General features: G+C 42.0%; 5 protein-coding genes and 3 long non-coding RNA genes across 26 annotated transcripts; 4 read left to right on the plus strand and 4 right to left on the minus strand.

Annotated features, from left to right (window-relative positions):
• Positions 1-477: 477 nt before the first annotated feature.
• On the minus strand, positions 478-111,767 carry LOC120371610 (collagen alpha-3(IV) chain-like). Of its 2 annotated transcripts, XM_039487519.1 has the most exons (52): positions 111,636-111,767; positions 87,107-87,163; positions 81,432-81,521; positions 76,618-76,662; positions 76,112-76,156; positions 75,820-75,882; positions 74,402-74,455; positions 73,502-73,528; positions 71,711-71,788; positions 69,043-69,105; positions 68,144-68,179; positions 67,984-68,025; positions 62,963-63,040; positions 61,471-61,533; positions 61,187-61,243; positions 59,141-59,185; positions 58,313-58,366; positions 58,012-58,053; positions 56,493-56,580; positions 55,328-55,363; positions 50,759-50,923; positions 49,419-49,511; positions 48,149-48,244; positions 44,699-44,769; positions 40,746-40,934; positions 39,210-39,378; positions 38,233-38,325; positions 36,916-37,020; positions 35,026-35,123; positions 33,130-33,271; positions 32,866-32,979; positions 30,635-30,802; positions 29,312-29,401; positions 27,521-27,655; positions 26,628-26,726; positions 24,898-24,987; positions 22,047-22,186; positions 21,032-21,158; positions 20,667-20,747; positions 19,634-19,732; positions 18,554-18,604; positions 17,324-17,509; positions 16,557-16,687; positions 15,023-15,095; positions 14,070-14,141; positions 13,843-13,962; positions 11,357-11,455; positions 10,094-10,306; positions 9,297-9,474; positions 4,709-4,823; positions 3,011-3,183; positions 478-1,672 (listed from the first exon to the last, which is right to left on the minus strand). In XM_039487519.1, exons 1-52 carry the CDS (start codon positions 111,717-111,719, stop codon positions 1,582-1,584), a joined length of 5,013 nt encoding a protein of 1,670 aa, XP_039343453.1. In that variant the 5' UTR covers positions 111,720-111,767; the 3' UTR covers positions 478-1,581. The 2 variants fall into 2 exon arrangements, with proteins under 2 accessions (XP_039343453.1, XP_039343454.1); XM_039487520.1 differs by lacking the exon at positions 76,112-76,156.
• Positions 111,768-111,968: 201 nt separating this feature from the next.
• LOC120372074 (collagen alpha-4(IV) chain-like) lies at positions 111,969-171,229 on the plus strand. Its single transcript, XM_039488790.1, has 11 exons — positions 111,969-112,077; positions 113,415-113,454; positions 126,987-127,064; positions 156,891-157,025; positions 158,571-158,615; positions 160,729-160,845; positions 164,884-164,952; positions 167,975-168,010; positions 170,316-170,378; positions 170,926-170,961; positions 171,146-171,229. The coding sequence occupies exons 1-11, from the start codon at positions 112,040-112,042 to the stop codon at positions 171,227-171,229; spliced, it is 741 nt and encodes a 246-aa protein (XP_039344724.1). The 5' UTR covers positions 111,969-112,039.
• Positions 171,151-244,100, plus strand: COL4A4 (collagen type IV alpha 4 chain). 4 transcript variants are annotated; one of them, XM_039487521.1, is made up of 37 exons: positions 171,151-171,187; positions 171,681-171,761; positions 172,628-172,681; positions 174,040-174,099; positions 174,771-174,815; positions 175,678-175,731; positions 177,515-177,584; positions 179,533-179,637; positions 180,663-180,827; positions 182,227-182,319; positions 182,730-182,893; positions 188,151-188,223; positions 191,806-191,912; positions 194,345-194,528; positions 196,873-196,941; positions 198,399-198,506; positions 199,143-199,361; positions 200,498-200,650; positions 202,247-202,417; positions 203,985-204,128; positions 204,867-204,974; positions 205,318-205,499; positions 206,903-206,966; positions 215,094-215,168; positions 215,782-215,889; positions 216,251-216,358; positions 221,567-221,638; positions 222,397-222,525; positions 223,024-223,131; positions 225,068-225,223; positions 227,823-227,921; positions 229,704-229,712; positions 230,990-231,124; positions 234,133-234,249; positions 240,056-240,244; positions 242,206-242,492; positions 243,818-244,100. In XM_039487521.1, exons 3-37 carry the CDS (start codon positions 172,640-172,642, stop codon positions 244,079-244,081), a joined length of 4,236 nt encoding a protein of 1,411 aa, XP_039343455.1. In that variant the 5' UTR covers positions 171,151-171,187; positions 171,681-171,761; positions 172,628-172,639; the 3' UTR covers positions 244,082-244,100. The 4 variants fall into 4 exon arrangements, with proteins under 4 accessions (XP_039343455.1, XP_039343456.1, XP_039343457.1 ...); XM_039487522.1 differs by having other exon boundaries at positions 216,251-216,295; XM_039487523.1 differs by lacking the exon at positions 242,206-242,492 and having other exon boundaries at positions 243,818-243,921.
• Positions 198,440-219,620, minus strand: LOC120371613. Its single transcript, XR_005584490.1, has 5 exons — positions 219,490-219,620; positions 218,360-218,406; positions 217,587-217,702; positions 199,099-199,313; positions 198,440-198,799 (listed from the first exon to the last, which is right to left on the minus strand). It is a non-coding gene; the product is annotated as an uncharacterized LOC120371613 (long non-coding RNA).
• Positions 244,101-257,711: 13,611 nt separating the features above from the next.
• On the minus strand, positions 257,712-351,774 carry RHBDD1 (rhomboid domain containing 1). Of its 7 annotated transcripts, none has more exons than XM_039489697.1 (8): positions 351,644-351,774; positions 338,219-338,287; positions 335,404-335,922; positions 334,334-334,466; positions 319,683-319,771; positions 317,922-317,972; positions 308,385-308,504; positions 257,712-257,883 (listed from the first exon to the last, which is right to left on the minus strand). In XM_039489697.1, the coding sequence occupies exons 3-8, from the start codon at positions 335,834-335,836 to the stop codon at positions 257,765-257,767; spliced, it is 945 nt and encodes a 314-aa protein (XP_039345631.1). In that variant the 5' UTR covers positions 335,837-335,922; positions 338,219-338,287; positions 351,644-351,774; the 3' UTR covers positions 257,712-257,764. The 7 variants fall into 7 exon arrangements, with proteins under 7 accessions (XP_039345631.1, XP_039345636.1, XP_039345633.1 ...); XM_039489702.1 differs by lacking the exon at positions 338,219-338,287 and having other exon boundaries at positions 335,404-335,454; positions 335,548-335,922; positions 351,644-351,751; XM_039489699.1 differs by lacking the exon at positions 351,644-351,774 and adding an exon at positions 339,371-339,482.
• Positions 351,775-394,767: 42,993 nt separating this feature from the next.
• IRS1 (insulin receptor substrate 1) lies at positions 394,768-479,623 on the plus strand. 8 transcript variants are annotated; one of them, XR_005584814.1, is made up of 4 exons: positions 394,894-399,565; positions 406,062-406,117; positions 461,793-461,917; positions 478,593-479,623. XR_005584814.1 is itself a non-coding variant. In XM_039489181.1 (2 exons), the coding sequence occupies exon 1, from the start codon at positions 395,968-395,970 to the stop codon at positions 399,538-399,540; it is 3,573 nt and encodes a 1,190-aa protein (XP_039345115.1). In that variant the 5' UTR covers positions 394,894-395,967; the 3' UTR covers positions 399,541-399,565; positions 478,593-479,623. The 8 variants fall into 8 exon arrangements, 1 of the variants encoding a protein (XP_039345115.1); XR_005584813.1 differs by lacking the exon at positions 406,062-406,117 and adding an exon at positions 413,880-413,977; XR_005584815.1 differs by lacking the exon at positions 406,062-406,117 and having other exon boundaries at positions 478,593-478,895; positions 479,363-479,623.
• Positions 475,025-487,250, minus strand: LOC120372251. The gene is made up of 4 exons (XR_005584819.1): positions 487,200-487,250; positions 486,845-486,994; positions 479,394-479,553; positions 475,025-475,133 (listed from the first exon to the last, which is right to left on the minus strand). It is a non-coding gene; the product is annotated as an uncharacterized LOC120372251 (long non-coding RNA).
• A 1,719-nt stretch (positions 487,251-488,969) lies between these two features.
• On the plus strand, positions 488,970-546,249 carry LOC120372348. Of its 2 annotated transcripts, XR_005584911.1 has the most exons (5): positions 488,970-489,288; positions 505,994-506,141; positions 514,272-514,411; positions 517,964-518,164; positions 546,049-546,249. It is a non-coding gene; the product is annotated as an uncharacterized LOC120372348 (long non-coding RNA). The 2 variants fall into 2 exon arrangements; XR_005584912.1 differs by lacking the exon at positions 517,964-518,164.
• Positions 546,250-553,357: the final 7,108 nt, after the last annotated feature.

The raw sequence follows: 553,357 nt of genomic DNA on the forward strand, positions 1-553,357 counted from the left end.
CATGCTCTAACTGCTAGACTACATTCGCGATCTCTTACTGCTGAGTTTAAAACTTTGTAATAAGCCAGGTAATATACATGTTACACTGTATATCATACCCTACACTGTGCATCTCCAGTGGACTTAACTCTGATGGACTTAAGGTCTGGATTTTACGATTATGCTCTCAGAGAGGGACTCAGAAACTGATATATTGCCTTCATGTGCACCTGGTGATGCTGAGTTTATCCTCACCCTAATAGTGAATAGTTTTCAAAAGAAATGGTGGGTATTTTCCTGTATTTACAGCAGAATTTAGGACTCAGAGAAAAAAAACCATGACATGTGATTGTCACATTTGAAGACATAAGCAGATTTGAAGGAAAGACTTTTACACCTCACAATGCCCTCTTATCAGCAGCATTTGTCTGCTGAGAGTATTTTATAAAAAGTGTAATATTTTGAATTGTGTTTTGCAAACAGAGATACTGTAATCTATTTAAGGAAACAAAAATCTTTAATATTCATTCAATCAATGTAAATGCTGTGTTTAAATTAGCTTAAATCCGATGACCCTGGCATGTTACATACGGGGAAAACTGTTTCTAGTTATATTAACAGAGAAAATTCAAGTATTAAAACAAACATACTGGAAATATTTTAACAAATAAATATAAAATATTTTACTTGCAAAAAATAGACCTCAATGAGGAATCTTTTTTACTTCAACTGACTTAAATCCAGACCCTTCAGCTGACTTCTAGACCCTACATTTAAAATGATGCATTTATTAAACTTGTCAAATTAATTATGCTTTATCTATAAAATTTAATAACTGAACTGGAATTCTGATAGTTGTGTGCAAGTATTAAAAGTTATTAACTTTTTAAATGTCAACATTACAATTTTAAATAGTGCTGCATGTGCAATATCATAAATACCAAAATATTCAGAGCTACAGTTTATATAAATTAAATGACTAAATAAAAGTGCTTATCAAGTACTTAAATCCATTTGCAGTTTAATTCACTGGTGTAAATTAGTGCTCAGCTAATACCATTTGAATATCACTCATAACAAATGTTTTATTTTAAGATACTTTCACCTGACTAGATGGAATAGGTTTTATTTCTGCAGATGTTCATGACAAATATTTAATGTTTCAAATACTTTATAAAAGGTGTAGATATTATGTTTTTTTTGCAGTGCATTTTTAAAAATAGACTTATAACTGAAGATTTGCGTTCACTCTGGAATGCCATGGAAGCTCTTAAGTCACGGACTTAACTCTACAGTCCACCTAAATCCCAGGTGCTTTTTTACTCACCCAGAGAAGTTGGTTCAGTAAAAGATATTACATCATCATCCACCTTGCCTCACAATTCAGAAGATGAAGATCTGTAGTACTGCCATTACAACAGCCTTCTCCAAAAAAGTGCTTTGCAATTTGTTTAGAAAAAAGAAAATCAAAATGCTGCACTATCTCACCATAGTGCTGCACTAGCATTTTAGAGCTCATTGTCCAGAAACAGTTTGGCTTTAATAAATGCACATTCTGGAGTTAGGCTATTCTTTGAAATAAAAGCAAAGTTTGATGCTCTGTCAAGAATTTCTGTCTCTCTTCATGCAGACCTGACAGCGGCTGATGATGTTTTCCAATTCCCCTGCTTTTAAAATCTGTGGTAAAGGCTTCCTAAAAGAAAGAGAATAACACATTTACTTTTCTTTTTAAAATAGGAGTGAGGTGGTGGGAGTTTTCTATATTTGCACTCTTGTCTCTGTCCCCACCACCCCAGCTCTCACATAGCTCTTAGCCAGCCTCACCAGAGCATGTGTCACAAGGGCTCCCTACACTAAGCACTGATTTTGAGCCAGAGTAAGTGAGGTAAAGTACCACAATCCCATAATTGTTACCTAGACTGTTAGGGTCTAATCCAAATACCAGGTCTTTATATTGGGTTTTGGATCAAGGCTTTAGATTCTCCTATTTTAAAAATCTGTTCTCATCTCCTTAAGCAAGAGGTGAAAGGTGATGTCAATGTAACCCACACACCTCCTGGGTGTAGGGTTCTGTCCCATCTAGTGGCACTGAGACCACTTAAAGAGAGATATAAAATGAGTCTGCTCTACAACCTTAGCTAATAGCCAGTTGGCTTTTAGCTCATGTGGTAGAGACTCATGCACTAAGCTCCAGAAGTCCAAGATTTGATCCCAACCGACGACGACCGGGGTCTGTTGGCGTTACATCGACATTGCAACTGACAAGACTGGGGTATGATCATTAGCTGCCTTGAAGAACAAAATGTGTGTTAGTATACAGTAAGCATATGGATATGTACAGCAACACACAATGCATGTGCCTAGGGTTGCCTCTGAATATGTACAAAATGACCACAAGGCATAAAGTATACACCAAGAAAAGATGGAGGGATTATAAAGGACACATTATTGAAACATCAGTGCTGTTTTTGGTTGCAGGAAGAAATATAAAAAGCTTTCTGGGATATATGAACTTGGAAAATACTTTTCCCCATATCAAAATTTAGCACAAAGGGACCAAATTCTGCACTAATGTACACCTTGGAAATCCCACTGAAATTGCTGGGATTGTATAGGGTGGAAATCAGTATAGAATCGGGATCGAGATGTTCCAGTGCACTTTGGCTTACTTGCCGCTCTCTAGAAAATTCACCATTGACATAAGCAAGGGAAACTGCTGAAGATAATGGAATTTGCACCTGCTTATATTAGTGGTGAATATTTCCCTGTGCATTTAAAAGACTTGTTTTGAGAAGGCTGAGATTTAAAGAAATAAAGGCTTTGATCCTCTGTTAGGCCCCTTTGTGCTGTTCCAACACTGCAAAATGACCCTACAGCCAACTTAGCCACCCTTGCAAGGATGATTTGCAGGATGTTAAGTTAGCTGTACACTATCTGAATGGCTCCTAAGCTACCTCTGGACTGCAGCAATGGTGGCTCGTGTAGATGAAGGCAATGGGTCATAGCTGCATCACTGGGAAAGCAAGCTTACCTGAACATTCTTCTTGGATCTAGTGAAGCCAGCCAGAAGCTGTAGGAATTTGTGTAGTAGTTGCATGTCCCTCTACCATGACATTCTATGAATGGAATGGCACGGAATTCTTCCAAGCAGGATCCAGGTGATGCCAATGCTTGGCCAGAGGCTTCTGAACCGGCACTTGTGTACTGTAACCACAAAACTATCTTTAATGAACATCTGCTAAACACCTTTTACTGAACAGAATACAAGAAATATCTTTCTAAAAAGCACTGTGTGCAGTGCCATTCTAGCAAAGTACCATTGTGCAGCCGAGCTAAAACAACAATCAGCACAGATTAATTTTACTGAGTGATGGATTATAATATTTTGGGCTGGTATTATTTTGACATTATGATAATTTACTATCTTGTAATGAAGTCCAGTACAGAAGCTTTAGGACAATTCAAAGGACTTTGTGGTATTAAGACAGAAATTCCCTGGAAGAGGTCTGGCACCTGCTTAGTTAAGAACCATAGTAACCTGATTTCAAATGAGCCATTTCTCCAATTTTAATCTGTGCATCGTTTTCCCTTGCACAGATTGCTTCTCTCTTCATAGAAAGCGGAGAAGGAACTTTTCTTATCTGCAGTGGGAAACGTGCTGGTAGAAATGCCCATAAAATGACCCTTTACAGTAGAACACTTTGGATGGATAGTTGATAAAAATCTGCATGTTTAAAATCAGCACATGGTAGTAACCGCACCCTAGAAACAAGCTTTCTTTTCTTTCTTCTCGAAGCAGCTTTACATTACTTAGGGACAAATCCTGGGAAGACAGCAAACCCCACTCTCCATGTAAATGGGTGTTGCTCCATGTGAAAAGGTTATGGGGCAGGAGGATGGAATTTTTAGTCTCGGTCAGTCATCCACAGCTGCTAATGTAGGGTATAAGGATTTGGAGGAGCAGCAAAGGTTGTATTATAATCCCCCCACCCTCCAATATGGACACACACCTACCCCCTTACCCATCCCTCTCCATGCTAAGTCAGAGGATCTGCTCCAAATTTCATAAATGGGATATGCTCTCCCCCTTGACGGGGTCTATGCTGCTGCTGTCCTGCTCTGCAATCAGCACACAATTTTTAACCAGATTATGGATTTTCAGTGGAGTTTGGCCCTTACGTTTGATTTACATTAACACTGCCTGGTATTGTTAAGTCTATAACTCTAGTTTCTAAAATGGTGTTGAATATGTTTTGCCTCGGCTACACTTGCTCTGCATCTGTGTTCAGGAGCAGTTCAGCTGCACCATCGATGACACCTGCTTTCATCGTAGTCTAGACAAGTTGTGAAAAAACACAGTTCATTTATTTTTCATCTGTCCACACTCCACAGTAACCAGAATCCCAAAGTTCTCCTTCCCCTTTTCTTCTAGAGGTTGGCACCTATTGCTGAGATAGATCTGAGACCCTTCCTGTAGCTGGTTGTTCTGGAGCTTCTGCCATTAGCATGAAAGTCAAAACGATTAATAAAAGTCTTGCCTGTTTTTGAAGGGAAAAAAAAACGAACATTATGGCGTTCTTAAAACAAAACAAAAACACCCATGGGCAAATGCCAGCAATACTGAGGGGACAGAAATAGGGAGAGTTCTTTTCAGGTAGAAGAATGCCTTAGCTTTCCAAGCTGCATTAGCAGCACCCAGTGAGTATTTTTTGTCTATTTTCCCCCTTACCATAACAAAGGAAAAACCCTTCCAGAGAGATATCCAGCCTTGAGGACATGAAGGAACTGCAGTTGTTTGGCTGTGAACTGCTATTACCACTGCTGGTCCTTCACAAACAATACATCTGTAATACGAAACACATAAATATTGGGTGAATTATTCCAGACATTTATATACAATTCCCATCCCATTACAGGCACTGCTCTGAATTTTGGAATTTGCACTCATAACATTGCCTCCATGGACACAGCTAAACTGGTAACCAGCTGTCAGGTACTAGACTATGCAAAATACATGACTTTACAATTTCCATCCACTGCAAGGAATTGGTGAGGCAAGGAGATTAGCCCTAGAACACTTTGATCATCCTAATGCTGCCATTACTGAAATGAAAGGTTAAAACTTGCTTGCTTTAGATCAGAGGTCTCAAACTCAAATGACCACGAGGGCCACATGAGGACTAGTACATTGGCCCAAGGGCCACATTACTGACTCCTCTCCCCTGCTGCCCTCGGCCCCGCCCCCACTCCACCCCTTCCATGAGGCCCTGGCTCTTCCCACCCCTTCCCTGCCCCCATTCCAACCCCTTCCCCGAAATCTCCACCCCAACTACACCCCCTTCCTGGCCCCAAGGGATGCAGGAGGGGTGTGGGGTGTGGCAGGGGCTCAGGGCAGGGAGTTGGGGCGTGGGGTGCAGGAGGGATGAGGGGTGCGGCAGGGGGTCAGGGTGCAGGAGGGGTGCAGCAGGGGGCTTAGGGCAGGCATGGGGTGCAGGAGGGGTGAGGGGTGTGGCAGGGGTCAGGGCAGGGGATCAGGGTGCGGCAGGGGGGTCAAGGCCGGGGTTTGGGGTGTGGGGTGCAGGAGGGGTGAGGGGTGCAGCAGGGGGTTCAGAACAGGGGGGTGGGTGCAGGGTGCGGAAGGCAGCTCAGGGAAGGGGGTTGGGGTGCAGGAGGGGTGCAGCAGGGGGCTCAGGGTAGTGGGTTGGGGTGCAGGAGGTGCAGGGTGCAGCAGGGGGTTCAGGACAGGGGGTTGGGTGCAGGGTGCGGAAGGCAGCTCAGGGAAGGGGGTTGGGGTGCAGGAGGGGTGCAGCAGGGGGCTCAGGGCAGTGGGTTGGGGTGCAGGAGAGGTGCAGGGTGCAGCAGGGGGTTCAGGACAGGGGGTTGGGTGCAGGGTGCGGAAGGCAGCTCAGGGAAGGGGTTGGAGTGCAGGAGGGGTGCAGCAGGGGCTCAGGGTAGTGGGTTGGGGTGCAGGAGAGGTGCAGGGTGCAGCAGGGGTTCAGGACAGGGGTTGGGTGCTGGGTGCGGAAGGCAGCTCAGGGAAGGGGGTTGGAGTGCAGGAGGGGTGCAGCAGGGGGCTCAGGGTAGTGGGTTGGGGTGCAGGAGAGGTGCAGGGTGCAGCAGGGGGTTCAGGACAGGGGGTTGGGTGCAGGGTGCGGAAGGCAGCTCAGAGAAGGGGGTTGGAGTGCAGGAGGGATGCGGGGTGCAGCAGGGGGCCGAGGGAAGAGGGTCAGGGTGCAGGGTACGGCAGGGGTGCAGCAGGGGGCTCAGGGCAGTGGGTTGGGGTGCAAGAGGGGTGTGGCAGGGGGTCGGGGTGCAGGGTGCGGCAAGGGGCTCAGGGCAGGGGGTTCGACTACAGGAGGGGCTCAGGGGGTGGGCTCTGGCCTGGTACGCACCGGGGGCAGGGCAGGCTCCCTGCCTGCCTGCCCTGCCCCCACGCCGCTCCGCTCCGGGAAGTGGCTGGAATGTGGGGGATCAAGGGCACAGGGGCGTGTGTTGCTGTTGCTTCAGGCACCGCTCCCAGCATCTCCCATTGGCCGGGAACTGGGAACCGTGGCCAATGGGAGCTGCTGGGGGCGGTGCCTGAAGCAACATCAACACGCACCCCTGCACCTCTTTTCCCCCAAGTTGTTTCCGCTTCTCGGAGCAGCGCGTGGGCAGGCCAGGGAGCCTGCCCTGCCCCCGGTGCACGCCGGGCCAGAGCCACTCTAGGTAAATCCTGGAGGGGGGGGGGGGCCGCGAGGACCTCGCAGGCTGCAGAAAATAACCTCGCGGGGCACATGCGGCCCGCAGGCCGCGTGTTTGAGACCCCTGCTTTAGATGCTCACTGCTTGTGGTGTTATATATTTTTACCCTGGAATACTCGGCAACTTTATTTGCCATGATTAGAAAAATCTGTTTCATCCACTAAAGAAGGAATATAGACCAAATCTTGGGGTGTGACTGAACTGCATGGAGTGCCTGCAAAGGGGGGGTGCGTGTGTGCAAAGCTGATTTAAAGCTTGCTTTTACACCCTCTGGTCTTACTGATGCTCTGTGCAGTGCTGCTGATGTTTTAAAGTTGCCTGAGGGCTTCTCTAACTTCAGTTAGGTTGAAAAATGCCATATGGGACCAAAAATGCAGCTGAGGACTGACACAGTACAGGAGCACCACAGCCATGCCCCATTTCTTCCAGCCACATTCTCTTTTATCTGAAACTCGGATTTTCTGTTACTCTGACAGAAAGGATAGAGATCTGCTGTCAGCTTTACATCTCTCAAGAATCATCTGTGCCTACAATAGTGTGATTCTCCCTGGTCCAGTGAAGATGGCTTTAGGGGCAGATTACATGGGTGGTATGGTACCAAGTGGCTGTGGAGAATCTGGCCTTGCAGGTGCGGGAGGTCCCCAAACACTATGGTGACAGAGTCTTGAAGATGGGTCTGTAAACAGGATAACGGATGTCAAATGAGACCCTACACTGCATAACTGCCTTGGGACATTGTGCACAAGAGTTCTCAGCCTTAGGGCTTGTCTATACTACCCGCCGGATCAGCGGGCAGTGATCAATTCAGCAGGGGGCACGATAAATTGACTGCTGAGCACTCTTCTGTCGACTCCGGTACTCCACCAGAACGAGGCGCGCAAGCGGAGTTGATGGCAGAGCGTCAGCTGTTGACTACTGCAGTGAAGACACCATGGTAAGTAGATCTAAGTATGTCAACTCCAGCTATGCTATTCACATAGCTGAAGTTGTGTATCTTACATCGATCCTACACAGTAGTGTAGACAAGCCCTCAGTCTGTAATTTTCCTGCACCAATCACAGTAAACTATGGTTTATTCCAGTATATGTTCATTAAAGTAAATTCAGCTGTAAGAAGACGACACATTCCTAATGTTGAAATGAAGTGTTTCCTTTCAGCCTGTCCAAATATAAGAGCTTGTCTACACTGCCGTGTGGGGTCGATCTAAGATACGCAACTTCAGCTCTGTGTCTTCACTGCAATAAGTCAACAGCTGACACTCTGCCGCTGACTCCGCTTGCATTCCTCGTTCCGGTGGAGTACCGGAGTCGATAGAAGAGCGCTCAGCAGTCGATTTATCGCGTCTATACTAGATGTGATAAATTGACCCCCCCCGCAGGATCGATCACTGGGGGGGTCAATTTACCTTTACCCACAATGGGTTGTCTTAACTGGAATAAGAAAGACAACCCATAATGATCAGCTGCTCCATGTGTAGGTGTAGTAGGGCCTACTACACCTACACATGGAGCAGCTGATCATTATGTAACTATTGCTACTTCATATCATCAGGGTGAGTGAGACCTTGGGTTGTCTTTCTTATTCCAGTTATGCAAATTAAACACACCCTAGCTTTAACTAGGATACCTGAATGTTTAAATGAACATTTCCAGTGTTGTTGTAGCCATGTTTGTCCCAGGCTATTAGAGAGACAAGGTGGGTGATGTAATATCTTGTATTGGACCAACTTCTGTTGGTGTAAGAGACAAGCTTTCGAGCTACATAGAGGTCTTCTTCAGGTCAGGGAAAGGTACTCAGGGATGTCAGAGCTAAATACAAGATTGTCTAGCGTAATTAGTTAACACATATTCTAACGGATCATTTAAGTTGAAGTGGCCCATTAACACCCCTGCAGTCATAGGATGGTAATAGGGGGTAAGTGAGTTACAGATTGTTGTGATAAGCCATGGTTCATTACAATCTGTTGGAAGCTAAACCATCTGTTTCACCTTGTATTTAGCTGTGACATCCTGAGTACCTTTCCCAGACCTGAAGAAGAGTTTTGTGTAGTTCGAAAGCTTGTCTCTCTCACCAACAGCAGTTGGCACAATAAAAGATATTACCCCACCCATCTTATCTCTTTAAATGAATGTCTCAGTTTTGGTTTCAGGGTCTTCTTGATATTTGCTCATTTAGGTTAGTTCTAAATTATTCACCATTTTGGACTTTGGTACCACATATCAAATACATATTCAAACATGATCAAATATCCAGGTGGCTGAATTCAGAGATTGTATTGGCTAAGACAGGCAGGCTGATCGAAAAAAAACAAGATAATATTACAGAACTGTGAATGGAGGATGGATTTCAGTAAGATCAGTTTGAAATATTTCTACTAGAGCCTTGCAAATTCTTCTGTTCACAGAGAGATATTGTTATTGCAAGTCTAGTTAATTTGTTAGCTACTGGCATAGTATTTTTTAATATTTTTGCACTTTGAAAGTTTAACTCATCTGTACATGGCATTTTGCTGTTCAAAATAAATGAAGTTATCTGTGTAGGTTGGAAGAGGGGCTGAAGTTATTAAACTCATACCTGCTAATATAGGGCTGTAAGGCTCTGCCAGAGATTGGTGCCATGTCTTCTGGCATTGGTGCTGCAGTTGACAGCCAGTATGAATAGTCATTGCGAGAAGCAAAACTGCAAACGTCATTGGTGTTACAGAATAAAAATGGCATGGTGGTAAATCGCTGCAGGCAGCTACCAACTGTCCCTGAAAGAAATAGGATGGCAGCCTTGTGAAAGCCATGAGAGATATTTAGCATAACAAATGGAACAGCCACATGATAAGATCCAATCTACAGCACTAAGAATAAATACAGATAGAGCATGTAAACAAAAGAAGCCACTTCTCTGTACAGTAGTACCATAAGTAAGGGACTCTGATGATTAAATTAAATACAAAGAGGCTACGTTAAAATAGCCTGGGGGCTAAGAACAAAATCTGTTGAAAGCAAGGAAATATTTCTTTTGATTAATTCTGCAATAATATCCTTCACCTAGTCCCTGATACTGAATGGCCAAGGGGAGCAAAGGAGATGGGGATGCTGGGAAGGAACTGTCTCCCTGAGCCAGGATTCCTTCCTGGGTCTCTCGTGAGGTGGTAGAGCTACTTACTTCCCCTTTTATGGGACTGGTTACATGAGCACTATCTAGCCCTTAGTGTATAGTGGAGATTAGTATCTCTGACTGATATTTTCATTTCAGGTAAATGATGAGATATTTACTGCACATTTGCCTTTCTCATCACTAGTTTAGGCTTACTGCCCTATTCAGTAAGGTGGCTATGGGTTTTACAGATAATGGTTTTAAAATTCTTTCTAAGAGGATACCAAGGTCTTGGCCATGTGCTTGCTCATTTCCTTGTACAAAGAGAAGAGAATAACCACTGTAGATCTGAGCTGTCCCAGATGGGCATGAAGGAATCTTTGTTGACTGGCTGTGCCGGGTAAAGATGAAGCCTCTCCTTGTTGGACCAGGTATGGAAATACCCGGAGAACCAGGTGAGCCCCGTACTCCTGGAAAGCCAATAAGCCCAGGAGGTCCTGTAAAAAACACCAAAACATACATATTTTTATACTATTACTCTTTAAACAGTATGTCTCTGATTGGTTTCTGAAGTGACTGAACCCATCCGGAAACAAAATTTTCAATAGTTCAACAACTTAAATATTGTTATTATCTGCCTTCCAGTAGTGTCTAGAGTCCCCAACAGACAAACAACCCTGCCCCAAAGAGCTTGCACTCTAAAGAGACAAGACAGACAAAAGCTGGGAAGACAAAGAGACTTGAAATGACCTGTGGAAGGTAACACAGCAGGAGAGTCAGGAATAGAAACTGGAACTCCTCACTCCCACGTGAATGTCTGATCCCCTGGAATACACTGTCTCTCCTGCATCAAGCTATCATCCCACATATATCTACATGTATCTTTCTACAAAAACTCTATTTTTAAATTCTCATCTAACTTGAGAAATTTGATAATTTAATGTACATTATACAAACAGATATTGTATAAAACCGATACATGTTTTAAATCCTGTTGACCATAAAAGGTACGTAAATAGCTTTTGTGTGGAACAAATAAAACAATATTAATTATAAAATACAAAGCAATTTGATTCTATACAGCATTCTTCCCAAATGCACAGTGCTAAAAAACATGGTTTCCTTTGCAGGAGAGTGGTAAATGTAAAAACATTTTATGGTGAATGACTTAAAACAAGCAGTTCCTATTTGTTGTTCTATAATTGACTGTTTATATAAGAAGTAAGGAGCCTTGGTGCTTGGTGATGGACATGGACTTCTAAATAAATAAACAAACATGGTCAATCACAGAGGGAGGGAGAAGTTAAGCAGCATAACCAAGGGAGAAAAGGTATGTTTTCAAATGAGATCCGAAAAGAGATGATTTTAGTGGAACTACTCGTGTTTAAAGTTAAGCATGTGCATAAGTGCTTTGCTGAATCTAGGCCTAAGTGAGGCTGTCATAAGGTAATTTGTATCTGAATGGAAGGATCCCCAGAAACTGGAGTCCAACTTATCTGCAGCTTCAGTATGATGGGACACAAAGAGCTATGTCTCCTTCACTGTACCTCTTTGTCCTTGAAATCCTTTGTCTCCTTTTGGACCAACTGGTCCAAGTATGCCTGGATTTCCACAATGGCCTGGTAGGCCTTTTACACCTTGAGGTCCTGTGTTGTATACACAAGAATATATATATGTTAACATAACAGTAATTATTCTACATATACACAATTACCAATTACAAAAAAGAAACAAAACAAAAACAATCAGCCAGACAAACAACACCTGAGTGCAGCTTCATAATAGCAGATACTGTGGCATAATTTTCTATAGAATCAAATGCTTTAAAGTCAGAATTCTATAATATTTCTGTCACCAGATTTTGCATCAAATAAATTAGGAAGATGATATAAAAATAGTAGCTATATGTAGAAAGTTTTAATTTTCACAATAGATTGTTACAAAACTAACAATAATATTAACACAGTCAGGCCTTGATTTACATGGGTTTTTTGAATGGTTTCAGTTATGCACGGTAAATTAATTGTGGCCCTTTATTTTTGTACATTGTATGGATTCTCTTTTACATGGTGTGGCGTGGTAACCAAGATGCGCAGATCAGTGGCATAGCCAGGATGGGACACTTGGGTGGGCCCTGACTTTGGGTGGGTGGGAAATGACGGGGGTAGGAGAGGGGAGGCAGGCTGCCTCCCCTAACCCCCTGAAGCCATCCTTGTGGAGGGTGATGGACACTCTGGCCAGGCCCCCCCGGTGCCCCAGGTGCACACCGGGGGGGGGGGCGGGGTGGGAGTGGGGCTGGCGCCCCACTCTACCCACCTAGCATTCCAGCTGGGGAGCAGGCAAGCCCCTGCACCCTGAACCCGCTCTCCGGCTGGAGGGCTGGGCAGGCAGAATGGGGCAAGCACCAGGCCAGTGGAGTGGGGCAAGCCCCCGCACCCTGACCCTGCTCCCTGGATGCACCACTGGGGTGTGGGGGCCCCTGAGCAGAGTGTCCATTGACCCCCACAAGGTCGGCTGAGGGGGTGAGGGGCGGAGGCCCCGATCCTTCCTGCCTTCCATCCCTGCCCCCATCAATGCCCACCCACCTGAAGTCGGGGCCCACCCAAGTGTCCTGTCCTGGCTATGCCACTGCTTCACACTCCCCAGCCTCCCCAGACACCCCAGGTGAACCGTTGGCATTCTGACTTAAACAGCATCATCATTATCATATCAAGTTCATCCTCAACATCAGTAAAGGTTAGTAGCAAGTTTAAATTTCATTAAATTTTTTAAATAAAACCGTATTGGATAAATTAGGGAGGTCATCTTGCGAACCTGGAACCTAACCTCTTATTTCCCATAGACCCCTGGTATCTTTTTAAGCAATTTCTATTTGCACAATGTTTTTTCAAGATCGTAACCATAGTGTAAATCGAGGCCCAACTATATACCTTTTGCAGCATTTGTTGTTTTATTGAAATTTTCAAAAGCACAATAGTAATCCAAAACAGTATGAGTTGCTGCTCTTAGATGCATAAATAATTTAGATTCCAATATAAGATAAATTTTCTTGTAAGAGACAAAAATGTTCCTTTATTCTATGCCTTTTGTTAACCCTCAGGGAACCGGCTAAGTCTTGGGAAGCTTACACCTTAAGGACTGGCCAGATTTCAGAGGAACACCATAGCATGAAACAGAAATTGATTTTGGTTGCTAAGAGGTGCTGGTTCAGGATTTTCAGTAGTTCTAACTGGCCTTATGTGCTTCTGCTAGGAATACCCACTTCTCTGGCATGCCTGATCTGCTCCACTTCCCTGCTGGCTGGTCTCATCCCCTCCTTTAGTCTGAGAGATGTCTCAGAGGCAAGATCAGCTAAGCTAAAATGGAAAGAAATCAAAAGGCTCTCCACTCAGTGGGAGGAGGGTCTCCTTTGGAACTTTCTGACTGAGATGGTAAGAATCAGAGGTACATTGTCGGGAGAGTGAAAACAAAAAAGAGAACAGGAGTAGAGAGGAAGTGGGATGGTGGCTGAGTTTACCTGACTCCTGTCTTTCATTTAAGAACCTTTGGGATGAGAATACTCATCCTGATAGGGGTCAGGATTCTTCAAAAAGCAATTTCTGAGATGACGTGAAGTAGACAAAAACCCAAAACAAATGCCCCCCACATGACAATCATAAACAAAAATGCTGTGAGGTCAACCCCTGAAAGAGATACACATTTCGTTATGTATTATAACAGGTATTTTTTTTGTCAAGATGAATCACCTTTTACAACTATAACTGTTATGAATCTGCTCAAAAGGAAATTGTGAACAGCATGACAAAAATGTTTGTGAATTGTTTTTTGCACAGGTCTATGTTAAGGGAACTGCTCACCAACACAGTGAACTAGGGGTAAAATTATGAACAGGAGGCTGTCAATATAACACTAAAAACAATAAAAAAGGAAAGCGATATTAAGAGAGATAAATGTGTCTATGCAGAAATTCAGGGTGCCAGCCAATCATGAACAAGTCTCATCAAGTAGCCTAGGCAAATGGTAAAACATATACCATGTAATCCTGGTGGCCCTTGAGGTCCTGGATCTCCTGGTAGTCCTGGGCTTCCAGGTGATCCAGCAGGTCCTTGGTTTCCTGGGATATATGTTGCTTTACTAGGTGCTCCAGGCTGACCTAAGAGTGGAAATACAACAAAGAGCTGGATGCTTTATATTAACACCCCACCCCCCCAAAACAAAGTTTTGGGGCACTAGAATGAGAAGGACTGCAATAATGGTTACCAGGGGGGCCCTTTGGTCCGATAGGTCCAGCTGCACCCATTGGTCCAGGGGGTCCTCGATTACCCTTTTCTCCTAAAAAGGAAGGTTAGATGCATGCATGATTGTAGAAGCCAAAAGAACTGCCGGTGGTTTCAGAGATTCGTTTCAGAATCCTCCAGGTACAAGATCTCACAGAGTCTTAACAAAAAGCTACAGTGACTATTTACTTGGTAAAAATGGCACTGTAGGGTTCCATGATTACTGATGCTCAATTATTTACATATAAAATATAGTCAATTTACAATAATACAGATATTTAATTTTTAACAGCTGCCAAATACGGGATGGAATCCTGGTCATCTGCCCAGGGCTGTGTTGGCAATAAAATGCATGATCCAGTATTAAAATAGCATGCAGAAGCCCAACCAGGTGCTATGCAAACATAGAAGACAGTCCCTGACCCAAAGAACTGGGGTTGTGGCAAACTAAAAATGTATCCTCATCGCAACCCCCATAACATTTTTATGTAAAAATCAATCAGCTATGTGTGGAATGTATCCCAAAGAATCATTTGGCAAACCTTTCCCCAAATTCTTACGGTGTTCTTGTGCATAGTGATGGATCCTGGTGGATAGGAATAGGGTAAAATTGGCTGTGCTGACTAGAAACCATGGCTGAAAGGTCTCGTAAACCATAGGAGTCACCCTGTTTTGTATTGTGAGTTTATTGATTGAAAAGTTGCATGGAGGGAAGGCAGATGCTTTTTATTGAGTTGATGTCAGTTTGGGCTAAACCAGAATCTCTGCAATAAAACAACCCAGAGAGGATTAGTTGTGAGCAAACCTGGTCTTCTGGTGAACTTTCCACCCCTGACCCTTCTACAGCCATGTTTTACTAAGAAGGTTCCATGTCTCCAGTTATACAACTGGTATTGTGCTGTCCACAAAAAGTCTGTTTAATAAATAGGTGAATACCTGTTACACCTGGAAGTCCTGGAAAGCCAGGTTCACCTCTAGGGCCTACATTGCCTGGGGTGCCTTCAACTCCCTGCAAGTCAGACAAGAATGAAGAAAAATCATAGCAGTATTCAGACACTGCAAGATATGCTGTCTGGGTTTTTACTTAGAATTTGATATGTTACTGACTATGCTATTTTTCAGGCAAACAGAATGACACAAAACATGTTCAATAATTTATACAACTCAACTAAAAATTGAGAGAGAATGTCCAAAGGGGAAATATCTGAGCTACTGCAAAATGTGCCTACAAACATACTATAATCAGACAACATCTGACCGTACGTGTTTGCAAGCACACTAAAAATATTCTGCCCACTGTTAAGAAGTAAACAAGTGAACAGAATTTCGTCCACCAAGAGCTACACTCAGGAATGATAAAACAGCAAAAGCAAGGAAACTACTATAAATTCATGGTGATGTGTTCTATGCTGTCAAGGCTGATTCCCCACTCTGGCACTTCAAGTACAGAAGGTGGGGGCCTGCAAGGATTCTAACTATTAATACTGGCCACTCCAGGCTTGTATTAAACTTCCAAGGTTACAGCTTCTCTCTGACCTTGTATGGGTGGATGCTGCCACCACCTAAATGCAAAAAACAAACAAACAAAAAAAAAACCCCTTTGAACACAGGAAGGCACACTTAGGAATTCCTCCCTGTGGGGTACCCTTAAAGCCTTTTCACCCCTCATCTGGGGAAGAGTTGAGAAAGAAAACAAAGCAAATCACCTGTTGCCGCCAGCTAATTAAACAACATACGCACAAACCTCTTAGGACACAAAAAACCCAATCCTGTTCTTAAAAAAAGGTAAATTTTATTAAAAACAAAAAGAAAATACATCTGGAACTTATGCTATTGCTAGATTTAAAAAGAGGAAATACAATAATTAAGCATCAAGAATGGTTTTCTTGTGGTGCAGCTTAAAGGTTACAAGCAAAACAAAAGCATTTGGGGATTAGCACAGAGGAGTACATAAGCCTTACAGAAATAAAAGAGATAAACCAAATTGCGTCTCCCTAGACATTTCCTGATCTACTTACATATCTGGGGTTTCAAATGAATAGTTTCTAGGTATGATTTTTCATACCTGGCACAAGCTTCTTACAGCATTGCTGCTCTGTGTCTCCTCTCCAAGAGGACAACAGACAGACAGACAAAGGGAAAGTTTTTTTCCCCCCCAAGTTTAAAAAATTCTAGCCCTCCCATTGGCTCTTTTGGTCAGGTGCCCACTCCCTTCCTTTTACCTATGAGCTTTTTTAACCCTTTACAGGTGAAGCAAGTAGAGAACAGCTAACTGGCTGGCTGTGTGTCCATAAAAGGAAGCTACCCCCTCATCCCTTCATTTATCACAGATGCCCTCTGAAGCTTATGCACAAGTACTTCACCTTAATTTCTTTCTTACATCACAAGTTTTTTTGCCTGGGTGTAATTTTCACCAAAACTGTGAAATTAAAAAGTGAGTGAGAAAGGAGGAGTATTCATTTTCACTTACTGTTAAACCTTGAGGACCAATATTGCCTACCAATCCTGGTGGTCCTGGTATGCCATCTATACCTCTAACACCTTTGTTTCCTTTTATGCTGTACGCAGGGGTTCCAGAAGATCCTGGACTACCAGGAATACCTACATTAAAAAAATGCTAAATCAGTAAAGGCAACCAGTAGGCATATTTCATGGCAGCATTATTTACAGCACAGCTCTGCCATGAAAATTGACTCTGCAGAAGTAGCATCATGGGGCTTCATGTTCATTGTCCCTCGATGATTCCAGAGCAAGAAGCATAAACGTGTATTTTTTCCAACAGCCATCCCTGCACATACAACCTGAACTCTGGGTTGAGAGCTGGGTTATTTCCATCCTGCACCCAGCACCAGTTACCAAATTAGGCTATAAGTGACACCAGTGCTATCTCCTTGCCTTTAAGTAGGCTCTCGGTAATACCTGTGCAAACCCACTGGCCCAGGCCTGATGCAGGATCCAAGGGGAAATGGGTTTATGTAGGGGTCAGGGGAGGTATTGGGATTTTAGCAAAGATGTGGTTCATGGATTGAGATCCATTATGTTATTTTGATTTTATGTTTCACTTTGTAGACATACGTCGGGTTTTGCAGTGGGAAAGATACACTAACTGATAAAGCAATTATCTGTTTAATCATAAAGTGCATAAGCCCCTGTCACCGGTGAGTCTAGATTTGCCAAACCATCTCCACTAGATACTAAAACTTCTTTTTGCATCAATAAGAAATAAGAGCAACACACCCTGTCTTCCATCCACTCCGGGAAGACCTTTATTTCCTTTCTGGCCGGGAATCATTATGCCTGGTGCACCTGGGAATCCTGGCTTTCCATTCAATCCAGGAGGTCCAATTGGTCCTGGATCCCCCATTAGACCTTTAATACCTTCTGGTCCTGGACAACCAGGAATCCCCACGTCACCTTTGATTCCTGTGAAACATAAAAAGTTGCATAATAAGTTCTGAGATAATTTTCAGGAGGGCAGCCATTACTTTCAGAATCCCGACAACCAAGAATGCACACATTTATTATATGGTGAAAATGGGACTGTTGTCAGAGTAGGTGCCAAGTGCCCGTTTGTTACACGAGACATCTTGTTGTTGTAAGGCAATGTAGCTCAGGGCAGGCAGCACTCACTGTGGGATGGGTAACATGCTGCTGTTCCTCTGAGACTGCACTGGAGAGCTTGGCTGTGCAAAGGAGTTATCTTGACAAAGGAGTGGAAAGATTTGAGGAAGAAAGAACAGCATGGGATTCTTGGTTGCCATGATAAAAAAATGCTATAGTTTTGCAGATGGAACTGGCAAATCCTTTTAAACCAAGCCACAGCTAAAAATATCAGGATCCAGAACTGACTTATTTTGTTCATAGTGCTGTTCTTGAACTCCTTATTTTACAAGTGAAGGGAAATCTTTTCATTACTGAGGGATGTTATTGGATCCCTCCCAGTATTAGAAAAACAATGCAAAACACAGAGATTGGGAGCTGCTGTTGTCACGCTCAGGAAATCATTTCCCCCTCTTGCAACTCCAGCCATGTAGGTACAAGAAGTGAGAGCTGAAAAAAAGTGAAAGGGAATTTACATGAAAAGAAATGGATGTGGCTTTCTTTTATCCTGGCAGACAATGGTTAGTGCACAGTAGCAACAGCTACCTGTGTTAGAACATATCCTGACAATCAAACTGTAATAAAAAACAAACTAGACTCCTGTGCTTGACTACATCTTTATAAAAGCAGAAAATATGTCCTTGATTTCTCTGTATTATATAGACTAAACTGTACAAGTAAGACATCTCGAAACCTAACAAATACGGCCAGATCACTGGTTTTAACTACAGCCTCACTCTCCCTCTTTTTAAAGAGCCTAAGTGACAATTTAAGCATCCAAGTGCAGAATTTGGCTTAAAAAAGGAGCAAAAAAATCCCCAAACCTGTTTAAAAACCAAACTCATGGTATCTGAAAAGAAAACTCACCTTTAGGACCAGAAATACCTTGCAGGCCTTTAATCTGCCACCCTGGTGCACCTGCAAAATAACATTTCATGTGCGACTCAACAGCCCCTAAGCACTGGTGGAAGATACATGTTTATATTCGTCTAACATTCCATACATTTGTTCAATATATACTGGATCAAACAACAAATTTTAATTATCTGAAAAATCTTTATTAGTTTGGATTTGTGTTATGCTGCTACTCGGAAATACGAATGAAGTACCATCTTTTTTTATCTGGGAGGCACATTTTACAGTCATATTTAAGGCTTATTTTACCAGTGCTAAAGCCTATTTTCACACACACGCACATGCACACACTGAAGAAAAAGAAAAAGCCAGGAAAAACACTGAATTTGTTTTAAATCAGCAACTAAGAAAAATGAGAAGAAACTTAAGTATGTGAAAAGTGAAAATAATATGACAGTCATTATTAAGAACTCGATATGAAGAAAAAATACTGAATATCTGTTTTTATACTAACACACAAAAAAGAAACTTGAGGCTAAAAATGTTAAAACACTTTTCTTCTGTAAATGAGGATGAACTGTAACTTTCTTTGGCTGCTGGGGAAAAAGAGGAAGAGCATCTAACTGAAGTATTTGAGAGCTGAAGGGCTGGATCCTGCAAAGATGTAGGCAGGTGAGTAATTTTATTCACACGAGTAAACCCAAGATTGGCTGCTAAGTTCTTATTCTATCTAGAAGTTGAGGCTGTTGCTTCATCATAAAGGTGTAAAATCTCAAACTCTTAGAGCATTTTTTAGGTCACCTAAGACGTTAGCAGCAATACTCTTACCTTTGTAGAAGCAGACATTAAAATGGACTATGTAATGATCATGATAAACCAGAAATGTCATTCAGGAGTCATGTGTATATACTGTATTTTGATGTCCTATGCAAAATCCATATAGAAAGTTTGTGAAGTGTGAAAGAAACCTTTTAGTTACCAACATAATTTTTGTACTTCAGGGATTCCTCTTTTAGCCCACAGGAGTGACAAGAATTGTGAACAGGAAAGGAAATGAGTTTAAAATAACATGAAAATATTATACTGCAGTACCTCGTTCTCCCTTTTCTCCTGGGAAGCCAGGAATACCATCCCGTCCTTGATTCCCCCTTTCCCCAACAGCTCCGTTGGCTCCAGGGGCTCCTATTGCACCTGAGAATTATAAACTGTCATTTTCATTTTTACTTATCTGTTTGAAATGCAAAATGACAAGGAAATGATGTTGTGGTGCATTAAAAAAACCCTCACAACTGTACTAATGTATAAATGGTGGTAAAGTGCAGCATCCTGCTCCCATGGAACTCACTGGCAAAACTCCCATGGACTTCAATGGATTCAGGATTAGACCCACATTATGCTTACAGGCTACTTTCTTCTGTCTTTCAGAGAAATTGTAGGACCCAGTCCATCAATGGGATCACAATAATGGGACCCCATCTGGGCCACAGGGTCTCAATGCCTAGATCATATGGCGGGTTTGAGGCTTACTGAGTGAGAATGAGAGTCTGACCTCTCTTATACTAGTATAAATCTAAAGTAATTTAATGGAAGTCAACAGCACTACTCCAGATTTACCTTGGTGTAAATGAGACTGGAATCTGGCCATGACAATACTCAATACTAATTTTGTTGATAATGGCTATGTATCAGTGTTCTGATCTTGATTACTCTAGCAATGGACTGTCATGCTCTGTCTTTTTCGCTCTCTTCTCTGATAGCCAGAAGTAGAAAAGAAGCTAAGTCTTTGTTTTTTCATCCACTGTGGATATCTCAATGATCTTTCATAAGGCAGAGCAAGCCTTTCTCACCACTTGTGAGGCTGTTACAACTCCCTGCTATCTTTAGTGTCCTGATTTTTAAAAAATCCTTTCTCTGGGTTTAAAACTGTACTAAAACTTTATAACTGTACCTATAGCTTTATGATGGAAATGTTAAAGAACCTTAGAACTCAATTTCAAAAATAGATAAAGTAATTTGCAAAAAACTCAGAAGAAACTGAAAATCTCAACTATCTCATGCCAACAGAGGACACAAACAAGAATGCAGAGAGCTGGGAAAGAAATGAGAGAGAGGATAAAAATCCAACCTGGAGGGCCTTCAGTGCCTCTCGGTCCTGCCACCCCCTTGCAGCCTTTAGCGCCAGTATCTCCAGCACATTTAGATGGCCCTGTAAATGGGGGGAGAGTTTGGGAGAAAAAGAAGAAAAAGCTGCATCACCCTGAATTCAAGTCAATACTGGATCCAGAGTTAATGGTTTTCTAGATCTACTGTTATTTTACTTTAACCAGATTCTCAGCTGATGTAAACTAGTACGGCTCCCTTAATTTCAGTGGTCCTTTGCCAACTCCCATCAGCTGAGGAACTGACCTAGTTATTTCTGTTGGAGGATTTGGAGATTCCCTTTTGCTAAAAACATGTAAAATCTCACCATTTTCCAAAACCAAAACTCACCTGGAGCGCCTGGTTTTCCACAATCCCCCCTGTTTCCAGCTAGTCCAGGTTCTCCTACAAGTCCTGGCTGACCTGGTGATCCTCTTTCCCCTTTTCTTCCCATTTCTCCTGGGGGACCTGGATCACCCTAAGAAGCAGCAGCCAAATACATTTTGGATAAGCGTTTCATTAAGTTAAAATGCATATTGAATTAGTAGCATTTAAAAAAATCACATATATTAAAGCTGATGTGAATATAATCATGGCTATTTGAGATGATCTGCTGACAGAAAATAATATAAAAGTAGGCATATGAAATGTTGCTCCTAAAATTTTATAATGAACCACTGATGGTTTCAAAGAGAGATCTTAGTTTCTAAAACACATGTTCAATGTATTTTAAATATCTCACAAAGCAGTTCCTTGAACCTCTGGCCTCTATTTTCCCCCCCACTCAGTATCACCAGCAGCACACACACTTTATCTGCATTTACACTAGTTGGTTTAACAGCTCCTGAATATAAAATGGTCACCCTCTGGGGGGCTGGGAATTAATTTCTCCATAATATATAGTTGTACACAAATGTCCAGATGAGTTTTTTTTTTTTTAAATTCCCACCTTCATCTGAATTATCTGGTTCAGGCCACTGTCAAAAACTGATAGCACAACTTTAAAACTGTTATTTTCTTTACATGTGAAAAATTGTTTTTTTTCTGTACCAGTTCTTATTCTCGAAAGGACCAGTCTTCATAAATAAAAATATGAAAATTATTCCAAAAGGTTCCATCTTTACAAATATGAAACTCCTGGATCCAGGGGAAAAAACCCAACTCATTGATTTCTCCTAAAATGTTGACAGAATAGGATTTCAATATTTCTCATCAACAGGAGATTATCTCCCTACAGCACTGAATGGCTTGGTTTGCTCCATAATAATTTTCTGCCCTTACTTATACTTCAGATTATTTCATCCGCATTCAAAGGTGCTGCCTATTGTGTCATTACCATAGCTTATCCGTTGTCTTCTTGCTGTACCTTTGGTCCTGGTTTTCCTGGAGGCCCAGATGCTGAACTAGCTGGTTCTCCTTTATCACCTGGAAAACCAAGAAGGCCTGGAGGGCCTTGTGCACCAGATGGTCCTGGTAAACCTTGAGATCCTCTCTCCCCTTTAGAACCTGGAGTGATGCAAATATAGGTATCACTCTCAAAAGCATCACCCTTACATATCATATTAGATACTTTCTATGCTTTATGGCCTATTTTTTTGGTTACCAACCCTTCATTAAAGAAAAACAAATAATTGACAGTACACTTTATTTTCTTACATACATATTAAAAGAAATGGTTGCAATTAAAAGTAGTAAGGGAAAACAGCAGAGTTGAGATAGTATAGGTTATGAGTTACAGAAGGTACATTGCATTTATTAGCTGCTATCACAAGCAATCTTAACGAGTTCTGTCTTTGTTTAACTTCAGCAAATCAAGACATTTTCCTAATACTTTAATAATAGAAGTTTGGGGGAAATATCCCTGAAATAACTCTTGGATCAATTTTCGAGCATCAGACCTGAAGTCTTTGGGATAATCCTAGAAGAGTTTTCCTCTATCATCGCATTCCTCCAGCATTTTCCTGTTAATTTTTTGTCAATCGTGTTTTGCAAGATTGGTGTGATGCCCTATATTTTTTTAATGGCTTTGAATTCTGTGGGTGCTGTTTTGTGTCCGCTATTAATTGGAGTTGCAGAAATTATAGCAGTTAGGTACAACATTAATATACAAGTAAAATCAGATAGTCACACTGCTAAATTGTATCATTTATACCTCCAGTTAATTGCAGGCACACCATTTGAGGCTAAAATGAGGTCTGCTTAAAAAATAGTGCATAGAGTAATAAATTTAGCCCAAAGTGTAAAACAAAATTTCTTTTGTAATCTTATATAAATTGGTATAATATCACATATTGTGTCAGTTGACAAAAATACATAGCAATATGAAGAGACCATAAGGCATAAGGACAAGAACAATTAAATTTGAGCTTTCAGCTTCACCTTTTGGAATACAGTAACTCCTCACTTAAAGTTATCCTGGTTAACGTTTTTCATTGTTACGTTGCTGATCAGTGAACATGCTAGTTTAAAGTTGTGGAATGTTCCCTTATAACATCGTTTGGCAGCCGCCTGCTTTGTCCACTGCTTGCAGAAAGAACAGCCCGTCAGAGCTAGCTGGTACGGGCTTGGAACCAGGGTGAACCAGCAGCCCCCCAGCAGCTCCCCACTCCCCTAAATTCCCTGTGCGGCAGCCACACAGCAGGCGATCAATTGCCAGGCAGTTCAGCTGTCCCTCCCCCCACTGCCTATGCAGCTCCTGCCCTCTGCCTTGGAACTGCTCCTGGGAGCCTCCTGCTTGCTGTGCGGGGAGATGGGGGGGGGTTTAAGAGGCGTGCTAATGTCAGTGTGTCCCCCTCCCTCCGCTCCTGCCCCCTGTTCCTTTACCCCATCTCCACAGTGGGTGGAGGGACACAACAGGGCTCAGGACGTAGGGAGCTTGCTGGCAGCAGCTGCTGTCTCAACTTGCTGATCTACTAAAAAGGCAAAGTACTTACAGTGGGGTCAGCGTACTTAAAGGGGCAATGCTCATCTCACACACATGGTGTGTTTCTCTGTCTCTCTCTATCATGTTGTCTCCCCTCCCTCCATTCGTGCTGCCTTGTAGAGTGTGAGGCTGCATTAACAACAAAGTGTTAACCCTTGATGGCTCAGCCGAATGCTAGTTCATCATTTAGTAAGGCATTCCCTGGGAAATATCCTACCCTCTTCCACCCTCTGACTTCACCATCTCAACCAAGAACCTAACCCCCCATTTACATTAATTCTTATGGGGAAATTGGATTAGCTTAACATCATTTCGCTTAAAGTAGCATTTTCAGGAACGTAACTACAAAGTTAAGCAAGGAGTTACTGTATCTTGATTTCTGAGAGCTTATTTCTCAACTTGATCATTGCATTTTGCATGAAATTAATTGTAAATTATGTATATTATTTGTGTGTGTGTGTGAGAGTGTGCGTGTGTGTGTATGGCTCCCAACACCCTCGTGGGATCTTGAGCATGAGTTCTTTAGCCAGCCTCTTCCTCTTCCACAGCAGCCCAAATACCACCACTCTGCAGCAAAATCTGAGCTGTTCCTCATCAGTGCTCACAGTGGATTCTCAAGCTTCTCTCCCTCACTTTATAGGTCTCTAAACACACTTGAGGGAATCATTTCTGCTTTCACTCCAAGCAGGAGTTCCCTCAGAGAGACCCATGAACACATGGCTGGCATGTGACTATATGTCAAGATAAAACTACCAGTATTACTGCTACATATCAGCCCAATTCTAACTGCATTCTCCAGAAACACTGTGTCTCGGCACATCTTTCATAACTGATGAAAATAGTAAATGAAAGCACAGGAAGAAATTTGCAAAGTAACATTATTTAGCTGGATTTGAGTCTTGTTTTCAAGTTGATCAATCTCACTTTAATACGTTGACATGTTATTCCAAAATACTAACAACATCTTCAAGCCCCATAAGAAAGTTAACCACAGATGCATAAGAGCAAGTTTTAGTTACTGATTTAGTTAAAACAGCTAAGTTAAGTTAAATTTACTGAATAGTATTTTATTACAAGATTTGCATGCTGAGTACATATGTAGAACTAAATTTAGTATAATCATGTTCCATATATACAGATATAGGGCTCAATCCTTGCTGATTCAAATAGTCCCAATAAGGTCAATAGGTACTTCAGGGGGTAAAGATTACTTGTCTGAGTAGGTACTGCAGGATTGTGCCCACAGTAAGTGTACAACTATTTCTATGTGTAACAAGATTTTATAAAGTATCACCTGGCACTCCCATATCACCTCTGTCTCCTGGAGGTCCTGGTAATCCTTGTCTTCCAGGAATTCCTTGCAGACCTACAAATCCTTTGGGACCTGTCAGATGACAAAGTATCAACATTGTCTCAACATGTGTGCCTCAGATTTAGGCTACCTGGTACATTTATCATGAGCACAAAGTATCCATTCCCATGCTCATTGCCATGGCATCTCAGAAGTGTATAAATCAATTAATAGTCTAAACATAATTTCTTCCTCTGCCCAGCACTTGTATAGATTTTTCATTACTAGTACTATTTTTGGAAAGCCATGACAAAGAGATGGATCTTGTATTTCAACCTGGAGACTGGCAGGTTAGCAATCGTTCTTAGTTCCTGTGGATGGCAGTTCCATAGCTGTGATATCCCAAGTCTAGTCCATCAGGGACTTCAGAGATAAAGATCAAGATTTTGTTTTCGCTTTGGATTTTTCTTCCCTTGTAGGTCCGAGACTGGTGACCTTCTGGCACATTCTCTATCCACCAAATGCTTTGCAATAAGATTAGAGAGGATTTGAGAGTTTTTTGTGTGGTTTGTGGAGTTTCTGCATGACCTTATCTTGTGTCAGTGTGGATACATTTTAGTTTGGTGACTTTTTAATTTAATATAGTTTAGAATTGCCACCCATATGCCTAATGTCTCTGATAGACACAATGCATACTTTGGCTGGTTCTGCTGCATATAGAGACAGGTGAGGTTTGGTTCTGCTCTACATGAGACATTAAAAAGAGGGACAGAGCTGGAGCACCAGCATTCTTTCTTGCTAGTTACTGCTTTTTCCTATTACTAGTACTGGCCTCTTCCTGTTGCCTACTTGGTCTATCAATAATGATATCTAACATGGACTATTTCTCACCTGGTGTGGGCTATTTTTGTGAGCACAAGTCCAGATATATTTTTACTTATTTAATTATTATGTGATTTCTCAAAAGAAATGATCTCAAAGACACAGTTAAAAAGAACACATGGTGATGCAGCATACGGCATCAAACTTTTATCCACATGAACCTAAGAAGACTGCGCCACTCATAAGTAGCACAGCCACAACAGAGTTGTTAACTATGTCATCTCAATCCAGGCTCAATAAACTCTTTTCAATACACCATCCCTCAACATCATGTATTGGGAGAGAAGAATTGTAATTAAAATAAGAAACTTCTAAAGTATCTAAAATAGCTTTTCTATCAATCTTAATGCCACAATACTTTAGAAGTTTCTTACAATTGCTTCATACCACTGGGAAAACAGTGGATTCCAAACATCTCTCCAAAAGTACAGAGCACCCATTTCTAGCTCTGCTGGCTCATGAGGTATTTGGATCTTAGACTTGTCATTGGTTCAGGACTTAATATTGCTTGTCCTGCATATCAAACCCATGTACTCTGTTGGAATTCCACATCTGGGAAGAAAGAAGGGAACATTGGGGGTGGGGGGGGCCAGATTTTTTTTTAAAATTAGCAGCTTTTTGAAGCTGCTCATGATTTTGGAATGCTTGAAATAATCACAGCAGAGGTAGATTAACAGAGTTCAAGTGAAGTAATCAAAGTTTTAAGGTTATAATAAGATAAAATAAAATTATTAATAATATGGTTTTGCACTCTTCTTTGTGCTTACCACCATCTCTACAGTCTATGTAGTACTGTAAACATGCAGCTATAGAAATTTAAGCTTTTAGTTTTCATAGCAGATGCTGTATACCTGGCAGACCTGATACTCCTGATGTCCCATCAAGCCCTGCTGATCCTTGTATACCTTTATCTCCTCTTTCTCCTTTCAGACCTATTCTTCCTGGAAATCCTATAGCAGCAATTGTATGGAATAAAATTAAAAAAACAGTATCTCATAATATCATTAAATCATCTCTTAAAAGCAGAAGAAAAGGAAAAATGGATCCTGAAGTGATTAATTTGGAGTTATCCTCTTACAAGCAAACTCATTACAAAATACAAGGGCCCTCTGTTAAAGTTTCCAGTATTTCTCATATGGAATTAAAAAAGAGAGTATCTGAACATCTATAACACCACAAGCCTGATTGTAAAGGTTAAGTGTATGCAGCTTGTGTGCAGATATGTGCATGGCGCTTAGCAAATAACAGCGTACCTCTGCAAATCAGGTATTTGCGAGCACATTCCATCTGTTGCTCCCAAATACCCAATGGGTGGGCACACATAAGTCTTTGCGTGCATGCGTTATTAAATGTTTGCAAATGCATGCATACCAAAAGCACATGACTAAACTTCATACACTACTGACATGACAGCATAGCACACCTGATATGACATCACACTGATATTACTTTTTAGGAATATGGATTGTTATAAGTAATTTAAAAGAGAAAATAGGTGGGGAAGCCAAAGTTCAAGGGCTTCAGCCTCAGGCAGGGGGCTGTAACCTGAACCCCACATCTAGGGCTGAAGCCCTCTGGCTCCAACTTTGGCCCTGGGCGGTGGGGCTTGGGCTTTGGCCCTGGGCCCCAGCAAATCTATGTCAGTCCTGGCAACCCACAAGCTGTGGGTCACCAGGCTGTTTGAATTGTAATTTGGATGATCTGTCTCTAATTGTTTTCAAATTAAATAGAAAAAGAGATGTACCTTTTGATCCTGGTTCTCCTTTATCCCCAGGATTCCCTGTGGTCTCTGATGGTCCAGGAAATCCTTTATCACCTGGTTCACCCTTTGCCCCTAAAAACCCTTTTCTTCCCTTCAGTCCTGGAAGGCCAGGAGAACCTGCAAAGCAATATAATGAAATATGTGGAGGAAACCTGACTAGCAGATAGTAAATGGAAAAGGAACAAAAATATACTACTGTTTTCAAGAATGATTTTATGTGACTATGCTAAAGAGGTGGAAGAACCAGCTTCTTAAAAGCAGCAGTCTTCAACAAGACTTTTTTTCACCCTCAGCTGAGAAGACAATGGCAACTTGGTTTCTTCCATTCCCATTATTACAAGGAAATAGCAGGATGCCGGAGGCCTGATCATTCCGTCAGCTGCACATGTGAAATTCCCATTGGTTTTAATTGGAGTTGCCTGTGCACAAGTGCTTGGCTAACCAAATGATGTTATTTAGATCATTATTTACAGGGCCAGCTCCAGGGGTTTTGCCGCCCCAAACAGCCACAAAAAAAAAAAAAAAAAAAAAGAGCCGCGATCACGATCTGCGGCAATTCAGTGGGAGGTCCTTCGCTCCGAGCGGGCGTGAGGGACCCTCCACCGAATTGCCGCCGAATACCTGAAAGTGCCGCCCCGCTTCGGAGTTGCCGCCCCAAGCACCTGCTTGATAAGCGGCCCTGATTATTTAACCAAAGAATGGATTCACGGTGAATTGTTTAATGAGATTGCTGAGGTGAAATTAGCATGCCCACATCAGAAATAATTCACAAATTGTGTAAATTAAAACTCTCATATGAAGAGAGATTGAAAAGATTGGAATTGTTTCTTTTAGGAAGGAGATGAATAAAAGGGACTTGATAACAGTATTTTAAAAAGTTGATGGTCTAGAGAAGGTAGGTGAGGAACTTCTGTTCTCCTCATCTCATAACACAAAACAAGAGGACATTCAATGAAATTCAAAGGTTTCAAATTCAAAACTGATAAAAGGAAATACTTTTTCACCCAATTTATAAGTGGACTGTGGAACTTATTAAGGCCAAGAATTTAGCAAGATTCAAAGACTGGACATTTATCTACATAAGAAGGCATAGGTGGGTGCTCCAATGAAAGGTGGAGCACCCACAAAAAAAATATTAGTGGGTGCTAAGCACCCACTGGCAGCCAGCTCTTCCCCCTCGAGTACCTTCCACCCACCGGCACCCTGCCAATCAACTCCTCCCCCTCCACCCCAGCTGTTCTGTGGCATACAGGAGGAGCTGGGACAGGGCACCCTTGGGGGAGGGGGTGGAACTGGGTGGGAAGAGGTGAGGTGGGGGGTTTCGGGGAAGGGGTGGAGTGTGGGCAGAGCCTGGGGCAGAGTCGGGGCAGGAAGAGGTAGGGGTGAGGGTTTGGGGGAAGGAATGGAATGGGGGTGGGGACTGGGGCAGAGTGGGGGTTGAGCACCCCGGCACAAAGAGGAAGCCGGCGCCTGTGTAACAAGAATATTCAGAGTTATAATAGTTAACGCTAAGAAAAACCATTCTGGAAGGGATAAAAATATCACGTTTCAAGTTTTAATTAATCTCTATCAGGGATAAGGATTAGACCTTCCTCGGGGGCAGATTATACCACATTTGCCTACTCTGGGGTTTCTTGCATCTTCTTCTGAAACATATGATTCAAGCTAATGTGGGTGACAAGATCCTGGATTAAACAGACCACACATCTGATCTACTACGGCAATTCCTATGTTCTTAAATAATTAGATACGGTAAATATTATAGCAACTCACCTCTGTTTCCTGGAATGCCTGGGTGTCCAAAGACACCAGGAGGTCCAGGAATTCCTAAATTGCCCATTATACCTCGTTCTCCTCTTTGGCCTGGGGAAACGGAGAAATATAAAGCATGTTTCTGAAGTGTTTGATTAGTAAAGTGTTCCCAGAACATTAGCTTTGAAAAATAAATGTTTGTAAATATGTATGTATGTTTGTGGCTAATTACTTGTAGAGATATGTGGTATGTAAATGCCTAACTATGTAATCACTTTCTCTTTTATTTTTAATTATTTTCTCATTTACTTAGCATTCTTTAGGGACCAGTCTCGCAACCCTAAGTAATGTGAGTAGTCCGTACATGTATAATATCCCCAAATGTTACTCATGTGAGTAAGGATTGCAGCATCTGACCCAAGGCTTTTAACAGACTATATTTAATGAGATTATCTGCAGACACACTGTATTTCTATAATTAATTTTATGGGTTGTATTTTACAAAAGAGATGCATAATCTATTGGGCATTGAAAAATGAAGTATTTAGTCTGGCTGTAAATAAGAAGCAGTGCACACTTGATTTCTTCCTTTCTCCTCACAAATCTTAAAATCATTAAGAACATATTCCTTAACAACCATGGGGATGCCCATTCCAAGAAACAGGGGAAGCTCTGGTTAACCCTTGGAGGGAGACAGATTCTAATCTCAGTTATGTCTTTATAAATCCATGCGTCAGATTCAGTATTTGAACACACTAAAGTAAACAGATGAATAATGGATTTCCTTTCACTGTACTGAAATTAAGATAAAATAAGGAAGATGGCATTTACAGGAGTAAGGTTTATAAGGCAAAGAGGGCCTCTACCACAGCAGAAGTCAGAAGGAAGGACATATACTAGGTGAAAAGCTAAACAGATAGGGAGAATTTCTGTAAAATGGAAACTGTTTCTTGTACAGGGGGATGGGCCAGCAGAAAGTTAGGCTTGGCAGCATCAATATTTCAATAATCAGCAGCATACTGAATTTACAGACTGCACGGGAAGTTTTGGATTACTTCCTGGGAAGATGGAGGAACATAGTGAACAGGAGGATCCTGGAACATCCTCTTGGCCAAGAAGCACTGTATTGGAGCCTCCAGACATTTTGTACTAAGGACTGCTGATCAGTCTGGGCAGAACACACTCATTTGTTTTCTGTATAAATCACACCACCATCCAGAAGCATAGCTGTGAGAGTAGCTCTGTCTGTACTAGGAGGAACCATTCTTCTGTTTCTATGTGAAAGAAAATGATAGCCAAGTTATAACAAAGGGTGGTATAAACATGTATCTGGAAAATCCTTACCTGGTGCACCTGGTATTCCTGGTCTGCCAGGCTGACCCTTGAGACCAGGTGATCCTGTGTCTCCTGGGCAACCTGGCAATCCAGGCAGCCCAAATTGTCCAGGGAATCCTGGGACACCCAAGCCTGGAATACTGGGGTCTCCTTTTGATCCTAATTCACCTCTTTCTCCTAAGAAAACAAATACATGGAATACAGTAAATACCACACCAGACTGGGTCCTGTAGTCATGCCTGTGAAACTCGGCTAGCAGGGCGGTTGGCGGAGAGGTGCAGCTGGCGCAGAGGCATGGCAAGTGGCCAGCAGAGAAGCTGGTGGAGAGGGCCAGAGCAGAGCCCTGCAGAGGCATGGCAATCGTCTGTTGGGTCAACTTACTTGGGGGTGGGTCTTTTGTTCATGGTTTGTGTTTATGAACCCTAGTTGTGGTGTTTTCCCAAATTAATGCTGAGTTAATTCCCTCCTTTTATTACAAGTTTTTGCAACATTCAGACTCTGTGCTTGTGAGAGGGGAAGTATTGCCTCTTAGAGGCACCCAAGGGGTGGTGTGTAATTGTCCCAGGTCACTGGCTGGGGGCTCGAGCCGGTTTTGTGTTGTATTGTTGAAAAGGAACCGCTAGATACTGAACCTGGTCCTTGTTGCTGCTGTTTTAAATCGGACTGTTAAATAATAGTAGAATAACAAGTTAAATTTATTATAAATATTTGTGGATGTTTTTCTACATTTTCAAATATATTGATTTCAATTACAACACAGAATATAAAGTGTAGAATGCTCACTTTATATTATTTTTTATTACAAATATTTGCACTGTAAAAAAGATAAACAAAAGAAATATTATTTTTCAATTCACCTCACAGAAGTACTGTAGTACAATATCTTTATCGTGGAAGTGCAACTCACAAATGTAGATTTTTTTTCCACATAACTGCACTCAAAAACAAAATAATGTAAAACTTTACAGCCTACAAGTCCACTCAGTCCTACTTCTTGTTCAACTAATCAATAAGACAAACAAGTTTGTTAACATTTACAGGAGATAATGCTATTCACTTTTAATTTACAATGTCACCGGGAAGTGAGAAGAGGTATTTGCATGGCACTGTTGTAACTGGCACTGCAAGATATTTGCATGCCAGATATGCTAAACATTCATATGCCCCTTCATGCTTCAACTTGTAAATTTTTTACAGTGCAAATATTTATAATAAAAAATAATAATAAATTGAGTTCTGTACTTTGTATTCTGTGTTGTAATTAAAATCAATATATTTGAAAATGTTGGAAAACATCAAAAATATATAATTTAAATTGGTATTCTCTTATTGTTTAATAGTGGGATTAAAACTGATTAATCTGAACTATTTTTTAAAATCTCACAATTACTTGGGAATATTTTTTAAAATTGTTAGACAGCCCTAAAAAGTTATATATTAAAAATCTTTTGAGGTCACCTTTAAAAGGTACAGAAGAGGAGGACACATCTGCATGGATACTTTGCCACACTGTCTCCTTTAGGAAGGGAGGTATTCTGCAACAAATGTAGCTAGGAGCCACAGGTGACAAACCCAAGGATTTGGTTTCCCCCTAACGGGACCCTTCTTCTCTGCCACTTCTGTGCCCCAACTCCCACTCTGGACAATGATATTGCCTCATTTTATTTCTAGGGTCAGCTATCCACAAACCTTTCTCCATGGCACAGAGAAGTATGGAAAGGGATTTGGCCAGCAGCAGCAAATTCTATTGCTTAAAGCATTGTAATTCCCAATTAACTTCAATAAGAACATGTTTGTACAGGCTCTGTGACTCCTCACTCCCTTCTGCCATACAAAGTTGAGCTCCATCACATGTGCTGGGGAGGGGGACCATGTGACATTCCTTTCCCCTCTGCATGACACCCCCTCTGATCTGCTATATAATCTGAGCCAGTCTGCTCCTCTCTGTGTTGTGTAAGCAGCAGGGAGCATATGGCCCTATGTCACTAATATGTTAGGACCCAGCAGTGAAATGTGTGATCCCTGGCCTACGTGAAGTCCAATCAGACTCCATGCTGTTGTTAAGGTCTGCCTATGGAGATCATATTGCAGAATTGCGGTATTTTCTGCATAGTATTATATCAAATATCCATAAGACCTTTTCACCATCATTTAGGCAACTGTAGGGTAAAAATAAAACCAAAACCCACCCAGTCAACTATATATCAGGCAGATCTGGCAGGTATTCTGTGTATTCCTACCTTGTTGGCCTGTTAATCCACATGCACCTGGGAGACCTGGTGGACCAATAAGACAATCACCAAGCTTCCCTGGAAGTCCCTTTTCTCCGGGAGCTCCGGGACAGCCAGGTTCTCCTAAGAGAGAGAAAACATTAAATTAATTATTACTTGAATTTTTGTAGGTGGACAATAAACTTGTCCTTTCCCCCCTTTTCTTAGAGCCTCGCTTAACAAAATGGGTGTAAAGTAAAGAGTTCCTTGGCTATTTTTTGTTAATGACAATACCTCTTGGCCCATCAGAACCGTTATGTCCTGGGAATCCTGGTAGACCTGGAAATCCTCTGTCACCTTTTACCCCTGGAAAGCCGCCTTCTCCTGGGGAACCTAAGCCACCCTGTTGGCCAGGAATAATTAATCCAGGGTCTCCCTGAAACAGAGGAAAAACATAAATGCAGAATGTATATAACATTTTGTAAATCTGAAAATATGACTCTCTCTGTCCTGTCAATAGTTCATGTTTTCTGTCAAATTATTATCTCCACTCCCAGGGGATCTTTCACATTTATGTCAAAGCACTGAAAATACATTTCTCTCCTCCCCACCAAATACCCCTTTACACCTCTTGCTCTTGTTTTAGTATTATTCTTCTACATGAACAGGGCTTCCCCACACAGCTGGAAGAATCATTGTTGAACAATAGAAGGTAGTCCCGTCCCTGCTCTCTGCCTCTGCAGCTCTCAGATATCCTGCTGCACCTGTACTTTGGACAACTCAAGTATCTGTCAGCTGCTTGAAATCCATTCAAGTTCTACACTTAACTTCACATTATCCAGCATTCATACTTTAGGCGAAATATATAATTTAAATAGGCCAGCAAATCAAGCACTCTGATTTAGTATTAGCCCTGCCACTAACAGAGAATGAGAACAAGGTTCAGTACATGGGTCAGCACCATGGGTCCCGTGGATTCGGCGGCGGTTCTGCGGGTGATCTGCCAGTCTCGTGCCTTCGTCGTACTCACTGCTGAATTGCCGCCGAAACCGCGGGACAGCGGACCTCCAGCAGAAATGCTGCTGAAGGCTGCCTGATTGCCACCCTCACAGCAACTGGCAGCCTGCCCCACGCGGCTTGCCGCCCCAGGCACGCACTTGCTGCGCTGGTGTCTGGAGCCGCCCCTCATCAGCACTCAGATACCATGCCTCAGAAATAGCCTCACCTAACATATGTCAGGGTGTTTTCTTCAAAAGGAAAATTCTATGAAAGAAAAATTCCTGACAGGAAAGTCTGACCTGCTCTTTTTGACAAGCTGACTGAACTGCTTTGGACTGGCTTTCAAATAAGCAGGTAAATTCAACCATATTATTATTATTATTATTACCACCACCACAGAGCCTACAAGCCCTAGTCATAGTCCAGGACCCCACTGTGCCAGACGCTGTACAAACACAAAAGAAAAGGGCAGTCCCTGCCCCAGAGAGCTAAATCACATCCAGAGGAACTTATTTTATATGCAATTACTGATTGTGTATTTAGACCACAAAGGCCTTTCCGAAGGCTGCCATAAACCGAAGTAAGCCCTATATTACTGTGGCAGGTGGAATCTTGCTGACTAGTTCCATACCTGGACATTTTATGGCTGTGTGTGTTACCTTTTTAATCTTTTACATTCACTTTAGGTGACTTTAAGCAACCAAACAAATAATCAGAGTAGACAGCAAAATAGGAACAAGCAGAAAAGACAGAATGCCATTCTGATGCTAAGAAATGTGTTTTATTTTATTAAAAACAAAACCACTTTTGGGGCTTGATGACACAGCAAACAACAAAGCCCTAACCTCACAAATGGCATTAGTAGCTGAGCTCTCATTTATCCGCATTTTTTATTACACCTGTGGCCTCTGACCTTGTTTTTTTTTTTAAGGTCCTGATTCAGGAGAGCACTTAAGCATATGAGTGACATTAAGCATGTGCTTAAGTCCCATTTACTTGAGTGGGATGTAAGCATGTGTTTAATTGCTGTTCCCGAACAGTGATGCTTCAGGAATTGCGGCCTTGTAGATAGTTTTCACAATTAGAAACCAAATCCTGTGCTCCTTAGACCTCTCATTTTCTTAATTTGTTTGGAAACATGGTTGCTGACAAGCAGCCCTGATTAAGCTTGGGTTGTGTTTCTGATCAAACCTTTTCTCCTGGGTATCCAGGCTGTCCAGGCGAGCCTGGTTCTCCTGCCTTTCCTGGCAAACCTGGTGATCCTTTAGACCCTTGAAGACCTTTATCCCCTGCAAAGCAAACCAAATGGCAGATGAAAACACCCTGCTTATCCATCTATTTTGCTGAATAAGCACCCAGAGATTTTTACTTTCTTGTTCGTGAGGCTCTGACTTTTGTAACTACTAGCGTAAGTTATGTGAATTGCTGGCAGCATTCTGACCCCCGAGTTGAATTAGCACCCACTATAACCTGTTCAACCTTGGTATTCATTCAAACATTGATTGTCGCGCTGCCTAGTTTTAGGGCTCATTTAATTAGCTTTCTTTTAGTTGCCTTTACAAGTTGATTTGATGCTAGGTAGAAAAGAACTTGAGTTATTTTGCCCAATTTCCGTTTGCACTCATCTAATTTTAAATGGGGCATTTCTATGGTCAATTTCTTGGTCATTCACTACAGAAAGTGCACACTTATGATTTCAGTATCAATGCTCTGAATGGGTTTTCTTTAACTATGAGGGGGGAACACAAAGGGCCAAGGGCATCTAATATTTCTGGAATGGTATCTGGAGACATTTTAGAAGTGGGGCTTACATTTGCATGAAGAAGGACTAAATTCATGGTAATCAAAACACCTTCTATTCCCTTTACCAAGAGAGCAGGTATGGCATGAACACAACTATATACCTTATAACTAAAGTACTGGTACTTACAAAGGCCCTATCACTGTAATATGTAAGTACCTCAGTGATACAATAGTATTAGCCATCATAGAATCAGAAATTAGGGTTGGAAGAGACCTCATAAGGTCATCTAGTCCAATCCCCTGCTCAAAGCAGGACCAACACCAACTAAATCATCCCAGCCAGGGCTTTGTCAAGGCAGGCCTTAAAAACCTCTAAGGATGGAGATTCCACCACCTCCCTAGGTAATCCATTCCAGTGCTTCACCACCCTCCTAGTGAAATAGTGTTTCCTGATATCCAACCTAGACCTCCCCCACTGCAACTTGAAACCATTGCTTCTTGTTCTGTCGTTTACCACCCCTGAGAGCAGTGTAGCTCCATCCTCTTTGGAACCACCCTTCAGGTAGTTGAAGGCTGCTATCAAATCCCCCCTCAGTCTTCTCTTCTGCAGACTAAACAAGCCCAGTTCCCTCAGCCTCTCCTCGTAAGTCATATGCCCCTGCCTCCTAATCATTTTTGTTGCCCTCCGCTGGACTCTCTCCAATTTGCCACATCCCTTCGGTAGTGTGGGGACCAAAACTGGATGCAATACTCCAGATATGGCCTCACCAGTGCCGAATAGAGGGGAATAATCACTTTCCTCGATCTGCTGGCAATGCTCCTACTAATACAGCCTAATATGCCATTGGCCTTCTTGGCAACAAGGGCACACTGCTGACTCCTATCCAGCTTCTCGTCCACTGTAATCCCCAGGTCCTTTTCTGCAGAGTATCTAAGCGCTGCACAGAGAAATTAGATCAGTGTGGCAAGTGTTTTAGTCTCCCTCTCCTTATAGGAAGTTTTATATTATATGTTTGGTGTGTCTCTAGATGCATTTTCAAGATGTTACAGTAAAGCAAATTGTCCAGCTAAATCCTTGTGCACATCTTTCCAAACATACTTCATTTTTCAAGTTCTGATGCCTGACTTTTGGAAAATAGATAAAAATATTATTTTATATTTGCAATTTACATGCTTTAATGTAGACAACCATATGAGTACTGTAATACAGACCTTTTCAAGAGTTATTTGCCTGAACTGTGTATGGGTTAAAATAGTTTTTTTGTCAGTCTCTCAAATGATTTTATTCTCCAAAACAACTAAAAAAGAATTATAAAAAATCGTAAAGGAGCATTCTACCTTTTGGACCAGAATCTCCAGGAAATCCAGTCCCTGAAAATCCTGGAGCACCATCAGACCCAGGTAATCCTAAATCACCACGTTGTCCTCTAGATCCAACATTACCTTCCAGAAGAAAACAAAAACTCTCAGATATTTTGCCATAGTTCTGCATTTACCAATTTGGTGTTTGCCACCTTAACATACCCCATAATAATGTCATAGACTATTGGTTTATTAGAACTCAGACACCATTTCTACTCCTCACTCTAACACTTTCTTCTAAGTGAGTTTTTTCCAGATAAAATGCTAAATGTCAATCATAGGGGCATGAGTCTGCAAGTCAGGCATATGCAATGCCTTCTGTATGTGCACAGGTCAGGGATGTATCTGTGTAGCTATGAGCATATATAAATCTTCGACTTGCATGTTCTTACTGACCACATATGAACATGCATTTTGTGTGTGTGTGTGTGTGTGTGTGTGTGTGTGTGTGTGTGTGTGTGTGGGCGGGAGATGAGAGAGGCAGGCAGCATAGCTCTATGTCAGCTGAGGATTCCCGGATACTGTTTAGGGGCTGCTTTAACGTCCCTTTGTACCATGGGAGCAATGCAAAGGGGCTTTAAGATGGACAAGAATCTGGACCCACAGTCTTTGAAATCATTTTGTGTAACCTATAAAGCATAACATCTTATAAAAAAGTAACAGTGGACCAAAAACCCAACAATATAGAACTATGTTACATAACAAACACTTAAAACAAAAAGAAGCTAGAAGCTTTGTTACAAATCTGTTCTTTCCAGCAATCTCAGAAACAGTGGGTGAGGTTCTGTGCTATGCTTCTTTACGGTGTAGCACAGGACTCCCAGTCAAGGGCATGGGGGCAGGGGGAAAGGGGGATGGCCAAAAGTGGCTCAATTACTGCCTTCAATTACTGCCTTCTCTGGGGGCTGGAGCAGCCTCAGTGTAATTCAGACAGTGTTGGGAACAAATCTAAATTATAGCAGTCTCCCCAGGCTGCCTTATGAATGGCAACACTGCCCAGACTCTCCACAGCACTAAGTCTTCCAGACACCTCCCAGAATAATGTTCTTGACCCCACCTACGCCCCCTACACCAGGGCTTGCAAGGGGATCCTCGGAAGGCAATCTTATGGCTGTCTCTACAGTGCCAGTGCTGAGGGAATTCACTCAGCTGGACCCAGAACTTTTAGGGTACCTGTACACTCCTTTGGCCCTTTTACCTAGCATAAAGAAGCCAGACTGGGGGTTAGAATTTCATGCAGAATCTCTCTGATGTGCTTAGTTTTATTGCATTTAACCTAGAAGATGCTCTCACCCATTGCTCCTGGGGGTCCTGGTAAACCCTCTGGCCCCCGAGGTCCTGGTGGTCCAGGTATTGGATTTACTGCACTAGGTTCTCCTTTTGGACCTTCAGAAAGTATATATAACAAAAGGTTAAGGAGGTTTGTGGAGATATAGCGTGTGCTCTTGTGCTTTTTAAAACAATATTCATGGAAAATTCTGTTCAGTTAAAAAAAATACTGTGTTGTACAGTTTCTAAAGCTTAGAAGCTCCAACAAGCCCATAGAAATGGGCTACATAACAATTAAAGAGATAGCATTTTACTGCCACCAAAAAATCCCCTAGACACTTCTTCAAATATTAGAAAGTATGGAATTGTGCACTAGGGGGACACAGCAAAAGAAGCACGCAAGCAATAGGACAGCTTACAGATACTTAATCCTCAGATCTATTCCAAAAAGATCTAACTGTCTCTCCGGCTGCACTGATTCTGAAACCTCCAGGAATAATTCCCAGGTTTGTCTTGGAGATTTCAAGCCAATGAATAAGAGTTATCACCAGCATGGATGTTGAAGTCCACCAGGACAATAAACTTTAAAAAAGCCAACACAAGACCAAAAGAGACTCATTTAGACCGGGTACGACTCATGATGTGCTAGTCTGTTCATTACAAGGATTCCCAAATGTATCTTATCCCCAGGATCAACAACCAAATTGATACTATCAAATAATTTCATTTCTGGGAGGGGAAACCTATGCCTGATAGAGTCAAAGTGTCTTCTGGACATCAACTAGCACTGATGACTATTAAACCTTTTTACTGCTAGGGTCCTGGGAGTTTAGTGTCTATTAACTTATCTCAGAAACTTTGACTATCTTTCTATTGTAAACTACTTTGCATCCTTCCAAATCACATCACTTGCAACCATACAGGTCAGTTCATCAGTGTGTTTAAATGAAAGTCAAACACTTTAAAAAGCGAAGCTAGTGATAAGATATTAAGTTACAAACCAATTGCTCCAGGCAATCCAGGCAATCCAGATATTCCCTTAGCACCTTTGGGACCTGTCATTCCTTGTGGTCCATATCCTGGTGGTCCAGTGAGCCCCATTTCTCCAGGAAGACCTGGGTTACCAGGCAATCCTGATAACCCTCTGTCCCCTTTCGAACCATCCAGTCCCTATTAATAATTAGACACATTTGCATAATGTGCATTGCTTATTTTTCCCTGTTAGGTCCAGCAGCAACAAATTTTGATACATTGGACTGATTATGATCTCACACTATTTAATGAAAGAGTAACTCCATCATCTTAGGCAAAGTACTCTTGACTTACATAGCGTGAGACACAACATTGTCTGTTTATTGTATCCTTATTTAATCCTGTGCCTTTGTGAGATCCTAAAAGAAAACGCAGTAGTACTGTAAGAATACAGGAGGTATTTGCCCATTCTGGGATACTGCCTTCTGATCCTCCCAGGGAACCTACTTCTTCCAATCCAAATTCTTAGAGACATTCCAGCAGCAAAAATTAATGAATAGGACCTTTCATGCTCCAATTTATGTATATGTAACAGAGACCATAAAAATGATTTGATCAATGCTTTGATTTGACTAAATTTGCCCATGTATAATGGAAGCTGCCCACACAATTCCATGCAAATTGCAAATGAGTAAGTGTAATCAAAGCTTTACCACTTTGCCACCATTTTAAGCCACACAGAAAACGCTAAACAAACATTATATAAAACATTAGACAAAAATAAAAATTTCTGTCCTATGGGAAATTCTGGTATTTTAATATTTTTGTCCAAATTGGGATGAAAAGTTGAAATAGCAACATTTTTTGCAGAACAAAAAGTGCTGAAAAAGTTTGCTTCTCCTACCCTTGTAGCTACAGAGCAATCAGCGTCAATGCCTGGATATCTTTTGTAATGTATACATTTTAAGACCAGAGGGGACTGTTTGATTATCTCATCTAAACTCCTGCAAAACACACGCCATAGAATATTACCCAGTAACTCCTGCATCAAGACTATATCCTGTGGTTGGGTTAGAGCAGGGGTTCTCAACCTTTTTCTTTCTGAGGCCCACCCAACATGCTATAAAATCTCCATGGCCTATCTGGGCCACAATAACTGGTTTTCTGCATATAAAAGCCAGGGCTGGCATTGGGGGATAGTAAGAAGGGCAATTGCCAGGGGGCCCTGCAAAGCTACACTGCTCAGGCTTTGGCTTCAGCCCTGGGTAGTGGGGCTCAGGGCCCCACGCATCAGCCCCATGTGGTGGGACTTCGGCTTTCTGCCTTGGGCCCAAGTGAGTCTAATGCTGGCCCTGCTTGGCAGACCCCCTGAAACCTGCTCGCTGCCCCCTAGGGGGCCCTGGACCCCTTGTTGAGAACCACTGGGTTAGAGCATGTTTAAGTTTACTTAGCTATCTTTACAGATGTTACAGTGTTTTAATTCTAATGAATAGGGCTGTGAAATGTATAATTATTTACTTAGCTTTCTATTAATTCTAAAATAATTGAAAATAATGTATACCAACCCGTTCGCCTTTAGAACCTTTTGAGCCTTTTGAACCATGTTTTTTGTGCAATCCATCTGAACCTTTCCGCCCTGGATTTCCTCTGATCCCTGGATCTCCTCTGTTTCCTTTTTGCCCTTCTGGATACACATATCCTGGTTCACCATTTGGCCCTTTCAGTCCTTGATCTCCTGGAAAACCTGGAAGTCCCTAGGACACAGCAGTTAAGAATTTCCATGTTAGATTTATGTCAAGTAGTTTTTTTATATCAACACTAAATGACAAAGTTTCTTTCTTTCTTAGGCAATTCTTTAGAGGGTCCCAGGATTTTAATTGAATTTTGTCTTCACTAATTTCACTAGTCAAATAAGAATTATTATTTTCATTTGCTTGTTGTCCCTGAGGCTGATAATTTAAGTTAGGGGGTCATATCCTTGGCCCTGCTCCTTCCCCTTTGCACTGCTTTGGTGGTGGAAAGAGATCACAGAAAGACGGCTTAAACTACTAAGGGTATGTCTACACTACCCACTGGATCGGCGGGCAGCTATTGATCCAGCGGAGGTCGATTTATCGCGTCTAGACCCCCAATCCCTCTCTCATCGACTCCTGTACTCCAGCGCTGCGAGAGGCGCAGGCAGAGTCGACGGGGGAGTGGCAGCAGTTGATTCACCGCGGAGAAGACACCACAGTAAGTCGATCTAAGTACGTCGACTTCAGCTACGATATTCACATAACTGAAGTTGCTTAACTTAGATCGATTCCCCCCCGCCCGGGTAGACCAGGGCTAAGATGGGAATTTCCTGTTGCATGCTAATGCTGACACAGATGGCTCTATGTCACCCACTATGGGTCCCCCAATGTAGGGGACATTTGGGGACTGGAGCACACTGTACTCTGGTGATCCTGGGCTGGTGAACTGATGATTGGGACAGAGACAAAGCAATTTGGGACAGAGACAGTGGTGAGCTGCAGCCGGTTCGCACCGGTTCACGAGAACCGGTTGTTAAATTTAGAAGCCCGTTTAGAACCGGTTGTTCCTGGAGGGACAACTAGTTCCAAAAGGGCTTTTAAATTTAACAAAAGTTCTAGCAGCTCCCTGCCTTTCCCCCGGCCCCAGCTCACCTCACTCCGCCTCTGCCTCCTCTTCTGAAGCTCCTCCGGCTTCTCCTCCCCCTTCCCAGCTTCCCGCGAATCAACTGTTCGCGTGGGAAGCCTGGGAGGACTGAGAAGAAAGCAGAGGCTTCCTGCAGGTGAGCTTGAGCTGGGGCCGGGGCTGGGGGCGCCAGCGGGAGGAGGACTTCAGGCGCCGCGCCGCCCAGTGAGGTCGCGGCCGGACCTTGGGGCGGGGCAGTGCGGCTCTGCCCCTCGGGTCCAGCTGTGACCTCGCCGGGCAGCGCGGCATGGCTCCTGCCTGGCCCCCGGGTCCGGCACCCGACCTCGGCCGGGCGGCGCGGCTCCTGCCCGGCCCCCGGGTCCGGCCCCCGACCTCGGCCGGGCGGTGCGGCTCCTGCCCGGCCCCTGACCTCGGCCGGTGGCTCCGGTCCCAGCCCCAGCCCAGCTGGGCCCCCACCTCCAGGCAGCACGGTAAGGGAGCAGGGAGGGTGTGTTGGATAGAGGGCAGGGGAGTTGTGGGGGTGGATTAGTGTCGGGGCAGTCAGAGGGCAGGGAACAGGGGGATTGAACGGGGGCAAGGGTCCCGGGGGGGCAGTCAGAAAGGAGCAGGGGTTGGATGGGGCAGTGGGGGGCAGTTAGGGGTAGGGATTCCAGGGACAGTCAGGGGACAGAGAGAAGGGGTGGTTGGATGGGGTGTAGGGGTCCCGGGGTGCCATCAGGAATGAGAGAAGGGGTTGGATGGGGTGGCAAGGGGCAGACAGGGGACAGGGAAGGGGGGTGGATAGGGCATGGGTCCCGGGGGGGGCTGTCAAGGAACATGAGGGGGGTTGGATGGAGCAGGAGTCCCCGGGGGGGGCATGACCCCCTCATGGGGTGAGGAGGAGGGAACCGGTTGTCAGTATTTTGGCAGCTCATCACTGGACAGAGATGATCAATTTGTTCTGTGTTATACTTAGGGCCCTACCAAATTCATGGTCCATTTTGGTCGATTTCATGGTAATAGGATTTTAAAAATCGTCAGTTTCATGATTTCAGCAATTTAAATCTGAAATTTCATGGTGTTGTAATTGTTGGGGTCCTGACCCAAAACGGAGTTGTGGGGGGGGGTTTGGAAGGTTATTGTAAGGGGGTGGTGATACTGTTACCCTTACTTCTATGCTGCCTTCAGAGCTTGGCAGCTGGAAAGCGGTGGCTGCTGTTTGGGAGCCCAGCTATGAAGACAGAGTTGCTGCCAGCAGCAGCACAGAAGTAAGGATGGCATGGTATGGTATTGCCAGTCTTACTTCTGTACTGCTGCAGGCGGGGTGCTGCCTTCAGAGCTGGGTGCACGGCCAACAGCTGCTGCTCTCAGCCACCCAGCTCTGAAGGCAGCACAGAAGTAAGCATGGCAATACCCTTACCCCACTAAAATAACCTTGTGACCCCCTGCAACTCCCTTTTGGGTCAGGGCCCCCAATTTGAGAAATGGTGGTCTCCCCTGTGAAATCTGTATGATATAGGGTAAAAGTACACAAAAGACCAGATGTCATCGGAGGAGACCAGATTTCATGGTCTGTGACACATTTTTCATGGCTGTGAATTTGGTAGGGCCCTAGTTATACTGAGTCCAGCAAAGGGAGTCCTGGTCTATGACTGGGGCTCCTGGGCACTACTGTAATATGTATAATAATAAAATATTAATAATTAGTTAATAGGGAGCCACTATTGCTGGTGCAAGTTGAAGCAGACACAAGAGAGATCCCTTGAAGATGCTTTGAAGGAATCTTTGTCTCTTGCCCCAGCCAATGGAACTAGGGTTTTACACCCTCTGAAAGGGCAACATAAAGTTAGCTTCTCCCACACTTCCTGGGGCTTGAGGAGCCACTGTGCCTGCTTGAGGGAACAAAGCATCCCAGAATTCCTAAGAATCAGAGCTGCCCTTAGCATTTTGGGGTGAGCCAGTCAAACATTTCCAGTGCTTTGTAGGGGAAATGGAACCCCATGGCTTGCACTGGGGTCTAGGGATAATCACCAGCATTAAGAACAGGTTTATAAAGGACAATTATCTGAATAAGTTTGAGGTTTGGAGTGCATGTAGTGAATTTTAACATACACACAACACTTTAAACACATTAACTAATTAGTCTCCACAACCACCTTTGACTGTGAGATAGGTATCATTGTCATTACCATCTTTATTTTATAGCTGAGGACACTAAGATAGAGAGATTTGACCAAGATGATAGAGGAAGTCAGGATCAAGCCTAAATTTGAACACAGGAGGCTCTTGCTCTTAGTTCCCTTTAAAATTCAATAGGTCATGCTGCCTCTGACATTACCTAGATAAGTCATTATAGCCTCTGGTAATGGGTTTCAGGAGATGGCCTATAGGTGGTCATCTGGGAGAGGACCATATAACAGACATAGTACCATGAGTGACAATGGGCAGCACTACCCCTATAAACATGCACTGATCTGGAGAACTTGTAAAAATCAAAGGACCAGTGAGCATGTATTTCCTGAAGCTCAATGGCCAGCCTAGGCATTGTAGTACTCATGGTGATGTGTATTTCCTTGTGATAATCAGGAAAAATGTATGTTACACTTTTCACCCTACTGGTTGGTTTACACTGGTTCATATTTTTGAGGATATCTTTACAAGGAAAAAAGCTAAAGCACATTTTTTCCACACCCTTCCCCATTTTTTAATTAAAACTGAAATTAGTCCTAATTCTAGATTCTGAAAGTACCACCTTCCTGGAACCATGAAGCTAAAATAGTAACAGTATATCCTGCATATGGCAATACAGCTAGACACCACGATTCTCAGCCCACAAAAATTCAATATTGCAACTGAAAGATCCATTTAACTTAAATCTTACTTGAGGACCTGAAGGCCCTTGTGCCCCTGGAGAACCTCGAGATCCTTTGGGACCACTTATTCCTTGTCTACCTGTGACAGGTGAAAGATTAAAGGAATGAAAAACTGATTTGACAGACTCTGGTACTAACATACAATACAGAGAGTTGCTGCCTTTCGGATACAACACACATCAACAAACTGCCTTGGAAGGCACGTTGGTAAATTGCTGGCTGGTGGGTGTATAAAGAAATCCCTCCGGTATACTTGTTGTTTTGGAATTTCTGCCTCCCCATTATTGATTTCCTAGAAAAATTACAGTACAGGCTCCCTACTAAAGGTTTCCTAGGTAAATGTTTTCCCTGCCAGAAAAACATTTTCATGTATTGACAACTTCCCTGAGTTTCTCACTCCCTAATACTGAATTAACTCCATATACTTCCCCAGTGTTCTCAAGGAACTGAACTCCTTCAAGATGCAATACTCTTCCTCCTGGGGTAGTTTCCTTCTAATCGTTCCACTGGAGAAATTGTGTGCGTGACGGTGGTGGGCAGGGAGTTCACCCTCTGTGAGATTAAAAGGACTGAAGTTTGCCCCCCTAAATCAGCAGCTTTATTCTAAGACCGAAAGGCTCCATATTCAGCTCCAATCTGTAGCACATTCATAGGATCTAAAGCCAGAAGGAACCACTGTGATCATCTAGTCTGACCTCCTGTATAGTACAGGCCACAAAACTTCCCCAAATTAATTCCCAGAGCAGGTCTCTTAGAAAAACATCCAATCTTGATTTTAAAATTGTCAGCCATAGAGAATCCAGCATGACCCTTGGTACATTTATTTACAGCTGCCTTAAATTTACCTTTAAATAAGGTTTGTTTTTTAACCAGCAGAGCCTTCTTCCTCAATTGTGGCTTTTTGGGCATCTAGTAAAGCGGGGCAGGCAAACTTTTTGGCTCTAGGGCCACATCGGGTACAGAAATTGTATGGTGGGCCAGGTAGGGAAGGCTGGGGGAGGTTATGCCTCCCCAAACAGTGAGGCGTGGCCTGGCCCCCGCCCCCTATCCAGCCCCTGGAACTCCCACCCCCATCCAACCCCACCCCTGACTGCCCCCCGGGACTCCCAAATCCTATCGAAACATCCCATCTCTCTGCCCCGACCATCTCCTCGGGACGCCCGTCCCCTATCCAATCCTCCCTGCTCCCCACCCTCTGACCACCCTGCTCCCCCCCCTCTGACCACCCCCAGGACCCCCACCTCTATCCAATCTCCCCTTCTCCCCACCTCTTGACAGGCCCCCTGGGGCCTCCCCACTCCCTATCCAATCCTCCCTGGTCTCCCCACCCCATGTTACCTGTGGGGTGAGGGAAAGGGCAGCTCCGTCCTTTCCTTGTGCATTTCCCCTGCTCATTTGGCTGCTCTCCTTGGCAGTCAGGCAGGGCTTGCTCCCTGTCTGGGCTTGGCTGCTGGGGACAGGGGCCAAGATTGTTGGGGGTAGAGGGGGGCTATGGCTTGCTCTGCCCCTGTCCCCAGCAGCAGGGCTCAGGCCCCTTAACTTCCCTGCTGCAACCCGCTCTCCTCCCCACCCCCACCCCCCGGAACTCTCCCCGCTCTCCACTCCCTGAAGCACCAGGTCTGGTGGCGCTATAGCTGTGCCACCTGCCCAGAGCTGAAGCCACGCTGCCCAGGCACTGGGGGAACTGTGACTGCAAGGGAGGCAGCGGAGCAGAAGGGGAGAAGCCAGGGGCTAGCCTCCACCCTGCTCACTGTGCCGCCAGGGAGTTGGGCTGGCTCTTTACAAGCCCATCCTGACACCACTCCCTGGCAGGAGCTCAGGTCCCATTTTTTTTTTTAAAACAGGGGAGCCAAGAAATCTGCGGAAGGTATGATTTCAACACAGATTTCCCCCAGGAGTAATACATAAGCTACCATTAACTTTTAGTTGTGTGATCAGTTCCACTTTATCTATTAAGACAAGGTCTAATAAAGAATTCCCCCTGGGGGGAGGGATAGCTCAGTGGTTTGAGCATTGGCCTGCTAAACCTAGGGTTATGAGTTCAATCCTTGAGGAGGCCACTTAGGGATCTGGGGCAAAAATTGGTCCTGCTAGTGAAGGCAGAGGGCTGGACTCAATGACCTTTCAAGCTCCCTTCCAGTTCTAGGAGATTGGTCTATCTATCTCCAATTATTAAAAAAAATGTGTTGACTACAACACTTTATTAGGAAATTGTCATCCATAATGTTTAGAAATTCAAAGGATATTTTAGTACTAGCAGCATAAGACCGCCAGCATATGTCACTTAAATGGAAGTCCCCCATGATCACACAGTTTTCCCCCATAAACATTATAGATGGGTGTGTAAGGAGGCAGTCATCTCGTTCCCTCGTGTGATTTGTTGGTCTGTAGCAGACACCAATAACCCATCTTGTGCTTTATCTCTTAGGATACTGGTTCTAACCCGGGGGCCGGGGGGGAGTTGCAAGCAGGTTTCAGATGGTCCAAGCAGGGCCAGCGTTAGACTCGCTGGGGCCAGGGCAGAAAGTCAAAGCACCACTGCAAGGGGCTGAAGCCTATGGCCCTGAGCCCTGCCATCTGGGGCTGAAGCCAAAGCCTGAGCAACGTAGCTCTGTGGAGGCCTCTGTGGCATGGGGCCCTATCCCCTAACACTGGCCCTGGCTTTTATATGCAGAAAACCAGTTGTTGTGACACAGATGGGCCATGGAGTTTTTAAAGCGGGGGGGTGGTAGGCTCAGAAAGAAAAAGGTTGAGAACCCCTGTGTTAGGCCATTGATCTATAAGCATGAAAAGTTCATTTTCTTCTGTGTTAACAGTGACTTAGAAACAGGTAATGACAGAGTGCCACTCCCTCTCCCCTTTTCCCCACACAATCCTTCCTAAATAGGTTATAACCATTGATGTGGGAATCATCCCACCAGGTTTCAGTGATACCACCTAAATTAAATTTATGCTCATAAATGAACAATTCCAATTTCTCTTGTTTGTTACCAGGCTCCTAGCATTAGTGTACAGTATAGGCAATTGAAGAAGTCTTGTTTTCATGTTCTCTGGTTTCTTGATTTTGTTGTCAACATCTCAGTTTTGTGCCGAGTGCTCATATCCTTCCTCTTTTTTTACCTTCTCCTTTTGCTCTCAGTGTAACCCCTCCTGACTACCTTAGCCAACCTGTCCCCAAGGAGATAGCCTCCATCTCCATAGGAGGGGAACCAATCTAAAAACGGTACAGCCTGCTCTTCCCATAGAAAGTGGACCAGTGGCCACAAAATCAAAGCCCTCCATCCTGGATATACAGTCCCTGGCCCCAAACCTCCAGTGCCAGGCAGTTTTGAGTATTGATTAAAAGAAGCATCTCATTGTAACTGAGTAAATGCTGTTGGATTTGTGCAGCTAAAGATGGTACATGAAGAAACATTGGCATTTCCCAATAACAATTTAGTAAAGCCAAGATATTTTACCAGTAACTCCTTCTTGACCATCTTGCCCAGGAGCACCAGGAAGTCCAGGTCCTCCTGGTATATAACTGCATTGATTACAAGGACTTGCTTCTTCACCTGGAACAAAATTATACCTTCATTAACTGTTATAGTGGCAAATTACTTCCGTGTTCAATGAATAGCTTGCATCAGGCCCGCTCAACTACCTAACATATATCCTGGGTTAAAGAGGTGTGAAAACACTGGGAATACAGCTTCATTTTAATCATCAATAATCAAGGATTTACAGATCCTTTTAAATACAGTCTGGTTTATCTCTTGGCACCAGAGACTACAGCACTATCAATTAAAAGACAAGATCACCCAGTTTCAATAGCCTGGTTTTTTGTTCACTATTTAGTATTCTGCTTAGAAACACACTGTCATTATAAACAATAAGCCAAATCCTATAAAGCAGGAGGAAAGCATGCCCAGGCCTTTAACTCCTATGCATGGTGGTTCCACAATAGGCTGGCTGACCCTAGAAGTTGTCATCATGAGCATGTTGGAAAATACAGAGCTGCAGTAGTCCCTGTGGTGCAATCTGCAGGGGGACACAGAGTGGCCCAGGCATGGGGACCTCACTTCCAGCCTCCTCTCTCACATGGCAGGAAGAGGTGAGGATTGTGGGAGTGTGAGACTCTCCCTTCCCCAGACTGTCCTGAGAGGAATTGCCCTTTGTCTCACTGGAGCAGTTATCTGGCTCTAGTATCTTGGCAGAGCAAGGGGGAACTTGGCCCTCTTGCTGTTTCCACAAAAGAAGACACGGAAAAGTCCTGCTAACACAAATTAATTCATTAATTAATTTCTAATTGGTAATTCCCAAGGAGTAGCCAGAATCAGCATAATAATTTTTAACCCCTCTACAGATCTCATTTTTAGCTGAAAATAAATGATCAGTTCATGTCAATCACAACACAGCCCAATCCTGATCTCACATGTGTGGGTGTATTGTAGAAACCCTGCTGCACTCAGTGGAGTTACACTCACATGAAAATGAGGTACAGCAGAATCGGATCCGATTATTTAGTCTGACAAACAGTAGAATGATCACATTCAGTTCTGTACTGAATCTTGACTGAATCTGACTTTTCAGCTCAGTTGTTTTCTGTAAATTACAGCAGCTTTCTTAAACATGGAACAGTTTGTTGTTCGATAGAAAGGTTAAATGAAATTTCTGCATCTCGTTGCTCCATCTGAATCAATAATAAATTAATTCTAGGAACATATTTTCACACACACAATTGCTGACCTTTCACTCCACTATCTCCTGGAGGTCCTGGAGGTCCCACACATCCGGGGTTTCCTGGAACTCCTGGTGGGTGCGTTTCAAACGTTACTTTACCTGATGATAGGATGAGTATGACAACATTAATTTAGCAGACTGTTCAAAGAGTTTTAGTTTTTGCAAAGAGAAAGAACGATAGACCCCACCATGATGAGTTGTAGAGGATATTCAGGCTCAAAGGAAGAACAATCATATGCTTTATACATCTGAAATCTTGGAGAAAGAACGACAAGCCCTTGCACATGGAAGTACAAGAGGAAAAATCTGGTAAAGCAGTAGAAAAATCTCATTTGGTCTGGTGGATATGTTTGTGCTAATGGGGTGACCACCTTTAAAGAACACAGTTCTGTGACTCCAGACAAAGATTTTGTACTTTTATTTTGAATGAGAAGTAAATAAATTAAAGCTCCAGGTATGAAAGGGGAAACTTTGAATCCCAAATTTATGTTGCTCATGTCTCTTCATCAGCGCTGCTTTCGGCATTCTCAGCTACCTCAAAACAGAAAAGCCTTTAGAAATAGCACAATGTATTACCACCAGTAACACTTGGGCTAAAACCAATTGCAAAGCCCTACTGTTTATAATACAAAGTAGGCTTTATTTGGCTTTACCATGAATTGCTACTTTGAATAAAAATTGGTTCTGTTGCACACCCATTTGAATCCCACTGAGTTTGCATCTTCCTCAAATTTTATAACCTGCACTTAGCTGATCACCCCATTTCTCACTTACCAGCATTGCAAGGGGCATATTCTCACACAGAATTACTGCCTCAAAGCCCACTGTAGTCAGTAAGAGCTTTGCCATTGATTTCAATGGGGTTTGAATTGGGCCCTGTTGAATTTACTGTTCCAGATTTACAGAAATTTTGGAAATGTTAACCACATAAATAGGCTTTCCTTTAACATCGCCAGAGTGTCCTTCATGACTAATCTTTCTTACTCACTGTGCAGCAGATGCGTCACTCTTGTACAGAAAGTCCAACTCCTCTGTAATGCTGGAAAGTCCTTACATTTTTCATACAGAATCTCAGAATGATGGAACCCAGCACCTTGTTACACGCACTGTTTCTGTTAATAATGTACGCAATGTTTGCTCTTTGGAAATCCCATTCAGCCAGACTATTCAGAGTATTCTCAAGAAGTCACTTCTCATGAAGTGTTAAGACACTGGCCCAGCTTTCTGATCTCAGTGATACCAGCCAATTCCACAGATATTGAAATTACTCTGGATTTCTGCCCGCGTAATTGAGACCATACTGTGGCCCGTTATATATACACAGTCACATAAGATCTATGCTGTACCTGGCTGTCCTGGAGGACCTGGTGATCCTACAGAGCCAGGTCTGCCTGGAAACCCATGAAGTCCTGGAGACCCCACAGTATTCATGCCAGGCTGTCCTCTCTCTCCCTTAATTCCTTTCAGTCCTGGATATCCTTGTGGGCCATTTACGCCAGGTCTCGATACACCTAACAAAAGATAAAGCTGTTATTTAATTTCAAGGATCCTAGATGACCTTAAGAGTTTTTTAAAAGTGTGTTCTGTAACACGGGAAGGTGGACCACGTTAGAACTTTTGTTTCTATCATTCAAATGTGTGTTGAGTTTTGGCCATTTAGGGTATATGTACACTGCTGACTTTACATGTATCCAGGAGCGAGGATATGCCCTCCCCTCCCCACCCCACCTTGTCCACACTCAAAACACCTGAAACCTGCATCTCAGGATGGGTAGATTCTGAGCTAGTTATCTTGTCTGAAGGTGTGGGTTTGTGTTCGGGTCAGCTGTAACCACCCAACTTTGCCGGTTGATGTGGCGAAGGCGTGGTAACTAGGTCTCAAATCTCACTAGTTCTCCACTCCCATGCCCACAATTCCCTGTACCCATATCTTTCTAGGACACTAGAATTTTAATAAATATCTGGCAGGAGTACAGCTGGCAGCACAGTTTTACCTGGTGCAGCAAGGACAGCCCCATAAACACTCATGTTTCTAGAAGGCTGGTGAAGTATGGCATCGACCATTCTGCTGCTCAGTGCCGAAAAAGAATGAAGCACTTAAAACAGCAGTACAGGAAGGTCTGAGACTTGAACAAGCGTAAAAAATTTACAAATATTTACTATATTATCAATCAAAGGGAAAAAATGAGAAATTTTGTAATTTCTTTATTACACTTCAGGCAAGTCACAAGCAAAATCCAAACAATCCTCAATGACCATAACTGTCCCCAGCACCAACTCCACCCCATATTACAAAAACATTTCAGGAAATCTGTTTAGAGGGGTTCAGTAGTGGGTGAATTGGGGCAAGCACTTACATGGTTACAAACTGAACAATCATGCAATTATTTCAACTGTCCCCATCCCAAACGGTAAACACATTCCAGGAAAACTGTTAAAATGGATTACATACCAGCATGAACTGTGACAAGCACAAACAGTGACAATCCCAGCAAGTGCAAATCAGATCAAACTGAAATAATAAAAAGCCACTTGTGGCCAATACCAATTTTGGCATGTACCTTCATTTAAGGTTAAATCAGATTTACGAAAGGCTATCAAAGTGCTCCCTAGTAGCAGCACAAGTCAGACATCATCCTCTTTCTCCCAGCACTGCCAGAATCTATCAACTCTTATTTTCCTTGCCAGTCTGGACCCAGCACCACTCTGGAGCTGGTTGCCTGCACTGGGCTTGCATTACAATCAATGTCCTGAGCCTACTCCAGATGGAAATACTTGCCTTTTGCCTCACCCATATTGTGCAGTGTGCAGCAGGCCACGATTATATAAATGGCATTGAGCACACTGGCATCCAGACGTGTTGGAAGGCTGTGCCATCTAGCCTTGAGTCTACCAATGGCACATTCCACTACCATCCTGCAGCTACTGAGCTCAAAATTGAATTCTCTTTTCCCAGAGCCCTGACATCAGTATACAGTTTCATGAGTAAGGCTACCTTTTAATCACAAAGTATTTAATCATGGGTATTTTTAGTAAAAGTCATGGAGAGGTCACGAGCAATAAACAAAAATTCACAGCCTGTGACCTATTCATGACTTTTACTAAAAATACCCATGACTAAATCTTAGGGGCTCTGGGGGGCTCTGAGGTGCTGCTGCTGCTCTGGCGGGCTCCAGGGTGCTGCTGTTGCTGCTGGGGGAGGGGGGCTGCTCGGGGTCCTGTGGCTGCTCTGTGGGATGGCCCAGGGCCATGCCTGGGACCACTGCTGCTTCGGCAGCCCCCGGGGCCAGCTGCCTGGGACTGCCTGAGCAGCGGCCCAAGCAGCTGGCCCTGGGGCTGCCCCAGCTGCTCAGGCAGCCCTGGGATCAGCCGCACTGCCACTCCAGAAGTCACGTAGGTCCCGGAAATTCACGGAATCTGCGACTTCTGTGACCTCCATGACAGCCTTATTCATGAGCCGTGGCAGGAGTGGGTATGTGGAGTTCCCCATAATAACTATTGGCACAGATACACCTTTCATAACAATATTGTTTGTTGGGAATAAAGTATCTGCTTCCCCCTTCAAGTACTAGTCAAATATCCTCAGCCCCCTAGCATCGTGAACCTTTGTGGTTCACATAATCACTAGCCCCCTTTGTCGGGCAAACTATGGGCATCTGAGTGCCACTGATGGACCTAGTGGAATTTGGGTGCCCCAGCGTAGTTTCAGTCCCCCATCCTCTGAAAGCCAGCTATTATTTCAGGAACATTTCTTATGTCCACCACCAGTGAGTAAACCACACCATTAATTGCTTCACAAACCTCCATTCTCACAACCCCAACAGATGACTTGCCAACACCAAGGCAGTTTGCTATGTACCTCTAGTTGTCCGTACCACTAAGCTGGGGTTCTCAAACTTCATTGCATCGCGGCCCCCTTCTGACAATAAAAATTACTACATAACCCCAGGAGGGGGAACTGAAGCCTGAGCCTGCCCAAGCCCCAACACCGTGTGTGTGGGACAAACGCCAAAGCCCAAACCCCACTGCTCAGAGCGGGGGGCCAAAGCAGAAGCCCAAGGGCTTAAGCCCCAGGCAGGTGATCTGTAACCTGAGCCCCCAACCCAGGACTTTTTGGCCCCAGGTGGTGGGGCTCGGGCTTCGGGCCCAGGCCCCAGCAAGTCTAATGCCAGTCCTGGTGACCCAATTAAAATGGGGTCGCGACCCACTTTGGGATCCCGATCCATAGTTTGAGAACCACCGCGCTAAAACTTTCCTCATCAAGTGGTCAGGCACTGGAGGATTGGTTCTAGTTCCTCACATGGCCCCATGAAGGTCTGTTTCCTCATTCAGAAGTTCTGGAGCCACTTCTGGTTTCCCCAAGTCTGCAAGATGATGTGATCATGCCACACTGTGCTACTTCTCCTGCACCAGAAGCGTTGGTAAACCAAAGGGATTTCATGTCAATAGCAGCATTGTTCATGTCTTTTCCAGTCTGCCATGAATTAATTGCTCTCATCTCCCAAGTCCTGCTGTTTTTGACATCTCAGAAAATTCTCCTGAAATGCAATCCAGCATGTCGCTGAGCACCTATTCCACTGTATAAACGTTTCACCCACAGAAGGAGCAGGAGCAGTCCTCCAATGGATCCATGACTTTGACCAGACAGAAGTGAGAGGTGACATGACCTGGAAGTGCCACTGGTAAATGTAAGAAGGCAGGGAAAAACGTCTTCTGCACAGGGGTTTAGGAAGGAAAGGAACATGGTACCAAGAACACACCACAGATCAGTTCCTGGAGTGGCTCCATTTGATGCAAAGAATACTGGAATACGACCCCTGAAATGGTAGCACTAAACTTGGGTACCTAGAGCAGCAGTGTGGATGTGGTTTTCTACGTGTGACCAGCACAACAAAGGTGCACTCTCAGGGTGGATTTGCCTGGATTGCACCTGCGTGCACATGATCTAGTACAATAACTCCCCACTTAAAGTCATCCCAGTTAACGTTGCTTCGTTGTTATGTTGCTGATCAATTAGAGAACATGCTCATTTAAAGTTGCGCAGTGCTTCCTTATAATGTTGTTTGTCAGCTGCTTGCTTTGTCCACTGCTTGCAGAAAGAGTACCCTATTGCAGCTAGCTGGTGGGGGCTTGGAACCAGGGCTGACCAGCAGCTCCCCTATCAGCTCCCTGCTCCCCTAAGTTCCCTGTGCTGCAGCCGCTCAGCAGGCTATCAATTGCTAGCAGTGCAGTTGTCCCTCCCCGCACTGCCATGTGCTGCTCCTGCCCTCTGCCTTGGAGCTGCTCCCGGGAGCTTCCTGCTTGCTGTGCATGGCGGGGGGCTAATGTCAGTGGGTCCCCCTCCCCTCTGCTCCTGCCCCTCACTTACCCCATCTCCATAGAGCACTGGGGGACACAACAGAGCTCAGGACGGAGGGAGCTTACTGGCAGCAGCTGCTGTCTCAATTTGCTGATCTACTTAAAAAGGCAATGTACTTAGAGTGGGGTCAGCATACTTAAAGGGGAAATGCGCATCTCTCTCTCTCACACAGGGTGTGTGTCTCTGTCTGACATCCTGTCTCCCCTCCCTCCATTTGTGCTACCTTGTAGAGTGTGAGGCTACATTAACAACAACGTGTTAACTCTTGAGGGCTCAGTCAAATGCTAGTTCATCATTTAGCAGTAGGACATTCCCTGGGAAATATCCCACCCTCTTCCACCCTCTGACTTCACCAACTCAACCAACCTTCACAATCATCTTTGCGAGGAGTTACTATACTCAGGTATGCACATCAGTGTAGACATACCCCTAGAGACGTCCATTTTCAAACATGAGAAATGATCACTGCCTTCATAATACTAAGTAAGTAATACTGAGTAAGCAAAATGAATACTGCATTAGGCTTTTTAGTGTGCTGTAGGTTCATGACACATACCTGGTCTTCCTGTCACACCTAGGGGACCTCTTGGCCCTGCAAAAGCAATATATTAAAAATCTGAATTAAACCACTGTATATATTGGATTTTCACTATTCAAATACCTGCGCTGGTGTTTTTAACTACATGCCGGATTGTATAATAAGGCTGAACAGCAATTTTGACTTAAAAACCAAAATGTTACACATATTTGAACTTTGAGTTTTAATCTGATTTTGCCTAATAGGGATTTGTCACTTATCCAGTCCTGCAATTGTTACACAAAGAACTGCCACTGACATCCAATGAGAGCTTTATGTGCACAACAGTTGTGGGATCAGACCATTACAATAGGCTGAGTGTTGAGCACCCCCGCAAGGTATTGGGTGCCTTCAATTCCCACTGGCTTCCGTAACATGAGTAATTATATACAGGTGAGTAGCCCCCATTGAACTCTATGAGACCACTTGTGTATATAAAGGTTTACAGGATTGGGGCTCTAAAGAATAAAGTCAGGGTTGGTGAGGATGGATACGAGGCAAACAAATTGCATCTACCATGTCAAAGTTTAACACACAAACCCTTCACTACACTGTGATGTGTCCTGAATGACAAACTGATCAGGGTTTGGTTTTGATTTTTGGCAGTATGTTTTCATTTTATAGCATTACCAAATTAAAAAAACCAAACAGTTAAAACCCATGTTGATGCCTTTATCATTTCCGAATGGCATGCATTGAAATCAGGATGAAAGGGGAAAAATTAGTGTGAAATAAATGCCTTTTCCTAGGGACTGATTATGGCCTTCATCTTTCAATTCCTTGCCTGGTGTGTGGCAAAGATGTGTTGATGTTGATGATGATGTGGTCCAGTGAGAGTGTGAGCAGGGGCACACAAGTAAGGGTGAAAAGAACAGAAGTAAGTGTCAGGGTCCTTGTGTCCCTTCTCCCATAGTCTGAATATGGCCTTCGTGGTGATGCTCAGAATACAAGTCAGGCACTTAGCTATGAGCCTCTTCGGTCTCACTTCTACTTGATGGCAGTAATTTGATGGCTGCATAGTGGCACTCTCATGAGTGCAGGCTCAGGTTCCATGTGCAGCTCTTCCTCCCTGCGCTGTGCATGATCAGGCCCTTGGCATAGATTTCTTTTTCTGTTATGTTTATAGTTTTCAGAGCACTCTCACCAGGTATGCCAGGTTGACCTTTCAGTCCTGGGGGTCCTGGATATCCTTCATCTCCTTTTTCACCAGCCACCTCATCATAATACTTTGTCTTAAAAGAGACAGCAAGAGAGAGAGAGAGAGAGAGAGAGAGAGAGAGAGAGAGAGAATAGTAACAATGAAGAGAAAGGCAGTCTTCCATAACGGGTGCTTGACGTGAGTAATTTGCTTTTAGATACACCTGATTTCTTCCATTAACTCTCAAACCCCAGGTCGTGTAGGCCGAGGGAGGTTCCTGTATGTCAGGATCCTTCAGTTTACTTGCAAGACACGGTCTGGAGAGGCTGCATGACGCTAAACAGCAGCTAAACCAATACTGATTACTCCTAGACTGGCTGTTCTGTTGGGAGAAATATTGGGACCTAGCCCATTCTTTTGACCTTATGACATCACGAGACCTTGTATTTGCTCATTGCTAATTCCAGAATAATTGTTCACAAGCCACCGTATTTGAAGTTAAGATCTATATTATGTGTAATGATCTATGGCCACATACATGCAGACAGTCCTGGGACTTTCAGCACTACTTGCACTGAAGAAGAAATTTCTCACCTGTGAGTATAGTCACTAGGGCAAGCTGCAAGGTGGAGACATTCACAAACATTAAGCCAGTGTATTATATGTTCATAAAGGATGGATGTTCCCATAAAATAATATTACAGTGCTACCAAGTTTGCATGAAACATGTGCATGAGCAAAAGTGGAACTTAGAGAGAACAATAAGTTATTGCTCCTTTGTGGATTATTTTCCAGGTGAATAAACCAAGTTGACCATCAGCCACCTTTCAAACCATTGTATGTATTTCATTCGACAGTGGCCAGATAATAGTGATCACCATTGCCTAACCACATGCAGTATAGTGTGGCATATATAAATCAAACAACATAACATGAATGTTAGCCCTGAAATTAAAGAAATGTCAAAGACTGAGCCTGAAGCTCACAAATAGTTTTCATTTACTAATTTATTTATTTTGTACAAAGCTCTTGCTAAGCCAGATGCTACAAACAGGTTAGTGTTTTAAAAAAGGACTGCGTGTAAGCAACTGGGGTCAAAGGTTGCCCTCAGACATGTACATGGGCTTCAAGGAAAGTCTGAAACCGCATGCATGCATCAATGAGATGATTTTGCTTCTAGTTTACAAAGTCTTTTGGTATTTAAAAACTAGAAGCAATTGTTCTAGACATGATTATGGTTTCACTTCGGAAATTTAACTATTGTGAACTTTCATGACTGTTTCATGACAATTAACTCTCCAGTTGAATTGAATGAGGTGGGTGCTTCTTAGGGCCCATTCTTGCAATGAGCTCTGCACATGGAGGGAGAGCCCCACTGACTCCATATTTTGACACAGCAGTACTTTAGCCATGGCACCATGGGGATTTCACTATGGCAGCCTTCAGTCAAAATGGCATTACTTTTATGTGAATATTTAAAAAAAAATGACATTACCAGGTTAATCTAAACACAATTTGCACTTACGGGACCAGGAAATCCTAGTGGGCCAATGTCTCCTTTCCTCCCCTGCATGAGAAAACAGAAATGGGCCATCAGTTAGATACATTAAAAACAACATACTCAGAAGCCTTCACAGACTATGTTAATCAGACAGATCTCTTAGATGAACTTCATATTAAGTAGAGCTGAGTGGATTGCTGTTTATGGTGTTTATTAAATGATTTCACTTATGAGGAACACTGTATGTCTAGTGATATATGAGCCAAAATCCAACAAACAAACAAGAAAACCCAACCCCAAAATAACAAGGATATTATGTAATTACCTTAGTGCCTGCTATTCCAGGTGATCCTGGGTAGCCGCGTTCACCCTTCTCTCCCTGTAGATGAGAACACAGAATTATTATTAGGGGTTAGTCTTCTACCTGTTTCATACATAAAATCAACATTAAAATCTTAGATCATTCCTACTGATGGAAAAAAGAGTGAGAGTGTCTCAGGGGAAGGAAATCCCTGTGAGAATTCTTGTACGGAGATCTCCCCACAGCATCCTATTGAGGGTGGGGTTTACATGCCTATAAGCCCAACCTTCAAATCTGGCAGATCAAGTGACATCTTCAGGAGGACAAGTACATGTGCATGGAGGCCCTCTATCCCATACTGGCTATAGCCACCTCAGAGCCTCCCCTAAGTGAACTGTAGCCCATTTGAAGCTTTGCTATTTGGACATCTCTGATTGCAGTTGCCCCCACAACTCCCAAAAGTTTTGAAGCAGAAAAAATAATGCATTATCAGCTGTATTTTCTTTTCTGACTCATTTTAACAGAGCTGGATGGGGGACAATGTGAATCTCCCCAGCCCAGCCACTCCTCCCTAGAGACTTCCCAGGTCTGTGAAGGGTCTGGGGGGGAAAGAAGGCTACAGAGGCAGCCAGTCCCCTTGTCTGCATGGAAGACTGCATGCAAAGCATCCCCTCTGTGCTTGGATTTCTGGCCCAAAGCTTGGTGTATAGGAATACAGTTTCAAAATGTATTCAGATGTACATTTCAAGTGCAAATCGAAGTAGAGAAGAGCTGTAACACAGAGATGCAGTTCTGTCACACTTACACAGCTCTTATTAATATAATAGAACAATTAAAAGGTGTCTTCATTACCAGAAAGCCATGTGGACCGGGGGTACCATCTTTTCCAGGTTTACCCTACCAAAAAAACAAACAAACCCCACATGCACAATCACAAAAAGGTAACGAGTGATGCGCCATTCTGGAGAACAAATGGCTAAATTCTGCACTCATGTCTGTGCTTTCTACCCTTACAGCTCTAGGACAGAGATTTAAGTTATTTTAAAATGTACATTATTGTTGCTAATCACTTATTGCTCTGCCAATGTACACAGAGCTTTACAAAACACAGAGCAAGACATTCCTCTGACTAAAGAGCTAATAGCTCTACAAAGCGGTGGTAAATGCAGCCTCTTTCACCAGCAGAGTCCCACTGACCTGCAGGATGCTCTTTGAAGTGAGGCAAACAAAAGACAAGGCAGTAAACAAGATAACAGCTCTGATAAAGGAGACAGCTCAGGAAATAAGGTAGAAAAGACTCGTGCAGAAAATGGGTTTAAGGAATGATTTGAAAAGGAGAAAACCGAGAGCAGCCATTTGGTGAAAAAGAATTGGGAGACTGTTCTGAACGTAGCGCAAGCAGGAAATAAAGTGTAAAAGTAAGAGTGGAAGAAGACGACGACTAAATTCTTTGGGGCAGATACTGTAATTTTTTGTGTCCATGTACAGAGTTTGGCACAACAAAGCCCTGGCTTGGTTGGTCTCTAGTTTCTACTGCAGTATAAATATCAAAAATATTAACAATAATTAAAAAGAGAGGCCTAGGAAGGAGAGTGTGTGTGCAGAAGGACAATAGGAGGAATCAGGAAGGCAATGAGATGAAGGCAAATGAGAGATTATTTAGCACTTTGAAGGTGAGCATGAGGAACTCAAATTTGATGCAAGAAAGACGGGAGTCAATGAAAAAATACGAGGTGGGTGGAAAGTGAGTCAGCCAGAGCAGTAGGGGAAGAAGTTCAGTTTAGCAGCAGCTTTTGGATATACTGAAGAGGGGAAAAGATTACATGGCAAAAGATGGCCAAGGCATGAGCACTTGCACTAGAGAGAAGAGGGGAATACTGAAAGAATGACACGACTTAACAAGAGATAGTTCAAGCCTCACTGTGTTGGCCAAGAGGGTGGCCTTCACAAATGCACTTGAGAAGAAGCAGTGGAGGCTGAGGAGGAATCATGAGAAGCTCTGCCATGTTGGGCAACATAAATATTTACTATTTTGCACTAAAGTCAAACAGAAAAGAGATTTTTCATAATTTACCTTTTTATAAAAATAGCCCAGTCTTGCAGTTGTTACTCGTATGAATAAAACTATTGTAGCCTTTGATGTGAGGAAGGGCTGCTGGATCACACCATAAGTAAGTGGTACAAAATTAGCAGGCTCAAAGGCTGAAACTGATTCTTTGAATACATTTCCTGTTTCTTTCCAAATCTATATGCTTCCTACAAAGATTATAAAAACTAGCATTCACACCTGTCTATTAAACTCTTTTCAAAATGTGCAGAGATAAAATTAACCTCTTATACCTTCATTGCTATCAGTCTTATTATTTATATGCAATATTTCAAACACTGGAATCAGTCCTTTGAAACTATGAAATACCGATATGGTAAGAAAAGTAGCTAAAGATGGCTCCTTGCTCCACAGACCTGTTGGAGTGGAGTGTATTCAGACTCATGTCTTCTGCCTTAATTGACAAAAATAGGTCTACTTAAAATATCTTTACTCCTGCTAGCACTGCACAGTCATTGCATCTATTGGAGAGTGAGCAGGATTCCTTTCTGGCTCATGCATCATAACAGAACTGTTGACCAAGTTCCAATCAGAGAACCTTTGCCCTATGATATGCAGAAGTGCACCCTCAACTGAGTTTTAAGTACAGCTCAGAAAGCATGTGCCAGAAAGAACACTCACTTGACTTTCAGATTCCAGGTTGAGTTCACTGGACAAAAATCTCTTTTCATCTATAAGCCTAGTAAATTTGCTCTGGAAGTCATTGAAAGACAAAGCTGGAACTCCACAATAACTCAGAAATGTTTTCAGAGAAGAATGGCACTTTAAAAGATTTAATTTTTCACACGTACCTGCAGGCCAGGCTCTCCTGGGTCACCTTTTTCACTTTGAAAATCTCCAGGAAAACCCTGTAACAAATCCACACATTTTCAGATTCACATTTTTGCATCTTAATCCATTTTGTATTATTTTATTACCTTGTACAATAAAGTCTGATTACAGCCACTGTTAATAGATCTTAAATTGATGTCTAGACAAGTAGTATAAATATGGACTCCAAATAGCAACGTTTTCCGTGTGACTATGATGCTGTATAAAGGTCCTGGATTTTGAGAGATTTACTTTGATCACTTACCAATGACCCAACTGGTCCTGGGAGACCCCTTGATCCTCTCTCTCCTTTATCTCCTTTCAAGCCCTGTCACAACAAAATAAAATATTTATTTAGTCTTTCAGATTTTTCAGTGCCTCCAAAAAAACCCCAAAACCTCTAGGTGTTTTATACATAGGGAAACCCAAATTACAAACAAGTTTTAATAATTAAGTAAATTAAAATCTTCATCTGGGTAAGGCAGAGATAATGTTAGTAGCTTGATTAAGCAGGTAGAAAAGTTGGCAATTTTTTATCACTATCCGTGACTGAGGTGATTTGCCATTTGCAAATCAAGGGACCAATCATTTTCTCAGATGTTTGCCTCTTGGACTGAAATTTTCCAGGTTTGTTCTTAACCTGAGTAAAACATTTTTGAAAAGTTTGAACAAAAACAGTTTAATCATTTTCAAGTGAAAAAGGGGGAAAATATACTTTTACCCGTATAAAAATATTTTTGTGAGCCTTTTTCGAACAGCTCTAGTGACTCAGGCACCTAGATACCTTTGAAGATCTGAGCCTAACTCCCATTGATTTCAATGGAATATCAGTGCCTAAATAAATACCTTGGAGGATCTGGGCCTCAGAGATTTGGGATAAAAACTTGAAATTTGTCAGGGACATGGGCTATATGTCAACACAGCCTTTTGCAGTCTACTGAAAATCCATTTGGTTTGGCCAAGTTGAAAGCGTTCTACTTTGCACATACCCACTGGTTTTTGTTTCCACAACAGGTTTTTTTACAAATGATCACCAACATCCCACTGGCACTCTGCACATGTGCATATTGGTATCATTGCCTCATCTATGACAGCTGTATGGACATATAATAAGAGCTTGCTATCTAAATAGAGAAGACAAAGGGTGGGAGAAATAAATTATTATTATCCCCATTTTCCAGATATGGAAATGAGGCATTAAAGGACAGATTTTCAAAACTATTTAGGCACCTAGTGGGATTTTCAAAAGTGCCTAAGCAAGTTAGGCATCTAACTCTGAACTGAGTTCAAGTGACTTGCCCAAGGTCACGCAGGAAGTCTGTGGCAAAACTGGGAACTGAACTTAAATCTCCTGAGTCCCAGACCAGTGACTCAGTCACAGACTGTCCTTTCAATTGCCAAGACAGTCTCATTCAATGCACAACCTCTCAATGTTCTATTGGTTTGGCACGTGTGTGCCAGAAAGTTGAGTGGAATTTCATTTTTAATGTGTGGGGGTGCGTGGAATATAAGGATGTGGATGGAATGAGGCCATACGTCTAAGCTGCCTTGCATCATTCTATGTGACATATGAAGGTGTGCTTAGGAGGGGGCTGGGCTCTTAAGGAGAAAATAGAACAAACATAAAATATCAAAAGCATAAATACTGAGAAACTTCTGTCTTGTGAGCCAGAGCAAAGCAACTGTACATATGACCCGCAGCAAATGTGGCCCAAGGTAAAACACACAAGTTAGTTTATAAATGATTATTTTACTACCTTCATATTATCTGGTCCGCTTAATGTCACAATAACTGTTCCTGGAAGCCCAGGGGGTCCTGTTGATCCAGGTTCACCCTGAAAATAAAAAGAAAGATGATTCGAATAAAGTTAATACTCTGCATTCAAAATCCCTGAAATCTGATTTCCAAATTAAATCAATTTGCATGATAATGGTTATTTATTCACCCACCCCTCCACTTAAAAAGGCACACAAAAAGTATATGACTTTGAATGCTATTTCTATCTTTTCTACATGCAGAAGAATAGTGATGTGTATGCTTATTTACATTACAGTGCCTAGAAATAGCTCACAGATATAACTGTTGTTTTCAATGCAGTTTCTACAAAACCGAAATAGCATCATTTTCTCCCTAATCGTTTTTTAAAGAATCTCTCCTCATAGCAGTTGGAGTTCTTCTCCCACTCTGACGAAGTTAACCTGTCAGTAAAGTACATAGTCCCTTTGCTAAATTCTTTTCAAGATTGCAGCCTAATACAATACAGATAGATGCTTGTAATAGATTGCTGCCTGACACAATCGGCTTTCACGTTTGACCTAAAATGTTGGAATTTTAGTGCACTCTTTCACTGAGGGCTGCTGAGAAGAGAAAAAAATCCTAAAAACCGTCAACAGTCATTTTAAACAGCCATTCACATGTTATTTTGCATATGTTATCAGTAACAATTTACAACAAATATAGTAATGTCTTCTGTGAGGCTAGCTAGCTAGAATTTGGAAGAGTCGAGGTCACCTGAGGTCATCAGTTCAATTTATAGGAATTTAGCCAAGACAATTTCAATAAATATGTTTACCAGCTAGGTGATTACATAAAAACGGCTACTCACCTTCTCGTAACTGTTGTTCTTTGAGATGTGTTGTTCATGTCCATTCCAACCAGGTGTGTGTATGCCAGCCGGAAGATTTTTCCCTTAGCTGCGTCCATATGGTCAGCCTGGGCCAATATAGTGCCCCGTCGACCCCCCACCCCCTCAGTTCCTTCTTGCCAGCTACTCCGACAGAGGTGTAGGAGGGTGGGTATTGGAATGGACATGAACAACACATCTCGAAGAACAACAGTTACGAGAAGGTGAGTAACCATTTTTTCTTCTTTGAGTGCTTGTTCATGTCCATTCCAACCAGGTGACTCGCAAGCCAAAGTTCTGGAGGTAGGGTCGGAGTCATCCACTGACTGGAGCATGGCTCGTCCAAAGGCTGCATCATCTCTGGCCTGCTTTGTGATTGCATAGTGCGTTGTAAATGCATGTATCGAGGACCACGTCGCTGCTCTGCAGATCTTCTGGGTGGGGACCTGCACCAGGAATGCAGCTGAGGAGGCCTGAGCCCTGGTGGAGTGAGCGGTGATTGGCAGAGCTGGCACCTTCGCTAGGCCGTAACACTCCCGAAAACAAGGTGTGATCCACCACGAGATGCACTGGGATGAGACGGGGGGGGGGCCTTCATCCTGTCTGCCACCGCTATGAATAACTAGATGGACTTTTGGAACGGCTTAGTTCTCTCTGTATAGAAGGACAGTGCTCTGCTGATATCCAATGAGTGAAGCCTTCGCTCCCTGTCGCAGGAACGTGGCTTAGGATAAAAACACTAGGAGGAAGATGTCCTGGTTCATGTGAAAGTGGGAGACAACTTTAGAGAGAAATGCCGGGTGTGGTCGGAGCTGAACCTTGTCCTTATGAAATACTGTGTAAGGGGGCTCAGATGTAAGTGCCCTGAGCTCTGACACTCTCCTAGCTGAGGTTATTGCCACCAGGAATGTTAGCCTGGAAGAGAGATAAAGGAGGGACCATGTCACCATTGGCTCAAATGGGGGGCCCGTAAGTCTGGCGAGGAGCAGGTTAAGGTCCCAGGTTGGGACAGGCTGATGATTTTGCAGGTAGAGCCTGTTGAGGCCTTTGAGGAAACGGGTAACAATAGGGTTCACGAAGACCGAGAAACTGTCTGCGCCCGGCTGGAAGGCGGAGATAGTGGCCAAGTGGACCCTTATTGATGACAAGGACAGAGCCTGTTTAAGATGGAGGATGTAGTCTAGTATGAAAGGGACCGGGGCAAACATTGGTGACCGATGGTGCTGCTCCGACCAGAGAGGGAACCTCTTCCACTTGGCAAGGTACGTTTTGCCCTTGTAGAGAGCTTCCTACTGCCAAGGAGAACTTGTTTGACTTGATCAGAATTGGACAGTTCCATGACATTTAGCCATGGAGCATCCAAGCTGTGAGGTGGAGTGACTCTAGGTTTGGGTGACGGAGGCGGCCGTAATCCTGCATGATCAGGTTCGGGATCAACGGTAAGGTGACCGGGGTTGCCACAGACATTTCCAGGAGCGATGTGAACCAGTGCTGGCATGGCCATGCCGGAGCTATCAATAGACCCAGTCCCTGTCCCTGTGGGCCTTGAGGACCAGCTTGTGGACCAGCGGTATTGGTGGGAACACGTAGAGCAGACGGTTTCCCCACGGAAGAAGGAAGGCATCCGTGATGGAACCCAGACTGTGATTCATGAAGGAGCGAAACAGTTCACACTTCCTGTTACTGTGTGTGGCAAACAGGTCTATCTGGGGAAAGCCCGAGAGATGGAAAATTGAGCTCACTACATCCAACTGGAGGGACCACTTGTGGCCGTAAAAAGTTCAGCTGAGGCTGTCTGCCAGCTTGTTCTACATCCTGGGAAGGTATGAAGCCTGCAGGTGTATTGAGCGCTCTACAGAGAAGTACCAGAGGACTTCCCGGCACAGGGGAGAGGAGCGTGAACCTCCATTTGTGGATATAAAACATTGCCGTGGTGTTGTCCATGAGGATTGATACCCATCTGCTTGATATATGGGTTCTGAAAACCTGGCACACCAGACACACCGCTCTCAGCTCTCTGATGTTGATATGCTGAGCGAGGTCTGCCTAAGACCACAGGCCCTGAATTCTGAGGTCTCCCAAATGTGCTCCCCTGCCCAGATCCGAGGCATCTGCCACTAATGAGAGGGATGGCTAGGAGCTGGCAAAAGGTACTCCCACACAAACCACCTGTGGGTCGAGCCACCACAGGAAGGAGTCTAGTACAGGGCGGGGCAGGGTTACAATGCCGTCCAGAGCGTCCCAGGCCAGTCGATAAACCAACGCCAGCCATGACCAAAGTGGGTGAAGTCCGAGTCTGGCATGCTGTACTATGTAGGCACACACAGCCATGTGCCCCAGCAGTTTCAAGCAGTTCCTTGCTGTAGTCGTAGGGAACCGTCTGAGGCCCCGTATGATGTCCCCTATGGACTGAAATCTAGTTTCCGGGAGGTACGCCCTGGCTTGGGTCGAGTCCAGCACTGCGCCTGTAAACTCCATCCTTTGCACCGGGGACAGAGTGGATTTGGCCTCGTTGAGAAGGAGACCTAGTTCGAGGAAGGTCCTTCTTATGAAGCCAACCTGCTCCTCCACTTGGGATCTGGAATGGCCTTTGATCAGCCAGTCGTCAAGGTAAGGGAAAACCTGAATCTGGTGCTTGCTCAGGAACGCCACAATGACTGCCATGCATTTGGTGAAAATGTGAGGTGCTGCTGGAGAACCCGATCATCCTCCAGAGCTGGGGCCACTGACGCCCCCGTGACTGCTTCATCTGGTGAGGATGACGAGGAGAGAACTGGCAGCAGACCTTGCTCACTGCCTTCAGTGCTCTTTGGGTCTCTCAGCACGCAGTGTTTGATGGGATGTGGCAGGGCCATTGGAGGTGGGAGCCTTGGTGCTGCGGTTGGTGTGGGAGCCACTAGATCCGGCGGTGCCGACCTTGTTGACACCAGTGGAGTTGGAGCTGAAGCCGTCGTCGGTGCCATTGAAGGAAGGGTTGGTGCCGGAGCTGCTTGTAACAGCAGGATAGGCACTTTGGTCAGCGGTGCCACTGTAGGCGGTGCCGGCATTGCTGGTAGTGGAAAAAAAGACGCCAAAAACACCGATGCCGACCAGGACCTTAGGCCTGACCCTGGCTCTTGTGGTATGCCCAGGGTGTCCAAAAGGACCATTGGGATGATGGCTGCCACTGCTGTGGCCATGGTGTGCCAAAGCACTTGCCACAAGAGCGAACGATGTTCCAGCTAGCCGTCACCAGCGGTAAGAAGGAACTGAGGGGATGGGGAGTCGGCAGGGCACTATATTGGGCGCCATGAAGGCGCGACTCCAGGGGGCACCCAAGCCGACCCTACGGACGCTGCTAAGGGAAAAATCTTCCGGCTGGCGTGCACACAGCATGCACACTCCTAATTGGAATGGACATGAACAAGCACTCAAAGAATTAACATTAATTCCAGTGTACCCAACTCCTGTAATCAGATCTGCACACAGATATAATATTGCATTCATGAGGTCTCCAATGACTAAACTGGGACTCTGCACGGATGAATAGATCCACTTGCCTGGATCCAATTGCAAGATTGGGGTCTACGAGACAATATATTTGCTTATGGTCAATTGTAATTTGCATTGAGACACACTTGATCATGGGGTGATATAACAGTGAAAGTGACAAAACATCCTATTTTTATGGTATAACATTGGAGGTTTTCTTGGAAGATATTCTTGGAGTTTCAGATAGCATCATGAAGATGAACACTTAAAAAGGCGGGATCAGAGCATCTAAGAGTGAAGTCTATAGCAGCTATTATTAGTTTATTTATTATTCAACTCCTTGGCTAGCAGAGGAACAGGATTTCCAAACACTATATGCTAATGTAATGTAAACCACATTTCTGCTTTCTATTAGTAAATACTGATGGCTGCCTCCAAGAAGTTAAGCTTCCTCTTAAACTGTTAGCCTGCTTCTATCTTTCACTGTTATGTGAAGACAGTTTGTCCTTTGATGTCACCTTGTCCCCTACTCTAGTGAAAGTAATCTGCAAAGATTCTCCATTAATATATGTAGCACAAATTATTTTTGCTTCACAGTACTTCCTCTTCAAAAGATTTCACCATAGTAAGAAGAAATCTGAAGCAAAAAACTTTCTAATGTTATAATTATATTACATAGTTACCTGTATTCCTTTGGTTCCTATGATCTTAATCCCCATGACACCCTACAAAAGAGTTTTTAAAACATTACTTTTTTCTTGTTTTAAAAAGCACCCACAAATAATGAATGAAAAAATGTTACATGAGTTTTAAGAGTTAATTTTATAGCAAATCTCAAGCTACCTTACGTCCTGGAAGTCCCATTCTCCCTGAAACACCCTAGAGAAAACAAAATTAAATGAAAAGGAAAAAACAGCACAGTAAAATAGTAGAATTCTCAGTCCTGATATAGAGCCTTATTCAAAGCCCACTGAAGTCAATGGGAGTATTTCCGTTGACTTCAATGGGTTTTGGATCAAGCTTCTAGTGCCAAATTTTCAGCCAGGTCTTGCCATGGTTTATTTTTTGTGCCTGCAATTCATTGTGGATACAAATGTCTGTAGTATGTCTAAACACCTGATTTGCAAGTGCAAACACTATGGCCTGGTCCACACTAAAAAGGGGGTTCGAATTAGGGTATGCAAATTCAGCTACGGGAATAGCGTAGCTGAATTCGAAGTACCCTAATTCGAACTAATCACCTGTCCAGACGCGGCGAGGTCGAACTCCGCGGCTCCCCCGTCGACTCCACCACCGCCATTTGCAGTGATGGAGTACCGGAGTCGACTGCGGCGCTTCCGGAGTTCGAACTATCGCGTCTAGATCAGACGCGATAGTTCGAACTCCGTGAAGTCGAACTCACCGCGTCGACCCGCGCGGTGAGTATGGACCTGCCCTATGTGTAGAACTAGAATTTAATGCAAATTAAAAAAATATATGTGCAATTATTTGAAGATGCAAAATTATGCCCACACAGATTTAAGCTACTCTTGAAAATCTATACTTTAATTAGCAAACATAAAAATATAATAAAAACAAATCTGTCAGACACATGAATTTACAGATTTTATAAACTTATGGAATTTTCAAACTATCTATAGGAGTCAGTGGCCCATATTCTTGGGAGATGGGTGCCTAACTCCCTTAGGCTCCTTGGAAACTCCCAGCCTTCAATCATAAAAATATACTGATTTTATACTCACTGAAGATCCCGGAGGGCCTTGTGGTCCAACTAGCCCTTGGACTCCTCGAGGACCTGGTTCACCCTTTATATTAAACAAGAAGTGAGAATAAATTTCCTGATGGTAAGAAAATGCAAGAATATAAATGATCCACTATGCATGGAAATATCTGGGCACGAGAGGGTGAGTTACAGACATAGAAGTAATGTTATCTCTGAATTTCCTTCTTTTCATGTCTCAGTGCAGTGTTATTTAATCCAGGCTTTTGATTTTAATGGCTTTATATTAACGATAAAAATCATCTTTTAAGTATAGGTTTTTATAACTATGGAACCAAAAACGCTCAATGGAAAAATTACAGTTTTTCCATAGAAATCATTACTGCTATTTCACAAATATTACTTGTTCAAATTTGCGATAAGTTGGGCAGGTCCACTTATGAACAAAAGAATTGCCATCCTGGACCAGACTAGTAGTCTTCCTAATAATCCTGAATCCTGTCTGTGAACACAGCCATATCCACAGGAAGGTGCCATAAATCCTTGAGGGTATGTCTACGCTGCAATGTCAGCCCAGAGCTAGTAGAACTTGAGTTAGCAGATCTCAGGTTTGTTAGCCTAGGGCTTGAACATCTACATTCATTCCCAGGCTAGGAATTGTTGGACTCTGGGACCCAACCTGGGGCTCCAGGATTTGCACAGCATTATGTGGGCCTTAGTCCAACCACCATTATTACAGACTTCCTAGTGTCCCTCTCAATATGTAGCCACTCTAGCCCTTTGCTAGCAGTATGAGAAAAATCTGACCGTCTACCAAACTTGACTGTCCAGACCACAAAGAAAGTCGGCCCATGGGATTGTGGGATACTTTTGGTGGACTCCCAGAACATGAGTCCAGTGGGACTGCATCTACACTGCAAAGCAATAGGGTTTGAACCCTGGCTCCTGGCTTGACTGAGGCTCATACTCTTCACCCCTGGAGGTCTTGGTACCCTGGGTCCGTGACCTAGGTTAGTGCAATTTGTACGTAGAGGGAAGAGAGAACAGGCTTTAGCCTGAGATTGAACCCTGAGTTTACCCTGCAGTTTAGACATATCCTCTGTGGACACTTATGGAACAACCACTCAGATGGAACATTTCTTCCTAACTCCATCAGTTACTGGTTGGCTTGTGCCTTGTAACATGAGGCTATACACCTTTGTATACCATTACCATATTCTCTCTATTTATTCTTCTCTCTAAACAGTCAGGATCTTTTCAGTCTCTCTTCATATGGAAATTTCTCTAAGCATTTTTGTTGCCCATCTCTCTATTTCTAATATATCCCTTCTGAGATTGGGTGACCAGAGCTAAATAAAGTAATCCAGGTTAGAGCATATCTTTGAATCACAGAAAGGCTTGATAATATTTTCAAATCCATTATTTAAGTACCATAACATTTTGTTTGCTTCTTGACCTCCACTGCAGACTGAATAAAGGTCTTTATCAAGCTGTCCACAATGTTGTCCAGATGTTTTCCCCCAGTGGTTATTTAATTTAGAAACCATCAATGTATATCAGTAGATCAAATTATTCCATCCAAAGTGCATTCATCAACAATGAATTTTAGTTATTATAATGCTGCCTATTCAAGAACCTTTATTAGATAATTTGGAAGTACCCCACACTCTTCTCCAGCTTCAATTACCCTAATTCAGAGGTTTTCAAAACTGTGGTCCGCAGACCACCAGCAGTTTGCAAGCTCCATTCAGATGGTCTGCAGATAGTTCCCTCTAAGGTGTGTGCCTGGGTGGCCACACACAAGAGAATGAAGGGCCACCCACCTAATTAGTGGAGCTGCACAGGTGTGGCTCTACTAATTAGGTGCCTGGACCCTGGAGAAGACTCACATGTAAGGTGAGGTGGTGGCCTTGAGGGGAATAGGTGGTGGGTGGGAGGGGTCAGTGGGGTGAGAAGAGGGGGTGGGGAAATTTGGAACGTGCAGGGCTGCAGCGGCCAGAGAAACAGGCGATTTTCCCCAGCTCCCAGGCTGCGGCTGCCAGGGAGAGACAGCCCTCCTTCCCAGTCTCAGCTCTGTGGCTGCTGTGCAAGGGGAGAGACCCCCCGTCTCCTTCCCAGCCCAGCTTGGTTGCTGCCATGGTGGGGGAGAGAGGGCACATCCATTGCATTAGAAAGGTACAACTACTGATATTAATATGAGTTGTGCGCTTTTATTTATAGAACAAAAAAAGTTAATTATTAAGTTTTTTTTATATAGTGCTTTTATCCAAAGCGCTTTACAATAGTTAGCAAATGGTACAAACAACATTTGGAAAGATCATTGAGTGGTCCACCGAGACCCTCAGCAATTTTCAAGTGGTCCGCAAAAAAAAAAAAAAGTTTGAGAACCGCTGCCCTAATTAATGCTGTCTCATCTGCAAATAGTGCCACCTCACTGTTGACCCCCTGTCCCCTATACTTAACAAATATAGTAAACACCACCAGTCCTAGTAAGCAAAACTAACCCCTACGGGCTTGGGGAAATTTGAATTTTGAAAGGGATAAAAGGAATAACTTTATATCTCTCACCTTTATAATATAAACCCAATATCACATTGAGAACTGATTTAAGTTATTTTCTGATTTAAGAACAATAATACATTACTTTTTAAAAAATATATACATAGCACAGTGTACATTCTTTTAATTACCTGGCGTCCAGATATTCCTGGTAATCCAGGGTCACCTCTTCCATCATATCCTGGGTCATATCCACTTGCAGGGCACCCCTTGACAATAAGTAATTTAAAAAGCCTCATCAACTGTTATATTATGAAACTCGTTTGTATAACTCGAGGCAATAAAGCTCACAATAAGATATACAGTAGAGAAATCCAACAACAGAAATCTCCTAATGCTGGCTATTGTCTATTATGGACAATTCTACCAAAAAATAATTATTCAATACATACTACACGATATGTACATATGATCTGTACTTCTTGGTCCTTATGAACCTCCTTCTTTTTAGACCTACACATACTTCCTTCACACACATACCTGGTTTTATCTAACATTTTCTTTTAATGATATGTTTATTGGATTCTATTACAAGAGTTCTACTATTGGCATTTTGCATAATCTCCAACAGAATACAGAGAGCCTCTTTCTGACCTGATCTGAGTTACACCTGACTTCACTAGAGTTACTGTGGACTTACACTGGGGTAACTAAGATCAGAATCTGGCCCAAAAGGAATTGCATCATGTAACTGATGGTGTCAAGTTCTCTACATAAGAACAGTTTCTAGAGTAAAACATTCAAGCGGGGGCCAAAATCTCTTGTTTTATTTCTTTATATCACTTACATCAAAGTCATTTTTGCTTTACTGTTTATTTATTTGTGTCTTTGTTCCCACCAGGGTAAGAGTGCTGCTAACAGGATGAAAGCAATTCAGACCACATTATCATGGTCATCTCCAGAGCCTTTGTACAACACTGCTGCATTTTAAAAAAAACTGAGAACTTCTTAAAGAAAAAAGTCTGATTCACTGCTGTGTTACTCTGATTTTCATCTGGTGCAATTGCAACGAAATCAGAGTTACACTGATGTGAAATGAGTATAATGTAGTGAAGAATCAGACCCAAAATATTCAGATTCATGTTGTGTTCAACCGCTTCACTAGTGTACATGAAAGGTGGAGGGCTCAAGGAGCTCCCTTTGATAATCTGTGCAGCAGTCAGGTATATTTGCCTGAACTCCGTGGAGTGTGCAGATTGCTATCTCCAAGTAAGTGGGACTAAAAGCCACCTTCAAGGAGGTGCAGCAGTAAAAAAAGTCACGGCCTTGGTCCCTGTGCGCAGAAGAGAGTACTGCATTTTCATAAAGCCATGTAGCAGTATGGGCATTCTGCAGGCTACGTGCTTGGGCATTCTGGGAAGAATTCTGCCTCAAGGAAGATTTCTTCCTGTAGCAACCCCTGGGGTGGGCAACACACAGCTGTGTTTAAATGAAACAGAGCCCATATTAACTAGACTCAGCACTTGACTTTTCACAGTAACTCATCTTCATGCCTCATTTCTTCCTGCCCCTGTGGTTAGAATGATCTTCCTCTTCAAACACACTCTTCTGAAGCTTTCCAAAAATGACCTTCCTGATCATTTCTGAACTCCTTTGATCTGAACTCTTATCCAGTGTCTGCATGGCACTTATAAGCTCTTTGGGAGAGGGACCTGGTCCTTGGTGTGTTTGTAAAGAATACTCTTATAACACTCAGTAATAGTAATAACAGAAAATAAGAAATATTGAATTGTAACCAAGGATAAATGTGGCAATCATATACTAGGTTCTGGTGTTAGCTGCATTGCTCTTCTTCTGAGGAAATAAACTCTCTAGCTTCGGTGGATGAAGATAGCTATTATAGATCTTTTACCAACAGCTGTACAAATTCAAAGTTTTGCTCTTCAATGAATATTCAATACAACATACTGTGAATAACTTACCTTATCTCCTTTGAGGCCATCAATACCCTGGGGAGAGTAAAAATAATAAAATACCATATTGTTAAAAAAGGCTACTGGTAACACAGGTGATAAGGGTAGTCAAGATGTTTAGTAGAGGCAAACTTAAGAAAATGACTTATTTTCATGAATGCATGGGTGAGTAACCTTGGCTGGTTCTGATGCACAAGGATGAATTTCATGCCTTGTGCACCAGACTTCAATCTCAGAAGAATGGACTACCTGTTGGAAAGTGGCCCAGCCTACCAGCTGGGATTTCAAAATTATTGTAAATTTGATTTGTGCATCCTGACTCTTTTTGGGGTGTAGGAGGACTTTTTAAAATAGAAAAAAATATATATCTTTAGAGGGATTTTGTGCCAACGACAGTGCTCCATTTTTATTCCTTGTTTATAGTTTACCTTTGATATAATTTCTGTAGAGCAAACCAAGCTCTAGTGGTTAAAGCAAGAATCCTGGGTTCTGCTTCTGTCATTGACTTACCTTAGGTAAGTCACTTGGGTGTACACTTTTAAAGAGTATTTTCTAATGTTGGGTGCCTTCTGTTTTTGGATGCCCAGCTTGAGACACACAGGGCCTGATATGTAGAAAGTACTGAACATCCACAACTTCAACCAAAGCCAGCAAGAACTGCAGGTGTCCATCACCTGTGAAGCTCAGAGCCAATGTGTTTCCAATTGGGCCCCCAAAATCAGGTCACTTTGGAAAATGTTCTCTTAAGCTTTTCACTGTTTTCCAGCCAGTGGGGATACTAATATTATCCCATGTCACAGGTGTATTGTGGGGCTTAATTAATTAATATATTAACAACCGTTTCAAGCTTTAAAGAATTAAGGGCTTTATATGGTAGAAATGCACATTATGATTAATGTTACCACTTACTGGTTTGCCTGGAACACCTCCTGGGCCTGGAGGCCCTGGAAATCCTTGTTCACCCTGACAGTAACAAACATTGTACCTGTTACAAAAGCCACTGATGCATTTTCTTTATTTATCCATGATTAACTAGTCCTTTCCTGTGCTCCTAGAGTATTACAGAATATTCAGTTTCCTTTACTGTAAGCATAGATGCAATTTGACTGTTATATTTGGGTGGGCAAAGTGAGCCCAGGCACACGTGCATACGGAAGGCACTCCCCTGGGTTCACTGGCTGTCTCCCCCCACCTACAGTGGTACCTAGGCTGCCAGTGCTGGGGGGTGGGGTGGGGGGTCGGCATAAAGGGGAAGCCCCAGCTGCTGCTGGTGGCCATCCGGCACTGGCTGCTGCAGCGATGTCGCTGCTCTGGTGCTGCTGCGATTGCCTCCCTGCTGGGGCTGGGGCTGCTGCTGCCCAGGGGACGCCACATGCCGGGGCCCAGGGGACGCCACATGCCGGGGCCCAGGGGACGCCACATGCCGGGGCCCTGCTTCCTCCTGCTCATTCCCATATCCCCTTCTCTTCTCCATCCCCTCCTCCTTCCTCTTCCCTTCTCATCCCCTGCTTCATTCCATCCCCCTTTCCCACTGCCTCTTCTCCTCACACACACACACACACCCTACCCCTGTGGGCACTCATGGTTGCAGAGGAAACAGGTAGGCACTAGGACCCAGGAGGCAGTGCCCACCTGCTGATGGAGGGCTGGGAGTACAGGGGAAAAGTGCTGGTGGGGTGGGGGTGGGGGGCAGAAGGGGAAGTGCAGCATGGGAATGACAAATTCACCTTCTCCCCCTACCCCAGGCCGATTAACGCAAGCCCTGCAGGGTAACTCAATGCTCGCAGAAATGGGGGGAGGGGAGCGACGCATGACCCCCCTCCATACCTCCCCTCTATTTGGGGGGGGCAATGCCCCCCGGCACCACCCAAACGCCTATGACTGTAAGACTAGATGAAAGCCATTTTGGGGTCAAATAAAATAAAGTAATTAACTACAGACTAACTTTTCCTCAGGCTGCATCAGGACTCATACCCATACCAAGAATAGAGGCTCAAAGCACAACACAGAACATAGAATTTCAAACTGCTGAGTGAAATTGCTTATGATTATTCCACTTCCCATTATCCTGCATCTTCAGGGTAGGTAAAACAATATAGAAGACAAAGAAAAGATTGCCACACGAGTACTTGCAATACTTTTGCTTTCCGTGCTATTCTTGTGAACATAATTTCTCTCCGATCAATCAGTGAAGTTGAAAGCTGCAACAAAAGAACTCTGCCGTGCATTTGAGAAAATGTTTGAGACTACTTTTGGGCAGTATCCACTGATTTTTAAGCTTAGCTCTTGGCAATCCTCATTGTCATCACATTCTACTTGATCCCTACCTTTGGGCCATTGCATCCTGGAATTCCTGGACCTCCAGGAGGACCAATGTTTCCTGGTTCACCCTAAACAAGTTCAAAATTGACACAGTTTTGTTATTGAACATTTATATTTTCCTGTTACTACACTGAAATAGTTTACGTGGATACAGTATGGTGAATAAGAATTGCTGATACCAAGATTGTTACCTCTAGGTTAATTGATAGAGACAATGCTGATACGGACACTGGGTTGGGGAATACTGAGATGCTGTATAAGTAGAGGACTTGGTTTATCTAGTTTTATTTTACTTACTGGAAGACCTGGGAGACCTGAAAAACCAGGTAATCCTAGCATTCCCTAATGATACAAAAAGAAACAGAGAAAGAATAATACAAATTAATAGAGTAAAAAAATTTATTGCATGCATTTTTCCTATCGGGGATTTTCATTTGACTACTACACTTTACCTAACTAACTATTCCACGGGCACACTTCATATGACTGCAAACTGTTACATGGAGATTAACAGATTTTAAGGCCAGAAGAGACTATTATGATCTAGTCTGATTCCTACATAAAACAGGCCAATACTTCATAAACATATGCATGAAATCTCATATATGCAGCACAGCAAATTGAAAAACAGCAGCTACCGTTCTAAAAAAGGAAAAAATGGGAGTTCAGTGCCACATCTTTCAAAAATATAGCAACACGATATGGTGTTTTTATTTGATTTTATAGAAAAGGCAGTTATTAAATCACTTTAATAGTAAACAGGATACATAATACATTAAAAGTTTGCTTAAATATATATTTACCCTTTCACCTTTGGGTCCAACTAAACCTATCCGCCCTGGAAAACCCTAAACACCAAACAGAAAAAAAAGCACGTATTAAATCTTTGTGCAATCTTTATAATGCCAAGATCAGAACATACAACTCATTTATTTTGTTTATTTATATTGTTCACATCTGTGCATTACAGATGAACAAAAATTCACAACAGTCGGCACAAACCCCAGCCTCTACCATTCCCTCTAATTATTCAAAAGGTATTTATCCCATTACAGGCACAAAAAAAACCCAACAAAAACCAACAGTGCTATTCAGGGAGGTGGTCACTGACAGAGTTAAGTCTCAAGTCATTTAGGATTTTATAGACAATAACCAGCACCTTCCATTGCACCCAAAAAGGAACCGAAAGACTGCAGAGGCTAGAATACTGGAGTATGTGTGTTTATACATTACTTTGAGGCCTTAAAGTATAAGTAAACAGAATGCATTAGAACAGTCCACCCAAGGGATAGCAAAGGAATGCATAACAGCAGAGAGGTCCATGTTGGATAGGACCATCCTTATTCACAAACATTCCTACTGAAGTTAATATTTGTACTTTTGAGTCACTTTCCCTTTGATAAAAGTATATTGGTTCCACTTAACATTTTTTTAACCAGTTGAACAAAATACCTTTGCAACATTCTTGTAAACACAGCATGGATTTATACCAAATATTGAAACAGTATCCAAACAAAATTACAAGCAGGATTTATTTACACACAAAGTAATTTGTTGTTTGAGGAGGTGATTTCCTGATAACAGAACTCTTTGTCTGAGACAAATTTGAATAAAATGAATTTGTAATAAACTAATTAAATATTGCAAATGTTTCTTTCTACTCTTCCAGGACACAGTGCAAATCCCTATGCAGCTTGACAGTTCCTATGATCAATGAGAAGAGATCATTGCAGAGGCTTCCTTCTTCTCCTTTTCCCCCTTTTCTTTTGTTTTATTATTTGTCGCAGCACGAATTTGGTTTTATCCATTTCTAATGATGATAGACATAGTTCTTGGATAGAAAATTGTTAAGAGATCACTCCACATCACAATCTGTGGCTCAATGTTATTGTGTTTGTCCTTTATGGATAGTCTTTACAAACACACTGCTCTATTGCGTTGAAAATAAAATTAAAATATTACATATAAAAACATTCTGGTTAAATGACAGGCTGCAATAATGCCAACTGTAAATAGAGAGGGCGAAATTTAGATGTGATATTAGATGCAATAAATGCTATTGTGGTATTCGGGGAATGTGTCCATACAACTTATGAATTCTGGTTAATATTGTGAAGTTGTTGTTATGAACATTATTGTACCATGGAATGAATGCCTCATTGCCTATGTGTATCCACCATGGGCTGACAATGTATGTAGCAAATACATACCAAACTAAGCACAATGGAGAGTACTTAACTTTAATGACTGCACTGTGACCTATATACCACCTCCTCCAGCTTGTCTGTTTCAGGTATTGGTGGTGGGACATATAGAGACTCACAGGGCCACAAAAGAAGCTTTGAGCAGGAGGAAGGAAGGAGATGGACCAGCCAAGGTCAGGGAAGCCTAGCTGGGGAGAGAAGGCTCCATGTTTTAGAACACAAGCCATGCACTGCAGCAGAAAGATCCTGGATGCCCCAGATCACTGTGACCAGAGCCCAAAGAATGTGCTGGAGTGGTGAGGAAACTGAAGCAGGGAAACTCATGTAGGGTTTATTGTTTTGGTATAGACCTGTGTATTTCTCATGCAGTTAAGTGCAATGGTATTAGAATCCTGTGCAAAGCTTGTGTGCACTGTACGTGTAACACCTACCATGTATCCCTTGAAGTGGTAAACTGTGGGTTCAGAACTCCACAGGGCTGAATCTCTGGGAAAGGGCATGTTTAAACGACAAGGGAGTCTGAGCAGGCTTAGCAGTGGGCTATGTGGTTGCATCTCTCAGGATGGGGTGCTCGACAAAGGATCTGTACCCCAAGAGTGTGTCCAGAGGCTTCAAGACCGGAACAGTATATGGGTTCTGTTCAGAATCTGGAAGCTTAAACACACACAGGATCTTGTGGCTGTATCCCTCTCCGCAGTCTGGTGAGTGTCCAGCAGCGCGAGCTTGACTGGACCTGTGACAGCCATCCTGCTGTTGTAAACTCCCTTACACTCAGGACTTCTTTATATCTCTTTAAACCTCTTAATGTTGTGTAAGTTGAACTTACACAATGAGGATCTGGAAGAAGGTATAAGTCCCAGCAGGAGATGATCTACTTCAACAGAGACATTATGGCACATTCCTGTTAGTTGTTTTGCTACATCCCTCTCTGCTAGCCTCTTGGCATGAACGTTACTTATGGTAGTTACACTGAAGGAGCCTGATCAATAAAATAAACAAATAAATAATCAATCCCCTCATAGAAAATTTTGACCAAAAAATACCCTTTGATTGATATTTTCCACAGATAGTTGAGTTTACTGCCAAGAACTCAAAACCCAAAAGTTTTCAGCAGAAAGCTACAGATTCTATAGAAAGCAGTCACTTCTTGCAAAAAAAATTGTTCAGTATAGAAAATCCAATTTTATGTCAAAAAACAGCTTTGATGGAAAATTTCAGCCGAGCCGTATCCCTCTATTACACCCAGGATATGTCTACACTGAAAACAAACAAACAAAACCCTGCAGCAGCAAGTCTCAAAATCTGGGTCAACTGACTTGGGGTCTCGGGCCTTGCACATGGGTCTACAAATAGCAGTATAGGTGTTCCCACTTGGACTGGAGTCCAGGCTCTGAGACCCTCCCCTATTGCAGGGTTTCAGAGCCTGGGCTCCAGTGTGAGTGGGAACATCTACACTGCTATCTTTAGACCCACAAGTGAATCCCATGAGTTGACTGGGCTCAGAGACTTGCTGCTGCAGGTTTTTTTTTTTTGCAATGTAGACGTACCTTCAGTATGCGAAATTCAGAGGTGATGTATGCAGTGGGGACATGTAAATGATATGGTGGTGCAGTCAGCGGGTGAGAGTCAAAGGGATTGTCTATACTTAAAATGCTGCAGCTGAGTCACAGGTGCCAGCTTCCTCCAGGCCTCGAGGGTGCTCAACCCCACTGCTCCTCCCCAGGCCCCGCCCCAACCCCCCACACTGCCCAGTCTCTTCCCGTTCCCACTCCACCCCCACTTCTTCCCGCCCAGTTCCAACCCCTCCCCCAAGCATGTTGCAGAGGGGTGGTCACCCTACTACGGCCTCAGCAAGGGTTAAAAGCCAGCCCTTGGAGAGGGCTGGGGCTGAGAGCCAACCAGAAAAGGCTGAGAGGCAGCCAATCAGGGCCAGGCTGGGCCCTATAAAAGGGCTGTATGGCCAGAAGGTAAAGACTCTCTCTCCCTCTCAGTCTGGAGGGTGAAGGGCCTAGCTGCCTGGGAGCAGGCTACTGGACAGAGCAGTGCTGGGGAAAGGCAAGAGGAGGTGGGGAGCTCCAGCCTGGCAAATCTGCAGGCCTTGTTAAAGGCCAAAGCAAATACTGGGATTGCAGAGGTGCAGCCCGAGGTTAGGCAGAGGCTGCTGGTCCAACCCCCCTTGCCAATAACGAGAGGCCATTACACTGCAGTCTGCCCCAGTGAACAGGAGCTAGATGATAACTGACAGTAGCCACTGAGGCGAGGTGGGCTTAAAGGGTTCCCCTGGGAGGGGAGACCCAGAGTGTGGGCAGGGCAGAACCCCGAGATAAAGGGTCCGGGAGGGACATAGGGCCTACGGCAAGTGAGACACCGTCCAGAAGCAGGCGCTCTGTAAGCTGGAGAGCTAATTCCCGAGATGACCAGTAGGAGGTGCCACATCGATGAGTCTCGACCTCGCTACACATGCCCTGTCACTGCTCCTCCCTCTCCAGCCCCCCCTGCACACCACAGAACCGCTGATTGTGGCGGTCAGGAGGAGCTGGGAAGGGGGGGAAGCTGGAGCACCCACGGAGTAGGCGCCTATGAGCTGAGCTGCGGTAGAACTTCAGTGTAGACCCTACTAATGCTGATGAGAGGTTCTCCCATCAGAGTAGGTAATCCACCTTCCCGAGAGGTGGTAACTAAGTTGATGGAAGAATTCTTCCATTGACCTAGTGCTGTCTACATGGGGACTTAGGCTGGCTTAACTACATCGCGTGGCATGTGGATTTTTCATACCTCGGAGCAATGTAGCTGGGCCGATCTAATTTTTGAGTGTAGACCAGCCCCAAATGAGGCTAAGTAAATAAGTCTATGAAACAATTATCAGAGGGATAGCTGTGTTAGTCTGTATCCACAAAAACAACTAGGAGTCTGGTGGCACCTTAAAGACTAAGGCTATGGCTACACTTGCACTTCAAAGCGCTGCCGCGGCAGCGCTTTGAAGCGCTAAGTGTAGTCAAAGCGCCAGCGCTGGGAGAGAGCTCTCCCAGCGCTGTCCGTAGTCCACCTCCCTGTGGGGAATAACGTACAGTGCTGGGAGCCACACTCCCAGCGCTGGGGCTTTGACCACACTGGCGCTTTGCAGCGCCGCAATTTGCAGCACTGGAGAGGGTGTGTTTTCACACCCTGCTGCAGCGCTGCAAATTTGCAAGTGTAGCCATGGCCTAAGTGCTTGGCTACACTTGCAGATGTAGAGCGCTGGGGGCTGAACCAGCAGAATGTTATTCTTGAGCTCTCATCAATTACTTTCAGTAATTAGCCAAGCAGCAACTCTGTAGATCCTGACTAAGTACATTTTACAACATCTTTGAGCAAAATTGTAATGAGCAAAATGTGTATGAAACCACATACACACACGCAGGTCAGCAACCTACCGTGGGTCCTTGTGGCCCTGGAGGTCCCTCAGGGCCACAGAAACCTGTCTGGCCAGGTACACCTTGAGCACCAGGAAATCCTTTTTCACCCTGCAAAAAGCATAACAAACAAGCCCTTAGAACCATCCCTGTGTTTTCCTTCTGATCAGTTATTTCAGAGATACTAATTATTTGGGGCATCACTTAGCTTTTATTTGCCCATCTCTGTGCAAGATTATGATTTACCCTTGCTCACACTGAATAGTTCCTCATCCCACGAGTAGTCCCACTGAAGTCAATGGGACTACAAGAGATATTTAATGCGAGTATGGGTATCAGAATCTGCACCTCTGTGTTTAATCTTATTGTAAAACACATAGATTAGCTGGCGGAAGATGTGGTCTTAACAATGCAGCTGACACACATTTCTTGCAAACAACTCCATAATTTGCTTAGCCTCCACCAGCCCTAGAATTCTGATCCTACTGAAAAACTCCAAAGTCCCAGCTGGCAGATCTGATAGCTGCTGCTGTGTAATTGGGCCGGCAAACCATCCACTCCACTCCATCTCCATATGCGAACCATGTAAAGAAACAAAGTGATAGTGAAATATAATGTAGCTGTTTAGGTACAGTAAAATAGCGGTTTGCTTTAAAAAGCGATGTTTTTATTGTTCCAAGTCACATAGATTAAGCTACACAGCCAGTTTAAATGCAAATTTTGACTGAAAACTTTCAGATTAGCCTAAGGCCAAGTTCAGACTACTAACCCATGACCAGGAAACACAGGAGGATAAAACCACATGAGCAAAACATTTCTTTGTTGAATATGCTGGGGTTGTGAGGTGGACCATAAAGAAAGCCACTGGCTGAACACAGCACTCCAAGGAGCACCAGTACTATTCCAGCAGTTTAGAGCCTTTAGGCTTGTTCTACACCAGCTTGAGAGGTGACCATTTCCACCCACTTTTAGGCCCCTTTACTCTGCCAGAGCAGCATTACACGGCCTCAGGGCAATGGAGAACTAAGCCACGTAGTATAAAACTATTTGACACTGTCATCTATAGATAACACAGGCCATTCACGGTCATACAACACAAGACGACTGCTAGACCATAGGTTAAAGAAAGTCAAAGAAACTTAGACATGCATGTAAAAATACTCCCAGTCAGTTCCTTTTCAATACCACTTTACATGAGTGCAGGTTGTTTGCAGTGGCTGATATTTTCAGAACAAGATACGGAGCTAAAAGTAGTTAAGTGATTTTTTTAAAGGGGGCTTGGAGGATTATTTTGGCTGGGTAAAGCTATTTAATACATTCTTGATCTGAAACATTTGGTCTCTTTGGATATGTTTACATAGCGACTGGCAGCGAGTCTCAGAGCCCAGCCCGACAGACTCATGCTCATGGGGCTAATGCTACAGCACTGGAAGTAGCTGTGTAGACATTGTGGCTCGGGCTGGAGCTTGGGCTTTGAAGCCTAGGGAGAGGGGTGGGCTTCAGAGCCCAAGCTCCAACCTGAGCAGCAACATCTACACAGCTATTTTTAGTGTGGTAGCACAAGGCTTGTGAGTCCAAGTCTGTTGCCCCAGGCTCGGAGGCTCATAGGATGGGCTGTGTAGACGTACCTATGGCCCGAGTTTAGGAAAACACCCTATTCATAACAGCACTTCAGCACAGGCTTAACTTCAAACAGATGGGAACTCAATGGGACTTAAGCACATACTTAAGTGCTGTTTTGAATAGGGATGGAATTAACATATGCTTATATGCCTTCCTGATTCAGTGCCTATGTGAATAACAAGGTAGCCTAGCATGACATTTTGCCCTCCAAACACACACAGAGTCTCAGAAAAATTTCCAGACATGCCAATCTTTCTTGGCACTGTTAGTGGAAGGAATTCTTATACTAAAAGTATCAATGTACATAAAAATGTTTGCTGAGGCCACAGGACCATCTAGCCCAGTATCCTATCTTTCGACAGTGGCCAATGCCAGGTGCCCCAGAGGGAATGAACAGAACAGGTAATCATCAAGTGATTTACCACATTTCAAGGAAGGCTGAAGAGATATAATAATGCAATACCAAGATCTGCCACTGGATGGGGTACAATACTAACTCATAGGGAGAAATTTAAGGACTTGATCTTTCTTCATTTAAGCTTGAATATCTTGCCACAGAAGCAAGTTATAGGAGTGATCCCCTCTATTGTGTCAGGGACCCACAGCTGAATCCAGACACAGCTTACTGCCCTCTGCTGATTCACTTAATGAACCTGCCCCTCTGACTGGCTGAAGGCTCCCACAGACACATTCTTAAACACTGAAGCAGGGTTGGGACTCTAGCTACTCAGTAGTGTTCCATGCCTGCATCTGTGCTGCCTGCCTATGGTGACTCTATTTCCCAAAGTGAAAATGGGACAACAGGCGGGGCTGGCCCAATCCCCCTACTCAGGTCTGTAAAGTTATTCATGCTCTGAAATGTTTGCCAGGCTTGGGCCTATCTATGTCATTTCAATATGCCAATCACCAAAGTGCGTAGAAGTACTGAACTCTACCCAGGATTTGCTTACAACGCTGCACTCATTTGTGATTAGGTTAGGCTAGTCTGAGTCTTTTCTCGAGCCACAGTCTCCTAAGCACAGCCATAATGGTACATTGATCATTGGTCATTGCCAGATGCTTCAGAGGGAAAGAACAGAACAGGGCAATTGAGTGATCTATCCTGTCATCCAGTCCCAGCTTCCAGCACTCAAAGATTTAAGGACATCCAGAGCATGGGACTGCATCCCTGACCATCCTGGCTAATAGCTATTGATAAACCTAACCTCCATGAACTTATTTAATTCTTTTTTGAACCCAGTTATACTTTTGACCTTCACAACATCCCCTGGAAACAAATTCCACAAGTTGATTGTGCATTGTGTGAAGAGATACTTTGTTTGTTTTAAACCTATTGCCTGTTAATTTCAGTGGTGACCTCTGTATCTCGTGTTATGTGAAGGGATAAATAATTGTTCCTTTTCTCCACACCATTCATGATTTTATAGACCTCTATCTTATCCTCCCTTAGTCATCTCTTTTCTAAGATGAACCATCCCAGTCTTTTTAATCTCTCCTTATATAGAAACTGTTCTATACTCCTGTTCATTTTTGTTGCTCTTCTCTGTAGCTTTTCTAGTTGTAATATATCTTTTTTGACCATAATGTCCTTTGGCAACCAGAACTGCGCACAGTATTCCAGGTGTGGGAGTACCATGGATTTATATAGTGGCCATTATGATATTTTCTGTCTTATTATCTATCCATTTCCTAATGGTTCCTAACATTGTCATTTTTTGACTGTGGTGGTACACTGAGCTGAGGTTTTCAGGGAACTACCACAATAACTCCCAGATCTCTCTTTTGAGTGGCAACAGCTAATTTAGACCCCATCATTTTGTATGTATAGTTAGGATTATGTTTTCCAATGTGCATTACTTTGCATTTATCAACATTGAATTTCATTGGCCATTTTGTTATCCAGTCACCAAGTTTTGTGAGATTGCTTTGTAAACCTTTTTCAGTCAGCTTTGGACATAAGTATCTTGAGTAATTTTGTATCACTTACTGTACAAACTTCACCACCTCACTGCTTACCCCTTTTTCTATCACTGGTACAGCAGTTCCCAGTACAGATCCTTGGGGGAATCTTTCTCCACTCTCTACTGTGAAACCTGACCATTTATTCCTACCCTTTCCCCCTCTATCTTTTAACCAGTTATGGATCTGTAAGACCTTCCCTCCTATTCCATGACTGCCTACTTCACTTAGGAAGTGGGACTAAGTATACATTCTGACAGTCCAAGTACACCATATCCACATATTAGCTGACCCCTTCAAAGAATTCTAATAGATTGGAGAGACACGATTTCCCTTTGCAAAAGCCACGTTCACTCTTCCCCAACATACCATGTTCATCTGATAATTCTATCTTGGTCGCGTGGTCGGTAGTACATTCCTACTGCTATACACTTAGTACTCTAGCATGGAATCTATGACTTTTCTAGTAAATAAACTCTTTGTTTATTTTTTATCAAAAGTAGGTCTCTGTTGTGCAAACTGTGAGGAGTTAAACTCCAGTGTATGTTGTAAGGCCCATCTTTCTTCCTTGGGCTGCAGGGAGTTGGACAAGCTGGGGAGTGGAGACAGGGGGGCTCTGGAGGTGATTTTGTTGGTATGTGATCTGATTTGCACCCCACACCAGCCCTGAGAGGATTAATGAGGGTCTGAGACACAAATTAAAATACCTGGCATCACCCCTGAGAGGGAGGGCCAGGGTTAAATAAGAGTAAAGCCCAGCGAGGGAAGAGCTGCAACAGTACTACAAAGCCAGGAGGCTGAAAGCAGAAGGGGGAATTGTAGGAGAGGGAAGCTGCCGTCACTTCCTGGAATAAGGGAGGTTGTCAGAGAGGAGAAGGAAGTCCAGGGAGAGAGTAAGTCCGGTGATCCTGCCCTGGAGTAAGGAGTCTAGCAAGAAGCTAGGAGAGGGTAAGTAGCCACAGGGAGTAGAGCAGACTCCATGGTAAACCCATAAACAGTCAAGGGACGAGAGAGGGGCTGGGTAAGAAGGAGCTCAGGGAAACAGCAATAGGGATGGGGCATCTGAGGTCACGCAGGCGGGGATGGGGTCACGCAGGCAGAGGTAGGCTCATGCCTTTCCCAGAACTGCTGAAAAATCCAGTATTCCAGGAATACACAAGTAGCCACCTTGGTGTAGCTTGAAAGCTCATGCCTTCCACCAATAGAAGTTGGTCCAATAAAAGATATCACCTCACCCACCTCGTTTCTCTGATATTGTGATAATCAGGGTCCAGACTGCCCAAGGGGAGAAGAGGGGGTCTGAACTCCAAAGAGTAAACAATGGAATCAACTGGTTTGTACACACTGTTATTGTGTCTAGATGTGTCAAGTAAGGCCTTTCATGAAAGCTGGTAATGTTCTGAACTTGATGGCCATTAAGAGATATGTATTCAGGTTATGGTTATGAACATATGCATATATATAGCGGGGGGGTGTAGAACATTGTAATTGTAACTAGGATGCAACTGCAGCATTGCCTCATGGAAGTGTGGGGAAGCTATCAGGGAGGGAGGCCACCCAGGCTAGTTGTTTACATGAAACGAACTCTAAGCACCTACCATTGTACAACCTACACTGCCACTTACAGCGCTGAAACTTTCTTCGCTCGGAGGTGTGAAACCCTCTCCTCCCCCGAGCGATGCAAGTTTCAGCGCTGTAAAGTGGCAGTGTAGACAGCACACCAGCACTGGCTGGTAGCTACTCCCCTCGTGGAGGTGGTTTTATTACAGCCCTGAGAGAGCTCTCTCCCAGCATTGGAGCTGCGACTACACAGCCACGGTAAAGCTCCCCTGCAGCAGCGCTTTAACATCGGCTGTGTAGACATTTCCATTTAGTTAGGGTCAGTTTTTAAAACTTTTACATTCTTCCTAGTTAAACAGAGTGTACAGAGTTATTCTGAGAGGTGAATGTGAGGTAGTGAATCCACCTGAGGGTTGTCTTTACCAGAAATATCTGTTTATACTACCACCCAGTAAATTCATTCTGTCTATCATTTATGTATTATTAATTTGCACCAATGATTTATCCTGGGGCGGGGGGGAGGTAGGAACAGGGTAACATATTTAGTCTCTTACCTTATTACCTTTCATTCCATCACAGTAGCAGTGGCTTTTACCTTTGCAGACACAACTCTGAAAAGAAAAGATAGGAACTTTACAATAAAGGGAATTAATTATTTCAATGTGCTGTCCAGTGAAGGACAATTGCCTTGAAAATATTAGATCTATGAGGTATTTAAATGAAGTAAAACAATTTCTAGGTAATATATCAATAGCTATACATTGCACTATGTACAACAGTCATCCATAGCACTTGACCATTAGCTAGTTACTTCTCACAACAGATCCATGAGGCAGGTAAAGGATGCTATCCCTATTTTTATAGTTGGGAAAATTGGGGCTAAGAGCACATCACTTTCCCATGGCACAAAGGCAGTAAGTATCAGGGCTGGGACTGAAATTCAAGAGTTTCTGTCTCACAGGCATGGGCTGTCACCATTCCTGGTAGATCCTTTAGAAACTGAACATAGAACCAGAGCACAAGCACCGACATTCCAAAGTGCTGGGGGTGCTCGACACCTGGCTCTGTCCCAGGCCCTGCCCCCACTTCACCCCTCCCTCAAGGCCCCACCCCACCTCTTCCCGCCCTTGCTGCACCCCTGCCCCGCCTCTTCCTGTCCCCACCCTGCCTCTTCCCACCCAGTTCGGGTCCCTTCCCCAGAGTGTGCTGTGTCCTCGCTCCTCCCCCTTCCCCCAGCCTTCTGCACGCCACAAAACAGCTGTTTGCAGCCGGTGGGAGGTTCAGGGAGGGAGGAGGAGGCATTGATCTGCGGGGCCTGCCGGCGGGCAGGAGGCACTGGAGGGTGGGGGAGAACCGATAGGGGGGCTGCCAGTGGGTGCTCAGCATCCACCATTTTTCCCTGTGGTGCTCCAGCCCCGGGGCACCCACAGAGTCGGTGCCTATGAACCAGAGAAAGAGTAAGCCCGAGTCTACACTACAGAGTTGCATCAACATAAGGCAGCTTACACTGACCTAACTCTGTAAGCATCTGCACTACAATGGAGCTCCCACCAATGCAACTTGCACACTACACCGACTTGACTTCACCTCCACAAGAGGCATAGCTCTTAAGTCAACGTAATTAGGTTGATGCAGTGTCAGTGTAGAGATTGAGTTGCATACATTGATTGCTGCAGCTTTTCAGAAGCCATCCCACAATGCCCCACTCTGGCAGTTAAATCGGTTCAAGCGCTCCTGGTGAGGACACACACTGCTGGAACAAGGAGCGTAGTGTGGACATGCAAAACCATTTTAATTATCATGGTGGCTGTACATCTACGTAACTTAGGTTGACTTAATTTTGTAATGTAGACTTGCCCTGAGAGTGAGTGAGAGAGTGTGTGATTGGGGAAGATGGAATATGGTTCTAGGTTACAATGGTATTTTTTTCCCCTTTTGGCTCAATCTAGTTACAAATACTTTTTTCTGACTTCCTCATGTTGCACCTACTTACCCCCAGACCTCTGTACATCATAATAACTAAGGGCCTGATCAGTAAGTGCTGAAGCCAATTGAAAGATTTTCACTGACTTCAATGAGTGTTGAATCAGATCCAAAGTGCCCAATCACGTCTGTTGGAGAGATGGACATTGTCCAATACCGATATAATGAATACACAGTATACATTCTGCTGCTTATAAAACACACAAAAAATACACCTATAATTTCAGCCTTTGGTCTTCTTTAATCAACTAGGCTCTAAATACAGTACACTCTACAAAAAATAGTTTTCAACCATGAATTACGGCTAGAAATTAAAACCAAAATTTATTTTTTTTTAAAAAGGACTGTGCTTCAAACTGGCCTAGAATAACTTGAAAACTTTAAATTCTTGTTGAGATTAGCAGGTGTGTAATAATTTATGATTGCAATCCATGGAAGCACATTTAGTCTTGGTTACAGATTGCTATGTCTGTTCATTTTAAACTCAGTTTTATAGCTATTTTTAAGCTATACAAAATTGTTTTTCTAATAGAAATCACTGTGAAGATCATCTCACTTTTGACAGACAAAATAAACAATATCTGCTAGATAACTGCAACAGTAGATTTTTATATAAGTATAATCAAAAGCAAAGGGAAGACAAGCTTAATTTTTTTGTCTTATAAATTTGTACTTGGACAGCAAGTATTTGGAAAGCTATAGAGTTATTATTATGAGATAGTTACAGTGGAGCAAAAGAGAACAAACAGAGAAGCAACATATCAGAACATTTTAATGGAGAGCTTTACACTGGAGACAGGGGGTGTCATAAACATACAGCTACGGGTAGCATAAAATCCCTCCTTTACCTGTAAAAGGTTCAGAAGCTCAAATAACCTGGCTGGCACCTAACCAAAAGGACCAATGAGGGGAGAAGATACTTTCAAATCTGTGGGAGAAGGTTTTTGTTTTGTCTCTCTTTGTGTTGTTCTCTCTGGGTCAGTGAGGAATCAGGGCAGGGAAAATACATCTCCCAAAGCAATATCTAAACTAAGCATCTAAGATTACAAATTGTAAGTAACAGAAAAAAAATGCATTAGATTATCTTTTGTTGTAGCTTGTAAATGTTCCCTATGCTAAGAGGGAGGTTTATTCCTGTTTTTTGTAACTTTAAAGTTTTGCCTAAAGGAGAATCCTCTGTGTTATAAATCTTATTACCCTGTAAAATTACCTTCCATCCTGATTTTACAGAGATGCTTCTTTTACTTTTTTCTTTATAATAAAGTTCTGCTTTTAAGAACCTGATTGGTTTTTAGTGTCCTAGGGCTGGTCTGTGCCCACTTTGTTAACCTATTTGGTTGGTATATTATTCTCAATACTCCCCACAAAAGGGGGTGAAGGGGTTGGGGAGGGGGTTTGGGGGGGAACAAGAACTCCAAGTGGTTCTTTTCCTTAAATCTTTGTCTAACTCACTTGGTGGTGGCAGCAGTACTCATCCAAGGACAAGGAAGGATTTGTGCCTTGGGGAAGTTTTAAACTAAGCTGGTAAAAATAAGCTTAGGGGGTCTTTCATGCAGGTCTCCACATCTGTACCCCAGAGTTCAGAGTGGGGAGCGAACCCTAACGGGGTAATTAATATTAGCAAGCATGGCATTCCAATATCATGATGATGAGTGCAAGCTGGTTAAACAGATGCCTTTATTCTCCATTTGACAGTTGATCTCTCTTCCTAGAACTTTTTATTTTCTTTTTCAATTATGTTTAAATTCTATCCACTCAGATTTTTTTATAATTTATACCGCCTAGAATTTTAGTCAATTGGGATTCATGAATTTGAGAATATCCAGGTCTAAGATTTCCACTCATGATATTAGAACTGTTCCTGAAGTCCATACCACCTCAACTAACTTTAGACTACAAAAAGTGTTTCTCATACTGCACTTCAGTCATGTTCCAAACTGGCATTACATTAAAATTACTACAGTCGGGCCTTGATTTACATAGTGGTTATGTTCTTGAAGAAACACTGTGCAAATAGAAATTGCATAAAAAGATACAAAGAGTCTATGGGAAATAAGGGTTTAGGTTCCAGGCTCACAAGATGACTTTTCTTAGAAAAATTTAATGAAATTTAAACTTGCTACTGACCTTCCCTGATGCTGAGGATGAATTTGACAGGATAATAATGCTGATGTTGTTGAAGTCAGAACTTTGAGGGTTCATCCGGGGTGTCTGGGGAGGCCAGGGAGTGTGGTGCAGTGGCATAAACAAGATGGGACACTTGGATGGGCCCCCACTTCAGGTGGGTGGGCAGTGGTGGGGGAGGTGAGGCAGGAGGGATTTGTACCGCCTCCCCTCACCCTCTCCAGCTGGCCATGTGGGAGGCGATGGACACTCTGGCCAGGGCTCCCCCTGGGCCCCAGGTGCGCACCCAGGGAGCGGGGTCAGGGCACGGGGGCTTGCCTGCTCCCCGGCTGGAATGCCAGGTGGGTAGGGCAGGATACGCCCCCAATCCCATCCCAGGCAGGAGCGCCAGGTGGAGCAGGGTAAGCCCCCATGCCCCAGCCCCATTCCCCATTTGGAATGTTGGGCAGGCAGAGTGGGGCAAGCCCTCGACCCCGCTGCCCAGCTGGAGCATGGGGTGAGCAGGCCGAGCAGGGCAAGCACTAGGGCTGGAGCAAAGCTGGGGCTGGATGGGCCTGGATGCTAAGGGCCAGTCTCACCCGTGGCTATGGAGTGGAGTTGGTGGCAGAAGACGTATAAAAAAAAACCAACTGGTGATGGTCAATTGGCGTTCTTCTGCATGTCTTTGTAAATTTCCCTGTAAGGAGTCAACATACCCTCAAGCTCTCTTGAATTTCAAGCTACGTTCCATGAATGGATCCTCAGCACAAAAAAGGTCTCAGAGTTCCTTGGCCAGTTGAAAAGCCTTAGCCAGACTCTCCATTGTCAGCTACAGCTTTGGTGCCACATCCTCACTGTCCTTATCACTGGTGCTTGACTAAATCAGCTCCTCCAGCTCTTCCTCATTGAGCTCGGTAGTGTGGGACTCCAGTAGCTCCTTTATCTCCATTGTCTGGAGATTGTCAAATCCCTGCCCTCCCACACGACAACCCAGCTCTGTAAATTTCTTCCACCTCACATCACATTTCGGGGAAGCCACGAAAATCATTCACTGTCTTTCGCCACAAGTTTTTCCAACTATTTTTCTACTGAAGAACAGCTAGCCAAAACTTAAAAGATAATAAAATGTTTAAGTACATCAGAAGCAGGAACCCTGCTAAACAACCAGTGGGGCCCCTGGATGATCGAGATACAAAAGGAGCACTTAAAGATGATAAAGTCATTGTGGAGAAAGTAAATGAATTCTTTGCTTCAGTCTTCAAGGCTGAGGATGTCAGGGAGATTCCCAAACCTGAGCTGGCTTTTGTAGGTGACAAATCTGAGGAATTGTTACAGATTAAGGTGTCACTAGAGGAGGTTTTGGAATTAATTGATAAACTTAACAGTAATAAGTCACCGGAACCAGGTGGCATTCACCCAAGAGTTCTGAAAGAACTCAAATGTGAAATTGCGAAACTATTAACTATGGTTTGTAACCTGTCTTTTAAATTGGCTTCTGTACTCAATGACTGGAAGATAGCTAATGTAACGCCAATATTTAAAAAGGGCTCTAGAGGTGTGTAGTGAGTTGGTGTGGCTCCCCTCCTGCCCAGCAGAGGGAGCCACCTTGCAGACTCCCAAGTGGGCGGAGCCACCACCACCTGTCCCCGCCCCCCGGAAGTCAAGGGGTGGGACAGGAAGTAGAAAAGCCGGCTGCCAGAGCTCAGTCAGAGCCCAGCCGCCGCCAGGAGCAGATGTGCCGGCGAGAGCTCCTGACTGGGAACCTTCCAGGACCCGAGGCAGCTGTCCTGATTGGCCAGAGCTTCCCCGCGCCCACTACGATGAGGAGCCACCGGAGCTTCCCCGTGACCGGTACTGGGAGCAGCCGCTGGAAATCTCCCGCACCCACTATGAAGAGGAACCGCCGGAGCTTCCCCGCCCCTGCTGTTACCCGGAGGAGCCGCCTGAGCACGCCTGGCCAGACTTCCCCGAGGAGCTGCCAGACCTGCCACCAAGCCCTGGTCCCGAGGAGCCTATGCTGATTGACTGGCCTGGAGCTGGTGCCCCGGATGAGGTAAGCCCTGAGGGGGAAAATGGAAGTAGCCCGGGGGTAGCCGACCCCTGTCAGGCTACAGACGCAGAGGTCCCGATGTCAGTGTGTTGCGGTCAGGACCCCACTGACCATCAGCGGTGACAGCCACTGCTAGGGCCCCGGGCTGGGACACAGTGGAGTGGGTGGGCCTGTGTCCCCCCTGCCACCCCACTCACGGGTGGCAGTTTTCCCCCCTCGCTCAGCCCCTGCTCCAAAGGGCCTGAGCCTTCTGTACTGTTTGCTGCTCAGCCCCCTGCAAGAAAGGGCCTGAGCTTCCTGACTGTTTGTTTGCTGCTCAGCCCCCTGCAACAAAGGGCCTGAGCTCCTTATACTGTTTGCTGCTCAGCCCTGCACCAGAGGGCCTGAGCTCATTGTACTGTTTGCTGCTCAGCCCTGTACCAAAGGGCCTGAGTTCTGTGTACTGTATTGCTGCTCAGCCCTGCACCAGAGGGTCTGAGCTTCCTAACACTGTTGACTATTGTTCAGCCGGTTCCACAGAAGACATGGAGTGAGTCGGTGTGGCTCCCCTCCTGCCCTCAGGAGGGTCGAGCCCCGGCGCGATCGATTACAAGGTGATCCCGGCAATTACAGACCAGTAAGTCTAACGTCAGTACCGGGCAAATTAGTTGAAACAATCGTAAAGAATAAAATTGTCAGACACCTAGAAGAACATAAACTGTTCGGCAAAAGTCAACATGATTTCTGTAAAGGGAAATCATGTCTTACTAATCTATTAGAGTTCTCTGAAGGGGTCAACAAACATGTGGACAAGGGGGATCCAGTGGACGTAGTGTACTTAGATTTCCAGACAGCCTTGACAAGGTCCCTCACCGAAGGCTCTTACGTAAATTAAGTTATCATGGGATAAGAGGGAAGATCCTTTCATGGATTGAGAACTGGTTAAAAGACAGGGAACAAAGGGTAGGAATTAATGGTAAATTTTCAGAATGGAGAGGCGTAACTAGTGGTGTTCCCCAAGGTTAGTCCTAGGACCAATCCTATTCAACTTATTCATAAATGATCTGGAGAAAGAGGTAAAAGAGAGGTGGCAAAGTTTGCAGATGATACTAAACTGCTCAAGATAGTTAAGACCAAAGCAGACTGTGACGAGCTTCAAAAAGATCTCACAAAACTAAGCGATTGGGCAACAAAATGGCAAATGAAATGTAATGTGGATAAATGTAAAGTAATGCACATTGGGAAAAAATAACCTCAACTATTCATACAATATGATGGGGGCTAATTTAGCTACAACTAATCAGGAAAAAGATCTTGGAGTCACCGTGGATAGTTCTCTGAAGACGTCCACACAGTGTGCAGCGGCGGTCAAAAAAGCAAACAGGATGTTAGGAATCATTAAAAAGGGGATAGAGAATAAGATGGAGAATATCTTATTGCCCTTATATAAATCTGTGGTACACCCACATCTTGAATACTGTGCACAGATGTGGTCTCCTCATCTCAAAAAAGATATACTGGCATTAGAAAAGGTTCAGAGAAGGGCAACTAAAGTGATTAGGGGTTTGGAACGGGTCCCATATGAGGAGAGATTAAAGAGGCTAGGACTTTTCAGCTTGGAAAAGAGGAGACTAAGGGGGGGGGAATATGATAGAGGTATATAAAATCATGTGTGATGTGGAGAAAGTGAATAAGGAAAAGTTCTTTACTTGTTCCCATAATAGAAAAACTGAGCCACCAAATGAAATTAATTGGCAGCAGGTTAAAACAAATAAATGGAAGTTCTTCTTCACACAGCGCACAGTCAACCTGTGGAGCTCCTTGCCTGAGAAGGTTGTGAAGGCTAGCACTATAACAGGGTTTAAAAGATAACTGGATAAATTCATGGAGGTTAAGTCCATAAATGGCTATTAGCCAGGATGGGTAAGGAATGGTGTCCGTAGCCTCTGTTTGTCAAAGGGTGGAGATGGACGGCAGGAGAGAGATCACTTGATCACCTGTTAGGTTCACTCCCTCTGGGGAACCTGGCATTGGTCACTGTTGGTAGACAGGATACTGGGCTTGATGGACCTTTGGTCTGACCCAGAATGGCCGTTCTTATATTCTTAACATGCATTGATTGATGAAGGCTTTATTTCATCCAGAGACTCTTATATTTTTAACACACTCTGCTATAGTGTAATCCTTCCAGCACTGTGTCACTGTTAAGCTTGGATCACTGTCCATAGTGTCTAGGATGTGGTGAAAGGTGTGGCGAGAGTAATAAACTTTAAAAGTTGCGATGATACCTTGGTTAAGGAGCTGGAGGAGTGATGTGGTGTCTGGAGGCAGAAAATCCACCTCCAATTTGGGCTGCACAGCCTGAAGGCTTGCAGCGTGGCCTGGAGAATTATCAAGGATCCGTAGGACCTTAAATGCCAGGTTCTTTGATGCCAGGTTGTGTTCTATTTCATGCACAAAACAATTATGAAAGTTAGTCCATAAAAAGCACTGAAGTGACCCACACATGCCGATTAAACCTCCAAAACACTGGTAGCTGATATTTATCTTTGGCCTTGAGCGCACGGGAGTTTGGGGCTCGATAAAGGAACATTGGCTTTACCATAAAATCCTCCATTGCATTTCCACACATGAGAAGGGTAAGTCGGTCTTTCGCAGCCTTGTAACCTGGAGCAGATTTCTCATCTTTTGAAATAAAAGGTTCTCTTTGGCATCTGTTTCCAAAATAAGCCAGTTTCATCTGCGTTAGGTTACAAGCCAGGGCAAGTTATTTTTCTCCTCAATGAGTTCGGCCAGCTCAGATGGAAACCTTGCTGTTGCTTCATGTTCTGCAGATGCACTTTCACTGACCAATTTAACATTATGCAGCCCATACCTCCTTTTGAACTTCTCAAACCATCTCTTGCTGGCTATAAAAGTATATTCCTTGCTACACTGCTCTCCTCCAAAGTTGACACAGCATCCTGTTTTAAGTGATCATACAATTTCTTTGCTTTTTATCTAATCACTGGCCCATCCAATGGAACTCTTTTCTGTGTTTGGTCCCCAAACCACATGTTCATTGCTTTCTCCATCTTATGTATGGTAATATCACAGGTATAGAATGACATTTTAGCAGCTTTAGGTGCATTTGCAGCAACACTTGCTCTAATTTTTGCCTCATTTCTCTTCACTATACGCACAGTCGACTCATTAACGCCATAAGCCCTAACTACAGATGATGAACCTTCACCCTTAGCGAGCTTATCCAACATTTCCATTTCTGTACTAAAGTCAACCCTTTTTTCTGCTTCTTCACATGTGACGTATCACTTTTTGAGCCACTTTCTCTCAATTTCCTCTTTGAGCTTATGGTAAACACTTATTAAGGGTGATAAATAGCAGGTAAAGGCAAATGGACAACGAGATGTTTACAAGACAATATCCGATCACAAAAGCAGCGTGGTGGAGGGGGGTGGGGGGTGGGAAGCACCCAGCTGATTCTAGACACATCTGCTCATCTTGGCGACCACACTGCACCATGTAAAAGTGAATCCATACCATGTACAAAAAGAAAGGGTCACAATTAATTGACCGTGCATAACTGAAACCATGCAAAAAAGTACCATGTAAATAGAGGCCCGACTGTAATCAAAATTCAGTGCAGAACTCTGAATAAGAGCACAAACTGACACTTTATAGCACATTCTGAACTGACACAGGGGCCACAATGCAGGCTATTAAGAGTGCTGTGACAAAAGTTTGCAAATAAGGAACATTTGGAGCATGAGTTGGATTTTTCATTTTATACCGTTTGGGTGGCTTTAATATTTTCCTTTTATCAAAATGTTCAGCCTGCAGCTAACTAATATATGTCAAATTCTGATGTCAAGAATAGAACGTCATGTTGGTGGTAACGTCAAATTAGGAAAGTCTAATAATAAATCACATGTATTGTACAGGCTTACAAAGTACATAAGGTGTGATCCTGACTGCCATTCAATGCCTGTAATTCCTACTGAAGCCAATGGAACTGGAGGGTGCTCAGCACCTAGTAGGACCAACCTTTAAGGTACCTTGGTGAAGCTAGGAGGATACACTGTATATTTATAAGATAACTGCACATTTGGAACGTAGATGTATTCCCAGCATAGTTCTCTCTCTAATTCACACACAGAGATAACAGAAACTACAGATTGTTATGTCAAAACTCACAGAATCATAAAATGTAGGGCTGGATGGGACCTGAAGAGGTCATCTAGTCCACTGCCCTTTGCCAGACCAAGCATACCTACACCATCCTTGACAGGTGTTTGTACTACCTGTTCTCAAAAACCTTCAATGAGGGGGATTCCACAACCTCCCTTGGTAACCTATTCCAGTACTTAACTAACCTGATCATTAGAAAGTTTTTTCTAATTCTAACCTAAATTTCCCTTGTTGCAAATTAAGCTGATTACTTCTTATTCTACCTTCAGTGGATATGGAGAACAACAGATCATCATCTTCTTTGTAGCCCTTAACATATCTGAGGACTTTTCAGGTCCTCCCCCTTTGTCTTCTTTTTTCAAGACTAAACATGCCCAGTTTTTTTTTCCACCTTTCATCACAGGGCAGGTTTTCTCAATATTTTATCATTTTTGTTGCTCTCCTCCAAATTATCTCCAGTTTGTCCACATCTTTCTTAAAGTGTGGTGCCCACAACTGGACACAATAGTCCAGCTGAGGCCTCACCAATGCTGAGTAGAGTGAAACATTTACTTCCCATGTCTTTATTATACTACTCCTGTTGATATACCCCAGAATGACATTAGCCTTATATATTTTTACCTGTACTGCAGTAAGGAAAACAAAATAATCTATTATATATAATATACATACTACTAACATTATACACTTCATATAATACAACTATAGGGTTGAACTGCATTTATCATGTTCCTTTGACCACTTCACTACTTACCCTTATTTATCCACTAAAAGCTTTTAGTGCATTGTTTCTTTTATTCTACTCTTTGAGAAAGATATTTTTAGTGTATCCTTTATTTGTAATTTAAAAAAAAATGCTATGTACCTTTCATTATGGCAGATGTTGTGGATCGGTTTTTCAGAGACAATAAAAGGAGAGACAATGTCACACAGAATTTGTTTCCAAACTGTGCAAAACTCAAAGTGAAGCAAGTATTTTTTCTTAAGAGATGCAGGCATTTAAGACTTAGTAATATAAAATTTCCATCTGGATTTTGAAAAGAGAATTAGGCTATGTCCACACTACACAGTTTTGTCGATGAAAGTCAGCTTTTGTTGAAAAAACAGCGGCGGTATACACATTGCATTTAACTCTCTTGCTACGCTGACATAATAAAGTCACCTGGATGAGAAGCAAAGAGCATTTGCGACAAAGTCAGAGTGACATAGTGTCAGTGTAGACAGTGCGTTGCTTATGTCACCTCCAGGAGGTGTCCCACAATGCTCTGGTCACCAGTTTGAACTTCACTGCCCTGAAGCCAGGTACACAGGCATGCACCCCTCCCCCCTTAAAGGCTGGGAATTTTTGAAATTTCTCTTCCTCTTCACTAAGCATGGACAGCTCACATTGCATCTTCCCAGCTGACCCTGCCAGGTCCCCACAGGAAATACACTCCCGCCTGGAGTACACCAGAGTTGTTGGATCTTCTGGGTCTGTGGGGAGAGGACACTGTGCAGTCACAGCTCCTCTCCAGCTGTGAGAACTTTGATACCTACCTTCAGTCCAAAGGCAGGAAATTTTGTGAGAGTAGCTAATTTCATGAGATTATCATGAGACTGGCCAAGCACCGGGCTGCCCAAGAGACAGTCCTGGCAGCTCTAAATTGTCCCCTTCTGAACAATCACACTCTGAAATAAAGACATGCATATTAAGTGACTCTGATGAATGCTTGAGAAATGGTTGGGAAGGGATTTTCTGACAGTCTCTGGTTTTGTCACAGAAATAGTGAGTACTGGAATAAGCTAACTGATTATTTAGAAAAAGTATGATATTTTAAAATTGCCACATGGATGCTTGCTGATCCTACACACAGTCAGTTACTGAAGACTTAACACAACTTTTTAGAAGGTGATTATTTTTATGTTTGGTGCAAAGTGACTTTTGTAAAGAAATCTGCAAAGTAATTTGACATCAATGATGAATGACTGGTACAGAAATATGGCAGAAGTTTTTGCAGATGAGTAGTTAGGATCAGATTTACACACTTTTTTACTGATGTCAAATCAATGAGTATACTAAAAGCTGTTTAATATCAGATGCTCAGTAAATACCTTTAGGAGTGTACTTTTCATTTTCTAAAGTAAAATTCACTATGTGGCAACAATCTTGCAATCCTCTGGCCAACTGTCTTTATTTTAACTATTAACTATTGACTATAGACTATATTAACTTAACTATAGAGTCTCTAAAATGAAATAAAATAGAAGGCAACAAAATCTTCAGCAGATTCCTATCTCATACATAAATATTGTAAAAAGAGGCAAGTTATGGCCTACAATGAGTATGTAAAAACTCAACAACGAACTTGGTCTCAATCCTGCAATGTATGGTATGTGAGGGAATTGCTGCTTCTGCATGCTACATGCTGCAGGATCAGGGCCTTTGTCTTGTAAAACTATTGTAAATAATAACTTCACAGTACATCACTTTCATTAAATGTCTTTTCACAACATTTCATACATACCTGCTCCAATCTACATCTGGAATTAATTTTTAAAAATACCCTTTAAGTAGGTGCCATTCAAGCCCATCTCTTTTGGTAAACATGATGAGGGTATTTCTTCACTGCAGTATTAACCCGACTTATCGACACTCGAGTTAGCCTAACTCAAGTGAGAGTGGCCACACTGCAAAATAACACTCGCTGCTGTATCCATGCTGTGTTCACTCAGGTGAGGAGGTAAGACTTTTGGGGGCATATCCCAGGCTTCTTTACATTGTAGTAAACTCTAGAAATTCTTTCCCAGTGAATTGTAGGAGAACTTGTCTCATTTCTGCACACACAGGGGGAAGTGTGGGAAGGGACCTGGATGGCTAGCAGCACTTGCCTGGAGCTAGCCTTTATATTGTAAGCTCTTAGGGGCAGAGACTGTCTATTGCTCTGTTCGTACAGTGCCTAACACTACAGGGCCCAACTCTTCTCCCCATGCACTTCAGTAACAAACTTGATTAATAATAATAATAACAGGCTGAGTTACTACAGAGTGGTTGTGTTAGCAGCAGACAAGCTCTGCTAACTCTAGCCTTTACCCCCACTAGGCCAGCCCACTTGAGATACAAGCTCTACCATATTCAAGAGTGTTAGTGTGTGGACAAGACATGAATTTGAGGCAAAACTCAAGTTATAACTCAGGTGTTAACCTTGCAGTGAAGAAAAGTCCTTAGGGTCTGATTAACCACTACATTACTTCAGCTTTAAGCCAGTGCAATACACGGATACCACCTAGACCCACAAACCATTAATAATCGCTTGTGGAAGCCTGAATATTTTAGTGAAAATGATAAATAATCCTTTCTTAGCCCTGCATGGTAAGTACATTAGAGATCCTTTGTACTAAACTAGGACTTGGGGAAACCATGAAAAAGCAATTAAGTAATCTGCCTGCTGCTCAAGGAGTCAGCATCAGGATTAGTACAGAGTTCCCACGCTGGTTCTCACACCACTAGTCTAGACCACACTTCTTTGCAGAGAGCAGTAGAACTGTGACTGTCAAAACAGAAATAGAAACCCTGACTTTTTATTACCATCACTAAATCTTCTCTCAAAGGATAAAACAACTTCCAGTGTAATCAATGCCAGTTAACATACCCTGACTCGGGTGGGGGACAAGCAGACAAAATAGTGATCTATTATGGTTATTTTTTTCTCCCAACACTTTGATGATTAGGTATTTTCAATGTTCATACCATTACCATAGCCCCACATTCTTGGATCTTGTGACTATCTAAATGGATAGATTTGGGCTTATTTGACATTATTTATTAATTTGATGTTTTCATGAACTCTGTGGTTTGTGTTCCACTGTACTGACTGAAATTTCAAAAAAAAAAATGAATGAACTATAAACACCTGAAACTCTATAGCAATACAAAATTGCATTTGCATAAGATTTTTCAGTACTATCTCCATAGCCCATGCAATTTTTATAGCATTGATCCTGGAATATAGAGGTTATAAGTATAATTATTTTTCCTATATATTGTATAATTATTGCTTTAACAAATCTAGGTCATGAGAATTAATGAAGTTTAGTCATCAGCTAACCATATGGAATAAAGTGGTGGAAATGTCTAAACCTTAGTCTTAGGGATGCTACGTATAAACTGAAAAGCATTTGTTTATCATGTATGCAGATTTTGTTACATTTTTCTGATAATCTTCTTACCGCAAATAAAATGTCGTATGATCACATATCAGGTTTCATTGGTGTATGTATTAATACCATAGCAAATATGTGTTTGTTATACATTACCATAGCAAAAATACATTTAAATTATTTTAATTGCTAGGTATATCTAATTTCTCTCTTTATAACCCCACTCCATCTTCCCAGTCATTAATATTTGTGCATTATGGTGACACTTATTACATAAGATGACACTAGAGGAAATAGGAACTGCAAGTTGTGTTGGTCTACCACTAGAAACACTGTCTGCCTCAAACATATGGTGTTTAAATCTATTTCTCTCTCTCTAATGAAATCCAAGGTCAATTCCCAAGGTGAAATCATATTTGATGGGGGTCCTCCTGGTGATATCCTTTTATACAGGTATTTATATATACACAGGTTCTGAGTCTGCTCTAACTTAAACTGGGTTTATACCTGTGCAATTCCATTACTACTGATGTACACCAGTATGGGAACAGAATCAGGCTCAGGATGTTTAATTGTGTGGTTGGAGAACACCCAACACCTATCTCTTTCTCTCAAATTTTGCCTGGAGTTCATGTGTGCGTGCAGTGGAGTCAGAATGATCCTTCTTCCCAATGACACAATCCTCATAAGGACATGACAGAATTGCCATTGCTGTACTTGGAGGACATCAGGGACCGTTCCCCCAAATGGCCACAGAAGAAGCAAGCCCATGGCTCTATACACCCAGTTCTTCTCTGTGAACCAGCCCATGGAGCTGGCTGTCTGGCCTAGAGGTACTGAGCTACACCACAGACACAGATGTAGCAGCAAGGCAATTCACAGCACACTATACACCTGCTAGGCTTGGTGTCCAGCTCTGGCATGGGTGTCAGTTAGCCCTGATAAAAATGATTAACATAGTTTGCATGTCTTCAGTCTCAGAGATGCAAAGAGAACATTTCCCTAGGTTCTACAGCGCCTACCTTGAACCCTCCTGTATAACATAATATGAAATGAGCATGGTATTAGACCATGTTATTGTAAATTAAATTTAGATAGTAATCATACATCTACTCCACTTAGCCCAAGAACAAGAAGATCATGTTCTCTTAATCTTTGCTTGAATAACATGTACTCCTTCAGAAAGTTGAGTTTGCCAAGTACATTAATTGAAGACATAATCCCATTTAATGAACATTATGTACACCAAAGTTTACACTATCTTGATTTAAAAAGCAGAATCCCATTCTGGAATTTCCTAAACATGTTTTACATATTATGATGCATGCCTGGAACCAAACATCTAAGAGGCACAAAATTAAGCTAACTGCAGTATATAAAAATACTCAGAAAATATAATTGTCTCTGTTGTGCTACTTTATTGCTAAAATCTAATACTTCTCATCTTTTAGTGGTTTTCCTACTTCAATTTCCATTCATCCTAATTTATCATAAAATTAAATGGTAGTTACTGATCCTTTAAGGTTTAGGAGTGAAACCATCCTCATCCAGTACTACCACAGCAGGTTTCCTAGATTAATAATGTGGCAATAGGGGGAGCAATCATAGAGCGGGAGGGAGGGTTTGGGTAAAGCAGTCTGGGAACTTCTAAAGAAACAGATGGTGCGGACTGATCTCAGGACCCCAGGCTGGAGTTCCATAAGTAATAAGCTAGAACAGGGGTCGGCAACCTTTCAGAAGTGGTGTGCCGAGTCTTCATTTATTCACTCTAATTTAAGGTTTTGCGTGCCAGTAATACATTTTAACGTTTTTAGGTCTCTTTCTAATAAGTCTATAATATATAACTAAACTATTGTTGTATGTAAAGTAAATAAGGTTTTTAAAATGTTTAAGAAGCTTCATTTAAAATTAAATTAAAATGCAGAGCCCCCCGGACCGGTGGCCAGGACCCAGGCAGTGTGAGTGCCACTGAAAATCAGCTAGCGTGCCACCTTCGGCACCTGTGCCATAGGTTGCCTACCCCTGGGCTAGAACCTCCTGCTCCACCCTATGGTAAGGGCTCAAGTGGGCAATTTTGAGGGGTTACAGCCAGCCTCTTTTTCAGAATCAGAAGAGCAAAGCACCGGACATTAAGGGGTCTTTATAAATAGCAGCCTTCCAGAAGAAGGAAGCAGGTTGGGGTTATGGGTCTCTCCAACAGGCAATTGTGTATTTTATTCTATTGTGTATTCTTTGCAAAGACTTTCAGGCAGATCCCTCTGACAATGGTCTCTGTTATAGTTTTATTATTGGGGGGGGGAAATGAACTGAAGCCCAGAGCGGGAGGAATTTTGTTACAAATCCCAGAGATGTGCTTTTTATTTTCATGCCAAGCCTGACACAGGCAGTAACAAATCAAAAGGAGACAATGTGTGAAGTTAAGTGTAATATACATATTTCAGTTTCTATTCTCCTTAATAAAGTCCATAACAGATTTCCTGGTAGTACTGGAAGTTCACATATTACAGATTCTACTCATGCCCACCCTCCTGCATTTAATATGATAGGAATTTTATAATTTTTTTTTTAAATCAAGGCAAGAGAGAATGGGCAGATAGTCCTGGAGTTTTACTAGTGGTGCTACTGATAATGCACCCTGCAGTAGTGCCTAGGGGTGCCAGTTACGGACCAAGGATTGTGTTAGGAGCTGCACAAACATATAACAAAGACAGACCTCGGCCCGAGGAACTTACAATCTAAGTAGGTGTGCCGCTTCTCACTCATGTCTATTACAGAAACAGGAGGTGAATTCATGCATCTGTTGATGACGCTGTCAGAATGGCTTAAGTGTTTGTTGGGCAAAAGTTTCTTATTTAAACTCACTGCAGAGCTTTTCTGGTGAGAGTGAGCCTGCTTGTCAGAGAGTGAATGGGCACTGCTGTAAAAATCACACTTTTATTCTTCTCTCACACTAGTTTTCCTGTTTGATAGTCTTATTCTGCCGTTCTTGCTCAGACAGTCCCTATGGGGGTCAATCATAGAACTGCCTGAGCAGGAACAGTGTAATCAAGAACATTTAACTTCCCCTTCTTCCACCAAAACATCTGCACAGATAGAGGGGTGGGTGGCATGGAGGGTACTTGGCCCAGATACAGATTTATAGCCCCATCTTGACCAGTTTATGATTAATTTGAGGATAATTTACCTAAAATCCTAGAATTTATCAAGGAGTGTATGGGAATAGGGTGGTTTAAATAGTTTGTGAGCAATATATTGGTGCTCACTATCCTAGATTGTAGAAGCTGGTTTAAAACCAGTCTGAACAGCAGTATAGCTAGGCCTTGCATGTCTGCCTATATTTAGCAAACACTGTTTTTTGGGGGACCTGACTGTGCTCATGTGGTTTCTTCATATTGTTTTTGTTGCATAAAGAGCAAAAGGTACAACAGGCACTTATTACCTTTCAACAAACAAAATAATACTGATATTGTTCTTTGTATGTGCAAGATAAACGGGCAAGATTCTTATACCTGTACTCATAGCAATTAGCATCTTACTCCAGGTAGGTCAAGGTACTATTCAGTATAATTAAGGGTATCAGAATCTGGCCCAAAGTGTTTAAATTGTCAGGCTGGCAGAGTTTCCAAAGGCTGTTCAGTAGCCATGTATCCCCGGGAGTTCCTTCTCCAAGGCTTTTGTCCTTGAAATCATTCAAAGCAGAAAGTCCCATTAGGCTAAATAAATGTAGCCTTCAATAAGAACTATGTTGGAAAGTGTTCAAATAAATCCTCCTTCCTGGATTAGCCAAAACAGTCTCAGAGAATTTGGTCTTGTGGAGAAACTTTGAAGAGGTTTTGATTAGTTTGTTCTGCTGCCAACCTTTGTGCCGCTTCACCGCCTCACTCCTTTCCTAACAGGGAGTCATTTTAATAGAGCAACCTAATAACCAGGAACTATATTATCCAACTGGTGAGATGCAAAATTTTACTAACAAGTACCATGCATAACATCACCTCAAACACTGTGCTCGTATATGGCATCCCCTTACTCCCCCCATCCATTGTCTGGTGGTTGCAGGGGGTATTAATTTATATTGTAGGTCTCCTGGTTCAAGGACCTATCTTTTTGCATGTTTATACAATTCCTACCATGCTTTTGGACACTATATAAATAACATTATTTTAAAAATCAGTTCCTAAAGGCCACACATAAGGAAAAAAAGAGGCTATGCAATAGCATGCCATACCACTCAACAGCCAAAAACCTTCCCTTCCACAAAACATAACTGGTGGAAATGCAATGTAGGAAAAAGGAAGTCAGGGAACGACCACTATATGTAGCATGATCCCCCTGCAATGTGACGCAAGTTCTGACATAATGATAAACTGTGATAGAAACTGACTATAACAATATTAGCTTTCTCAGAACAAGCCCACAATACACACCTTGATTTCTGTTATTACCAATAGTTCTGGAAGCGTCAAAGATGTGCAAGCTACTTTTTTTTTTAAATGGCCACTAATATTGGGTGAGTCTCAAGTTGGGCTCCCAAAATTAGAGACAACTTTTACAAATTTTTGCCACAGATCAGTTGATTTTGTGGCAATCTGTTTGGCATGCAGATATTAGGGAATGATATAATGCAACCTACTGCTCCAAATTCCAGTAGATTTTGTTATGTCAGCTCTCTCTATGTTGTTCTGTGTAAAAGTGGAGCACACATGGCCACAGTTGGTAAATTTTCATTTGAACAGAGGGAAAGAAAGGCAAATAAGTTAGGAAGTTAGCCTCTCTGTGTCAGTTTTGACAGAAGTTTCCCTACCCCATCACAGAATTGGTAGGTAAAAAAAGAGAAACAAACTACAAATATAAAGCTGAAAAAATACAAAAACATAATATAAATGATCAGGCAAAATGGAATCCTTTCAGTGTATTTAAGAACTGTTGTGGTTTTAAACAGTTAAGAAGAAAACCAACAGCCATTGAGTTTTGCACCTGATTTCTGGAATCATGTAATCTATGCCAACATACTGAGTTTATTATTATTACTTTGTTAAATGAGGATGGTAGAGTGAAAAGGTGCCAGTAAAACAGATAACCAGATATTCTGTAGTACTTGCATTCAACAGCAGAGTATTGTGTGTCAAAGCCATGTTATGATAAGGCATCCTTAGGTCTGTAGTTCTTCCACAATAAAATCTGAGTATGTTTGTGACTATCTAAGCTGCAAAGCAGTGGAGAATATGACCAAATTTTTGCTCCGCAAGTGTAATAATTTTAATGATCTTTAATAAGATATAACTTGGATTATAGTTTTGTTTTAACATATACCTTGTGTATTTGTAAGAACAAGACTATATATCAAGAGCTGACAATTCATGTTATGAATAGTATCATGGCACAGTAATTCATTCGAGTGTCTTATTGCAATTATAAAATGCATCACGGACAGGATTTTTAAATTATATCCCTGTTAATATAATCGGTTCTGAGCAGGGAATTACCGTAGTTGTAGTGATGTAACAGTTCTGAATTCCAGATTTCCTGGCAGAATACTTAATTTCTCTTGGCCAAGAGACAATTATAAGTCAGATGTCAGCTGGTGTAAATCGACATAACTCCGCCATTTCAATACGCTGACTTCAGTGTAATCATTGATTTACACCACATGCTGATCTGGGCCAATAAGAGTAATTTCACACTCCAGTACTCAACATCCTACACAAGGATGTAATCAGCATTTGCTACACTTAGCACTATACCTGGTACTTTTTATGTGGTTTGCGGTGGACTGGTGACAGCTAATTATAGAGATAATCAAGACCAGTGCAAGCCAGCCCCTGGAAGACAACCACATTTAGAGGCTGATCCTGCATATCATAAATAGGTAACATTCCTGCTTACATCAGGAATGAATTATATAAGAATTAACCAACCCAACAGCACACTTAACCAGGAGTGTATTATTATAGATTGGTTGGTTAACTGTGCTATACATTTTCAAATGTACAGCCTCAATGTCAAACGAGGCAACTATGCAAACCAGAGTAGATAATTCACAGTACCTGAGTGTTCCCAAAAGCATGCCTAAGGGCAAGTGTTATAACTCTGACAACACTTTGCCCCTCCTACATCTTGGCTCATTGTCAAAGCATATCATTCTGCATGACATTTCTAGCAGACATTGGTATAGGTATGCTTATGGACCAATTACAACATAATTGTGTTAATTTTTTTCTTCTGATATAACTTTCCTGTTTCATATTTTGAGACATTTTATACTATCAACTTTATTTCCAAAAAAGACAGGTCATCAAAAAGAATCATAGAAATGTAGGACTGAAAGGGACCTCGAGAGGTCATCTAGTCTAGTCTGTTCCACTCATGGCAAGACTAAGTATTATCTAGAAGACCATCCATGACAGGTGTTTGTCCAGCCTGCTCTTAAAGATCTCCAATGATGGAGATTCCATAAGAAGATCTCAAACATTTGTTTTTCAATGCTGATGTAGTAAAAACTGAACTAAAAGGGAAATATAAGCCTACTACACTAATTTAGCTCAGTTACAGAACATACACATAACTGGCCAGGAACATGATGCTAAAAAGACCTGTTCTAAGCTGACCCTAGGGCTGTAAACGAAAGAACTAGAGCCAGTATTAATTTCAATGGGCTTCTTGTGCAGGATCAAAGTGGAAATAAATTTAGTTGTTTTTAATTATTTTTAATTAAAAATTAAAGCTTCAACAGCAGTCTTTTAGAAGATTCACACGCTCTCCCCCTTTCTTTTAAACAGAGATTTTTCTGAGCTAGAAGAACTGGACTCTAATAACATTGAGTATTTGTTGACAAAACTTTTGTTGGCATCTGCCATGAATGGATTAATTTTGTATTTATTTTATATTATGTTATGAATACACAGTGTGAAGTGTTACTGGTTTGTCTTTAGCAACTGGATCAGCTAACATGTCTTAAGCAGGCTAGTCACAGTCTGAATGGAAAGCATGACAGTTAGTCCCTGGTCACCCCTTTTCTCCAGGGAGAAGATATTTGCATCAGCCCTTCACCTGGTGCGTATTACCTTCCCATCTGCATCTGCTCTGCAAGCACATTAGGGGGCTGAGTAAAGTTTCTACTCACTGCACACCTTTCCCAGCCTATCTGCACAGGGAGGAGAGAAGGCTGTTATCCTCCCACACAGTAACCCACAATGTAGCTAGCACACACATGGAACTAGGGGGTGATTTTACTTTTCTTATGCAAGCGTGTAAGGCATCTATGAAGTTGTAGGCATCTATCATGGAAATGTGTGCAAAGTAACCTACTCATACTTTGCTTAGTCCCTGCCCCAAGGAACTTACAGCCTATCTTTTTTGTTCTATGTTGCACATTGCCTAGCTCTATGGGGCTTTGGTCCATAACAGGATCTCCTATGTACTATTGCAAATACAAATACTACATTTTAGTTAGTTAGTTTACGTACTATCGTCATTTTGATATAGCAAAATCATGAGTTGCTTAGATTCTTGTGCAATTTTAGAGTGCATATTAACTGTGAAACAATTAAGAGGCAAGTGAACTAATAATTACTTTAAGTACAGGACTCACAGTACTATAAACAAGCCTTCTAACTTCCGAGTATTATCTGAGCAGATAAAGTACCATCATTCTGAATGTTTCTGGAAGTAGAGATTTCACAAGTGAATTAATAGGGAAACTTGGTTATCTATGCCAGCCAAACTTAATCTTAAGCAACAGGAGCTTCAGTTTCCACTTGCAGAGAAGAATAGATTCTTTAAAAAAGATTTTCTACACAAACTGACCTCTGAAGGACAAATGCACTGAATTAATGAGATTTCATTTCACAGTATAAAATATGCTTAAGGCAATAATTTGATATAAAAGAAAACTGTACATAAACTGAATGTACAGATTGCTACTCATATCTGACTTTGGTGTATCATATGACGCTGGTCTGATCTGCTACTATTTCACTCAGTAATGAGAGCAAAATTTGACCCTCAAATCCCTTCAACTCAATGGAAAAAAACTACACACATTTTGGTTACAGTAAGACACGAAGAATGAAACATAGTGGACCCATATAATTTTGCAGCCTACTTACAGATGTTAGGTACATAAACACTCTGGAAAAATCCCACTAGATGCCTATCTGTATCTGTAGGGCCGTAAATATCTCGCACTTATATGCCACAATGATGAATATAGTACAAGAGCCTAGAAAGACAAATTAAGTTTTCTGAAAATTGATTTATATATCTGCAGATAACACTATTGTATTAACTACTTAAAAAAATAACAGATCTGGCATTTACTTCTAGAACTATTTGATAAAGTATGGAAGTAGATTAATAGGGCATAAGTGTGCCATTTATTCAAAACATTCAAAAAATGAAAAAAGTGTGTCTTTTCAATGAACCTGTCCTATAACATCTGCTTCTCTTTGTTAATGCCTTTCAAACCCTTCACCAGGTCTGCCATCAAGTATACCTTCTACAATTCAAGTTGCCAAATTGCATCTTATATATTACTTTATACCATGTTTTCTCTCTCCTACAAATCCAGCTGTTTTATTCTTAAGGACTTTATAATTGATTATTATATTCTCCACAGGAGTTCGTCACTCAGTACTCCCAGATTCTAAAGCTTTCCATCTTAGGGTTTTATCCTGCCACTCATTACCATAATATCAGAGCATCTTCCATGTAAAATTGGTAGCTATAGTGAAATCTGTAATGGACTTCACAACTATAAAGCATTACTACTTCTCCATTGAAGTACTAAAAGATAATTGTGACTATTTTTAAAAGGGAAAATAAATTGATTATTACAATGCAAGAAATTTAATATGGAAAGTCAACAGAAATTGCTAATTTCATCAGTTTACAATTTGACATACAGCAGAAATGTTGCTGGCAAGCCACACCTAGGGTTATACAGTAGCATCCACCCACAAAGTAGTTACCTCCTGCTCCACTGTCAGAACAAATGCATTTGCAGTGATTAATGGCCAGCCAGAGAGGACTGGAAATCCCTCTAGTCAGCTTACTCTCAAGGGAAAGTTGTGTACTAAATTGCAGAATAGGGTAATGCAGATGGTACCAGGGTTAAAATATGAATCAAATAGGCACACTGTATATTAAAAAAAGTTCAAACTGAGGTTGATGTAGATGGTAAATGGTTCTTCCTCTGTGTGTGTGTGTGTGTGTGTGTGTATGCACATATGCACACATGTGCATGTAGACAGATATATAGCTACGAATATACCACAAAAGGAAGAATTACTATTATTAACTAAATAGTCCTGTACCGCAACCAGATTGATGCTGCCCAGGTAAAACTCCACACTGGAAACAGAATTAAGGCTCTTATCTTGGTCTTTCTGGTGAAGAAAGTTGATTACTCAAATACTGCAGAAATAACAACACTGAGTTTCTCAACAGGTACAAATTGCATTATTTGTGAAACCTGGGGAAATGAGTGGATTATTAATGCAATCAAATTTGTTCTGGGTCTCATTTTTTATTTTTAATATTTCATATTATGTATCTGAAATAGCCTGAAATAAAATACTGACATTTAGGTGCTTAGACAACAGGCTGTTTTACATATTACAAGTTTTATCCCATGGCTGTCCTTGTGCGTTTTATGTAACAATGTTTCACGTGTGTGTGAACTATAAGTGTTATGAAGCAATATGTTATTTTAATAAAATGCCAATTCTGAACTGTAAAACCATTGTATTTGACAAACAGAACATTTTGTTTTAATAATTAGGTTAGATCCTGCATTCCTCACCCACCATAAATCAAGGTGGCCTTCAGTGACATGTTTAATTCTGATACATACACACCCCCAAAATAAAAAGTCCTGCTGGATTTCTTCTGTTTTCTCCGCATAAGGCCACGATTCAGGAAAGCGTCTCTATCCAGGAAGGGCATTTAAGCACGTTTAAAGCAAAGCATGTGCTGAAGTGGCTTTACAGAATGAAGCTCTAAATTACAAATTAATTACCTCCTCTATATTGGTTACTTCCCTTAAGCAAAAGCTCCAGGTTGCTGCCACTGAAGTTAGCGCTTCCACTGCCGTCAGTGGCAAAGGTACCCAGGCCAACACCAATTCCTTGCCACTGCATATACCAGTAACTTTGCCTATGACAAAAATGTCGGGTTTTTGCAAGAAAGAAGTTGAAAGGCCAGGGCTTAAAGCGGCGGGGTCGGATCGCAAAGGCTCGCAGACCGGACCAAAACAATATCCAGCGGGGCTGCTGAGTGGCGCACTTGCAACACGGTTTTAACCAAGTTTCTGACCCTAGATTCAGACAGCGGCTGTCAGACAGCCGCCTCCCCCCGTCACTTTTTTTCAGATCGCTCTGAGCGCTGCTTCAGCACAAGCAGCTACAACCAAGGGCCGGCTGCTTTTTCGCTTGCAAAAAATAAGCCACAGCGAAATTACCGGCACCTTCTCTGCCACTTCTGGCCCTCCGCACCCCCATCATTGCAACACGTGCACAGCCGGGGCCAGCCACTGACTGGGGTGGGGGGGGTGAAATATCGCCCCCTGGCACCACCTCCAGCCCGCACACAGCAGGTCACAGCCCAGCGGCAGGGACAGGTTCCCCCCCGCGCCCCCCGACCCTCACCTTGGCGGCGGCGAAGCCGTCGGGCCGGCGCAGGCTGCCGAGCAGGGCGAAGAGCAGCAGCCGCAGGCAGCCCCGGCGGGTCATTTCAGCACCAGCGCGCCCGGCCAGGCCGCCCCGCGTCCAGCAGCGGCCGCTCCGGGGCTGGGGTCTCTCGGGGCAGCCGGGGCGGGGCCGGCGAGCCCCCCTGGGCGAAAGGGGCGGTGGCTGGCCGGGCCGGGCCGGGCGGGGAGCCAGCCAGGGGTTGGGCGCCCTCCCGGCGCCGGGGGCAGACGAGCCAAGCGAAGGGGCGGGGGCACAGGCTAGCGGGTATCTCTGGCGCCTTTCCCGCAGCAGCGACTCTGCCTCCGCCTGGAGTCCCTCCGCAGCAGCCCTGCCAGCGGGCCCGGGAGAGCCGCCCCCGCGCCATGCCCAGCGCAGGGCTTCGTCTAAACGCTCCTACCTGGTGGGTACCGTAGCACACAGGGCGTGGCGCCGCTGCTGGGGGTTCGCTGGGACCCAGCCCCGAGTGTCTTCTCATCAGCCTCAGTGCGCCTTGCTGCGTGCTAAACGGCACAGTGTGTGAGGGGACAGCAGGGTGGGAGGTAATAGCTTGTATGGACCAGCTTCTGGTGCCCCACGGAGATCGCTCCTTCAGGCTGAGGACCAATAGCAGCATTTGGGAACATTAATGGTCATGCTTTGATTTGAGTGATAAGGAAGAGCTGAATGCCAATAGTTTAGCCAGTGGTCACCACTGTGGTTTAATTACCTGATAACTTCACGTTGCTTAACCATTTACTTGTTTCTAATGCAGCCAATGGCAGTATAGCTTGTCTTTTCCTGTGCTCACTATTCCTTTAATTCTTTCCACAAACTTTCTGGTTATATACACAATCTGCGTAGTACTCGTGCGTAGCTACTCCCAAGCATAAAGGCTTGAAGGATCAGGTTCATATTGTGTATTGTAGCTGTTGGTCAAGAACTTTTCCCTCCAATTTTACTTAACTTTTGATTTGTGCATGACCAAGTCATTAAGGGCTGGGCTGTAACTTTATAATTCAGCTCCAGCAAGGCCCAGCATGTAGCTGTGCTGCCTCAGGAGTAGGGCAGGAACCAGATTGTTAGTGCGTGCCAATCTGGCCCCTGCTGCTTTCTTGTTCTGGGGAAACTAAATTGCTCTAGTATCAGAGGGGTAGCTGTGTTAGTCTGGATCTGTAAAAGCAGCAAAGAATCCTGTGGCACCTTATAGACTAACAGATGTTTTGGAGCATGAGCTTTCACCCACGAAAGCTCATGCTCCAAAAGGTCTGTTAGTCTATAAGGTGCCACAGGATTCTTTGCTGCTTTTAAATTGCTCTAGGTGTCTTGATGGTGCAGTATCGCACTGCACAGGGGCCATTGTGCTAGATGGTGCATTGTGGGGGCAGATGCAAGGCTCTCCCTATTCCCCCCTCTTCTTGCTCACCTGAGCATGATGGGGAGTAGCAGTGGGGGTGATGGCAGCTGCTCTTCTCACATTCTAACTTTGGAGATTTGGGGGAGGGGGGATTGCATTGAACTCCTTACCTGCCCCCTGTAGCCAGGTAGCCAGGTTCACTGCTGAGCCTAAACTGATGAAATTACACAGTACATTGGCAATTACCTGATGGCATGTAACCCATTAGATATATTCCTTTTCAGTTGATAGTCATTTCAAACCTATCTGAATATTTAAACCTTTACCACTTTTTAGAGTTTGTGTTTTGTAGTGGGTTTGGCACTGACAGTTTTAAATTAATGTAGCCCTTTTCTTTCTACCAGGTGGCTAGTGACAGTTTTTTCAGTGCAACAAATTTATGGGGTAAGTGATTTGGATGCTAATTTTAGACAATCAGTCAATGCTGCACACTTCAACCAGGTGGCATTCCCTACCAAGATGAATATAGCTGTTTAGTAGTACAGAGCTGTCTCTCTCCCCACATCCAAGCTGTGGCCAAATCCTATTACTTGTCCCTCCACATTATTTCTAAACTCCTCTCTTTCCTTTCAGGCCTGTGGCCAAGTTGCTTGTCTATACCCTAACTATAGTAATCTTCTGCTGTCCAGTCTCATTACCACTGACCTTGGTGCCCCACCCCTGCCACATCCATCCAAACCCTGCTACCCAAATCACCCTTCTTACCTTTTGCTTCAAGTATGTCACCTGCCTTTTCTAACCACGTCAGCGGTCCCCAATCTTCCCTCTAATTTTTCCCATGCATGTGCAGAATTAATTTTGTTATGTGCACCGATATGGAGGTGATGTGTGATGCAATGAGGGGTTTGGAGTGTGGGAGAGGGCTCAGAGCAGGGGGTTGGAGCACGTGGGGGAGGAGGAGGCTCTGACTGGGGTGCAGGGTGTGGGAGAGGGCTGGGGCAGAGGTATGGTGGGGTGAGGGCTCCAGATGGGGGTGTAGGCTCTGGGCTGGGGCCAGGGATGAGGGGTTTGGGGTGAAGGCTGCCCCAGGGCTGCAGCAGGGAGAGAGGACTCCCCCCAGCCCTCTCTCACCACAGCAGCTCCGGAGCTGGGGGAGAGCGCGTCTCCCCTGCCGCCACAGCTCCAGAGCTGGGGCCAAGGGGAGGTGTGATGCCCTTGATAAGCTGCTTACGTTTGGAATGCACTTGATAGGCTGCTTACCTTTGGAATGCCCTTTCCTTTGGAATGCCCATCTGAATTTGTTTGCCAACCCATGTACTTTACCTCATTTGAATACCAACTAAAAACTCACTTTTGCCATGAAGCCATGAAACGGGGAAGATATGTAACCCCTCCAAAAAAAGAGCAAGACCCAAACTATCAAGGCATATATATGCCTTACTGAGTAATCATGGGACGACCCTGCTACTCCAGTCCTTCCTTTCACTTTTCATTTCCTGTCCTATTAAATATAGACGGTATGGGTAACCCACTACAGCACAGTATCTACCTTTTTCCCTTTCTAGAGGCTGGTTCACATAAGTTAAAAGCTTATTACTTCTACTTGCTAGAAGAATATTCCTTTAGCTCAAGTGATAGCTCAGGCTTTTAGTGCTGAAAGACTTGGCATCAGACCCTGTCGAGAACCAAATGTGGGGTTATTAAATATGCTTCCTGGGGAAGGGAACATGTCCACTATATTTTGAAGCGATTGGTACATTTTTGGGTACTAAAAATAAAAAAAATTATTTAAGGAAACAGTTTTTAATCTTTTTATCCCAAAGACAATAATATTTTGATAGAATCCTTATTTAGAGCAAATTTGAGAAGAGCTTACAAAAATATTTTATTGTAATTTGGTCTAGATACTGAAAGCCAGAGAAAATTGAAGGAATTAACATGGTAGTTAGCAGAATGAATTCAAAATTGCCAAACCACAGTTAGTCATTACCATTAAGATATCAATATTAACAATTTGAGATACTACATTAGGATTTTTTATGAAATAGGAAATAAAGAAACACTTAAGGCTACAAAGTGAAGCACTCAAAAGTTTGTAAATATTAGAATTAAGATAGGCTTTGCAAACTTAATTCTGCCCCACATGCTTTATAATGTAGTCATACATTATCTCATACTTTTTTCCCTCACAGCATTCCTCCCTTGTGGAGTTAGAATCATAGAATATTAGGGTTGGAAGAGACCTCAGGAGGTCATCTAGTCCAATCCCCTGCTCAAAGCAGGACCAATACCAATTAAATCATCCCAGCCAAGGCTTTGTCTCTTCAGGCCTTAAAAACCTGTAAGGATGGAGTTTCCACCACGTCCCTAGGTAACCCATTCCAGTGCTTTACTACCCTCCTAGTGAAATAGTGTTTCCTAATATCCAATCTAGACCTCCCCCACTGCAACGTGAGAACATTGCTTCTTGTTCTGTCACCTGCCACCACTGAGAATAGCCTAGCTCCATCCTCTTTGGAACCCCCCTTCAGGTAGTTGAAGGCTGCTATCAAATCCCCCCTCACTCTTCTTTTCTGTAGACTAAATAACCCCAGTTCCCTGAGCCTCTCCTTTTAAGTCATGTGCCCCAGCCCCCAAATCATTTTTGTTGCCGTCCGCTGGACTCTCTCCAATTTGTTCATATCCCATCTGTAGTTGGGGCACCAAACTGGATGCAGTACTACTCCAGGTTTGGCCCCACCAGTGTCGAATAGAGGGGAATAATCACTTCCCTTGATCTGCTGGCAATGCTCCTGCTAATACAGCCCAATATGCCGTTGGCCTTCTTGGCAATGAGGGCACACTGCTGACTCATATCCAGCTTCTTGTCCACTGTAATCCCCAGGTCCTTTTCTGCAGAACTGCTGCTTAGCCAGTCGGTCCCCAGCCTGTAGTGGTGCATGGGATTCTTTCTTCCTAAGTGCAGGACTCTGCACTTGTCCTTGTTGAACCTCATCAAATTTCTTTTGGCCCAATCCTCCAATTTGTCTAGGTCACTCTGGACCCTGTCCCTACCCTCCAGTGTATCTACCTCTCCCCCAGCTTAGTGTCATCTGCAAGCTTGCTGAGGGTGCAATTAATCCCATCATCCAGATCATTAATGAAGATGTTGAACAAAACTGGCCCCAGGACCAACCCCGGGGCACTGCGCTTGATACCGGCTGCCAACTAGACATTGAGTTATTGATGACTACCCATTGAGCCTGACAGTCTAGCCGGTTTTTTAGCCACCTTATAGTCTATTCATCCAATCCATACTTCTTTAACTTGCTGTAAAGAATACTCTTGGAGATCATATCAAAAGCTTTGCTAAAGTCAAGCTATGTCATGTCCCCTGCTTTCCCCATACCCACCGAGCTAGTTATCTCAGCATAGAAGGCAATCATGTTGGTCAGGCATGACCTGTCCTTGGTGAATCCATGTTGACTGTTCCTGATCACCTCCCTCTCCTCCAAGTGCTTTAAAATGGATTCCTCGAGGACCTACTCCATGATTTTGCCAGGGACTGAAGTGAGGCTGACCGGTCTGTAGTTCCCCAGTTTCTCTTTCTTCCCTTTTTGAATATGGGAACTAATTTTCCTTTTTCCAATTGTCCAGGACCTTCCTCGATCACCACAAATTTTCAAAGATAACTGCCAATGGCTCTGCAATCGCCTCAGCCAACTCCCTCAGCACCGTTGGATGCATTAGATCTGGACCCATGGACTTGTGCACGTCCAGCTTTTCTAAATAGTACTTAATGTGTTCTTTCAATACTGAGGGCTGCTCACCTCCTCCCCATACTGTGTTGCCCAGTACTGGGAGTTGACTTTGTCTGGGAAGACCGAGGCAAAGAAAGCATTGAGTACTTCAGTTTTTTCCACATCATCTGATACTATGTTGCCTCCCTCATTCAGTAAGGGTCCCACATTTTCCCAGACCACCTTCTTGTTGCTAACATACATGTAGAAACTCTTCTTGTTACCCTTCTTATCCCTTGCGAGCTGCAACTCCAGTTGTGCTTTGGCTTTCCTGATTAACCCCTGCATGCTCTAACAATGTTTTTATACTCCTGCCTAGTCATCTGTCCAAATTTCTACTTCTTGTAAGCTTCCTTTTTGAGTTTAAGCTCACCGAAGATTTCACTGTTAAGCCAAGCTGGTGCCTGCCATATTTGCTATTCTTTCTGCACATCAGGATGGTTTGTTCCTGCGCCTTCAGTAAGGCTTCTTTAAGTTCACAGTACATACCTTGCTCAGTGAATGAGACAGCAGTTCAATATTTCTTTTTAGCTTCATCCTCCAGTATATGCCTTCATTCATTATTTAGGCTGCAGTTCAGCAAGGTGTTGAAGCAGGTGTCTAACTTCAAGTGTACAAATAGTCCCATTGAAGTCACTGGAACTAATCATGTGCTTAAAGTTAGGTATATACTTCAGGTACCTTGCAGAATTGGGGCCTTACTGCACATCATCCAAACCCCTCTGAGTAAGAATTTGTTAATTTATTCTTTACTATGGCTCTCTTCTTTGTACACTGAGTTCCTCAAATATTATTAAATTTTCATAATTCCTCTGAGAGGTAGGAAAGTATTATTATTATTCCCATTTGTTATCCCCATTTTACAGATAGGCAACTGAGCCACAAAGATTAAGGCCCAACTTTGCAAAAGAGGACACTAATTTTGGGTGCCCAACTCAAAACATTTAAGGTCTGATCTTTTCTCCCCAGAGGTGCTGAGCAGCCACACTTCCCATTTAGTTCAGTTGGATGTGAGTGCTCACACTGGGTATCCAGAAAATGAGAAACACCTAATTAGTGGCTACTTCCAAAATATTTACCCTACATTACATTGAAAGTATGTAGAGAGCCAGGGATGCAACCTAGTTCTCACAAGTCCCCGTAAAACATCATTTCTCTTCCAGCATCCCCTACCACATAGCGGGATGGATAGCTCAGTGGTTTGAGCATTGGCCTGCTAAACTCAGGGTTGAGTTCAATCCTTGAGGGGACCATTTATGGATCTGGGGCAAAAATCTGTCTGGGGATGGGTCCTGCTTTGAACAGAGGGTTGGACTAGATAACCTCCTGAGGTTCCTTCCAACCCTGATATTCTAGGATACTCATTGATTTCAACAATGGGACTAAGTATAGAGTAAAGTACTTCTCAGCTGGGGTTAAGGTGGCAGAATCTAATCCTAGGTTACTAAATCTGCTGCTCCAGGTCTCCAAAGGAATCAAAAATAACTGCAAAGATGTCACAATTTTCTGATATATATAAAATATTAGTAAGAAAGAAAATTTTAATAGTTTAAGTTGTTTAAATAAAGGAAATTTGCAGATACTTATGATAGAGGTAACATTGAAAATAGGTATCTTGTATAAAAAAAGGGCACCTGAGAGATGTCTGTAACTATTGGTGTAGTGCACTCTCAACGTTCTAAGAGTCTGGTCACTACAGAAGGCAGCTGTCATTTTCTGAGGGCAGAAGTTGATACAAAATGTTATAGAGAAGACACATACTGTTCTGTCACAGAGGCTTTACTTTTGTTCTTCTATGTTTGTTATAAACTATGTATGTTTTAAAATTTAAACATAATGAAAGGATTTGGTTGTTCTTTGACTTTGGAAAAATGTAACAATTAGAAAAGTGGTTCCCAAACTTGTTCCGCTGCTTGTGTGAGGAAAGCCCCTGGTGGGCCAGGCTCCATTGGCCTGGAGCAGCGAACCGCGGCCACTGGGAGCTGCAATTGGCCCAGCCTGCGGACGCAGCAGGTAAACAAACCGGCCCGACCCGCCAGGGGCTTTTATTTAATGAAGACAAGGGTTGTCAAGGTTCCTCCCCCACTCTGAACTTTAGGGTACAGATGTGGGGACCTGCATGGACACTTCTAAGCTTAATTACTAGCTTAGATCTGGTAACACTGCCACCATCCAGAAATTTCAGTGTCTGGATCACTTTCTGTCCCCCCAAAACCTTCCTCTCTCTGGGCAGCCTTGAGAGGCTTTTTCACCAAGTTCCTGGTGAACACTGATCCAACCCCATGGATCTTAACACAAGGAGAATTTAACCATCCCCCCTCCCTTCCCCCACCAATTCCTGGTGAGTCCAGATCCAATCCCCTTGGATCTTAATACAAGGAAAACATCAATCAGGTTCTTAAAAAGAAAGCTTTTAATTAAAGAAAAAGAAAGGTAAAAATTATCTCTGTAAAATCAGGATGGAAAATACTTTACAGGGTAATCAGATTCATGTAGCCCAGAGGAACCCCCTCTAGCCTTAGGTTCAAAGTTACAGCAAACAGAGGTAAAATCCTCTCAGCAAAAAGGAACATTTACAAGTTGAGAAAACAAAAATAAGATTAACACACCTTGCCTGGCTATTACTTACAAGTTTGAAACATGAGAGACTGATTCAGAAAGATTTTGAGAGCCTGGATTGATGTCATGTCCCTCTTAGTCCCAAGAGCAAACAACCCCCAAACAAAGAGCACAAACAAAAGACTTCCCTCCACCAAGATTTGAAAGTATCTTGTCCCCTTATTGGTCCTCTGGTCAGGTGTCAGCCAGGTTTACTGAGCTTCTTAACCCTTTACAGGTAAGAGACATTAACCCTTAACTATCTGTTTATGACAAGGGTGTTACAAACTACAGATGAAAGCGCCTCTCTCGGTCCTTGACTTTTCTGCCCAGAAAGTAGCAAGGTCTGAGCCTGTCTTGGTGAACATGTACTTGAGCATGTGTAGAATGGAAGAGATAAAGCTGGATCATCTGAGTTCTAGCTGTTCGATGCGGGCCTCTCAATTGTATCAATATGGTGATTAAGTTAAACACTGAGCTTTCAGTAAAGCATTTACAACACAAAATATCCTCATCACACCCAAGAATCTGGCCAAGTAATTATCTGTATTAGAATACTAAATCTCATGCAGTGAAGTTTGAATAAATAGGAACTTTAACTTTAGCTATATGGTACTCATGATCTAACAGCTGCTAGTCACTAAGGTTTCAAAGTAAAGACTGATTGTCTCCTTTAGAAAGGATGTCCCTAAAAATAGGGAAATGCTGGAACGTTGAAAATCTGGTTAATTTGAATAGAAGAAGGTGCAATGAGTGCCACTATAGAAGTACATATTTATGTAAGTTTTATCATTTTATATGCACAGATTGGCCATCTGCACTTAATATTCAGATGTACAAAAGCTTATTTGTGTGCATAAATCTATTTAGGATTTTTGCCGGTACAGGGAATGTTTTCATTAGTTTTGCGGGTGCAACCGTTGTCTGTCCTTGAAAGGTTAATTTTCATACATTCCACAATTCTGTCTATACATCTTTGTTTAAAGTTAAAAAGAACGGGACCAAATAGTCTTTATTCACAAAGGCTATTTCATATGAAAACCATAATCATTTATGACACTGTTAAGGTAAATGTCTCCCAACATCCATCCAGTAAATTAATCAGGTGACACTTTGCACAGTGGCTTACCAATATGGAAGAGAGAGACCATAAAATTCAGAGCCATTGGCATAATTGTTGTACCACACCTGGTTTGCTGTCATGACCATGACAACAACTGAAAAGGTGGGGTAAATCTGAAGTATTAAGATACTATTTTTATCTCATGAGAAAATGACCACAAAATAGGACACTAAATCTCTGTGAAGTTAATAAATTAGTGTTAGAGAAGCAATGTTAAGACAGTTTTACTATGAGGCAGATTATGCTAATTTCTAATAAGTAGTGTTGTTGATTAATTGCAGTTAACTCATGCAATTAACTCAAATTAATTGCAATTTAAAAAAATTGCGATTAATCGCAGTTTTAATTGCGCTGTTAAACAATAGAATACCAATTGAAATTTATTAAATATTTTTGGATGTTCTTCTACATTTTCATATATTGATTTCAATTACACAGTATACAAAGTAGACAGTGCTCATTTATTTTTTTATTACAAATATTTGCATTGTAAAAATGGCAGACAAGAAATAGTATTTTTCAATTCACTTCATACATGTATTGTAGTGCAATCTCTTTATGGTGAACTTACAAATGTAGATTTTGTGTTACATAACTTCACTCAAAAACAAAACAGTGTAAAACTTCAGAGCCTACAAGTTCACTCAGTCCTACTTCTTGTTCAGCCAATCATTAAGAAAAACAAGTTTGTTTACATTTGCAGAAGATAATGCTGCCTGCCTCTTATTTACATCACCTGAAAATGAGAACAGAGTTCGCATAGCACTTTTTTAGCTGGCATTGCAAGTTATTTATGTGTCAGACATGCTAAACATTTATATGCCCCTTCGTACTTCAGCCAGCATTCCAGAGGACATGCTTCCATGCTGATGACGCTCATTAAAAATAATGCATTAATTACATTTGTGGCTGAACTCCTTGGAGAATACTGTATCTCCTGTTCTGTTTTACCTGCATTCTGCCATATATTTCATGTTATAGCAGTCTCAGCTGATGACCCAGCACATGTTGTTCATTTTAAGAATACTTTCACTGTAGATTTGACAAAACGCAAAGAAGGTACCAATGTGAGATTTCTAAAGATGGCTACATCACTCGACCCAAGGTTTAAGAATCTGAAGTGCCTTCCAAAAACAAACAAATAAATACATAAATCGGTGAGGAACAAGGTGTGGAACATGCTTTCAGAAGTCTTAAAACAGCAACACTCTGATGCAGAAACTACAGAACTGAAACACCAAAAAAGAAAATCAAACTTCTGCTGATGGCATCTGACTCAGATGATGAAAATGAACATGCGTCAGTCCGCACTGCTTTGGATGGTTATCAAGCAGAACCTGTTATCAGCATGAACACGTCCTCTGGAATGGTGGCTGAAGCATGAAGGGATATATGAATAGTTAGTGTATCTGGCACATAAATATCTTGTGATGCCTCTACAACAGTGCCATGCAAACGCCAGTTCTCATTTTCAGGTGATATTGTAAACAAGAAGTGGGCAGCATTATCTCCTGCAAATGCGAACAAACTTGTTTGTCCGAGAGACTGGCTGAACAAGAATTAGGACTGAGTGGACTCTTAGGCTCTGAAGTTTTATATTGTTTTGTTTTTGAGTGCAGTTATGTAACAAAAAAAATTTACATTTAGTTTAAGTTGCACTTTCACCATAAAGAGATTGTATTACAGTACTTGTATGAAGTGAATTGAAAAACACTTTTTTATACAGTGCAAATATTTGTAATAAAAAATACAAAGTGAGCACTGCATAGTTTGTATTCTGTGTTGTAACTGAAATAAATATATTTGAAAATTTAGGAAGTATTCAAAACTATTTAAATAAATGGTATTCTACTATTCTTTAACAGCCCTACTAATAAGGTTTATAAAACAGCTATTCTGTTAATCTATGTGGTGACTGCAGACATATTAGCATCTTTGGTACGAGCTTAAATGCTGAACTAGTTATTTAAATAAATACTTTTCCTAGTATGATAAAGAAATGTTAGTGGAAGCTTGCAGTCCTTTGACATTCCAGAAGAGTCAAGCTTTAATAACAAGGAAAGGGACTAATGTGGAACAGATATGTATTCTCATGGGAAATTTAGTACATGATAGAGAAGAAGTCTGTTGGTAATTCCTTCTTGTTCTGAAGTTCAGTATCACCAGACATTTTGAAAATATTTGAGATAAAACAAACTGACTCCTCCTCCTCATCTAAAGTTTGATTAATTTTCTCCTTGAAAAAATGAAATATGAGCCCTATTGTTGTCTCTCTCTTACTGAAACCAATGGCAAAACTTACACTGATTTCTATGGAATCAGGATCAGGCACTGAATCAGTGTATTTCATGCTGTCATTTTTTGAATTCATTTATCTAAATTATAGTTTATCAGCCTTTTTAATATTAGGCCTATTTTTTCAAGGCCACCTATGTCATTTGGACACTCATTTCTAATTACTTAAATTAGTGGAAACTAGGTGTTCAAATTACCTAAAAGCAACAAAGAATGTGGTGGCTTATAGATAGAATGTTCGTTCTGCAGCATGAGCATGAAATTGTTCAGATCAGAGAAAGTCAGTGAATAGGGGAAGAAGTGGGTAAAGACCTAACAGAGCACGCTCATGCTGCAGAACGTCTGTTAGTCTATAAGGTGCCACAGGATTCTTTGTTGCTTTTACAGATCCAGACTAACACGGCTACCCCTCTGATACAAATTACCTAAGCAGCTTTGCAAATTTTATTCTTAATCTGCATCTTATATAGGCATAGTCAGTCGTTGACTTAATACTGCTCATTTGCTGGCAGTGTTGTCACAAAATTAAATACTGTAAAAATTACCATTATGGGACACAAACTAAAAAGAATGTTTGTTCTACTTATTACATTGTAAATCAATTGAATGTATGTGTCCTGATATATTAGGCTATTAAACATACACTTCTACCCCGATATAACGCAGTCCTCGAGAGACAAGAAATCTCTCCGCGTTATAAGTGAGACTGCATTATATCAAACTTGCTTTGGCCCCCCCGTTCCTTGTTCCCTGACCGGGCACCCCCTCTAAAGACCCCTGTCCCTAATCACCCGCTCTGGTCCCTGTCACCTGACCTCTCCGACCCCTCTTCACACCCCCTACCCCTTGACAGGCACTCACTGGCAGCGGCAGGAAGTGGAGCAACATGGCCCCAGCCTGCTCCACTCCGCCACCTCCCAGCCACGGAGCTCCGCTTCCCGCCGCCAGTGAGTGTGGGGAGGTTGGGGAAAGGATGCCCTCCGCACTCACCGGCAGCAGGAAATGGAGTGACACGTCCCCAGCCTGCTCTGCTTTCCTTGCCCCGGCCCCAGCCATGTCGCTGGGTGGGAGGAGAGGGTTTGGGAAAGGTCCCACACTCACCTGCGGCGGGAAGCGGAGCGCCGCGGCTGGGAGCTGGCAGAGTGAAGCGGGCTAGAGCTGGGCTGCTCTGCTTCTGCCATTACCGGAGAGTGCGGGGGGCGGGGGAGGGGCGGAAGGGAAGATCCCTTCCCCCAAGCCCCCTCCCCTGAGCTACACGGCTGGGGCCGGGGCAAGGGAAGCGGAACGGGCTGCTCCCAGCCCCCAGCTAATCCCCCAGGCCACTCTGGGACCCCCAAAAGTGCCCCCCAAGCTCCTGCCTCCCAGGCCCTGGGGGGGGGAGAGCCCCTGACTGCCCCCCCGAGACCCTCTGCCCCTTATCCAACCCCTCGGTCTTGGGCCTGGCCCAGCCCGGCACCCTTAACACACTGCTCAGAGCAGCATGTCAGAGCTTTACCGCGTTGTATGCGAACCCATCATATTGGGTTGCATTATATCAGGGTAGAGGTGTATTTGTTTTCAACATTACATCAGCGTCATGGAAAGTCTTTCACCTCCTTGTTACTAACAATATAATTTTATTTATATTTGTATTATATTATTATATTTATTAGAAAGGAAAGAGCTCCATTATGTCAGTCTGTCCCCAATTCTATGTAATGCAGTATTGCTTTGTGCAGACACTTAAAAAGTGCTTAAGGCCCAGATCCTCAAAGGTATTGGTGCTTAATTCCTACTGTGGAGTGACTTGCCTAAATACCTTTCTAGATCTCAGCCTAAGTTTTAATTTTGACTGGCCTAGGCCTAAACACTTACTGTAGCAAAATTTTTCCTGACATTTAGCATAGGTTTTGTATTCCTTAATTACATCCAATAATACCTAGTTAATAATCACCTGATACTGCTTGTCACAGGGTCACTCATCACACTGGTGCCTCATGCTGGGCCTTTCAGGAATTAGCTCAGTCCCAGCGGGTGCGCCCTCGGGTGATGGTGGCTTTCCTGTCCTCACCTGCAGACTTGTTACAGCTCCTTCTGGGCATCTGCTTCATGGCACAGTCCTCTGACTGTGTCACCATCTGGTTCCCCCCCTTCTGGGGGACTCCTCCAATAAGAGTCCAGCCACTCCTTGCAGCGGCTTGGCAGGCTTGGCTGGGCGGGGGCACCCACTACTCTGGGCCCCAGTCCAGGGACCCTGCGAACAGCAGCTTCCTGATGCCTCTTCCTTCCAGCTCACTGTCTTTATTCCCTGGGCCACTTCCCCACAGCCTCAGTTCCTTCTGCTCCTGCCTCTGGCTCCAACTCCTTTTGCCCTCTTCGCAGGGCCTTGAACCTGTAAGTCCTGGTGTAACACCGACAGACCCAGGTTGTCAGCAGGTGGGATCCAACCGGGGACCTCTGGAGCTTAGTGCATGAGCCTCTATTGCATGAGCTAAAAGCCAACTGGCTGGCTGTTTGCTAAGGCTGTAGAGCAGACTCATTTTATCCTCTCTCTCTAAGTGGTCTCGGTGCCACTAAATGCGACAGAACATCACAGCCACAAGGTGTGTGGGTTACATACTTCCCCTAGCTGAGGAAGCATGTCCTGAGCTTCAGAGACTTCCCAGTTGAAATCCTGGACGAGCCCCCACTTGTAAAACCGACAGGCCCTGGTCGGCGGTGTCTGGGATCGAATCTGGGATCTCTGGAGCTTAGTGCACAGCTGCATTGCCCTCAAAACAGTCTGGAGAATTAATTGAGGTTCTGAGTCCCCTTTGCTCTGGAGAGGAAATCCTTCACCCCTTTTTCTGGAGTGGCTTTATTTCCCCCTTATGTGCAGCCAACCAACTACTCTGACCAGTGAATAGTGGGGCGGAGCCAGGACTTCTACCACCCCTCTCCACCACTTCCTGGCCACCTGCTTAACAGGGGAGTATCAGGCAAGTAGGTTCTGCTTTCTCACCTGTGGCTGGAGTCACAGGCAGAGCAGGGTCGAGCAGGAGAGAAAAGGGCCTTATTTTTCCACACTTCCCTGCGTAACTGAGAAAGGGTTGTGACAACAGAGGTCTCCAGAGGCTCATTTTAATAATTCCGCATTTTCAACTATACTATAAAATGCACCTTCAGGCAGACACCAAGCCTGGCAAATTTCAGCCTCATAGGTGAATGTTGTAAACATTTCAGAGAAGCAGGTCTTACAGAAACCTTTACTTGCACTAACCATGTTAGGGAATAGTAATCTGTTGTACAGTACAGAAGCTGTACTGAACGGCTCACTCTAGCTAGTCTCCTATCTAATGATGGGAAAGGCTTGCTTTGAAATTTGGTAAGCTATAGCATTTTAGAGATTATTTTTATTTGAATTACTGTAGTGCCTAGAGGCTTTGATTGAGAACACGGCCCCCTTTCCCTTGGCACTGTATAAACTCCTAGTAAGAGATGGACCCTGACCCAAAAAGCTGACAGTTTACATAAAAAAAATGGAGAAAATGAGAGGGGAAACAGAGGCACAAAAAGTGAAGTTACTTGCTGGAGGTCACATAGGAAGTCAGTGACGGAGCTGGGATTAGAATCCAGGGCTCTTGATTTCCAGTACAATGCCCTATACACCAGGCCATGCTGCTTCTCCTATTTCTATTCTGCTATGAAAACATTTATCTTTTCCTGTTCTTGGTTGTGATAGGTCCCAGGTATAACACTGCAGTATCTGAGGTAGTGGTGGTCTTCCCCAAGATCAAAATATTGTTTCTTTAATATGTCATTTTATACCACATTCTCAAGATTGCTTCTAAACCTTGTTTTTGTGCATTGGGAAATCACTGTTGACATAACATCAGCGTAGCTGAATTGTGTCTATAGAGGTTGGGTAGCAAAATCCACTAGTAAGACATTTGGACCAATGAGAGTGCTCCATTTTTTCTCTGTTATTTAAGAATTAATGACAGCTTTTTTTGAAAAAAATGTTTGTATAGAATCCAAGAATCTTCATTAAATTATTAGCATTGGTTCATGTAATTAAATAATAGTTTCTTCTTTATATTATGGTTTACATCTCTACTTCCATGAAGTCTGGAGCTGTTCATTGATGTTGTTTCATTAAAATGTGTTATATTGGATAACAAGTATACTGTATATAAATAAACTAATAACCTCTTAATTTTTAGGGCAGATATTCATATATTGGTCCATGTGGAGGACAAGACTGTTCGGTTTGCCAGTGCTTTCCTGAAAAGGGATCAAGAGTAAGTGATTTAATATAACAATAATTGTTATTGCAAAATATTACTCATTTTGTGTACATCTCTCATTTAAAATCATTAGGGCTGTTGAGCATTGGGACCTCAAAAAAGCAACGTGGCAAGATAGGAAACAGATCTAAATCTGCCTATTGGTGTGAAGTACAAGCACTTGCAATATCAAAGACCATAGGTCTGCCCAAAAACCTAGGCAGATTAGCACGCAGAGAAGGTAGGGTCGTAATAACATAACTTTCATTTTAAAGCGATTAGGGACTTTTCAGGATGAGCAGGACAATTAGAAAAACGTCATTTTAAGGGATCTTCAGTTTGGAATCTGTCCACCTTCTCAGATGTCCTCTGAATGGCCAGTCAAAGGAGACTGTCTTTGCCATTTTATAATTTTATTTTTGCAGAAACTTAGGTTCTTTTTTATCTTCATGTTGATCTGAAATTTGTTTTGCTTCTCCTAATCTTTTATTGCCTTTTCATGATTTTCAGAGCACTAGATAAGTGTCCTAGGTATAAGAAAATTTGAGCTATTTCATTGTATTGGGATTAAAATGTGAAATTCAGCAGGTGTGGTTTTTTAGCTAATATTGGTTAGGACTAGTAATTTAAGTATCTCCTTAGACATAGATGTTACATAGTACTCACTAGGTATGAATATTGAAATGCTACCAGCTTTTGGCAGTTTATACAAGTTGCCATTTGTTTATAAGTATGTGGGCCTGCTGTTACTGGTTTATAAATTTGATAAAGACAAGGTAGGTGAGGTCAGTTTTTTAATTGGATGAACTTCTGTTGGTGGAAGGTATACTTCCCCGTATACTTCATAGAAATATTGTTATAATATGATTATAGCATATCTAAAATATATTTTATGCAAGATGGGTCTTGTGCGGTATCATTGGAAAGGTTATGGTTTATTGAATATTATCCTATTTGTACGCATGTATCATTTTTGTATCTAAAGTTAGGAATATTGATTATACATCTGTACTACAAAAGTGTTTGCATCTGGGAAACACCCACCACACAAAATACAATCAGTCTGGCTGGTTAGCTGGGGAGAAGTCACTGAACCACTAGGGAGGACAATAGGTCTTTGAAGATGCTAATGTCACACCTTCCTGAAAAGTTTCCTGGGGTGCTCCAAACAGCCTTTGCCGCATATCTGCTTTGACACTGCAGGATCATGTGATCATGTCACCTGGTACTGGACTCCGTGATAGAATACCAGTATTTTTCCACTTGGGGAAGGGGGGAACCACACTGGAAAACAAAGGATTCCCACCATATGTAAATCCTATTTAAGACAGGGGGTGAGATGATCGGGGTTCATTCTTCACTGAATCTCTGCCCAGGATGACTGCTGGAAACATCTAAGAAACAAAAACAAGGTTGGGGGATGGTGAAGGACTGAGCCCAGGCTGGAAAAAGTGTCTGGCCTGTGAAAGAAATACCTAGAGTTTTAAGCTGCAAGCAAGAGCAGCCTGTCTTCAAGAACCACAGCAATCTGCTACAAACACTTAGGATGAGAAATGACTACTTGTAGCCAGTTTCTTTAGTGTATTAAGCTTATTTTGCGTGTTTGTTTTATTTGCTCAGTAATCTGCTTTGATCTGTTTGCTATCCCTTATAATTACTTAAAATATATCTTTTGTAGTCAATATATTTGTTTTTGTTTTCTCTAAAACCAGTTTGTGGAATTCATAACTGGTGGGGGGTGGGAAAGCTGTGCATATCTTCCTCCACATTGATGGAGGGGGCGAATTTCATGAGCTTACGCTGTGGAGGTAAGTGCCATGATTGGTGGGTTTCTTGTAAACAGCTGTCTGCATTGTTCAAGATAATTGTGGTGTCTAGGAAGTTGATGCTGGTGTGGGAGTTTAATGGATGGGTGGTGGTGGTTGAAGTTGTGGTGGAAATCTGTGAGGGAGTTTAGGTTGCCTGTCCAGAGGATGAAAATTTCATCAATGTAGCTCAGGTATATTATTGATTGATGGTGCATTTTCCCAAAAATTCTTCCTTGAGGTGGCTATGAAAAGGATGGCATAGTGGGGCACCATCCTAGTACTCCTGGCTGTTCCCATGGTTTGGACAAAGGGTTTATTGTTGAATGTGAGGTTGTTGTGGATGAGAATAAAATGGATGAGTTTGGCAATGTAAAACATAAGTTAGGAGTGTGATTGAGTTAGGCAATTCAGAGAGTAATGTAGGACTATTGATTTGGGATTGGATACACATACTGTTGCGCAATACAGTATACGTAATATGCTTGAGTGTAACTGTAGCTATATGCTTTACTTCTATCACAAGTCAATTGTGGCAGAGCTCCGACCTTGTCCCCATGGGTCCCACGCTTCTAAGTGGCATATGCTAGCCTCAGTGGCTTACTGCGACCCTCCACATATCCCTTCTCTCTCTAGGGCCAGGGTTACAGTCTACTGAGCCCTTTTCATCATAAGTCAGCAAGGAGGTTGGTGAGAGAACTCCCACAGTCTCTGTTGTCCCTGGGGGCTTGTTTCAGAACAGTTTAGCCCCCTGTCCTGACAGGAGCCTGACTTCCCCTCCTAGAAGGTGTTCCTCTAGTGGTGGGTTGGGGGGAACCCAGGCCCACCCTCTGCTCTGGGTTCCAGCCCAGGGACCCTAATGGTAGCAGCTGTTGGTAGCCAACCTTTCACTGCCAGAGTTGCTACATTTCCCTGGGCCACTTCCCCACAGCTCTCCTGCTTCACTCTTCTTCACTCTTATCTTAAGGTTCCCTTACCAATGACTTGAGGGTGTCTTCAAAAACCATCCCTTCAGCTGCACTTCCTCTCCTCTGGCTCCCCGGCTTTTCTCTGCCTGACTGGAGTGAGCCCTTTTATAGTATCAGAGGGGCCTTAATTAGAGTCAGGTGGTCACATTAGCTTAATGGCCTCACCTGACTCTTTGCCGGTTAATTGGAGTCAGGTGTTCTCATTAGCCTGGAGCAGCCCCTGCTCTGGTCAGTCAGGGAACAGAAAACTGTTAATCCAGTGGCCAGTATATCTGCCTTCTGCTACACCCAACTGTCCTGGGTCTATCACACAATATTATATGCAAATTGTGTAATTTAAGCCAGCACACGCACTGAAAGATGCAAACTGTACTAGGAAATGCCAGGAGGAATCCCAGCTAGAATCTCAGAGAACGCATGCTACAGCACTAACATTACTATCCTTTCAGCTCTTGCTCCTTTCTGCTCCCAGCAAGCTCTGCTAGCCAGTGTGGAAGGGGTTCAGCCATGGCCCTGCCCTTTCCCTGTGTCTCTCTATGCCCTTAAGGGCTCAGACCAACTTCCATTAAAAGAAGGACTCTCACTCCCTGCTCCCTCATACACCAGCATAAGGACAGGTACAGTTGAACTCTAGGGACCATTTGAGGATCCCGCTCCATATTTTGAATTTTATGGAGTAAGTATTTAAATACTTATGAGAAAAAAATAAAACCACAACTGACATGAACGACCAGCCTTGCAGGCAACCTCAGCAGTGTGACTAAGGATTGAATGAGCATGGAGTCTGAACTCTTCCCCTCTGACTCATACAGATAGTCCCCAGGATTAAGGCTCATTCACAGGATGATGCAAGGAAACATTCACTGCCACTTTCCACACTTGTACTTATTCAGAAGACTTCAGCCTCCTGAGTTGTCAATCCCAGATCTTTCCATATTTTTTAAAACAAAATATAACATTTACTTATTAAAGCAAATTTTAATCCATTTCTGTTTCTTTCCCAGAAAGGTTTTACCTCATTCTCTTCTAACATCTAAAACAGTCAGGTCGAGACATTTCTAAACTGGAAAGGAAATAAAACATTGCAAACGAGCTCTAATTAATATAAGAAAACAACATAAGAAGAGCTACCACTGTAATGACTAAATAATTATTTATTCAAAAGTTACTGGAAGGGCACATCCTCCTTTTCACTATAAATATTATGCAATAGTGGATTAAAACTACATTGTTCCCAAGTCCACCAGAGCAGTCACCGTGCATGCTAGTCACACCAGCTGGGTCAGTCCCATTGCTCCAAGCTATTGCCTGTCCTTTTTTTAGGTTCATGTTGCAAATTAAGGCAGACACCAGAGAATCAGAATGCACCTTCTTGGGCGCTGTACTGATAGCAGTGAGCTTACACTGATGCTCTGACCCTGGATTCTACCCTGATCCATTCTAGACTGTGTCTGTACTATTGTCCTCTGTGCTATAGGATTTTCATAATATGGGAGCTAAGATATTTCATACTTCAGTAATAGTATGATAACTTTGAGTTACCCCAGGAGATCTATTTATGGGGATTAACAGCATCCACAGTATCTCTTAGTGTTACTGAGTATCATGGTTTGGATAAAATAAAGACTGATTTGAAACGTGCTTTAAAAACCAAACTTTGTCAAAATACTGTGGGAGAAGATTCTTGGACTGTGTCTGCTAGAAGCTAGAAGTTGTACTAATTCTCTCTCAAGAACCTGTCCAAAGTTTTTGTCCATACCAAACCTCTGAACCTTTTAGGGGTATACTCATCACTAGTACCAAGGTTTCTAGATATTCAGTGATGTTGCTGTCACTATGTTCCATATTGAATATACTGTAAACAATAGACATTTTAAAAAGAAAATTGAATACAATTAAGCAGCTGTAAATCTGTGAGAATTGCATTGTGTGATGTAACAACTTTGAAATCTATATACTACTTGAAGGATTCCCTCAAATGTAATAAACTTATATTTCATATAGCTATTACCATTAACCTTTATGCAGGCAGCAAAAGCATCCACTTTATGGACGATAGCTACAGTAAACATCAGTTGAGACAGACAATGTATTGGAAGAATGAGATCCTGATACATGTACATATTTTCTGAAATAACATATTGCATAGATTTATATTGTGCGGAATCATTTTCAAATCTTCCCCTCTCCCCAACGTACAGTCCTGCTTATTTTGGGAGGTATGTCACTGCATACAGTAAACCAACAAACCTTTATGTTTTTCTCTTTAAACTTTGGCACACTGACTGTGTTTGGTGCCTGTTTGGATTTTGTGAAGGCTGCTGATTATAAAGTAACAAAAACATGTATCTTATTTCTGAAGTTTGCTCTCCAGAAGCCAAAACATCAAATTTTATTTACATTTCACTCTGAATTTGCTGGAGATACCGTCTGTTATTCTTTCTCAGTCCTTCTACTGGGATGCAAAAACAAGAGATGAACATTGAAATCCCATAGTGTGGTACAGTAGGTAACCCTCTCCAAAACTAACCAAAATGTACATTCCAGAAGTAAACATCTTATCAAATATGTCTATTTATTCCAGTTTAGTTAGGGGCAACACAGTAGAGCTCAATTGTTTATCACAGATTTTTCCATCTTCAGTATCGCACCTCAGACAGACTGTCTGGTAAAGACAAAGATATTTTTCAGTTTCAGAGTCCCAAGTTAACCAGTATTAAATATATCAGCTTTTCACAGGAGCTTAGATTTCACTCAGCCCACAAAGACACCAGGCTTTTTTCAATCTCTGTTTTGCTCTAACACCCATTGTATATATTGACAAAACAGTGGGTCAAACTCACCACTGATGTAAGCAAGCATAACTCCGTTTTAGCCAATAAAGTTGTACCTATTTACACTAATGATGAATTTGGATTGGTGCCTTTACACTGAGATACGCTGCTATAGAGAGAGAGAGAGAGAGAGTCTAAAACTAAAAAATGAGTTTTGGGTTAGTTTATATTTTCTAAAACTAAACTGAACCAAAACTAAGATTTAGGGGGTACCAAATTGAACCACCAACTTCAGACTGTTATAATTAACCCTACTTTACTAACAGGAAAAATAGTTCTTTGACCCAGCTAAATGAAATGGTAAATAATGCATTCAAGTGCTGAAGGTGGGTCCTTGGCCTGAATTGGCTTATGCAATATAGACCTACTGACAATGCCCATTTGGATGTTTTGTTTTTGTTTTGTTTTTTTGTAATCTATGGAGGTGATATAACCGATCCCAAGTAAGGTTCCAGTTTCAAAGTAGAATTTCAAAGGATTCACTACACTTTTCAGTTCACTTGGTATGCAGATCTCAGTACTCATTCTATATCCCTAAGTAAGGGATCTGTCCTGAAAGAAGGCAAAAAATAGGAATCACGTCTTTACTTTGGAGGAAATTATTGTCTGGTTATTTACTAAAACATTTCCAGGCTTCACTTTGACCCCTTTGTCTTGGCATGACCTTCTTCTGGTTATTACAGTATATGTTGAAATATTTAATGATTTCTGTTTGATAGTCTGGTTACAATTCTGTACTTCATTGTTTTCTAATACCTTCCGAGTGGCTACCTATTGCTATAAAAAGAAGGTACAATACTTAAGGTTTCATACCTTATCTTTGGTAAAACGTACGGGAGAACAGATGGCCTAGAAAATTCTGTATCATTCATTTTACGTAGAGTCCTTTTAAATTCTCAACTTGAGGAGAGGGAATTCGGGGACTGCAGAGACTGCAGGTGCTGCAGCCTCTAAAGCTTGTGGATCCCAGGATTGATATTGGCCTCTCTCTAGTACCAGTTGCACTCCTCCAAGGCTATATGAATTCCTTATGATTTGTGCTGCCATGGGCTTACACCTTCATGACCCCACCAGATTTGCTCATCTCACTGCATAGCATGCCATGGAGTTAATGTGGTCCCCCTACCCAAGACATCCTGTTTCCCAGAGCCCCAGTTCCATCTGTTTTCAAATGCCGGTTGGGGCTCAGAACTCTGGGTGGAAAGCAATAGCCTAGTTGCTGATGTTTGTTTACAAATCATGAATAGGCTTGAATTTAGAGAGACAAATGATCAAAGTTCATGTGTGAGATAAAGGCTGTGTTTATTTGACTTGTTCTCCATTAAACAGCATGGTATAGTTTGCAAGAAAACAGGTTTTTCATGGAAAGCAATCAGTAAAATGTGTTGTATTTTAGCCTGTTTTCATTAAGTAGTTAGTTTGTAAACCAGTACAGTCTGAAGCAAACTTTAAAATTTAACTGTAGAATTAGGAAGGGTAGAGTTTAGAGAATATCAAGAAATGATTTTCCTGTGTTAGTTACTGAGTTTCTGGTTGACTAGTCTGAAAAACACAAGTGATTGATCCAAAGTCCATTGAAATCCATGGAAAGATTTTCACTGACTTCAGAAGTGTTTTGGATGAGGCCCATATATAGTAAAAGGTTATTGTAGTTACATGGATTTTGTCACAGAGCTTTAGCAGGCTTTTGGGGTTCAGCTAAGGATTCAAGGACTGATTGTCTTTAACCGGACTTTCAAGACATCTCTAGATGATTAGCGCCTAGTGAAAAGTCTGGCCTGGTCCTTGATTCTTGCAGAATCAGTTTTTAAACACAGGGTATCTGTGGGTAAACTTCTCTGATGATCTATTTTTTCTTTGTGCTCTGCACAGTTAGGGCTGTTTGTCGTGTGGTAAGAACACACATGGCTTTTTACATCTCATGCTCCACAAGTAAGACAACCCTGTACTTGATTAGTTAATGTTATGTGCATTCAGTAATGTATTTTAGGTTATAGGTTACATTGATTTGATTAACTAGTGGTTAAGCTTGTTAGTTGGTGCCACTGATCTATCACAGTGGTTTTCAATCTTTTTTTATTTGCAGACCCCTAAAAAATTTCAAAGGTGCAGACCCTTTGGAAATCTTAGACATAGTTTTCAGACCCCAGGTTGAAAGCCACTGTTCTCTGTAATGACAACCTTTTGTGGACATTTTAGACATAGTCCGCAGACCCCCAGGGGTCTGCAGACTGCAAGTTGAAAACCACTGATCGATCATAAAAAGGTGCATTGGGGTGAAAACATACTTTCTGAAAGTGCACTATTAGTGATATACTTTCTTGAATGCATAGGAATGATTTTTTGCAGAAAAGATGTTACTTCTGTCATTGTGGTGACTTTGAGTCCAAACCCATCATTGCTTTATACTTGTCCTTGGGCCAAACAATGTTTAAGTGTTAGCTGTACATCTAAATGAGTCTGAACAGTTATCACATGATTAATCAAATCTAGTACGTGAGGACAGGTGTTTCTAGCTGAATGTAGTATGCTCAGACTGCTGTCATTCCTGAGTTAGTGCATTTTGTTAAAGGGATTTTCCATGTGTAATCCAATTCTTAGCTTGAATAACTGTCAACAAAAATAGCTGCTATTTTCATTTAAGGGAGTTTTTTATGGCTATTTAAAATAAGGCACAGTAAAGGAAATATATAACAGCACTGGTGGCATTATAAACTTCAGAATGTAGCCTGTTTTAGACTTTCTTCAGTAAACTCTCACTATAATGCATTTTGCTAATTAGATGACGAGACAGTAGAGCATTTTTGACATATACTCAGTACAGGGCTGTTGCACTTTTATTAGAAAACTGCTTCTATTAAAAGCAGCAAAGAGTCCTATGGCACCTTATAGACTAACCGACGTATTAGAGCATGTGCTTTCGTGGGTGAATACCCACTTCGTTGGATGCATGTGACATGCTCATGCTCCAATACGTCAGTTAGTCTATAAGGTGTCACAGGACTATTTGCTGCTTTTACAGATCCAGACTAACACGGCTACCCCTCTGATACTACGCATCTAATGACTGTGATGCAAATAAACACAGGAAAAGAAAGGTCACTAGTACAAGTAAATAAGCAGCTAAGCAGCACATTGCACATTACAGGGATGGAATGTATACTGCACTCACTTGTATAGTACAAGTAAAGAAAAGTTTGTGAATTATATATATGTAATGGTCCTTTTAGTGATGCTATGCAATAACCATACAATCATGATTGATATATATTAGGGCTGCAGTCAGGAGTCTAATTTTAGATTAGATTAAAATGTTTTTTAAATCCAGTTCCAGATTAGATTAAATTGACTTTTAGATACACATTTCTCTTTTATTGTCACCACAGGGCAAAGTTAAGGTTGTTTGGATGTCTCTTAACTGCATTTTCATACCTCAGCATGTTCAGATTTATTTTAAGGTAACCTTACCTGAATTTCATAGGTTTGCAGTGTTTATTTTGGGGATGATTACCGTAGTCCATAGCCTTTATTCCAAATTACTGATACTTACCCTCATCCTGAACTCCATCTTATTGTAGCTTTTGTCTAAAATAAATAAAATTGCTTTTCCAAATTTAAGAACATATAGTCACACACTGCCAGTTTAAGCAAGGGAAGATCCTAAGTATGAACACAATTCAGTTGCACACACATGGCCATTTGTACATGCAAATACTTGATTTCCATGTGCACATCAGGTATTTGCATGCAAAAATTAGGCAGTGCAATTGTATATGTTTCATTATGCATGCATTCGGGTCAATCCTGCAAATGCTTATGTGAGTAATTTTAATTGGATCACTAGTCCCTTTGTCAATGGGAATACTCACACAAGTGGAGTTACTTACATAGGTGTTTGCTGGACCACACCCTAAATTTGAAAATCTTGCTGGTTTTTTTTTCATGGTGACATTATTCTGCAGACACCAAGTGAGGGGCACTTTTATAAACTGAAAAATAAAGTCAGTAATTAAATACAATAATTAAATTTAAACATGCTAAAGCGGGAAATGGTGCCTGTAACATGATGAGTAGAATGGGAGAAGGAGGGTCAGGTCTCAGGAGGGACCTATGCTGAAGAAGGACCAGGGCCAGAGTAGACAGACCAAAAGTGCAGAGCCCCAGCAGGGCCTCCTAGCATATTTAATAAAGTTTTGTCTCCTATCATTCTGCCTGCCTGCTGCATCATTTGTTGCTAATTAAACAGTCACCTTTATAATTAGTTTCCTACTTTGGGACTAGCTTGTGCAACCCTTAATCATGTGGGTATGCACTTATTCACATGAGTAGGCGCTCTGAAGTCAATGGCCCTGACTATGCAAAGATTTTTGCATGTGATTAACATTATGCACATGACACTATTTGTGTTAAGTAAGTGCTGCATAACCTCAAGGGTTCTGCAGTCTAGCCTTAGGTTTTAATTGGTAAAATAACCTCTAAGCTATTTTTCGTGTTTTTTTTCCTCTCACTAAAAAGAATGTAAACTATTTTGAATTTTCAACTTCTCTGTTGGAGAATGTCTCCAAGTATTTTGTTGAGAAGTTGTCTAATTCAGTAGGCATGTATTAAATAGGAGTACATTTTCTGAATTGAAAATTTTAATTGGGAGGAAAATTTGGACTGAAATGCTTTGGAAATTAGATTTTTAAATAGATAAAATGAATCAGTCTGAAAATGGGGCATAGTTTGCATAAAATAAACTAAAAACTTTACACCAAAACCCAGAAGCCCTATTTATAAAGAAACATTTTAGAAAATGTGCCAAACTTTCAGTCTTTGACAAGTGACTTTCAGCTTCAATTTTCACACCCACACCCCTTACACCATTTTGGTGTAATCCAAATTGCGGGAGCTATCAACAAGTCGCTTTTGTTTTCCACTCCCAATACCTTCTTCCAGTGGGTTCAGAGGGAAGCTATAGATGACCTTACACTTGGGAAGTCTGTTTGTTTGCTAGGGTAAGCAAAACTACTTGGTTCAGGCTGGCATTCCAGGAACAGGCATGGCCAGATGCAGCTCTTCATGCTAACTCTCTGCTGCACAGCATCTCTTGCCCTGTCAACACAAGTGAAAAATCTTCAGCTACTCTTGCTTTTTTCCCTCCCTCAAGCAGGTGTGTGGAAACACCGGACATCACCCCTATTGCCATTGTGGAGGAACAGCAGGCATTTTCCATAATGCCCAAGTGATTCACTGTTTATTACTTACATTCAACATCCAAAGAGGAAAGAATGGGAAATTATCAGTTTATGAGTCCTGATGGAATCCATATAGAAAACCAGAACTTGCCAAGCTATCCACCAAGAAGTCAGAGAACATCCTATGCAGGTCCATTGAGCTGCCTCCAGGGCTCTATTATTCCTGTTTATTGCTGGAAGGAATCTGCGGGAGGGATCACATTAGCATAAACTATTCCTAATTACAACAAGGTCATGAAGTCGCTGGCTAGATCAGATTCACACCCACCATCAGGGAACAACAGCTAGAGCTAAATTCTGTCTTAATCTATAGCCTCTTTGCACTATCCTAAAATTGCATTAAATAAGTAGCTAGGGATCCTTGTAGCATGGAGGAATTGAGCCAAACCCTCCCCGACACAATGGGAGGGAAGGGTGTGGGCAGAACACACTGCATTCCAGTGATGCCCTGTGGTGTGGCAGTCTAGATATTAAAAACAAACTATTAATGGTATCCAGTTATTTAAAAAATTAAAGCATTTGTCACATCCCTAGTAGGGATTCCCTTTTTGTGATCAATAGGGAAGCATGGAAGTTTAACACAGAGAGCTAAATTCTGCTCTCAGATACACATGTGGCTCCTATTTGAGTTCAGTGGAATCTGTGCACATACAGCTAAGGATCAGACTTGATCCCAAATGTACACTTCAAACAAAGGCATTTTCTGTTAATGTGTCATGCAAGGGGAATGTTTCATAGTACTTTTAAGTAGAATTGGCTCAACACGCTTAATCCATGCAGATAATCCTTTTCTCCAGTTCTACTGCTTGAAGAGACTGCTGCCTCCATATCCTTTTCTGATGCCCAGTTTGCTTGTGTGTGTGCTGGAACTAAGGAGAGCATCCCACCTTTCACAGGTCAAGTTGGGAATGAGGAAAAGCAACATACTAAAAGCTGTTTGACTTTGCTGAGTCTTGAAGTGAAATCCTCTAAATAAACAAAATAAGGGTGTAGAAAAAGATTCCTGCACATCAGTTTCACCCCAAGCAGGGGCGGCTCCAGGCACCAGCACGCCAAGCGCGTGCTTGGGGTGGCAAGCCACGGGGGGGCGCTCTGCCGGTCGCCGCGAGGGCAGCAGGCAGGTTGCCTTCAGCAGCATGCCTGCAGAGGGTCTGCTGGTCCCGCGGCTTCGGCGGACCTCCCGCAGGCGTGCCGCCGAATTCGCTGGACCGGGGACCTCCCGCAGGCAAGCCGCCGAAGGCAGCCTGCCTGCTGTGCTTGGGGCGGCAAAATACCTAGAGCCACCCCTGACCCCAAGTACTTTGTGAGGTGGGAGAGCTCTTAGGCGGTAGAATAATTCAGCAAGAAATCAAACACAGAGATAACATCAGCAAGGTCTTTCTCTAACGTAGCTCTGTTTATAACAAGAAATAAAAATATATTAACTTAAGCAGATACGGAAACAAAGAAATCCCCGCTTTGAAGCTTAAGCCAGACCTGTGACTTTGGATGCTTAATGTGAACTTCCCAGTGATATTCGCTTGCCTCTCCCAACCAGCCAATTTACAGTCTTGAAAGGGGTGGGGAGCAGCAAACATAATTATAAAGGAGTAAAATTGTGTCTATGCCAGGTGTTAAGAGGGGGTTCAAATTATGTTAGCTACCATGATTTTTTAAATACCTTTTCTGGTCATCTAGACAGGCTAAGGTGTTTGTTGTGAGAGAAGAGATCTTGGGTCAAATTCAGACGTAATGTATAACAAGGAGCTTGACCCCTTTTTGCTAACTTTTTGCTAACTTGTCTAAATGCAAACTTGCACTAGTTTAGTTAACTTTGTTTAGTTAAATCAGTACAAATCCCTGTGTGGACACTGTTATTTCAGTTTAGTGTGTAAATTGATCCCTAATCGATTTAAGCCACACCAGAATAAGTGTGTCCACTGCTTTTTGTACCAGTTTAATTAAATTGGTATAACATCACAGCTTGAGATAAACCAGAGCAATTCTGTATATAGACATGCTGTAAGACGCCCTTACTCTGTCTGAGGGAGTCCAAAGGCATGGCTACACTTGCGAGTTAGAGCACATGGGGCTGCTTTAATGCGCTCTAACTCACAATGTGTCTACACTGGCAAGGCACATAGAGCGCTCTGACTCAGCAGTTGGAGCGCTCCTGGTAATCCACCTCCGCGAGAGGCACAATGCTTGGTGCGCCCTGGCTGGAGCACCGCAGCACCAGTGTGGATGCCCTGGTCTGTTAATGTGCTCTGATCAGCCTCCAGAAGTGTCCCACAATGCCTGTTCTAGCCACGCTGGTCATCTCTTTGAACTCTACTACCCTGCCCTCAGGTGACCAACCATCAGACCTGCCATTTAAATTCTCTGGGAATTTTGAAAAACTCCTTCCTGTTCGCTCAGCCAGGCGTGGAGTGCTCTCAGTGAATTTTTCACTCCACGCACCAGGCGAGCCCCAGTATGGAGCAATGGTGAGGTGCTGGACCTCAGTGTTTGGAGGGAGGAAGCTGTCCAGTCCCAGCTGTGCTCCAGCCGTAGGAATTACGATACCTTCGGGCAGATATCAAGGGACATGATGGTAAGAGGCCATGATGACCAGGATACACTGCAGTGCAGAGTTAAAGTGCAGGAGCTGCGGAATGCCTACCACAAAGCCCGTGAGGCAAACCACTGCTCCGGTGCTGCCCCCGTGACCTGCCATTTCTACAAAAAGCTGGATGCAATACTGGTTGGCGACCACAGCACCATTCCGAGGATCACCATGGACACTTCAGAGCCCAGTTCACCAAGGCAGGAGGAGCAGGAGGAAAGTGGGAGCAAGGGTGCTGAGGAGGAGGAAGACCCCGGCATCCCTAGATGCATGCAGCCAGGAGCTGTTCTGAAGCCAGGAGGAAGGTAGTCAGTCTCAGTGGCCGGTGCTTGGGGAAGGACAAACACCAGAGTACGTGCCCGGTAAGCGGCTTTTATTTTGGAAAGGAAGTTATTCGGTGCAGGCTCTTCAGGCAAGGAGGGTTAGGGCTGCATGCATGCCTAGATGCGGAATAGGGTGTTGATGTGCTCTCTCACATCGCGGTAATTGGCCTCAGTGATCTCTTTAAAGGTCTCATCCAGAATCATAGAATCTCAGGGTTGGAAGGGACCTCAGGAGGTCATCTAGTCCAACCCCCTACTCAAAGCAGGATCAAACCCAACTAAATCATCCCAGCCAGGGCTTTGTCAAGCCTGACCTTAAAAACCTCTAAGGAAGGCGATTCCACCACCTCCCTAGGTAACCCATTCCAGTGCTTCACCACCCTACTAGTGAAAAAGTTTTTCCTAATGTCCAACCTAAACCTCCCCCTCTGCAACTTGAGACCATTACTCCTTGTTCTGTCATCTTCTACCACTGAGAACAGTCTAGATCCATCCTCTTTGGAACCCCCTTTCAGGTAGTTGAAAGCAGCTATCAAATCCCCCCTCATTCTTCTCTTCTGCAGACTAAACAATCCCAGTTCCCTCAGCCTCTCCTCATAAGTCATGTGCTCCAGCCCCCTAGTCATTTTTGTTGCCCTCCGCTGGACTCTCTCCAATTTATCCACATCCTTCTTGTAGTGTGGGGCCCAAAACTGGACACAGTACTCCAAATGAGGCCTCACCAGTGCTGAATAGAGGGGAATGATCACATCCCTCGATCTGCTGGAAATGCCCCTACTTATACAACCCAAAATGCCATTAGCCTTCTTGGCAACAAGGGCACACTGTTGACTCATATTCAGCTTTTCATCCACCGTAACCCCTAGGTCCATTTCTGCAGAACTGCTGCCGAGCCATTCGGTCCCTAGTCTATAGCAGTGCATGGGATTCTTCCGTCCTAAATGCAGGACTCTGCACTTGTCCTTGTTGAACCTCATCATATTTCTTTTGGCCCAATCCTCTAATTTGTCTAGGTCCCTCTGTATCCTATCCCTACCCTCCAGCGTATCAACCACTCCTCCCAGTTTAGTGTCATCTGCAAACTTGCTAAGGGTGCAGTCCACACCATCCTCCAGATCGTTAATGAAGTTATTGAATAAAACTGGCCCCAGCACCGACCCTTGGGGCACTCCACTTGATACCGGCTGCCAACTAGACATGGAACCATTGATCACTACCCGTTGAGCCCGACCATCTAGCCAGTTTTCTATCCACCTTACCGTCCATTCATCCAGCCCAGACTTCTTTAACTTGCTGGCAAGAATACGGTGGGAAGTGTTTCTTTGCCTGACCAGGGACTTGAACCCTGGACCCTCAGATTAAAAGTCTGATTCTCTACCAACTGAGCTAGCCAGAAGCTGTGCACTACACTTGTGCAGGTGCCTTGGGAGCACTACTGTACTCCTTGTCCCAGTCAGGCTAACATGTCCACACCGCTGTGCTGTAAGGGGCGGGGGGGACCATTGCTACACACAGGCAAGCTGCATATGGGCTAGGGCGGAAGCTGAATTGCAGTAGAGGACCTTCCCTTGCTTCCCAGGTCACCCTCAGCAGCGAGATATCTTCCGGGATGAACTCCTGTGGAAAATGTGGGGACAGTGTTCAGTATAGGGGCTCCCTGCAGCTCTTGGCTCTCCCCAAGGCACAGAACCCCAGAGGACAGTACGACAGTGAAACAATCAGTTGCCCTTGACCCTGTGCTTACTCACCATTTTGGAGGTCCTGTGAGTTATGTGCGCTCTCTTTGGGACAGGAAAATTCTGCTATTGTGTAGACTGTGCTTGTCTTTAAGTATGGGCAAATCATTGCTCTGTCTGGTGTGAACAATGCTGCCTCTGTTAAGTGTTGCATTTTGTCTTTACAGATGCAACCTTGAGATCTCAGCCGTCCGTGTTATCACCGGCCGAAAAACTCCAAAGAATTAGGAAAAGGTCATGTTAGCAAGGAAGACATGCTGCATGAAGTAATGCACCAGTCCCTTAACGAGAATCTAAAAGTGCAGGAGTGGAGGGAGAGTGAAGGAAGGTTCTGCCAGCAGAATGAGAAGTGCTGGTACCAAAGCATGGAGATCGGCTGATAAGCATCATGGAGCGCCAAGTGGACTCGATCCAGGCGCTTATAGCCATGTAGGCGGAGCACTACTGCACCCGCCCCCTGCAGCCCTTGTCCCAAAACTCTTTCCCTTGTCCCCCTGTCACCTCCAACCCACTTTCCCCAACAGCTGGGTTCTTATTGCCACCAGCTGCCTCCAACACCTGTAGCTTCACCTCCCAGCACAGCAAACTACGACCCTTAGTCACTGCATTCAACCCCTATCACCATGCATGTTAGCCATCCTGAAGTGCAGCACTCATTGCACAGCACTCCAGACAGGAAGGCTGAGTATGAGAACAGGGCATACACAAATCTGTGATTGAACCGTTCCTCACCCCATCTTCTTGCCCTTTCTGTTTCCCAAGCAGTTGTGTTTCTTTTCAATAAATGAATTTTCTTCTAAATAAATGGCTTTTTTGGCTTTGAAAACATTCTTTATTATTGCATTAAATAAAAGATACCTTAGCCCAGGAAAGCAACAGGCACTGCAAGTCAGTGTAGCAAGTACAGATTCCTACTAACATTGGAACCACTGCACTTCACTCCTGTGCAGGGCACCAAACATTACTGGTGGCTTTCAGCCTCAAATTGCTCCCTCAAGGCATCCCTAGTCCTTGCAACCCCGCACTGGGCCCCTCTAATAGCCCTGCTCTCTGCCTGTTCAAATTCAGCCTCCAGGTGTTGAACCTCCGAATTCCATGCCTGAGTGAATCTTTCATCCTTCCCTTCACAAATTTTATGGAGGGTACAGCACGTGGATATAGCCGCAGGGATGTTGTCATCAGCGAGGTCCAGCTTCCCATACAGAGAACGCCAGCAGCCCTTTAAACGGCCAAAAGCACACTCCACAGTCATTCTGCACCGGCTCAGCCTGTTGTTGAACCGCTCCTTGCTGCTGTCAAGGCTCCCTGTGTAGGGTTTCATGAGCCACAGCATTAAAGGTTAAGCGGGGTCTCCAAGGATCACAATGGGCATTTCGACTTCCCCTAAGGTGATCTTCTGGCCTGGGAAAAAAGCCCCTGCTTGCAGCTTCCTGAACAGGCCAGTGTTCTGAAAGATGCATACGTCATGCACCTTTCCGGGGCAGCTTGCGTTAATATCAATGAAACACGGTGATCCACAAGCACCTGGAGAACCATAGAGAAATACCCCTTCCAATTAATGTACTTGGAGGCTAGGTGGGCTGGTGCCAGAATTGGAATATGCGTCCCATCTGTTGCCCCTCCGCTGTTAGGGAAACCCATTTGTGCAAAGCCAGCCACAAAGTCATGCGTGTTACCCAGAGTCACAGTTCTTCTGAGCAGGATGCAATTAATGGCCCTGCAAACTTGCATCAACACAATTCCAACGGTCAACTTTCCCACTCCAAACTGGTTTAGCAACCGATCGGTAGCTGTCTGGAGTTGCCAGCTTCCAGATTGCAATAGCCATCTGCTTCTCCACTGGCAGGGCAGCTCTCAATCTCATGTCCTTGCTCTGAAGGGTGGGGGCGACCTCATCACACAATCCTATGAAAGTGGCTTTTCTCATCCGAAAGTTCTGCAGCCACTGCTCGTCATCCCAGACTTGCATGATGATGTGATCCCACCATTCAGTGCTTGTTTCCCAAGCCCAAAAGCGGTGTTCCACGGTGCTGAACATGTCAGTGAATGCCACAAGCAATCTCGTGTCATATGCGTTATGTTAGTGGATATCATTGTCGGACTCCTTACTGACAGTTTGTAGTTTAAGGAGTAACTCGACTGCCAAACATGACATGCTGTTGAGACTCATCAGCATATTCCTCAGCACTTCGGGAGCCATTCCCGCAGAACGAAAGGGAGACAGAACACGCAGTACAAAAAACGTTGAAAGATGGTGCCAAATGTGGACAGAAGCACAGGGATTGCTGGGATGCAAAGCAATGCATCACAGGGTGTTGGGACAGGACCCAGAATGCCCCACACCTCCTGCCCCATTTCCCACAAGCCACAGAATGGGAAGAGGTGCGCTGTGGGATAGTTGACCATAATGCACTGCTCCCAGTGCTGCTGCAAGTGCTTCAAATGTGGCCACGCCAGTGCGCTTGCAGCTGACACTGTGGACACACTGCAACGCTTTCCTGCTGCGCTCTCCGAGGGCTGGTTTAACTCACAGCGCTGTACATCTGCAAATGTAGCCATGCCCTAAGGGCTGGTTTGTGTACTCAATTCCTCAGGCATCAGAGTGTTTACATTAGCAGCACTTCCATCGCCAATGAGAGCAGCGCACTAAGGCAGCTATCCCACAGTGCAGCTCTCTCCATTTTGACAATAGGTCTTGTGGGAAGAGGGTGGGGTGAACGCATGGCATTCTGGGTCCCCTGCTCAGTGCCCCATGATGCATTGCTTCATGTCCCAGCAGCCTCATTACTTCATTGCTTCTTTCGTGGCATTTTTTAACACCCCTTGCTGTCTGGCTGCTTTCCCTGCCACATCTACAAGCAGGAATGGATTCTGCTCTGCTGTCCACTACTCTGATAGCTGTCACTTGCACATCGTGCGTGGCAGTGCAGCTGTTCTTAAACTTCCAAAGAGAACTGCAGTCAGGGATGCCTGATGAGCTGCCTGAAATGGAAATAAGTAACATTCGATTGCTTTTGGCAGTAGCTGAGGAGCTGAGCACTGCGTTTTTGGGCTAGGGAAACTCGCTCAGAGTGGTGGGATCGTATCATTATGCATGTCTGGGTTGATGACCTGTAGCTTCAAAACTTTTGGCTGCAGAAAGCCACCTTCATGGAACTGGGTGGCTTTCCCCAGACCTGTGTTGCAAGGACACCAGACTGAGAGCTGCACTCACTGTAGAGAAGTGTGTGGCAATCGCATTGTGGAAGTTGGCGACTACAGACAGCTACTGGTCAGTTGCAAACCAGTTTGGAGTGGGGAGATTGACCGTTGGTGCCATGGTAATTCAAGTGTGCAAGACCATTAATCGCATTCTACTGCGCAAGACTGTGACTCTTGGTAATGTGCGTGACATTTTGGATGGCTTTGCAGAAATGGGCTTCCCTAACTGTGGTGGGGCGATAGATGGAACGCACATCCCTACTGTTGCCCCGGCCCACCTTGGCACCGAGTACATAAATTGTATGTTGAATGTGCGTGTGGCCATTTGAAAACACGCTGGAGATGTTTGTACGGTAGACTGGAAATGAGTGAGGAAAATATTCCCATGGTTATTGTGGCGTGCTGTACTTGACATAACATTTGTGAGGGGAAGGGCGAAAGGTTTATTCATACATGGAGCGTGGAGGCCGAACGCCTGGCTGCTGAGTTTCAGCAGCCAGATACCAGGGCTATTAGAGGGGCACAACATGTGGCAGTTAGGATCCAAGATGTTTTGAGGGAAAAGTTTGAAAATCAAAATCATTAAACTTTGCTGCTGTGTTTGGGAAAGGAAGTGTTAACAGCATGTGCTGTGCTACATGGCGGTTCTGTGTGTAATTTCAGTGAAGATGAAGTGCTAGTTAACTTGTAGCTGTGATGACATGTAAAGAAATGTGAACACACAAATGAAGCTTGTTTCTTTTTGAAAAAATGTGTGCTTTTTATTTTAAAAAAAGAGAAAACACCATATGCACATATATCCATCCTCAGTGATGGTGGTGAACAGGGTGGGGGAGCCGTATACCTCACAGCTGTGTATAACTCCAGCTGTTGTTTGACAAGCTGTCTGGGGGTGTGGATTGTTGAGGAATGGAAAAATTTGCAGCGAGCCTATAAGAATGTGCAGTGGGAGTTTGGGGAGTGCATGGGAAAGAATTCTGCACTTGCTGCAATGGGGGTCGGGCACGAATCAGGTCACTTGGCAGTGTAATGAGAGAATGCAACATATCTGTCTGATGCTCCAGAACGCTGATTAGCCTCTCCATGGCTTCCCTATGAAATGCATTATTCTCTTTTTGGTCTCGGTTCTCTCCCTCTTTCCACTTTGTCATGGTTTCTCTCCATGAATTTTTATCATGTGTCTCCGCTTCAGAGTGCAGAATCACCTCACGAAACATGTCTGCCTTAGTGCATCTTGGCCACTTTTGTGTCGCAGACGGTCTGCTACAGTGAGGGGTGGGTCTTTCACAGTCATTTCTGGGGAGACAGAAGCAACACATTGCTGTGAAACATACATACAGGAATCACTATGTACATTGCAATACACCACTGGTAAGAAATCACTGTCTTGGTGACAAAAATCAAGCACCCATGGTGCACAAGAACCCAGCAATGGTGAGGGAATGCAGGGTTAGAGGGTTTATTGCATACACCCATTCTGAAAAGGGCTAGCATGAAGGGAGGGCATCCAGCACACAAACACAGCCACCTTAGTACTTTTCTGTGCCCCCAATACCTGCTTTATGCATTGTCAGAGCAAAGCAACTTACCAGAGCTCTGCTCTCTTGTCTCTGCCTCAGCAGACAGTGGCTGCTCACACTGGCTAGACACCTCCAGAGCGGAGAAGGGGTCCTGAGTGCACGCAGCAATGGGCTCCACAGCTTCCTCAGCCGCCTCCTCTTCATCTATGACCTCCTCCTCCTGGCTAGGCCCACTTTCCACTGCCTCCAGATATGCAGAAGTATCCACTGGCCACTTTGCAATGGAGGTGGGGGTCACTATTTAGGCTTGCATCCAACTCGCTGTAAAAACAGCAGCTTTGGGGTGCAGCACCAGACCAACAGTTTGCCTCCCTCACCTTGTGGTATGCGTTCCTCAGCTCGTTCACCTTCGCTGTGCCCTGCAGTGTGTCCCTGTTATGCCCCTTCTCCTGCAAGCTGCGTGCAAGCTGCTCGTAGGTATTGACATTCCAACGTCTGGAACACAGCTGGCACTGCACAGCCTTCTCTCCCCAAACAGTGATCAGGTCCAGTAGCTCGGCATAGCTCCAAGCGGGGGATGGTTTGCGACATGGAGCAGCCATAGTCACCTGGCCAGGTGAGCACTCACAACAGGAAAGGGAGTTTCAAACTTCCCGGGATATACATGGGGAGGAGCGAATGTCCATTTACCTGGGGTTACAGCAGCGGAGGTGCTGGCCAGAGTGGTCACTTTTGGCACTGTGAGTATCCTCCGGAGGCCCAAAGGTGTTTACACAGGAAGAACGTTTCTTCACTTTCACATCACCGCAAAAAGAACAGCGGTAAGAGCTGTATGCCTCTTGTAAAGGTGGTTTTCTTTTTGCAGTGAAACTTCTGAGTTTCACCGCAAAGAGTCATTATCAAGTGTAGACGCTCCCACAGTTTTTGTGCAAAAAAGGGACATTTTGCACTTTAAATGGCAAGTGTAGACATGCCCTAAGGTGATGCAATTGACATGGTGAGAGACTGGAACAAAGCTACATTAAAGTAGAGTGGGGACTACTCTAAATGTACACACTCTTCTGGCTCTTCAGCATAATTACACCAACTCAGTTCCTATATCTCTTCTCTACTGTCCCTCTTTTCTGCCCCACACTCCCCCCAGCAGTGGTCTGGCACACTTCCACATACCTGAGGTGTGCCATCTCTTGTTTTCCAGGGAAGAGGAAGTTCTTTAATATCCTGCAACACGTGTACTCATGTTAGTGGTTAGTGGAGCTCTTCTTGCTATTAATACAATGTTTAAATTGTTAAAGAAGAACTCAGAAAGAGAATACATGCATGCCTGATACTGAAAGATATAAGTACATGGGTAATGCAGAATACTGAAGCAATTAAGCTAGTTTATCTATGCAAACATGCTAATAACCTTGGCAGTATTGTGTAGGTCAGCAAGACCTGGCTGATGAGAGATGTATGCACAGCTATGAAAATGTTTCAAGACAGTTTTAACTTATGCTCCAATTTGTTCAGTTTCAAAACATTTTGAGGAAGATCACTAATTCTTGCCAACCTCACACAGGTCAAGGTTCTGTTCTGAGACTTCTATAGACCTTTTACTGTTTCCAGCCTTTCCATTCTACAGCCTCCTTAATAATCCTCTGATTCTTGACTGGGTCCCAGCATGCCATGAGCCCCTTCCTCTAATTCTTCATCACCACCACATGACTTTCTCTTCCACTGATTTCCCCCTGCTGACTCCAGACATGCTCTTGCAATGCTTTGTAATCAGATTGGCCTCAATGATTTACAAGAATCCCAGGTACTGTGCCAGAATTTAAGTGGTTACAGCATTTTCAGTTAACAGTAAATAATTAAAAACTTGTCCTGCCCTGACCCCAGAGTTGGGTGCCATTCACTTCTTTTGGTGTCGATTCTGGAGTTAAGTAGATTTAAAAAGCAAGCATCCATTCATGATCTGACCTGATCGGCTTCTGTTAAGAGATCATGTCAAATGCCTAGTTTAAGATGATAGCAAGTAAAACTCAACCTGTCTGATGTTCATTCTTTTTCTTTTGCAGTTGAAACAAATGACCTGTTTCAGATGAGTAAAATTGGTGCCTTTAAAAAAATATTTTAATACTTTATGGGAGAGAGCCCCACAGAATAGAAATTGCTAATTCAGAAATGTGAGGGGATGGGTGGCATATTGTGCCATGTGACGTGAAAGGCATACTACACAGGCTTTTGTAGCTGTTCTACCCTAACTAGGTTCTGTTATGCCATGCCACTGGATAGACAGCACAGCAAAGCTAGAAAGTCATCTGAACTTGGTAGAATCTAATTTTGTAATTTGAAATGACTCCATTCTGTTGAACCTGTTCTCTCTTCCAGATCTATTAGACCCATTATATAAAAAAGGTATAGCTTGTTGTAAATAAAGCTGGCTGAGTAGGATCCACCAGATACAAAATTTGGTGAATTTTGGCTCTTTCTGGGTATTGTTACGCATTCACAATGCATTCCCATTGTTTGCGTGACCCATTCCTGTGTATTTGGTATTCAAAAATACTGGACAAATATTACAAGTGAACAAAGGGCAGTCTATGTGAAGTATTTGAAATCTGCATTTGAAGTTTCAAACTGGACACCCAAGAAACTAGTAAGCTGAACTCACATTTGATAACAAATACATGTATTCTGCTCACTCATCAAAGCCAGTTTTGAAGGTCCACAAATTCACAGATACAAGAGTTTAAATAGAACTGAATCTATATCCTACTATTTGTAAATCACTTTTCCCAGTATTAACAGCTGTAGTAATAATAATAGTTTTTAATATTGAAAACTCCTGAGATCACCAGTTACACATTGTGCTTCACGTAAGTTATCTGAGAACAGCACTATGGATACAGTTGTAAAATTTCACCTTGAGGGCTAAATCCTAGGAAGAACACAAAGCCTAAATAACTGGGCAGCATACTGGGGAGGCAAGGTTGAGGGTGATGGAATCTGCCTAGCAGCAGACAGCAAAGTAACTGAACAGCTCCAGGGCTGTTATCGCAGTCCCAGAGCTTCAGTCACCCTCATATGCTCTCAATGGAACAAAAGTCAGTGGATCCACATAGGTGTAGATCATTTAGCCCCATGTTCACCTCACTACCTGCCTCCCCATAGAACCAAATCCGGGGTGTACCAGGGAACTGGAACCCACCTCAGAATACACTTCAGTAGCATGCAGGGTGTATGCACGGCATCCCAGTATCCCTAGTGCCACCCTGTACAAAGAATGGCACTTCTCCCACAGAGTGTTATCTAATGCAAGCCTAATACCCCTTATTTTTGCACAGAACAGATCCTGCTTATTTTCTAATCAAATTTGAATCAAGCAATACAATTTTAGTTGCATGCCAGACTAATAGTTCTGCAAAGAAATATGGCAAGAGGAAACGTACATTTTTAACCAAATAATGACCCTCAGAAAAACCCTTTAAGGCATTAGTCCCAGTGTTGATTAAAATATCCTAAGCAGGACAGGCAAAATACCTGTTTCATTAGAACATTAACCACATGACAAAACAAAGTAGTCAATGGCTGCTATCCCAAGTATTTGGCGCTATATATTCAAATGCAAGTGTCCTTTTACAGCTACAGAAAGCCCATAGCAAGTTCTGTCATCTGTTGCAGAAAGAAATGTTTTCTCTCCTGGGATTTCAAAAAAGAGGAGGAATAAATGCATTTAGTTATATTTGTGTACAAATTAAATAAAAAGGGAAAAGAATCTGCAATTTAACTTGTTGATTTAACTTGCCCCTCCTGCAGATTTTCCCAGCGGCCAGGTCCAGGTGGAGGGTTTTTGCCTGGGGTTCCTCTTACATGTCATCAAGTCATTCTGTCAGGAGGATGGGTTCTCCTCTACTGAACAAATGGGGGCTGGTTTTGCCACAAATTCAAAGGTCTCTCAAGGGCCACATGGATTTGAATAACTGCACTGCTCAGGTCATCCTTCAGCCATACCCTGGCTCAGTTGGTTCTGCTGTACTTATAAGATTCATTTTGCACCCACGCTAAGTGCCTGATCCTGCACCATTGAAGTCAATGGGAGCAGGGCTTACTCATAGCTTTTTTTTTTTTTTTTAAAGACCAGAAAGGACCATTATGATCATCTAGTCTGACCTGCATGACAGCAGGCCATGGAAAGTCCTGCACTGAGCTTAGTAAATTGTGGTAAATTATATTGTTGCTACCTACGTTTCTTCTGCTATCTCAGTTAAACGTGATACTTTACTTCTTGCCCTAAGCTGTTGTGCACAGTTGCTATGCAATGTTGGAGAGCTGCTGAGTACCACGAGTGGGGGGCTGCATTTCAGAAGTGGTCGAAGTGATCTCTATCTCATATCCTTTCCCCAGCTCACAAAGGTGTGCTGTGGTTTAATTAATAAATGTCGAGATCCTCATATCAAAGTCAGTAACAAAATGCAAAATAATTACTGTTTTATTTGTGGACTCATATGCAAATATCCTACATCATCTCTAAAAGATGAGGAGGCTTAAACCATGGTCCTCTTAATTTAAGAAAAAATAAAGGAACAAATATAAAGAAAAGGGGCCTCATCACCCCAAACCCCTAATTGTAATTCAAGGAAAAGATTGTGTTCATACAGAATCAGTTCAAGTTAAAAAGTCTAAACTGGGTAAAATTTACCTCTCTTCTGTCACTTATAGAAATAATTTTACTACTGAAGCCAACAAATATCTGTCTACATCCCTTGTTGACATTTTGCGCTCTTCCAACCATTGAAATGAAGTGAATGTACTGGCTGTTGTTCCTGTGACTGGAGATTGCATTCCAGAATTCTTTGCTGCCCTCAAGTGGTCAGCTGTGAGCCGTACGCTTTCCCTTAGGAGATTGGGCTCAATTCTGCCCTTGGATTATGTTAGATACAGTAGTAGATAGGCTAAGTCAGAAAAGAAAAAAAAACAATCTTCAAAAGGAGGAGACTATGTTTCAGAGAAAAACAAATATAATAAAATAGTGACAGTGAAAAAGGTACACAGTAGGAAGTGTAGGAATGGAGGGGGTGTGTGAAGAAAAAAGAAAAACCTACCTATTACAAATTTAATAGAAAGCTTGCTGTATTCAATCTTTTGAATATAACATGAGTTAAAGTTCATTAGGCTACTTGGAGAAAAAAACCCCAAACCCTGAAAAATGTTGCTAACCTTTGGCTAGGGAAGGGAATAGACACCATCTTTGAGCCTTTCCCCTTTTGGAATATATATATTACCTACAATATATATACAGGTGATCTATGTAGTATTGCTAGGCATAGATATTAGTTACAGAGTTGTTTACAAAGAAGTTACCTAATAACCATCATATTAATTTTACAGAAATTTAGCAATTGTTGAATGCTACATTTAACTCTGGGAGAAAATTATGGAAGATATATAAGCTAGAAAAACTGATAGAAGTGCAAATATCACTTGAAAGAAAGAACACTCCCAATTCAGTCTGACTTTCACAGTCTCTTTGATTGTGCTAAAATCATGAGTCTCTGATTATGCTTCTGAGAGACTAAAATGTGGCACTCATTGGGTTCTAAAGCTTACAAAAGGTAGAATGTGCACTGGCATAGCCAGCAAAAGTTGTAATTGATACTAGGCATCTTACAGTAGGTATTGGAGACCCGATGAAGGTTCCAGCGAGAAACAGTTATTATCTCGAGGAACGTATTTTTCCTGGAAATTAAACTCTATTTTCACAGAGAACTAAGCACAGGGCAAGATTGTACATTTTACTGCAAGCTGTCTTTGAATTATGAGTAGGCCAAAAAGTTTAAAATAACTGTAACAAATAAAAAATCAAGTAATTTTTCAAAGTCCAGCAAACTAGTACAGCTTCTCTGATTTACTGTCAGCTCTCCTGACCCTGGCTAAGCATCAGATCTTTCAGAAAAAGAGAACAGTAAGAAGGGAGTAAAAAGCAGGGTGGATAAAAATCAATTATTTAATTAAGAAAAACTGGATTTTTTTTAATTTAAATCAAATTTTTTTGATAAAATGCTTCTTGAGGAAATAAACTATCTAAAGATAGTTTTAATTAAGATACATTATAGCTCAAATATATCTCATCATGGAATAAGGATTATAAATTGTAATTCTATAGTATGAGACAATATATTCATGTAATGTTTAAGAAAAGTTTTGTAAATCATAGAAAATATAATCATAGAAACGTAGGGCTGGAAGGAACCTCAAGAGGTTATCTAGCCCAGCCCTCTGTGAAGAGGCAGGGCCAAGTAAACCCCTAGACCATCAGTGACAGGTGTCTAAGCTGTTCTTAAAAACCTCCAATAACAGGAATTCCATAACCTCCCTTGGTAAGTTATTAGAGTCCATAACTGTGCTTACAGTTAGAAAACTTCTCATAATATTTAACTTAAAATCTCTTTACCTTCAGTGGACACGGAGAAGAATTGTTCACAATCTTATTTACAACATCCCGTAACATATTTGAGGACAATTATCCAATCAACTCTCAGTCTTCTTTTCTCAAGACTAAACACACCCAGTTTTTTAATCTTTCCTCTGAGCTCAGGTTTTCTTTTGTCAATTTTGGGTGCTCTCCTTTGGACTCTCAGATTTGTCCATCTTTTTCCTAAAGTGGAGTGCCTGGAACTGGACACAGTACTCCAGCCTTTTTTGCAACTGCAGCACATTGTTGACTATATTCAATCCCAGATCCTTTTCAGCAGTACTACCACTTAGCCAGTTATTCCCCATTTTGTAGTTGTGCATTCAATTTTTCATTCCTCAGTGAAGTATTTTGCACATACCTTTACTGAATTTCATCTTGTTGGTTTCAGACCAATTCTTCCAATTTGTCAAGGTCATTTGAATTCTATTCCTGTCCTCCTAAGTTCAAGCAACCCCACCCCATTTGTCCTTATCTGCAAATTTTATAAGCACACTCTCTTCTCCATCATCCAAGTAACTAATGACAGACCCAAGACAGACCACTGACGGATCCCACTACATACGTTCTCCCAGCCTGACAGAAAGTTGTTTCAACCAGTTTTTCACCCACTTTATAGTAATTTCATCCAAACTACACTTTCCTACTTGGCTTATGAGACTGTCACATGGAACTGTATCAAAAGACTTACTTAAACAAAAACAAAAATCACATCTACAGCTTCCCCCTATCCACTAGGCCAGTAACCCTATCAAAGAAGGAAATTAAGTTGGTTTGGCATGATTTGTTCTCGACTAACTCATGCCAGCTATTACTTATAACTTTATTATCCTCTAGGTGCTTAATAATTGGAATAAATTATCTTTCCAGCTATTGAAGTTTGGATGACTGGTCTATAATTCCCTGGGTCTTCTTTGTCCCGTCCCCCTCCTCCCACACACATCACACTTTTTTTATTTGTTTTGTTTGTTTTTAATTCTATAAAGACAGGTACTATGTTAGCCCTATTCCAGTCCTCTGGGATCTCACCTGTCCTCCATGAATTCTCAAAGATAATCACTATGGGGTCCACAATTGCTTCAGCTAGTTCCTTAAGTATGCTAGGATCAGAGGGGTAGCCGTGTTAGTCTGGATCTGTAAAAGCAGCAAAGAGTCCTGTGGCACCTTATAGACTAACAGACGTTTTGGAGCATGAGCTTTCGTGGGTGAATACCCACTTCGTCGGATGCATGTAGTGGAAATTTCCAGGGGCAGGTAACCTGGAAATTTCCACTACATGCATCCGACGAAGTGGGTATTCACCCACGAAAGCTCATGCTCCAAAACGTCTGTTAGTCTATAAGGTGCCACAGGACTCTTTGCTGCAAGTACTCTAGGGTGAATTTCAGTAGGCGCTGCCAACTTGAATACATCCAATTTATCTAAATATTCTTTAGCATGTCCTTTCCCTATTTTGACTTGTGTTCCTTCTCTCTTGATGTTCATGTTTATAAATGAGTTCCAATAGTTCATGGATTAGGGACCCAATTTTATGGAGTTCCAGGGGCTTCTGTATAGATTATTTAGGTTAATCTTTCTATCTACCCAATGGGACTCAGTGCTCAGTCTAGAAGATACCATCAGAGATGCTTACTTTTGCAGTTCTCAAACTGTGGATTTGTGTCTCCAGAAATAACATGCTTGTTAACAGCAAAAATGTTTTAAAATAAATATATAGAGGTGAGAAATAACAGACCTCAACACTATTGTCCCTCTGCACATTTGTGTACACAGAGTCAATCCCTTACCTCTCTCTAAAAGTGCAAAGTTTCAAAAAATTCAATGAATAGAAGATTGTTGGGGGCAGAATAGATCTGGACAAGGAGAAGTCTGGAGATAAATGTGAGAAGGGTGGGACAGGCAGTAGAAACAAAAGTGAAACTGTTTGAGCAGCATATTCCAGAAGTCTTGAGGTTTTTCTGAGTGTAGCCTTCATTGATTTGAGATCTACCATACCATTCTCTCACTAGAAGGGAAAACCTATAATGACAGCAGGCAGTAAAAGAGATCCAGTTTGAGAATAAGAACCATTCAAGAAATATATGTTTGCTGCTGATGTTTTAAAGAAAGTCACACAAGTGAACTGGTGGAAGTCACGTAAGCACTTGAATTCAGAGACTGTTGTAGTGATAATCTCACTTTTAACAGAAGTAGCTGCTTCTGGCAGTGTGAAAAGAGTATTTTCTTCCTTTGGACTAATTCATTCCAAATTGAGAAATTGTTTGGGACCGGAAAAAGCAGGAAAGCTTGTTTTTCTTTTCCAGATTATGAACAAACAGGAAAATGAAGGGAAAGATGACTGAATTAGCTGCAGAAGCCAATATTTTAAGTTTGTCATGTTGACCTGGCTGACATTGTCAATTTAATTTTTTTTTTAATAATGCCACAGGACTCTTTGTCACTTTTTATAGATCCAGACTAACACGGCTACCCCTCTGATACTTAAGTTAAAGAGTGACTGTCAGCTGGACAATCACTTTTTCCTCTAATGATGTTGTATTTGCCAGTAACACCTAGAATGATTATGGGGGAAAGAACTTAGTGAGCAAACCAGTTCCTAATATTTTTCAGTTTGTTTATTTTGTGCACATAGCAGCACTTTGTGTATTGCCATTTTACTGATTCGCCAAATAGGTAGTTTCTCCCTCACTGAAACATCAACAGGTAAGATGAACAGATATACTTTTTTTTAAAGGTACTTAAAAAAAAATTCCAACCATTCTAATGAAATGGTACTCAGTTGGAACCTAGATTTTTTTTTTAATTAGTCATTATAAAATGATTCAGATTGACAGGTAAATTTTCAGAAGTGGACAAATGATGTAGGAGCTTAAATCCTATAGGACTTTAGCACCTTTTACATTTTATTCAAATCAGAAACATGCCCAAAGTGTAGTATTCGACTGCAATATCAATAGAGAGTAACCACAACAACATAAAAGTAAAGTCACTCCCAAAATATTTTTCAAAGCGACTATCTGAAATATTGGTAATTATATTACTAAACATACAATTTATAAATATTTCAAACTTTGTTTTACTCACAGTGTTCTCCACACCATCAGCAGCAGCCAGAGGGAGATTAAGTATATTTGTTTACTGAACTACCTCTGAATTATTTCTTCTGTTTCTTTCAGGGTCAGCCTGGTCACCTAGGGGCTCAAGGTCCAATTGGATCTTTGGGATGTACAGGGCCAGATGGTTTGCAAGGAGAAAAAGGACAGAGAGGTGAGAATGGGCTGCCTGGGCCCGCTGGAGAAAAGGGTGATAAGGTAGGAAATAGCATGGGAAGGTCTTTTTTAGTATATAAAATATAACGGTGAATATTGCAAAATGAAACAAATCAAGAACAATAAAAGCCTTTACTGAATGTTAAAATTACATCGGCATCTCCTGTTCTTACTCATGCAAAACTTCCACTGAAATCAGTTATAGAGCTGCTTGAGAAAGAACTGCAGAATTTGGCCCCACATTATTAAATCGAAGTTGGCAGTAAAAAAGTTAAAATTCAGGGGTCTAAATGTCCATTTGATATGTTCCACCTCACTCACATTAGCATCAAGAAGGTTACATGCACATATGTGGGGGAAGAATAGAACTTTAAAATAATACTGTACAGTAGGCATAACTTTGCCACCTTTGGCTATTTATTGCATTTTCATAATAGGCTACCCAGACAAAGCTTTAAAACTCTGTGGGAATTTGTTATATAAAATACAGCAGCTAATTTACTTAAAGATGTACCAATGAGAACACAGATACACAGAGACATTCACATACAGAACCATTTATGGAATCATAAATGGTGCCTTTTATTATAATTAATTATATATATATTATAAGTCAGCCCACAGTTCTACAATCCTTCAACCTTTACCCTGGCTTTCACTGGTCTAATTCCATTGACACCAGTGTCAGTGAGATCAGAATTTAGCTTCTCATGTACAACTCCGCTGAAATATAGAGCTTGATCCTCCTCTGGAGTCAATAGAAATTGTGCCATTGATATAAGTGGGAGCAGAAGCCAGCTTGTAATATGGCACATACTATTATTTTACACATTATGGCTAAATTCATCTTTTGAGTATTCCCTTGTGTTTTAATGGATGAAATTGGCCCTAAGAATTTAATATTGTCCCCCACCAGTATCATTTGTGGCATTCATAGCTATCATTGATAGTTGTTCAAGATACACTAGGTGGATAACCTCAGGCGGAGTCTGTCCACTTTATATCAGAGATGCTAGGTGGGTGAGGTATATCTTTTATTGGACCAATTTCTGTCGGTGAGAGAGACAAGTTTTCAAGCTACACAGAGCTCTTTTTTAGGTCTGGGAAAGGTAGTCAGAGAGTGTGACAGCTAAATACAAGGTGTTTTACCATAACTGGCCACTTGACCTTGAATGGTCTCTTACAGTATGTGTTAACTATTTATGCTAAACAATCTGTTCCACCTTGCATTTAGCTGTGACATTCTGACTATCTTTCCCAGACCTGAAGAAGAGCTCTGTGTAGCTCAAAAGCTTGTCTCTCTCACCAGCAAAAGTTGGTCGAATAAAAGATATTACCTCACCCATCTTGTTTCTCTAATATCCTGGGATCAACACAGCTACAACAACACTGCAAACATCTTATATAACCATTTATCCTGCAGTGAGTGAGTGTTAAATTCATGATTCAAATGCGACTTTATTTCCTGATAGTTTTTTACCTAATTTTACAGTACCACATCCTCATGTTGTCTTCAGTTTTTAAGTGTTCTCAAAGAACAAAATTGTAAAAGTGATTTTTTAATTATTATTACTATTATTTTTTTAGGGCCCAACAGGAGTCCCAGGATTTCCTGGTTTAGATGGTGTGCCTGTAAGTACACTGCCAATATTGTGTTATAAAGATTACAATTCGTCTGAACCCATAGGGAACTATTTTAACAGATTATCTTAATAATCAGATATGGTTAGTTTTATACCCTTCATTACTGTATCACCTGGAGAGCTGCATATTTTGTACATGTGTGAAAAACAAAGTAAACCATTATTATATTTAGTATTGATAATACTTCACACTTAACATGTTTTCCAAAAGACAGTACAAACCAACTAATTAAATCTATTAACACCCCTTTGAGGTAAGTAAATATTATTATTCCCATTTTACAGAGCGGGGACTGGAGATAGAGAGGTTATCTGAGACTTGCACAAATCCATGCAGCACGGAAATGCCAATGCCAGGATTAAAAACTAGTAGTCTCTAGCTCCAGGCTCTAAAGTAGACCACACGGCTTCTGAATACATTCTTAAAATAGCAAAAAGGATCCCAAGTAGTAGTTCTTTTTCTGTTGAAACACTTTGAGCACCGTCCAGCAGTCCTTACTCAAATAAAAACCCCATTGAAACCAGCAAGAGATTCCTGAATAGGAACTATAGATCTGGACACCTCAGTATTAAGGTAGATGGATATACAGCTTTGTGTACAAGCTGTCATAGATTATCAGGGTTGGAAGGAACCTCAGGAGATCATCTAGTCCAACCCCCTGCTCAAAGCAGGACCAATCCCCAGGCAGATTTTTACCCCAGTTCCCCAAATGGCCCCCTCAAGGATTGAACTCACATTTTAGCAGGCCAATGTTCAAACCACTGAGCTATCCCTCTCCCCCTCATCTATAAATGGAAATGAGTAGGGTGAAAGGATAGGATGCTCTATTAAATCCAATATTTTGAAAATTATTTTCTATTAGAGTTAAATCCTGGGAGGCCCTTTATAACTACACAGGGATCAACCAAAGTGGAAATAGTGCACTTTGGATGTGCACGTAGGCCAGGAAGCAGAGATCCTGTGGAGGGGATCTCTGATCCATTTGTGCTCTGTGTTTGCTCTCCATATCCGTCCATGTAGTTGGGATTCTTGCTAGAGGAGCTGTAAAATACATGGCTCTCATAAAACCAAAATCTAGCATAGAGAAGACAACAGGGTTGTGTCTGCTAGAGTTGTCTGGAAAATAGAAATCCCTTTTCATGAAAAATTGCATGTTTGGTAAAAAAATTATCCTGAATCAGGATGAAAAGTCAAGGATGCAAAATTTTTCACAGGAAGGGATTTTTAAAAAAGTATTGTTTCAGAAGCACTGAAATGGGATTTTTTTGATTTGCCAGCTTGCTGCTTGGAAGGTTCTTCTGCCAGAAAACAATCTTCCAGGTTGGCAGCTGAGGAGTAGTCATTTCAGTTTTCGCAATGGAAAACCTAACTTTTTTTTTGGTAAAACTGAAATTTTCAATTTTGCTCAAAAGGCATTTTCAGTAGGAAAATTATTCTGATGGAAAATTCCCAACCAGCCCCACTGTCCGGTACTCTTCCCATCCTATATAATAGTGAATGGTCAGTGCATGGGGGCGTTGAAAATCAGTTCCTCCATCCCAGAAATTTGTGTGTGCATTTTCCTGAGCTCACAGTATGTTTGACTCAAGTTGTGCCTTATTTACTTGAATTGCATCCTAGCAGTAAGAAAGGGCCTAGTAGTTTGGGATGACCTTAGTGTATGTCATTCACAAGGAATAAAACCTTTCCATGTTTCCCCAAATGTGATAGCTCTTTATTGCTTCCAGAAGGAATTTACTCTCAAAGAGCTTAATTTTGCTTCCATTGAAGAAAAACTTTTCGTATTGATTCTAATGAGAGCAGCATCCAGCCTAATTCTCTGTGTCACCCGGAAGAGCTACTGTGCGTTAAAGAAGGGAATGTAAGAGCTATCAGACCAAACACTCTAGTTTCAGATTACAGCCCCGTTGAGCCTATTGCTAGGTGTAAGGAAAATTCTCATAGATTTCAATGGGAGGCTTTTCCAGTGTAAGGAGTATAGAAGTGAGACCTATGTGGGTGATCCTCTGTCCCAGTTCTGGGTTACCAGTGTCACTGCTGTGTTTAGACAAAACCTGAACCTAACATGCCACATCTTTACATGTAATTAAACCCTCACTAGGGATATCCTGGAATTGAAGGGTCCAGGGGCAAACCTGGCTTGGATGGCTGCAATGGTTCAAGAGGAGATCCCGGATTTCCAGGAGAGAGAGGGTGTATTGGACCAAGAGGCTCATTTGTAAGTTATGAACTTTATTATAATACATTTAAACTTTCTCTCCAGGTTAACACCTTTTAAAATTAAAGGGGCATTAGACTATGGCACTAGGCTTATGGCTCTGGCTACCTGAGCTCATGTCCTGACTCAAGCTGCTTCTACACTGCACCTTTTTTGAGCTGCTGACTGGGCTTCTCACTCCTGTTAGCTTCAGTGAAGTGGAGGGTGCTCAGAACCTTGCAGGATCCGATGTTAGGTCAAAGATGAAATTAAGTTTGCTAACCCTTAAACTGAAGTTCTGCAATACTTGATCACACAAGAACTCCTTCAAGCTCAGGGAACACAGCTGTGTCTGGTCTGGCCTTTATGCAGGGAAAGTTCCCTATGCTACATACCACTGGTGTTATAGTATAGAGAGCTGTGTAGGAAACATACTTGCATATATTCCCACACCTTTCAGGCGTGCCTTTACTCTACTTGCCTAAGCTATGCCTCACCGGCTACACTACTGTTTACATGCTAGAGGGACTGTATGGGTATGTACTCCATATGCAGTTGAAAGAAGCATGCTGTGTAGACACACCTTGAGACACACACAAGCACCTTGTGCTCCCATGTAATAGCCAGCCACAGTCTGGCCCCGAAGTACATTTTATAAGACTGAAATATTTAAAATTACCTCTAAGATTATTAGCTTTTCCCTCTGAAAACAGAAAGTGTGTCTGAATTAAAATTGGTCCAATATTTTAATACTGGCTAAAGGAGATTAAAAACTCAGAACCAGATCCTCAGTTGGTGGAAACTGGTATAGCTCCAGTGACTGCAATGGAACTATGCTGATTTACGCCAGCCAAGAATCTGACCCACAGTCTTTGACCTTTTGCAAAAACACGGAATGGCTACCAGGTCATTAGGTTAAGTGCTGCTCTAAATTTTCTAAACTGAACAATAAACAGTTCTGGATGTTATGCTAAAGTCTAACACGTTTAACTGAAGGTACTTGGTTGATCACCATGTGTAAGCATTATACTACTTGAAAGACATTAGAGGTCACCGTGTTTGCTGTATTTGAGCCTTAGTTTAATAGAAAGATCATCTGAGGGAAGACGCAATGAATTGATTAATCTGTGCCAAAATTAGTACTGTGCTGTTAGCACCATTTCTGAATGTTACCCTATGGCCTTATTGTTATTTATTGTTTGTAATCCAGGAATGCTCCATGACATGGCTAGTACTGCTCACACTAATAGCCTGAGGCCCTGACTCAGCAAGTTACTAATACACATGCCTAACTTTAAGCACATGAGCAGTCCTATTGAAGCCAGTGAAACTATTCAGATGCTTAAAGTTAGGCATGTACTTAAGTTCCTTGCTGAATCCAGGCCTAAGAAAACAAGCAATATACAAGCAAAGGGTAAAGCAGAGGGATAAAACATGATCCAAATACGATAATTAACCCTCCCAACATTTCTGGTGGCGCAGTTTTAATAGGCTGCAACATGCCACCAGCACACAATTTGATAAAAATCTAACCCACTACACCTTTCGGAACAATAGAATAACTTCTGTCCAACATGGTAACGGTATCTGCTAGGAAATCTCTGACTGTACTATGTCTTATGGACTAGACTGTCACCTACAAGAAGTAGAGGGATGAGATAAAAGAAAAAGTGAGACATGGAACAAAATTATAGCCTGAATCCGGCTGGTTCAAGGAAATCTGAGCCTTTGCAGACCTATCACTCCCAGCATATAAAAGAACATAAAACAACAGACACACAGCCTTGGATCTGAACTAAAATACCAACACCAATAAATTGGGCTTTCTAGGAAAACATGACAAAGTCAGAGCAAATATCTTAATTATCTATTTGAGTATAATAATGCCACATTAAACTCTGTATATAGACTGACTCCAATTTACTAACTGATTTATTGCATCAAATACCCACTTGATTACCTACTACCAGTATCTCAATGGACTGTTAATTTCCCTGTTACTTCCTGTTTATATCATTTTCCTGTATAATTTCATATATAAACTAAATACATGTTAATTTCACTTATCTTAAATATATGCCTATTACTGTCCCTTTAAATCACAAATAAATGGTTGGAAAAATTAAAGGAAGGGTTGACAATATAAAATCTTAGCTTAAGAAGCTGAAAAGGTGACAAGATTCGTTTAATAAAAATATTTTGTTGTACAAAGAAATCAAACTTGCAATTTGTTTAGAGACATAAGTGTAAATAAGGCAGAGGTACATATAGCTTTCAGTGTGACAGTTCCAGAAAGGCCTCTGTTTAACAGGTCCATTCTGCTATAGCAGCATTTTTCAGTGTTCAGGTTGCTACCCAGTACTGGGTCGCGGCATGTAAGGCACTGGGTCACTCTGGTCAGCACCATCGACTGGGAGTTAAAAGTCCTGCCGATGGTGCTGCCCAGCTAAGGCAGGCTAGTGCCTAGCTGTTCTGACACCGCGCTGCATCCTGGAAACGGCCAGCAGCAGGTCTGGCTTCTAGGCAGGGGAGCCACAGGGCTCCGCACGCTGCCCTCGCCGCAAGCACCGCCCGGTCAATGGGAACTGGGGGGCGGTGCCTGCGGGCAAGAGCCACGCGGAGCTGCTTGCGCCCCTCTGCCTAGGAGCCAGACCTGCTACGGCTGCTTCAGGTGCGCAGCACAGTCCGCGGTGCCAGGACAGGCGGGAACCCTGCCTCTGCGCCGCTGACCGGGAGCCGCTGGAGGTAAGTCCGTGCCCCAACCCCAAACCCCGATCCCCTGCCCCAGCCCTGAGCCCCACCCAAACCCAGAACCCCTCCTGCACCCCAAACCCCTCCTCCCCAGCCCAGAGCCTGCACCCCCAGCCCAGAGCCCTGACTTCCTCCCATACCCCGATCCCCTGCCCCAGCCCTGAGCCCCACCCAACCCCCGAACCCCTCCTGCACCCCAAACCCTTCAGCCCCAGCCCTGCCCCAGAGCCAGCACCCCCAGCCCTGAGCCCCTCCTGCACCCCAATCCTCGCCCCAGTCCAGAGACCACGCCCTGCACCCCTCATTCCTAGCCCAACCCCGCAGCCCTCACCCCTGCACGCGAACCCTCTGCCCCAGCTCTGAGCCCACCCCAAACCCCTCATCCCCAGCTCCATTGTGGGTCGTGGACATCAACAGTTTTCTTCAACTGGGTCCCCAGAAAAAAACTTTGAAAACCACTGTGCTATAGCTACCTCCAGCTGTATGCAGCTGCTGCTCTTCACTTTATTATTGCATTCCTGTGATAATTACTTTCCTATTCATTTCTGACCTCAAGCTTTAGAATGTCAGTGTACGACTGGGCTGACACTGTGATTCATTGAGTACAGATTCTGGATATTTATGTTCTATGGAAGATGATATCCTGGTTCTATTGAAGTCCAGCCCTGGGGCATCCACGGAAAAAAAATAGTGGGTGATTTTGCTAACTTTCATCGACAGCAGTAGGGCCAGGATTTCACCAAGCGTGATTTTGGTTTATTGTGAGGAGTAAGTGTTAAGGGATAAGTGTTCTGATATATCCATTCCTTCTGAGTACATCATGCTCTTCATAGTTAATTAAGCACAGACATTGTTTTGCAGGAGCAATGAAATCTGTTCCTGCTGAAGCAGATTAAGATTTTGTGGGTACCAAGACAAGCAAAGTTATGTGTGGACTCTACAGCAAGTCCCATGGACATCACATTAGACATCACATTTATTTTTGGTATAAAGTGTATGTACTAATGATTGAAGAATTTAGTTTCTTTAGATACAGCAATCGGTAGCTCCAGATTTCCTACTTTAAACAGGATACCACTGGCTTCTTATAAATCCTGGTATGAACTTCTAGGAAAGGTAAAGAACTTGCATGCCAGTAGCCACTGCATCCACTGAAATTAAATATGGCTGGGAGTTATAGAGAGTATTAATGCCATCAAAACTGAGAAGTTATCACTGAAACTGTACAGTAGCTTAGAGTATCAGAGGACAGATCATAATGTTATTACAGAACATAATCTGATTTTTAATTACTGACTGATTTTTCAGGGTGTTCTTGGGCAAAAAGGAGAAAAAGGAAACTCTGCATATATTTCAGATTTCATTAGAGGTGCTCCAGTAAGTATATTATTGTGGAAATAATCATAAAACGTAGGAAGACATGTATAGCAAATGTGAGTATTCTAATAACTCCAAATTGTTTAATAAAAGCTAATTTATCTCTTTTAAAAACAGAAATTAAATGCAAATATGTTAACTGCAGTAGACAGATTGAGATATTAATTGTCCTAAAGTCAGGAAATTCCCACAACAGCTATAAATTGCTCCCCAACTCTCTATGGACATATAGACAGGCATTAAAATTAACATTGTAGACAGTAATGGAAAATTCTACAGATGTACAAAAGAAGCTGAATTAGGGCTGCTGCGGGAATCAGAACTTCAAATTGCCATGGACATTTATGGAAGTATAATCTCAGGCTTGTATGTACACAGGGCCAAATCCTGACCTAGAGCCAAACACTTGTTGTATTTTGGGGCTGATGGGTAACACAGTTGGCACAGTGAGTTGACATAACACATGGATGAAAGCTTTGTAGCTGATTCTCTCAGTAAGATGCCTTTGTGCTCCCTAATTGCTTCCAGTTACTGCTTGCTGCTGATTGCAGGTTTGGTTTCGTATGCATCTGCTTCCTGCACACCACATCCATATTATTGTTTCTAACAGTGCCTACAATGTACTAGGTGCTTTTCAAACATAAAAGAAGGCATGGACTCTGCCCCAAAAGAGGTTATACTCTGGCTCTGATCTTGCAAACACTTATGCACAAATTAACTTTACCCACCTTTGCAGCACTGGGATCTAAAAGATAGAGCAGAGAGAGAGAGAAGAGAGAGAGAGAGATGGAGGTTCAGGGAAGGGGAAACAGCAAACTAGTAGGATGCTGATAAACAAAGCAATAAGGTACTGGGGTTGGCCGCATCATGATAATGCAAAATTTTAACGATGCTTTAAAAGAAAAAACAAACTTATGAGCATATCTTTAACTGGTGTAAATAATATAGTTCCACTGACGTCAGTGGAGCTATGCTGATTTATACCAGTTGAAGTTCTAGACCTTTATATCTCAAGAGATATAAACTAATCCTTCACTGCCCTACAACCATGACAAAACTCCCTTTGAATTCAGTCGAGCAGAGCTGACACATAGTGAGTGCTCTGCCATGGTAGTCATGCACATCTCTTGGTGGACTCACTCCTTTGTACTCTGGACGGATGCTTGAAGATAGGAAGAACGTTTCCTTCTCTCTTCCATTCTCTCATACAGTGGTACACCAGAATGCAGGCTGTGGCTCATTATCTTTTGCATTTACTCTTCAGTTCATCTGGAATTAGATTAATAGTAAAAACTTTACTTAACCCTATGTTTAAATGTAGGGGGTTTTGCTAACTTGAATACAGTACAGTGAAACGGTTGAGCGAAGAGCTGGAGCTGTCACCCTTTATCAATAATTCATTTTTCATACATGCAGTTTGGGAGTATTTTTATGATTTAAAGTAAAATCAAATCAACAAAAGTATAATCAAATACATGACTTCAACTGCTCTCCTATGAACTGTTCCTTGTTTTAGAAACCCATAGGTGCATCTGTATATGAAGTCAGTTATTGTTTCTCTGTATTTTCTTCATTATTGGACATTTTTGTGTTTTCATAAAGGCTTTCTCCCTTAATGTTCCCTCTTTCCTTTTGGTTGACCCAGTAATCCTGTACTAATGACAGTAGTCTGTTGCCCTGGAAATCATTGTGTTGTCACTACTTCATCATTGTGTCTTAACTGTGAGATCAAAAAGAAAATTTGGGCTTGAGGAAGCCAGTTTTCCTTTAAAATACTAAAAGCTTTAGTATGTAGATAACATAAAATTTCTTAGAAAAATTCTCTAGAAAATATTTAAATGTATGTTAATAGTTAAATTATATATTTAAATGTTGCGATATCAAGTTCCTTAAACCCAAAGCTTGATGTCATTTAAATTATTATTTCTTTGTGATGAAAAATCACGTGTTGGCTCACAATTCTGTGATAAAGTGAAAGTGTGATCCTTTACAGTAACTCCAATAACGTTGTAGTTATTGTTCCTGAAAAATGCAACTTTAAGCAAAACAATGTTAAGCGAATCCAATTTCCCCATAAGAATTAATGTAAATGGGGGGGATTAGGTTCCAGGGAAATTTTTTTAACTAGACAAAAGACTGTTATACCAGACAAAAGACTATACTATTACACACAGTATAAGTTTTAAACAAACAATTTAATACTGGTACACAGCGATGATGATTGTGAAGCTTGGTGGAGTCAGAGTGTGGGCTATTTCCCAGGGAATGCCTTACTGCTAAATGATGAACTAGCAGTTGGCTGAGCCCTTAAGGGTTAACTCATTGTTGTTAATGTAGCCTCATACTCTACAAGGCAGCACGAATGGAGGGAGGGGAGACAGCATGGCAGACAGAGACACACACCTTGTGTGTGTGAGAGAGATGTGCATTGTTCCTTTAAGTACACTGATCCCACTCTAAGTACATTGCCTTTTTAAGTTAATCTGCATGCTGAGATGGCAGCTGCTGCCAAGAAGCTCCCTCCGTCCTTAGCCCTGTTGTGTGTCCCCTCTGCTCTGTGGAAGATGGGGCAAGCGGGGGGCAGGAGCTGGGAGGAGGGGGACACCCTGACATTAGCCCCCCTCATTTCCTCCCCCTCCGCACAGCAAGCAGGAGTCTCTGGGAGCAGCTCCAAGGCAGAGGGCTGGAGCAGCACATGGCAGTGGGGGGAGGGACAGCTGAACTGCCGGCAATTGGTAGCCTGCTGGGCCGCTGCTGCACAGGGAAGTTGGGGGAATGGGGAGTTAATGGGAGGCTGCCGGTCCATCCTGGTTCCAAGCCCCCACCAGCTAGCTCCAACGGGCTGCTCTTTCTGCAAGCAGTGGACAAACCAGGCGGCTGCCAGACAACGTTATAAGGGAGCATTGGCAACTTTAAATGAGCATGTTCTCTAATTGATCAGCAACGTAACAATGAAAGAACGTTAATCGGGACAATTTTAAGTGAGGAGTTATTGTATTTAGCAAAATACTTGTCATTCCAGGGAGCAAGAGGTGAACCAGGCCTCCCTGGCAGACCTGTAAGTATCTTCCTGCAGCTCGTGTATACGCTTGTTTGTTTTGAACAACATACTGTAGCATGAGTACATTACTTCCATGTATTAAGAGTGAGTAATCCTTACATATGAATGGTCTAATTGAAAATGTAATAGCGAATGATAGTAGGAGAGAGAACAGATCAACGGCTTTTAGCCTGACTTGCCTTCATTATTACCACCCACACATGAGAGATTAAAGATAGTGTAGGAAAAGCAGAAGATGATAGAGTGTATCATGAGTGAGGCTCAAGCTGATGTGATTGGAGGTGCTAGGCTGCTTCACTTTTGGAGCACACTATACTAGGTGAAAGAGCACAAAAGTCACAAGAATAGCTGAGCAGGCCAACACAGCCAGGTCATGTTCACCAACACCAGCTGTGAGGAACAGATGCAGAGATTGCCCATGCTTCCCACATTGCAAGTGGTCTTGGTCCAGTGGATCTGCAGGGTACTGACCAACTGATGCCCTGTCACATTCACGAGCCGCAGGAAATCTCTGTGTCAAGTAAGCACTGGATGGCAGAGCCTCACTGTGTGGGGCTGCTGGGTCTTCCCAGAGTGTGCCGAGCATCCTGGAATTTGGCCATAAAAATAAAATCCCAAATGAAATATTTTCTGTTTTTTTGTTAAGCAGTCATCTTCCCTATCGCTCAGGGAGCCTCTTTTTTAATATCCCAAAGGCTATAGCATTTCCAGTGCTTTGGTAACCTGAGCTTAATTCTTTTCGATGTGCTATTATTTATATACATGACTAGTATGTACTAGAGCAGGGCCGGGCAAACTTTTGGCCTGAGGACTGCATCAGGTTTTGTAAATTGTATGGAGGGCCAGTTAGGGAAGGGGGTCATGGCCCGGCCCCCACTTCCTATCTGCCCTCCCCCCGGGACTCCTGCCCCATCCAACCCACTCTATTCCCTGTCCCCTGACATCCCCTGGAACCCCTGCCCCTGACTGCCCCCTGCCACCCTTTCCAACCCCCCCTCCTTCCTGACTGTCTCCCTGGGACCCCTGCCCCCATTCAACCCCATTTCTCCCCCCGACCACCCCACGCCTATCCACACCCCCATCCGCTGACACCACCCCAAACTCCCCTGCCTCCGTACTGCACAGCCTAGAGCACTGGTGGCTGGCGGCGCTACAGCCACGCCACCTGGCTGGAGCCGGGCCACGCCACCGCCGCCACCACACAGCTCAGAGCACCAGGTCAAGTCGGGCTCTGCAGCTGCACTGCCCCAGGCGTTCACAGACCGGGCGTTCACAGACCGGGGTGGGGCCAGACCATTGCACCAGCGGCAGGGCGAGCTGAGGCTGTGGGGGAGGAGGAACAGTGGGGGAGGGGCTGGGGGGGGCTAGCCTCCTGAGCCAGGAGCTCGGGGGCCAGGCAGGACAGTCCCCCGGGCCAGATGTGGCTGTAGTTGCCCACCCCTGTTGTAGAGAGACTAGCGTGTACTGGATGAGGTAATAACTTTTATTGAACCAACTTCTGTTGGTGAAAGAGACAAGCTTTCGAGCTACACAAGGTCTTCTTCAGGTCTGGGAAAGGTAGTCAGAGTGTCACAGCTAAATACAAGGTGGAACAGATTGTTTAGCATAAATAGTGAACACATTTTGTAAGAGATCATTAAACATGAAGTGGTCCGTTAATACCTCTGCACATATAGTCGCCAACTTCATGGGTGCTCCAGAGCTGGAGCACGCAGGGAAAAAAATTGGTGGGTGCTGAGCACCCACCGGCAGCTCCCCGAGGCCCCGCCCTGCCCCCCTGCTCCAGCTCGCCTCTGCCTCCTCTGCAAGCACGCCACCATGTCCTGCTTCTCCTGCCTCCCAGCCCTTGCACCGCGACACAGCTGATTCATGGGGCCGGGAGGGAGGGGGGAGGAGGGGAAACACCACGCGCTGGGGGAAGAGGTGGGGCTGGAGTGGGGATTTGGGGAAGGGATCCAATAGGGGCAGGGAGGGGACGGAGTTAGGGCAGGGACTTTGGGAATGGGGTTGGAATGGGGGCAGGGATGGGGTGGAGTCGGGGGGTCTGGGCACCCACTGGCACCGGAGAAGGTTGGCGCCGCTGCCTCTGCAGTTATTTGACAAAAAAGGGGGGTTAGTGGGATATAGATTGTTGTAATAAGCCATCAATCCACTGTCTTTGTTAAGGCCATTTTTTTTACTGTCTAGCAAAGTTATGAAGGCATTTAGGAGCTTAATGAGAATTTGGAGCAAGTCTGTGTGACAAAGAAATTAAGATGCTAGTGTTTTCACAAACAAATACATCTTTTGTCCTCTTTTTCAGGGACCTAGAGGAGCTAGGGGGCCAGTGGGCCCACACGGATTGCCAGGCCAACCAGGCTTGCAGGTAAGACTGGCACTGTTCTATAATACTGCGTTTTGAGATCATATATAAATGCTTGTCCACTCATCTAAAAAGTTCAGCCCCAGTGTAAATTCAAGCCTAGACATTTGCTATAAGGCAGTTAATTAAAGGGCCCGATTCTGCCTGGCACTTACACAGGTTTGCAGTGGGAGAATGAGAGTACAAGAACCCTTCCACATGCTTGTGCACACACATGTAAGGTCCAGGCAGAATTCCAATGGGCACAGAGAAGTGCTGGTAATGCTCTCTCCCGACTCCTTCCCTGCAACCAAAGCCCTGAAGGAGGCAGGGAAGATATGGAGCCAGAGCTCCACACCGTTAAGGGTGGACAAGTGGAGCAAGGCATGGGTTGTGCAATCCCAAAGGGAGATGCGGCGCTAGGCACACAGCCTGTGCACCTCAGGTGAGCTCTGGGAGAAATTTTTGCCTTCGGGTACTCCCTCTAAAGAGTGGCAGCTCTGGATCATTCTCAGTGAAAAGCTTTGCTTTCAAGTCAGAATATTAAGTTGTTTGACTCTCTTTTTTAAAGGGAGCTACAGGCCTTCCTGGTTTGCAAGGTGAACAGGTGAGTGTCTGCTTTCCATGGGGTGTGTACAGTTTCAGTGAAATATATATTTATGCTGATATTTAAAGTGTTCTTTGACTATTTCTGTTAGCAAAGTTTCAAAAACTTTAATTGTTAAATTATTTTGCAAGGATTTTTGTGATTATTTTTACTCACCAACACTAGTTTTAATTTTTTTCTTTAGGGAAATCCAGGTATTGGAGTGGATGGACAAAAGGGGGAGCCGGTAAGCAAACAATTAAAGGTATTAAAGGTGGCCTGGATGTAGAATTAAATATATATATTGCTTAGGAAAATACATAGTCCATATAGTTTTATTTAGCATACAGTTTCTTTGGTTAGTTACAGATGTCCATATAGTTTTACTTATGAGACAGTCCCTCGAGCCCTGCCCTGATCCTGCACAGAGATCCGTGTAGGCAGACTGAGATCTGCTTGAAGTCCTACTGACTTCATTGGCGCTCGAAGTACCAGGGTATAGTATGGTATCGTATATACTCTTGTAATGGATATAGGGAGCATTACCTTCTTTTGATTGAAAGAGTCCTGGATGGTTGACAGGCCTCTGCAGAGCTCTTTGTACCCACAGATCAGCAGAAGCTGTTCAATAAGAGTAGAGATATTAGTGTTGTAAGTAGGAGATTTAAATGTTTTGGAGCCTTGCAGAGCCAGTGTGTTGAACCAGATGTCCATTTCTACTGCTTCTCTGGCTTTTACAGGGTGATGTTGGACCTCCTGGATCTCCAGGACAGCCATTGTTGGTTTGGCCACCCGGTTCTTTCCTGGTTAAAGGAGAAAAGGTTTGCAAATTAAAGTCTATTTTTAAACATTACTGTACTCAGTTTACTGGAAGTGCTATCCCAGGATGCATTTTTGCACAGAGTTTATAGTAAGGACATTTATTTTATTGAGTAATGTACCGCCATTATCAACAGAAATGCTGTTATCCAGTATTGTACTGGCAGACAGAGGCCAGGCCAGCCTCATGTTAGTGCTGCAGCCCACCTATTCTGTCCATGAGGTGCCTCTGTGCCATAGCAGGAGGGTAAAAGGAAATACCATTCCCCTTTGTCCTTTCTTCCCACTCTGCAAATATTATATACAAATGAAAAGATATTTTTTTGCTAATGGCCAGCTCAGAAAAGACAAAGTGGGTGAGGTAATATTTTTTTATTGGACCAACTTCTGTTGGGGAGAGAGACAAGCTTTCAAGCCACACACAGCTCTTCTTCAGGTCTGGGAAAGGAACTCCTAGTCTCAGAGCAAAGTGCAGGTGGAAGAGATTGTTTAGCATAATTAGTTAGCACGTATTGCAAGGGACCAATCAAGTCTGCAGCACATTTTGTAAGAGACCATTAACACATATTGTAAGGGTCCATTCCAGGTCTGCAGACTCAATCTTGGAAATGAGAGTCAAGCTGGGATCTTTCCTGCTGTGAATCACCCACAGTAATTTTGTCCTCAGTTACAACTGTACAACTCTGACTCAGGGCAAAAATTTGCTTTGTAATGTCAATCTTTTTTGACTCTACACACGCACAGGTTACAGTCTGAACGAGGTGCCATATTTACAGACACTTTTCAGAGCAGAACAAAACTTCAGAGTTATATAAGACAAATATATTCTGCATGCTAAAATGAAAACATTCTACATATTTATATTTAGGGTGTAAAAGGAATGCCTGGGTTAGTAGGACCCAAAGGATCACATGGGCCCAAAGTAAGTAACATATTTTGTTATGCATTGTTCCATTTCCTTCTAGCAATAAAGATATTTAAGTACTGCAATAGGTTACCAAGGGAGGTTGCAGAATCCCCATCGTCAGAGGTTTTAAAGAACAGATTAGACAGGGATGGTCTAGGTTTACTTAGACCTGCCTCAGGGTAGGGGGATGGACTAAATGACCTCTGAAGGTCTCTTTCAGCCCTAAATTTCTATGTTTTGATCATTCTCTGATTTCCTAAATGATGCTGGCAGTTTCCTTTTGTGTTACTAAAAACACCTTTTCAGTGAGTGAATGTCTTAGGAAATAACATAGCATTATACTGTGGAATTTAATCATCACGGAAACCAATGTGAAAGCATAAATGTTGCAAAATCTTCTGGAAAAATCTGTCCACCAACAATCTCTTTTACAGCTGACTATCAAATGTTGCCTTACACAGGCATATCAGTCTTTTTTCAATTAGAAGGTAGGGAAGCAGAAAGGACAGTAAACTCCAGGTTCATCCCTTGCAGATGGAGTGGGATTTTAGAGGTGTGATGTGCATAGGAAAGGAAGCCGCCCAACTCCACAGGTCCTGAGTATTCTCAGGAAAGCTTACTGCAAAGTTGCTAGTCCCCCCTCCCCCAGCGTAGTTCCTTTAGCATTTGTTCTGCCCCAGGAAGAGTTCCATGCTGCTGTGCAGTACCAGTCAGAGAGCAGACTCTACAGCATTAACATGTATTTCTGAAGGGAAATCCATAGGGCCTCATGGAAACAGAGACAATTCTTAGGGCCAAGATCATTTTTGGAGGAAGGAAAGGAAGAGTTAATATCTGCTGCTAAGTAAATTATGATCCAGAGTATTAATTTCTGTACTTTGAGTCCAGGCAGCACCTTTTCTTTTAGCCATTTCCTGCCACATAGAAATGCAAGTCAGTGGAACGACTCCGTGTGGGTTTGGCAGGCAAAACCGGGGCTTCGGGGTATGGAGTAAGAACTGCATTTTCTCTTTATGTATTTTTAAAAACTTGTTTCTGTGTGTTGTCCCTCCTTGCAAATAATTTTATAAATAAATCTTGTTCCTGCTTATTTATAACCAATAAATGCGCTGGCGCCTTAAAATCCCAAAGGTTATTCTTAGCTTGGAGTACAGCAGGTGTATCTACTCCTGGGTAACTAAAGCCAGTGGACACTAGGGTGGATGGAATGTGAAGTCAGTCTAAGATATCTGGCCCTAACCAGGGGCTGTAAATGAAGTCCATAACACTGATAATTGTATTTTTACTTTTTCTGCCCATGCACATATTGCAAATTCTCTAGAACTGTCATCTCTGGGTAATCTGTTTAAACAGAGTGTTTTGAATGATAATAGGGTGCACCTGGAAATGGAGAGAAGGGTGAAAAAGGTATTCCTGGAGTCCCTGGAATGCAGGTTAGGAAACTTCAGAATAAACCATTTCAAGTACTTATCATAATTAGTTTATAAAATACTAGGTAGTTAGATTAAATATATTAAGATAATTCAAAACAGAATTTTAAGATGCTTTAAATTAACTTTCATTGCTTTGTACATGGAGTACTTTGATTCCTAAAACAAGGTATTCATGTGTTCCAGACTCAAACGTAACTCCAAATAGATTTTAATGCCCTTGCAAAGACAAAACATTTGGAATCTGATCTTGTAAATATTTACTACTGGACAAAGTGGGCTGCTCTGGGCAGCCTTGACAAATTCAATGGGACTGTGTCAGAGTAGTAAGCACGTCCCCAGAAGTGTTTTCAGGACTGTACCCTTAATATATATAGTATTTCTCACATCAGACTTTTCCAAGGTTCTTCATGATACAGTATAGTAGAAACTAGAATTGGGCCCAATCTAATTTGGCTTTGATCCATTGTTCAAGGTCATATCCATCTTAAAAAAAATGTTTGAAAAGGTGTTGCAGAAACTAGATATTGGGGAACATTATAGCGAATAAATAGTTCTTTCACACAAACTTGTGCAAGAAAACATTTATATTAAATAATTTGGAAATAGTTATAAGCAATAATGTAAGACTGGCTTCTGTTGTTTTGGTTTTCATTCTACTTGCTTTTAATTAGGGTAGCCCTGGTTCTTGTGGAACTCTCGGTTTTCCAGGAGTAAAGGTAAGGCAGTATAAAAATACAATGACACAGGCACGGCACTTCATGCATGTTGCCATTCACTTTTAGGTACATTTTTCTTTTTACATTATATGGTCTTCTGGTTGATGAGAGAGCAGTTTTCCAATATAGTCTCCTGTAAATCTGAGTTCTGAATCTGTGCACCACACCAGATTTAAAACAGAGTGCACACAGCTATATTTGCCTAAATCTTTCTCCTTTTCCTGCCTGTATGCTCCAAATCTAGTTAAGGCCACAGTTACACTAGTCATGAATTGTAACTACTGTGCAAATTACTCACTTCTGAATTGCATATCCAAGTATCTGTTTTGCCTGTATTACTTTCCAATATACATGGCTAATGAATTAAACCCACTATCTACCCAGAGAGTCATTGTAGTGTATCAGGTAGGTATATTAATAGACCTCAACAAGAAAGGGGGCACTGTGGCTTCAGATGAAGCTGAAGTGAGGCTGCTTCCCACTTACTTGTTCTTGTTAAGGGTGGGGTCATTCAGCAACCAATCAGCCAGTCCCAGCTGGATTAGGCAATAGTAGTCTACTCATGGCAAGGACGTGCACTGTTGACGAGCTTGTGCTCTTGTCCTGCCACCAGGGGTCCCCAGGCACTGTCCAAATAACTGGGTAACAGTTAAAAGATCTTTTCTTGTAACATAAAAGATCCCTTAAAAATGTATCATCTACAAAATCAAAACCTGTACAGTGCTGTGAAACAATGTATAATTATTAACAGATGCCAGTATTGTGTGGTATAAACATTAACTAATTTCTAATGCACATTTAACTATATGACATGCAGTCCTATCAAATTAATACACAGAGACATTTCTGTCATTGGTTCCAGGGGGAAAGTGGAGTTCCTGGTGTTCCTGGTCATGCTGGTTATTCAGGTATAAAGGTAAAAGTGCAGAAGCCCTTTATGTTTTGGTTAGCTAAGATCATTATCCGGTGTACTAGCTTGTCAAGCCACAGCCCTCTCCTCATTCAAATTACTCTAAAACTCACTTCTTCCATGAGGTCTACAACAAATGAGGCAGCAATAAGCATTAACAAACAAACAACTTCTGATTGAATCATCATGGTGTACACATATCTAACCTAAGTAATTTAATATCAGTATTATTATTTATTTGTATTATTGTAGCACCTAGGAGCCCCAGTCATGGACCAGGACTCCATTGCACTAGACACATTACGAACAGAGAACAAAAAGTTAGTCCATGCTGCATACACTTTGGAGTCTAAGTAACTACGTGATCTTGTTGCTGTAATCCTCACTCTTCCTCTCCCCATCCATTCTGTCATTTTAAAATTAGCTGGTAAGAGTATCAGGGCTGGGGCCACGTCTTTCTATGTGTACTGTAGAGCTCTAGCTACTATGGGGCACTGTACAAATACTACATAATAACAAATATTCACCGTCAGCAAATAAACCTTAAGTATATGTTAGCAGATCTTAAAATATTTTGCAAGTTTGAAAGCAGAGAAATAAACCTATTTGTTTTGTTTTTCTTTTTTTGCATGATGAAAACCTTTTTGCTTTATTATCAAAGAAGACAAACTTAGGTTGCTATTTAAAATAGCTAGAAAGGCCACAATTATAGTATTACAGCCAATAAAATAAGTTGAATGGAAAAAGTTCCTGCAGCTGTTGAAAAGGGGAGCAGTCAACAATAGCTCCCACACTGTCAGAGGCTCAGATACTACAGAGATGGCAGCAGGATAAAAACTTATGAAAATGGGCATCCAGTTTTATAGTCTCAGTTCTCCAAGTCTCAGTGCTAAAGAGGCCCGGAGTCCCATGCATGCTACCTCACCAGGCAATTCCCAGATTTCACAGAAAGAAATTGTACATTCTTAGGCACCCAATTCCTGTTTGCCACAGAGAGCTAGGTTGATGCCTAATCTACAAGAAAGAGGAAGTTGCAAAATTCCTCCATCACCACTTCATTGATTTAATCTGTCATATCAAAGGGTCCTTTAACATCTGAAATTCACTTCTTCCCAATTCAAAGAAGATAATAGTACAAGCTAATTTAGAAATTCTCAAATCAGGCCCTGAAAAGATTTTCATTACAATTATGCGTATTGTATTTATATGTTTCTCTGAAGCAGTTGGCTAAACTATCAGTAAGAACTTTGGGTATCTCTTAACATGTCATTGTCTGTCAATCTATGGAAGATCTCTTTCCATTTTAGTGCTTACCTATCATTATGAAAAACCATTTCCCAATTTTTGTATAAAATTGTAAATCAAATCACTACATTTTAATGGCTAAATCAAAATAATTTTAATTAACTATATTTATAATAAGCCTTGTGCTATTGAATTTCCTGTAATTGACTCAATATCACTTGTGTTTAACACAATATACTAATGTAACCAGATATAACAGCCAGAGCTCTGAAAATTCAATCAGATAAGCACATTTGAGCAGTCTATCCCAGTTAGCCACTGATTTCTTCAAAGATATTGAGTAGTTTTTATAGTATTGTATTAAAAAAAAGAAAAAATAAATGTAAAAATGTTATGGTTTCAGATGCAAGCACTCAAAAATTAAGACATGCCAGAATTAAGGTTGCCATGCCCCCTTGTGTGTATGCCTTATGATACCATCTTTAATTACATGGTGGCACACTGCACACTACTATCTATCAATAAACTTAATGAATTCTTACAGGGGGATCGTGGAGAACGAGGGCAACCAGGCCTGCCTGGAGTTTTTGGAACACCACCTGTTGCTATGAAAGGTTTCACTTGGTTTTAACTACTCTTTATATTATATAATGCATGCAGGGCCCTGTGCTCTGAGGTGCTGAGAGCAATTGATGGGAGCATACTAAGCATCTCAGAACACTGGATCTCTGCTGGTCACATTCTGTCATTGCCTGCATCTTGTTGATGTCAGTGGAATTGGATAGGATGTATGAGAACAGGATTTGGCCCAAAGCATGTACTTCAGATAAATACATGTTAGCAAGACCTCAGCGCGCATACAAACACACCCACATCTGTCAGTTTATTCCTGATTCTTAGATCTAAGAATATTTAAAAAATAGCTGGGAAGAGGAGGGCCATTCTGGGGACTGGCATGCAGAGGAGCAGAGCACACCTCCGATGGCATTTCAGAATTCTTATATACCGAATTGCCACAACGTGGATTCTTGGCTTCAACTGAAGTCTGGGGTTGCACACCTTTGTTGATAATCCTGTCCCCAATGAAGTTGATAATAAAACTCCCATTGACTTTGATAGGGCCTGAATTTCACCCCTAGGTTCCACCAGTTTTAAAAGTTATATCAGATTAATATAAACTCCAAAATGTATATATTATATTTCAATGTGGCTTTATGTGCTGTCGACCTAGTAACAGAATAATATGCTTAATACAGTATTATCATTAGCTGTTAAAAGGATCTCGTATTTGCAACATTATTGCGATAAAAACTTACAGACCTGCTGCAGCGAGTCTCCGAGCCTGGGTCTGCAGACTTGGGCTCCCAGGGCTCCCATTACAGCGCTGACAAGAGCAGTGTAGCCGTTCTCCACTTAGGCTCGAGTCTGGACTCTGAAGCCTGGGTAGAGGGACTGGATTTCAGAGCCCAAGCTCCAGCTGGAACAGGAATGTCTACACTGCTATTTTTCATGCTGTAGTGAGACTGAGTCTGTATATCTGGGCTCTGAGATTTACTGCCACGGTCGTTGTTGTATGTGTTTTTTTTTGTAGTGTAGACAAACCCAGATATACAGTGGGACAGATTCTTCTCCCGTTGATTTATTAGCATCCCCACTCAGGCCCCAATTCAACAGAACATCTCTATTCTGCAAGAGCCTGATCCAAAGACAGTTGAAGTAAATAGGTATCTTTCTGTTGATTTCAATGGTCTTTGAGATCAAGCCATAGAGTACATAACCATGTGCTTAAATGGGATTTAAGGTTAAGTATGCGCTTAATTGCTTTGCTGAAGTGGGGCCTGAGTGAGGTTGTTCAGATGTTAACCGAGAGCAGAATTTATACCAATGTTTTGCTATTCCAGCTTAACTCCATTTTCTTCAACTGTGTATGATCAAATATAAATGTTCTTTTATTGATATATAGCTACAATAATAAATAATACTTCTGTTCATGGGCAGCGCGGCGCATAGGCTGGGGAAGGCTGTGCCGACCCAAACAACCCGATGTGGCCCTGCCCACGCTCCTCCCCAAAGCCCTGCTTGTCCTTCCCCATTGTCCCCAGCCCAGGCAGGCTGCTCTTCTTCAGGGAAGCAGCGTGCTGGGGCTGGGGCTAGCGCGGCTGGAACTTGGGACGGCTGGGGCCATGACTACATATGATAAGAAAGCCATTTTCTAAATGAAAGTGAATTCTGAATATAATCCTAGGTGAATGCTTCAAGAAGAGCAGTATTTTTAAACAGAATCATGGGCGGTGGAACAAGATCTAATAGACAAATGGTGAATGGCACAAGATTTAAAATGATGTATGTAATAAAAGGGAAGAGCTCCAGTGAGAAAAGCAACTAAATTCCCCTCCTTTATAATTAAATTATTTCACATTGAAACCAATGTAATAAAGAAAAGGTGATGTATTTTAATTATGAATGGTTCCCAAGTCATAATTTCAACTGCATTTTAAACCGGGACTAAAAGCTGTCTATTGCACAAGGTTTTAAACTGACATTTCCTGTAATCCCATATAGGTCCTCGAGGGGATCCTGGATCACCAGGTCCTTCTGGAGAGGAGGGGTTGATTGGACTAACTGGTCCTCCAGGCCCATCAGGAAGACCTGGTGAAGATGGAGCAAGTAAGAGATCATAGACTTATAAACATAAACTGTGAGCACTATATACTGTCCTTGATCCACCTGCCAACAGAAACTAAGCACAGACCCAGGGAAGTCTTGTGTTATTTTAAGCTTTGCAACATTCAATGTGGGGAGGCCGTGTGAAACAGGGAAGGTGATAAGTGAAAAAGGATTACCTGGCAGTGGGGGATTAGCTGGATCCTGTAACTGTTCATTTCAGACTTTCTAATGTTGGAGTGTTTTAAAAGGTGAAGATGACTTTTTGTAAAGAAAGGGTAACACTGGTTTTTATATCAGCAGAACTTCACTGAAGCACACTTTCAACTTTAACTTCTTTTTAATTTTTGTTGTTATTGCTCACCTGTGCGTGGCCCATACATACACACACTCTCTTATATAAAATGGATAGGACTTATATTAACCTCTGTCAGAAAAGACCTTAATGAAGAGGAGAGGGTAGCAGGACTAATGTGTTCCTCCTCTCCCCAGGAGCCTGTAACAACGCTTTAGAGCCAACATCACATGGTTAGGTCTCTGGCTTTGCAGTGGAGTAGCATGTCCAGGTGGGGGAAAACATGGCATTCACTTTACAGGGCATCCTCTCCATTGGAACTAGTGAAAATATAACCTTCTAAACCACTGGTAGTTAACTCTGCTCCTTGCTGTCCCTTCACGTGAGGGTGGCTAGCACATGGTAGCAAGAGCAGCAGAGAAGGCACTGGAAGAGGGGAAACAGTTTCTCCACAAGGCTGGAGCTTCCTTTCCCCATGGATCCTGAGGAACCAAAGGATTTGAAGGCTATGCCCCTGCCTCCTCAGTAGCCTCAGAAACCCATTTCCCCAGAGGGAAATATGAGTTACAAATTCCACAAGATAAACTTCAGAGACCTTGGCTTTTCTAGCCTCCCACACCCCCCATGGAGGCTTTTCATAGGAGGATTCTGTATGGCCCATAATTTCTTCTTCATATCTCTTAAATATTCATAATTGCTCTGTATAATTTATACTTACCTATTTTCCCGATAGGCGTCCCTGGTCTGCCAGGAGCATGTGGGGAACAAGGTCCTAAAGGTTTTCAAGGGGACCCTGGTCACCCTGGAACAGCTGACTCAACTCCAGGAAGACCAGGGTCTCCAGGAGCACCGGGATTACCAGGAGCACCAGGAAGACAGGGTTTGCCTGGACCACCTGGTAAGAGAAACAGTATAAGTGTCTTGTATGAGGAACATTATAAATAATTAGTAGATTTATGGAGTCAGTGAGAACATGCTAATAGAAATGGTATTTTCTTGTAGGCCTGCTCTATGGTGTTGCATCTGGTATACAGTAAATACAATACTTTATTTCTGTTACTCTCTTTAGAATATTGTTGATTCTGTTTGAGAGGATAGGGTCCCATTCTGTGTGTGTGTGTGTGTGTGTGTGTGTGTGTGTGTGTGTGTGTGTGTGTGTGTGTGTGTGTGTGTGTAGGTCTTTCCCACTCAATTGGATTAATTAATTTTACAGTTAGGACTCCAACTGTTATCATTCTTATGTGAGATGCAGGGAAAATGTTTTTTACTATTAATTTTTTCATAGGAATCATTAGAATAGAACCAATTTCTCTCATGTCTTTATATATTAAACTAAATCTAAATGTTCATCAGTAATTGTTGAGGTGTCAAGGTTTAGAAAAAAGCCAGTGTAGTCATTGTAAATAGCTGATGGCCTAGTGCTGATGGCTGTGCTGGATGATAGAGAACAGTAGAATTGTGGGAAGATTCCAGTGGAGAAAGGACAGTTGTAGGTATCCTCGCTTTTTAAAAAAATATGCTGTGCCTGATTTTCTATTGTCGTGCACCTTGTGCAGCCGTTATAGCAATGCAAAGAGGGTGTAAAAAGCCACTATGTCTGAACTGTGACATTTTGCAGTGGTGCAAAATGACCACACGAGGTACATGGCAATAGTGAATAGACACATACTTTGTGTCCATTAATCATTTGAAAAGTATTTTTTCTTAAGGCCAGATCCTCAGCTGAAAACCTGGCTCTAATATTTTAATAGTTATTAAAATGCATTATGTAGTACATTAATTATTTGTAGGTTAAGTGTTCGAGTTTAACTTCTTTTTTCTTTAGTGGAGGTACTCCTGATTAAAACCAATATAATTGTGATTAGATTCAGGACCTTACTCTCAAGTTAAGCTTTAACTAACAACCACATCAATTAAAATGCATGGAATGTATGTGTCTAAATTGCCTAGATTGCTTTGAAAATCTCAAGCTAAATCTAGAAGTCATGACCAAAACGGGAAAATGCCCCAAATCAATATCCATTAAAAGAGATATGAACCCCAATATTCTAATACAGAAAAAAGCAGTATCGGAGAGTAGAAGTGGGCAGGAGCATTGCCTATAATCTTATTTTGATCTCGTCCATCCTCTAGTATTACTCCAAGAACAATGCCATACGCAGTGGCTTGTAAGCCATTTCGTAACATCCCTAGCTATTTATTGAGGATCCCAATGAATGAGAGGGTGGAAGGGAGAGAATATGTCACCTAAGCTGTAAAAATATTCAGTCCAAATAAGTGCCCATTTTCTTCTTAAGGTATAGTTTGTCATGGCAGAGGACTTCATGGACAGCAAGGAATAAAAGGCCAAATGGGACCCCTGGGAAGAAGAGGTGAAAAAGGAGAAAAAGGCAAGTTTGCATCAATAGCCGATTTTAATGCAGAGGACATCTTAGCTGAGCTCCATCCTTTTGTTTCACCATTAAAGACCAGGACTTGCAAGCAGAAGTCGAGGTCAGCTCCCTAAATGGAGGGCTTGGAGGATCAGGCCAAGTCATGAAAACACAGTCCAGATTTTCAGCCAGCTTAATGCCATTGAAGTCAGTGGAATTACTTCAGTAGAGAATTTGTTCCAGAATGTGTAAAGATTCCACATCTAGTATAGGGAATCACATGACTTTTGTTTCCTGGGGCTGTGGTGGAATATAACAGGCCTTTACCCACTTACTTCCCACCTGCGTACAGAAAAAAGAATGAATGATATTTCTGTTTATCTTGTATATCACAACCAGTTCGAAGTTGTTTTCCTATTTTTGTGTAGGGAATCAAGGCCACTGTTCATGTGACCTTGGTCCTGCTGGCCCACCTGGTAGACGAGGGCCACCTGGTCATCAAGGAAGGCAAGGACAGATGGGACTTCCTGGAAGCGATGGAGAAAAGGGTGATCCAGGTTTCTCTGGCACAATAGGACCAACAGGACTCCCAGTGAGTAATTCTTACAAGTTTCAATTAAAAATAAAGTCAACAAAAATTCACTTCTCTAGGAAGGGAAGTGTCCTTTTGGAGGAGGAAGGGGCAGAAGACACTTGGTGCTTGTACTCTTGTATTGCATGCAAGAGTACCATTCCATTGGGCACCATACTCTCTGAGTTTTTTCAGCATTACGACTAAGGCTCTTTGAAGGCTACATTTTCGCTCTTATTTGCTGCAAAGGCAGTCCCCATTGTAGGTGTGGGTTTTTAAATTTTTTTATTTCTCAGTTTCCTTTGGGGAGCTGATATTTTTTTGTTGGTCTGTAAAGAAATCCTCTCCTGTGGAAGGCTGGGCTAAAAGAGAAAATGTGGGTTTTATATTAATTGATCGGGAAGGTTTTGGATGGGTTATTTTTGTTTTATTTGAGTTGCCTTACTCTCTCTTCTGCTTCTGGTTTAGAGAAACCACCATTTTTCTTGGAAATATTTTAGACATACACTATTTGCCATTAAAGATTGTTGGGCTTTACTTAGTTAAATGATGGGGAAAGACTCCCTACAAAATGTTTAAAAGGCAAGAAATATCAAATGGGAGTCACATGATGTCAGCAGAGGAAAAAGCAAACTTAAATCTACACACAGCCACAGATTTTTTATAGTTATATTCAAGATCATCAGTCAAAAATAATTTTTAAAAAACCTCCCAAAAACTCCCTGTACATGACACATACTTTTAATACAAACTAATGCTTTCCTTAATAAAACATAGCAAGAATTTATTTTTGGAACTCACTATTACTGTTGATTAGTAGCTAGAACTATCATGAAGTTGGTAATTTTTACTCTGATTTCATTGTCATTTCAAAGTATTCCATTAATTTTTTTCTAAAAAAATATTTGAGGTGCTTAATGCAGCATTCACTGAACTCATTTGTTTAATGAGCCAAACTGAATTTAATATAGAACCTAATGTTCCCTACAGACACCATAATATAAAATGGTATCCAAGCAAGCCAATAGTATCCATATGCAAAACTGAAAATGACTAGATCCAACAAATTAAAGTATTTTCACTTTCCTACGTGGCATCACTGCTATATAACAATTTCACCTAAAGAAAATAAGTCTTACAAAATAGATGAATGAGTTAATGGTAATAAAAGATTTCTGTACTAGAATCATTTGATATCTGCACACAGCAGTTTATATTTTCTAGTATAGCTTTGTTCTAATATTATCAAATCTGGAATGTAATTTAGCATAAACCACTTTTTATAAAGAAAATAGCAAGGTGAGTTAATTCATCATTACAAAACACCTCAAATGTGTGTGTCCACCTCTATCTTATTTGTGAGCTTTTTCATTGGGAATGGCTGCCAGCAGGACTAACAAATGAAAGGAAATCCCAGCTGAAGACCTAGATATTCAGTGGGTTGATTTATATGAGGACATTTGTTACCTAATCCACAGTATATCTATTAACTCTAGACAGAGACTTATTTTCTTTACTGTGCTTCAGGGAGTGTAATTTACACCCCACAGCTAGCCACAGTGCAAAAGCAGACTTAACCTAACTGCCTTCTGTGTATCTTTCAAGAAAATGATCTATTACACATTCTGATTTTTGTCCCACTGTAGACAAGTTTTGGTCCAACATGTGGACACTGTATCCAAGAGAGTATATATTGAAGTGCTGCCAGATCTGAATTTCTGTATTTTGTTATGTGATACAGTTACCATGAATAAGTATAAACAAAAAAATATGTATGTGTGTGTGGTCTTACTGTGGCTGACTCATCATAACATATATCACTTTGCTGTACATATTTGGATATCATAAAACAGTAGAGAAATGACTTAAGGGGTTTCCAAAATATTATTTCTCAGGCTATATCTATACTACCATCTATGTTGGCAAAACTTATGTAGCACAGGGGGATGAATACTCCACCCCTTTGAGTGACATAAGTTACACCAACGTAAGCATTAGTGTGCGCAGTGCTGTCGGCGGGAGAGCTTCTCCCACCGACATAGCTTATGCCACTCACAGGGATGGATTTTTTATGCCGACAGGAGAGCTGTCTCACGTTGGCATAGAGTGTCTTAGCCATATGGCCTGCAGAGGCGCTGCTGCAGCACTGTACATGTAGACAGGGCCTCAGAAAACATCACTGTGATTCAGATGTGGAATTTAAAGAAATGGCTGCAGAACTCAGTGTTGTCAACTCCCTCAGTTTTATTACTGGCCTCACACAGGGGCACCAGCTTTGTATAATTTTTGGTGGTGCCCAGAACAGGTCTAAGTCCCGCCCCCCAACATCTGCCTTGTAAGCCGATATATATATTTTTTAAATAATGTAAAAATGTGAGGGCTCTGGGATGGGGCTAGTGATGAGGGGTTTGGGAGGGGCTCAGGCAGAGGGTTGGGGTGCAGGGGTGCAGGCTCTAGGATGGGGCCAGGGATGAGGAGTTCACGATGCAGGAGAGGGCTCAGGGCTGGGGCAGAGGGTTAGGGTGCAGGGGGATGAGGGGTGTGGGAGGGGCTCAGTGCTAGGGCAGAGGGTTGAAGTGTGGGAGGGTGAGGGCTCTGGCTGGGGATGAGGGTTTTGGGGTGTGGGAGGGGCTCAGGGCTGGGGCAGAAGGTTGAGGTGCAGGGGGTGAGGGCTCTGGCTGGGGGTGAGGGTTCTGGGGTGGGGTGAGGCTGAGGCTGAGGAGTTTGGGGTGCAGGCAGGCTGCCCTGGGGCTGGGGCCAGAGAGGATGACTCCCCCCAGCCCTCTGCCCCCCTGGAAGCAGCGAGCTCTGGGGGAGAGGCCCCCCTCTCTCCCCCGGCAGCACACTCACCTCGCACCACTGTCACTGCATGTGCTCCTAGGGCTCTTCTCAGGTCCAGAAAGCCCCTTCGCCTACCCTCTGGTGGGTGCCGGGGGGAGGGCTGCCATCACATGTGCACCTCCTCCCCTGCTGCTGCCCCTCACTGTAGCCTCACTAGGGGTGGGGGATTGGGCTGCCCCTTGCCAAGTGTGGGGCAGGAGTGGCGACTGTGGGCGGAGTGAGGGGCCTTGTGTTAGTAGAGGCTCATGCCAGAAAAGGGAAAGGTCCGAGGCAGAAGGGCAGGGGCAGCCTGCCCTGGCACTAGTGGATAGGGGGCACTAGGACCCTGTAGCGGCCACCAGTAGAGCAAAGGCAGCACTGAGCTGCAGGGTAGAGGCAGGGACACTCTGGGGCACAGGGGAGGAGCGTGGATGCAGCAAGTGGAGGCCGTGGGACACTTGTTTGAGGTGCGTGGGGGCAGCAGGCAGGGCCTGGGGAGAGACCCAGCCCAAACATTGGTGAAGCCAGGCCCCCAGGCCCTGTATTGCTGTAGCCTGGACACCATGGGCCCATATAACTCGCTGCCCTTGGTCTCACAATATTTATTTTTCCCCCTTCAAATCCCAGCTACTGGAGTCAACTGATGATGCAAGAATTGTCTTTCTTTTTTTAAAAAAAGTACATTTTTAGCCTTTATTAAGGTTGCAAAGAAAACTTTTGAAGCCATGACCTGAGTGTTCCTCAAAGCTCAGAATCAGGAAGGCAAAGAAACACACCCATAAATTTATTATTTTTAAAAACCTCATCATGTTTAAGCCAATCTGATGATTTTTTAATGTTTTGGGTTGGCAATATGAGCAATAGCTCATCTGCATTTATCGACTATCTGAGGAACTGTAGGTATGCACATTTGAGAAATGTGCACCAAAGAGACATTTCAATATAATCATAGATTTCTTTTAGGACAAAATGTAATTTTTTCTTTAATGATTTTTATTTGAAATAACTTTTTGCTCTCAAATTTAAGCCAATTATAAAAACAAATAAATAAGGTCAAAATCCAAACAAAATATTTCAAAATTATCAAAACAAAATGTTTCAATTAACCCCAATTGACAATTTGTTTTCGGATTATTGGCTTGTGAAAATGTAAGTTTTCAACTTTTTTTTTCCAATTTGGGATGGGAACATTTTTTTGAATTCTCAGAATTTTTCCCAGCATGGGACCATCATTTCCTACCCTGTTCCAGAAAATACTTTGTTTCCTCTAATCCATTTCATAGAATCTCAGGGTTGGAAGGGACCTCAGGAGGTCATCTAGTCCAACCCCCTGCTCAAAGCAGGACCAAACCCAACTAAATCATCCCAGCCAGGGCTTTGTCAAGCCTGACCTTAAAAACCTCTAAGGAAGGAGATTCCACCACCTCCCTAGGTAACCCATTCCAGTTCTTCACCACCCTACTAGTGAAAAAGTTTTTCCTAATATCCAGCCTAAACCTCCCCCTCTGCAACTTGAGACCATTACTCCTTGTTCTGTCATCTTCTACCACTGAGAACAGTCTAGATCCATCCTCTTTGGAACCCCCTTTCAGGTAGTTGAAAGCAGCTATCAAATCCCCCCTCATTCTTCTCTTCTGCAGACTAAACAATCCCAGTTCCCTCAGCCTCTCCTCATAAGTCATGTGCTCCAGCCCCCTAATCATTTTTGTTGCCCTCCGCTGGACTCTCTCCAATATATCCACATCCTTCTTGTAGTGTGGGGCCCAAAACTGGACACAGTACTCCAAATGAGGCCTCACCAGTGCTGAGTAGAGGGGAATGATCACATCCCTTGATCTGCTGGAAATGCCCCTACTTATACAACTTATTTCACTTATTGAAGTCTTTCATTTTACTTGTAACAAAGTAATAATTCAGCAGATACAAAATTTTCAGACAAATGAGATTTTAACTTAACTGTATCCGTTCAAACGCTGGTCACGACAAAGCAAATCAACTTCAGCTGGCACAAAATATTTTATTTACCCACCCATGTGCTCTCACATAGCATGGGCCTGATCCAACAGCCATTGAAATCCTGTTAGCATCAGTGGGTGCTGGGCCAGGTGCTATAACGGGAACAGCATCTGAACACTACAGCTTGCTTTAGTCTTAAGACTCTTAAATTTACATGCCCTGGTTGAATAAAGACCAGGGGCCCGATTCCTTGCTCCATTACTATTATTTTACATAGTTGTATCTCCCTGGACATCAGTGGAGTTATTAAAAATGATACAAAAACAATGAACCTCCTCCTTTAAGGGGATCCCATGAGTTACAGTGTTTTTTTCCCCTCAGTGTGTTGCTTTGATTGCTGTATATTTGGAAAAATTATAGAACACCAGAGATATGCTATTTATTGTGATTCATTGCTTGAGCTTAAATGGTTAAAAATTCATATGTTTTTTTAAATCATAAGGGCAAACCTGGTTCTTCTGGAATAACTGGTGAAAAAGGAGAAAAGGGTGACCTGGCCAGAGTGAAAATCAAAGGTAAACCTGTATTTATTATCATCCATTGTATTTCATGTACTGCATGCAGGATAATAACAGGAGAGGACTCCATGCCTGTAAAACTGCACAAACTCTTTATTAAAGCAGCCCACAGGTGCTAGAACTGAAGCCAAGTTCACACAGTTTGATTTCCTGGTGCCTCCTCCAAAATCTTTCCTCCTGCAACCTGTACTCCTCCCTCCAAATTCTATGCAGATATCATAATAGCTTGCCATTGCTGCTACCAAGTAACTATTAATATGTCACATGAACATTATTATTCAGGCACTTACAGAGACGTACACAGTTAGGACTGAGCAAAAATGGGAAATGACTGCCTAGGAAGGAGTACTGTGGAAAGGGATCTGGGGGTCATAGTGGACCTGTAATGGGGGGTGACTCACCACCACGGCGTCTCCTGCTGGCTGTCCTGGGAATTAGCTTGGGGTTTGCCAGTACACCCTTCTCAGATGGTGTGTCACCTGTTGTCTCATCTGTCTCCACCTCCAGGACCCTCATCACTCCCCGGACCGCGTCATCCTCTTCTGGACACAGCCCTCCAGCTGTGCCCCACACGCTTCTTTTCCCCCTTCTGGGGGACCGACAGTCCATAGTCCAACCACTTGCCTCAGTGGCAAACTGCAGTCCCGATTCTAGCTGCTCGTCTCAGTGGCAAACTGCAGTCCATTCACCGGTCACTTGCCTCAGTAGCAAGTGTGGGGTGGGGTGGGGGGGAAGGGAGAAACCCAGGCCCACCCACTACTCCCAGTCCCAACCCAGGGACCCTATAGCCGGCAGATTCGTACTGCCCCTCCTCCAACTCTGCCATCTCCTTCCCTGGGCCACTTCCTCACAGCCCCAGAGGAGCCCACAACCTCCTCTGCCCTCTGGCAGCCATCAGCCTGGAGTTTTCTCATATGCTGCTGACCCTGCCCAGCACTGCTCTGTCCATGGTGCACCAGCCCTCTAAGCAGCTAGTCCTCCTCCCTCAATCTCCAGGGAGTGACTGCCTCAGCCACCCCATCACAGGACCACAAGCTAAATATGAGTCAACAGTGTAACACTTTTGCAAAAAAAGCAAACATAATTCTGGGATGTATTAGCAGGAGTGTTGTAAGCAAGACATGAGAAGTAATTCTTCCACTCTACTCCATGCTGATTAGGCCTCAACTGGAGTATTGTGTCCAATTCTGGGCACCACATTTCAGGAAAGATGTGGACAAATTGGAGAAAGTCCAGAGAAGAGCAACAAAAATTATTAGAGGTCTAGAAAACATGACCTATGAGGGAAGATTGAAAAAATCTGTCAGGGTGGTTAAACACTGGAATAAATTGCCTAGGGAGGTTGTGGAATCTCCATGATTGCAGATTTTTAAGAGCAGGTTAGACAAACACCTGTCAGGGATGGTCTAGATAATACTTAGTTCTGCCATGAGTGCAGGGGACTGAACTAAATGACCTCTCGAGGTCCCTTCGAGTTCTATGATTCTATGAAAATGCAGTTACTGTGTGCATATAATTTCATTGGATTTAAATTGTTTCCTGAAATTCCCTAAGCCTGCCTGTCACTGCCACCACTCCCTAAACTAAGCACACTTCCTCACAGAGAAATTCAACATCTCCATGGCCTTTGGAAACCATCCTTCTATTTGTCAGAGTTACACTTAATCACTCAGGGATCAAAACCAATAGGTGATCAATCACACAACTTGAATTCTGAAAAAAATGTTGAATGAATTATTCTATGAATAAGAAATATAATGAATAAAGAATTCGTCACAAATAATTCATTATCTGTTTGCACATGTGTATGTGCTGCAAGGTGTTTGTGTGCTCTCACACACGTGCACAGACACTGAAGCAGCACAAATTATTCCTGGTTTATTTGCCATAGATTTCCTGAGACGGTGTGAATCCTTTGGAGTTAATATTTTTGCAAAGTTTAATTTTTGCAAATAGTGTATTTTCATAAATGTTCAGGGAAAAATATAAAACTCTTGCAATTAAATTACTCCACATTATTTACCATGCTCCAGCATAACACCATGAGTGAAATCCTGGCTCCACTGAAGTGGATAGCAAACTTCCCACTTAATACAATATGGAGAGAGAGATAGACCCACCTCCCATATGTCCTTCTGACATCCATATGATAAACTGCAAAGCCATGTGACAATTACATTTAGTTGTTTCATCTGCATTCTGCCCATAAATGCATCTCCCCAAAGATATATCAACTATGCTAACATCCTAAATCTTTGAGCAGTTATGTCAATCACTTAAAACAAAACAACAACAAAAACATTTCTGCCTTGTGTCCAAATATCCTCAAAACTACATTGCTTGGAGGTGCAGTTTACACCCCTGCATTACTGTGTGGTTTAAGGTTCAATATCTTGTAATTATGCATAACTAAAAACATTAATCTTACCTCATTGGAAAAGGGAGATTCCCAAATTGCTTCTAGCTCTTGCAATGTACTGCAATATCTGATTTTAAAGATGTGACATTTTTATGTACATAAAAGTTATTTTAGATCATTTATAGAGGCTTCATTAGTTTTAATTTGTCTCTTCTTCTGACCATCATACAGATAGATTATGCTAAATAATAGATCTGTCTTTAAAGGTAGAAGAGTGGAAGTCACAGTTCCAATAATGAAAAAAAATTCTCTAAAGCATTTGGAAACCGAACATATGCACAAACAGGACACATGGTGGTGTGATGTAGTATATTGGTTTTACTGACACTCATTTGGGTTGCATAATGTGGCCACTCCAAACTCACGGTAATTACGATCATGTAATCTAACCTCTTGCATATCACAGGCTAAAGGACTTCACCCAGTAATCTCTGCATCAAGCCAGTAACTTCTGTTTTAATTAGGATGTACCTTTGAGAAAGAGATCCAGTCTTGAATTAAAGACTTCAACCCACCACAATCCTAGATAAATTGTTCCAAATTAGGAGAGATTAACAAATTGCAGGGGGACAGGGATAACTCAGTGGTTTGAGCACTGGCCTGCTAAACCCAGAGTTGTGAGTTCAATCCTTGAGGGGGCCACTTAGGAATCTGGGGTAAAATTAGTATTTGGTCCTGCTAGTGAAGGCACAGGGCTGGACTTGATAGGTAATAATTGGAGATATACCAATCTCCTAGAACTGGAAGGGACCTTGAAAGGTCATCAAGTCCAGCCCCCTGCCTTCACTAGCAGGACCAATTTTTTTTTTGCCCAGATCCCCCCTCCCTCAAGGTTTGACTCACAACACTTGGTTTTAGGCCAATGCTCAAAAACCTGAGCTTCTCCCTGTCCCCCCCCATTGTTAACTCTCTTCTTTGGAAGACTCTTTCAAGGTCCCTTCCAGTGCTATGAGATAGGTATATCTCCATATATAACAGAGGAAGAAACTTAAATCTTTCATTAAAGAAATCCAACTTTATGAGCTAAAGAAAATTTTTGTAGAACCTCAGACATTTTGTCCAAATATCAATAATGATTACCTATCATTCAGATGAGCAGAAAGAAATAGACAAACAGCTGCTATATATATTACTCTAAGCTTCTTTTTAATTGTTTTAAGGAATAAAAGGAAAAAGAGGCCCTCTGGGGGCTCCAGGGCTTCCAGGCCAAAAAGGTACTGCTGGCAGAGATGGAGATCCAGGATTGCCTGGAGAGAGAGGAATTCAAGTATGTTTAACTTTGTTAGAAGCTGTTTCATTCTTTGTTTTGAATTAATTTCTCATTTTACTAAAAAATCAGTAAATTTCCAAATTATTTACAGATTAAACTGTTTTCTATTTTCCTAGTAACCTGTAGCTAACTGCTGACAAATGAAAAAATCGAACTTCCTTATACAGACACTGCTCTTTATTTTAGGGATCTTAGGTGTATTTTCTGAATATACTGTATCTGCATGATGAGATTGTGAATACACAAACGCTACTCTGATCCCATTGCCTTCAATCTCTCTCCATTAACTTCCTCCTTCATGCCCTAAAATTTGGCCCCATCCACTCCACTCCAATGAGTTCCTCTGGGTAAAATCCCAAGATTCCCTTCTCCACTGTTCTCTTCCTCTCTGTGGTCTTTGACTGGTGAAATCTTTGCTGTGAAAATCACCTACCTCATTCTGCTCTGATTGCTTTCAGGCCTTCATGAAATCATTCCACTCACTCCCTTTTCAAGTCAAATTCAAGGCTTGACAATGTAACATCTCCTTAGCTCTTTGCTTTGGTCTCCTTTTTGGTCACAGTCATCTCCTGTGATTTCTTTGCTCTACCCATCTACTCATCTAGATCTCCCCTTTGTCCTTATCCTACACACATCTATGCACCTTTCACATTCTGTGTATGGAACTCCCTTCCTGATCTCAGCTGCTAGTCCACCTCCCTCTCATTCTTTAAGTATCTTCATCAGGGTGCTTTATAAAGGATAGCCCCATATACAATACAAATAGTTATCAACCCAGTTCCATGCACTAGCCTCTTAGTAATGTAATACCATGGATATCACAATCAAGCAACTTCTCCTGACATTTACTGCTTGTGGACTTGGCATAAAACAGTTCATATTACAGTATGTGATTCACAGACTTCTATAAAGTAAAACAAATATCTCAAAATGATTGTTATTTTAAAAATCTTTATTTGCAGCCTTCCACCCTGTTTGCCACTTCTGTTTTACTCTTGTACATCTTGGTGTTCAGCACACACACAAACTCATTTTCGACTAAAGCCCAGCTTAACCTTCCAATCCTGCAGGAATGTGTGGTGCTGATACATTCTAGTTTGTAGCCATTCTCCACTCTTAATTTTATTTTAATTTGCTTAAGTGGCAGAGAAGCCTGAGGCATTCAGATCATGGGTTTCCTTTCATATCCACCTTCAAGGTAAAAAGGGCCAGGCAAGGAGGCCAGAGAATTAGGTTAGCTAAGGCCATTATTTCATTAGCCAAGCAGTAAACTGGTGTCAGAGAAGAACAGAGTTCTCACTCTCAGGTTGGGTGCAGCAAGTCAGATACTTTATTATCTCTAGCAATTGTGTGGAGGAAGAGAGCTAAACAGGTCTCTCACTAGGTAAACAATTACAGCAAGCATTTATACCTTTTGTTACATACAGTAATGAGCAACAGCTGCATTTGTTTATACATAGGTCATCCTGATATCTTATTTTTCTCACCTCTATTTAGACTATAGTCTGCATTCCATACTTATCTAACACAAGGTCTCAATAACTTCTCACACAGTTCTTTCCCACTCGCCTCACACAATCCTCGCTTCTACAAATCTCACGTTATTAGGGTTACAGCTAGCCTGACTCTTGCTCACATAAGGAGATTGTGTGGATTTGAAATCCCCTTCAAATCCCTGTCAGTTCTTTTTCTACTTCCACACTGGTGTACAGTCCGTTGAGCCATGGAGGCATAGCTTCCATGTGTATCTATCTACCAGATATTCCTATTAAGACAACCTTGTTCAGAGCACAGACTTTAAGGGTTTTCCTTTAAGTTGTACATCAGGTGTACAGAAATATTTAGCTTTGATCAGGACTTCAGTTTCAAAATGTTTATCAACGACTTGATTGTAAATGATCTTAGACCAGATTCCACTCTCAGTTACTCCTCGTCAACTCCACTGACTGCATTGTAACTAAAAGTGAAACTCACTTCTTGGTGAATGGCTTGCTCAAGGTTTTCCAAGCCATTAACTATCTCCAATACTCATGCATGCGTTGAGCCAAGCAGTCCTGTGGTCTGTCCCAAGGAGGATTCTAGCCCCTACAGCTACCCTCACCTAATTCCCTGCACAAAGCCCATTCACTCAGGCTTTGTGCAGTGAGTGGGGAGGGCAAAGGAGGGATTGGATCTTACCCAGAGAAGAAATTGGTTCTGTATTTCAGGGCCAACTACATGTAGAGTACTGTAAAGTTACTGAGCCTATATTGCAGTTTGTAAGCCTACCACAAGATTAATTAAAAAAAAAATCACCATGTATCATCCATTTAGTCATTTTGTTGTGTAACCAAAGATTTTTCAAATATTGCTCTAATAGTGGAGTTAATGAAAGAAAGCAAATGGGCTAGTCTTACGGAGCTTATATATATTCTTTTTTTTTTAAATAGGGTGATGGTGGATCAGCACTGCCAGGTGATAAAGGATTTCTTGGGGCACCAGGACTTCCTGGTTCAAGAGGGCCTATAGGACCATCAGGTTTGGGATTTCCTGGCCCACCAGGAATCGGGGGTCATCCTGGAGACCCAGGAAGTACTGGTATAAGTGGGCCACCTGGTCAAATGGGTCAAAAAGGTAAGTTTGAATCTTAACATTAAAAACTCTCTCACTGAGTATGTGCTTGGTAGGATTCAAGTAATCTGCATTTCAACTGGGATATCTGCATTCAGGAGCAGACAGAGGTGAGGCAAAAGAAACGTGAAATATCTGTGAATGTTGATTCACTGAGACCCTGAACCTATACACCCATACACCTCTACCCCGATATAAGGCTGTCCTCGGGAGCCAAAAAATCTTACTGTGTTATAGGTGAAAATGCGTTATATCGAACTTGCTTTGATCCGCTGGAGTGCGCAGCCCTGCCCCCCCCACCCCCCGGAGCAGTGCTTTACCATGGTATATCCAAATTCGTATTATATCGGGTCACGTTATATCGGGGTAGAGGTGTCCTTGTGTGATGCTGGTGGGACTACTCTCTGGAGCAGGGAGTATTAATCTGAATAAAGATGTGCAGGGCTGGATGAAGGAACAGGGAAAAATGACTCAGTATTTACACAATATAAAGCCATTGCTGATTCACAAAGTAGTGTTAGAATAACTTATGGGAAGATGTCAAACAGACAGACAGAGAAGGTGGAATAACATATGAAAAAGAAATAATAGATCAAAGTAGTAAAACTGAGATTAGTAAACACGTTGTAAATATGATTTCCATATGCCAAATTTTAAGTATATACAGTACAATATTTAATATAAAACTGCAGTTCAAGTTAGCTACGTGATTCCAAAATTTCTAACTTCTATATTCTCAATTCTTTTGCTTTCAGTATATTCCTGTTAATTTTGTGAATAAATCTTATTTATTAATACAAATTGCTATGTGGAAAGCTAATTCTATCTAAAAATTACTTGGTTAAATCTGGTTAATTTTTTTCTCAAATCTAATAAATCCAAATACACCTCTACCCTGATATAACGCGACCTGAAATAACATGAATTTGGATATAACGCAGTAAAGCAGCGCTCCGGGGTGGCGGGGCTGCGCATTCCAGCGGATCAAAGCAAGTTCGATATAACGCGGTTTCACCTATAACGCAGTAAGATTTTTTGGCTCCCGAGGACAATGTTATATCGGGGTAGAGGTGTATAAATGTTTACTTCCTTAACTGATAGGGATCCTCATTTGAATAAAGTTAGAAAGATTTGGTCTTTATCTATATTTTATAATTCCAGTTAATGTAGACTTTTTTAAAAAAGCAAGTATGTATTTAAATGTTAATACTGAAGTCGTTACACTCTCCTGCACTTTATGGTAGACAAACTATGGTTGAATTTCAGGTTTCCATCTTGCAGATTCCTTCCCTTATGAACCTTTGCATTCTCCCCTGATCTTCCCGAACTTCCTTCTCTGTTACTTCTAAAGATCACTTACCTTGTCCAAGAGACCTTGACTTTCAATTAAACACCTTTATTGTTTTATCAAACATCTTGTGTATGACAAACTTTTTCCATGTTTGATTTACACAAGCACCAAACCATGGTGAATTTTCCAGTTCTTTAATTTTCTTGGGGCCCTCTTTCCAAATACCGTAGCTCAATGATACATAAATTCTATTTTGAACAAGCAACAGCTATCACACTCACCCCCGTTTGCAATAACAACCCAGACAGGGTGAAGGCTATTAATGAAGTGCCCTTTTTGGTTCTATACTGCATGCTCTGCTATCACACTGAATTGTTTCTCTGCAGAATGTAAAGATATTGTAGCAGCTAAAGGAAAAATTTAATTAATTTTTAAACGATCACTGCTACCTCTATGTTGCTGACACTATTGGTTTACTTGTCTGATATGCATGGGGTCAAAACTTGTTCTGGGAATTCAAAACTAATCTTAACCTGAACATCTCAGGTAGCAGATCAGTGGAGCCTGTCATTTCAGTGTTAAGGCAGCTTTAACCAAGAACAAAATGCTTTGATGCAATATAGCATTTAGTGGATATTGTGGAATTGCCTTAATTGTAGGCAAAGCAGAAATTTACATACTTGAGATTAGAATGTCATCTTCAAAGTCTCTGCACCTCGTCTCAGAGAATATTTTAAAGACAATATTTTTATTGCCAACACCACAGAAAATAAAAATATATTATTTAATCTCTGCAGAATATATTCCCCATACCAACAGTTGATCAAGTTACTAATATAACCTTATACCAAATGTATAACAAGAACATTACAATTAAAATACCCCTAAGGTTAAAGAATATGGAAATAACTATTTGCATAAATATTCTATAATCCTTATAGTTTGTACATTTCGTTAATGACAATATTGACATGTTTGCAAACTTTACAGTAGATATTCAAACTTGGTTTATTTGCGTACAATTCTTGCATAATGTTTTTTTTCCTCTTGTTTCAGGTGACATCCACTGTTATGTTCCACCATATCCTGGAAGTCCAGGCCCTCCAGGTTTTCAAGGGGCTCAAGGTCTGTTTATTCAGATGGGGAAATGGGGGTGTTCTGATATTTAAAGAATTTATCAGTGTTTAAATGATGGTGAGTTGCTACTGAAAACTAGCCAACTAGGAAACCGTAAACCACATGGTGAATGCTCTAGTTCAGGGGTTCTCAAACTGTGGGTCAGGCTTCGGTCCCCCCTCCTGGAGTGATGTATTAATTTTTACTGTTAAAAAGGGGCTGCAATGCAATGAAGTTTGTGAACCTCTGCTCTAGTTATTGAAGCGGAACACAAAAGGTCTCAAAATGGAAGATTGTAAATAGACAGGAATAGACTGTAAACTAATTATAACCACAAATAATTAAGGACTAGGCTATGGCCCAGCTTGTGTGGCCCCAAAGAGCATGAGTGGGTGGAAGCTCCCCCCTTGCAATGGCTACCAGGGTCACGAGTGGCCACATGAGGAGATCAGCATATGTGGAGTTGCTACAGCCACAAATTTAATTAATGCATTATTTTTTTTAACAAGTGTCATCAGCATGGAAGCATGTTCTCTGGAATGGTGGCCAAAGCATGAAGGGGCATACAAATGTTTATCATATCTGGCATGTAAATACCTTGCAATGCTGGCTACAAAAGTGCCATGCGAATGCCTGTTCTCACTTTCAGGTGACATTGTAAATAAGAAGCGGGCAGCATATCTCCCATAAATGTAAACAAACTTGTTTGTCTTAGTGATTGGCTGAACAAGAAGTAGGACTAAGTGGACTTGTCAGCTCTAAGGTTTTTACATTGTTTTGTTTTTGAGTGTAGTTATGTAACAAAAAAATTCTACATTTATAAGTTGCACTTTCATGATAAAGAGATTGTATGTACTATAGTACTTGAATGAGGTGAACTGAAAAATATTTCTTTTATCATTTTTACAGTGCAAATATTTGTAATAAAAATAATAATATAAAAGTGAACACTGTACACTTTGTATTCTGTGTTGTAATAGAAATCAATATGCTTGAAAAAGTAGAAAACATAAAAAAAATTAATAAATTTCAATTGGTATTCTGTTGTTTAACAGTGTGATTAAAACTGTCCTTAATCGCGATTAATTTTTTTAATCACGTGAGTTAACTGTGGTTCATCAACACCCCTAATTTATTCTGCTGAAGTTGTTTTACTATCAGAGGGGCCCAGGTTAACCTCATTCTGGAGATTTACAGACTAGTGCACAGCCCTTGGGTCTAAGCTGTCAGCTGTCAGTCAGACCTTCCTGTGCCAAGTTGGGTGGCCCTTCCCACAATGTTCAGAAAGATATGAAAGCACTCGATCTTCAAAGAAGATCAAAAGAACAGCTTGCTTATAAATTCTACACAATGCAGCATACAGTGAAGATGCACCACTATTTACTTACCTCTCCTTTTAGTTCGCAGAGAGGTTTGATAGGTTATAAGCAGATCCTGTAAAATCTGTATTCTTTCTGTGTTCTTAGGACCAAAGGGATTAAGAGGACCCCCTGGTCCTCCTGGGCCAAATGGCTTTGATGGGCAAAAGGGCCAACGAGGCAAACCAGGGACATCAGGAGATATAGGGCCAGACGGTAAGTGAGAGAGAGACAGTATTTTTTTATCCCTGAAACATGGAGCTGCACAGACTGTTAATACAAGTGCATGTATACTTACACAGGATAGGGTGAGCTGCCTTGCTAGTTTTAACCATCTCAGCCTCTTTCCCCTGAAATGCAGGATGTGTGTCTAAAGTTCAGTTGTATGGTTGTTCAGGTTGGGATGGAAGTTATATCTCCAGTTAGGCTGATGTATAGATGAATCCCTTCCAGTATGCTCTGTTACTACCACAATAGAAGGTGCTGCTGAGACTTGATCAATTCAGAACCTATAGCAGGAGCATGATTGTTATATGTAAACCTTGCAGGCACATGGAGAATATATTTACTTACCAAAGGGATTGGAATAAACAAGGATAGGGAATACACAAAACAAATATATGCTGCCCAAAACATGTAGGTATCACCCCCCCAAGCATATCAATTCCACAATGGCTCATTGGTTTCTTATGCAATATCATTATCCAATGAGAAACCTGAAGTATGCAAATGTTATTTTGCATATAAATTGAATATATTTTCATTCTATTACATTTGCATTACAGTAGCCCACACTTTTAAAACATACCATCTGAATGGTTGTCTATGTTGTGTGATTTTTAAATTCAATAGGCTTTCGAGGCAATGCTGGTGATCCAGGTGATGAAGGTGAAAGGGGTTCTTCTCCTGACGGTGCCCCAGGTTTTCCTGGCACTCCTGGACTTGCAGGCCAGAAAGGTGTTCCAGGTGATAACAGTTATGGTCTTCCAGGAATTCCAGGCCACAGAGGATTGCCAGGATTATCTGGCTCACAAGGAATACGAGGTGAATTAGGTGCTCCTGGACTACAAGGTATGAGTCATATTTCTTCTGCATTTAAAGCATAAAGACAGATCTGCTGATCTCTCTCTTATGTGGCTTCACTGTGACTGATGTGAAGTTATTCCTGATTTTTACAACAGTGTAAATGAGATCAGAATTAGGTCCCTATATTCATGCTTTCACACAATAATATTTTAATCTGCTGTCCAGGACACATGCACTCATACAGCCGAAAAAGAAACAGGGCTCATTTGATAGAACAGTGAATAGTCAACTAAGCAACTCAGCCACCTGTGTTTATAAACATTAGAAATATGGTGAGACCTTTACACAGCCCTTGAAAGTTATGGGCATTTAGAAAGTAGCAGGTACGTAATGCAGACAAGAAGATATCATTACTTACCTGCAATAATTCTTCTTTGAAGTAATCATGATACACAATGTCCTCTATTTGATCTCTCATTGCCTATGTGAGAGAGCTGCCAGGTATTTTGCTCATGGTAGACATGCACAAGCCTCTTCTCAAACACGTTCAAAATGCAGGTACCTTAGCCCTCTTTGAACTCTCCAAGTTGGCTAAAAATCTGTCTGCATCCATTGATCAGTATCTACTGATGCTAACTGGATTTTTCCCTAGAGGAACTGACTGGACAAGTCTAATGGGATTTACACTCAAGGATTAGTCAGGCACTGGAGAGATCTACAGGGTTGGAAGCAGGAAGAAGCCTTCCCCAATGCCATGGCATGGCAGTGGAGCTTCCTATTATTATTTGTATCACAGTAGTACCTAAAGGCCCCAGCTGAGATTAGGGCCTGTTGTGCCAGGCACTGTATGTACACATAGGAAAAGCCAGTCACTTCGCCAGTCCACACTGCAGGGCCATGTAGGTGAGCCTGCCCTGGTTTTGCTGCCAGAAGGCCCTCATTACCCACAGAGGCAAGAGTCAGTATTTGCCCCAGAAAGCAGGACGCAGCAGTTCTCAATAACAGCCAACTCCAAAGTGCAGGAAAGTATCAAACATTTTTGAAAACCTACAGAATAGAACTATCCACGCGGGTGGGTAAAATACAACAATAATTGAATAAGTTGCTCTGAACTCTACGGGGAGGTTGCTGGGGGAGTGGATGGGAAGTTTTTTGTCAGGAGAAATATTGCATCTTTTTAGGACAGTCTGGCAGACCAGGATTTCCAGGTCCTAAAGGTCTGAGAGGCAGAAAAGGTGAAATAGGCGCTCCAGGCTCACCCGGCCAGCCATGTGATAAAGGCTTGCAAGGGCCACCAGGACAGCCAGGAGTTCTTGGACACCGAGGCCCTCCAGGTAAACTGTGCTCATAACATTACATCCCAGCTCTGAACTTTGAGCGTCTTTTTTGGGTGAATATCTACAAACTCAGTAATCCCCCAGTCCATATATTCTCTGTTCCATTGATTTTCTCTCTGCAGATAATCACTTTGAGCCTCCCCTTATTCTCAGAGAATGCCAATAGCAAAGTTCCCATTGATTTCAGTGGTACCAGAGCAAAAACCTTTGTGAAGCTGTCATTTTGATTTAAGAAAAACATCAGCTAAGAATGACGGAATTATGTCTAGTGAAAATTATTCACTATCTTAAGGTGTAGGAAACTGAAAGTGTCTCCCCTTCCTCTGAGCGACTTCTCCCCCAAAACTAGCTCATTTCTACAGTGATGTCCTCCTGCTGTCTCTTTGGGCGTCACATGAGGAGGTGCAAATAAAATAACCATGGCTGTCCATCTTATATTGAGGAGCAATTCATGTGCCACCATGTTAAAATTAACTACTGGAAACCTTCTAGTTTGGGAGGTTTGTCATGATATTTTTTAAAAAAAAATAAACCCAACCTCTAAACTCTGGGACTCTCACAGCCACCCTTCTCTCATTGTGCTCCCATTTGATACCCCTCACTACACTTCAATCACATTTTTAACTATTGTGTGTCATTTTACCCATATTTGGGAATCAGACTAATGGTCCCCTTGATAGTGGAAGACAAAAAGTTATAGAGTTCAGAAAGAGAGAGGATCATGAATTCTGTGTCTTCCATACAGTTACACAATTGCTTTCTGTTAATGCAAGACATAGGGAGTTTGGGATTCATGATGTAGTTGGTCTGAGCAGAGCTCTTGAGGTTTTCACTTGTACTTTTATCTGACCATTGTGCTACATTTAATTCTCTCCTGCATACTGACCACCTGGCTGACATGTCAGAGGCAGTCCAATGAAGATCTTTCGGCCCACTGGTGCTTGGTGCAGTGTGTTCTGTACCTTCCCTTTACTCAGCATGATCTCATCCCAGCCTGGTCAGTGGAGTGAAAAGCTCCCAAACCTGCCTCCGATAGTATAATACATTGCTAACTGGCCTCGTAAATACGCATACATTGTGGTTTAATACTATGGAAGAGTTAAGTATTTCCTATTTTGTAATCTTCAGTATCTTAAAAGTATGCTGTTTATTTAGCATGTAGTTACAGCCCAGGCTTAGGTAAAAGTGTCACTGAGTGAGACTGATGGAAAAATTGCTGGTGATACTGTTTTTCTGTGGAAAATTGGATTTTCAACTGAATTACATTTTTCAGTAATTTGTAGGAATTTTTTTTAGAAATTTTTTTTATTAAAAATACCAACACTCGAAAAATCTAAATATTTCATCTGAAAACCAAAATATTGTGGCCAGGAATTCCCGTGATGTACCATCTCCCCACTGCCAGGAGGCACTGTGGCAATATTTACAAATCAAAATATTTCAGTTTTCAGCCAGTGTTTTCAGTATTCAAGTTTCCACCAAAAATCAATAATGTTGTATAAGATCCCTGCCCCCATCCTTCTTATGACTATCTGTATTGCTGAATCTTCTTTTGTGCTTCTGGTTATAAAGTGAGTAAAATTGTTTTCTCAGGCTTACCAGGTTTTAAAGGCCAGAAAGGAGACATGGGCCCACCAGGGCCAGCTGGAATGAAAGGCCTACCAGGAACTCCTGGTGTCCCAGGGTCCCCCGGTCCTCCAGGCCCTCGAGGATATCCCGGGCTTCCTGGGAACGATGGATTACCTGGCGTCCCGGGCCAACGAGGTATATGAAGCCTAATGTATCTATCACCCTGTTACATGTAATTCTTTTAAAGAGATGCTCCTTCTCAAGTGATGTCAGTGAGGCCTGGTCTACACTAAAAAGAGGGTTCGAATTAGGGTACGCAAATTCAGCTACGTGAATAGCGTAGCTGAATTCGAAGTACCCTAGTTCGAACTACTCACCCGTCCAGACGCGGCGGGGTCAAACTCCGCGGCTCCCCCGTCGACTCCGCCACCACCGTTTGCCGTGGTGGAGTACCGGAGTCGACCGCAGCGCTTCCGGAGTTCGAACTATCGCGTCTAGATCAGACGCGATAGTTCGAACTCCGAGAAGTCGAACTCACCGCGTCGACCCAGCTAGTAAGTGTAAACCTACCCTGAGAGTACTTTGCACTGTTCACACCCTTCCAGCCTCTACTACATGGATCTGTGAAAAACAATGAGAATATCACCCTTTCTTATGTCTCTTGGAGCAAAAGTCAAGCAAGTGTAAAGAGTTTGCAGCTTGCAGGGTGCACCAAAGATTCTTTGCTTTTGGTTGTTTTATGAAAGCTACAGGCAAATTTCTATGGACTATTTCATTCTTCCTGTCCGCAACTGGTCATTATTGTGTCCTGGTTTCAGTGCAATACTGTATGAGAGCATACTTGTGTGTGCCTAAGAAGTATGAGGTCATGTGAGTGGGGAAACAGCTTCCCCCAGCTGGGAATCCTCTCTAATGCTACCAGCATTTGGGGAATTGTTTAGTAAAACCTTAGCAACAGTTTAGATTTGAAAGTAAGAAACATTTACTGAGGCACTAATGAAGTGCTTTAAAAATGCATAAATACTGAACTACTTTCCTCAGACTTAAAAAGAAATAACCATTTGGCTTGAACCTAAGCATGAAATAAGTGTTTAATCCCCAAAGGAGGAGAATTTTCCAGAAAGTTATGAGAGAATGAAAATATGGGAGGTTAATTATCTATGGGCTGGCTGCTCCACTCCGTTAGGCCACTTTATACCCCATAATGTCACAAAGTGGCTTTAAAATGTCTGGAGAGGAGGACTCTGCCAGAGGAAATCAGGCAGAGACAGCCACACGCCTCGTGCTGGAGGAAAAAGAGAGAGGGAGTATAGCCAGGAGTCCCAGAGGAGGAGCAAGGGCAGGCGGAGCCCCAGTATGCTTGATCTTCCACTGACGTAAAGTCTGAGTGGCAGTTAGAGCAGCGGAAGGCTAACACTTTTGCCAGGGCTGGGTGGGAGAGTATCAAGGAGCCTCAATTGGCTCCCTTCCATTACACCCGAGTACAATTCCATGTGTAACCTTTTGTAGCTCAGATACCAGTGATGAGCATCAGCTAAGTACCTACATAGTGAATGTCTGCTACTGCGTGTTCTATTGTTACCCAGCTTTACCTTAGTATTACCCAAATACATCTGCTGTTGATTCTCATATATTACTAACTTTCCAAAACTCTCTCTAAACTGTCTCCCTTTTGCTTTGCAAGCTTTCTAATAACACTCTTTCTAACAGCACCACAGTAGGCTGTTAGATAAGCACATCAGTATCTTAACATTATTACCAGGTAGCAAAGGCATCCAAGGCATCCAAGGTTTCCCAGGAATCCCAGGAAAAGAAGGACGGACAGGAATCCCGGGTGGAAATGGTGAACAAGGAGAAATGGGTTCAAGGGGGCCTCCTGGAGAATGTGGGGATGGAGGGCGAAAAGGTATGGAGAATCCATATGACCTCTGCCTTTCAACTGGCTTTTTTCATTTTTGTTAATAAAATTGTTTTAATTTCCTGTTTGTTATAAAAGGCCTTTAATCAATTCACTGCCAGTTTCCAATGGGATCAGTGGAGGTAAATCAGGTGTACATGCAAGCAGAATCAGATGGTCTGTTTAATGAGTCTGCTTTTTCATGCACCTCTTTTTATGTGCCCTTTACACACACTGCTGCATCTGGTGCAGCTCTCTCTCAACAGGGGTGATAAGCAATTGTATGTCATCACCAACAGATTTGAAGCAGGGCATTCTTTAAGGTTCTGTCATGTTTTTGTCATTGTTCAATGTAAATATGAAGGTTATTGGCAATATCATGTCCCAGCATTAAAACAAGGAATAAAGATCAACCTGCTAAATACATAGTCAGTGAGAATCAAAAGATCTGCACAATGGCAAGTCCAGTAGCCCCCCAGGCAAACTACACCACCCACACCAGAAGCAATTCCCAACTCACACAAAGAAAAGAGGTTTACAGATTAATATAAAGAGGGGAAAGACAAAATAACTTCAGTGATAAACTTGTTGAAAGAAATGGGACTTCCATTATGTTCTAAAGAGAAGAGAAAAAGGCACTCTGGTAAGACTTTGGGAGAGAATTCAAGCACTTAAATGTATTTTTAATGAAATTTTACGATACAATGTGGTCAGCTTGTATTATATTCACTGTGTTCTTCTTCAAAGGTGAAAGAGGTGCTCAGGGAGACAGTGGCTTCATTACCTTATGGCTGGAAAAAGGACAAAAGGGAGAACAAGGGCTCCCTGGTGAGGTTGGGTTTCCAGGGGAAACAGGTGAGCTCATGAGAGAGAGAGAGTGTGTGTGTATGTGTGTACATCCACCTTGCCTGATTTTTAAAAAACGTCTACAATTTTTTTGTCACGGTGCCACAATTAATATTAGTTTCAAAATTTCAGGCATAACTGTGAACACAAATAGTAGCATTTGAATATCCCACTACCCCATTATGAGGACATGTCCTTTAGTTAGTTGTATACATTCTACAGTTTATGTCTACAATTTATTGTGTACTTCATGAATTGTGAGCGCACAAGTGTACCCACAAAAATGTACTAAAATGCATCATCAAGGGCCAGGATAAATTTACAATAATCTTTTGTTGTGGAATAATTTCAGGTGAAAAAGGTAGTCCTGGAATCAGAGGGATCTCAGGATTTCCAGGCAAAGATGGACTCCCGGGAACTCAGAAGGGTGAACCTGGTGATAGTGGACAGATTGGGTTTCCAGGGCTGCCAGGCTCCCCAGGATCGGCGGGTTTAGGAGGAATTAGTGGTTTTCAAGGGCAACCAGGTGACCAGGTAAGCTAAGAGCAATAGTGCAAGATCATGGATACATAGTACTGAACTGCATTTTTATACTTCTTGAGAGCTCAGAATCCAAGAAACTGATTGTGGTACACAAGCCATACGAGCATGCTTATAGAGCTCATACGCCAGGTCACACCTAAACCTCTGATTGGCAGAAGCTGGGACTGGATGACATGAGATGGATCCCTCAATAAATTGCCCATTTCCTCTGAAGTATCTGGGACTGGCCAGTATAGGAAGATAGGATACTGAGCTAGACGGACCATTGGTGTGACCCAATATGGCTGTTCTTATGATCTTATTCAGAAGACAGCACTGGCCTAGCATGTAAGGTCGACAAATGTGAAATTTGTTTGTTGCTTTTATTTTCACTTATTTTATACTGGGGCTGGATGTCACCTCCATAGTGCATAGAGTTGTTTGGTTCCACTCTCTGTAGTTCGGAACCGTCATCAGATTTCACTGACTAACAAGAAAGGTGCATGAGCAGTCTGTCCTCCGATATTATTCCCAAGGATACATGGGTGGAGTCACCTACTCTACCCGTAATGAGATAGCAACTGAATGAGGCTGAAGCTTACAGAGCCACTTCCAAGAGCATCCTGCTTTTGCACAACAGGGAGCAGCCTACTTGTTTGCATGCATAGTCCAGGAGCATCCCTTGGTCTTTGCCACCCACAGAGGCAGCTTACAGTGAACAGAAAATACTATCTCCAAAGGAAAAATGTACAAATATGCATGATATAGATGAAATTAGAGGCAAATTCTTCACTATCTTGCAGCCCATGCAATGAGTCAATGGGATTGCACAAATGTAAATCTGGGTTGGATTTAAGCTGTTATATTTACATATCCTTTGTTTTCAGTGTTGGGTCTGTGTTTTACCAAATTATTTCTGAGGGACAGTGTAAGCTTTGTATTGCTGACTACAACTCCTTGTTTACGATGAAAAATTAGATTATCTTTTTTTTTTAATATTAGAGGGTCAGCATTAATTTCTTGGGGTCAGCAAAAGAGGAAATAATGTGTTTTTTATTTATTTGTGTTGTGTAATATACATTACTGAAGTACCATTTTTGAATTAAACTACAGTTGCATTAATTGGATCACCTAGAGGGAATTTAAAATATTTGAACCAAATTCTAGCCTTAGTGATAGATACACAGATCTAACTCAAGACAATTGGTGTTTCCTGCATATATCAAAGGTCAGCATTTAGCCATTATTTGACACAGATTAGTGGATTACTCCACAGAAAATCATACAGTGAAGACACAATAATATTGACATTTAGCATCAGTCTGTTCATCAGTGCAACCAAGTCATATGGTCAGATTGTGCCTGTTATGTATATTATATTTTAAACACAGCGTGTTTTTTTAATAATGTATCAGGGTGAGCGAGGTTTACCGGGAATTCCTGGATGTCCAGGACATGATGGTACAAAAGGACTTAAAGGTAATGAGCTGAAACATACAAGCTATATGAAATAAACACTATTTTGTTAGGTTGCTGTATACTTTGATACATTCATTGCATCCTCTAGGACAGTGTTTCCCAAACTTGGGATGCCGCTTGTGTAGGGAAAGCCCCTGGCGGGCCAGGCCGGTTTGTTTACCACTGGGAGGGCCGAGGGATGTACGGCATCTGGAGCAGCAAACCGCGGCCAGTGGGAGCCGCGACTGGCTGAACCTGCAGACGTGGCAGGTAAACAAACCGGCCCGGCCCGCCAGGGGCTTTCCCTACACAAGTGGCATCCCAAGTTTGGGAAACAATGCTCTAGGAGAAAGAGACAGAGATAATTCACACATGAAAATCGTTAGACACAAGACTGTTTTATGTCTAAATAAAAAGTTTTCATTTAACTATAGTAGGACATTTGGTGATTTATCACTTGAAAAAAAGGCTCTCAGTGACTTTGAAGATGGCTGTGTCTTAGTTAAATTTCACAAGATCACAGCTTCATCCCAAAAATGAGTAAAACACCAATATATCTATAAAATACCATGGGATCAAATGACAGGACACAATGGTTATCTAGATGGCTTTTGTGATTAAACTTGTATTAGTTTTCAGCTACAGTATGTGCGTGACCTAAGGAGAAAAGGGAACATCACCCATGAGTGGAAGAGAAGACAGAAGGAGAAAAAGTACTTGCATGAAAAGATAAACATGAAACTATTTTGTAGACAACTAAGGGTAACATTTTCAAAGGTGGCCTCTAGATGTGTGCCTTGTTTTGGCAAAGTATTGCCAACTCACAGTTTTATTGCAAGTCTCACAGCAACAGCATGGGTTGTTTTTTTTTAAAAGGGTCTCATTATATTTGGATTTCTGCCTCCAAACTCATGCAGTTTATCTTGAAGGGGACCCAGGGAAATGTGGCATGACAGAGTGGGAGAATGTGATGGGGAGTAGAATTAGGAGAAAGGGAGGGAAATATGGATGTGATAAATTTAAAGAATAGGTGGGGACAGTAGACTGCGGGGGAACACTGAGAGGAGAATTAGAATGGGGACAGCTGCCTATCTAGAGAGGAGAAGAAGAGAGAGAATGGCAGCTCTCCACACCCATGGGGATAGACGAGGATGATCAGTAAACAAGGCAGCCTGATTTTTGCATGTGTATTTCTGGCTGAATTTTGAACATGAGATGATCTCACACCAGTTGAGATGGGGGATTCCCTAAAAAAGGTGACATCATCATAAAATAGCCAAAAAAACCCACCATTTATAATTATTTTTAAATCTCATGCTTTTGGGTCATCTGTCTTACGATTTTTTAACGTTTAGGACATCTGTAAATCTGATTTGTGTGCACAAGTTTGGTAGATAGTTTACATACACACACAACCTTTGACACCAACAAGTTTTCATATGCAAATTTTCACCTAGTCCGAGGATCAGCTAAGACCACATTGAAAATTTGACCTTGAATATTAAAGGCAGTTTATGAAGAGCAAGAAGTACCACCTGAATTGTTCTGTTGTTTCAAGCTTCCGTAGAATATGATTTTCTTCTTAAAACTTAAACTTAAAACTTAAATCTTTTCCATGACTCTAGCAATTCAGCATCTTCCTAGCCAGGGAATGTATTTTCACAAAAAATAAAAAAGAATGTATGAACAAATATTTGAGATAAAGAGAAATCCTTTATCAGAAATGGGCTAAAAGGGGTTAAAACACATGTAACTGATTTTTTTTTTAAAAGAAGTTGGCTGAAGTGGCAATCAAGGCATTAAACAGGATCTGCTCTGGTCAGGGAAGATTGCTGTGACATAGAATCACTGATAACACTTGAATTCAAGAGTCTTCCCTATGTGTTTCACAACAGTCTTAGGGTATGTCTACACTACCAGAGTAGTTCGATTTAACTTAACTCGAATTTGTGGAATCGACCTTACAAAGTCGAACGTGTGTATCCACACTAAGGACAGTAATTCGACTTTGTGAGTCCACACTAACGGGGCAAGCGTCGACATTGGAAGCGGTGCACTGTGGGCAACTATCCCACAGTTCCCGCAGTCCTCGCTGCCCATTGGAATTCTGGGGCGAGCCTCCAATGCCTGCTGGGGGGAAAAATGTGTCGAGGGTGGTTTTGGGTAACTGTCATCATTCAACCATCACTCCCGCCCTCTCTCCCTGAAAGCGCCGGCGGGAAATCTGTTCGCGCACTTTTCTGGTCAGTGACAGCACGAACGCCACAGCACTGCGAGCATGGAGCCCACTGCGATCATCGCTGCACTTATGGCCGTTGGCAACTCCTCGCACCTTATCGTCCACCTCTTCCACAGTCAGATGCTGAGAAATCGGGCGAGGAGGCTCCGGCAGCGCGGTGAGGACATGAAGTGTGAGAGTGGCACAGACCTCTCACAAAGCACGGGACCCCGCACCGTGGACATCATGGTGGCAATGGGTCATGTTCATGCTATGGGACGGCGATTCTGGGCCCAGGAAACAAGCACGGACTGGTGGGACCGCATAGTGCTGCAGGTCTGGGATGAATCACAGTGGCTGCGAAACTTTCACATGCGTAAGGGCACTTTCCTTGAACTCTGTGAGTTGCTGTCCCCTGCCCTGAAGCGCAAGGACACCCGGATGCGAGCAGCCCTGACTGTGCAGAAGCGAGTGGCCATAGCCCTCTGGAAACTTGCAACGCCAGACAGCTACCGGTCAGTAGCGAACCACTTTGGCGTGGGCAAATCTACTGTGGGGGTTGCTGTGATGCAAGTAGCCCACGCAATCGTTGAGCTACTGCTCTCAAAGGTAGTGACCCTGGGAAACGTCCAGGTCGTCATAGATGGCTTCGCTGCGATGGGATTCCCAAACTGCGGTGGGGCTATAGATGGAACTCACATCCCTATCCTGGGACCGGACCACCAGGCCAGCCAGTATATTAATAGAAAGGGCTACTTTTCAATGGTGCTGCAAGCACTGGTGGACCATAGGGGACGCTTTACCAACATCAACGTTGGGTGGCCAGGCAAGGTTCATGACGCGCGTGTGTTCAGGAACTCTGGTCTGTTTAGACGCCTGCAGGAAGGTAGTTTCTTCCCGGACCACAAAATAACTGTTGGGGATGTGCAGATGCCTATAGTATCAGAGGGGTAGCCGTGTTAGTCTGGTTCTGTAGAAGCAGCAAAGAATCCTGTGGCACCGTATAGACTGACAGATGTTTTTTGGCATGAGCTTTCGTGTGTGAATACCCCTTTCTTTCATGCAAGCAGCAGCAGCAAAGCAGTGGCAAGGCAAGCAAGCAGTGGTATTCACCCACGAAAGCTCATGCTGCAAAACATCTGTTAGTCTATAAGGTGCCACAGGATTCTTTGCTGCTTCTACAGATGCCTATAGTGATCCTCGGCGACCCAGCCTACCCGCTAATGCCCTGGCTCATGAAGCCCTATACAGGCGCCCTGGACAGTGACAAGGAACTCTTCAACTACTGGCTGAGCAAGTGCAGAATGGTGGTGGTGTGTGCTTTAGGGCGTCTCAAGGGGAGATGGAGGAGCTTACTCGGATCTCAGCGAAACCAATATTCCCATTGTTATTGCAGCTTGCTGTGTGCTCCACAATCTCTGTGGAGCAAGGGGGAGACCTTTATGGCGGGATGGGAGGTTGAGGCAAATTGCCTGGCTGCTGATTACGCTCAGCCAGACAGCCGTGCGATTAGAAGAGCCCAACGGGAAGCGCTGTGCATCCGGGAGGCTTTGAAAGCTAGGTTCCTCAGCGAGCAGCGTGACCTGTGACTGTTCTGTTTCTTTACAGAGAAGCTGAACCTGCCCCTGTTTCTTTACCCAGTTACTGTTGACTATCCTCTGCAGTTACATACCCCGTTCACCCCGTTTCCTCCCTTCCAACACACGTTTAAAAATAAAATACATGGAACATTGTTAATTAACAACGTTTTCTCTATTAATGACTTCGCGTTAAAGGGTTGAAACTGGGACGCAGACTGTGCTGGGTAGGGTGTGTAGTGATGTAAAGACCGCTTCTAAACTCGAGGAATGACAGGCTCCTGCTCCTAGAACAGTCTGCAGTGCCGGACTGGTTGTTTCAACGGAGCCTGCCATCCCTTCTTTTCGGGACTCTGTGTGCGGGGGCTATGTGACCTTGTGGCGGGGGAGGATAGTTACAGATTCCCCTGCTGCGTGGCTCTGTGGTCCAGGACAAGGACCGCTGCATAAGATCTGTAACCGCCCTCCCCCGCCACAAAGTCACGTACCCCCCACCCACACAGAACATGAAAACCACCTCCCAGACCGACCAGGGTGCCTACTGACTGCACTGTGTGTGTGACCTGCTGCTGATCCTGCCCCCATGTCTGTACCCTGGTAAAGGTGACTGTCCTATGCAATTACCAACCCCCTTCCCCCCCCTTCAAACACAGTCTTCTGTACAAGAACATGACGGAAACAGTAATTAACAGCAAAGTATTTTTAATAATAAACTAGACAGTTAGGGGATGAAACTGGGATTGGGGCTTGGATGAGTCAGGAAGGGAAGGACTTCTCAAAATTTAGGGAATGAGAGCTTTTGGGTAATTGAGCACTCTGCAGGGGGCTCTGTCCTCCTGCCTGCGGTCCTGCAGAACATCCACAAGGCGCCGGAGCGTGTCCGTTTGCTCCCTCATTAGTCCAAGCAGCGTTTGAGTTGCCTGCTGGTCTTCCTGCCGCCACCTGTCCTCCCGTTCGCTGTGTGAGCGCTGGTACTGAGAGAGGTTCTCCCTCCACTGGCTCTGCTGGGCCGCCTCGGCTCGGGAGCAGCCCATAAGTTCAGCGAACATCTCGTCCCGTGTCCTTTTCTTTCGCCGCCTAATCTGTGCCCGCCTCTGTGAGGGGGATGCTGGGGCAGGTCGGGAGACAGTCGCAGCTGTGTGATGGGAAAAAGGGAGTGAATTCCTTACAAAGATACATTTTTGCGAACAATGAACATAGTCTAGTCTGTCTCTGTGAACAAGACCATGCACAGCACCTATCTCATGCGCACTCAGGAAAAGTTCGGATTTTCGGCCTTCGCATTCATTGCCTGGGGTCTTGCAGTGGAGATCAGACAAGCGGGGCAGGACAGCAGAATCCGTGGAGCAGGCAGGCATGGTAAGCCATAGACTTTTGGCTGCATAAAACTTAATGTATAGCAGTGCCCTCCTGCTGCAGGCAATCCGGAAAGCATGAACTCTGCACCTGTTCCACCCCCTCGCGGCTGTCCCCGGGAAAGATCCCTGTATGCTGCCCCTCTGCAGCCTCCACCACGTGGCTGTAAACCGACGCTTATTGTTATGCAAAGGAAGAGTGAAGCATTCCCAATACTAACATTACCCTAATTACCCTAATTCAATGCAGGAGTCGCCGAGCGAGATCACCCTGAGGAGGATCACTGAAAGAGATAGAGCACGCATGCTGCGTGAAAGCCAGCACAAACCAGGGGCCTATGCTGCCATGCTCGTGGAGGCAATGCTCCCAGAGTACCTGATGATAGCCTGGCGCAGAAAAGTGTCCTACCATGGAGCACCCGATAAGGCAGCTCTCCCCAGGAACCTCATGTGTAGGCTTTTCGATTACCTCCAGGAGAGCTTCGTGGAGATCTCCCAAGAGGATTTCTGTTCTATCCCCATATATATTGACCTTCTTTTCACATAGTTCAGATTCCTGTTCCATTAAAAATAAATGTTTACATGTTTAAAGCACTTACCGACTGATCCTTCCCCTGATTCAGGGTCCGGGTTAACGGCCGGGGAGGGTTGGTAGGGGATCTCCGTGAGGGTGATGAAGAGATCCTGGCTGTCAGGGAAATCAGCGTTGTAAGCGCTGTCGACTGCCTCGTCCTCATCTCCTTCCTCATCTTCCCCGTCCGCGAACATCGCCGAGGAACCGGCCGTCGACACTATCCCATCGTCAGAGTCCACGCACACTGGTGGGGCAGTGGTGGCAGACCCACCGAGAATGGCATGCAGTGCCTCGTAGAAGCGGCATGTCTGGGGCTGGGATCCGGAGCGTCCGTTTGCCGCTTTGATTTTTTGGTAGCCTTGTCTCAGGTCCTTGATTTTCACGCGGCACTGCGTTGTATCCCGGCTGTATCCTCTGTCTGCCATGGCTTTGGAGACCTTCTCGTAGGTCTTTGCATTCCGTTTTTTGGAGCGCAGCTCTGAAAGCACAGACTCATCGCCCCACACAGCGATCAGATCCAAGACTTCCCGGTCAGTCCATGCTGGGGCCCTCTTTCTATTCTGAGATTGCATGGACTCCTCTGCTGGAGAGCTCTGCATCGCTGCCAGTACTGCTGAGCTCGCCCCGATGTCCAAACAGGAAATGAGATTCAAACTGGCCAGACAGGAAAAGGAATTCAAATTTTCCCGGGGCTTTTCCTGTGTGGCTGGTCAGAGCATCCGAGCTCGGACTGCTGTCCAGAGCGTCAACGGAGTGGTGCACTGTGGGATAGCTCCCGGAGCTATTAGCGTTGAATTCCATCCACACCTAGCCTAATTCGACATGGCCATGTCGAATTTAGCGCTACTCCCCTCGTCGGGGAGGAGTACAGAAATCGAACTAAAGAGACCTCTATGTCGAACTAAATAGCTTCGTTGTGTGGACGGGTGCAGGGTTAATTCGAATTAACGCTGATAAATTCGACAAACTCCTAGTGTAGACCAGGCCTCAGACAGAGAAGCTAGAAGCCAGCAGGAGTGAGTGAGAGGTGTTAGACTCTTTCTGTTGTTGCTATTCCTCAAACTCCTCCCACATCAAATTCATGGTTCCACAGCCCTTTCACCCCAGAATATTATGCAGGTGTCTGTTATAAAGGGAGGAATTGAAGTAGAGCGGAGAAGGCCAGGCACAGCATCTGTGTTGGCTCAGAAACCCAAAAATTGTTCTTAGGGAGCCTTTTCTGAGTAAACAGACTGAAACTGTGCTGATTTTCCTTGCTTTTTCAAAGTTATTTCTGTAGGAACTGTCTGTACTTTATTATAATACTTGGTATTTATGTAGCACTTTTCAAATCTGGGGCAATTAATGAGATCTTTACTGAGTTTTTACTCAGGCAAATTCCCATGGATTTTAATGGGAATCATACTGAATGTCAACTGAGTTGATACCTCCAGATGTGGCTTTTGAGCAGACAGTCTGAGAATTAAATGTATTAGGGAAATGGGGATATAGTATCTCCACCTATCTAGACTTTTACACTGCACCTGTCACAAGCTATAGAATGCCATAATATTCAGTAGCTAATGAAACTTGCCCCTCAAAAACTGTCCTTAAATATTCAAGGCCATCATTATCTAATTAACTAGATATAGACAAGGATATTGTACTCATGCTGTGTCTGCGTCCATTCTCATTTCTCTCCTAAAGCAGAAATGAACCACTTCTACAGTCCAAAGCTTCCTGATTTTCAGGAAGTCATTTCAGTGTTTCTCATCTATGTATTTTTCTGTTAATTCCGTTATAATTTGCTAAATGTTTTATGATACACTTCTTACCTTAGTCCACAGCTTTAAGACATTTGTGTGCATCTTGCTTTACTAGAGATTTCACAAATAAATCACTTATGAAGGCTAAAACAAGCTTACAAAAGCAAGTGAAAGATTAAGTCTTCAGTAGACTCTCAGTTATGATGATGATGGGGGCTATACAGAATACCCAGACTCCTGAAGTTTCCAAAAGGTTGATTGATACAGTTGTTATTAGAATGCTGTTGGCATACTTAACAGTCTGTTACTGTGCATGTACAGGACCTGGCACAATGGGGCCCATTCCCAATTAGTGCTTAAGTGATACTGCAGTATCAAAAATACATCTATATTGTCCATATTTAACATAAAAACTTAGCACAGTCACTTGCAAAGAAGCTTTCCCTTAATCCCACATTCTATTTCCTAGTATAAATTTATCAAGGACAATCCTCTAGTTTTTTGTGTTCTTTTGGTCCAATGTAATAAAATAATAGAATTTTTTTTTTAATTGAGAATTGTTTTTGTAATTTTAGCTATTAATATTTGTACGTTACTTCAAAATTATTTATCTTTGGTTTTGTAGATGAAACAGACACTGATGTCTAACTAAAGTGATTTGTATTTTTAACTTGAATAGGTAACAGAGGTGACTCAGGCAGTCAACATGGTCCGCCTGGTCAAAGAGGGCCTCCAGGAGATCGTGGATCACCAGGTACATTTAGGTTATTAAGAAAAAAATTAGTGCTTAAATACATCTGAAATTTGCTATAGGATTTTTTCATGTTTTGCTGTTTTCAGTATTTGCAGCTTAATACTAATGACTAACGTACAACGATGGCTTTTGGGCCTTTGGAAGCCCAGGACCAAAAAGGCCGCACAATTTATAATATAGTCCACAAATGAACACAGGTGTTAGGGTCTGCTGCTGTCCAGATACATCACTGATGAGCACACTGCTAGCCACCAGAAAGTTCTGTCTCTTGCTGTCTCTGGGAACAGACCCTCCTTCAGCCACATTGAAGAGGAAGGAAAAAAGGAAAATCTGTCAACTTCTTCCCAATGACATTGAGAGTAAAAGATCAGTAATTCCATGGCCTATCGCTAATTTAAATAAATTCACAGTCCATACATCAGAGAGACCAGAGAAAAACAGCATAATTAACACATCTGTGTGTCTGAAATGCTGAACTATTTGTGTAAAGCTCGGCCTTTATTCAGGAGTATGACATTAGGGAGCATACTGAGCTTTGCATTTTTTAAACATACCACAGTGTGAGGCATGGATGCCTTTAAACCTGAAACTGTTATATTTATCTTTCTTTAAGGACCCTGTGGATTCCCAGGAGAGCAGGGTTTACCCGGTTTCCAAGGGGAACCTGGAAGACAAGGACCCAAGGGGATGCCTGGATCCCCAGGAGCAAAAGGCTTTCCAGGTAATGTCAAATTGAGAAAAAAAAAAGGAAATAGATGAGAATTACTTCAAAATGGCCAAAAGGTAGGCAGTCTGCAGTGCAATTCAAAACCATGCAGCTGATGAAGCTGGCAACAGAGAGTAGGTTGGTATCAAAGGCAGCATGAAGGCTTGTATCAGAAACTATTGGAGCAAAGTAGCAGAGATTCTTCCAAGAGCGGCCGTAAAGGAGCTTCAAGGAAAGCTGACAATGCTTTTGGATAGAATTTTTGGCCCCAGATGTCTGTCAGTAACCATTGTGTACTGAATAGTATGGGAGAAATAACAGCTAAGGGGGCAGAAGTTAAAAGGTTTGCATATTAAAAATATTTTCCACCTTCCAGGTGCCATATGTGATTCGGGATTGCCAGGAGTTCCAGGTGAACAAGGTAATACCGGGCCTTTAGGAGCTGCAGGGTTGCCAGGATTACCTGGTCCCCCAGGCAGGAAAGGTAAGTGCTATAAACAGTGCAGCGTTAGTCACACATTACAGTTCAAGTAATGGTGTCAGAAATTACTGGGAATTTTGTGCAATAACAAATGTAACTGAAAATAGAGAGAATTTTAAAAAGTGCTTAGCATTGGCCTAAGTCTGCTCCCATTGAAATCAATAGTAAAACTCCCCTTTGACTTCAGTAGTTAGGCACGTTTGAAAATCCCACCCTTAAAGCACAAATGTTGGCCAAAGAAATCAGGCTACAATCTAAAGTAAATAAGGAGGCAGAGACATAAACCTTAAATTCTGGTTCAACTGGTGTAACTGAGGGCAGAGTTTGACACAAGAACAGTAAAATTCTCTGAAGATAGATATTTCACTAACGCTTCAGTTACACTGTAATTTATTTTCTGGCCATGTAGTGCCACTGTTACTCTGCATACAGCAAACATGAATACGAATAGCAGAGCACACTGTAGTGGAATACTGAATTAATACTTTTTAATACTGAAAAAGGGTGGCCAATTCAAATATAGGAAATCTCATATGATTGGTGCATTTTATCAAAATGTGATAACAAAATAAGTACTGTTTGCAAGACAGCTGATCTATTGGCAGATTACATTTAGAAATACTTCCAATCAATGATAAATCACATCTTTCATGGCAATCACTGTGTTTAGATTGAAAAAACTGTGCATCTAAAAACCTCTTCCCCTTTAATGGATACAATATAAATGTTATGTATTGTAGCTAATTAAAATTTAGCATATATTATATCAACATTATACTGAGATAAATTATATAATCAGAAATGAAGCTAGCTTGTTTATTTTTACTGGGTGGTCATAATCTGCTTCCTAAACTGCTCCTGAGGTACCACATGCTGCCCCAGACTTGGGGCTCAAGTCAAAGCCACCCTTGAGTCCGTAATAAATTTTCCCAAAAGGGAACAATCAATTTTTGTAAAGAAAACATTCAGTTTTTCAGTTTCAGTCTACGGCAAACCTGGACAGTTCAAAACTGAAAACCAAGGTTTACATGGAAGCTTTTTCTGATTATCTGTGGGAAGGTAGGGGGTGCTGATATAATACAATAACAAATTCCTTGTTGCTGTATAATCTGTAGGAAAACAGTTTATTGTGTTGCACACAACAGTATACCTATTAGCTACAGCACTGGGAGTCATGCTGCAATGACAAGGATTTCCAAATTGCCCTCCATTTGAAAAGGTATTTACACACCTGATGGTGAAAACTTGTTAGTTGCAGAAGTGTCCTGTTCTTCTTTAGGAGCAGGCATTTTATTAGTTTTATGAAGCTAACTTCACTCATTCATTTTATGGAAATCATTTTAGGCCCTACAAAGGAAACACAAGAGATCAACAGATGCATAGGGACTGAAAAATAGGTAGCTCAGATAAAAATGGAAATTCAGTAGGGATCAAGCCACCCAATAAAGATTAGCTCCAGTGTGGATTAATTCTACCAATATGTTTGAAAAGAAGGATTATAAATTTTAAAACATATCCAATTACAAGGATTTAATGGAATTGGTATGACAGTGTACTATGGCTCTTAAATAATATTAATAGTTCCATTTTTAATAATGAAGAAGCATTTGTGATTGTCATTAGAAATGAAATGGTTAACCAGTTGTTCATTATTAAGGACTGAGCCTTGTTAGCCTAATTGCTTTTCATTTACATTAAAGATCTCATGCATGACCAATTTTCAGATTTAGGGATTGAAGTTACAGGCATTCATCAAAACAAAACAACAACAACAATTGCTTTATTACAGAGAGACAGTCTCACTAATTAAGGGCCCAATCCTGCAGTCTGCACTCATGAGTAGTCTTTATTCAAGCAAATAGTCCCATTAATTTCAGAAGGATTGTGTGAGTAAAGATTGCAGGATGGGGCCCTAAAATTTAGGAATCATGGTTCATATATAGGTCAGCCAATTCAGCTGTAGCTGGAAATATGAGACTGTAACAGTCCAAAATGTAGACCTACCAGTGTTAATGTTATAATGAAGTGTTGACAAATGTGTTAGAAATTTCCTGGAAAACAAAGTAAACCAATATCAATAATGACTGAAAAAACAAAGCATCAAAAATGTTTTAAACAAAATGGGTTTCCAAAAATTGTTAGCGTTTGTGATCATTTAGGTAAATTCTCAGCATTGGCAAATAACTCGTACATAAGCCTTTCACAAGGAACTCCCTTGAAGTATAGATGAGGCCATAGTAAACAGGATTGGAAAGGTGAACAAGTGTCATGAAAAGTTACTGTACAGTAATGAATTAAGGGAAGAAAGAATATTACAGGTGGGGCTGGCACCACCATGTAGTATTGACGTTTCTGACATTTCCAATTATAAGACCATGTTTTAATTTGCTTATAACTTTACCAAACTTTAACTGTTTCAGCTGAAATTTTCCATGCCAGCTGTCTGCCTCAGGTTGGACAGTTCTGAAAAGTTTAAACCAAGATTGTTCAGCCTTTTGAGGACAAGGTGTGAAAAGATACATTATGCCCATGTTAAATTCTGACAACCTTTACTTTGAAATTTCTTAGAGCCCCCATGGTTTGGAGCAGGGACTTGAAATTCAGCAGGGGCAAGGCCTTTGTGTCAGGGATATGCCTTTGTCCCCATGAAAATCTGTCCAAATTTGGCCAAGTTATAAACCTTTGAGAAATCAGTTTGTGTATGCTCACTAGAGACTTACATTTTAGCAGCTAAATTCCCCAAAGATTCTATCCAAAACGGGAATGCTCCTGCCTGGAGATGAACGCTTTTCCTTCAGTTGTAGCTCTTGGCTGGGCAAAGAGACTGGGACAAGAAGACCTACGCAGAGAAAATTGTGACTGTCTAGGGGAGAAGAATGGGATTGTGAGGAGAAGCCGGGGTAGGGAAAAGACTCAGAGAATGGCAGGTTGGAGGGGATGGGGCAGAAGGGAGTCATGCTTATGGGTGGAAGAGGGTGTGTCCACTAGCACCCACTCCCCTTCAGAGCATAGAATGGCATTAAAGATTCCTGAATCTCAATAATTCCTCTGCTGTCAGTCAATATCTGTGAAACCCACTTAGAAAGTGTCCCTTCTCTCTCCAGTGTTGGTGCATATGTAGGATAACAACCTACTGTCAGTTACTCCATTAGCTCCAGTGGTTAGACATCAGTGCAGTGGATCTAAAGCTTTTGATGAGACATGTTGGTTCCAATATGATGCCACACGATAGAATTTCTGGGGGTTTTTGAGTTTCCTTTTTTAAAAACCTAGGAAATTACATACCAAACAAACATCCAGTATGTTAAAAAGAACATTATTAAGGTTGCGAAGTCAAGCACTCAAATTTTACAGGACACTAAACATACTACCATTCTACTAGAAAAGACTCCTAAAGCAAAACTGTTTGACTCCATATAACTTTGGGAGGGGAGGAGTAGGCTATCACTATGACTGAAGCATACTTCAGAAATTATAATGCTTTTTTCATAGCAAGCTCTGTACCCCACAGTTAGTGAGCATGAACTTCTACCCCATCTTAAAATGAAGTACTTTCCCTTGCAGATATTTATTGTTTGAAATTTAGACAGTAAGGCACAATCAAGAAAGTTCTTAATTTCAGCTATGCTAAAACAAAACCTAAAGGTTATATTAAAGCCAGCTAAGTAATTAGCTTGTGTTACTACGAAAGTTATATGCCATTTGATTCAGCAAGCTGCTTTGCTAAACAAAAATTTAGACATAAATGCCAAGAAGGTGTGATTTGTAGTTAATTTAAATGATTGTAATTTCTATCCTGAAATGATGAGTTTTGTCGATAAGTTTTAAAATCTATAAATAAAACTTCAACAAAAATTATTTTACCCTCCAATAAAAGGGGAAAGAAATTAGAGTATTTCTACTCTGAAGAGAGACTGTACAAATGGCATCATAGCGTTATCTCTTTGTTGTGTTTCAATTATCTTCTTATCAAATGTCCTCAGTTTACAAATAAAAGATGTTCTTTCTACCTGCCTATCCTGAAACTCAGCCTGATCTTTCCACCTAGTGCATCACCACCAGGAACAATGAGTCTGCATACTAATTTAAGTCCTCAATTACACATGTTCAACCCCATTGTCTTTAAAGGATTTGCAAAGGGGCGGCTTGTAATGTTACTAATTTGTAATGTTACTAATTTGTTACCAATAAGGGTGTTAGTAAGATTTGAATTTATTCAGTAATTAAAGAGACCTCAGGATAAATCAGCTGGATTTGAGTTATTAAGATAATTAGACAGAACATAACAGAAAGAGATGTACATCACTACAATCTGTGAGAACCTCTTTCCTGCATTTGTAGACAAGACAGTTAGCTTGTACTATTTGTCCGGTCTGAAGTTAGCTTACAGCATGGTACTATTATAGTAGAGGGGCCTATAGTTTCATTTTCACTTATTTCCTGTTTTTCACAGACATATATTACTTTTACAGTATATTAACATCTGTTGTTTATCTCTGTAAATCCTCCTAAGCTAAGTGGCTCTTACAGTAATTAATACATCTAAAATAATATTTATTGTTTAACAATTCTTGCAAAGATTGTCAAATCTTTTAGTGGTAATTCTTAGGCAAGCTATTTTTCCCTTCTTAATAAGACTCCCACAACACTTTGAGAATTTAACTCATAAATAAGCGATAGGCCTTACAAAAGTCTGGCCCATAGGTCAAGAGTAAATAATCCTGCACAAAATAGGACAGAATCCACAGCTCATTCTGTTTTAGCTGTGTTGGTTCTCCAGGGTTAACAGGAATAAAAAGCAGTAAAATCTCATTTTTATCAAGTTGGTAGATGATGGTTATCAATGCACATGGAGCAGATCCAATGCATAAAGAAGTGCCATAGTTCTAGTCACTTTTCAAAGTAAAATCACACTAAAGATTAAAGGTAAATGTTCTGATTGCTAATATATGAAAGGAAATTACCTCTGCTGCTTTCATATTTCCTTCACTATCCAGCAATCTAGAAATGATGCTCCTTCTTCAAAACAGGCTTCAACTGTTAATGATGTAGTTCATTCTTCAGTTGTCAAAACACTTCCAGCAAACACTGTACTGAACCAGAAATGTATTGTCAAGTTTTATATATTTACTTTTGTTAAATGAACATTACTTTTGTTAAATGTCAAGTTTTTTGGGTCATGCTTCTAATAATGTTTACAATACTTGTAAGGTTTATCAGGGTTGCCTGGATTAGATGGCTTGAATGGACTGGAAGGTCAAAAGGGCTCACCAGGAGTTCCAGGTAAAGAATGAAAATGTACAGAATTTCTTTTAAATGAAAATGAATATGAAATGATCCATGATATTTTGATATTTATCCCGTCATTAAGGATCAGACTAAACTTTAAAACAGTGCCGATAGTTAATGGTTTAGAGAGAGACACCAGCAATCATTTGTGGGGAAAGACTTAAAATCCTCCATCGTCTAATAGTCTTGCTGGAATCCTTTGAGAATATTTTTACAATGAAAATGTTCAGTGCAGATGATTCAAAGTGAAGCCAAGTCTCAAACTTTTATATGTACAAGATAAACAATAGCAAATAGATTAAAAGGAGACTCATGGGGGAAAATCTTGGCCCCAGTGAAGTCAGTGGGAGTTTTGCCACTGACTTCAGTGGAGCCAGGATTTCACCCATGGTGATCTATTTGAAGCTTTCAAAACACCCTACTGACCATTGTTAAAATCAGTGCTAAGTGCCAGTCTAAAAGATAAGATATAAAATGAAAATTAAGAAATCGAAAGCAAAAAAAATAAAACTAAGAATTTCAAATTAAGGACAAAGACTATGCCTTGAATCAAGGAGCTTAATACCTTCGAAAGGATGAATGAGGGCCAGATTCAACAAAACTCCACCCAGCTTACATATGATAACCAGACAACTAGAGATAGACTAATCTCACAAAAAGAACATCATCATCTGCAGCTGGTATTTCTATTCTGTACATCTGTATTTGCATTCACTGTAGACTTCATGCACTGTAATTGTTTTCCTCCGGAGGTCAAAGTGAAATAGGGCCTCCAGGATACACAGGAGCACCTGGACCAAAAGGAGACAAGGGTGAACCTGGACACCCAGGAGTTTCTCTTCCAGGACCTCCTGGAGACATGGGTTTGCCAGGACACCCAGGTAAGAAACATTTTCTCCGCAACAGTGAACTGCAAAGCTGAAATGAAAACTGAACTAGTTCCCTGCCACTTGGTTAGCAGGCCCATGGAGCACATACATCTGGGATCTCTTCTTTAAGAAAAGTATTTTTCTCATCCAAGATGTATGCTAGCATTTCCTGACTTGCTACAGATATCCCAGAATGCATCATTCTGCTACATCACTAAAACCATGGGTTGCATGAGACTTGTGGAATCAGTCATGTCAAGGAATGATACATTCTGTGACCTCTTTAGCGCCAGTGGATATTATGGAAAGGAATTAGAATTTTTTTTTTAAATAATTATATTTTGTGTGCTAAATGCCTCCCACAGTCTATTTAGCAGGGAAATGCAGAACACAACTGCATGTTCTGCATGACCTTGCACCTCAACTCCCTTAAATTAATATTTTATTTCTGTTAACCAAAGTGTAAAATACTGAAAACTCAAACTTTTAGCATATGATCTGCTCCCTCAGGTAGAACAGGAGATCCCGGGCCTGCAGGACCTGTGGGAAGATCTCCTGAAACTGCAGCTTCTGGTCCTCCAGGTGGTCAGGGGCTACCTGGCTCAGATGGCATCAGAGGTACAAGAAAATCAAACATGATCAATTAACCAAAACAGTAAAAACTGTGTTCTAATCTCATATATATGCATGTGACATGGGAAAAGGCAAAGAGGGTAATAAATATGGCTGTTCCATGAATACATGAAGGGAGGCTCAGTGCAGCACAGTGGATAGTGACTTAGGAGATCTGCACTCTAGTCCCATTTCTGGCCTGCTGGGTGATCTTGGGCAAGTTATGCCACCCCCAGTGCCTCAGCTTCCTATCTGTAAAATGGGTATAACAATACGTATCTCCTTTGTAAAGTGCTTTTCATCCATAGATCTCAAAGCACTTTACAGAGGAGATAAATATTATGATCCCCATTTTACTAGAGATAGATATTATCATGATGATTATGTAGTAAGGTGTATAAAGATTTTATCAGGATGCATTATGTAGGCTTCCATACAAGTTCCAATTAAACCTTTAAACCACACCATCATGTACTCTGTATAGGCCACATATATTACAGGGAACAAAAACAATTTTGCAAGTATATTAGAGTGTGTTTAAAATTTTATTGGGACTATTTTGGTATTCCCCAACAGATACATGTAAACACATTCACTGTGAATGCAACTCTAGAGGGCTAAAAGACGGTGTTATAAAAAGACCTCTAAAATATCCTAAAACAGCTTTTCCATTAATAAGTGTCATGATTTTGAGGTCCAGCATCTCAGACTCATCCAGGGTCAGAAACAAGAGTTGCATTTTCTGTTGGAAAATTGGGAATCTTCCCCCCGTTTTAATGCTCCTCTTTCTAGCTCTGTAGGATCGCACGATATCACACCTTAAAACTGTTACTGGTCTAGGACTGACTACCTCCTGTCCTTTGGTAGGTGTAATTTTGGGAGGTGCTACCCCTGTGATAAAATTGAAGACCATGTGATAAACTGGAACCATTGTGTACTTCTATCCAATTGCACTCCTTCTGCTTATGAATCTCTGCCGGGATTACTTCTAACCTTGTACAGCTCTGAGCACTTCTGACAGTAGACACTTTTTAAAGCATGGGTCCATCTTTCCTCCTAATGGTGGAATTTTCCCATTAAAACGACACCAGCAGGAGGTGAAGGATGGGCAATATTTGGTTTGGGGCAATTTTCCTATGAGTTTTAAGTTCCAGTATCTTACAACCCAGCCAAGCTAGAAAGACGAACTTTTCATCCTTGCAAAAAGGTTAATTCACTGCTCTCCAATAGGCTGCAGAGCACTTGCTTGTAGTCCTGGAAGGTCCTGTGATATTAGGCCTTAAAATGATGACACTCATGTATAGAAAAGCCATTTACAAAAAGAACAGAGCTAAAATAGCTTTTCTGTCCCTAGAAGTGGGGAGAAAGAGGGAAGAGAAGAGGGAAGTGGGAGCTGCATATTTATGCATATAACCTCTGTAGATGAGGGCTGTTTTCAGGCAAAGCTTAGACCGTAGTCAGTTCAAGAACCAGTTCAAGTGAAGTCAGCAGAGTTTGTACATTCCACAAGCCCAGTTACGTTGGTTGAAGGAATTAAACACCTTAGTCATAGTAGCTCTGGATTTTTCCTATATGTATTGAAAAAACAAGGACATTGAAATACAAAGTCCCCACTGCAATGAAGCTGCATCACCAGACAGCTGGGAGTTGAGGAGGGGAGGGCAGCCAGCAGCACAAAGCCAACATGGACAGGTGTGGTCCCAATGCAGATAGCACTCACCTGGCCTCTTACTGATTGTGGAGGATCCCAGTGGTTTGGGGGGGTCTATCCCATGGAGACTTCCTCCCCTGTATTATCTTGAAGTAGGACTTAGGACAATATTTTCTAACACATCTTGGTCACTTAGGATCCTACTTCCCATTGAAATTCGGTGGAACTTAAGCACCTCTGAAAAGATTACCCTTTGTGAGTGCATTATTAATATCCATTGTTTTGTTTTAGGCCTGCCTGGCAATCCTGGCCCTCCTGGAAAGTCTATCTTTGTGAAAGGTGATCCAGGGGAATTTGGTGTTCCAGGTGCACCCGGTATTCCTGGCCAGCCAGGGCAGCAAGGAGCCAAAGGCTTTCCAGGAAATCGAGGAAGAGGAGGCCTGAAAGGTATGATTTCAAGTTTTGTTTGAGTGAATACCTGCCTTCAGGCAGATTCTTCTGAGTATCTACATTATGGTAACTTCCCATTTTTGAGAAATTACCTACTCAGTCTTCACATTTTTAAACAGTAAGAATTGTGGGCCAGATCATACACCATAGACCCATGTGCTCTTGGGGATCTGCTTCCAGCCAGGTGAAAGGGGAGGGTCAGGCTCCTCTGGCCACTGTCCTGTTGTGGATCTCCACATGGGGACAGGTGCTGGGGCAGGAACAGGAGGATCTGGGAAGGAGCCAAGTGGACACACACTGTTTGTTCCCCAACAAACTGTGGGGATTCCACTGGAAAGCTAATTAAATCTGATTGATTGATGTTTCCTGTGGGACCCTCCCACCCCCACTCCTCTAAAGGAGGTTTTGGGGTCTTCCACAGGTGGGGCAAACCCCGGCAGTTGACTCCAGTACACTGGTGGGCAACCTGCGGCCCGTCAGGGTAATCTGATTGCGGGCTGCAAAACACTTTGCGACGTTGACCATTCTCGGCCAATGGGAGCTGTGGGAGTGGCGGGCCTCAAGGACATGCTGCCCACCACTTCCCGCAGCTCCCATTGACCGGGAACGGTGAACTGCAGCCATTGGGAGCTGCGGCAGCCCGCGCCTGCAGATGGGCAACGTCGGCAAAATGTCTCGCGGCCCGCAATCAGATTACCCTGATGGGCTGCATGCATCCCGTGCGCTGCAGGCTGCCCACCACTGCTCCAGTAGAATCATAGTGCCAGGGAGCTCTAAAAGCTGCAGGGTGCCATGGAACCAATGCAGAAGCACATTGTGACATTGCACTGTATATGATTTTATGAAAATATGCTAATGAGTTTGATCATAATGTAACTGGAATATGCTTCATGCAAAAGGTCTCTTGTAAAGTATCATTACAAAGCTTATAATCTACTGAGTGTGATCATCCTATTTGTATAAATGTACCACTCTTGTATCTGAAACTAGAAATATGAAATATAACTCTGAGGGCCTATTGTAATTATGCAAAGTGTGGGCCATTAATGGTGGTTTGGAATCTTGATGACTCCCATTAACCAGGACAATTGACTGCAGATGGGTGTGTTTTACCTGTAAGTCTTCCTGTATACCTGTGTGCTGGCAAGTGGGTAATGAAGTCTTGCAGTGACATGTGATCATGTCACCTGAACTGGAATCCATCTTTAATCTGCTGCTTTTCCATTGAGAAGGAGGGGGTGGGAACCCAGAGAGGGACAAAGCATTCACACCTTATGCAAAAGATATATAAATGGGTGGAACAGAACGAAGTGGAGCAGCCATCATGAGGAATCCCTTGACTACCACCTGAGGTGGAACCAGGGCTGTACCAGGGGAAAGGACTGTGCCTAGACTAGGAAGGTGTCCAGTCTGTGAAAGAAACTTATTGAAACATTTCTGAGGGTGAGATTTTACCTGTACTCAGTTGTATTACTGTATTAGACTTAGATTTGCATGTTTTATTTTATTTTACTTGGTAATTCACTTTGTTCTGTCTGTCACTACTTGTAACCACTTAAATCCTACTTTCTGTATTTAATACAATCCCTTTTTACTTATTAATTAACCCAGAGTATGTATTAATACCTGGGAGGGGGGCGAACAGTTGTGCATATCTATTAGTGTTATAGAGGGCGAACAATTTATGAGTAAAATGGATTTATTTGGGGTTTGGACCGCATTGGGAGTTGGATATCTGAGTGTTAAAGAGAGGAACACTTCTGTAAGTTGCTTTCAGTTAAGCCTACAGCTGTTAGGGGATATGGTTCAGACCCTGGGTCTGGGTTTGCAGCAGGCTAGGGGGTCTGGCTCAAACCAGGCAGGGCACTGAAGTCCTAAGCTGCCAGGGCAGGAAAGCAGCACTGCTCCAGTAGAATCATAGTGCCAGGGAGCTGTAAAAGCTGCAGGTTGCCATGGAACCAATGCAAAGGCACATATCTTCACTCTGGAAGCCTCTGTGCCTCCAAGCAGGTTCATGAGTATTGGGGTATGTCTACACTACTCACCGGATCAGCGGGTAGTGATCGATCTATTGGGGATCGATTTATCGCGTCTAATGTAGACGTGATAAAATCAATCCCTGATTGCTCTGTCATCGACTCCAGAACTCCACCGCGCACGAGAGGTGGAAGCAGAGTCGACGGGGGAGCGGCAGCGGTCGACTCGCCGCCGTCCTCACAGCCAGGTAAATCGACCTAAGATACACGGACTTCAGCTACGCTATTCACGTAACTGAAGTTGCGTATCTTAGGTCAACTCTCCCCCAGTGTAGACCAAGCCTTGCTGGGCTTGCTGCTTCTATTGGACAGGAGCAGTGCATAGAGCCAGCTCTCCCCATGCAGGAGTCATCACAAGAAACTCCATGAGGGGTTTTCCTGTGGGAGAGCAAAATCTGGCCCCCAGCTATTTTGCACAGAACAGTAACTAGTCAGGAACCTGATGCCTGACCTCACTGCTGTTGTGTTCTGTGCTTTCAGCATCACAGGGGGTCACCAGATTTAACTGCTCAGTGCAAGTACCAGTGACAAAAACTCACCTCTCACTTTTTTTTTTTTAGGTCCGATAGGAAACGCTGGCCCCCAGGGTCCCCCTGGCCCTTTTGGGCCATCTGGGGATCGAGGTTTTCAAGGACAACCTGGCCCTCGAGGTCCCGAAGGTACTTTTGAACAACACATGGTTCTTTGCCATGCAGCAGTGTGTGTGCCAGCCACTCAGCCTTGATAAGCTTTGATCTTAATAGCTGTACAGAATACTTTTATATAGTGTTCACTTGCATGAAAAGAGTTTATAGCAACCTGACAAAATCCTAGCTGTGCACTCACTTGGGATGAGGAAATATCATTGAGTAAGTTAGATATAATTCTTTTATTATTATTTATTATTATTATTGTAATCAGTCTTCATTGATGAAGTATGTGCCTGGTCTGGTAAATTTTCCTGAGTTGTGCAAGGCTGATTTAAAATGGTAGTTGTAGCCTTCAGTTACAGAGAACATTTTTGAATCACTGAAACAATTTAATAAATGATCATTTTCTTCTGATACTTGCAATAGTTTGCAAGACTAGAGAGCATGAGCATGTCAGGCGAGGGTTCTTGCAAAGATGTACCATATGTGAACAGATGCTATTTGCTGTAAAAGAGGCAAAGTTCATACTGCATATTTCATCACCCACTTTTCCTTTCCTATATTATCCTTCTCAAGTAACATTCATTAAGCACAATATCTTAATATCCAGAATACTACATACCACAGTATCAAGAATGCCAGTACACAGTAAGAAGTCTTACCTTTGCCTGTTGCATCAAAATAAGAAGCTCTGGGGAGAATTAATATATTCTAAAATCGATACGGGAGTTTCTCAAGATTAGAAAATGTAATATATATTTTATTTACCAATTAAAAAATTCTTAGCGATAAAGAACAGATGTTTTATAATTATGCAAATCTGAAAAGTAGTTTAGAATATAGTCATTTCATCTAATCATATGTGATGCTTTCTTTGCTGAGTGCCGTACCCAAATCCTTAGGTCCTTACTTAGTTTTTAACTCAGCTGTTATTTCATACCCCAAGTAAGAGTTTGATTCAATACAGACTAAGTGTATAGTAAAAGCTGAGACCCAGATCACCTTCTATTACAGGAGGCGGCCAGAAGGGCAGGAGAAAACAGATTCCAATTTACAGAATTCCCTGCAAATCATTCATTGTTTAGGTTTATGAAGAGGGGATGAACTGATACAGGGGATCTGTGAGAGAGGGCAGCCTGAGGCCAGCTCTTGCCTATGTTACACCAACCCTGCCCTTCTGGCTTTTCGGTAACAGCTGTGGGGAGCCACAAGGAACTATTTTATTTCCCTGATATAGCTGCATGGAACGCAGAGGTCAGTCCACCAAAGAAGGGCCCTGGAGGCATGTTCTGTCCCTGCTCCTACTTCAATCATATATGCAGCACCTTTTTGTACAAAACCACAATGGAGGGGCATCTCTGGGGTATGTAAATACATGACAGAGGTGGTATCTCTGCTTACATATAGTCATGGGGAATTCCTCACATAGAAAGGCCTCTCCCTATGTGATTCCCAGTGAAAGGACTTAGCCCTGAGCAAGGACCTTGGGATTTGGCACTGTGTGAACTGGTAATCTAGAAGAGTTTGCACATCACACAAAGCACCTCACCATTCAACAATACCATGTATTACAAAATCACATTGATTTTGGATTCCTTTTTGTTCTTGTGAAAACTGTTTGCAGGCAGCATTCTAAGACATGTACTTTATATTTTGCCATTATTATTTATATCAGCATGAATAATGTCAGGTTCATACAAACTATTTCAGTTCTCGTTCCATCCCTTGTTCTCATTTACATGCCTGAAACTTGTTTCAATCCTGCCTGGCAATGGCTGGCATGGTCTGCTTTCCGTTTGATGAATCCTTCAGGTTGCAGAGGTAAGCTGGAGAATGCCTTATTAACCAAATATTTGTTCTGCATGTCTGGGTTTCTTTCTGTACATTCCACACTCCCTGGATAGTAGTGCCATAGCTGGCAGCTAAGAATGACAGATATCATTATAACAGGCTGATTATAATCGATTTTAACATAGCTGGGTTGTGTTTACAGGCAGAGTAATCTTGTACTATGCCGAGGAGCCCCACAATAAAGTGTCAAATATGTGTACATAGAATTCTGTATGCAAGTATATAAAATACACGTTTTCTCTTAAGTGATCTGTCTCATCTATTGTATTTCATTTTATCTGCTGTCACAGCAGGCTCTTTCTAAATGAAGCCAACTAGCCAAGACCCCAATCCTGCTATCACACATTGACCCCCCCGACTTTGAACTAATCCAATAAGTCTTCTAGACCAGTGTTTCCCAAACTTGAGACGCCACTTGTGTAGGGAAAGCCCTTGGTGGGCCGGGCCGGTTTGTTTACCTGCCCCATCCACAGGTCTGGCCGATCGCTGCTCCCACTGGCCACGGTTCACTGCTCCAGATCAATGGGAGCTGCTGGAAGCGGCAGCCAGTACATCCCTCGGCCCGTGCCGCTTCCAGCAGCTCCCATTGGCCTGGAGCAGCAAACTGTGGCCACTGGGAGCCGCAATTGGCTGGATCTGTGGACGGGGCAGGTAAAGAAACTGGTCCGGCCCGCCAAGGGCTTTCCCTACACAAGCGGCGTCCCAAGTTTGGGAAACACTGTTCTAGAAAATGTACTTATTACAGAATGCAAATGGTGAACAATACTAAGCAACAAACAATACATAAACTGTAGCCATTCGCTCGTGGCTTTCATTTAAAGTGAGTGAGTAATGTGGGATAGAACCCCTACTCTCTTACGCCCAGGCTGTATGTGGAGACATTCTCAGCTGCCTTCAGAGCATAGACAAGGCAGTATATACTTTAACATGTGCTCAATGGAGTTAAAGCCTATGTTCCACCCAGGCTTCAACTCAGCCAGTTTAGCACACATGAAGGGCGGTGGTCCCTTGTCTACACTAGATTTTTAAAATGTATTAGCTAGCACATGCTAACAATACACCTTTAAATCCTAGGCTAGACACAGTCTGAAAGGAGAGTTAACCCCTATGTATCTCTTGGATTAAAGGTTTGGGAACCCAGCCCCAGAAATGCAGTATAATATCAAAAGCAATTAAAAGGGGAATGTTTATCTCCCAGAGATTTTTGTTCCAATTTGTGTTATTTTAATTTTATTGCATAATTCCAGGTGACCCTGGTGAACCAGGAGAAACAGAACACTCCCCATGTCCCAAGACACCGGGTCCTCGTGGAGTAATAGGACAAAGAGGAGCTGAAGGGTCTATAGGATTTCCAGGCCCAATAGGTTACCCTGGACCCCCAGGTAAGGCCTGTGATTTAAACACTTGGTAATTTAAGACAAACAGAATATTTAAGGCTTTCAGAAGTGTATTCTCTGCTCTCTTCATGCAAAGCTGTGTGGAGTGTACAGGGGTAGGAAGAGGAGGAAGGAGTGTTTAATATTTTGCCCAAAATGTTTTAGGCATTTTTCTCCTCTTATTTCTTGTATATGGCACAATGGCTAGGCTCATCAATAAGACAGTGAGAGATTTATTTGGAATTTTAACATATAAATGTCATTCTTGGTCAGTAAAATGAAAGCAAAAAAAATCCCTACAGTATTAGGTTTTATGACTTATTGAAATTCAGAATTACTATAAAATCTCATTTCACAACATAGCCCCGGTCATGCTGAAGAGTGCCTTCTTATGCTGCAAGTAGATTCACTGTAAGCAACCTGTGAAAGGGCGGCAGAATGGAGTCCGTAACAAATAACAAACATCTGTGTGATAAGCTTTTTGTGGTTTTGGAGGTTTGGAAACAAGACTGGGAGAGAGAAAATTGGGTAAGAAACATGAAAGCTTCGTTGATCTTAGAACATCCTACATTGGGGCACTATCCAATACTGTGTATACCCCTGAAACTCCTTCCCATTTGGTGCCAGCAATGATGATAATGCTGAGCTAACTCATAAGAGTATGCGTCTCAGAGTAGAGAATTTAGTTACTGGGCTCAATCTTGTGCATGCTCCCTCTCTATCTCTAAATTGAGGAATCAGACTTTACAACCTCCTTCCGCTATTCAGATCTTGCATTAAAAAAAATAAAGCAGCACACCACACCACACCAGTGGCTTCCGGAAACATATTGTTTAATACTGAGATACTTCATGCAGATAGGCATGCAGAGTGACTGAGACATTTGGCTGCTGAAGTGCATTGTACTGTTTTAATCCAGAATCAGGAGTACAGGGCATCATGCAATGGGGATGACAACCTGATCAATAGTGTTCCTCCTTTTTACAAACTAAAACAAAACTAACAATTTATAAAATTTATAAAATGCTACCCAAGTTACTGGGCTAGGGAAAAATTTATTTGGAAAAATTAAATTTAACAATAATTATTAGCAGGCTAATGCTACTAAAAGGCCTGAAAGGACCCTAAAATGAGTTGGATGCATACTACAGTGTTTTGTGTCTCCTGGAACTTGGCAATGTAGTTACAATAGAAGAAAAATAGCCAGAGAAAGGATTTAAAGGGGAGCATGCAAGAAGAGGCTGACATTCAGTGATTTTTTCTGGTAGATAAAAGATTATGCGGTAAAACAGCTGGTGATGATTCCAGCTGACAACTTGATAGAAATGTGGAGGCTGTGTCTTAATTAGCTCTAGATAATGGGATACAACCAACACTCTTAGGCAGTTATCACCTAGGGAATTCATGTTTTTCATCGTGGTATTTACTGGATATCTTCATATCTTCAGAGGAAGATGCTCAGGTTGATCTTTGATCTAATGTAATTGAGTAAAAGACTCAACTAAGAGGCATCTTTGGGATCAGGGCACAGTGTTTTCATTATATAAATCTTTAAACAGTTTCTGTATAACCAGGTGTTACAGTGATATATACTCATGCTGGTGTGTTAGGAGAAAATTTAATGATGCTTTTGCTTTTACTAACACAACAGGAAACAATCTTATCCCTGCTGGGAAAGTTATGCAGGCAGATAAGAGAACTAGAAATTTTACTGAGAGATCATATTTATTACAAAAACTTTCCAGTACATGAACTTTGGCAAACAATTAGGCAACAGAAATTGAAAAGCTGTTAAATTATGTTGTGACTGTTTTAGATTCTCTCACACATAACAACAAGTAAAAGGTGGGGAACTTTTAAAGTTTGTCTCACAGTATTAAAAAATTATTTTCCAAAGGGTAAACATCTAATGCAAGCATGCAAAGAATTAAGCATACAAATCTCACTAATGAGAATCGACCCTATCTCTAAGGAAACATGTTCCTCTTGAAATTCTCTCTCTCTCTCTGAAAGGAGCTGCCAAACACCACAACATCTGACACGTGGAACTGTATCAAACTCAGAAAATCATCTGCTTAAAAATATCTAGTAAACATATCCAACACTGTCTGCTGCCTTTGCAATCAAATATCAAGCACTCATTGGCACCATCTACTAATCAACAGTGCATTCACATTAATATGGCATTTGTTGCACATCTGAGAAAGAGGTGATGCATTCTTTGAGGGATATCACAGGCTTATGGTGCCTTCTTCCTTCTCAACTGAACAAACAAACAAGCCCAATTCAGCAAAGCCCATCTCTATTTAGCAAAGCATTGAAGCACATGCTTACCTTCAGCTTGACCTAAAGAGACTCCAGTACATGCTTAAATGCTTTGCTGAATGGGGGCCTGAAAGACCAAGACCTGTTGTGAAACTAGTGATATAAGAACTAAAGATACTTTTCATAAAAGTTGTACCACCTACCTGATTGTACCTAGCACAATCTGCCACCCAGTTATGGAGAAGGGTGCAAAATCTAAAAGCAGCTTCAGGTCAGGAAAGCAGTGAGCTTGTTCTGAGGGACTGTTCAAATAATTAGTCAAGTGGAAATAGACATTTTGGTACAGGCTTCCCCTGGTTTCAGTTTTTATTACAGAATTTTTTGCAGAGCTCTGCAGGATTGTAAACTTTGAGATCCAGAGGCAGACACATTCTGGAATAGGGACATGAACTCCAATTGGTAATAGCGATATCACACCACTGTATCTAACCCTGCAGTCACAGGGAAAGAGCACAACTCTTACACTCCCCCGATCCCCCCCAGTACCAAGTTCTGTAATACTTATGTACTCTGTAGGTGTCATTTTTGAGTATTTTAAGAATATTTGGGGCAGGACTAGATACAGCATTGTAAAGCAGGCCCCTGTGCACAGTACTATTAAATGACTCCTTGTACACTACGTGTTTGGCCTGTATTTACCTTTATATGCAGCCATATGAAGATAAAATGCATCCTTCATTTTTGTCTAGGAAGTAAAGGTGAAGAAGGGTTGTTTGGCTTGCCAGGTCAAGATGGCTCACCTGGTCCACCAGGACCCTCAGGTGACCAAGGTGTCATAGGAGAACGAGGATACACTGGTCCAGAAGGTAAGAATGATCACTTTCTGCTGCAAACATTTGTCAAGTTGACACAGATGACAGGCAGACTAATACAAAATATAGCTCCAATCAGGAAAGCATCTGAGCATGCAGTTCAATTAGAGCTGTCAAGCGATTAAAAAGATTAATCACCATTAATCACACTGTTAAACAATAATGGAATACCATTTACTTAAATATTTTTGGATTTTTCTATATTTTCAAGCATATTGATTTCTATTACAACTCAGAATACAAAGTGTACAGTGCTCACTTTATATTTATTTTTGATTACAAGTAATTGCACTGTAACAAAAAACAAAAGAAATAGTATTTTTCAATTCACCTAATACAAGTACTGTTGTGCAATCTCTTTATCATGAAAGTTGAACTTACAAATGTAGAATTAGGTACAAAAAAACCTGCATTCAAAAATAAAACAATGTACAATTTTAGAGCCAGCAAGTCCACTCAGTCCTACTTCTTGTTCAGCCAATCGCTCAGACAAACAAGTTTGTTTACATTTGCAGGAGATAATGATGCCCACTTCTTGTTTACAATGTCACCTGAATGTGAGAACAGGCATTTTTATGGCACTGTTGTAGCTGGCATCGCAAGATACTTACATGCCAGATGCGCTAAAGATTCATATGTCCCTTCATGCTTCAACCACCGTTCCAAGGAACATGCATCCATGCTGATGACGGGTTCTGCTCAATAATAATCCAAAGCAGTGCAGACCGACGCATGTTCATTTTCATTATCTGCGTCAGATGCCACCAGCAGAAGGTTGATTATCTTTTTTAGTGGTTCGGGTTCTGTAGTTTCTGCATCGGATCGTTGCTCCTTTAAGACTCCTAAAAGCATGCTCCGCACCTCGTCCCTCGGGTGCTTTTCGTCGACACTACGAAATTAGGTCAATTTAATAGAAGTCAATTTTTTAGAAATCGATTTGATACAGTTGATTGTGTGCCCCCCCCACTAAGTGCATTAAGTTGGCAGAGTGCATCCACAGTACCGAGGCTAGCGTCGACTTTTGGAGCGTTGCACTGTTGTAGCTATCCCACAGTTCCCGCAGTCTCTGCTGCCCTTTGGAATTCTGGGTTGAGCTCCCAATGCCCGATGGGGCAAAAACATCATCGCGGGTGGTTCTGGGTACATGTCGTCAAGCCCCCCTCTTTCCGTCCCTCCCTCCCTCCATGAAAGCAATGGCAAAAAACTGTTTCTTGCCTTTTTTCCTGGGTTACCCGTGCAGACGACATACCACAGCAAGCATGGAGCCCGCTCAGCTCACTGTTACCGTACGTCTCCTGGGTGCTGCTGGCAGACACGGTACTACATTGCTACACAGCAGCAGCTCCTTGCCTTTGCAAGTTAGCAAAGACAGTTAGCAGCCATATTGCACCATCTGCTGCTGTCTCCTGGTTGCTCCTGGCCGACCTCGGTGAGGTCAGTCGGGAGCGCCTGGACATAAATGGGAGTGACTCCAGGTCATTCTCTTCTTTAAGTTTCGTCTAATGGAGATTCAGTCCTGCCTGGAATATCATGCAGGCTGGAGGCTTTTGCTTCAGGCTGCTCTCCCAGCCAGCAGCACCACGCGGTTGCACCTACCTCAGCCTACCCCTTGCTCCCATGGTTCATGAAGCCTGGACAGTAGTAAGGAACAGTTCAACTATAGGCTGAGCAAGTGCAGAATGGTGGTAGAATGTGCTTTTGGATGTTTAAAAGCTCGCTGGTGCAGTTTACTGACTCGGTTAGACCTCAGCGAAACCAATATTCCCATTGTTATTACTGCTTGCTGTGTGCTCCACAATATCTGTGACAGTAAGGGGGAAATGTTTATGGCGGGGTGGGAGGTTGAGGCAAATTGCCTGGCCACTGATTACGCGCAGCCAGACATGAGGGCGGTTAGAAAAGCACAGCAGGGCACACTGTGCATCAGAAAAGCTTTGAAAACCAGTTTCATGACTGGCCAGGCTACGCTGTGAAAGTTCTGTTTGTTTGTCCTTGATGAAAACCCGCCCTCTTGGTTCAGTCTACTTCCCTGTAAGCCAACAGCCCTCCCCTACTCCCTTTGATCACCGCTTGCAGAGGCAATAAAGTCATTGTTGTTTCAAATTCATGCATTCTTTATTAATTCATCTCACAAATGGGGGGATAACTGCAAAGGTAGCCCGGGAGGGGTGGGGGAGGAAGGAGGAGGGAAGTACAAGGCCACACTGCACTTCAAAACGTATTTACTGAATGCCAGCTTTCTGTTGCTTGGGCAATCCTCTGGGGTGGAGTGGTTGGGTGCCCGGAGGCCCCCCCACCACGTTCTTGGGCGTCTGGGTGAGGAGGCTGTGGAACGTGGGGAAGAGGGCGGTTGGTTACACAGGGGCTGCAGTGGCGGTCTGTGCCCCTGCTGCCTTTCGTGCACCTCAACCATACGCCGGAGCATATCAGTTTGATCTTCCAGTAGCCTAAGCATTGCTTCCTGCCTCCTCTCATCACGCTGATGCCACCTATCATCTTGATCCCGCCACCTCTCCTCTTGCTCCCGCCACCTGTCCTCTCACGCGTCCTTCCTGTCCTCGCGTTCATTTTGTGCTTTCCTGCACCCTGACATTGTCTGCCTCCATGCATTCTGCTGGGCTCTTTCAGTGAGGGAGGACTGCGTGAGCTCAGAGAACATTTCATCGCGAGTGCAATTTTTTCGCCTTCTAATCTTCGCTAGCCTGTGGAACAGAGATGATATGAGGAGCGTTGAAACATTTGCAGCTGCGGGAGGAAAAAAAAGGGAGAGTAGTCTTTAAAAAGACACGTTTTAGAGAACAATGGGTAGACTCTTTCACAGTGAACCAAGCTGTTAACATTACATAGCATGTGTGCTTTCTTTACAAGGTCGCATTTTGCCTCTTATATTGAGGGCCTGCCGGTTTGGTGTGAGAGATCACACACACAGTACCGGCGGGCAACAGAATTCGGCTTGCAGGCAGCCATGGTAAGCCACAGTCTTTTAGCTTCTTTAACCTTCATAACATGTGGGAATGGTTTCAAACAGCAGCGCCCTCATTTCACATACCAAGCACCCATTGGGTTGGCCATTTAAAAGGAGGGGCTGCGGTTTTCGGGTTAACGTGCAGCACAAACCCAACTAACCCCCCCCCACACACACACACACCCCCAATTCTCTGGGATGATCGCTTCACCCCTCCCCGCACCGCATGGCTAACAGGCTTTGGGAGTACATCCAGGAAAGCTTCATTGAGATGTCCCTGGAGGATTTCCGTTGCATCCCCAGACACTTTAACAGACTTTTCCAGTAGCTGTACTGGCTGCAAAAGCATCCCAAGTCTTCAGGGCAAATTAATCATTAAAAACGCTTGCTTTTAAACATGTATTGTATTTACAAAGATACACTCACCAGAGGTCCCTTCTCTGACTTCTATGTCTGGGAGCCCTCCTTCGGTGGGTTGGGAGGGTACTAGATCCAGGGTGATAAACAGTTCCTGGCTGTCGGGGAAAACAGTTTCTCCACTTGCTTGCTATGCGCTATCTTTAACGTCCTCCTCCTCCTCCTCCTCATCTTCCTCGTCCCCAAAATCCGCATCTCTGTTACTTGAGAATCCATTGATGGAATCCACGCACAGGGCTGGGGTAGTTGTATGGGCACCCCATAGAATGCCATGCAGCTCATCATAGAAGCGGCATGTCTGGGGCTCTGACCCAGAGCGGCCGTTTGCCTCTCTGGTTCTTTGGTAGGCTTGCGTGAGCTCCTTAAGTTTCATGCGGCACTGCTGTGGGTCCCTGTTATATAGCCTCTGTCCTTCATGCCCTTGGAGACTTTTTCAAATGTTTTGGCAATTTGTCTTTTGGAATGGAGTTCTGATAGAACGGATTCCTCTCCCCATACAGCGATCAGATCCAGTTCCTCCCGTTCGGTCCATGCTGGAGCTCTTTTGCGATTCTGGGACTACATTGTCACATGTGCTGATGAGATCTGCACGGTCACCTCTGAGCTTGCCACGCTGGCCAAACAGGAAATGAAATTCAAAAGCTTGCGGGGCTTTTCCTGTCTACCTGGCCAGTGCATCTGAGTTGAGAGTGCTGTCCAGAGCGGTTACAATGGAGCACTCTGGGATAGCTCCCGGAGGCCAATACCGTCAAATTGTGTCCACACTACCCCAAATTCGACCCAGCAAGGTCAATTTCAGCGCTAATCCCCTCGTCGGGGAGGAGTACAGAAATCAATTTTAAGAGCCCTTTAAGTCGACAAAAATGGCTTCATCGTGTGGACGGGTGCAGGGTTAAATCGATCTAATGCTGCTAAATTTGACCTAAACTCGTATTGTAGACCAGGGCTCAGATTTTGGAAGGCACTTCAGATTCTTAAACCTTGGGTTGACTGTTGTAGCTATCTTTAGAAATCTCACATTGGTACCTTCTTTACATTTTGTGAAATCTGCAGTAAAAGTGTTCTTAAAATGAACAACGTGTGCTGGGTCATCATCAGAGACCGCTATAACATGAAATATATGGCAAAAAGTGGGTAAAACAGAGCAGGGGACATACAATTCTTCCACAAGGAGTTCAGTCACAAATTTAATTAACACATTTTTTTAACAAGCGTAATCAGCATGGCAGCATGTCCTCTAGAATGGTGGCTGAAGCATGAAGGGGCATACAAATGTTTAGCATATCTGGCATGTAAATATCTTGCAATGCCAGGTAAAAAAGTGCCATGCAAATGCCTGTTCTCACTTTCTGGTCACATTGTAAATAAGAAGAGGGCAGCATTATCTCCTGTAAATGTAAACAAACTTCTTTGTCTTAGCAATTGGCTGAACAAGAAGTAGGACTGAGCAGACTTGTAGACTCTAAAGTTTTACATTGTTTTGTTTTTGAGTGCAGTTATGTAACAGAAAAAAAATCTACATTTATAAGATTTCACTACTTGTATGAGGTGAATTAAAAAATACTATTTCTTTTGTTTATCATTTTTACAGTGCAAATATTTGTAATATAAAATAATATACACTTTGATTTCAATTACAACACAGAATAAAATATATATGAGAATGTAGAAAAACATCCAAAATATTGAATACATTTCAGTTACTATGCTATTGTTTAGCAGTGTGATTAAAACTGTGATTAATCACCATTAATTTTTTTGAGTTAATCACATGAGTTAACTGCAATTAATCGACAACCCTAAATTAAATCCATTACAGTAACCCTGTGTTAAAGTCCCATTAACTTTAAAGATAAGCATGTGCTTAATAGGGGTGCTCAGGGCTTTCCTGAGTTGGGGCCTAAATGGTAACTTTCTGCAGATAATTAAAACTACATCTCAGATATGACTTCTGTTAACAAACTGGTCTTACTGATACCTGTTGTTGGTCACAAACATTATGCCTTTTCATACCTGTTCAAATCCAGCCCAGACCAGAAAGTCCTCATAGTGATCAGCATCTATGTGAAATTACTAACTGGCCTCAGTCCATTTCTTAGTGGACATGTATCCATGCTGAAAAAATCAGAGGCACAATTGGCACTGCTGATAGTCTCACAGCTCAAAGGATTCAGTGGGCACGTGAGGGAACTACGCTCCAAATCGGGATTGAGATGCAATATCAGGATAGCATGAACCACCTTGTGCTTGTACTGCCCTTGACAATCCCTGGATAAGAACAGTACTTCAGTGTGAATTGCATTCAATCTGGAACCTTTGAGCATTAAAATTCATTCTGAAAAACGAAAGTGACACCTGTCTTGGCTGAAATATTTAAATGTTCAAGCAATCATCTTTGTTTTACCTCTTCTCCCTAAGGTCCACCTGGCCAAGCTGGGATCCCAGGACCACCAGCCCCTGAAACTAGAGCTGCTAGTGGGTTCCTCCTCATTCTTCATAGTCAGTCAGATAAAGAACCGTTTTGTCCTGAGGGAATGCCAAGATTGTGGATAGGCTATAGTCTGCTGTATCTGGAAGGACAGGAGAAAGCTCATAATCAAGATCTTGGTAAGTACTGCAGTAAATGATGGACATTCTTTATTCATTATATCTCATCCAAAATGTTCTTGCCAGATATGTACTGCTCATATACAACAAATGATGAGTGTATTGCAGCATATTGTATGAAGCTTTATTATGCAATAGTTGATATAGGAAGTGAGTGTATGATACTCAAAATACTGATCTTAATGTCTGGGTGTTTCTTATACTATTGGACTGTTTCTTAAACCACTATAGAAAATGTTGCTATAATAGCATCCTGTTACTTGATAAATTACATGGTATAATAGAGATTAAAGTGACTTTTCCAAAACAACCCAGCATCATAAATCCCAGGTATGTCAGAGTGGCTATTCTTCTGAGCACCTGATGGAGCCAAAATTCTCCTGCTAGCTCTGAAAAGGCTCTTTTGTGTGCCTTGGCTCACTTATACTGACATTTCAAACATTGTTGACTAAAGATAGGCACCAAATAACTGCCTATATATTTAGAAGTTCTGAGCATCTGCAGCTATTGAGGACAATTCCTGGGCTCATCAACTTATGTATTATGTAAGAGGCAGAGGAGTCGTCTTTTTTCTTTTATGGAGAAAAGGCTAGAGGTTTAAAAAACTTTGCATGCAAAGGTGTTTTTAAGCAATGACTTTTGTTTAACAGCCAAGATTGGCCTCTTCTTGTTTTACATTTTTTTGGTTTTAAATAGTTTCATTTTTACACAAGGTAACAGAAAGATCTACAAAACAGTCCTAAAAATCCTTAAAAGTCAACTAATATAATATCTCAGTACCTTTTATTCATAACCACTACTCCCTACCTCTGACCTTCTTCTTTTCAGGTCTTTTCTTTATTTATGCCCCCATAATGCAATAGGATCTGCTAGCCCAGACCTTTATACCCACCTGCATTAGCAGAGGCTATTGCAGGATCAGGGCATAAAGAGTGCTGTTTGAGGCGGTGATCATGCCTTTTGTTTGTCCATGAAGCACATAGCACACTTTGGGATGTTATAAAATAATAATCAGCTTATTGTGTACAGGATTCACCTTTAGGATATGTACCTGTTGTCATTTTTACAATTCTTCTTTATATAATAGACCATTATAGGTACAACACTTTTGGGATCCAGTCTTGGCAGGAGAACCCACGCCAAGTGCTGAGTACTTTTTAATTCCCACTGAAGTCTGCTTGATGGTCATGCTCAGAATGTTGCAGGACTGGGCCCTTTCAGATGGTCTGAGCCCTCTACTACAATTATAAATCCTTGTGAAATCTTTGCTGGGAGGCAGTAAACTTGTTATTGAGGTTTTATCTTATTGAGTCAGTAGCAATGGCCTATCGGACTTGACAAAATTAACTGATCCCAAGTTGTCATTTACGTTTCCATTGCTGATAATGAGTTGTGTATGAATAGCCAGTCTCCCTCCTAACTCTCCTCCTCTTGCCTAATTTTTTTTAGGATGTTACAGTCCAAAGTATTTGTTTTCACAGTTGCTTTCCATGATGCCAAATTGCATCATGTTTAATTGACTCTCCACTAAATGTATTGGTAGGAGCAAGCTGATTTGCAAGAAGAAACTTATTTGCATAACCACTCTGCTGAACACGCTGAACACCAATTTAGGAGACTAGCTGATAATTCGGTGAAGATTTCTGACATTTTAAAGTTAGCCAGGCTTGCAATAAAGTAAGCTAGAATATTTTCAAACTGTCTAGAAACAAACTTTATATTATGACAGTGACTTTAGCACAGAGGTTGGTCATGAGGGTGGAATTTACAGTGCTATTCATTGAAAAAAAAATAGGGAAAATTTGCAAAGCATTGCAGGATTCATTGCCTGTGGGAGACTTGTAGGGTCCAACAGCCTTATATTCACTTTTCCTGATGTTTCTACTTCTTTGAAATGGATGGTCCATTTGTGGGGTGACTACGTACAGGTGCTGGATTTTCAGGATATGTAATTGTTTTAGGTCTGGCTGGATCCTGTCTTCCTGTATTCAACACCATGCCATTTGTCTACTGCAACATCAACCAAGTTTGTTACTATGCCAGTCGAAATGATAAGTCCTACTGGCTGTCAGCTGCTGCTCCTTTACCAATGATGCCGCTCTCTGAAGATGAAATACAACCCTACATTAGCAGATGTGCTGTATGTGAGGCCTCAGGCCAAGCTGTTGCAGTTCATAGCCAAGATCAGTCCATTCCCCCATGCCCATTGAACTGGAGAAGTCTTTGGATAGGCTATTCTTTTTTAATGGTGAGACAAACTACTTGGTTATATTCAAGTTTCTATTTTAAAACTTTACTGTGCTTTTCCTTAGCGATCATCAAGATTGGGAATGATAGCCTCTGGATTACATCGCTTATATTATATTCACACACAACTTTAATAATAGAGCTGGCTGAAAAATAGCCATAAAAATCTTAATTATGATTTCAGTATTGTCCTGTGAGAAATGGAAGCATCACCTGTTTGCACTTAACTTCCATTTTTCACTTCGGACCCTCATTGTTTGGAAGGAAAAGCAGTGGGAAACAGTTGAAAAACATCTGTAAAAGTTACAGATTTGTAATATTTGTATTATAGCTGTAATCATTGTGGTTCTGGAAACAGTAATGTTTTGCTGACTTCATTATTTACGCAAAATCATAAATGGGCATAGCACTGTACAGACAATGAGAAACAATGGACCTGCTGCTTCTTTCAGTTACAGGAATATAAAAGCTGGATAATATCACTTACTTCATTGGAATTACTCTATTTTACACTGGAGCATAACAGAGCATTATATGTCCCAGGCCCAGAGTGTCAATCATCATTAGGACAATTTCCCCCCTTTCTCTTGATAGCCTTTGGACACTTCATAGAATCATAGAACTGGAAGGGACCTCAAGAGGTCATCTAGTCCAGTCCCCTGCACTCATGGCCAGACTCAGTATTATCTAGACCATTCGTGACAGGTGTTTGTCTAACCTGCTCTTAAAAATCTCCCTAGTCAATTTATTCCAGTGCTTAACCACCCTGGCAGTTAGGCTCCCCAGGTTTTTGACACCTTGGGAACTGAGCAGTTTTGAACCATGAGGGCAAGGAGGCAGGGTTTGGACCAGTGGAATCTTTTCTACAGTGTAGCTCCGCTTGTGCTATAGTTAGGGGAAACACCCATAAGGAATTACTGTTCCAAGAAAACCTGGGGTAGACAAGACTTGGGCTTTTAAAATCATGGCATTTAACTCTGCTTTGAGCAAGTTTAGATAATACTACTGTTAAAAAATCCCAAGCCCATCTAAACTACAGCTTCCCCCAAGTATGACATGTACCTGGTGCTGACCTGCAAGGGTGGTCTGGACTTTTGAGATAAGCCAGTCCCAGAATGACTAGATCTGATTCTTCCTGCCATGAAAGGAAGTTTATTGAACGTGAGTTCTCCAAATATTATGCCTCTGCTGATTTCACGCATCTGGGAGCATTTGCCTTGGTGCAAAAAGTCCCAGAACCAAATAAAAGCAATAGCCAAGACTGTTTGCACATCTCTTTCCTGTTTTTCACATGCAATAATTTAATTCTTTCATTATTTTTTCCAGCACACTGGATCTGGAGATCAGGGAGGTGGACAGTCCCTTATGTCACCTGGAAGTTGCCTTGAAGACTTTAGATCAGCACCATTCATTGAATGCCAGGGTCAGCGGGGAACATGCCAATTTTTTGCTAATGAATATAGCTTCTGGTTAACAATCGTCCGGCCAGAATTGCAGTTTGTGTCTGCTCCTCTGTCAGAAACTCTTAAAGAAGGGCAGGAACAGCGCAAAAAAATCAGCAGATGTCAGGTGTGCATGAAGCATGGCTAAAAGAGGAAACAAATCTGAGGAGTTACGCTGAGGGACTTGCCGGGGGAAGAAGCAAATTGTGCTAAAGATTTAAATGGTGCTTATGGTCCAATTTCAATTGAAGTGTGCACAGCTCTGTTCCATCTGTTTAAAAGTTTGCTGCCTGTATAGTACTGAAAGATAAAAATGGTATATACACACACACAAGCATATGAATAGTGAAACCTAGTATAAGTGACCAGCCAAAGGACCAGCAAAATTAAGTTCTATTACATTGTGTTCACCAGCCTAGTATACAGGTGACAAGTACAGTTTGGTCTTACACTGAAGTATAATCACGTTGATCTGGAAACCTTAGGAAACTTTAAAATGAGTGCTCACGATAGCAGATTTCCCGTTGATGCTATGTGCATCTCTCTACAAGATGTATAAACGTAGTTGTGTCCACACAATTACTTACATATTTGGTTGAATTTACACTCATACATTCTTAAATTGTGGGAGGAGAATGGGATTTGGTTGCAAACTTCTGCCAGCACATAGTAAAACAAACAAGAGATCAATGACAATTACCGTATACTAGTTACAGAACTAACGCAGATTGCAAAATTAATTTGCTAATGAAATTTCATAAGCAATGAAAAGCAAAAACTTGTCAAAATATGCTAATGGTTGATTGTTATGCAAGAAAATAAACAAACCAGATAATGAAGGAGTAAAATGCTGTTTATATTTTCTTTGCAATTAGTTTCTCAGCACATTTAAATGAAAATGTAAAGCTGTAATCCATATAGCTGAAGACAACAGTTGTCAATTCTAATTAAAAAGAAAAGTGAAACCTCCACCACAGGGGCCTGTAGTAAGAGAGCTCTAAAGACGACTTTATATTATTGAAAATGATTTAAAAGATGGCAAACTAAAACACTAGCCACATTTTTTGCCAGTTGAAAACCCACAAGTCTTTTACCTGGCTGTAAAAGAATGGAAATGTCCATTATAGTAAATGCCTGTTTGAATAGCACTGAAACTACTGAAAAACTTGTTCACAACAGAGGGGAAATTCATTCCGGCGGAAAGAGCCCACAAAGGTTCTATACTAGAGCTGGTTTTGTCAGAATTTGCCAAAATGGAAAAATTTCTTGGAGGCTATTTGAGATCGACAGTGTTCCAACAGAACCCTGCCTGCCAAGGAAGCTTGCCTAGTTTCCTGCCAACTTGTCCATCTGGTTCTTTGACAACTCGCGCTACCAGGGTTTGTGGCCCCAAGGTAAAATGTCAAGAGATTTGCACTGGAGCCAGGCCATTTCTTTTCATGGAGAATTTTGAAATGTTGGGTGATCCTTTTTAACTGGAATGAAACCAAATGTCAAAATATCAAATCCTCTGTGAAACAGAACTACCTTTCTCTGCCCAGTTGTACTCAATACACCACTTAAATGAGGTAAGAATCTACTTCTGTGGTAAAGTTCAGAGCACTGAGAAACAGACTTTGATTCAGAGGGTTTTCAAACAGACTAATTACAGAGACATATCCCTTTAAAGCCAATAGCAGTGTAACCAACCACCCTGGGAGTTGAGCTCATGGCCTCTAAATTAGGTCCCAAAAGGAAGGGCAAAGTACTGGCTCAATCTCAGTCAAAGGAAAATAAAACAGTCAAGAGCAGTTCCTTTTGGCCCCAGAAAGCAATTGCAGGGCAACTTCTGTCTGCCTCATCCAACTGCATACCCCTTCAGCCAAACTGAAACCTGTACTGCGTTTGGTTACCATGTCTGGGGGTCACCTTATCTCTCCTCTTTTCCAGACAGGATCTGGGTGAGGAGTTTCCTGGGTTATGAAGAGAACTGCTTCTCTTCCTCCCCCACCCCACCCCCTACACTTCTGGGAGCATTTGCTCCCCTTTTATGACTTTATCTGCTTTGCAGGCACAGCTATCAATTCCTCCTCCCAACGGTCGAACAATCCACAGCTGACCCCTCCTTTTTTCCAGATCTGGCATCTCAGGCCATTCTTGAGAGATAGTTTCCACCATTTTGCCCAGTGAAGGACTTTAACTCCATCCTACCTTACACAGACACAGATCACAAATGCCCAGTCCCAGGCAGTTTGAGTGAGTAACGGTTGAGAGCTTCATGCTGCAAGGTGCTGAGCATGTCAGGGTCCTCAGGATTTGGTCCATGATGAAGACACACAGAGGGGGAGACCAGACCATTAACACATATCGCTTAAACAGTGCAGAGCACATCCTATATGTGAAAAAAAGATCATGGGTGTGATTTTCAAAAGCAATTTAAGAAGTTAATTGTCAACTTCCAATCATCTTCCATGGGAATTGCTCACCTAATTCCCTTAGGTATTTTGGAAAATCCCACCCCATGTTCTTGCAAATAATGACACTTTCCCTTATGTGCATAACACCTCTGTCATGCACCGGTTGTCCTGTCATATGCTTAGATTGTAAACTCTTTGACACAGCGTATGTACTTTTGGCTATGTGTATTGTCCATTGTGCCTAGAACAATAACACCGGGGCCTCTAGGTGCTAACTACGATAAAAACACATACGTAAATAATGAAATGAGCCAAATTATTAGATTATTTTTACAGTTCCATTAACCTTGGTGAGATGGATGAATTAGAGAGAGGATTAGGATTAGTTTTAGGATTATTCTGTGCATTGGTTAAATTTAAGTAACTATTTTTGCTATGAAAGTCAACAAAAAGAAAAAAAAACTGAAAACTTTCTGAAAATCTCAAAGCTGATCGGCCTTGATACTGAAAATGCCTAGAACTCACTCTGTCCTTGAAAGATGGGATTTTGTTTCTTTGTGTGTATCTGAGTTGACAAATCTTAGATCTAAATGTAATGATTATTTGGATACAATGATCAAAACAGGAGTTGCCCAGCTCTGCCTTATAACTGGATCCCACTGCTGTGTCTACAATTTCAAAAACTAGTCAAAAACAGCATCAGTGGAGTACAGTCATTCATACCACCCAGGAATCTTGCCAACTAATTACACTAACCAGAGAAAACTCTACTTCTACATTTCAAATAGCTGTTCTAGCACTTTCTTGCTCAGCTCTCAAATTAATAGCCTTTATAAGCCTTCCACTTTTCTAGCAACTTTGTATGGAGCCTCAAAAGCTAATTAGAGGTCTAGGTTGCAATGCGTTGTTCTTTGAAGCAGAAGAAAAACAGTAAAACAAAATATGAGCTAATTTATCACTTTGGTTTGAGTATCCTAAATAAATAGGATTGCGCGAGTATAGCTAAGAACAGAAATTAGCCCAATACCGCTAAAAATACCACGATGGAAACTGCACATTCTTAGCCACAACATAATGCTTTATATTCCCCAAAGGAAAAAAGTTCTGCACTTCAACAAAGTTTTAACTAAATCTCCCTTCATGTTTCTTCACGTAGACACCCTGAACATTCATTTCATTCCAGCAACAGTAAAATGGGAACTCAAACCCTAGGAACTGAGAGTTAGGATTTTCTAAGTATCAGGGGGTAGCCATGTTCAGGGCTGGCTTTAGGCCGATTCACCCGATTCTCCAACGCCTTAGGCGCCTTATTAATTTTTTTTTTACTCACCCAGCAGCTCCAGGGTCTTTGGCGGCATTTCGGTGGCAGGGGGTCCACTCTGGGGGGTCTTCGGTGGCATTTCAGAGGCAGGGGGTCCGCTCCGGGGGTCTTCGGTGGCATTTCAGCGGCAGGGGGTGCGCGCCAGGGTCTTCGGCAGCATTTCAGCGGCAGGGGGTTCACTCCGGGGGTCTTCGGAGGCATTTCGGCGGCGGGGGGGGGGGGTCCTTCGGTGCCGCGGAAGACCTGGAGCGGACCCCCTGCTGCCCAAGTGCCACCGAAGCCCCGGACTGCCGCCACGTATTTGAATCAGGCCCCGCGGTTAATAAAGCTAGCCCTGGCCATGTTAGTCTGTATCCACAAAAACAACAAATCCGGTGGCACCTTAAAGACTAACAGATTTATTTGGACATAAGATTTCATGGGTAAAAAAACCTCACTTCTCCATGCATCTGAAGAAGTGAGTTTTTTTTACCCACGAAAGCGTATGCCCAAATAAATCTGTTAGTCTTTAAGGTGCCACTGGACTCCTTGTTGTTTTTGAGGATTTTCTAACTAATTGCTAATGAAAGAAAACTGTATTAAGATCTTGACTTTCCAGTTTAAGACAGCAGACCAAGGAACAACTGTTCTGTATGCTTATCAGCAATTTCAACAGTCTTTAGAATATTTTTCCATATGTAGTGTATACCAGAAGTTCACATCCTGTGGGTCAGAAATAGAACAGATGGAAACCTCCTAGTACCCCAACAAAAAGATTGGGATAGCTTCTACTGATATGGCTCTCTGAGCAGTGCTTTGGGATTTTGGATAAATTATTTACTGAATTTACATAGTTTGTGGGGATTATTAAAACAAAGTTACATTACTATGCAATGGATCCTGTGGGGGATTTTGTCTTTTAGATGTTGCTTGGAACTGAGGAAATCTACATCACAATGTTTACTCTGAGACAGTCACTACTGTAACACATCAGGACTCCTGCACATGGAATTTACTGAGCTAAATCCCAAAGCGGCTTCCATGGAATTTCTTCCATTTATATAAATGTTATTTCACTGTTTACATCAGCACTGAATTTGGCTCCTTAAGAGCAGCATGATCCATGTGTTAGCTGGAACAGAAAAAAATACATGGGCATCTTCAGGCATACATTCAACAGAGAACTCTTTGCTTAAATGTTATTTGACACATTTGAGCTCATTCAGAAATTAGCAAAAAATCTGAGATACTCAAATTCCATCCTCAGTAACATTATGTAAATTTGAGATCTTTGTCTTGTCCATAGAGAAATGGATGGTACACTCATCCAGATACTATATGTGTGGCCAGATTTTCCAAACTGTTTAACACACTGCAATCCAGGAACTGTTGAGTACTGTGCACTTGTGAAATCAGCACCTGTAGTGCTTTCACTTGTGCAGATACAATATGGACATTAACTTTCATTTTATAAGCAATCCAAGTTAGTATAAAAGTTACGATTGTACATTTGAAATATTTTATTTAACAGACCCTGAGTAATATTAAGGCCAGAAAGTGAAATGGACAACTCTATTTTCTTTGTCAATGCTGAGTCAGTAATAAAGATCCTGTCAATTAAATTTAGTTACCATTTCTGTTGATGATGCAGAAGCCAAAATAGAATCCATCTCACTAAAGAGACCAAAGTACTCCACTCATGAAGGAATAATTAGTTGCACGCAGACAAATTGGGAAATTACTGCCTAGGAAGAAGTACTGCGGAAAGGGATCTGGGGGTCATAGTGGATCATAAGCTAAATAAGAGTCAACAGGGTAACACTATTGCGAAAAAAGCAAACATGATTCTGGGCTGTATTACCAGGAGTGTTGTAAGCAAGACACAAGAAGGAATTCTGCTCTACTCCCATGCTAATTAGGACTCAACTGGAGTATTGCATCCAGTTCTGGTCACCACATTTCAGGAAAAAAGTGGATAAATTGGAGAAAATCCAGAGAAGAGCAACAAAACCGATGAAAGGTCTAGAAAACATGACCGATGAGGGAATATTGAAAAAACTGGGTTTGTTTAGTCTGGAAAAGAGAAGACTGAGGGGGACAAGATAACAGTTTTCAAGTACATAAAAGGTTGTTACAAGGAGGAGGGAGAAAAATTGTTCTCTTTAACCTCTGAGGATAAGACAAAAAGCAATGGGCTTAAATAGCAGCAAAGGCAATTTAGGTTAGACATTAGGAAAAACTTCTGAACTGTCAGGGTGGTTAAGCACAGGAATAAATCGTCTAGGGAGGTTGTAGAATCTCTGTCATTGGAGATTTTTAAGAGTAGGTTAGACAAACACCTGTCAGAGATGGTTTAGATCAGTAATTCTCAAACTGGGGGTCGGGACCTGAAAATAGGTCGCAACCCCATTTTAATGGGGTCACCAGGGCTGGCGTTTAGACTTCCTGGGGACCGGGCTCAAAGTCTGAGCCCCGCTGTCCGGGGCCAAAGCTGAAGCCCAAGCTCTTCTTTGAGGTCCCTTCCAGTCCTACAATTCTATAAAAAGGTGGAAAAACTTTTTTTAAAAAATGGAAGCTCCAGAAAATTCTACAAAAGGAAACAAACTCCATAAGAAGCTATAAACAAAACACTAACCACTAGGAAGAAGTAAGTAATCCAGACTGCTACCCACTCCAGGCCAAGGGCGGTTGAGAAGGAACTGAGTACGCTTCGCCCGTGCAATGCTAGATAGCCTCGAGGCACAGCAAGAGGGAGGGAGAGCGCATGTGCGGACAGAATGGACACAGTTACCTAAAATCTCCAATTAGAGGCGCATGGGTGCAGACACCCTGTGATAAATGAAGGGGTGGGGGGTAGCTTCCTTTTATGGACACCCAGCCAGCCAGTTAGCTATAAAATCCCTCTTGGTAGCTGTTCTCTACTTGCTTTACCTTGTGGAAGTGGAGAAAGGGAATTTGAACATAGAGATCTCAGTCTCTAGGAATGGAGCAAGAGTCAGGCTAACAAAGTCAGGCTGACACTGACTCTAGTAATGCGAGACTTGAAGGCCTAGGCAAGTAGAAAGTAGAAAGACTGTAAGAGATACTGTTTTGACCTGGTGTTAGATAAGAATGGAATGTAGACTGTGGCAGAAATTAATGAGAAAAGTGAGATATCAGGAAGAAAAATATATAACAAAATGCAGCTGTTGCTCATTATTGTATTTAATGAAAGGTATAAAAGTTTGCCTAATTGTTTATCTACCAGAGACCTGTCCATGTGCACTCTCCCATGCATGTTGCAATTGCTCAAAAATAAAGCTGCCTCTGGCTTGTTGCTCCAAACTCAGCATGAGGACTCCTTTTTCTCCCACAACCTGTAAAGGGTTAAAAAAGCACATAGGTAAAAGAAAGGGAGTGGGCACCTGACCAAAAGAGCCAATGGAAGAGCTAGAACTTTTTAAAATTGGGAAAAAACTTTCCCTTTGTCTGTCTGTTGTTGTTCTCCGGAGCTGAACTCTGATGTAGGAAGCTTTAAGCCGGGTACGAAAAACCATCAGATTATACCTAGAGATTGCTTATCTGAAACCCCAGATATGTAAGTAAGTCAGGGAAGGTCCAGGAAGACGCGATTAGAGTTATTTCTTATTGGCTTGTGGACTCTTCTGTGCTAACCCCAGGTGCTTTTGTTTTTCTTGTAATTTTAAGCTGAACCTCAAGATATCTTGATGCTTAATTTTTGTAATTGTTTTCTTTTAATCTAGCAAAAAGCCTAAATTCCAAATGTATTTTCTTTCTTTTTGTTTTTAATAAAGTTTACCTTTTTTAAGAACCGGATTGGATTTTTGTGTCCCTACAAGGTTTGTGCATATGTTGTTTAATTAGCTGGTGGCAACAGCTGATTTCCTGTTTTTCTTTCTCAGCTCTTCCCCAGACGGGTATGTGTGAAAGGGCTTGAGGGTACCACACAGGAAGGAATTCCCAAGTGCACCTTTCTGGGTTCTCAAAAGGGTATTTTTTGCATGTGGGTGATGGCAGCATCTACCCATCCAAGGTCAGAGAGAAGCTGAAACCTTGGGAGTTTAATACAAGCCTGGAGTGGCCAGTATTAATTTTTAGAATCCTTGCGGGCCCCCACCTTCTGCACTTGAAGTGCCAGGTTGGGGAATCAGCCTTGACACACCCCTAGAGTGGAACACCCACAGGGACACTACTCAAAGAACTCTCACATCTGTACTAACTATCAAAGTATTGTAGCTATGTTGGTCCCAGGATATTACAGAGACAAGGTGTGTGAGGTAACATCTTTTATTGGACCAAATTAAGAGTTAGGAGACCTGGTTTTTACTTCCAGATGTTCCATTAAAACTTATTTGTACTCTTAGGCACCTTATTGAGGTGGTCTGATCAAAAGCCCATTGAAATCAATTGAAAGACTCCCATGGACCTCAATGGACTTTGGCTCAAGCTCTGATATGATGGCAGCATGATCAATCAACAAGAATATGCTGACTTTTAAGATATTAAATTTGTTTTCTATAGAGTCCAAGCTTTTCCTGTGCACGTGAGCCTGACATACTTAAAATGAGTTAACTTGTGTGGCAAGTGGGCTTTCTCCAATTTACCCAGCTCCTGACAAAATACAATTCAATTATAGTAATTATTACAAGATTTACACACACAAAAGTTTCTACAAAGACATTCTTATAATTGTTGCATGTTATTTTCAAGCTAAAGTAGTCACTGTACATTTAAAACACTCTAGAAGACCATGACCAGCAGTCAGATGAAAAACTACAAATTAAATATTTGTTTTTATACCAAATAAAAAGGAGAATGTTTAAACCAATAAGGGTGAATATGTCAGTGCAGCCGTAAGGCAACAGTTACTCATGCATTGACAATTTATTCTGGTTTTATAAGCCAATTTACTCCACTGTCATGATAAATGAATTGTTACCATAGCAACTTCCACAGTAGATACTTAGATAGTATTTCAGTGACAATCCACCTTCTTAAATGCACAACATTATTTCATGGCACTCTGAAAATGGTGTTTTACAAAGAAAATAATGTGGTGTTCCAAGGGGAACAGTTTTTTCCATTTATAATATGCCAATTTCTCCTTAAAATGAATAGTATCCCCTTCTATATGCTCACAAATTACCACAATTTTTTAAAATAAAAGTTTGTAATTTGTATGAACCTGTTTTTTTTATTTTTTTTAAACTCAAGTGTTTTTTGTCCATGCTTTTTGTCTGACAGTACATACACAGAAGAGGCATCATTTGGAACTGTGCATGTCAAATCATGATGATTTTTCCCCATTTTAGATTAAACTGAATTTTGTTTTTACTGCAGGTGTCTGTGTAACCCACACACATAACATTTGGAATGACATGAAAAGGGAAGGCATCAGCATCGTGAGAGTTGTGAGCAGCAGAAGCACAGCGAAGTCCATCATTGCATCTGCTGAAAACTCAACCGGCTGTATTTAAGGCCTCATCCAAAGCCCATTGACTTCAGTTTGCTTTGACAATTACTGCAAGAGTTCTGGACACTACTAGTCTATTATGCCACCCTGTGCGTGCATGACAAGTCGCTGAACACAATTAGCAGCATGTAACACCACCACAAAAACATTCTATCCAGCAGCTCTAGATTTCCATCGGAACATGCAGAGCTCCAGAATTAGTATGTGTTAACCAGCTGCCTATTTCAGGGCAGTTCAGACACAGCTTTTTCATGTGCCAGACACCAGTATTTATCAATCCTGGAGTAAGACATGCTTAAATAAAGATCAGCCTCCATGAGGAGGGCCCTCAAATGGATGTCTCACTTTTTCTGAGTTCTGAGACGGAAGTTCTTACAGATGCGACACTTGGGGCGCCAAAAAACATAGAGCCGCCACTGTGCGGATGTGTGTAAGTGCTTGAGACTAAGTAAAGTTTAGCTTTAAGTGAAAGCACTCTTGTATTGTCCTGTTTGTGCCAGCAATCTATCGGTCGGACGGCTGTGTCTCCTCTGATTTATTTCCTGACATCACCTCGCACAGACGAAAAGTTACCAAGAGCTTTGGGTTGAAAGAACCCCGGGTAACAGCCACCACCCACATACAAAACCCCTTGGAACCCAAGAAGGTGCACTTCGTAATTCCTTTCTGAGGGGTACCCTCAAGCCCCTTCACTGCCCCCCTCTGGGGAAGAGCTGAGAAAGGAAAACAAAGAAATCAGCTGTTGCCACCAGCTAACTAAAAACATGTGCACAAACCTTTTAAGACACAAAAGTCCAAATCCTGTTCTTAAAAAAGGTAAATTTTATTAAAAAACAAAAAGAAAGAAAATACATTTGAAAACTCAGGCTATTGCTACATTTTTAAAAGCAATTCCAAAAATTAAGCACCCAAAATAGTTTTCGGGGGGTTCAGCTTAAAGGTTACAAGCAACAAAACCATCTGGGGTTAACACAGAGGAATCCACAAGCCATATGAAATAAACAAAATAAACCTAATCGCATCTTCCTACACATTTTCTGATCTATTTACATATCTGGGTTCTATATCATCAATTCTAGGTATAATTCTGATGATTTTTATACCTGGCCTTCAGCTTCTCACAGCATAACTGCTGCCCTTTTCCCCTCTTCCCTGGAGTCCCACAACATACAGACAAAAGGAAGTTTTTTCCCCAATTTTAACAAGTTCTAGCTTTCCCATTGGCTCTTTTGGTCAGGTGCCCACTCACTTCCCTTTACCTATGCATGCAGTCAGACTTTTTAACCCTTTACAGGTAAAGCAAGTAGAGAACAGCTACCAAGAGGGATTCTATAGCTAACTGGCTGGGTGTCCACAAAAGGGAGCTCCCCCCGCCCACCATTTATCACAGCATGTTTTTGCAGAAATTGCTGAATTTCAAATTCTTACTACCTTGCCTAGGTATTGAAGATCCAAGGTAGCCTTAAATATTCAATCCATGACATCACATCTGCAATCAGGGCTCTCCAAGCTAAATGGATTTATTTTTAAAAGAAGAGTTTATGTTCCATTTTGGGAAAGTGCAGGGTAAAATCATAAGACAGAAACAGCATTTCTTTACTTATTTAATCAGTGAACTGTATCAGAAATTACTATTCATGACAGTGTAAGGACTGGATCCAGCTCCCATTGCAATCAGCGGCAAACTTCCATTGATTTCAGTGGGAGCAGATACAGGTCATAATGCAGGCAATTTGTTTAATCTACATTACCTTATAATGATCTTTGACTGAATGTACAAATACGGTATCTTCTGTTCTGATCTTTTATTAGATATTACGATTAAAATGGAGAAGAAATTGACAGGCTGAAATGTAAAAAGTATTTATTTCAATATTGTAATAAGAAAATGTGAAGAAGCTATATATTTAACAATCCGTAGTTATTGCTGACAATGTTATTATCCATGCATATTTCATGACAGTGGTGCTTATTAAGGCAGTAAAAAGAAAGACAATAAAAGGACCCAGTTCATGAGATTTCTGTGATCACATGGAATTTTGTTTTAAGGGAGCACAGGACACCTCTAGCACTAAGTTGCCTTATGCTGAGATTTCTAAACCAACATTACAAGAGTAAATAAATGCCATAAAATGTGATTTTCTTTTGCTTTGTTTAAATACTTTTAATTGTACTAAAAATGCCACAAGACTCATTCTTTTACCATATATTCCCTGGCTATATCAGTCTGACTGCTTTAAATAACTGAAATTATGGAGCCTCTTGAACATGACCAACTACATTGGAAACTAAACACCACAGCAATGAGATCCGGTTTGGAGGGGACAATGCTATGGCGAAAGATAAAAAATATGCACAATCACAAATATTCAAATGTATAATTTTGCTTTGTTACATTTGTCAGTGAAGAAGGCCGGAAATTATTAGAAAAATCAACCTATTTAAATATACATGAATATTGGCCATTCTAGTTTGTGGCTAGTATGTATAATGTATACAAAGCACAGATAGCTAACAAGAAAAAGTCTTTATACTGACTGTGCAATCCTGAAGGTGATCAAGAAAATGGGCATTTACAATACAAATTTTCTGGTATTGAGGGTCCTCCAGAAAGCATTGTGAATAATGGGTATGAACAGTATCTGCAAGTAAGATTTTCAGCTCTGCACTTGAAAAGCCAAACGTTTGGCATGCCCATTTCATGCTTCTCCATGGCATGAAATGGACAAGAAGGGAAAGAGACAAGCAGATGATAGGAAGCAGCCTGTGCAAATAAAAGACCTTGTCCATTGATGAAAACATATGTATTTACTGTGCATCCAGTAACTTAACTTTCAGCTATTTTATTATTAAAATACATACAGGTCAAAACTCCCTGGAGAGGTAGAGGTTTCAAGATTTCATAAAGCCCAGATCACTGATCCTGATAGGTCCCTGAAAATAATGTATACAAGGACTTTTCAACCCAACACTAACCCAAATCAATGCTCAAGAGATGCTACACACCATAGGATGGCAATGAATTGTGTTTCATATGGTAACACCTGTTGAAGACTGAAAAGAACAAAACAGAAGAGGTTTGCCTGTTTGGGTATTTCACTGCTCAAACTTTTTGTTTTTAAAATACAGTTTTTCTCAATGTCAACAGACAAAAAATGAACACAGCTGTTTTTATTAATATTAGCATATCAGCTAGTGTGTGTGAACAATGACATATTTCTTTGTTTTTCTACTTGCAAACTTAACTGAAAGACAGCTCTCTATAGTACACAGCAAAGATCAAGTTATGAATGACCTGGCACAGGTGTGCTAGTGTAGGAACAGAGCATGCTGAAACTTTTATCCTAAGTAGGCCCCAGGTAGGACAGCCATTATATGATTAGCTGTGCTGAGGAGCAGGAGGGGCACCTAATATTGCCAGCAGGCTTCAGTAGTCCCATAGGCTGCAGGTCTCAGCGGGTGATGGTGCTCTTGTGACCCACTGCTCTAGAACAATTCTGGCTACTTCTTTTTCAAGATGCATCACGTCCTGCTCCCATGTGCTCTCCACAATTCCAACGAGGCAGAATGCCTCCAGCCCAATATTTAGGCAGTATACTTCTTCCTTCTCCCTAACACAGCTCACTTTCTTATGAGCTATAACCAAGCTCCAAATGAGCCAGTGTAGTCCATCAAGAGAGACAGTCTGATTTTTAAAGTTGTATGAAAAAAGATTTGCATGATGGAGTTCCTGTAGTCTATTGAATACAAAGTATTCTTTAAAAGGGAAATAGGTAAGTCTACAACACACAGTAACTTCTTGGATTCCAACTTACATCTCTTGCCTTGAAAATGTTTCAGTTTTGTTTGGTTAAACAATCTCCCTCCTCCCCCAGAAACAATATATATATGAAAGTACAATAACCCCACAAAAGGAAGAACTTTCAGAGTTAAGGCTGCAATATTAGGATGACCATATTGGTCACAGGCTGGGAGTCTCAAGATAGTGTGAAATGTTACAAATTAATTTTACTGTATACACATCCTGGGCAGAATGGGATGATTTGAGACAGGAGTGACCAAATCCTGCAACTTTAAAGGCTGGGCTGGCAATATATGTACCTAATTTACATATATGATCAGTCACTGTGATGTTTTAAAATTACCATTTTACTCACCAATCCAAAAAGATTACTTGTCACAGGAAAGAGAAGAATTTTGCAAGGATGATTTATACAGTTTTAAAATCAAGGACACTCGCTAACATAGTATCTGTATTTTCCCTTTTCCCCCTTGATAGGTGAAGAGAAATTGTTGATTGAGCTCATCAACAAACAAAAAGCCAAGGCATTCACAAAGCCTTGGTAGAGAAATGTCAGAAGTGAGTTGCGGCCTGTTACGATCATTAGTCCACAAGTTTTCTTTCATATTTTAAGTACAGCGAAATGGAGGGCAGCCATAGACCAAATTCTGACTCTTGGACCCACCCTGAGGCACTTATATTAAGCCTAGATTTTCAGCCTTATCTTGCAAAATCCTTGGCATGTTTTGCTGCTGTTAAGTTATGTAGCCAGTTGTAAATAGTTCTGAACCAAAGTAGAAACTGTATAAATCAACAGATCTGCAAACATTTTGGCAACTCTGAAGAGCACTTTACATATTTTCATTATTCCCTTGGCAATTTCACCATCTGTCAAATCTGTTAAGTCTTTGTCTTCTCACTTCCTCTTCTGATAGCTGTTCAGGTGGAAACCAAAACCCATAGGGTCGCCTCTCATTGCTATGACTTCCTGCACTAAAACCTGTAAGACAAAATGAAAAGCAAATGTAAACCATTTTTATCCTCTGCTGAGTGCAGAACCATACATATCCTATGATTTAAACAGTGATAAAACTGTGCAGTGTAGTAAGGTTGTGAGCATTGTATACTTTTTTTGTTTATTATTATTACAAAACCATATTAAAATAATGTTATTGGTTTTGATATATAACAAGGTTGGTTTTAATACAGGCAATCAAATAACTTACAACATGTGGCTGAAATAATTTTACGTAACTCATTTTCTGATTAACACCTTGACCAGTAAAGGATAGAATCTGAATCATAAATTGCAGTGGAAAAAATAACTGTCATAGAAAAAAAGAAAATATGTAGAACAAAAATAACCAAACAAGAGCAGCAGTTTTCATAACTGAGACCATACTGTAATGAACTAACTACTGAGTGTGCAGTACTGCCCTCTACTGGACTGAATCAGTTTTGCTCAATTGAGTTACATGGGACCTTATCCGTGTTAACACTATCCATTATGATTACACTCAGATTACCATCGTAACAGAAGATCTTTAATCTTGGAATAATTTACCATGGAAATATCTTTGAGGGATTTCTGTACAGTTTTCGTTCAATTGCTGTACATGAGAAATTTTTGGTTCAGCAATAAGGAATCTCTTAAATCAGTGCTTAGCTAGCAAATTAGTTGGTCTCCTTGGTCTTGGCATTTCTGTATTACTTGATTTCTTAATTGTCTGTACAAATACATTTTAACAAACATGAAATAATTATTGGTCCTTTATGTAACTAAGTAAACTTCCAAAATTTACACTGACAAAGCAGATGAAAAAAAAATTCTGCTAGTTTAAGAGCAATCCCACTACATTAATGTTCATTAAAAATGTATACTTTTAATACAGCAATTACTCTTTAAAAAGCCCAGGACTTCACATTTTTCAGCATCCTTGTTTTATACAGTAACATCTAGACTTTTAAACTATTTTCAAGTCCTCAACAGTTCCTTTTGGCAAAGCAAGCTTTTTAAGCTTTCAACTGGTACTACAGTCCAAGATGTGGTGACCCATACCAGATGCACATGTAACTCCATCTTTAGTTGGCAGCAAGCAGATTCAGAAATAAACTACACGTGGCAGTTCAGCTATAGAGAAGCACAGTGAGTAAATTAATCTGAGCAGAAATAGTACACACAAAGACAGAACAGGCTATAGGTGGTTCTCTCTCCTGGCACTGTTAGAAAGAAAGAAAGAACCTCTCCCCTCACCACCAACTAAAAAATTCACAGAATTCACATTCCAAGTCACATAATAAGTAAAGCAAGAAAAGATATAAAGGCTTTGCCTAAGTATGACATCAACTGCCTATATTCTAAGGGTCCTTGGGGGGAAAATGGAGAGATTGGCTTTGAATCTAGCTACATACATTATTAAGGATAAAAAAGTTAGTTCTAAAGATTAAGGAATAGTTGAGTCAGACTACATATATATTTATAATGTTAGTATTTATTAACTTTTCATCTCAGGATCATGTTTTAATAGTAATAGTGAAAATGAAAAACCAAAAACAAGTTGTGTACTATACATATAGTGGAGCTCATTTTCAGATGTGGGGGTGCTTAGCAACCTTAAATACCAGAGGCCAGTTTGTATAGTACACGATGGCCTATTTACACTGCAGTGAGTAAGGGAGACCTAGTTATTGACCTCTGACTCAGTTATGTTCTAATTTATAATATAGACAGGACCTTAATAATGGACAAGTTTACAATTCTATGCAAAGGCTGGAAGATGCAGAAGGATTTTTTTTTGTCCTTGCAAATAGCTCAAACTCTTAGGAAATGCTGCCAAGCCTAACTAGCTGCTCAGGCACCAGTGGTTAGCTATAATAACATGGGATATTCACAAAAAAACAGAAATAGTTGAAGAATGTTTTAATTCACATTAAAATGCAGCAACTCAATATAATGTGCATTGTAACACTTTAACCTCAACATGCCCTTGCACCACATTACTTCTTCAGATTCAGAAACACAATCAGTATTTTCAGATAGAGGCAAAATTCAGTCATATTTAAGAAACAACAAACACCAACACTGCAACTTGTCAATTACTCTTCACCGCACCCATAAGCACACCCACCATTTCAGAACAACATGCCACTCTAATTAAGAGCTAACTAAGTGCTCCTGTATGTGATGGAATATTGCCATCTCCTTTTTAAATACTTTCCTTTAGAAACAAAGCATTCTTCCTGCTAATGTGAAAAAGCCACCGTCACTCCCCAAAGGCCACGGAATAGTTCATAACTCGTACCTCCCCACATCCTTCTGTCAAAAGGAGACTGATTGAGAGAAGTTAAGACTGATGACAACATAGCGGTTGTGATGTTATGACCTAAACCATTTCCATTCTGGATCTGGCCTAACTCCTTCCACCACATGACCCAAAAGAGAAGGCCCACCTTAATTAGGTGACCAATAGGTGTCGGTGCATGGCCAGGAACCCTAAAGCATGGGTGCAGTAATCCTGTAAACACACACAAGTAGAAACAGCCATGTGCAGACATTAGAGAAAAATAATCATTCACTTCAGGAGGCTGAACATTTTGTGAGTATGAACCTTTGATTTCAGGCAGCTAAAAAGCATTACAGATCATTGAATTGAAAGCAGACCACTGACTGGCATACTAAGGGGATGTTTATGCATTATACAAACTGGCTATGGTTCATTTGAAAAGAAAGAAAACAATTGTCCCAGATGCAGATGCACAATGGCAGTCAGGTTTCTTATACATGCACTGAGCAAGGAAGCTCAATGATGGTTGTAAATACATCTTAAAGGCCTAAATATGCCCGTGCAAAGGGGTTGAAAGAAAAGACCTAGGGTGTGATCCCTAAAGCTTTTAAATCAATATTCCTTAATGAAAGTGTGTCTCAAGAGATGGACAGACTGCGGTAAAGAATTCTTTAAAAAAAAAAGTGTAAAACTCGTTAAAATAGCATCAAGTTCATTACTTTGTCACTAATAATGATGTCAAGACCACCATGATGGCAAAGTTTATCAGATTTTGAAACTGAAGCTGTGAGCACCTTAGATTTTTCTCAGCTGAATGGATGGGAAGGTATGATGAAAGTGAGCAGTGGGGGCTTTTCGGAGAATTGTTTGGTTTTACATACTGGTACAATTTGTATGGATTTTTAATTAATATATTGTTCAGATGTCCAGACTTTTGATGGGTGTAAATACATTTAATATATCAAAAATAGTCAAAGCATGAATAAAATATTAAAACCACTGCAAGTAGAGTCAATGTAATAAAGGCCTGACTGCAAATAACTCTTCATGGGCACACCACAAGGCCACACAGAGACCTACTGAAATCACTGGAGCTTTGCATGTGAGCAGGGGTCCAACCACACAGGTAACTGCACAACTGGGACTTAAATCGTATGGCAGCTTTAACTAACATTATGACATACTTTTCTAGATTATTGCTACTTTCTGAAGAAAAAAAAAGTTTTTCATTTCCCTTCTTATGTATTACAGTAAAATGGTTAACTAAAAATCAGGGTCTTCCAGAATCCTGTTTATAGACTGCCCATGTCCAGTTTCAGTATCTGGAAGATAAGACAACTACATCAGAGTTAAACAAAAACTGGGCACAATACTCACAACCCCTTGAAGTCCAGCCCCTACACCATCACCAAAACAAAAAAGAGCTGGTGAAAAAAGTAGATACAATTGCTCAATTATATATTGACCCAAAATGAAAGGCCTTCAGCCTTGAAGACAGCTTCGGAGACATCCTCCAGGAAAATGTCCTCACTGAGAGAATTCCATAGATGAATTCCCAGAAACATGAATGCCCTACTCCTGGTCTTATTCAGATAAGAGATAGAGAGCTGAAATGTCCTTGTACACACTGGAGCAGAGGTGGTTGCTCATGTACCTTCTATTAAGGGTTTTATACGTTATTAGAGTATGGCTGGATACTGATTGCTCAAAGCCACATTTTGATTAGCTAATTGGGCCTTTTTGATGAGGTCATAGTCATGCAACAACTCCTTTGCCCTGGTCTACACTACAAACGAATGTCAATATAACTATGTCATTCAGGAGTGTGGAAAATGGATACACCTGAGTGATATAGTTATACCGACCTAAGCCCCAGTGAAGACAGCGCTATGTCAGTGGCAGGGCATCTCCTGTCAACATAGCTCCCGCCTCTCTGGGAGATGGAGTACCTGCGCCGACAGGAGAAGGTAGTGTCTTCACTAAAATTTCATTTTCAAAAGTGATTTGGACACTTAGAAGCTTAAATCTCAGATTGTCAATGGAATTTGGACTCAAGTCTCTAAATCCCTTCTGAAAAATGATATTTAGACTCCTTAATCAGCTAGGTGTTGCAACACTGAGCATAGCAATGCCTAAATACCTTTAGAAATGCCGTAGCCACTTAATCCTTGCCTAAAACTAGAGAATTTTACAAGAAAAAAATTCCATCAGTACTACCAGTGTTTCAACCGAACCTGTACAAATAAGAGCCCAATGGATAGATAAAGCTGTGGCAGCTTTTGGCATTTTTATCACCATGTTACATAAACCTGCTTTTCAGCCATTAGCTACCTCTCCTTCAGTCCAGCTACTGTAATGAAGCACACAATTCTGAATCTACTATTTTTTAATAGAAATGATCATGTAACATATGTGTTGAGGACACTGCAGGTACACTCCATGCAATGACTACTGGGCATGTCAGACATCAAAAAGTGGTTAATTAACATACATGAAGACAATCTTCAGATGTTTTATGTTACAAAATCATTTTCTAAATACAAAATAATTACTATTATCCAGGATAATATTTAGAGAAGGAATCATTGGCATGGCAGCATAAAAGGAGTTTTGAAGAAGGCATGTTAAAAAACCTTGATGGCTGAACTTGGATGAAATTTTTATTAACAAAAGATAATGCTGTTATTCAAAGTTACTTAAATCAGAGAATAAGATATGCAGAAAACTAAAATTTTATGCAGAAATATAATTTGTTGGTACTAACGGAAGTTGTTAAAACAAAACAAAAAAAATAGAAACATAAAACCTCAGGAGGTTACCAGCTTATTTCATTTTAACAATAATAAATTCAATCTGACCTAAACAGATTATTCCACCCAAGTTCTGAGTTTGGAAGCAAGTTACAGGCATTTTAAACACAGTCATTGTATGATGTGATCACCTAAACTCAATAAGACAGACAAAAATACATAGCCTGGATATAAAAGAAATCAAGTATTCAACCACCAGTGATGGTTAACTCCCTGTGCTGAAAACATGAAGCCCAATATTGATTTCTATAATGCCTAAGAGGGTAAAAGCTGTTATTTTATATTCAACTCCAATTACCTTAGTTACTCTTGAGAATTAAAAAAACAACAACTGAAAATGTATTAAAAAGACTTGTACTCAATCCACTACGTCCAAGGTGTTAGAGCCAGATCCTCAGCTTCCACAATTCCAAATGACGTCAGTGTGATTGCTCATGCTTATCCCCGCTATAGATTAGGCTCTTAAACTGACATTCTTAAGCACTATATAATGGAGTATTTTATCTTAACAATCATGGCACAAGACACACTAACATTCTAAGCACCTGTTTCTTCCAAAAAAGGAATAAGCTTCCTGCTGTATTCTTACACTAGAGGCATAAAAGGAAACAGATCATTTGGGATATTCCACTACAGCAATACATGCAAAGAATTAACAATTGTTACCAACCCACAAAAATAATTTTGCTTTCTAGTTACAGGGTTTTCTTCTTTGTAATTCATGTAGAAAGGTTTTTTTGCTTTTCTATCTGACACTGTTATCTGTTCTCATTTCCATTTTGGGCATTGTAGGACTTGATATTGCCCAAAACTGCATCAGAGCAGTCTATGATACCAGAATGAACACTCATACATATATATTTGATAGATTATATATGAATGAAATGTATCTCAAATATTAATGCAGAAGGCACAATTGAACACTTATGAAGCACTCGGGGTTCAGTAATGGAAAGCCCTTCAACCAAACTGTAGTGTTTGAAACAGATCATTTAAAGTTAAAGGAAGATTTCATAGTTCGGTATTATCATTTTCCTACACAGCCCAGTTACTATCAATTAAGGAATAGATATCTCTTCATTGTTTACTTTCTATCTGCCGTCAAATCACTATTACCTTGTTAACAAAGGACGAGTAAATGAGAAACCTGGACAACAGAAGCCCTATGCATTTTATATATTAAATATACTTTCATTATTCTATTATTATATATAGCTTTCCAATTTGTTAAAAAAAAATATATGCACCTAAGTCACCACGGCAACATAAAGTTTGAAGGTATTAAAAATTCTGCTGTCTTCATCTGATAGGGAGTATAAACACTAAGAACTAAAGGCAGCCCTTACCACAGGAGCTAACTGTAGACATCTAAAACAACTAGCAGGAGCTTCTACTGTAAGCTTCTAAAACCAGAAATCTGGCTCACAATAGTTCAGGGCCGCCCAGAGGAGGGTGGGCAAGTGGGGAAATTTGTCCCAGGCCCCGGGCTCCGCAGGGGCCCCCCACGAGAACGGCCAAGGCTCCCTCCCTGGCCCCAGCCGGACCCGACCCCGCCTCCGCCCCTCTCCCGGAGCCTCAGCACATCCAGGAGCTTCCCTGGACAGCGCTGCAGCGTGGCTCCGGCGGGGCCCCTGAGCTCCGCCCCGCTCAGAGCCGTGTGGTAAGGGGGTGGGGCTGCGAGCTCCAGCGGGGCCTGAGCTCCCTCCACTCAGCCTGGAGCTCGCAGCCCCGCCCCCTTACTATGCGGCTCTGAGCGGGCCCCGCCGGAGCCACGCTGCCGAGCAAAGCTCCTGGATGTGCTGAGGCTCCGGGTGAGGGGCGGAGGCGGGGTCGTATCCGGCTGGGGTTGGCTAAGGGGAAGGAAGTCCCAGGGGCAGTCAGGGCACAGGGAGGGGGCAGAGGTGAGGGGGGTGGTCAGGGAATCAGGGGGTTGGATCGTGCGCATTCCAGGGGTCTGTTAGGACTCAGCGAGGGGTAGATAGGGGACAGGGAGCAGGCGTGGGGTCCTGGGGTGGTGGCTGGGGGTGGGGTCTCTGGGGGACGGTGAGGGGACAAGGAGCAGGATGGGTCGGGGATTCTGAGGGGGGAAGGGCAATTGGGGGGCAGAAAGTGGGTGGGGGTCAGATGCGGCTAGGGCCAGGCTGTTGGGGAGGCACAGCCTTCTCCACCCTAAAGCTCATTCAGCAGTTTGAGGCTTGCAGAAGAGCCAAGCTGTTAGCTTTTCCATTAGGGCTACAATCCCTTTCACTTCTCAAATGCCAAATTATAGTCTATATTTAATTTCAGTGCCATAGGGAGATTCATGTCAGGGGAGGGTAGCTTCATTTAAAATTAGCCACTGGGGGAGGGTCACATGAGAAGAGCAATATCCTTCCCAACCGTACCAAGGGAGACCCCCCCTCCCCTGCATTCCCTGAGGCTTCAAAGGGGTTAATTCAGTGGTTCTCAAACTTTTATACTGGTGACCCCTTTCACATAGCAAACCTCTGAGTGGAACCCCCCCTTATATATATAAAAAAGTGTTTTTAATTTATAACACTATTATAAGTGCTGGAGGCAAAACGGGGTTTGAAGTGAAGGCTGACAGCTTGCTACCCCCAGTAATAACCTTGTGACCCCCGAAAGGTCCTGACCCCCAGTTTGAGATCCCCTGGGTTAATTTAATTTTAGCCCCCTGTGTCCATTCACATGCATGTGCTATTTTGAGCATTTCAGTTTGGGATGTGCAAGTGGGACAATTTGCGCCGGGCCCCACAGGGGTCACCATGAGAATATAGTATTGTATAGTATTGCCATTTTTTTTTTATGGAAGGGGCCCCTGAAATTGCTTTGCCCCAGGCCCCCTGAATCCTCTGGGCGGCCCTGCAATAGTTACACTGGTCCAACCACAATGTCTAGCTCCAGAAATGCCTTGTTCATGAACATCAAATTCTAGTCACAGTGATAACTACAAAAGAACTGCTATTACTGGGCCAAGAACAGTTTGACCTGTCTAGCCTCATCTTTTGCAAAGAGTTCCACAATGTCAAACTGCATTTTGGAGGATCTATCAGAAAACAGTTAATCATGCTGTGATGCAAAACCTAAAAGCTAATAAAAACTATACAGTGTCTTTCAAGCACATTGAATTTCCCTTGACAATGCTGATTACCTTTACTGAAAAGTTGGCTTCCTGGAGAGCTATGAAGCTCCATTCTGGACTTTGTAGTAGATAATATCACTGCGACCCCATGCAATATCACTGATCTCATTAGGATTGCATGGGCTATATATAAGGTAGCAGTCGGCCCACTGTCTCCAAACCAGTACACCAGTCTACATCTGGACTATTATAATTTTGGGAAGAACACTTTTCATTGTATGTGTGATATTCCATAAGCAAATAAGTGGGGTGTCTAGAAAACAAGATTTGGGATCTTTCCATCACCTCTAAGAGTTGAATGGATGACTGCTGAAGTAAACAAAGTGCTGATGCTCTTAGATTTGAAATATTAACTCAATGGCATACTTCATATTTATCCAGGAGATGGCACCAGAGTCACATAGTCAAAACATTCAAGGAAACTAGGACAAACCCTAGACAACAAAGCATTCCGCATAGTAAGCAGAATTAGGGTTATTTTGAAACAGATGGGCTCTACAGAAGCTGCTGCACTGAATATTATAGAGTTGTTTATTGTCTGGCTGGTTTGAAACCCAGGGATTATTCACAAGCATCTAGCAGTTTCTGTGTCACATCAGGTTTCGTGTGAAGCAGTGTAAAGTTAAAGCCCATTGCAATACATTACACACACACACACACACACACACACACACACACACACAAATCCAGTCCTGCATTCAATTGTGCCCTGTACTTTGTAACCCAATGTTTGTTCTGGAAAGATCAGCATCATAACCAATATTCTAACTCTAATGCAGAGCAGTGAGCTAACAGACCCAATCTGCTGGACTACATTTAGGAGGCCTGTTTTGTTTTGTATTTTTAAATCCTTGTATTCAGTGAAAAATGTATATACCTCCAACATTTTTTCCAGTTTAACAAAATATATCCTGAGCATAAAATGCTGTCCTTGGAACACTTGTGCAGGAGCGAAGATTTTATAAGAACATCATGTTGCAAAGGACTTATTAAAGCCGGAAGCCACTTAACATCCATCTATTGCAGGTGGGTATAGGCAACAAGGAGCCATTCTTCTAAAAATCTTGAACCTGTACATCACTGCTGAATATTACAAGCATGAACACAGTAACAAGGCTCAGAGTAACAGAGTATCATCTGCAAATAATACATTTGAAAAAAATCTAAAGAAACAGACTTAATAAACTATATCCAGAGTACTTGGTAAATGCTTTCATAGGGTTCTAGTAGTGACATCCTCTAAGTCGCCGGAGGGAGATCTGAGTCACCAAAGTTAATGTATTTTTGTGGGAAAGCAGATTGCACGAGGGGGAGGTGGATTCATTATTTAACACAATGGATGATTCTAAATAACTAAGTGCCTCGGTGTCTGGCTCCTAGTCTATCTTCTTCTTGTATTCACTTCATAACTTTTCACCAGTGTCTTTTTTCACTCACTTGTATTTTACATTGCTGTCCCTCAAATGGCACAACTAAACAGTTTTAAAAATAAAGCTCATAGTAGGGAAAGGAGAAACTGAGGCAGGAAGCAACTTCAAAAATTAACTGCGCCAACAACAGCAATTTTATATTTCATTAAGGTATTTTGGTGGGAAAGGAAAACATCCAAACAGGGAGACAGAAGAGCTGATTCTAGGAAGAATCCTGAGAAGAATATTTCCTGTTGAGAAGCCTGGGTAAAATCCCAACCCTACTGAAGTCAATCAGGATTTCACCATGTGTCTTAGCTAAAGAACTTTTGCCATGAATTCTGGAGAGCAAGGACAGCCTACAGAAAGTCCTAGCTTAAGATGTGGTGTAGCAATGAGTGACAGGAAGACAACAGCATGTCCAAGAAAGCCCTGGCATATTGCTGAAAAAGGCATTTGGGTTGTGCTTGAAGAGCTTTGAGTTTTAGGAGTTCCTCTTTTCCTGCTGTTTAATTCCTTGCCTGAAGTCCTAATTCAATATTTGTGGCATAACAACTATTTCCAGCTACCATTTTTGGCGTCTCAACCAGGATCATGACATTTCAGTTCATTGTTGTGGAATGTGCATAGGGTGACCAGATCACAACACTAAAATATCGGGACACACTGGGGTGCCATCAGCCCTGCCCACAGTCCATCCCCCGCTCCTCACAAGTCCTTCCCTCTCTCTGCTCAGGCCCCCCTCGCACCCTTCCTCATCCCCTGGCCCCCTGCTGGCTTGCTGCATCCCTCGTCAGTCCCCCGCTCGCCTCCTCACCCCGCCCGCCGCTCGCTCGCCTCTTCACTCTCCCTGCCCGCCACTCACCCCTACGGTGCCGACTTCCCCTCTGCCGGGTGGGTGCTTGCCCACTCCCCGCCTATTCCCACCCAAGCATCCGCCCTTGCTCCGCCCCCATTCCACCCTCTTCCCGCAAGTCCCTGCCCCTGCCTTGCCCCTTCTCCACCTCCTCCCCTGAGCGTGCCACATCCCCTCCTGGAAAGCGCTAAGTGCTGCCAAACAGCTGGTAGGCGGTGGGAAGTGCTGGGAGGAGCAGGGACACGGCATGGTGGGGGGGAGGAGGCGGTGAGCTTGGCTGCAACCCTGGAGCACCCACAGAGTTGGCGTTTCCCTCCCGCTCGCTTCCTTACCTGAATATCAGGACAAATAGCATCCCGATCAAACATTGATCGGGACATGGGACAAAGGGTTAAATATTGGGACCGTCCCAATTTTATCGGGACATCTGGTCACCCTAAATGTGCATGACATAAGGAACATAGGGTTATGATATGACTGTAAGCAAGGAATAGGCAGCAGGAGCAGGCAAACCGGTAAGAGACAAATATCCTGTTTTCATACAAATATCCTTAACAAGACAAGAAACCCAAAGAAAATGACCTATAAGCAGAATGCTTTCTTAAAGAGAATGTTTTCCCACTAGTGCCAAACAGATTTTAATGCTGTATAAAATATCTTTTAAAAAATTTTATTTGTTATGGAAACAGCACAGCATATTTTACAATCCAAACAAATTTAACATCCAAACCATCATAAAGGGAAGATTTATAAAACTGTAGGAATGAAACACAATAACTGTACACAAATCTAATTAAGAGATTTGCTTAAAAGTGCCTAGTGTTAGCCTATTTTTGCTCCCATTCAAGTAAACAGAAGTTTTAATGCATTTGGAAATACCTCCCTAGGTTTCCAGTGTGAAACTTCAACTGTTAAGCAGCTCAAGGTTCCTTATGGTGGTTTTATAAAAGTTCAAGGAGTTTGTAAAAATTCTTGAAATAGATGTTCCAGTTTATTTACCAGTTTGACTAAGCAACAACAGTTTGAGAAATATTTGATGTACTATCATCAAAACTTTAAACTCATGCTTGGCTTTCATTTACCTCACATGACATAGACCGTATTTCTTCCATAGCAACTGTGGCAGAGCTCTGACCTTGCTCCCGTGGGTCCTGCGCTTCTAGGCGGTTTATGCTAGCCTCAGTGGCTCACTGTGACCCTCCACGTAGCCCTTCTCTCTCTAGGGCCAGGGTTACAGTCTACTGAGCCCTTTTCATCATAGGCCTGCAAGGAGGTTGGTGAGAGAACTTCCACAGTCTCCTGTCCTGACAGGGACCTGACTTCCCTTCCAGGAGATGTTCCTGTAGTGGTGGGTTGGGGGGAACCCGGGCCCGCCCTCTACTCCGGGTTCCAGCCCAGGGACCCTAATGGTAGCAGTTGTTAGCAGCCAACCTTTCACTGCCAGAGTTGCTACATTTCCCTGGGCCACTTCCCCACAGCTCTCCTGCTTCTCCCTTCTTCACCCTTACCTTAGGGCTCCCTTAACGATGAGGGTGTCTTCAGTAATCAGCCCTTCAGCCGCACTTCCTCTCCTCTGGCTCCCTGACTCCCCTGCCAGACTGGAGTGAGCCCTTTTTATAGTATCAGCAGGGCCTTAATTAGAGTGAGGTGGTCACATTAACTGAATGGCCTCCCCTGACTCTTTACAGGTTAATTAGAGTCAGGTGTTCTCATTAGCCTGGAGCAGCCCCTGCTCTGGTCAGTCAGGGAACAGAAAACTGTTAATCCAGTGGCCAGTATATCTGCCTTCTGCTATACCGAACTGGCCTGGGTCTATCACACAACATACAGTAGTTTGGTCTGCTAATTATGCTGTAATGTCAGGGCATTATTTCACGTGTTTCAAAGTTCATAAATCGCTCCTGGGCATGGTACAGATTATACAAAATGCATTACACAGCAGTCTCTGTAGCATATACTTGGTTTGGCTTGCTTTTCCAACATAAAATGCCAATATTTAAGTAGTTTTAGTATAACCACCATAAGGGATTCTCTCAGATTATAAACATCTGAAAACATAACTTCTTCGTGAAAATCTATCCATTTCTAGCACACAAAGTATGAAAAGGAAAGTTGAAAACAAAGCATACAAATTAAGGGCCAGATTTCCAGCCCCTTCCTGCCATTCAGGCATTGCGGAGAAGTCATGAGGCCAGCTTAACTGGGTACCTGAGGATTCCTCCAGTGTGGTGAGAATGCCCAGGGGACATAGAATGCCCAGGCTGCTCTAATTGCACTGGGAGCCAAATGGCCAAAGAATTGGAAAGTCACAAAGGTAGCATAAAACTATCTTTTTTCTTCCCACCTCCACCCCTGTGTTGTGTACCGCTGAGTCATACCAAATAGTCTGGCCATTATCATTTAAAATCATATTGCCTTGCCTAGATGATGTTGCTTCTACCTAGCTCACAGAGTATCACTTTCAGCAATCTATGTTGTCATTTCAAACATTCTACATGAAACCTGTGCAATTCCAAAGTGTGAAAGAGCTTTGTCATGCTGCTGCACATTTGAATACATCCAAACGCTCACAAATTCTTTTTCCTGACAACGTCTATAGACATACTCTAAAGATTGGAAGATGATAGAGGCTGATGCAAAGGAGAAAAGAAAATCCAGCTAGATAGTGGACCATACTTTGGAATGGCTGACAGCTGGCAACTGAAGTTGGCAGGAAATTAATAATAGCCTAAGGAAGTAGGCTGAAAAAGCAACATGCAATGAGTTCAGATACAGCTAGATTCTTATAAGGAGAGCAAGTGAGAAATACTCAACAAAGTACACATTTAAAAAGAATATGAGTGACAGATAAAAATCAGGAACATGGAAAACATTTTCCTTGAAAGTAGAAAGCAAGTATCTTAATAATTATTAGTTTGTGGATGGGGTGCATGGGGATGAATATTTCCCCCCTGCAATCCCTCACAAATTAGGATTTTGCCAGCAGCTAGGCTTCTGGAGTTTTACTTACATAAAAATAAAGAAGACAGCTTATCCATAATGTTATTTGAGAATTCTGGTAGTGGGGATCCCTGTTCTTGCAATGTTTGTGCCCTTAAAGATGCTAGGTCAAAACCCAGGAGAAACCACATCCCTGTGATATCTCAATCTAAATGTGTACCAATTGGTATTGTCTCTTCTGGAAAAAGATCTATGCAGGGTTTTTACCACATCTGGAAAATTGTGTTAACTAGGCATGTTGATTAATCACAGTTAACTCACACGATTAACTCAAAAAAATTTATTGTGATTTAAAATATTAATCGTGATTAATCACAATGTTAAATAATAGAATACCAACTGAAATTTATTAAATATTTTGGATGTTTTTCTACATTTTCAAATATACTGATTTCTATTACAATGCAGAATACAAAGTATACAGTGCTTTATATTACTGTTATTACAAATATTTGCACTATAAAAATGATAAAAGAATACAAAGTATTCTTTATTCGTGAAAATACAACTTACAAACGTTGATTTTTTTTGTTACATAACTGCACTCCAAAACAAAACAATGTAAAACTTTAGAGCCTACAAAAGTCCACTCAGACCTACTTCTTGTTCAGCCAATCTCTAAGACAAACAAGTTTGTTTAAATTTACGGGAAATACTGTTGCCTGCTTCTTATTTATGTCACCTGAACATGAGAACAGGTGTTTGCATGGGAGTTTTGTAGCCGGCGTTACAAGGTATTTACGTGCCAGATATGCTAAACATTGTATGCCCCTTCATGCTTCAGCCACCATTCCAGAGGACATGCTTCGATGCTGATGATGCTCGTTAAACATAATGCATTAATTAAATTTGTGACTGAACTCCTTGGGGGATAATTGTATGTCTCCTGTTCTGCTTTACCCGCATTCTGACATATATTTCATGTTATAGCTGTCTTGGATGCTGACCCAAGCACATGTTCATTTTAAGAAGACTTTCATTGCAGATTTGATGCAAAGAAGGTACCAATGTGAGATTTCTAAAAATAGCTACAGCACTCGACCCAAGGTTTAAGAATCTGAAGTGCCACCCAAAATCTGAGAGGGATGAGGTGTGGTGAATGCTTTCAGAAATTTTAAAAGAGCAACACTCCAATGAAGAAACTACAGAACCCGAACCACCAAAAAAGAAAATCAACCTTCTGCTGGTGGCATCTGACTCAGGTGATAAAAATGAACATGCATCAGTCCACTCTGCTTTGGATCATTATCAAGCAGAACCCATCATCAGCATGGACGCATGTCCTCTGGAGTGGTGATTGAAGCATGAAGGGGCATACAATGTTTGCCTTGCAACGCCGGCTACAACAGCACCATGTGAACACCTGTTCTCACTTTCAGGTGACATTGTAAATAAGAAGCAGGCAGCAGTATCTCCCGTAAATGTTAGCAAACTTGTTTGTCTTAGTGATTAGCTGAACAAGAAGTAGGACTGAGTGCACTTGTAGGCTCTAAAGTTTTACAATGTTTTGTTTTGTTTTGGAGTGCAGTTTTTTTTTGTACATAATTCCACATTTGTAAGTTCAACTTTCATGATAAAGAGATTACACTACAGTACTTGTATGAGGTGAATTGAAAAATACTATTTATTTTGTTTTTATAGTGCAATATTTGTAATAAAAAATAAAGTGAGCACTGTGCACTGTGTTGTAATTGAAATCAATATATTTGAAAATGTAGAAAACATCCAAAAATATCTAAATGAATGGTATTCTATTATTAACAGTGCAATTAATCACACGATTAATTTTTTTAATTGCTTGACAGCCCTACCGTTAACTGGAGAGTAAACTAAAGACCATTTGTGCTATTCATGGCCTGTAGCTCAAGCAAGCCACCAGATGATTGTCTTTCCCCAATACATGTAGAGCTGTAAGTGTAAGCTGTGCAGCCACCAGCTGAACATATCATTGCACAGAAAAATGGTCCAAGTATCTCTCTCAGAGCTGACATAATACCTTGTAGCAATATAGTCAAGATCTATAATAATCTGCTATTTATCCAGTCAGTAAGCTATGAGTGAAAGCTTCATCACTGTTAGTAACAGTACATTTATGTCAAGTTGGGGTCTTCAGACTTCCATAGACCCTACACTGTAACTCATTTAAATAAGCCCTCCATCTAAGACAAAATGCATCCACATCAATTACAGATGCAGGAAGAGGCGGTGGTGTCTCTATGAAGACTGGGGGAATTAACCAACATAACTTGGAATTTAAGACACACTCAAGGTTCGGATAGCAGGGACTGAATATTGTTCTGTTAATTTGACATGGCAATAGCAATAGTAGAGCTCTGGAGACAAGGAATCTAGAACACCCTTAGAAATGTAAATATCTGAGTTAATGTGAAAGTAGACTTTTCTGGACAAGAGAATAGTTTCTGGAGGAGGACTGAATTCCTTGAGGGGAAAGAGTCCTAGCTATATGTATGTAAAATCCTAGTGGAGACAAGGCATGGTAGGTTTTTGTGTCAATGTAGCTGGTCAAAGTAAACCCTAGGTTGGAGTTATAAGGTTTACCTCGTCTAGTTACACTGAGGATGCAGTGTCATGAATGTCTTGTCTCCATTACAGTTTTATATAGAAATAGCTATCTCAATGTAAAAATCACGTTCCCCCCCCCCCCCAGTGAAGACACAGTCTAGATAAAAGACAGGATGTGAGAGGCAGAACACACATCCAAATGGGGAGGGGAAGAGTTGAAGGATGAGGTAACAAAATGTACAGAATTTAACAGAAACAGAACAGAAACCCTTCTCTCAATACAACTGAAGGCTTCTATTACTTCCAGTTTGATAGAGGGGACTAGTTTTTTATGTATGTTCCCATAAGAGGAATCTCTGAGAAGGGATATTGAAGGGTTTTGGGAGGCACTATAGGAATGTAATTGAACAGAATAGGTTCTCACCATCTTATGACCCACCAATCTGAGGAAATAAATGAAATATGGTTCCCAAAAGAGCAGTAAGAGGTAGAGATCTGCCAGAAAAATTGGTAGAAGGCTCTCATGCAGCCTGTCAAACATGCTGCCTTGCAGTGGATGTTGTCATTGGGCCAGAAGGTGCAGAGGAGGTTGCCTAATATAGCTGTCTTCCCCTGCATCTGCCAAAATACACAGAACTAGCAGCAGAACTTTGGTATGAAGTCCAAACCAGCGTAGCCAGCTTCCAACACCAAAAAAGCATAACACACACTTCAGAAAAGGCTAGGGTTATAGACAACATTATTTTCTGAATTCTCTCAACAAGATTTAGGAATTCCATGCAACATTTAGAGAAAAAAATAATTTAAAGAAATATCTGATTTAAACTAGTTCATAGATCATGGAAGCAGAGAAAATGCAACATACCTTTGTAAACCGGTATTTTACTAAGGAGTTATGCAGCAGAAATTATGCAGAACATAATTATGATGAACAATCTCCTATATATAGTAGATTAGATTCAAAGCTCCTTCCATCACAATCAACAGGTATCCTCATGATTGCTACAAATCTGGAAAGTATTTATTTTTATGGCCTACCAGTACATATAATTGCCAAGACAACTGATACTGTATCTTCCACAATTTGTTCAATCACCCGTGTGCTTTGTATTTAGTTACGGGGAACTTCCATTTAATGAGCACAAAACAAATACATTTTTCTTAGAAAAATTGTGAACTATTGTCATTGTTGTAGAATTACAGTTTTCCAAGATTAAAATATATTTTGTTTTATGATAAATGCTGATGAAGAAGGCTTTAACTTGTTTTGCAGAATAAACAATTTTAGAATGCTGTTTCTGTGTTTGTAATTGAATTCTAGTTTTCATTCAGATGCAGCTTGACACCTACTACAGTTACAAAATCAATCATCTAGTAAATAAGAAATGCACCATTAACCATTTTAACATTAAAAAACCTGTAAACATTAAAAATCTGAATAAATTTATGTTAAGCTAGATAGTTGCTTAAATAAATGTGTATAGATATAAACATTCCTTGTTATCAAAAGGTACCAAATTCTGCCAACCCATTAGAATTAACCTGTCTTTAGGAACGATAACTAAAAAGGACAAAAGTAAAACAAGATTAAAGTTCTTCACGTTACTGTCTTGGCCAAGTCAAGAAACTGAGGTTACTCACCTTATAGTAACTGGAGTTCTTTGAGACGTGTAGTTCCTATGAGTATTCACTGTGGGTGCACATATGTTCCATGCACCTGAGATGGAAAGGTTTTTCAGTAGCAGTGTCTGTTGTCCACACCCATGCCCTACGCCTCCTCATGCTCTGAACCGAGAGCACAAGGGGTATTGCAGGCTGACCGCCTCTCCAGTTTCTACTCTTCTGTGAATCAAGTGAGGATATGAGCAGAGGAGAAGGAGGGCAGGTCGTGGAATACCCATAGAGACCACACATCTTGAAGAACTCCAGCTACTATACAATTAGTAACTCCATTTCTTCTTACGGTATGTCTACACTGCAATGTAAGCCCTTGCTTGAACCTGGGCTCAAGGCAACCCCGCTTGCGACTACACTGCAATTGTGTTAACCCAGGGCTCGGATTCAGGTCCCAGGACCCTGCAGGACTGGAGGGTCTGAGCTCAAGTCAAGCCGGGACCTAGGGTTGCAGTGTAGATGCAACCCTGCTTGATTCAGGTCCTGGGAATCATCTGGAAGTATCCCACAATTCCATGGAACAACTTCCTTAGTTCTCTCTATCTGAACAATCGGTAATCCACTCTCTTGAAAATGGAAGCCACACCCGCTTTGCAAACAGCAGCAGCTCAGATTAGCATTAACCCATTCTGTTCAAATCACCCATCTGCAAGTGCACTATCAGTGAGCCTTCCAGGGTTTGCAATGGATGCTCGAAAAGGTTGACGTGTAGTTTGGATCCCTCCAGGAGCCCTGCGCTATCTGGTCAGCCAAGTGAGTTCTCAAGCCCAATAGGGAAACATTCATAATGCGAGTCTTTACGTGGTGGGTTTATGATGGCGTGGGAATGAAGGGAACCCTTACTTAGACAGTCTTTTTGATTTGCCACCAGATGAGGGACATGAAGATGTGCAGAGGAAGCAAAACACATTTGTCCAGGATGTCGGCTTGCAGGGTAGACCCTCTGCAACTGTGCCTGTAGGTATGGGTGATGGAGCCTCACGAAAGGTGTCACATAGGGGTAGGTGGCCATATGGCCTAAAGGAACCAGACCAGACTGCACTGTCCTCTGGGTTGCAATTGAGCAATGAGGTGTCTCTGTGTGAGGAAGTTGTCTAGCAGTAAGCATACTTTGGGCAAAACTGAGTTTAGGTTTGCTTTTATAAACTGTATAATTGGGGATGGGGGAGGGTTAAAGCAGACTTTTCTAGATTTATCTGAATTCCAAAAGAGTGAAAGAGGTCATGTATAGAGAGGACCACCGTTTGAACCTTCTGATATGATTGTCCCCTGAGCAGTTACTGAGCTAAGGAAATACCAGGTTGCCTCAGTGATGCAGACATGTCACTACCACAGAAAGCATCTTTGTGAAAACTCAGTGCCATCAAGAGGCCAATGATGAGAATTCTGTATTGAAAATGCTCTTGGGCCACCTTAAAGACCAGGAATCTCCTGCGTGCTGGATGGATGTCTATGAAAGTAGGCATCCCTCAAAGTGAAGGCCACAAGCCTGTCACCTTTGTTTAGGGAGAGGATCATTGAGGCCAAGGTGGTCATCCAGAATCTTGAATGATGTATGTAGATGTTCAGCTATGTGAGGTCCAGGCTGGGTCTCCAACCTCCCCTCCTGCCCCCACTGCCCTTCTTTTTGGAAACAAGGAAATATCATGACTAAAAACCCCTGTCCGTGTTAAGGAGGCACCGGGTCTATTAGCCCTAGCTCATTTAGGGATTCTCTAGCTGATCTCTACCTCCTGTATGAGAGGGGTTCCTGAAGAGGGATGAGGAGAGGGATTTTGGAGAAGGAGTAGAAAAGGAATTCTATTGTATAGCCAGTCAAGATGATGCCTAGGGCTCATTTGTCCACAGTGATAGGCCACCACAATGGGAGGAAACAGGCCAGGCACCACCATAGGGGGTGGGGGGGGGTAACTGGTGGAGCAGAGACTTGTGGATGGCTCTTGAGTGGTCCATCAGAAGGCCCTGGCAGGAGGCTCAGATTGAAGAAGGGATGGTGGCAATACATTGTGCCTGCTGTATTGTACCCTCTGGTTCTTCATAGGGGGTTCACAGGCTCTTTGATGATAGATGGGCTGAGGTGGCTAGGAGGAGGCGGCTTTCCATATTTCCTCCAGCATGTTGGGGTATATGCCCCAAGGAGCAGAGAGCTATGCAAGAATCCTTAAGGGAGTAGAGTGACTCATCTGTTTCCTTACCGAACACATTGTTACCCTCAAAGAGAAGATTTTCTACTGTTGTTTGGACTTCCTTGGCAAACAGAGTCAGCTAATGGGAATTTCAGGAGTAGCTGCAGACTCTGTGCTTGCAGGTTGCAGGACGTGGTAAGTAGTGCATTTGGTCCATTTGTGGGTTGACTGACTGACTGTTTATTCTCTATGCATGTGCTGCACAGCTGGGTTGTGGGCCGCTGAGTAACCAGGGTGCCTATGTAATGCTGCAAGGCTCTAGCCCTTGGCACTTTTTTCAACTACCTGTTTGAAGTCTCTGAGTGGTTAATCGCTCTCTGGTGGTGAGGGACTAAGCTAAGCAGGGAAGACTTGGTACAAAAAGTCACTTGCTCAGAGAACTCAAGAGCTGCAGAGGCAACTAACTGAGGTGTTTCAGAGGGAACATGAGAGGCTCTCTTTCCAGGCTCAGCACTACCTATGATATCAAGATGGCCAGCGATGAAACAGTGGTGGTGACGTACAACAGATGTGCCATGTCCTCTTTCCTGCCTGAAGACAGACAGGATTTCAAGAACATGTAGTGCAAGTTCATGGTTGTACTGCAGTAAAACATTCTTGAATTGAAGGGGCTAATAGAGATGCTATTGAGAAGCTGAGGAGTACATAGACAGCCCTATTTGGGAAACACCAGTACCTCAGGTTCAAGGAAGAATGGAGTTGGACACCAAGCCATAGAAGAAAGAGGAAGTAAGAGAGGAGGCCTGGCAGTTCATAACGATGAGAGACAGGAGATCATGGCAGCATTCTGTGTGGTTGGAGACAGATAAGAATGAGCAGGATGTGGGAACCAGAGAGAAGAGGACCAGGAGGAATTCCACACTGCTACTAGATACCAGGTTGTCAATGTGGAAACTTTGGAAAATACCACAAGATCCAGCAGATCCAAGGGAACTGAGAGATGTATAGGGCATCTATATGGATCACAGCTCAACCCAACCTGTAAGAAAGTTAACCAAGCTTGCCCACAAAGAATTCTCTAACCATCCAAGAAGACAGATGATACTTGCTGGAGATTCAGTACTCAGGAGAATTGAAAGAACATTCAGCAAGGGACAGGGGGGCAAAGATACTAAATGTCACTTGGGCATGGAGTCTTACTTGGCATCAGGTGTAGGGAAGAACCAGTCCCCATTTTAGAAGATTTATGAGGCAATTTAGCCTTAAGGAGGTGTGTACCCTCCACATGCCTCTGTTTAAACAAGTCTAGTTTGAGGGCTAGCTTGAGGAACCAGAGCATTGATGCTGGAGGGGCACTACCTAGAGGCTCTGGTCACTGTGCCAGGGAGCAGGAAGGCCCAGGATCAGATCAGGGCCTCATGCAAAGCACCGTTAAGTGCCTGTGGAGCTAGAACTCCCAAGATGGTCTAGTCCAAGGGGAAAAGGAATGGTAGATTTCACACTTAGAGGAAATATATGATTCCCCAAGACTGAGCTCTTGTGAGGGTCACTAATTGGAAAGACATGGGGCCAGGCCAGGCAGGAATTAAAAAATGGCTTATTGGGCACACTCGTTTCCCCAAAAGATGAGATAGTAAGGGTGAGGAAAAACCCTTAGGCCCCAAAACTATCTAACAATGATCTAAAAAACTATTTACTATATATATATATATTATACATAAAGGTTCAAGCAGAAACACTAGCAGAAACTGTAGTTAAGAACATAAGAACAGCCATACTGGGTCAGATCAAAGGTCCATCTAGCCCAGGATCCTGTCTTCTGACAGTGGCCAATGGCAGGTGCCCCGGAAGGAATGAACAGAATAGGTAACAATCAAGTGATCCGTCCCCTGTTGCTCATTCCCAGCTTCTGTCAAACAGAAGCTAGGGACACCATCCTCCAGTTACTGTACAGTTCCATCTCAGACTGCAATTGGTAGAATGAAACTGGAAAGGTGGTTGGTCCGTGACACCCATTATGCCCTCAGTTCAGACCACAAGCAGGCGCAGGTTGCAGGTGCAGTTCAACAGACACTGCTATTGAAAAATCTTCTGGCCTCAGGTGCCTGGAGTCCATGCACTCCCACAGAGAATACCGATAGGGACCAGCCTTCAAAGAACACCAAGTTTTTATTTTCTAGTTGATGCAATTTACATTCCTAATAAATATGAATATTTATTTAACAACCTTTCCAATAAAGAAACTTTGAACAAAATCCTCTCCCTAGTGCCAAGACTGAGAAACTCAGCTAGGTGCTGTCGAATTCCAGAGTGGAGTCATTCTACAACTATAATTGTTCATGCTTTCTCCATAGTACAAGAGGGAGCACCCTTATGCAGCTCCCACAGAACATCTCCTAATTATGCCCAGACTCATTCAGCAGAATTGCATGTTTGACAGGAAGGTGGTCCTGTCAAGGCCATGGTGGAAGGGGCAGGATTTGTTCCTCAGTAATCATGAAAGCTATTACTGAGATAAAATCTGTCTTCCAAACTAGGGGCCTGATTAAAAAACAAACATACACTGAGATGAACAAAAATTCTAATTTACATCAGCAGGCACTGGATCAGACTCTAGGACCCAGACTTTACCTTCAGCTCCAAACCAAGCATCAATAAAAATTCTTCTTTGGAGGGACTAATGGTGATTGTGATACATGAAACATGAACCTACTGTTATTAAAGATCTTTTTTAAAACAAAACAAAAGAAAAGAATATCCACGGACAGGTATCCTTGTAGTTGTTGTTGTATGCTTGACAATGAATACACCTTTTTTCTTTGTAAAAAAGACAGTAGAGGCATTTGGGAGGGTTAAAATGCCATGTTGGAAATGCCTACCAATGGGGGGAAGGGGGAGAAAGAAGAGAGAAAGACCTCCTTAATCAAACCTTTTTAAACTACAAAAAAAAATTGGATTACATTTGATTCTAGGTGTGGTCTGAAGGTTCAGAGATCCTTATTTTGACTAAAACCTGGTTGCTTGTACCTAAGAAATCAATAAGAAGCAATTATGTAGAAATGTATATCTTTGTAGCACTTCACAAACATGCAGCAATAATCAGAGAATGCAATTTTGATGCTGCTGTTTTAAAAGAAAGTTTCTTGCTGTATTCACAACCCTTTTAAAAATATTTTTACAACAGATTTATCAGTCTCTTTTTCTTTGGGAATATAGACTCCCCACAAGAAGGGAAGCATCCAAAAGGAAGCTGAACTGGCAAGCCACTTTAAAAAGATGTGCGCTCACTTTAAAATTACAATAAGAACAAAGTAGTAACTTATGTACATTTTACTATACAGTCTGCACATTCAAATAAACATCTACTGTGTCAGTACTATATTTACACTTTTTTCAATCAGCAAATGTGTACCACATTGTATGATAACATCTACTTCAGTGAAAGGATACTTCTTTTACTCAGGTTTACCATCTGGAATTCAGAAACATTTATCAGAATGCAGGGATACATATGTCAGAGCCAATAGCTTGTCTTTTAAAGATTCCATTAAAGCAACATGAAGGGCAACCCATTAGGGCATCAATCTGAGAACATGAAATTATATTCTAAACAATGTTTCAATGTCAAAAATGTTTTAATGTTTTACTCTTTCGTAATGTCTCAATTTAATGCTAAGTGCAATCACATTACTGCTTCTCCACTGAGCGAAATGAGCCCCTACATTCAACTTGATGACATTACTGTGTGTGTCCATATGTAACATAACTTTGGAACCATCCAACCAATTTCAAAATGTTGGGGGACGTTCTAGAAATCAATGGGCAGGACCCTATTTATTTTGAGGAAAATCAGAAAACCAGAGTGTGAAAATGGGGGACACACAGAGTCCCTGTATCTGCTTAGCACACCCATCATCTGTAACCAGTTCTGTAATTACTATAGAACAGAGAACCAGTTGACAGCAGCCATTAATGCCTTTGAGCGTAATACACAACCCCGATCTCAGCTCTGCCTCTAGAGTTTAAAATGCTGACACCAAGAATGAATTATCTCCAAAGACAGAAAGAGAAAAAAATAATAGCAGTGATTGCCAGAAAGAGGACAAAGCAAAGGAGGCTTCAATTTCTTCCTCATAGCATGCTGCCTCCCCAAAACCTGATCTATGGGGTGTGTGAGAGAGCCAGTGAATACCAGCCATCTGTCCATCACTTCCAATCTGGGACAATTAAAAGGCACTTTAGGGTGGTGAAAAAAAGTAGAGCCCTGGCATAGGGGAGGAGTATGGAGGACCATGATATGGGTAAGACATAGTGTATAAGCTGAGGTGCAAGTCACCAGAAAACATGCCCACAGTAGTTTATGTAGCATTTGATAAATACACAGACTGAAGTACCCACACCACAATTACCTAGTGCTGGAAAACCAGAAATGTAGCTTGCTCTCTGCTTTGGGCCTGGGCTGTGACTATTCATAAGTCATGGGGGAGGGGTTCTTACATTATCAAAAAGTAGTACTTGTTGTCAGACAACACGAACTCACAGCTGGTTACATATATGTAGCCCTTTCAAGGGTCCAAACATTTGAGGGGTATTATGTTGGACCCTAGGTTCAATTACCAACAGATACAAAATATAAAAAATATGAAACGGATAAACAATGAAGAGGAGATAAGTGGTTTAGACAATTTAATCAAAATTAGATTTAGAAGCAATACCTTGTGAAATTGCCAGATGTTACAGTCTATCCATAGATTCTCATTGTTTATGTTATTTTAAAAAAAAACTGAAAAGATATTTGTACTTAAAAATTTGAACACACAGACTTCAGTCTACATAAGCAATGAAATGAGGATGGAGGCATGCAAGGACCACCTGGTACATGCAATGAGCTTGGCCTAAAGAAACAAAGCATGCAACCCTCTAGTGATTAAATACCCATCCACAGGGCCGCCCAGAGGATTCAGGGGGCCTGGGGCAAAGCGGGAGAGCTGGGGCGCTTGTACTCACACAGCGGCGGTCTGGCTCTTAAGCGGCATTTTGGCCGCGGGGGGCCCTTCAGTGCTGCCGAAGACCCGGAGCGACTGAATAGCCCCCCACCGCCAAAATGCCACTGAAGACCTGGACTGCTGCCGGGCCAGAGCTTGCAGGGCATTTCGGTGGCGGGGGGGCCTTCAGTCTCTCCACGTCTTCGGCAGCACTGAAGGGCCCCCTGCTGCTGAAGACCTGGACCACCACCGGGCCAGGTCTCGCGGGGCCCCTGCAGGGCCTGGGGCAAATTGCCCCACTTGCCCTCACCTCTGGGCGGCCTTGCCCATCTGCAGTAACAAATTGCTTTGACCATGTAAGTAAAATCTTTGTAAACAAGATAGATTTAATTGCAAAAGTACAACTTGAAAGTCCTGACTGCTGTTAGCCGCATTTTGAGAATATAAAATATCATTATAATTTCATCTCTAATGCCAACATCTCCAAAGTGATTTAATCACTATGAATGATTAATACTATCATAGATACCCTATATCTGTATTAGATAACATATGTTATCTTTAAAAGGTACTTCTTGGCACAATTTTATCTTTAATATTTGTTGTACAAATTACTGAACCTGCAAATATTAAAAGCTGGAATTATTATTTGTATTTTGGCAGCTCCCAGATATCCCACTGTGCAAGGCACTGTCAACGTGAACAAAATTTGATTTAAAAAGACCAATTAAAATGGATTTATTAAAATACAGATTTATTTTTTAAAAATAAGCCTATTTAAATTTAACATTATGACAATGTATGCAAAGACCTAAACGATAATCTATAAGAATCATTTAAATTAACTTTAAAAAGAATATTCAAGCAGTATATGTTTACTGAAGTTTTAAAGAAAGTTATGCCACTGAAATGGTGGAAGTCACTGGGTAAGCACCTGAAACCACATTTTGTTGAAGAATAGTGCTAAACCAAAAGAAAATACTGTATTGCCTCGGAGCTAAAGCTTCAGCCGGGAGGCGGGGGCTACAGCCATAGGGTGGGGAGGTCAGGGGTCTAGGTTAGGGTGACCAGATGTCCTGATTTTATAGGGACAGACCTGATATTTGGGGCTTCGTGTTATATAAGTGCCTATTACACCCCACCTCGTCCTGATTTTTCATACTTGCTGTCTGGTCACCCTAGTCTAGGTGGGGCTTGAGGAGCCCCTTGGGAGCACCAGGATTCAGGGCTTTAGACCAGCTTGGGGGGGAGAGAAAGTGCTGGGACTTGGGGCTTTAGCCACGCAGCTCCACTCCCACTTTCAGCCCCATGAGGGGGACCCTGGGGCATGGGGCTTTAGCTACAAGGGGAGCACTGGTTTCAGCCCCAGTGCTCCCACCGTAGCTAAAGCCCCAAGCCCTGGCATGCACTCACCCTGCTGAAGCCAGGAACAGAGCTGTGGGGCTGAAGCCCTGAGCCCCATCGCCCCCTGAGAGACTGAAACCGGGAGTGTGGCCAAAGGGCTGAAGCCTTGAGCCCCAGTGCTCCCCTCAGGTCTAAAGTGCTGAGCCCCAGTGCTCCTGTAGGGCAGAAGCCCTGACTCCCCACCTGGAGTCCCAGCGGCCCGAGGGTCAGAAGCCCTAACTCTCCCCCTCCCGCCCGGAACCCTGACTCCTCCCCTCTCCCACCCACCCACTTCATGCAGCTGCAACCCCAACCCTCCCCATGTGGCTGAAGTCCATAACCTCTTCTTCAGAGTTACAGACAACCTCCATTCCCAAGGTGTCCGTAACTCTAAGGTTGTACTGTACTCGATAGTTGGCTAACAAATATCAATCCACTTCTTGCCCTGCACATAAAAATACAGAAATAATAGTTTCTACTGTAGATCTATATTCTCCTAAGTCAGTCCATCTTGACAGAAAAACTAGACTCTTAGTTATTTTCTTGCCCTTCTGGAATACCAAAAAGGAACTAAAAGAAAGTCAGTTCTGCAACCTTCATAGCAAAAATTGTTACAATGCTAACTTTCAAAGAGAAAACATCTAACGCTCTAAAGAAGAGACACATGAGTGATGAAGAGCCAAATTAAAGCTTCAAAAAAATTGTGAAAAGTAACTATATATAAATGTTGGTTGCTGTTCTGAGAAACCCAATTCTCCCTTAGAGAAAACTTACGAAAAGAACAAAGTTCAGTCCTTTTGTAAGGATTCCAAACCACAGATAAAATTTGGTAGGCGTTTTCCAGCAATTCTTTTAGTAACCTACAGTACTGAAAAGATCAAACAGGACATAACTCCTTTGATACAGACTGTCTCATAATATCATAGGAGGGTTTTTGTTTTCTGAGCTCATCTACCTGCCCTGTAAAGTCAATAAGGCACTCAGTAACTACAACAGAAATCAATTGCTGATATAGATTTTAAGCCCCTGGCAGAGTCTGGTGGCTTCTCTTCTGAGCCACTGTTTTACTTTAATCCAGCCTAGATGATTAGAATCAAGGAATTTGGAATACTTCTCAATGTACAATGGAAGTGTCTGGTCAAAGGATCGATATAATAAAAAGTAGAATGCCACTTTTGGTTTTACTGAGTTGCAAATTGTCTAAAGTAGGCACATGCCCAAACCACCCTACCCTGCACAAGCACCTTCCTGAAAACTAACCAACACAGTTTTATTTCTACAAGGAAAAACAATCTACCCTTTTGTTTAGTTATTCTGTTCTCAGTTTTAAATTCTCAGACAGTTACAAAACAGGAAGAACTATTTGACTTTTTCTTACTCAGTTCAATATTAAATAAGGTTTTTGGTAGACAAACATCATTTGGTAGATTGTCCCTAGCTCTGGTGAGATATATAACTACACAGCAGCATATTTTAATTTATTAGGCTCCTTAGGTTTGCACTGAGTGTAAGTCATTCAGAAACCAGCTCATTATCGGCTCTCAGTAAAACACATTATCTGTCCTTCACTCTAGATTTCTCCGCAGTTTTCAGTCCCACCACGCCTGCTTGCTCAGATTGTTATTTAGGAACTATGACTATTCTGGTTCCAAAAAGGATAATATCTTAATTAACTATTTCTTGGTCTCAAATCAAGTTAAGAAGGTGTTAACTGAGTCCTAGGTTGTTTGTCTCCGCGTGAGCTTAAGCTTGACCATACAGAATATGTGCACTATCAAGACTAACTCCAACAAAGATTATCCTCGAATAACATTTTTATGGTCAGAACAAATTTCCTCTGCACAGTATACAAAGTTGTTTGACCTTTGTTTTAGAATATGTATTTTACTGAACATTAGGAAAAAAAGTTTTCCAATTTTTTTTTAACATAGTTCACTTAGTAAAAAGCAAACTTGTTCACCTGTTATACGTTTGTCCACCATGGAAGAGAAGCGATGATCTTGGTGGGAATTGTCACTCTGGTGTTTATGTGGTCTCTGTCTGGTGAGTAAATGGACTGGAGCCAGGCTTGTAGGACATGTTGCAAGAATGCCACAAGACATTCCAGCAAACGCTGTTCTCCGGGTGGCTTGTAACATCTGGGATAAAATTCCACCAACCAAGGGGTGGAGGCAGCCCAGAAGCAGACCCCCTATTACATGGGTTCATCAAGTCTGTTCCAGTGTTGGACTCTCAGGCCGTCAAGCCTTTGCAGCTGCGCAGGAATGGACCAAATGGTGAACGATCACTATGGCTGACTGTCCAGCTAAGCACTGAAGAAGGAGGAGGAGGCAGCGGTGACAGCTTGTAGGCAATGTAGGTGAAGTCTGGTGAATGGGTTGTAACATGATGCCATGTGGCCTAGCAGGGAAAGCCAGACCCTGAGGAGGTTTGTGGACAGAAAGTGACTTGCCTTATCCAATTGTTCATTTTCTGGAGCACAAGGAGAACAGCTGCGCACATGCAGACCAATGGACACTATGACTGCTAGAAATCTATGAACTCGGGCACATGGTGCACATGTGTACTCAAGTGCGGAATACTCACAGGGACCAGCACTTGAAGATGAAAACAAAGTTATTAACTTGTTCTGTAACTGTTGTTCTTCTAGATGCACTGTACATTCCCCTTCATGTGTGGGCAAATCCACTGCACCAAAGTCAAAGATTGTTCGCATAGCAGTACCCCTCAGGACAGCGCATGCACCCTCTGCTGCATGATGGCAAAAAGAGTGAAGCTGCCTCAGAACCCTCTCAGTTCCTTCTTACCAGTCAGACTCAGATATAGAGGGGGAAGAGGATGGGTTGTGCAATGGGTGTGTGCAACACATCTTGAAGAACAGTTAAGATTAGTAACCATTTTTTCTTCTTTGAGTGATTGCACATGTCCATTCTATTTCAGGAACACTGATGGAACTAATTGATAGGTTTCAAGTAGAACAAGTAATCCAAAACATGTTGGATAGAGACCTGAACTGGCAAAACACCTTTACTGCTTTGACTATAAGGAGAATCATTTCCACTTCAAACAGATAAGCATATCAAGTAGATGCCTTTCTGCTATTCCTGAAAACATTTTTCACATTCCCCAAACACACTTCCTCTTGAGGCATTAACTAAGGAGCATCCAGGCCATAAAATGGAGAGCAGTTAGGTTGAGATGTAGCAAGCAACTGTGGTCCTAGGAGGTCAGGTCAGATTCTGGAGATAGAATCAAAGAAGCCTTGGCTAAGAACAGCAGCAGACTGCAGAATCAATCCTGGTGAGACCATGACAGTGTTATGAAGATCATGTGAGCATGAACCTTCTAGATCTTGACCAATAGAAGGAGTAGAATTGGAGGGGTAGGCATATAGAAGTTATATTTCCAAAGCAGCAGGAAAGCATCCATCAGAGATACCTGACTGTCACCTGTCCAACAAAAGAGCTGGCACTTTCTTTTGAGACCAGTAGCAAATAGGTCTACTATGTGATGGATCCCCCCAGCTGCTCTGAACATCAGGAAGGCGGAAGGCTGAGATGTATTGTATTGGTGATACAAAATTCCCAAAGATGTACTGCCGCTTGACAGAGATGATCTGATCTGGCCCCTCCCTGCCTGTTCACAAAGAACATTTCAGCATTGTTGTCCATGAGGACTTGTAGAGTCTCTCCTTTGATTTGAAGGGCCAGAAGAATAGCCTTCAACTCCCCACATGTCTATGTGGAAATCCAAATCCTGTTGAGACAACTGACCTTGAGTTCATAGGTTTCCTAGGTCAGTTCCCCAACTTAGAGAGGAAGTACCTGTAACTAGAGTCAATGTGGGTAAGGGAGGGGTGAAGGGAACTCCCATACACACATTGGCTGGATCCAATAAGGCTACTATTCTTGCAGGAACTCAAATCAGCATGTCCAGGTGGTGACGAGCCAGAGTACACTGACTTTAACCATCTCTGCAACTTTCTGAGATGAAGTCTGTCATGCCAAACCATATACATGCAGAAGTCCAAGTTGTCCCAGTAGTCTTACGCAGTTTCTTATTGTTGTGAGCAGATGGGTTTTGAGATCTATATAAGTTTTAATGTCTAGAATCCGGCTTGCGGCAGAAACACCCTGGCGAGGATTGCCCCTATTTAAATTCTATTCTCTGAACTGGAGAGAAGACTGACTTTTCCTCATTGACCAAAAGACCCAGAATACTGAAAAGGGATCAGATCCTGCATAGACTGAGTTCTACTTAAAACTTGGATTGACTTTTAACCAGCCAGTTGTCCGAGTAAGAAAATACGTGCACTCATATCTTCTTTAGGAATGCAGCCACTACTCCCATACATTTTGTGAATACTCAAGGGGAAGCAGACAGATCGAAGGGCAAGAACAGAAACTGATAATGGATGTTGTTGACCAGAAATTTTAGGAATCTATTGCGGTTTTGATGGATTGCCACATGAAAATATGCATCTGTCAAGTTGAGGACAGCATATCAGTCCCCTGGATCCTGGACACTAGAGTGACCATGTGAAACCTTATTTTCTTTATATATTTGTTCTAATTTCACAAGCCCAGGATGGATCTGATGCTTTCTTTTGCCTTTGTCTTCTCTAGCAGAGCCACATCTCAGCTCTTTCAAGGAAAGGTCCTATCTTTTGTGCTTCTTTCTCAGCACCAGAGAAGAGAATTGGTACCAATGTTCAGAAGCAATATCTACAGGGCAAGCCTCACTGATGCTGAAGTACCTGGTGCCCAACCCAAGAAGGAAGGTTCAGAAGGCAGATATAGGACAGCCTTTATGGGAATGTGGTGCAGTCTCACGTCCCTGTCCTTCTTTGTCCAGTGTTTGAAGTCCCTGCAAAACTGGCAGTGGTCTCGCATGTGACCCTCAGTGGGGTACTTCAGGCAGGGTCATGCTCCAGCACAGATTTCTTGCAGCCAGCACACAGCTTAAAACTGTAAAGACCAATGCATACCCTGGTACCAGATGCTGATACCCCATAAATAAGCGGGACCCCACAGTCCAAGAAAAAACAACAAAAAGATCTTATACTAATCTAACAGTAACAAATACTAATTAACTATTTACAGAAACAGAAGATAAATTGCCCGTGAAGGGAGAAACTTGCAGAAGCAAATTGATGTGCTCTGACTACTGATCACAGGCCATCAGAACAAATAGAGGGAGATCTGGGGCAGCTGCACCTGTCATACCATCACGCAGCAACATGAGGCAGTGGAGAATGTATAAATTGCCCCAACAGGTTCTGCATTAAGGGGAAAATCTCCAACTCTGGGCACACACACATATCAAGTGGAATGGACATGTGCAAATCACTAGAAACTGAATGCCTGTACACAAATTAAAACAGGTTGATATTTATTCATCAAACTAGAAGACCAAGGTATTAAAAAGCTTAGCTACTGTCAGAAAAACAGGAAGATCATTGTAAGACAGTGGTTTTCATACTTTTTTCATTTGTGGACCTGTAGTGAGTCGGTGTGGCTCCCCTCCTGCCTCGCAGAGAGAGCGCCCTTGCAGACACCTAAGTGGGCGGAGCCACCACCTGTCCCCGCCCCCCGGAAGTCAAGGGACAGGACAGGAAGTAGAAAAGCCGGCCGCCAGAGCTCAGTCAGAGCCCAGCCACCACCAGGAGCAGATGTGCCGGCGGGAGCTCCTGACTGGGAACCCTCCAGGACCCGAGGCAGCTGTCCTGATTGGCTGGAGCTTCCCCGCGCCCACTACGAAGAGGAGCCACCAGAGCTTCCCCGTGACTGGTACTGGGAGGAGCCGCTGGAACTTCCCCATGTCCACTACGAAGAGGAGCCGCCGGAACTTCCCCGTCCCTGCTGTTACCTGGAGGAGCTGCCCGAGCACGCCTGGCCGGACTTCCCCGAGGAGCTGCCGGACCTGCCACCCAGCCCTGGTCCCGAGGAGCCTATGCTGATTGACTGGCCTGGAGCTGGTGCCACGGACGAGGTAGGCCCTGAGGGGGAAAGTGGAAGTAGCCTGGGGGTAGCCGACCCCTGTCAGGCTGCAGACGCAGAGGTCCCGATGTCAGTGTGTTGCGGTCAGGACCCCACTGACCAGCAACAGTGATAGCCACTGCTAGGGCCCCGGGCTGGGACACAGTGGAGTGGGCGGGTCTGTGTCCCCCCTGCCACCCCACTCACGGGTGGCAGTTTTCCCCCTCACCCAACAGTCAGGTGTAAGGACCTGGGCCTATACACCTACTGTTCGCTGCTCAGCCCCTGCTCCAAAGGGCCTGAGCCTTTTGTACTGTGTGTTGCTGCTCAGCCCCTGCCACAAAGGGCCTGAGCTTCCTGACTGTTTGCTGCTCAGCCCTGCCACAAAGGGCCTGAGCTTATTGTACTGGTTGCTGCTCAGCCCCTGCTCCAAAGGGCCTGAGCTTCCTGACTGTTGGATTGCTGCTCAGCCCCTGCTCCAAACGGCCTGAGCTCTCTGTTTGTTTGCTGCTCAGCCCTGCCACAAAGGGCCTGAGCTTATTATACTGGTTGCTGCTCAGCCCCTGCTCCAAAGGGCCTGAGCTTATTGTATTGGTTGCTGCTCAGCCCCTGCAACTAAGGGCCTGAGCTTATTGTATTGGTTTGCTGCTCAGCCCCTGCCACAAAGGGCCTGAGCTCTCTGACTGTTTGCTGCTCAGCCCTGCCACAAATGGCCTGAGCTTATTGTACTGTGTGTTGCTGCTCAGCCCTGCACCAAAGGGCCTGAGCTTCCTAATACTGTTTACTGTTGTTCAGCCGGTCCAACAGAAGACGTGGAGTGAGTCGGTGTGGCTCCCCTCCTGCCCTCAGGAGGGTCGAGCCCCGGTGCGATCGATTACAGGACCCCTAAAAAATTTTGAATGAAGGTGCAGACCCCTTTGGAAATCTTAGACATACAATAGGACCTCAGAGTTACGAACACCAGAGTTATGAACTGACCAGTCCACTACACACCTCATTTGGAACTGGAAGTACACAATCAGGCAGCAGTTGAGGCAAAAAAAATGCAAATACAGTACAGTACTGTGTTAAACGTAAATGACTAAAAAAAAGAGAAAGCAGCATTTTTCTTCTGCATATTAAAATCTCAAAGCTGTATTAAATCCGTGTTAAGTTGTAAACTTTTGAAAGAACAAGCATAACGTTTTGTTCAGAGATACAAACATTTCAGAGTTACAACCAACCTCCATTCCTGAGGTGTTCATAACTCAGATTCTACTGTAGTCTGCAGACCCCCAGGGTCCGCAGACCACAGGTTGAAAACCACTGAATAAGAGTCATTTGTGCTGTATTAAGTAGTTTGAACATCTGAAAATGCAAGGAATTTTTCTTTTTAGTGAAACGTGAAAATTAGAAAAGGAGATGTTCAGGTCAAACACACACTCTACGGAGATGTGGCTGCAGAAAAATTGCACTGTGAGGTGGCCACAAAATCAGCACAAAACAGAAATGAACAGCCAGAATGTTTTATTTTCACAATATACACAGTGCTGTGTATTGGTTTCTTTAGTTTGTTTTTAACTCCAGAAAGAAGCATGTGCAGTAGCTGATTTTGTGATTTTCTGGTAATTAGAATATTATATTGATGGAGGATGTTACTGTCATCACAAATGGTTATTTTAAAATGTCACAGAAGATTCAGATTTCTATTTATAAGTACTTATTACATACCAATCCTTTTCTATGTTGTATTTGAAGAAATCTATGATTTAAGTTTATGGCCAATATAACGTTACAATAATGATAATCATAAATGGAAATAAAATGTAAGAATAAATCACCTAAAAACAACATATAAAAGTAATCCCGGACAATCTTTAGGACAATATACAACTATCATTTTAATTTATTGAGACTATAGCCATTCTAAAATTAGTAATATGAACAATCTACACAGTGGCTTCTATTATGGAATACCACACCTAAGCATTGCATGTCAGTTTAATAATACAAATTAAAACAGATATATACAAAAATAGAATACCTTTTTAAAATCTCAGATAAATAAACCTAGCATTCATTTTGTAGCAATAAACAACCCTTATTTTTGCTCTAGAAATTTCTAATGCTTTTAGAAAACACTATGTAACTGAACTCTTTTTATAGGTTGGTGGGATACCAACACAGAACTATACAAAAGGACCAAAATTCTATATCTTTACTCAGTTTTCCAGGACCTAAAATCCTGATAGACTTATTTCTCCAACTAATAGGACATTAACTGCAACACCACCTTTTGACCAAACTGCAGAGCAATTATAACAGTAGCAGAAGCTGAGGTGTCACAATTGCAGCAGAAGAAAGAGAAATAAAGATATAGAAATTAAGGTAGCTTTAAATTTAGATTAAGTGGTACCTGTCTTTACATCTATCTATCCATCTGTTTCCAATTATATGATTTAATTTTTACTCATGTAAGTGGCTGTTTCACCATCCATGTAATTGTAAACAGCAGAGAATTACATGCTTTTAGGAAACGCACATCCTTTGAAAGGGCAGTGCTTATTCAGGCTCATTATTCTTCAAGTTAATTGACAGGGAAGAACATTCTAATTGCTCATTATCACTTTAAATGTACTCAGTGTCTTGTGGCAGGGTCTAAGGAGACATACAGAGCATGCAGCTGCATATTACTGATTTTTGGAACGGAAATCACTGCACTTACATAGGCAGGTAACTGGAATATTTACATTTTAAGAAAAATTCTTTTTTAAATACTGTAAGCTTTTAGCTTTAAACATCTTTAGTTCTTCAAATTTAATGGTAGATTAAATAATAAAAATGAAGAAAATCTTACTGCCAACGTATGCAGTGGGTGCTTGTCCAAGTGGCCGAAAGAAAAGGGATGGTTGTCCCTTTAAACGCTCCCTCTGCATCTGGTAGCAGAGGGAGAGGAAAGAGAAAGTTTATCTGGTTAACGTTCATATGAGGCAAGAGCGACGGGGTCCCAGCAACAGGGTAAATGGGACAAGGTCAGAAAGGGGGAAGGCTGATGGCAGCCCCTCCAAATAGGTAGAAATGATCAAGACTGTGTACTTTATTGCTGGGTATTCCCAGGTATTTGAAGTTAATATTTTAAGACATAAAATTGTGGCCTAATTAAACCACATCTATTGCCGCCTGTCTTTCTTCCAGCATGGCTGGACAATGAAAATAATGTTGTAAAAACAATAAAAAGACAAAACAATACTAAAATAAGTTCTACAGGACAGAGTTGTATTGGACGCAATACACGGTGTTTCCCATGTTTTACACATCTATGATTATTCACAATTAAAATTAGCATTAAAACACTAAGAAAGGGACACTGCCATAGTCTGATAAATGTTGCTGTCTCAAGCTAAAGTTTAAAAATGTGCCTTGCCATGCCAAAGCTATCTACCAGTCAGACACCCTCATGCCTCAGATACAATCTGAATTCTTTCTCTCTCTCATGTCTCGCCGAAGGGCATTCTCCAAATAAGAATAAATTACCTCTTACAGTTGAAAATTTATCTTTGTCAAAACCCAATGTAATATAACAAAATGGTGGTGGTGGAGGATATAGGCTGTTAACCTGCAGTGATGCCGGTTATTTAAAGATTGTTGAAGGTGTTTCAAGCTGATTTATTAACTTCTTTCTGAAGTACGTATTAAATTATTATTTATTTCTATTACCATCATTTTGTCTTGGTTATTATAGATTGAACTCACTTTGTGATAGTGCAAATACAAACAAATGTTTTAATAAAATGACATCCCACAACCTACATCTCTTCTGCAGCAAGATTAAAATTAAGGTATGTCCAAATCTTTTTATAGTAATATGTAAGGATCTCATAGTATTTGCGATGGTTTCATTTTTACAGCATGACTCGTAAATCCACTCCAGTATGAGAAAATACAGATTTAAGTCCACACCTCCTAAAACACCATTTATTCGTTAGCTATCTATAGCCTTCTATTTATAATAATGGTCCAATACCAGCAGGATTATTTATAATTCTGAATCCTTAGAGATATCATGTGAAGAAACAAGACTATTTTAAGAACCGTAATTTTCATTTATAATAGAAACAGCAGTTTTCAGTTTCCTCTCACTAGCAACACAACAAAATAAAACTGATGTGAAAGCATATGTCATTATTAGTTATGCAGCTTATTTCAAAAGATTTAAAACTAAAATAAAGTGAATTTTACTTTAGACATGTTGTTACAATGAAACACAGAATACCCATCACTAAAGCTTTTGTCAACCCCCCAAAAAATCCATATAATGTTTAATGCTACAACACAGTGCTGTGTATTGGTTTCTTTAGTTTGTTTTTAACTCCAGAAAGAAGCATGTGCAGTAGCTGATTTTGTGATTTTCTGGTAATTAGAATATTATATTGATTAGCTGAATATCAGTGCTGTAATAAAATATCAGAGCAAAAACAAACTACAACAATATATAAAGGCTTTTTGAGGCAATATCTTGTATTGGACCAACTTCTGTGGGTGAGACACAAGCTTTCAAGCTTACACAGAGTTTTTCCTTAGGTCCTGACCAGGCCAGTAAAAGATATTACCTCATCCAACTCATCTCTCTAATCTCCTGGGACCAACATGGCTACAACAACAATGTATATATACACACTTGGCAGGATTCCATTTAATCTTATAGATACATGGATTTCAACTGACTCACTGAAATTGATTTAAAAAAAAAAAACCCAAACAGCTATCGGTATCAGTTAGCATGTGTAGCCTCCCTCCACACCTTGCACCTACACGGATCGGGTGTCCCTCAGAGAGCCCTCCTTAGCCCTGCTGCCATGGGGGTGAGGGAGCAGGGCTGTCCAAGCAGGGTTGCAGAGGGCTCCCTGCACTGCTGCACAGCTGAGACAATCGATCCCTGCAGGCACAAGATGTGGAGAAGCCAATGGTCCTAGTGAGCAGAGGAGAGACCCCTGGCCAGGACTGCAAGGAAGACGATGACGAGCCCCTAGATGAGGGAAGAGGTCACCCCACTGCTGAACAGCTCCATCCTTGGGCAGGAGTCATTCAGCAGTGGGGTGGCCTCCTCTGCTTTGCCCTGCCAGGACTGCAGCCTTCCTCACACCTTGCGCCTGCATTGATCCAATGTCACCAGTCCCGCACACTTGCAGGGAGCCCTCTGTCACAGCCCTGCTCCCTCACTCACCAGCCAGGAATGCAGGGGCCATCCTCAGACAGAGGAGTGGCCTCCCCTGCAGCCAGGGGCTCATTCTCCATAGAATCCTGGCCAGGGTTTCTATGGTACATGGCCAAGACCATAGCTTTCCCTACGCTTTACGCATGCATGTCTTGGGACCCTTGGCCGCACAGGGGGTTCCCTACATCCCCAGAGTCAGCCATGCCCTAATCCTAACATTTACCCTATCCCCCTTAATTTCCAATGCTGTAACAATAGTTACAATCAATTATTTTTTAAAAAATCTGTGTTGTTGAAATTGCCACACAAAAAAATCAAATTCTACCAAACCTACATATAGACCCCTCTTTTTTCAATTAAAGACTTATGATCAGATACTGACACATTTACTCACATTAAATAATACCTTACTTTGAGAATAGCCTCTGATTTTAATAGAGCTACTTGCAGAGTAAGATGTTACTCAATATAAGGATATCAGACTCTGGTCCTTTATGTGTAATTCATAATATAGCACATGGGCATTTGTGTAGTTTAATCAACTTTGCCTTCTTGGGAATATGCATTATGATTTTATCTTATGGAATAAGACAGAATTGTTTTAATAAATTTGGAATACTTGAGGTTTTTTCCAACATTCTCCTAAGAGTTGGATGACATCAAATGGAGCCTGAATTAAGTTTATTACCTATACAGAGAAGACAGAATATTATTATTCCCATTTTGCATATGGGCAATTAAGGTGTAGAGAGCTCGAATGACTTGCGTAAGGTAACACAGGAAGTCTGTAAAAGAGCTCGGAATTGAAACTAGGTTTCCTGAGTACCAATGCAGTCTCAACCACAAGACCATCTCTATTCTTTTTTCCTGAGAGAGAATAGAAGATTTGAAGAGCCCAAAGATTTAGCAAGATTCAAAAAAGAACTGGACAATTTAAATGCATAAAAATATAACCAGAGTTTTAATAGTTTAATGCCAATAAATCTCATGCTTCAGGATTTAAAACAATGTAACAATTCGGGATTAGGATTAAACCTAATATGGGAGAGGGGAGAAATTAACACAGGATATCTGTCTAGTGAGAGATTTCTTCCACCCTCCTTTGAAGAATCTTGGCATTAGTGAGTGTCAGAGACAGGACATTAGTTCTAGATAGACCTCAGGTATGATCCAGTATGTCAAAAATGCCTATATTCCTAAAACTGAGCCTTCACACTTCAAGGGTAAAATCCTGGCCTCAGTGAAGGCAACTGCAAAACTCCCATTGACTTCAATGGGGCCAGGTTTTCACCATAGGTGTTTTCATTCAGAGTCCACAATCTTCTCCATGGGTTCAGAGTTGATGTATCCTTTTTATATTTCATTTTGAGATGTTATTATTTTGACTAGAAGAAAACTCTGATCTTGTCATCACTTCCCTTGAAGTCAATCTGGTCACTAATGTTCTCAGGCATAAGAAACAGTCATTGTCTTCAGATTCAGAGACTTTTGAAGTGCAAGCAGAGGTGAAAGTAAGCCGGTCCGGTCCGGTGTACCGGCAAGACCCAGTACACCGTGCCGGACCGCACCGGCTTCCGCGACGGGGATTTAAAGGGCTCTGGGCTCCCCGCTGCAAGCTGGGGCCGGGATTTAAACGGTTTAGAGCTCCCGCAGCTCCACAAGCCAGGGCTTTATAAAGCCACGCACAAGCGACCGGGGAGCTTTGCAAACAGGGGCTGCTAACAGGGAGTTTCGCAAGGGAGTTTGGAAGGGAATGGGAAGGGAGCAGGGGTCCCTTGTCGGTTCTATCTGTGCCCCTTTAGTTCCCTTAAAACCTATAAACCAAACTACATTCAAAACGTCTTGCTTTAAACAACCCTTTCATTAACTAGGAGACAATGCAGGCAGAAGCCCAGCAGCAGAGTGGGGGCTATCCAGTTTATTGCACTGTGTGTAGCATGTATGATTACCTGCCCTGTGGGCAGGTGGCGTATGTGTGCAGTCGGTGCAAGGAGCTCCTGGCCCTCAGAGATCACGTACGGACTTTGGAGACCAGGATGGTGGAACTGAAGGAACTAAGAGAGGCAGGAAAGTATGTTGATGAGGCTTTCCGGGACACTGTAGAATTGTCCCACCTCCGGTCAGACAGCCCCTGCACTGTTAAGGAGGATGAAAGGCCCAGGGAAGCAGAGCAGTCAATGGGAGTAGAGGGAAACCTTCCTATAGTTGGGACCCTCCTTCCAGATGGTACTGGGGTTGCCTCTCGCACTGAGGTTACCTCTTCGCGGGAGGGAACTCCAGTAGCTCGGAAAAGGCAGGTGTTAGTAATGGGAGATTCGATCATTAGAAACGTAGATAGCTGGGTTTGTGATGACCGGGAGAACCGTATGGTGACTTGCCTGCCTGGTGCGAAGGTTGCGGATCTCTCAAGGCATCTAGACAAACTTATGTGTAGTGCTGGAGAGGAGCCGGTGGTCGTGGTACATGTAGGTACCAATGACATAGGGAAGGGTAGGAGAGATGTCCTGGAAGCCAAATTTAGGCTGCTAGGGAAGAGACTGAAATCCGGGATCTCTATGGTGGCATTCTCAGAAATGCTTCCAGTTCCATGCTCAGGGCCAGGTAGACAGGCAGAGCTTCAGAGTCTCAATGCGTGGATGAGACAATGGTGTAGCGAGGAGGGGTTTACGGTCATTAGGAACTGGGGAAACTTTTGGGATGGGGGGAGCCTATACAGGAGAGATGGGCTCCACCTAAACCAAAGTGGAACCAGACTGCTGGCACTAAACATTAAAAAGGTTGTAGAGCAGTTTTTAAACTAGGAGATGGGGGAAAGCCGACTGCTGCAGAGGAGCATGTGGATCGGACACAGACTTCTCTTAGGGGAGAGTCTAATGATAGAGAATCTCCAGGTTATAGTCAGGAGCAGAGGATGGAAGAGGATAATGTAAGGGCCAGATCAGATGATAAACAGTCACATAAAAAAGAATCTGGCACATCAGAAAAGGGCAGACAAATAAACAGGGACAAGTTTTTAAAGTGCTTGTACACAAATGCTAGAAGTCTAAATAATCAGATGGGTGAACTAGAGTGCCTTCTCATAAAGGACGATATTGATATAATAGGCATCACAGAAACCTGGTGGACTGAGAGCAATCAATGGGACACAATCATTCCGGGGTACAAAATATATCGGAAGGACAGAACAGGTCGTGCGGGGAGGGGAGTGGCACTATATGTGAAAGAAAATGTAGATTCAAATGAAGTAAAAATCTTAAGCGAATCCACATGTTCCATAGAATCTCTATGGATAGAAATTTCATGCTCTAATAACAATATAACATTAGGGATCGATTATTGACCACCTGACCAGGACAGTAACAGTGATGATGAAATGCTAAGGGAAATTAGAGAGGCTATCAAAATTAAGAACCCAATAATAGTGGGGGATTTCAATTATCCCCATATTGACTGGGAACATTTCACTTCAGGACGAAATGCAGAGCTAAAATTTCTCGATACTTTAAATGACTGCTTCATGGAGCAGCTGGTACGGGAACCCACAAGGGGAGGCAACTCTAGATTTAATCCTGAGTGGAGCGCAGAAGCTGGTCCAAGAGGTAACTATAGCAGGACCGCTTGGAAATAGTGACCGTAATACAATAGCATTCAACATCCCTGTGGTGGGAAAAACATCTCAACAGCCCAACACTGTGGAATTTAATTTCAAAAGGGGGAACTATGCAAAAATGAGAGGGTTAGTTAAACAGAAGTTAAAACGTCTTGCTTTAAACAACCCTTTCATTAACTAGGAGACAATGCAGGCAGAAGCCCAGCAGCAGAGTGGGGGCTATCCTGTTTATTGCACTGAGTGTAGCATGTATGGTGACAGGTACAGTGACTAAAGTGAAATCCCTGCAAGCTGCATGGGCGCTTTTTAAAGACACCATAATAGAGGCCCAACTTCAATGTATACCCCAAATTAAGAAACACAGTAAAAGAACTAAAAAAGAGCCACCGTGGCTTAACAACCATGTAAAAGAAGCGGTGAGAGATAAAAAGACTTCCTTTAAAAAGTGGAAGTCAAATCCTAGTGATGCAAATAGAAAGGAGCATAAACACTGCTAATTAAGTGCAAGAGTTTAATAAGAAAAGCCAAAGAGGAGTTTGAAGAACAGCTAGCCAAAAACTCCAAAGGTAATAACAAAATGTTTTTTAAGTACATCAGAAGCAGGAAGCCTGCTAAACAACCAGTGGGGCCCATTGATGATCGAGATACAAAAGGAGCGCTTAAAGACGATAAAGTCATTGTGGAGAAACTAAATGGATTCTTTGCTTCAGTCTTCATGGCTGAGGATGTTAGGGAGATTCCCAAACCCGAGTAGGTGACAAATCTGAGGAACTGTCACAGATTGAAGTGTCCCTAGAGGAGGTTTTGGAATTAATTGATAAACTCAACATTAACAAGTCACCGGGACCAGATGGCATTCACCCAAGAGTTCTGAAAGAACTCAAATGTGAAGTTGCAGAACTATTAACTAAGGTTTGTAACCTGTCCTTTAAATCGGCTTCGGTACCCAATGACTGGAAGTTAGCTAAAGTAATGCCAATATTTTAAAAGGGCTCTAGAGGTGATCCCGGCAATTACAGACCGGTAAGTCTAACGTCAGTACCGGGCAAATTAGTCAAAACAATAGTTAAGAATAAAATTGTCAGACACATAGAAAAACAAACTGCTGAGCAATAGTCAACATGGTTTCTGTAAAGGGAAATCATGTCTTACTAATCTATTAGAGTTCTTTGAAGGGGTCAACAAACATGTGGACATGGGGGATCCAGTGGACATAGTGTACTTAGATTTCCAGAAAGCCTTTGTTAAGGTCCCTCACCAAAGGCTCTTACGTAAATTAAGCTGTCATGGGATAAAAGGGAAGGTCCTTTCATGGACTGAGAACTGGTTAAAAGACAGAGAACAAAGGGTAGGAATTAATGGTAAATTCTCAGAATGGAGAGGGGTAACTAGTGGTGTTCCCCAAGGGTCAGTCCTAGGACCAATCCTATTCAATTTATTCATAAATGATCTGGAGAAAGGGGTAAACAGTGAGGTGGCAAAGTTTGCAGATGATAGTAAACTACTCAAGATAGTTAAGACCAAAGCAGATTGTGAAGAACTTCAAAAAATTTCACAAAACTAAGTGATTGGGCAACAAAATGGCAAATGAAATTTAATGTGGATAAATGTAAAGTAATGCACATTGGAAAAAAAATAACCCCAACTATACATACAATATGATGGGGGCTAATTTAGCTACAATGAGTCAGGAAAAAGATCTTGGAGTCATCGTGGATAGTTCTCTGAAGATGTCCACGCAGTGTGCAGAGGCGGTCAAAAAAGCAAACAGGATGTTAGGAATCATTAAAAAGGGGATAGAGAAGAAGACTGAGAATATATTATTGCCTTTGTATAAATCCATGGTACGCCCACATCTCGAATACTGTATACAGATGTGGTCTCCTCACCTCAAAAAAGATATACTGGCACTAGAAAAGGTTCAGAAAAGGGCAACTAAAATGATTAGGGGTTTAGAGAGGGTCCCATATGAGGAAAGATTAAAGAGGCTAGGACTCTTCAGCTTGGAAAAGAGGAGACTAAGGGGGGATATGATAGAGGTATATAAAATCATGAGTGATGTGGAGAAAGTGGATAAGGAAAAGTTACTTACTTATTCCCATAATACAAGAACTAGGGGTCACCAAATGAAATTAATAGGCAGCAGGCTTAAAACAAATAAAAGGAAGTTCTTCTTCACACAGCGCACAGTCAACTTGTGGAACTCCTTACCTGAGGAGGTTATGAAGGCTAGGACTATAACAGCGTTTAAAAGAGAACTGGATAAATTCATGGTGGTTAAGTCCATAAATGGCTATTAGCCAGGATGGATAAGGAATGGTGTCCCTAGCCTTTGTTTGTCAGAGGATGGAGATGGATGGCAGGAGAGAGATCACTTGATCATTGCCTGTTGGGTTCACTCCCTCTGGGGCACCTGGCATTGGCCACTGTCGGTAGACAGATACTGGGCTAGATGGACCTTTGGTCTGACCTGGTACGGCCGTTTTTATGTTCTTATGTTCTAATCCTGCCTGCAGCTCCGGCGGCCGGGATGGCGCTGGATTTAAAGGGCTCAGAGCTCCCTGCAGCGGCAGGAGCTCTGGGCCCTTTAAATCCCGGCCCCAGCCCGGCAAGGCCTGGGGTTCCCCGCAGCCACAGGAGCTCCAGGGCCTTTAAATCCCGCCCGCAGCTCTGGCAGCTGGAGCTGCGGTGGGGATTTAAAGGGCCCGGAGCTCCGCAGCGGCCAGAGCCTTGGGTTGATTTAAAGGCCCTGGGGCTCCCAGCCACAGCCGGTGCCCTCAGGACTCCGGCAGTACCGGTAAGCCCTGTAAGTTACTTTCACCCCTGAGTGCAAGCAGAGAGAGGAGGAGATTTCATTGTCCTTTGGAAAGTAGATCCCCTTGTTGAAGCAGGAATTAGACAGAAGACAAGACTTCAGACCTGACACCAAGGAGCCGAGGATTCAGGGGAGAGAGAGATGGGTGACATATTTCTTTGATTTTTGAGAGAATTTTCTTGAGGGTAAGAAAGCCTGCCAATATGAAGGAAACACTGGTCTTGTGCATGTTTGCAGAGATATAGGTGTGACCTAAGAGGCATCCAAGGAAGATTCCTGAAAGACACTGCCTCTTCCATAAGCAGATATCCACCTAGTTGAGAACAGGAGGAGGATCTGCTTTGGCGGAAGATATACTTTGGAGAATGAGCTCAAGGAGGGGTTAAAATGTATGTCAACTCAAAAAATGCTATTTGAGATGAAAAATTTACCTCACATTTTAGCTGAATTTAAAGAGGAAAGTAACGGCTGTAGGAACCAATGAAGTTGGTTGGAGCAGGGAGGGAAGGGTAATGGGAGCCTGTTCTGTACCACAGAGCCGGTAAGTTGGTGAGCTGAATGGGAAGTAGAGGAACTTCCTGCAATCTAACCTTGGGATGTAGGTGGTCACTGGAGGGCTAAAGGAAGCCAACAACTGACAGAGATTGTGTAAAAATGACAGACTATACATTTCATACCCCTTGCGCCAACATTATCTAATGTGGTTTTCTTAACCATCTTGGGAAGGCACAGAAAACTATCTGGGTGCTTCTTACTATACTTCTGATGGGTAGGAAACAGCTGCAATTGCTCTCCAAGAAAAGTTGTTCAAGTCACTGGTTTAGCAAAGAGACATTATTTTCCTCTGCAGCAGGAAAACAGCGAGGTGACAAGTCATGCCTACTCCCCTACTGGAAAGGCAGCCCTGGGGGAATTCTGTGGCACTGAACATGCACAGAATTCATATGACCTGCAGACTTTTTATCGCCTCAGAAAATATATTCTGCTGGCGAGGCACTGCAGTTATGCCTTTCACCCAGCAGAGGCTGCTGTGGTGCCAGAATAAAGTCAGCTAGCTCACCACTCATGGGCTGCAGCAGTCAGCAGCCAATAGGGAGAGAGTGCAGCGCCCTGCCTGCGGGGCTAGGATGGTGGGGAGGCACTGGATATGGGGAGAGAGACAGACAGAATGGGGCACATAGGGGTGCTGGGGGAGTCACAGACTGGGGTTCAGAGGGGCTAGTGGTGGGGGACAGACTGGAATGGGAGCTGAATGGGAGTGGGGATGCAGGGACACATGGGGATGGGGGAGTGAAGAGCTACATGGGGGTAGGGGATGCAGGGACACATGGGGACAGGAAGATGGGGTTCAGGACCACATTGGGAAGGAAGAGGAGGGGTGGCTGAGTGGGGGTGCAGGGACACATGGGAACGGGGGAGAAGGAGTGTAGGGACATATTGGGATGCGACAGATGTGCCTGACTGATAGGGAGAGGCAAGGGGTCAGTCAGGGTCTGCATGGGGAAGGTTCCTTCCCCTCAACCCAAAAAACACCTGTTCCATATTTCTCCCACCCACACCCAACAACCCTCCAGGTTCACTCCCAGGTGCCTTCCCAGCAATTACTTCCTTCTCCCTCAGCTCCTCCGTTACCCCTGGTTCCCCCAAGCTCTGCATTGCTTCTGAGGGGTCCAGGAAACAAGTTTCCACTTTGTAGTTTAAATGAATTATTACTCAAAGTTCTGTATTAATATGCCTAGTAAGGAATCTGTCAAAAACATTTTCTGGATCTTTTTTGATGCCTGTATTGTTACAGACATACTTGTTGATAGGTATTTGAAAGAAATTACCAAAATAATTGAAACTGGTGTGATTATATTGTGTTATTTTGACAAATGAATTTTGCAGAATTATTAATTTTTTGGCACAGAATCCCCCCAGGAATATTGTTTATGGGAAAAGTAATATTTGTCCTCTAACATACATTAAGTAACTACTTTTATCTGTAGCTAATCCAGAATACCAAAATTAGATATCAGATTATGATGGTCCTTTAATTCTGTTTCTGGAAGATGAACTATTCATGTATTCACACTTCATGGCACGGAATGAAAACAGTTATCAACTGATGTGGTTGTTTTTTCAGACAAATCGATCTGTCTGATAATTTCCATCAAGATCATTAAAAAATTAAGCAGTTATGTAAGTGTCTGTAAAAAGACCAAGTTCACTGAAGAGTCTCACAAAATCTGAATGTGTGACTATTCAGCAATCATACTAGGTGAAGCAAAGCACAATCACAAGTTGCTACATGTCAAATGTTTCTGGCATGAGTAAAAATATAACCTAGTCTTGCAGGCATAAAGATAAGAAGGGCAAAATTTCATGAAAACTCCAGCAGGAGAATGTGCCAGAGCACAAAAAGGTTAATTATTCATTAGGAGGCAGAAGGAAGGCGCTGACCTATTGTCGTTAAGCGGTATCCTCCTTTTGTTCAAAGATCGATATGACATTTATCCAATCCTTTTCTTCTCGAGTCTTTTACTTGGGTTCAGTACCCCCAAGGCCTGTGTAGCATATGCATACAAACTCAAAGCTGCTGACAAGAGAGGACAAATTCACAGAAGTGCATTCAGACTACCTGCAATCTGAGGCACTCTATCTTCTGCAAGTAAAAACTGCTTGGACTAGAACTGTTCTGATTATAAACATTTTTCCCAGACTGCCTCAAATATAGTACTTAAAACAACAGTCTGGCTATGGAAAGTATACTTGGTGTTCTAAAAGGGCCAGTTTCATAAAACTGAACATAATTATTGGGAGAAAGAATTTAAACAGAAAAAAGTGAATGGTAACAGGACACCATTTTAAAATATTTTACTAGATGCCCAAAATGCCATAAGGGAGGAAGAGCCCCGTGCCGTGGGGAGGGGGGGGAGTGCCAGGGGGCCAGCTGCTGCTCTGGCCACCCCAGGATCACTGCCAGGAGCCACTGAACTGCGACGGCTCGAGCTGCCCCCTGGACCGCTGCTCAGGCAGCCCCCAGGGCCAGCTGCATCGTCCGCTGCTTGGGTGGTCCCCAGGACTAGCTGCTTGGGGCCACTAGCCACTCCAGCAGCAGCTGGTGTGTTTGGCTGTGGGGCCGCCCGAGCGGCTGGCTGCAGAGCCGCTCCAGCAGCAGCCAGTGTGGCTGTCCCCAAGGCCAGCTGCTTGGCGCCCCTGGGGTCAGCCACACTGGCCGCTGCAGAAGTCACGGAGGTCGCAGAAAGTCACGGAATCCACGATTTCCGTCATCTCTGTGACACACATGGAGCCCTAACAATTAATGACAGGTTTCAGAGGGGTAGCCATGTTAGTCTGTATCAATAAAAATAACGAGGAGTCCTTGTGGCACCTTAGAGAGACTAACAAATTTATTTGGGCATAAGCTTTCATGGGCTATAACCCACTTCATCAGATGCATGGAGTGGAAAATACAGTAAGCAGGTATAAATATACAGCACATGAAAAGATGGGAGTTGCCTTACCAAGTGGGGGGTCAGTGCTAACGAGGCCAATTAAATTAGGGTGGATGTGGCCCATTCCCAACAGTTGACAAGAAGGGATGAGTATCAATAGAGGGAAAATTATTTTTTGTAGTGACTCAGCCACTCCCAGTCTTTATTCAGGCCTAATTTGATGGTGTCAAGTTTGCAAATTAATTCCAGTTCTGCAGTTTCTCAATGAAGTCTGATTTTGATGTTTTTTTGTTGAAGAATGGCCACTTTTAAGTCTGTGTGGTATGTTGACTGTATGAAGTGGAAAACCATCAACTCGTGCAGATACAGACAGACATCATCTTCCTTTCCAAAGGTAAACAGATGGACATCATACCAAAAGGACTGAAGGTAAAAAATCCATTAGAATCAACATACCACAAAGACTATGGTGAGACATTATGCCACATACTCTCAAAGAAACTGCGGAACCACTGATTAACAACCTATACAGCAAACAGGAGAAGATCAAGAATTAGCTCTCAAAACTGGAGACTCTCATAAAAAAAAAACAACCTTCTACACAAACTTCCTTGTGGCTGGACTTTAGGAAAACTAGACAAGCCATTTACAACACACACACGGCTTCTCTACAGAGGAAAAAGGACACTAAATGATCTAAACTACATGCCACAGGGAGCCACCACTGTGGTACCCGTTTTAACTCACCCAACAATATTGTTAATCTATCCAGCTATACTTTTAGCCTGGCAGAAGAGTCTGTCCTATCTTGGGGCCTCTCCTTCTGCCCTACCACCCCCACGAACATGATACAGTTCTGCGGTGACCTGGAATTCTACTTTTGCGGTCTCCGACTCAAGGAATATTTTCACCACACCACTGAACAGCATACTAACCCACAGAAACCTTCCTACCAATGCTACAAGAAGAAGGATTCTGCATGGACTCCTCTTGACAGTCAAAACAACAAACTGGACTTCTACATAGAGTGCTACCGCTGACATGCACGAGGTGAAATTGTGGAAAAGCAGCATCACTTGTCCCATAACCTCAGACGTGCAGAACACAACGCCATCCACAGCCTCAGAAACAACTCTGATATTATAATAAAAAAGGCTGACAAAGGAGGTGCTGTAGTCATCATGAACAGGTTGGAGTATGAATGACAGGCTGCTAGCCAACTCTCTGACACCACATTCTACAGGCCATTATCCTTTGATCCCACTGAGGATTACCAAAAGAAACTGCACCATCTACTCAAGAAACTACCTGAACAAGCACAGGAACAAATCCACACACACACACCTCTAGAGCCCCAACCAAGGGTATTCTATCTGCTACCCAAGATCCTTAAACCTGGGAATCGTGGCCGCCCCATCAACTCAGGCATTGGCACCCTGACAGCAGGATTGTCTGGCTATGTGGACTCTCTCCTCAGGCCTTATGCTACCAGCACTCCCAGCTATCTTTGAGATACCACTGACTTCCTGAGGAAACTACAATCCATCAATGATCTTCCAGAAAACATCATTATAGCCACTATGGATGTAGAAGCCCTCTACACCAACATTCCACACAAAGATGGACTACAAGCCATCAGGAAAGGTATCCCTAATAATGTCACGGCAAACCTGGTGGCTGAACTTTGTCCTCAAGCACAACTATTTCAGATTTGGGAAAGATTTATATTGTCAAGTCAGTGGCACTGCTATGAGTACCCACATGGCCCCACAGTATGCCAACATTTTTATGGCTGACTTAGAACAACGCTTCCTCAGCTCTTGTCCCCTAGCGCCCCTACTCTACTTGCGCTACATTGATGACACCATCATCATCTGGACCAATGGGAAAGAGGCACTTGAGGAATTCCACCAGGATTTCAACAATTTCCACCCCACCTTCAACCTCAGCCTGGACCAGTCCACACAAGAGATCCACTTCCTGGACACTATAGTGCAAATAAGTGGTGGTCACAAAAACATCACCCTATACCGGATACCTACTGACTGCTATACTTACCTACATGCCTCCAGCTTTCATCCAGACCACATCACACGATCCATTATCTACAACTAAACCCTAAGATACAACTGCATTTGCGCCAATCCCTCAGACAGAGACAAACACCTACAGGATCTCTATTAAGCATTCTTAAAACTACAATACCCACCCGGGGAAGTGAAGAAACAGATTGACAGAGCCAGAAGGGTACCCAGAAGTCACCTACTACAGGACAGGCCCAACAAAGAAAATAACAGAACGCCACTGGCCATCACCTACAACCCACAACTAAAACCTCTCCAGCACATCATCAAGGATCTACAATCTATGCTGAAGGATGATCCCTCACTCTCACAGACCTTGGAAGACAGGCCACTCCTCGCTTAGACAGCCCCCCAACCTGAAACAAATACTCACCAGCAACTACACACCACACAACAGAAACACTAACCCAGAAACCAATCCCTGCAACAAACCCCGCTGCCAACTCTGTCCACATATCTATTCAAGGGACACCATATTAGGAATAAATGGACACAAATCAGACATCAAGAATTCTAACATTCAAAAACCAGTAGGAGAGCACTTTAATCTCCCTGAACACTCAATAACAGACTTAAAAGTGGCCATTCTTCAACAAAAAAAACTTCAAGAACAGACTTCAACAAGAAACTGCAGAACTGGAATTAATTTGCGAACTTGACACCATCAAATTAGGCCTGAATAAGGACTGGGAGTGGCTGGGTCACTACAAAAAATAATTTTCCCTCTGTTGATACTCACCCCTTCTTGTCAACTGTTGGGAATGGGCCACACCCACCATGATTGATTTGGCCTTGTTAGCACTGACCCCCCACTTGGTAAGGCAACTCCCATCTTTTCATGTGCTGTATATTTATACCCGCTTACTGTATTTTCCAGACCATGCATTTGATGAAGTAGGTTATAGCCCACAAAAGCTTATGCCCCAAAAAATTTGTTAGTCTCTAAGGTGCCACAAGGACTCCTTGTTGATTTTACTAACAATTAGTATAAGCCATATTTACAGAATGGGGAACTTTATCCAGTACAGCATCACACTCCATACTGTGAAAATTCATTCAAGCAACTTTTCTTGATTTTGCTTGTAAAAGGACTGTTTACTTCCTATACTTTGAAAATTATGAACTCTGAATGAATCACTCTCTGTCAAGATAAACGATAGCTTAGGATATCCAATGCTATAAAATTCCTACCTCTGTCGTGAAGACTGTTTCTCAATGCCCTTTCAAACTGTTCCTCTTCAGTAAGCCCACCAGTGTACATGTCATAGTTCCCTGGTGTGTTGTATGGGTAACTTGGGTGTCTAGAATACTCTATAGAATGAGAACAAAAAAGCTTAAATAAATAAATAAAATGCTGGCATTGCATAAAATATTTGATTTTACTGTTTATCATCTCCTCAAGCAGGTTTTCCTTTTGAATTAGAAAAGTTTCAGACGGGGAAAAATGTGATTAATAAAGAATCTGCTACAAGCATATATGCAGTCAAACAAACTATTTGCCAGTTTTGTATGTTATAAATGATAGACTACTGGAGGCCTTGCCTGCCACCATAATTAATATTTTAAAGAAAAATGTATTCACTTTTTTTTAATTACTTCATGGTTTATAAAAGTACAATAATATGCTCCGTTTTAATAAAAGACTTTTACTCTAAAATTAAAAGGCTGAGTTTTAATGAGCTCCTTTTAAAATGTAAATGCCAAGAACTGGAGACCATATTAATGTGACAGAGTTAAAAAACCGAACTAAACTGAATTTTCAGTTACCTTTCAGGCACCTTTTTACCTGTACTTCATTTCACTTCTCTCCACAGTCCCCAGCCCACAATGTCTGCAACCATCAGAACTTTTCAGAATTGTCTTTGAGACCTAAAAAATCCCTGGCTCAAACTCCTGCCAGAAAACCCTGCAATTTGCACGACAATCCAGAATTTAATACCTAACTGCTGCTGTACAAGCCTACTGATAGCACTGTGCTACTTGCACAGAGTATGAGTGAAAATTAGCATGATACTCACAGCCAGATCCAGGAAACCTCCCACTGTTAGATCTTCTTTAACATCCTAGCCACCACTTGTGGTCTATTCTTACCATCTACCACCAACCCTCACTTGAGTACTCAGAGACTAGTCCAGGAGTCAGCAACCTATGGCACGCATACCAAAGGTAGTACGCGAGCTGATTTTCAGTGGCACTCTGCTGCCAGCTGGGGTTCCGTCTACCGGCCCCGCTCAGCCTGCTGCTGGCCTAGGGTTCTGGCTGCCGGCCCAGGGCTCTGCTCCTGGCCTCAGCCTGGCACTCTGCAGCCATCCCCAGCTGTGGCCCACTGGCCCCAGCCTGGGGCAGTGAGGGGTGCAGAAAGGGGCAACAGAGGGCACAGCTCAGCACCCCCACCTTAAAAATTGTTCAAGCACCACTGGGATATTTTTAAGTCCTGATTTGCTGCTTATACCATGCCATGTGGAACAGCACACTGCGTTTGACATTGTGCATGCTGTCTGTTGCCATATTTTTCCCCCCACTGTGAGTTGAGGGGGTACCTTTGACAAAATGTCAGCTCCTAAGAAAGTGAAGTTAGATTTCCGTTCATTTCAGCTTTCTTGGACAGTCACATTTGGATTTATTCAAAAGGAGGACCGTGCTGTTTGTGCTTTCTGTTGTGAAAGTGTTGTTTGTCGCACATCAAGTGTTCGACAACATTTTGAAATGAAGCACAAGAAAACCTTTCTTGATGAAGCAGACAAGACCGGATCGATTAAAAAGGCAGTAGCAGGATATGATAAGAAAAGCAGTGTTTTAAATGCTTAAGTATAAGTAAAAATCAAACTACAGAAGGAAGTTACAAGATTGCACAGTGCACTGCAAAAAATGGAAAGCTGTTTATAGATGGGGAATATAAAAAAAAGTTTCTCTCAGCTGTTCGGAGGTTCTGTTCAATGATTTGCCAAATAAAGATAGGATCGTATCTAGAACAAAAGAACTGCCTGTCTCTGCCAGAACAGTTGAGACATGCATAAGCGAAATGGCAGACAGCATTAATGAAAAGCAGATGACTGCATTAAAAGACTAAGCAGTGTTTAGTGTTGTAGTTGATGAGAGTGTGGCTATAAACGACGTTCCACGTTTGCCAGTTGTTGGAGGATATTGTGCTTCCGATGAATCCAAGAGGAACTTTGTTGCCTAAAACCCTTGCATGGCACAACCAAGGGGGAAGAGATAGTGGAAAGCTTTGTAAACCATTTTGAAGAACAAGGAGTTGACATCAGAAAAATATTGTGTGTGATAACAGATGGTGCTCCTGCCATGGTTGGAAAACAGAAGGGATTTGTAAAGTTACTTAAAGTCAAATTGGCTGCCCAACAGCCAAATTTCACTGCATCATCCATCTAGAAAACCTTTGTGCAAAAATTTCTAATTCAGAGCTTAATAATGTGATGAATACAGTGGTGCAAATTGTGAATGTCCTTGTTGCTCGATCTGCTTTGACTCACAGACAGTTTCCAGCACTGTTAGAAGAGATGGACGGTGCTTATAAATTCCACTTCACAGCAACATTTGGTGGCCTTTTTGTTGGAAAAAGCACAAAACTACCCTGAACTGGATAATGCCAAATGGCTGTGTAAGCTCATGTTTCTAACTGACATCACGGCTCACCTAAAAGAACTCAAACTCTGTCTCCAAGGTGCAGGGAAAACAGTTCTGGATCTTTATGAAGCCTGGAAGGCATTTGTTGTAAAACTAGCAATTTCTCGGGATATTTGAACTTCGACTTTCCACTACTTCCAACACATAAAAGAGCTATTGACACGTTGCACTGTCAGTGTTGATGAGATTGGAATGTACATGCAAGAACTGGAATCGGAGTTTTCTGACAGATTTCAAGATTTCCAGCAATGTGGCCCAATACTTTCTTTTCTAATTAAACCTGAAAATTCAACAAAAGCGACTTGGATTTGTCTGTATTTCAGTGGATGGGTGTTGAAGATTTCGAAATGCAGCTCATTCAGTTAAAAAGCTCAGAATTGTGGGTATCAAAGTGCACTTGAAGCTCTTGGAGATCTGCAGAGTGCACTTGAAGCTACCGAGAGAGACCATGGGGCCTCTATTCTGACCTGCTGGACGTCCCTGCCAGTGCAATTTTACTGTTTGAAGAAAATTGCGTTTGCAACTCTTTCAGCATTTCAAAACTGAGGGGAAAGTGTCTGGCTACCCTGCACGCACATATCTAGCATGGAAAGGACATGTGCAAACACTCAAAGAGTGAACTGTCAGGAAAAAAAAAATCTTAATCTTCCCCATCTTGCCTCTCAAAAACACCAAATATTGGTTGACATTCTCTCAACTATTCTAACCTACCATATATACAATTTCAAAGACTACAAGTTAGCTCAGAAGCATTAAAACCCAGTGTGACACTACGGTCCCATATTCTTCATAGAGATATTGTTATATGATATGATTGTGGCATAACTATGATGTATTTTATACAAGACAGTTCATGTGACATATCATTGAAAAGATTATGATTTACTGAGTATGATTATCCTATTTATATGCGGGCATCATTTTCATATCTGAAGTCTGGAATATCATCTATGCTTCCATTACAAATGTGTTTATACCTGGGGAACACCCACTAGACAGAATGCAATCAGTCTATGTGGCTGGCTGGGAAGGGCCATTAGGGAAAACAATAGGACTTTGAAGATGCTAATCTCCCCTGGGGAGCCTTTCTGGGAAGCTTTCCTGAGGACCTTACTAACAGCCTCTGTCTCATGGCTGCTATGGCCCTACAGAGGCATTGACCAAGTCACCTGGTACGGGACTCCATCAAAACACTAGTGTTTTTCCACTAACCGGGCATGGGAATCAAACTGGGAGACAAAGGGTTCCCGACATATGCTAAAGCTATTTAAGGCAGGGGAGTGACATCATCCCCGCCCAAGATGACTGCAGTAAATATCTAAGAAACAAAGACTGAAATGGGGGAGAAAGGCTGTACCTAGACTTGAGAGCTTTTTAGCCTGTGAAAGGAATACCTAGAGTTTTAAGCTGCAAGCAAGTGCAGCTTGCCCTCAAGAATATCTGCAAACTACTGTTAGGGTGAGAATTTGCTACTTATGTCCAATTTCTTTAGTATACTAAGCTTAGATTGTGTTTTGTTTTATTTGCTTGGTCTACTTTGATCTCTTTGCTATCCCTTATAATCACTTAAAATCTATCTTTTGTAGTTAATAAACTTGTTTTGTTTTGTCCAAAACCGTGTGTGGAAATCATAACCTGGAGCAGAAAGCTGTGTATATTCCTCTCTACATTGAGGGAGGGGGAAATTTCATGAGCTTATGCTGTACAGTTCTCTGTGCAGTGCAAGACGGTATAATTTTGGGTCTACCCTCTAAAGGGGTGTGTGCACTTGAGTAACTGGGCAGTTCCTTAGCTTAGCCTTCCCATGCAAAGCTGATCTCAGCATCAGTGTGTGTAGCTGCAGCTGGGTGTGTCCCTACCTGTATGTGTGCTGGTGAAGTGCAGTCTGAAGCCTGAGAGAGTGCTTGGCAGGCTTGCCTCAGCAGTACAGTGTAAAGGGAGTCCAGGCTGGTGGGCAGGTGGGCTCAGTGGTACCCCAGTTCTAGGCGGAACCCCGAGGGGGAGAGAACTCATCATCCCAGTTCCTCCCATCCAATCAAAAATACACTGTATTTCTTCTCAATTTGAAAAATAAGATTTTGAATATTTATGCATGAATCAAGCTGACCATACCGTTTCTCTTTATCTTCAGACTTAATACAACTAACAGTCATATTAATTAACTTAAAACATCAGCACAAAGTTAGCCCTCATATTGGGATCCAGGTGGATTTATTGACCTATGTTAGGTAAATGAGTACAGACTGTAAGATGAAAATGTGACAGACAAGGTGGGTGAGGTAACAGCTTTCATTGGACCAACTTCTGCTGGTGAAAGACAAGCTTTTGAGCTACACAGATCTCAAGAAGAGCTGTGTAACGCAAAAGCTTGTCTCTCTCACCAACAGAAGTTTGTGCAGTGACAGATACTACCTCATCTACCAAGTCTTTCTAATATCTTGGGACCAGTACAGCTATGACACCACTGCAAATAAAAGATGAAAACATGGCAGTTAATGATTATTATTTGTATTACAGAGTTTTGGTGCAGTAAACAAAGAAAAAAACAGATCTTGATATTACAATCAAATAAGCTGCAAGATACAGACACAACCTGAATGTATATGTCTGCTACATCTATGGGCCTGAATAATGGCCTAAAAATACTACCACTTGAAACAACAAATCAACAAAATCAAATCTTTCAAAGAAATATCTCATCTAAATGTATCAAATTACACAGTAGAACACAGTGATTTGAAAATCTCAAGAAAATAGGTATCTTTGCCCTTCTTCTGTATATTTTTTAGAACAGAAACGAACAAATGAAACCAATTAAGAGATGTTAAAAAGTTTTGTGCTATTAATGCAATGAACATGGCAGAATTTCAAGGCATCGCGGATAATGATTGCCCTAAATGGTCTAATTTAGAAAAGAAAATATTTCTTTGTTATCCCTACTTTAACAAGCTGTAAAAGACCTTCAGTTATGCTGGTTCTATTTAAAACCATATTTTTACATACAAATTAAGCCAAACTGCATGACCCTATTGATTTGTACACATTTTTGATGCAATCCTTACATATTTTTTCCCATCCACATTATGTTCATTGAATGAACATTTTCCCTCCTGTAAATGTAAGTTTATCTTCTGGATGTAATTTTATGTTGAACTGAGCTCAATAACTGCTTACTGATTTATAGGCTTCAACATTGCACATTTGAACATTATAAAAATAATTCTGGCACTAAAAATGTAAATATGTTCCTTGCCAAACAAAAAAGAACGTATGTCATGTTTTACATTTGTTCCATAGCCAGAGTCTTATACGCTCAAGGTACTACATTTGATTCATTACCTTCACAAAGCCTTCAAATTGTAGTTCATATTGAGAAAGGGCCCCAACACAACATCCAAGTTATGTGGGGTTCCTACTGTTCTAATTCTACTGTTCATATTTTCATGAGCTACATTTCTAAAAAAACCCAACATTCAAGTACTTATCCTAAACAAATTAAATAATGTTTACAACTACAAGTAGCTTGACAGTCACACAGGAAAATACAGCTAATGCACACCCCTTTATCTGGCTACTGTCCACACAGACTCATGGGCAGCAATAGCCTGAGCTGATAGTTTCCCGAGATGGGTGCCATGGGCTCCTTGCTTCTCCCAATCAATCAAAACCCTGCTTGATGTAGGGCTGCACCAAAGATTGCACCTTTAGTGAGAAGGAGCCCCTCTTACTGGCCAGCTCAGCCTAATACACGAAGATGCAAAAGTGTAATATTCTGCACCCTCCGCCTTAGTTGTGAGCTGGGGGAGGAATCGAAGGACCATTCAGGTGCTCCTTCTCCTACAGCAAGGTCTGCCCTCCCACCTATCGATATGCTGGGGGAGCGGGGGAAGACAGCTTAAGAAAAGCAGTTGGTCGTTATCCTTGGGAGACTGTATTGGTACATAATTGCCAAATGTAAGTTATTATATTGATTGATACAGAATTGTGTTGACGTTTCCATGTGTTCTACTACTTTGTGTAATTTTGGTGGTGGATGTATTCTTTGCAGGGAGTACATTTGTTCTGCTCTTTAAGCCAGGATGGCAAGAAAGAGAAGATGTATAAAACTCCCAAAATTGTGGTTCTTATGTAGCTGGGACTGATACTCATAAGCAAAAGCTGCCTGGAGTCTGTTCTGTGTTGGCTCTAATCCTCTCTATAGGCGTAGAGCATGGCTTGGTACAAGCTAAATGTCCAGGCTTGGGTGGGATAGAGTATCTCTGCCTAGTTAGCCATTTTTACTTTGGGGTCTGTCAATGATGAATGGCTATAGCTATCCTTTGTGGCATATCCCTCCATTTTTAAAAATATTCTTCTTATTTAATAAATGTAAAACCTTTGTGCCATAAACTATTCTTAACTTGTAAAAGTGTCACTGTGGGGATCCTTTGAGCAAATCTTAGTTGTTACTTATAAACAACCATAGGTAAAAAAATTTCATATGCAAGAGTTTTTAAATTCATAGTGTTGTTTTAACTGAAAGCACAGAGAAAATATTTCGTTAAATGGCTCCCATCACCGTTCAGCAGGAAAAATTTGGTCAGGAAACTAGACCCACTCTTCCAAAAAAAATTCTATGGGATCTTTAATTGCCATAAGTGCCAGGGATTACCAAACAGATATTCTAATATGGAAAATACCCAGTCAGAGCTCTTATTAGGTGGGAAATACTCAAAAAATATTAATGGAATCCAGGACAAAATAAAAATCATGATGGACAAAAGGGTGTGGAAACTATCAGCACTGGAAATGCAGGCAGAGAGGAAAAGAAATTTGAGACAGACTTTTACATGTGGTGAGTGACAGCTCCTTCAAGAGAAGTCACCAGGGGAGTGGGGGTGGGGAGAGGAGAAAACATGACACATAGATAACCTCAAGTAGGCCATAAGCTGGGCTCACTGTGGGAACGATAATGTGTCCTGGTTCCTCTTTTGTCTGCTACTACAAAACAGGCTGTGAAGACCTACAAGTATATGCACTACAACAGGAGTTCTCAAACTGGGGGTCGGGACCCCTCAGGGGGTCGCGAGGTTATTACGGCGGGTCGCGAGCTGTCAGCCTCCACCCCAAACCCTGCTTTGCCTCCAGCATTTATAATGGTGTTAAATATATAAGAGGGGTCGCACTCAGAGGCTTGCTGTGTGAAAGGGGTCAGCAGTACAAAAGTTTGAGAACCACTGCACTACGAGGAGGACATGGATCAATGTACTGAACTATAAATAAAGTCATATGCCATGTTCAAAGAGTTCTAATTCTCCAACTAGTGCCTCCATCCATACACACTGGTATTGGCCTACAGCTCCTCTATGTCCTAACTTCACAATCCTCTGACAAAATGTAATTTTTCTAATCAAGTAACGCAACATGTAACACGGGGTTCCAATAGATGCTCTTGTCCTGTAAAATTATACTGACCATAAGGCTATTCTGCAGAATGTCTTCATTTTCCTCAATTACCAGTAGCTTCCCACCACAACAGAAGCTGTGCGCTGCAGCAACAGCGCCTCATAGGGATTGAGGATGTGAACAAAGCAATGGATAATGCACTAGTGTCCAACATTAATTGCTTTTACCTTATCGGTCCCATTGTCAGTGATAAAGCAGCTAACTTTAGACTTCCCATCTAGACACATATCCAGGTTTCCCTGTAGTTTGTCCATTCGGTTTAGGAAAACATCTTTGTTGAGGAGGGTCATGTGAAGCAGAGATAATGTGTAGGGGTTCTGGGTCACACATTGGCTGGAGAATTAAAAGAGCCTTAGGAGGAAGGAAGAAGGTAGCAATTAAGCTACTAAGTGTCCAAAGATAGGAAAGGCATCAATGAAAAATGTCATGATGATCCAGATATTAGTAGCGTAGTAAATGACATCCCCAGCAGTTCCCTTGAGAAACATTCTATGGGCCCTTCAATAAATACATAGAAAAAAAGCATCTCAAAACTATCTCAGCTGCTAAAAACTGTTTCCCTAGTTAGCTGCCTGATCTGCTGTACAGTAGCGTTAAAACAATGTTCCTTGTCCATTGGCATCACAAAACGACTGCATGCCAAGACTAGCAGTAAGTGTTAATGCTGCTGCTCCTATTGCTGATCTGACTTTGCTTTTGCTTTCTCCAATAGGGGCCCATCCCAGAGGGGAGAACAGAGAATGTAAGGGCTGTGTTGTTATTGCTGCTGCTATTACTACATAAGAGGAGAGAAAGAGGAGAAACACACTTAGTAGCAGTGGAGAAAATAGCATGACATGAAGGAACAGAGGTAGTGTTAAGTGTCATTCCACAACCACTACTGTTTTTAATAAAAAATGGCAATTTGAAATTCATACTCAATCTGAATGTAGTGGGTGGAGTATAGTAACTAGGCTCAGGTTGCACAGACCATTTCTTTTGCTACACTGGTGCATGCTCATCACCCAGGAAATGGGAGAGTTACAGAGATAATTCTACTAAGGGTTGTCATCCTTTGTAGGTTTTCACCATGACTAATATTATGCATATATACAGCATGCATACCTTGTGAGGTACTGGCTATGTGAAGCAGAAATCACCACCTATAGCACTTGTCTCAACACATCTACTAATGTCTACATACGCCGCACACTTCCAGTATTTACATAATGTGACATGGAACAAAAGACTGCACTCTAACCAATTTCCTCTACTGAGGTTTTCAGCCTCTTCGTAGAGAAACTGCTGTTGAACTACCTAGACAGTCACCTAAAGAGGAAGGAAAAATATGGTACAGTATCACCAACATATAGTCTTCCATCCCGAATGCTTTGAATTTCATATAATTTAATAAGAACAATGTTTGAAGTTGCTATTTAAAAAAAAACTGGTTATTTTATTTGTATATTTTGAGGCCAAGATACTTTCTGATGTACATTTATCATTTTTCCCCACTTAATCAAATTTCATCTTCCAAATAACCAAGTATTTTACAGTTCATAAAACGGTATCTTTATTTTTTATTATTTTAAAGAAAAAAATACAAAGTTGAAAGGAAAAGTGAACAAAGTTTTTAGACAATGGAGTGAAAGTGCTCACCTGAGTAGTAGTCTCTCTGTCTTGCAGAGTCATTAAAGTAAGAAAAGCCACCTACCAGGAAGAAATGTAATACACTTAATATTTGTAAATAATGTTATAATCCTTCTACAAAAATTAAAAATTGAGTTTGCAGTATTACCACCTACAGAATCTTGGTCTTGTGTGATGAGACTCTAGAACAGCGGATTTTCTATAAAATTTTGCCCAGCAATAGTCAAAGTATTTAAAGTTTATAATCTTAATATTTTTCTCTGAGTCTCAAAGTGATGTCTCATATCATAAAAAGGGAAGAACCATGCAGAAGAGAAGATACCCAGTAAACATTCTGCAGAATTAGTGGTTGGGAAATTTTTGCAGGTAAATTGTGCACTGGGGAGTTCCTCTGGAGCAGAGGAAGGAGCTAGCTGTTCAGTTTCAGGCCACTTCACAGAAAACTTATGGCTAGAGTAGCCCCTGTTCTGTCGGTGCCCTGCTACATAAGAGGAGGAAGAGAAGACTTGTGGATCCAGGAAACAATCAGTTGGCCCTGCCCCCAAAACCTGGCTGTACAGCAGTGTCCAGGAGAGCTCCTGCAGCAAAGAGCTCTCTCCAAATCCTGCCTCACCCACTGTACTACACTGTTTCTACCACCAGACAGCACTGCTACAGATGGGTGAAAAATTCATCCTTAAAAAGGTGTGAATTGTCTCATATCAACCAAGTGGGTTATGAAATCTCTCTCTCTTAGTTTTGCCACTTAAAAGTCCTATATATCTAGAACTTACAGAGGCTTCATCACCAAACCCTGAATGCACTTCAAGCATTGACAGCAAGTAGGATAAATCTTCAGGCTAGTGACCTACTGGATTATTTAAGGATTTATTTTACTATTTAAAAATAGAGCTAAACCAAATCATTTAATATAACAGCTTTAGTGAAAAGTAGAAAGAAAACAGATTTCTGAACTGATAATGGAGTCTCAATATACATTAGCTATATTCACATTTAACAAGGTATCACGAATAAATATATTACATTAGTCAACCTTATCATAGTAAATAAGCTACATATCCATATTTATTATTTTTAGTTTATACAAATATTTATTGTGAAAAGCTTTTGTTATGCTGAGAACATCAGCTACTATAGAAAATTCAAAGCACTACTTTTGACTATTTACATTTTTGAATGAACATATAAAACACACTATGTCATAGGGCCCAGCCCTGCAAACTTTCAGTAACGTGGCCCTTGTATTTTTACCTGACTGAAACAGCGAAGTCAGTGGGACTACTCACATAAGGAGTTGCAGGACTGGGCCCATGGTTTGTACTTCTAAATACACGGATGTGCAGTATTTGCATTTTCCCCCTATTTAACCAGCACCATGTATAAACTTGTAGTAATACAATACCAAAATCAAGAATATTGAAAATTCTTTAGACAACTGTCTAAACACCAAAAGCTCACTTTCAAAATGTGGGTACTTCCAATATAATGTATACAGGTAATAAAAAGATAGAAATGTACCATACTCAGCATAACAGAACAACATAATATTTCTCTGGGTTTACTGCATTTCATTTAAAATGGAGGTTTTTAAATGGCATTTTAATTTTATCCCTAATTTTTTTTTTAATAATATAGTCTTAGGAAGTACAAACATTTGAAAAATATTTGATCCTGTTCTTGGCTCCATTTATTTCTAATAACCCAAATCTTAAATTTAATATTAAGCCATACTGTTAACTTCTTGGCATGCCAAGAGTGTTCACTATGTACCTGCAGTTGCTTTCATGAGCATCTTCAGAGGCCCCAGCGTGTACATCAATCCAACAAGAATACCTGCCAGATGCCCAGCAAAAGAAGTCCTAGGAGAAACAGAATCATTTGAGAGAGTTTGTATGCCTGACGATTAGATATAATCTGTATTCCCATGATTCCAATGTATGTCAATGGGTCACAGTTTGCCGTCTTTGTTCCATATGTCTTTTATTCTGTGCAGTTTAATACATCTCAAAGAACAACATTTTCCACCTTTTTTGACCACTGAAATGAGTAACAACCACAATATGTTTTAAAGGCACATCTCTGACCAAATGAGGAGCTAAAAGTGACTGATGTATTACAAGAATCAATATGCCTCAAAATAAAATAAGAAGTGTTGGACAAATTGTATAAATTTCATTCAGATTTAGTTTGTTTCTGTTGTACAAAAAACATTATCTAAAATTAGTTCTCTTTTAGCTCTTGAAATTCCTGATTCAGCATTACACTGCTCCTGTTTTACATCAATGGAACTTTACTGAAATCACGAAGCTACAAAGGCATAAAACTGGAATAAAGCCATGGTAAATCAGATCACTGTAAGAGGTAAATTACCACACTGTGTTTATAAAATAATTCACAACTACTGCACATTTTAAAATAGTAAATATATATGTAATGAGTAGCACTTCAATTGCAGCAACAGCTTTTGTAAGTAAACAGATCTGGCTTTGTTTCTAAACAAGAGCTTTATATAACTAATATTTTTAATTTTGGCTATGGTTTGGATAATGAGGTTCTCTTTCCCAGGAACTCACTATAAACTCTGGCTAGCGGTACAAGGCTTCTTCAAAACTGTAAGTGGGAAAAATGTGGTCCTACTTTTTAGTTTTCTAAGACCCTCCAGTCTGACCCCCCGCCCAAAATCTCATTATGTAGCAGAAATAAGTAATAAGTAGCACTGCAGAAAAGGATCTATGGCAGTGGTCCCCAAACTTTTTTCTGTTGCACCCCGCCCCACCCGTAATGGAATCTGTCCATGCCCCTCACCCCCAGGAGCTGCAGTCAGGAGATGGGGCCAGGAGCAGATCCACAGCCAGGCTCGGGGCCATGGCCAAGAGTGGTGCCAGGCCCAAGAGCAGTGCCACAGTTGGGGCCCAGGAGTAGAGGCACAATCGGGGCCAGAAGCCAAAGCTGCAGCTGGGAGCAAGGCTGTGGCTGCGGGTGGGGCCAGAGCAGAGCTGGGAGCAGAGCGGGGCTGGGGGGTGCTTCCTCCCTGCCCCCTACTGGGGTTGGCTCAGGCCCCACCATGCCCCCCGAACATTCCTCTGCACTCCACTGGGGGAGGGTGCATCCCACAGTTTGGAGATTATTAGGGGGTTATTAAAGTGGATCAGAAGTTGCATATAAGCCAACAATGTGAAAAAGGCTAATATTCTGGGTGTATTAACAGGAATATTGTATGCAATTCACAAGAGGTAAGTGTTACACTGTACTGAGGAATGGGCAGGCCTCAGCTGGAGCACTGTGTCCAGTTTTAGGCAACATATTTTAAGAAAGATGTGGACAAACAGAAAAGAGTCCAGAGGAACAACTAAAATGATAAAAGGTTTAGAAAACCTGAACTATGAGGAAAGGTTAAAAGAACTAGGTAAGTTTAGAAAAGAAGACTACGGGAAAAGGAGTCAGGAACTTGAGAACAGTCTTCAATTATTTTAACGTCTATTATAAAAAAAGATAGTAATCAATTGCTCTCAGTATCCACAGCAAGGCAGAACAAGTAGTAATGGGCTTAATCTGCAGTAAGGGTGATTTAGGTTAGATATTAGGAAAAGTTTTCTAACTATAAGGATAATTAAATACTTGAATTTAATTCAAGGTTAAATTAGGGAAGGTTACCAAGGGAGGTTATATAATTGCCATCATTGGAGGTTTTTAAGAACAGGTTGGACAAACACTTGCCAGGGATGGTCTAGATTTACTTGGCCCTGCCTTAGCACAGGGGAGGTGGGGGGGGGAGGCTAAAGGGCCTCTTGAGTTCCCTGCTAGCTCAATTTCTACGATTCTTTGGCTGTGGGTTTTTTCTAGGAAGTACTGATTTGTTAAGTAATTTGAATAAGGAATTTTTCTTCAGGAAAATCCCTAAATTCCTGTCAAGGCTCTAGTGCAAATGGTTTGAGTTGAGTAATGCTTGTTATAAACTTTAATATAGTATTTTTCAGCTTTCAGAGCTATTGTTCTGAAGAGTTCTTCCTGAAGTGAAGGTACTAAGCCCTGATTCAGTGCTGGTCTACTTCCAGTTAATATATGAAGGAGAATGTGCCACTGTAAAGACTGCAAACAAAGAGGGCACACAATGCCAAAATGTTCATTCTACAGTTTAATCACCTAGATCTCTGTCAAAGAATTTTTCCAAATGCTATAAAAATCTGAGGTGAACAACTCTGCCACTAACAAGGTCTAGTTTTGGCTATTACACTCACATGGAGGCATAGTTAGGTTATAGCATTAAGATTTAAAAAAAAGTCAAAGTGTGAAAAAGAAAAACTTGTTTTAGCTTGTCACAACATACAGCTGGTATCCAACGTATTGAAGGATAAGACAGACCAGTTCCCAAAGATAAATGAAACCCTGGATTTTGCTAGTGGTCCTTCTGCTTATGTGAAAACAGGAGACCTGAAGTCTTTGTAGACTGAGCTCCTCCCTTGGGAACCTCTATTCCCCAACCCTTTTGCAGGGGAGGAAGGAAGGATTCAGAAGCAAGCTGAGTCATAGGGGTGAGCCAAAGTGGGATGACTCCATGTTACTGGTTCTGTGTTGGGAGTCCTGAACACGATTCCGGACCCAGTTAAATGCCTGGTATGAGAGAGCAGGAAGTGGAGTGCAATGCACCCCTCCCAGTGTTAAATAAAGTTGCGACCTGCTGCTTAAATCCATTGTCTGTATCTACTATTCTTTCAGCTGCATGTATTGATCAACCACATTGGCATTTACAGCAACTGGGTCAGGACCTCCAGTGTAAGTTGCTTTTCTATAGGTTTAAAGCTCTATAAGTACTCCCTCTAGGCTGGAATTTGACTTAAAATTACTTGGATGCCAAAAAAATTTAACACACATCCTAAAGACATAATGTAATACCTGCACATGAAAAACCTTTCATAACTTATAGTAAGATCACCCTGGCTGAAGATTTTTAATTACAAAGAATCACTTAACAGTGAAAGTGTGAAATAGCTAAGGTATAGTGAAACTTGAGTCCTGCTTAGCTATATCAACTGAGGTCCAAAAGGAAGTTCTTTGGAATCAACTCCAGGACACAGCCCCAGGATCAGAACTGCCAGACCTCAACATCCTGTCAACTATATCGTGCAGAAGCTGGAGGCCCTGGACGACCTTATCCTGACTGGCCAGCAGGAAAAGTTTGTCTGCCTTATTGGGACTGGTGAGTATTGTATGCTTAGTGTGTAAATTCTGTTTTGATGATTGTTAATAAACATAGGTTAGGGATTTCACTGTGTAAGGATCTTTCACTGGTGAAAGACCCTGCAAACCTGCAGAGGGTAAGGGTTACGCCTTGAGCCTTAGGGTATGTCTGCACTTGCAGAGTTTTTTCACTGCAAGTTTCACCGGTGATAGGAAACTGATAAAAGAAAAGTGCTGGTTTCTGTACTCACTTATTTTCTCAGGCGTCAGAGAGTGTTTATACTAGCAGCACTTCCATCACTGATGAGAACAGCGCTGTAGGGCAGCTATCCCACAGTGCAGCTCTCGCGATAGGTCTTGTGGGAAGGGGAGGGTGAGCGGAAAGCATTCTCAGTCCCTGCTCAGTGCCCCGTGCTGCACTGCTTCATGTCCCAGCAGCCCCATTACTTCCTTGTTCCTTTCATGGCATTTTTTTTAAAAACCCCTGCTGTCTGGCTGCTTTCTCTGCCATATCTACAAGCAATGGGAAAGGGAGTTTCAAACTTCCCAGGGCTTACAGGGGGAGGGACGGACGTCCATTTATTTAGCGCCAGAGCAGAGGAAATGCTGGCCAGAGTGATCACTTTTGGAACTGTGGGATATCCTTCAGAGGCCAAAAGATGTTTACACTGGTAGAATGTGTCTTCACTTTCACAACAGCGCAAAAAGAACAGCGCTAAGAGCTGTATGCCTCTTGTGAAGGTGGTTTTCTTTTTGCGGTGAAACTTCTGAGTTTCACTGCAAAAAGTCATTAACAAGTATAGACGCTCCTATGGTTTTAAAGGGACATTTTGCGCTTTAAATGACAAGTGTAGACATAGCCTTAGGAACAGAGTAAAGGTGGTTGCCCTAGAGTGTGAGGTTACGCACTAAGCCCTAGGAACGGGGTAAAGGTGGATGCCCCTAGAGTGTGCAGGTAACAAAAATAATTAAGAACATTACAGGAAAGCAAATGAAATCCAAATGATTTGTTTGCATATGAAAAACTTTTAATTTTCCGCCCAACTTTATTCTAAACTAATATTGTACTTCATTTTTAATTAGAAATAACTTCTCACCAACATTGCATGATTTATCTTACATTGTTTCAATCCTTCTTACATAACATTTGTAGCTTTAATCATCTGAAATATCTAATGTTAACAGAACAAAAATACTTGTGTCACTGGGCTGCCACTGTCTCTTATTAACAGTGTTCTGTAGTTAAAAAAAAAAGTGATTGGCGTCATACATATATAAATTATAGGACAGTACATCAACCAATCATTTAGTCCAGAACTCTTAGCTCAAACCACCATTATTACAGTCTTTTGGAGAAACAGCTTCTTATTTGTTTTCATGTATTTCTTACCTTTTGTCAACCAAGAGGCCACATTAGATAAAGTGTGCTTTTTTTTTAAAAGCAGCATTAGCAAACTGACATACTGTAAGCTACCACAACAACAAAACAATAAGTGCTAGTTCAACTAAATCAATAGCACGTACAGCCAAATACACAAGCCAATTTATGTTCTTCATTGCTAAATTAAAACATGCTTAGCAACTAGGCCCTATAGCTAATTTAAGAATTCAAACTATTTGAATGCAAATCAGACCACATTAAATCATCACACAAGAAGGAATCAACTACTGATTTAGAGCAGCACTGCACAGAAAAACAGTTGAGTTTTTTTATTATTCATTATTATTAACAACAAGCTTTCCCCTTTCAGGTTATTTTGTAATAAATCTGGAATTTTGAATTACCTGGTAAATCTTTACCAACCAAGTCTGGCAAAGAACAGAAGCCAGGAAACTGGCTCTCACTGGTTAACATCACTTCTCCAGACTCTTATGAAATTAATTTCCTTGTGTAACTGAAATGTTAGCAGGTCGGAATGCACCAAAGAAACTAGACATTCCATGCAGCATACTGTACTCCTCTAAAACAGAGTTTTCCAAACTGTGGGTGTGTCCCCCCCAAAGGGGAGCATGGAGCAACATTCGGGGGGCCAAGCTGCAGCGGCGGGTGGCTCGGGCCAGCCCCACATGGCAGTGCAGGGAGAGAGAGCCACCTTCACCCCCTGACTCACCTCAGCATGCCACCTAGCCTGTGGGTCAGTGTCAATATCTGCCATGGGTGTGCTGATTTCTACCTCCATTAGCCTCCATGCCGAGCACTGCCTCCGCCCCCAGAAACCATCGCATGTGCCTTCCCCGACCTTGAAAACCCAAGGTGGGAGGGGCAAAGGGGTAGGTATTGGCCCTGCCCTAGCAGTGCAGCCTGGCTGCAAGGTAGAAGCAGCCTGCTGCTGAGGAAGCCTTGGCTGCGCTATTGGTAAGTATCTGTGTATTTGAAACTTACAGGTGTGGGCAATTTAAAGTTGTTACGGTCTCTGTTAGATTTATGAGTAGGTTATCAAGCATACTTTTGCATGTCTCCATTTTTGTCTGGGTTGTGGGGGCGCCACCAAAAATTGTAACTCAAAGGGGGGGTCAGCTCAAAACATTTGCAAACTGCTGCTCTAAAGAGTAATTTTTTTTATTTAAAAACAATCCAATGATTCCCTGTTCCCTAGTTTCAGTCAGAAACAATTTCAACAGTGATTACACCAACCCTTCTAAGAAACATTGATATATTTCAGGCAAGTACCAGAAGCCTCAAATCTGAAAGTTCAAATCTGAGAGTGAGGATCCATATAATGAGCCAGTGCACAAGCCCACCAAAGTCAAGAGGACTGGGCACAGAAGTGGGCAAAGGAGTCCACCCAGGAACAGCTTGTAGGATCAGGTCTGAATTAGTCCTGCAGATTTTCATGACAACGAATTCGCATAAAACCATTTGAAATTCACTCATGACAACCAATATAACACATAGAGCCCACATGAGACCAGAGGCACTTCTGGCTTTACATACCTAAAGGCCTCCCGATGTGACACCAGGCTGGAAGTTGCCATCCCCATGGATGTTGGGTGGGGTTTTATTTAAGAGTTTTGGCACAAAGATAATTTTGGTTATGATTTTCAAACTTGACCAAAGTTTCCAGGTGCCTTAGTTTTCTAGAAAGGGCTGAATATGCCTCCTGAAACACCCTTTTAGGTGCCAAGGTGAACACCCAAATGTTCTGGTACACAATTGTTAGTTCTGAAAATCTTGACCTGTGTAATTTTATTAATAGGCGTATGTACAATAGTTGAGGAAGGCAACAGTTTGTTTAAAAAAATGCTGTTAGGCTAGGTATAACACTGAAAACAAAGCACACAACTTGGTAGTAGTAGTTGTAGATAGAAGTATCTACATAAAATGCATATAGACAAAGACGTGATGTGTGTTTTATCCCTTTCCCCACCCCCACTGACAAGGTTTGTTTTACTAGATTATAAGTACTTCAGGGCACAAAGTGGATCATATATATATATATATGTATATAGCACCCTGCACAACTACTTATTTGTTTTGTGATGGCACACAGAGGCTTCAGCAATGACTGGGGATCCCCGTAAGAGCTGCTGCACTATCAATAAATTATTAATAAATAAATAAATATATATGAAGCAGTGTAAAATGGTAAACAACTAAATACTTCAGCGGAATGTTAGACAGCTCCAACTATCCTAAACTGTTGCATTTAGATTGTTAAAATGAACAAGTAGGAAGAAAATATTTATATTATAAATGTTTAATTGATTAGTACCAAGCAACATGCTGATTAATATTATCTCAGTACATTTCTATATGTAGGAAACTACATGGCCCTTATGATTTACTATATGCAGGAACAGTGCCACTAATTTTACTACAATAAAAAGGGGAAGTACTACTTTTTAGAATAATTTTTAGAGAAGGTGCTAGGGTGAACAGCAGCACAGACAACTATTTTTCCCTCTAATGAGAAGTCAGACTAAAGATTAGCTTCTCACCAATAAACTGTGTGGCTTGAACTGCGCCACAGTTAACCTGCATATCTCAATCACACTCTTGAAATTCCCAGTTGCAGGATCAATTACAATAGGTCACTTCTTTAAATGTGCCCACGACCAATTCAAGAAAAGAAAAGGAGATACTCTATCCATGTACCTCCTGAGTCAATTTATATTGCTGTTACAGCTTTCATTGGCATGACATTACTGTGAAGACACATATTAATAGTACTGCAAGCAAGAGAAAGGTGGGGAAAATGTACTGAAAGTAACAGAAATGTTTGCCATGCAAGGATAAGTTGGCTCATTGATTTAGCAGCTCTCAAAGATGAAGCAATAAACTAAAATGTGAAGGAGACAGAAAGTTTCTTAGCATCAGCAACTCAAATCATAAGTCAATAACCATAACCACTATTAACATGGCAAAACTGTAAGACAGCTCTCATCAATAAAGCAGCATTTAAATACAAGTGATATTAACAATGTGGCTCCCAAAACTCAGCTAGTGAGCAAAAATACAAAGCTTTTAATCAGACTACACAGTAATATAGCAAAATACCAAAATCTCATGACATAAATCTTTAATTTACAGCTGTACAAATTGCTGACAATGATACCTGAAACTACACAAAACTCTCCTGGTTTCATGAAAAACTCAAAATTCAAATCAGGTTTGACAAATTATTCTACAATATTTGAGAAAATTAAGCCCCGTTTTGAGCAAACCTGAAATGGTTTATGGCTTTACATGAAAAATTGGAATTCTCAGTTGTGTGTGTTGCCAAACTAAAAAAGTAATACTGCATTGGCAGTTTTGGCTGGGTTTTGTTTTCAGATTTTAGCTGTCTTTGAAACTCAGGGGGCTTGAAACCACATAGAATGAAACCAAAGAAAATGTTCACATGGTTCTCTAAGAAGTGAAACAACCAAGGTTTTTTTGTTTGTGTCTTTTGTTTTTTTACAATTCTATTAAGTCTTACCATGCTACAGGATTGACCCATTATAAAATACCCTTATTTTTCAACAAATAATACACTGAAGACTTCACTGTAAATCTCTGACATTTGGTTGTGTGTTTAAGAAGCTGACTGAAGCCTCTGAACCTAAGTAATAATCTGCTAGCATGCACCTGCTCTTCAAAACTGGGATAGTTCTCATGTTTTTCACTTTGTGCACCTTAGAGGTACCCAGTGAGAGTCTGGTATTACTGAAAGTGGGCAGAACTATCTTAAATCCATATTAATCAACATAGTTTAATTAAAAACAGGCAGATATGAAGGGAAAACTTTGAACATACATCAATGGTGACCTGAGCTAGAAAAATCTTCCTTTTCAGCATCAGCCATGAACCACATTAAATATGAGAAATGTATTACATTTTGTGGTATATGCCATCTTACAAATCTGGAAAAATTTACCAGACACCTTGTGATGCTGTATGATTGAAATATGACCATTTATATCATTGATATTCCCACTATTCTACAAATGCAACAACTCTTGTACAAAGGCTATCATGTAAGGTGTCCATGGAAAAGTTATGATTTGCTAAATAAGATTATCCTGTTTAAAACCATGTATCATCACTGTATCTGAAGTTATGAATATTGGCTATGTTTCTGTATCTCAAATGTGTCAAGGTAGTTGACATCCAGTCTAGCCAGCCCATTATGAATGAACTATTCAAGCTTGATGACCCATTAAGGACACTTCACTCTAACAATGGGCCATAGAAGAAACATCCCTCCCAGTAAGCCTTCCTCCTATGGATGCCTCAGCCAGAATATGGGTAATGGCTACCTCTGGGAGTCATCAAAGCATGTAAGGACATGTGATATGCCCATGTGACCCCAGATTCCATCCTCAAAAAGATGCAGAGTTCCACTTATTTGTCTCTCTCCCCCAGCTAGCTAATGAAAGGGAGAGCATTTATCCAGCTACACCATCCTGAAAGGGGCAGAGGATGGAAAGAGTCTACACATGCTATGATGGGGCGTACAAATCCCATACTGGACAACAAAGTGGTTAAGGATCTGCTCTGGGCTCAGGCAGCTCCACCTTGCCACTCCTGCTTGCACAGACTGGAGGAAGAACTTAAAAGAGGAGCAGAGGAGCTCTCTTGTTGGCAAACAAGGGAAGCGAACAGATCTTCAGCCCTCAGCTCCTGAGGAAAGGGCTGACTGAAGGCAAGAGCTTCCCTAGACAACCATTACCTGAAGGCCCCGCCCTGAACGAAGGGAGGACCAGATTCTGATGCATCCTGAGAGGGAATTATTCCCCTCTGTTTCTTATTACCTCAATTTATTTGCTTTTTTGTTCATGAACTGCCCCAGAAGGGAAGAGACTTGAAAGTGACCTGGCCAAAGGGCCAAGTAACAGGAAAAGGCATGACACTGCAGAGGCAGAGCAGCCATCGGCAGGAGACACCCAGCAGGTAGGGAGCAGCCACTCCCGGCCACAAGGAGTCAGTGGTGAATCCCATGACACTGCCCTCAACAACTTCCTGGCTGCTGAAAAGCGAGGTTCCCACTCTCTTCCTCGTTCCTCCTCTCTCACCCTCCAAGTATTTTTGGGGTCATTCATCTTCCTTCCTTCATTTTTCTCAGATCCTGTTACTTAACTGAGAAGCAGTGTGAAACTGAGTAGAGCACCCAGCCCTGAACCCATACATTTTTCCTCTACCAGTCTGGCAAAAGTTGGGGTTTATGTCAGAGGGAGTAACATTATCTCTTCTCCTGGTAATAAGCTCAGGTTAAGGGCTCATGTGGCTTCACAGATAAATAATCTTGGCTATCATTGACCATAACTGTTTTTGAAGAGGGTAGGATAATTCTTCAGTAAGTGTGCTCATTGCTCTCTGCAAATTTGAAAAAGGCAAATCTTTCAAGGATCCTTATGTAAGACCTTCATCTCCTTTTTTTAAAATCAAACCCAGTGTCTGCAGTTTTCTAGTAACAGAATGAAATGGAAGAGTGGAGGTGAGCAAGCAGGATAGGTGTTAATTTGAATAAGACAAAAAAGTAATGCTAATAAAAACTGCACTCCCCTTCTGCCTCTCAAAGTGTGTTGTCCATCCTTCCCAATAGTCTGCAATCTGAGTGTTATTTCTGGATCCATCACTCCTGGATTCTCAGGTGATGCTGTGGCATACGGTCCCTTTTTCATCTATATCAGGCCTAATTTGAGTCCATGTCTTTCTGAGATGGACCTTGCTCCAGTGATCTAAACCTCTGTAGCTTCAAGACTAGATTACTGAAATGCACTCTAACCAGCTACTACAAAACATCTTGAGAGCGGAAGGCCATTTTGACCCCATAATACCAGTGCTCCGAGATCCACACTGGTTATCTGTTCATTTGACTACAACTGGAGATGTTAGTTATAATGTAAAATCTCTAAGTGGCCTTGGAGGACATGATTACCTGAGAGATCATCCCATTTTCCATGTCTCACAATAGGAGTCAAGGGCTGCTGAGTTCTGGTTTTTAATTTTCACAATCAGTGGCAATGTTATTAGATGTCCATATTTCTTGAACCTGCCTCCCTTGGAAATTCTTCATATTCCAAGATGGACAAGCTTCAGGAGACAATGTAAGAGCTATTTGTCTGGACAGGCTTTCGACTGATGTTTTATAAAAGGAAATGGAGAACAGTTGTTAATATGCAAGGGGCTTCATTTATGTTCTATTGATTTGTAATTAAATGCAAAACTTGCAGATTCTTTGGACTGGGCACTAACGTAAACTTACATACACACAACATTTTTGACAAACTGAAAAATGGATTTATATTCATTAATTTGAATACGATTTCTAATTAATCAGGAAAGTTTCTCCGATTCATCATTATTTCCATGATGATAATAGGCAGACTCCGCCATGGGCTTACAGTCTGCTACAACTTGGCAATCGGCCCCATATGCCAGACAATATCATATACAGCTGACAGATCCACAAGAACAGCACCAACTTTCTTGCCCTTCTTGAAGCCATCTTCAATGTCTTGTGTTAGGCGAATAATTTGAACTCGGGTTGTCTGAACACAGCCTGAACAAAGGGCACTTGTGGTGCAATAACCTTGCTGATGTGCATCAGAATCAGGTTCTCCACAAGCTTATATATGACACAAATGAGAGATATGTTGCTGATTATTCCCTCTTAGCTTTGGTCCGGTTCATCGTGGAAATAACGAACTGCAGTTTCATCTCGCAAGCTAGAGACAAAGTCAGCCAGCTTAGGCATCTCCATAGCAGACTCCCAGAAGTATCTGTTCTGGCTCCTCTCCTTTTCAACATACATACTTACAACCTACCAACAACTAAAGCCAGTAAGTATATGTACACAGATGACATTTGTCTTGCGGATGTTGGTAATTATCTACCGAATATAGATGGGTAACTCACCCAGGACATTAATTCTCTGGCCGTTTACCTTTGTCAGTGGAGTCTTAGATTAAGTGACTCTAAGATGATAGCCACAACCTTCCATCTGAACAATCACCTGGCCAATCAACTCCTTACCGCCTACGTTGAGGATAGTCCACCTCATTTCCAGCTAGTTGCCACTTATTTAGGAGTCAATCTAGACCACAGTCTAACACACCAATCTCATCTAGGACACAAAGAAAAAGATCACCTCCCATACTGCCTAAACCCAGGAACCTCCTGGGAAGTAGAGGCAAACGTTATACAAAGCTCAGTCCTGGTGCTGATATTCACTCCAGCAAAATATTTTGCAGCAGTTTGGGGCAGAAGTAAACATATGAGTCTTGTTTATTCAGAGCAGAACACAACCAACCATATAATTAGTGGTTGCCTTAGCCACACATTAACATTAACTTCATGTGTGTTGGCTCATATAGCTCCTTAAAAGTTAAGACAAGATAATATCACCCTAAAACAGCATGGAGGGCTATGACAGATGAAAGCAACGTGCTGCACACAAGGCTGAAAATAATTCCAATATGTACAAATAAGCAATGCATACTTCCACAAGAAGATCTGCCTGTCTCTAGAAGAAAACACCTACACCTGCAGTGACAATGACTGATTTCACGACATCCTTTTAAAATAGGCGTTCATCACTCATGTCTAACGCTGCCAAAGCTCAGCTGAACAATGGTATATCAGAGCCGACAGCTGTGTGACAGACTTGCAGCAACTCTGGGAGAGAGAGACAGGCATGCTGACTAATTTCAGAAGGCCTTATATAGATCCAATGGTTTGCGATCTGGGATGCAGATCCTAGACTAGGCTTAACAATTTGTGGCTTAGGACAGCCAGAATGGCTGCCACAACACAGAAATTTGGCCTGGTCCAGTCTCCACAAAGTGACTACCAAGCAGCAATGCAGATGGTCAAAAATGTGGTAGAGGAGCGCACCATTAGAAGACAGAAGGGTGAACTGCATACCTTGCTACCCTCAATAATGCAACAGTTAGATGGCCGAACAATCTAGACATTGACTTGTGATGCATACAAAAGAAGTAGGAAGGTTTTTGCAATAATGTCCAAGAAGTGGTATAGTAGTTTTACAATTTAATTAGCACACGAAAACTACATTCACTGACAGTAAAATTGTGCCAGGAGAAATCCCATCCATCCACCACCTTAAAAGCATGGAAGAAAGAAATTAAAGAGGGAAATCTGTGCATTCTTTTCCATCTTCATATTGCTTATCCCACAGATAACATTCTATTGCCCCAAAAGACTTTCAATTCCATCTCCAAGATACCCCAAAACAATCCATATCCCAATTTCAAATGTGCACTTTAAAGCAAAACCTTAACAGTGATCTCATATGCTTTTATATCAATTATATCAATAGATTAGCACACATGGATTCAGGAAGTTTTCTGCCTTAACACTTCTGGAGTCACTGCTAAGAATACAAGTTTGAAGAAGTTGGTGATTGTGATGATTGACAATCATATTATATTACATATTATATTTTTAAATAAAAATCTGTTTTAAAGTGGTCTTCTCATGGTGTGAATCCCATGCAACCATACCATTCCCCCACACAGATCAGCAGCAAGGTTTGAAATCCCTGACCTTCAAGAGTGCTAAATTAGACCCTTACTATTTGAGCTACAGGAGTAATTGCTAGTCCCTTTCCAGATCAGCCACTGGAGAAGGACTTGACACACATTCAGAGTGGATACCACAACTATTTTATTATTCAGCAGTAGAATATTGGTAATCAGGAAACTAGATTCTATCCTATACTCAGGGAGAGGAGTGTGAGTAATATAGTGGTTAGAAATAGTACAGTAGTTTAGACACAATGAAATGCAGTATAGTGCAATGATAAGATTTGGGTTGGTCATGTTAGAAAGCTTGACTCTATTCCTGCAATGACCTTGCACGAGCTCTCTGCCAATTTAGTTAAAAATTATGGGTGGTGGGGGAATGTTCAGTAGCTCTTCCCTGGCTCCTAGATTGGGGCTCATGGCAGTCATCAATAGTAAGGGTAGTAAATTGCACAGGAATGTAAACATCACTAAGAGTGGAGATTTAAATTCTCAGTTTCCTCCTTTCCAGCTCAGTGAACTTTTCCTAAACTATTGTACCATTTGATTAGGGAGTGTTTTGTTGTGTGTCATGTTTTTAACCACCTCCTGAAACACGTGATGGTGCTCACAGACTGGTAATAAAATTAAAATTTGGTGGGTTTATCATTTTCCATTATGGTTAAGAAGTTACAAAATATACTATTACCTAACACTGTTGACATATAACTGATTTTCAGGAAATCTGCTCAAAAGGAAGAGGAAGAAGATTCTAAACCAAGAGAGGGATGGGATGGGTTGGGAGGATTGAGCACAGGGTAGAATGGAGTCATGTGGCCAGTGAGGTTGTGGTTTAATTGGTGTAGGGTTTGGGAGAAAATCGGATAAGAGATAGATGGGGAAGAAGAGGAGACTGGCATTAGGAGTGAACTGTTAAAAAGTGACAGATGGATAAATATTTGTTTTTACCTGCCAGGCCCTTTCATGCAATATATCCCAGTTTTTCAAGTGAGTGGGAAAATAAAGAGTGTGTTTCTTCTTTTTCCCAAACAATCTTTGTTCTTTTCAACCAAAACACTTCTCAGTAACCCTCCCCCGAGCAAGGTATCCCATTTTTTTCCCTTTGACAAGCATGATCAACCTACAAGGTGTGGAGGAGAGAGATGCAGATTGCTACCTGCAACTCCACTATTTATTTTGGGTACCAGACATCATTGCTCATGTGTCACAACGTATACATACCTAAATGGATCCAAAAACGTGTATGTGACTTGAGAACGATTTAATCAACTTACCCTGGGGAACATAAATGAATGGCCACAAGCTCCAGCCAACAAGCATATCTGCTGGATACAGGAATCCCCATGATGTTGCTGGTCCCTCCTGGGTGATAATGATTGTTAAGGACTTTCAAAGCAAATAATACTCCTAAAAACAAAACAAAACAAAAAAAATCACACCAAGAAAGAAATAGTTGAGTTCAGATGATGTGAAAAACTCAACTGCAAAACAAACAAAAATGGCTGACAACATCTGGGGTGTTTTGAGGAATCCCTGAACTTGGGGACAAGTATACTCAGTGAACTGAGAAATGAAACTGGTCAAAAGCCAAAATAAATGATTATGTCTGATTAGCCAAAGATATTACAGAAAGTTAAGTAGCCTGGGCTGGTAGAAAAATCTGAGCAGCATCAAAGGGTAGAAAGTGAACCTTTGGTCAGAAAATGAGTAGGAAGGGTTCTAGAGAGAACTGAGACACTGGCTTTTTGAATAAAGAGAGTGGAGTTTTTCCTCCACAGCCAGTATCTTTGAGGACTAATAATCTAAAAGCTAGTGGAGTTCTCAGTCTGCCCTGCGTTGAAAGCACAAGACCCCAAGAGTGGCAATCTTAAGATTACAAGTATTCTTAATAAAAACATTTCTACAGTATTTGCTGCTGACTTTGATTTGCACAAACTGTAAACTTAAATATATAATAGAAAATGAAAATTATTCACACTACAATAACTGTAATTTGACAAAACATGTTGCCCATATATATCCCACTCTTGGTGTGCACGCACTGCATGCATTCAAGTTTAGATTCTTTTGGCCAGCAGTGTACATTGTGGCTGTACCTCTGTCCTGTGAGTCCTCATGCCTCCTCCCAGAAAATCTAAATTCAAGTGCATGCACACACATGCACCAAGAGTGGAATATATACATATATATGAACAAGCACTCAAAGAAGTAGTGATGCATATTACCTGTTCCAATCCATGTTCATTAGAGAAATATTTCAATTTTCTATATTATAAAACTTTACTATACAGAATCTATAAATGTGCACTTCAATAAATTAACTTGTACCTCCTGCATACCTTACCTGAAAAGCCAACAGCACAATTCATTTTGTATGAAGGGTCATTCAGAAGTCCTGCAAGTGCAAATTCCAACACCATGTACACAATGCCAATCAGCACTGAAAATACTGCAATTATATACCCAAACAATACGCTTCCAAGCTTACGTTCCAACTTTATCCCCTTCCAAAGCAAGGAGACCATGTTAAAATATAAATGCCAATCATCTGCATGGTGAACTGGAGCAAGCAGCAAACGCTGCCAGTCTTTCTGGTGATAACCTTGGTCTACACTGATACACACTTTCAGCAGTGGTTTCAGAGGTTTCAAAAAAAGAAAAACATTCAGTGCTAGGGTCCCAAGTGTTACAGGTGGAATGTTTTCAAGCCCAACTTGAAATACTTGAGAAAGTAACAAGATTAATCCAACGTCTACTCCCCTCCGTCTTCGCTGCATAATCACTTCTTATTCTGAGAAATTATAGGATTGTTCCAATTTCCAGTCTATTGTTGGAATCCAGAAATACAAAAGGTTAGGAAATTCTGAAAGAAAAATAAATCTATATTAATTGGCAAACAATTATTTTATCAATAACTAATCAAACACACAAGGGGCATTTTCAAGCTCACTGGATGTTTTCTAAAAATACATGGACTATTCACAAATTCTGCAGAATATTCTCAACTGTAACAGATGCAGACAGCACAGTTAAAGACAAAAATACAATTTACATTAACAAAGTTCAAGCACACAAGTTTACCATAAATACAGGATGATGTTCTGCATCCCTTTGTAAGGTCTGAGTTAAAGGACTTCACACAGTAGATTCATAAAGGCATGGAAGAGAGAAAAGAACCTGCAAGAACAGCTGCAATTTGCATCTCACGGCCCTATGTAGGGCTGTAGTTGATCTCTGCTGTTCATGAATGTGCTAGCCATGTTTCCTCTTCCACCCTGATCCACTCACAACTAACTTGTTGTTCAAACCGTCATGAAGGAGTTGGAAAGTTCCTCTCTATGGTCTCAACATTCTGGCATTCCATTTTTAGTTTTCCATGGCAGTTTTCCTAGAGGCAGTCACAGTATTTGATTCTCATTCTATCTGAAATCCTCCCACTATCTTTTCTTCCAAAATTTTACAGATATTCAAGAGACACCAAGAATGGTAATCTAAATGACTATGTCAGGTTGCAATATAAAAAAATTCTGCTCATATAGTTAAGTGGTTCCACATAGGAACTTACTTTAAAAACTGAGAGTATTAACGTAGTTCTTGGAAAAACTTTGTAGAGTGGTGAAAATACATACTTCATATTTTCCTCAATACCATCTTCTTTAAGATATAGTAGAAATGAGCCAGGGTGAAAGTAATATTCAACACTTACTGGTGCAGGGGCCGGCTCTGGCCCTTGGAAGGGGCGGGGCCTCGGACAGAAGAGGCAGGGTTGGGGGTCAGCATCCCCCAGCCAGCCCATCTGCGCTGCCTGGCCCACACCGCCTGGGGCTCCAGAGGTGATTTAAAGGGCCCGGGGCACTGGCCACAGCCCCAGGTCCTTTTAAATTGCCAGCCCCGGGGCAGCTGCTCCTTTTGCCTCTCCCCCACCCCGGTGGCGGTGGCCCAAGAGTGCAAAAAGGGCAGTGATGTTAAAGCACTGCTGCGGCAGCGCTTTAATATTGGCGGAGTACAGGCAGGTACCGGCAGCCACTTTTTAACCGGTATGCCGTACCAGCTTAGTTTCACTCCTGAAATGAGCACAGAGGAAAGAACAGTAGCACAAACAACTACAAATAAAATTTCAACTTAAGTATACGCAATGGGAGAGATTCTTGCTCCCTCTCTGCCCCATTTATGTCAAGTAAAATGATTTAAGAGATGTGAAGAGCCTCTAAAAGCCCTAGGTGTGGCTGGGGGCAAAGGAGAAGAAGAATTCTTCAAGCATGGGAAACTGAGGAAGACAGTCACAGACTGTCCTTTGAGGACTTTTGTAAGCCCTAGCATATGTGTAGCGCTGCAGAGATTCTGGAAAGCTGAGCAGCCTATAGGCAGGTGGGGACAGGCTGTTACAATTCAGACACCACCTCATGACTGTCTAAATTACACTGGGGGGGGCACCCCAGAATCAAGAGGCCACAAGAGTAGTTTAAAGCCATCCTTTTCTCCCCACTTCCTGGCGTGTGTGTTCTGTACAGGACCTCTAAGAGATGCAGCACAGAATTTCACCCAATATATGTATTAATCACACAGAACCAGGAACAAAGATCAAATTCATCACAGTCAACCTTATCTTTCAAAATTACACCATGAAATCATTTCCATGCTTTCCAAAGTTCTTATCTCAAACTTAACAACACTCAAGACGTTTTCCAGATAAAATTAATTATTTTAGAAAAATGAATATTTATATATGATATAAAAGTAGAGTGGCTTATTTTGGTTTAGCTTATGTCTGTATTTCACAGTTCTGCATTATGATTATTAGAACTGGGAGCCTTAAAAACCATTGTGATTGGGAGGAATTCCAGCTTCCTAATGGGACCCGGCACTTGCTAATACTCTTGGAATTGCCAGAGATAAGCCCTGTTTTAAATGTAATATTTTTATTTTCAAAGAAGTTATCTGAGGCCATTTGAGAGTTTATGGCTCCCTTTGCTCCCCATATATTTGCATTCATGATGTAGTGACCTCATGCAATAACCACAGTATTATCATTAAACCATTTCAGTGTTTGTGGTTCTAGATTAGACATTTTACAAGACATATTAAACATTTTCCCCCTCATGGAATCACTAAATGGAAGTGTTAAAGCTGTTTCAGTTTCTTAACCATCCATTTCTTACCTTAATGTGTTTGGGTTTCTCTTAAGTGCAATCTCAACTTTGAATGTCCTGGGTATATAACACTTGGGCCTAGAGATAAGTACAACTTTACTTTTTTTTAAACTCACCAGTTACTAATACATACTCTCACCTTTGCATAGATTTTTTGCCTGGGATTTACTGAATAGTTTTAAATTATTAAAATATCATACATGAACACAATACAAGAAGCCCAAAGAGAAAAAAACATATATTAATTTCTAACAATCTGAAGATATATAATATGAACCTTAATTAAAAAAAAAAAAGTTTAATTTTTACCAGCAGATTCACTGGTACACTAGAGTAGCCAGATTCTACCAGACAGTTAAGCTGGGTTTACATCACAAAAGGAACTTAAAGCAACCAAAGTGTACTGGGTGAACCAGGCTCTTATTCTGCAGTTGATTTATTGGTTTACATTAGATGGCTGTGTTAGTGTCACTACATGAACGAGACACAGGAAGAACCCAGTCCCTTAGTCCCAATGTCCATGTGTGTTAAGTGCTACCCCCTGTACTTCTGCTTAAGTACCACTGGCAGTGCTGACTAAGTGTGCAGTGGGACTGAGGTAGCAGCATTATGGAGAGTCTGTCAAGCACTGATGCTCTAGCTAGCATGCAGCAAAAAAAAATAAAATAAACAAATTTTTAAACAGCAGTAGCTGAGCCAAGTAATCTAACCAATGAGAACTTTTGACAGAGTCCCAACCGCCCTCTACCACTGAGTCATTACAACCAATAGAATCATTGCATGCAAAATAGCTACAGAAAAATGATAGGGATTAGTTACTTGAGGCATCACAATCTCTCATTTAATAGAGTTATCTGAGATGTGACCTGAGCCTGCCTGTAGCCTGTAATATAGATGCAATCATCAATAATTTGACTTAATTGCAACCTAATTTCTTCAAATATAGTCTATGAACAAGATTTCAATTAACTACATGACAAATTTGAAGGTCTGCATTATTCCCTTGATAACATCATTCAGGACAGTACCCTTACTTATGCAAGCAAAAAGTCCACAAAGACCCAGATCAATAATGTCACAGTAACACATGCACCTGCTCCTCTGTCCCCTTTCTGGTGTCTCTGAGTGCACTTCCCTCAGGTGTTATGCCTTGTACTTTACCTCTCTGGAGGTGAAATGCTACTTTTAGACCAGGCCATGGGCTGCAGTACCCTACATATCAATTGTGCTTATCCAAGAGGTCTGACTGGTTTCAGCTCCTGCAATTCTTCTCTTTGGGAATCTGAGAGTAGTGGTAAATATAGTCACCAAACAGTCTTTTTAAACCCAAAATATTGTTTACTTTAACAGTAGGCAAAAAGCAGAAGACATAAAAGGCTTTCAAAACAACAAAATTTATAAAACTCTTACCTAAAGTCTTACTATTCCCAATGGTAACCCACACAGCCCTGATTTCTTCAGACATCCCCAAGGGGTGCCTGTGTGTCAGTCTAGTTCCTGTTGAACAACTCCCTGAACAGTCAACCCCTTTTGAGACAGAGCACCTTTTAAAAACTACCATAGTTCTTTTGATCTTCAGGTTCCCAGACCGTGCACAAGGTCATAAAAAACAGTTTTGTAAATTGGCTGGAGTAAGGAGTTAGAATCTTAAAAGTTAATAGTTTGGGCAAAGTGTCTTAAATGTTATTAAATGTTAGCTGAGAAGTGGCTTATCTTGAGCCATTCTTCTTCCCTTCCTACTTGTTCTCCTTAAAGTTCCCCATTAAACTAAACCAATATATTCATACAGTTAACACGCTCAATTACCAGGTCAATACATACTACTCATAATTTATTGCAGAGCATGTCCCTCACAGACATTTACAGTAATTTCTCCAAGAACATAAGAATGGCCATACTGGGTAAGACCAAAGGTCCATCTAGCCCAGTATCCTATCTTCTGACAGTGGCCAATGCCAGGTGCCCCAGAGGGAATGAACAGAACAGGTAATCATCAAGTGATCCATCCTTGGCACCCATTCCCCACTTCTGGCAAACAGAGGTTAGGGACACTATCGATGGACCTATCCTCCATGAATTTATCTAGTTCTTTTTTGAATCCTGTTATAGTCCTGGCCTTCACAACATCCTTTGGCAAGGAGTTCCACAAGTTTACTGTGTGTTGTGTGAAGAAATACTTCCTTTTGTTTGTTTTCAACCTGCTGCCTATTAATTTCATTTGGTGACCTCTAGTTCTTGCGTTATGACAAGGATTAAATAACACTTCCTTATTTACTTTCTCCACACCAGTCATCATTTTATAGATCTCAATCATCTTCCCTCCCTCTCTCCCTCCCCCGTCATCTCTTTTCCAAGCTAAAAAGTCCCAGTTTTATTAATGGCTCCTCATACGGAAGCTGTTCAATACCCCTAATCATTTTTGTTGCCCTTTCTGAACCTTTTCCAACACATCTTTTTTGAAATGGGAAGACTACATCTCCACACAATATTCAAGATGTGCATGGGTTTATATAAAGGCAATATGATATTTCTGTCTTATCTATCCCTTTCTTAATGATTCCCAATGTTCTGTTTGCTTTTTTGACTGCCACTGCACATTTAGTGGATGTTTTCAGAGAACTATCCATTATGACTCCAAGATCTCTTTCTTGAGTGGTAACAGACAATTTAGATCCCATCATTTTATATGTATAGTTGGGATTATGTTTTCCAATGTGCATTACTTTGCATTTATCAACATTTAATTTCATCTGCTATTTTGTTGCCCAGTCACCCAGTTTTGAGAGAGCCTTTTGTAGCTCTTCGCAGTCTGCTTGGGACTTAACTATCTTGAGTAGTTCTGTATCATCTGCACATTTTGCCACCTCATTGCTTACCCCTTTTTCCAGATCATTTATGAATACGTTGAAAAGCACTGTACAGACCCATTTACTTCTCTCCATTCTGAAAACTGACCTTTTATTCCTACCCTTTGTTTCTTATCTTTTAACCAGTTACCATGGATGGACCTATCCTTCATTAACTTTAGTTCTTTTTTGAACCCAGTTATACTTTTGGCCTTTACAACAGGGCCTTGTTTACATTAAATGGATACATAATTGGTTAAACAACTGCAAACAAAAACTATTAATGGAATGTTGTAGATTGGAGGGAGGTCTTAAGTGGGGTTCCACGGGAATCTGTTCTGGGCCCAGTGTTATTTAACATCTTTATTAATGATCTGGATGTAGGACAAGAGAGCATACTGATCAAATCTGCAGATGACACAAAGCCGGGGATGGGGGTGGCAAATATTTTGGAGGATAGAGCTACAGTTCAGAGGGATCTTGATAAATTGAAGAACTGGGCTATAGTCAACAAAATTAAATTCAACAAAGACAAATGTAAGGTGCTACACTTAGGGAAGAAAAATCAAATGGACAAATAAGAATGAGGGGGGAAATGGCTTGGCAGCAGCATGCTGAGAAGGATCTGGGAGTTGTGGGGGATCACAACCTCAAAATGAGTCACCAACGTGATGCTGTTGAAAAAAAATCAAATGCAATTTTAGGTTGCAATTAACAGAGGCATAGCATGCAAGTCACAGGAGGTGATAGTGCCACTCTACTTGGCGATCGTTAGGCCTCAGGTGGAGTTCTCTGTCCAGTTTTGGTAACCAATGTATAGAAAGGATGTGGAGAAACTGGAAAGGATCCAGAGGCAAGCGACAAAGATGATCAAAGGGATGGAATGCAAGACATATGAGCCAAAGGCTGAAGGAACTGGATACGTTCAGTTTTGAAAAGAGATTGAGCGGAGATATGATAGCGGTCTTCAAATACTTGAAAGGCTGCCATAAAAATGGTGGGGAAACTTGTTCTCTTTTGCACAGAGGGCAGGACAAGAGGCAATGCATTCAAACTACAGCATGGCAGATTTAGATTAAATCTCAAGACAAAACTTCCAAACTGTCAGAACTGTAGGACAATGGAACAGACTGACTAGGGCGGTTGAGAAAACTCCTCCGCTGGATTTTCAGGAGACTGGATAGCCAACTCTCTTGGATGGTTGGTAAATCTGGCATCTTGGCAGAGGGTTACACTAGATGATCCTTGCGGTGCTATCTAACCCATTGATTCTATGATTTTAATGTCCCCGGCAACGAATTCTACAGGTTGACTGTGTTGTATGAAGAAGCACTTTCTTTTGTTTGTTTTAAACCTGCTGCCTATTGATTTCATTGGATGACCCTCAGTTCTTGTTACATGAAGGGGTAAATATGTGAAGAAACTAGAGGTAGCTACTAATCCTGAAGCTGCAATGAAAAAAAGAATTTGAATCATTTCTATAAATGGTTTTGAGGCAAATGGGGCTACAAATGTATCATACATATTCAACGGGAAGCAGGTATAGAGAAAGGTGGTTCATGCAGGGGTGCTGGAACCAGGGGTGCTGAGGGTGTGGCTTCCCTCATATACAGGGTTTCAGTTTTGTTCAATGGCTTTCAGCACCCCCACTATAAAAAGTGTTCCAACACCACTGGGTCCATGTGTGTAAACTCCAGGCAAAAAAACAAATTTATACAGTTTAATTTTAGCTTGTTGAAAATAAAACCTGTGTGTTTACAATTCACAACCTGTTTATTATATGATAACATTTTTGCTGTCTATATTTGAACACAGTATTTTGCTTATCTAAAGCAAACTAGCAGTCTCTCTTACAAAACAGGTCTTTATTTAGAAGGTGTGCATTTGAATTAGTAAAAATATGACAGCTACTCTACTTAAGTACCTGAATGTTTATTTTATATTTTTAGTGAACTATAAAGTTTAATAGCCACAATGCTGGCTAGTTTGTTAAGGACTATTTTCTTTCACTGGTGGATTTTTTTGATCTGGGAAGCTTGATTTGGATGTAAATTTCTACACATTTAATTGCAAGTTGTTTAGAGCAGTTACCCTCTTGTTTTGTTTGTATGATAGCACAATGGAGACCTAATCATGACAGTATTATGCACTACTATAATACCATCTACAGGTAAAATTTTCTAACCAACATTCCTGCTCCCTCTTTACCCTTTTAAAGGACCAGGAGTTACTATTCATGAGGGTTTTTAACTAATCTAAGAATATCTATAAATTTATGAACTAGAGACCATTCACAGGCTTATTTTTCTTAAATACGATACCAAAATACATTTTCATGATTACAAACACATTGGCTCTAGATTTCTAGATTGTGGCCCCCATCCTGCATACATTTACATATGACAGTGTAAGTATATAAACAGTCCCACTGAGTCCCACTATCTGGAAAATTAAAGTGTCCTGTACATTATAATACCTCTTATCAAATTTGCAGAAAAAAATGGACTAACAGACTGATAGTTTTATAAGAACTATTCTATTTTTCCCCATCAATTTAAATGAAATTCATAGTTTATTTTTTAACAAGTTTGGTCTCCCAAAAATTAAAATAAGAATTCTTATAAAAACAGAAGAAATCCCTGGGTCAAAAATAAAAAGGATACCATAGAATTCTAAGAAATTCCTTATAGAACTCTAAGAGAGTAACCCAAAATATGACAAGAAGAAACAGGATTACTTTAAGGATCAAAATTCACTTATGAGCATCACATTTAAATTATGAAAAAAAAGTAAGTAACAACAAATATTTGGCATTGGTTAGTATATGACAAAGTAAAACACCTTGATAGTGCATGTAAAATGGGGTTTACCACCCAAGTACCCCCTCATGGCCAAAGGTCACGCTGCAGCACCTTGCCTCTGGTTTTCTGCCTCCTTCACTGGACACCAAAGAGCCATCTCACTCTTCCCTTATATCAGGGCGGATCGAAGTGCACACATTCTCCACCATATATAGGCTTGTCAGAATTCTATTTTAATCAATAACTATCAGTAAATGTACATTTCAGCCTACATACAAATCACATACACACCAAAAAAAACCCACCACCAACTGCAATTGGTAACAGTTACCTCACCTGCAGTGATAGTCTGCCTCCTTGCAGTCACGGCCAGGGGGCTCAGCTCCACTGAGTGGGCAACTGCAGCCTCCCCTATTATATCTTGTGCCCCATATCTTGAGCTCCTCTGCCATGCAGGGAGCCCCCTGCAGTCCCGCTCATAGCTCTGCCCTAACCATAACCCCAACCATAAATCCCCCTTAACTTCCTACAACTGTAAAAATAAAAATAATCAAAATTAGAAAAAAAAATCAAGTACTTCCATGCCTAATCATATGTGGCACAGCACGACTTCTCCGCAGATTAATAAGCACTTATTGCCATGCCCAGCCTCCTTAGGTAGGTTCATTTGCCCAAACATAAGCACATAACAGACAAAAACAGTTCCTCAACAGATCTTCTGTCCTAGAGTTTCACGGCCTGCCCTCCCGGGGTCTCCAGTAATCCTGCTTCTTGCAGCTTCCCAGTAACAGCCAGCTCTCATTTCCCTTCTGGAACACTGGCTCCAGGGCTGCCCCCCTCCCCAGGCATAGCCTGCCCCAATCACTCTTTTTCTCTTCTTGCCCCTCCAACAGGCCTTTATAGCCACAGGTGTAGCCTTGCCCCCTTCATTGGCCTAACTGGGCTCACCTGCTCTGACACAGGGGAACTGGACCTGGTCTACTCACAGGGACCAGCTACCCTGTGACAGTGCCTTAGTTTCCGAGGAATTTTTCTTTCCCCCTGAAAATACACAAGACCCTGGAGTGCTCACTTTCACAGCAATATCTCTGGCTAAGAACAAAGATTTCTCCGCTATTGCAAAGAAAAAGCAGAAAAATCATTCCCTTCATTTCAGCACCTACAAAACAGCAGCTCATTTAGGCCCCAATTCAGAAAAGCATCCCTATCCAGTACAGCACTTAAGCATGTGCCTAGGGGGCTTTCCTTAATTGGGGCAATACTTGGGAGCATTGTATTGCAATAAGATGGTTATTTTTCTTTCCTCCACATCTCTTACACTCTGTTTACTCCGTTCCATTAATGTTCCCTTTGTATCTTCCTATCATTTCTAATTCTATACCTTTTTTACATCAGCTCTTCATGTCTGAAACAGGTGCCTTCCTTTGTGTCAAAGACCCTTTCGTTCCTCCTTCAAAACACACTTCTTTCATCAGACTTCACATCTCTAATCTCAATTTCATCATTCTTGCCCGTTCATAACAGAAAAAAATAAATACAGAACAGCAACTGATTAAATTACCTGAATTCTCAATAAATTTTCCTCTTTACCGCAGCATTCCATTTTGCCTACTTTATTCAACCTTGTTTCCTCTGGCTCTCATCACTTCTGATAATGATATTAATCTAAGGTCGTTACTATAATTATTGCTGTAAGGTCCTTGATTCAGAAATTTTGCCTTTTTATCTTTTTAATTGTTTAGCCAGTTAACTTTTTAAATGATATTTACATCCCTAACTACAACAGGGCCCCAATCTTACTGGAACCTCTGAAGGTTATTATAATGTGAATTAATAATGGTAATGTATCCTCATCCAAGAAGCTTTATATTTGGCCCCTATAAGTGAAACACACAAGAAAGATAGCAAAGTTTCTAGAGAGCCTTTTGGAATGTAATTCATTTAAAGCATATAGTGCTTTCAACTGTTTGAAACATTCTTCCTCCAGCCTCTACTGTGTTTCTGAAAAGGCTAATGAGACTTGAAACAATGAAGGACTTATTCTGTTTTTCTCCGATATCCAAAACATGCCACCGCCTCCAAAATGTACAAATTTTCAGAATAGACTTGAACTGGACGTTTGTCTTTAACCTAGGCTGCCACGTGTCTACATTTTTTTGTCACCTACTCAAGATAAATGTATGAACTAAACATTCTAGGAATTTGTTTTTGTTTGTTTGTTTTGCACTAATTCAGTGAAAAGCATTTAAGGATTTATTTTTAATTTGAATAGAACCCCTTCTGCTTCAGAAAAGTTGTTTGACAGCCATAGGATATTATACTGTGATTAATGGATTACCATTATTAAATTGCCTGTTAGTAACATTCCTTAAAATATTTTTATAGATAACAACTAAGAATTAATTCTGTTACTACTATGTTATTGACTGTCCCTAAAGTAGCAGAGTGGATGACACACCACATTAAAACCCCAGTTTCTGGAGAAAGGACTGAGTTACAAATGTCTAACAACAAGGACTAGGGCTCTGCTTAAGTTAAATATATTTTTAAGGAGGCAAAAACTCAACTCTTGCCTTGGGTCTACATTCTGCAAGTAAATAGAGAAATAAGACATTGGTGGAGCATCCTTTCCCCTTACCATTCCCCAGGTTAGATGTTGTAGACAGGGTATGTCTCAGTGCAGCCATATTTGAGGCTTTGGAACTGCTTCAGTAATTATGGGGGTGGGAGAACTTGAACCTTGGAAGAGCTGTCATCAATCTCTCAAAAACCTAAGGGTACTGCAGTAAGAGCAGCCTAGAACCAACAAAACTGATTTGTAATGAGGATTCCTAGTTAGAACACTTGAGTAACCATTTGTAATAAAATCAATGAACAAACAACCTTTATTAAGTATTAGAGTTGTATCTACCTTAACACTGAAGCAGAATGGAAGCAGAAATTCTATGAAAGAAAAGGCTGGTGGTCCAATGAGGCAAATACTACTCTGGATGGTTTATCCTGATTTATCAGGAAGATCTAATCATCTAGGGTGCTAAATCTGCAGTATAAAACCAAGCATGTGTTTCAAAGAGTTTGTCTACTCTACAGGAACGTTACAGGCATAGCTATGGTGGTATAACCTCATAACACAGATGCAGTCTACACAAATGGAAGGGGGTTTTCCTGTCGCAGTAGGGACACCATCCTCCTGAATGACAGTAGCTAGGTGAGCAGAAGTATTTTTCCATCAACCTAGCTGTGTCTACACCAGGGATTAGGTCAGCATAGCTACATAGGTCAGGGATGTGGATTTTTCACAAAGGCCAAAGTAATAAGTTAGGCCACTTCCTTTAGCATTACCTTCAATACCTGGAAAATCATCTACTAGTGAATTAGAAATGAGAATGCAAGTAGAGAAAACTGAACCAGCATGAGAAGCAAGTCAAAACTTTGAAATAGTGTGAACTTCCTTTATATATTCAATGTGTATGCTTAATTTGAATGTAAACAGAAGGCCAACCCACTACCAATAAATTTCACAGCTTATTGTAACTTGCAGCCAATTTTGTGGTTAACAACAAAAGACAACGCTCTGACATCATTATAGTTGTAATTAATTTACACAGAGTGACTTCCGGTTAATCAAATGGCTCTCTAAAGGATTTAATGATTTTTCATTTGTAAAGCAATACCCAGCTTTGTTAACTGAACAAAGTTTTTAATTTAATATGAAAAAGCTGTTATGAAAAGATATTTAAGGAATATGTTCCTAAAAACACACACTTATAATACAGCCACTGCTATCTTGTTCACAAGAAACAAGACAGGCAGGAATGTCAACATAAAATTAATACAATACAGTACAAATAACAAAGACTTTTCAAATAGCTTAGGCCCAAAATTGAGGTTTAATTTATTTAAAAAAAACTGAACAACAATGATAAATAATACATCTTATAAAATGTAATGGAAATTTGGTAATTATATTTTAGAACATTTTCACAGTCGTTTATTTTAAACTTGCTTCTGCAAAGTATTTGAAACATACAAGTCTTGTTTCATTGTCCTAGCTTAATGAATATTTTAAAATAGCAAACAGAATACACTTTGAAAAAATAAGGCTATGTCTACACTGCAGACTTTACAGCAGCTGTAATAATGCCACCTCCACAAAAGGCATAGTTCTGAGGTCAATGTAGTTAGGGTGACACAGTATCAGCGTAGACACTGCATTATCTACATCGCCTGTTGGCTGTCAGCTAGATCCCCCACCCCTCTGCCCCGCCCTGACTGCCGGCCCCAAGGCTTACAGCTGGAGCCCTGCCACCCCAGGGATCAGAGCTGGAGGGCCCCCCCCATCGCTGCCCCCACATTGAACTCACAGCTGGAGGCCTCCACTGCCCTACGCTGACAGGCCGTGCTGTCAGCCCTGCACCGGGACTTATGCAGAAAAACAAGAAAAGTGAATAGCTTGCATCTCTTTATGGTAATATCGCCTCTCTAACCACTTTTTGGTCAGACTGCCAGAATCACTTGCTCTCTAGATACTCTTTCTTTGGCTCTCTGTGGACACATATGGGGGTCAACCTAGCTACTGTCCTTGTGAAGGTGGATTTACTATAATGACAGAACCCCTTCCATTGCTGCAGTGCAGGGGTGGGCAATCTTTTTGGCCCAAGGGCCATATTGGGGTTGCAAAACTGTATGGAGGACCAGGTAAGGAAGGCTGTGCCTCCCCAAACAGCCTGCCCCTGCCCCCTAACCACCCCCTCCCATTTCCCACCCCCTGACTGCCTCCCCCGAGACCCCCCCCATCCAACCCCCCCGGCTCCTTGTCCCCTACCCACCCCTCCCGGGACCCCCCCCAACCACCCCCGGGACCCCACCCCCTATCCAACCCTCCTGCTCCCAGTTCCCTGACTGCTCTGACCCCTATCCACACCCCTACCCCATGACAGGCCCCCCGGGACCCCACGCCTATCCACAAACACCGCTGCCCCACCCCAACAGGCCCCTGGGATCCCATGCCTATCCAACTCCCCGTTCCCGTCCCTTGACACCTATTCACACCCCTGCCCCCTCACAGGCCCCCTGGGTCTCCCTCGCTTATCCATCCCTCACCCCCAATCCAACCGCCCCCTGTCCCCTGACTGCCCCCCAGGACCTCCCGCCTCTTATCCAACCCCCGCCCCCTTACCATGCCACTCAGAGCAGAATGTCTGCAGCCGTGCCGCCCGGCCGGAGTCAGACACACTTTTAGGGCTGTATATAGTTTTGGTCAGACCTCTTATGACTTGTCTTCACAAAAAAATTGTACCACTTTTCAACTAATACCAAGACAGCTAAAGAAGTGTAACCCTAGTGTGTGTACAGTTGTTTCAGTATAGAAGTATCTCAGCACTTATCTACAGCTGGGGACAGTAAATGTGACTCACATATTAAAAACATTTAAAAAACATGTGAACTACATTAATCAGCTATTTGCATGGAACAGAAGAAATAAGAAATGGTATGTGGCATTTTATCTACTCCTTGTTTCTTTTTTTTTCCTTTAGTGCTATTTGACAGCCTATTAAAAATATTTTTTACCTGTTAAGAATGAGACATCTGTCGTAACTTGTGGTGCAAAAATGTAGTAAAAAACAAAATCTTCCAGCTAAAATGTTTAAATAATTTGTAAGCATTCTTGTACTTCACTCAGGAAGAACCCCCTGTGAACAGCAATTTAGTAGCCACACAAACTGATGACTCTCATCACACAACAACAACCTAAAACTCAAGGGCCAGTTTCTGAATCAAATTTTGGTAAAATATTTAGTATCTGAAGGTCCACACATAAAAGTCTCCTGCTCTCATTTCATGTCTGCCACTGACTTGCTAAACAGTCTTGTACAAATTACAATCTCTCTTCCTCAGTTTCCCTATTAGTAAAATGGAGAAATAAAATAAAATAAATAATTAAAAGGAATAAAATATAATCATGACTGGTGTGAAGAAAGTAAATAAGGAAGCATTATTTACTCCTCATAACACAAGAACTAAGGGGTCACCAAATGAAATTAATAGGCAGATTTAAAACAAACAAAAGACAGTATTTTTCACACAACGCATGACCTGTGGAACTCCTTGCCATATGATGATGTGAAGGCCAAGACTATAACAAGTTACAAACAAGAACTAGATAAGTTCATGGGACATAGATCTATCAATGGCTATTAGACAGGATGGAAAGGGATGGTATCCCTAGCCTGTTTGCCTGAAGCTGGGAATCAGTGACAGGGGATGGATCACTTGACAATTACCTGCTCTGTTCATTCCTTCTGGGGCACCTGGCATTGGCCACTGGTGGAACACAGGATATTGGGTTAGATCAGGGGTCGGCAACCTTTCAGAAGTGGTGTACCGAGTCTTCATTTAGTCATTCTAATTTAAGGTTTTGCATGCCAGTAATACATTTAAATGTTTTTAGGTCTCTTTCTATAAGTCTATATTATAAAACTAAACTATTGTTGAAGCAGCAAAGAGTCCTGTGGCACCTTATAGACTAACAGACGTATAGGAGCATGAGCTTTCGTGGGTGAATATCCACTTTGTCGTATTCACCCACGAAAGCTCATGCTCCTATACGTCTGTTAGTCTATAAAGTGCCACAGGACTCTTTGCTGCTTTTACAGATCCAGACTAACACGGCTACCCCTCTGATACTAAACTATTGTTGTATGTAAAGTAAATAAGGTTTTTAAAATGTTTAAGAAGCTTCATTTAAAATTAAATTAAAATGCAGAGCCCCCCCCCCGGACTGGTGGCCAGGATCCAGGCAGTGTGAATGCCACCAAAAATCAGCTTGTGTGCTGCCTTTGGCATGCAAGCCATAGGTTGCCTACCCCTGGGTTAGATGTACCTGTGGTCTGACCCAGTATGGCCATTCTTACACTTATCACGAATGGGTTAGAAACAGTAAAGTGCTATATAAATTAAGTTTTATCTTTGCTATGCAAACTGCCTACACGTCCACATGTGACCTTTTTTTTGCATAATGCCAGGACACTAGGCTACCTGTAATTCCAGAACCATCAACGTAGACTTATTAAACCATCAGTGCTACGCTGCCATAATTACGCTTGGAGCAGGTTACTGATTTCAGAAGAGCTTTTATTAGAAGCCTATTTTCAAGTGCTTAGAACTGGAGGGGAAATATTCCCTTAGGTGGGGATTGCCCATAGCCCTCCCCGCCGAGGAGCTCATCTGAACTGTGGGGGAAAACAGCACGTTATCTCCGTCTGGGAGGAGATGCACAGGCGTGCACAGACGTGCGGCTGTTGCCGGGCACTGTGGCAGCTGACAGAATCGGGACGGAAAGCTTCAGGCCTGGCCCCCGAGGGCAGAGGGAGCAGGCTCGGCTGGCTGCAGGCAGCCCCCGGTTCCCTGGGGCACAGCAGTGCGGTGCTGGCGAACTTGCTCGGCCCACAGCCCCGAGCGCAGAGCCTGGCCCCTCTGGGCACAGCTTGCGCCAGGGAGAGCCCGACAGACACCGGCCCTGCTGCCAGTACAGGCTGGCTGAGGTGGGGGTATCCTGGGCCAAGAGATGGGCGGGCCCGAGGCCCGGCCACCGCCGCGAGCGGCGGCCAGTAGCCCGGCAACGCCCCCGAGGGAGGGAGCCGCCCCAGGCAGACTGGAAGCAGGAAGCAGCGGGCCTCCCCTCAGCGTCCCGGCGGGGGCCGCGCGCGCGGCCGGAGGCAGTCGGGATGCCACAGGCGCAGGGTCACATCCGGGAACCGCCCCGAACCCCCTCGCCCGACACTCACGTTCTCCGCCGCACGCAACGCAACAGCGGCCCCGGCCCAACAGACTCAGCACGTGACCCTGACGCGGCTCAACCAGAGGCAGCGGGACTCCCTCCGACCCTCCCACTCCCGAACGCGCATGCGGGCCCCTCCCTTCCTCCTGCCATGTACGGGTGGCGTATGAGCTCCACCTTTCCCCCGCCCCCAGGGGAGTTGTGACCGCTCTGCCCGGGTGGTGGGGCGGGCGATCACTGCGGGGGGGAGGGGTTGGAAGAGGGGCAGCTCCGCCCTGAGGCGATGGGAAGGGGCTGGCTGCGCCCCGCGGGGACGGAGAAGGAGCCCCAGGCGAGAGGCGTGTAAAGCGGTGTGGTGTTGGGGGGCGAAAGCGGCATCCAGCGCTGCTTCCCACGGTCCACCCCGTCGGCTGGCTTTATTAATCACTTGTCGTGAACTAAACTCCAGCCCAAGCCACTACTCACCCTCGGGCCCTAGATCCCTGTGAGCAGAGGGCTCCTTTCCACCCACTTATACCCAGGCACCTGGTGAGCTGCACCTGCCACCCCGAGTCACCAGGAGACATCTCCTTGTTGCCGGTTTCCAGAAGTTACCTGCGAATAGGTTGGGTCAACAGAAGAGCCCATCCAGCCTGTTACGCTGGCCAGCATGAATAGAAGTGAACCACGTGTTAAATTAGGAAAAAAATGCCTTTAGGGTGAGTTCTGTGTTGAAGACAAGTTCAGGTGACACATTTTAGCTCTAGTGTAGATGTGGGCCTAAAAACTACAAGGCTCCACTGACTGAGTCATTCATTTCTCCCTCATACTGTTTGTTTCTATCATACCTGCTCATTCACATCACAGATGTATACCCCAAGCTCTTCCACTCATTCTGTTCACAGTTGCAGTAACATGGCTCACCATGTTAAAGCATGTTTAACCTCAGGATGCTGCCTTCCAGTAGCCAGTGTCAGCTCAGTTCCCACTGGGGAGATTTTCAGGGCAGTCACTAGAATATGTCTACAATTAAACTGAGTGAAGAAACCACTGAAGATGCCTAGTGCTATTGCTCCTAGCAGGGGCTTCTGGATAATTGCACTATATGAGGCACTGTATTGCAAGACGAAGTTAAAACGACTGAACTGGTGCTGCTGCAATGCTTTTGGCATCATGTATGTTCTGGGAAGAAATCAATATAGGTTGCACAAGCCCAGCCAGATGAGTTATAGACCGCATCCCAAAATGCCTGGCAAAATTGTTGGTATGGTCACAAGAAGTACAGACATTGCAAGTTCCATGCGAAAGTTCTTGTTTTATAACTTCCATCTTCTTGTTTACATCATACCGCATAGCATGGGGATTATTTTTTCTCTTTTGGGGGAGCCTGAAGCTAAGGTGTTACATATTCTACAATTGAAGAATGTAGAATTTTTCTTTTATCAATACAATTTTGTTTCATATACTTTATTATAAGAAAGGAGCTGTGGAGGCCACTAACGAGTGCCAGGTCTCTTGGCGGGGGTGTACACAGTCCATCCTGCTATTGGCCAGAATCTTAGCTATGGGACTCTTGCCACTTACGCTTCCACAGATGTCTCTGCTATGACTACACCTTCTTACAGAACAGGATTTATATGTCATTTTTTACTGATTTTTATACACTCTACATATCATTAATTTCCAGTACAACAGAGTAGCAAAGCAAGTACAACAGAGAAAAGCTAAGAGAAACAAGTGTAAATATAGTAATATTCATTTGCTCAAAGCTTCACTCGTATGTAAAAGCTCATTGGAATCTTTTCTGGCAAATACAAAGTCATGATTGCTTTTAATTTGGTTGCTTTTAATTGACCACTGAAATATCCTACGAAAGCCCTTGTGGGGAGTACTCAAGAAAAATAAAATCCATAGGCAGAACAAGAAACAGGTCATCAGCCCTTCACATCTAAAATTTTAGGATGACTGCACTAGCATCTCTTTCCTGTACATTTTTTGTAAAATGAATGTGAAAATACTACGTTACAAAACAGTTCAATCCAATCTGGGGAAATAAGCATGGTCAACACCAACAAAATTCCCTCACCACACCAAAAAAAAAAAAGATTGCCTGTTCTCATGCATAATGCTTGCTTAAATATATTAATACTACTTGATTCACCCAAATGGATTTGTTGAGATAAACCAACTTTTGACTGTAGAAATCTCTATTTTTTAAGATATTTTCTTTGTCTAGATTAGTTCATTCAAATTTAAGACACTAAATGAGAGCAGAACAAGGAGAAAGCTCATCTTTCTGTTACAACCTCTGCTTTGTTGTGGGGGTGGAGGTGAGACTTTTGAGCCTTATGAATTACAAATTTCTGTTCAGTTTTAGACCTGCTTTTCCGTGATGATCCTTTCTTCACAAAACCAACTCATTGTGAAAGGACAGGAGGTGCTCACCTTTCTGGTTGGAAGGCTCCTACATCATTTTTACCCCAAAAAGTGAGAGTTAAAATATCAACCTTACTTGTACCTATTCATGTTAAAAAGGGGTAATAAGAATCCTTATGAAAAATATTTAATGCATATGTGCAGAACTAACCAATTTTCTAAGTTTAATAATTCAGCTGCTTTAATTTTTTCCAAACACTAAAAGCAATTAGACCAACATATTAGTAGAATATCAATAGCTGACCTTAAGGATGAACTGTTCTTTCAATGAAATTGATATGAATATCTGGACTGCAAGCTTAGTCGTCGTTGTTCAGCATAGAACAATTTTTTGAGAACTTACAAATGCCTAAAGTAATAGTTTATCATAGAAATCTTGACATCCCCTTTAATCTGATGGTTCAAATTTGTGACTATAAAACCCAGACAAAATTGCATGTAAACAACTCCATTTTGCCATAATTTATGTGGCACTTACATTGGACTACCAAAGGAAATTTTGGCAAATTATAAAAGTATGTCAAAGAAGTTATATGAAAATTGTATTCTGCCCTTCCAAAAAACATCCCCTGGCTCAGAAGACTGGCAGGAACAAAAAGGGCTGAATTCCTAGAAATGGGGCAGAGATCAAGTAAAAGGAGTTGAACTTGCCAAAATAAGCAAATTTGGCATATTCTTCTCTTCCAAAAACAAAAAAATGCCAAAAGACCAGGGCAACTTCAGCTCTGCCCTCATTTAAGCACATTATCTTAAACTCTTGAATTTTGCAAAAAGAACAGGAATACTTTTGGCAACTTAGCAACTAACAAATTTATTTGAGCATAAGCTTTTGTGGGCAACAGCTCACTTCATCAGATGCCTAGACTGGAACATATAGTAAGAAGATATATATACACACACATACAGACAACATGAAAAGGTGGAAGTTGCCATACCAACTCTAAGAGGCTAATTAATTAAGATGAGCTATTATCAGCAGGAGAAAAAAAATTGTAGTGATATTCAAGATGGCCCATTCCAGACAGTTGACAAGAAAGTGTCATGATACTTAACATGGGGAAATAGATTCAATTTGTGTAATGACCCAGCCACTCCCAGTCTCTATTCAAACCCAAGTTAATGGTAGCTAGTTTGCAAATTAATTCTAGTTCAGCAGTTTCTTGTTGGAGTCTGTTTTCAAAGCTTTTCTGTTGCAAAATTGCCACCTTTAAGTCTGTTATTGAGTGACCAGAGAGGTTGAAGTGTTCTCCTATTGGTTTTTGAATGTTATGACTCCTGATGTCAGAATTGTGTCCATTTAATCTTTTGCATAGAGACTGTCCGGTTTGGCCAATGTACATGGCAGAGGGGCATTGCTGGCACATGATAGCATATATCACACTGGTAGATGTGCAGGTGAACGAGCCCCTGATGGTGTGGCTAATATGATTAGGTCCTATGATGGTGTCCCTTGAATAGATATGTGGACAGAGTTGGCATCGGGCTTTGTTGCAAGGATAGGTTCCTGGGTTAGTGTTTTTGTTGTGTGGTGTGTGGTTGCTGGTGAGTATTTGCTTCAGGTTGCGGGGCTGTCTGTAAGCGAGGGCTGGTCTGTCTCCCAAGATTTGTGAGAGTGAGGGATCGTCTTTAAGGTTGTAGATCTTTGATGATGTGCTGGAGATGTTTTAGTTGGGGGCTGAAGGTGATGGCTAGTGGCGTTCCGTTATTTTCTTTGTTGGGCCTGTCCTGTAGTAGGTGACATCTGGGTACTCTTCTGGCTGTGTCAATCTGTTTTTTCACTTCAGCAGGTGGGTATTGTAGTTTTAAGAATGCTTGATAGAGATCTTGTAGGTGTTTGTCTCTGTCTGAGGGATTGGAGCAAATGCGGTTGTATTTTAGAGCTTGGCTGTAGACAATGGATCATGTGGTGTGTCCTGGATGGAAGCTGGAGGCATGTAGGTAAGTATAGTGGTCAGTAGGTTTCCGGTATAGGGTGGTGTTTATGTGATCATTGCTTATTAGCATAGTAGCGTCCAGGAAATGGACTGCTTGTGTGGATTGGTCCAGGCTGAGGTTGATGGTGGGGTGGAAATTGTTGAAATCATGGTGGAATTCCTCAAGGGCTTCTTTTCCATGGGTCCAGATGATGAAGATGTCATCAATGTAGCGCAAGTAGAGTAGGGGCATTAGAGGATGAGAGTTAAGGAAGCGTTGTTCTAAGTCAGCCATAAAGATGTTGGCATACTGTGGGGCCATGCGGGTACCCATAGCAGTGCTGCTGAGTTGAAGGTATATATTGTCCCCAAATGTGAAACAGTGGGCGAGGACAAAGTCACAAAGTTCAGCCACCAGGTTTGCCGTGACATTATCAGGGATACTGTTCCTGATGGCTTATAATCCATCTTTGTGTGGAATGTTGGTGTAGAGGGCTTCTACATCCATAGTGGCCAGGATGGTGTTTTCTGGAAGTTCACCGATGGATTGTAGTTTCCTCAGGAAGTCAGTGGTGTATCGAAGATAGCTGGGAGTGCTGGTAGCATAGGGCCTGAGGAGAGAGTCCACATAGCCAGACAATCCTGCTGTTAGGGTGCCAATGCCTGAGATGATGGGGCATCCAGGATTTCCAGGTTTAAGGATCTTGGGTAGCAAATAGAATACCCCTGGTCGGGGTTCTAGGCATGTGTCTGTACAGATCTGTTCCTGTGCTTTTTCAGGGACTTTCTTAAGCAGATGGTGTAGTTTCTTTTGGTAACCCTCAGTGGGTTCAGAGGATAATGGCCTGTACAATGTGGAGTTAGAGAGCTGCCTAGCAGCCTCTTATTCATGATGACGCACATTTATATCTGTTACTTCAATTCATGCTAATCTTATCCATTCTCAGAAACTGCAATGATGAGAGAGAGAAAATTTCTAACAAAATTTCTGATTTTTAATAATTGATACAGATTTCTATAATATCATCTACTTTCTTGCCATCATACTTCAAATGCAAGTTTCATTTAAAAGGACCACAAATCTCTCATTCCTAACAATATAATGTTTTGCTGCAGACTGAGGGTCCAATTCCAGATCCCATTACTGAATATTCAAGTTGTACTTAAGGAGACAGGGTGGTTAAGGTTTTGGACTGGGACTCAGGAGATCTGGGTTCAGTTCCTAGCTCTGCTACAGACTTCTTGTGTAATCTTGAGCAAGTCACTTAATCTCTCTGTTCCTCAATTCCTTATCTGTAAAGTAGGAATATTAGTATTTTCCTACCTCCCAAGGATTTTGGAAGGATAAATTAGTGATTATGAGGTGTTGAGGTAGTATGGTAATGGAGACATATATTAGATACTGTAGATGGGTATTCCTGTGCCAAAGGGCCATGTCCAAATGCAAGATTAAGCTTCCTATTAAGGTGTGAAATTTGGGTTCTTCCTTGGCACGCAAAGAAGTACATTTTAAAAAATATGCAGCAGTCAACATAGACTTCACCAGTGTTATTTTATTCTATTTACATTCTCTTATCTTTTCAGACACAACCTGCCTCTTCAAATCATGCTTGCTTTTGAGGAAGATGATTGGATTATTTTGTGCTCACATAGAGCTAATCAGAAAATGGCAGCATAGTGGTTCTGTGGAAATGTTGATTTATCTTTGAAAAACTAAAAAAATGCAGAAAACCAAAATTTTCAGTCAAAAACAGGGGAAAGTTTTGGCTAAAAATTGTTTTGACTTTCAGATTATGAAAAATCTGTAGTGTAGATGTAGCCTTAGTAGGGAAGGGGATCAGGGTGTTGAGGTACAGGGGAAAGGTGTGAGGGGTCCGGCTGGGGGGGTAAGGTGGGGCCGGGGATGAGGGGTTTCGGGTACAAGAAGGGCTGGGATTGAGGGGTTCAGAGGGCAGGAGGGGGATCAGGGCTGTGGCAGGGGATTAAGGTGTGCTCAGGCTCTGGGCAGCACTTACCGCAAGCAGCTCCCCTCCAGTTCCAAGGCACGGCCAGGCAGCTCTGCGCGCTGCCCCGTCCACAGGTGCCACTCCCTGCAGCTCTCATATCCTTCTCAGCCAGGCCAGTTATCCCCCATTTTTTATTTGTGAATTTGTTCTTTCTTTCCTTCGTATAGCACTTTACATTTGTCTTTGTTGAATTTAATTTTGTTCACTATAGTCCAGTTCTTTAATCTATCAAGATCCCTTTGAATTGCAGTCCTATCCTCCAAAATATTGGCCACCCCCTGGCTTTGTGTCATCTGCAGATTTGATCAGTATGCTCTCTATTCTTACATCCAGATCATTAATAAAGATGTTAAATAATTCTGGGCCCAGAACGGATCCCTGTGGAACCCCACTTGAAATCTCCCTCCAATCTGACATCATTCCATTAATAGTTATTTTGTTTGCAGTTATTTAGCCAATTATCTATCCATGTAACAGTAATTCCACTGAGCCTGCATTTCTCCAGCTTACTTATCAGAATATCACGTGGAACTGTGTCAAAAGCCTTGCTGAAGTCCAGCTGTATTATATCCACCGCATTCCCCCTATCTACCAAACCAGTTACCCTGTCAAAGAAGGAAATCAAGCTGGTATGGCATACACTGTGACTGCTCTCTAGAGCAGTGCTTCTCAAAGCCATTCCGCTGCTTGTTCAGGGAAAGCCCCTGGCGGTCCAGGCCGGTTTGATTACCTGCCGTGTCCGCAGGTTCGGCTGATTGTGGCTCCAATGGGGGCTGCGGGAAGGGCAGCCAGCACATCCCTCGGCCCGCGCCGCTTCCCACAGCCCCCATTCGCCTGGAGTGAACCGGGGTCAGTGGGAGCCGCGATCAGCTGAACCTGCGGGCGCGGCAGGTAAACAAACCAGCCCGGACCGACAGGGGCTTTCTTTGAACAAGTGGTGGCCCGACTTTGAGAAGCACTGCTCTAGACCAATGGTTCTCTACCTTTCCAAACTACTTTCAGGAGTCTGATTTATCTTGCGTACCCCAACCACAGGCGCTGACCCCCCCACTCTGCCTCGAGGCCCTGCCCTCACTCTGCCTTTTTCCTCTACCCCCTCCCGCAAGGCTCCTCCCGTATGACCCCCACTCACTCCTCTCTGCCTCCCCGAGTCTTTCTGGCAGCTGCTGGCTGCCCCAGGGGCTCACTGAACAGCTGATTAGCAGCCAGCCCTGGTGCTGTAACCACTGAGGCTGGTGGGTGCTTAGCACCCCCTATTTTTTTTCCTGTGGGTGCTTGTGCCCCAGAGCACCCACAAAGTCAGCACGCATGACCCCAATTTTCACCTCACTTAAAAACTACTTGCTTACAAAACCAGACATAAAAATACAAAATGTCACATCACATTATTACTGCAAAATTGCTTACTTTCTCATTTTGTCTGTATGAAATTTTAGTTAGTACTGACTTTGCTAATGCTTTTATGTAGCCTGTTGTAAAACTAGGCAAATATCTAGATGTGTTGATGTACATCCTGGAAGACCTCTGCATTGAGAACCACTTCTCTAGACAAGTTGTTATAATAAAAGAGAACATAACCTTAGCTCTAAAATTATGTAAACAAAACTGAAGTTATTTGAGGTAGTATAATTAATTTTTAATTCTCTCTCTAAAATTCAAAGAGAAGATGCCTTTGATAAAGGCAGCTTTTGGATCTGCAAGAGCCAAGCATGACATGGTTACCAAATTATATTTTCCCCAAAAGAAGAAATATGCCATTCATCTTTGCATTTGCCTAAAAGAATAAGTTACTTCCTGTATGATCATTTTTTTTCATAATAGGATTCTATACCGTTGTTATGAAAAGTTCCCTGGAAATACTCCAGGTATGGAAGCAGGCTCTGAAGTGAGAGAGACAGACAGACCTTCTCTTTTCTCAAAAAATCAGGGAAGAGCTCCTCGAGGGATTCCCATAGAGAAGTCCTCCTCATTTACTACAGGAGATGGTGATGCAGCCCATAATTCTCTTTCAGTTTGAAATATATATATGGACATATCTGTGGTTCTCAGATTCAAGTGTCAAACAGCATACAAAAAAGTATCTTGCTACAACTTTCAGATTTATTTATTTTGGAATTTGTGCTCATTTTGATTTGTGTTCAGTGAGCTTTGGAAATGCATATGTATTATTTTTAATCAATCAATTACTTTGCTTGTTCCCATAACCACCTTTCCTTTTGTAAGATAATGACCTGTGGCCATTTTTTGGCTTTTGGCATAACAAAGTATCTAAATTGGTTACAACAAGGTGACTCAGGCTATGTCTACACTGCACTTTCATTGGTAAAACTTTTGTCGGTGAGGGGTGTGAAAAAAACCCACACCCCTGCCTCACAGAAGTTTTACCGACAAAAAGCACTGGTATGGATAGCGCTTTGTTGGCCGGAGATGCTCTCTCACTGACAAAGCTACCAGGAGAGCTCTCTCCTGCCAGCAAAGAGTCGCTACACAGGAGACCTTTCAGCAGCATGGCTGTAAGGTACACAGTGTAGACATAGCCTAAGTATTCTGTGCATCAACTTGTGACTTCAGCAAGGCCTTCCCTTGATTAATGAGCACTGGCTTATTCTTCAGATGAATTCACACTAGATGTTGGCCAATGGCTACAGCATGGGCATCCCCGGGAATTTATTGAAACAAATCTAAAAACAGCTTGTTTAAAGATAATGCCAATGATAAGGGAAAGAGCCAATCAAAAATATAAAAGGAAATTTGTTCATGAAAATTTTCCACAAATTGAAACCGATCATTTCTCAAGTTAGGGATTATGTGAGACACTCAACACTGGGCCTACTCCTCTGATGTGAGTGGGAATTCCCATTACATTCAAAGATCTGGCTAATGTCTGATAGTAGCTTGCCCAGGTGTACAAATTGGGGATAGTTTACAAGGAGCATCTCCCCATTCTATGCTCTTCTGATTACTCCCTGTTACTGTCCTCTGGGACACTAGCCATCCCAAAAGAGGTTGGGGCAGTGTTCTGGACTAACAACAACAAAAAATGCTGCATGTTTCAAAAATGTGAAGTATCCCCATTCACCCTGGTCACCAGGCAAGTACGTCAATATAATATTTTTGTATGAAAACTGAAAGCAAGTTTTGATGCCATACTAGATGGCTACAGAGAACTGAAATATCTAGCAAAATACTTGGCATGCAAATACAAATTCAACTACCTTCTCTATGTTGATGATTCACAGATATACCTCTACTCCAGACATCCAAACTAAAAACTTTGGCCAGTCTCTGACATCTCCTTGTGAATATCTAGCCCTCAGCTCAAGCTAAACATGGCTAAAACAAAGCCCAACCCACTACCTCCTTTCTCAGTCACTGTGGACAACACCACCATTTTGCCTGTTGCTCGGGCTGTAACCTGGGTATCATCTTCGACTCAATCTCTCTCTAGGTCTTCACATTCATGCTGTGTCTAATCTTGCTGATTCTTTCTGCATAATATCTCTCAGATACAGCCTCTCTTATCCATCCACACACCTATAACTCCTGTCCAAGGTCTCATCATCTCATATCTTGATAACTGCAACATCCTTCTCTCTGGCCTTGACAAATGCAATCTTGCCCCACTTATATGCATTCATAGAATCATAGATCATTAGGGTTGGAAGGGACCTCAGGGGATCATCTAGTCCAACCCCCTGCTCAAAGCAGGACCAATCCCCGCTTCCCTAAATGGCCCCCTCAAGGATTGAATTCACAACCCTGGGTTTAGCAGGCCAATGCTCAAACCACTGAGCTATCCCTCCCCCGGAATGCTGCTGCAGAGATCATTTTCCTGGCTTGTTGCTTTGACCATGTCACCCCTCTCTTTGAGTCCCTCCATTGACTATTACATCTCTATTACATCAAATATAAGCTGCTTGTGTTCATTTTCAAGGACCTTCACAGTCAATCCCCATCCTACCAGTCACCTCTCATTTACTGTTGAGTGGGTGATGCTCATCTCCAATCAGTCCATGATGCCAGGTTTCATTGCCACTTGTTAAATTTTCAAACAAGCACCTTCATGCTTTCTCCCATGATTCCCTGTATGCTTGGGAGGAGCTCTCCATAAACATCCACAAAGCTATCTCATTGTGCACTTTCAAATCTCTCCTCAAAACTCTCCTTTTCTGTGATGCCTACAAAAAACTTGATAAAGGTTAGGCTGTATGTGCTTAACATCCAGCAGTAGTTCCAAGAGAGTGTGTATCAAGGGAAAATATCCCCCTAAGTGATTTTGCAATTTCCAGGCTCATTTTTGGGAGGAAAAGAGACTAAAACTAAAATATCAGCATACCATGTGAAAGAAAACAGCAAGAAATGAGAAGCACAACTCCATGTGTGTTTTAGAATGACAATAAATTTAAAATAATAATAAATAAACATGGCTTATTTAATTTTTGAAAGGTAATCCCATTCACAACTGAATTAACAAAGACATATCCCTATGAAGATAACTTTCATTATGTAAATCAGTGCACTGATGTCTTTTTGAGTTTGCAGCCAAACAATAGCACCATCAAAGGTGTGAAGTTCCCTGATCATCTAAATAAATTGATAACTTCAAAGCCTAGTTGTGACAATCTAAATGTCATCACTATTAAACAAGTAGCCAAAATGCAAACAACCATCTTAAATCATTAAAATGTAATTATAAGAGACAGCTGGGTCCAATATTAATTTAGACTGTGGGGACTCATAATGGGGAAAAATATGAAACTTTCACATAACCAAAATTAAACTGCTGAATGTGCCAGCCAGAGCTGTACACCGAGAACATGTGAAACGTGTTTTGTGTGTATCCAGTTCTAACAAATGCTTATAGAAGGCTTGCACTATTATATGGTTATTGAATGCAACATAGTGATAGTAACAAATTCAACCATCATCTTTACCCTCCCTCTATCTTATATGCAAAATACTTTTCATGTAAACAACTGAGGCTATGAGATAGCCACCTGTTGCTAAAAAAAGTGAGGTAGCTGAATTGGATAGGTAGTTGAAAAGTGTAGTGTCATATAAGATCCAGCAGAAATAGCTATGAAATAGAGATTCAAATCGCCCCTTTGCAGAATTCCAGCACAAGGTTTATGCACCGCAAATCTAATTTAAGCCCAATTAAGATCAAGTAGAATTTAAGTGGTGCAAATACTTTAGGCTGGCTCTCTGCACAGGGGTGAATTTCATCCCAAAGCCCTAACCAAGCACACACATACATAAGTAATCCCAGTGGGTCTACTCATGGGCAGAAGGATATATACATAAACATTTGCAGGATTAGGCTGTAAATGTGTAATATGAGGGTTGTTTTTAGTTAGACTTCTGGTTGTAAAATTATTACACTACTTTGTATGTCTCCTGTATATTTTACTTGATTTTTATTGGTGGCATTTTGAGATGTGGACTGGTAGTTTGCAGGACAGAGTATGTTACTGGCAGGAGTAGGCAGCTAGTAAAAAAAAAAGTGATTTGGGCACTAGTATAGGAGTTGGGAGATGTAAGTACAATTCCTTGCTCTGCCACAGACTTCCAGTTTCACAAATGTGGCTAACAACAAACTTCACTATTTCACAATGGTATTGTGAGGATAAATATGGTCAAGATTGTCAGGTGCTTGGATACTACAGCACTGAAAAACATGCAGGTACCTCAGATGGATAGTAACTATAGGCTGGACCGGGAGAGCTAGATTACTTTTAAGAACATAAGAATGGCCATACTGGGTCAGACCAGAGGTCCATCTAGCCCAATATCCTTGTCTTCCAGCAGTGGCTGGTGCCAGATGCTTCAGTGGGAGCAAACAGAACAGGGCATTTCATGAAGTGATCCACCGGGACCTCAGGGGGCAAGGAGATAATGAGGAGTCACACAAAGCCCCTTGCACGGGTGGGAGAATGGATACCCTGGCATGGGGGAAAAATGGAGGCCTGACAATGGAGGTCACACCAAGCCTCTGACACAAGGGAGAGCATGGGGGGAATGACTGAATAGAGTGGAGGGAATGGAGGAATGCAAAGAGTCCCTGCTGTGAGCAATGAGCTTGGCCTATATAAGCAACAAAGTGTGCAACCCTCTAGTTTATACGTAGAGGTTTACTACAAAACAGTATTACAATATGTATTTTGAAAAGCACTGAACACCCCGCCCCCCGACTTTTATACTACTTCATTACAAATGGGGATTCATTACATATAGCTTAGCATCTAAAATAGGTTCCACAGGTTGTGTGTCCATTACTTGTGTGTGAAGCAACAGCAACCAGCTTCCAGTAATGAGCCCTGTTTTCCCCAGACTTTTGGAAGATGATGGGATGAAGGTAGGAAGACTTTCAGTTTTATTATTATAATTATATTTGCTGATGGATATTTAGTTCCCAAAAATGGATTGAGTAGTCATTTTCTATTGTATTGCATATTTTCATGTATCTAATGGGTATCCCAAGCATAGGATAGGTTGCCTATTGAGGCTTATATAAATTGAAATAAATATTGATAAGCCTAAAATGCAAACAGCATACCTAAATAACTTTACCAGTTGTCAATATTGAGCATTTTTCCTGTAAAACTATTTGTAATACATTTTCCTCAAGAAACAACAATTTTGACAAAAAAATCCCAGTCATTTAGATACCAAATTGTAAATAATGAACGTATCTTTAAAAAAAAAATCAATGAGCCAAGATTGCTTGTTGTGACTGTAGCAAAGCAAGATTCACCAGTGTGGCAGCTCCTGCTGCTTATCCTGGGAATTAGCTCTTTTCCAGCTCCAGAGCACCCTCTGATGTCTCACCTGCCTCAGGCCCCATGTCCCTCCTGGACCCTGGTACCCTTTACCTCAGGGTTCTGCCCCAGCAGTACCCCACCATGCTCTGGGTCTCCCCTCCCAGGGGAACCCCCAGCCCTCTCACCCACCTTGCCTCAGTGGCTACTGCCAGTTGTCATCTAGCCCCTGCTCACTGGGGCAAACTGCAGTCTGTAAAGGCCACTCATCATTGGCAAGGGGGTCGGACCAGCTGCCTCTGCCTAAGCCCAGGCTGCAGCCTCTGCAATCCCAGTACCTGTTTTGGCCTTTTAACAAGGCCTGCAGCGCAGGGATTTACCAGGCTGGAGCGCCCCAGCACTGCTCTGTCTCAAGTACCGTTCTTTACCAGGCAGCCAGGTCCTACTCTCTCAAGAGCTAGAGAGAGACTGACTTAGCTGCTGGTTCACAGCCCTTTTATAGGGCCAGCTGTCTCCTAATTGGGTGTGGCCCCAGCCAGGGGCGGCTCTACGTTTTTGGCCGCCCCAAGCAGTCATGCGTGGGAGGCGCCCCGGAGCCGCGGGAGCAGCGGACCTCCCGCGGGCATGACTGCGGAGGGTCCGCTGGTCCCGCGTGGCTCGGCTGGACCTCCCGCGGCTGCGGACGGCTCGCGGGTCCGGCGGCTCCGCTTGAGCTGCCGCAGTCATCCCTGCGGGAGGTCCAGCCGAGCCGCGGGACGAGCGGCCCCTCCGCAGTCATGCCTGCGGCAGGTCCAGTCGTCCCGGGGCTCCGGTGGACCTCCCGCAGGCATGACTGCGGCAGGTCCCCCGGCCGCAGGGGATGCCCCCTAGATTTTGCCGCCCTAGGCACCAGCTTGTTTTGCTGGTGCCTAGAGCCGCCCCTGGCCCCAGCTATGGCTGCCTTCCCAATCAGCCTTTTCTTATTGGGTCTCAGCCCCAGCCCTCTCCAAAGGCTGGCTTTTAAGCCTTTCTGAGCCAGAGCAGAGTGACCACCCCGATACAGTGACATAATATGCATTTATTTAGTTGTGTTAAGAACAATGAATTTTTCCTAGTGGCTAGAGCACTGGACTAGGACTCAAGAGATATGGGTTCTAGTTCCAGCTCTACTCTGGGCCTGCTGGCAAGTAGCTTTATCTCTCTGGCCAGGGCTGGCTTTAGGAAGTGCAGGGCCCGATTCGAATACCTGGTGGCGGTCCAGGTCTTCGGGAGCACTTCAGCAGCAGGTCCTTTACTCGCTCCGGGTCTTCCGTGGCACTGAATGACCTGCCGCCGAAATGCTGCTGAAGACCCGGAGCAAGTGAAGGACCTGCCGCTGAAGACCCGGACCACTGCTGGATGAGTAAAAATGAAAAAGTTAGGCGCTCTTCTTTAGGGCGCAGGGCCCTCTTAGGTGCGGGGCCCAATTCGGGGGAATTGGGGGAATAGGCCTAAAGCCGGCCCAGTCTCTGGCCTTTATTTTCCCTTCTCCATCTATAAAATGGGATAATGATACTGACCTCCTTTGTAAAGCACTATGAGATTTACTGAATAAAAGCATTATATAAGAGGTAGATATTCTTTATTATGGTTTGATCTGTTTTCTTCTTTCCTTTCAAGTGCTTGTAAATGATATAAGTTGGTACATCGGTATAATTATCAACCTAGACTGGTTTTTTTAATTAAGCTTTTTGTTCTTAGCATATGCTGTTGTACAAAAAAATCTGGTTTATGTCTATATGACTTCAGTTGGTGTGAAGTTTAGACAACTATTTAAGATCAGTAACTGTTTCTAGTGAAGGGATGTGCTTTTTTCTAATGCAAATGGAAAGCCAGCTTGGCAGATTTCTTTCCCTTTTTTCCTTCACACAGAAGGATACAGCATCTCAGACTTTGTCCTAATTTTTTTGGCAGATTTGGACTGCCCTACTCAAGGGCATAAAGAAGCTTCTCAACATATCAACAATAAAAATAGGACAATGACCTGCCAAATGTAAGGAAATTAATAAACTGAGGGACAGTAAAAGTCACTGAAGTAGGAAACTTCAAGCAATGAGGAAATGATTTCCTATACAATATAAGCAAAATGTTCTGCTGCTTCAGTGTCACATTGCTACACTGAGGGCTAATACATTTTAGTAACCAATTCTGTTATGAAAACCAGTTCCATAGGTAGATCAGGTTGGCTTATGGATTGGGCAGTTTGATTATTTTGCAAAGGAAAAAAACAACAGTCGTACTTTCCTCCTATTTGCATATATTCTTAACTGAATGAGACTAGACTCCTAATTCAGAATATTCAAGTGAAATGTTAAGTCTCCAGGCACAATTACAGGTCCTGAATTTGTGTTAGCAAAAGGTAAAGCTACATTAAATTTGTCACCACATAGTAAGAGTCAGCAAGATGACATTGTACAACAGGGGTTGGCAACCTTTCAGAAGTGGTGTGCCGAGTCTTCATTTATTCACTCTGATTTAAGGTTTTGCGTGCCAGTAATACATTTTAATGTTTTTAGGTCTCTTTCTATAAGTCTATAATATATAACTCAATTATTGTTGTATGTAAAGTAAATAAAGTTTTTAAAATGTTTAAGAAGCTTCATTTAAAATTAAATAAAAATGCAGAGCCCCCTGGACCAGTGGCCAGGACCCGGGCAGTGTGAGTGCCACCTTCAGCACGCATGCCATAGGTTGCCTACCCCTGTTGTACAATATCCTTAGCACTACTCAGTTAGAAAGTCTGCAGGGAGAAGGTCAAAGAAAGGTCAGCTGCTAAGATCAAATCAGGAGCCAGATGTGCTGACCCTTAATCATAGGCTTTATAGACTGCAATTCAGAATAACATTATTGAATTCACCTTTAGATTAAGCTGTTCTGCTTTGACATATACAACCCCATAGGCAAGTTAATGGCTGTGTCATCTACTTAATTATGCAAACTTTGATAACAGACCAGTGAGGCCACCTCTGCAACTGAGAGAAGTCTTTCAGGTCTTAATTGTTGGCATTTTAAACAAAGTGACATTCCCAGTGTAGCTAATGTTTGGTAATTAGTTATATGTATACAAATTAAAACTTGAGAACAATCATAGTGAGAGAGAGACTTTTTTAAAAAATCAGGAACAAAGGCTGTGAGACTACTCAGGGGAATAAAACTAAGCATGTACATACGTGTTTGAAGAGTTGGGACCTCTGTAAAGAGAACATTAAGGTTGCAAGGTAAGCACACAAAAGTCAGGAAATGCTAAAGTTAAGATTACACACAAAGCCATAAATCTCTCTCTTTGTCCTTTTGTATTGCTATACAGTCTTTAATTACATGATCACATATCATTATTTCCATTGAATCCCAATATTAAAATGGAAGTGAAGAAGAAGGCTTCTCACAATACAATTTCTGTGTGTTTATCAAATTTTAAAATACTTACTTTTTGGAAATTAAATTTTGTATTTTAATAATTTATTATCATCTTTGTTCAATGAATGTGCTTCTGATTTATTCACTGCACATTTTTTAATCTGCAAACTGCATGATAACTAGTGACTGGCAGCCAGCCCTACCTCATTTACTCTGCACCACCAACCCATGAACTGAGGGATACATTTTGCTCCAAGTTGCACCAATGTAAATTCAGAGTGTCACTTCTGATGTCCGATGTCACTAGAGATACTCTGATTTTACACTGTTGTAAATGAGAACAGAGGATGTACAAGAACATGTCAGGGATCCTTATGGCCCTTGCCTCATTCATTGAGTACATGAGGTAGAGGTGTGACAGAAACAGTATTTTGTGATTGTATAGGGCCTGATCCACCTTCCACTGAAGTAAATGGAAGTCTCTCCCATGACTTTAATGGGAGTTGGACCAGGCCCATAATGAAAGGCTATATTCTGTCTGTCTATATACGACCTGCCAACCCACCCAGGTTTTTATAGTCATGCACATTATCACAGTGTTTCAATACATCACAGGGAATTATAAAACACAAACCAAAAAAGCCCAATGATCCGGTTTCATCCCTACTTCCGCCAAGGCAGTCAGGGCTATATAAGTGTATACATGGGGGGGGGGGAGGGGTGTTATTGAGTATTTCCTTCTTCTCTGTCTTCTCACCACTCATACTACTTTTTTCTCTTCATTATTGACTTACCTCTTTCATTTTCCTCTTTCTCCTTCTCTCTTCCTTCTTTGCTGTTATTCGTGTAGCTGTGGGAAGCTCAGTTGAAAAAAATATTTTTACACCTAGGTCTGAAGGCAGTGAAACTTGTGGTCATTCTAATCTCCTCCATATGTGCAATGTGCCTCAGGTGGCACGTGACCAAGATTCATCACTGAATTTGGTCCACTGGTTGGATCATTAGCTTCTCCGTCTTGGGCTGGGTGAGTTCCAAAGCCTTGACCTTAATATCTCCTGCTTGCATGAACTTCATTCTGGTGATTGACAACTTCATCATTCCTGAGGAAAATGGCTGCCAAGGGAGATTGTCATCACAGACAGAGAGGATCTCTTTTAGCTACACTGGAACAATTCCATGGAGGGCCTTGAAAATTAGAACTGAGATTTTGAAATGACTCACTATTATATTGTTAGCCAGTGTGCTATACAGAGCACTACAGTGATGTTGTTGGTGTTGAGAAGATAGGCTGCTGCTTTCTGAACTAATCGAAATGTTTTTAAGAGGTCTATTTTGATCATGCCTAGGTGGAACAAGTTACAGAAAGGTCACAAAGGCATGGATAACTCTGGTCAAATTATCATTCCACTAGAAGGGATGGTCTTTTACCTGAGCTTAGTTATGAGTCATTTTTCACAGTTCTAGTTATTTTAGACTCCAGCAGTAACAAGGAAGAGGGGGAAATCCAAAGGCTGCAGATTAATTTGAAGATATGGGGTGGGCAGACATCCTCAGTAGAGGGTGATGTGATGATAGCGAGTTCTTAAGAGTATCTCCCTCTTCATACTATTCTAACAACATGTCATTGTTTAAAAGGGTGTGGGAGAACTGAGTCTTGTAAAACATTACAGTTAAACGTCCTGAGGGTGAAAGAACTCATCACCATGTTATTCATCAGCATTTTATTTCATGTCTTGAAAGAAAGAATTGTAACTGTTTCAGTATTTTCCTATTGACCCATGGTAGTGTCTGAAGAAAGAAAGTAGTACACCATGGTCAACAATATCAAATGCTGTAGACAGATTCAAGCGTATGATATTAACATCCTCTTGCTTTTACTGTCAGTAGGAAGTCACCTGTCAGTGCCACCAGCACAGTCTCTCTTCCAGAATCAGATCTGAAACCTACCTGTGAGGGGTCTATTGGCAGTGGACAGATGCCTTCAATGATGACTTTTAGCTGCTTTCTTGATTACCTATCTCAAAGATGAGCATTGGATACCAGTGGCAGTTTGTGAGGGCCACTGGCTCAAGAGAAAGTTTCTTGGGGAAAGGCCAGACTATTATATCAATGGATAATTATGACAATCTCTAGCAGCACACAGTATGGCAGAGTTGAGATTATATAAGCAATCTTACCTTTGGCATTTGTTGCCGTTTGAGTGATTAACTTTGCAGCCTTTGTATAACTTTTTATATGGAATGTACTTTAATATCTACCATTAATAATTTCTCTCAGATGTATTCAAGACAATTTAGGTACTTGAAATGTAGGGTTTATTTCCAAGGATGCCATTCAGAAGTCCGCTCTTTGTCGTTTATTTGATGAGAACTTATAGGCTTTGTACATTGAACATTTGTCCGTGATCTTGCACACGACACCATCTTCTTCACATCCCTCCTTATATCTCACTTCTTTCTACATTGGACATATGTACTGTGTAAAAGCAAACACAGTACATTTGAAAAACCTATTTTTAAAAAATGTCTTCCTCTTTGCATTATTTGAGCTCTCTGTGTGTCATGTTACATAGTATCTAATTAGACTGTAAACTCCTTGGGGTATGGACCATGTCTTTTTTGTCTAGGTAAATGCTTTGATACATCACAGTGTGATATTAAAATTACCATAAATATAAAAATAATGTACTACATGAAATTAACAAAAGTTAGGGAAGAATATTTTTCATACATCAGACTAGGTATCTCATAATATGAATTGCTGTTTACATAAATATTATCAAACACCTACAATGCATACTTTATTTGTAAAAGTATATACATATAATTTCATCCTGTATTGGATCTCTTTTCACCCTTGTCATACCAATGTGGTCAGAAAACATTAGCATTTCAGCGGCATCAGTGTAACAGGCATCCTAACACAGTCCCACAGTTACCCTGAGCTGCCTCTTCTGACTGCTTTGGTCAATGCTTTGCACCTCCAACCAGATATGTGTCACCTGTAAATTATAACCTCTTAAATGTTACATGTATAATTTGTTTAGGTTTTATATGTGTGCAGAATATTCATATGAACATTATAGATATAAAATATAATAATTTACATTTTATTAGGTATCCAGAATGAATTGCTGTGGTATTTGTGTAGATTGCACTATGTGAATCTGAAACAGGATGGCTTGTGTTGTGGACATTGCAAAATTCACCAGTTCAAATATACTAGTGCAGATTGCAACAATGCAGTTCCCATATGGAGAAAACTTATAAAATATACTGGGATTGCATTCTAGTTCCTAATTGCCAGGTGTCTACATCACAATTGACCATTTCAGCAGAGGTCAAGGAATGAATGGACACTGAGTGATTAGACTGTACCTTTTTATTCCATGTCATCCTTCAAGAACAGGGTGCATTGATGCTGCAATACATGGAAGCTTGCATTACTACTGCATCTATAATGAAGGCCCCATGTGCAGTTTGGCAAGGTGAACCTAAATTCTGCAGCAAGTCCCTGGATTCTGTTGCATTCCGAGATGGTAGAAGAGACTGAATAATTTAAATGAATCTGCTGTAGACTAATTACAACCTTCACTTTTTAAATATGAAAAAGAATGATACAATCAGGGTGTTATCCCCTGAATTCTTATTTTGTTAAAAAATTATCCACCGGATTGCCAGCTTTAGACTATGGTTTAAGAACATTAGCTGGATGTTTCTGCTAAAATGTTCAGCAGTGAAATAGTCACTAATATTGACATTTAAACTCTGCAGACTCAGAAAGACATCACTGCATTGGTTTACACTCAGTTCATGTTTTGTAGGTGACCTCTATGATGATGAGGGGTAGAAACTTTTTAATGAAAGCTGCGATTCTTCAGGAAGGGATTAATTCAATGACAAACTCCATAGCCATGGAATATTGGAATATATGGGACCCTGTTAACACTATGAATAAATTGAGGGTTTCAGATTACTGGGCTAGCAGTCTAGCACCTTGCACGAGTAATAAAAACTCTCTATAAAAGGATTTTAAAAGAGTGGGGGAAATTAAATTCAGAATGCATTAGTTCATATGTATCTAGTGCAATTTTTAAAAGTAACAGAGTAATAGAGTAAGCAGATACATTACTTCTAGCAGCTATATTCATGTTTATCATTTAATCCTATGAGAGAGAAAGGAAGAGAAGCAATTGCATTCATCTGCATAAATCTGAATTTTCTTAGAGGGATGTTCAGGTTTATTTTTAGTAAAAGTATTCAAGTCAGAAAGTAATTTTATCCTTAGTATGTCATCTCTGTGCAGACTGAGCATAGAAACTGCAAATGGATATATTACCAGGCCTTTTGGAGATAGCTGCTGCATTTGCTAACACAATCACTGCATCACAATCTAGAGTACAAAACGCATTGGATCAAACCAAATTCTATTTTATTGTGTAACGTCAACAGTAAATTCATGCTTGCACCAACTGAACTACCAATAAATACAAAATTATTCAAATAGCTTCTACTTGAGATAAACTCAGTATCTAGAACTTGGAGAGAAACTGAATTAAAGGCTAGGTGGAGTTGCTCTACCTCCAGTTGAAGTCAGGAGGAGAAAAGATTGGAGAGCTATATTCCTATTGGGGGCATTCCTTATTCATGAAAAGTTTCTGTAGAATGCCCAGATATTACTGAGATAAGCACTTAAAATATGTATTTATTAATAGTACTTAATATTATGAGATACAGCCAAAGCAGTCAATAATGTATAACAAAGAGTGTTTATCTTTCTCACAAAAAAGGAAAATCCTTTTTTTTAAAAAAAAAACACCACATTTTATTAGCACTTTCCTAGCTGCAGGGCTGGCCTATAACATTTTCGCACCTGAGGCAGGGAGCTCAAATGATGCCCCTATGCCCGTGCCTTCTTGGTTGCAAAGATTTGTACTGCTTCCTGAAGGTCCACAGTCTGGGCCAGCTCATGCTCTACTGAGATGGTTGCAAGGCCGACCAGCCTCTCCTGTGTCATTGTGGAGGGTAGATGTGTTTTTAATAACTTCAGCTTGGAAAAGCTGCGTTCTCCACTGGCAACTGTTACAGAAAGTGTTAGAAGTATGCGCAGAGCAACAAAAGCATTTGGAAAGAGGGTGGTCATCTTACTTGTGCACATATATTCAAGAACAGCCTTTGGAGTTGATCCTGCTGAAATGGATCTTGAAAGGGCTTTCAGTTCATCACCTAAATCACTCGCATCAATATCGCACATGTAATCGTATGTCAACACTGTCTCTAATGCCCTGCATTGCTGGTGTAGGTCTTCTTCAGATACAGTGAGGAGTTTTGGAATATCATACAGCATCCCAAATATACTGCTGTGTTCCTTGAGCTGGATGAAACATTCTTCAACTGACTGTATTACACAATCTTGCACCTGGTTAAAAAATTAAACTTTGAATTGTTGTTTGGGGGTCTCATGGGATTATCACGTGCCTCATAATCAAAATGTCTTCTTCTTCGGTGACTGTTGTATTCTTGGATGGGTGGGAAAATAGCTTCAGTGTGAAGTTCCTCTGCCAACTTCAGAATGTTTTGAAATCCCTCATCTGACCGGTAAGACTGTAGGTATGACTTTGCTTTGTCCAGTTGTTCCATTGCTCCAGATATATCAAGGTCAGCACCTTGGAGTCTCTTGCTTACAACATTTATTTCAAACAGTATGTCATGTCACAACACTAAGCCATGCAGAAATTTGAAGTTATGTATGTTTCTGGTGATTCCATTTCCCTCTGCCACTATTCTTCCACAAACAGTTCCTGTCATAGCATTATCCTCCATAATGGCAACTATGGCATCATCTATCTTTCCAATTTGATGTTTGATAGGCTTTATCACCTCCACTCGACTTTCCCTTCATGTGGCACTTAGTGGTTTCAGTGTCAGAGGATGTTCCCAGATGTTGCTTCAAAATTTGCCATTGATGAGTTGATGCAGGGAAAAATACATAGATGCTTTGAATTACATTAAAAAATTCAGCAGCCTCACTAGAATCTGATGCTGCATCACTGACCACCAAGTTCAATGAACGAGGACTGTATGGGACAAAAAAAGCTCGAGGTTTAACTCTTGGATCCGAGTCTGCACTCCTCTGTTCTTTCCTCTCATTTTGGCACCATTATCGTAGCCCTGACCTCTCATGTCAGCTATCACAATTCCCGTATCTTCCAGCTTTTTAAGAAGCACATTTGTCATACCAGCTCCTGTAGTATCATCAATGTCAATAAATTCTAGAAAATGCTCTCTGACAGTCACCATTGCAGGGATATTTTCACTAGGTTCTGTTGTTGTTACAAAACTCACCATTAAAGTCATTTGTTCCATATGGCTGTCATCAGGTGTGCAGTCCAGAATAACAGAGTAATATCTTGCTGACTTCAGATCTGCCACAATCTTCTGTTTGACTTTTGTTGCCAGTAGCTGTATGATCCCATTTTGAATTGTTTTTCCAAGGTAGTGGCATGTGTACATTTCTTGGGTGGTGACTCTTCTTAGATGCTCCTGGAGTACAGCATCAACCTCAGCCATCAGCTCCACAATTTTAAGGAAGTTTCCATTGTTTGGCACATACAGTGGATCTGAAGTTCCACGCAGTGCTAGGTTTTGGGTAGCAAGCAATCTCGCAATGGCAATTAACCTTTTCAGAACATTTTGCCAGTAAAGAGACTCTGATGCAATCTTCTCTTGATGCTGATCATCTATGGTGGCCTTTAACCTTAGTCTCATCTCAAGCTCTTTCTACCTATGGAATGCTCTCTGGTGATTTGCTGCCTTCTCAAGGCATGCCAGATTTCTAGACAATTTTTTCCAGTCCTTTGTTCCTGTAAAACCCAATGTGGCTGGAACATTAGACTGGAAGAGTTTGCAACAAAAACAGTATGGAGCATTCTGGGTTTTTGAGTACATAAGCCATGGCCTCTCCACTTTGTCACCACTGGGGATTTCACACTAGCAATGTGTTGGATGGAAACTTATATTTTCATTGTCTTTGGGGAACATGAAGTTTTTCATTTGCTGTGGCCCATGCAGTACAAGGAAGTCCCTCAAGCTACTGCTCAAGTGGGTCCACAGTCCTGGATCATCTAGACTTAAGGAACTAAACTCAGCAGCAGCTGTTTCTTGCGCCTCCACCACACTCTTCTCTGATCTACACTTTTCTTCAGGAATGTGCATGGTTACATCCATTTGAGATGGAGATATGGATGCTGCAGTAGCTGCCAGGTCACCTGCACTCTGACTAACTGGAATATCAGGCATCTCCTCACCACTCACATCCTGGGGCTGGAAGGCTCACCATGAACATTTGTGTCTATGTATCTCAGGAGAGCTCCTTCCTGCTTAGATAGAAAAGCTTCCTTTGCTTTCTTTCTTTTTCTGAGGGGCATTTTCTTCTTTCACTCATGACTGCTGTTCTGTGCCAGCGATAGTGGCTCTCAATACTCAATTGAAGGGGACAAATAAGCAGGCTGGTAGCAGGGCCTGAGTGAGGGAAGATATCAACGTCTTAAGGGGCTAACTGGCTCCTACTACTTCAGTTGACTGCCTGTTCTCCTCAAGTGGGTTCAGGGAAGCAGCAGGAAACAGGAAGCTCCCTGAGAAGCTGGTGTTAATCGGTCCAGGGGGTACTAGAGAGGTACATAAGAGGCTCCTCCTCCTCTCTCTCCCTGAAGCTCCTGCTGCTTTCTGTTATTCCCTCTCACCTTTTCTCCTGCCTGCCTGTTATGTCTCTTGTGCCCTCCTTTCTCCAGCACAGCACTCCACCATCTCTGTGCATCTAGAGCAGATAGAATACATATGCACCAGCAGCAGACACAATTTTCTACACTCTGGGTCCTAGTGGCGCCCCCACGCGCACACACACAGTCCGGCACCTGAGGCAGCCACCTCAGTTCACCTCATGGTAAGGCCAGCCCTGCCTAGCTGCATTAAAGCCTCTCTCTGTATTGCAGTTGGTAAACAGAATTAATTAACCAGATTTGTCTATTATTGTTAGGAAACAGATTTTTCACTTCAAGTTGGAGGTCTCACCGTAACTCACCTTTTACTTTTTCTTCTCGAAGCAATCAGGGAGAGATGCAGATTCTATTCTAGTTCCATGATTCCTGCATCTAAGCAAAATAAAAGTGAATATAAGTGAAATTTTTAGAAAACATTATAATATTTGTAAAATTGCTTTTCTTTAAAGTACATAGTAGACACAAAATACTTGATGACATTGTGTGATAAACATACTTATAAGTACAAACACTGCTTTGGTATAAATTAGGGCTGCCAATTAATTGCAGTTAACTCACGCAATTAACTAAAAAAAATTGATCGTGATTTAAAAAATTAATCGTAATTAATCATAGTTTTAATTGCACTGTTAAACAATAGAATACCAATTGAAATGTATTAAATATTTTGGCTGTTTTTCTACATTTTCAAATATATTGATTTCAATTACAACACAGAATACAAAGTGTACAATGCTTACTTTATATTATTATTTTTTATTACAAATATTTGCACTGTAAAAATGATAAAAGAAATAGTATTTTTCAATTCATCTCATACAAGTACTGTAGTAAATCTCTTAAACATGAAAGTGCAAATTACAGATGTAGATTCAAAACAAAACAATGTAAATCTTTAGACCCTATAAGTCCACTCAGTCCTACTTCTTGTTCAGCCAATAGCTAAGACAAACAAATTTGTTTACATTTAGAGGAGGTAATGATGCCCACTTCTTATTTACAATGTCACCAGAAAGTGAGAACAGGCATTCACATGGGACTTTTGTAGCTGGCATTGCAAGGTATCTACGTGCCAGATATGCTAAACATTCGTATGCCCCTTCATGCTTCGGCCTCTATTTCAGAGGACATGCTTCCATGCTGATGAAGCACATTGTATGTCTCCGGCTCTGTTTTAGCTGCATTCTGCCATATATTTCATGTTATAGCAGTCTCGGATGATGACTCACCACATGTTCATTTTAAGAACACTTTCACTGCAGATTTGACAAAACGCAAAGCAGGTACCAATGTGAGATTTCTAAAGATAGCTATAGCATTTGACCCAAAATTTAAGAATCTGAAGTGCCTTCCAAAATCTGAGATGGATGAGGTACGGAGCATGCTTTCAGATGTCTTAAAAGAGCAACACTCCGATGCAGAAACTACAGAACCTGAAACACTAAAAAAGAAAATCAACCTTCTGCTGGTGGCATTTGGCTCAGATGATGAAAATGAACATGTGTCGGTCTGCACTGCTTTGGATTGTTATCGATCAGAACCCATCAGCAGCAGCATGTCCTCTGGAATGATGGTTGAAGCATGAAGGGACATATGAATCTTTAGTGCATCTGGCATGTAAATATCTTGAGATGCTGGCTACAACAGTGCCATGCGAACACCTGTTCTCACTTTCTGGTGACATTGTGAACAAGAAGTGGGCAGCATTATCTCCTGCAAATGTAAATAAACTTATTTGTCTGAGGGATTGGCTGAACAAGAAATAGGACTGAGTGGATTTGTAGGATCTAAAGTTTTACATTGTTTTGTTTTTGAATGCAGTTCTTTTTTTCTATATAATTCTACATTTGTAAATTCAACTTTCATGAAAATGAGATTGCACTACAGTACTTATATTAGGTGAATTATTTTGTACAGTGCAAATATTTGTAATAAAAATAAATATAAAGTGAGCAATATACACTTTGTATTCTATGTTATAATTAAAATCAATATATTTGAAAATGTGGAAAATATCCAAAAATATTTAAATAAATGGTATTCTATTATTGTTTAACAGTGCGATTCATCTTGATTATTTTTTAATCACTTGACAGCCCTAGTATAAATAGTTTATTGGCATAAAATTAGGTTGATGGCGTTACTCACAAACAAGGTGCATTGAAATGTATTAAAAGTGATATTAAGTACTGTTTGAACAATAAATTGAAGCTTATAATAATTGCATTATATACTTTAGGGCAATCGAAATGTACACCTGAGAAAAATCTATGAAATGCTAAGAAAAATGGTGTTTCCCTAAAATGTTCCTTAAAATAAATCACTGTCACTTATTTTTCAGTTGAATGTCCCTTTTTTCCATCCAATAAAGGTGATCACCCTACTCACAAATCATAAAATTCAGAGTCTCATCAGTCTCTGTGCTATCTTAGATGGAAAGTAGTCTGAAACCACCTCAGAATTAGTAGTGTCTCAAACTCTGGAACATTCAAATTTAGATGTCCATAACATTAATATTACTGAATAATTTTCTTCAAACTTGGCTTGTTTTGTCAGTCTTCTGGAGATTTTAAGATCAACACAAGTCTGAAGACTCTGTATATTATGGTAACTTCCTGTAGTAAGATTTTAAGAAATTCCAGAATACCTTTATGAATTGTCAGCTAACTGATAATTTATAAGTAGGGCTTTTGATTTTAGGTTTTAACTGATAAAATACCCCAATACAAAAGAAAAAAAGGAAATCAATGTTTATCCAATAAACCCTGGAAATGGTTACTTGCAATCTAAAGGTCTGTCTACATGGAGCAGTAATGCAAACTATGGGAGTTTGATTTCTAAAGTGCACTAATGTGTTGGGCATTAATTGGTCCACAGAGACCCTACTGGATTGCACTAAAGCTTCCTTAGTGTGCTTTCACATAGTACTGTTTGAAACAATAGTACGTTAATACACACTAGAGAATATTATAAAGAGATTACTCATTACAGTATATACAAAAAGAAGTCCCCTCCCCCCCCGAACTCCAATTTTTGGATATCTATATAAAAATAAAAATTTGCTAAAAATAAATCCAAAAAAATTAAATTAATAAACCCTGAAAAACAGAAGTCCTGTTTTTAAGATATAATGAGATTTTAGGCTTCTAGAGGCAAACATCTAATTTTCTTTCTTGTTTGTAAAGCATCTAGCACACTGCTGGCACTACACAAATGAATGGCAATCATATTAAGGGAGGCTATATTAAGGCTGGGCTTTCAACATTAATTCTGCATTACTTGACTTTTTAGTCTTGGATTCCTCAACTAGATGTTTGCATTAGTGCTAGTTTTTTAATGAATAAAAATTGCCATTAGACCCTATGAATTACATTTTTTGGAATTTTTTTGACTGAATAAGTCCTGAACCCAACTACCCTCTACCAAGGCCAACAGAACTCAGCCTCCTTTGACTGAGGCCTCTTGGGCAAGCAGGAAAATGTAACCCTTAACCTTTATTTGTCATTTCTGTAGCTCAAACACTAAAACCAGAGTTTAGAATTTCACACCAGTTTAACAACTGGTTGAACACCACTTTGGTCAAAATTCCTAAATTTGGCAGGTCAGTTTGAGACACCCAAGTTTTTCTAGTGGTATACACAAAATTTGAGGCATCCAGGATTGGTAGACACTTTTGAAAGGGTCAATATTAACTACTTGGCATTAATTAAAACTGGCCCTATCACAATTTTTTGTTAACATTGTCCCAGTTAAGTAGCAGTCATTGTCATTCACTATTATTTAGCTAAAAATCAGTTTCCAGGGAAGTGCCCAGTAAAGTGACTGTCTCAATTTAGGCCTGGTCTACACTAGGGTGGGGGGTCGAACTAAGGTACGCGACTTCAGCTACGCGAATAGCGTAGCTGAAGTCGAACTACCTTAGTTCGAACTTCTTACCTGTCCAGACACCGCGGGATCAAAGTCCGCAGCTCCCCCGTCGACTCCGCCACCGTTGTTCGCGGTGGTGGAGTTCTGGAGTCGATGGGAGCGCGTTCGGAGTTCGAACTATCGCGTCTAGATTAGACGCGATAGTTCGAACTCCGAGAAGTCGAACGCTACGCGTCGACCCGGCAGGTAAGTATAGACCTACCCTTAGTATGTCCCATTTAAGTAGCATCTATTGTAGTAAGATTTTAAATGTATATAGAATCTTTCATTCTAAAGCTTTACAGTAGACTGGGGAGTGGAGGAAAGCTGCTAGTTTGTGAGTCGGATGCTTCAAAACAGTCAAGGAAGGGAAAAGTTTGTGCATTGGTACCAATGAAAAAGGGTGTATTTTTGTTTTTTCACACATGTGGAACTCAAACAGGTTGCACAGGTTTTGCTTATATATTCCCAAAATAATTTGCCAGCTTCTTGTCTGAGATGAGTCATAGAATTTGAGCCTGAAAAGCATTTGAGAAAGTTGTGAAGCATGGGGCTAAAAGGGGAGTTAAAATTTAAGCTTAACACCAGTTGCTATCACTGCCTTTTCAGATATGATAAACCATATGAATTTACAGAAGTGCCAAACTCAAAACCAGGCATATTCCAATAACAGCTGTCAATGCTGGAAGATAAATGTAAATCCTTAGTCACCTTTATTGGCGGATGGACAGAACTAAAATGAGGGTTAAACACAATAATAAGTATGATAAAGCATGGTTATACCATATCCTTGTTATAAAATTTTTGAAAAGCATTTTTACTGAAACAACCCCTAGATAATGATCTGCTATTTGAGAATCATCTGAAGAACAGGAATACCTGTGCACTTAGGATACCCAAGGGAAAAGAAGCTTCTGAGAACATCGCTTTCATTGAAAAATTTATTGCTGAACTACTTGATCCTAGAAGTAGAGTTCAAAGTGCTTACCAGGAACCTAGATGTGGATAGAGGTAATGGATGTATTCTAATAACTACTTTGTCAAATCAAGATGACTGCAAATGGATTTTAAGAATATCCCAGAAAGGTAGTCTAATGTTGGAAAGTAGCAAAGTTTTATTTTCTTGCACTGAAATTAACCATACAAAGAGAGAGGGTTTTGTTGGCATGAACCGTGTTTTTCTAAAGAAGTGAAATTGCTACACCAATACTGCCTGGATCACACTTAAACTACACCCTCTTCACAAACACAAAGATATTTTCTAGTACTCTGCCTCACCTCAGAAACTGCTCAGAGAGTAGGGTTTAGGAGAGGTATGGGACTCTAAATGGATTACTTAACTAGTGCTTTGAAGGATTTCCCTTTCAGTGGCTCTTTTTAGAAGGCATTTATTGGATTCTTTAGTGTATTGACATTTTTTAAAAAGTTCTTGGCAGCTTTGTCCATGTTTTCTGTTTGAACTGTATGGGATTAATACTACTGTTTACTAAATGTATGTCTGATTTCCCTTGAATCTAGAAAACTGTTTTTCATTTCTGTTCTGTTGTGTTAGGTATATAACCATACAGTAACTGCTAAAAGACTGGGGGAGATGTCCTCATCTGAACTTCTTTCATCATTAGTTATGCTTTTATCCCTGGAGACTGTGCTTACAGAGACTGGATTTGATTCTACTTGCCTTATGCCATGCTACAGGGTGTCTAGAGGATTACTGCAATATTGCTGAGTTTGCATTTTGCAATCAACTTTTCTTTAGCTTGTCAAAATCTTCGGAGAATTGGATTCTAATTAACATATCTTATAAGATAAAAATCAATAAGCAGAATACATAAAACAATATATGAAATAAACAAATTGTGGGTTCCAAAGCAAACACAAAGGAAGCACATCTAAATGATTAGTGTGATTTCAAAAAATTAATAGAATGTCACACATGATTTAACATTGTAATTAACTATTTTAAAGCTGCTACATTTTCAGTATTAAGTTGGCATGTTTATTATGGTCCATATTGACTAGAACCTAAAGGCTAATAGATTGTCCTTTCCAGTGATCAGAAGCTGAGGTGTTTGGCATGATGTAATTAAAAAGAATACAACACACCTAGTTTACTAATCCTTGTTTAATATCCGGGAAATAAGAATTTCATTTAGCTACATATCTGTCTGAATTTTTAAAAGGGACCTTAACCCAACCTTCAGTTTTGCACTCTCAATCAACTGTGGGCATAAGTTAGCTGATGCAAATAATTGTGGGTGCAAAAGACTCCTCTAATCCTGATCCCCCCAGTTAATCCCTCTTCCCCCAAATCTACCTCCAATCCTGCCCCTCAGCCCATCCAAACCTGCCACCACTCCCTCGTGCCCCTGAAATCTGATTCCCCAAACCTGGCCATCTGTATCCACCCCAATCTTACCCCTAGATGCTCAAGCCCAAAATGTGCCCCACCAGGTTTAAACAGCAGTAGAAACAATTCTTACAAGACTATACCACTGCAGTAAAAGAAGGTAAAAAGCCTTCTACTCCTCTACATTCAAGGCAGCAGAAACACAACTGGCAGAGCTATTCCACCTAGTAAACTGGCTAATCAATGAAGACTGCATAACCCAGATGCTGGACCCAAGCATTGACCATTGTGAAAGGTTGTCAGTGTACTTTGTTAATAAGATCAACCAAATACATATGGAACTAACTTGGAAATAAAACTTGATTCTTGGCCAGACTGTACTACTATCCATCCTGCCACCCATGATTGATTTTGTCTCCATCACACATGCTGAAGCACAAGAAGCCCTGCAGTGTATTAGAGCCACAACCTGTGAAATGGGTCAGTGCTTCTCCTGGCTGATAAGAGTCACTGAAGAACAGTCATACTTACCACTAATGGAAATAGTCAATGCCTGCTTTAGAGAAGCACACCTGCCAAACTTGAAAAATTAGTCCATCCTCTCCTCAAGGAGCCATCACTCAAGCCTGATGCCCTCTCTAAATACCATCCTATTTTCAGCTTCCCATTCCAAGGCAAAATAATTGAGAAAGTAGTAACCACCAAGCTCCAACAGCATGCCTCATCACCCATCACCTTGGAGTCAGCACAATCAGCACAAGATGCACAGCACAAAACCTAGAGGCACTGGAAGACAGCTTCCTTATAGTCATGGACATAGAGAAGATCTCCATGCTTATACTGCTAAATCTCTTTCTGGCACAGTAGACCTCCAGGTACTACGAATCCACCTAAATGACATATCAGGAATAGATGGCACAGCACTACAATAGCTCTAATCATTCCTCTCCTACAAAACTCAGAGAGTAGCAATGGATAACTGCTCCTCCTCTCCAAAGACCTGCGAGTTTCCACAGGGATCCATACTATTCTTCCTCTTCCATATCCACAGGAGACAACTGTGAGGGATAGTGAGACACCAGTATGATGATAACACTCAATTGTATATCTCATTCACAAATGATACAATCACCAGCACTGCTAAAGAAGTCAGAATACATACAAGAAATCAGCTTTTGAATGAACAACAGCTGGCTTATGCTGATCCCAAGCAAGATGGAAATGATGTTGGAAGAAAGTATTGACCAAGATACCGTCCAAGACACTGTACCCTGCCCCCATTTGTCCAAATGGTGCAGAGCCTCAGGGTCCTCTTTGATGCTTCACTAAGCCTGCATGACCAGATAGCATCAGTGGGAGGCATTCAGATAAAGTGGTGATGAACAATTGGTAAAAAGGAAGACGGATACAGTGAGAACACATATTGGAATTCAAGAAGAGGAAATCTAGCAGGAATTAACAGAAAAAGATAAGTGGAAAAATAAAAAGCAGAATGATACAATGCTAGGGTGACTGTCCCTTTAAAGAGAGGGAGATCTCAGACCCATCTGTGACATAGCAAATTCTCCTTTCTAGAGGACAGGGGGGAAATGAAGGTCATTTGACCAGTGGGTCATAGGACCCAGTTAGGCCTCTGGGGTAGCGCCTGGACTGGGCCGGCTCCAGCTTTTTTGCTGCCCCAAGCAGCAAAGTGGGGGGGGGGAAGATAAAGCCACGATCGGTGGCAGTTTGGTGGTAGCTGTACCGCGCTGCTTCATTCTTTGGCGGCAATTCGAGAGGGACCGAGGGACCCGCCACTGAATTGCCGCCGAAGACCTGGATTTGCCACCCCGTTGGATTGGCTGCCCCAAGCACCTGCTTCCTTTGCTGGTGCCTGGAGCCATATATGCCTGGGCTTATAACAGGGCAATCTGACCTAGTGGTCAGAGCCAGGGGGCAATGTCAGGGTCACAGTCAGAAGTCACACCAAGGATCAAAGTCAAAGTTCAATGGTTAATCCAGAATCAGGGGACACACCAAGGGTCAGTACTAGTGTTGGAGTCAGTAGCCACACCTAGGCTTAAGCCAGAATCAATCATTGGAATTAGGGCAAGGAAGCAAGTAACAGTAGCAATGAGTAAAAACCACATAAAGAGGCAGAAACTAGGAACACGGATCAAGGTATGGTAACAAGAGCAAGGAGCACCAGAACTTGGTCTCAAGGAGTCTAGTCAGCAGCAGACCTAGCAATTAGTTTCTCAGGCAAGGGTTGGGATAGGATCAGGAAGCTTTATGCCAAGTCAGCAGTCTGCTGCTAGCCACCGGACCCAGCCTCTGGTGGTGGGGTATTAGCTGCAGTTCCTTCACATGCCCTTGCAGTGTTCTGGTGCAGCAGGTAAGGCTGTTGCTTAGCAACCCTATAGGCCTAGGTTTGAGACCTGTGATACTTGACAGGTAGATAAGGAAGAGGCCTGTGGAAAGATTCAAGGTGGGAAGGCGTAGAAGTGGGGATGAGAGGGCTGTAGAGAATTAGAAGGTGGGGGGGGGGGGAGCCTGAAACACTGAGGGAGAAAAGATGCTAGCTAGGTTGGGTGAAAAGTGACCTATCAAGGCAGAGAATACCAGATAGGAAGGCTTGGGAGTGGCTTGACGAAGAGCGGGGAAGTATGACTATATAGACCTTGAAATACTTGGACTTCGAGGATGCATTTTGGAACTGTTTATGATAATAAACCAGCCCAAATAAAGCTGTTGTTGGCTATGAGAAAGCCTTTCTGAAATTAAGAAAGGTGTCTTACAACTATATCAGTGGAAACAGAAATAGGTCTATTGATAATTAGAACTCAGATTATAAAAGTTTGAGGTGGAAAGGATCTGTCCAAATCATCCCTGCCCACCCCTCTGCCAGTGCGCAAGATTTATATATATAAATCATTAACCGCCTGAAGCAGTGCAAGATGGGACTGTGCATGTGCGGCCCAACCGGGGCACTGCTACCATCAATCTCTGGCTATGAGCACAAGGGCACAACACCACCTAAAGTGGACCACCCACAGGGACACCACTCGAAGAAGTAAAGGATAATTTAATATGAATATCAGGGGATAATTTCTTAACAATGAGATGTATGGAAGACATACCAGTTGATACAGTTAAAACTAGACTGAACAATATATATATTTAACTGTATCAACAGTTAAAACTAGACTGAACTATATATATATATATATATCTATATCTATATATATATATATATATATATATATTGTTCAGTCTAGTTTTAACTGTATCAACTGGTATGTATTGTTCAGTCTAGTTTTAACTGTATCAACTGGTATGTCTTCCATACATCTCATTGTTAAGAAATTATCCCCTGATATTCATATTAAATTATCCTTTACTTCTTCGAGTGGTGTCCCTGTGGGTGGTCCACTTTAGGTGGTGTTGTGCCCTTGTGCTCATAGCCAGAGATTGATGGTAGCAGTGCCCCGGTTGGGCCGCACATGCACAGTCCCATCTTGCACTGCTTCAGGCGGTTAACTGGCACTGTGCGACCAAACCCTCTGCCCCCAGTTCTTTCTTTACCATCATTGGCTTGAGTTGGAAAACTCAGCAGCACCTCGCAGCAAGAAATAATCCTTTTTCCTGTCCCTTTAGCAGTAGTTCATAGTTCTTAGGCCTGGTCTACGCTATGGGGTTAGGTTGAATTTAGGCTGGGGGGCACATTCTATACAGGCACACTGGTCTCCAGCGAAGTCCCAGCTTCATATCAACCTGCTGGAACTACAAGCGGTTTGAAATGCCTGTTCTCATTTCCTACCACTAATCCAAACAAAACAGTTCAGATCCTTACGGACAATGTAGCCACCATGTTCTACATAAACAGGCAAGAAGGAGTGTGGTCACACTCCCTATGTGCGGAAGCCTTGCATCTTTGGCAATGGTGCATCAAACACAATGTCTGTGTTATAGCTTTGTACCTACCTGGCTGCCAGAACAACACAACAGATGCCTTGAGCAGGAAGTTTTATCAAGACCACCAATGGGAGCTGAACACATGGGTCATCCAAGATATTTTCCAGATGTGGGGGTTCCCAACAATAGACCTCTTTGCAGCCACAAAAAACTCCAAATGCTCCCAGTTCTGCTCCAGAGCAGGATTCGGTTGACACTCTCTGGGCAACACCTTCCTCATCAAGTTGGAGCACCCTCCTCCTGTACGTCTTCCAGCCTCCTCCTTGCCCGCGTACTACACAAGATAAAGCAAGATGGATCCAGAGTGATCCTAATAGCCCCCACATGGACATGTCAAATGTTGTACCCTTACCTTCTCCACATGTTGGTCTGTCCCCCATGCATTTTTCCCACTTCTGCCTTGGCTTCTATCGCAGGATGCAGGTAGCATCCTCCATCCAGATCCCAAAAAACTTCATCTCAAAGCCTGGTTACTACATGGCTCTCAGGATCTGCAATGACATGTTCCACAGAAGTTCAGAACATATTATTAAACAGCTGTAGGGCAACTACCTGACACACATATGGACATAAGTGGAAACTATTTGAATCATGGTGCCAACGCAAACAGACTGTACCTGTGTCAGCCTCCTTACCTCTTATTTTAGACTATCTACTGGAACCTAAATCAAACGGGACGTTCCATGAGTTCCATCCACGTACACCTGTTGGCCATCACAACATTTTATCATAAAGTTGACGGATTCTCTGTTTCCACACATCCCATCACTAAACGCTTCCTAAAGGGTCTCTCCAACTCCTATCTGGAAGTGAGAAATCCTGCCCCACCATGGGACCTCAACCTAGTCCTCCACGCCCTCACCAGGCCCCCTTTCAAGCCCATAGCCACAAGCTCGTTACTACACCTCTCTATGAAGGTTGCATTTCTAGAGGCCATTACATCTGCCAGGTGGGTGGGAGAACTAGCTGCTCTCATGACGGACCCACCCTATACAATCTTTTTTAAAGATAAAGTATCTCTCAGACCCCATCCTAAGTTTTTGCCTAAGGTGGCTTCATCGTTCCACCTTAACCAACCTATATACTTACCTACATTTTTTCCGAAACCACATATAGACAGTAGACAATCCAGACTACACTCCTTGGACATCTGCAGGGCTCTCACTTTTTATATCGATAGAACAAAATCTTTCCGCCATTTCCAAACAACACCTATCCAAATGGATATCAGACTGTATCAAGCTCTGTTATGTCCAGCATGAACAACAACCCCCTACAGGGATCCGTACGCATTCTACTAGGAGTCTCTCAACCTCCATAGCATTTCTCAACAACATCCTTATTGAGGAAATCTGTAGGACTGCAACCTGGACCTCACCGCACACTTTTACACAACAATATACATTGCAACAACACACATCTTCTGATGCCCTGTTTGGTAACACAGTGCTTTTATCTGCTACGACTTCACCTCTGAAGCCCCCTCCTTCCACTGGAAGGCACTACTCTGAAGTCACCTAAAGTGGAATACCCACAGGGACACCTTGTGCAGTAACAGAGGTTCTTCGAGATATGTCCCCCTGTGGGTGCTCCACTACCCTCCCTACTCCCCTGTGCTTTGGAGTTCTATCAAATACAGACTTTGCAGTAGAGAAGGAATGGCGGGTGGGGGGGTTGGTCGCACAGCACTGGCTAACCGCCTGAAGCGGCATGAGATGGAGACTGTGCATGTGAGGCCCAACTGGGGCACTGCTACCATAAATCTCTGGCTACGAGTGCAGGGGCACAATGACACCCAAAGTGGAGCACCCACAGGCAGGGCCGGCTCCAGACACCACTTTATCAAGCAGGTGCTTGGGGCAGCAACTCTGGAGATGGGCGGCACTTTCATGTATTACGCGGCAATTCGGTGGAGGGTCCCTCACTCCCGCTCGGAGCGAAGGACCTCCCGCTGAATTGCCGCAGATCGTGATCGTGATCGCGGCTTTTTTTTTTTTTTTTTTTTTGCTGCTTGGGGTGGCCAAACTCCTGGAGCCGGCCCTGCCCACAGGGAGACACATCTTGAAAAACCTCTGTTACTGCACAAGGTGAGTCACTTTCTCTTTATTTCACCCTATTACTCCTAGCTACATCCCTTTGAACAATACTCAACAATTCCACTCTTCTTTATGGCATTAATACCCTTCAGGTTCTTATAGATGCCTACTCTATGACAAGATATCTTCGCCATATGCTACCACCCTGGGGCAAGACCATCTTCAGTGCTTTGATTTTTCATGTCCCTATTGATTTCATCATACTTTTATCATCATACTTTTAAATCAAGAACTGCTTGAGACTGTCACTTTTTGTAACACAGAAATAAAAATACTTATAAACTGGATTAAAAACTGCACCATCAGTATCTCACTTTGGAAATCAGTGTTCCTGGGAATATTGTTCATAGAGGGGAAAAAAACCACCAAGAATTAAAAGTGAAAAAGTTTCTATGAAGTGTGGAAACCTTTTTTTAACTTATTACAGAGAAATCTAAAGATAATAGATCTAGGGATTCCAGGTTGAACAGTCTAATTTGGGAATTAACCCATCATATTCTTTAAAAAAAACAGGAGTACTTGTGGCACCTTAAAGACTAACAAATTTATTTTAGCATGAGCTTTCGTGAGCTGCATCCAAAGAAGTGAGCTGCAGCTCACGAAAGCTCATGCTAAAATAAATTTGTTAGTCTTTAAGGTGCCACAAGTACTCCTGTTTTTTTTTTTGCGGATACAGACTAACACGGCTGCTACTCTGAAACCTATCATATTCTTTAGTTTGCTCTTAGGTTCATAGTGCAGCACTGGAAATTCCTTGTTACTTAGTAGGAAGAAGTGGGAGCAGGGCTCCATCTCTCTCTCTCTTTAGTTAGGGAGGTGGGAGTGAGATGGGAAAAATACAAAAATTACTATAACTATGCAATGTTATTAACACACAGTTCTGAAGAGAAAAGATGGATTAACTGATTACTGTTACATAATTGTTTTACAAATTAACTGGACAAAACACAAGAGAATAGACAGGAGCATGGACAAGATAATTTAATAGGAGTCTTGCAATTCTAATTTCTATGATTCTGTGAACTATAACTGCTAACAACTAGATAAAGCATTAAAGCTTACAGTAATAGATCTGAAGAGTCTCATTACTTATTCTACATGTTCCTTGTATACAATATGTTTCTGCCTCAGAGATGTCAGTGGAAGTTGTGGGTGTAGAAGGAATGCAGGATCCAGCACAATTTTTCTATGTGTTTTGTATTTGTGCTATAAACATTGCATTTGTAGCATTCCTCTGATAGGAAAAACAACCTGTTTGCTTAAAGAAGTAATTACTAATTTATCATGTAGAATAAAGCTACTTCAGGAATGTAACGATTCTGATCTTAGGGAAGGAGCTAGACAAGTATCATCTATGCTGTAGGACACGGAAAAGTCAATACTATCAGTCAACTTAGAACAAATAAAAGATGTAATCAAATCAACTTTGAAACAAGGATTATAATAATGGGTACATATGCCATCAGATAATATTTAGCAAGTAGTGGTTTATGGTCAAATTGTTTTATAAACACTGTATAAGTGTGAGCCTGTGCAATTCTCAGGAATAGGAAAGGGAAAATAGGGAGGAAATATAAAGGAGCTAAGAATACTTACAAGCTGAAAAAGAGGAAGATGCAGCAATCAGATCAAAAATGGTCAGTGCTTAGTCCTGCCAAAAGTGAAAGGCCAGCTCCAGAATGGCATGTTGGAAAAAGGGTTCCTAAACAGCCTTATACCGAGGAGAACTGAAGGACACCAGGGAAGGTGCCCATGTGCAAGGGGCTACCACCACAAACAACAAATGTAAGAGAGTAAAACCTGCTTAGTATAAAAATATACATAACATTTTTAATTTTTTCAAAACCACTTAAGTGGTTCAGGTGCATACGAACATTGACTTTCAACTGGACTTGGGTACTTTTGAAAATTTAACTATTTTGTCAAAATATTTTTTTAAATTTAATTTTTAGAAAATAATATTAGGAAAACAACTTAAATATGCTCCACAAAATACATCTTCATCCGAGAATTAAAATGTCACAGTATGAAGCTGGAGTCTGTGCCAAAAAAGTGGGATGTCAGTGGCAAACACATGGCTTCCAGTTTTAAAACCCTGTTTATTATGAAAAGTCTGATGAAGAAAAGAAATGCATGGTTAAATATTATTTAAATGGGAAACTTCATAGTTTGTATAGCCCTTGCCACCAGATTTGCTATGAGTCAGTTTGTGAACTGATTGGTAGCAGTGTTCATATGATCATATGATCAATGGTGGTTGGATCAAGCCATTAGGACATGAGGTGAAAAAAATGCCCAGAAAATGCGGCTTTCCTGATCTACATTTTTTTTCCCCAGTGGTGCCATTTAGGGTTAGAATTTTGTAAGTCTCTTCAACAGGAGAAACAGGACAGAGAGTTGGGAGTAGCAGCTGGTATAGGACAGTCCTGAAAAAGTTAGGGAAAGCAGGTGGAATTAGAAGCTGCCATGACAGTTGGGATCGGAAGGTCTCTTTGCAGTTGGGACCAGAAGATCCTGCTATATTTAGAATTGGGATAGCTGATGAGGGAAGACCTGATTCTTATCTCACACTAGTTTACAACTGTGTAACTCTGTTGATTTCAGTGAAGCTACTCCTGATTTATGCCCCTGTAAGTGAGTCTGAATCAGCCCTAGAAGTCTGAAAAAAAAATTGACAGGAGCAGGATCCCTTTTTATAAGGAGAGAACAGGGAACAGTCACTTAGGAAAGGTCAATAGAAAAGAGAGCAAAGTATGTAAGAAGTGTCAAGGGAGTGAAAAGGAGTTGAGAAAAGAGAGAGCAAAAGAAACTTGTGAAAACCGGGGGACAAAAAGCAAACTGAAATTCACCTGAATAAATATAAATAAATAAAGATAAATATGAAATGGGCTCTCACTGCACTGAGGGTATATGTAGACTTTGAACTACTGACTGACCTGTCAATATTTCAAATGCAAAAATTAAACATATTAGGCTAAAAACTCATGTATGTCAGAGCTCTGCTTGGTGCTGCTGGTATATGTGTGTGTGGACAGAGGTGGCTTTAGGCCAAACTAGTCCTCACAGTAATTTACACTACAGCTTCTCTAAATTCTGCTGGCTTGCAATGGCCCTCCTATAGATTGTTCTACCAGCCCAGGACCACCAACACACTAGGTTCCTCTGGCCCATGACCCTTTCCTCAGCATGCCCACTATATTGGATTTGGTGGGGATATGGTAGGAGTTGATGGCATAAATCATCCCATGCCACATTAATCCTCAGCTACCTATTTAGGGCAGCATTGTAGACCCTTTGTACTCACAGAATGATACAATGAAACTTTAGCATGGGCCAGAATCTGGTACATTATTATATTTCCTTCATTTCTCCATAATGAATACATTTATTGTCTCTAGGCAATAGTTAGTTCTGGCATATTTAAATATGTGTAACCTCCGTGCAGGGTGAAGGTGTTTGAGAAATATAATTGTGTTGGTTTAAGGATCCTGCCACAACCTCCAAAATGGACCTCTGCATCATCCATGTCTGCAAAAACAGTCCTAGCCCCACAGAAAGAGGATAGAAAGGGTACAGACACATCCTGCTTGTTTGGTTTGCTGTCCTGCACACTTGAATATTGTTAGATTGTAAAAAAATTGAATATTTCAGAGTTTAATATGCTACAGATCCAAGTTAAAACAGCTAGAAAACTTCTCCAAGATGGTGTCTGCTGGGATGTAAACTGTCCACTAAAGTTGTAGCTTTGAAAGCTTGATAAAAGTAGATGTTCCCTTTTATAATGTATCAAATGAAGGGCTCAAATCTGTATAGAAATGTTTGAGGACAGTTATGGAAACACTCAATTTGAAAATCAGAAATAGAATACAAAATCTTGATATCTGCAAAGTAAGTTTGTTGTTGGTGATAAATGAGTGGACAATCCTGTCTGCTGAGTGTGGACATTAATGATCTCATGACTCTTTTTTAAAATGTAAAAGTTTACCCCATTATTCTTGTTCCAAATCTCCCCTCAATCATTCTTGTGCAGCATGCTGCATGCCAGATGTCTGTCCACCTAAAAGTGACTGTATTTCAGTGTTGTATATCCCAATATCATTTATGAAATACATTGGGATCATTTGGAAAGAAAAGCACTGTATACAGTAAATGTAATACATTGTTATATATTACCAGAAACATAACACAACTTCAAAACTTATCCACTCAACAACAATACCCAAATCTATGTTAGGTGTCTACACAGGTGCATGTACCTCTGGGGGCAGGGAGAAGGAGTACAGAAGTCATGCTATCATAGACAGCTGCACCAGTTTGAAAAGCAGCAGTGTGCACCACCCACTAGCACAGGCTGTGATATGCAGGATGTACACTAGTTGGCTTTGGGGTCTGGCCTTGCCCTATGGTCAACAAGCCATACCCCCTTGGAATTCTTCATTGACTGGCTGGCGTGGTAGCTAATCACTGTTCTCAACACACATTTAAGGCTGAAATTCCGCCAAGGAGCAGCTCCATGAAGTGTGGGGATGGGGGTGAGGAAGCTCCCGACCCTGTCCATACACAGCATAAGGTAAGATTTGATCCATAATGTGCTGAAATCCAGTGTACAAGAAGCTGATTTATTTTTGGTATAACTTCTTGCTTCTTTGCTTAACGATTTTGCAAAGGGTGCGTATTTAGGGTACTGACAGTGGGAAAGAGAAAGCCATATAGGTGCATTCCTGACCACTTCTTAACAATTTGACTCTGTTCCTAGGTATTGCACAATATAAATAATAATATAATAGTTATGTAACTGGCATTTTATCTAGATTATTAACTCTAAGAGGAAAAGACATTAAGGCTGCAATGATGCCTCTTGTCATCTCTAAGCTCTCCAAATTTTGCTGAAAATATTTCAATGAGAACATTTCATTTTTTGTTTAGATTATTCATTATTTAAAATTATTTTACAATTAATGATCATTTGATAATATTCCTTGCAATAGATGAACATTACCTAATGATTTTACATTAGTTATTCCATGTTTGGCTGCACATAAATGCAAATAAAATTAAAATTCTGCATTGTAATTCAATATTGAAAGTAGTTATGAACATTGTTATTGCATTTTCTCATATAGATTATCAAACTAAAAGTATCATATCAATAACAGTCTATTCACTAAATATATTGCCAGCAACATGCATAAAGAACTTTTAAACTATATAGAATATGTAGATTAATTCATGTTCCAATAAATGTATAGAGACCATTAAAAAAACCCAAACCAATCTGGAACCTATAAATATGCACTCTATATTTGGAGTGGAAAAGAGAAAAGATGTTCAAAGATGTTTTAATGAACTATCCTGCAGATGGCAGCATTGAGTAATTTATTTTTTTAGAATTGGATTGCAACACTTCTCGTATCGTCTTTCACCTTACAGTGAAATAAAAGTTACGCATACAGCACATTTCAGTACTGTAAACAGCAAATCATGTTGAATATTCAGTTTAATGTAGCATATAATGATTTCGGGAAATATATTTAACTGCTTGACACCACATTGGAGAAATTCTACAGGAATCTCTACTACACAGTTCTTCTGTAAAATATAATGATAGCATAGCTTTGCATTTCCAGCAATGATAAATCTCCACTCATCAATAAAAGTCTTTATTCAGGGCCCAACTGCGCCGACAAAAGATAAAATCTGTGATTTGTGGCTCCATGCTAACAGGAAACAAAAATAATAAAATCAGTCACTGCTGAGTTTGAACGATAAACACCCCCAAAAATGAAAATCACACAAAAATCTTCTATTGTCAATGTTGCAGTCAAAATCGGTCTCAAAACTATGCATCCTGTGTATGCTTATTCTATTTTCAATTCCCAGCCCCAAACGTGTCTCTTCTTTTAATTTCTCATACCCTTTTGCTATTACTGGTCTTCTTTGGGCTTCTACTATTTAAAACGGTACCGAATGTTCGGATCCAATTTATATGGAAAACATTATGCAACATTAAGTTGCGTTATTTTAATTTTTTGCTCACGGGTATAGTCTCAGCTTAATGTTCTGAGCCGCCCAGAGGACAACAATCTTACTTCGGCAGAGGAAAGTCACTCTGTATTGTTACAGAAATCTCCAGTGCCATAGACATTCGTGAACGGTTTGCGGATGGATTTTATTTGTTTGAGTGGGAAGGGGTTGGAAAAAGGGAGGGGGTTGGGGAGAGGGGGACTTTTCTGTTTTGAATTCAGCGGTTGCATTAACTTCTTTCGATCTTTACCCTCTCTGAAAGGGAAGCCTCAATTGCACTAATATGGTGGAGAGCTGGGATGGATGCGGGGGGAGATGATTTTCAGCACCTTTATGTCTATATTGTAGATCAGGCAGAGGCAGCACTGGAGTTTAGACGCAGCTTGAATGTGGAGGGGGGAGCCTCGTGGTTACAACGCAGCAGCAGCAGCGCCTCGATCAAAGTTGCCACACTGCAGAGATTCACTCACAAGCCCCTAGTTTATAAATAACACGCCAGTGAATGGCGTCTACGCCTTTTTACTACGCTCCACTCCTCAACCTAGCCTGGGCACCTCCCCCCGTGGAGGAGTTGAGGGACAGGCCGCGCTGCCAATAGGAAGGCGGCCCCCCAGGGCGCCGAGCGGCTCAGGGCCCGAAGGTAATTGCAGCCGCAGCGGCGCTGAATGAAAGGAGCGGCGGGCGGGGAGGAGGGGGCGGATTGGAATGCCGCGGCACCAGGCTAGGTTGGAGCCTCCCTCGGCTGCTGCTGGGATGGTCCACGCACTGGCGCCGTCACGTGTTTCTCTCCTTGGAGTGAGACTGAGTCTCGGTGGCGGCTGGAGGGGGCCGGACTCATAAACACAGACACCGCCGCTTGTTTGGGTTTGGGGCGCTCCGAAACTCCGAGAAGCAGCCGGAGGAGGAGAAGTCAGCCAGGCAGCCCCAGACCCGCCTTCAGCCTGGGGCACGGGAGGGGGCTTTGCTGTTGGCCTCGGCGCCTTTCCCGACTGGAATGAGGAGGAGGAGGAAGAGAGGATGTTCCTTCCCCACTTGGGCTGCTTCCCCTCCTGCTGCTGCTGCCTGGTTGCATTTTGTGTTGAAATGGCACTTTCTCTTCCTAACGAGATGGGACTGAATGGGGTCGCCAGCCGCCTCACGCATAAGCAGTAGCAGCAGCCTCGGCGCTGATTTTGGGGCTGGGCTGTGTTTTTTGGGGGGGAGAAGAGGCGTGTGTTTTGGGGTGTAAGCCCCGGACTTTGCAAAACAAACCGTTACCCAGAGGATCTTTAATCTGCTACAGATATTGCGCTCGCTGAGGCGAAGTTGTGAAGGGGAGGGGTGTTTTGGAGCGAAGCAAGGGGGACCCCTTCCTGCTCCTCTCTACAGAGGAATCCGACCCATACGACTGAAAGATGCGTTTCTTCTCCTCCCCGGCGGCGGCTGCTGGGAGAACTAGACTTTCATCTGGACTGACTGAGACTGGACTCTTTATGGATATATTGACCCTCCTGAGGGTGATTTGGGCATAAATAGCCATATAAACGCTGCTGTGGTGCTGGAAGCTGCCTCTGCCACTGAACAGCTGCTCTCGCCCTGCCAGTATCCCCTCCCCCCATCCCCTTTTGGAGAGGGGATTCTGAGCTAGTTTGCTTTTTTATTATGATTGTTGTTGCATAAATTGCATTTTAAGAGGTGTTTTTTTTCCTGCCTTGCTTGGCAGTTTTGGGGGCCTGTGGGCTGATAGCTACGGTAAAAACACCACCACCTCTCCTTCCATCATGGCTAGCCCCACGGATAATAATGAGGGCTTCTTCTCGGATGTCAGGAAGGTGGGTTACTTGCGCAAACCCAAGAGCATGCATAAACGCTTCTTCGTGCTGAGGGCAGCCAGCGAGTCAGGACCTGCCCGGCTGGAGTACTATGAGAATGAGAAGAAATGGAGACATAAGTCAGGAGCCCCCAAGCGTTCCATCCCACTGGAGAGCTGCTTCAACATCAACAAACGGGCAGACTCCAAGAACAAGCACCTGGTGGCCCTCTATACCAAGGACGAGCACTTTGCCATTGCAGCTGACAGCGAGCCTGAGCAGGAGAGCTGGTACCAAGCCTTGCTGCAGTTGCACAATCGGGCCAAGGGCCACCACCACCTCCATCACCGTCACCACCACCACCACAGTGATGTCTCCTTTGGGGGTGGCAGTGCAGGGCTGGGGGAGGCAGGTGACGATAGCTATGGTGAGGTGGTCCCTGGCCCAGCTTTCAAGGAGGTTTGGCAAGTGATCCTGAAACCTAAGGGTCTGGGCCAGACCAAGAACCTGATCGGCATCTACCGCCTGTGCCTGACCAACAAAACCATCAGCTTTGTGAAGCTGAACTCAGATGCAGCTGCTGTGGTACTGCAGCTGCTCAACATCCGCCGCTGTGGCCACTCAGAGAACTTCTTTTTCATAGAGGTTGGGCGTTCAGCGGTGACTGGGCCTGGTGAGTTCTGGATGCAGGTGGATGATTCAGTGGTGGCACAGAACATGCATGAGACCATCCTGGAAGCCATGCGGGCCATGAGTGAGGAATTCCGGCCCCGCAGCAAGAGCCAGTCCTCTTCCAACTGCTCCAATCCCATCTCTGTGCCCCTCCGCAGCAGACACCATGTCAACAACCCCCCACCCAGCCAGGTGGGGCTCAGTCGCAGGTCCAGGACTGAGAGCGTGACTGCTACCTCCCCTGCTGGGGGTGGTGGTGGTGGTGGAGGAGGAGGAACAGGGGGCAAACCCAGCTCTTTCCGAGTCCGAGCCTCTAGTGATGGGGAAGGAACTATGTCCAGGCCTGCCTCTGTGGATGGCAGTCCAGTAAGTCCCAGTGCCAACCGGACCCACTCACATCGGCACCGTGGCAACTCCAGGCTTCACCCTCCTCTCAACCACAGTCGCTCCATCCCAATGCCTTCTTCACGCTGTTCCCCTTCAGCCACCAGCCCAGTCAGCCTGTCATCCAGCAGCACCAGTGGCCATGGCTCCACCTCAGACTGCCTCTTCCCACGCAGGTCGAGTGCTTCGGTATCAGGCTCCCCCAGTGATGGTGGTTTCATCTCCTCTGATGAATATGGCTCCAGCCCCTGCGATTTCCGCAGCTCTTTTCGCAGTGTGACTCCAGACTCTCTTGGTCACACCCCGCCAGCACGGGGGGATGAGGAGCTCAACAACTACATCTGTATGGGGGGCAAGGCTGCCTCGTCCTGCAGCTTGGCCGCTCCCAATGGCCACTTCATCCCTCGCAATTGTCACCCACAGCATCAGCAGTGCCGCTATCCTGGCACCCCATGCTGCCCCCGGAGTGGTGGAGAGGAGGTAACTGACCTGGAGAAGGGCTTCAGGAAGCGGACTCACTCTGCAGGCACCTCACCCACCATCTCCCACCAGAAGACACCCTCACAGTCTTCAGTAGCCTCCATTGAGGAGTACACGGAAATGCTGCCTTCCTACCCTTGTGGTGGCAACCGGCTGCCCTCCTACCGGCACTCTGCCTTTGTGCCCACTCACTCCTATCCTGAGGAGCATTTGGAGATGCACCACTTGGAGGGCAGCCACCACCGGACCAACTCCACCCCACACACTGATGACGGCTACATGCCAATGTCACCTGGGGTGGCCCCTGTGCCCAGCACTGGTGGCACTCCTAAAGGTGGTGACTATATGCCCATGAGCCCCAAGAGCGTGTCAGCCCCACAGCAGATCATCAACCCTGGCAGGGGGGGTCGCCACGCCCAAGCCATGGTGGACTCCAATGGGTACATGATGATGTCCCCTAGTGGCAGCTGTTCGCCTGATGGTGGTCCCGCCGGCTACGGCAAAATGTGGACTAATGGGGCTGGCCACCACCCAAAGCTCTCGGTAGAGAGCAGCGAAGGGAAGCTCCCCTGCAGCGGCGGTGACTACATCAACATGTCCCCAGCCAGCGGCTCCGCCACAAGCACCCCCCCGGACTGCTACTTCGCCAGCTCGGGGCCGCCGGGCCCGGAGGAGGCCTCGGCGCAGGGCCCGGCCGAGCCCCCCCACAAGCCCATCTACTCCTACTTCTCCCTGCCGCGCTCCTTCAAACACGTGCAGCGCAGGGCAGCCGAGGAGAGCGGCCCCCAGCTGCGCATCTCCCTCAGCTCCGGCCGCTTGCTCTACGCCGCGGAGGACTCGTCCTCTTCCACCAGCAGCGACAGCCTCGGGGGAGGCGGGGGCCAGGAGGGCGCCGGAGGTGGCTACCAGGCGCAGCCCCCGCCGCAGCAGCAGCCTACCCGTCAGGCGGCCGCGCAGAGCAGGAGCCGCCTGACCAGACCCACCCGCTTGTCTCTGGACGGTCCCAAGGCCAGCACCCTGCCGCGGGCGCGGGAGCAGCCCCCGCTGCTGCTGCCACCAGAGCCCAAGAGCCCCGGCGAGTACGTGAACATTGAGTTCGGGGCCAGTGACAAGCCGGCGGCCGCGCGGCCCCGAGGGGATGAAGGCTCCGAGTACATGAACATGGAGCTGGGGCCGCCGCGGGCTGCCTGCCAAGCCGGCTTCGCAGCCGTACGGGCGGCAGCTGCGGCCCGGCCAGGCCGAGGAGCTGCTGCCCTCAGCAGCCGGGACTACGTGACTATGGAACAGGGGGGCGGTGTCGGGGGGCCCTGCCCGGGCTGCGCCGACCCCCCGTCCCCCGCCCTCTTGCTCAGCTACGCCGACAGGCGGCCGGGCCGCGCCGTCACGGAAACCCCCCCTGCTACCCCTGCCTCCGCCCAGGCGCAGCCGCCGGCCGAGCTGGCCGCGGCGCCACCGCGCTCCTCCTCCCTGATGGGAGGCCCGGGGGTGAACAGCGCCTTCACCCGCGTCAGCCTCAGCCCCGGCCGCAATCAGAGCGCCAAAGTGATCCGCGCCGACCCGCAGGGGGGCCGCCGGCGGCACAGCTCCGAGACCTTCTCCTCCACCCCCAGCAACGCCCGCGGCACGGCGGGCAGCGGCGGCCTCAACGCGCCCTTGCTCTACGGGGCGGGGGGCGCCGAGGAGGTGAAACGCCACAGCTCGGCCTCCTTCGAGAACGTCTGGCTCCGGCCTGCCGCGGGGGAGTTGGGGGCGGCCGCCAGGAGGGAGCAGCAGCCCCTCGGGGCCGGGGGTGGCTTTGAGAACGGACTCAACTACATCGACCTGGACTTAGTGAAGGATTTTAATCAGCGTCGCCAACACCCCCACCACCCCCAGGAGGGCACCTCTGTGCTGGGGGGGAGGCAGCCTCCGCCCAAAGCCCCGAATCAGCCTTGTGGGAGTAGCCACTCTAGCGACGATTTGAGTGCATATGCCAGCATCAGCTTCCAGAGGCGGGAGGACGTCTAATAGCTGGGCAAGAGCCAGAGAGAAGGTGAGTGCACGGGGAGGGGGGAAAAGGCGTTTAAACGAGTAGAAACGCCCACTTAAAACTGAGCCCAAAAGGCCAGGAAAAATCAGGCACCTAGGTGTTGGAGGTTGTTCAGACCACTGACCTGTGTCCTAAAGGGATAGCTTAAGGTGCGGTCTGTACTGTTCTCTTGTTTTATTGGAACGTTGTTTTTCTACTGTTTCTTTGCACGTTCACATCCTGCTCTCAAATAGAGCCCTTAAAGTGTGTGGAGTGCTTGTTGAGGCGTGGGAAGAAGATCCAGGTTCACTCACTGAGTTAATCTTTAGATAGCTGCAGTTTCAAATATTGCACAATTAAGGGTCTGTGATGGAAAAATAGACCTAAGTATGGTCCCTGCTTAACTGATAACAAAAATAGGTTGGATAAAGTCTGGAACGGTGATTAATCCGTTGAAGCTTATTTCTTATAAAAGAGGTTTCTGTAATTAGATTGGTGTGGTGATTTTTGTAAGCTAGATGATATGTTCTTAGATCTGAAAATATTTTTTCCACGTGGGAAGTGTTTTGGAAAATATTGCGGCCGCATTAAGTCTTAACTCAGAAGTGTTGAACGTTTTGGTTCATTTTGATTTTAAATATGCTGTTGCTTCCGGTAGCAAAATTAGCATTTGACACTGCCTCCTTGAATCATGGATGCTTTTCAGACTTGACACACTGTAAGCTTGTCTAAGCAACCGGGACTGGGGTCTCATGTTTTGTGAACAGTTACGGTGAGGTGGTTCACTCTGTGAAATCTGCTTGAATATTGATGCTGAGACTAAAGTGCTTTTTAGTGGCACTTTTACCTCACTCCTTTAATCTTTAAGAATACATAGTTTAAAAGACCCAGTAAGTGGAGGGAGAGGGTGTGGGGGAGGGGATGTAAAAGAAAGAGGTGTGGTCTATGTTGAACATGGGAGTGGGGATCAGATTCAGAAGCTTCTGCATTCTAAGTTTAGTTGTGGCCAGTTATGATTCCTGTATCGATAGGCAAATGAATTAACCTTTCTAACTCATTTTGCCCATGTGTAAAATGTGTGTATCTACCTCACAGGGTTGCTGTGAGGATTAATTAGGTAATGTTTGCAAAGTGCTTTAAAGGAACTCAATGATAGTGTGTAAAAAACAAAACAAAACACCAAACAAAAACACACACCCCTCCCCACCCCACCCCCAACAACTTTGTGTTTAGACTGATATTGATACTAAATATAATTTAGCAAAGGACAATTTTGTAAGTATCTGCAAACTGCAGAAGAAGCAAATGGTGTAGAATGGACTCTGTGATTATAAACTTAAAATGTTTAAAAATGAACAAGTTAAAAATCTAGGCATAATTTGTCAGCCTGTTGTATTAAGACTGGCATTACAAGGTTTGCCTAGGACAAGGAATACAGTACTTTTGCAACCAATGTGATGGATCTGCCAAATAGAAACTGAATACAGAGTATACACTGAAGAAATACAAATTATTTTTTTTAATAAAACATTTTCTCCACTAAGTATGTATTCCTGTATAATACTGATATTTTATACAACTGCGTTTTGCTCCAAGGTCTCTATTATGAATAGACAACTCCAGTCTAAATGTTAACACCCTTCCTGATCGCTGCAGTTTTTCATGTATTTAACTCATAGCAATCGCAGTACAGTGAACATTTACAACATAATTGGACAAATTCATACTATTTGTTTGACTGTAACTGTGGTTACACAGTTATTCAGTGTATACTTTTATTGCTGCTTTGCTTGATGTAAGTACTAACACCAGTTGGAGTGGATGTGATAGAAGATTTAACAATCATATGTAGGATTTTCCTTTTACCTGAACTGGTGAGCCTAGCGTAGAAGTGTGAATTGCAAATACCTGGAAGAAAAACAATACACCCTTTCCCATATTTGTTACTTTAACGTTGTTCAAATAAGTGATAATTGCAAATGTATTATTAAGGTAGTCTCACTTTATCTCATCGGTATATGCTAGACTAGTCATGCCTTTGGGCAGGACTTAAAATTTGGCCAGGGTATTGCCGCAGTGTCAAGGGGTTGTGTGCCTTTTGCGTATCTTGAAAAAATCTGCTCAACATTGGCTGTTATAGGTTCCTGAAAAATCTGTTTACTACACACGTAGTAGAGTTGTAGAGGCTGGCAGCTAAATGACTTCTCTGCAGATTCCATCTGCATGGCGCATACTCCATTCACACAGATTCTGTGGGTGATCTGGTTGTGCATGCACCATTTCCACAGGGCCAAGGGAGCATGCTCCATCCTAGAACTAAGCTGGACTCCTCCTGAAATTCCTCCTTCTGGCTGCTAGGGCTGCACTGATCTGGCACTAGAAAGAATTGAAGGCAGGAGACTCTCTCACCTGTGCTTTCATTGCTCCCTTTGCTGGTGCCCCAGGCACTGTGAAGGAGAAGGAGGAAGCAACCTGATCAGAATGCAGAGAGAGGGTCAGATGGTTGAGGAGAGGTGTGGGGGCTAGACTGGAGGAGATATACCTGGGTGTGGCTCAGGGAGGAGAAAAGGGGCAGGAATCAGGGCAGGGGATAGAGGTGAGTAGGAGCAGAGAAGGATAGAGACAAGCTTATGCAACCTTTATTTGGCTCCCTTGTTCATATGCATTATGATGAAATCTTTAAGCCCAAAATTTGGCAAGGAGTTATACATATATATATTATAGAATGGAATCATAATATATATTTCATAGGACAGCTTTCATCCCCAAAAGGTTTAAACTACTTGGACAGATTTTATTTATCCAGACCAAAATATTTTGTTGTCTCAGGTTGTCAGATCAGGACGTTGAGCATTTTCCAGCTTCTCATGAGCAGGTGAATAAACGTGCCACCTTGCCACAACCTCTCTCCCTCCCTCTCTCCCCCCAAGCCATGCATGTTATACACATTTAACTATATTGAAATATCTTCCATTGTGCATCTCCCTCAAAAATCAGTTATGCCCACTCTAATAGATTTCCCCCTGAACAAATCACTTTTTTCCAAATCTATTCTATTTCTCTGTCCTCCTTGCCCCCATCCATATTCTTGTCCCCATACCTCTTTGCTGTTGCTGTCCCAAGCCCTGCTGCTTTCCTGAGTTTACAGGAAGGCTCAGACTTTTAGCTGTTTCTCATACCGGAGTCCTCTGCTTCTTTAAATGCCACCCTGTTCCTTGAGTTCCTTTACAGTGGTTCCAGCTGCTCTAATCCTTCCTTCCAAAGAAAGAACTTCTAATGCTCTTGCTACTTGCCCCCCGCTCCCCCTTCTTTCTAGAGAAGGAGCCTGTAGCTCTGTGGTTGCACTTACTAGCAACCTTGATGAGCTGACACAGTCTTTAAGACCTGTGCCAGACAACTGCGTTCCCCCTCCCCCCTTTCCTCTTCTCTTCCTGGGTTATGGGAAAAGAGAGTTCTCGCTTTCTCTCTGTGCTCTTGGTAAGGAACAGTAATCTACTTGTCTATGTACCACTCTTAGTTTTTTCTCTTTTCTGTGTCCTGCCTCTTCTGGAAGCTGTAAACTCTAATATAGTGAAACTGACAAGATACTTGTAAGTTTTGCTTGCTTTCTCTTGGGATTTCTCTGTGCAGAATTAGCTGAGGCAACTACTTCTTCCTGTGCTTCTGGTGTGGTATTGAGGAGCCTCTCACAGTTGGCAACAGTAGAAAGATGAGCAATTGATAGTTGATGTTCTGAGTACTGAGTCACAAAACATTTGAAGTATGAAGTCATGTTGAAATTCTTGTGTAATATATTAAGAAATTTTCAAATACCTTTTTTTTTCCTCCAGCTTGCAGTTAAAAATAGTTTTATAGCTTTCTTCTAAGTTTAATTCATAATTTAAAAATTTTTGTGGACTTAAGGAGTTACTTTAAAAATGTAACACATTTATCTACATGCAATTAAAAAACTGAAGCACTTCCAAAGACAAAAGGTTCAAAAGTCTCTGTACCTCTGGGGAAGCAGTAACTTGAACATCAGCAAGATACAAGTTATACATGCTACAGTATTATTAGACTGAAGAGGGTGTTTCATACTGTATGTGCACATTATTTCCCCCCTCAACTAATCATCTGCTAAAACCTAGCCTGTGTATCACTATGTGCCTGCAGTTTGTTAAATTATTAGTATATTCTGCACTCCTTAAATATTTTTTTCATTATTCAAACTGTAGACCTATTCCTTTAATGTAGTTACTGTAGATACGTGTAACTGTTAGCTTGGACTTCTGACTTACATGGCAGTTTTAGGAAAATTGCTTTCAAGATTTTTCTCTCTGGTTTATAGAGTCCTATAAATTGAGGCTATGTAATCAGAGACCAAGTAGGCGATAAAATAGCATCTCGTGACACACAGGTTTTGTATTCAGTTAGTATTAAAATCATATTTAGGATCATGTTTAAATTAGAAAAACAAGAAATTCAAAGTTAAGGATGACACTCCTTTTTTAGCTGATGATTGTAAGAAGAACATATGTATTCTGGATTGGTTTAAAACATTTAACAGCTGGGATGTAGAGCCCTAAAGAACATATGCAACTAACACCTGTGGAGTTGGAATGTAATCTGACCAAGCTCTTCAGTGTATTCTGTTACTTGTATAACTTAAGGGATGTAGCCTGGTGAACAGCTGAATTTTTGAAAATTTCAATTAGGAACATACAGTTTTATAATGGTTTTGCAAAAATTTTAATACAACCACCGAGGCTAATTGAATTCACATCTGAATATCTTTTTGATAAAGTTGCTGTGACTTTGTGTGTGTGCATGCACATGTAAAGGAAGGGAATTATTTTTTAGTTTTCAAATTCAAATTTCTGTTTTTCATGACATTCAGGTGAAAATATATTTTTTTTCAAAACTAATTAGCTTTTGGACTTAGATTTCATGTACCAAGTTTCATCCTAGAACAAATCTTTTGTATTTGAATTTGGAAATCAAGAGAAGTAGAGCTCAGAATAGAAAAACTGGCAGTCTGTAAGCTTTTGATGCTATGGATAATTTTGAAAAATGTTCACAGTAGAAATCATTACACTTTTTTGTAAATTCATTCATTTATATTTTTCTTTCCTCCTCCTTCATTACTTAGGATAGCTTATTTTGGAAAATAGGTTCTCTTCCTTAGAGTTCCTGCTGCCTATTTATCACAGAATCCCATTCACATTGTTGTGCATCCTATTGTCCTGAGTGAGGGGAGCAGGATTTTTCCACTTGCTCTTTTGTCCTGTACTTTTTGTCATTGCAGTTGAATGCTGTGATTATATAATACACAGAACCCTGTTTGTTAACACTGGACTTTAAGTACAGAATAAGCATGAATGTACATCTTGTTGACATGTAAACATTCTCATAGTAAAAAGAGAATGATATTCGCACTGATTTTTAAATTGCTCTTTTTTTCTTCCAGTTTTTCATTTTACCTTTTTTTTTTTCTTTACACTGTGCTACTACTGAGACTACTATAATAAACCTGCTAGATGAAAAATCTGGATACAGGCTAATTTAATTATTCATATCCTGCATTTATAATTAAATCCCCTCTAAAATATTTAATTTAAAGGGTAGCTCATAAAAAGAAAAGCTCAAATTGCAAAATGATTGTGACTTACTGTTAGAATAAATCTTCTCTTACATTTTATGGCAAGAGTTAAAATACAAATAACAATGTCTACAATTCCAGGTTGTCAGAATGCTGAAAACTGGAACTTGGTCTCTGAAATATAGTCTGAAAGTGTACATCTTCACTAAACTGAATAGCGTTAATTCTGTGTTAAATTGTTCCATGTTTTGGTAAATGAAAGATTTTGATTATAGACAATTATAGCAGTTTGAATATTACAAAATGGTGGCAAAGAGGAGAGTCTTGTGTAACACTTCTTTTGATCTATTTAAATATGGTGGGGAAACTGAATAAAAACAGAGGTGTGAATAGATAAAGGAGATTTAAATAAGCCTGGCACTCTTAACTAAAAGATGACTTGATATGTATTCTCTCTGATTATGCTTGATATATCTAGGTCACATTCTTTGAAGACTGTCATTAGAGATTTAAACTAGAGTAATTGGAAAGTGCTGTTTTCTTCACAATAATACACTACGGGGTTGGGAGGACAGTGAAAAGTTTGTGTGTGTATATGGAACTGTTAATCATATGATATTTGACTAAAAACCTAATATTTTAGTATCTGAATTATATTGATTAAATCTTCTTGCTAGTATACATAATATATATTGAATAGCAAACCTATTGTCTGCTACATTTTAAAATTCTATTGTTGTATGCAGTGTAGTTGTAGCTGTGTCTTTTCCAGAGAGGCAAAGGGGTGAGATAATATCCCTCATTCAGAAATTAGGCACATAAACTCTGCATGCAAAAACTGATCTGCTTAATGCAAGAATGGAAACACCTCTCATTTGCAGAAGTATTGTAGAAATGTCTCAGTCTTTGCAACCAAACTCCAAATATTTCTATTGGTTTCAGAAATTTATTCCTGATGAGTGTCTGCGCATATATCAGAAGCTGGAAAGATACAATCTGAGAGCTCTTAAGACGGCACCCCCAATTTGATTTATGTCTTGTTTGCTTTTATCTAGATTTTTTTTTTCAATTGCTATGTGGGTGAATGTTTCTAAATCATAGGAATTCTGAAATATGCAATCAGCATCACCAGTGGTTTCTTTGAAACAGTGAATTTCAAGAAAAGAAGGGGAAAAAGCTAGCTACCCCCTCAACCTCAGACATCTTCTTGGACTCCAGTTAGAAGCCTGATCTCACATACTCAACAAGAGAGCTGCTCTGTTTAACTCAACTGCTTCTTGCAGCATGGGAGGTAAAAAAAAAAATGAACCAAAAAATGAGGTAGGAATTAGAAGTTCTAATAATCCATTCTCTCAAAGCAATGGGGAAGGGAATTGAGAGAGACACCTGCATCATCAGAAATACTAATATTAACTTAAGATTTTTTTTTTTTTTAAAGTCTGTTGACAGTCTTACTGTATATACTCGTTCATTAGCCCGTTGGTTTATAAGCCAACCCCTCAAGATGGTTAGGTAAAAATAGCAAAACCTGTATGACCCTTTCATAAGCGGACCCTATATCTCAGGGGTTGGCAAACTTGGCTCCTGGACCATTAGGGTAAGCTGCTAGCGGGCCTGGACATTTTGTTTACCTTGAGCGTTCATTGGCATGGAGCCCCTTGGCTCCCAGTGTCCACAGTTCGCTGTTCCCAGCCAATGGGAGCTGCGGGAAGTGGTGCTTCCCGCAGCTCCCACTGGCTGGGAACGGCGAACCACAGCCACAGGGAGCTGAGGGGCTCCATGCTTGCAGTGCTTCATGTAAACAAAACAACAATGTATTAAATATTCAATTCAATGATTCCATAGAGTTTAAAATCATCAAATTTTGGTGTAGATCCATTTATCAGCCAACCCCCGCTCTTTGATGTGTAATTTTTTTACCAAAAATTTTTGGCTTATGAATGAGTATATACAGTATTTTGTTTCTAGCTCTGTAAGAGACATGTCCAGAAACAGCTTTGCAGATCAGCAGTTTTAGCATCTATGGCATGTGTTTTTGGAGAGTCTCCTTTTTTAGTCAATAATAAAAAGGAGTCCTGCATGCTATTGAGCATTTTTTTTTTAAACGTTCATAATCTGTTTCACCGCAAACTTAACCTCCACAACCTTCTCTATTCAGGGAATGAAATAGCCCCCTGCTCTGTTTGTTTGCTTTTGTTTTTTGTTTTGTTTTTCCTTCTTCAGTAAAAAGGTTCCTTATCTTTTGTAGTTCTGCCAGGGCCTGATCTGACTTGCTCTGAAGTCTCTTGGAGTCTTTCCATTGAAGTCAATGGAAGTTGGATTGGGCCCTTAATGACAGTTGGTGTCACCTGAAAAAGGATTTTTGCATGTACTCTCCCTGTCTTCTGCCTCTGCCCCTTTAGAAATGAAATCTGATAGGGGAGTGTCTCAGTGGTTGTGGGTAAGTATTCCTAATACTTACCTAGGGTTTGTTTGTTTCAAAGGGGTAGAATAAGTGACTCATCAGTAATAATTCTCAAGTCAAGCTCTCTCTAGAGAATATGAGAAAATGATGGATTTTGTACTGTGGTAGAATCAGGATGAATTGATCACTTTTTTTTTTAATGAGCAAGTAGGTACCATTGTTTTAAATAATCAGTTTTGCATTTGTATTTCAGTCATATCAACTGCCCTTATGGAATTTCTCATTGGTTGGTAACCATTAAAACATTGATTTGCAATTAAGCATTTACCTCTGCACCAATTTTGGTATTACTTGCTCACCAGGGGGATACACCGTAACTATATGCATCTAAGCAGTTATATAGCTTAAAAATATGTATTCAGATTTGTGACTTACCTTTTTTATTATGTTAGAAATGGTGAATGATGGATTTCTTACTACAATAACTTTTTACTTTCGATTTGTGTCAGGCTGCATTTGGATGGAAATTTTAATTCTATTAAAAATGCACTAAAATAGCATTTTTAAATAGCCTTATTTAACTAGTAAACAATGTTAAATGTTCTGGATGCAGGGTAGTTCTAGCTGTGTCGGTCCCAGGGTATTAGAGAGACAAGGTGGGTGAGGGAATACCTTTTATTGGACCAACTTCTGTTGGTGAGAGACACAAGCTTTCTTAGCGATGGGGTGGATTTCATTTAAATCACTAGTCAGGAAGACTCTCTTTAATCATGAATTTCTACATAAAAGTGCATTCTTGTTGGCTGTTATAACCTTAATACATATTCTTCACAACTCAGAGAGAGATGTAGGTTTCACTTTTAGAAGGTACACACTATACATTTTTAAAGTGATTTATTTTGAAAACTTTTCAGATTAGTTTTACAGCTATATCAGAAGATGAATGAATGATTGTTTGGTTATTTCATTTACCAAAGGTAGTTGAAGCAGATAGTTCACCTCCCAATTTCATAAATATCTCCAATTCAACAGGTTAATCATTAATATTTGGAGGATTTTCTTGCCATGCTGTATTAGGAGGAGAACATCACCAGAAAGACATTTAAATTGTTTTATTTAAGTAAAACAACAACGTTACTTATTCTGTTTTTTTTCTTCAACAGCAAACATATAACATTTTAACAAAACAAGATATGAATTTTTGAATTTAGTTAAACATTAAAGTTTTTTAAAATCTGGTTTGCTTTTGTTAAAATTGTTTTAAACTAAAATAGTTACATGAAATATTTAAAAAAAAAATACAAAAATTAAATCGACTATGTCAGCCAGGTCAACATGAGAAACTTAAAATATTGGCTTCTGCACCTAACTCATTCGTCTTCCCCTTCATTTTTCTGTTTGTTCATAATCTGGAAAAGAAAAACAAGCTTTCCTGCTTTTTCAGGTCCCAAATTATTTCTCAATTTTGAATGAATTAGTCCAAAGGAAGAAAATATTCTTTCCACACTGCCAGAAGAAGCTACTGCTGTTAAAAGTGAGATTATCACTACAACAGTCTCTGAATCCAAGTGCTTAAGTGACTTCCACCAGTACACGGGTGTGACTTTCTTTAAAACGTCATCAGTTAACATATATTTCTTGAATCGTTCTTATTCCCAAACTGGGTGTCTTTTACGGCCTGTGCCATTTTAGGTTTTCCTTTCTAGTGAGAGAATGGTATGGTAGATCTCAAATCAATGAAGGCTACACTCAGAAAGACCTCAAGACTTCTGGAATATGCTGCTCAAACAGTTTGACTTTTTTGTTTCTACTGCCTGTCCCTCCCTTCTCACATTTATCTCCAGAGTTCTCCTTGTCCAGATCTATTCCGCCCCCAACAATCTTCTATTGATTTAACTTTTTGAAACTTTTCACTTTTAGAGAGAGGTAAGGGATTGACTCTGTGTACACAAATGTGCAGAGGGACAATAGTGTTGAGGTCTGTTATTTCTCACCTCTATATATTTATTTTAAAACATTTTTGCTGTTAACAAGCATGTTATCTCTGGAGACACAAATCCACAGTTTGAGAACTGCAAAAGTAAGCATCTCTGATGGTATCTTCTAGACTGAGCACTGAGTCCCATTGGGTAGATAGAAAGATTCACCTAAATAATCTATACAGAAGCCCCTGGAACCCCATAAAATTGGGTCCCTAATCCATGAACTATTGGAACTCATTTACAAAACTTTTCTTAAAAATTATATGAATATATTCTCATACAATAGAATTAGACTTTCTAATCCCTATTCCATGATGAGACATTATAGCTCAAAGATATATCTTTAGATTGATTTTTTCCTCTCAAAGATTTTTTATCAAAAAATCAGATTTAAATAAAATCGGATTTTTTTTTAACTTTTATTTATTTTATTTATTTAAATCATTGAGTTTTATCCATCCTGGTGACAGAGAGTTCTTCCTTACGTCTGGGAAAGGTACTTCCAGTGTCACACCAAAATGCAAGGCAGAACAGATTGCTTAGCGTAAGTAGTTAGCACACGTTGCACAGGACCATTTAAGGCAGAGTGGCCTGATAGCATCTCAGCAGTCATAGGACAAAAAGAGGGCATTAGTAGGTTACAGGTAGTTGTAATAAGCCATAAATCCAGTGTCTCTGAATGGAAGCGGAAGCTCTGTGTGGCTCAAAAGCTCTCTCTAACCAAAAGAAGCTGGTCCAGTAAATGATACTACTTCTCATCCACCTTGTCTCAAATGTACTGGATGAATTTATAAACAGTAAACTTATCAAAACACACTTGTATTTAAAACTGATTCCTTAAACAAAGTAAGTATTGTCTGTAATTAATGAATGGAACTGATTGTTTTTGGTTATCATGTGCTTCAAGATTTTAGTACTAGTAGATGTCATCCTCACACTCCTTATTTTTATTCATAGCTTGGAAGCAGAAAACAAGCCTTCCTGCTTTTTTAGCTCTCCAAGCAGTTTCTCAAATATTTGAATGAACCGGTGATTGAATTGAACTTGCTGAATAAAGTGAAAGAAAGAAAATACTCTCTGCACCTGCACGAGAGAGAGTCTAAAGCTGGTTTAGGACTTTAAAAAACTCTGGATCCAGATGTATAGCCAGTGACTTCAACCAGTTTACTGATCTAACGTTGATAGCAAACACATACTGCTTGAATATGTTTTATTTAATGGCTGTAACAGATTAAGGTAAGGTTAGGCTTGAACATAGATTGTCAATTTCAAATTGATTTTTCAACATTTTTATTTTTAAAAAGAAAAATCTGATTTTTATTTAAGGATGGATTTTTATCCACTTTGTGTAAAATTAAGGTATCCTATTTACATTTCAATTTTTGTGTTTAAATATATTTTTTCTAACTACGTTTTTATAATAGATTAAAATAATTCTGTGTTTAAAAAAAAAAAAAAAAAAGACCATGGCTTTACCGCACAGCACAGCATGGACTGTTATATATAAGATTAGATTATTATAATAGTTTCTTCTGGCCTTTTTTCACAGAATCATTTGTTTTTTGTTTTTTTTAAGAGGTTCCCACGTTCCTTCACAAGCTATTGAACTTAGGCTTTGGCTACACTTACACTTCAAAGTGCTGCCGCGGCAGCGCTTTGAAGCGCTAAGTGTAGTCAAAGCGCGAGCGCTGGGAGAGAGCTCTCCAGCGCTGTCCGTACTCCACCTCCCTGTGGGGAATAACGTACAGCGCTGGGAGCCATGCTCCCAGCGCTGGGGCTTTGACCACACTGGCGCTTTGCAGTGCCGGAGAGGGTGTGTTTTCACACCCTGCTGCAACGCTGCAAATTTGTAAGTGTAGCCAAGCCCTTAGAGACATTCATGAAGCATTCAGGGGTGGATGGTGCCATCTCAGGAATTGCAGAAAGGACAAACATCCTGGTAGAAGGGGAGGAAGAACCAAAAAGCCTTCTCAGTAGGAAAGTTGAGGCATTCCTGAAAAGATTTGAGTGTTTGATTCTATTGGTTCAAGCTTCAGTTTATTCCACTCATGCCTGTTGTGCTGTGTGTAGGTGTCTACAGAAATGTAAATGATCTTCAGAGGCCAAGAATGAGGGCTGTGACCCATCTGCCGTGCTCTGTTTTATGGAGTGTACTCTTTTGTTCATCTCTGATTCTACGGTCAGAATAATACAAATTACATCCAGAGCAATGGCTTCATTTTTGTCAGAGAGGGGATTTTTATGGCTAAAACAATATACAACAGACCAATCTTAGAGCTTTTTTTAGTTGCCTTTCCTTTAAAAGAGGCAACTCTATGGAGAAGAGCCTTATCAATTCTATTTATTTAAATGACTCAAACCAGAGCCTGCTCTAAGGGAAGCTTGTTCAATGAGTCTCCGGCCTACTATCCTGGCAAAAGGGATCAAAACCTGCCGAATGAGAGAATAATCTTCAACTGATTTTAGTTCCTTTCATCCCTAGACAACAGGAAGTAAGCCACAGGGAGCCCCCTTAGGTTTTAAGCAGGTGCCTGAAGGTCAGAAGGCGCATGTGCAGCTCTGCACAATCAGAGGGAGGCCAAGAAAAGTAATTCATGTGTAGGCACAGGTGATGCCCAGTTAGTGGGTCCTGGAAATTACCTATTCAGGTATGCAGAAATACTTCAGCAACTCTTTTCATTCAACTCACCCTGCTCCAAGATAAGCATAACACATCTGGGAAACCTAAACCATCCCCTGAAATAGAGGCCATCCTCCCAGTCCATTTATGCCTTTCAATGTAGGCTTTCACATTAATATTTTACAGGCTGCAGTGTCCATAGAATATTGCAGGTTTTTTTTGGGGGGGGGGAAGAAAATGAAACAAGGTTGGAATAATTTGGTACTGTCTTAATTCTCTCCTTCCCATGTATATGTGTGTCTAGTCTTTAAAGTATGGATTGATTGTTTGCTACTTCACCGCAACGTCCTTTGGACTGATAGGGTGACATTTTATGGAAAAATGAAGTCTTGTCTTATCTGAACCTTTTTCTGTGTTAGCTTCCACCAGTGCAGAGCACCCTATCTTAGGTTAGTTTAAATTGATTGTTTCATCTTTTATTTGTTTTTAGTTTTAGAATTTAACTCTGAGGGTTTCCTTTCATACTGTGGTCAGAATTTATGGAAGTAGCTAAGTGATTGGCCCAGCTGCTTCAGTAGTTGAATAGCATAGATGTGTTCTTCAGCTTGTCATTACAAGAAAACAAATCTTACAGTTGAGTGGTTTTTGTTTTTGTTTTCTTTGAGATGGGGTAGGGAAGGAGGGAAGTGGGTTCACTGCCTGAACCTTGTCTCCACTAATATTTTTTGCACCGAGATGGCTAACAATGTAAAAATACCCCCCCTCTTTTTTTTTTTTTTTTTTTGTAGTGAAGACATAGCCACAGACTCTGAAATGGAACCACCTGGTAAAGGCACAACTCACTTGTACTTTCAGTCTCTGTATCTTGATTTTCATTTTGCTTAGGAGCTGCTTTGTTGAAATGAGATTTTTATCTTCTTTCTCTGATATATAAATAGAACTTTTTCTCTCTGCCTAGTTCACTTTTCCCCTACGAAGTCTGGGCAGAGCTGAATTCTTTCCTTTGTATTCCTGTATGCTCTATTACATATTTTATCGAATGCTCCATTTATTATTTCATGATGTGGATAATTAACAAGGCTGAGTTATAATTCTACAACTATTAATTAAACTGGGCTGATGAATATCTGCTTTTCTTAGAAATAATAGGATGTGTTTGTTTTTAATTGCTAGCATATGTATATATCAAAGCAATAAAAAATTTTAAATATAGGTAAGGGGACATTTTCCAACTTTTAAAAGCACATATTGTGGAAAAAATGAGATTAAAAATCCCCTAGACTCCTAACAAATAGAGAGAAATTTTATCACTTCTGTTATTACAGTTCAAAAACCTCAGAAACAGTAAACACATTTTACCTCCTCTAGTAGTCAACTGTCTTAAGCAGTCTTGTTCCATAACTGCAAAGTTATTTTGAGTAGGCTTATTTTCTTTTTAATAAATTTGTGGGTTTTTTCCTGACTTCACAACAATATTCAAACTTAGCAGAAAAGCAAATTGAAGAAGGCTTTACAAAAAAACTACTTTGTTAGCAAGCAACTTGGTAAAAACTGTAATGAGCAACATTTTAAAGTATCTATTTATTCCAACAGTTTGTCATTATTTATGAAAAATAGTATTTTTTAACTTTCATTGTTTAGGTTTGTAGATAAGTAATGAGCAATTAATAATTTATTAATTTTATATGAAATGAAAACTGATGAGGAAGAAAGAGATGAAAATACATGCCAACCCTTCTGTCCTCCTCTTACAGCTGCTCCTTCTCCCCCCTCCACGATTTAATGAACAAAAGTTAAGAACACATCCTCTGTAATAATCAGCATATACAGTACTAAGTTGTGACTTACACATGTAAGTAATTAAATATTTCAATCTTAAATGGGTTAATATTGCTGTTGGTGGTGTTCTTAATATTTCATTTTGATTATAATTTGAAGCAGTTTAACAGTTCTGTTTTTTGTTGTTTGTTTGTTTTTTTTTAAAGCCACACAAACCCAAGAACCTCTGAACACCTTAAATATTTTTCATCATGCAACTTGATCACATAGCAAGTTGTTACAAGGGAAAAGCGTTTCAGAAGGTGTGCAGACAAGTAGCTAGGGCATGTTGTTTTTCAGGCCTTTGAACTAAGTTAAGAACGTGTTTCAAGATGGAAGAATAAATGGTTGTTTGCTGCCTTTAGCCTCAGGGCTTGAAAATCATGAGGCATGTTATTGTTCCTTCAAAGCCTGTTTTGCATAAGCAAGATTTTGGTTAGAGCTTTGTATTATCAAGGACACAACAATAAAACATTGAACCACCCAGTCTCACTTAATTGGTTGGTGATGTTCAGAAATTACATGCACTTAAGGGCCCTATAAGCTAGGGTACAGCAATAAATGGATTTCAGTTGATCTGTTTGTTAGGAAAAATCCTTCAGAACTAAGGCTTTGTCTATATGGATACATTTCTCGAAATAGTTATATTGCTATAACTATACAGATATAACTCCCTGCATAGACACTCTCATTCTGGAATAAGAGTTCTTTTCTCGGTTTGTTTGTCACTTCCAGAGGAGGATGAGATTTAAAAGGAAAAATATGAAATTCTGTCTTTTGTCCCTGTTTAGCTTGAGATGGATGGCCATAGTACAAGGTGGGCTGAGTTGAAGGGGGCAGGCTAGGTATGGAGAAGTAGATTTGGGAATCATTGGCAGAGAGATGATAGTTGAATCCATGTGAACTAGATGTAGTCATCTAGGGACAAGGTAAGAAAGTGAAAAGGTACAGGTCAAGGACCTAGCTCTATGGAAAGCAAGTGGCAAAAGGAGATGGGAATGAGAAAGTGCCACTATGAGAAATACCAAAAATGGTTGGAAGGGAAAATAGAGGAACCAAGACTGGATAGGACTGGGAAAACCAAGGGAGGATGGTGTACAGGAGGAGTGATCAGCTCTTATTGAAGGCTGCTGGCAAACTGAAAGGTGAGAAGAGGCCCGTGACTTGCCCATGCAGAGGTCCTTAGAAACCACTGTGAGAGCGGTTTGTCAGGAGTGGAAAGGACAGAAGCAAGGATAAGAGGAATCCAAGCAGGGAGTTAGCAGAGGAATTTTGGGCCTAGGAGCCTCTATTTTCAGTGGATGCAAATGGTATTAATGGTTTAGATTAAACATAACGTTACATTCTACATTAAAAGTAGAAATAAATGGAGTACGTGGAGATATTTTAGGAAATAGAATAGTGAAAGGAATTAATGTGTAAAGAATAGTTAAAGAAGAAGACTGTACTGCGGTTACGCAATCAGAAATACTGGTGGTCCTTAAATCTTACCCTTTCTGAGAAAATATTTCTTTGGAGAGAGCCATAAACAGTTTCCGCTCTGTATAGGCCACTTAGTGCTATAAAAAAAATTGCTCATCTTGGGCCAGATGTTGAACTTCTGTGACTCAGCATAGCCCAATTGAAGTCAGTGGAGCTAGGACAACTTTCACCACCCAGGATCTGGCCCTTTAAACTTTCAGTTTTCCATCATTTGCTTTCAGTAAGCCATTACTAAAGCATTCTGTCTGAATGAGTCCCAGTTGAATTTAATTGCAACTATATCATTAATGTTACAAAATGATCTGATTCAGTGTTAAATTTATCTCATAGCCTTGGGTATTTTATATTTTCAGAAAACTGTTCTCTTGAAGATTGACAAGATATTTGCTTTGTTTTGATGCAAGTTTGTTTACTTCTGTGCTTGCTACAGTAACATAAAACAGGTTTTTATTCTCTAGTACTAGCAGATAGATCTAGTGATGCTAATCGCCTTTTACTGATTCAGGTCATATCCTAGCATTTACATTTAGGTTTAAAAAATCAAGAGCAAAACATGATTATTAGTAGTACTGCTGTACACTTATTGTTTAGCAGTAACTGTTAAAACACTAATTAAATAATAGCTTTTGTGTTGAACTCATAATTTTGCTGTGAATAGCTTTTCAATCAGAGATTTTTCTTTTTGGTGATTCATTGCCTCCCCCCCCCCCCCCCCAAAAAAAAAAAAAGCCTTTACAAGCTCATTAGTAGTAGAGTTCATGCTCTGGAGTCTATTTCCAGGTCTATAGATATCTTGTTTTAAATCTATGGATGGTAGAAATTTTTATCATTTAGCTTAATTTTGTGTGACAGACTGCTGTCTCTGATCCTGGTTCAGGAAAATATTTTAAGCATAGTTATCTCATTTCAGGATGGTATGTCATAGATTTTAAGGCCAGAAGGGATTATGATTTTCTGCATAACATAGGCTGTAGAACTTCACTGAGTAATTCCTACATTTAAGCACATATTTAAGTGCTGTCCTGAATGGGTTTGTTTTCCTGAGTCAGTATCTTACTGAACATTTAAGTACCACTTTTTAAAAGAAGGAACGTCTTGCACCATACCTTCTTTGAGATCAGGTGGAACATTTTCTACCACTTACTGTTACTTTCTTCTTCTGATCTGGGTGCCTCTTCTTGCCAATGCCAGAGACACCCCTTCATCAAGCTGACTGTTCCGTTTCCAGGAGAGTTTACCTTTTGCTTGAGGTAACCTTGTCTCACTTGTAGACAGATCGTTAGGGCCACAACTCAATCTGCACTGTGTTTCCTCAGTCTGGAAGTACCTCTGAAGAGCTGAATTCCCTTATGCTCTCCCACCAGTAGTTCTTAACTCCTTGCTTTACTATGGGCTTGTGTACACTAGGAAACTTTGCCACTTTAACTATACTAGTGGTGTTAAAGCAGCAACCTGCCAGCTGTCTCTCTTCCTCTTCCCCTTCCCGTGCCCCCCAAGTGAGAGCACAGTTATATTGGTACAAAGTGCTTATACCAGTATAGTTTAAGCTCTCTCTACACTAGGAAAGGTTTGTTGATATAACTATAGTGGCAAACTCTCGTAACGTAAATGCAGCTTATACTGGCAAAAGAGTGCTTAGTGGCAAAATATCTAGTACAGACTTGATTTTATTCTTCTCTAGAAAGCAAAATAAGCTACACTAGTATAAGGCCTCTTTGTACTTTTATAACTGCATCCACACTAGTATGTATTTATTTTAAAGAAAGCCTAACTACCGTAGTTATACGGTAAACCCTTGCTGTTATGCCCTTCATAATGACTAATCTTCGGCTATAATGAATCTGGTCCTTGGATCCCATCTCCAGCCCCGCCGCTGTGATTGGGCTCTTTCGCTAAAACTACCAAATGGCTTGGATCCCAATGGGTTAGTTATAGTGAGGGTGTACTTTACTGGTGTAACTTTTCTAGTGGAGAGCAGAACTCACATTTGGGAGAATCCTTGAAGTCTGACATTTTGCCTGTAAAATCCTTTTCACGTACAAAACAGCACAAATCTAATGGACAGTCTAATACAGTGTCTTCTACATCTCCAAATATAGATACCGAAGAGGTGAGGTCAAAAATAAGAGCACCCATATCTACCAACACCCACTTCTGATTCAGACTTCGTGACTATGGAAAAATCTCAAAACTGATTTAGTTACTCAATCTCTGCATCCCTCAGACGTGTTTCCTTCAGCTTGGCAAGATAGCGATAGATCAGATGTCAGTTGGTGATAGATAAACTTTGAACCTGTTTTTGTATTAAGATTACATTCTATGGAATATTGATCCTCATCTGGTGGTGTAAATGCTCAAGGCAAATTACACAAGTGGTATGTAAATGGAAGAACAAGGATTAAATTTTAGTGTAGAAGAAACTGCCCAAATTCCAGAAGTCACCTTTAAAAGACAGCTTCACTCTGCAGATGTTCAGGAACTCCAGTGGTGGCTTGAGTCAGTATAGGGGGAATCAAGATGCTCTGGGAACCACTAGGAATCTGTAGTTTGATTTAATTTTTTTCTGATTTCAGGTTCTTTTTCCATTGTATATGTTAAGAAAAGTTGTTTGCATTTTGTCTGTTAACTAATCCTTCTGCATAACTTCTTTTTTCCAACAAAAAAGATCATTGTTCCCCTGTTAAAGTTCAGACTGCCTTATTTTTTAACTAGCAATTTTCTTATCAACTGAAATGACACTAATGGCTCATCCAAACAATTAGTGTTTCTTCTGACCTGAGGAAGTGAGAGTAATAACTGAACTTTACCAATCATTTTAAAGGAATTTCATGGGTGTCTCCAGAGACTAGGAGAGGGACACAAAGATCTTGTGTATTTTGGAGGAACCTTGTCTATAGGAGATTATGAAAACTAAATTTAAAATTAACTTGACTTACTAGTTTAGGTTATACACTTTGTCTTTATAGTGGGATAAAAGACGCTAAATTGAATCTACTAGGCCATGCTGTGGGATAGTTTTCTTCTACCTTAAGTAACTCTGGCAGTGTCAGATATTTTGGCACCTTCTAGTCAATGTGGGGGAGGTGTCTGTCTGTGTGTGTGTGTCTCTCTCTCTCTCTGGCAGGATTCCTCCAAGTTCATTCTGCCTCAGCAAGTGAAGGTCACGCAGCACACACTTCCTTTCATTTGCCATCTGGCAGTTTATTATTAGTGATGGTATGGAAATCAGAAATAAGAAAAGCAGGACCAAAATGCTCCACATACTGCTTCAGCCAGCCACTACAAGCTTATCCCATTTGTACTGCTTGCTGGAATCTCCTTTCGTTGGTGTCCAATTCAAAGTCCTTTAGAACTAGAAGAAACTTACAGTACCACAAGAAAAGTTGGACTTTTCAGTGTGCTCCTTCCTCCCCTTATTTTTTTCTGGAGCTCAGAATGCTGCTGGAGCCTCCCCAGCTCAGGGAACTAAGCTCAGTTTTGAGTTCTGTGCTGCTACCAGCATACTTCTAAGCCAGCTTGCTACTTGCACCCCTCCATGCCTTCTGTTGCATGAGGAAATGACATTACTTATAGACCTGCACATTGTGGGTGAAATTCTGTCCCCATTGAAGTCAGTGACAAGACTCCCATTAACTTCAGGGGGGTAGGATTGCACTCAATGTGTCCTTAGCAAAACAGGCAGGAACAGATGACAATAATTGAGGTTTGTGTCACCCTACTTACTGCTCTTTTCAGAACTGCTGGAGAGTGACTGACTACATTCTCAGAATTATCTTTTTTTATATCATTCTAGTCCATATATGAAAATCATTGGCAATCCTTATTGACTTCCTTTTCATAACTTACTTATATTCTCCCGAAGTGGTATACATGTCAGTACAGCAGGAATTGCAAGCATTGTGCTGTTTTTAAATAAGAATGATCACAAAATGTTTGATTTCATGATCCTACAGAAAGGAGGGAGTACAGGCGAGTCTCATCTTACGCTGGAGTTACGTTCCGCTGTCAGCGCGTAAAGTAAAAATCCCGTATAGAAGACCCAGGGAATTATAGACCAGTCAGCCAAACTTCAATAGCTGGAAAGATAATTTATGCCAATTCATAGAATCATAGAATTCAAGATCAGAAGGGACCATTATGATCATCTAGTCTGACCTCCTGCTAGATGCAGGCCACATAAGCCGATCCACCCACTCCTTTAGCAAGCGACCCCTGCCCCATGCTTCGGAGGAAGGCGAAAAACCTCCAAGGCCACTGCCAATCTTCCCTGGAGGAAAATTCCTTCCCGACCCCAAATATGGCGGTCAGCTGAACCCCGAGCATGCGGGCAAGACTCTCCAGCCATACCCTCTGGAAAAAGGTTATATCATATCATTGACCCATTGTACTATTTACCAGTGTGGCACTTAATTGACCTATTGACTAAGCCCGTTATCCTATCATACCATCTCCTCCATAAACTTATCTAGCTTAATCTTAAAGTCATGGAGGTCCTTCGCCCCCACTGTTTCCCTCAGTAGGCTGTTCCAGTATTGCACTCCCCTGATGGTTAGAAACCTTCGTCTAATTTCAAGCCTGAATTTCCTGACTGACAATTTATATCCGTTTGTCCTCGTATATCCGTTTGTCCTCGTTATTAAGCACCCAGAGGATAATAAAGTTATAAATAATAGCTGGCATAGGTTAGTCGAGAACAAATTCTACTAAACCAACTTAATTTCCTTCTTTGATAGGGTTACTGGCCTAGTGGATGGGGGAAGCTGTAGATGTGATTTTTGTTGTTGTTTAAGTCTTTTGACACAGTTCCATGTGACATTCTCATAAGCAAAGTAGGAAAGTGTAGTTTGGATGAAATTACTATAAAGTGGGCGCAAAACTAGTTGAAACGACTTTCTGTCAGGCTGGGAGAATGTATCTAGTGGGATCCGTCAGTGGTCTGTCTTGGGTCTGGTACTGTTCAACATTTTCATTAGTTACTTGGATGATGGCGAGGAGAGTGTGCTTATAAAATTTGCAGATAAGGGTAACTGGGTGGGGTTGCTTGTATTTAGAAGGACAGGAATAGAATTCAAATGACCTTGACAAATTGGAAGAATTGGTCTGAAACCAACAAGATTAGTAATTTACTCTTTACTGCTAAGTGCAAGAAGACCTCCTTTTCCTGTTAAACCAAAATTGAATGTTTAGCCTTTTATTTTTTATTCATAATGGGAACTGTAAATAAATATTTTGGTTTGGGCCTTTAGCTTGGAGGAAGTGAACAAAAATGTATTATGTTTAGTTTATTTTTAAATTTCACTTGGGATTTTGGAAATAAAAATCTCACCATAAAGAAGTTAGCCTCCCCTCTTCCCCCCAGCTGTTTTTCACAGACTATAACCTTTTTTTCCCTTTTTTTTTTCTTTTTTCTTTTTTTTAAAGATGGAAGAGGAAAAACCACAAAAATCAGAAGACAGGAATTTTTTGCCTTCTAAAAAACAGAATGAAACATTTTAAAGTCTAAATAAGACCAATTTTTTTATCATTTTGAAATGAGACCGTTTTATTTCAAAATGTCACTTATTTTTCATTTTGTTTGAATTTTATCATTTTAATGTGAAGCAAAAATTATTGAAAACGGTTTTGGTTGAAAATTTTCAAAAGGGGATTTTCCCCACAAAATTCTCTGCAAGAAAAATTTGTCTCTTCCAAACAGTTCTACTGCCATCTCAGCAGTTGGTTCTCTGGGTAGGGAGTAGGGACTCTCCTACCACCCTAGTGGAGGGCTCTTTTTGGGGAGGGGAGTGTGTCTTGTGGCCATAATCTTGGCACAACAGAGGTGGCTGTGTCTCTGCAGCCAATAGTTGCATTGTTTACACTGGGTTCCTGTTTGGAAAGTTATATTCATAATCATGAAGGTTCAAAATTTAATATTTTGAAAGGAAAGTTTTTCTGCAGAGGCTGATGGCACTTACCTGGGAAAGTGGGTGAGTGATTTCTTCAGTCTCTGTATTGTAATGGTATGTGTTCTCTTGAATTATAATTAGCAGCCTTAAGAACAAGAAAGTTCATTGTTTTGGAACATATACATTCTCTAATATTGTTGTAAAATGGTTTTGAATAATTATGTGGCCATGGCTGTACATTCACCAAATAGAGGCCTGGTCTACACTATGCGTTTAAACCAGTTTAAGGAGCATAAAACCGATTTAACGCCACACCCGTCCACACTAAGAGGCCCTTTATATCGATCTAAAGGGCTCTTTAAATCGATTTCTGTACTCCTCCCTAACGAGAGGAGTAGCGCTAGTATCGGAATTACCTTATCGGATTAGGGTTAGTGTGGCCGCAGATCGACGGTATTGGCCTCCGGGTGGTATCCCACAGTGCACCACTGACCGCTCAGGACAGCAATCTGAACTCGGATGCAGTGGCCAGGTAGACAGGAAAAGCCCCGCGAACTTTTGAATAGTTTCCTGTTTGCCCAGCGTGGAGCTCCGATCAGCACGTGTGGCGATGCAGTTAAAAATCAAAATAAAAAAAGAGCTCCAGCATGGACCATGCGGATGTGATCGCTGTAAGGGCAGGCAAATCTGTTCTATCAGCGCTCCGTTACAGACGACAAAATTCAAAATCATTTTTAAAAATTCTCCACACAGACGCCATAGCAGGGACTCAGCGCACTGCTGCGTGACAAGCGTAACGGAAAGCCAAAGAATCAAATGGACGCTCATGGAGGGAGGGAGCGGGGACTGGAGGACTCAAGCAATCCCACAGTTCCTGCAGTCTCCAAAAAGCATTTGCATTCCTGGCTGAGCTCCAAATGCTTCTAGGGTCAAACACAGTGTCCGCGGTGGGTCAGGGCATAGCTCGGCAATTTACGCGCCCCTCCCCCCCCCCCGAAGTGAAAGGGAAAACAATCCTCTCTTGACTCTTTTACATGTCACCCTATCTTTACTGAATGCTGCAGATAGACGCGATGCTGCAGCAGTCAACACCGACGTCCTCACTCCCCCCCCCCCCCGCCATGGGTGGCTGATGGTGCAATATGGCTGATATCCATCATCAGCCTTTTGGCACATGGGGCAGTGCAAAAGGACTGGTAACCATGCTGACTAGCATCCAGTGAGGTCGACCATGGGCGCCTGTGTAAAAAACTCTTGATTTTTTTTATGGTAGATGGTGCAATATGGCTGGTAACCATCTTCATCATAGCAACAGGGGTCTGAGCTCCATCAGCCCCCACCTTTCATGTGTAAAGAAAAGATTCAGTTGTCCCTGGACTAGCAGCGGGATGCTGGGCTCCTCTCCCCCACACTGCTTAATGTCCTGTCTGGACTATCATAGCAGCTGGATGCTGCCTTCCACTCATTTCTCACTAACAAGTCACTGTGTCTTATTCCTGCATTCTTTATTACTTCATCACACAAGTGGGGGGACACTGTTACGGTAGCCCAGGAAGGCTGGGGGAGAACGGAATCAACAGGTGGGGTTGTTGCAGGAGGACCCCCTGTGAATAGCATACAGCTCATAATTTCTGTGGGATCTGACACAGATCAGCTGTGCTCTCTGGTTCTATGATACACTGGTTCTCTAGTACACTTGCCCCATTTTGCTTGTCTGCCGTTGCTTTCCCAGAGGAAGGAGTGACTGACGACATTTACCCAGAACCACCCGCGACAATGATTTTTGCCCCATCAGGCACTGGGATCTCAACCCGGAAATTCCAAGGGGCGGGGGAGGCTGCGGGAACTATGGGATAGCTACGGAATAGCTACCCACAGTGCAACGCTCCAGAAGTCGACGCTAGCCTCGGACCGTGGACGCACACCACCGATTTAATGTGTTTAGTGTGGCCGCGCACACTCGATTTTATACAATCTGTTTTGCTAAACCGGTTTATGTAAATTTGGAATAATCCCGTAGTGTAGGCGTACCCAGAGATGACTAGCTCTTCCTCCCCAGCCGCCCATGCAGAGACTCATAGGAGATGATGATGAGCACTACATACTGTCGCATTGCTTCCTTATGCTCCCCCGTCGGCCTGTCTGTAACCACTTGTCTTGTCTTGTACTTAACATGTAAGCTTTTTTTTGGTTCTGTGTTTGTACAGGGCCTACCACTGTGAGATCCTAGTTGGTGACTGGGATACCACAATCCAAATAATGGTGACTCTTACCTGTTACTTATCACAGTAGTGTCTGCAGCATGCTGGACATTGTCAAGACACACCCCAAGTTGTCAGCATCTTAGAGTCAGATTGTTTAATGTATTAAATAAATATTTTCTTGCGATTTTGTCTGATGCAAATGTGCTGCCTTCTCAGTGCAAGCAGCTGGCAGAACCAAATTTGGACTGAAGGGTAAGCCCCAACCTGCATAGGAAGCTCCAGCTTGTTATACCTCTTTGTGTTCTTTTCTGAGCCAAAGAAAGGTGATCTGACTACACCTGGCAACTTTGGTATTCTTATCAGAAGGCTCCAGAAAGAACTTGTGGCAGATATGGAGAAACTTGCTCAACTTCAGTTTGAGAACCTGATTTGCATATAAATAGAGGTTTTATTTTCCAAAGAGTAAACACAGAACATTTTACAAGGACTTTCAATGCTTAAAGCACTTTAAAAAGTGTGTGTAATCATGTAAAATTTGTAATTATTTTGCAAAATATGCCAAACATTCTTCTGCAAGATGAAAATAATTACAATTTGAAATAAGTTAAGCTTCTTGTTTTTTCCTCAACCTTTTCTAGCTGCCATTAAACTTTCTCCACCATCTGCGTCTTGCTACTCAATACTACTTTCCTTAGACCAGCAACTCTTGTTAGGTTCCTTCTGCATGAGTCACATGACAATTTTTACTAGAGCAAGCAATTAGGTTGTTCAGAGTCAGAGGGCAGGGCAGCTGCAGAAACTCAGAGCTCATTGCAGGATCTATGCCACCATGCACTTGAATTTTTAATCCTAGTTATGCCACTCATCCTTGTATGCTAAGATTTGGTACTATTTCAGTACAGAAACACCTTTCAGCATGTTTGCCAGACATCCTCATTATGTATTTATATTGCAACTGTTCAAGTATTTTAATATAAGAATTTTGTTTCAGGTTTCCTGAGATACCTAAAAAGTTATTTGTTTTTGTCTTATGACCAGAATTTACATGTTTTTCAGTTACAAGCAACATCTCTATTTATATCGTAAGCAGTTATTACTACAGCTAAGCAAACAAGATGTTTTGACCTTGCTGACAATTGTTGGGTGCGGTTGCTCTCGTTTAGCAATCTATATAGCCCTGATCAACATGGCAGATCAATTTGAAAAGATTTAAAAAACATATTAGATAAATCCTCCTCCGTTTGCTAAACTGCCACTATCATTACTGTCTGTGTTAATAACTTAATGCTGTACCTTAATATACCAAACCTTAGTCAAAAACAATTCATATTCATAATTAAAACAAGCACAATAGAATAAACATGAATCAAAATATGCCTAAACAAAACTAGTCAACTGCAGTTAATAAATGGGGGCATTTTGTTTTATGCTGCACTCTCAGACTCACTCTGGCCATCAAAGGAAGGGAATTTCAAATGACATATCCCTGCCACTTGCGTCAGAGTTCATACCCTAGAAGTAAGAGTAAGAATGCCTTTCATTCTCCAGCAAATCTCCACTCTTGCAATTGGGTATAAAACAAGTGTCAAGATTATCATATGTGCAGTTGAAAGATACTTTATTAAGTGTTTTCACTTGTAATCTTACAAGTTTTCTTCTGCGAAATACTATGACTTTTAAACTAGTTTTTTTGGAATACATTTATGATTCAGAGAGACAAGGTGGGTGAGGAAATATCTTTTATTGGACCAACTTCTGAGGTTGAAAGAGACTAGCTTTTAATCTTACAAAGAGCTCTTCTTCAGATCTGGGAAAGGTACTCACAGCTAAATACAAGGTGGAATAAACTGGAGTTAATATGTTGCAAGAGATGATTCAAGGTGAAGTGGCAGTTAACACCTCTACAGTACTACTGAGTATAGATTGTTGTAATGAGCCATAAATTTGGTGTCTTTAATAAATCGATGAATTTATAAATTCAAACAAAATTAGGAATTTAAGCTCCCAGGCTCATCTTTCGAAGGTGTTCTGAAGGTTTCCTTTGAGGACAAGAATTAAGTAGTCAGGTATGGAGTGATTGTTTTGTCACACGTTTGCCCACAGGTAATAGGGCATTTTTGTCTTTTTTCCTGTGGTAAGTTCATTCAGAAATGTAAACCTAATGAAAGGATTAGAGAAATAGAGGGAATTTCAGCTATAATATTTGACACGCAGTCATTGCCTGTCATTATTAGATTTTAAGATGGTGTTATTTATGGACTTATATTTGGGCAGGATGGATTTCTTTTTAGTATAGGAAATAAGTTGGTATGCATGGCGGCCATGATAAATTTGATAGGCCTTGCTCCTGTTTATTGGCGTTGCTTTTTTTTTCTCTTCCCATATTAGATAAAACAAACCTATGGTGTAAAACATATTAATAATCAAATTTTATTTTTTGTAGTTCAGATTTAGATCTAATAAAATATCACAACTGTATACTTTTTTTTACTATATTTAGCAGGTTTTCGTTGTATATATGCATTGGGGAATGTGGACAGAATCTATTTTAAAAACACTAGACCTACGTAAGGATATACCGGTAAGTCTCCCAAGAGCTGAAATTAACAAGACATGCTAAAATGTCTCAAAGCTAATGAAGTGTCATTTAAGACTTTCAGTGTCCACAAGACGAAGACCAAAGCTGAGAGCATATAGAGGAAGTAGTGGAATTTTAATGTTTTTTTCAAATGTTTATGAAGTTGGTTTTAAGGTTGCCTTATGTTTTCTGTGATCGAAGTAGACAGTACATCTGGAATTTGACAAGGCTGGAAATGATTCTTGTGATGAAAGGAATAACATTTGGAAATAGCTCTTCTAACAGATCAACCATTTACATAATTAATTGTTAAAGATTTTGTTTAAAATGATTAAACAACCCCTTCTTGTTTTATTAGAAAAAGTATTAAAGTTGTAGTTAAGTGTGGGTGTGTAATTTTGAAAAAAAAATTCCAGAAAGAATTGTAGCACTTCATTAAATTGTTTGAAATAAAAGTTATCTTTAGCTACTTTTAAGAGACAAACAGTATATCCTTTGTTTCCAGTCACAAGGTCAGAAATAACTTTAAGAGGTTATATTGCAGTTCTCTCAAAGTAGTATCTGTTGATCTGATCTAGGTTGAGGTTCCTCCATGACCATGATTGCAGGAAGCTAGATCGGTCATTCTATGGGATTGGGATGAAAGAACCACCTAGTCACTTCCTGTTCCAAAGTGCTCTGCTTCCAAGCTGGCAGTGCATGACAGGAACTCTCTTATACTATTCTTAGGAAGGTAACCACTTCATTACTCAACTTAAGCTTTTTGTACAAATTCTCTCAACCTAATTATCCTGTCCTGGGAGTCTCTTACTTCCCTCAGAGCATGGAGTGTCCTTTCCTCTGTCTGGGAAATGCAGAACCAATTATCAACTCCCTCAGAAAAGCACTGCTGCTAAACTGGAGGGAGAGGAGAGAACCAAGAAAACAACTCTTGAGTGCAAATTGAAGTAAGAGCCTTAGGAGGGCATTGTGTCATGGTCGACTACTAGGGGATAAACATTTAATGTTTCCTGTATACTTCAGTACAGAGATCTTGCAGGAGCTTTTTTTAAAAAAAAATCCTACTATGTGATGAGAGACGTGTGCAGGAAATCACAGCAATTTATTTAACAGAGCATGAGGTGTCTACTTTACAGACGATAAACTTGCAGTTCAGAAGACTAACTTTACCTTTGTACATGGTTCGCTGAATAGTTTTGGTATGGACAGATGGCTATTAGATGTGGTATTATTATTCAGAACAAAGAAGGCCTGTGGGATTGGTTTATATTGGATCCATCAGCTAGAGCCATAGATTACAAAAATGGTGTACTGTAGGCACATGTGATTTCACTTGTGGCATGTTGACTTGCAAGAGGATGCTTTCATCCACAAGGCAGCACAAGAAAGTGTACAAGCTGTTGTACAGAAACAGGCAGTGTGTGTTCCCCTTTGCAAAACAGAGCAGAAAGGGTAATCAGCTCTATGAGAATAAATGGAATAAGTCTGGGAGACTACAGAGGAGGAAAATTTACAGAATGGGCCTCATTAGTCTTAAATCAAAGTGCATGACTCATCAGTGCTAGTCTGAAGAGGATGATTATCTCACAATATGTGTACACTGCAATAGGGAAATGTTATTGCAGCACCTGTAGACGATCAAAGCCAGCTCAGGTATAGCTAGCTCCTGTAACAGTAGCAGTAAAGCTCCTGGCAGCATGGGTGGTGGAATGGGTTAGCCACTTGGTATGTAGCCATGGTCCCAGGAGGGTGGAGCTAGCCTGTGCTGCCAGCTGGCTGTGGCTTCATTGCTGCTGTTACTCTAGCCAGATCAAAACTAACTCAGCTAGGTCTACTTGTGCTGCAGTTACACTTCTGGATTGCAGCAGAGACATACATTCTCATCTCTTCAATAAAAGATGGCCGGCAACTAGGTAGTTTTTAGTACTGGATATTGTCCAGAGTGGTGACTTCTGTAGAACTAATGCAAATCCACAAACACCAGTTTTTCATCTTTAGCAAAAAAAAATCATCAGAAAATGAAGGCTATGCAGGTCCCAATCCACCATCTAGTCCAAACTGGAGTAGTGGGAAAAGTTCTTTACTCCATTGTATTCTTGGAGAAATGCAGCAGGTTCTTGTTGAGCACTTTTGTTATGATAGGCACCAGGATTTCTGCATAGGAAACTATGTGGTGCTCTAGCATCGACAGTAAGAGCAGTGCATTGTGGGTACTGCCCCCCCCCCCGCTACTTGCCACCTTTTGCAGCTAGGAGTTGTGGGAAGGTGGAGTGGATCACAGTGCAATTGTGGGTGTGGATTCAGCATCTCATGATGCATTTCATTCCATTCCATGGGTTTCCGACTGCATTATGCGGCATTTTTCAACAGCCCTTGTTTATTGTCTACCCACCATCTCTGTCTGAAAGGATGGATCCCACACTACTCTTCTGTTGCGTTCACTGTTATGAACGCATCACGGATGGTCATAAAGTATATCATGAGTAAGGCTAAGTTTTTGTCTCAGATATTTTTAGTAAAAGTCACAGACAGGTCATGGGCAATAATGAAAAATTCACAGATGCCCATGACCTTTCCTTTAGTATTTACTAAAAATACTCCTGACAAAATGGCTAGCCTGGGCAACTGCGGGGAGGGATGGCTGGGAGCTCCGGGGTTATCACCCTCACCTCCCCGCAGTGGCTGGGAGCTCCGGAGTCTCTCTTGCGACCTGCGGCAGCTGGGAGCTTGGTGAATTCTCCCCTGCCCCCCACCGCCTGTGGTGCATGGGAGTGGCAGGGATTCCCCCCACCACCCGGTACCCTCCCACCCCCGGTGGTTGGGAGCGGCGGATTCCCCCGCCACCTGTGGTGGTGGCTGGGAGCTGCGGGGCTCCCCCACACAGCACCCTGCCTCCACAGGTGACAGGGGATCCTGCAGCTCCCAGCCAGTGTTGACTGAAGTCATGGAGGTCTTTGAAAGTCACAGATTCCATGACCTTCGTGACTAAATCACAGCCTTAATCATGAGCTCCAACTCTAAACAGGAATCAGAGTTGCCTGATCTACTGTGTGCCATAGAAAGAAACAACACCAGATTACTTTTGGCATTCACGGAGCAGCTGAACATGGTGGACTGGCTCGGGAAACAAGCACTGAGTGGTGGGATTGCATCGTTATGCAGGTCTGGGATGACGAGCAGTGGCTGCAGAACTTTTGAATGCGGAAAGCCTCCTTCCAGGAATTATGTGGGGTTCACCCCTGCACTGCGGCGCAAGGACACCAAAATGAGAGCTGCCCTCTCAGTGGAGAAGCGCATGGTGATCATTGTGTGAAAGCTGGTGACTCCAGACTGCTACTGGTTGATTGCGAATCAGTTTGGAGTCGGGAAGTCAACTGTTGGGGCTGCAGTAACGCAAATGCATAGGACCATTCATTTCATTCTGCTATGAAAGGACTGACTCGTGGCAACGTGCGTGAAATAGTGGATGGTTGTGCAGCAATGGGATTCCCTAACCACAGCTGGGCAATAGATGGCACGCATATTCCAATTTTGGGCCCAGACCATCTTGCAACGGAGTTCATCAATAGAAAGGGGTACTTCTCTATGGCATTGAAGGTGCTTGTGGATCACAATAGGCATTTTACTGACATCAATGTGGGGTGGTCCGGGAAGGTGCATAATGCACACGTCTTCAGGAACACTGGCCTGTACAGAAAGTTCCAAGCAGGGATTTTCTTTCCAGACCAGAAGATTCCAGTGGGGAATGCTGAAATACCCATAGTGATCGTGGGAGACCCAGCGTACCCCTTATTCCTATGGCTCATAAAGCCTTACATGGGAAACCTGGACAGTAGCAAGGAGTGCTTCAACAACAGGCCGAGCAGGTGTAAAATGACTGTAGAATGCGCCTTTGGCAGATTAAAAAGTATGCTAGCGCTGCCTTTATGGTAGATTTAACCTATATGAGAAAAATTAAGCCTGTTGCATGCTCCATAATAATTGTGAGGCTAATGGTGAAGTTTCCCCCAGGATGGAGTGTGCAGGCAGATTGCCTGGCTGCTGAATTTGATCAGCCAGATACCAGGGCTATTAGAGAGGCACAGTGGGGGTCTATTAGAATCAGGGAAACTTTGAGGCAACATTTGGACAATGAGCACCAGTACTGTGTTTTTCTGTATAGCACTCTGCCATGCTTTAACTTGCCACCTTGCATGAAAATTGTGATGATTTGATTCCTGACTGGGATTTGTAGTCAGCAAATGATCAGACTGAGGGCTTGGCTACACTTGTGAGTTGCAGTGCTGGTGGAGGCTTTCCAGCGCTGCAACTTAGTAACTGTCCACACCTGCAAGGCACATCCAGCGCTGCAACTCCCTGGCTGCAGCGCCGGCTGAACACCTGGTCTGCTTGGGGTGTGCAGCGCTGGTGATCCAGCACTGCTCGTCAAGTGTGGACACTGGTGATGCAGCGCTGTTATTGGCCTCCAGGGTATTAGGAGATATCCCAGAATGCTTTTAAGTAAATTATTCTCTTTGTTTTGTTATGCAGCCTCTCTTTGTTTTGTTGTGAGCTCAGAGCTCCGGAGCTGCTTATCTAAACAAACACAGCTCCTGTTTGCTGTGATCAATCTGTAAGTGACTGTGAACAATCAAATGAGATAACCCCCTGCCTACCTCATTCACAGGGGTTGAGTGTTTGTTTGATGAGAGAAAGGGTGGCGGGGGGCAGGGGGGAGAGAGAGAAAGGGAGTCCGTGCTGCATATCTGGTCTGTAGGCTGTTTGCAATTAAGAGTAAGGGGTTGGGAAAATTTTCTGATTTTTTCAAGGCAGGGAGCTAATACACAGTGTCAGCTCCAAAATCCCCCTCTCTCCCCGCTCCCTGTCACAATACACCCCACCCCCCTCTTTTGAAAAGCACGTTGCTGCCACTTGAACGCTGGGATAGCTGCCCATAATGCATCACTCCCAACAGCGCTGCAAATGTGGCCACACTGCAGCGCTGGTAGCTGTCAGTGTGGCCACACACCGGCGCTGTTCCTACACAGCTGGATGACCAGCGCTGTAAACTCCCAGTGCTGCAACTCTCAAGTGTAGCCAAGCCCTGACACTATCAGCAGCAACCACTCCCTATAGGAGACAACTAAAGATTACTTATCTTTCAGAGAGTTTGTTTTTATTAAATAGCAATTAACAATTCACACACACACAAGGGATTAAAACAATTGATTTGTTTGACCTAAAATAAACTTAAATTTAGATCCTAGAATTTAGACATGAAATTCTAATTAGCCTTTTCTGATTTATTAAATGATACCTTTATAGGCAGCTATTGGAAAATATGCACTACAGACAGAGTGACAGATTGGTTAGTAGAGTAATACATTGTAACATGGGAAACCTGGGTTTAGAAACACATGTTTCTAGAATTTCTGCTTGTAAGATTCCCGTGACTGGAGGTAAAGTATGTGGAAAACACACTTACTAAAGAAGAAAATAGGCATTGCCTTACACTCTCTTCTAAGAGCATCTGCAATGGCAATATTAGGGAAATCCTGCACTGTGGCACTAGCAATGGTGATAATGCTAGTGTAGATTGCCCACAAGTGTTTATACTGCAGTGTTTTCTAAGCTTTTTCATGGTAGAACTAGAGACAGCGTGGTGTTTAGCAATGACCCACTGGTAAATTTAATCTAGATAAAGCCCTCATGGCTGATTTTGGAAATAGATGACTCTTGTAGCAGATCAGGAGACCATTTATTGAGTGAAATTTGGTTCACCTGCATAAAGCCTGAATAATTCAGCTTTATGTGGGTGGAAGGTTGGGAGATAAATTCTTTCCCAAATCTGGTCTCAGAGAGTACAGCGCAGTCCCCCAGTAGCTGCTACTCCAGCCTATGGACTGGATTAGCAGCTGCAGTCCCTCTCTCCTGTTTGAGTAGCATATTAGTACAATTTGTTCTGTGTGAAAGACCTCTTGGCACCGGGCCTGATTCATGGCTTCCCTCTTGTTGGTTTGTATGGAGCTGACATGGAGGCATCTTCTGTAGCATTGCGTAGTTGCTTTCCTTGTAATCTCCCATGTCCCCATACAAACATGTAACCATAATGGGATCGCCATCCACATGTGTCTGAAGTTCACTCTCCAGTAAGCAAAGAGATGGAAAAATTTAAAATATAAATAAAAAGCATGACATTTATTTTTCTTTGTATAACTATTTTGGTTTTATTTGAGATTTTAGAGAATGAAGAGCAAACAGGCACATAAAGATGATGCCTGGAGTCTGCTTCTGAGAAAGTAAGTCTTAAAATCTGAAACTTCGCACCAGGTCACGTGAATTCAGTATACCTAAAACCCTTTCCGATGGTCTGTGTTACTGCAAAGCTTACATAATACTCTTTTGCACAAGGAGGCACATAAATTCTGTATAATGGATCTTCAGCCTGTTCCCAGCTCAGGAGGAAGAACTAGAACTGTTCAGTACCTGAAGACTTAGTCTGCTTCCTCTGTTGCAGGCAAGCTTTTTCAGGCCCTCCTTGCTGCAGAGCAGAAATTGAACCCAAACTGAAATCCCTAAAAAGGGATTTTTAAAAATTCCTGTTATTTGACTGTTGGATTCTAAGCTTTGCTGGGTTATTATTTTGCTTTGGGATATTGGAAGATAGGTTTCTGGAAACACCTAATAAAGAGGTAACTGACTATAGCGGCTCCCTTTACAGTATATCTGAGAAAGCCTCGCAGGCAGCTGCATCCCCACAGGTATAGGAAAGCCAGCAGAAGACGCGTAGCTCCAAGCCAACTGGAAAAAGCTCCCTGCTGCTGATGCAGACTACTATGTCCCACCAAGAACTAGACAAGGTTAGCTTAGCTGTATGGTATTTTAAATAAACTAATTAAAGAAGGGGGAAATATTCTAAGCTCATACAACCAAAGGTTGTCCAATAACTCATATTCCAAAACATGATTGAGACTGTCTTTGGTGCAGCAACATCCCCGTACTGGTCAAGGCCAAAACTAAGAATATCCTGGAGTTCCTTTAGCAAACATTGTCAGTGCACATAGAACTGTAGACTTTGATAGCCACCTGGCTTGCTGTGTTCAGTCTCTTTCTTATTGCCACTACTTCAGCATCAAAGTCGTCAGAACTCTGTGCATAATCTATTGTACTTTTCATAAGGATAATGTAATACTGTGGACAAACTTTGCCTTTATTTCCAAATTGAATACTGTGCTCCACAGATCACAAGTGATATCCCAAGCACCCATTATGAAATCTGTGGTGGGCACTATGAATTAGTAGAGCATTTAAAATCTGCATAGCCTGTTCTGAGGCTTTCAGAAACTCTTGATTGCTTCACTCTCTCCTGTCTATCAGCAGTAGCCTGGACTGCCCCAAAGTTTATCCACATATGTGTAGGTAGACAAAGTGCAGTAGCCTACAAATCTAGGAGACTTGCTCCTCCTTTACATGTTAGGGGTGAAATTTTGGGCTTGCTGAAGTCAGTGGTAGTCTTGCTGTTGACTTCACTGGGGTCATGATTTCACCCTAGAGCTCGTTCCTTAAGTGTAATGGTAACTAAATGAACAGAAAGATCCTTTGTTTCAGATGAAGAAACATGTAAACCTTGGTCGTCTTCTGTTCATACTTTTTACCACAATTATACAAACTAGATGTGGAAACCTTTTCAGTCTCTGCTCCAAGCTGTCAGATGGATCAGATGCTAGTTTGGTGTATATGGTTATTCCTCCCTGGCTGCAGTAGATTTTCTGCTGCCATAGAAATACTTTATAGAAGCTATCTCAAACTGGCTGCTTCTTCAGGGACTGGATGACACCTTCCTTGTCACTGACCAGCATATGTCTGCCTCTCAAACTGGGAGCAGTGAAACATCCAGTTGTAAAGGATGTGTGAATCTTTTACTAGGAGAGAGAAATTTTTCAAGCAAATGCAGAAAAAGTGCCTATTTTCATTCCATTGTTTATTACTAATAAACATACATGCCATTTTATTTTCAGAAGATATTTTTGCCACATAAAATTATAGGTCCAGTATTGTTGTCATTACTCAGGCAGAACTCTTGTTTACGTCAGTGGAAATCTTTCCTGACTTAACACACGATTGGGCTCTCTTAAGTATATTCATACATACTTACACATTTGTCTTGATTATTCTTGATGCTCAGTTTGGCTTCTAACTTTAGTTTCACATAAACAGCCAGTGAAATGTAGATGTATTGGTTTTCATTGAAGCACTGAGGGAAACCTCAGCAACTCTTGTAGCTCTGCTGAAATGGACACGTATAACTGTATGGTGTAGTGTAGTATAACAGTATTGTGTTGCACTATGATGACTTTAAAAGATTTTCCTCAACATATGCATATTGATTACTGATCTTTTTATAACTGTAAAAGAAAACTTTCTACATAGTTACTTGGTTTTGACTTCTTAAAAGCAATTTAAACGACTGATACTGGATAATGAATATTTGATTTATTTCTGAAGTTGATTGTTATGGTGCAGAGTTATATTTAACAGCAGTTTTTAGTCTTGGGCTTGCTGAAGTCAGTGGTAGTCTTGCTGTTAACACTTGGTTAATAAAATTTTTATTGGACAGTGTTTTAAATCTGGTACATTTTCTGAAATTCTGTTGACTTCTTTCGTTTTAGCGATTAATTCTTCGTTTAGTGTGTATATATGTGCTGAATAAAATCTGAACCAGCTGTACTTGTACTCTTACAGAAGCTTGTTGAGGTCTTCTGTCTCTGACGTTACTCCTATCCATCTGGAATGTCTTTTTGAAAACAAGTTACGCATGCAGACTTTGTTTATTAAACCTATGTTGAATTTTTTTCTTAAATGGCTATAACTATTTGTGAAATGTAAGTAGGATGTCATAACAATTGTTAACTATGATCTTTTTTATTGACACTTAAACATTCCTTGTATCTTCTTGTGTATTTACAGTAGCCAGTGCAGTTGGGGCCCCAATCCTGATTTACGCATCTGTGCTGTTGTAATAGAAATAATGGCGTGTTAATGACTATTTTAAAACTCACATATGAACAGTGTGAAATCAACATAAAATGAAAGTTTAATTGAAATGTGTAAATTATATAAAACTTTAATGGTAATTGTGTTTATTTAATGAAGTTCTACTGCGTGGTGTCACGTTTAGAAGCAGTCTTCCTTAAAAAGTATTTGTAATGTTTATCTAGAAAATTGAGACATGAGTATCAAATTTTCATCAGATAAGAACAGTGTTCATTTGATGCATTACTTCTTAACATTAAATCGTTGTTTATTCTTTGCAGTACGGTAAACTCTGTCTATGCAGATGTTCCAGTATTTTTGTAGTATCTAAAAACTGTAAAATAATGCTCTCATGTTTTAGTGTCACATGGTACTCTTTTATATACTTGCTTTTTCTTCTTCAATTGCTTGCTCATGTCCATTCCAATGTAGGCTTGCCCCAAGTACTGCCACCGGAAAGTTTTTTCCCCTCAGTGATATCCGTCGGGTTGGCTCTGGTGCTCCCTGGAGTCGCGCTCTACTAGCACCAGTATAAAAGGTCTTGCTGATCCTCCACCCCCTCAATTCCTTCTTACCGCCCATGTTGTTCTTGCTCCTGCAAGTACTCCTCAGTGGACTTTCTCTACTCTTGTTGCAGGTAGCGTATTGTGTTTAGCAGCAAGTTTCAGTTATTAGCTGTTTAATTAGTTAGCAAGCCCGCTAAGTGGTTTAACACACCCTGTTCCAGCACTGGGGCATGCCTGAGTCTCTGGGTTTTAAGCCTTGTGAATCTTGTCACAAGCCTATGCCTGTGAGTGACCCCCATTCCAGCTGCCTTAAATGTCTGGAGGAAGCTCCTGTGTGGAAGCAGTGCAAGATCTGTAGGGAATTGAAACCCCACACTAAGGATAGAGATGCTAGACTTCGCTCTAGCCTCCTGGAGGCAGCGCTCCCACCTCCATTGGAACTGAGCCACCCGGACTTAGCGCGGAATACTTTGGCCTTCATAAGGAATCCCCGGCCTTGCTTTGAGACCCCTGGTGCTGTTCCCTGACTCTAGCACCGAGTCGAGACACTTCATCTTCATCTAAGGAACCCCGGCACCGTCAATCAGATCCGGTGCCAAAGAAAGGTATGCTGGTGAGAGACACTAAGCACCGTTCACTATGTCTGGTGCCTAGGAGGAAACAAATTAAGACCAAGAGAAACTGATCACCAACACTGAGATCGGCAGGACAAGTGGATACTGCCAGGATGCGACCTAGTTTGGGCCACCGTGTGGTGCTGACAACCTATGCTGCGCCATTGTGTCTGGCGCTGACAGACCCTCTGCCGCGAGAGAGGCTCTGGAACCCCACAAACCTACTGGCGTTGTCGACAACGGAGGCCTTTGCGGCAGTGGGGGACTACTAGTGCTACCGGTGCAGACATCCCAGGCCGTATGGGAACTGTCAAGGATGGCACCGACGGGAAGGACCTCTGCAGGCTCGAGGTCGCAGATAGTTTGGAAAGGGAAACTGGCCATGATGGCACAGTCCTGGTGCCCTCCCTCGCTCCCAGTGCTGCTCACTGGTGCTGGTTGGCACTATTCCACTCTGGTTTCCAGAGGGATCCTCTGAGGCAGAGTCTTATGTCTCAAGGAGGAGCCAGTCTAGGCACTATCCCGCTCCAGGCCCGAACCATGGTGTGCCACCGGTGGCGTGGCTACCCAGGCAGTGGCAGTTCCACATGCAGAGGCAGTTCCACATGCAGAGGCCTTTCTGGAAACCATGGGCATTTCCAGCCCAACCAGGGTCCCACTCCAGAAAGTCATATTCGGTAGCTTCAGAACCCAGACTGCCTCCACCACCAGAACATGACCCAGGCTCCAGTACTGAGGTTGGTGCCATGTACCAGGAGATTGCACCGCAGGATCTGGCCAGTGCCTAGGGCGAAGAACAGGGCCCAGTGCTGGTCCAAGCATCCTCCTCTTCTTCCCCAAATTGGGTAGTGGCAGGAACTGATGTTGCGCCCCCACTAGAGGATTATAAGGCACATTAAGAGTTTCTAAGGAGGATAGCTCAGAACCTGGGGATCCAGGTGGAGGAAATTAGAGTCCTCCCACTCTGTTGTGGACATCTTAGTGGCAACAGGCCCTGTGAGAGTGGCGTTGCCTCTGAATGACGCCATCAGTGCATTGTGGCAGACCCCAGCATCCCCGCAGCAAAAAAGACAGAAAGAAAATATTTTGTCCCTGCAAAGGTGTTTGAGTTCCTGTATGTGCACCCAGCCAATGGACGAGAAAGGCAAGGTCAACAAAGACTGACACCCCAGCCAAGGATGCCAAAAAGTTAATCTTTTTGGGAGAAAGGTCTATTTGACAGGGGCTCTCCAGCTCAGGATCACCAATCAGTGATCCTGAGCAGGTACGATTTCAAGACCTGGGACTCAATACAAAAGCTTAAGGACTTGCTACCTCAGGAGTCAAGATGCGAGTTCATGGCTCCTATAGAGAAAGGCAAGGCCATAGCAAAGGCGTCCCTGCAGGCAGCCCTAGATGTAGTAGACTTGGTGGCTCATTCCATGCAAGAGTTAGTGGCTCCACCTCCTCGGGCTTGTCGCACTAACTTTGCATGACCTCCCCTTTGAGGTTACATCACTCTTCTCTGAGCAGACTCCAAATTACGCAACTTAAAGGACTCAAAGGCCACACTTAAGTCCTTGGGCCTTCTTACTCCAGCCCCAGTGAGGAAGCACCGTAGGCCACAGCAGGCAGTTCACTTCTTCTCCCTGCCTGCTTGACAGGACTATAGCAGGAGAAGGAGCTGGGGCTAGCAGAGGAGACCTCAGCCACAGTCTTCATCTGTACCTTTTGAGACATTCAGTGGGGTTAAAGCAGATGCTTTGATGGGACATTAGGGACGATATGCCAGGACAGTTCATGGATCCAGATTCCCCAGATTTTTGTGGACTGGTTATTCCACTTCTGTCAGGTGTGGTCCTGTAGTACCTTGGAACGATGGGTGCTACACACAATAGCATTGGGATACACCCTTCAGTTTTGTTGTACTACCTCCTTCCCACCCTCCCTTCCCATCCCTCTTTAGGGATCCTTTTCACAAGCAGCTTCTAGCCCTAGAGGTGCAGTTGCTCCTAAGAATAGGAGCAGTGGAGGAGGTTGTGCCAGAGCTAAAGTGCTGGGTGTTCTACTCTCGCTATTTCCTAATCCCAAAAGCCAGCAATAGTCTCAGACCGATTGTGGACCTGCGAAACCTCAACAAATTCACAAAGAAGCTGAAGTTCTACATGGTCTCCTTGGCCTCCATCGTTCCCTCCCTGAATCCCGGGGTCTGGTACGCTGTTCTTGACATAAAGGATGTTTATTTCTACATTGCCATGTTTCGGGGACACAGAAGGTTTCTTATATTTGTCGTGAACCATGTGCACTACCAATTTACGGTGCTCGATGGCCCCTTGGGTGTTCACAAAGTGCATAGTGGTTGTTGCAGCCTTTCTGAGGAAGGTAAGGGGTTCAGATTTATCTGTGCCTAAATGACTGGCTGGTTAGAGGTCGGATAGAGGCAGATGTGAGACTAATACAGTCAACCTTCCAGGACTTGGGTCTGCTCATAAATGTGAAGAAATATACCGTCTCCCAAGTTCAAAGGATATAATTCATTGGGGCATTTCTGCAGGGCGTGGCTTCTCTCCCAGAAGCATACGTCCAAACAAAGAGGTTTACAAAAAGCCTCAAGAATTACCCTGTCATTACAGCAAGGAATTGCTTACAACTCATGGGCCCCATCGCATCGCTTCCACAATGAGATGGGGGAGTTCACTTGGGGTCCCTCAGAACTGTGGGCCTCTGGTCTCTCAAAGAGCTCTGGTTACACATCAGTATCAGAGAGCTCAGGGCAGTTCGCCTGGTCTGTCGGGTGTTCCATCCCCATATAGCGGGCAGATGCATGTCAGTTCTCACAGGCAACTCAACAGCAATGTTTTATATCAACAGACAGGGCAGAGCACATCCTCTCACCTGTGCCAGGAGGCACTTCGCTTATGGGAATTTTGTGTAGGTCTCCTCGAGGAGAGTCGAGTGGGCTATCTTCCAGGTTGTCAGAACGAATTGGCAGATCACCTCAGCAGGGTCTTCTCCAACCACCATGAGTGGTCCATTTACCCCGAGGCCCTACAAGTCCTCTTGCAGAAGAGGGGAACTGCTCAAGTACATCTGTTTGCAACAGAGCACAGCAGGAAGTGTCTCCAGTTCTGCTCCTTCCTGGGCCACAGTCCAGGATCTCTAACAGATGCCTTCCTCTTGCCTTGGGCAGGTCATCTGTACTATGCATTTCCACCCATTCCTCTCATACACAAGGTTTTGCCGAGTATCAGACGGGACAGAGCACAAATCATCTTGATAAGCCCCAGTGTGGCCATGACAGCACTGGTTTACTACGCTCATGAACCTGTCAGTGGATACCCCAGTTTGGCTACTTCAGGTTCCTGATCTGATATCTCAGGACCATAGCTGCCTGCATCACCTGAACCTCAAGTCCCTTCATCTCACAGCCTGGAAGCTCCATGGCTGAACCTATTGGAGCTAGCATGCTCCGGACCGGTTCGAGAAGTTCTTTGAAGGAACAGAAAGCTGTCCAGTAAAGCGACGTACTTGGCAAAATGGAAAAGGTTCTCGATCTGGTCAGTGCAGAAAGGCGTCTTGCCCACACTTTTGTCAGTACCATTCATTCTGGACTACTTGCTACACCTGAAGCAGCAAGGGCTATCAGTGGCATCAATTAGAGTCCACCTGGCTGCAGTTTTAGTGTTCCACCCATAGGTGAATGGCCGATCTGTCGTTTTCTCAAGGGGTTGGACAGACTGTATCCCAGGTATGACAACCAGTCCCATCCTGGGATCTCAACCTGGTGTTGTCAAGACACATGGGTCCCCCATTTGAGCCCTTCGTAATGTGTTCTCTACTTATTCTTGTCCTGGAAAGTGGTCTTCCTGGGGGCCATTATTTCGGCCAGAAGGATCTCGGAGAACAGGGCCCTTACTTCAGAACCTCTATTCACTGAATTCTTCAAGGACAAGGGCTAGCTGCATCCTCATCCAGTCTTCCTTCCACAGGTAGTTTCACAATTCCATATTCCTTCTTGTCTTCTATCCGAAACCACATCCCAATAACCAGGAGCAGAGATGTTGCTCACTAGATGTCAGATGTGCTCATAGACTTTAAGGTCAGACGGGACCATTATGATCGTCTAGTCTGACCTTCTGCTCAAAGCAGGCCACAGAATCTCACCCACCCACACCTGTAACAAGTCCTTGACATATGTCTGAGATATTGAAGTCCTCAACTTCTCGTTTAAAGACTTCAAGGTGCAGAGAATCCTCCAGCAAGTGACCTGTGCCCCATGCTGCAGAGGAAGGCGAAAAAACCCTAGGGCCTCTACCAATCTGCCCTGGAGGAAAATTCCTTCCCGACCCCAAATATGGCGATCAGCTAAACCCTTATCATGTGGACAAGAATCACCAGCCAGACACCCAGGAAAGAATTCTCTGTAGTAACTCACATCCCACCCTGTCTAGTGTCTCATCACAGGCCATTGGGCATATTTACTGCTAATAGTCAAAGATCAATTAATTGCCAAAATTAGGCTATCCCATCATACCATCCCTTCCATAAACTTATCAAGCTTAGTCTTGAACCCGGATAAGTCTTTTGCCTCCACTGCTGCCCTTGGAAGGCTATTCCAGAACTTCACTCCTCTGATGGTTAGAAACCTTCATCTAATTTCAAGTCTAAACTTCCTGATAGCCAGTTTATATCCATTTGTTTTTGTGTCCACAGTGGTACTGAGCGTAAATAATTCCTCTCCCTCCCTGGTATTTATCCCTCTGATATATTTATAGAGAGCAATCATATCTCCCTTCAGCCTTCTTTTGGTTAGGCTAAACAAGCCAAGCTCTTTGAGTCTCCTTTCATAAGACAGGTTTTCCATTCCTCAGATCATCCTAGTAGCCCTTCTCAAACTGGAACAGGTACAGAGTTCGACACAGAGTCCTGTGGCACCTTATGCTCCAATAAGTCTGTTAGTCTATACACTTTCGTGGGTGAATACTCCCTTCATGAGACGCATATTACAGATCCAGATTAACACAACTACCCCTCTAACAGTTTGAATTCATCCTTCTTAAACACGGAGAGCAGAACTGCACACAATACTCCAGATGAGATCTCACCAGTGCCTTGTAGAACGGTACTAAGACCTCCAGATCTCTACTGGAAATACCTTGCCTGATGCATCCCAAGACCACATTAGCTTTTTTCACAGCCATATCACATTGGTGGCTCATAGGCATCCTGGGATCAACCAATACTCCGAGGTCCTTCTCCTCCTCTGTTACTTCCAACTGATGCGTCCCCAGTTTATAACAAAAATTATTATTAATCCCTAAATGCATAACCTTGCACTTTTCACTATTAAATTTCATCCTATTACTGTAGGATATCCCGGTCCCTCTCTGTATTGGCAACACATCCCAGCTTCGTGTCATCTGCAAACTTTATTAGTGCATTCCCACTTTTTGTGCCAAGGTCAGTAATAAAAAGATTAAATAAGATTGGTCCCCAAACCGATCCCTGAGGAACTCCTCTAGTAACCTCCTTCCAGCCTGACAGTTCACCTTCCAGTATGACCCATTGTAGTCTCCCCTTTAACCAGTTCCTTATCCACCTTTAAATTTTCATATTGATCCCCATCTTTTTTCCAATTTAGCTAATAATTCCCCATGTGGAACTGTATCAAATGCCTCACTGAAATTGAGATAAATTAGATCCACTGCTTTTCCTTTGTCTAAAAAATCTGTTACCTTCTCAAAGGAGGAGATCAGGTTGGTTTGGCATGATCTACCTTTTGTAAAACCATGTTGTATTTTGTCCCAATAACCATTGACCTCAATGTCCTTAACTGCTTTCTCTTCCAAAATTTTTTCCAAGACTTTGCATACTACAGATGTCAAACTAACAGGCCTGTAGTTACCCGGATCACTTTCTTTCCCTTTCTTAAAAATAGAAACTAAATTAGCAATTCTCTAGTCATACGGTACAACCCCTGAGTTTACAGATTCATTAAAAATTCTTGCTAATGGGCTTGCAATTTCATGTGCCAGTTCCTTTAATATTCTTGGATGAAGATTATCTGGGCCCCCTGATTTAGTCCCATTAAGCTGTTTGAGTTTGGCTTCTACCTCGGACGTGGTTATATCGACCTCCATATCCTCACTCCCATTTGTCATCCTACCATTATCCCTAAGCTCCTCATTAAAGACTGAGGCAAAGTATTTGTTTAGATATTGGGCCATGCCTAAATTATCCTTAACCTCCACTCCAGTCTCAGTGTTTAGCGGTCTCACTTCTCCTTTCTTTGTTTTCTTCTTACTTATATGACTGTAGAACCTTTTACTATTGGTTTTAATTCCCTTTGCAAGGCCCAACTCTACATGGCTTTTGGCCTTTCTCACTTTATCCCTACATGTTCTGACCTCAATAAGGTAGCTTTCCTTGCTGATCCTTCCTATCTTCCACTCCTTGTAGGCTTTCTGCTTTTTCTTAATCACCTCTCTGAGATGTCTGCGCATCCATCCTGCTCTACAACTCCTGCCTATGAGTTTTCCCCTTTGTTGGGATGCAGGCTTCTGATAGTTTCTGCAACTTTGACTTGAAGTAATTCCAGGCCTCCTCCGCCTTTAGATCCACAAGTTCTTCAGTCCAATCCACTTCCCTAACTAATTTCCTTAATATTTTAAAGTTAGCCCTTTTGGAATAAAAAACCCTTGTTGCAGATCTATTTTTGTTTATCCTTCCATTTAGTTTGAACTGAATTAGCTCATGCTCTGGCTTTCTGCGTAGAAAGTACTAAATCGTTTTGGAAAACTACCAAACTGTTTGTAGCAATTGTGGTTAGGATGAAAGGTTCTCCAGTCAACCCAGAGACTTTCATTCTGGATCACCTCCTGTATCTGCACTTGCTACAACTTAGCGAAGGTCCCTGCTCTGGCCCTGACGGCATATTCCACCTGTCCAGGCACAGGCATCTTCAGCTGAATTCGTGGCTCAGGTCTCTATCCAGGACATCTGTAAATGTAGTCTTCAGTCCACGCTTTTGCATCTCACTATGCCATAATTCCGCAGGCCATAGATGATGCTGGGTTTGGCAGAGTGGTGCTACAATCATCTTGTCAGTGAACTCCGAACCCTCTGCCTACACCTGCTTGGGAGTCACCTAAGAAAAAATGGTTACTAACCTTCCGTAACTGTTGTTCTTTGAGATACGTTGCTCATGTCCATTCCAAAACCCACCCTCCTACCCTTCTGTCGGAGTTAGCAGTCAAGAAGGAACTGAGAGGGTGGCAGGTCAGCAGGACCCTTTATATTGGTGCTATGAGAGTGCAACTCCAGGGGGCACCAGAGCCGACCTTATGATTACCATTGAGAGAAAAGCTTTCCGGTGATTGTGCTTGGGGCAGTGCACCTATGTTGGAATGGACATGAGCAACACATCTAGAACAACAACAGTTATGGAAGATTAGTAACCATTTTTGTGGTATTCCTGTTACTGTAAATGTTTTGCCAAACAAAAACTTGTATCTCTCTCTCTCTCTCTCTCTCTCTCCTGTAGTGATAGAAAATAGTTCTGATTGGTTATGTGCACTACATTGGAAACAAATTGTTCTGTGTTCTTATTTTTCCATTCATTTAATAATCTCTTGCATGTCTTTGAAAGACATGTATCTGGCTTAATTGGTATCTGTTTATGCGATCTTCAGTCAGTGACAGTGCGAACCAAATTATATAGTAATACAGGATGTGCAGATGTTTCAGATGCCATTAACAAACTCCTAAAAGTAGGGAAGATGGGTGTGTGTGTGTTTTTAACTTGTAACTTTGGGCTTAGTACTTGTGATTCATACTAACAATATTTTTTCCCCCTACAAAAAGGTAGGAAAGAAACAAAAACCAAACCCAGAAAGGAAGAAATATTATAGTCACTCTTGTAATGCCTTGTTTTTAAGTAACTGCTTTGTATTCTCTTCATCAAAATACATTTCAGGCATAAAATATAGCTTTCTTCTCATGATGATGATGATTATTATTTTGGTAATATGCTGCAAGAACCAATAATTTAAATAGTTTCAAGAGTAGTCTGAATTTCTATAATCCTTGTACAGTGTAGTTTAGGTATTGGGATTTTTTTAATTGAGCCTCCATTAATCGTCAAATTCAGGCACAGTGGTTTTGTTTTCTTAGTCATCGTTTAACATTATGTAGAATATGGTACCTGTGCCTGTGTTGCAGAGCCATTGATGACAACCAAGTCAAAATCTGATTGAATGATACCTTATCTGTTATTTAATAACACTTTCTGATTCCTGTTTCCAGTAATGTTCAAGTTTGTCTGTAGTGGAGCTGCTTTTTGACATTGAGCACAGATGAGGGACAGTATAGCCCTCTTGGTTATACTGAAAAGATAAGACCAGTATTCAATTGTGTGCTTTTTACTTACCAGATGGTGTATAAAGCCTAGTAGTTTGGACTGATATGTTAGTGCTTATATCTAAATGTTCATAAATGTACATAATCTTCTTGGATATATTACAAAGCTTTTTTTTTTTTAAAGTATTCAAGTTAAAAGATAACTTAAGGAATCTTTCAAAATCTCAGAAAAACTTGCATGTGCTGCAAGTACTGTAGCTTATAGCAGCTTCTATGTTTTGTAGCTTGTAAAGAAATCTGTGCTGTTCTTGCTGTTAAGTATTAAATGTCTCAAATTCTAAAGTATAATTAAAAATTTGTACTGTAATCCATTTCAATATTTCTGGCTTTCACCACCCGGCACACCAGTTTAAAAATAAAGTAGTTGTATTATACAGTGCTGTATGTTTGTATTGTAGTGAGTTTGTATTGTATGGAGTTTGTATTGTAGTGAATCAGTTTCCCAAGTTGGCAAGGGGCCAAATCAACAGAACTTGAGGAGGTTCTGGCTGGGCCTCTTCAGTGTAATTTTATCCAAGGAACAGATAAATTCTTTTCAAAGTCAAAGCAAGTAACGAGTTCTCTCCTGATACACACATGTTATACCAAGTTATAAATGGCTTATGTGATGTTTATGGCTTCCTTATTAGGTGTAAAAGGTGTGAGAGGTACAAGAGGGGAAGGACTAACATAGTTGTTTTAAAGAAAATAAGTTTCACTAAGTCACTTGCACTAATTTTTATTTTACCTAGCATGTTAGGCTTTGTTATACATATAAATATATTTTATTCAGTGGAGGATCATTGGATAGAGTTCTGGAGCAAACGTGCCCAGCCTGTTAACTGCATTCCCACCACGTTCTTTGCAAGGAAGGAGACTTCTATAAACAGTGTTGGAATTGAGCATGTGTAAAATTTTGAGAGATCGTTCATTAACTGCTAGCAATACTCGGTTTGCTTTTGTAATAAGTGCTTTCATAGTAATTTTATTGACCTCAGATGATTCTTGGATATTTGTCATATATTTTTGTGTTTACTGACATTGAGTACAGTCCTGCATAACAGCTTGCTGTGAGGAAAATAGAACTAGAATTTATTTTAAACATACCTTGTACTTGAAAGAATAAAAAAGTAGTTTATTTCCTAAGTGGCCTTCCATCTTCTCCCAACTCCACTCCTTCCATGTATCAAAAATACGTGTTAAAATTATTCGCTAATCCTAACAGGCACCAATTATAAAAGACATTTGAAAGTGACTGTAAGAGGGTAAATGTTTCTTGATAAAATGTGCCTTAGTGCTTTTTAACATTGTGCAACAGGTACTCTTATAAATAGGACAAATCACTTTTCTCCCAGGTAATGTTTAAACTGAAATGACTAAAATTCTAGTTACATTCCCCCTTCCCCCCCCCCCCCCCATTAAGTTTTTGTATAAGCTTCGGTTGGCTACAAACGGAAAATAAATGAAAAATACCCAAGAATCATTTGGGATCAAGAGAAGTGTGCTAAGAAAGTATTTTATTACAAATGTAATGCTAACACTACTATCATTAGCAACACTTCTCCTGTAACAAAATAGCATAACTGTGATTTTTGTGGTTGTATACACTCATACATTTTAGGGTGCAATGGGAGCAGAGTTAGCCCAGCACTTGGTGCTTTTGAAAAATCCACCCTAAAGTCTCTGTAGATACCGCTAGATTTACATCCTATGTAGTTGATACTGCTCACAGTATTAAAATTTGTGACAATATTTCAGTGGCTGAAACAATGCTTTCTAGGATTTCTATTCCCACAAGTTTAGTATTATCATGTTCATCACCAAACTCTTACAACATATTAGCTATAAAATATGGGTATAATTGTTTCTAAAATTGTATACATGTCTTGGGATTTAAAAGGTTGTTTCAGGTTCCAATCCTGACTTTTCTATGTGGGGCTCTGCGCGCGCAAAAAAAAAAAAGAGAGAGAGAGGAGAATGTTTGTTTATTTTTGGCTTTAAAAAAAAGTACAACTGTATCATTTATAAAAAGAATAAACTGTAGTTTTCAATTTGAATTCTCTGTCTTTATCATATTAGACCAAATATTTTAACACACTCAATATTTTTTAACAAACTCACATATTTTAAGGACAGGTGTCAGCCTAAGTTTTGGGAGTTTGACTCTTTTAGTTAAATGTAATAGTTTCTGTCTAATTGCAAATAAATGTGTGTATATCAAACATCCCTATAGTTAGTTCTGACATGAATAGGGCTTGGCTTTGTGCCACTTGAAGGAAATAATAAAATACACCTCTACCCTGATATAACGCTGTCCTCGGGAGCAAAAAAATCTTACCGCGTTAGAGGTGAAACTGCATTATATCGAACTTGCTTTGATCTGCCAGAGCGCGCAGTCCCACCCCCCCAGAGCGCTGCTTTACCACGTTATATCCGAATTCGTGTTATATCGAGTCGCGTTATATTGGGGTAGAGGTGTAACTCTGGACTTTAGGCTAACCTGTATCAGCAGAATAGGAATGTGGGATGTTCTTTGTGATTGCAAAAATGAACAAAACCCAGGTTACTTCCTAGATCGGAGAATATGTGGGACATTCCAATGACATGAATGATTTTCTTTTTAAGATTATGGTTTTTATATTTTCTGCAGACAGTGATAATATATTTGGTATATCTTAAGGATAAAGCAATAATTAGTGTCGAGAGGTCATAAGCATAAGTTTAAGTTTAGCTTAAGTTATCATAAACTGTGCAGTGTTTTAAAACTAGTGTCATTGTTTAGCTCTCATTCAGGCACAGTGTATTTTGATCTGCATAGGGAATATTTTAAAGAGTGGATGCCTTAGAAATGTAAACAATTGGAAAGGAAAGTGCAGCTGTTTTTTCTATTACTTTTTAATCTTCTGCCCTTCTGTGGCCTCTAATGTAACAGGGTACTTGTTTACTTATTATAGTGTGTGAATTATAATTTTATAAATATACTGTTTATTTAGAAAGCCAAAATACAGCCATGAAGAGAAAAAAATTAAGATGTGCTTGCAAGGATTTCAGTTTTTGAAATCAGAGCAACAAGCCAATGTAAGACTGAATGAGAAAACGGAAGTGGAAGGGTTTTGTATGTTATAGAGTTAATTGATTTCCATCCTCATACCTTTATTTTGGAGCTCCCTTTGACAGATTTTTTACTTGCCAGGTGAAATTTGGTGTCTACCTCATGTTGAAGTTTATTAGAAAGCTTGATCCTGAAGAATCCAGCCATTTTCAAGGATATGGTCAATGGGAAAATGGGTAGTTTTAACTAATTTAATTTTTTTGTCCAAACTATATTTTGAACATTTCTAGTGTCTTAAAGGTTTTTGAGTAGGACCTTGAAATTTTGCAGGAAGATATCTCTCAAACTTTTAGTACTGCCTAAATGTATTAGAGGTCTAAACCATTGAAAATGGTCACTTGGGCATATGCAGTAGAATTTATCATCATCTTGGTCATTAGTTCTGAAAGTTCTAACTCCTTATCACAGTGGAGTTATCTGTAGATCTTAATTTTTTTTCCTCATCATGGTGTTTGATACTAATCATGTTTTTCCAAGGAACAACCACTGCTCTTACTAACTGGTAAAATAGTGATACTATTGTGTAAAGATTAAACTAGGAACAATTTTTTTCCAAAAAGTCAGCTAATATGCTAGAACACTTAACAGTTTTCAAACCTGAATGTATAGAGTACAGTTTGGTAACCCTAATAAGTTAGAATGACAAGATTATTCATATTTTTGATAAATCTGTTTTAATAAGAAATTAACCTGGGGAATCTTTGTTTCTGAAAGTAGTGTGGTTACTTAACTGAGCTAAAGAATAACCTATCTTGTTTGTTAGTAGTAATAGCGCTGACCCACTCTTGCAAGCAACTGCAGCTTACTTTGACCCCCATAATTAGATAATCTGAGGGTACTTGGATACTTCTGCAGTATGTTAATTGTAGTTTGTTATATGAAGGTTTGTAATGAAAGTGCTGATTCTATCTTAACAGCAGTACAGTATTGTTATGTGAGGCCACTTGGAGCCATTGTGTCCCTGGCCCCCCGTGCATGAGCATACAGGTGGAGGACAGGTGCAAGGTACTTCCTGCCATCCTCCACATTCCTCCTCTCCCGCCATAAGGACTGGGGGGGACATTCATAGTGCCTGCGCTCAGAGGAACATGGACTGCCTGCTGCATGCATCTGTGGAGTGCAAACCAATGAAAAGTATTTAATACGTCGGGGGAAAAAAACATTTAAAAAAAAATCTCAGGAAGTAGCCAGTTCATTTGACACTGTTGGTTTTGAATAAATAGGTAATGTAAGGCTAATTTGGTGGCCTTAAAAAACATAAATTGATACATGAATTGGAACATACATTTTGGAAGTTAAAGGTACTATTTAAACAATATGTATTGCCTTTTAGGAGCACAGTACATTTCCTCTCATTGATCATGGGATAACCAGTAAACTTGACTTTGGTGTTGAGACAGCAAGTGTAGGATTTTTGCTGGGATGACACAAGTAGTCTCTGATTTTTTTGTGTGACGAATCTTATTATGTAGCCTACAGATAGTACCCAGTAGTGAGTGCATTTTTTTGAAGATACAACACAGTTTGAAATTCAATTCATTTTAAAATGCTTTTTAATATGGTATTTTTCTTTGTGTAATAGGCCCTCTATTTGAGTTACAGAACCATTGGTGGTGGCTGGTTTTTCTATTCAGTCTTTGGTGAACCCAAATCTCCTTATTATTCCCTTTCCTAAAGTCATCAATATTTGTTCTTGCCACTTTTCTGTCACAAGGAAATAACAGCTCTAGGGTAATAATAAAGAGAAGGGGGCCTAATGTAATCAAATGTCAGATACTTAAGGGATATGACTTGCATTAAAATTTCATTGAGTGTAAAACTCAGCCTTGGCCTTGTAACTAGCTGTCTAATAAATAGGATTGAGAGACATGCTGATTCACAGGTGTCTTATTAATGTTGTTCACATTGTTTAAAAACTTTTTAACTGGTTGTTGCCACTGCTGACCTGATTTAAAACTGCACCGTTTGTGTGTTTTGTTGCGGGTGCTGATCTGTCCCATCGTTCCCCCCCTACTTCCACCACTTCTCCAATCTCAAACATACAATGAACCATTTGTTCCTTGCATTCTTTTGTAGTACATTACAGATTCATAGAATTTTTTTAATTTTTTTTTAAAGTCTGGAATGGGCCATTGTGAACATCTACTCTGACCTTCAGTGTAACACAGGCCATAGAACGTTACCCAGTATTTAATTTAATATGCACTTTGTAGAGAAGTAACACAGTAGTAATAATAGCAGCATAGTACTAGTATTAAGAAAACACTTTCATCATTTATATGAAAACTCTGTAAGATTTACTTGAATTCAGCAGTGTGTGTGTGTGTATCTTCTCTCCCTCTTGTCTACCATGCACCTCCTGCTCTGCATAAACTCTCTTTTTTTTTTTTTTTAAAGAAAATGCTGGCGTACTGCAGTTCTGCTGTGGTGCCAACAGCCATCCTTGCCTGTTGACTAATACACTGTCAGCTGCCAGTTGGGTAATCCATTTGACAAACACTGGGGGGAAAAAAAGTGATATTCTGAAAATAACTCTCTCGGGTAGATTAGCCAACAGGAATTTTGAGTCTTCAAATGTATTACAAATGTTAATACTGGTGTTAAATTGTAGATAAAAAATAAATCTGAAACAGAAGTTTATGATCGTTAGATAATATGTGGGTTTCTTGAAGCACAAGGTAACAAGATTTTATGACAGTTTGACTTGAGAAAAGTTTCCTTAAATATTAGAAACAGATAATAGTGTTTATCCTCCTCCTCATATTCCCCCACCCGCTGTTTGCACATACATAGCTGTTACAGCACTGAAGAGTATTTTGGCTTGTTAAAATCCAACTGTGTGCCTTGTCCTGGGCATGAAGGAAACCATGCCCCAAAGAGCGTATAATTGAAATGCAGACACACACAAGACTGATAGATTCAGAGAATCGTGCTAAAGTAGGGTATATCCAGACTAAAATAAAATGTTCTTTGTTTTGTTGTGTTTAAAATGTTTTAAAATACTAATAAAGACAGGGTAAGTTGTATTTTAATATGTTATTTGGTTGAGATGGTCCCTTAGCTATAGTCATACAACCAGTTATAACATATTAATTCAGCTTGCCTTGTTGACGCTAGGGTCCTTTAATCATAGTCTATGTACTCATAGAGGAATTTTAAGATGAGTTTGCATTCGTAGGTCTTTCAGAAAAAGAAGAATTTGTTGTATGCCTGACACACAAGGGTAGAGAGGATGCCCCAGGCATATGTTGCATCATAAAAGGAAGGCACAGAGAAAGAAACATGGAGATGAGTGAGCATCTCTTAGGTAAAGCATGGACTATGATAAGCAAGAACAGAAAAACAGGTGTGGGCAAAGTTTGTGAAGAGCCTTGAAAATGAGGATGAGAAACTTGAATTGAATGTAGCTGGTGAGAGGCAGTCATTGGAGGAATTTGTAGGGGAATCTTAGCACAAAGTAGTGAAAATCATTCTCACTTTTGTGTTCTTAGTGCTCCAATGAGCTAGATGGGATTTGGGGATGCCAGGAAAATCACTAAGAACAGTAATGAAGCAAGAGTGTACAGAACACAGCAATGGACTTGTGCTCTAAGTTAGAACAGTTATCTTAAATTGGAATTAACATGGGCTATACTGACCTTTTTATTAGGTGGAATATACAGAAGACTACACATTTGCATTAAACATTATTTTAAAAGGATAGAGGAGACTTCCAGACTGAAAACTTTTTGAAAGAACTAATTGTACTGTATAGTCTGGAGCAGTGTTTTTTTTGAACTGGGGTGTGGGTTCACAAGCTCTCATCGGAGGTACGTGAGAAAAATCCTGTAATGGCGAACAACGCATTTTGTTTAGTACAGAGGTTTTCAAACTGTGGGGTGTGCGTGTGTGCACGTGCGCACACCCCCCCACACACACACACGTGTGGGGGAACATTCAGGGAGGTGAATGGTTCTGTGTGGAAGGGCTTGGAGAGGGAGTGCCACCTCCACCCGCTAACTCACTGCAGCAGACCACCCAGCCTGTCTGGGTTGGGGGGAGGGGCACAACCAAACATTGGAAAGCAAAGGAGGAATGAGTGTAGTTGGCAATCACAAAATCCTAAATTCTAATCCCAATCTTGCTGATGATGTGTTGTGTAGTTTGGGGCAGGTCACTGCACATTTCTGCCACAGTTTCACCTAAAGTAGCCTAGTGATAATGCCTATGTACTTCATGGGATTGTAATTTGAATTAATTAGCTAATGACTGCACAGTGTATTGAAGTTGTAAAATGCAACATAGGTGCAATTTCCATTTAGATATATTGTGTGAAATTATGGTCTCATTGATTTCAGTGGAGCCAGAATTTCACTTACAGAACAATGCACATCCATGGTTGGTAGGGAAACCAAGGATTACCAACAAAACTGCAGAAATGAGTTGGTAGTCTCTTGCTGCATCTCTGAGAGCAGACATGCAGTATTGCACTCCTGTGTGTTACTAGAACAAAATGAAACTAATTATTACAATAAGGCTTAAGAAACCCTCTGCTTTCACAAGGTGAGATTCCATGCTCATCTAAATATCTAGATGGAAGGTCAGGGCTGATTGTTCGAGAGCACAAGCTGTCGTCTTGGAGGAAGTGAAGAAGTGCATTTTTCCCGTGAATAATTTGTAATGGTCCCATTTAGAAACCAATCTGCAACTTCATTGACTTACTCTATGGCAACCTTCGGCACACGAGCTGATTTTCAGTGTCACTCACACTGCCTGGGGGGGGGGGGGGCTCTGCATTTTAATTTAATTTTAAAAGAATCTTCTTAAGCACTTTAAAAACCTTATTTACTTTACATACAACAATAGTTTAGTTATATATTATAGATTTATAGGAAGAGACCTTCTAAAAATGTTAAAATGTATTACTGGCACGCAAAACCTTAAATTAGTGTGAATAAATGAAGGCTTGGCACACCGCTTCTGAAAGGTTGCCGACCTCCTGCTCTATGGACTAGAATCCTGCTCCTACTGAAGTTAATGAAAGTTCAGACATTTATTTCAGTGTGGCCAGCATTGGCCCTCTGTATTAGATGTATACAGTGTGTTGATGCCGCTCTTTTTGGCAAATGTTTGTTAGTGTGTGTTTTAAAATGTAGCATGTTCCCCTCTGACCCTTTGTGCACTACTATAGATGAAACCCCATCAATCTGGACTTTTTTTTTTTAATGTGATTTCAGAGGCTTGGCTCAGTCAGTCTGGGGTCTCGCTATTTTTCAGATTGTACTTTAGCTTTCTCATCATTGTGAGAGTATGATTTGCAGGTCCCTACTGCTCTCCTGTTGCACCTAGGTAAAATTCTTAAATCAAAAGGAATTTAAAAGAAATTAAATCTGTGGCTACCTTGAAATCTTGACTTGGTGTTGGTGTCTGCTGCCACAAAACTACGTCTTCTGTGATGAGTAACGTGTAAGTTAGTAAGTGTGAATCTGAGTTGCAGATCCTGTTATTTAGTTGGGGGGGAAAAACTACTTTTGTGGATTTTTTTGGTAATCTCAATTCCATAAATCTCCCTCCTTATTCTTTATAAGTACATAGTGATAACTGTAAATGGAATTTATTTTTTTAATACTGGTGTGAGTTACTAATAGTTTTATCCCATTATTTTGTGTCACTGCTTTGGGAAACTGTTGATATTCTTATGCTAGTCAAACAAATATTTTAAAAATATAAACATTGCAGAAAGGTTATCTTTGTTTCTGCTACAATGTTTATTTTGAGTAATTTTGAATTAATTTATATATCAAGGATAACGGCTAATGTAAATGAATTGCTTTCTAGAGAGGCTTAGGTATGGCATCAATGATATCTATTAATCATTGGGGGCTTGTATACAGAGTCACTTGGTACATAACAAGCCAGGGTATATGTCTGCACTGCATTATCTTACCATGCACTGACTTGCTGTAGTATGTCAATGTGCACTATGGAACTTCTAGTGTAATTGGTATAGAATCAAACAAGAAAATTGGTTACTTATATTCATGACTTAGTCATCTGTAACACTTGCTACTGATGTGCTTATAAACCTTTATAAATAGAGCAATAAATTAACGGTCCATTTTGGTCAATTTCACGGTCATAGGATTTTAAAAATCGTAAATTTTATGATTTCAGCTGTTTAAATCTGAAACTTCACAGTGTTGTAATTGTAGGGGTCATGACCCAAAAAAGGAGTTGTGTGTGTGGGGGGGTGGGGGTTGCAAGGTTATTATAAGGGGGTTGCTTTCTTCTGCACTGCTGCTGGTGGTGCCTTCAGAGCTGGGCAGCTGGAGAGCAGTGGCTGCTGGTTGGGAAGGCAATGCAGAAGTAAGCGTGGCAATACTGTGACCCCTTAAAATAACCTTATGATCCCCCTGAAACTCCCTTTTGGGTCAGGACCCTCTATTTGAGAAACGCTGGCCTCCCCTGTGAAATCTGTATAGTATAGGGTAAAAGCACACAAAAGACCAGTTTTCACGGTCCGTTACGCGTTTTTCATGGCTGTGAATTTGGTAGGGCCCTACTTACAAGCGTGCCTGTAACATGCTGATAACCTCTACTAATCCATTTATTAAGCCTCTATAAACTATTAATATACCCTTAATGTTAAGTGTGACCAAAAAGATCAGTGTCTTACATAATTGGCTACTACAACATGGTATTGGTTATTTATTTACACATTTAGTGAAGTTATTTTAAGCCATTTCCATGTTGTGTATCAAATGGCTTAACTTACTATAAGTTAAAAATAATTACAAAATCTTTTAATTACTGAATTAAAATATCTTACTCATTCTCAAAATCCAGTTTGAGTATCAGCTTCAATTATTTTAGGTACAATTATGCAAACAAAATATTATTCTCACATCATTAGATTTGTTAAAATTATAACAGGTTATTAATGTAGCTGTTCAACAATTTTTCACTTAAAATCTTAGTTTTAATGTCTCTAAGTATTAGTTCAGTGAACATACGTCCATTTATTATGTTAGTGCCTTTAAATTATAGCTAGGGCCCTACCAAATTCATGGCTATGAAAAACTCGTCACAGATAGTGAAATCTGGTCTCCCCCCATGAAATCTTTAATGGACTTTTACCCGATTACTATGCAGATTTTACGGGGGAGACCAGTGTTTCTCAAATTGGGGATCCTGACCCAAAAGGGAGTTGCGGGGAAGTTGCAAGGTTATTTTAGTGGGGTTGCGGGATTGCTACCCTTCTGTGCTCCCTTCAGAACTGAATGGCCAGAGAGATGTGACTGTTGGCCAGGCATCCAGCTCTGAAGGCAGCAGCCGACTAGCAGCAGAGCAGACCACCCCCGCCTCCCATTTCTCCCCCCACCCCCCACAACTTTTTGGGTCAGGACCCCTACCATTGCAGCACCATGGAATTTCAGATTTAAATACGTGAAATCATGGAATTTACTATTTTAAAAATCCTATAACCGTGAAATTGACCAAAATGGACCATGAATTTGGTAGGGCCCTGATTACAGCAATATTTCAGGCTTTTATATTTTCACTGAATGAAATTGTAAAGAAACAGAAACAGAGGGCTGTTTTTTATTTAATCTATCTTTCATAATTACTCTTAATTTTATTCACAGCTGTATCCAAATCAGCACCCCGGGTCATGCTAGATGCTTCTTTCTGTGTCCACCTAGTATAACGGTTCTCAATCTGTGGATCGGGACCCCAAAGAGGGTCACAACCCCATTTTAATGGGGTCACCAGAGCTGGCGTTAAACTTTCTGGGGCCCAGGGCCAAAGACCGACCCCCACCTCCTGGGACTGAAGTCTGAGGGCTTCACCCCGGGGTGGTGGTGCTCAGGCTTTGCCCCCCGGCTTGAGGTCATGTAGTAATTTTTGTTGTCAGAAGCAGGTCGTGGTGCAGTGAAATTTGAGAACTGACCTAATGGAAACTCTGTGTGAAGCGTTCCCCCTGGGGTGCCACCTGGAACTGGAGTACCTCTGCGCCCCCTAACCCACCAGCTTGGGCTTCCTCTCACACTGTACTGCTGTGACAAGCTGCAAAGCCCTCCAGCCTACACTTTCACCAGCATACATACAGGTAGGGACACACACAGCTGCTGTTACACGCAGGCTCTCTAACCACCAGCTTCCCAATCTGGGACCCCAGAACAGTACCGTCCTGCCCTGGTCAAATCTGGCCAGTATATGGGTTTAATACCTGGTCCACCTCTCCCTCATGTGAAGAGAACAATGCACACTTGTGGTAACCAAGCAGAGATTTACTGCAAGCACTCCAGTCAAAGCTCACTGGTATAGATTAAAACAAAAACAAGTTTATTAACTACAAAAGAGAGATTTTAAGTGATTATAAATGATATAAAACTGATCAAAGCAGATTACCTAATAAATTAAATAAAAAATGCAAACTAAGCTTAATATACTAAATAGATTGGATATGAATTAGCAGATTCTCACCCTGAGAAATGATACAAGCAGCCTGCAGATCCTTAAGGGCCAAGCTGCACTTGTTTTACAGCTTGGAATCCTCAGGTGTTTCATACACAGGCTAGAAATCACTTTAGCCTTGGTCCAGCACTTCCCCCAGTTCAGTCTTTGTTCCTCAGGTGTTTCCATGAGTCATCTTGTGTGGGAGTGAAGAACCACAGATGATATCACTCACTACCTTGTATAGCTTTAGCATATGGCAGGAGCCCTTTGTTTCAAAACTTGGTTCCCAGACAAGTTTGTGGGAAAAATACTGACATCCCAATATGGAGTCCAGAATCGTGTGGCCTGGTCACATGTCCTTGTAAAGTCCATAGCAGCCATTACTTACAGGCTCTTTGGAGTGTTCTCAGGAAGCTTCTCCTAAGGCCTATTGTTTTTCCTAATGGCCTATTGCCCTGAATAGGCCCTACCTCGCCTACTATCTAGACTGAAAGCATCTTGTCTAGTGGGCATTACCCAGGTGTAACTACATTTGAAATACAGATACATTGTCAATATTCATAACTTCAAATACAAAAATGATACATGCATACAAATAGGATAATCACATTCAGCAAATTATAACTTTTCCAATGACACCTCACATGACTTATTTTGCATAAAATACATCATAATTATGCTATAATCATATAATAATATCAGTATGAAGAATATGGGGTGCAGTGTCACACTCCTTATTTGCCTTATTGTTTTGGACTAGCATTGACTATTTTTCTTTTCTTCAATCACTGTCTAGCTCTTATTTTCCTACTACACCTCTTCAGAGAACAACTAGAATGACAACAATTGTTTTGAAAGCATAATCCTAATATAAATAAGTATTACAGTGTCTAACAGGTTCACCAGCTAATTTAGCCCTTGCACTGAGAGCTGATTAAATTGCTCAGTGCTTCTTTTGAGGTTAATCCCATTGAAGTCCAAAATATCTTGATAGTTAAATCTGGGGGTGGCATATATCTGCCCTTCCAAGCTCTTGCACTTATAGTAAAGATTCAGTTTGCTGTAATTGTCATCAACTTGTTGAACTTCTTTTTTTAAACTAGAAATCCTGTTTTAAGTATAGCCCAAAGTAACTTCCCTCTACTAAGAACAAGATGCTTTGAAGAGCACTGTAAAAATTGTTTCTTTTTTTTTCCAGGCATCTGTGTTATTACCTTCTTCTTGCCACCATATGCTTTATAATGAAAAACGTAGGTTTTGGAAGGTTGTGTGTGTACATGTACATTTTCTCTCTTTTTTTTTTTTTTTTAAATCTTTTAAAAGAACATTATTTAGGTTGCAAAGTGTAGCACTTGAAAGTTAGGAAAATCAGATTTAAGGTTGTCTGAACAACCTTAATTCTGCCCCTTTTTGCATATACATTGTGATAGTCTCTAACTGCATGGTCACACAATTTTTTCACAGGACCCTGCCTAGTCCAGTGTGCAGGATGGATGGTGTTCAGGGAATGAAGCAGTTATTCATTTTTTTTTCTCTCTTATCCTCAAGGGTTAATTTATGCCTTTGTCTTATTTATTGCACACCATCCAAAGCCTGCACTGAATATGGAATTATTAATGGCCATGCAGACATTTCTGTGGCACTCATCACTGTAGTATCTGAACCTCACAAATATTAATGAATTTATAGTCAAACTCCCCTGTGAGATAGACTGTTGTCCTCCTGTTACACGCAAGAAACTGAGGCATAGGGAGATAAAAGCTAAAACTTGCAAAAGTTTCTGCTAATTAGAGGTACTGTAGTGACTGTCCTAACTTGAGACATCCAGAGCCTGATGTTTCTTTTTTCAGAACACTTAGCATTTTTATAATTCATATGTTCAAAGCACTGTTCAGACATTGACTGAGTAAACCTCACTACAATCATGGAAGGTAGATGTGAAGTAGTATAATATCTATTTTACAGATGGGGGAACCTGAGACAGAAGGGATAAGTGACATGTGTAAGACCAACAAGAAATCAGTAAAAGAGCCAAGATTAGATTTAAGGATCACCTGACTTTGAATACTGTTCTTATACCTCCAGACCACACTGCCTTATCAAAATTTCCATAACTTCCATGGGCTTAGTGCAGTTATGAGTGCCCAGCCCTTCTGAGAATCAGGTCCCAGGTGTCAAATGGAGAATACACAAATGATCACCTGTGAAAAATCAGTTAATATATTTTCATGTGCAAAATTGTAATGTATGTGGATATTGATGATTGAGTACATGAGAATTACTAACACTAAGCACTGCTAGGTCTTCAGGGAAGGGCAAACTGAGTGCAGATTACTGGAAGTATACGTCAGGAATGCATCAAGAATATTCGTATAAAAAACAATGTTATGGGTTTAAATGGCATAGATTTATTTTAAGTGCTCCAAATACATCATTTGCATGTGATCTGTGTTTTCTTGACATCAAGATGATCTTTTAATCAGTCAGCTAAACTCACCTCTTTAATGGAGTCACTCTTAGGAGGACTCTGGCTTATGGTCAAATGACTGCTTTATTTTCTTTTATAGGTTTGTCTGAGCTAGTACCTCATCTCTCTGTTGCAGTTTTTTCATGGAGGACTTCTCACTCTCTCCTTTTAATTCTGTATTTTCTTGAATTACATTTTTTCTGCTGGGCAGAACCACTTGCCGTAAGGCACAGCGAGCTCTTTTAACAGAAATGTAATGTGTTGTACTAGATATACAGCATAATGTGGTAATTGGCTGAATGGATGTTTTGTCTATTTCTTGTGTCCCAATTTCTCCCCCCTCCCCCCATTTTTTGGCAACTTTGTGTTTTTTCTTGTTGGTTCTAATCTATTTTGTACAATTTTTTTGTCCTGCTTTCCTGGATGTCTGTTCATTCTTCTGTTCTGCCTCCCAGTTGCTCCTTCATTATCATTGTTGATCCTTAGTGTCCTCTTGTTGGACACTAGAGAAAGTGTTCCTTCTACAGTCAGTAAAGCACTTGTTCCTTCAGCACTTCAAGTAGTGCTGTATAGGCTAACCACTTCATTTGGACAGGCAAAACACCAGGGGGACCAGGAAGAATGGTGCTGTGGTCCGGTGGCCAGGTTACCCACTCCAGAGACTGCTGTATATTTTCCTTTCACAGAGCAAAGAGAAACCCATGGCTGGCCCATGCCCGCTGACTCAGGCTTGGTCGGTGGGACTGTTTCAGTGCTGTGTAGACTTCAAGGCTCAGACTGGAGCCCTGGGACCCTCTTACCCCGCAGGGTCCTAGAGCCAGCCCGATCCCGGAAGTCTGAACAGCAATGAGACAGCACCACAGCCTGAGCCCTGCTAGCCCAAATCAGCTGGCAGTAGGCCAGCTGACGGTTTTTTCTTTGCTGTGTAGACATACCCAGTCTCTCTCCACCACAGTCAGGTTCTGCACTCCTCATACATGTTCATCAATAGAAATGGCCACAGCTAAGCAGAATTTTGCAGGCTTAGTTTTAAGGTGGACATACATGAATTGTTATACATACAAAAATCCAGAATGGTCAGCACAGGGCTTCTGTAGATGTGGCTGTAGGCACATAGTTCTTTAAGGTGCTGTTAGGAAAACATTTCTGTCTCACTGTAATGCCTGCCAGTTCACTTATCCTTGGACAAATAAGACTTGCTAAGTGTAACTACACTTTTTATGTTTTAAAATTCCTCCTAAGTTGTCTAGCATTCATTTTATGTTAGGAAACAATAATATTACTTAATAAAAGTTGTCTTTGATATCTGTGAATTTTGCCTCTCCCTTACACTGGCCCTGGAGATGCTTCATACTAATAAAACTGGTGCTGAGACATCAGTTTTATATATAGGTCCCACTCTTCTTGTTTAAACCAATGAAGAGAATGCCTTCACTTTGTAAACAGCATATGAATTGTTAGCAGAGTTGCAGAAAGATGGCACAAGTGACCATTGAAAATTGAGCTCTGTGATAGTCATATTGGATGCTAGAAAACCTTTTATCTTTGCTATGGTGGTCATACCAATATACGGGAAGCCTCAGTGTATCTTTGTAAGTTCAGTCAGGGTTAATTGCGTGTTGAAACTAGCTACAATTCTGAGGTTGTGTTAATATATCAAGAGGCAGGTAGGTTACCTACTTTTTCCCCCTGGAGAGAGAGCAGTTCAAATTGTTAATAGTATTGGTGGGATTGTTCAGCTCCTAACGACATCAAAAGAATATTGCTTCATTTCTTTTGTAAGAAATTCCTTTTGAGAAATGAATTGCGTCATGAAGACCATGCAAGGTAATGTCTTCCAATTATTAGTAATTTTGCACTTTCAACTGTAAATGGCACTTATTTTGACAGACCACTTAAAACTTAACTGCAGTATTTTAACCATCAAATTGTGTAGTTTTAAAATCGATCAAATAAGATTTTTTTTTTGAGAAAAGACTTTTGACATCTTCGTGGGTTTTTTCATTAAAAAAATCAGGATGCAAAATATGTTGAGTTGGTAGTGTATTTAAAAAAAAATGCAATACACTTTTTTCTGTTCCCTATGTTTGGAGATGTACAATAGGGTCAGATTTATAGTAGTTCCCAAAATAAATATTTTTATAATGCATTTAAGATTTTTAAAAACCTTTGGCATAAAAATAAAAGATGGGATTTTTCAGAAAGCTCAGCATTTGGCTAACTGCTCTCATTGACGTTAATAGCAATTTTACCAATTTTTACCAATGCTACCATTTTTATTGGGGACAATTAGGACATTGCTAAGTGCTTTTTAAAATCCCACCCAGTGTATCATAATTTAAAAAAAATAAAATAAAGCCGACTGGGATGAGGAGTAGTTTACATTGAGTAAGATGATGAAAATAAACACTGATCCAACTTTTGCTCTTCAAAGTTAACATTCAACATTCAGTTTAAATGGAAGAGAGTAAAAAGGGATTGTTACTAGCAGGTTTACTACTTTGGATTCTCTAGATTGTGGGCCCAGTCCTGGAAGGCACTCAGCATCCTTAACTTCTATGAACTTGAGAGCAGATATCTTGATCTTCTGTGGGAACTGAGGATGCCCAGCATCTCTCATGTCCTTCAGTTTCAGCAAACAGTGCAACTTCTACAATAACCAGTTACTGCTTTGGCTGTCTTGATCAATTTCTGTGAGAGTTTTAGAGCAGCAGCAAACACTTTGTGCAATGAACATTGAAACTATTACCAAATGTGTATCATCATGTTATCAGATATTTGTACTCTATGCTGCAAGTTGTGATTTTTGGGGAGGGAAAAAGAGGATGGGTACCATCACTATTCTTATGTAAGGAACACCAGAGGTAGTCTAAGTTGCTGGGAGTATTAGAGCAGCATTATAAAAGGTTTCAAGGTGAGCTGGATGAACCAAATCTAGTCGGAGTCTGCATTCTCTGACTTTATGGGAGCCTTTATTACTTGTCTTTTCTTCCTGGGTGGAAAAAATATTCCCTTCATTTTGGTTGGAATGGTGCTTTAGTTAAACGCTCAGCCTGGATTATTATTAAAAAAGCCTGTAGAGAGGGCAAAGGGATCCAAAACACATTGTGTTTTTATTAAACGGGGGCAAAAAGCCAACAAGAACTTCACTAAAAATGTAACATTTTTCCACAGGGACACACACTCTCCTGTGGTTCCCATTTTATAAGAAAAAGAAACCTACAATCTGCAGGCTGCAACTCACTTTCCTGTTACTCAACCCATTGATGGACAATAATTTCTTTTTCAAAATTGGAAAGGTAAAAATGATAAACTAGAAATGCAGTTTTTGAGCTAAGTCAGCTGTGTTCAATCTTCTGTCTGTTGAACTTCCATAATAAAGTAAGAGGTTCCCTGCAGCATCTCTTTCCATTCGCAACCTGATTAATTGCATTTTTTTAAAACATCTTTCTACAACAGCCCAGAAAACTGACTTGTTTTCTGCTCCTTATAGATGAAGCATACACATATGACCTGTAATTGTCACTCCCTCCTATATTGATGTTTGCTGGCTGTCGCCCCCTCACTTTCCTATCCCTAACCTGTCCTAGCCTTCTCTTGCTGACTGAACTGATTGGTTTGGATTTTGTGCTGATTTTTCACTGAGTAGACAGACCCTAAGGCTGAATTTAAACTGGTTAATTCTTAAGTGTTCCTTTGCACTAGTGCTATAGCCATGTTGGTCCCATGATATTTGAGACAAGGTTGGTGATGTAACACCTTTTATTGGGCCAGCTTGTGTTGGTGAAAGAGAAGCTTTTGAGCTACACAGAGCTGCTCTTTAGGTATGGGAAAGGCCATCGCTAAATACAAAGTCGAACAGATTGTTTAGAATAAGTAATTCACAGGTTCTATAAGACTATTCAAGGTGAAGTGGCTTGTTAACACCTCAACAGAAAAGGACAAAAAAGGGGGAGTTTGTAACCCACTAACAGTTGTAATAAGCAATAAATTCACTGCCTTTATTAAGGGCATATCTACACGTACAGCGCTGCAGCTGCATTGGTGCAGCACGTCTGGTGAAGACGCTCTATGCCGATGGGAGAGAGTTCTCCCATCAGCATAATAAAACCACCTCCGCGAGCGGCAGAAGCTATGTCAGCAGGAGAAGCTTGTCCACTCCAGTACTTTTTGTCGGTGTAATTTTATGTTGCTCAAGGGAGGTGGTGGTTTATTTACGTCCCTGAGTGACACAAATTCTGCCGACCTAAGCTGTAGAACCAGGGGTTCCTAAACTGGGGGTCGGGACCCCTCAGGGGATCGCAAGGTTATTACATGGGGGGTCGCGAACTGTCAACCTCCACCCCAAATCCCGCTTTGCCTCCAGCATTTATAATGTTGTTAAATATATAAAAAAGTATTTTTAATTTATTGTGGGGGGGTTGCACTCAGAGGCTTGCTGTGTGAAAGGGGTCACCAGTACAATAGTTTGAGAGCCACTGGTATAGACATAGCCTTAGACCAGGATTTTTATTGTCTAGCAAAGTTATGAATGTAAGTTCCCAGGCTTGTCTCTTGAAGATGTTGTTTTGTAGATTCCCTTTGAGGATGGGGGCTTAGAGGTCAGATAATGGAGTGATTGTTTTGTGAACAGTGTTTGTGGTGCCCCTCTGCCATGTACATTGGCCAAACCAGACAGTCTCTATGCAAAAGAATAAATGGACACAGATCAGATGTCAAGAATCATAACATTCAAAAACCAGTGGGAGAACACTTCAACCTCCCTGGTCACTCAATTACAGACCTCAAAGTCGCAGTTCTGCAACACAAAAACTTTAAAACCAGACTCCAACGAGAAACTGCAGAATTGGAATTAATTTGCAAACTGGACACCATTAAATTAGGCTTGAATAAACACTGGGAGTGGATGGGTCATTACACAAAGTAAAAACTGTTTCCCCATGCTAATTTTTCCCCTACTGTTACTCTCACCTTCTTGTCAACTCTTTGAAATGGGCCGTCCTGATTATCACTACAAAAGGTTTTTTTTCTCCTGTTGATAATAGCCCACTTTAATTGATTAGTCTTGTTAGAGTTGGTATGGCAACACCCATTTTTTTCATGTTCTCTGTGTGTGTGTATATATATCTTCCTACTGTATTTTCCACTGCATGCATCCGATGAAGTGGGTTTTAGCCCATGAAAACTTACGCCCAAATAAATTTGTTAGTCTCTGAGGTGCCACAAGTACTCCCCGTTCTTTTTGCTGATACAGACTAACACGGCTACCACTCTGAAACTTGAAAAATAACAAAAATCCTGGGATGCACCCTCCCCAGGGGTCTCACCCCATCTGTAAGGCTGAAGTTAATCAGCATTTATGCCCTCTGTCCTGCATGTTCTGCTTACGTATGGCAATGGTTGGCATCCTGCTTCAGAGCAACTCTCCTTCTTAGATAAAGTCTGTCTCCTTATGCCATACACTCAGAGGCTGCACAAGACAATCCACGGCCCTAGCTGAAACTTCAATGTACACCCCCTACCCCACCCCCATAAGCCTAGAGTGGCAGATTTAGCGCTGCCACCCCTCTGACATGATGGGAAGTGGGGGAGTGACATTGTGACCTGGTACATGGGATGCAGTGCCACTCATGGAGGGTGACTGGGCTAAATCTGCCACCATAAACTACTGTGTAGTTTGCTTACAGCTAGAGCAGCCCCTGTATGTGCTCAACTGCAAGGCTCCAGTCCCCTCCCCTGTCAGTCTTGCCTCACCTGTATAGAAAAAAGGATTGTTCCAGGGGGTGGGCCAGTAGTTGAGACTTTCAAAGTTGATAGCCCCACACTAATGTCTTGATTGATAGTCAGTGATCCTTCAGTGGGATGTCAAGCCCCTTTCATGGGCAGGATGGCTATCTGTAATGTACCTTAGTAGGCTTGACTTGCACAGGTTTGCAGTGGTGTCCTAGCTGTGTTGGTCCTAGGGTATTGGAGAAACAAAGTGGGTGAGGTGGTCCATTTATTGGATCAACTTCTGTTGGTGATAGAGACAAGCTTTTGAGCTATGCAGAGCTCTTTTTCAGGTCTTGTCTTTTTCACCAACAGAAGTTGATCCAAAAAAAAAGGTTGCCTTACCCACCTTGGTTTTTCTTGAGCAAGTTGAGACGTGATCAGCACATAATACAAAATGGAGATCATAGTGTAAAAAAAAAAAAAAGTGTTCACAATTGGATACAGATAAATTCCACTCTATCACAATGCCCACTGCCCCATTTATCTTCTCTCTTTCGTGTAGCCATCTGCTACTCCATTTCACACCCCATCCTTTGCCTTCTTTTCTACATCTTGCACTCCTTAAATTTCATCTCCCCTTCACCCCCACAACCCTTTTCATCTCGTGTTCTGCACCATTTCCCTTCTCCTGAAATGGCTAAAATGATAGCTTTCATTTTCTTTAAGCGTATTCTCTGCAGCTGTCTTCACTAGGAAGAAAGGTCTGTTCTTAACTCGAGTTAGCAAACTTGAGGTAAAAATCTTAGTGATTACAAGATGGCTTGTAGCTGTCACATGGTCAAAGTAAGGCCATAGTCTTTAAGTAACTCAAGTTAAGTACACAGCTTTTTTGAACTTCTGAAGACAAGGTCTGCCAGCAACATCTACTTGAAAACTGCTCAGCAGAATACCTTCTGATTTGTTAGTGCAGAAGGTAGAGATCAGACTTCCAGCAAATAGGGTAGAGAGAGAGTCCTGCATTTCCCACTGGCAGAATGAAGAAACTGCATGTGAGATGAAATGGGGGAATTTAGCTGAAGGCGTGAAATAGTAGGAGGGGGAAGAACACTATATGAAGTAAGGAAGAGTCGTCCGTCGTCGTCGTCATTATCACCACTCCCATAACTGCATTGGTCATTGGGGCACCATCACTGATGAGCAATCAACCAATTGTCTCCACCCCTGACAATTGTGTGTGAGTGCTTGAGTCTCTGCGAAATCCATTCTTGTCCACTCATTTATGTTTCCAATCCCTCTCTTCTTCTGTCTACCTCTTCTTCTCTTCCCCTGTCCCTTGGAGGATGATCTTGGATAGGCCCAATCTTGTTACATGGCTGTACCACTTCAGTTTGCGCTTTTTCATCAGGATGTCTTCATATGACCCGCGCATTCGGTGATGATGTTGTGGACCTTTTCATTAGTGACATAGTCGAAGTAGGAGAGGCCCAGGATTTTACGGAAGTATCTCATCTCTTCTACCTGTATTTTCCATTCAAGTTCTGTTGTAAGGATCCATGTCTCTCAGGCATACAGAAAAATGGAGATGACCAGTGCATGCAGCAGTTTGTTTGGATTCTAGGGAGATGTTCTTATTCCTCCAGTTGGCTTTAGCTTTGCCGCTGCTGTTTGCACAGTTCTTGCCAGTATTTCTACCTTTGATCCTTCATCAATGATGGTTGCCCCCAAATACTTGAACTGTTTCACTGTCTCCAGCTTTTGTCCATTGACAGTGATATGTGAGCTGATCCTATCACGTTTGTTTGTCATTAGCTTGGTTTTCTCTGTACTGATTTCCATGCCGTATTTTGCAGAGGTTTCATTCAATTGTTTCACAAGGTTGGCAAGTTCATCTTTGCTGCCTGCCAGGCCATCAATGTCATCAGCGTACCAAAGATTTGAGATTGTTCACCCCCCAGTGCCGACTCTGCATATGTGATCTTCCAGGGCATCAGTCGTCATGCACTCCAAGTAGATGTTGAACAGAGTGGGCAAAAGAAGGCAGCCTTGCCAGGCTCCAACAGTGGTGCGAAACCACTCTCCTATTGTGCCATTGAGACCTACACTGCTGGCCTTGGCGTACAGTTGTTTAATGGAAAGAATAAGCTTACAACCAACATTGTACTTCTTCATGGCTGCCCAGAGAGCTTCGTGCTGTACTCCGTCAAACGCCTTCTTGAAGTCAACAAAGACGTGGTAGATGTCCTGCGGGTGTCGTAAGTACTTCTCACATAGAACATGAAGGTTGAAAATCTGTTCTGTGGTGGTACTTCCGGTATGAAAGCCAGCCTGTTCTGTAGTGATGATATTCTCTGCTTGTGGCTTCAATCTGTTCAATATGACTTTCAACATCACTTTGCTGGGATGGCTAATTAAGTTTATGGTCCAGTAATTTTGACACAATTGCATGTTGCCTTTCTTTGGCAGAGTGATGATTAGTGACTGTGTCCACGTGGAGGGCCACTCACTGGTCTGCCAGATCTTGTTGCAGATCTTGGTGAGTACATTTATTACTATTTCTCCTCCGTTCAGCTGGGATGTTGTCAATACCTGTAGCCTTTCCATTCTTGAATGATTTCACAACTGTCTCCACTTCTTCATGCAGTATTGGAAAGTCATCCTCCTGTGTTGAATCTGGGCTTCTAGGACACTAGGATCTCCATTTGTCTGGCGGTTGTATAGATCAGAGCAGTAGTTTGTCCACCTGTTGATGATGTTCTTTTCTTCTGTAAGACTGTTCCCTTCTTTGTCTTGAATTGAGTTAGCTTTGGTCCATTTTTCCTTCATCAGATCTTTTACAACCTGGAAGGCTCATTTGATATTTTTATTATTGATACACTCTTCAATTTTAGAGCATAGTTTTTCAATCCATTTCTCTTTGGCCACCTTCATTCCTTTCTTGATCTTTCTGCCAATTGCTCTGTATTTATCAGCTCCCTCACTGCTGTTCTTGTCTCTCTTAAGTTCTCTTCTAATGTCACACATCTGTAGTATTTCATTTGTGACCTATGGTTTTGTCGTCTTACGGTGTTTCCCAAGGATGTCCATTGTTGCCTCATTCGTTACAGTGTTGAAATTGTTGGTCATTGTTTCTACATCTTCCTTTAGAGCAAGCAATGGGGCAAATTTTCCGCCAATCATTGCTTGGAATGACTCTGCAATGTTTCGGTCTGAGTCTTTCTAAGTCAATCTTGGTTCTGGTGAACGGTTTTCCTTAGCCACAGCCAAAAGTTTAGCATCACAAGGTTGTGATCACTTCCAATATAAGCACTGGAGAAAGCTCCTTGTTTTAGCTCTGTTAATCCCAGAACGAAATTGGTTTTGCACTATGATGTAGTCCATCTGGCTGTGATGTAGACCATCAGGTGCATGCCATGTTGATCGTCTGGATGCTTTATGTGCTCCTAATGTGTTTGCAAGAACCAGATTGTTATAGCTGGCAAACTCCAAAAGTCTCAATCCTCTCTCATTGGTTACCGCATTACAGAAAGGGCCACAATAATCTCGCCAATCTGCCTGTGCGTCAGTACCCACTTTAGCATTCCAATCTCCCTCTACAATCGGGATATATTTCTTGTGTACCTTATCGATGATGTCTTGGAACTGATTGTAAAAAATCTTCAATTTGCTCGTCGTCATAGTCTGTTGTAGGGGCGTAGACTTGTACCACTGTGATATTAAACGGTACTGCCTTTAGACAGGGAAATAAGACTGCTGGACGTTGGGCGGCATGCTAATATTGAATTCTTGACATCGTTATGCACACGAAATCCTACGTTGTTGACATGTTTGTCCTCTCCATTGTAATAGAGTACATAGCCTTCTTCAAAATTCTTCCATCTGACCTCAGAGATTACTAGGAGGTGTCAAGTGTATTGTTCCATTTCGTACGTGAGTTCTTTCACCTCCCTATTTGTCTCAATGTCCTTGCATTCCATGCGGCTATGGTGATGTTATCTGTTCACGGATCCTCTTTGTTGGGGTTACACCAGTAGTATACTTGTTGCATTCGCCCTGGTGGGAGACGGATGGTGCGGTCATTATTAACCCAGGCTGCAACCAATCCGGTATGGACATGGTTGACTTGCTTATCATACGGTGTGTCTTGGGCAAATTTCTAACCTGGCGGAGCCCATCCCTCTCCAGGCAGCCCCCTTTTAGTCGCCTCTTACGACATGCATGGAGGAGCCAGTGGGCCTATTCTGTCTCTGGACCCACAGGGGGAGATAGGAAGAATAAAGAGAGGAAAAACAAGGGATGGGGAAGAAATTTTAAAAAATTAAATTCCTTCTCCCCCATAATTAGTCCTGCCTTGTCTGTAAAAGTCTGGAGAGAGATTCTTCCCACCAAATGAAAAGAGTCTTGAAGTTGGGAAGAGCTTGATTTCCACATATCTGTTGTAGGCATGGGGAGAGGACAAGGAAAAATGTGGGGTTTGGAATAAAGTGAACCTCTTCAAACAATTCCCAGTTTGAAACGCTGTCTGTATTGAATAGGGGTCTTGAGTGTTTTCCCTTTCCAAACCTCCAAGGTAATCTGTCCAGGTCTTGCAGAGCAGGATTCTGAATTAGGGGCAGCGAAAAACTATGACAGCAGTCTGAAAAATCCAGGCTGTACATTAGACAGGCACTATTTTGCTTAGACTAAACCTCATCCAAAGTGTGTGTGGGTTTTTTCCTGCCTACAATACAGGAAGATAGAATGGTAGCCCGGTTTATTGTTATGGTAATCAGTATTCTAGCACCACCCCATAATTGACAGTTTTTCAGTCTATCCGGGAATATTGTCATGTATGGTGATCCGCTTCTCCCCCCAAACAAACAAACAAAACAGTTGTTAAACTGATTCAGTAAGGGTGTTTTTTTTTGTTTTGTTTTTTAAATTTCCCTGTTGCTACCTTTGTGGAGGAGGGGAGAGACATCCCTACCTTAATCACCTTCTAGCTGTTGCCCCCCATTTCTGTCTGTGCTTTTTTTATTGTATTGATGTTCAGTTGAAATTACAATGTAATGTCACAGTATGCCAAGTAGATCCAATATTACTGGAGATGCATTTTGCCCTATTTGCCTGGCATGTTAAGCAGCTGTAAACTAGTTGCATCTATTTGCTGAACTGAGAACAGTTTCAGCTGAATCAAATTATTGTGAAGAAAAGTACATACTTGCATTTCTTCTTTTAAACAGGATAATCATGTAGTTTGTATGGGACTGTTTTACGTATGCCTTGTACAGCACCAAACACAGTGTTGGCACCCAATAAATCAGAATAAGAAATTTAAATGGAAGGCTGGAATGCTGCTTTTGCTTTAACATAGCCCTATTTTTCATTTTCATAGCTTGGAGATATTTTAGTCTTGTGTCTTTTTCAATGAGAATTGCTTGGGGAGGAAAGAATGAGGATGATAAATTGAATACTTTTTAAGCACACTTCCCTTGTATGCATGAGGTTTCAGTTGACTTCAGGAAAAAAAATTCTTTTTGTCTAGACTATTTACTGTTTTAGGATAGTTAAAGACTTAAATGCCCCTCTCCCCCTTTTTATTTACCCCTTAAGGGAAATAAGTGAACTTCAGAAAGTCTTCAGTTGCTTTCTCCAGGAGATGTAAATCATATGTTGCTAATATGAAATCTTAAAATAGACTTTAATAGTATTGGGAACTACAGTTGACCTGTCTTGTATCCAGTCTGGCCTAAAAATCCAGTGAAAAGAAAGTTCTGCTGACTGGATCATACATTAGTGTTAACTGTATCTTTTAAGAGATGATGAGCAGAGATCACTTGTCAAACATACCATGTAGTAACTTTTAAAGATGCTTGTTTGTTTCAGTACATTTTTCTTGCATTACCAACTTCTTCCATAAAGTTAACCACAAACCATATTATTGGGGACTCGGCTACAGCCTGTGGTGAGTAGGAAATAGATTAAACACAGGTTTTCCCTTTTGTTAAGCTGCCAACAATGATGTCAGTAATGTTAATGATCCTTACCTCAGCTCGCTCCAGTCCTAGCACCATCTATTAGAACATTTGTCTTGTGTGTGCTGTTTTGTATGTTGTTAAGGAAACACTGGTGCTTGTTGATAAGAAACAATAGGACACCCAGATGATGACTTAAATCTATATCAGGCGCTTTCCCCATTGAAACAGTTTAATAGTACACTGGGGAGAGGACAAATAAAATGCTCTTACTGTTTTGAGAGAAAAACTTTAAATACTTATTTAAAAGAAACATTTTGAGTCCTTTTTCATTTAGTAAAATTTTAGAAAATATGAAACGTATTTTTAAATGTACTACCAAAGGATTGAAAACTAAAATTTGTTATGTTCTGTTTAGGCTGTTTTGAGTCTGTAAATCAGGTGTTGAACATGTGCTACTAGAATTATAATGTATTATCCCTGCTATTTCACAGTTGTAGAAAATATCAAGTAAAATATGTGGCATAAACTCTGGACAGCAAGTTCGGTACCTAAAATTAGAACATAATGCAAAAACACCATAATAAAAGAATAATTTCTGCATTTGCCATCGAATAATTTTAAAGTTGACACCACAACTTTTGCCATTGAAAAGCATACTACTCGTCATGTAACGTTTGTCAATGTGAGTCCAGGTTGCACAGTCTAACACATGCAAAGTAGTGAAGCAGGTTTATCTTTGTCAGGATAGGCAATATAATTGGGCATTAACTTACTTTACGGTTTAACTCAGGAACCTTGTATAAAATATAGATGTATAAAATGATATACCGTTCCATGTTTAATTGTGCCATGTATATCCGAGTCATAACTTTAATGAAAAATTCCCTCTCCTTTTCGGTTTTCTGCATTTGCACCTGAAGTATTATGTTAAATCTCAGTATGGCGCATTCATGAGATCATATATTCCTAATGCTCTGGTACTCACTTAACTTGAGAGGTTTATTCAGAAATCTATTTTGCAGTTTAATTTACTGGACAAAACAATGAAGTCAAAATTTAATTTTGGTCCCAAATGGCCAAAATTGAGAGAGGACTGGATTTTTATTTGACAAAGGTGAAAACTAGGGAATAATAAACAGCCTGTTCAAGAAGAGGTAGTATATAGCTGTTTAGTTTTTGTATTTCAACATTGAGTATGAAATCCTAGACTAGAGTAATTTAATGTACAAATAAAACCTCTTAATGTTCAGCCTGCTGGGATAATCTGTAGATCATTTTGTAATAAACTGTCCCTAGCTATATTCTGTTTTGGTTGTATTTTCATCTTTCACAGATGAGGATCCACTGTTACAGATATTTTCTGAGGAAAACTCCAAAATTTTATTTAAAATTGCTGGGTAACAATTTGGGTCAATAATTTGGCCATCTTAATATCAGTTCAGCCCCCAGGCTGGACTTGCCTTTTGGGGACTCTTTCTCCATGACTCTGCTTCTGCAACTGAGGCTCTGAAGTGGCAGGTTTCATACAGAAAGCTAGGTTGGAAAGCCAAAGGCACAAGGAAAGGTCTGCATCTCATATTTAGACCGTCCTCACTCAAGTGTCCTATGGGGCTATTTAGCTTTTTCTGTGCACAGAATGCAGTTTCTCCCTCACATTCCAATTTGGGCAGGGTCACCTCCTAGCAAAAAAGCTGCAAGCAGGACTGATAAAGCTGACTCCAGTGACAGGTGTCTCTCTCACTATCTTCTTGTGAGTCATAATGCCAGAGGCCTTGAAACAAGCCTCAGCGTAGACAATAAACACAACTTCTTTAAGGGTCCTAATCACCTGAAATATTTCTAGAGTAATCCCTGAGCCCAATTTCACTTCACCCTTTCAATCAGGAGCACAGAGCCAAACACCACAGGGGAAGGAAATATTATTTTATTAATAAAAATTCCTCCTCGGGGAGGAAGAGTCTCTGTCTGAATCAGAATGAGAGGATCAAAAGAACAACCTCCTCCCCCCCCCCCCCCAAAAAAAACAACCACCCACCGCCAACAACATAATAAAACAAAACACAGAAGAGAGAGCATTTTGATACTGTGACCAAGGTCTGTGGCTCTTTGATAAATATTTATATCCCATCTCATGCTCTGTGGGGAGATATCATAAGAAACTAATAGGATTTTCTAACCATCCCTAAGACTGGGAAAAAGAGGTTAATGTCCTTTGCTGTGTCACCGTGGTCCTCCATCTGGGCTATTGTACCTAGCTTCTGCTGCACATCAGTCTGCCATTCCAACCAGGCTGTAATGCTCAGCTGCCATTGTGGATCATCATTAAGGCTCTGAGTCTGTCATGGAAGTCACGGATTCCATGACCTCTGTGACTTCTGGTGCGGCTGGCTCTGGGGCTGCCAGAGCAGATCAGGCAGTCCCGGGCCAGTCAAACTGGCCGCTGTTGGGGCAGTTTGGGTGTTTGAGGGAGTTGAGGGCTGGGAGTTGGGGTGTGGGAGCGGACCCTCTCTGGAAGTGGCTGGCATGTTCCTGCAGCTCCAAGGTGGAGGGGCAAGAGGGCTCTGTGTGCTGCTCCTGCCTGAAGACACCACCCTGCAGCTCCCATTGGCTGCAATACCCAGCCAATGGGAGTTGGAGCTCGTGGTGGGGCAGCACACGGAGCCTCCCTGGCCTTCCCTCCCCCTAAGAGTTGCAGGGACATGCTGGCCACTTCCAGGGAGCTGTGCGAAGCCCGGTAGGGAGCCTGATGGGCCGCCCCCTGTCCCCCCCGCGCCCCACACACACACCAGCAGGGGTCCCAGGCGGCACACCACCTCCTGCGTGCCCTCTTCCCCTCCCCCCCCAACACCAGCAGGGGTCTCAGGCAACCACCCTGCAACTCCCTGGCCTAAGTTTTAGTTAGGGGTATATAGCACAAGTCATGGACAGGTCATGGACTGTGAATCTTTGTTTACTGCCCATGACCTGTCCATGACTTTTACTAAAAATACCCATGACTAAAACATAGCCTTAATCATCATACCCCACCACCTTCTACATTGCATTCCCCCCGAAGCTGCATGTGGAAGGATGAGAGTGGCCCAAGATGCAGAACAACAAATGTCAAGAGGCTTCTTGTCCCACCACTTACTACTTTATAGTCCTCTTGCCTTCATTTTAAAGAATACAGTTGTTTGCATGTAGCAGTCAAAGTCCAACCTGGTGACACTACAGAAGATGGACAAGGCAATCTTTCCTGGTGGCTAAAGACTCAGCATTTCAAGCTGAAGGTTATTTTTACCTGAAAGAGTGGGCTTCTCACTCAGGAGGACTTGCGTGGGTTTGTCTGACAATCTATAATCCCCATATGCCTTGCGTGAGCAGTGCTAACGTTGGGTAGTACTGCATGTGTAGTGCCTCTCAAAACTAAAGATTTCACAGCCTAAGAGCTTCTCTCTGGAAAATGTCTTTTGACAGCCACTTTCTCTGTGCTCACACTAGGTATGCCATATATCTCTTACTCTGAATACTGGGATACAACTCCTGTTTCTTGTAAGCATTAGTGTCTTTGGTCATTGAGAGTGAATTCCTATAAAATTGGCTTCCTCCTTTCTTGTTATATCAGTGGAAAATGTTATGGAAGGCAAGAAACAAAGGTGGTCATGGAGTCATCAGAAAAGTCAAGTTATAATCCGGGCACCTGCCAAACACAATGCAAAGGAGTACAGATCATATGGCAAGTTGAAGTAGCCCCTGAAGTACAACAGGAGAAAATACCATTTTGCATTGGTGGTTGGAACAAGTTTGGGGTGAAAGGAGTTAAAGTGATGATGGATATTTTCAGAGCAATCTTCATGACTCTCTGCCAGCTGTGTCATGAGTAGACCTCTCCACCCCCAAGTAACCCCCCTCCTCCCCTGATTGGTGCCAGGCTCTTTAAATTTGGGAACTAATAGGTATTCACCATTGGTCAAAATTAAGTTCCTAAACATTATCCGGAGCGGGGGGATTCTGAGCTATGGAAGAATCAAATGCACAGTTTTGTCTTAAGCCAACTATGGAAATGGCAGGACATGAAGGCAGTCCTCCATCATTTATTACAGATTGGAGTAATACAACCCATTCCCTGGCAGAGGGAACTCAGGGGCAGTTCCTCATCCTACTATATTTCTAGCCTGGGAGAATTGGGGACAGAGAACTGGGCTCTGCCTGAACATCTGAACAACTGTCTACAGGAGCCTATGTTCAAGAATGGGATGTTCTCAAGTCTACTTGACAACTATCTACAGAGAGCTTTTCTGTCTTCCATGGTTCTGAAGGAAATTTGTCTTCATATTCTCATTGTATGATCTTACAGATAATAATCCTACTTGGCACATGGATGCCATCTTTTTCCACTCTGATCATTAGTGTTTGGTCTGGCAAAGTGCTTCAGGATCTCTTCCAGGATCATGGTAGTTATAATAATGAATAAAGAAACAGGAAATGCTTCCTATCACTTCCTGGACAGTTCTGTTAATCAGGGCTCTGTGTTAAGAGAAATCGGATACAGAATGATAGTTTCTGAAGCATCTTAGGATATATTAGGTACTGTAAGGTACAAAGTCTTGTCTTGGAGGAATGTTAAACAAAAATAGAGGCACCCATGACAAAAAAAAACAAATTGTGCCTTAACAAAAGTCCAGTCCCTATTGAAGCCTATTGGGAATACTGATTTCATGCACAGATAAGCTTCCCTGACAAGAACTCATGTGAGAGAAATCTATTAATTCCTGTTTATTCTGTCAATATTTCACCCTGTCATGTCCATTGGCTGAGGTGAAGGTCCCATGGTTTTGTTTGTTCCCTCCACAGAGGACCACTGGAAATCCTATTTAAAAAAAAAAAAAAAATTAACCTAGCATATTGCCTGATGCCACTGACTCAGAGATCTATCACAGGTGGCATCTATCAAGAGGTGATAAAAACAAATTTACCAGGTTATTAGCAGTAATAGCCCCTAGAAAGAAGTCTATAAAATGTGATGATGCCACAGCACAACCTAACCCCACAGACAGAGACCAACACCTACAGATCCAGACTAACACGGCTACCCCTCTGATACTATAAAATGAACTTACTCTACTTGCTAATGAAAAGTCCAGGGGCTAAATGTGATATTAAAGTCGGTTAGAGGTAGCCTGGAGTTCATCCAGGAGGACCTTTTAAATGGTACACATAAGTATCCAAGTTAAAAGGTCTGTTCACTACATTATGTTCTTATGTTAAGTAAAAGGAGGTTTTCTGCACATCCCAATGTTAAGTGGCTCTCTACGAATGCTACTTGGATTTCACCCTACAAGGTAGTAGAGCACAATTTTCAACCAGCATTCTGGTTCTTATGGCGCTAACTTGATTGAACTCCTATGAGAAGTGTTTTTATATTCCCTGTCTGTCAAAGTAGTCTTCTCAATAGCTACTACCTCCACCAGGTGTGTCTCTGATGTTGTAAAAAGCAACAGAGTCCTGTGGCACCTTATAGACTAACAGATGTATTGGAGCATAAGCTTTCATGGGTGAATACCCACTTCGTCAGACGACATGCGTCAGACACCCACGAAAGCTTATACTTCAATATGTCTGTTAGTCTGTAAGGTGCCACAGGACTCTTTGTTGCTTTTACGGATTTAGACTAACACAGCTACCCCTCTAATCTCTGATGTTGGGAGCTCTTTCTGATGAGACCCAGTATTGTCCATTTAATTCAGACACGGGCATCTTCACAAGATGGGAATCATTCCCACAATAAATTCAGTTATTTTGTCACAGAAGTCAAGAAATTCTGTAAAGTTTTTAAGTCTTAGTGGTGAAGCACTTCATAAGTTCTAATTTATGTACGCACACACACACACACTCCACAGATGTAAGGCCCTATTTATGCTATATAGTTATGGTGATATTACAGTGACCTTGAGGAAGCAGGTCTGCTTTCAGTATGGATGTTATCTGTGTTTTTGTTGTGTGTGGAATCAGTCAGACCACGCACTACAGTTGTGCAGTTATAGTATGGGTTATCAGTTGTCCTTGCTCCAAACTATTTTACAAGGAAACTGAAGTTGCTTATGTGGCTTCACAGTAGTGTGTCAAGAGAATTTTCAGGAAATCTGTACAAGAGTATCGTATCCTGTTGTAACCCTGCAGATGTAGAAGGTGTAGTAATAGATCTGAAACTGACCCATGTTACTACTACTACTACTATAAGTATCCTTTTCATGGTGCTTTTCTAAGGAACTCCTGAGAGCCAGCTTACATGTATTGAAAGCGTGCTACAGTTACTGCTCCATATATTTTTGACCAGTCATCCTGAGTCACAGAAATTCCTAGATACGTAACCTACTCCAGCCTTCACCCTGTTTCACTTTCCCAAAGGTTTTGGTAGCTTATGCACCTAGTCTTCCATAATTACTATTTTCTTCAGAACTGCTGAAGTTTCTGAATGGTTTCACTAGATAATATTTCCCTGTCTCCAGTAAATGCTTTTTCTCTTGTATTAGTTTCTGTGTACAGAAGACTGGAGAGTAACACCCAGAGATTGCACCAGGTTTATTTACAAAAGAGTGGTGATGGTACTGGTTGTGTTGGGGGAAGCAAGAGAGGATTTTGATAAGTAATGCATGACAGATTTGGGAGTTGAGGTAGATTACAGAAACATTAGATAATAGATATGATATATTGCTTTGACACTGAAAATTGTTTTTATTTATTGAAAATATCTCAAAACAACAAGCTTGACATAAGTAGAAAAACTGTACATTTCCCTCCCTGTTTCTTCGACTGTACAGGTTGGAGCATGTGACCATACTACTGAGTACAGTTTGTTCTTGCACTAAATTCATTCAGCTATGCTGGATTAGAGCCAGATATGAAATGAAAAGCAAATCATGCACATTTCACTACTTCTCAGTTTAAATTAGGCAATTTCTTTCTTTGTCACTCCTCCTTTAATAAAGTGTGGCATTACTGTCTATTTATAGGTCCAACATAGTTGAAAGCTGTGAAGCTATGTTAAGCTGTATATAGATATTCTGGTAGGAACATTCCAGTAGATTGCAATATGAGTTCAGGAGAAAGTTGAAAGTAAACGAGAGATCTGTGAGAGAATTCTCCAGGGAGTTTTCACAGCATACCACGCATCATTTGCAAGGATAGATTTTCCTTTCACTTGGAGGACCACACAAAGTAAATTCTGTTTCTTGGGAAATGAGAGAGTATAGGACAGGAGGCCTTTTCAGTTTTGACTTGAGTCCCTATGGGAAGTCTTTATTTGCAGGGGGGAAATATACTGTTACTCTATCTTTTTAGGACATAGTTAGTATGTTATGAAAAAATACACATTTAATAAAATCTGAATCTTATCTTATAAATTCTATTTAGCCCAGAAGTAAAACAGAAAGTAGTGGTGTCATGGAATATTTTTCACTGGTGGGTGGGTCACTTTGTCAAAGTCCTAGTTTTAATGATGTCATAACCTCCCTACTGAGAGTAGGCTCAGAAGCAGAATTATGTCTGCAACATCCTGTGAGGATTGCCTATATGATGCATTAGTCTGCATCAGTGGGATGTAAATTCTAGTCTAGTAGTCCTGATGCTCTAGGGAACTTCTAGTGCATGCCACCAGGGTCAACATGGGCCAGTTGATGCGTGACATGCTGGGTTATACTAGAATTTATACCCTACTAGTATAGACTAACACACCGCGTGGATGAGGCATCGGTATTCTGTCATTGATATGAACTATATTTTTAAAAAGATGTCAGTGGATATCACCAATATGTCCTGACTTCTCGCTCCATGGGAATATTCAAAATTTGCATTTTTATAGCTTTTTATAACTTACTAATGGTTAGTGGTGGGCATGTTGAGTGATGCATGGCAACTTCTCGTACAAGAAATTGTGCACATGGGTAGACTGGAAAGTGGGGTCAGAAATGTAACCAAAAACTTCCTTGCAGAGAGTACAAAACACCCCAGAAGTATAATGGTCTGGACTTTTTTCTTTGATATAGAAATTGGTGTCAAGGAATCTAATCAGTATAAACACTTTTAATTGTTTTCTTTTTTCCACATGTGACTCTCTCAAATACATTTAAAATATATTTCTAGTTTTCAACATCTTTAATACTTTAGTAATTATTACATGTTTTAGTACTGTTTATGCATGTTACTCTTTTCTAAGGTGCTAAAGACTGAAGTTTTAATGGCACATGTCATTTTTGTTGTTCAAAACAGTAATTGTAAGCAGTGTGTTTACCAGCCTAAGATGGTTACTTTTTTTCTCTTTCAATTTCAGAATGATGACCTATACAACCTCAGCAAATCCTTCTTTTAACTCATGGGTATCCAGACTATAAATGTTACATGAATCACAACTAGGACCTCACATCCTCCTCTTCGTCCATAGATGGGTACGATGCATCCAGTTCAGTTTGTTTACTTTACACAAACCTCAGGAGTTAGTTGACTGAACTGCACATTCTATGTTGTGCCAAGCAAAAGCACTGTGACACCTGGACAATGAGTTTCTATTACTTCATCCTCTACCATAAGGACTTAGCTGGACACAATGAACTGATGTGCCCACCACTATGTCATGGTGAGAATGGGTATTGTACTAGCACATTTACGTGATACATTACATTTCATTTGCTGCTGAAAACCTGTATGACAAATCATCATTGTAAATTATTACATACAAAACTGTTAATGTTGGTTGAAGAGTATTAAATATTTAACATAGGTTTTGATTTATACATGTACTTTTTTAATTAAAATGTAACTTTTCCTACAGCACATCTTTTTTTGATGTGGAACTGAGATATACTATATTCTGTTGTAAACAGAGTGGGGAACCTGCTTAAAACAAGGCTAATAAGAATAGAGTAGGGTACTATTCTTGTTTTAAGATTGTAATTCAGAAAATAATATAATATGAATCATTGGCCCCTGAGCCTTGATTGTACAGTCATATTTACTGATACTATCAGTTGTAAGATAACCCTGATGTTGAGCTAAATTCTTTCCAAAATAAAAAATAATAATTTTGTACTCCTTGTAAAATAGGCTGTATTAACTCAAATGAAGATAAACTTACTGTAGATGGTATTTACAAGCATCAAATTGAACTCATCTGTTGTACAGAAACTTACAAAAAGCAGAAAAAAGAAATCAACGTCTTCCATTGTATATATTGTTAGGAGAAAAAAGGAAAAAAAAAAAGAACCATGGGTGAAGTCTTCAAATCAAAACTCTTCCTGGAATGAAAAATGTGGGTGTTTGTAAATTCTGGAAATCTTTCTATACATAATAAATTAGATACTGTTTTATCTGCTTATTTTTTTCCTGGTAAATTGTCTCAATTGTCTACCCATCCACTCAGACATTCTATTGACATTTTCTTTTTGTGCTACCGTGAATGGTGGCAGGTTACCATAGACCTTGCTACTTCTGAGTTCAAATTTCAAGCGTAATTAGGTTATACACTATATTAAAAGGGAGCACACATCTCTGCGTTAGTTCACTAATACTCTTTTCATGTTTCCAGGAAATTATCACTCCTCCTCATTCCACTGAAGTCAATGAAAAAATTCACACAGGCTTCATTGGAAGCAATGTCTGGACTTCCATGTTTAGTTTTAAAAAAGTGGCCTAGACAATTTTTTGGAGTTCACTGTGTGCGAAAGAGGCAGTGGGGCAGTGCTGCTTCTGTGGTACTATTCCGTGCCCTTCTCTGATTCGGAGAATTTCCATGAATAGCACCTGCAGGGCTTCACTATTTTGATGTGGGGTAGAGCAACAGAGGTCAGGCTCTGCTTCTGGATTCCCATGTGAAAAGATGGTCAAGAAATAATATAACTTGAAGCTGTTGTGGTTCGTCCTATGTCCTTTCTGCTGCTGATGTTAAGCAGCTCTAGGCCACTGTCAGTTCAGGAGCTGCATTCCCAAGGAGAGACAGGCCACTGGAACAGTACCTGTCTCTGCAGTATGGCCCTTGAGCCACAGGGGATGGGTTTCTTTTCTCATCCTCCTTCAAGATAGGCAGAGTTAGAGTGTGCTGCCTTTGAAATTCTTGCCTTTGCCCACAGAAAGCCTCTATCCAAAGAAGTTGATGCCAGAAAAAGGCACGAACCCTTTTCTTTGCCCCTCTCCTATAGAAAACACCAATCTAGTCCCATGGATTTGGTCCATTATTCTTGAAGGGCATTGACATGGTTTTTAGTAAAGAAACATTAATGGCTACATCATAAACCACATAAACGTCAGACCAACACTTATAAACCTACGTTACCTTTCTTCATTTGCATTGCACCTTGGAATCCTTCAGCTTTCCTTTACAGATTTAAATTGCAATTAAAACTTGCATGTGTTTTAAAGTAAATGTCTGGCACACAACTTTGTCTGTTTTAACAAATTAATATAATATGAGCGTTCACTGCATTTCATTCAGTTGCTGAATATTGGCCAGTGCTGCTGTTAAATTAACCTTGATGCCTGAGTATTTCGTGGCCAAAGCACTCTGCATTGTTTCAGATAATTTGCATGTTCTCGCAATTACTCAAATAAATAGGTTGTAACTACCGTAAGCTACAATGAATTGTTTTTTTTAAATGAAATATTGAATACCCTTTCTATTACATATATCTATGAACAAAACTTGTGTAAGGGTATTGACTTTTCATTCAATTTAATTTAAAAATCAGCGTTTGCCATAATATTGGGTGGAAGGGAATGTGTTGGGTGAGAGCACTCTTCCATTCCTGTTGCAGTTAACACTGTTATACATAGTGCTAATTTTAATTTACTCTAACTCTTTTTATGTTGGTGCTTATTTTTTCTTAGTAAAAATAAAAATGCCTATTTCAGCAAATATTTATTGAAAAGTCTCATGAAGCAAAATGCATTCATAACAAACTTAAATCTCGTAATATTTTTTCTCCTTGTTTTTTATACTTGTAAATTCCACAACTTACTTTAAAAAAAAAATTCGGACGTCATGAAGGAAACCCTATTATATTAAAGCTTGTAAACCTTTTCAAGAAATATAGTATTATCTTGTTGGATTATGCATTCTCTTGCTTAAGTTACTAAACTGTACAATTGGGATCAGTTTTACATCGTTTATTTTCCCTGATTGGTTTGGCTTAGTTTTGCCTTCAATCCTTTTCAAAGGAAAGCTGCCTGTATCTAAAGTTTTATCTGACTGGGACAATTACAATTGAGAAGTCTGTTCAGGGCCGTGCGGGGGGGGCAAGTGGGGCAATTTGCCCCTGGCCCCGCTGGGGCCCCCACAAGAATATAGTATTCTATAATATTGCAACTTTTTTTAATTGAAGGGGCCCTGAAATTGCTTTGCCCCAGGCCCCCTGAATCCTCTGGGCAGCCCTGAGTCCATTCATATGTGGCTTTAGCAATAGTTTCACACCACCATTAGAGAATGAATGGAACAGAAGCTGGTGAAAGATTGTGGTACTAGCAGCATTTACACCTTATGTTCTGAGGATTGCTGTAGTCAAGCTCAATTTGCTGCTGAGCTGGCACATGTACTACAGAACTGTAAACAAATCCTGATCCTTTTAGTCTTTGACATTAACCTGGTTTGCTAGAATTTTAAATGTCAGATGTCTCAAATAATGTTTGTGTCTCAAATATTAAACATTTTCCAATAAAGGCACACTCAGGAACAGGAAGGAAGTTATGTCCATGTTATAGGCAACTTCTAATGCTGCCTTCTGTCTGTTACGTATTTAAATAATAGACTATTGGAGAATCTTGTTTTCAGCTCAATTTTGTCTGAAGAGACAGTTCAGTCTTTCTCCTAATTGACATCCTTTAGAATACAATAGAATATCAATTGAAATGTATTAAATATTTTTTGATCTTTTTCTACATTTTCAAATATATTTATTTCTATTACAACACAGAATACAAAGTGCACAGTAGTCACTTTATATTTTTATTACAAATATTTGCACTATAAAAATGATAAACAAAAGGAACAGTATTTTTCAATTCACCTCATACAAATACTGTAGTGCAATCTCTTCATTGTGAAAGTGTAATTTACAAATGCAGATTATTTTTTGTTACATAACTGAACTCAAAAACAAAACCATGTAAAACTTTAGACCCAACAATTCCACTCAGTCCTAATTTTTGTTCAGCCAGTCGCTCCGACAAACAAGTTTGTTTACATTTACAAGAGATAATGCTGACTGCTTCTTATTTACAATGTCACCTGAAAGTGAGAACAGGCATTCGCATGGCACTTTTGTAGCCAGTGTTGCAAGGTATTTACGTGCCAGATATGCTAAACTTTCATATGCCTCTTCCATGCTTTGGCCACCATTCCAGAAGACATGCTTCCGTGTTGATAATGCTTTTTTTTTTTTCTTTTTAAATGCGTTAATTAAATAGTGACTGAACTCCTTGGGGGATGATTGTATGTCTCCTGTTCTGTTTTACCCACATTTTGCCATATATTTCATGTTATAGTAGTCTCGGCTGATGCCTCTGCACATGTTCATTTTAAGAACACTTTCACTGCAGATTTGACAAAAAGCAAAGAAGGTACCAATGTGATATTTCTAAGGATAGATACAGCACTCAACCCAAAGTTTAAGAATCTGAAGTGCCTTCCAAAATCTGAGAGAGATGAGGTATGGAGCATGCTTTCAGAAGTCTTAAAAGAGCAACACTCCAATACGGAAACTACAGAACCTGAACCACCAAAAAAGAAAATCAACCTTCTGCTGGTGGCATCTGACTCAGATGATGAAAATGAACATGCGTTGGTCTGCTCTGCTTTGGATTGTTATTGAGCAGAACCCATCATCAGCATGTATGCATGTATTCTGGAATGGTGGTTGAAGTATGAAGGGACATATGAATCTTTAGCGCATCTGGCACGTAAAATCTTGCGATGTTGGCTACGACAGTGCCTTGCAAACGCCAGTTCTCACTTTCAGGTGACATTGTAAACAAGACGGGGCAGCATTATCTCCTGCAAATTGTACCCAAACTTGTTTGTCTGAGCAATTAGCTGAACAAGAAGTAGGATTGAGTGGACTTGTAGGTTCTAAAGTTTTATATTTTATTTTTGAATGCAGTTATTTTTTATACATAATTCTACTTTTTTGAGTTCAACTTTCATTATAAAGATATTGCACTACAGTACTTGTATTAGGTGAATTGAAATATACTATTTTGTTTTTTACAGGGCAAATATTTGTATTAAAAAATAAATATAATGTGAGCATCGTACACTTTGTATTCTGTGTTGTAATTGAAATCAATATATTTGAAAATGTAGAAAACATCCTAAAATATTTAAATAAATGGTATTCTATTATTGTTTAACGGTGCGATTAATTGCGCAATTAATTTTTTTAATCGCTTGACCGCCCTAGTTTGCTTTTGAAATGTTTAGCTTTTTCAGTGGACTAATTTCAAATCACGGAAACCTAATAAAATACTTACATTTAATTTTAGGCATTAATAATTTACTATAAAGTGTCACTAGTGTTTTAACCACTTCCAACAGAGGAATGATACTGAAGCCAGTGATTTTATGTAATGTAGCAAGGGACATCATGTTCTCTAACACTACAACTTGTGCAGGATAGCCTCAATCTTATCTTCTTAGCTATAGCCTGGTGGAGCTCCCTTAGCTATCAAACTTTTTGATTCCTGAAGTCAGTAGTAGTAAGGTAAAGCACAGATCAAGTCCCCTGCTGCACTCACCTGTTGAGTATAAATGCTGTCCAAATGTTTCAGTTGGTTCCTTTTTGACTATAGTCATCAAAGGAGGTTCCTGCAAGATCTAGTGCTACAACAGGCTATTGTTCCAGCTGTCTTTTGCATCCCAGAAATACTCATTAGGTATCCTTTCTTGGTTCCTTCCAGTCCTGCTTTTCAGCCCAGGTATGTTTCAGTAGTTCTAAATCTGAGCCCTTTGCTTTCGGTTCATCTCTGTGAGATTTTAGTGCCTGTCTATTTTTGGGATTGAAACTCATTTCTGTATTGTATTTATAGTTTGCTTGTGTGGAAGAAAACAGTCTTCACTCTCAGGGAGACCGTTTATTTTCCTGACACTTGCAAGGGGAGAGTACACACGGGTGGGGGTTCCCCCCATCCCAGGCAGGTCTCCGTTAGATAAACAATTAGGGCAAGCATTTATACCTTTTTGTTACAGACAATAATGATCAACCACCATATCTTGTTTATACATATTCCTTCTTGATATCTCACTTTTTCTCATTAATTTCTGCCACAGTCTACATTCCATTCTTATCTAACACAAGGACAAAAACCAGTATCTCTTAGTTTTTTGTTCCACTCACTTTCCACTTGCCCAGGCCCTGCCTGAAATCTCACATTATTAGAGCTAGTGTTAGCCTGACTCCTACTTTATTCCTAAAAGTTAAGATATCTGCGTTCAAATTCCTTTTATTCTTTTCTCTGCTTCCACACTTGACATGTTTGCATATGAGGCAGTTTTGTGGACTAAGATCATGGAAGCAAGTAATATAGAGACTCTCACACCATTGGGTAATAGATTATTTTGATCTTGGCTGATCATGAATGCACTTTAGGAACAATCTGTAGCTAGAAATGTGCCTGGCAGGAGGAACACGGTTGCAGACAATTGGTTTGTAAAACCAATCCTTATAAGAAGTTTCTGGATCAGAACATGAGGGCCCAGGTTTTCCTACAGTGTGAGAGACTGTTCCCATCTCACTTAAGCAGAAAGCTATCAAAAGGAGGTTTTGGTAGTAAGGGCTGCCTTCTCCATCCACTGGTGAAGGAGACTTCTGTATGCCTTTCTACCATCTCTTCTGGTAGCAAAGGCCTTAGCAAAGCCCAGGATTGAAAGATGTTCAATAATCATAACTGCCCTGTACTGGTCCAGAAAGGTATGATTCTCAACTGAGTTTTGTTGAGCAAAGTTGATGCAATCAGGCTGAAAATCTAACCTCAGCTCATCACTTGAAACCACAGCTTCTTGGATGGGCTCTCTGAGCAGGTGCCTCTTGTCCCCTTGCCATTTTATAAACCATCTGGCAGATAGCCATACAATTTCATATTACTTCCCCTCTTTATACTTTCTTCCAGCTTGTTAGAAAGATCTATGCTTTTGACATTGGGGTCCACACCCATTGGTCAAGCATTCTCCATTGTCTATGTGCTGTCTGAGGAATCGCCATTGTATACAGTTCCTGAGATAGTGGGTTCTCTTTAATGGGCCATCAGCACGTATGGCTACTCCACTGTTTGTACTTGAAAAGCTAGTTGTGGGTGTTCCCAACCTCACAATATATTTTAGTAACACACAAGTAGCAAAACTTCATAACGTCACATACAATGATAGCTCGTGCAATCCAACAGGATATTAATGTTCAACAGATCAAACCTTTCAAAATGATACCTCACAAGGCATAGTCTTTACAAAACATAATTATATGAAAGTGATGAATATGGGAGTCCCAGGGGGTTGCTCTGTGGTATGGAGTGCCACAATGTGTTCTCCTCAAAGCCATTTCCTTTTGTAAATTCATAGCAAAACGTGCAATTCCAGTTTGAGAATAGTTTGTGTTTCAGACAATTTAAACTCCATGTTGATTTAGCAGACTGGTCTGAGTTTTAATTTAAATAGCTCTTCCAATTTTATATTTGCTTCATCAAGTCCAAAAATGTGTGTGCAAAGATAAATACAGCCACATTCTCAGCATATCAAAAGTATGAGAGCCTCAAAGTGGTCTCCTTACATACTAATACACTGTATACAGAAAGAAAAATGTCACAGCTAGCTACTTCCTAAACATGGACCCGATCGGCTCTTATTGACATCAATGACAAAACTCTCCCTTTGGTTTCAATGGGAGCAGGATCAGACTCTTCAAGCTCCGTATACCAATCCAATAAATGTAACCAACCAGATGTGTGTTTGTTTTTAGAGAGATTGAAGTAACCTAGCTTGACCTTAATTTTTTTTTTTAAAGGACATTTTGCTTCATGGTTCTGACTAGGAAATATCTTATATAAGTGAGCCCGTCCCATTCTCAACTCTTTGAATTGATGTTGTTTGTTGTAAAAGTGGTTCTTGAAGCACACAAGCCATAAGACTGTTCCATGACCTATGGGTAATGCTGCTTGGGAATTCCCATAATACTACACAAACATAAAGAGCTTGCTGCCTGAAGATGCCTCTTACACCAGGGCTACTCCAGGACCTGTCATCTCTGATGTTATATTAAGAACTCTGAGATTGAAAGCAAAAAGCTTTATGCCCTCTAGAGATTAGACAGGTGGAACCAGTCATATAAAATAAACTACAATAGAACCTCAGAGTTATGAACACCTCGGGAATGGAGGTTGTTTGTAACTCTGAAATGTACACAACTCGGAACAAAACACTATAGCTGTTCTTTCAAAAATTTACAAATTAACATTGACTTAATACAGCTTTGAAACTTTGCTATTCAGAAAAAAATGCTGCTTTTAACCATCTTAATTCAAATGAAATAAGCACAGAAACAGTTTCTTTACCTTGTCAAATCCAAATGAAGTGTGTGGTTAACCGGTCAGTTCGTAACTCTGGTGTTGGTAATAATGCGGTTCTACTGTACGTTATTTGTAGGCAGCTAAAGGGTGTTGCATCCAAATTGAAGGAAGGGGGGGAGCTAACCAGATCATGACCTGCAGAAAATGATGCGTTTCCAACTGGTCTCTTGCACAATGCTGCTACAGATTTTTTTAATCTAGTTTTATTTATATAGAATTGGTTTGTAACTGATGTATGGGAAGAGTTCACTTTTGCCAGGTGAAAAACTTAAAAGTAGTAAACATATTAAAAACTACAAATATTTGCTATGTTGCCTCTGCTATTTTTGCAGATATTTACCTTTGAATAGGAAGTCTTTCCCTTACACCCCAGCTTCTGCTTGAATGTGAAATGAGTGAAAACTATAGTTTTGTGACATCACAATCTATTGGTGTATACTGATATCAGAAATTCTGTGTTTTGATGTCATTGTAGGTGTGTAAAGACAGGCAAGGAAACAGTGATGAAAGATGAATGTATATAGTTCCTCATGTGATATACTAAAGCTGAGTGTGAAAGTTCATCTTTTGGGGCCTTCCAAACATCAGTGTTTCATTCAGAAATCAGTGGTTCTATTTCCATATTCTTTTCAGGACTTTCTTTTCAAAATAATAAATTATTTACACTTTGGACCCAATATCAATAAATTTCTAAATGATTTACAGTTAATGTTATATAATTGAAATAATATCAAAGGTCAAGTATCAGGAATATCTAACTCCCCCAGCTTTATCTTGTGCTTGTGGCATTCCCTTCAGTAAGTTTCCTAATCAAAACTGCTCTCCTCTTTGTCCACTTGTCATTTAGTTTTGAACAGTAAAACTGAAGGAAAAAGGCATAATATTTATTAATATATTGTATCATTTTAGTGTATGTGACTGAATTTTGACCATTTCAGTTTAATGTTTTGAGTTCTTATTCTTAGAATTTTGGGAAAGAAGTGGATGGAGACAGCCAACAAAATATGCCTTATTCTTCATTTTGAAATCAGTACAGCATAGTACAGTACAGTACAACACACTGTCCCGCAGGCCCTAACTCCTGGAGTTCCGTGGTCGGATTAGGATTTCAGCTTTCATTTAAAAAAAGCCCCAAAACCAAAGGCAAGTTTCTTGCTCTCATGGTTGTGGAACAATCCTTGAAAACAGGACCAGAATATGACACAGTGATGCCTGCCTGAGTCTGCAGACAGCATGAAGCAATGATTTTGAGAGGTATGAGTTGCCCCATCCATCTTGGGTTGTTCTCAGGGAGGTCCTGCTACTATCGCCCCAGCACAGGATGCTTGGGTGGGGGCTGCTTTCCAGCTCTTCTGGGCTGGTGTCAAGCAGAGACCCCCACACAGCAGAGTCTTTGGCTTAGGTGGGTGGTGGCTGAGTCCAACCTACTGAATGTAGGACAGACCCTAACCCACTTGAAGGAAGGAGAAGGCCCAGCTTTCCCAAAGAAGAGTGGTGATGGGTGCCCTCTGTGAGTGGGAAGAGCCACCTAAGGATGAGGGCTTGTGCTCCCAAGGCACAGGGGCAAGGCACTGGGGAGCTCCAGGTGTGGTGTGCATAGAGCCCTAGCTCATCTTAATCCCATCATGAACCAGTATTTTCAAGTCATTATGTCTGTGCATGTACAGCAGTGTTTATGTTAATTATTAAGCCCTTTGAACATGTGTGTCAGTGAATATATCATGGGGTTAGCAGGGAAGATTATATCAAATGTCTTTAAAATGGATTGCAGATTTTCAGCATTTCTAGCTTGGTTTCTTGCTTAGTATTGAATATTAAACTCCTTAAAATCAGGACTGTCCTGGCAGTGATCATATTAGCAACTTATTTCTTTGCCATCACAGTTTCTTATACTTGGGCACTCGCTGGTATATGTGGTGTTTGACGTGGAAACTCACTCCACCGCAAAGCAGCTAGGATTTTCTTCTTTCCCTTTTGAATTCCGATGTTAGGCTGACTGTTCTCCATAACTCAGAGCTGTAGAGAATGAAAATTTCTTTTCAAACTGGGGGGGTCTTCAGGTGTATTAGATTTTCAATAACAAATCTATTTTCCTTTTAGGCCAGCCCGAAGACTCTGTGCTGAGTTTGTGTTCCTTCCAGCTCCCTCGGAGTGGGTGGATCAGTGCAGCCCAGCCCAGCCTGCCATTTACTACATCATCTTCTGGCTTTCCTCAGCTGCACAGCAGAACAGTCTAGCTCAGCCTGCCAGCCTGCCTGTGCCAGTAGACCTCCTGCATTCATTCCAGCTCCCTCCGAGTGTTTGAGTGTCCTCCTCCAGCCAGCCGTTTCGCTCCCCTTCCGCTGGCTTCTCTCAGTAATTCAGCTAGGTGGTCTATCCCCTAACGCCAGCCTTTCTGCCACCCAGATAGAGGGGTCCTGCAGGAACAGGTAAGCTGGAATTTAATTTCTCCTCAGTTCCTGTGTGTGTGTTAGAGGAGCCTAGTTTAGGCTGCTGCCTTGTTGAGCTCATCAGCGGTTCTTCCAAGAGTAATGCAGAATGTTCTGGTAGATCAGACCACCAGCCTCTCAGTCCCTGTAGATAAACCAAAGGGCTGTAATCTGAGGCAAAAGATCAGTATTAGGGAGAAAAGTCCCTCATATGTGACATAGACTCTGTTCCCATACCTCTTATAGCTACCTGCATGCAGAGTATTTTACGTTAGAATACTAAACTGGGACTCGAGACCTCTGCCTTCCGCTCCTGGCTCAACCATAAATGTCTTTGTGATCTTGGTCTATTCACTGAATCTCTCTGCCTCGTTCTCTACTGTGAAAAGACAATAATACTTTCCAACCCCACTGGGCATTCTATGAGGATAGATTAATTAAGGTGTGCGAGGGGATCAGATACAGCAGTGATAAGTGCTATAGAAAAACCTATAAACAAAAAACAAAGTTTCTTTAACAACAGTGCTTTTGTCCAGCTGTTCTAGTCTCCTATGATTTGTGCCCCTTTAATGTGGTCTTGTCCTGGGCCAGCACCCTCAGTTACCTGAAGGTTCAATCCTCTGCCCTTGGGGTTATTAATCCAAGAATGTTGGTATCACCCTTCTCCTCATCTCTTCTGTTTCTTCATAGCAGAAGTGAGACTGCCAGGGAACTGTAGCACTTCAATCTGGTTCTGCAGGCTGTCTCTAAAGCTCCTTTTTAAAAAATCCTTGTAAGGAAAGGAGGCTGCTTAAGTTCCCTTGTGCTGATCTTTACTACACTAAGTCCAGAGATTTTAAGCAAGTGCTTAAGGCAACCCAATTCTGAATAGGTATAGATGTAAGCACATGCTTAAGTGCTTTTCTGACTGACGGCTTCTGGTTGCTGCTTTTCCTTCTTTTTAGGAATAACCTGAGCTAGGGGAATAAGTGAACTGTGTGCTCTGTCAGCTAAAGAGCTTAAAACTTTCAATTTTCAAAACTTCCTTGAAAAGATGGCACTGTTCTTAGTCTTCATGTTTTGACTTTGTATGCAGCCAAAATAAAAGCGAGTTCCACTTAAACTAATATAGCACCCTCCCCTCTTTACAAACCGACTTCTTCTGTGAACCTTATGTTAGACACCTTACCAGTGATCATTCCACATCTCCCCCTCCTAGAACTGTTTTATCCTGTGTTTTGTCTGGTATGTTATGATCACATTCTGTGAAGCACTGAGCACCTCAAAACTCTCTCATTGACTTTAACAAGAATGGAAGATGTTTGAGGCTTTGTAGCATCAGGACCTTTGCAACAAAAGCTGCGTGACTGAAGGCAAAGGGAGTTTCCCTCAGACATCAGTGAGTGCTGAACTGAGCCCTTTGTTGTAAATTCTGTGGCGTAGGGACACTCTGTGGTTTCTGTTTTGTTAAACACCTTGCTAGCTTATAGTGCCATGTAATTGTTTCTTAATAAAAACCCCCATCAATCTGTAAAATAGTCACAAATCCTTGTTAAGTAAATAACCTCACAATAACAGCTGTGGTGTTAATCCATTGTCTTAAGTGTTATTTAAGCAAGATGTTTCTCACATTTGACATTAATATAAGCTGATGCTGAATAGACTAAATCTTTTAAGACTCGCCATGATCAGCATGGTTCAGCATTCGTTGTTTGGCTTTTTAGCCACTTAAGTTTCTTCCTGTTCATGTGGATAATCATTTAAAAAACCTTATTGTCGATGAAGAATCTCTGGTTACTCACATTGTAATAATTAGTTGATTAGGTGGACTTTACTGTATTCACATCTGATTTTGGGTAGACATTGCTAAGGGGGTCTTGTCAAGAAGGTTGCAGTTATTACAGCCCCATCTGGAGTGATTGATTAGGATGCTGAAATGCTCTATTAGGAAAACGCAGTGACTATATAGCTGATTTTTTTTTCTAAATCCATGATCAGTTCCTAAATACGGGAGTTAAACTATGCATAACTTTTTAATCAAATAATGCTACTTTTTTAAAAAAAGTGTTTCAATGGCTGTGCTATAATGAGAAGGATACAAGAATTGAGACTCTATCAAAACATTAAATTAAAAGGCTCTAATCTGTCCTTTATCATTTCTGGTAGCTGTTGAAAGGCTTACATTATTTCCTCACAGCTCTTTCTCAAAGCCAAAATTTACCCAAGCAGTGGCCTTAATGCAGTAGATAAACTACACCCTTTGGTTTCTTTCCCATTATATCTAAGGAGAAAGTTTCTGTCTTTCCTTTATCTATACAACTGAATATAACTTCATAATGTAACTTTTACTGTGCCTATCTGGTAGATATGATGGGAATAAAGGGAGGAACAGCCAGCTTCCACAGCTACATTATGTCTCCTAAGTCAAATCGCTCTGTTCATCCTTATGTATTATACTGGCAAATGCTCAAAAACAAAATTGTTGGAAACCTTTGAGAAATAGATCTGAACATCTATTAATACTTCAATCGTCCGCAGAGAAAAGAGAGGTCAGGAGAGTTAAAAATTTGGTGCAGCAAAATTCAGTATTTCCATATGATCAGAATTTCAATAATTTATTCTTATACCTCTGCCACCACCAAAGCAATCTGGACAACGTACAACAGAAAGAAACCGAATACAGTAGCATCTGTCACATCTTCTTAAAATACTAATGAGTGGGTCTAATTTAAAAAAAGGAATTGAAAGAGAGGGGCCGTGGATACATTTTGAAAATATTTTTAACAGCAGAAACATAAAGCTTTACGATGGTTAGTCTTTTTTTAAAGGGAGATGTTCAACATGAGGCTGGCTACTTCAGATGCAATGATGAGAGCCTTAAATGATGGGTTGTGTGCAAATCTGGAAACACGGTGGGCTAAAGGAGCAGGAGCTAGAGGTCTAATGGCCCTTAAGGTTTTAAATAAAATAGTCATAACTGAAATCAGTGTGCCATTTTAGAGTCAGAGACACCGTGGGAGAGGTAATAGCTTTTATTGGACCAACATCTGTTGGTGAGAGAGACAAGCTTTTGAGCTTACACAGAGCTCTTCTTCAGGTATGGGAGACGTACTCAAACTACATCTACATTACAGCCAGTGGTGAGCTGCAGCTGGTTCGCACCGGTTCGCGGGAACCGGTTGTTAAATTTAGAAGCCCTTTTAGAACCAGTTGTTCCCCATGGGACAAACTGGTTCTAAAAGAGCATTTAAATTTAACAAGCGCTCCCTGCTGCGGCCCCAGCTCAGCCTCCACCTCCTGCCATGAATGCTCCTCCCTGCTTCCCGCGAATCAGCTGTTCGCGCGGGAAGCCTGGGAGGGCTGAGAAGCAAGCAGGCTTCCCACTCAGGACAAGGAAGAGGACGCTGAGGTAGGGAACTAGGGGGGCCGTGTGCCCCGGACAGTCTCCAGCCGCGGCCCGCCCCGAACACCGCGTCCCCGGCCACCCGGCCCCGCGTTCCCGGCCCCGACCCTCCCCAGCCCCAACCCTCCCCGGCCGCTCGGCCCCGCGTTCCCGGCCCCGACCCTCCCCAGCCCCGCGTCCGGGCGGCCCCGCGGCCCCGACCCTGACCCTCCCCGACCCAGCGTCCCCGGCCGCTCGGCCCCACGTTCGGCCCCGACCCTCCCAGCCGCTCGGCCCGCGTTCCGGCCCGACCCTCCCGGCCCGCGTTCCCGGCCCCGACCCTCCCAGCCCGCGTCCGGGCGGCCGCGTCCCGACCCTGACCCTCCCCGACCCAGCGTCCCCGGCCGCCCGGCCCCACGTTCCCGGCCGCCCGGCCCCGACCCTTCCCAGCCCCGCGTCCCCGGCCCAGGCCCTCCCCCGCCCCGCGTCCCCGGCCGCCGGGCTCCAGCCGCATCCCGCCCCGCGTCCCTGACCCTGACCCTCCCCAGCCCCGCGTCCCCAGCCGCCCGGCTCCGGCTGCGACCCTCCCCAGCCCCGCGTCCCCGACCCTCCCCAGCCCCGCTTCGCCGGCCGCCCGGCTCCGGTAGTGCGGGTCCGGGCACGGCGGTGGCCGTGACCCCACCTACCTGGATGCCCGGCTCTGGACACGGCCCCCCAGCTCCGGCCCGGCCTGGCCCCGTGGCTCCAGCCACCCGGCTCCTGCTGTTTTGCCAGGGGGCCGGGCTCCGGCAGCGTGGGTCCGGGCGTGGCGATGGCCCCGGCTGCCCGGTTCCAACTCTGGCTCCGTCCGGCCAGCCGCCTGGCTCCGGCCGCTGGGCTCCCACCACATCCTCCGGCTGCGCGACTCCTGTCCCGCCCCGCGTCCCCGGGCTCCCGGCTCCAGCAGCGGCCGGACCGTAGCGCCGCCAGCCACGTCCAGGCAGCGCGGTAAGGGGGCAGGGAGGGGGTGTTGGAGAGAGGTAGGGAGTTTGGGGTGGGGGTCAGAGGGCATGGAACAGGGGGATTGAATAGGGGCAAGGGTCCTGGTGGGGCAGTCAGAAAGGATCAGGGGTTGGATGGGGCGGTGGGAGGCAGTCAGGGGCAAGGGTTCCAGGGGCAGTCAGGGGACAGAGAGAAGGGGTGGTTGGATGGGGCAGGGGACCCAGGGGGCCATCAAGAATGAGAGGAGGGGTTGGATGGGGCGACGGAGGGCACTCAGGGTACAGGGAAGGGGGTGGATGGGGCAGGGGTCCCTGGGGTGGGGGGGGCATCAAGGAACGCGAGGGGTTGGATGGGGCAGGAGTCCGGGGGGGGGGGCATGATCCCTCCTGGAGTGAGGAGGGAACCATTGTTATGATTTTGGCAGCTCATCACTGATTACAGCATTTACAGCGATGCAGCTGCAGCGCTTGTGGTAGAGATGCTCTAAGTTGACGGGAGAGAGTTCTCCTGTAGGCTTAATAACTCCTGCCTCTGTGAGAGGCAGTAACTGTCGATGGGGAAGCTCTCCCGCCGACATAGCACTGCCAACACTGGTGCGCAGGTCAGTATAATTTCCGTTGCTCAAGGGTGTGCGTAAGTCACACTCCTGAGCGACGTAAGTTATATTGAAGTAACCTGTAGTGCAATGGTTCTCAACCAGGGCTACGTGTACCACTGGAGGTATACAGAAGTCTTCCAGGGTGTACGTCAGCTCATCTAGATATTTGCCTAGTTTTAAAATAAGCTACATAAAAAGCTCTAGCGAAGTCAGTAAAAACTAAAATTTCATGCAGACGGTAACTTGTTTATACTGCCCCATATACTATACGCTAAAATGTAAGTGCAATATTTATATTACAGTTGATTTTTTATAATTGTGGTGAGAAAGTACACAATTTTTCAGTAATAGGTATTGTGACACTTTTGTATTTTTATGTTTGATTTTGTAAGTGAGGTGTAACTTGGGGATATATAAGACAAATCAGACTCCTGAACAGGATACTTGAGAGCTACTGCAGTAGTGAGACAGGGTCTCGGAGTGTCACAGCTAAATACAAAATGTAACAAATCGTTTAGCGTAAGTAGTTAACTCACATTCAAGCTGAAATGGCCCATTAACACCCCTCCAATCGTAGGGAGGAAAGGAAGAGGGGAAAGCAACTGGGGTGGGTTATTAGTTGGTTATAGATTGTTGTAATAAGCCATAAATCCATTGTGTCTGTTCAGTCTATGATTTTAGTATCTAGCAAAGTTATGAATGTAAGCTTCCAGGCTCGTCTTTTGAAAGTGTTGTGCAGGTTTCCTTTGAGGGTCAGGACTGGTAGGTCAGATATAGAGTGACCACTTCGGGAAAAGTGTTCACCCACAGGTGATCTGGGGTGTTTTTGTCTTTTCTCATTTTCCTGGTTGAGTTTATTTGAGAGAATAGTGAGTGTCTGGTTTCACCCACATAGTTGCTAGTGGAGCTTTTAGTGCGCTGGATGAGGTACACCACATGTTGTCATATGCATGTGTAGGACCCATGGATCTTGAAAGGTGTGGTATGGGGAAGGGTGGTGGGTGTTAATCATTGTAGCAGTGGAGATATTTCCGCAGGTTTTGCATCTGTTGTTTTGCCAGGGTCTGGCGCCGCTTTGAGTTGGTGGGTCCTGGTCTGTAGGGAACTTGCTTCTGATGATGAGATGGAAGAGATTGGGGGCTGTTTGACGGCAAGAAGAGGGGTTTCGGAAAAGATTTTAGAGTTCAGGCAGATTAAAAAATGGTAGGCAGATGTAATGATGACTTAACGCATTAAGTAACTGAACTGCTGACTGAACAAGCTGCAAATAATGGAGCAACCCTTCATGGTTTGGACATGCATTGTTCTGAGGTGGTCAGACACTGTGCTTGTACAATCTAGACAACCTTTAGGGCCAGGTCCTGTGCTCATTTTGGTAAATGACAACATTCCTATTGCTTTCAAGGAACAGAGCCATGAATCTGATACAAGATTGCATGGCTTTTCAAATATAATTACACTTTTGTAAATGTTCTCAATGATTTCTTCATTTCTGTAAAGTTTCTGCTGCAAAAGCCCAAAATGACTCTGCATCTGCACAGATAATCCTACCTTTGTAATTGAAATGATGTGTCCTTAATTTAAAACAACACAAACAAAAGGATTTCCAGCTGCACGCTTTCATTTGCATTGAAATTGAACTTTATCAAGGCCTATGTACTTTGGGGAAAGTTCTGGATTGGGAGTAAGATTAGAGAGGAATTCTGGCAACTCAATCCTTACTCTCAGATCCAGTTAACATAATTACAGTTTTGCTACTGGCCAGTAGCCCTGCTCTTGATATCACTGAAGCATTCTTGTAAAACATTTTGAATTGCTCCCAGTGACCATTTCTGTGGTCAGTATATAGCACTCTTAATGCACATAGTGAACCATGCCTTGTACAAAGAGCTATGAAGATTTTACATATAAACACCAGTATAGATCCAGGTGAACTACCAAGGTACCAAACAGCTTTGTTGTAAACAGCATACAATTTGAAATTTTGGCACCTATTGTGCAAATATCTTTCAAATAATTTGGGGACTCTGTGGTCTATAGCTTTGCTGCTGTAATCTGTCACATCAAATAATACATTTCGAGGGGGCTGTGCCAAAAGCATTGGTGAATCAGTGCCCAATGAACAGTCAATTGACTTTGATCAGTTGCATTGCTAAGATGACGGAGGAAAAAGCTAGAAAGAAAGCTGTAACAATACAGTCTGCTTACAGACATTTCAAACTATAACTTCTAGGAAATAAATTGATTTGTTTCTGGGACACATCTGCTCAGTTTTCTAGTACAGTGCAATTTATGTAAAGAAATTGACCTTTTTGAAAGACAAGATTAAGCCAATTGTGATGTAGTTTAACCACTCATAAATACGTACCTATTACTTTTATTTCATTTGTTTCTGGTAGCACTCAAAATGTACTGGGTGTTTTCAAGAGCTTTAAAAAGGAAAAAATAACAGTCAAAGAGAGAGATGGTAGGAGGAAAAGGTAAAAACAAATAAGTAAGTAGGGCCAAGTCTTGATGATGATATGTTTGTATAATTCAATGGAGTGTGGGTGTAATACACATGCACTGGAATACTAATACCCACTTGGTCTGCTGGAATGCTTTTCTCGTTCAAATCTTTCCTGAAGGACTCTGTCTGCTGCACTGATATCTCAGGAACATTAGCGTATATGCCTGTTAGATATTTCCATACTAGTGAATTGTGTGATGTGGGACTGTGTGCATGGGAAAATACATGGTTTTGCTTTATAGCACAGTAGTAAGAAATATGCTGTGTACAGTGTTACTGAACATGTTGGAGATGTACAAGACATAGGGGCAAAGTGTCAGAGAAAGCGGTGAATAGGGATTGTTGTGGGGGTGGCTGCCCTTTAGCGCCCCTTGCTGATCTAATGTGGTGTTCCAGGCACATGCTTGCTCTTTGTCCCTTCTCTCAGGGCCCCTAAGAACGCTAATAGTCCAAAAAGGTTACAGCCAAAATTCCCCCACTGCAATTCTACTATTAAATCCCAAAATAAACTTGCAATAAAGGCTCTCCCTTTGCACTTGTGGGTTTCACAACCATCCTCTTTGGGGACTCTGGTCACTAGGATTTCCACTTTCTTAGGAGAGTTCTCTCTCTCTCTCTGAGCACCTCCAAGCAACTGAGCCCTGATGACCTTTTATCGGCCCAGGTGCTGGTTGTTCAATTAACTACCTAGATGGCCTCCTTAAATTAGTTCATCAAAGGTAGCTTGGGCCTAGACACCCTTAAATAGGTCAGCAACCCTGTGACAGGGATGATTGGAGGTTAAAGTATGTTAACCAGTTTCACCCAGAACAGCTTTTGTGGAGTGAAACTATTTATATGAAGATTAGGCAAACGTCTATCTCTGTTAAATCAATGTAAATTTGGAATAAACTGCTGAAATTGAATTATTCTGGGTTTACGCCAGTTCAAGTGAGATCAGAATCTGCCTCCTTCCCCATAGAAAGCTGCCAAGTAGATAATCCCTTGGCACTGGTGTTTGAAATGAGGGAGATCTAATTCTGAAGAAGACAAATGTGCAGATAAATCTGCTTACCTGTTTGTATCACATTTGAGGTATTTCTGGGAAAAATCCTTAATACTGTATTTCAAATACATTTACAACACAAAAGACTTGCACAGAAATTCTAAATTAATAAATCAAGTGTTTACATTTAACTATAGGGATTTATTTTTAATTTTTATCACATATTCATAATACCAAGAGTAACAAAAAGGATTATAATGAACTTTTACACAGATGTGCATCAGGTTTCAGTAGCCTTGTAACGGAACATTCTGATTAGGGTGACCAGATAGGAAGTGTGTCAAATCAGGACACTTCTTTTTTCCAGGGGATAGAAGAGGGAGGGATAGTTGTGTATATAAGATTAAAAAAAAATTAAAAATTGAATGTGCACATAGGCCTACCTTGTACGGTAGGGCTTCTTGAAAGAGTCCGAGCCTTGCAGTGCAAGTCTGAAGGACCATGAGCTCTGCGCAACTGGGACTTGAGCTCCTTCAGCCCCTTGAAAAATCAGGGCAAATGACGTCCCAACAGTTCTTTGATCAGGACGGGGGACAAAGCCTCTAAGATCAGGACAATCCTGATTTTATCAGGACATCTGGTCACCCTAATTCTGATAGAGCTCTGCATGTGGGATCTAACTTTTAAATGCTGCCCTTCCTCTAGTTCTCTTCCAGCGTGAGCCCACGCATCTTTTGCTCTTTAGCAACCAGTATTTGGATTGGAATGGAATAAATGTAGCTATTTTATACCCATACTTCTCAATGATGCATGCTGAAAAAATGAAAGCATAACATTACGTCCCTTTCTCTTCCCGTTTGAGCATTGCCACTATCTACCGAGTATCACTTCATGAGCACGTTAACACAAACAGAAACCATTTAGGGTTTTTTTAGAGTTGTGAATTACTGTAGGATACAGAGAATCTTGGTTATTTATTTCCCACTTTCAGAAGTGAGTGGCCTGATTTTCAAAGGTTCTGAGCAGTGCAGTTCCCATTGTCTTCACTGGGACCTGTAGTTGGCCAGTATCTCTGCAAATCAGCCTAACTTTAGGTACTCAGGTTTGAAATTGGTGATTTATATGCATTCCTGGTCTTGTGAGATACTTAACACACTTCTGGGTGCTCAGTAAATAACTAAAATAATAACAACACTGTCTACATACTCAACCAACCTCTGAAAAATAGTGCTGTTTGAATGAAGTATGGTGAATCATTTTGTAACTTATTGTTGATTATAGATTGCATAGTATAATGCTGCCTTTTTTTCTTTTAAAAGATGGTGCTGATAATCAAATGGTTTCCCTCCATCCAGGAGGTACAAATTATTGCTTGGTAAGAACTGGCACCTTTAAGTTGTCGAGCGATCTTTTAAAAAATGATTTGTATACAGTCAGGACTGAGCCAGTAACTTTATGAAATGGTGGAGGTCTGAGTGTTAACTGTCCTTGAGAGTTATGATCATTTAAGCTTCTATTCCCTAATGCTGATCACTTCTAGGCCAATTATTACTCTTCGTGCCTTGCATAATATTTCCTATTGGAACTGTTGCATTCTTTCTAGGTTCTGCTTGTTTCTCCTTTAGGATCTGTAGCAGATTGGCAGTCCAATTTTGACACTCTGGCACAGCAAGTCCTTCAGTGCCTAACTTTATGTGCTCCTCTGGGTGACGTATCAGCTTTGGCTTTTCCCTCAGTGACACATTCTGTCCTTCATCAAAATAATTTGGAATGTACTAGGATTAAATAAATGGTATGTATTGAAATACCAACCTGCCAAGCTAACCACACTTAAGTTTGCCAAACCAAACATGATCACTGGAAATTTGCCTCAGCCTTGACGTCTGTCTCTGATAGGATAGGGCTGGCTCCAGGGAGAAGAGGCTGCTCAAGAAGACACAGACTCAGAGATCCCCTTCCTGGAGCAACAGAAAGCAGACTTTGTTTTGCAAATTCAGACTTTGGGTCAGTGTTATGGGCTACAGCTGAATTTCCACATCTCTGGGTTTGCTAATCTCTGTTACTCACCAATGATTTATCATAGTCCCACCATTTCTAGACTATTTTTAAAGGATTATCTCAAGATTCTTGTAATTTATAAAATATTTTTTCCTCATTGCTATTTATAATAACTCTTTAGAGACTTCAGATCGAAATCTATTTCCTGGCAGAAGATTCTCCCTCCATCGTACATGCTAGTTTTGTAGCATATATAGTGAGACTTGAGCTCCTTTTGGCATTGTGGTGTATTTGGGTTTTATTTTTAAGAAACATTAAAGCATTTAAAGCATTAGAAAGAAAACCCACATACACCGAATATTACATGAAGAGGCTGTTAGGGGGAGGAGGAAAGGTGGTAGGTAAGCTAATTGGGGGTCTATCAACCTTGAGAGTGAGCCTTCCCAAACTTTAACAGCAGCTAAAGAACTATGGGTCCCCTGCACCCATCTGTGAATGGACCATTGCCTGTTCCCATGAGATGGGGTCATTGCTCTGCTGTGGCACTTGCCCCACTTCCCCAGGACCTAACACAAACCTCTTGGTAGCTAACTACTGGGTTTCTGACTTCAGGAATGTGCAGGGGTTGGGACAGGAGAGCAGGCTGGACTCCTTCCCATCCTCCCCCTCTCGAATCCGTAGAGGTAGGGTGACCATATTTTCCCAAAGGGAACACAGGGTACTGCCAGGGTCCAGCCCGAGCCCCCCTGCAGCCTGCCCACGTGCAGGACCGGCCTGAGGCTCCCTGCCTCCTGCCCACCCATGTGGGGCTGTCCCAAGGCCCCCCTCTATCTCCTGCATGCTGGACTGGCCGAAGACCCCCTGCCTCCCACCTGTCCCCAACTGCTCTCCCAAGCCCTCCCTCCCGCACAGGGCTGGCATTGCTGCTCATCTCTGCTCTGCCGCCCCCCTCCCCCCTGCATGTTCTTCTGTGTCCTTCTAGGGGTCGCACCCCACTTTTTTTTTTTTTAAGCAAAACTGCATTTGTCCTATTTGCTCTTTCCAATGCAGCAAACGAGACAAATGCCCAGTTTTACCAAAAAAGTCAGGACGGCCGGGGCTTAAAAAAGAGACTCTCTCAGCCAAAATGGGACACATGGTCCCCCTGCATAGAGGAAACCGGTGCACATTAATACAATCAATTTCTTCATTGGGTGGAACCCCCTTTTAGAGAGTGGATCTGAGAGAAGTGGTGATTGGCTGACACTGTTCACAGTGGCTTCCTGGTGGGACCAGAGGAGTCACTGAGCGGGCATAGGTGCAAGGGGCGGAATCCACAGGATAAGGAACTTAAATTCCCAGGGTGACATTCTGGCCTTGCTGAAATCAATAGGAGTTTTGTCATTTACTTCAGTGGGGCTAGGATTTCACCTTCAATGTTGGGACAAGAGGAATCATGTCTCTCTCCCCATTCCCTAATGAAGTTGGAACTGAGTCTTCTCTCCCCTACATGAATGACTCCTATGGAGACTAGGCCCTAATAGGGAAATAGCCTAACTTTGTTAGAGATGTCATCATTTTCTTTCACTCAGAGAAGCCTTTCCCCCCTTTCTTTCACATAAACTCTTGCATCCAGGATCTCCCAAATCCATACTCCATTCTCCTTAAGAATGCACCTAGGGTTTCATTTTATCCTTTCTCAGAATCTATCCTGCAGCTCTGTTTTTCCGAGCACACGTGCTGCCTTTTTTTCCCTTTCTTGCTATAGTTCCTGTCACACTTTAACAAACCTTGAATATTCTTTCAGTAGTTCTGTTCTCACTAGTCTGTATGTTGCTATTTTTGAGCTTGTCATGCAATATCTGTAGGACATAAAAACATGGGAAATGCCCTATATCCCTCAGTTATATTTAAAGTAGTAAGAGCTCTATTACAGAGTTCAGTTGTAAATTACAGCTGACCTAGTGCTTTCTCTGTTCAATATTTGCTTAGTCAGTTTTGCTGATCTTAATTTACTTACATTTGGTTTTGATGCCAATTACTCCTTTCTGTTTGCTATTCCTAGTAAATGTGGTTTTTATATTGCCCTTGCTCTTAAAGGAGATGAGGTTCACAGCAGCAAATCTTGAGATTGTAGCCTGTAGAACTTGTGAAGCAATCAAGGAAAAGTAAAGTACATAGAGGCCTGCCTGCTTTATATTATCATACATATATAGATTGCTAATGCCAATGCTGAGTATAGAGATACAGATTATGATTGACTATTTTAGTGGTGGCTGATGCCAGTGGTAGCTATGAGGGGAAATTACATCTTTTAAAAACAATCTGTTAATGCAAGTTATGCAAACTTTATGAAATCAGATTTCATAAATTCGACATTAGGTATGTGCGACAAGGCAGAGTTAAAAAACTATATGGAGTTGATAATGTAATGGGAAATCACTTCTAATACCTAAATAAAAACCTCTCTCCAAACTAGTCAAAAGCACCCACTCCTTGCCAGGACTAACATCTTAAATCAAACTTGGAATTCATAGTCCAAGCCGTTTTTGAGTTATGACATGCTAAAGATCACATCATTTTAAAAACTTTGATATCTCCCAAACACTTTGTTTCAAAGTTTCCAGATAAATTCTGCCTTGACGTAAGCGCTTGCCTGTGAAATTTCAGATGGCTTGGTTTCATTTTGACGAAGTTAAGGCAGAATATGTCTAAATCAGCCTGCAAGTGGAAGGATTCTTTCAACCTGAACTATGGAGAGACTATTGTCTCTCAATAATAAAGTAATAGAAGTGCTTTGAAGTTGTTCCAGCCTCTTCATGGTGCTGTGAAATCTGATACTTCAGCATTTAAGCAGTCTGTGAAAGTACAAACTGTAGTACTTGTGGAATTCATTTAGTGACTTCCAAGCTCAAGTCTGGCCTGGGAATGGGAAGAAAGAGTTTAAAGGGAGGTGGGGCCCAGGGGGAGGCTTCAATAAAATGTGGTGGGCAGTTGTCAATTTTGGCCTATTTTCAGATTTGTGGCTTCATGCTTTCTAGAGATAAACTGTGACTTTTCCCAAAGGATTGAAGGATTTTTTTTTCTCCCATTGAAACTTTTAGAATCATATGGCTGTGAAGTTAAGTGAAATACGGAACAGCCAAAAAACATGCTTTGTTATAGCACTTAAATGTTAAATCTTTTGGTTTGTTGCAAGACCTTGTCTCCACTTATATCAGTGCAGTGCATTTGTCATCTTCAAAAAACAAAAGAACCTCTCTGCCCCGCCCCCCAAGTTACCATACTGTGTAACAGTCTAGCAATATTTCCCGGAAACCCCTCATCCAGTCAGCAGATGTTGGTTCTTCATGGAAAGGAGTAAATGGGTTGTGCTGGCGCTGAGGCTCTCAGTTGTTACCTCAACAGTATATGAGGGAGGTGGAAGTGATAGAGATGGACGTTTTGGGAAGTATGCTGGACTGGAAAGAGATGAAGGATCTTGTTGTCTGTTATCCTTCACAATCGGACAGTTTTTTGTTTTATTTTACAGTAGGCTAGAAAAGGCACCTGATTGTATATTGCGTCTTAGTTTTTCTTTGGACTTTGTTTTCACTGCAGAGTTAACTTCAAGTTATAACTTGAGAATTGTCTGTAACTTGAGTCATGGCCACACACAAACCCCTTTAAATTCAAGTTGTGGGTGTGCTTTTAACTCAAGTTGTCTAGCTCACAGGGGGCACAGGCTACAGCTCCAGTTAGCACAGCTCCTCAGCTGCTAGCAGAACCACTCTGTGCATCTCTAATGTTGTTCTACAGCGTGGCTGCTTTCCACTGAGCTCGGCTAACTCCAGAAGAATTAAGTCAGGTATGGATAACTGAAGTTATCAATGCACCAAAGACCAGAAGACTAACTGTGATTCAGAGTCACCATTTCACCATTCCTCCTCTGCTTCCCCCTTGCTTTGAGGAAGGAGTGAGTTGTTCCACTCTTTTTTGGGGAACAGTTTATTCTCCCCTCTGTGTGCCTATGCAGCTACTCTGACCAGTGAGTATGGAGGGTGGAGCTAGGGCTACTGCCATTTCTCCCTTGCCTCTGACTCCACCCAGCCCACTTGCTTACAGTGGGGAACTGTGTCTGCAGAGTAGCCCTTCCTCTGCCCAGTAAAGCCAGAGTCACAATCTGAGCTGGGGAAAGAGGAAGCGTGTGTGTGGGACATCGCGCCCTGCACCGCAGAGTAAGGGTTGTGACCATCTAGCGTATATGGAACGTCCAGACTGGAGTTTTAAAAACAGTGCAGCACAAAATTTCAGAACTGCATGCATAGAGTTGTGTACACACAATCTGCACGTATTTGTGTCCCTAATTAGCATTCACCAGTACCCTGACAACACCCAGAGTAGTGGTAACTGTACGCAATCAGATTTAGTGGTTGGTGAAGTCACCCCTATATATAGTTTGTATATCAGATTAAGTTTCTATTGTGTTTTGGGATCCTTTGGTTTGAAAGACACTATGTAAATGCAGGAGCTGATTATTTTATTAAGGATAAATATAAGAATATATATATACACTTAATTCTCCTGGTTGGGGGATTAATATGATAGTGTAATGGAGCAAAATTTGACCCACAGGGTATAATTTTCAGGTTTGTGTCAGATGAGTATGGAGCTTTCTGATGCCAACTCTGATAGAAGGAAAACAACAACTGAAAAGCCCAGCCAATTCTGTTTAGGAATGGCACTAAGAAGCAGACAACTTGGATCAGTGGATAGTCTGCGTTGATGCATCCAAAACAACTGCTTTTGTTCCAAATTGAGCTGATGCATTCTATAAAATATTCGAGGAATGTTGTGCCGTTTGTGGTGCAGTACTATAGATATCATTGTAATGAAACTAAACACTCAAATCCATGTTAAAATAACATTACCGTTGAAACAAAATCAACAAAAGCAAGGCAAATTCCAAGGGAAGACTGCTGCCGCCCTGCAAGTCTACTGAAGTTTGAAATGAAATGATCTCCATTTAACGCTCAGAGCCATCACTCCGAAGACCTTTTGCTTATGCCAGTTCAGTGGCTCAGAGAAATAGTTTTTAAACTGCTTAGCATCAAGAGGTCAGAATTACAGACAGTAGTTTAAGAATTTAGAACCAACTGTGTGATTTCAATGAAGGTGAGCCAGGAAGGCTCCTTTATATCAAGGAATAGTATTTTTTCACTTGACCTTGTTTTCTAAGTCAAACATAGGCGCACCTATATGTACTGTTATGAAATTGTGTTTGTGTGTGTGTGTGCAATTCTTACACATACTGTAGGTATTTTTGGTGACATCATAATGAACAGTTAAGGTTGCATTCATATTTTCAATTAAAGTGGGATTTCATTCTTGTAGTTAAGCAGGAAAGCAGCTGTTGAGCATAACCAAAATTACACTGCTTGCTCTCAGGGTAAAGGTTCATAAGGTTCAAATTTATTCAATGGTCTGGGAATTCAAAGAGGCTAAAAGTAACTTTCTAAAAAATATTTTAGAGCAGCTAACACTTTATCTTTCAGAAGGTTTTACTGCTTGAAACTTTAGGTAGATATGGATCAAAATACATTGGATACTTTGAAAACATTGTAAACTAACACATTTATTAGCATTATGTATCATTAGTGTTTCTGTTTACATCACAATAGCTGCAGGATTTAAAAAATCCCTATCAAATATCATTATCAATAGTCTGGCATTTTATAATTTTGGATGTTAGCTCTTTTGAAAGAGATGAGAAGGTTTCTAGCAAGTAGAGCACAAAGTGGTCAGCAATAATAGAATATTTGGGTTAATTACCTTAACCAGTCTCTTCTATTCTTAATGCTTAGGGTTTTGTAAATGTAATATTTTTGTCCTGTATTTTGTGTAAATGTTATAATGCAATTAGAGACTTGTGCACTGGGATGACAGTAATATATAAGTGCCATGTAAGTATTTATAAATAGAAATAATAACACTAAATGAACAGCCTCCTTTGCATGGGAGTATCTGTAGTTTGTCCGACTAGTGATTTTGGTGCTTTTGAAAGGGGTTGAATTCTGAAATCTTCTGTTAACCTGGAGAACAGGTAGAGCACAAGCAGCAGTGCCAGTCTTGCCATGCTCCTCTGCTTTGATCTATAGGGACCGCTTCTCAGCAATCTTTAAAATGTTACCGTGGGGAGAAACTGAGTGAAAAATACACACAACTATCATTTGGATTTGTATCTCTCCCCACCCCCAAGGGAAAAAACAAACAAACAACAAAAAACTAAGTCCTTTTTTTCCTTCTCTTTTGCAGCCTGCCTAGTTGTGATCATCAGCTGGGAAGTAGGAACAGCAGCATCTGCCTCTGGAGAACAGGCAGCTGCTGTGGGAAACAATATCAATGGTCTGCAGAAAATCAGGGATGGATTAGGAGGGAAGAGGCCCTGTGCTTCCGTTCCAAGGTATCTGCTAAGCAGGGAAAGGGTGGGGAGGGAAAGGGAAGCACTGTGATTGCCTGATATAAATGGAAGGCTATGCTGTCAGAAACCATGGACTGGATAACGGGGTGCAGAAGCAAATGGGATGAGGAAAGGGGGGATGGCAGCCAGTAGCCAGTGAAGCTGCTTTGCCACAGATCTCCCACCTACCCATGCAGAGACAGTAGGACTTGTTGGGGCTACCTCTGCTCTTCTCCTGGCAGTGCTGTCACAACACAGAAACTGCAACCATCCTTGCCCACAGCTCCTCTCCGACTTGCTTTTGGGACGAGAATGAGGGACGGGAACAGCATTTTTGTGGAGGCAAAATTCCACCAGTGCAGGGTTCTGAAATCCCCACTCCTTCTGCACTTGTAACTGTACCAGGTCTGCTGGGTCAAGGCCCTTTGTGGCAACAGAAAAGGGGGAAGGATTTGCCCCTTACCATGAACGTTATTGTTTTTGAAAAATGAGGGTTAAAATATTATAGGAGGTTCTTAAGCCCCACAACATCCTGAGAGAGGTAAGTAGTGGTATCCCCATTTTAGAAATGAGAAAAGGCAGGCACACAGGACAAGAGACTTGCACACAGCCACACCGGAAGTCTGTGGTAGAGCTCAGAGTTCAGGTCTACCTGCTACAGTCTTGTGCCTTGACCATAAGACCACCCACTGTTTGACAGATCACCCAGCGGACGACCCCAGTTTGGACACCAGCACTCCAGTAACCTACCTCATCAAAAGGGGTCATTGCTGAGGAGTCTCTCAGCTTATGTATTGAGAAGATAGACAAATAGTGTTAAAACGATCCCTTTATAATTTCCATATACCCTATATTTTACTGTAACTCAACTCAGAAAATCCATTAATTTCTGCCTCTCTCCTTTAATCTCTAAATCCATGAACACTAACAGGCTCTCCTATCTCTTTAAGGTGATAGTTTATAGTAGTAATAACTAAGATAGTTAAGGGAAAAGAAACAGCTTATTTATGGTGCATTTATTACCACCAAGAAATGACAAGACGAATAGTAAAATATTTCTCTCTGTAGAACACAGTTTTATGTTTTAACGGATAGGCTTTGTCAGAGCTGAAAGGGAGTCTTATAATACATTTTTTGAGAGAAGACTTCCAATGTTAATGAGCAGCTGAATCTGTCTCAGGGAAACAGTTTGTTGCTAAAAATAGATGCCAGCCTAACTGTAACTAAACTCAGATTGCAGAAACCAAGCTATTCAGACTCCTGATTTCTAATGCAGGAGGAGATGAAGCTATTACAAACATCTCTGATTAATACATATTTTCAAAATGTGCCAAATGAGCCCAGTTTTGAAATTAATCCACTTGTGAACTTCTATCAAATACGGTTACAACATTCTCTGGTGATTTTCTTCAAATGTCCAAAAGCCAATCAGAAACCAGTTAATAGTTATGAGGCTAAAAGGAAACACACTGCACACAATCTATTTATAGAATACTAAGCAAAACAGTGTGATAAAGGGCAAATGTAAGCTTTCAGTGAGACTTCTCCCTTGCAGTCCCAGTCATGTGGTCTTTACATACAAACCATACAATGAACCATGGAAATTAATTTGCTTGAGAACAACGTTATTCTGATTAGAAGAAAACATTACGGTGTTTGTTTACTGTTTAAAATGTGCTCATTTGCAGGCCCTCTGTGTTTAAGGGATCATAATGGCTTAGAGGGCCTAGAGATTTGGGGCTATATTTTCCAGTGGGCGCCTGCAGCTCTGCAAGCATGGGTGCATGATGGAACCTTCCATTTTCAGATGGAAAAATTGCAATGTTGGCAGATTTATTTTTTTTAATGCTCAGTTATGGGTGTCCGTGCAGATGGAGTCTCAGCAGGTCGGTGCGAAAGGACACATGCAGAGCTCTGCAGAACTACTTGTGTCTCATTCAACTGATGCTATTGTTGCCATTTTTAAAAAACCCAGGTGGTAGGCTCGGGTGTCAGCCAGATGGAATAAAGGACCCAGTCCAGAACGAGAATGGCAGGTCATAGGAGGTTCTGCTATCTGTTTTGCAGGTGAAGTTGAACTCCTGGCCATGCTGAGTCTGACTCAGGAACCCCTTCTTACTGCCACTGTGAAGAAAGTGCCAGTACCAGAGTCTAGCAGCATAGGTTGGGCAAGCTCTGGATAGAAGAGATAAGAGAGTAGCACATCCTTGGGATCAGTTGTCATTCTCAGGGCCAAAAAGTCAACACATAGGGCAACCTAAAATGGTACATACCACCTATTAGTAACTAAGAACAGGTACCACCTGGTGTCAGATAGGAGACAAACTATCTGAGGTACTGCCTGTTATGAGCTGTTGTCCCACATTTCTAACAACTAAATAGGCCTTGCAGCTCTCTCTGGAACAGAAAGACTAGTGCTATAAAATCTGATGCAATTAATTTGGGTGAGCGGCAAACAATAAGGACAGTGACTTTGAAAGAGTGATGCTACACAGCATGGGATAAGTAGCCAGCAGTGCACCAGTAGAAGAGAAAAACCATGTATTTAGCAATGCAGCCACAGAATTTGATGTCCTTTCACTGGGCATATGTTGCATATGGACTTCCTAGAGCCTCCATAACATACATCCATTTACAGAGCAAAGAGTGGTAGCAGTGAGAACCAGGCTCAGCTTGCATAGGAATCAGGTCATACATATGGCGCTGATCACCAGAAAAATGGGACAGCAGTTCTGTGAGGCAGATGGGCACAAGGTATGAACAGAATGTTATTCATAGCCAGGCAGAACAAAAAACTGCTCAAATAAATGCACAAGAATTAGGCAATGCATTGGAGGCAAAAGAACAGTTAGCTAGGTGTGGCATTTGTCACAGGTAATAGGGATGTCTGTAATCACATAGTAGTAGGTCAGAGGGAATTGCACCTGTGGTACTGCTATTCTTACTTATAGTGCATCTTAAAGAGACATAATAAAGTGTATTAATTAATGTACAGCATCCACTATAAAGAAGCTGAACAAAATACCCAGCAAATGCCCAAAACCTACCAATACCTGTATGCTTGTCATGTACTTGTATTTAAGATCTATCAATCAAAGGTACAATACTTATATGGCCCTCATAACCATAGTTTCTGAGTGCCTCACAATCTCTAAGTGCCATATGACACCCCTGTGATGTAGGGAAGTGCTGCTATCCCCATTTTGCAGATAAGGGATTATGGTATGGAGAGGCTAAGGCCTGGTTTTTTAAAGGTATTTAGGCATTACTCCACTCAGCATTGCAAGGCCTAAGTCCCGTTGCCCTTCAATGAGACTTTGGCTCCTAAGTCACTTGGGTCTTGCAGTGTTAAACGGAGCAATGCCTAAATAACCTTTACTAGTGTGAGCCTAAGTGAGTTGTCCAGGGTCCTATAGGAAGCCTGTTCAGGAGCACAAAATTGAATCTGGCTCTCCTAAATGCCAGGCTGGCACCCTAACCATTGGAGCATCCGTCCTCATGACTTGCGTGTCATCTGCTTACAGTGACATTGCAAGCCTGGGCCCCAGTTATCATGGTTCTTTTTCATCCTTCTTTCCCTGACCATTAGAACATAAGAACAGCCATACTGGGTCAGACCAAAGGTCCATCTAGCCCAGTATCCTGTCTACCGACAATGGCCAATGCAAGGTGCCCCAGAGGGAGTGAATCTAACAGTTAATGATCAAGTGATCTTTCTCCTGCCATCCATCTCCACCCTCTGACAAACAGAGGCTAGGGACACCATTCGTTACTCATCCTGGCTAATAGTCATTAATGGACTTAACCTCCATGCATTTATCTGTTTCCTAGAGACTGGCTCCATGGGGTCCCTCACAAACTGGAGACGGTTACTGTGGGTTTGTCTTTAGTATAGCTTATGTACATACTCCACAAACTGAGCATTTGAGCTTGTCCAGAATCTGGGATGAGCCTATGTTTTGAAAACTGAAATACTCAAAATAGCACATGCATGTGAATGGACACAGGGTGCTATAATTAAATTAACCCAGCGGTTCTCAAACTGGGGGTCAGGACCTCTCAGGGGGTCACGAGGTTAATACTGGGGGTCGTGAGCTGTTAGCCTCCACCTCAAATCCTGCTTTGCCTTCAGCATTTATAATAGTGTTAAATATATAAAAAAGTGTTTTCAATTTATAAGGGGGGGGGTGTTGCACTCAGAGGTTTGCTATGTGAAAGGGGTCACCAGTACAAAAGTTTGAGAACCTCTGAAGCTTCAGGGGAGGGAGGGGTCTCCCTTGGTAGGGTTGGGAAGGAGGTAGGTGGTGTAGTATATTGCTCTTCTTATGTGATCCCTCCCCCAGTGGCTAATTTTAAATGAAGCTACCCTCCTCTGACATGAATCTCTCTATGGCAGTGAAATTAAATATAGACTATAATTTGGCATTTGAGAAGTGAAAGGGATGGTAGCCCTAATGGAAAAGCTAACAGCTTGGCTCTTCTGCAAGCCTCAAACGGCTGAATGAGCTTTAGGGTAGGGAAGGCTGTGCCTCCCAAACAGCCTGGCCCTGCCCCCTATCCGACCCCCACCCACTTCCTGCCCCCCGACTGCCCTGACCCCTATCCACCCCCCCCCCGCTGAGTCCTGACAGACCCCCAGAAGCCCACAATCCAACCCCCATTCCCTGTCCCCTGACCGCCCCAACCTCTGCCCCCTCCCTGTTTCCTAACTGTCCCCGGGACTCCCTGCCCCTTATCCAACCACCCTCGGCCCCTTAGCCCCAGCTCCCCCCTCACCCAGGGCCTCAGCGCACCGCATCCAGGAGCATCCCTGAAAAGCGCTGCAGCGTGGCTCCAGCGGGGCCTGAGCTCCCTCCACTCAGCCTGGAGCTCACAGCCCCACCCCCTTACCACGCGGCTCTGAGCGGGGAGGAGCTCAGGCCCTGCCGGAGCCATGCTGCAGCTGTTCAGGGATGCTCCTGGATGTGCTGAGGCTCCGGGAGAGGGGCGGAGGCGGGGTCGGGCTGGGGAGGGAGCCTCGGCCGTTCTCGTGAGGGGCCCTGCGGAGGCTGGGGCCTGGGGCAAATTGCCCCACTTGCCCCCCCCCCTCTGGGCGGCCCTGTTCAGTGGGACCTTGTCACCTCAAAAGGGGAGGACTGTATCATGACCTGGCTGGAGGGCTGAGTTAAGAAGAGCAAGCACCTTGAGGCATGGAAGTGAGGGTGGGGAGGTGGGGGGAGAAACACAATGGGAACAACTGACAGATGGGATAAGAGCTAATTGTCAGATTTAGCCAGAAAGACATAACCTGCTGTGTGTGGACCCATTTACACCTTGTCACTAGAAATATGCTAGTCACTACCCCAACATGATTGTGATATATAATGTGGTTAAACAAAGATGAAAAACGAGCCCTAAGCATTAGGAGTCAATCAAAACCAATAGTATTCACTGGAGTACATTGCCACTCCTGTAGCAATGGTCTGGCCATAGTATTGATTCTGAAAAGATTCTGCAATTTGCTGCTGCACTAGGTGAGTATAGCCTAGCTAATGATGAGAATAGCATATTTTCCCATATTTCCTCGTCTGAGGCTAACTCAGAAAAACATCTCCATCCTTTCACCTAACTTCATAACAAGGTTTTTAGGCCAAGAGGGTTCCCAGCTGCTTTGCAGAAACTCTTTCATAGTGCTAAATTGCAGATAGCTAATCTCAGATTCCAAAGCAGACTTTTCTTGGCATCCTCTGGCAGCAGCAAACTATAATTTAAACTGAATATATCAGTTTGTTGTACCCGATTTAACAACTTACCTTTGATGGACCAGAAAGGAGAAAAACTATATAAAGCTCCAACCAAAGTGAACCCGTTCATTCCTTGAAAAGCATGAACAATTGTAAATATACCTTTGAAAAGCATTATTCTCTATCATCTGGGCAGAATTCCTGCTCCTGGGTTTTAGTTCCTTAGCATGACGCTGGTGGACCTCCATTAGCTCTTCAGGTTGTATGGAAAGCAGTGGTAGTAGGATAGGGCTCAGGCCAAGCTCCATCGCATGCCAGCAGCTGCTGAATTTAAATGCTGCTTTCTGAATGTTCCTGTCATTTGTTCTTAATGCGATCAGCAGAGGAGTTCTTTGCAGGAGACTACATCTGACCAGGTATTACTCCACTTCTTCCTCAGATCCTTACAAAGTCTTATCAGGTATCTTTTGAGTAACTGTCTCTGATGTTCTAGTAGGTCAGGACAGTCAGCTGAAAAGCTCAAGTCTTTGTCTTAGGTGCCCTTCTGAACCATCCTGATACTTTGGAAAAAATTTTACCTGGTTCTAAGTTTTGTAGCTCAGGCCCATTTCATATTTGATCCTCTCAGAAGCTTTAGAGTTGCTAATTATCTTACATTTACTTGAATTAATTACCAAAATCATTTCTTCGCTAGCAGTGATCTCTCCAGGAGGGAGAATGGTGCCATTTTGCGGGGAGCAGCTACAGGAATTGCATCCCTGGCATCTCAGACAAATTACTAAATAAGAACTCCTTCCTCACTCTCAGGGAGATTGTTTTTAATGCCTGTGATAAGGTGTGTGGGAAACTGTAGGCAGCAGGGTATTTAGTCACCAGACTTATATTGTGGATGATGTTGCTACAAGCTGTAACTTTAAATGTTTGCATACATTTGACTGCAGAAGCCTCTGTTGCTATGCACTGGCAACACCTGTTCACTTCTTCTGGAATTGTGGGTTCTCAGCTGCTCCAAATATCAAGGCAGGCATCCAAAATTAGTGGGCACCCCTTGAATATTTGGCACTTAGTCTTCCTCTGTCATAATTCTCTTCATTCCGTACAGTGCCACATACAAACTATAAAAAAATTCAGATGCTGCAAACTCATTCTAGGTTGAGGTAAGTTAAACAGGGAGAAAATATCAAGGCTTTCACGTCTAACTCTGCTGTCTCTGATCTATATTTTGCAGCTCGGAAGCTGGGTAGCAAAGGTCAACCAACATGATGCATGTGTTTGTATACCCATATGTCAGTCTCTCAGACAATTTCACAGATTAGCTAATGGGAACTAGGCTTTTCAATACAGCTTCTTCAGGGCTCTTATGGAGAGATGTGAATGTACTCCAGAACCTTGGTGAGTGATAGAGAAAGCTCTCAAGGACAAATTTCCACTGCTGTTACTCAGACACACGACCTATATAGAAAGTCAGGAGTCACTCTCAGGTTAATGAAATCAACAGTGGCTTCTACCCAGGATGTGAATTGTTTAAGAGCTCCGCTATACTTGTGTTTTTATTTATTTTCAAACACACGGTGGCAATGCAACAAAGTTACAGAAACAACAGCCTGGACAATGGCCATATCCTACGCTTGGCAACCCAAGTTTTATGGGCTCTGGGTAGACTTGAAGGAGGAAAGCACAGAACAAAGCAAAGCCAGGGAGCAGTTTTGGAAATGTTCCACAGAATATGGCAATTACACTGGAGTAGAGTAGCCTTCACATCCCCACTGCACGTGGGGAACCAGAGAATCCATGCAGTGGTGGACCCTCTGCACCTTCCCCAGTCCCTCTGACCCAGTTTCCCTGCATGTTGCCTCATAAGAAGCTTGCATGAAGGTCCAGTTCCATGCTTCACAGGGTGTGCTAATTCCCTGGTTATCCCATGCACGGCCAAATTCTGCCTCCCTCTCATCTTGGACAACAAAACCTGCTCTGCTGCTATCTGGCTCCTCATAGCCACAGAGATAAGAACAGGAATTGCCTGTGCATGTGTCACAATGATGGAAAACAACAAAGGTAAAAAGCAAAGCACAGTTTGCCCCATAGTGTTTGTTGCCAAACAGACTCCTGTGCATATTCATCCTCCTTTTCACTCACTCACACACACAGACAGACGGAGTCAATGTGAGAGTATCCTCTTACTGGTGCATAGCCGAATTAATCTTGATTCGCACTAGAACTGGTCAAAAAATGGGGATTTTCTCCATGGAAATTTTTTTTCTAAAATGAAAATAATTTTGTTTTCATAGAAATGTTCTATGGAAAACGTAAAATTTCCAGTGAAATTACACGCCATAATATTTAGATTCTGAAAGTCCTCCCTTATGGAAATTGTCATTCAGGTTCCTCTTGTTCTCATTCTCCTCTGTAGGTTGGACTCCCCCAACTGTATTCTATCTCCCATGATGCACTACAGCCATAGGATTGCCATGATGCACTGCCTCCCCTCCTAAAGAGTAAAGACCATGGATGGTGTGAAAGTGAAGAGGAGAGTGGTCACGTTTGCAGCAGGTTGGAAACCGTTTTCTAGCTCCATCTCCCAGAGAGGTACCACACTTTTCAGGACACTGTGTCCTGAATAAGAGAGGTTGCATTTTGACCCCAGTAGCACTGGCTAACATTGGCACCCACTGTCTGATGCATGTGGGAGGTTGTCTCACCTCTGGGACTGCATGATCTTAGTTTTAGTTCCCCCTACTTACACAGTTCTGAATATTTCACAAGGTCTCAGCTCCTTTGCTCCTGGCTATTGTGGCATCAATGATTTTTTTCCCCCTCTTATGGTCATTTGTGCATGAAGTCATCTCAAAATTCTCTCCCAAATAACTTATGACGTAAACTATACTCACTACATTAGATATCTCTCCCCCTGCCCCCGTGGGAAAAGAAATTCCCAATCTACCTAGTTCCCTTATTAACAACCTAGAGTGAGGGTTAGTGTAAGACAATCTCTTAAAAGCTGTTCTACTGGAACACAAATGGGTACAAATGTGCCTCACCACAGTGTACTTCTCAGTCTGAGACTCACACCTCGATAGCATGGAACACACTGATCTGATCCATTCCTGTCACCTTCAAATATAAACCTGCTAGAACAGATAGTTCTGCACAAAGCCATCCCACACTCCCACTAAGTGCTAACAAATAGGATTGTGCTTGGAAGAGCACACAGTAAAGCAGCAGTGTGTTCCATTATTTTGTAAATGATCTAGGGGACAAATGACACACCAACCCGGTTGAGGGCTATACAGATTATGGAGGCTTTTCAACAGAGAGAACATACAGCTTACTGCATGGGGCATGTGGGGGAAATAAACATCATCGTAAATATTTATATATATCTCCCAACTTCCTTCTCCTTGTGAAGATTTCTGCTGACTTACCTAAGGCTCCAAGAGAGGAGTTCTGAGAATTTCTTAGCCCTTTGGCCCTGATTCTTGTACACATGAAGGTAGGAATGGAGTAGCCCAGTGAGCGCATAAGGGGGTATTTTCTCCTCTTAACTCCCGATGGGTCATTCCATTCCATCTCTGAAGCACCATACTTCAGATTGCAGTATGTTTAATATAGGTGTGTAGGTGCACAATTTACAGTAAAGATGCAAAAGAGACACACTTAATAGGCAGCCATCTGTCCCAAGAGACTGCTTCAAAGTATTCCCAGCCATGTGGGCCAGATGGTCTGGAGTGGTCAGCTGCTTTGTGTTGCCATCCTGGCATAAACTGGCCCTGCTGCTGACATAACACACACGCAGAGGGTCACTTTAGCACTCTGGGGGCTGGTAGGGGGAGGCTGAATGTCTGGAAGAGAGGGGAGGGCATGGCTAGGATGCCACTCTACCACTCTGATCCTCAGCTGTGCTCTTGTCCCTACGGGGCATTTTCAGCCAGTATAAATTAGAGCAGCCTTTCCTCGAGGACACCTGCCTGGCACAGACACAACACCAGGACTGGAAGAGTGTCAGATTTTATTGTGTTTTTATTTTTACTGTTGGGAATATGTGATCTTAGTTTTGGTTTCCCCTACTTAGTCATTTCTGAACCTCGCCCTCTCCTCCACTCCCCGCTTGCTCTTCAGCAGGATTAGATCCTTTAGCCTCACAGCACAGACCTCTGTCATTTGAGCTAACAAAGTAACCAATAGCAGTAGAAGGTTCTCACGCGCTGTGTGGACCAGCCACTAAAGGGAGATGAGGCATGTGTTTTGCCAGTGGGTTTCACAGCCATTAAATACAGCAGAGGAACGTTGGAACTCAACAATCCTGGGTTCCAGAGTCTGAGAGGAGCATTCTCTCGTGATCACAGATTCTTCTGCCCCAAGCACTCCCCGCCCCCCACCAGGGGTGGTGGAACAATTTGTACAAGTGGGGGTGCTGAGAGTCATTGAACCAAGTTATAAACCCTGCATCTAATGGAAACCACTTCAAGCCAGGAGGTATGGCTGCACCCCTAGTTCCAGCACTTATGATTCCCACTCCTCCTTTCCCTGGCACCTTCAGCCTGTACTTTTCCCAATCTCTCCCTCATTCTTTGCTTCAGTCTGCCATCTTACCACCCCTCAAGCCTGGCTCTGTGCCCCTCTGCATTTCAGTGTGGTTATTTCCTCCTCTGCCTGGGCGCCAGAAGTGAGAGTATTGAGAGCACAGGAGAGGCCGTCTCCCTGCTGTCAGTTCCTGTGCTCTGTGCTACACTGGCTCCCTGGCAACCAGGAGGAGCAATCAGAGGGAAAGTCCTGTTCAGCTCATGCAGCCCCAGTTGCAGCATGCTCACTCATACTCTCAGAATGGCACATAGGAGCTATGAAGAGGTGGAGCATGATCAGTGCAGATGGACTCTTCAAAGAATTAAGCCGCCGAACTAACAAGTCTCTACTAAGCAAGTGTAAATTGAGATTTTTCAGAGGGAGCTTATAACATGGCCAAATTTGGGTGAATTTTCAGAGTGCTAGCAGAAGGCATATCTCTGACCTCAGGGCAATGCCCCTGCCAAATTCAAAGTTCCAGCTCCAAACAACAAAGGCATTAGAGGTTCTCAATGAAACAGTTGTAGCTTTTTTTTTTTTAACATGGACAGAACAAAGTCCTATTTCTGAACCTCGTTCCGAGAAATGGCGTACCTGTTTTTGCTGAAATGTTTTCAAAAATACTCAGCCTGAGGCATGGGAGATTTCAGCCCAAATGGTTCAAGTTTGTCAAATTATAAGAAACTGAAAACAGGTTCTTATCATGGGGAGTGTTGGGTAATTTTAACTAGTCATTGCTATCTGCTCCATTTTTATAAATCACATCCATAGAATAAGACTGTTTGGTGCGGTATAAAAGTTCTGGGATGGATGTAATATAAGTGGTAAAGCACAGGTGAGTTTTGCAGGTTCACCCAAATATATTCTTTATATAGCACATTACAAAAAATTATTTTAGAAAATGTTAAACCATTTTTATTGGGGTTATTTTTCATACCCTTTGCCAGTAAACCAAGTGCCTTAGTTATTATATTCACAATGGTACAAGATTTTCAGGGAGCCATAAAATTGGTCCCAAGTAACCTTTTATACCTAAAAATGTCAACTATTATCTTGACATCTTCCTGGGCTAAAAGCTGGGAATCTCCTCCATCCAGTGGTATATGGTTTCTCTTCCTAACCCATGATATAGCAGATTTTCAATTAGTTATATATATATATATACAAGTTGCTACTGTCCCAGGATTGAATCGTGTCTACCCTGGGCTGCGGACATTTATGGGATTGTGGAGAAAATTCTACATTTTTGTGTAGAAGGGTGAAAATTTCCATTGGCAATTTGATTTTAATAAATGGTGCTTGTTTGGAGAGGCACAGTGAGCTGTACTGTTACACTAAGTTTAGGGAGATGGGAACAGATTTATTAGACAGAAATCTCCTTCTTTAGGATGTTCTAATGGGTTTTACATCTGATGCCCTTTCAGTTTACTTGTCTAACTAGATAGAAATTTTGAAAGAAATATTAATTTGTAAAGTTGCTGATGGCTCAGAGAAGCATGGAGAATGTAGTATCATCCAGTTTATGCATTTCTTTTTCTTCAGCCATTACTATTGTAAGGATTCTACAAAAAGAGGAATTTTGTTTGTTCCAAGAGGTCATCTGCTTCTTCTCCATATTCCTAATCTGAAATGAATGATGTCAAAATCCAGAGATGTAAGATGAATTTTCTCAGTCAGTTTCCAATCTGAAAGGCTCCAAAATAGAGCAGCAATATTTGACTCCATCTAAACTCCATTCCAGAGGTACATGTGATTTGGATGCAGTATACCAAATGCTGTATTGCTTCATTCATGTACGTGCCACCTTTGGGTTTTCCTTCACTTTTGTATATTTCAGAATAAGATACAAACAAGCCTTCCCATAGAATGATCTGTTTGTGTGCATGGATATACACAGGTGGATAAGAAACAAGTTGTTTGCGATAGTTATGTGTGATGGATATATGTTAACGTAATAAAAATACAGTCGCTTCTCTTTCTGTTCTTTCACAAGCCAATCTGTATACTAAAGTTGGGGCCTAGTCTTTAACGCAATTACTGCCAGAGGACAGCAAAATTGTCCATGCAGCTAGTCTGCATAAATACGTTCTCATATTATTGGTACTTCATCCTCATCTCCCCAACCCTTGCTTGTTTGATTTCATGCACCAGTGGCATGTTGTCCTTATCTTAGGTTGTTTAGCATTTTAGGGCAATAATTTTTTTACTACATGTTTTTACTATGCCTAGGACTAGTGGGCTCTAACCCTAAATTTCGGCTTGTGTGCTTCTGTAATGTAAATAATAATAAGCATAGGCCTGGTCTACACTAGGAGTTTATGTCGAATTTAGCAGCGTTAATTCGATTTAACCGTGCAACTGTCCACACCAGGAAGCTAATTAGTTCGACCTAGAGGGCTCTTTAGTTCAAATTCGGTACTCCACCCCGACGAGGGGAGTAGCGCTAAATTCGACATGGCTATGTCGAGTTAGCCTATGTGTGGACGGAAATCGACCTTAGTAGCTCCGGGAGCTATCCCACAGTGCACCACTGTGTTGACGCTCTGGACAGCAGTCCGAGCTCAGATGTTCTGATCAGCCATACAGAAAAAGCCCCAGGAAAATTTGAATTCCTTTTCCTGTCTGGCCAGTTTGAATCTCAATTCCTGGTTGGACATCGGGGCGAGCTCAGCAGCACTGGCAGCGATGCAGAGCTCTCCAGCAGAGGAGTCCATGCAATCTCAGAGTAGAAAGGGCCCCAGCATGGACTGACCGGGAAGTCTTGGATCTGATCGCTGTGTGGGGCGATGAGTCTGTGCTTTCGGAGCTGCGCTCCAAAAAACGGAATGCAAAGACCTATGAGAAGGTCTCCAAAGCCATGGCACTCAGAGGATACAGCCGGGATGCAACGCAGTGCCGGGTGAAAATCAAGGACCTGAGACAAGGCTACCAAAAAATCAAAGCGGCAAACGGACGCTCCGGAGCCCAGCCCCAGACATGCCGCTTCTACGAGGCACTGCATGCCATTCTCGGTGGGTCTGCCACCACTGCCCCACCAGTGACCGTGGACTCTGAGGATGGCATAGTGTCGACGGGCAGTTTCTCGGCGATGTTCGCGGATGGGGAAGATGAGGAAGGGTTTGTGGAGGACGAGGCAGGCAACAGCGCTTACAATACTGCTTTCCCCAACAGCCAGGATCTCTTCATCAGCCTCACAGAGATCCCCTACCAACCTTCCCCGGCCGTTAACCCGGACTCTGAATCAGGGGAAGGATCAGTCGGTAAGTGCTATAAACATGTAAACATTTATTTTTTTAAAAACAGGAATAAAAACTATATGAAAAGAAGGTCAATACATATAAGGATCGAACAGAAATCCTCTTGGGACAGTTCCACGAAGCTCTCGTAGAGGTACTCGAAAAGCCTCCGCAGGAGGTTCCTGGGGAGAGGTGCCTTATTGGGTGCTCCGTGGAAGCACACTCTTCCGCGCCAGGCCATCCTGAGGTACAGTGGGAGCATTGCCTCGACCAGCATGGCAGCATAGGGCCCTGGTCTGTGCAGGGATTCACGCAGCATGCGCTCTCTGTCTCTCCTAGTGACCCACTTCAGGGTGATCTCGCTCGGCGACTGCTGCATCTAATTAGGGGAATTACTGTAATGTTACTATTGTGAATGCTTGACTTTTCCTTTGCATAACAATGACCGTCGTTTAACAGCCACGTGGTGGAGGCTGCAGAGGGAAAGCATACAGGGATCTTTCCCGGGGACAGCCGCGAGGGGCTGGAACAGGGTCAGACTTTATGCTTTCCAGATTGCCTGCAGCAGGAGGGCACTGCTATCCATTAACTGTTAAGCAGCCTAAAGTTTACGGCTTACCAGGCCTGGCTGCTACACAGATTCTGCTGTCCTGCCCAGCTTGTCCGATCTCCAGTGCAAGACCCCAGGCAATGAAAGCGAATGCCGAAAATTCGAACTTGTCCTGAGAGCACATGAGATAGGTGCCCTGTATGGTCTTGTTCACAGAAACTGAGTAGACTGTGTTCAGTGTTTGCAAACATGTATCTTTGCAAGGAAATCACTTCCTTTTTCCCATCACACAGCTGCGGCTCTTTCCCGAACTGCCCCGGCATCCCCCTCACAGAGGCTGGTGCAGATTAGGCGGCGAAAGAAAAAGACTCGGGACGAGATGTTCGCTGAACTGATGGCTTGCTCCAGAGCCGAGGCGGCCCAGCAGAGCCAGTGGAGGGAGACCCTCTCTCAGCAGCAGCGCTCACACAGCGAACGGGAGGACAGGTGGCGGCAGGAAGACCAGCAGGCGACTCAAACGCTGCTTGGACTAATGAGGGAGCAAACGGACACGCTCTGGCGCCTTGTGGATGTTCTGCAGGACCGCAGGCAGGAGCAGAGAGCCCCCCTGAACTGTATCTGCAACCGCCCTCCCCCGCCACAAAGTCCTGTCCCCCCCTCACCCAAAATCACAAGAAGGAGGGGCGCTAGGGGCCGTGAAAACTGTCACTCCACCCCAGCAGAGCGCTCATGTACCAAACAGCTCTCATTCCCTAAAGTATGAGAATTGCTTCCCTTCCTGGCTCACCCAATCCAAAATCCCAGTTTCATCCCCCACTGTGTAGTTGAGTATTAAAAATAGTTTGCTGTTCATTGCTGTTTCCGTCATGTTTCTTTGCAGAAGACTTTGTGTGAAGGGGAGACAGGGGTTTGTTAATTGCACAGGACAGCCACCATTACCAGGGTACAGACATGGGGGCAGGATCAACAGCAGGTCACACACAGAGTGCAGTCACTAGGCACCCGGGTCACTCTGGGAGGTGTCTGCTGCCCCAGGTCAGTCTGGGAGGTGTATGCTGCCCCAGGGTCCGAGCGCCTGGCATCCACAAATGGCAAGGCAGGCTGCCCTTACCATGCCCTTCCACCCTAGCCATGAACCTCTCCGATGCCCTGAGCCCAGCCAGAGCCATCATCCCCCTACACCTACTCACCCTTCCCACACACCCCTCACCCCTTCCTGCAAACCCACCCCTTCCTGCACACCCTCCTGTAACCGTCCTCCCCCCAGAGACCGCTGTAGGAGCAGGAGCCTATCAGTCCTCGAGTGTAGAAGCGGTCTGTACATCACTGCACACCGTACCCACCACAGTCTGCGTCCCTGTTTGAACCCTTTAACGCAAATTTGTTAGTAAAGAAAACTTTGTTAATTAAAAATGTTCCAATAACTTTATTTTTAAACGTCTGTTGGAAGGGGGGAAACCTGGTGAACGGGGTATGTAACTGCTGAAAAAAGTCAATAGTAACTGAAACAGGGGCAGGTTCAGCTTCTCTGTAAAGAGACTGGACAGTCATAGGTTACCCTGCTCTCTGAGGAACCTAGCTTTCAAAGCCTCCCGGATGCACAGCGCTTCCCGCTGGGCTCTTCTAATGGCACGGGTGTCTGGCTGAGCGTAATCAGCAGCCAGGCGATTTGCCTCAACCTCCCATCCCGCCATAAAGGTCTCCCCCTTGCTCTCACAGAGATTGTGGAGCACACAGCAAGCTGCAATAACAATGGGGATATTGGTTTCGCTGAGATCCGAGCGAGTCAGTAAGCTCCTCCATCTCCCCTTGAGACGTCCGAAAGCACACTCCACCACCATTCTGCACTTGCTCAGCCGGTAGTTGAAGAGCTCCTTGTCACTGTCCAGGGCACCTGAATAGGGCTTCATGAGCCAGGGCATTAGCGGGTAGGCTGGGTCCCCGAGGATCACTGTAGGCATCTCCACATCCCCAACAGTTATTTTGTGGTCCGGGAAGAAACTACCTTCCTGCAGGCGTCTAAACAGACAAGAGTTCCTGAAAACACGCGCATCATGAACCTTGCCCGGCCACCCGACGTAGATGTTGGTAAAACGTCCCCTATGGTCCACCAGTGCTTGCAGCACCATTGAAAAGTAGCCATTTCGGTTAATATACTGGCTGGCCTGGTGGGCCGGTCCCAGGATAGGGATGTGAGTGCCATCTATAGCCCCACCGCAGTTTGGGAATCCCATCGCGGCGAAGCCATCTATGACGACCTGGACGTTTCCCAGGGTCACTACCTTTGAGAGCAGTAGGTCAACGATTGCGTGGGCTACTTGCATCACAGCAACCCCCACGGTAGATTTGCCCATGCCAAAGTGGTTCACTACTGACCGGTAGCTGTCTGGCGTTGCAAGTTTCCAGAGGGCTATGGCCACTCGCTTCTGCACAGTCAGGGCTGCTCGCATCCGGGTGTCCTGGCGCTTCAGGGCAGGGGCCAGCAAGTCACACAGTTCAAGGAAAGTGCCCTTACGCATCCTGAAGTTTTGCAGCCACTGTGATTCATCCCAGACCTGCAGCACTATGCGGTCCCACCAGTCCGTGCTTGTTTCCCGGGCCCAGAATCGCCGTCCCATAGCATGAACGTGACCCATTGCCACCATGATCTCCGCGGCGCGGGATCCCATGCTTTCTGAGAGGTCTGTGCCACTCTGACACTTCATGTCCTCACCGCGCTGCCGGAGCCTCCTCGCCCAATTTCTCAGCAGCTGACTGTGGAAGAGGTGGACGATAAGGTGCGAGGAGTTGACAATGGCCATAAGTGCAGCGATGATCGCAGCGGGCTCCATGCTCGCAGTACTGTGGCGTCCGCGCTGTCACTGACCAGAAAAGTGCGGTAACAGATTTCCCGCCGGCGCTTTCAGGGAGAGAGGGCGGGAGTGACGGTTGAATGATGACAGTTACCCAAAACCACCCTCTACACATTTTTCCCCCAGCAGGCATTGGGGGCTCTACCCAGCATTCCAATGGGAAGCGGGGACTGTGGGATAGCTGCCCAGAATGCACCGCTTCCAATGTTGATGCTTGCCCCATTAGTGTGGACTCACAAAGTCGAATTAGTGTCCTTAGTGTGGATACACAAATTCGAATTCATAAGGTCGAATCCACAAATTCGACCTAAGTTAAATCGAACTACTCTTGTAGTGTAGACATACCCATAGTGAGTTACATGCAGTCCCAATGGAATTGATGCAACTCTGCCTGCCAATAACTACATTTGTGCATTCAACTGTTGGCAAAGTTGTTCCGTTAATTGGTGACCAAGGAGAGAGAGTCCATACAGTGTATTTAAAACAACCTATCACAAGTACTGTAAACCACACCAATAAGTGATGCATTTCTTTGCAATACAGCCACTGCACTTTAAGCACTGCTCTGTTTGTTATACATTTGGGGATATGTAAATGTAATTAATTCCATTTGGGTTATCCTAATGTGAGTTTATTGAGGAGTCCAACGTCAGAAATCCTCAGAGAATAAGAGAAACAGGTGCTTTCCTGGAACACTGCAAATTATGTTGGAATTTCTTTCTTCCTTCCCTTTGGGCTTAATATGCTAATGCTGTGATACCATAGTGATGGCAACATTTATAACAAGAAATTATACTAATACAGCAAAAGTACAATATTTTTGCAGGATTATTAGAGAATAACTGGTTGTGTATGAAATGGACTCCAGTGTTGAACGTTACTTTCTATCACAGGCAGCTACAGTTATTTATGATAGCAATATAGCTGCTGTTTATTATTGGACAAATTTCTCATACACGAAACAAAAAGAACATAAACTTTCTTTGGAATCTCCTTAGTAAATAACAGAGGAAAGTTTTGGAGTTTCAGAAGTTCAGTCCCTTAGGATAAAAAAACAACAACCCAAAGCTATAAATCAGACCGTACTAATATGAGCGCTTCTTATTAGCATCATAGTTTTCAAATAAACAATGTGTTTAATAAGCAGTTACTCTGGGATGTAAACTGCAAATGGAACCTATTGGTAGGTAACATAACACTAAAATCTGTCAAAACAAATATTGTTTTGCTTCAACAGCTCTGATTTTTTCGGAGGGAGGGATAGTTCAATGGTTTGAGCATTGGCCTGCTAAACCCAGGGTTGTGAGTTCAATCCTTGAGGGGGCCACTTAGGGATCTGGAGCAAAAAATCAGTACTTCATCCTGCTAGTGAAGGCAGGGGCTGGACTCAATGACCCTTCAGTGTCCCTTCCAGTTCTATGAGATAAGTCTCTCTCTCTCTATATATATATATATATTTTTACTCATAGAGAACAGAGCTTTCTAGGCAGCTTTATGGGCTAATGTGTTACAGCACTTCTCTGTTTACATGACCGTATCATGTTATATGGAGTCTTTAACCTTTACAGTTATTTTAATGTTATAACAAAAATAAGCAAGAGATCATTATTTAGTTAATTTCAAAATAATCTACTATAAGCATTTGGATCAAATAATAATAAAAAAGCATAGCAAAATGTATCTTCTGTATAGTCTTGTAAACCTGAGGAAGTGTGCTGGAAGTGATCTTTTAAAAGTTTTTTCACAAAATAGAGACCAACAAATAAAAATTCAGAATGCTCATACTTCCTCTGGGATTTCTAAGGAAATGGAAGCTACATTTTAATTTTGTTTTTGCTTAATATTTTAAAATATAAAAAACAAGAAACCCATTGCAGCAGCATGAAACGTAAAACAATAATTTCTTGGAAATATATTAAAATATTGGATCATTTTCCAGTAATGTTTATTATTTCAAAGTTGTTTGTGTACACAATTTACCTGTCGTTGGAAGACTCTGTATACTCTGTTGGATTCTATTAACACAATTATTTTCCAGAAATCACATTCTCTCTCAATCTCTGTGTAAACAAGGATACTAGGTATTCCTTTCAATCCCCAGGTGATTGTTGTTCATTTTAGTTTATTTATAGCTTTGAAGAAACGGGATAATTTTTAAATGCAAATCTTGAGCCATTCTTATCTTTGTTCCATTTGGGACTGACATCATTTTGTGAAAATGCAAAGAATGTACAGTAAGGCGTAGAGTGGGAAGAAGATCTTTGCGGAGAGATGATTAATGGTGTTTAAAAGAAGGAAAACAATTATGTAATAAATACAACCCGTGAGATTCAAAGTGAGGAAAGCATCACAGGTGCAGACTGTGAACAGGCCCCAAAAGCAAGAATATTAGTCTCTTAAAGATAGATTCTGTAAGCAAACAGAAGATACATAGGATATCTCCTTTCATAAAGTCTGTATTTTATAAATCATTACATGGAGAATTTAAAGGTCTAAATGTTTATAAACTCAAAAGAACATCTGTACTCCTGTATAGTACAAATAGTACAACAGTGTTAATTTACATGAAGTGGGAAAGATGTGTGGGCTAATGGGTCAGTTTGTTTTTTACTTTTGCAAACTACGTGATTTCTGCCTCTCTTTGGTTTTGTTTTGTTCCATTTAGCTGTTCTCAGCTACATAATTGTTCTTTTAGCCTGTAAATATTATGGTCAATCTCCAGCAAAGTTTAGATGAGGCCAGTCTAATGTAAACAAGTGTGTCCATGCCAAATAATGAGAGTAAGCATAGCCATCTCTTGTGATATTTCTTTCCCCCTTTTCCCAAATATCCCTTGATTGCAAGAGCATTGCAAAGCCTGTCACAGTAGCACACAATTCTGAGCTCAGTTTGACTGTCCATCTGGTATTTAGTCTTGATGTTTGATGCAGGAAACATTCAGTAAAATGCAATGTGGAAATGGACCTGCAGACTAGGTCCCTGATCTGCCACATGCATCCACACAGATGAGAAGCACCATCTGTAAGATGGACATGGGTGTAATGTAGTTTTCTTCCGATACGTCAGGGGGTTCAGGTTCCCCTTTCTCTACTATTGCCTAGTAACCTCCCACTCTGTCCTCAGTGCCTGAATCTCCTTGCTCATCCTGTTGACCTGGTAGCCTTTCTTCATTAGGTCCTTAGTGCTTGAGTCCCCTGCTTCTTCCTCCAACTGTGGCAACTCAACTCCAGTACCAGGTCTCTCCCCCTTCCTCTGTCCCATTTCCCATGCCTGCCCCCCACCCCCACTCTGGTCGGTGCTTATCAACATCCATATCTGTTTGTTAGCTGTAGGACACTGATGGTCACTGTTTGGTACAAGATATTCACTACATATATGGAATCTTCACATCCTTATTAGTCCCTAAGGAGCTACGGGTGAGAGGAGCCTGACATCTTCCATTACCTAGGGGAGAGAAAGGAGTCAGGCTGTTCTCTTCTCTCCTCCCCTCCCAAGAATTGTATGTATTTTTGAATGCAGAGTACTTTCCCTGCCATGGAACCCAAAACAATGTTCATTCACTGACTCTCTGTCTCTGGAGAATTTTTCCCCTGAGCTTAAGAGGCGAGTGTTGTGGTGATTTGCAGCGGGAAGAGTTGCAGCATGCTTGGCTAAAAACTATTTTAAATAGCAGGTAAAAATATAACCCATTTATAGGCACATCTCAGCTTTGGGGGCATATTCAAATAGTTTCCACCAGCACAGTCCCTCCATATTTACATTCAGAGTTACTGTAGAATTGATCATAATGGCTATTGGGGGGAGAATCCAGATGCAGTACATTAACAACAGATGAGTTATTCTGTATTTCTTGTGTAGGAAGCCAAGCTACAATTTCAAACGTTCCTGCCTTCTCTTAAGGATGCTTTTACACTTCTTTTCTTTTTTCTTTTTTTTTTCTTTTTTGATATAAAAATCCTTTAGTCACTACCTTGTTAAATCCGCTCTGTTGCCTGTTTATTTATTGGTAAATGCTTTCAGATTAATCATTCCTTCTTGGGAAACAATCTTTCTAAAAGCTGGGCAAGAGCTAAGGAAAATCCACTAGACTGGATCTCTCCTCTTGCGACCTATGGTAGAATGTGGTGCAGAAACAATTTCTCCTCTAACCCATAGATTTGATGGGACAAATACAGCCATTAGGTAAATGTGATTAACTTCTTTCAGTTCAGTGGAGATGCTTTCACTAGGACTGAATATAGGCTGTGTCTTTACCTTAACCCATCTCTCAGTTCCTGCTTCCCAACTTTAGATCTGAGTGGGTCCTTACTTCGGAGGATTCTGAATGGAACAGTGTGCTGTTTCCACACAAAGCACTTTACCAAAAAAGGTATTGAAGGCCCTGACTATATGTAGTTTATCTTCACACTATAAATTCCACACAATATATGAAACAATAGCAAATGTGTACATTAATGCTTCTCTTTGACTTTGATTTACTAGGAAATCTATGCACTCAACCAGTTCTTTAAACTAAAGTATAGGAATAGCAAAGTGGGACAGATTTTAAAGAAATGCTTGGAGAAATCAATTCTTTGGGCACTGTTTTGAAAATGTAGTACCTACTGTCTTGTCTCATGTTTTCAATGCTCTTGTTTTTATGCAGGTCAGTTTAGTTAGATCTGAGCCTCAGAGTTTGTCACAAGCAGCAAACAATTTTCATGAAGAATTTTGCTGCCATTTGGTAAATCTCCGTAGTCCAAAATGTGTAAGGCTTCAAACTGCAGCTTTATTTTAGCACTGCCTTTCCTGGTTAGGAAGTGTCAGAACATTGACCTGTTAATTGAACTTCTCCTGGGAATTCACTGGGTAAATGTCATTCATATGCTGTTTTTGCATGTTAAGTTCACAACTGGATGATTAGATGCAGTAGTCTTTTTTTTTTTAAATCTTTCTGGTGGACAGAAGTGTAGTAGAGATGTTCAGTGTATACATTTTCATCAGATGCGCCTTCAACTATGGGCTCTTTGATCTCTTTGTCATCTTGATGGGGCTCAGCTTTCGCGGAAGTATAGTCTCCACAGAGATGCTATACAGATGAGTCCCTCCCAGGTATTCTGCCATGGTGGCACACAGGTAAGCAGAATGCATCTTGGAGTTATGAGGTTGCACACTGAGAATTTGCATCTTACCCCTTCATCTTGGCGGTGGTCATGTATTCTCTCACTGCATCAGCTTTTGCGGAAAGGGTGGGGCCATGGCTCTATCTCATTGGTATGTCTAACACTGATGGCAGTGCCAACACTCCCTAATCTTTGCACTCAGGACTGGGATCATGACTGCCCCATGTGTGTGTTCAAACGGGTGTCCTTTATGCCTCCTTTCCCTATTTGTTCATCATTGCCAGGCCCTAAATATCCTCATTAACATGTAGCCCTGTATGTTCTTAGCCAGGTACCATCTTTGACCTTGATCAGCAGTAATCTGGCTGCAAAGCAAAATTTGACATAGAAAACTCAGTCCATGATGCATTCTCTGAAGAATAATATCCTCTTCCTTCTATCAGCTAGAGTCCACTTGAAGTACAGAATAATTGCTCAAAACCCTTCATATTGACTCTCCATGTCTTCTATTTTCCATTATCTGTCAATTGCTAAATATCATAAAAGGCAGAGTTAATTATTAGAGCAAGCAAAAGCATTTCATCGGGATAACCAGTAGTTTCAGAAACTTCATATGTTCACCCTGCTTTGTCACCTATTTAAAAAAGTGTCCATATTTCATTGCTATCTAACAAACAAACTTCTGCCCTAGATCCATTTCCTCTTGGGCAGTTTGCCAGAAATAACAAATTCAGCTTTAACTCTTTGCTTAAGAAGTTTCACTTTACTGAGTAGAGTTCAAGTGCAGTCTATTACCCTAAACTAAGTGATAAAAAGGCCTTTGATGTTAGCTTCTTGAGTGACTTATATAGGCCAGTGCTTCCTGTAGGGAAAATAAGACACCATCTAAAGGAAACGTTTGATTTATCAGGTAACTCCCTCCCCAAGTTCAAAATTATAGTGCAAATGCTTGACTGCCTTGTGGAAGAATTATACATACTCGTAAATAAAGGGCCTGATCCCATTCAGATTAAGGGGAGTTTTGCCATTGACTTCCATAGAACTATAACCAGGCCCAAAATAACAAGAAAGCAGAGGATATGGTAATGTGGATATTCTGAATTCATTGCTAGTCATCTTCTAAACGTAATTCCAAATATAGAGATTGAAAATGTGTCTCCTCTCCCTCTGGTCAGTGGAACAACTGCTTCTTATTGTACAGTATCAGTAGTTCTTACTAAGCTGGAGCTAAAACGCTATTATATATGTGTCTTAGTTATGCGTATGTGATAGGTTATTTGTTTATTACTAATTTATTACATGCATTTGTAAGATGCCCATTGCCATGTTATCTGGAGTTATTTTTTTCCTGCAAGTTTGACAAGGCAAGATTTCATTATAGCCCCACCCAGCTCCTACTGGTCAGTGGGAGCCTCCCCCGCCCACCCCCGATACCAGTGGGAGCAGGTTCAGGCCAAATTAAACACTAATTACAGAATTAAGACATATATCTCCATCTGCGTCTTAATTCTGAGCGCTTTTATTTTTATGCAACCTTATTATAAGGCAGTTAATATGTCAACATGTGGAAAGCCTGCATTAGAGGCTGTCTCTAGTACAAACACACAAACCTGTGTATGTGTAGAGTCCCTTCTGTATGTCTACACTACCACGGTAAGTCAACTTACACTATGCAACTCCAGCTACATGAATAACATAGCTGGAGTTGACGTACTTTAGGTCAAGTTACCGCGATGTCTACACTGCAGGGGGTCGACTGGAGAAACTCTCCCGTTGATTTACCTTACTCTTCTTGTCAGTGGTAGAGTACAGAGGTTGAATGGAGAGTGATCTGCTATCAGTTTGGTGGGTCTTCACTAGTCCTGCTAAATTGACCACCTGTGGATCGATCTCAGAGTGTCAGTCCCGGTTGTAGTGTAGACATAGCCACATATGAGAGTAGCTCATGGGCTGTGATCATAGCCTGCTCGCTTCTAGTCCTCCCCCTCCCTCCTGTTCAGAACTGACTGAACCTATCGATGAGGGGATTTGTGAAGGGGCCTGGTTCTAGTCAGAGCTAATGGCACCAAAATGAAGTGATTCCCTATATGTTGCTGGCTGTGGGTTTGAATCCTGATATGGCATGTTAGCAATTCAAAAAAAAATTAGTCTGGTTGGAAGAACTTTGACAGACCAGTTGGTTGTGGGAAAACGCAGCTCCATCGCAATTGAAATGCTTTGTGAAATCAAATCAATTTCGCGAAAATTTCATTTCAGAGGAAAAAAGGGAACAAGTATTCAGACAATAACTATTTTGATATTTTTGGAACTAAATGTTTCCATTTTTCCTTTCAAATAACTTTTCCCTTCAAATCTTTATTTTGTATTATATTTATATAATATAAAGTGTAAAAAAAAAAAGTCAAAATCAAAATGGAATGTTTCGATTGAGCCAGAACTATTTTTTAAATTTTCTCGTGTAAAATTTTGAAATCTTCAGGTTTCATCCCGAATTGGAATGCAAACAGATTTCAAAATCCTCCATATAATAGGATTCCATTCTGCACACACCTCGGAAATATATCTTCCATACTAGGGGACGGGGTTGGACAGTATTTGGTTAAGTTAAATTAAGAAAGTCAAGGCCAAGGCTAAGTGGACAACATCAGAACCAGGACTGGAGTTCTGCTGTATCTGGTTCTGTGGACAGTGCTCAGGATACATTAGATCTTGCCTCTCCTGAGAATAAGGAATATTTGTTACTTTTCAAGAGAGCATGCCTGGCTGGGTGTCAAAGTCCAGATCTGAATCAGCCAGCATTGTCTCACGCTGAGCAGGAACAGAATGATTCATTGCATGATTCTGCCACCGCAGCAGTGTACCTTACTTCGCCAGTAGTCCTCCCACTGGCTTCAATGGGACTTCCCAGGAAGTAAGGTACTACTCAACTGGAGTAAGAGGGTCAGAATCCAGTACTAAACGCATTGATTATATAATAAATTAACCTGTATATTTCCCTAAGGAGGAGAAAAACCACACAATTTCCTGCCTATCCAAAAAATCAATCACTGGTTGGATTGTGCCATCTTGGATTTATGCCAGAATGTTCAACACTGGCCTAGGTGGATGGGGTTTTTGTCATGAACAGGATTGGCCACTCAGGGCAATTTAGATCAGACAGTTATTGCAGCCAAGTTCCATGAGGACTCTTTGGACGCTGCAAGTGGGTTCTGGGGCAGGGATGTAGCTGACAGGCTGGCTGCTTGACGAGGATTTCCAGCAGCACTCGGAGCCCCCAGGCATTCAGCTATGTGCTTCTGACTTGGTTGTGTCAGTATCACAACTAAACCAACAGGCACAAATGAAGCCATTGGCTAGAGCTTTCTTTCTTTCACTGCTGCTGAAGCTGCTCTGCTTAAATCCTTCCATGATGCATTCTGGCACTGTTCTTGAAACATATACATCAGGGGCGGGCAAACTTTTTGGCCGCATCGGGTTTCAGAAATTGTATGGAGGCCCGGTTAGGAGAGGGGGTCGTGGCCCGGCCCCCACCTCCTATCTGCCCCCCACCCCGGACTCCTACCCATCCCAGTTTCCTGACTGCGCCCCTGGGACCCCTGTCCCATCCACCACCCCCCTGTGTCCTGACCACCCCCAAATCCCCGCACCTCACTGCCCCCTGCTGCCCCACCCAACCCCTCATCTCATTCCTGACGGCCCCCCTGAGACTCCCGCCCCTCCAAACACCCCTTATACCTGCCCCCAGACTGCCCCCAGAACTCCTCCCCCTGACTGCCCCCCACCAGCTCATCCAGCCCCTCCTCTCATTCCTGACTGCCACCCAGGGACCCCTGCCCCCCTTCAACTTCTCTGTTCACCCCCCTCTGACTGCCCTTACCCCTATCCACTCTCCCACCCCCTGACCACTCCCCCAAACTCCCCTGCCCTCTATCCAACCCCCCCGCTCCCTGCCCCCTTACCGCACTGCCTGGAGCACTGGTGGCTGCCAATGCTACAGCTGTGTCGCCCAGTTGGAGCCAGCCACGCCGTCGCCACCGTGCAGCACAGAGCACCGGGTCAGGCCGGGCTCTGCAGCTCGCAGCCCCACTGCCCAGAGCATTGCACCCACGGCGCAGTGAGCTGAGGCTGCGGTGGGGGGGAAGGACAGCGGGAGAGGAGCCGGAGGCCAGCCTCTCAGGGCAGGAGCTCAGGGGGCAGGCAGGAGGGTCCCATGGGGCCATAGTTTGCCCACCTCTGGTGTACATGGTTGAACGTGATGTACACTTGATTTCCGGTTTCAGAGTAGCAGCCGTGTTAGTCTGTATCAGCAAAAAGAACAGGAGTACTTGTGGCACCTTAGAGACTAACAGATTTATTTGAGCATAAGCTTTCGTGGGCTACAGCCCACTTCATCAGATGCATAGACTGGAACATACAGTAAGAAGATATTTATACATACAGCGAACATGAAAAGGTGGAAGTACCCGTACCAACTGTAAGAGGCTAATTAATTAAGAGAAGCTATTATCAGCAGGGGAGAGAAACTTTTGAAGTGATAATCAAGTTGGCCCATTTCGGACAGTTGACACGAAGGTATAAGGATACTTTAACATGGGGAAATAGATTCAATTAGTGTAATGACCAAGCTATTCCAAGTCTCTATTCAAACCTAAGTTAATGGTATCTAGTTTGCATATTAATTCAAGTTCAGCAGCTTCTTGTTGGAGTCTGTTTTTGAAGCTTTTCAGTTGCAAAATTGCCACCTTAACATCTGTCACTGAGCGATTAGAGAGGTTAAAGTGTTCTCCTACTGGTTTTTGAATGTTATGATTCCTGATGTCAGATTTGTGTCCGTTTATTCTTTTGCATAGAGACTGTCCGGTTTGGCCAATGTACATGGCAGAGGGGCATTGCTGGCACATGATGGCATATATCACATTGGTAGATGTGCAGGTGAACGAGTCCCTGATGGCGTGGCTGATGTGATTAGGTCGTATGATGGTGTCACTTGAATAGATATGTGGACAGAGTTGGCATCATGTTTTGTTGCAAGGATAGGTTCCTGGGTTAGTGTTTTTGTTGTATGGTGTGTGGTTGCTGGTGAGTGTTTTCTTCATGTTGAGCGGCTGTCTGTAAGTGAGGACAGGTCTGTCTCCCAAGATCTGTGAGAGTGAGGGATCATCTTTCAGGATAGGTTGTAAATCTTTGATGATGCGCTGGAGAGGTTTTAGTTGGGGGCTGAAGGTGACGGCTAGTGGCATTCTGTTGTTTTCTTTGTTGGGCCTGTCCTGGAGTAGGTGACTTCTGGGTATTCTTCTGGTTCTGTCAATCTGTTTTTTCACTTCAGCAGTTGGGTATTGTAGTTTTTTTATTGTATGTAAGAATGCTAGATAGAGATCTTGTAGGTGTTCGTCTCTGTCTGAGGGATTAGAACAAATGCGGTTGTATCTTAGAGCTTGGCTGTAGACAGTGGATTGTGTGGTGTGTCCTGGATGGAAGCTGGAGGCATGTAGGTAAGTATAGCGGTCAGTAGGTTTCCGGTATAGGGCGGTGTTTATGTGACCATCGCTTATTAGCACAGTAGTGTCTAGGAAATGAACCGTTTGTGTGGACTGGTATAGGCAGAGGTTGATGGTGGGATGGAAATTGTTGAAATCATGGTGGAATTCCTCAAGGGCTTCTTTTCCATGGGTCCAGATGATGAAGATGTCCTCAATGTAGCGCAAGTAGAGCAGGGGTGTTAGGGGACAAGAGCTGAGGAAGCGTTGTTCTAAGTCAGCCATAAAAATGTTGGCATACTGTGGGGCCATGCGGGTACCCATAGCAGTGCCACTGACTTGAAGGTATATATTGTCCCCAAATGTGAAATAGTTATGGGTGAGGACAAAATCACAAAGTTCAGCCACCAGGTTTGCCATGACATTATCGGGGATACTATTCCTGATGGCTTGTAGTCCATCTTTGTGTGGAATGTTGGTGTAGAGGGCTTCTACATCCATAGTGGCCAGGATGGTGTTTTCTGGAAGTTCACCGATGGATTATAGTTTCCTCAGGAAGTCAGTGGTGTCTCGAAGATAGCTGGGAGTGCTGGTAGCATAGGGCCTCAGGAGAGAGTCCACATAGCCAGATAATCTTGCTGTTAGGGTGCCAGTGCCTGAGATGATGGGGCATCCAGGATTTCCAGGTTTATAGATCTTGGGTAGCAAATAGAATACCCCTGTTCAGGGTTCTAGGCATGTGTCTGTACAGATCTGTTACTGTGCTTTTTCAGGAAGTTTCTTGAGCAGATGGTGTAGTTTCTTTTGGTAACCCTCAGTGGGCTCGGAGGATAATGGCCTGTAGAATGTGGAGTTAGAAAGCTGCCTAGCAGCCTCTTGTTCATATTCCAAGTTATTCATGATGACAACAGCACCTCCTTTGTCAGCCTTTTTTATTATGATGTCAGAGGAGTTTTTGAGGCTGTTGATGGTGTTGTGCTCAGAACGGCTGAGGTTATGGGGCAAGTGATGCTGCTTTTCCACAATTTCAGCCTGTGCACTTCGATGCAAGTGATCTATGTAGAAGTCCAGTCTGTTGTTTTGACCTTCAGGAGGAGTCCACGCAGAATCCTTCTTTTTGTAGTGTTGGTAGGAAAGATTCTGTGGGTTAGTATGTTGTTCAGAGGTGTGTTGGAAATATTCTTTGAGTCAGAGACGTCGAAAGTAGGATTCTAGGTCACCGCAGAACTGTATCATGTTCGTGGGCCTGGAGGGACAAAAAGAGAGACCCCGAGATAGGACAGACTCTTCTGCCGGGCTGAGAGTATAGCTGGAAAGATTAACAATATTGTTGGGTGGGTTAAGGGAGCTACTGTTGTGGCTACTACTGATTTCTGGTGGCCCAGGTAATACTGAGTATAATCCTCTGAAGGTGGCATGGCAGTTGTTGTTGTTGTTTCCTTCTCTGTGTCCCTGAAATATCAGGACATTGTCTTCAGTTCCTGGCTATTTCACAGTCAGCCTCACCTATGTTCCCCATCTTGTGGGTGACTGAGTGTCCAGAGTCAGGGTGATGTTCAGTGTACAGAGGTGCTGCTGGCAAAGGATACTTCTTGATGAGGTCTTGTGTTTGTATGAGAAATGCATCAGTTTGGGGCGAAAGGATGCTGCAGTAGCTCCCTGGATAAAGTATATTCCTTTCCTGCAATATGTCTCCATCAGCCAAGCTAAGCAGGCAAATTTAAACCAAGAGGCAGGTTTTCTCACACCCTTCTCAGCACTTCCTTTTGTGCTGTTGTGCTTTTTTTCTTTTATCTCCATGAGTTCTTCCTGTCACCTAGTGTCTGCCTCGTAGACCCAACACAGTTTTCTGCTGAGTGCTGGGTACCCATGGTAGCAGTGGTATTTAGCAACAAGTGAGCAGAGCAGTGGCTGGATACTGCAATCCCATATGACAAGCAGGTTAGACAAACACCTGTCAAGGATGGTCTAGATAATACTTAGTTCTGCCATGAGTGGAAGAGACAGAACTAGATGAACTCTCAAGATCCCTTCCAGTCCCACGATTCTATGACAACTGCCTTCTGAGAATCCTGATGATTGGGCTCACTGCTAGAGAGAGTCTCAAGACATATTTATTTTTATGAAACATCGAGTACCACCCACCCTCAGCTCTGAAAATCCTTTCACTGGTCTTGGCTGCTAAAAGAGAGATCATGGGTTTCCTGTTGGACATGCAATACTCTCCTTTTGAAAATCCCTCAGCGCTAGTCTACACCTGGGCTGCAGAGACTCTCTTGTTTCTTCTGCAAAGCTTTTTCACCTTCCCTTGAAAATACAGCCTATCCACTGGTTCAAGGGGAACATTTGTGTCTTCCTTATACTGGCCTACAACCCAGCAATACCGGTCTGTATTCTGAAGGGGGCTAACAATAGGGTTCTTAGATACATGGAACCATATTTCACCCCCTCAAGAGATGTGTTTTTATCAAGCTAGTTGCTTAAGGAAACATAAAAATGCTGGAAACCAGAGACGTGAGCTGCCGAAAGCCTTGGAAGCTCTTGGAACCAATTCATTTATCTGACTGCAAGCTCATCCTTATCTCACAGAGTATTGTGACTGTGTTGTCAGCCTGTCGGGTGCATGTTCGCAATAGGAGCAAATGGGGTTTACAAGGATTGTACAAATACATAAACTTGTTAAAAAATTTCACTTGCAAGATCTAAATCTCATTTCCTAAATCAAGTAAGATATGGCAAAGGTAAAGCAGGACTGCTTCTTTTCTCACTACACTCTGATCTTTGGGTGAGATGTTTAAAATGAAGTCCATTCTGCCCATCATATACAGGGCTTCTTCAGAAAGGGTAAGTGATAAAATCCTAGTCTCCTTGCCAAGATTCTTACATCTACAAGCAATAAAGCACGTTCTAATGCCTGTAAGGTTTTATAAGCCCCAGGAGCTGGGTTTATCATACAGAAGAATCAACAGTTATTATTAACTGCTCACATGTTCAGCTCAGTCTGAATCCGTTTAAGCTCCCGGAAACCTCTAGTTCACACTCAGCATGCACAGAGAGATGCAAGTGTAGTCACTCCAACATTAATGTTACATTATTTCATTTGCATAGTCACTCCTAGGCCACATGCGAGCTTATTATTGTGAGTGCACAATGGCAGCACACTAATTATGCAAGGTATATTGCATATATGTAAAGAGAAGCAGGATAGTCTTGCAATAACAGGAGTTGTGCTTTATGGCTGCCAGATTACTTCTGCCTAGAAGCAGGGGAAAGGCCTCAGACAGGCTTAAGATGGGGGTTGTGATAAACCTAACAAGCATCTTCTCCACCCACAGGTTCCCCCACCCCCTTTTGGTTTTCTGTGCACTTGGACATTAGGGAGCAAGCATGAAAAGAGCTCGAGACTTACTTGCACTTATGTGGAGGGAGGATCAAGTCTAGTGGCTGCCCTTTTTTGCATATGTATATAGCCGCTCATGCTTGTGATTGATCATAGCAATCTTCCGCTTTCCGTTACACATCACCCAAGTTATTCCAGGCTGAAGTCAGTCATTCAGCTTGCTGGGTAGTTGGCAATTTTTCTTTGATAAAGGCTAAAAAATAAAATAATTGCCTAATTATAAAATACCATTATATGCATGAAAGGACAGAAGAAATATCTACATAATACCATAGACCAATGATGAAAAGCCTTGGCTTCTTCCTGATCAGCTACACTGTAAGAACCTCTCAAATCATGTTATCTTTCATCTAGGAGACAGGAAATCTGAGCATCTATTTTAGAAACCCTGGGCCTGATCCTGTGACATAAAGAGCACCAACTCCTATTGTAGGGCTGGTGACTTTACATTTGATGTGATAATGGTAGATGCCTCAATGTTTATCTGTTACTGGTGTTGTAGCCCATAGAGAAACATATGCTTACAGCCAGGTAATGTCATTGATGACAATGTCTTTGCTCATTATCCAAGATATTGGATAATCTTTAACTGTTTCTTTAAAAATCACTGAGGTATCTTTAAGAAGAGGATTTAAGCTTAGAGGTATGTGCACTTTGTCATGTCGTCTTATGCCTATTACCATTGAATCTGTTATGACAGGCTCATGCATAGAATAATGATATTCTGTTCGTCTGCTTCCTTTTCTGAGCTCATTTTCTTTGCACTCATATTGCAGAACCACTGTACCACTCACTTCCGTTAGTGTTGGGTGATATTAAAAAAAACACTGTTGGTGAAATAAGGACTCTCCCAAACTCAGTTTGAACCCAGACTCGATCTTTTAAGGGATTTTAGAAAGTATAAGTATTTTTTTAAAAACTATTTTCCAGGATTTGCGCACTGCTTGGTTTAGGGGGGCAGGGGGAGAGTGGAAGTGTCAACAAAAATCCCCAGAGAAAGTTTGTTCTCATTCTATTTCCAGCCCATTTTTTTTAAACAGAGCCAAGCGATTTGGAAAAGCATCTGCACTTGTGGATGTCAATCCAAACTGAACCTTTTGAGGTTCACCTATTACCAGGCTCACTTTGAGACAGGTTTAATTAGAAGTGGCACCAGCTTGCCCAACAATAGAGTTCCGTCTACATTGTAGCTGGGAGTGAGCCTTCCAGCCCGTGTCGATAAGCCCCAGTAGTGGGAGTCTGCCTTAGCATGCCAATGGTACCTGTTTAGACGCTGCTTTGACACTGCAGGTCACGCTGGAGGTCGGGCTCTTGAGCCTTGGGAAGAAGGTGGGGATGGGGAGGGTAGGTGTCTTGAGAGCCTGAGCTCCAGCCCAAGCTGCAATGTCAAAGCCATGTCCATGCTGCTGTTTTTAGCACACTAGCACAAGCCCCGCTAATGCAAGTCTGTCCACTTGGGCCGGGAGGCTTCCTCCCCAATGCAACATAGACGTACCTGAGTTTGGTTCCAGCTGCAGCTCCTGATCCAGTGTTCCCCAAAGCTCAGGGATGCTGATATTCAGCAAATAGCAGAGATAGTGTTTGATCATCCAGCCCAATGCTGCATGTACTTGGTTAATAACCCAGGCCGTATTTTTAAAAAAGCTGCCACTCTTACAAGGGGGAGTCAGCATGTGCCTGTGGAGGGTGTCACGCTTGCTGGGGGTGGGAGTGTAGCCTACTCCAAGGTGGTGTTAAAAGCTGAAGGCTTTTCTTCCTCTGCCCTCACCCCATTTCATAGGGGAGGTGGTGCCGTCGTCTCTGGCCATTCATGCCAGTTACTGACACACAAGGAGGAGGCTGCATTGCAGGTCTGGAGGTAGAGCTGGTCAAAATAAAATTGTCCACACTTTTTAAGGAGAACAATGTCTTTGGCCAAGAATTTTGTAAAATGTTTTCATGGTAAAGTTCTTTCTTTCTTTTTTTTTCCTTTTCTTCTTCATCTCCCTCTCCCCCCCCCCCCCAATCAAAACAAAAATTTGTTTTATTTTGCGGGGGGGGAAGGGAATCATTCAGGTTTTTTGTTTTTATTTTTTCCCCCATTGACTCTCGCTTGTTTGCCTTTTTCCACTGCAAAAATGAGAAAAAAAATGTGGAAATCCCCTTAAAAAACCTCAAAGGTTTTTTGGGGAACGGCCTGAAAAACTGTAACAAAACAAAATCATTTTTCATTTCATGTTTTGATTTGTTTGGATGAAAAATTTCAAACCAAATGAAAACTTTGTTTCTTTGGAAGTGTTTTATGAAAATGGAATTCTATTACTCAGCGAGCCCTACCCACAGACTTCCTGCCAACGTTCAGACAGGCCTGCCAACGTTCAGACATTGGTGCCTGGGGTGTAACAGGACTGTGCATGTGCATATTTCTTTGTCTGATTCCTCTCCTGAATTGCCTTCCCTGTGCCCCCCACCTCAGTCACTGGGGGATATAAAGGGCGCCCAAAGGTCATGGACCATGCAGCATTGCACATGTGCAAATAGAGCATCTTTTTGAACCCCTTATGTCCATGCTACTTGCCAATAAAGATTCTTTGTATAAAACCATATTAAAGGTGGCGATCTGAATCCAAGGAATTATCAGTTATTTTCTGTTTCAAATATCTCCATACTTTCTGTGACTGCTTATTTGATCTTGAACACTTTGATTAATACAACTTAAAAATGTAAGGGGTCATGATAATTGCACTGAGCATTAGCGTTTTATGGTATACATGAAACCTAATGAACAAAAGGAAAGGTTATTATTTGCTGTAAACATTTTTATATATAAATGTCACATGAAAGGCTGCTGGATTAAAGAATTACACCGTATTGCCGAGTGCCTGGAAAAAATCACTTAAGCATTATGTTAGCCCTTGGCAGGATATATTGCAGTATATACTGTTTGTTTAAGGAATCTACATCTCTGTTTCTGAAATGACTTTCTTAGGACTCTGTGTACAGACTCAAGTACAGGAATCTATGTATAGGCTAGTAGAAATAGTCTATCCTCTTTGTGTATGTATGTAAGACCATGTAAGGGCACAGAAGGCCTCTGGATGTACCTCGGAACCCCAATAACCAGCATGGGTAAAAAAATTACTTCTCTGTAAATATTTTTGGCCAGGAATGCAATTAGACTGGGGGCAAGAGAGTATAGATTCACCATCCTAGTGCTCCTCTTTGGCTGCTGCTGATCATTTACCCATTTCCTCACAAAAGCTCAAAGGGAACTTGAAATTAATGCACTCAATCTGCATTCATGATGGCACAACCCTTAGCCAAATGCACATAGCCTAAACGTGAATAGTCATCTGGAGATTCATGCAGCCCTCAACCAATACGCAATGCTTATAGATTGACAGTTGGCAGCCTTTACTCATACCTTCTCAAGTTGTTTGGATTGTTTCATTAAGGCATGGGTTTAGCTGGAAATCCTGCATCATGGCATAACAAATACCATTGCCTTTTACAGGAGCTCTCTCCTCTGGGGCAGCAATACCACATTGGTCTTCCATGCCTCATTCTTCTTGCTTTCACTGATTATTCTTGGGCATATAAAAAGAAAAAAGACAGCTGAAGAGCAAAGAAAGATTTCATAACTGGAAGATAGTCAAAGGGTTTGAACTTTCAGGTGGAGTTAAGACAAAAGGGATAGATCATTACCCATTAGTTCTGCACTTAATACTGTACGTCACTGCTTTTGTGGGATACAGTTAAAGTTGAGAGAGATCCCTTGCATGTGAATAGCAGGTTAGTGCAATGGCTTGGAGCCTGGAAATACCTCTTGGCAGAGGGGAGGCACTAGTATGAAACATAAATGTCCTCTTTAAAGAACAATCCGTGGCAAGGATTGCCCCAAAGGTCCTTTCCTCCCCTCAATGTCACTGTGATTTGTAGGAATGATCAATTCCATCAGTAATAGAATACATCATTAGAGAAGCAGGACGGAGCTCAGGCTTGAAGTATGTTTTCAGCACTGGCTTAAGTTGAACCTCCCCTGCTGCTCATGCCATGTTGGTGGTTCCTCTGCCCTGAATTGTCTAAAGGCAGTGCCTTTAGAAAAGCCAGGTTAGTGTGACAGTCTGGTGATGGGAACATAAATCTCTTAAGGTATGGCAGGAGAACTGAAAAACAGGAAGGAAGACAAAAAAGGTGAATTTAAAGAGAAAGAAATAGGGGGTGGGGGAGAGTAAAATAGGAAAGTGAATAGAAGGGGTGATCCCTGAATGTTTAAAAAACCTTTTCCACCTATGTGATAGTCACTGCTTACCTACATGATGGGGGTCTCATGAAGCCAGTTCTTTCTTCCAGGAAATTACTGTTTTTGAAATATATTCTTATATAATCAGGAGCCTAGAGAAGAGTGGTCTGAAATCTTCAGGGAAAAAATATAAATAAGAAAGTGCAACTAGTTATCAGTGAGGTCCTATTTTACCCCACAATTTACACCTACGCCGGTGGGGTGCTACAGGGTCACATGACTTGCCCAAAGTCACATAATGAGTTTGTGGGTTAACTGAGAAGTGAGCCCATAGCCTTCCTGGTCCCTCTCCTTTGCTGTCACAACTAAACCCAAATTACCTTCAAATATTTAGAGATGTACCTTGTCAGAACAGAATTTCTGGATTTGTCCCTGCTGAGTTCCCTCACCTGCCTGACTTAATTAACACTTGGTCTTTATAGAATCCTTATTTCTGGTCACATGAAAAGCCTTCTAAGATTTTTTTCCCCATTTAACTGAAAAGAACCATTGAACCAGGAAGCTGGAGGTATTTCTGAGATTTCCCTGTCATGGCAAGTTGTCAGGAAACCTCCAGTAATTGTTTTTACTCTTATATCAATTGCATCAACTCAGATCCATCAACATTACTGTCCTACCATTTTTTTTACCTTTCAGCAAGATTGCCAGTAGCAACATCTCATTTGCCTGCTGTGAAGGGAAGCATAAAAAAACTGATTAGCCTTTGTGTGTAATTTCATTGACATACAAATAACGCAACCAGTTAGAATTCTAAATCCAAATGACTCTCATTATTGACTATTGGGATTCGGCTCTTTTGATTATACAAATTATCTGAACATAGAGATACTGTGTGGAAGGAGTCAGAGGAAATTATACTTTAAAGAATAACTAAGTTATTGGCATAGGCACTGATCTTGAAAAAACACAAGTGCGTAAGTGCTGACATGAGTAGTCCTGCTGAAGACAAAGTTACATCTGTGTGTTTGCTGAATCAGGACCACGGTACTCTTGGTGTATAGCCTACGTCTTGAGATAATTGGCTTTTAATCATCCCCACTGTATTCCATTAAGTTTTTTGGAGGGGTGTGTGTGTGTTATTTTATATATCTTATTATTTGAAAAATATAATAAACTTTCTTGCTAAGACATGTATAATGCATGCTACATTCAGAAGTTTTAGAGAGGTTTGGTATACTGTATCAATGTATTGTGTGTGAGAGACACCATAAGAAGCCGGGGGTCAAATTCAGAGCTGGTGGAAGCAAGTGTAATTTGGTTGAAATCAGGGACAATTTCAGACATGATGTAACAGTGGGTGACTCCACTGTGATTTTAAGAAGGCAAGAGATGGAAAAGAATTGAATATATGTGGGATTTTGGGGTTTTTTTTTTATGGAGGAGGTAATATACCAAGATTATGGTATCAGTTGTAAGTGGTAACTGAAAACTGAAGGGGTTTGGGAAATCCTTACATTCCAGAATCACCTCTCAAAGGAGTATCCAATAAATGTTCATTAGTGACACATCCTAAAGCTGAACTTATCCAGCTCTGATTTCTGCAAGTAGAAGTACAAGAGACTTGTTTCTCTAATCTTTTTTGTTTTTAAGATAAGAACAAGTTATAGTGATGGGTGGTGATGCTCAAAAGGTTCAGCAATATGGTCTGTATAATCCCTGAAAATCCAGATAATTCCTGGAGTTTTCCTTTCTTTTTCCCCAGCACAGACTTTCTGACCTGATTACAAACCTTGCTGGTTTCCCACTTTGGAAGAGGGCCTGATATGGACCAGCTGCCTCTGTTCTTCTGCATCATTTGAAGAGACTTGGCACATCTTCCATCTTGGCTACCAACTTCATAGCTTGCTTGCTTTTGAACTTCCCTAGTATTAGATAGATGCAAAATGTATTGCATGCCTCTGACCCTGGAGGAAGGCCACGAGTATGCAAGGTTTGAGACAGCAGTCAGCCCAAAAGAGAATGTCAGGTCTGTTAAGACACAGAAGTAGACTTTGCAGGATATAAGCAAATGTAAGAAGGGCCGTTGGGAACAGATTGGGTGAAGTGGAGATATGCCAGGTTGATCTGAGTCTTCAAAAAGGTTTGGTTCTGTTCAATCTTTGTGAGAAAAGTCAGGGTCAAGATACTTCCATCAATGTACTAATATCTAATATAGTAAGTGTGACTTTTGGAGGAACCTAACTATATCCTTTCGTGGGTCTTGATAAGCCTCTTTCTGGGACACATTCCCTTCTTAGCACTTCCAGATCTTTTTGATTATGTCAGACCAAGAGATTAGAACACCACAGCAACAATAATGTACATAATTTAACAATGCAGCGAGCCACTGTAATGGAAAATTTGGATTTCTAGCATATCCTGAGGATAGGGCAGTACAATGCCAGTTGAGAAGGTACCTGTATAGACTCTTCCAATCCATGCCAATTCATGCACAGGAGCAAAGGAAAGTGTATAAAGATATTGAAGCGTGAATGTGTTCCAGAAGACAACGAGGAGTTCTTGTGGCTCCTTAGAGACTAAAAAATGTATTTGAGCATAAGCTTTCATGGGCTATAACCCACTTCATCAGAAAGTGGGTTATAGCCCACGAAAACTTATGCCCAAATAAATCTGTTAGTCTCTAAGATGCAACAAGGACTCCTCGTTGTTTTTACTGATACAGACTAACATGGCTACCCCTCTGAAACCTTCCAGAAGACACTTTCCTTAGCAAATATCATGAATTTCTATTACAAACTTGCTTTAATATTTACTTGCTTTAAACATCTATTTGATACCAAGCTGTAGTTGCTAATTTAAATCCATTGACATCTTGTGCGACCTATTTGACAGAAAACAGTTTGTAATAACAGAACAGGGCATGATTGTCTGAAGTGAAGGCTTTTTCAGCTTGAAGGAAAATTTGATAACTCCACATTCTTTTCAGTGTGGTATGTGATAAATCCATGATAACACCAGGAGAGTGCTTGTGTGTGTATGTATGTTTATATATATATATAAAGTCATCTTTAACACTGATGTCACTGATGAAGTGTAATTTAGGACAGCTGTTGTGGTTTGTAACATTGTGCTCTGTCTTTCATTGTTTATTTGTGCCACCCTGATAGCTGAGTGATGGCAGTAAATGGAACTGAAGAGGATAAGATTACAGGAAGGAGGTGATATGAGATACTCTTATACCTGAAATCAATTGGAACAGGTCATATGTGCAGTATTCTATAAAGAGAAATAAGGCTATTCCTGTTTGTTAGCTGTTACTTTCATAGTGGAGCAAAGGAAAAGATAGCGCCTCTTCAGCCCCGTTACAGTATGGAAGAGCCATTGCTCGTCTAAGCTCTAGTAATTGTTTATTCAAGCTGACATGGGAATAAGGGAATAAGGACATAAAAGGAATGGCTGGAAAGGAAGAAGCCACTTGACCTAAAAATCCGGTCCCCCTTTAAGTTTATCTTAGCCCCAGTTCTCTGCTCTGTCACGGTATCCTTTAATCCCTTCTCTCTCCATAAAAGTGCCAAGATGTCTCTCCAACCCACTTATACTACAGTACTTGTTTCCATGGTCTTATTTGGCAATTAATTCCGTAAGTTTATTACTCTGACCTTAAGTGAAATAGTTTTGCTCTGTATACACTTATTTTTTTCATTATTTTTGAATGTGACTCCTGACTTTTGAACCCCTCATTAAACTGCTGTGAGCAGTTTAAATGCATACACTTAATCAAATCCCTTTGTAATCTTTGAGTCCTGTTACTGGGTCATTTCAATGTCATCATTTCTTTGGGGGCAGTAGATTATTCAGAATTTCTTCATAACAAATATTCTCTTGGAAGCATGATAAAACCTAGGATCATCTGTTTGCCCTATACAAATAGGGTCTAATTATGCCATTCTTGTTCATATTAAGTAGTACTTTACTTCATAAATAATGGGACCATTTGTGGAATAATGTACAAGTCAGTGTGTATAAGGGGAGGAGATCTGGTCTTATAATAATCAGGATTGTCAGATATTCTATTCTCTCCAGGACAATAATATCCAAACACAGAGGCTCTGTTCTGATCTCATTTACAGCAGTATAAATCAGGAGCAACTCTACTGTCTTCAGTATATTGTGTGAATGAAAAAACGAATATAACTGTGGTCAGGATAAGGGTCTGATATTCCGATGTCTAATCATTCTATAATGAAGTATCTATAGTCTTTTTTTAATATGTATCTTGTTTTCCTTTTTGAAGTATTTTTCAATTAATAATTTTTATAAAATATCCATGAATTAAAATAAATGGCAGATATTAAATATCCAGTTACTGCACATAGAAATAGTACAATGGATTTACCTTCTATTCTCTTTCAGGCATTCCACTCTATAGTTATAGCAGGTAATAAGACACTGAAGAATGATTTCCTTTGCCCTCCCCCATTACTGCATCCATTTACTAGACTGACTTCTTCAAGTACTTCTGTAAAATAAACTCTCTGTTCAGATCCATTTAATATCTCCAACCATTAGTCTAACAAAATGCATCTATTTCAGTGAAGATTGAGTTGGCGTAAGAGTATAATTGAAGGTGCAAAATGGACACATGGATGGTTTCCCAGCTGGAACAGTTTTGAAGTTAGTGCAAAAGCTGATGATAATCTCCTAATGTGCACCACCAGCCAAAAAAAGAGAAGAAAAGGGCTTACACCACTGAAGTGGTATTTACTATTTTTTTATTTCCTTTCTTAGCTTACTATCAGCCATGGGAATTTACAAGCATTCCAAAGAGGCTGAGGAAATCCAGGAAACCACAATGACAGCTCTACTTGAAAAGACCATTATATGATAGTGACTTGAGAGAGAAAATGTAGCATATTTTACTCCATTCATGAAAGATTAGAAATATCACTTATATTAAACTGTTTGGTTTAATAAATGATTTGGTTTTAATTAGAGCTGGTCAGGAATTTTTTCATAGAATGTTTTTTGTTGAAAAATGCCAGTTTGTTGAAACCAAAACTTTGTGCAGGAATGTAGCATATTCAGCAACGTTTTCAAGAGAGGTTTCTGAGGTACAAGATGGAATATGTAGTCACAGAGAGAGAGAGACAGACAGATACCAGAACAGCCTGGGACTTGGGAGGCCTGTGTTCATGACCTTGATCCAAATCAACTACAGTGGGGATTCAAACCTGGGTCTTACACATTGCAGGTGAGTTTCCTAATACAAGGCTATTCTGGGGCCCTTCTCTGTGTGGGGGGAAAACTTCAGAAGGTCTGTTTCGTCCCAAAGTGCAACAGAAAATTTTTTGAAATCTTGAAAATTTTTGTGGGACAGGTATCAGAGGGGTAGCTGTGTTAGTCTGGATCTGTAAAAGCAGCAAAGAGTCCGGTGGCATCTTCTAGACTAACAGACGTATTGGAGCATGAGTTTTCGTGGGTGAATACCCACTTCGTTGGATGCATGGGACAGGAGAGCCATTTCCCTACTAGCTCCAGTTGTAATGCCTTGTGGGCAGACATTTGTTTGCATCAACTGGGATTTTCCATATAAAGGTCATAGTGATTGACTTCTTGGAGATATGGCTACGTTCTTACTTGTGTCTTGCTGTATCATGTGCAAACTTTTTTTTAAATGTACCATTTGTTCTCTTTAAGTAATTTACACATTATAGGCAAGAAGCCTCCTCAGAGAAATTACTGGTTATTTTCCCATCCATATGTTTAACAATGAGCTTGGTGTGATGCTGTGTATAAGAAAGATGATCATTTGTATCATTGTTTCTACCACTGTTATACAATTGCAACAAATTTTGTACGACGTATGTCATGTAAGGTGTCAATGGAAAAGTTACGATTTACTAAGTATGATTATCCTGTTTATATGCATGTATCGTCTTTGTATGTGAAGTTATGAATATTGGCTATGGACTTGTATCTTAAACATGTGTTGTATTCCTGGATGACACCCCTCAGACAGAATTTACATCAGGGCTAGACAACTATGTGTTGATGGTCCATCAAGGACACTCCACTCTCACAGTGGGTCATTGAAGAAACTCATGCTGCCCAGTACATCTTTCTGCAGATGCCTCAGACAGAGAGGAGCCAATGGCCATCCCCTGTGATTCAGCAAAACATGTAGGGGTATGTGATATGCTCATGTGATCCCGGACTCCATCTTGGCCAGAAACTTTCCACACACAGGGGCTGTGGGCTTTGTTTGGAACAGTAAGTTTCCATGCACATGACAGAGGATATAAAAAGAAACCCGAGACACCTCCATGTTGCCTCTTTCCTGCTCTACTTCTCTGGATTGTGGATTTACAACTAAAAGGAGCACCTTGAACCATGGACTGAGCACCTTCCAATCTTTTGGAAGTTGCCAGAGAGACTTGAAAAGCCAGCAGTCTGTTTCACCACTGTGACTTTGCAATCATTAGTATGCATGTGATCTATTAACCATTTATAACTCTCTTCTTTTCTTTTATTATTGAATTTTTAGTTAGTTTACTAAGGATTGTCTGACATTGTGATCTTTGGGTAAGGTCTGAGATTCATATTGACCTGAGGATAGAAAGAACCTCACATATGGTGAAATGGGTTTTCAATAACCTCTCACCATATTAGATTGGGTTGCCTGGATGGGAACCAAGGGCTGGAATGCCTAAAGGGGACTGTGTTTGGCTTCTGGTTAAACAGTGTGGTACTGCAGATGCTCTTTTGTTACTGATTTGGTGAATCTAATTATAAAGTAAACCACCAGATTTGGGGATTGTCTGCCCTGAGTGTGGCATTATCAGTGTGGTCTATCACAGGCACCCAGTCACACCTGGTGTAAGAGCTCTGGCTGGATAAGCACCCAAACATTCTGATATATATTTTTTTAATCCTTGTCAGATCTGGAAATTTCTCCCTCTGTATTGGACAGAAATACAATGGAAAAAAGCCTCTCTTGAAATATCTTGGTTGCTTTCAGCAAGAACCAGAAAGTCCAGAGGCACACAAATATGAAGTAAAAAAGATTAAGCACATCTTTGCAGATCTTAAACCTACCAACCAAATCAAACATCCTACCAACAACAAACCACCACCACCACAAATTTGGTTTGAGTAAAGGTTTGGCTCTTTCTTTTGAGAGTTTACGATTTATTCCAATTTTTTAAATAAATTTCTTTTGTGAGAAGTTAATATTTCCTTTTGTAGGGTGAGTTTAGATAGTAAACCTCAAGGTCATCGCTCAGATAATTTTGAGGAAACGTATAGCTGGTATTTTCCAAGTTTCATAGGTGGATTTATCCCCACAACTTCCATCAGTTTGAATGGGAACGTCGAGGCAAATTCATGTTGTCAGTTTTGAAAACCTCAGTGTTCTCTGCCTATAACATCCATAGTACTTGTCTCCATACTAGTCATTAACTGAGGAATTTTCAACCAGTTGGTTAAGTTGTGGTTCTACTCTGAAACACTGTTAAGATAAAAGATGCCTCCACCCAATGGATCTGCTTTTTGTATGTACCTACTTCTTGATATTAGTGACAAAGAGGTGTTCATTCTTCATTAATCTCATTTAACACTAGAGTCTGGGCTAGAGAAAGGAATCTGTATTCTATTCTGTTTTGTGAATCTTCAACAGAATTGTTTGCTAAGTTCCAATCAGTGTCACATGCACAGCCCCGAGGTTGCACAGGTGTCACCGAGGGCATACCTTAAAGATGCACAGATATAACTGCTGTTGTGATTTGCCCTACAAAACCTTCATTACTAGTTGTGATACATGAGAAGGAAAGAGCCCATCTTGATTCTCAGGTCCCTGGTTGTTTCCAAGGTTAGCAAAAGGAGACTTAGGGCATTTGATATGGAAATCAATTTGAGACAATAAATGTGGAACCCCATGTGTAACATTATTGGGTTTCACCAGACTCCTGTACTGTTGCAGGTGGTGAAAGTGGCTGTTTGTAGCTGAATGTATAGCCAGTTAGACTGTGGGGAAAATGACTTTTGCCATTGATGCTGTAGTTGCTTTTAGGTGCTTTGCTGAGCCTATCACCAGTAAAAGCTTTGTCTTAGCTTGAATCTTTCTTCTTTAGTCTCTCTCTCTCACTCATTGGGCTATTTCTTAAGCATGGAGCTGCTGCCGCAGAAGCAAACAAAATATTACATGGTGCCAAAGCATTATGCAATGATGCCATGTTACAGAATCATTTTTCAGAGCAGAGCTGCACCTTAAGCAAGATTTTGGTCCAAATAAGTTGACATGGGCTGGTTTGAAACAAATTGCATGCTGGTTTTTTGCTATGTGCTGCTTGCTAAATTCCACATCCATCCCCAAATGCTGTTAATCTAAGTGGGCTGTGTTCTTTAGTATAATACAGTACCTTTTCTTTCCCTTTTAAAAAACCTATTGTGTTTGATTTGCCAGGCTACAATCCTCAGGAATCTTACATCTTGCTAGAGAATGCCTACAGTTAGCAACTGATTTTGATCCTTTCCATCTTCATTTCTTTTAAACTGATGGAGGTGACCTGGACCTGGACCTTTGCCCCCCCTGAAATCTGAAGTCTTTAAATAATGCTACCCAGAGTGACCGTCCCTGTTTAATTCCTTCATTTTGTGGGCATTTGGCAATGAGTGATTTTTCTAGTTTTGCTCCAGGGAACCCATCCCAGAACAAAATGTTATGCAGGTACAACTGTAAACAAAACTGAAATGGCTAGGCCATGCAGTAGCAATTCAGGATCATTTGCCATCCTCTTGGAATTCAGGAAAGTGTCAGCTAAGGTCAGGACTCTTCTGGGAAAATTAGACGGATGGTAAATGTATTACCAGCCGACTATCAAACGCCACATACCATGAAATATCCCTGACTTAGGCAACCCTTCCCTTCCTGTAATGACAGAAGGAAAGCAAGTGTTTAAGAAATCTGTCACTTTCTTATCCCCCATCTCCAATTCCCCAATACCAATTTTAGTGAACCAAGTTTCTCCATTACATTCTGTGTGTTTGTGGGCATATTTGTAAAGCTCTTTATTATTAGATGAAATATTATCTGCAATTTAACATTTGGTGCTTCCCCCCTCCCCATAACATTGTTATTTTCGTAACACTGCTCCACTTCTTATCAGATTTTTGGCTGGTTTCTGTTCTCTGTTACACTGATATAAACCAGGACTAGTACCCCTGACTTCTTTTTTGGCTGCTTGCTGTCTGTTTCACGAGGACTTGGAGAATCAAAGCCTTTGCACCAATGGAACTGTTCATGGAAAGAGAGATTTCAGGATAGGGTCCATAAATGGCCTGGTGTAGCTAGAGAAACTTCTGTCCATCTACAGCATCTCCAAGATGCTGCTTATCTTGGCAGCTAAGAGCTGACTTGAATTGAATTGGACTTAATGACTTGAACTTGAGCACTGACCCGTATCCTCAGTTTGAGGTAAAGATTTTTGAGTCTCTGATTTTGATGCTGGGCTTCAGTGGGACTAAGCACCCACAATACCTGTTGATTTTGATGGAAAGTGAAGCTGCTTGGCACCTTTTAGAGTTAGGCCCTTTCTTTGTTTCTTATTGTACTTTACTGTTCGGTAAATAATCCGGTATAAAACTATATGCTTCTGGTCAGGGCCTTCTTTCTTCTCTCATATATTTCATATTTTCATGTATATACATACATGTACACCATAAACTGGGATGACCAGTGTAATTTCCTCATGATTCTACTATTTGTGTCATGCAACCATCTCAGTTATGCTGATTTAAACCCCTAGACATCACCACTCTTTCATGTGTGTGCTCACTTTCTGTCTCTCATGTATGAGTGTGTGTGTGATGTTATGGTGCAATCTAGAGATTTATTGTTATGAATTTGGGATGATCATACCACTCATGAGTGGGAGTTATGTAGTTCATCCCAACAAGTGCCAATAACGACTTTAAACCACATATTCCCTATATGTGCCAGATGTTCCACAGAAAGCTTTTTTAGGAATCTTTTAGAGAGTTATAAAGTTGTTTCTTGGTGCAGATTTTCAAACCCCTTCACCTGAAAGTCTTAGTTACCATTAGTACAATGGTAGAAACTTCCAAGGGAGAAGAAAATCATAAATAATACATTTTAGAATCCTTAAAAATGTCCTAAAACAGCTTTTCCATGCATAATGTATATTATTTCACCTGTGGGATTATACTAAACAAAACTAAGGACATAATGGAAACAATTTTCTATAAATATTCATTCAAATTAAAAACCAAATTTCAATTCAGCTATGTTCATGATCCTTTGTGTTCACTTTCTTTGAACTTTCAAACTTTACTAGCACAGATACAAAGAGAAGTGATGACTTTAAAGTGTATGTTTATTTGTAATATTCTGATTCGCATTATCTTGGTTCATTATATAAATCTTAGGGTGCTGTTTTGAACAGGTGGCTTTTGTAACTCCTGAACACAGTTTGCAAATATTTGCAATAAACTGCTCACAACGGATTTGCAGATCAAGAATTGTTCATACACATTATTTGTGAATAATTTTGATTGCAAAATTCTCTAATATATTTAATAATCTGCTTGTGAACATTTTCCAAACAGAAACAAAGATGAAATTTGTCAAATAAATTATTTGTTCAGATCCACCACATATATGATGATGGTATTCACGTAATAAGTGTTTTAATACAAACATGATAAATGGTGCAATATATGTATATGACCCTCTAGTCACTATTAATCCACCTCAGCTGGGACTACTTCTGACATTCCAAACCTTAAAAAAAAAAAAAAAAATTGGAAGAGCCACAATTAAAAAACAAAAACAAATCCTGTCACAAAAGAGTTTAATTATTTCCATCAAATATAAATCACAAGGGATTTTAAATTACTCTCATCTAGAATCTTGGACTTGTAATATTCAGACTGATAATTTTAGAGCCTAATGCTTGGAGAATGTGGTGATGGGCACTATAGAAAATATAAAATAAGATTAAAAATAAAATCTTGTGACGTCTCAGAGGCTCTGTCTCATAGGGGGGATGGGAGTCCATCCAACCTTACAAACAGATCATGTATTTGTATCCCTGCAGGTTCATAAGATATCACACCTTAAGCTAATGTCACCCTGATGTATAATAAAACTGCATTATATCATTTTTAGACATTTTAAAAATTTAGACCTCAACCCTACACTGTTGTGCATATGGACAGATCCCTGTGCCTGCAAAGACTTCAAGGAGGCAGTGGCACAGACACAGAGATTCTCCTGCATGCTTCACAAGGCAGGATAGGGGCCTTTTTCTTATTTTGTGTCTCTAAGGCTTTTACATGAGAACTAAGGCAAACTGGCTTTACAGCCACAGGGGTACAATTAACTTTTCTCTAAAAAATGGCGTAGAAGAATGGTATTTGTGGTAATATAAAGATGTGACTGGAACTTACATCTATAATTGTATGCTGCATCAATAGAATCAGTTATTATTTATTACTACAGTGCTTTAGTTGTGTGTGGCACTTTTCAGATATAGATGGCAAGTTCTATGCACCACAGAGTTTACAATGTTAATTGGAATGTTCACTTGGCCATGTTGCACAAATTCCTTTATGGCCCTGATCCTGCAAAGGGAACTAGGTTGGCATAAGAGTCCATCCATAGAGATCCCTTTGTAGGATTAGGATAATAAACAGTACAGGAAAGGAAAATTGGAATAGAAAATATCCCTGTGAGATACTATGGATTTAGCACTGTGGGAGAACAATATTTAGCTCTTTTCGTCAGTAGATCTCAGTGATTTACAAAGGAGGCCAATATCATTATTTCCATTTTACATGTGGGGAAACTGAGGCACATAGAGGTTAAAGTCACTTGCCCTAAGTCACCCAGTAGGCCAGTGGCAGAGCCGGGATAGTAATCGAGATCTTCTGAGTCCCAGTCCACCGCTAGACAACACGGTCTCTGGAGAAGTGTTTTGTAAATAAAACTTTGGAAATGCCTGACTTTTGAGTGTATAATTGTCAATTGTGCAATCTTAATGTTGCATCAACAGTATTTTTTCTATTTCAATTTTTGTAA

This window comes from Mauremys reevesii, linkage group 9 (assembly GCF_016161935.1).
Source record: "Mauremys reevesii isolate NIE-2019 linkage group 9, ASM1616193v1, whole genome shotgun sequence".
Lineage (NCBI taxonomy): Eukaryota > Metazoa > Chordata > Testudines > Geoemydidae > Mauremys > Mauremys reevesii.

Bases quoted from the DNA above. Each gene is read 5' to 3' on its own strand.
- LOC120371610 (XM_039487519.1), bottom strand. From the start codon at position 111,719: ATGACCCGCCGGGGCTGCCTGCGGCTGCTGCTCTTCGCCCTGCTCGGC. The intron at 58,054-58,312 runs GTAATTACATAA...TTTCTCATGCAG, and splicing joins CTGGAATAGCAGGCACTAAG to GGGAGGAAAGGAGACATTGG. The intron at 38,326-39,209 runs GTTTGTAACTTA...TACTTTCTGAAG, and splicing joins TGGATTGCCTGGAGCAATTG to GTCCAAAAGGAGAACCTAGT.
- RHBDD1 (XM_039489697.1), bottom strand. From the start codon at position 335,836: ATGCAGCGAAGACGGAGGGGAGTAGACGTTGGATTAATCTTGTTACTT. The intron at 319,772-334,333 runs GTAAGTTGATTA...TGTTTCTCCTAG, and splicing joins ATTCATTTATGTTCCCCAGG to GACTTCTTTTGCTGGGCATC. The intron at 317,973-319,682 runs GTACATAGTGAA...TCTTCCTGGTAG, and splicing joins GCTCATGAAAGCAACTGCAG to GTGGCTTTTCTTACTTTAAT.
- LOC120372074 (XM_039488790.1), top strand. From the start codon at position 112,040: ATGCCCAGCGCAGGGCTTCGTCTAAACGCTCCTACCTG. The intron at 157,026-158,570 runs GTAGGAAATAGC...TTATTTTTTTAG, and splicing joins CTGGAGAAAAGGGTGATAAG to GGCCCAACAGGAGTCCCAGG. The intron at 158,616-160,728 runs GTAAGTACACTG...AACCCTCACTAG, and splicing joins CTGGTTTAGATGGTGTGCCT to GGATATCCTGGAATTGAAGG.
- COL4A4 (XM_039487521.1), top strand. From the start codon at position 172,640: ATGCCTGGGTTAGTAGGACCCAAAGGATCACATGGGCCCAAA. The intron at 188,224-191,805 runs GTAAACCTGTAT...AATTGTTTTAAG, and splicing joins GGCCAGAGTGAAAATCAAAG to GAATAAAAGGAAAAAGAGGC. The intron at 240,245-242,205 runs GTAAGTACTGCA...TAATTGTTTTAG, and splicing joins AGCTCATAATCAAGATCTTG to GTCTGGCTGGATCCTGTCTT.
- IRS1 (XM_039489181.1), top strand. From the start codon at position 395,968: ATGGCTAGCCCCACGGATAATAATGAGGGCTTCTTCTCGGATGTCAGG.